This window comes from Homo sapiens, chromosome 14, assembly GCF_000001405.40.
Source record: "Homo sapiens chromosome 14, GRCh38.p14 Primary Assembly".
Lineage (NCBI taxonomy): Eukaryota > Metazoa > Chordata > Mammalia > Primates > Hominidae > Homo > Homo sapiens.
Window position 1 is genome coordinate 24589915 of NC_000014.9, and position 576716 is coordinate 25166630.

A 576716-nucleotide genomic window follows, 5' to 3' on the forward strand; every position below is an offset into this window, starting at 1 on the left:
GAATCCTTGGTTAGGTATATTCCTAAGTATTTTATTTATTTATTTATTTTGCAGCTATTGTAAAAAGGGTTGAGTTCTTGATTTGATTCTCCACTTGGTCATTGTTGGTGTATAGAAGAGCTAGTGATTTGTGTACATTAATCTTGTATCTGGAAACTTTGCTGAATTCTTTTATCAGTTCTAGGAACTTTCTGGAGGAGTCTTTTGGGTTTTCAAAGGAAACAATTCTATCACCAGCAAACAGTGACAGATTGATTTCCTCTTTACCCATTTGGATGTCCTTTATTTCTTTCTCTTGCCTGATTACTCTGGCTAGGACTTCCAATACTGTGTTGAAGAGGAGTGGTGACAGTGGGCATCCTTGTTGTGTTCCAGTTCTCAGAGGGACTGCTTTCAACTTTCCTCTATTCAGTATCATGTTGGCTGTGGGTTTGTCATAGATGGCTTTTATTACACTGAGTTATGTCCCTTGTATGCCGATTTTGCTGAGAGTTTTAATCATAAAGTGGGGCTGGATTTTGCTGAATGCTTTTTCTGCATCAATTGAGATGATCATGTGATTTTTGTTTTTAATTTTGTTTATGTGGTGTATCACATTTATTGACTTGCATATGTTAATCATCCCTGCTCCCTGGTATGTAACCCACTTGATTATGGTGGATTATCTTTTTCATATGTTGTTGGATTCAGTGAGCTGGTATTTTATTAAGGATTTTAGCATCTAAGTTCATCAAGGGTATTGGTCTGTAGTTTGTTTTTTGGTTATGTCCTTTCCTGGTTTTGGTATTAGGGTGATGCTGGCTTCATAGAATGAATTAGGGATCCTTCTTTCTCTGTCTTGTGGAATAGTATCAAAAGGATTGGTACCAATTATTTGAATGTCTGGTAGAATTCTGCTGTGAATCCATCTGGTCCTGAATGTTTTTTTTTGTTGGTAATTTTTCAGTTACCAACCAAATTTGGTAATTTTTCCATTGCAATTTCATTGCTTTTTATTGGTCTGTTCAGGGTATCTAATTCTTCCTGATTTAAGTGAGTGGTGTCGTGTTTTTCAGGGAATTTATCTATCTCTTCTAGATTTTCTAGTTTATGTGCATAAAGGTGTTCATAGTAGCCTTGAATGATCTTTTGTATTTCAGTGGTGTCAATTGTAATATCTCCTGTTTCATTTCTTAATGAGGTTATTTGGATTTTCTCTCTTCTTGGTTAATCTTGCTAATGGTCTACGAATTTTATTTATCTTTTCAAAGAACCAGCTTTTTGCTTCATTTATCTTTTGTATTTTTTTTGTTTCAATTTCATTTAGTTCTGCTCTGATCTTGGTTATTTCCTTTCTTCTGCTGGGTTTGGGTTTAGTTGGTTCTTGTTTCTTAAGTTCCTTGAGTTGTGACCTTAGAATATCAGTTTGTGCTCTTTCAGTCTTTTTGATGTAGGCATTTAGGGCTATGGACTTTCCTCTTAGCACCGCCTTTGCTGTATCCCAGAGGTTTTGATAGGTTGTGTCATTATCACCATTTAGTTCAAAGAATTTTTAATTTCCATAGGTATATAACTTAAAGTATAATAATAATAATAATAGTAATAAAAGAATTTTTAATTTCCACCTTGATTTTGTTTTTGACCCAGTGCTCATTCAGGATCAGGTTATTTAACTTCCATGTATTTGCATGATTTTGAAGGCTCCTTTTGGAGTTGATTTCCTGTTTTATTCCACTGTGCTCTGAGAAAGTGCTTGATATAATTTCAATTTTCTTAAATTTATTGAGGCTCATTTTATGGCCTATTATATGGTCTATCTTGGAGAAATTTCCATGCACTATTGAATAGAATGCGTATTCTGCAGTTGTTGGATGAAATGTTCTGTATAGATCTGTTAAGTCCATTTGTTCCAATGTATAGTTTAAATCCATTGTTTCTTTGTTGGCCTTCTGTCTTGATGACCTGTCTAGAGCTGTTAGTGTAGTATTGAAGTCCCCCACTATTATTGTGGTCGTATCTCATTCCTTAGGTCTACTAGTAATTGTTTTATAAGTTTGGGAGCTCCAGTGTTAGGTGCATATATTTTAGGATTGTGATATTTTCCTGTTGGACAAGGCCTTTTACAATTATATGTCATTCTTTGTCTTTTCAACAGCTGTTGCTGTAAAATTTGTTTTGTCTGATATAAGAATAGCTACCCCTGCTTGCTTTTGGTGTCCTTTTGCAGGAGATGCCTTTTTCCACCCTTTTACTTTAAGTTTATGTGAGTCCTTATGTGTTAGGTGAGTCTCCTGAAGGCAGCAGATAGTTGGTTGGTTTGTTTTTATCCCTTCTGCAGTTCTGTATCTTTTTAAAAATGCTTTACATTCTGGGATACATGTGCAGAACGTGCAGGTTTGTTACATAGGTATACACGTGCAATGGTTGTTTTCTGCACCCATCAACCCATCATCTACATTAGGTATTTATCCTAATGCTATCCCTCTCCTAGCCCCCACTCCACAACAGTCCCCGGTGTGTGATGTTCCCCCTTCTGTGTCCATGTGTTCTCATTGTTCAACTCCCACTTATGAGTGAGAACATGTGCTATTTGGTTTTCTGTTCCTGTGTTAGTTTGCTGAGAATGATGGTTTCCAGCTTCATCCATGTCCCTGCAAAGCACATAAACTCATCCTTTTTTATGGCTGCGTAGTGTTCCGTGGTGTGTGTGTGCCACGTTTTCTTTATGCAGTCTATCATTGATGGGCATTTGGGTTGGTTCCAAGTCTTTGCTATTGTGAACAATGCTGCAATAAACATATGTGTGCATGTGTCTTTATAGTAGAGTGATTTCTAATCCTTTGGGTATATACCCAGTAATGGGATTGCTGGATCAAATGGTATTTCTGGTTCTAGATCCTTGAAGAATCACCACACTGTCTTCCACAATGGTTGAACTAATTTACACTCCCACCAACACTGTAAAAGCATTCCTATTTCTCCACATCCTCTCCAGCATCTGTTGTTTCCTGACTTTTTAATGATCATCATTCTAACTGGCATGAGATGCTATCTCGTTGTGGTTTTGATTTGCATTTCTCTAATGACCAGTGATGATGAGCTTTTTTTCATGTTTGTTGGCCTCATAAATGTCTTCTTTTGAGAAGTGTCTGTTCCTATCCTTCACCCACTTTTTGATGGGGTTGTTTGTTTTTTTCTTGTAAGTTTGTTTAAGTTCCTTGTAGATTCTGGATATTAGCCCTCTGTCAGGTGGCTATATTGCAAAAATTTTCCCCCATTCTGTAGGTTGCCTGTTCACTCTGATGATAGTTTCTTTTGCTGTGCAGAAGCTCTTTAGTTTGATTAGATTCCATTTGTCAATTTTGGCTTTTGTTGCCATTGCTTTTGGTGTTTTAGTCATGAAGTCTTTGCCCATGCCTATGTCCTGAATGTATTGCCTAGGTTTTCTTCTAGGGTTTTTATGGTTTTAGGTTTTAAGTCATTAATCCATCTTGAGTTAATTTTTGTATAAAGTGTAAGGAAGGTGTCCAGTTTCAGTTTTATGCATATGGCTTGCCAGTTTTCCCAACACCCTTTATTAAATAGGGAATCCTTTCTCCATTGCTTGTTTTTATCAGGTTTGTCAAAGATCAGTGGTTTTAGATGTTTGGCATCATTTCTAAGGCCTCTGTTCAGTTCCATTGGTCTATGTATCTGTTTTGGTACCAGTACCATGCTGTTTTGGTTATTGTACCCTTATAGTATAATTTGAAGTCAGGTAGTGTGATACCTCCAGCTTTGTTCTTTTTGCTTAGGATTGTCTTGGCTATACAGGCTCTTTTTGTTCCATATGAAATTTAAAGTAGTTGAAGTGGAGCATTTAGGCCATTTACATGTTAGTATTGAGATGTGAGGTACTGTTGCATTCATTGTGCTATTTGTTGTCTTTGTACTTTTTTTTTTTTGCCTTTTGTTTTGTTTTATAGGTCCTGTGTGATTTATGCTTTAAAGAGGTTCTGTTGTCATGTCTTTCCAGGATTTGTTTCAAGATTTAGAGCTCCTTTTAGGAGTTCTTGTTGTGGTGGCTTGGTAGTGACAAATTCTCTCAGCATGTGTTTGTCTGAAAAAGAATATATCTTTCCTTCATATATGATGCTTAGTTTCGCTGGATACAAAAATCTTGGCTGATAATTGTTTTGTTTGAGGAAACCGAAGATAGGGCCCCAAACCTTTCTAGCTTGTAGGTTTCTGCTGAGAAATCTGCTGTTAATTGGATAGGTTTTCCTTTATAGGTTACCTGGTGCTTCTGTCTCACAGCTGTTAAGATTCTTTCCTTCGTCTTAACTTTAGATAACCCAATGACAATGTGCCTAGGCAATGATCTTTTTGTGATGTATTTCCCAGGTGTTTTTTGTGCTTCTTGTAGTTGGATGCCTAGGTCTTTAGCAAGGCTGGGGAAGTTTTCTTCGATTATCCCCCCAAATATGTTTTCCTAACTTTTAGATTTCTTTTCTTCCTCAGGAATACAGATTATTCTTAGGTTTGATTGTTAAACATAATCCCAGACTTCTTGGAGACTTTGTTCATATTTTCTTATTCTTTTCTCTTTGTCTTTGTTGGATTGGGTTAATTCGAAGACTTTGTCTTTGCGGTCTGAATTTCTTTCTTCTACTTGTTCAATTCTATTGCTGAGACTTTGCAGAGCACTTTGCATTTCTGTAAGTGTGTCAAATGTTTCCTGAATTTTTGATTTTTTTTCTTTATCTATTTCCTTGAATATTTCTCCCTGCACTTCTTGTATTGCTTTTTGAATTTCCTTGCATTGGCCTTCACCTTTCTCTGGCTCCTTCCTGATTAGCTTAATAAGTAACCTGAATACTTTTTCAGGTAAATCAGGGACTTATTCTTGGTTTGGATCCATTGCTGGTAAACTAGTGTGATTTTGTTTTTTTTTTTTTAAAGAGCCTTGTTTTGTCATATTAGCAGAGTTGTTTTTCTGGTTCCTTCTCATTTGGGTAGGCTCTGTCAGAAGGAAGGTCTAGGGCTGAAGGCTGTTGTTCAGATTCTTTTCTCGCATGGGGTGTTCCCTTGATGTAGTACTCTCCCCCTTTTCCTATGGATGTGGCTTCCTGTGAGCCAAACTGCAGTGATTGTTGTCTCTCTTCTGGGTCTAGCCACCCAGCAAGTCTACCTGGCTCTGGGCTGGTACTGGGAGTTGTCTGCATAGAGTCCTGTGATATGAACCATCTATGGGCCTCTCAGCCATGGATACCAGCACCGTTCCAGTGAAGGTGGTGGGGGAAGGGAGGTGAAGTGGACTCCAGGAAAGTTCTTAGCTTTTGTAGTTTAATGCTCTATTCTTGTGCTGGTTTGGCCTCCTGCCAGGAGGTGGTGCTTTCCAGAGAGCATCAGCTGTGGTAGGATGGAGAGGAACCAGTGGTGGGTGGGGACCTAGAACTCCCAAGATTATATGCCCTTTGTCTTTAGCTACCTGGGTGGGTAGGGAAGAACCATGAGGTGGCAGCAGGGCTAGGCATGTCTGAGCTCAGACTCTCCTTGGGTGGGTTTTGCTGTGGCTGCTGTGGGGAATAGGGGTGAACTTCCCATGTCAATGGAATTGTGTACCTAGGAGGATTAGGGCTGCCTCTGCTGAGTCATGCAGGTTGTCCAGGGAAGTGGGGGAAAGTCAGCAGTCAAAGGCGTCATGCAGCTCCTATGCAAATCGAAGGGCTGATCTCATTCCAACTGTGCCCCAAATAACAACCCTGAGTCTGTTTCCAGGCAGTGGGTGAGCTGGGCATGAGAACTTGCCCCAGGCTACCTCTTCCAGCTGTGAAAGAAAAGGGCTTCAGTTCTTCCCCAGGCTGTGGAGTCTGCACACTGGATTCATGACCTCCCCCAAGTTCTGGCCAGGAAGCTTCTTGCCCAATTCAAATTGTTGCAAAGTTCAGCTGGAGATTTCCTTCTTCCTGTGGCATTTTCCTGTTGCTCCTCTGGCCACCCTCCCAATGGATCCGTGTGGTCCCTGGCAGGAATGTCTTGCTTGGGGACCGAGTGAGCTCTTAGAGCCTTTCTGCTGCTTCCTCTACCCCTGTATTTTACTCAGCTCTCTAAATTGACTCAGTGCCAGGTAAGGTTGGAAACTTCTCCCACAAACAGAGCTTCAGTTTCTTCAGTAGGGATGTGTGTTAAGGAGAGGAGGATCTCCCCTTTCCACTTCCACAGTTGGGGCACTCACAGTATTTGTGGTGTCTCCCGGGCCCTGCGGGAGCAGTATGCTTCTTTCAGAGGTCTGTGGGTCCTCTTGGGATTGCTGGTTTGTTCTTGCCATTGATATGGAGAAAAAATTCACAGTGTGACCCTCCACAGGCTGCTCTGTCTGTCCGAGTTGGAGCTGCAATCTAGTCCTGCCTCCCGTCTGCCATGATGATTTCTAGATGTCTTTTCTTTTCTTTGTGTCATCTTCATTTTATTTTATCAGTGTTTTCTAGTTTTCAGTGTAGAGTTCTTCTTTCACCTCTTTCATTAAATTTGTTCCTTAAATATTGAATTTTTTGGTGGCTATGGTGAATAGGATTGCTATCTTGATTTCTTTTTCTGCTAATTTTTATTGGTATATAGAAATGCTATTAATTTTTGTATGTTGATTTACTAAATTTGTTTATAATTTCTAAGAGTTTTTTTATGAAGTTCTTAGCTTTTTCTTTATTTCAGATTGTAATGTCTCCTTTTTTGTTTTTGCTTTCATTTATTTGGGTTTTCTTTCTTTTTTTCATAGTCTAGCTAATGGTTTGTTGCTTTTGTTTATCTTTTCAAAAAGCCAAGTTTTTGTTTTGCTGTCCTTTTCTATCTTTTTCTCTATTTCATTTAGCTCCTCTCGTTTTTTATTATTTATTTTCTTCTACTAATTTTGATTTTGGTTTGTTCTTGCTTTTCTGATTCCTTAGGTGCATTTCCAGGTTGTTTATGTGAAACCTTTCTACTTTTTTGATGTAGTGTTTGTTACTATAATCTTCCCTTTTAATATTGCTTTTGCTTATCACATAGGTTTGGTATGTTTTGTTTCCATTTTCATTCATTTCAAAAACTTTTTTGATTTCTCCCTTGATCCAATGGTTGCTCAGGATGTTTTTAAATTTCCATGTATTTGCATAGTTTCCAAAGTTGTTCTTGTTTTTGATTTTTATTTTTATTCTATTGTGGTCTGAGAAGATACTTGATATGCTTTTGATTTTTAAAAATTTATTGAGGCTTGCTTTATGGCCTAACATGTGGTCTTTCCTGGAGAATGTTGCATGTATTGATGAGAAGAGTGTGTATTCTGCATCGGTTGGATAAAGTGATCTGTAGATGTCTGTTAGGTCCATGGCCTACAGTGTGGTTGAAATCCAATGGTTCTTTTTTGACTTTCTGTCTAGATGACCAGTCCAATGCTGAAAGTAGGGTGTTAGAGTCTCCAACTATTGTTTTGGCATCTATCTTTCCCTTTAAATCTAATAATATTTGCTTTATATCTTGGTGCTCCAGTGTTGAGTGCATATATATTTGTAATTGTTATATTCTTTTGCTGAGCTGATCCCTTTGTGATTATATAATGACCTTCTTTGTCCCTTTTTACTGTTTTTGACTTACAGTCTGTCTTATTTGATATAAGTATAGCTACACCTGCTTGCTTTTGGTTTCCATTTATGTGGAATATCTTTTTTTCATCCTTTCACTTTCAGTCTACATGTCTTTACAGGTGAAGTAAGTTTCTTGTAGGAAGGATATAGTTGGATCATGTTTTTAAAAATCCATTCAGCCAATCTGTGTTTTCAGTGGGGAATTTAATCTGTTTATGTTCAAGGTTATTGTTGATAGGTGAGAATTTATTTCTGTCATTTTGTTTATTATTTTCTGTTTTTTTGTATATGTTTTATTCCTTTCTTTCTCCCTTGTTGTTTATAATTGTGATTTGAATGTTTTCTGTAGTGGCAATATTTTAGTCGTTTCTTTTCTCATTTGTACATCTTTTCTACCAGTGAGTTTTATACTTTCATGTGTTTTCATGATGCTAAATATTCTTTCACTTCCAGATGTAGGGCTCCCTTAAGCATTTGTTTTAGGACTAGTCTAGAGGTGATCAATTCCCACAGTGTTTTCTTGTCTGGGAAAAGCCTTGTATCGCCTTCATTTTGGAAGAATAGCTTTTCTGAGTATAGTATCCTTGACTGCTAGATTTTTTTTTCTTTTTCAGTAATTTGAATATATCATCCCATTCTCCTGGTCTGTAAGGTGTCTGCTGAGAAACACACTTTTAGTCTGATGGGGGTTCCCTTTCAAGTGACTACATGCTTTTCTCTTGCTGCTTTTAAAAAATCTCTCTTTGTCTTTCACTTTTGACATTTGACTATAATGTACCTTGATGAAAACCTTTTTGGTTAGATCTATTAGGTTGGTGCAAGAGCAATTGTGGTTTTGTCATTAAAAGTAATAGCAAAATCCCAATTTCTTGTACTTTCTCTGTCTTTTTTTTTACTTTAAGTTCTGGGATACACGTGTGGAATGTGCAGGTTTGTTACATAGGTATACATGTGTCATGGTGGTTTGCTGCATCTATCAACACGTCATCTAGGCTTTAAGCCCCTCATGCATTAGGTATTTGTCCTACTGCTCTCACTGCCCTTGCCCCCAATCCCCTGACAGGCCCCAGTGTGTGATGTTACCCTCCCTGTGTCCATGTGTTCTCATCGTCAGCTCCCACTTATAAGTGAGAACATGTGGTGTTTTGTTTTCTGTTCCTGTGTTAGTTTGCTGAGAATGATGGTTTCCAGCTTCATCCATATCCCTGCAAAGCACATGAACTCATCCTTTGTTATGGCTGCATAGTATTCCATGGTGTATATGTGCCACATTTTCTTTATCCAGTCTATCATTGATGGGCATTTGGGTTGGTTCCAAGTCTTTGCTATTGCAAATAATGCTGCAATAAACATAAGTGTGCATGTGTCTTTATAGTAGAATGATTTCTAATCCTTTGGGTATATGGCCCATAATGGGATTGTTGGGTCAAATGGTATTTCTGGTTCTAGATCCTTGAAGAATCACCACACTGTCTTCCACAATGGTTGAACTAATTTATGCTCCCACCAATACTGTAAAAGCGTTCTCATTTCTCTACCTCCTCTCCAGCATCTGTTGTTTCCTGATTTTTTAATGATTGCCATTCTAACTGGCATGAGACGCTGTCACATTGTGGTTTTGATTTGCATTTCTCTAATGACCTGCGATGATGAGCTTTTTTTCATGTTTGTTGGCCTCATAAATGTCTTCTTTTGAGAAGTGTCTGTTCATATACTTTGCTCATTGTTCATGGGGTTGTTTGTTTTTTTCTTGTAAATTTGTTTAAATTCCTTGTAGATTCTGGATATTAGAACTTTGTTGGATGAATAGATTTCAACAATTTTCTCCCATTCTCTAGGTTGTCTGTTCACTCTGATGATGGTTTCTTTTGCTGTGCAGAAGCTCTTTAGTTTGATTAGATCCCATTTGTCAATTTTGGCTTTTGTTGCAATTGCTTTTAGTGTTTTAGTCATGAAGTCTTTGCCCATATCTATGTCCTGAGTGGTATTGCCTAGGTTTTCTTCTAGGGTTTTTATGGTTTTGGGTGTTACATTTAAGTCTTTAATCCATCTTGAGTTAATTTTTGTATAAGTTGTAAGGAAGGAGTCCAATTTCTGTTTTCTGCATATGGCTAGCCCATTTTCCCAGCACCATTTACTAAATAGAGAATCATTTCCTCATTGCTTGTTTTTGTCAGGTTTGTCAAAAATCAGATGAAAACTCCAATTTCTTTTGCACCAACCCAATATTTGTGGATCTTTGAGCTTCCTATATCTCTTGTAAGACTTGAGAAGTTTTTAGCTACTATTGTATTTTATAAGTTATCTATGCCTTTCTCATCTTTTCTTCTGGAATGCCCAAAATTCAAATATTTGGTGGTTTTATGGTGTCTCATGTCTTACATAGCTTTCTTCATTTTTTTTTTTTTGTTCTGAGTTATTGCAAAAGACCTGTCTTTGAGTTCAGAAATTCTTTCTCACGCTTGATCTAGTCTATTGTTAAGGCTTTCAGTTCTTTTTTTTTTTTTTAAATTTTGCTCATTGAATTGTTAAGTTGCAGGATTTCTGTTTGGTTCTTCTTTATGATAATTATCTGTTTGTTAAATTTCTCATTTAGATAATGAGTCATTATTCTGATTTCTTTGTATTGTTTATTTATGCTCTCTCATGTATCACTGAGCTTCTTAAAGATCATTAAGTTTAATTCTTTTTCAGGCATTTCATAGATGTCTTTTTTGTTGGAATCTGTTGCTGGATAATTATTCTGTTATCTTGGGGTGTTATGTTTCTTTGCTTTTTCATGTTTCATGTGTTCTTACATTGGTATCTACATATCTGGTATAACAGCCACTTTTTCCAATTTTATGGATTGGCTTTCATAGAACAATGTCTTTTCCTTATAGGTGTATCTACAGTGGTGGCTGGGTAAAGCACTTTGGCTTTGATTCTGGGAAGAGGCAGTAGTGTAGTCTCTGTGTGATTTCTTTGGGTATAATCAGTATCAGTGGTGCCTGTGAGTTCCTGAGTATCTTAGGCTGCAGTTATTAGTGGAGGCTACGGTAAAACTTTTCTCAAATGGGGACACCAGGTGGGCTGGTCTTTGGGCACCAGTGGTGGCAGTGGTGGGTTGGATATGCTGATCTTTGGGCCCCTGGGCAGTTACTTGAGCATTGATGGTAGTGGGTTTTTTCAGGTCAATTATTAAGCCTCCAGATGGCTTGCTTGGGTGCCAGCAGTGGCAGCAGTGGGCCAGGTCTTGGTGATGGACCCAAGGCAGGAGGGTCCTTGGGTCTCTGGGTGGTTTGTTTGGCATTTGTGATGGCAGTAGCAGTGTCAGGCCAACCCTTAGCCTCCCACAAAGCATGTGCATATGTTAGTGGTGGCAGTAGTAGGCTGGGTGGGCTAGTCCTCAGGCCCTTAGGTGGCATGTGCAAGTGGTTGATGGCAGTGGTGGTGGCAGCCGAATGGGCAGGCCTGTCCTCTGGCTCCTGGTAGGTGTGCATAGGGGTGCCAGTGGTGGTGGGAAGAATGGGTCAATCTCTGGGACCCAGATGATGTGTGTGAGTGCTGTTAGGCTGTGTGGGGATGATCTCAGTCTCCCAGAAGGTGTGCATGGGAGCCTGTAGTAGCAGGAGGGGCAGGTCCATCTGTAGACACCTGGATGATGCATGTGGTCACTGATAGGGGCTGTGCCAGCCAAAATAGTCCTGTCCTCAAGTCCTCTGATGATATGTGCTGGTGCAGACTGCAATGGGTGGGGTGGGTTGATATCCAGGCCCCCAGATGGTGCACTTGAGTGGCAGCAGAGGTGATGGTAGCAGCAATGGGTAGGGTGGGCCTGTCCACAAGCCCTGGGACAGACTCCATGTGGGCCAGTCCCCAGGACCCTAGAAGTGGCACTGCTGTATGGGTTGGGGAGGGTGGCGATACAGGGTTGCTGTCAGTGGCAGTGGTCCCAGGCAGATGGCTCTCAGGCTCTGAGGAACATGTGCTTTGGCTCACTTTGTCTCAGGGACAGGCTTATGCTGAATTCTTATGTTCTGTCTTAGAAATACTATTTGATACGTGATTATCTACCTACTGTTGTAGTCTTTCTTTGTGGAGGAAGCAAGTGCTGGCTGCCTCTAGCCAGCTATCTTTATCACCTAATATTAAATGGAAAAAGTAGAGTGTAAAACTATACAATTTGACACGAATTTGACAGAATTGTGGGAAAAGGGCAATAATCAGAACAACAATTTTATGTGATTCTTATTTTCACTTTATATTATTGATTTTTTTCTATAATGGAAATATATTCGTTTTATAAGCAGGAGAAGAAATGTAGAGCACATGATCCTTATAAACAGTAAACACCATTAAGCATTTTGATAGAGACAAGCCAGCAGTTTGGCAAAATAATTTCCTTTTCTTCTGAGGGAAGAAATGTAGTTCATTTCATTGATGAGCTACGTTGTCCACCTCACTTGGGGTTAGGTGTGGCTGTGTGATTGTTGCAGTAAATGAACGTGAGTGGAAATGATGTGGGCACCTTCCAGACCTGGCCCAGAACACACTCCTATGCCTGATCATCTAGGCTTTTCCTCTTCCATGGTTTGATGCAGAAGAAGTTGGGGAAGGATCTTTAGAGAACTGAGCCTGGATCTCTTAATCCTGGGCTGACCATGTAATTTGTTGGCCAAACTGGAACACGTAAGAATAAAAGGATGCAACTGTTCACTGGGAATATTCATTTTGTACTGTGTGTGGGCAAGATACCAACTTCGGCCGGGCGTGGTGGCTCACACCTGTAATCCCAGCGCTTTGGGAGGCCGAGACGGGCGGATCACGAGGTCAGGAGATTGAGACCATCCTGTCTAACACGGTGAAACCGCATCTCTACTAAAAATACAAAAAATTAGCCGGGCGTGGTGGCGGGCGTCTGTAGGCTCAGCCACTCAGGAGGCTGAGGCAGGAGAATGGCGTGAACCCGTAAGGCGGAGTTTGCAGTGAGCCGAGATCGTGCCACTGCATTTCAGCCTGAGCGACGGAGCGAGACTCTGTCTCAAAAAAACAAACAAACAAAAAAAGAACAGAAATCAACTTCTGTTGTGCTAGTCACTGAAATTCTGAAGCTTATTTGTTATAATAGGGTTATCTTAATTCACACATGTACAAACTTAAGCCAACCTTTTTCTCATATGGAATATTGTTAAAAAATAAAGTTAATATAATAATCGTAAAATTTAAAAAGTTGAATACATTACAAAATAGAAAGAAGAATCATGTCAGCCTTAATCCTACCACCCAGCTGACAGTTAACAGAGATGTACTTTCACCCAGATTGTTTCTTTGTATATTTTTACATAGATGTGACTAAAATATATTTATTTTTGAATCATATATTTTAAATTAACATAAACATTTTCCTCATTTTATTAAAAATCTATTAGTGAATATCATTTTAAAATGTTATTCATATCTAATAAACAGACTTTTAATTTACTAAATAATACATAAAAGTTATAGAAAAATTAAGAAAATAGATACATAGGAAGCAAAAATGCCTACAGGAAAAAGGTGTATATAAGCATGGCCAACTGTGATGGTTCATACCTGTAATACCAGCACTTTGGGAGGCCGAGGCAGGTGGATCACCTAAGGTCAGGAGTTTGAGACCAGCCTGGCCAATGTGGTGAAACCCCCTCTTTACTGAAAATACAAAAAATTGGCTGGGGGTGGTAGCACATGCCTGTAATCCCGGCTACTTGGGAGGCTGAGGCAGGAGAATCACTTGAACCACAGTGACCCGAGATCACACCACTATACTTCAGCCTGGGTGACAGAGCGAGACTCTGTCTCAGGGAAAAAGAAAAAAAGAAAAAAAGTGTATATAAGCACAAATTTAATTGTAGTATATACCAATCTATAATCTAGTTTTAGCATAAACATACCTGGTGAATATTCTTCCATGTGACAAAATGTAGTTATATATCGTAACTTCAGGGATTTCATAGTGTTTAATAATATGCAGCTTTAAAAAATGAATCCCCCAATTAGTGCTGGATATTTGCATTGTTTCTAAGATTTTACTTGTATACCAAGGTTGTTATAAGGAAAAACTGTGTTCAGTTTTCTTTGTGTGGTTGATGGCTAGGTCAAATACTTTTTTTTCCACATAAAATCCAGCTCCTGCAGGTCAAAGAATCTCTTTTCTTTTTTGGATCTTTGTGTACAAGCCGTGAAAATACCGTTTTCTCAATGCTTATACTGAATCTGAATATTATCATTTTTGTAAATCCTTCCCAATCAGATAAGCAAAAGTTATTATTTTAATTTGTATTGATTAATTATTTTCCAAATGTTTACTTTTTTCCAAATGTTTATGAGTTTTTTTTTTAAAAATGAACTTGCCTATTAATGTTGTTAGCCTAGTTTTTTATAGCTGTGGATAATGTAGATGTTAATGGCTGCAAAATGGATATGTTGAATGCATGATATTTTACCATTTCCCTATTTTGGACATGAATACTGATTCTAATATGGGCTCTATTATTAAATAATGTTGCAATGAACATATTTATGAATAACCTTCACACACACAACACACACACACACTCTTCAGATCTTACATAGGATAAAGTCCCATGCTCAATGTCAAGTGTTTCTGTTAGATCTAAGAGGGAAGACTGACCCACCAGGCACTCTCTTACTAGGGTCCTTTGGCCCTGGTGGCAGAAATCTTTGGTCACTCTGCCGCTGTCTTTGGCTTACACCCTGGGACTCCATAGAGCTCTACTTGGCTGGTTTTTTGGGGTCTTTGTGCTTCTTCTATGTGATGGCCCCCTGACTCTTACGTGTGCTGCTGGTCACTTGCTTATCTCTGCATATATTGACTCCTCTCTCACCTGTGCTGCTGCCAGTACTGCTTCCCAGGGAAAGGCTTGGGAGATAGACATCATGACAGCCTTATGTGAAAAATAAGTCTATTTGTTTTTCCTCTTATTTTTCAATGTGCTGGATTTTTTCCCTGTATGCGTGTGATTTATTTGTTATTCTTTTCAGTGAAGTTTCTACTTTTTTCAGTGTTGGTCCCATTTGTTTCAGTGTTTGCCAGCTATTGTGAGTTTACAGTGTTCTGTCACATTTAACTCATTAGCAGTACTATTTGAGAGATCAGGATCCTAAATAAAGTCAACGGGGTCACTATTATATTAACTGTCTCACACTTGAACTGTAGCATTTCTTAAGTTTGTGGACTGAGGTTAATGTCTTCTATATGCAGAATAAACAAAGCCAAGGCTGCTCTGGTTGTCTTCTTCCTTCCTTCCTGATATAATTTGGCTCCGTGTCCGCACCCAAATTTCACCTTGAATTGTAATAATCCTCACATGTCGTGGGAGGGACCCAGTGGGAAGTTATTGAATCGGGGGGGCCAGTTTTTCCTGTGCTGTTCTCGTGATAGTGAATAAGTCTCACGAGATCTGATGGTTTTATAAAGGGGAGTTCCCTGCACAAGTTCTCTTGCCTGCCGCCATGTAAGACATGACTTTGCTTTTAATTCACCTTCCGCCATGATTGTGAGGCCTCTCCAGCCATGTGGAATTGTGAGTCAACTAAACCTCTTTCCTTTATAAATTACCCAATCTCAGGTAAGTTCTTATTAGCAATGTGAGAACAGACTAATACACTTCCACACCTCTGGACACAGACTCCACTGAGCATAGATTAAAAACTTTAGGACCTGAGAATCTCCAAGTCTCTTCTAATTTCACACACTGTCCTTCTGGAATCAAGCCAGATCATGCATGTGAGGCTGTAATGAACACTACAGGTAGAATATAGATAATTTAATTATTTTTAAAACAAGATTTCTTGTAGATTATAAATACAGATCCGTTTGTGCCAAACTGACCTGCCTGGTAGAAGCAGAGGAACCAGGAGAATTGAGATGAAACTTTTTATCATTGTAAAATTTCCAAAAGCAGGGACAGGGCCTATTATATGCCTGGCACAAAGAGAGAGATCAGCAAGTATTAGTCTATTGATAACTGGCATAGTGTTACTTCCAGCCCAGTGGCCCTGGAGCCCTCTGGTGCACAGCTGCCATAACCCCAGATTGCCAACAGGGGGAGTCTGGGTCTGAAGCCAGGCTAGGCTGAAAGATGTTGAGGCTGCTGGGTGGCTCCCCAGAAGGTGATGCCTGAGACCCTGGGGAAAGCTGCACTGGACTGAGGGCCTCAGCTAGCCCTGCCCAGGTGGAAGGTGAGAGCTGGCTCCTCTGATCAGCATCAGGTGGGCTGGCAGCCGAGGTCTGGCTGGGACAAGCAGTAGAGAAGAATTCACACAGAGCTGGGAACTCTGTTAGGGACATGAGAGAGAGGCTGGCTTCAGAACAGGGTGATCTAGAAGGGAAAGAAACTGGTAGCCAGGGCACTTGGGTGAAAAACTCTTGGGAGCTGGGAAGGCCGGCCAGGAAGGAAGAAGGTTGACTGAGCTCAGGGCTGGGCCCAGGGCAGGGAAGAGGGACCTAGGTGCAGAGGAGCATCTCAACCTCCTAAGCTGCAGGCAGACCTGGCTGTGGGAGAAGCCTGCCCCCATTGGAGGGACAGGCCCTGAAAATAGGAAACTGAGTACTCATGGCATGGCCCCTGGCCTTCTGAGTCCCTGGAGTTATTTCCTTTCCACTGCCCTGCTCCATTCTCTGCTACGTTGTTAGGGGAGTAGGTAGTTGGTTTAGAGACGATAAGAAATTCCTAACGTCCAGAGAGGTTTATTTTTTTTTGTGAAGGGAGAGGGGTGAAGATTGTTTGTTTATAATGGAGTTCAAACCAGCTCTAACAGAGGGTTCAGTATCAAAGACATGTGATTGAGAAATTAGTGAAAAAACTGTACAGCATGGGGTTTAGGGAGGAGGGAGGGCTGGGGGAGAAAGGAAGAAGCAAAAGCCAGAACTGACAGCAGACGGCTGCCTGGAGCAGTGTTGTTGCATATTGAAGATGGTTCAGTGAATAAATAAGACTTCAGTCATATTTACACCAGAGATCCATTTATTACAGTCCTGCAACCCCGACTGCCCACCCCTTGGGGATTCTTGCCTCTGTCCCAGAGATGGTCAGGCCCAGAGGAAGGTTAGTCTCATGCCTGCTGTTAGAGGCGCTTCATTGTTCTCTTTATCCAGGGCAGGAAGTGTGAGACCTTGATGTAGACTCCTGGAGGTGTCCCTTTTTTGTTTCCATAGGAGAGAATACCTTGGGCTACGTCCTTACACACGAGGGGCCCCCCGGAGTCCCCCTGTGAACAGAGAGAGGAAAGACTGAGCTAGTGTTCCCTGGGATGGGTGGTCTCTGTTATGGATTTTGTGTGACATCAGTGCCAGGCAGGCCTTGTCACTCACCTCCCTCAGTCCTGGGTCTCCAGCATGGCCCTGGCTGTGCTTTCTGGCTCTCCCCAGACCAAGCCTTTCTCTGCAATTCTCACGGACACTTTGGTGATAAGTGACTGTCGGATGACAGATCCTTCCCCTCCAGCCACCCCAGTCCACCCAAGGAGTGGACTAAAGACTAGATTCCAGGGGGACACAGGCTGCCCAAGCTCTGGGCTGAGAGCATAAAGATCTGGCCACTGTCATACCCCAGAACTCCCTCAAGTTCCTCTCTCCCTGTGGTCTTTCTGGGTAGAGGCTGGAAACCCAACCTTGAAACCGGTCTGTGTCTTCTTTGGATCCCCCACACAAATCTCAGTGGCTCTGCTGTAATTGCCATGGAAGAGACGTTCACACTGGCAGTCCTTCTGCACTGTCAGCAACACTTCCTGCAGTGTGGTTGCTAAAGTGCTCATTGAGACATAACCCCAGCCAGCCACACTGCACAGCTGCCCTGGCTTCACCTGGGCCTTGCTGCTAGGTAGCCTGAGAGGCCGCACAGCTGTGGTCCACTTGGCCTTTCTCTCCAGCTGGTGGGGAAGAAGCAAGAAAGTCCAGGTCAGGCAATGGCCTTCTGGGCCCCGACACAGTGATGGGGCTGCACAATCTTCCCTCTCCTCTAAGGCACAGGAACTGACCAAGAGGTCAGGATGGAAAGGAGGAAAGGGCCGGCATCCCAGTGGGAGTGGAACCAACTGGACCAAGAAGAGCAAGAGTGGCAGGAGTGTGCCTCACCTGCAGTAGCATGATGTCGTTGGAGAAGTTCTTAGGATTATAGGCTGGATGGGGGATGGGTCTTTTCACAGGGATAAACTGCTGGGTCCGCTCCTGTTCCTTGATATTGTGGGCCCCCAAGGTGACATTTATGGAGCTGCACAGAGAGCAGAGTGAGGATGGGGGTGGAGTCACAGGGGATAGAGCCCAGGAGCAGTGAAGAGCAGATGACAGCTGTGGCAGGGTAGGGCTGCAGCTGAGGGGAAGTTGAAGGGACAGGAGGGCTCCAGGGCTGAGTGACTGTGCCCTCTACTTCACAAAGACATGAAGAGTAGGGCTTCTGGGGGCTCTCTCTTGCCTTCAGGAAATATCATGAAATTGCTCGAGTTTGCATTTTGATCCTTAATGCATGGATTCAACCTTTACTACTGCCTTATTGGGCCAGTGTGTGAAACCATGCCACTTGCTCTGACCTCTGACCCTCTGACCCTCTGACCCTGTCCTATTTCTCAGCCTTTCATCATCTTAGTCCTATTCCCAGGTGGCTGCTCCGATGAGCTTTCATGGGCTTGTGTTACCAGGAACTCTGGAAGCTCCCCTGGGCTGCAGTCCCCAGGAGAAAACAAGGGTCCCTGTAGGGGGAACTCAGGAGGTGAGCTGGTGCTGCTCCTTACCTTCCCTGGCAGTGAGCAGCTGTCAGCACAAAGTCCTTTCTCACTAGGATGCCGCCACACCTCTTCCGACTCTTCTCTTGCAGAAACTGAACAAAGGCCATGTAGGGGCGGGAGTGGGGCTTGGCCTCATGGCCCCCGATGATCTCCTCTGAAAGGAAAGACTGGAAGATAAAGTAGCTGGGGATGGCTGCAGTCAGGAGAGAAGGCTTAGGACGACAGTGATTGAGGGTGAAGTGTTTTGTGTGCTGCAGACAGTGAGGGAGGGGTCCTCCTGAGCTCTGCAGGCAGTACTCCTTGCAGGCAGAGCAAGCTTTTCTGAACTTTAAGTCTCAGAACCTTCTCTCAGAAAGAATGGACAGTGCTTGACTTCTGCATCCTACTGCAGAAACACACATGGAGGAAGAAAGATCTATTTTCACAGTGGTAGAGCCCCAGAGGATCCTGGACAGGACTTCCCAGGCTCCTCCTTTTTAGTGAGTCTCTCTGATTCCTCTGAGCCTCTGCTGTCCTCCTGATTGGTGCCATTTTCTAATGATCTACCCATGAGCTTCTGGAGTTGGATTTTCTAAAATTCTCATGTGCCAGGGCTGAACACATTCTAGGTTCTCAGTAAGTGTTGTTTGGTGCATAAATGAATAGCCTCCAATTAGCCTTTGGCTGAGGTTTAGTGGGGGTAGTGCTGGTGGGATTCAGGACCTCAGGGATGTTAGAGGGGGTTATCACCAGGTCAGTGGAGTAGCTGAGGGCCTGCAAAGGCAGAAGGAAGTGGAGAAATCAACTAAAAATGAATCGCAAAGCCCAGGTGGAGCCAAGGTAATGGGAGAGCTATGGACACAGTCATCTTGCCATCTCTGAGATCAGTTGCACCATGGGCTTCCCTCCTGGCAGGGGTGACTGGGTGGGGGCACTGAATAAGTGGTTCTTAAGCTGAGTCCAGTAACAACTCCTATGACTGCAACTTGGTGTCTGAGCTCCTCTTTCCTGGGTTGGAGTGTAGAGTAATAATTACTTATCTTTTTTAGCTTCACATTCCCTACCAAATGCCTTTCTAAGAACAATCCACACTCCAGGTCATAAAGGAGAGGTCTAGGGAGAGGCTAACACCCATTAAACCTTTTAGGGAACACCCTTCATTTTTCGATCTTTGCTGAGTGTCTATCTAGCCTCAGATTTATAAGTCTGGGTGTGGAATGGGAGGTGGGCTCAGATTGAGGAAAATTCCTGACCAGTGCTCATGGGTACAGGGTATCTTATAAGATGGGTTCAGGCCTCTGGAATAGGGATAGTCACTTACCTGTCCCAGCCCCAGGGGTCAGAAGAAAGGCCAACAGGAGGAGGAATGGCTGCATTTTCTCAGGAAGGCTGCCCAGGTCAGAGCTGTTGGTGTTGACTCCTTCCAGAAACAAATGCTGGAGGGAGATGAAGGAGGGATGGGTACAGTAAACTCAGAGACCTCCTAGACTTGTCCCCTTCTGGTTTTGATGGGTGTCATTATAGAAGGTGGTTTATTAAAATTATCTGGTTTGGTTTAAGTTGACATGGCACTGTCACATTTACACCCCTGCTGCTGAGTAACAAGGTGAAAGCAAGAATAAAGAACAAGGAGGTGGAGCTGTTGAAGCTGTGGCTGCAGCTAGCAGAAAGGCTGGTACTGCAGAAGCTCCTCAGTGACTGAGAACCAAGAATGTCTCCTTTTCTCAGTTCTTGGCTCTTTTTCTACTCAGATAAAATCATGAATAATTATTTAGCAAGCCAGATCCAGGGATATGAGAGACATGGCTCTTGCCCTTGAAGAATTGATGGTTAGCAAGAGTAGACTGAAAATCTGGGGTTAGAGCACAAGATGGTAAGGGCCGTGGTGGGGAAATCTGCCTGTTGGTGTGAGACGGAGGCTGGACTTGCCTTAGCAGTATGCAGAGTTGCACACACCCAACAAATACTGCAAATGGCAACCCATTCCTATCTTACCACTATCTCAGATTCATATTTTTGGGATATTTAGAATCCCCTCTTTAAATATAAATATTCTGTGACAAAGATAACTTTTTTTATTCCACAGTTCTGCACAAAAGTTCTGGACTTGATATTTATTGAACCAAAATGAGTCATCATTGGGTCCACTGAAGTGTAGTGGACTGATTGCTTTATGCTTTGGTTATTTAGCCCTCCTTAAGCTGAGGTGGGGACTGTTCCACTCCATCTATGGTGCTTATGAATGAGGAGGGGATTTCCCTTGAGAAATGCTAGTTGTTGTTGCCAGGTGATGGAAAAATGGATGCTGATCATCCTGATAATAATTGTTCACTAAGGCCGGGCGCGGTGGCTCATGCCTGTAATCCTAGCACTTTGGGAGGCCAAGACGGGTGGATCACGAGGTCAGGAGATCGAGACCATCCTGGTTAACATGGTGAAACCCCATCTCTACTAAAAATACAAAAAATTAGCCGGGCGTGGTGGCGGGCTCCTGTAGTTCCAGCTACTTGGGAGGCGGAGGCAGGAGAATGGCGTCAACCCAGGTGGAGCTTGCAGTGAGCTGAGATCGCGCCACTGCACTCCAGCCTGGGTGACAGAGCGAGACTCCATCTCAAAAACAAACAAACAAACAAACAAAAAACTGTCCACTAAGTATTCTCTCAGTTTCCAGAGAGCCATGTCTCTGATGTCCCTTGGCTCACAGTCATAGGCTGTCCATAAACAAAAATGTGTATATATACATATGTTTGTATATTTATGTATATGAATATATATAAATATATATGTATAGTTAAGTAGGAACATGTAAATGATAAAATTAAACTTACCAAAAATTCTACCACCGGAGATCATTATTAATGCTTAAGCATGTTTCCTTCTACTATTTTTCTAGGTATTTATAAGGTGCTATTCCTGCTATTACTTTAACAGAACTGGGATAGGACTTTAGGTGATAGACTTTTTTGTGATGAATTTTCCAGGTGTTCTTTGAGCTTCTTGTATTTGGATGTCTAGGTATCTAGCAAGGACAGGGGAGTTTTCTTCAATTATTTCCTCAAATAAGGTTTTCAAGCTTTTAGATTTCTCTTCTTCCTCAGGAACACCAATTATTCTTAGGTTTGACTGTTTAACATAATCCCACATTTCTTGGAGGCTTTGTTCATTTTTTAAAAATTATTTTTTCTTAGTCTTTGTTTGATTGGGTTAATTTGAAAGCATTGTCTTTGCGCTCTGAAGTTTTTTCTTCCGCTTGTTCTAGTCTAGTGTTGAAACTTTCCAGTGGATTTTGTATTTCTCTAAGCATGGCTTTCATTTCCAGAAGTTGTGATTATTTTTTCTTTATGATATCTATTTCTCTGGGGAATTTTTCACCCATATCCTATATTTATGTATATATATATTTTTTAATTTTTAAAGTTGTTTTTTCACCTTTCTCTGGTATCTCCTTGAGTAGCTTAATGATCTTCTGGATTGTTTATCTGGCAATTCAGAGATTTCTTCTTGGTTTGGATCCATTGCTGGGGAGCTAGTGTGATCTTTTGGAGGTGATATAGAACTCTGTTTTATCATATTACCAGAATTACCTTTCTAGTTCCTTATCATTTGGGTAGACTATTTCAGTGGAAAGGTCTGGAACTCAAGTCCTGCTGTTCAGATTCTATTATCCCATGGGGTGATCCTTTGATGTGGTGCTCTCCCCCTTCCCCTAGGGATGGGACTTTCTGACCACTGGACTGCATTGGCTGTTACTGCTTTTCTGGGTCTAGCCTCCCAGTGGCGCTACCAGGTTCCAGCTGGTGCTGGGGAATGTCTGCAAAGAGTCCTGTGATGTGATCTCTCTTCAGGTCTCCCAGCCATGGATACCATTACCTGCTCTGGTGGAGGTGGAAGGGGAGTGAAGTAGACTCTGTGAGAGTCCTTGGTTGTAGATATGTGTAGTGTGCTGGGTTTCTTGAATGCTGGTTATGCTAGCAGTGAAGTTTTCATGTGGACACACTCAGGACCTCTGTTTAGCCAGGATGTTGCAGGCATTGGAATTAGGTGTTATCTTCTCCTTCCTGGGTTCAGGGTTATTCTGTCATGAGTTGCTGTAATGGCCTGTGTTGTTTGGCCTCCAGCCAAGAAGTGGTGCTTTCAAGAGAGCACCAGCTGCATTGGTAGTAGAGGGATCTAGGTTTGCCCTAAGTTGGCCAGGGTGAGTATTTTGGTTTCTCAGATGATGGGTGGGGCCTGAAAGCTCCCAAGAGTTTCTATCTTTTGTGTTTGGTTACCAGGGTGAGTAAAGAAATACCATCATGTTGGGGCAGGGTTAGGTGGGTCTGGGCTCAGAGTCTCCTTGGGTGGGGTTTGCTGTGGCCACTGTGCGGGATGTGGGGGTGGTTCTTAGGCCAATGGGGTTATTTTCCAGAGGGGATCTTGGCTACCTCTGTTGTGTCATATAATTCACCAGGGAAGTGGCGGAAAGCTGGTAGCGAGAGGTCTCACCCAGCTCCCACACAGTTGGCAAGGCCAGTCTCACTCCCAAAGTGCCCCACTCAGATCTTGCCCAAGGCTGTGAACTTTCCCACTGAGAAAGCAAGCATGGATTTCAGATATCACCCCTCCCCATCTGCCCACTCCAACGGGAGTGGCTTCTTTGCTTCTGAGTTCATGTGCTCATATTGCCAAAGCTCCCACTCGTCCCCTAGACTCCACTAAAGAAAGTTTGTGTCCAATTGAAACCACTACCAATTTCAGTTGGAAGCTTCCTTCACCTGGTGACCCCTCCCCAATTCCACTGGCTGCCTTCCCTGAGAGATCCTGTGAGATATAGTCAGGAATGGCTTCCCTGGGCTCAAGCTGAAGATTGGAAGTGCCTTGCAGTCTTCTGATACTGATACTTCTACTTTTATATTTTGTGTGACTGCCTACATTTGTTTCAGTTCAAGGTAAGGTTAAATTCTCCCTTGATCTGGATTTTCAGATTCCCCAGTGGGGATGTGTGTTCAGAGGCAGGTTTTTTCCCTCTCACACTTTGGGAACTTACAGTTTTTCACCTGTTTTGCAAAATTTGCAGCAGTGTCCTGCTTCTTTCAAAGGGTGTGTGAATTCCTTTGGTTTTCCTGGTGTGTTCCCGTGGTGGTTCTTGGAACAAAAGAACACAGTATGAGTCTTCACATACTGTTGTGTCCATCTAAGTGGGAGTTGCATGTGGGTTTAAAGAAACCTGACTCATGAAGGACTTCCCATTTTTTGTACTGCCATGATCATCAGTGCATTATTACTGTCTCACACTGTTTCTTCATAGTGTCTCTCATCCTTCAGATCTCACCTTTTACTGGTATTATTATGGATCCTAGTAATTTATTTAAAAAACAGCAAAAGCTTAAACTCTCCTCCTTTGAGTCTCATGGGGTTGGAGTGGAGTTGTTGGTTTGGATCCTTGCCCAGGTAGCTTTCAGATCCAGCCCTCATCTTCCTGCTGCTCTTCTCTGTGACACAGTCTACATCACACAGATTTCTCTGTCTGACAGCTCTGTCTTCTTGGACCAAGCCAATGGGTGGTGCTGAAGAATTAGGGTCTTTTTCCTTCCCACTCTTTCTTCTTAGCTTGCGGACTGTTTCAGGATGACTCCTCTGCTCTCCTCCTGGCTCCAGCTCTCACCTGGCAGGCTAGATATGGTTTCATATTCTGCCAGGTGATCAGGGTCCTGGCAACACTGCTTGCTCCCTCCATGCCTCCAGCTAGGTGTGGTAGTGGCTTCCTGCTATTGCTAATCTCTCGGTTGATTCATTTTACCCTCTTTGGCTCCTGTCATGTAATCAGTTCCCTGGAATAAACTCCTTTTGTTTGCAAATATTTGGAGTGGTTTCTGTCTTCTTGGACCCTGACTAAGACACTCTGGGGTATTAATTTCTTAGTGCTGTTATAACAAAGTATTACAAACTGCTGGCAGCAGGCAACAGAAATTGATTCTTTCACTGTTCTGGAGGCCAGAAGCCTGAAATCAAGGTATCAGCAGAGTTGGTTCTTTCTGGAAGTGTCTGGCAAAGTCTGTCCCATGCTTCTCCTAGCTTCTAGGGGTATCAGCAATCCTTGCCACTGCCTCGGCTTGTAGATGCATTGCTCCAATCTCTGTATCTGTTGCTGGGTGATCTTCCCTGTGTGTCTGTGTCCACATTTACCTGTTTTAAAGTGATGCCAGTCATTTGATTAGGGTCCCTCTTAATCAAGTATGAACTTATTCTAACTTAGTTACATCTGCAAAACCCTGCTTCCAAATGCTGTCACATTCATAGGTGGTGGGTGAACATAAACTTTGGGGGGACACTATTCAACCCAATACAGTTGGATTTTAGTTTGAGTCTTTTGTTCAACAAACAGGCCGAGACAAGGATTTAGTTAGAGGTAATTAATTTTTTTTCTGAGATAATTCCAAGAGACTGGAGCGAGGAAGTAGGAAGAATGAAACAGGGAAAATAAGGAGAGCTAACCATGAGTGCATTACTGAGCTACCTATTGCTGTGGGTATCTGGAGCTGAATCCTGCTGGGGACTCTTTGAGAATCCATAAAGAATGGATGTCAGCATTGTCTTTCCAAAATTCAGGAGGCTGGGTCATTTGCCTGGTAATTCCTGTTTCCAGGTGGTTGAAATTTGTCTCTAGGAGCATTAATTCTTTCTCACTTGAGGGCTAAGACTGCTCTTGGACAGAACAAATTTTTATAGCTCCAGAGAACGTCCTGAGAGAAAAGCTCAGAGGTGCTTGGGTGCCTGGGCACTCGAGGGGCAGCCCAAGGCACAGTGGGCCAAAGTGATGTATTGCAAGGAAAATAACATCTATTTCCAGGGCTATCTATGACCCTCCTTATTATCCAGGTCTGGCCTGTGTCTTATGGAGGAGGTGAACTCTCTTTAATCAGTTTACTAAGGTTTCTTCTTTTCGCTTGTCACTGCTTCAGTCTTCTGAAGAGGCAAGGTCCCTCCCCTGGGGCTCCTGCTGCTCTCATTCACTCTTCAAGTGTGGCCGCTCTCTTCTGCATCTTCACCTCCTCTGATGATGGAAGAAGACTTGACTCATTGGCTGTGAAGGAAAGTTAAAAAGAAGTCATGTTTTGTGTTTCTTTTCTATTTCTTTTTTAAATTTACAGTTTCTATTATTGACAGTACTTATTATGTGTTTGTTGTGTTAGTGATGTTTCCGCACTCATCTGATTCAGAATTTGTACAGCCACCTTAGCTTTAGTGCTTTTGTTTCCGGTCCACTCACCTAGTGGCTGGCTGATGGAAAGAATATCCTAAGGTAACCGGTCTGGGGCCCCAGGAGCTGTGTGTGATGTGCTGGATGATACTGGCTAAGCTGGCTCACTCCACATGCTGAGTATAGGTGCCAGGGAGAGATTATGTATATAGTTTGTCATTTGGGGTCAGATCAGGGGGTCTAATGGCAGTCAGGGCTGAGTCATAGGGTCAGAAGAACACAGATGTGCAAAACATGTGAGCTGGGATACATTTTCTCTAATATTTTGAGGAGAGCTGGTGCCTGTAAGCTCGGGGATATCAGAGCTCATCACATTTCTAACTGGCCTGCCTAACTAAACAATCAATAAACAACTGAAGATAAAATAATGGCCAAAAAATCTGTGGCTTGATTATGTTAAAGTTGATTGAAATGAAACACAGTGACAAGTGCAAGAAAAAAACTTAAAATGTACCTTAGAAAGAGTATGTGGCTAATTAGTTTGCTGAATAAATGAGAAAATACTCTATATCATAACAACAACTAGAATTTACTGAGTCCTTATGTTTTTAAGTACTTTATGTTCTTCCTATCATAGAATTATCCCAGAAATTATGCAAGGTAGGTATTGATACTATCTCTATTTTTACATGAAAAAGTTGTGATCAAGAGAAGTTAAGTAACTTGCTCAATCTCACACTGTGAGGAGGGAGTAGCCAGGGTTTGAGCATCATAGCTTGATTCCAGAGCATCTGATATTAACCACTACACCACTAAATTCCATGGAATCTGGAAAAAAAGAGGGTCAAAGATTTTTCTACAGCTCTTATGGGGTCCTTTTCTGTGTGAGACTCACAGATACTGGAGATGAGATTCCTTGGCTCTGTTGGAGGACACAAAAACACTAGTGATTAGATAAGGATGGTGAAGGCCATGCTTAGAGGAATGGAAAGAATGATGTGGAGAAATGCAGAAGAAGGTGTGCTTCAGCACTAAAGATTTTAGTCATTTAAAACAATAACAATATTTACCTTGCCCACGAGCCTGCAATTTGGATCAGGGTTGGTGTTGATAGCTTGTCACTGCTCCCCTCCATGTCAGCAGGGGCAACTTGAAGCCTGGAGGCTGGAATCATTTGAAGGTTCACTCACTCACAGGTTCAGCAGTAGTTGCTGGGAGCTTCATGTCTTCTTCATGGCGGCCTCCCTATGTTGCTTCACTGCATGGTATTGTTTCTCACCACTTGGTGGCTGGGTTTCCCAGAGTGATCATCCTCCCAAAAAGTGAGCCAGGCAGAAGCTGTGTCCTTTTTGTTACCTAGACTTTGAAGTCATATGGTATCCATTCTACAACATTCCATTGCTTGGAGCAATCTAAAGCCCCCACCCAGATTTAAAAGAAAGGGACATAGACTTTGCCTCTCAGTGAGAGGAGTGTTGAAGTCATGTAAGGAGAGCTGCTGGGATGGGAGATGTGCAGTGGCAGTCATTACAGAAAGTACAATCTGCCACATTGCGTTAGGTGCATGAAGGATTCGTCAGAGAAGAGTTGAAGCTACTTTGATTGGTATAAGCCTTGGGCATAGCTTTTGGATAGACTGAGATCTGCTTTGTCTAAACTTTATATACTATGAATGGAAGGAGGGTTAGTTTTCCAGGAAGACAATCTCTTTAGTGAATTACTAATTCCATGTGAACTAAAAACTGATGCCAGGGAGCCAAATAGTATCCTCACATTTCTGTCTAGGACACATTTCTGATATCCTTGTACAATAGTCTTCCTTTATCTGCAGTTTCAATTTCTGCAGTTTTGGTTACCCATGGTCAACAGTGCTCTGAAAACAGTAAGATATTTTAAGAGAGAAACCAGATTTACATAACGTTTATTAGAATATATTGTTATAATTGTTCTAGTTTTTTTATTTTACTTTAAGTTCTGGGATACATGTGCTGAACGTGCAGGTTTGTTGCATAGGTATACATGTGCCATGGTGGTTTGCCACACCTATCAACCCATCATCTAGGTTTTAAGCCCTGCATGCATTAGGTATTTGTCCTAATGCTCTCCCTCCTCTTGCCCCCCACCCCCCAATAGGCCCCAGTGTGTAATGTTCCCCTCCTTGTGTCCATGTGTTCTCATTGTTTAACTCCCACTTACGAGTGAGAACATGTGGTGTTTGGTTTTCTGTTCCTGTGTTAGTTTGCTGAGAATGATGGTTTCCAGCTTCATCCATGTCCCTGCAAAGGACATGAACTCATTCTCTTTTATGGTTGCATAGTATTCCATGGTGTATATGTGCCACATTTTCTTTATCCAGTCTATCATTGATGGGCATTTGGGTTGGTTCCAAGTCTTTGCTATTGTAAATACTGCTGCAATAAACATACATGTACATGTATCTTTATAGTAGAATGATTTCTAATCCTTTGGGTCTATACCCAGTAATGGGATTGCTGGGTCAAATGGTATTTCTTGTTCTAGATCCTTGAGGAGTCACCACACTGTCTTCCACAATGGTTGACCTAATTTACACTCCCACCAACAGTGTAAAAGCATTCCTATTTCTCCTCATCCTCATCAGCATCTGTTGTTTTCTGACTTTTTAATGATCACCATTTTAACTGGTGTGAGATGGTATCCCATTTGGTTTTGATTTGCATTTCTCTAATGACCAGTGATGATGAGTTTTTTTTTCACATTTTCATTAGCTGCATAAATGTCTTCTTTTGGGAAGTGTCTGTTCACATCCTTTGCTCATTTTTGATGGGGTTGTTTTTTTCTTGTAAATTTGTTTAAGTTCTGTGTAGATTCTGGATATTAGCCCTTTGTCAGATGGATGGATTGCAAAATTTTTCTCCCATTCTGTAGGTTGTCTGTTCACTCTGATGATAGTTTCTTTTGCTGTGCAGGAGCGCTTTAGTTTAATTAGATCCCATTTGTCAAATTTGGGTTTTATTGCCATTGCTTTTGGTGTTTTAGTCATAAAGTCTTTGCCCATGCCTATGTCCTGAATGGTATTGCCTAGGTTTTCTTCTAGGGTTTTAATGCTTTTAGGTTTTATGTTTAAGTCTTTAACCCATCTTGAATTAATTTTTGTATAAGGTGTAAGGAAGGGGGGTCCAGTTTCAGTTTTCTGCATATGACTAGCCAGTTTTCCTAGCACTATTTATTAAATAGGGGATCCTTTCCCATTTCTTGTTTTTGTCAGGTTTGTCAGATGGTTGTAGATGTGTGGTGTTATTTCTGAGGCCTCTGTTCTGTTCCATTAGTCTATGTATCTGTTTTGATCTGTTTTGCTACCAGTACCATGCTGTTTTGGCTACTGTAGCCTTGTAGTATAGTTTGAAGTCAGGTAGCGTGATGCCTCCAGCTTTGTTCTTTTTGCTTAGGATTGTCTTGGCTATATGGGCTCTGTTTTGGTTCTATATGAAATTTAAAGTAGTTTTTTCTAGTTCTGTGAGGAAAGTCTACCATTGACTTTCCTGGTGTCTTGTTGGTAGCTTGATGGGAATAGCATTGAATCTATAAATTACTTCGGGTACTATGGCCATTTTCATGATATTGATTTTTCCTATCTATGAGCATGGAATTTTATTCCATTTGTTTGTGTCCTCTCTTATTTCCTTGAGCAATGGTTTGTAGTTCTCCTTGAAGAGGTCCTTCACATCCTTTGTAAGTTGTATTCCTAGGTATTTTATTTTCTTTGTAGCAATTGTGAATAGGAGTTCACTCATGATTTGACTCTTGGCTTGACTACTGTTGGTGTACAGGAATGCTTGTGATTTTTGCACATTTATTTTGTATCCTGAAACTTTGCTAAAGTTGATCAGCTTAAGGAGTTTTTGGGCTGAGATGATGGGGTTTTCTAAATATACAATCATGTCATCTGCAAACAGACAATTTGACTTCCTTTCTTCATATTTGAATATGCTTTATTTCTTTATCTTGCCTGATTGCCCTGGCTAGAACTTCCAATACTGTGTTGAATAGGAGTGGTGAGAGAGGGCATCTGTGTCTTGTGCCAGTTTTCAAAGGGAATGCTTCCAGCTTTTGCCCATTCAGTATGATATTGGCTATAGGTTTGTTATAAATAGCTCTTATGATTTTGAGATATGTATCATCAATACCTAGTTCATTGAGAGATTTTAGCGTGAAGGGTTGTTGAATTTTATCGAAGGCCTTTTCTGCATCTATTGAGATAATCATGTGGTTTTTGTCATTGGTTCTGTTTACATGATGGATTAGGTTTATTGATTTACATATATTGAACCAGCCTTGCATCCCAGGAATGAAGCCAACTTGATCGTGATGGAGAAGCTTTTTGATGTGCTGCTGGATTTGGTTTGCCAGTATTTTATTGAGGATTTTTGCATCTATGTTCATCAGTGGTATTGGTCTGAAAAATTTTTTTTTTGTTATGTCTCTGTCAGGTTTTGGAATGAGGATAATGCTGGCTTCATAAAATGAGTTAGGGAGGAGTCCCTCTTTTTCTATTGATTGGAACAGTTTCAGAAGGAATGGTACCAGCTCCTCTTTGTACCTCTGGTAGAAATCAGCCGTGAATCCATCTGGTCCTGGGCCTTTTTCGCTTGGTAGGCTATTAATTACTGCCTCATTTTCAGAATTTGTTATTGGCCTATTCAGGGATTCGACTTCTTCCTGGTTTAGTCTTGGGAGCATGTATGTGTCCGGGAATTTAACCATTTCTACTAGATTTTCTAGTTTATTGGCATAGAAGTGTTTATAGTAGGCCGGGCGCGGTGGCTCACGCCTGTAATCCCAGCACTTTGGGAGGCCGACGCGGGCGGATCACGAGGTCAGGAGATCGAGACCATCCCGGCTAAAACGGTGAAACCCCGTCTCTACTAAAAATACAAAAAATTAGCCGGGCGTAGTGGCGGGCGCCTGTAGTCCCAGCTACTTGGGAGGCTGAGGCAGGAGAATGGCGTGAACCCGGGAGGCGGAGCTTGCAGTGAGCCGAGATCCCGCCACTGCACTCCAGCCTGGGCGACAGAGCGAGACTCCGTCTCAAAAAGAAAAAAAAAAAAAAGAAGTATTTATAGTATTATCTGATGGCAGTTTGTATTTATATGGGATCAGTGGTGATATCCCGTTTATCTTTTTTTATTGGGTCTATTTGATTCTTCTCTCTTTTCTCCTCTATTAATCTGGCTAGTGGTCTATTTTTTTGATCTTTTCAAAAAACCAGCCCCTGGATTCATTGATTTTTTGAAGGGTTTTTCGTGTCTCTCTCTCCTTTAGTTTCACTCTGATCTTAGTTCTTTCTTGTCTTTTGTTAGCTTTTGAATGTGTTTGCTCTTGGTTATCTAGTTCTTTTAATTGTGATGTTAGGGTGTCGATTTTAGATCTTTCTTGCTTTCTGATATGGGCATTTAGTGCTATAAATTTCCCTCTTAACACTGCTTTAGCTGTGCCCCAGATATTCTGGTATGTTGTTTCTTTGTTCTCATTGGTTTTAAAAAGCTTCTTTATTTCTGCCTTAATTTCGTTATTTTCCCAGTAGTCATTCAGGAGCGGGTTGTTCAGTTTCCATGGAGTTGCATGGTTTTGAGTGAGTTTCTTAATCCTGAGTTCTAATTTGATTGCACTGTGGTCTGAGAGACTGTTTTTTATGATTTCCTTTCTTTTGCATTTGCTGAGGAGTGTTTTACTTCCAATTATGTGTTTGATTTTAGAATAAGTATGATGTGGTGATGAGAAGAATGTATATTCTGTTGATTTGGGGTGAAGAGTTCTGTAGATGTTCATTAGGTCTGCTTGGTCCAGAGCTGAGTTCAAGTCCCAAATATCCTTGTTAATTTTCTATCTTGTTGATCTGTCTAATATTGACAGTGGGGTGTTAAAGTCTCCCACTATTATTGTGTGGGAGTCTAAGTCTCTTTGTAGGTCTCTAAGGACTTGCTTTATGAATCTGGATGCTCCTGTATTGGGTGCATATATATTTAGGATAGTTAGCTCTTCTTGTTGAATTGATCCCTTTACCAATATGTAATGGCCTTCTTTGTCTTTTTTGATCTTTGTTGGTTTAAAGTCTGTTTTATCAGAGACCAAGATTGCAACCCCTGCTTTTTTTTTTTTTGCTTTCCATTTGCCTGGTAAATATTCCTCCATCTCTTTATTTTGAGCCTATGTGTGTCTTTACACCGTGAGATGAATCTCCTGAATAAAGCACACCAATGGGTCTTGACTCTTTATCCAATTTGCCAGTCTGTGCGTTTTAATTGGGGCATTTAGCCCATTTACATTTAAGGTTGGTATTTTTATGTGTGAATTTGATCCTGTCATCATTATGCTAACTGGTTATTTTGCACATTAGTTGATGCAGTTTCTTCATAATGTCATTGGTCTTTATATTTTGGTGTGTTTTTGCAGTGGCTGGTACTGGTTTTTCTTTTCCATATTTAGTGCTTCCTTCAGGAGATCTTGTAAGACATGGCTGGTGGTGACAAAATCTCTCAGCATTTGCTTGTCTGTAAAGGATTTTATTTCTCTTTCGCTTATGAAAATTTATTTGGCTGAATATGAAATTCTGGGTTGAAAATTCTTTTCTTTAAGAATGTTGAATATTGGTCCCCACTCTCTTATGGCTTGTGGGGTTTCTGCAGACAGATCCGCTGTTAGTCTGATGGGCTTCCCTTTGTAGGTAACCTGACCTTTCTCTCTGGCTGCCTTAACATTTTTTCGTTCATTTCAACCTTGGAAAATCTGACAATTATGTGTCTTGTGCTTGCCCTTCTTGAGGAGTATCTTAGTGGTGTTCTCTGTATTTTGTGAATTTGAATGTTGGCCTTTCTTGCCAGGTTGGGGAAGTTCTCCTGATTAATACCCTGAAGTGTGTTTTCCAGCTTGGTTCCATTCTCTCCATCACTTTCAGGGACCCTAATCAATCATAGGCTTGGTCTTTTCACATAGTACCATATTTCTTGGAGGCTTTGTTCTTTCCTTTTTAATTTTTTTCTCTAATCTTGTCTTCACACAGTATTTCAGTAGGTTGATCTTCAGTCTCTCATATCCTTTCTTCTGCTTGATTGATTCTGCTATTGATACTTGTGTTAGCGTCACGTTCTCATGGTGTATTTTTCAGCTCCATCAGGTCTTTTATGTTCTTCTCTAAACTGGTTATTCTAGTTAGCAATTAGTCTAATCTTTTTTCAAGTTTCTTAGTTTCCTTGCATTGGGTTAGAATATGATCCTTTAGCTCAGAGGAATTTGTTATTACCCACTTTCTGAAGCCTACTTCTGTCAATTTGTGAAACTCATTCTCCGTCCAGCTTTGTACCCTTGCTGGAGAGGAACTGTGATCATTTGAAGGAGAAGAAGCATTCTGGTTTTTGAAATTTTTAGCATTTTTGCACTGCTTTTTCCTCATCTTCATGGATTTACTTTCGATGGGATTTTTTTTTTATATGTGTGTGGGGGTCCTTTTTGTTGATGTTGATGTTATTGCTGTTTGTTAGCTTTTCTTCTCACAGTCAGGCCTCTCTCTGCAGGTCTGCTGCAGTTTGCTGGAGGTCCACTCCAGACTCTATGTACCTGGATATCACCAGCGGAAGCTGCAGAATAGCAAAGATTGCTTCCTGGTCCTTCCTCTGGAAGCTTCATCCCAGAGGGGCACTGGCCTGATGTCAGCTGGAGCTCTCCTGTATGAGGTATCTGTCAACTCCTGTTGGGAGATCTCTCCCCGTCAGGAAGCATGTGGATCAGGGATTCACTTGAGAAGGCAGTCTGTCCCTTAGCAGAGCTCGAGTGCTGTGCTGGGAGAACTCTCTTTGTCAGGATCTGCTGCTCTCTTCAGAACCAGCAGGCAGGAATGTTTAAGTCCGCTGAGGCTGTGCCCACAGCCACCCCTTCCCCCAGTTGCTCTGTCCCAAGGAGATTGGAGTTTTATCTATAAGCCCCTGACTGGGGCTGCTGCCTTTCTTTCAGAGATGCCCTGCCCAGTGAAGAGGAATCTAGAGAGGCAGTCTGGCCACAGCCACTTTGCCAAACTGTGGTGAGTTCTGCCCAGTCCAACCTTCCTGGCCTCCTAAGCACTGTCAGGGGAAAACCGCCTACTCAAACCTCAGTAATGGTGGACACCCCTTACTCCACCAAGCTCGATCTTCCTAGGTGGATTTCAGACTGCTGTGCTGGCAGTGAGAATTTCAAGCCAGTGGTTCTTAGCTTGCTGGGCTCTGTGGGAGTGGGACCCACTGAACATGACCACTTGGCTCCCTGGCTTCAGCCCCCTTTCCAGGGGAGTGAACGGTTCTGTCTCACTGGGGTTCCAGGTGCCACTGGGGTACAAAAACAAAAACAAAAACAAAAAACTCCTGCAGCTAGCTTGGTGTCTGCCCAAATAGCTGCCCAGTTTTGTGCTTGAAACCCAGGGTCCTGGTTGTGTAGGCACACAAGGGAATCTCCTGGTCTGCGGATTGCAAAAACCATGGGAAAAGTGTAGTATCTGGACTGGATAGCACAGTCCCTCACAGCTTCTCTTGGCTGGGAAATGGAGGCCCCCCACTCCTTGCACTTTCTGGGTGAGGCAACGCCCCACCCTGCTTCTGCTCACCCTTCATGGACTGCACCCACACCTAACAAGTCCCAATGAGATGAACAGGATACCTCAGTTGGAAATGCAGAAATCACCTGCTTTCTGCATTGGTCTCGCTGGGAGCTGAAAACCAGAGCTGTTCCTATTCCACCATCTTGCCACATCTCCATTCTACTTTATTGTTAGTTATTATTGTTAATCTCTTACTATGCCTAATGTATAAATTAATCACAAGTATGTATATATAGGAGAAAGCATAGTATACAGTAGTATACAGTATATAAGTTTCAGTACTACCCGTGGTTTCTTGCATCCACTGAGGGTCTTACTGCTTATTCCTGGCAGATAGGGGAGGACTACTTTACTGTTTGCTTAACAAATTTTGCTGGTTATTCCCCCATAATGGAAGAAAAAAGAAGGGTCATGACCTTGAAAATCTTGTTGGTTCTAAATATCTTCATTCCAGTTCTTTTAAAAAGCAACAAAACCTTTGTGAAAGAAACAAAGCACACTGTCAACAGTGACCTTGGCAGGGTGGGTAGCCACAGCAATCTAGAGTGGGGTGCCTAGATCTGTGTGAGGTGGGGAAAACACCCACACCAGGCCTTCTTCCAATGTGGTCACACTCCTTACCCCACATGGGCTTGGACACCCTGCACTAAGCAGCTCTAGTGGGCTTGGGATGTCAGAATACATGTAAGGTGAGGAAGCTCTTCCTGTGGGAGGGCAGCCTAGCAGTGGGAGTGGAAGTCACTTGTGGTGAGGAAGACATTCATGCAAGGGGGTGATCTAGTACATGGTATCCAAGCTCAAGTGGGGTGACAGCAGCCTTCACAGATGCTTAGGTAATCATATAGAGAACTTGAGAAATTTAGGCCTATGACAACGGTTTCTCATAAAAAATATGGTGATTTGGTTCTACATATAATTTTCTAATCTTGGCTCATGTAAGTCCAGCCTAACTTATGTCTCTGACCTTGATGTTTTGATGAAATTTTCTGAGTCTAAAAGTTTGAAAATGAATAGTTTGTGTAAATTTAATATGGCAATGCAACCCTGTGAGTCTGTTAGGAACCAACCCTCAAGAATTTTCTAGCAGCACATACAAGGAGATATGGCTTTGTGACTGCCACCTCATGGAGGCTGCCCAAGGACAGCCAAATATGTAAAAAAATTCTAATAGCCAAGGCACTCTTGAGTAAAAAGAATAAAGCTGGAGGCTTTGTTTGGAGAAAGTATTTGTGATCCTTAAATCTAATTAGGGATTTATATCCAAAATATATAAGGAATTCAAACAACTCAATAGCAAGAAACCAAAAATCCCAATTAAAAAATGGGCAAAGGAACTGAATAGACATTTTTCCAAAGAAGACATGCAACTGGCCAAGAGATATATGAAAAAATTCTCAACATTACTAATCATCAAAAAATGCAAATTAAAACTGCAATGAGCTATCACTTTACACCTGTCAGAATGGCTATTATCAAAAAGACAAAAAATTATAAATGTTGGTGAGGATGTGGAGAAAAGGAAACCATTGTACACTGTTGATGAGAATGTAATTAGTATGGCCATATGGAAAGCTGTATGGAGCTCCTCAAAAGACTAAAAGTAGAATTATATGATCCTGCAATCTCACTTCTGAGATAGATCCGAAGGATTCGAAATCAGTACATTGAAGAGATAGTTGCACTCTCATGTTCATTGCTGCACTATTTACAATAGCCAATATATGGAATCAACAACCTAAGGGTCCATCAGTGGATTAATGGATAAGGAAAATGTGGTATATATACCCAATGGAATAGTATTCAGCCTTAACAAAGAATGAGATTCTGTTATTTGTTGCAACATGGATGAACCTGTAAGACACCATGCTAAGCAAGATAAGCCAGGCACAGAAAGCCAAATGCTGCATGATCTCATTTATTACGTGGAGTCTAAAGCAATTGAACTCATAGAAGCAGAGTGTGTAATGGTGATTACCAGAGGCTGGGAAGTGGGGGAATGAAAAGATGTTAGTCAAAGAGTACAAAGTTTCAGTTAGGCAGGAAGAATAAGTTTTTAAAGATCTATGGTACATCATGGTGACTATAGTTAATAATAATAATGTATGTTTTGAAATTGCTAAAAGTAAATTTCAAATGTTCTCACTACAAAAAATGTTAAGTATTTGAGATGATAAAATGTTAATTGGCTTGATTTAATCAGTGTACATTGTGTATATATATATCATAACATCACTTTATACCCCATAAATATATACAATAACAAATTTTAAAAAGTAAATTTAAAGCTGTCATTTGATAGCAGATTTAGTTTTTTAAAAATGTATAAATCCTAGCATGGAAAAAATAGCAAAGGGAGAAGGTAAAGGGAGTTAAATTTATTCATTACTTACCATGATCCAGAGGACACATTAGTTACTTTACATTTGTTGTGTTATTTAAAAATTCTAAATGGGAGCTATTATTATCACTTTTAAAGAAAAATTAGTACATCAAGGAGAATGGGATCCCTCAGTACACACTTGTATCCAAATGCAAGTTTTCCACTGTCTCGTCTTGTAAATAGTGATGGTCACAGGTAGGCAGATCTCAGCTCAGCTGTCATGGCATGTGAGTCTGATGACCTCAGGATCTCTCTCTAAGGAGGTATCTGAGTAGAGGTTGGAAGGGCTCTTGGCCAAGGAGGCTGGGAAGTCATTATGCGGGTGGGTGTTATACCATCTCTGAGAAGCTGTGCAGAAGACTTTATCTCAAGAAGCCTATCTGGTATGATTCTTTATCTGTTGTAGTGCCTCAAAATTTCCTTTTAAAGGGTCTTAGTAGTCTTATCTTTTGGGCTACAGTAGTCCTCCAATGACCTTCACTAATGGTCATGGAAATATTAGGAGGTATCTCAGTGAATCCCATCTTCCCATGGCAATCAGGATTAATCACCCAGCTACTAAAGTAACCTACTTATCTGACTGTTGACTTCTTTCTCAGGAATTGAGACCTCTAGACCAGTAAAGCTCAAGATTATGGTGTAACTCCTAATCAGAGGGGCAAGGAATGTTTGGAAACATTCCCTGTTTCCAAAACAATGTATTCTAGCTATGAAAGAACCAACATTGTATATTTATTATTGCTTAAAAGCATATGCTACATCCTCCCAGCACCTTGGGAGGCCGAGGCGGGTGGATTACAAGGTCAGGAGATTGAGACCATCCTGGTTAACACAGTGAAACCCCGTTTCTACTAAAAATACAAAAAAAAAAAAATTAGCTAGGTGTGGTGATGGGCGCCTATAGTCCCAGCTACTCAGGACGCCAAGGCAGGAGAATGGTGTGAACCCGGAAGGCGGAGCTTGCGGTGAGTCGAGATTGCGCCACTGCACTCCAGCCTGGGCGACAGAGCGAGACTCCATCTCAAAAAAAAAAAAAAAAAAAAAAAAGCATATGCTACATCCTGTAGCACAGCATCCCAATCTTGCCGGTAGCTGTTTCTCAGCTGTCATTATTTTCAGTCTTCAGTACGCTATTCTGCAATTCTCTCAGGTCAGCTACTTCTAAGTGTTATGGTCCATAAACACATTGCTGCCATGGTGACATATGTTAGTTGGTCAAAAGCAATGTTGTGTGGGTTACCAAGATAAGAAGTAAACCCTATAAGCTGTGTAAGTTCACAAAGAGTGGTACTGGGAGAAGCATGGTGGTGGGCTGGGAAGGCAGTCACACCAATACATATTCCCAGAAACAACTTAGCAAGATTTTGCTTTCTTTGGGGTCTATCTCCTCCATGAGCCCACTTGGCAGTTCTCTTCCTGACTGTGCTGGGACCTGATTCTTCCTGTGGCCCTGGAGGAAAAGAGGGATGGTGGGAGTAGATCTCAGTGGGCTGAGGCATTTCCTTTCCTAGAGTCAGTAGGGACACTAGAGAGATTTTAAGCAAGGGAAGGATTATTTCTTCATATGGTAGGGGTTGGGGGGGAAACTTCCACAGACCAAGGAGATTTGAAGCAGTCAGCATGTTTAAAGTACTTACCTGCCTCTGAGTCCACCCAAATGCACCTGTGGACAGATTTCAGCTTACCAAAGGGAAGTGCTTTGAATACTTCTCACTAAATAGCTGCTGGAGAAGCCCAAAGTCTTTCTTTCCAGGGAGGCGTCTGAGCATAAACTTAATTCTTGTCTGGAGATTCCAGAAAGTCATCTTGGGGTGAGCATTAGAAGACTTTTAAAGCTACTTTCTGGCCTGGTTGTCAGGGGGCATGGGCTCTGTTCAGGCTCTGTCCTAACTTCTGTGATATTTTCAGTCAGTCACTACCCTTTCCTGAAACTTTGTTTCTTTCTTCTTGCTCAGAAGTGGATAAAGTCCTACAACAATGATTTTCAAGCCTGTTTTAAACCACAGAACCATTTCCCCAAAGTAAGTATCATACCTAAACTGATTATGAATGTGACCAGGCAACTTTAAAAAATACTATTATTTTGTTTTGCTGCCTGTGTTTTCCTTTTCCAATGAAGGAACCAAGTCATTAGTATGTCTTAGGTGCAGGGATTTTTTTTCCAGCTCCAAATCAGAAGCTGTGTGACACCCACTTATTTTATAAAAGTGCCCAAGATTATTAAGAGATTGAGTTGCGGCCGGGTGTGGTGGCTCACACCTGTAATCTCAGCACTTTGGGAGGTCGAGGTGGATCACTTGAGGTCAGAAGTTCAAGAACAGCCTGGCCAACATGTTAAAACCCTGTCTCTACTAAAAATACAAAAATTAGTCGGGTGTGATGGCGCACACCTGTAATCCCAGCTACTCAGGAGGCTGAGGCAGGAGAATCGCTTGAACCCAGGGGGCAGAGGTTGCAGTGAGCTGAGATTGCACCATTGCACCCCAGCCTGGCCGATAAGAGTGAAACTCTGTCTCAAAAAAAAAAAAAAAAAAAAAGGATTGTGTTGCAGCATGCTTTGTGCACACTGAGATGAGAAAGGGCGCAACTTTGACAGTTACATGATCCTAGAGGGAGATTTTACTCCATGCCACAAGAGTGTAGCTGTGTATATTTGAGACAGGGAAGCATTAATCTAGAGCTAGTACTTATGTTCAACTCCCAGGCAGTACTCCATATTAGTGGCAAGACCTTGGAGAGGTGGTTGCTGGGAGTGTTTGGCAGGGTGAGCTTAACACTGGGCAACCCTTATTCAACAATATGTCATATACTCTATCGGTGGCCTCCAAGCCAAGAACTTCCTAACATTCACAAGTCCAGGTAGTTCTGGAAACTATGAATGTAGCAGTAATCAGTGGCCTAAACATTCGAGGCATTGTTCCATTTTTCCAGCCTGCGTGAGCCTTCCTGATTCTAGTTTCATTCTGTACAGGCAGGAGCCTGTATAATGACAGGGATTATGCTTCTGAGTGGTCCAATCAAATGGGTGTTTTTCCTACAATTTGAATCTTTATAATGACATTCATCCTTGCTACTTTTTAAACAAATGAAAATAAGCCTGCCCTAGTTGTCTTCTTCCTGCCCTGCTACTCTTCCCCCTAGGTGAAGATGACGCTCCATTGAACAGTTTGACAACTTCATGTCTAGAAAGTAAATGATTAAAGTTGTTTTCAAATCCCATACATTGCTGTTCTGGGGTCGCACGTGACAATACTTATACAAACTGTGTGAATATCTGGCCTCTTTCTCATATCTTCCAACCTACGATACCCAGAGACCCACGTGGTTCCATAAGGGCCTTGCCACTGAGATGCCAGCCCACCTCATGCCCTGGCAGGGAGGGGCCTCAGAAAAACCAGAAATAAAAATAAGATACAAATACTTTAATCCCATGGATTTCCATATACATCTCGCTCTTGTGAACTAATCTGAAGGACAGAAAGTGAGTGAAACAATTTGGATGAAAATTCTCAACATTGTCAGTTTCACTTGGGTTCAGATGATAGAGTCTGTTATTGTGTTCTCTTACTATCCTCTATGCCTGGTACATAGTAAGTGCTCAATGAGTATTTGTTTGTTGATTGATAGAAAAGATTGTGCTTTCTAGTCCTTCTGCAGAAAGGAGTCCTTTTGAACTCAAAGGGCTGATGTAGCCCAGGTGGCTAGCAGGGAATCTTAGCCTAGAGGCCAGCAGTGACCAAGAGGAACAGGTTTAAAGGGGCTCAGCCTGCTGACTGCCCAGGTGGGCAGTGAACCTTGAGTGTATGGGAGGACACTGGGCTGGATGGGAGGGGTTGAGCTGGCCCTACCTAGGGGAGAGATGGAGCCAAGGGTTGGAGAGAGACCGTGCCAGCCTTGTCCTCCATGGGTCTTACCTGGTTGCCACACAGGCCTGGTTTTTCTGAGGCCCCTCTCTGCCAGGGCATGAGATGGGCTGGCGTCTCAGTGGCAAGGCCCTTATGGAACCACATGGGTCTCTGGGTATCTTAGGTGGGTAGATATGAGGGAGGGGCCAGATCAGATCAGTGTGGTCTGGAGAGGACAAGAGTTGGTGGATTCTGAGAACACTCAGCAGGGATGAAGAGAAGGGGCAGCCAAGAGGCTGGAGGACGAGCTGAGCCTTGAGCTCAGAGGAGGGTAGAGAAACTAAGCCCAGGGGAGAATGAGGAGCCCCAGTGGGGGATGAGGAGTTAGGTCCCATGGTATTATCCCTTTTTTCTCTGTCATGTAACACTGGAGAAGGAGGTAAGAAGTTTACCCAAAGCCCCAGGACCAAAGTGGTCCATGTTGTCTCCTGATGGTGCTCAGCTTCAGCCTTGGCAGAAGGGCAGGCCCTGGAGAAACTGGTGTGGATAGGAAGGAGCTGAGTATCAGCTTCATGTGGGGGTTTGGGGAGGTGGCAAGGGGTGAGGGGAGAGGAGAAAGCAGAAAACAGCAAAATTGTGTCATTGGCCTGCATAGCGCAGATGTGGTGCCTGAGAATGAGGGTCAATGAATAAACAAGAAACCAGCTTTTCCACTCAGCTAAGAGGTATTTATTCAGTTGCTGGCACCTCTCCCAGTGTAAATCTGGACTTGGCTCCAGAGAAGGTGTTTCATTACAGCGGGGGCTTAGTTTGCTTCCTGTAGTTAGTAGCGTTTCATGGTTTTCTTTATCCAGTGTACAAAGCTTGAGACTTTGGTGCAGGCTCGTGGAGGCATGCCATTGTTTCGTCCATAGGAGACAATGCCCTGGGCCACCTTGTTACACACAAGAGGGCCTCCAGAGTCCCCCTGTGAATAGAGAGTGGAAGGACTGAGCTGATGCTCCTCCGGGTCCTGCCCTCTCTTCCATCTCAAGCCCCCTTTTAGAAAAGGCCAACTTGCACAGCCTACATGTGGGAGACCAGAGGGCAGGGCAGGCCGCTGGTGGCCCCCAGCTGCCAAGCTCTGGCCCTGGACATTGTTACTGCTTCACCTCATCCCAGGGGCCAGCCTCCGTCATGTCCCCCAGATCCTGAGATCGGAGGTATGTGGGACCGTTGGCTGTTTAAGGACCCAGAAGTGGGCAAGGAGGGCTGATGTCCACCATGGAGGACCAGCCCATTAACCACGTTGGGTACCAGCCTCTGAAGACACACCTGGTTATAATTACTGCACCCCCAGTGGGCACAGTTTCCTAATATCTGTGACCTGGAGTGGGTGGAGTGTTGCAAATTCATCCTTCCAAAGAAGCACCATCCACCATAAGCCTCCTGGTAAGTTTGCAGAGGCCCTAATTTCTCCCCAGCTCAGTCTAGTCCCCTCTTCTCTTTCCAGAGAGAAATATCACAGTCTAGTGGGTGAAGGAGTCCCCCACTACTTGAGTCTCCAGGTCTCAGATATTCCCCAAACATCTTTCTCCCAAGAGCCAATCCAGGCAGGTGCATAGTCTTACCTTAAAGGAAGTCTTTTTAATCTCTGGGTCCCCCACGCACAACTCAATGGTACTGTCGTAATAATGGCGTAAGTCAGATTCGCACTTTCGATCTTCCTGCACTGTCATCTTCACCTCTTGTAGTGTGTGTGAGTGTTTTCCCAGGGGGGCCGTCTGCCCCCAGCCGGCCACACTGCATGTCTGCCCTGGCTTCACCTGGGCCTTGTTGCTAGGTAGCCTGAGGGGCTGCACAGCTCTGGTCCGCTTGGCCTTTCTCTCCAGCTGGTGGGGAAGAGGCAAGAAAGTCCAGGTCAGCCAACGAACTTCTGGGCCCCGACACAGTGATGGGGCTGCACAATCTTCCCTCTCCTCTGAGGCATAGGAACTAACCAAGAGGCCAGGATGGAAAGGAGGGAAGGGCCGGCATTCCAGGGGGAGTGGAACCAACTGGACCAAGAAGAGCAAGAGTGGCAGGAGTGTGCCTCACCTGCAGTAGCATGATGTCGTTGGAGAAGTTCTTAGGATTATAGGCTGGATGGGGGATGGGTCTTTTCACAGGGATAAACTGCTGGGTCGGCTCCTGTTCTTTGATATTGTGGGCCCCCAAGGTGACATTTATGGAGCTGCACAGAGAGCAGAGTGAGGATGGGGGTGGAGTCACAGGGTATACAGCCCAGAGACAGTGAAGAGCAGGTGACAGCTGGGGCAGGGCTGCAGCTGAGGGGAAATTAAGGGGACAGTCGGTCCCCAGGAATTGGAATTCTGGTAATTGCACCAGGTTTCTCAGGGTTCGGTTCCCCCTAGAAACACAGGTGGAATTGCTTCAGTTTGTATTCTATGCCAAAGTATGCCCCCAGTTCTAAATATGGCAGGCTTGGTCACTCTGCTGTTTCTTACTTCAGCAGCACCTCTGGAACCAACCTTCCCCTCTCTCCACAAACTTAACTGCCCTTTTCTCACCCTCTAAGGAGACCTCCTGGCATGTGTGTTCACAGGAGCCCAGGGAGCTCCTTGGGAAGAAGGCAGGGGTCTCTGTGGAGTGTTTCCAGGAGGGTGTGGGCTGTTTTCTGCTCCTCACCTTCCCCAACAGTGAGCAGCTGTCAGCACGAAGTCGTCTCGTATCAGGAAGCCACCGCACCTCTTCAGAGACTTCTGATCCCAGATCATAAGATAAGCCATGTAGGGGCGGGAGTGGGGCTTGGCCTCATGTCCCCCGATGATCTCCCCTGAAGGAAAAGTCTGTCTGCTTGTGGGCACCCATGGAATCTGCTGGGTGGGCACCTGCTTAGTGGCTCCAGAACTCCTGGGCATTTGGGAGCCTGGGATAGCCTGGAGTTGGGAGTGGCCTGGAGGAAGGGGCTTCAATTTCCTGCTCTGAAAAAGGGAAGAACAGCAGACTTTGGTCTGTAAATCTTTCTTCCATATGTAGTTGAAGGCGAGCATACCTGTCTTAGGGACAGTGAAATCCCAGAGGCTCCTGATCATTCCTCTCCTGACTTTGCTTTGTTTCAGGTGAGTTTCCAAGACCCTTATGAGTCCTGTGGTGTCTAGGATAGTGCTGCTTTCTAATGGCCAGGGTGTAAGTGGAGGGATCTAGATACTGTCATATCCTGTTTCCTAGAGCCTGACATGTAGTGGGTGCCCAGTAAATGTTCATGGCTGCATGATGGACTGGCTCCAGTTAGCCTCTGGATGAGGGCTGGTAGAGCAGTGCTGGTGGAATTCTAGAAAGCAGGGAAGCTGGGGCCTGCCGTAGTGCCTCATCCTTGGAAAGAGGGGAGCCACCAAAGGCCAGGGAAGAAAAGCAGAGTTGGAGAATGGGACTGAGCAAACACATTAACAGTGTTCTGAGGACAGTGATTGTACCAATTCTGCTGTCAGCTGAGCTCTGGGTTTCTCTCCTAAGTAGACAGTGAGAGAAGCACCTGTCTTATCCCAGAAACAGAAGCCAGGCCTACTCTAGAATAATTTAATATTTCTCTTTTCTAGTTTCCCATCCTCTGCCATTTACTTCTAGGAAAGTCCTACTCTCCAGGTGACAAAGGTGGGCTCTGGGGAAGGGATAGTACCCACTGGCTCTTCTTGAGAATGGCCTGCTGCTCTGCCATTCCTGCTGATAGCTTATCCAGCATCACACTTGGGGGGTCTTGGTAGAATGGGAGCTGGAGTTCAGAACATTCCTGGTAGATAGATGGATCAGGAATGTGGAGAAAGGGCAGGAGACCTGTGGGATGGGGTTGGGCCCCCGAGGGTGGAGACGGTCACTCACCTGCATCTGCCCTGGGCAGCAGGAGGAAGGCCAGCAGAAGCAGGATTGGTTGCATCTTCTCAGGAAGGCTGCCCTGGTTGGAGCTGCTGTTGTTTCCTCCTTGCTCTCTTTTAGCTCTTGGGAGAGGAAAGAGGTGGAGCAGGCTCAGTGACTTCATGTTCCCCTCTGGTTTTGTGGTGTCTCATCACAGATTTTCTGTAAATGCTGCCCACCCCCACTGCCTCTGCCTGATGACGTCCTCTGGGTGCTTGTGTGAGAATCATGCAGTGACCACATCATCACCCACAGCTGATGACTCAGAGTGGACCACCTATTCAGCCCAGAGCAGGAACCCAAGCCTATGAAGTGAATTGTAGGATGTGGTATCAGCCAGTAGAGGTACTGGAGCACCAGAAACCTGAGTTCCCAGTGATAGAACCGCCAATGCCTCATGGCCATGCTGCTAAATCCATCAGGATAGTTTCTTTAGCAGGTATGTGTTTGAGCCCTTCTGTTGTGCTAGAACCAAGCATGTTGGAGATGTGTCTCCTTCACTTAGAGAGCTGACCATCTGGTTGAAGAGACGGAAATGCCAGGAGCCAGAGTACAGTTTGGGGAGGGCTATGGTAGCACAATACACAAGGCAGTAACAAAGCATGGCCACCATCTACTAGACCCATCTAGCAACCCATTTATTATCATAGCTTCCTTTCTAGAGAATTTCTAACATCCCTTATTTAGTTACAAATGTTTAGTGTGAGAGTCCACCTCTTTTCTGAATGCTTTCAATAAAAGTCCTGTACTTGACATTTTATTGGGCTAGATTAATGAATTGCTAGGAGTCAAATCCACTTTGGGTAGGCTGGGGTCAGTCTACTCAAGCCACTAGAACCAAGAATGAGAAAGGGCTGGTTCTCTAAAGGACGTTTGTGGTGCTAAATTGCTGATACCATATGAAGTGAGGAAGCATGCCAGGCAGCCAAAGATCAGTAGTTGTGTTGTTTAGTATTCTGTCTCCTGTCCAGAGAGCCACACTTCTTACATAGCAGGCTCAGCACATAACAGGCTCACAGTAAACATTTGCTAAACAAACTACACTAATGCTATCATTATAATGGATGTGAAAGATTGTTGTTTCTGAACAGCCCGTGCCCAATTCTGTTAAAAGACAACTAAGTCTCTCTACATGGTTCGATTCTTGTGATTTGTTTCCACCTTTATATTTTCTGTGAGGAAATTTTTCTATGAGGAATGGTATATCTCAAAATATAGAATTCCAGTGTAAACGTCTTCCTTGTCAATAGCAAGCCAACTACATTTATCAAACTTCTATTTTTTGAACCTAGCTTGCCCCATAGTAGACGTTTTAAAAATAATTTTTTCTGATTATAGTCATAATATATGTTTGTTAAGAAAATTTGGAAAGTAGGAAGGGAAAATATCACTTTTTAACCTGTCTCCCACAGACTGACTGTTACCATAAGCAGTGTGTTTTAAATACTTGGGATCACATTGTACATACAATGCAATTTATTTTATCCTTGATTAACCCTACAAATTAAGCATTTTCCCCATGCTCGTAGAAATCTTAGTCAATACAACTATAGTCTTTCTTTCCTAGGCATTAAAAAATTTAATATGCAAGTAATTTTTAAATAATTTTAGCAAAGCGAAAATAATAAACATTACCTAATTTCTCATCATTCACTGATAACCATCTTTAATGTCTTGAAATATGCTCTAGCACATTTTTTCTCATGTAATATCTGCATTTTTTAAAATTAAAAGGGGATTATGCTAAACATAAGTTTATGACCCATTTAAAAAATTGAGGTAAAATTCACATAACATACAATTAACCATTTTAAAGTATTCAATTCAGTGACATTTAGCACATTCAAAATCTGCAACCACCACCTCTGGATATTTCATATAAACGGAATCACACAATACATGACCTGTTGTGGCTGGCTACATTCACTTGTAATAATGTTTCTGAGATTCATACAAGCTGTAGCACATGCCAGTATTCGTTCTTTTTAATGGAAAAATAATATTCCCATTGTATGTTTATACCACAAGTTATTTGTTCATCTGTCAATGGACATTTGGGTTGTTTTCATCTTTTGGCTATTGTAGCTAATGCAGCAATAATAAGCATTTGTGTACAAATTTCTGCATGAACAATATGTTTTCAGTTCTTTTGGATATATACCAAATATATATACTTTTGGAATTTCTGAGTTATACAATAATCCTATTTTTAATTTTTTAAGGAACCACCAAACTGTTTTCCACAGTGGTTGTACCCTTTTGCATTGCTTATCAGCAACATAGGAAAGTTCCTATTTCTCTGCATCCTTGCTGACACTTGTTATTTTAAAATTATTATCTTCATCCTAATGGGTGTAAAGTAGTATGTCATATGGTTTTGATTCACATTTCCTTTATGAGTAATGATGTTGAGCATCACTTCATGTGTTTGCTGGTTATTCGCATATCTTCTTTGGAGAAATGTTGATTCAAGTCCTTTGCCCATTCTTAAAATTGCGTTGTTTTTGTTTTCATTGTTGAGTTGGAAGAGTTTGTTATATATTCTGGATACTCAGCCCTTATCAGATATGTGGCTTGTAAATATTTTCTCCCATTCTGCAGATTGTCTTTTCATTTTCTTGATATTGTCATTCCATGTGCAAATTAAAAAAATTTTATGCATTCAAATGTATCAATTTTATCTTTTGTTGCTTGTGCTTTTGGTGTCAAATTTAAGAATCCATTGACAAATCAGAAACCATGAAGATTACGCCTGTTTTCTTCTAAGAGTTTTATGGTTTTGGCCCTTATATTTAGGATTGATTTATTTTAAATTAATTATTGTATGTGACATAAGGTAGGAGTCTACTAGAGTATTTTGCACATGGCTATCCAATTGTTCCAGCACCACTTGTTGAAGATATTATTCTTTCCCCACTGAATGTTCAAGACCCCCTTGACAATCCTTATCAAAAATCAAATGGCCATAAATGTTGTGTTTATTTCTGGACTCTGAATCTATTCCATTGATCCATATGTCTATCCTTATGCCTTTGCCATGCTGTTTTAATTACTGTAGCTTGTAAGTTTTGAAATTGAGAAGTGTAAGTACTCCAACTTTGTTTTTCTATTTCAATATTGGTTTTGCTTTTTTGGATCCTATGGAATTACATATGAATTTTAGGATTGGCTTTTCCATTTCAGCAAAGAAGACCATTTGAAATTTTGACAGAGATTGCATTGAATCTATAGATTGCTTTGGGAAGTATTGCCATTTAACAATATTAAGTATCCCTATCCGTGAACATGGGACATCTTTCCATTTAATCAGCAATTATTTGTGGTTTTTAGTGTACAATTCTTTCACTTCCTTGGTTAAATTTAGTCCCATGTATTTTATTCTTTGGGATGTTATTATAAAGGAAATTGTTTTCTTAGTTTCCTTTTTTTATTGTTCATTGTGGGTTTGTGTATAGAAACACAACTGATTTTGTACCCTGAAATTTGTTGAATTTGCTTATTAACTCTACTAGTTTTTGTGTGGATTATTTGGGATTTTCTTTGTATACAGTCATGTCATCTGCAAATAGAAATAGTTTTACTTCTTCCTTCATAATTGGATACCTTTTCTTTCATTTTCTTACCTAATTGCTCTGTTTAGGAATTCCAGTGCAATATTGAATAGCAGTGATGAAGTGAGCATCTGGTTGGATTTTCTATTTCTTCTTGAGTCTGTTTTGGTAGTTTCTGTGTTTCTAGTAATTTGTCCATTTCATCTAGACTACCTAATTTGTTGGTGTACAAATGTAGATAGTATTCTTTTTATAGTCCTTTTAATTTCTCTAAGGTTGGTAGTAATGTCTCCACTTTTATTTCTAATTTTAGTAATATAAGTCTTCTACAAACTTCACCATCTCCTATATTTTTCAGGGACTTGGGGAGAAAAATTAAGGAGGTGCTGAAGAATAAAAGTCTTTTGTCTATATCTCTGATGTTAGATTCTGATTCTGTTAGAAGAGAGAGGTACCTCAGTGGCTACCATATGGTGATGGAAAAGTTTATTCATATTACACACGCTCTTCCCTTTTATTCCTTATTTCCCTGCTGTTCTTAATCTGTAGAAGAATGTCATGCCTTGCCCATGAAGGGAAATACTCTTGGGTATTAGCCTTTCACTGAACCACAGCTAGTCCCTTTTCGAAGTGGCCAAGGCCAATCCTTACAGGTAAATGAGAACAGCACAATGACATGACATTCCCACACTCATACATGACATTTGATTCTGATGTTGTGACCTGATTTCCCTGAGCTTGATCATTCTCTTAAGTCATGGCAAAGTCAGAACTTACAGGCATAAGGAGCCAGAAGTTGGCCCTAGATTTCATTTGACCATGAGACTCAGCTATGTTGTAGAGAAGAAAATCTGTTTTTTTGTTTTGTTTTGTTTTTTGAGACGGCATCTTGCTCTGTCACCCAGGCTGGAGTGCATTGGTCCGATCTTGGCTCACTGCAACCTCCGCTCCCTGGGCTCAAGTGATTCTCGTGCCTCAGCCTCCGGAGTAGCTGGGATTACAGGTGTGTACCACCATGCCCAACGAATTTTTGTACTTTTAGTGGAGGCAGGATTTCACCATGTTGCCCAGACTGGTCTTGAACTCCTGGCCTCAAGTGATCTACACACTTTGGCCTCTTAAAGTACTGGGATTACAGGTATGAGCCACCACACTTGACCTGTAGAGAAGAAATTCTTGTCTCAGTTAAAAGTTATCTCTGTATTCCTATTAGGATAGGATGCTAGTCAGAATTCCTGGGATATGTACATAAAATCAAAAATAATTTGAGATAAAAAATCTGTCAGCAAAGAAGAACTTAGGTAACATATTAGAGTGGAGAATGTGGTACTTCCATTTTGCTTCTGTGGTAGTAAGGATTGGGAAGAGGGCAGAGATGGGAAGAGAAAAGTGTTTCTAGGACAGACATACATCTATTATTTTTCTGGAGTTTGAGTATCTACTAGAACAACCTTTAATTTTCCCTTATTGCCTATTCTTATCATTGCCCAGCCACCATCACAAATGAAAAAAGGATGGAGAAGAACAAGTCTGGATGTTGGGTTGGGGACAATCCAGTAAGACTCTGGAGTGGGTAAATGTCTGGTGTGGATGAAAAGAGGCCTACAGAAGAAGGGGGAGTAGAAGTAGGTTTGAGTGAGAACAGTGCGCCCACCTCCACCAAACCGGGAGCAAGTGTGACAATACAGACTCAGAAAAGTAAATTGGCATGGACTGCACTTCCGGGTTGGAGCAAGTTGAAAGGCATCAATGTTCTGGGCTGTGATGTCACCTTCAATGTGACCTTGGGTCATTCTCAAGATCCACCCCACATCCCCATAACCTGGGGGTTTTTACATTCCCAGGATCTTTGCCCACCAAGGCCACTGCCCTTTCCCAAAGCATCTTGTTTCCACAGAGTCTGAAGTTCACATACTAATGTTCTGGAGTGATGGACTCTCTCTTAAGTATCTTGTTTACAGTCTCATGCTGTGCATTTTTTTTTTTTTTACCATGTCTGCATGGGATATGGCAAAGGGTTTGGTTTAGTGTAGATAAAAAGAATGCTGCAGAATCATTCGCTAGAACCTTTAGCATATGATTGCAAAGTTGGTGGGTCTTTCTCTTTTTCTCTCTATCTCAAAGTTCAGGGCAAGTATAATAATAAGTTATTGTGTTTGGAAACAAATTCATGCTTAAGCATTCTTATGTTATATCCCCTCTCTGTTCCCCAGACGTGGTATGACATCTACTTGTGGACACACTCTGCTTTCTGGTTTTTCTGTTTCTGATTAGAAACTCAAAAACAATATGAGAAACATACCTGAAAACAGCAGAAGATCTGGATCATTCCGGCCAGCAATTCAAAGTCTGCCAAAGGGAAATCAAGTATTGTAGAAACCTACGGGGCCTCTCAGAGCATTTTACCAGAACTGTGGCAGGGTGACTGATTGTGGTATTCTCTTTGTATTCTCTATGCTGAATCATTTGCCAGAACTTCCAATATATGATTGCAAAACTAGACTTTTTTAATGTTATCTTGTCTCAGATTTCTAAGCCTGAAAGATTGAGGCTGTTGCTGAACGATGCTTAATTAACCAAGGCATTGAGCTCCAACCATGAGGCTTTGAGGAGTTTGATATCTAGCCCCTCTTGGCATCATATGCTAAGACTGGCTGTGAGGCTATGAGAATCTTAAGTACCTGCACGCTGTTCATAAGTGGTACTCTAAAACTCCTGAGGAAATAAGGGAGACTGGAATTAGTGGGATTAGCTTGTGGGATTAGCTTGTGTCCTTTGGCTTAGCCTCTTTCTCTCCAGAAATTTCACTTTTGGCTCAGTCCTCACAGGGGAAGAAAGTCTTGTCCAAAGATGGCGTCTACCCTGTGCTCCACTGTGTATCCCAGAGGAGAGCATCTTTACTGTGGAATGGACTTCCAGCTGACTCATGTTGGGGAAAGGTGAGCTGGGGCATAGGCACCTCATAGCTAGCTTCTAATAATCTGAGGTTCTCATTTGGTAGCAGAATTAGTTGTTTTGAGCATGACTCTGGTGAAGGAGAAATCAAGGAAGAGGGACAGAAAGGGCATTAATATGAATCCCTATCTTACTGTATTACAAAGCGTATAAAAGCGGGTTTATATATGTTATCTCATTGCATTCTGTACATGCTGTATGGCAGTTAACCTTGATCACATTTTAAAATGAAAGACTCAGAGATATTAAGTGATGTGCCCCAGGTCACATGGTTACAAAAAGTGTACACACACACTACATGCCTGAAAAGCTGCAAACTTTCCTCTCTATCAGTCTTAGAAGTGGGGAAGCTTCTTCTAAGTTGGCAATTTCAACTCAGCGAAGCAAAGTGCCCTCACAATTAGAGTTCTCTTGGGAATGGCTGTTCTGGTGAGCCCGTGTACTTTCTCTCCAGGGAGTTGTTGCAACAGTGGCTGGAAAACATCTTAGGGCAACTGGGAGGTTATCATGAGCATGCACATAAGATCTTTTAAGACCTCTTGCAACTGTGAGCATTTGCCTCTCAGCTGGAAGAGATCTGATCTGGGATTCGATTGCCAATTTCTGGGCCTCTTACCATCACCTATCAAAAGAGGATATGGGCTACAATACAGGTTTTAAAATGTTTTTAACTATAGAATCCTTTCTTCAAATGGATTATGTATGTGTTAAGGTAGCTTTTTGAAATCATATGTCTATATTTATCTATATTCTGTATACCTAAACCTATATCTCTATTTTTACATATCTATTTACACATATCTTTATATATCTTTACTTATCTTTACATATGTATTTACACATAGACATACTTAAATATACATAATTGTCTATATTTATTTTATATATAATTACAAACAGACAACACATGTGTATATGTGTGTGATATATATATGCATGTTCATATATATGTGTATGTGTTTGTCTGTTTAGTTGTTGTATATTTTTGTTTGTTTTGATCACTTCATTTCCCTTTCCAAACATGATCTTGGTACATTTATCTCAGGAGTATTTTCAGAAGGTGTGAAGTAAACTACTCTCCCCTTATTATGAAAGTGGCCAAGATCATTAAGATATTCTGGTTGAGATTTTGAAATTACCTGGCACATATTTCATACAAACTTGAAGATAATTGGAGGGAATAAGACAACATGAAGTGTCATAATAGATATGATAAAGAACTAAATAGATCTTCCAAAAATAAAAAGTGAAATAAAATTAAACGCTAAATGAATATGTTTTCTTGCAGATTGAAGACGAACAGAAAAGAGAATTATCAACTGAAAGAACAATCAGAATAAATTAGAGTACAACACACAAAAAACAAAACTAGTCTAGTAACTAGAAACTGCTAAAGGAAAATGAACACTTTTTATATAGGATGATAATCACAATTCCTATTGGCATTTAAAAAAAGTGTAGAATTAAAATACAAAAATGTTGGGAGATGATAAATGAGGTTTAAAGTCCTAAGTTTCTTGTATTTTCAGGAAGGAGGGTAAATTATTGATTAAATTTAGTTTTGATGGGTTTAACAAAATATGCTGTAATTTTGCCTTGTATTTTTAGTTTACATGTAATAATTGTACATATTTATGGGACACAGAGTGATATTTCAAATACGTATATACAATGTATAATGATAAAATCAGGATAAGTAGCATATCCATCACCTGAAACATTTATTATTTTTTTGTGTTGGGAACCTTCAAAATCCTCTCTTCTAGTTCTTTGAAAATATACTATAAATTATTGTTACCTATATTCACTCTACAGTGCTATAGAGCAGTAGAACTCATTCCTCTTATCTAACTGTAACTTGAATCCATTAGCCAACCTCTCCTTCCCTTCCTCTATCCCTTTCCCAGCTTCTAATAATTCTACTCTCTACTTCCACAATTCTACTCTCTGCTTCTATGACTTCATTTTTTTTTTTTTTTTAGATGGAGTCTTACTGTGTCACCCAGGCTGGAGTGCAGTGGCATGATCTCAGCTCACTGCAACCTCTGCCTCCTGGGTCCAAGCGATTCTCCTGCCTCAACCTACTGAGTAGCTGGGATTACAGGTGCCCACCACCGCACCCGGCTAATTTTTGTATTTTTAATAGAGACAGGGTTTCATCATGTTGGCGAGGCTGGTTTTGAACTCCTGACCTCAGGTGATCTGCCTGCCTCGGCCTCCCAAAGTGCTGGGATTACAGGCCTAAGCCACCGCGCCCGGCCTATGACCTCAATTTTTTTTTTTGGCTCCTATATATGAGTTAGAAAGTGGTATTTATGTTTCTGTGTCTGAATTATTTCACTTAGCATAATGACCTCCAGTTCCATCCATGTTGCTGCAAATGACAGGATTTTCTTCTTTTCATGGCTGAATAGTACTCCATTGTGTCTGTATACTACATTTTCTTTAGCCATTCATCTGTTGATAGTCACTTAAATGATTTCATATCTTGGCTATTGTGAATAGTGCTGTGATAGTTTTCATTTCCAAGATGGTAGATTAAAGTCATTGTTAGCATGCCTCTCTTATTTGGAAAGACAAAATAGTGTGTAGAGATTCACGCTGTGAACTTTTTTTCCAGGAAGCAACACAGGAGCTTAAGAGGAAAATTGAAAGAAACCACAGACCCTTTGAAAGAAGTGGCAAACTGCAGCTTACACCATGAGCCAGGCAGAAAACTCTGAGTCCTCAGAGTGTGAAAGGAAGAGAAACTGCCTCTGGGATATGCACTCCCACTGGGGAACCTGGCAATCCAGGCCACGGGGAAGACCTTAACCCTACCCAGTGCTGGAGCTGATTTAATGAGCTGAGGGGAGTATATGAGAAGGAGCAGCTTCAGGATGTGCTTTGCTTGCACTCCTAGACTCTACTGGGGACAGAGGGAAGCCATTCCTGATCCTACCTCACAGAGGACCATGCAGAAGTCAGCCAACTAGCTCAGGCGGTGGCCATGGGCTGAGAGGAGTGAGAAGCTCCCAACTGAGATTCACAATATAATCTCTAGCAGGGATGGACCTCCTTGACCAGAACTGAGGGGCAAGTGGGAAGTGCGCTGTGCCCACAGGTGTAGGAGCTGGGTGCCCCTGCTTCGCTAGCAGATCAGGAGGGGCATGGCCTGAGCAGTTTTTGTCTTGGCAGCCAGAGAAGGCTTATGGTCTGGGACAGTTTTGAGTGCTGAATGCAGCCTGCTTGCAACCTAGATGGCCGCTGCCAGTAGAACACTGTGGGTCTGAGACCTGTCTTGCCAAGTGCATAGGGGCTGAGTGGGGCTTACTGCCACCTGTACTCCCCACTTCCTGTGTGGACTCTTCTGTGCGGCAGGGGCAACTGCACTCCTCCCTGGAACATTATCCCAGCATCCAGAGAACTGCCCTCTGATCCCCACTGGGCCACTGATTGCACCTGCACGTGGATAGCCAGAGCGCGAACTTGCCTGACTCAGCCCCGACCTGGTTTGCCTTTTTACCCACCCTGGTAGCTTAACACAAAGGACAGAAACTTTCGGGAGTGTTATGGACCTGCCCATTGCTTGAGACACCAGAGTACCTCCCCTGGTCACATAAGCCAAGCATGAATTCCACCACTACTACTGCAGTCAGTGCTCTTTCGCACCAACTGCACCTCCTGGCTATAGGCCAATCAACATAGTCCATTACAACATCTGTAGGCAGAATAACACAGCACTGGGAAGGAGAAAACTTTTGCATGACTACAGCTACCACCATTGCCTGCATCACCCTGGCTAACCAGGAGGTCTTGAGTCTGTTCACATGACCAGATCATTACTACTACAACTGAAATTAGAGAAAGCCAGCACACTAAGGCTATTTGTAACCAAAGAATCTCACAGAGTTTACTTTACTCCTCTGCCAGCCCCATCAGAGCTGGTGCTGGTACCCACTGCTGGGAGACTTGAGGATAAGTCACATCGCTGGACCCTTTGCAGACATTCCCTAGCACAGGCCTGGAATGTAGCAGCCCCATTGGGTGGCCAGATCCAGAGCCGCAGCAGCAATCATAGTAGTCTGGCACTCAGGGACTCCTACTCCTAGGGTAAGCAGGAGTGCACCACATGAAGGGAGCACCCTGTGGGACAAAGGAATCCAGATGGCAGGCTTTGAGTCTCAGAACTTTACAATTGTGGGAAATTTCTTTCAGCAGAGAGACAGGTGCAGTGCTGGGCTCAGTGGGGAAGTCTGTGGCTCTACCTCACCAGTCAGGCAGCCCTGGTGCTTGTGAAGGGTCTTGGAGAATAGGACTTCTCCCCCTCATGCACCACTGCTGACACAGCTGGGGTTTCTCACAAAGGAACTCGGCATGAGTGCACCTGTAGACAGCCTTTCTGGGACCCTTCAGGTGACTGCATTCCCACAGGACAAGTGCCCTCCAGGCTCAGGCTTGTATGAGAGGTAGAGTCACAATTCATCTCTACATTCTTGCAGCTGAAAAGACGTGTCTGTCTGAAGGTCTAACATCCAGTATCTGTAAGGAACTTAAACAAATTTACAAAAAACCCCTAACCCACCCCATTAAAAAGTAGGCAAAGGATATAAACACACACTTCTCAAAAGAAGACATACATGCTGCCAACAATCATATGAATAAAAACTCAACATCACTGATCATCAGAGAAATGCAAATCAAAACCACAATGAGATACCACTTCACACCAATCAGAATGGCTATTACTAAAAAGTCAAAAATAACAGATGCTAGCGAGGTTGTGGAGAAAAAGGATCGCTTCCACAATTTTGGTGGGAGTGTAAATTAGTTCAACCATTGTGGAAGACAGTATGGCAACTTCTCAAAGACCTAAAGTCAGAACTACCATTTCATCCAGCAATCCCATTACTGGGTATATACCCAAAGGAATATAAATTGTTCTATTATAAAGACACAGGCATGTATATGTTTATTGCAGCACTATTTACAATAGCAAAGACAGGGATCAGCCCAAGTGCCTGTCAGTGATAGACTGGATAAAGAAAGTGGGTAGATATACACATGGAATAGTACACAGTCATAAAAACAATGAGATCATGTCCTTTACAGGGACATGGACGGAGCTGGAGGCCATTATCCTTAGCAAACTAATGCAGGAACAGGAAACCAATACTGCTTGTTCTCACTTATGAGTGTGAGCTAAATGATGAGAACACAGAGACACACAGAGGGGAACAACACGCATTGGGGCCTTTCAGAGGGTAGAGGGTGGGAGGAGGGAGAGAAGCAGGAAAAGTAACTGGCGGATACTAGGCTTAATACCTGGGTGATGAAATAATCTTTACAACCAACCCCCCTGACACGTGTTTACCTATGTAACTAATCTGCACATCCTGCACATCTACCCCTTAACTTAAAAGTGAAAAAAAAAAAAAAAAAAGAAAAGAGGTGCCTGTCTGATCTGAATAGCTAGAACACTGGGTCAGGAATGTGACTGGGAGACAGATTGCTTTCCTGCTGGCCTGTGAGGGGATCTAAGGTGGGTCCCTCCCTTCCACCTGAAAAGACCTCAGTGAGTTTCACTGAGCACTCCCCTAGACACCTCTGTGAAGGCTGGTACTTCCGCCCACCATTGGTTATTGCATTTACCTACCAGCTTTAGCCACAGCCAGTTTTTGCCTGTGGCCACCTCTTACTGGCCTGAAGCCTGAACTGTTCGACCCAGTGAATAAAATACTGGGTAAATAAAGAAAGAAATAATTGAGTGAACACCACTGGGGAATGAGATAAGCTTCAAGAGACCTCTGCCATTCCAACTCCACAGGAGACAGTAAATTTGCTCACACACCAAGCACATTGCTACTGTAACTAGCATCTGAGGAAGCCATCACATAAAGAGTCTCTATAACCAAGGAGCTCATACAGAATCTTCACCCCTGAAAGCACTCAGAGCCAAATTAGGTTATGATAACTTATAAACATTAAAGTCACATCCTCAAGGGGAAAAAAAGAAACAAACAACAACAAAAAACACAGTCAAATAAAAAGTGAGCCAGAAATAAATTAAAAAATAATTAGAAGAAATAGACTACCCAAAAGAGAAGAAAACAGAAAAATAATTCTGGCAATGTGACAGAACAGCATTCTACAACAACTTCAAAAGATCACAGCCACTCTCCAGAAATGGATCCAAACCAAGATGAAATCTTTGAAATACCACCAGCCTGGCCAACATGGTGAGACTCCATTTCTACTAAAAATCCAAAAAAAAAAAAAAAAAAAAAGAAAGAAAAATTAGCCGGGTATGGTGGCTTGCACCTGTAGTCCTAGCTACTCGAGAGGCTGAGTAAGGAGGATTGCTTGAACCTGGGAGGCAGGGGTTGCAGTCAGCTGAGATCACACCACTGCACTCTAGCCTGGGTGACAGAGTGAGACTCCATTTCAAAAAAAAAATTCTTTGAAATACTAGATAAAGAATTGAAAAGGTTGATTATTAAGTTACTCAGGGAGATACAAGAGAAAGGTGAAAAACAATATAAAGAAATGAGAATATCAATTTATAATATGAGTGAAAAATTTTCTAAAGAGGTAGATATTTTAAGGAAAAACCAGTTGGAACTTCCAGAAATGAAAAATATATTTAGAGAATTACAAAATGCAGTGGAATTACAAAACACAGTGGAATGTTTTAACAATAGACTAAACCAAGTAGAAGAAAAAATTTAAAAGACAAGGCTTTAAAATTAACCTAATCAGGCAAAAATAAATAAAAAAATTCAAAGAAATGAACAAAGTCTACAATAAATATGGGATTATGTAAAATGGCTAAACCTAAGAATGGCTGGTGTCCCTGAGGGAGAAGAAAATGCAAAAAGTTTGGGAAATTTATTCGAAGAAATAATTGAAGAAAACTTCCATGGCCTTGCTAGAGATTTAGTCATCCAAATACAAGAAATCCAAAGAACTTCTGGGAGATTTATTGCAAAAAGGACATTACAAAGGCATATAGTCATCAGCCTATCTAAATTTAATGGGAAGGAAATATTTTTAAGAGCAGGGAGAAAAAGGCATCAGGTAACCTATAAAGGAAAGCCTATCAGACTTCTCCGCAGAAACCTTACAAGCTAGAAGGGACTGGGGTCCTATCTTTAGCCTCCTTAAACAGAATAACTGTCAGCCAAGAGTTTTGTATCCAGCAAAATTATGTTTTATAAATAAAGGAGAAATACAATATTTTTTAGACAAGCAAATGCTAAGGGAATTTGTTACTACAAGGCCAGCCCTAAAAGCAATGCTAAAAGGAATTCTAAATCTTGAAACAAAAGGTTGATATGCACCAGAATAGAACCTTTTGAAAGTATAAAACTCACAGGGTCTATAAAACAATAACACCTGTTCACGCTGATGACAGTTTTTTTTGCTGTGCAGAAGCTCTTTAGTTTAATTAGATCCAAGTTGTCAATTTTGGCTTTTGTTGCCATTGCTTGTGGTGGTTTAGTCATGAAGTCTTTGCCCATGCCTATGTCCTAAATGGTATTGCCTAGGTTTTCTTCTAGGGTTATTATGGTTTTAGGACTTACGTTTAAGTCTTTAATCCATCTTGAGTTAATTTTTGTATAAGGTGTAAGGAAGTGGTCCAGTTTCAGTTTTCTGCATATGGCTAGCCAGTTTTCCCAACATCATTTATTAAATATCATCAGAGTGAACAGGCAACCTACAGAATGGGAGAAAATTTTTGCTATCTATCCATCTGATAAAGGGCTAATATCCAGAATCTACAAGGAACTTAAAGAAATTTACAAGAAAAAAACAAACAACCCCATCAAAAAGTGGGCAAAGGATATGAACAGACACTTCTCAAAAGAAGACATTTAAGTGGCCAACAAACATATGAAAAAAAACTCATCACTGTTCATTAGAAAAATGCAAATCAAAACCACAATGATATAACATCTCATGCCAGTTAGAATGGTGATCATTAAAAAGTCAGGAAACAACAGATGCTGGAGAGGATGTGGAGAAATAGGAATGCTCTTACACTGTTGGTGGGAGTGTAAAGTAGTTCAACCATTGTGGAAGACAGTGCAGCGATTCCTCAAGGATCTAGAACCAAAAATACCATTTGACCTAACAATCCCATTACTGGGTATACACCCAAAGGATTATAAATCATTCTACTGTAAAGACATGCACATGTATGTTTATTGCAGCACTATTCACAATAGCAAAGACTTGGAATCAACCCAAATGCCATCAAAGATAGACTGGATAAAGAAAATGTGGCACATATACCCCATGGAATACTATGCAGCCATAAAAAGTGATGAGTTCATGTACTTTGCAGGGACATGGATGAAGCTGGAAACCATCATTTTCAGTGAACTAACACAGGAACAGAAAACCAAATACCACATGTTCTCACACTTAAGTGGGAGTTGAACAATGGCAACACATGGACACAGGGAGGGGAGCATCACACACCAGGGCCTGTCAGTGGGTGGGGATCTAAGGGAGGGATAGCATTAGGACAAATACCTAATGTAGATGACAGATTGATGGGTGCAGCAAACCACCATGGGACATGTATACCTATGTAACAAATCTGCATGCTCTGGATGTGTATCCCAGAACTTAAAGTAAAAAACAAAAAACAAAAAACAATAACACCATGAAGAAAACAAAGTAACTAGGTAACAATCAATATGATGGTGAGGACAGTACTTCACATCTCAATATTAACACTGAAAGTAAATGGTCTAAATGCTCTACTTAAAAGATATGGATTGGCATAATGGATAAAAAAATTACAAACCAAATATCTTCTGTTTTCCAGGGATACATATAACACATAAGGATTCTTATAGACTCAAGGCAAAGGGGTGGAAAAAGATATTCCATGCAAATGAAAATCAAAACTAAGCAGGAGTAACCATTCTTATATCAGATAAAAGAGACTTTTAAACAACAACAGTAAAAAAAAGACAAAGAAGGTCATTATATAATGATAAAAGGATCAATCCAACAAGAAGATATTACCATCTTAAATATATATGCACCTAATTCTGGAGCTCCCACATTCATAAAACAATTGTTACTAGACCCAAGAAAAGAGATAACAGCAACACAATAATAGTGGGGGACTTCAACACTCCACTGATAGCACTAGACAGAACATCAAGACAGAAAGTCAACCAAAGACACTGGACTTAAATTGCACTCTAGAACAAATGGACCTAACAGATATTTACAGAACATTTTCCCCAAGAGCTACAGAATATACATTCTTCTCATCAGCGCATGGAACATCCTCTAAGATAGACCATATAGTAGGCCACAAAACATGTCTCAATAAATTAAAAACCATCAAAATCATATCACGTATCTTCTCAGACCACATTGGAATAAAAACTAGAAATCAATTCCAAAAAGGAACCCTCAAAACTATACAAATACATGGAAATTAAACAATCTTCTCCTAAATAATTTTGGGGTTAACAATGAAATCAAGATGGAAATTAAAAAATTATTTTAAATGAATGATAATGTGACACAATTCATCAAAATCTGTGGGATACAGCAGAAGCAGTGCTAAGAAGAAAGTTATAGCACTAAATGGTTTTATCAAAAAGTCTGAAAGTAGCAAATTGACAACCAAATGTTACACTTCAAGGAACTAGAGAAACAAGAAAAAATGAAACCCAAAGCTAGAAGAAGAAAATCAATAGCAAAGATCAGAGTAGAACTAAATGAAATTTGAAGCCAAAAATCCATACAAAAGGTCAATGAAACAAAAAGTTGGTTCTTTGAAAAGATAAACAAAATCGATAGATCATTAGCTAGACTAACCAAGAAAAGAAGAGTGAAGATTCAACTAAGCTCAATTTGAAATGAAAATAGAGACATTACAACCAACACCACAGAAATAGAAAAGATCATTCGAGATTGCTATGAACACCTCTATGTACATGTCTAGAGGAAATAGATAAATATCTGGAAACATACAACCCTCCTAGCTTGAATCAGGAAGAAACAGAAATTCTGAACAGACCAATAACAAGTGGTGAAATAGAATCAGTAATAAAAAAATTGCCAAGAACAACAAAAACAACAACAAAAAACTCAGAGCCAGTGGATTCACAGCTGAATTCTACCAGCCATTCAAAGAAAAATTGGTACCAGTCCTACTGAAACTATTCCAAAAGATTGAGAAGAGGGAATCACCCCAAATTATTCTATGAAGCCAGTATCATCCTGATACCAAAGCCAGGAAAGGACATAACAACAAAAAAAGAAAACTACAGACCCATATCCCTGATTAACATACATGTAAAAATTCTGAATAAAATATTAGCAAACTAAATCCAACAGAAAATCGAAAAGATATGTCATCCCAGGGATGTAGGGATGGTTCAACATACTCAAGTCAATAAATGTGATTCATCACATAAACATAATCAAATACAAAAACTACACGATCATTTCAATCAACACAGAAAAAGCATTTGATAAAATTCAGCATTGCTTTATGATAAAACTCTCAACAAACTAGGCATAGAAAGAACATACTTCAAAATAATAAAAGCCATATATGGCATACCCACAGCCATCTCATATTGAACCGGAAAAAGTTGAAAGCATTCCCCCTAAGAACTGGAAGAAGACAAGGATGCCCACTTTCACCACTTCTATTCAACATAGTACTGGAAGTCCTAGCCAGAGCAATGTGGCAAGAGAAAGAAATAAAAGGGCATCCAAATTGGAAAAGAGGAAGTCAAACTATCTGTGTTTGCCAGTGGTGTTATTGCATGCCTAGAAAACCCTAAAAATTCCTACAAAAGACTCCGAGATTTGGTAAATGAATTCAAAAAGTCTCAGCTTGCAAAATCAATGTACCCAAATGAGTAGCACTGATACACACAAACAATGACTAAGTTGAATCAAACGAAGAACTTGATCCCTTTTAAGATGCCTGCAAGAAAAAAGGAAAAAATCCAACTCTCTAGGAATATACTTAACCAAGGATGTGAAATATTTCCGTGAGGAGAAGTATAGAACACTGCTGAAGGAAATCATAGATGACACAAACAAATGGAAATACATCTCATGCTCATGAATTGGAAGAATCAATATCATTAAAATGACCATACTGCCCAAGGCAATCTACAGATACAATGCAATTCCTATCAAAATACCAACATTGTTTTTCATGAAATTAGAAAAAAAATTAAAATTCATATGAAACCAAAAAAAGAGCCTGAATAGCCAAAACAATCCTAAGCAAAAAGAACAAGTCTGGAAGCATCACATTACCTGATTTCATGTTATACTACAAAGATATAGTAACCAAAACAGCAGAGTACTGTTATAAAAGTAGGTACATAGAGCAATGGAACTGCATAGAGAATCCAGAAATAAAGCCAAATACTTACAATCAACTTATCTTCAAGAAAGCATACAAAAACATGAACTGGGGAAAGGACACCCTATTCAATAAATGGTGCTGGGAAAACTGGCTAACCACATGTGGAAAAATGAAACTGGATCCCTATCTCTGACCATATACAAAAGTCAACTCAAGGTGGATTACAGACTTAAGTCTAAGACTTGAAATCATAAAAATTCTAGAAGAAAACCCAGGAAAAACTCTTCTGGACATTGGCCTAAGCAAATAATTTATGACTAAGACCTCAAAAGCAAATGCAACAAAAACAAACATAAAGAAATCTAATCTAATTAAACTAAAAAGCCTCCACACAGCAAAAGAAATAATCATTACGGTGAACAAAATGGGAGAAAATATTTGCAAACTATGCATCTGACAAAGGACCAATATCCAGAAACTACAAGGAATTCAAACAAATCAGCAAGAAAAAACAAATAATCCTATCAAAAAGTGGGCAAATGACATGAACAGACATTTCTCTAAAGAAGATATATAAATGGCCAACAAACATAGGAAAAAATTCTCAACATCACTAACCATGAAGGAAATGCAAATTAAAACCACAACTTGATACCACCTTACCCCAGCTAGAATTGCCATTATTAAAACGTCAAAATATAACAGATGTTGGCATGGATGTGATGAAAGGGGAATGCTTATACGCTGCTGGTGGGAAGGTAAATTAGTACACTCTATGGAAAACAGTATGAAGATTCCTGAAAGAACTAAAAACAGTTCTACCATTTGACTTAGCAATCCCACTACTGGGTATCTACCCAAAGGAAAATAAGTCATTATATGAAAAAGACACGTGCACACATATGTTTATTGCAGCACAATTCACAACTGCAGAAACATAGAACCAACCTAAGTGCCCATTGGACCATGACTGGATAAATAAAATGTGGTGTATATACACTATGAAATACCACTCATCCATAAAAGGAATGAAATAATGTCTTTTGCAGCAACTTGGATGGAATTGGAGGCCATTTTTCCAAGTGAAGTAACTTAGGAATGGAAAGCCAAATACCATATATTTTCACTTATAAGTGGGAGTCAAACTATGGGTACACAAAGGCATAAAGAGTGGTATAATGGACATTGGAGACTCAGAAGAGAGGAAGGTGGCAGTTGAGTGATAGATAAAAAACTATATATTGGGTACAAAGTACATTACTTGAGTGACTGATACACTAAAATCTGACTTCATTACTATACAGTTCATCCATGTAACCAAAAACCACTTGTACCCCTAAAGCTATTGAAATTTAAAAATAAAGGAAGGAAAGAAGGAGAAAGCAAGAAAGCAAGCAAGAAAGCAAGAAAAGCAAGAAAGCAAGCAAGCAAGCAAGCAAGCAAGCAAGCAAGCAAGCAAGCAAGAAAGAAAATAGTGCTGTGATAAACTTGAGGGTACAGGTATCCCTTTGATATACTGATTTCCTTTCCATTGGATACATACCCAGTAGTGGGATTGCTGGACCTTATAGTAGTTCTAGTTTTAGTTTTATTTAGAAACCTCCATACTGTTTTCCATAATGGTTGTACTAACTTACATTCCCACTAACAGTGTGTAAAAGTTTCCTTTTCCCTCATCCTTGCAGCATTTGTTATTTTTTATCTTTTTGATAATAGCCATTCTAAGTGAAGTGAGATGACATCTCATTGTGGTTTTGATTTGCATTTCCCTGATGGCTAGTGATGCTGAGCATTTTTAAATACATGTATTGGCCACTTGTATGTCTTTTATAGTGAAAAATGTCTATTCAGATACCTTGCACATTTAAAACATCAAATTATTAGTTTTTTTTTTTTTTTGCTGTTGAGTTCCTTGTATATACTGGACATTTGTTCCTTATTGGATGCATAGTTTGCAAATATTTTCTTCCGTTCTATAGGTTGCCTTTTCTCTCTTGATTGTTTTCTTTGTTGTGTAAAAGCTTTGTAGTTTGATATAGTCCCATTGTCTAGTTTTTTATTGCTTGTGCTTTTGAAGTCCTACTCATAAAATCTTTGACTAGACCAATGCCCTGAAGAGATTTCCCTATGTATTGTTCTAGTAGTTTTACAGTTTTTGGTCTTTCATTTAAGTCTTTAATCCACTTTCCTTTGATTTTTGAGAGATAGGGGTCTAGTTTCGTTCTTCTGCATATGGATACCCAGATTTCCCGGCATCATTTATTGAAGGGGATGTCCTTTTCTCAGTGTATGTTCTTGGTGCCTTTGCTGAAAATCAGTTGGCTCTAAATTCTTATACTTAATTTGAGGTTCTCTATTCTGTTCCACTGGCCTATGTGTCTGGTTTGTTTATTGATACATAATAATTGTATACATGTAATATTTTGATCCATGCATACAATATATAATGATCAAATCAGGGTAATTGATCACTATAATCACCTCAAACATTTATCACTTCTTTGTGTTGACAACATTCCAAATCTTCCTTTCTAGTTATTTTGATATATAAAATAAATTATTGATAACTACAGTCACTGTATTGTGCTCATACAGTAGAAATTATTCCTAATATTTTACTGTATTTCTGTAGGATTAACCAACCTCTCTTTATCCCAGCCTCCGGTAATCACCATTTTACTCTCTACCTCCATGAGATCAACTTTTTTAGCTCCCACAGGTAAGTGGGAACATGCAACATTTGTCTTTCTGTGCCTGGCTTCTTTCACTTAACATAATGTCCTCTAGGCTCATCCATGTTGCTGCAAATGACAGGATTTTATTCTTGTTTGTGGATGAAATGATATCCCATTGTGTGTATATATATAACAGCTTATCCATCCATCCATTGGTGAACACTTAGGTTGATTTTTCTTTTAAAGAAGAAATAACACAAATGCTTCTCAAACTATTCCAAAACACTGAAGAAGACTAAATTCTTTCTAATTTATTCTATGAGGCTAGCTTATCCTGATACAAAAATGAGGCAAGGTCACAAGTGAAAAAGAAAACTATAGGTCAATAAGTGATGAACATAAATACAAGACTTCTAAAAAATACTGGAAAATTGAATCTAACATCACATCAAAAAGATAATGCACCATGATCATGGTGCATGATTATGTTCTGCCGATGTAGGCTCATCAATTGTAGCAAATGTATTACTCAGAAGCATGTTTGCTATATTTATAGTAACCAAAAGAAAACCATTATAGTTGCATTAATACCAGATAAAATTGACAAACAAAAATTGAAAGAACTCCAAGAATAAATAAATCTATCAGTATCTCAGGAATTGGCAAAATAAAGATGATTTAAACAGGTCATTTAATAAACTAGACCTAAGAGTTCTAGAACACTGTGCCCACCCACTGCAGAATATATCTTTTTGTAAGTTCCCCACTGCAGGATATATATTTTTGTAAGTTCGCTAAAAAACTTTGCCAAAATCAATCACTTACTGGGCTGCAAAGCAACTCTTGAGAAATTTCAAAGATGTATTTTTTTCAAATGTTGTCTAGTCACAGCATAATCAAACAAGAAATCAATAATATAACTATAAAAAAACTCTATAATATTAGAAAAAGAGAAATAAACTTTTAAATAACACATAAATCCAAATAAAATTTATTAAAAATGAAAAGTTTAGAACTGAATAACAATAATAGCACTTATTGGATTGTAGCAATAGCAGGTAGAGGATCTTTTTAGTCTTAAAACTCATAAATCACAACAAACAAATTATTGAACTGATCACTTATCTCAGGGACTTAGAGATTAATAAGTGAGATAAACTCAATAAAGTAGGAGGAAGAAATAATAAGAGACAGAAGAAGTTAATAAAACAACAGGCAAACATACAATAGAGAGATTTAATACAGCAGAGATTAACTATTTGAAAAGACTAATAAAGTTAACAAACCTTTGGAGAAACTAAGAAAAAAGAGAGAAGGCGCAAATGTTTAATATCAGGAACTCAGAATACAATACTTTTACAAATGCTGTGGACCATTAAAAGATAAGCCAAGAATATTATAAAAACATTAGTGCTAATAAATTTGAAATTTTAGACAAAATAGAAATATCACCACCTAATATGGACTTAAAAAGAAATTACAAAGTTGAGTAATACTAGAACAATCAAAGAAATTGTGCCAGTAGTCAAAAATTTTTCTACACAGAGAACTGACCTAGATGACTTTACTGTTAATTTCTACTGAAACTGAAGAAAGATTTTTATTATTCTAAAAACTTTTCCAGAGAAGAGAAAAATGAACACTACCCATCTCAATTTATAATGTTGGCATCACCTTGATACAAAGAAGAGAATAAGGAAGGAAATTTATAGGTCAATCTTATTCGTGATTCACTGAATCAAAGCCCTACACAAAGTATTAACTCTCAAAATTAGTCCACCAATATACAAAAAGGTTGATACATCATGAGCAAGTTAGGTTTGCAGATCTAAGAATGCAGATCTCATTTAACCTTAGATCAATTAACATAATTTGCCACACATATTTAAGAGAACAATCCTAAAATCAGCTCAATAAACTTAAGAGCTTTTGATAAAATTTAACATCTCCTCATAATAAAAATACCCTTTTAGTAAACAAAAATGGAAATAAATTTCCTTACCCTAATAAACAATATTTGTAAAACCTACAGAAACCATTTAATCCATCCCTCCTCTAGTAAGAAGACCGAGGTTTCCATCTTTCCCACAAGAATGCATGAAAGCCCTTCTCTCCAGGCTGCTTTTCACACAAGCCTGTGATTCTGGTATTCTACTACCAGCTCTCTTCCTTGAGCAGGCTTGAATTTGGAAGTGGTCCCCAGTGGAATGCTGTTAGGGAAATCTTTCGAGATTGAAGAGAGAGGATGTGAATAGACTGAAGAGAGAAGCAGAGCTAGATCAGAGATGGGGAGAGTTCGCAGCGCTAGCAGGTCTTTTTCTACCTTTAGTCACAGCTCCCTGGACCAGATGCCCTACTCTGACATGTGTTCCCGTGTTTGGAGGCCTGGGGTTCTCTTGTTCAGGGGAGATCACCAGGGCACGGAAACCAAGCTCCACCCCTTCCCTGATAGGGCAAACCTGCAAATTACTGTTATGTAGTGGGTCCAGGTGTGGTAAATCCCTGACAAGAGGGATCATTGTAATGGTCTCTCATGAGTTGCACAGTGAAAAGGCTTTGGCTTCTTCACGTTTTAGGTAAAATCAGAATCAGACGTTTATGGAGGGCAGTGTGGGGATAGTAGTTTGGGGCCAAGAGTTCCATTCGTTTTTGAAGGAAAACTGAGAAAGAAGAGGAACTGAGATTCCTAGTAATTCTGGGATATTATTCCCTGTGGATAAACCCCACTTTGGTCCCCTCATCAAGAAAGGTTTGTGCCTTAGTCTTCACGGTCCAGGACCAGGCTCTCTAAGTCATCTGCTAACTTAATGTTCCATGACTAAACAAGCAGTACTATTTCTTTCCTTTTTTCTTCCTCTCAGTTGGTGCTCCATCTATACCAGGTTGCTACTTCATGTTTGGACTTGGATGAAACAGCATACTATAAGGCATGAAACCTGGCTTCCTGAGTGACAGCTGAGAGGAGAGATGTAGCTGAACCAATCAGCTACAACGTCATTCCAGTGTCCATACTTACATAGTGGAAAATCCTCTAAAGCCCACTTCTGAGAGAACACTAATTTCTAGATTTCACATTTCCCGAATCCCGTATAAGATCAGTTCTTTCTTGGTTCAGAGGCACTACTTTACAAATATTGTTCTCCCTTGCCTAGCGAGCAATAAACTTAGCTTTTTGTTTCAGACACTGAATGCTATTCTTTCCTGTGACACTCCTTGAGATTGTTCTAGAGAAGTAAGTCCCACATGCTGAATGTCCGAGCTTGCTAAGCAACTTGCCTTGTCTCTTAGCAGCTTGTTGTGAAGTAGTGGGCAGCTATGGTACTATAACACACCAAACTGCATGGCATCTTTACTTGACTCATTCTTTTTCCTCACTATCATTGCCCTGGATTTGTACCTCCCAAACAAATTGTTATCATTTTTATCCTTGCTTCAGGCTCTGCTTTTATAGGAGTCCGGATAGGACAAAGTGGGAAAGTACAATTTTTGATACTTCTTCCTTTGTCTCAGGCTGGAAGTTAAAAGGTAAGACAGAATCTTCTCATAAATTAAAACAAGATAATTTCCTTGGACATCATGCCATTAATTTTGTTTTTCTCAGCTGAGTGAGGTGGTGTGTCCTATAGTACCAGCTATTCAAGAAGCTGAGACGGGAGGATTGCTTGAGCCTGGGTGTTTGAGGCTGTAGTGTACTATGATCATGCCTGTGAATAACCACTGCACAACATAGCAAGACCCTATTTCTAAAAGAAAAACAAAAAGTCTTTTATCTCCTGGAACTCTTTAAATATTTCTCCCCTCTGTTTAACTAAGGTATGTGATAAGAGGGTCTTTTCTTTTTCCCTTTTACAATATGTTTCTGGGAGACTGACCAGGAATTTCACCTAAATACTTCCCATTGGTAGAGTAAAGCCAGCATTGCAGCCTTATAAAGAACATTCTGAGATTCTCAGCCCAAGTGAGGGAAGGAAGACTGTCTTGTGCTTTGATATGGTTTGGCTCTGTGTCCATTGTAAGTTTCCTGAGGCCTCCCCAGCCATGCAGAACTGTGAGTCAATTAAACTTCTTTTCTTTATAAATTACCCAGTCTCGGGTATTTCTTCATGGTAATGTGAGAACGAACTCATACATGCCTTCTACAGGCAAAGCACATCATTGGGAAAATGAGATGTCTATATTGGCAAATAATTTAGTGACAAAGGAAGAGCTGTGGCTCAGTCCTCCAGAAGAAACTGCTGGTCTCAAAAGAGACTGTCTTTTCTTTCACACTTCCATATACTTCATTATTCTTGTATTGCAGTTATGTGATTATCCAACCAGACAGTGATGGCAACAACAGCCAAGGAATAATTGAATGTCCACTATGGCGTGCTCAATGACAGTCTTGAGGACAATGGAGAGCTTTTATGTTGTCAGGGAATGATGCAGATGTTAGGAAATGATGCAAAATACACAAGATGTGGATGTTAAGGCATGGGATGAGTATGGAGTCATAAGGAGAGAGGTAGTGAGAAACCGATAGTTTGTAAGTTACTTAGTAGATACTCAGAAGACTGTTGAAGGATGAGTGATAGAATAAAAGAGTGACTTTCCAGTAGCTTCTTGAGATCTCCAGTGAATCAGGCTTGGAGGAAACTTAGAATGAATTAATTATCTGCAAGTGAATTTTTGCATTTTTCTAAGTTTATGCAGCAAATCCATGCAACTTTTTATGTCTCTCCACAGATTATTTGATTTCTGACATTTGATCTCATCCCCTTTGTCTACGTTTTAATGGTTGTTTTTAAATTGAGTGATGTTCAGGCCCCTTCCTGCATATCTCTACCTTCCATCATTAAGGCTCCTTTCTAGGAACATGACATTCTAAAATGAAGACTAATTGTTTATCTTCAGTGTTGCCTTTTTATATAAAGAATAGATTTTCATCTTTAGGAATTCCACTAACTGTCTTTATTTTATGTAATTTCCATGCCAGTTTTTTCTTTATTATAAAGATTTCTTAGCCGGGAACGGTGGCTCACACCTATAATCTCAGCACTTTTGGAGGCTGAGGCAGGTGGATCGTGGTCAGGAGTTCAAGACCAACCTGGCCAAGATGGTGAAACCCTGTCTACTAAAAATGCAAAAAAAATTAGCTGGGCATGATGGAAGGTGCCTGTAATCTCAGCTACTGAGGAGGCTGAGGCAGAGAGCTGCTTGAACCCGGGAGCCGGAGGTTGTAGTGAGTGGAGATCGTGCCACTGCACTGCAGTCCGGGTGACGGAGTGAGACTCCATTTCAAAAAAAAAAAAAGTTTCTTTATTATAAAACGATTGCACACTACATGCCTGATGCTTCACCTCAACGTTTGCCTCTGGCATCTTGCTTCCAACCTGAACTCTGACCAGATGAAAGGGAGGAGGGCACAAATGATACACTTGGGGAAACCTGCAACAGGCAGACACCAGGAGCTTGGTGGGTGGAATCCATGTGTGAAAACCCTCTGTGCTATGGCTTTCAGATGGATGGTAGACCTTCCAACGTGGCCTGAGTTAGTCATGATAAAAAACCTTGGCAACATTTTCAGTGCCCTAAATTTGATAAAAACAAGATAATACCTTGAAGAAATGTCATAGAAAGATGAAAAATATTGAGGGAATGAGTTAGGGCTGTGAACGTACTGTGATTACTCAATAACCACAAACTTGCAATTAACTGCTGTAACCACAAATCACCCTTCTAGGGTTCGCTGTGTAGAAAGAGCCGTTGATTTTTTATAGTCACTGTAGCCACAGCTGGAACCTCATAAAGAGTTCATGGTGGGCCTTCGATCAAAGCTGGAGATGCTATTTCTTGCAAATTATGAATCTTTCTGTTGCTGTGAGCTGATATAGGGGATAGCCAAATTATAGCAACATTGGAGAATCAGTCCCTAGCAAAGGGTTTTGCATAATACAGATGAAGACAGAATGTCTCAAGTCTGGGAAATGCTTTCATTTAAAAAAGATGTATTAAGTACTCGCCCTGTAAGTGTTACTGTCAAAGCACTGGGAATCAAATGGTGAACACTAACAGATTTAGTTTCTAATCTTGAGGAGTGAGACATAATTAACCAAAGAGAACTTACTTATATGATTATAAATGGTGGCAAGTAATCTGAAGGAAAAAAATTATCAGAGAGTATGATAGGCTAATTGGATATTATATAGGGGTCAGGAAAGACTGCCAGTAATGCAAACATACAGCTGAAGATGAAAAGTGTTCTCTTGCCTGTCAAAGAAATCATCTTGAGGATCACATATGTAGAGTTTCTGGAGTGTTCTGAGAAATAATGATAAATTATGCTCAAAATTAATTTCTTCTCTTTTCCATCAATATGTGGAATTCAAAGGTAATTGGCAGAAATCGATAAATTGAAGTCTTTGAAATTGTAAATCTACTGTTCAACCAAAGGTATCATAAAGTGCAAAAACAAGTCTGGATTGGGAAATAATATTTATAATGATTTACCTGATGAAAATTGGTATCATAGAGTTGCTTCACAGAGTTGCCAGAATGAGATTTTCATTTTAAAATCCGGTTAATGAGACTTATTTTCCAAAAGCTGTTTGATATTTTCAAATTTCATATCAGATAAAACCTAAGTTTCTTAAATGCCAAAAGTGAGAGTGTGGGTGGGGTTTGGGAGGGCCTCAACCAGCTCAGTCTTGTCCAAATCACTAACCCTTCCATTTGGTAACAGAATAATACAGAATTACTTGGGGTTATCAGGAAATGCCCAGTTTTGACTCTCCAAGCTGCATTTTCATGGGCGGTTTGGCACACTCAGAGTGCCTTGAGTGTGTCTCCCTTTGGTCTGACCTCTGTTTGAACACTACCACCTCTAGGAGCCTCCCTTCATGCCCATGATGTTTAGGAGGGGTTTCCACTATACTTCCATGTCTTTCTAACTTCATTATACAACTTATGATGACTTAGGACTGCATTGTCCTAACTTACTGGCAGATAGTACATCTCCTTTAGACTATAAACATTTTAAAGGCAGGAGGTATGCCATTTAACCTTTGGATTCTGAGCCCATAAATGTTCCGGATGGTAGAAGCTGTTTGTTTCTGGGTCTATGCCTGTAAGGCTGAGGCATTATGGGGTTCCTGGAAAGAGAAGGGCTTAGGACCATTTCACTACAAACCCCTCTCAAAGGGGACAGGACTCTCAGATGCAGCACTAAAGGGCATGCCCTAATCCTGCAAAGAGGTCAGGAAGACATATTTTCAGCTAGGGCAGCCAGTGTACAGACAGTGGGCAGAATCTAGAGAGGGGAAACCCAAGCGACTTAACCTCCAGACTGAGAGATGGACAGCCTGTCTGTCTGTGGAGAGATCAGAAACCCAGGGTGGGGTACTAACTAATGAAGAAAAAAAAAACTTTATTTTATATCTTGACTTTTTAAATTATTCCCCAAATGAGTAAAAGTCCAGAAAGTCTTTATAAGAATAAAAGACAAAATAGTAAATGATAACATAGCTAACATTTATCAGGTGTTAGTAGGGGCCTGGCTTTTTTCAAAGTGCTTTATGTGTATTAACCCTTTTAATTCTTAAAACAAGCTCTCGAGTGGGTACCATTGTGAGGAAACCAGGGCAGAGGTGTGTAAATATCTGGCACAGTGTCTCAGAGCTAGAGGCAGAGCTGGCTTTCAAATCCAGTGGTGTGGCTGCGGAGTCCATGCTTGTAACTGCTATGCTCGAATGCCACTTATGAGTGAATCCTTAATCTTGTACCTGTTGTTTTAATCTGAGGTCTTTTTGATTTGCATTTGAACCATTGTTACCAGAGACTGTGGTTGAAGAGGAAAACATCTCCCTGTATTGTTAAAAGTTGGCATATTGGATACCCGGGGCACACCAGTACTTTCATATAAGAGACAGTTATTAATGACCCAGGCTGGGAGCTTTAAATAGAAGTCTAGATGCTATTTTCCACCAACTTCAAGCCTGTAGAGGATGACAGCCGAATGGAGGAATATAGGTATCACTGTGTTTATATAAGAAGCACATTACATAGAAAGTTTTTCTACAGGAAAAGAGAAAGTGTGGCAGCAAATATAGCACAAAATAGTCACGCTGAAGGGTAAAAGGGAATGCAGTTAAAGAGACTGTTCTGGGAAGTTAGCCTCACTTCCTTACACCCCCTTCTCTAGTTTCCTGACATTCTATTCGTTGAAGTCACCCAAGGGGGGCTGGCCTCACTTTGGCAGCTTCTGTGGATAGGAAGTTGATAGGGAACCCAGGCCAACTTTGTTGAGAATTCGGGGAGGTCTGCTCTGTGGTGGCTCTGATTGGGTCTAGTCGCATCTGTGGTGGCTGCTAGGGTGAAACAGACCTTCTATTCCTTTGTGGTCTCCTGCTGCAGACTGGAGATCCTCATTCTAATGTTATGCTTTCTGCAGAGGGCACAGTTTATGAGAGGCAGTTACTACAGACGTAATGTTGAGGTGGGGTGGGGCAGATAGTTGTCATACACAAGTGGAGCTCCAGTCCAAGAGGTTTCCATGGGCAGGATGGCCACGGGGCCTCTGCTGGCCTGCATGGTGCCATTATACAAATTAGGAAAAGGCACCTTTTTTCTGAGATTGTTTACTTCTATCTACCAGAAAATTATCACAGTATACTGACTGAGTTAGAAAAGGGCACTTTGCTAAAATCTGTTGTTGAATTTGTCATAATAAATATATAAATCAGCTGATGTCTCCAGTGTGAATGATCACCCTGTCAGGTGTCTAAGGACTGTTGTCTTTTAGTTCTGCTCTCAAGGAAAAGAGAACCCATCCTTCCCTTGGGTCCCTCCAACTGGAGGATAAGACCTAAGCTTTAATAATCGCTTGACAGTTTCTCAGATCACTAGCCCAGTCTTCCCCCTCATTATTAAGTTCCTCTTCTTTGCCTCCTGCTAGCCTAGACTTTTCCTTATCACTGGAAGCTGAACCAGTCTTCATATTTCTTGGAGGAACCCATGAGAAGAAAATACTCTTTTTCTTACAGGGTCCACTGAATGTCCTGACTTTCCACTGATGACTTGTGGTCCCTAAATCCTGGTCTCCCCTGACCTCCCAGGTCAAATCTAGGTGACCATTGGCCACCCACAGGTCCACCTGCTCTTGTTTCTACCAAGGCCTCTGTGCCTTCTGATTGGATTAGTGTTCACTCCCTTAGCGTCTAAGCCTTTGAGGTAATCTTGAACCTGATCCAGAGAAGGTCTAATGTCCTAGGAGGGAGAGATCCCAAACTGAGCTCTTCAACTGACCCTGAACTGCCTCCTGCCCATTTTTCTCAATTATAACTCTTGAACTTCATGGCATTTGTGGCAGGCAGAATCCTAAAATGACCCCCAGTGATCCTCACCCTTCTATAATCCCTACCCTCTGAGTGTGGTTGGAACCTGTAAGTAGGCTGGAATCTGTGGCTAGGATGATTATGTTAGATTGTACAGCAAAATGGGGGTTGTCTGGGTGGGTCCAATCTAATCATATGAGCCCTTCAAAATCAGAGCATGTTCACAGCTTGTTGCAGCAGAGAAAGTCATACATAGAGGTTCCAAATTTGAGAAGGATTTGAGGTACTCCTGCTGGCTTGAAGATCCTGGGGTTCCTGTGCTGAGGACTGAGAGCAGCCTCTAGGAGCTGAGAGCTGCTCTCTACCGAGGGCAGCAAGAAAATGGGCCTGCAGTCCTACAACTGCAAGGGATGAAATCCTGTCAACAACCCGAATGAGTTTGGAAGCTCATTCTTCCGCAGAGCCTTCAGATGCGAGCTCAGCCTGGCTGACACCTTGATTTTGGCTCTCTGGGATCTGGGCAGAGAGCTCAGTTGAGCCTGCCCAGACTTTTGGCCTACAGAACTATGAGATATTAGGTGTTATAGTAGGCTGATGAATTTGTGGTAGTTTGTTACACAACAATAGAAAATGAATAAGCATTAATCAGAGATAGTCCACCTAAAAGAATCTTGATATGTTCTCAGGGTTAAGCAAGAAAAGAGAAGGAGAAAAAAAGAAGACAACAACAATTTCACCCGGAATGTGACCTAAAGAAATAAAAAATGACCTTTCTTTTATGGTTTTTTTTTCTAAGTTAACTTACTCTGGCTCATCTGAATCTTTTTATTTCCCCCTTTTCCATTTCCCCTAACCCTAACTTTCATCTCACACCTAAATTGAGACTGTGTGTGTGTGACTGTGTGTGGAGTACGTGGGAGTGCATGAATAAGAGGCATGGGATAATAACCAGCAGATATTTATTGAGCATCTATTCTGCATTTAGTAATATTTTAAGTGATTTATATAAATTCACTTCACCTATGAGAGTCCTGGGAGGCTATGCTAATATTGTGACTGTTTTATAGTTGAAACCAAGGGATGGATAGCCAGGTTAAGCCAAGTTTGTGTATTTAGGCAATGGTGGAACCAGGATTGAGTTCTAGGCAGTATGGCTGTAGAGTGTGCAGACTTAACTACTACACAGAAAATCTTTATCAAAGTTAAACTTCCTTTTGGTATAACAATGTATCCCGTGTGTGATGGTGAATTCCAAGCCCCCTTGAAACTTCCCTGCACCATCTGCATAGCGACTGTTCCCTGGTCCCCTTAGAGGCCTCCTGATATACAGATAAGGTCAGATCACCTGCACCTCCTAAGGGTGGTGATGGTGGGGAGTGGTCTTGTGATTTTCTTGCATCAGGAGTATTCTTGAGAAGATTTCTGAGTTAAATTGAGAGGGAAAAGTCTGAGAGAGAAAGTTTTATAGCACACCTGGGCCCCAGCTAGGCTAGGTCAGGAAGGGGAAATATCAGATCAAGGACTGAAAGAGAAAGTGCCAAGGAGGTAGAGTCTGAGGATCATGGAGACTCGCCCCTGCATGGCCCTGCTTCCTGAGATTCCAGGGGAGAGTGCTCCTGCCACAGTCTAATTTACACAGTCATCAACTCTGCCCAGGCAGGGAGCCCAAAGAGACCTCTGCCCCACCCCTAGTCCGATTAAAAAAACATCTGGTGGTTTCAGAATGAGTTTCCTGTCACTGGCTGGGGAAGATTCCGTAAGACCATAGGTGTTTTGGACACTACAATGAAGAAGAAACATAGGCTTGTGGCTTTTCCCACTAACCCTTCAGCTGCACTGACATGAAGACATGGTGAGATAGGGTGGGCCAATTTTTTTCCTGTGCACTATCACAGGTCTGGTTGCATGGGTCCCCTCCGTGGTGACTAATCAACCACATCCAAATGTCTCTTATAGCTGCAAGCTATAGCCAGGGCCCCTTATATCTGGGCTGCCAATCTGAAGTACATAGTTTCATTACAGAGTCCAAACCTGTCTGCCCTGGGAGATGAGTTTTATTAAGATCCCTCCAATCATCCTCAAGATTTTCATGGTTCATGTTTGTGGAGAAGGCTGTAAGATTCAGTGGTTTTACTTTTAAAATGGGGATATTATTTGTGGCTGACACAAATGCCCTGTTGCCTGCCCAATACCCATCTCCTCTTACTTATTAAAGAACTCAAATTTTTATCCAGTGGTAATGTACCCAGCTAAAAATATTCAAGTCTCCCAGACTCCTTTGCATGTAAGAATTTACAAGTGATACAGTTCTAGCTAATGAAAGTCAACAAGCAGGGTCTCAGGAGAGATTTTTTTTAAAGGGTATCTTCTCTTCAGTCTTTTGTTCCTTTCTTTTTTTTTTTCTTTTTTTTTATTATTATACTTTAAGTTTTAGGGTACATGTGCACAATGTGCAGGTTAGTTACATATGTATACATGTGACATGCTGGTGCGCTGCACCCACTAACTCATCATCTAGCATTAGGTACATCTCCCAGTGCTATCCCTCCCCCCTCTCCCCACCCCACAACAGTCCCCAGAATGTGATGTTCCCCTTCCTGTGTCCATGTGTTCTCATTGTTCAATTCCCACCTATGAGTGAGAATATGCGGTGTTTGGTTTTTTGTTCTTGCGATAGTTTACTGAGTATGATGATTTCCAATTTCATCCATGTCCCTACAAAGGACATGAACTCATCATTTTTTATGGCTGCATAGTATTCCATGGTGTATATGTGCCACATTTTCTTAATCCAGTCTATCATTGTTGGACATCTGGGTTGGTTCCAAGTCTTTGCTATTGTGAATAGTGCTGCAATAAACATACGTTTGTTCCTTTCTTATCCTGCTTGGAACTTGAACACTGCCTAGAGAAGGAGGAGTCATCTTATGATTATGACATGATAAGATTGAGGGCTTCTCTCTCCCTCTTTCTCTCTCCTTTATTAGTTGGCTTTCTTCTTTTATCTCCATCACAATGTCTTGTTTACAATCTAAGTTTTCTGCTCATGGAATAGCTGGTGATGGTGATACTCTGGTGAAGCACTCTATTGAATTCACTACTCTGTTATGGTTTCTAGAGGATGTCACCTTCTCTACAGAATGTTCAGTGATATTCATTCATGTGGAGATGTGGGTCTGGAAACATCATGCATCTGGAAGTGAGAGGGATAAGCTCATTTCAAAGACCATAGGGCCCATACATTGTCTTAATAAAATGTGACAATTCTCTGATCTCATGGAAAGAAGCCTTCTTACTAAGGGAAGATAACAATAAATGCCAAATGCTCTTAGCTTAAAATAAAAAAAAAATCAAAGAGGCAAGAAGAAGAGAGAAAAAGGAGAAAGAAGAATAAGGAAAGAAAACAGAGGGAAAGGAATCAAGATGAAAAACAGCCAGAAGCATTAGAAAGTAGCAGTGGAAGTGGAAACTTGTGAAGGGCTCCCAGGGAACAACCCTGAAATGCAAAAAAGAGAAGCCCTTGGCAGAAGAAAGCTGGATCATCTCTGAAAGCTTAGGGCAGAGCACACCTGACTTCAAGAACCCTCCAAAAGCAGTACTGCACCACAGTAATTAAAGATACATAAAATATCGGCAGTTTGCAGGAACATTTAGATACAAGGCAAGCTATTGGAAGTCTCTGCAAAAGCTTCTGAGGCATGCCGATTGCTCAGCAAGTAGACTGTGGAAGATTCTCTGCAGTACAGCAGAAGCTAATTCACAGCACAGTAGAGTTTTTATTCCCAGAAAGTAGTGTGAATACAAGCAGGACTACAGAAATGGGCATGTTGACAAAGTTATTCTGTTATGAATATCAACATTTTTCAATTAAAGGCAAAAAATTAAAATAAGTAATAGTGAAGAAGAAAAAAACTTAGAAGAGGTAAGCATACAAAAATGTTGTCAAATCAGCTCAAAATTTCTTCATGGAGGTTATGTGATAGTAATTCTCAGAAATGATGGATGATTGAGTTCCTTGTAGAGTATGAGTATCTTTAAGATTTGAGCACCATTTTATGTAGCCAGCAGGATACATTGATGATTAAGACATGTTAAATTTGGAAATGTAAATGTTTCATTTTTCTTCCTTTGAGAGAAGGAAGAAACTAGAAACTCCTGAACTAGAAAGATGGAAAGAAATACTTCTCCCCAAACTTTGTTAGGGTTTGAAAAATTAATCCTAGATTCTGGGTTTGGAAGTTTGTGAAAGACTATTGGGAAAGGAAAAAGGAAGGATAAAGTTTGAGGGGGAAAGCAATGTGACTTGAAGATTCAGGAGGTGGGGAGGGGTTTTCCTTAGCCTAGAAAAAGATATCCCTTGCCTGGGGGTTGGGTGAAGGCTGTGCATTCTGAGACCTCTGAGACTTTCTCAAGCTCTTTGGAGGCAGAGACAGATAAGAGCCAGATTTCATGGAAGTGGCAGAAAAAATGGAGCACTGGGCTTAGGGCTATTAGCTTCCATTGAAATTCCTGTCATCCTAATGGGTGTGAACACTGCAGAGAGTCACAGAATGGTAGGAGACTCTGCTCAGAGAGAACAAACGTGTTATCAGTAAACCTCCTGGATTGATGGCATGTGACCAGGGAGAGAACTTGCCAGCCCGTCAGCCTTGGTGTTAAGACCCTGGAACTATTACTTGTCCTTAGGTTGAAGTAAGTCTCAAGAATGGCTAACTAAAGTTAAATTCCTTGCCAGCTCAAATGCATGGCATGCTTGAGTCAAAATTACATCAATTTATAGAAAATAAAAGATGTGTTATATTTCAAATTTTGTAATTTTAGACTTTACACATGTATGTTGATAAGTTTGAGTGCCATATTTTATACAAATGCAATGCTTATTTGTGAAAAGATAACTGAACAACCTAACAGAATCTACAAACTAATAAAAAGTTCAACAGGGTTGCTAGATACAAGATAATTATCAGCATCAATTAAGTTCTAGACACTTACAAAAATTATGACATATAATTTTAAAAAGAATTTTATTTACAGTAGAAACAAAGTCTCTAAGGTATCTAAAAATAAGTAATAGGTACCTGAGGCTTTTATGGAGAAAGTTATTTTTAAAAAAGAAAAGTAAACAGGGAAACATACTTAATCTCTGGATGAGAAGACTCAACATTTTTAAAGATGTCGATTCTCCCAAAATTAATTGACATGTGATACCATTCTCATCAAAAGCCCAATAGGGGTTTTCAAGGAAATTATGTTGTTTTTAAAATTTGACTAGAAAACCAAAAGGCCTAGAATAACCCAGAAAAAAATTAGAGTAGAAAAATATGGGAGCTTACCTTACTAAATACGAATATTTGTTACAAGACTACAGTTATTAGGACAATGCAGCATTTATACAGAAATTAAAAAAAAAACTAGTAGAAGAAAGTAGAAAGTTCAGAAATTGACCTCCTCATCTATGAACTCAATATACTACAAAGCATGAGGAACTAATAGGGAAAAAAATGGAGCCTGATCAGTGGTGCTGGATGATTCATTATTCATGTGGGGGAAAAATTAAGTTACACCTTTAATTTACACCATTACCAAATAGAAGTTAAAGACAGTTATAGACCTGAATGTAAGAAACAAATGTTTATAAGTTTAAAAGAAAAGATAGAATATCCTATGACTTTAGGGTGTAGATAGAGTATCCTATGACTTCAGGGTAGAGAAGTTTCCTTAACTAAACACAAAAAGCACAGACCACAAAAGAAAATGTTAATATATTAACATTTAAGTGAAAAAGATCTGCACACTAAAAGAAACCATAAAGAAAGTTAAAAGACATGAATTCCAGAGCAATCTATTCCCATGAAGCATGTTCTTTTGGCAAGACATAGGTTTGGCAACAGATTTACTCAAGTTTGAATATTAGCTTGACCGTTTACTAACTTTGTGACTTAAGACCAAGTTATTTGAACTCTTGAGCTGTTTCCACATACATTAAAAAATGTCAGCACACAGGACTGCTAAAATGATTAAATGAGATAAGGTATGTGAAATACCATGCCCAGAGCTTGGCACATGGTAGGTACCAACCATAAACCAATTTAATGGTGTGGTTTTACCCAGGTAAATGCTGGTGAACTTTACATCTTCATTGTGAGCCAAATACATAAAGCTGACCTAGTTCGCAGATTTTAACCCTATAATTTCCCCTGCACATGCCAGCCATTTAGAAATAGTGGAACAACTCTTATGTCCCCCTTAATTATTTTATTTTTTTAAAGAGGGCTGTCTTTAATTTTCGATTTATCTTCTGAGATTATTTCAAATCTTCTTATCCATGTCAAATTTTATCTTCACTTCTTATTGACCCAATGGATGTTAACCATCTTCATACTCCGGAACATTCTTTATGGTAACCTAAGTGTAGCCTGTTATTTAGAATAGGAAACCATCATCAAACTGGTTTATTCTGCAGGCACTAGTCATGTATGAAACCACCTAACTTAGTACCTGGAACAAAATTGATGCTTAATAAACTTGTGTGGAATATAAGTCATCATAATGTTAAAGATTCTATTAAAAATTATAAATATTTCAACATTTAAAACATGGAGAAAATAGTGCCATAATACCCATGCACTCATCATCCAGATTAAACAGTTGTCAAGGCTTACTATATTTTAAAAAAAATGCTACTTTAAGTATTGCACACTGAAATCTGTTCTGAGTCAAACATTAGAAAAGATTTGGAAAAAAGTATGACCTGGTATTACCTCAGCCATGGCATCACATCCCTTCTTGTGACACATCAGTCATGGGTGGGCTCTCCAATAGGCTCACCACAAACACCTGGGATCGAATGCCAGGAAAGGTGAGGGAGGACCCTTCTTCACACTTCAGGCACACAGAAATGAAAGTTGAAGAAGAGGTGACTGTGGTTGATTGTTCCAGTAATGTGCAAATCATAGGTCAGGTCTTTTAAATACTATTCTGTCATATCAAATGAATCCAACCATATTACAGCAAAGGCTTTTCTGGAAGGTGAAAAATTTACATGCCATACTCCACTTTAATTAAAAACAATGAATGAATGTAAAGTCCACATCGACACGGAAATTTTTCCTGGAAAAATGACAGGGTTTCTCCACTGGGGCCTATACTCCACTTCATTTGTGTTAGGAAACTCTGAGGAGAACCCACACCCACATGTGTAGATTGAGTTTCCATTATCCACCTGATGATTCTCAAATATAGAGGTCCAGTCCAGAATTCTCTCCCTAGCTCCAGATTGATAATCCTAATTGACTTCTGGCACCTTCAGTTGGATTCTCCATGGACATATCAAACTCAAGGTACAAAACTGGGCTAATTATTTCCTCTCCCTTTCCAAATGGAACCTTCTGGAACACCTCAGTATTCTTGGGTTTAACTTTCATAAACTACTCCTACTTTTAGAAAATTGAAGTAAAATCTACATGACATAAAATTAACCATTTTAAAGTGCACAGTTCAGTAGCATTTAGTACATTCATACTGTTTTGAAATCATTATCTCAAGACATTTTCATCACCCCAAAAGGAAACTTCCATACCCATGAAACAATCACACTCCATTCCTCCATTTCCCCCAGCCCCCGAAAAACACAATGTATATCTATGGATTTATCTGTTCTAGATATTTAATATAAATGGAGTCATGTAATATGCAACCCTTTGTGTTTGTCTTCTTTAACTCAATGTAATGTCTTCAAGGTTCACCCATGTTGTAGCATGAATCAGTACTTCATTCCTTTTTAAGGCTGAATAATATTCTACTGTATAGATATATCACATTTTATTATCTATTCATCAGTTGATAGATATTACCCACTTTTTAGCTATTGTGTATAGTGCTGCTAATGTTGAGCAACTGTCAAACTCTTCATCATTTTACATTTACATTCTACCTTTTATATTCCTGCAGCAACGTACAAGGATTCTAATTTCTCCACATTCTTGCCAACACTTGCTTTCCTTTAAAACATTAATTTTTATTTTAGCTATCCTAGTAGGTATGAAATGGTATCTCATTGTGGTTCTGATTCCTGTTTCCCTAATGTCTAATGATATTGAACCTCCCTCTCCCTATCTGCTCATGTCTAGTCTTGTGACATTAGGAAGAGGCAAATTTATAGCTCATTTTAGAAACATAACTGAAGTTTGAGGCAATGCATTCTTGGATACCAACCTTAATCCTGGCTTCATTTATATTAGCACCCTTACTTCCCCTTTATTTTTAACTCTTCATTTAAAATTTTTATTTATTATGTGGTACAAAATTTTTGCAAGCTGCCTTTTTTATTTTTTAAAATCTAGAGTATAAGTAAATTTAAAAGTCCCATGTCATTTACCTCTTATCCTTTTTTAAAAAGCAAAACAAAACAACTTTTATTGTTTTCTTTAAACACACATAAACTAAATGTTTATTTTGGAAATTTACAAATTGGACTCAACACGTAAAAAAGTAAAAAGAGTAAAATAAAAATCTTCTATAAACACACCACTAACCATGGTTAGTATTTTGGCATTATTTTTTCAGTCTTTACCTATATACCTATATATCATCTCTCTAGTCACACTACTTTTTAAAAATGAGATTATATTATACATTCTTTTTTCATAACATACTATTTTCATCTAACAATATATCATGATCATTTTACCTCATAATTAACTATGCTGCCATGGTTGTAAATTTTTAAACTTTGATTTGCATTATCACTGGAGTTACCTATTAAAATAAAGATTCCAAGTCTACTCCCAGTGCTTCTGACTCCGTCATTGGGATCCACATCCAGAAATCTGTATTTTTTACAGGCTTCTGAGCGATTCTAATATGGGCCATCTTGGGCTCTTTGAGATTACTTCCACACTACTAATTTCAACTATTGCTGAATTTTTCATTGTGTGGATACAGCACTATTTATTCAACCAGTTACTTATTTGGGGTCATTTAGATTATTGGTATTTTTCATTATTTTATTCATCTGCTGAAAAAATCCTTATTCCTACAACTTTGCTGTCATCCATGACTGAGCATTTGTTGCTTATACCCAAACTGTGTGGTATGTTACAGTGATGGGGCTTGGTGAGTGCTCTTCTCATCATTGAATGGGGATTGAGATGCAGATGCTGGAGAAAGCCTCTCAAAAAGCCACATCAGGCCCTGAAATGTGATTGAGAGGACTTAGGGTTTCACAGGAGAAGTGGAAAGGGGAAGCAGCTCAGTGTGTGAGGAAGTGAGATTCAAATTCCGTGTGCTTGAACCTGGAAGCCAAAAGAGCTTATACACCTGGGGCCCAGCCAGCAGTCGCTTATTTCTCTAGAAACTAAGAGAGGGACTAAAATACTCCCTTTTGTTGAAAATTTCAAAGTGGGGGCATCAGCCTTGGGTCAAAAAGAAGGAATAATGGGAGGAGAGAGAGCAGAATGAGACAGCACAGCTTTCTGTCCCAGCACAGCTCATGAAAGAGAGGCCATGCAAAATGAAAGCATTCTTTGCACTAAAAATTTCTGAGAGACACCAAGGCACAAATAGAGTTGCTTTGGTGTTGAAATGTCAAAAGAGGTGTAGCCACCATTTAGGGATGTGACACATTGAGGTTTGGATGCTTTAAAGAACTTCAAAGAAAACGCAGCATCTTTTTGGGTCTTGATGGCCGGTGCCCTTTCAAAGAACATTAGAGAAGATGATGGCTCAGTGGTGTCACCACAGATAGTGCTGAAGTGCTTTGATGTAGCTTTGCGGGCTGTATCAGTCTCAGCAGGAAGAAGGATGAGTCAATGTCGAAGAAAGGAAAACCTAGTTCCGGGGACTGGCCAAGGACTTGCGTGTGAGAACTTGCGATGCATCTCCTTTGAGGGACTTTCAGGAATTATGTGGAAGGAGGGAAAAGGTGAGGATGTGAGTAGTGTACCTGGAATCCCAAAATTCTACATTAGGAATGGAGACAAAAGGCAGAAAAATTCAGGTCACTCATGGACCAGAGCTACAAGGGAAGTGCCCACCTAAGAAGTTGTAGAGGGCGGTGTGTGCTGGAAAGGATTGCTCATGTCCATGTGGGGTGTGTGATTACAGGAGTGGGTGAGGGAAAGGGTATCCTCTGAATCATTTATCAGAAGCCCCTCAGGGGCGACCAGAACCCCTAGGTTATTTCTTAGCAAACTCAGCCTCTTTTCTCATTTTGAGGTGGGTGAGGAAAACTAATTTTCCTCTCCGCCCCCATTTCTCCTGCTCCCCACCCTAAGCTCACTGAGAGTGAATGTTTGCCCCTGAAATAGAATCAGTTCTAAGAAAACTCCCTCGACATCCTGCTCCATGTCAAAATAAAATATGACTGTGGGTGGGGGAATGGAAAGAGGGGTGGTCGGGGGCTGAGGTCATTGCTGAGGATGGGCTGTCCTTGTGCAAAAGGAGCTTATGGAGTGGCCCCATGGAAGAAGCAGGTACATGCTGTAAGTAAAGCACAAAATCTCTAGGTGTCTGGGTTGGTCCCAGCAAAAGCCTAAGAGTGCCCAGAACCGGATGTAGCAGCTTCCTGTTTGCTATTTCACACAACTCTGCAAAGAGCAACAAGGTTTTTCAGCCATATCCAGATTACACTTGTCTACTTGAATTTATTAATTAATCTGGGGAGAATTACCATTTTTAAAACTTTGTGTGTTCCCATCTGTAACATTCAGCAATATTTTTGATTCAAGTGAGAGAAACCTGACATAGCAGTGCAAACAGTAACGGTTTCTGTTTCTTATATGACAACCAGTCTGGAGATGAGCAGTCCAGGGCTGCTGAAGTGACTGTGTAATGTTTCTCATCAGTGTCTTGGACTTCTGTATGTATATGTTGATATTCCCCCTTATGCTTATTGCTTCCTTGCCACAAGATGGTTGCAGCTACTCCAGGCATCAAGTCAGATTTGTATCAGGAACAAGGAAGAAGAAAGAGGGTTGATGCCTCACCCAAAAAGCAAAAGAAAAAATAAAATAACAATAAAATAGAAATGATCTCAGACTTTTGTTTACCTTTTATTGGTCAGAACTTTGTAAAATATTATGCCTATCTGAAAGAAAATTTAGCAAAAATATATTTTATACTCCTCTCTCCCTAAATTTTGAATTTTGTTCACAAAAAAGGTGATGCCAAGGTTTCGTATAGATAACTTGTAGCTCTGCTACACCATCCATCAATATTTTATATCTTTTCAATTTATTAAGTCTTCTTTTATGTTCCTTATAAGCTTTTATTATTTTAATCTGTACATATCTTACATCTCTGTTGGATTTGTTTCTAGACATCCTGTACTTTTATTACTGTTACCTTTAAAAATACATATTTTCATTGGTTGTTGTATAGGAATTGGTTTTTGTATATTGAGCTCATTGAGTATAATTAGTTGTACTAGTTTGTAGATTCTCTTGGGTCATCTATGTAGAGAAGATAGACAGGCATATCATCTATAAACATTACTACTTTATTTTATTTCCCAATCCTTACATTTATTCCCTTTTCTTATCTTATTGATAGGTTGGGACCTCAAATACAAGCCCATTTAGAAGGAAGGCTAGAAAGGTAAAAGTTTCTAAGATTATACCATTTAGATATTTGCTATTTTTTTATTATTTGTTTTTGTAGTTCATGCAAGAGGGGTGGTTTGTATTAGGGTAGTGGCGGTAGAGAAAAATAGAAGTGACTATGTTTGTTGAGGTATTTAGGAAATGGAACCACAGGGACTTGGTGATTGATGCATTTGTGGGGTAAGGAAAAGAATGAAGCCAGTTAAAAAAACATTGTATTTTGACATAATTTCAGGATTACAGAAAAGTTGCAAGAATAAGACAAATAATTTCTGGACACCCCTCACCAAGATTCAAAATGTCAACATTTTCTACATTTCTCACTCTTTCTCTCTCTTTCTTCTTCTTATTATTATACTTTAAGTTTGGGGATACATGTGCAGAACGTGCAGGTTTGTTACATAGGTATACACGTGCCATTGTGGTTTGCCGCACCCATCAACTCGTCATCGACTTTAGGTATTTCTCCTAATGCTATCCCTCCCCTAGCCCCCCACCCCCCAGCAGGCCCTGGTGTATGATGTTCTCCTCCCTGTGTCCATGTGTTCTCATTGTTCAACTCCCATTTATGAGTGGGAACATGCAGTGTTTAGTTTTCTGTTCCTGTGTTAGATTGCTGAGAATGATGGTTTCCAGCTTCATCCATGTCCCTGCAAAGGAAATGAACTCATTCTTTTTTATGGCTGCATAGTATTCTATGGTGTATATGTGCCACATTTTCTTTATCCAGCATTTATGTGGCCAACAAACATATGAAAAAAAGCTCATCATCACTGGTCATTAGAGAAATGCAAATCAAAACCACAATGAGATACCATCTCACGCCAGTTAGAATGACAATCATTAAAAAGTCAGGATATGCTGCAGAGGATATGGAGAAATAGGAACGCTTTTACACTGTTGGCAGGAGTGTAAATTAGTTCAACCACTGTGGAAGACAGTGTGATGATTCCTCAAGGATCTAGAACCAGGAATGCCATTTGACCCAGCAATCTCATTACTGGGTATATACCCAAAGGATTAGAAATCGTTCTCTTTCTTTTTTTCTTTCTTTTCTCTCTCTCTTCCATTTAAAAGTAATTTGCAGGTATATTGCCTTTCTACAACTAAATTCTTCAGTGTGTTTTTCCAAAAGCAAGAAATTCTCTTTTAAACCTTGACCACTATTAAAATCCAAAGTTAATAATGCTATGTGCTATTATTTAATCTACAGAATTTTTTCATATTTTTCCAATTTTTCTAATAATGTCCCTTATAGCAATAGAAAATTCGAGATCATGCATAGCACTTTGTTGTCTTTCTTTCTTTAGTTTCCTTTAATCTGGAGCAGTTTCTGAGTCTTTCTATGTATTTCATGGCTTTGACAGTTTTTAAGAGGACAGGCAGTTGTTTTGTAGATGGTCCTCAGTTTGGGTTTGTCTGATGTTCCACATGATCACATGCAGATTATGGACTTTTGGCAGGGATCTCACAGAAGCAATGCTGAGTTTTTGCATCACATCAGGAGGCTCTGCTGTCAACGAGTTTCATTATTGGAAGTGTCACATTCCATCAACTGGTTAAAATTAAACCTGCTTGGTTTCTCCAGTAAGTTAGTACATTTACCAATTTACCTTTTGTAATCAATTAAGTATCTTGTGGGGAGATACTCCTTAAATGTTCTCCTACTAGTTGCAATCGTCTTGCCTAAAAGAATTATTATTAGGATGACTGACAAATTATTTTCTGATTTTGTCATTCTTTCTACATTTATTATTATCTGACTTTCTTCTGTAAAGAAAAGCCTTCCCTTCTCTCCTACTTACTGTTTATACATTCATTTATTTATATCAGTGTGGACTTTGGAATTCTTACTTTATTCAATAGGTTATAATGCTATTATTTATTTTGATGCTCAAATTGTCCCGTGTTTGAGGAAGTAGTTGATTTTAATTTTCAGGTGTTTGGCTTAGACAACTGATTGAGTGAGCCTGCTTTTAACTGAAATAAGAAACCAAGGAGGAGGAGAAATATGTTTCCACTTGTTGCTTTACTTTGCATCCTTTGACTACTTGTAAACTTTAATTCACATGTATTTATCTCCTTTTGTGAATCATTTATTCATATCCTGTGTCCATTTCCCTATTTGTTTTCAGAATCTTTTATTGTTTAAGGATATCAGTTTTTCTCTGACGTGAACATTACAAATTGCTTATTGAGAGGATACAATGAACTAGAAGTTTTACCAACAATCTTATTTAACCCTCACAACAATCCTCTGACATAGTACTATTATTATTTTCATTTTATAGATGAGAAGGCAAGAGGTCTTAGAAATATTGCTCCAAATCATGGGCTAGCAACCACTGAAAGCCAGGATTTAAACCCATATCTGTGATACCAAAACTTTGATTCTTCATCTATAATTTTGCATGCTGCAGGCATGCAAAACTTTTTTAATGTTTTAAGAATGCTGGGAAATTGAATGTCATCCCCACAGCCCTTTTAAAGTTGTAGCCACAAAACCAGTTATTGTAATTACATCTTAAATGCAGATTTATTGTATCTAGCATGTCAGTACAAGTTGTATCATCATACTTATGCCATAGCAGCATTCCACATTCGTACTTGACAGTTCATTTGGGACTCAGCAAAATAAATATGTGAAGTAAGTGGGTGCTCACATTAAGGCTTGTTGAGAATGATGTGACATCTAGGAGACACCTGGTAAGGTTCATACACTTTGTGAAGATGACATGGTAGGGAAATGAAGACCACTGACTGAGAGCACAGCAACCCTGGGAGGCCTCCAAACTTAACTCCAGGAAGCACCTCAGCCTTTTATCTGGGAAACAGAAAGTTCAATAAAAATGGTCTTTGGGCAGGACGTGGTGGCTCACACCTGTAATCCCAGCACTTTGGGAGGCCAAGGCAGGTTTATTTCTTGAGCCCAGGAGCTCCAGACCAGCCTGGGAAATATGGTGAAACTCCTTCTCTACAAAAAATACAAAAATTAGGCGTGATGTTGTGCACCTGTAATCCCAGCTACTCGGGGGGCTGAGGCGGGAGGATCGCTTGATCCTCCCAGGGTGGTCGGGGTGAGCTGTGATCACGCCACTGCACTCCAGCCCGGGTGTCACAGCGAGACCCAGTTTAAAGAAAAAAATAAAAAGTCTCTGAGGCCCTTTCTGTCCCTGACTTTCTGGAATTCTCCCATTCTTCTATAATAGGCACTTCTTGGTTTCCCTCATTTTTGCTTACTTTATTTTTCTTTCTCTTTCTCCTTGACGTGTCCTCTCTCCTTAACTTCTTTTTTCTCCTCTGATGTGCCTTAAATTTGCCAGGGGCTCCCTTTGGAAAAACCCTGCCTGGCCCTATTATCCCCCTGATCAAAATGGTCACACGTTGGTGGCCTGGGGGCTGCCCTCCTTGACTCATAATGCCGGGACCCCTGATTTACACAGCAGGAGAGGGAGTGATCTGCGAACTCCTGAATTGCCGCCTTTCAGTTCCTGCGGCTGCTCTGACTGTCTGCATTGCGCCCTCTAGTGTCCAGACTGAGTTCTTTTACTGTCTAGACTGGGGAGTCCAGAGCAGATTCTTTTACCCGCCACGTGAGGGAGCAATTCAGGGAAAGTAAAACTATTAGTAAAAGACATTATTTTATTTTCAAATAATCGTAATTTTACCGAGTTCCTAGAAAAATGCACATTCTTAAAATTTATATTGTAAAACTTGTTGAATAGACGATCAATTAGAATATGGGAAGAAAGGTTTGGTTTCTAAAATATTAATAAGCATATTTGACATAGCAACCCAGGGAAAGCATCTAGTCACTTATTCCTTGTGTTCATACAGTCCTGTCCTTTACAGATCCCCAAGAGTGTGCATGTGTTTGATCTAAGTTTAGCCCCGAAATAGCTGGAAGGAGCTATCTCTAGCCCTGACATTTCCATGAAGCTCCAGATGGCCCGCTCAACTCTCCACATGTACCGACAGACAAAACAAATGCAATTGTGTGCAAAGCAGAACTCTAGATTCCTCCTCTCCCGACCCTGCTCCACCCCATTCCCCCTTGGCACCGCCAGCCACTTATTACCATAGGCCCAAAGCCTAGGAGTCATTCTTGACCTTTCTCTTTCCCGCACCTTGCAGCCAGTTCACTGGTCATTCCTGTTAGCTCCACTTTCAAAATATATTCCAAATATAACCACTTCTTGGCACGGACACCGCTACCATCTTAGTCCAAGTCCTCATTATCTTTCTTTTGATGACAGCAGTAACATTCTAAGTGGTCTGCGTCGTTCTCCCCTCCCCTTGCCCTCACTTGCTTCACTTAAACAACCACAGCGATCTTAGAAAAATGTATCACATCTGTGTTCAGAACCCTCCAATGACTTCCTGTCTCATTTAGAATTAAACTGCAAAGTCTTTCCCATGGCCTACTCTCTGACCTTGCCCTCCTCCACTCTTCCCACCCCTCACTCCTTTCCACCTGCAGGAATGTCCTTTCTGAAATGCTCTATTCCCAGATCTTTATTTTCTCCTTTGCTTTCTTCAGGTCTCTACTCGAATGCCAACCCCTCAGAAAAGACTCTCTTAGCCACCCTGTCACGGGTAGCCACCTCCACACTCTCTGGTCCCATATCCTGATGTATTTTTCTTTCAGCATTTACCCCTGAGAGAAGATTCCCTGTCTCTGTGTGTTCATACTCTGCCCTCCCCTGACTAAGATGTAACTAAGATGTCAGATTCATGGCCAGATCATTTGTTTTGTTCCTTGCTGAATCCTCAGCTTTAAGCATATAGTGGCCATTCATTGATGGATGAAGGAATAAATAAATTATTAGTTTGAACCTTGTGAAATTGTTGACATTCTAAAAATTCTGGGCCACAAAAATAGCAATTCCAATAGTTCATCTTCATAATATAATATCGTTAGCATTTTATACCTAGGAAAACTGAAACTCAATGAGTCAAGTGACTTCCCCAAGTGAAATAAAGAAAGAATGAGAGGCAGACTGAGAGCACTTCATTTCGTTCATGCAACACTGAATTGTGTTCTGGACACTGCTAGGTGTGGGAGCCACTGAGGAGAAGGGCCTGCCCCATCTCCTAACTCAGCCACTCTGCCTTTGTGGCTAAAGGATCTCTTGCCAGCTCTGACTGGCGGAATGGGCAGGGCTACGTGTGAACCCAGAGCAGCCACCACCTCTCTGCAGAAGGGCCAGTGTCAGGGCAGTGTGGACTGATCCCCACTGCTTCTGTGACCTCTGGCACTCAGGGCTCCTGCCTGGTGGGCCTCGACCCTATTCCTTCTGTCTCAGAGGAAATGTAGAAAAATGTAGAACTGCTTCTGCATAGTGCCACTCCTCTGTCTATCCCCAATCTCCTCTTCAACATTGTGAAGCTGGAAATGACGCACATAGGGCACCCTCTTGACTGCTACTCCCCATGCATTTCTGACCCTCATAAGAGAGGCTGGATGGGAAACCACACTGATCCTCCAATACTTCTATGCTCAATAAGCCATCTGTGAGTTGGAAAGGAATTCAGAAATGGGGAAGGGGGCAGGTCGACCTATTTTGCTTTCACAGCAAAGGGTGTGTAGCATCAGGGTGACATTCAGGGCTGATTATTAGGTTGGTGCAAAAGTTATTGTGGTTTTTGCCATTACTTTTGCACCAACCTAAAAAATGTGTCAAATTTTTCTTCCCCAGACAGCTGGCCCTCTGAGTCACAGTGGGAGCAGTATGTAACAGGAGGGGAGAAGAAAATGAAAAAGCCACACAACTGTCTCTTTCTTTGAGCCCTTTTCCAAGCTCTCCTTAAATTTTCAGTTTCTCCTCTTGGTCATTCTCCCCAACAAGTGCTTTGTTTCAGAATTATTAATAACTGGAAAAGTTCTGTTTTTTTTCTCTTTAACTGGCATTTTGCTTATCCTGTGGCTTATTGAGCCCTAGGGAATTTATGCCCTATAAATAAATGACTATTATTATTATGTAGCTGTATTCAGAGCATTAGTTGAAAGGGAGAAGTGACATTTTTCTTTATTTGCTTTAGAAATGTGTTGTAGTCACAATAGCTCTCCTCCTGCCTGGGATTAATGGCATAATTATTCACACCGGGCAACAGAGATGGAATGAGTTTGAACTTGGCATGAATTAATACACCAAAATATGCCTCTTGTTCTTGCTCACTGCCTAATTAATTCTGAATTATGAAATTCTCTGTGAGCTACCCAAAAAGCATGGTCACCGGATTCTGGTGCAATTGTTCTTTCTTTGCACTAAAAATCAAGTGATTTGATAGTTATGGGCTGTTTGGAAAGAGAATGTCCATTTGAATATCCTAGGAAGGAAGGAACAGACCTCATAAGGGATTTTTCTAGAGGTTTTATAGTAAATAACCTGTGTATGATGGACATGCAAGGGCCCCCAGGGGAGACTGAGCTTTGCATGAACCAGCTTTACTGCTAGAGAAATAGAGGACTTAGGAGTACTGTGCCTTGATGTCTAGAATTTACACTATAGAAGGCCATGCCTTTGGATTAGGATATTTTGTTCAGAGGTTCCCAGTTAAATATGAATGAGTTGTCCATGGAGAATAGCACAATCACCTACCAACTCCCAACATAGGGTAAGGAGAACTTGCCACTGCATGACCAACTTTACTCACACTTTGCTAGCTTTTGCCAACACCTCTGCCGGGGATGAAGAATCATGTGAATTATTGGAGCTCAAGACATTGAGTATATGAGCAGTTTCTTATTGTGGCATAAGAAACACAAACACAGCCCCTGCTCCCTTGCTCTCTCTTTCATCCCATGGGGGTATGAAAGTGAATTCAGGACTGATCACTCTCTTCAGTTGCCCTTTCTGCAGTTACCTAGAGAGGATAAAATCCCATTAATTGGATTCAGGACTTGGACAAGAAGGTTGAGCTGTAGGGTCTTAGTCAACCATTATTAGGACTTTGACCTGGAGTTTTGGGGCACTTGTACACCATCAGTACAGGATATTTTAATTCTTATTTGTTTTATTCTTTGTGGGTGCCCCTCCCACAGTCCTCGGAGAACTGAAGGGGAGAGAATAACTGGCATGACAGTATTTTAATATCTTTCTTTGTGTTTTTGGCAATGATATGATCTAACACTATCAATATAAAAATTCTAATGTTAAATATGGTATATTCATTGCTCATCTGAGCATCAATTAGTGCATCCTCTTACCTTGAAATGATGGCTTTCTACTGGATTTCCCCATCCACATGTACACATCCTGTGCTATCTCTCATTTGGAAAACAAAATGAGACAGGAGTCTGTAAACTTCTTCATTCCCTTCAGGTAATTCTTCATGTCTCTGCTTCCCTTTAATGAAAATTTATAAAAAAAAATGTGTATTTTTGTCTTCATTTTTTCAACTTATATTCTATCCAATTCTTGCCAATCTATGTTTCCCACCAATTAATGGAAATCATCTTTGTTAAAGTCATCAATATCCTCCTCCTTGCTAAATTTAGTATCATTTCTGTATCTTTTTCTTTTCCTCAGCAGTGTCTGACACTATGGACTATGCTGTCTTTCATAAAGCACGTTTGTTTGTTTGTTTGTTTTTTTACTGGCCTCTCATCTGGTTCTTTCCTGCTTCCTTCTAACATCTTTGTCCATGGTTTCTCAGTCTGTTTTCCTGGAGTCTCCTCTTCCCAGGCTCAGTCTGTCTCTTTATCTGTGCTTATTCCCTATGTAATCTCATTGAGTTCTATGGCCTTAAATACATTACCCATACACAGATGACTCCTGTGTTAACTAACTACTGTCACAGTAGCAGGTAGCCCCAATATCTCACTGCCTTACAAAAACGATTTATTTCTTGACCATTTACGCTAAGGCTGTGGGTCAGCTGTGGCTCTGCTTAGCTTTGCTAAACTCAGTGTGACTTATCCTAGATTGAAGAGCCCTTTTCTGGAATACGTTGTCTTATTGTGGAAAATAGAGCAAGAGAGTGCAACACAAACCATGAAATCATATTTAAAGCTTTTTCTCAGATATGTACATGTCCTCACATCTTATTAACTGAATTATTTCATGTATCCAAATATGTGAAGTGGAGACACATTGTCTCTCCGAAGAGGGAAGACAACTCACATGACAGAAAGTGAGTGAGGATAAATCATCCTATTAGACTATGGGAACAAATAATTGGGAATAATAATCTATCATGATCCAACATTGATCACATATATTTTCTTCCCTCAGAATACATCATATTCTTGCCCATAAAAACTTAGCCTAAGGGCTGGCTGACACCTGTGATTCCAGCACTTTGGGAGGTTGAGGCAGGAGGATCACTTGAGCCCAGGAGGTTGAGGTTGCTGTGAGCTGTGATCACACCACTGCACTCCAGCCTGTGTGACAGAAAAAGACCCCATCTCTAAAGTCATTTAAAAGCAAATTAGCCTAAGGGCCAACTTTGCTTTTCAAATAGTCACAGACTGGCAGCACTTTTGACAACCTAACTCTCTCAAACACTTTGTTGTATTGTTTTAATCTATTTGGTACTGGTTGGATCCATGTTCCAATAGACACAACCATTACTCATTTCAAGAAAGACTTTCTCTAGACTTGATTATGGGTATGTGGGTATATCATGCTTTCATAGGAACGTACTCTTGATCTCTTTTCCCTGAGCCGTTTTGTCCAGTGGTGGAAAAAAAAATGTCTGCAAGTCACCTTAATCCAACCAGAAATCTTAACATAGGCCTGATGATGACACCTTTGGTTCTGTCTTTGCCCTGAGATGGAGTATTAAAAGGCCTTTCTATTTCAAGGAATACTTAAATTTTATATTTTATAGGTGGGAGGTGAGAAGGATTTTATTGTCCAAACTTGAAGGCCCAGAATTTCTTTGCTGCCTATTTTCCATCTCATTCATTGAAATAGGTGAATTCTTTCTGAGCTCACCTCTTATTCATATTACCATCATGCTCTCTTTCAATTTTTCAATCCTTCTATATTTGTCCATATGCAGCAAGTCCATTAGGAACATTATCTGCCTTCCAAGTTTAGAAGACACAATTTGACCAAACTTTTCACGACTGCATATCATGAATCTTACTTGTCCAACCTCCTGGAAGAATTCCCTTGCTACCTAGCCCTAAAGTTAATGCCTCATATTTTATATTTTTAGATATGGTAGCACTTCTGTTACCAATTTTTTTATTAGTTGGCCTTTACTGAGGTTGCAAATAACTCCAACATATCAGTATTTAACAACAATAAACATTTATTGATTTCTTGTTCATGTTACATGAGGGCTGAGGGATTATCTGTGACTCAGCTCAGCTTGACTGTGTTCAAGTCCATGCGTCTTTTTATTTCAGGACCCAGAACTGATGTAGCCACCCTTATCTTGGACATATTGTTCTTATAGTGTGGAGAGCAGGAACAATAGAAACAGAGGTAAACCAGATAATCACATCAGAAACTTCTAGTTTGACATAGGAAACTTACATCTGGGTGGCCAGAACATGCTCATAAATTCCATGAGGAAGGAAGGTATAGTCATCCCTGGAAGAAAAAGTCACATGACCAGAAAGAGAGCAAATAGCTGGGGTCAATAATACAATCTTCTAAGACTCCCAGATGTATGTCTTTAGCACTGGCATCTCTTCCTTTTGAGCACCAAACATATATTTAACTGCCTACCCAACATTGCTATTGAGATGTCCAATAAGCATCTCAGATTTAATATGCCTTAAACAAAACTCCTGAGTGCTCTGTTCACCCCAACCTGTTATGCCCTGCCTTCCATACCTCAATAAATACCATCAGTATTCTCCCAGGTAATCAGGAGGAAACCTCCAAGTTTTATTTGATTCGCTTTTCCCTTTCATAGTCAATGCATGAGTAAATTCTGCTGGTTCTACCTTCAATATACATCCCGATTTCTTACCATCGCCAGCACCATCATCCTAATAATCTTCTAACTTGTCTCCCTGCTTCTATTCTTGCCTCCCTAGAATAAATTCCTCATACAGAAGACAGAGAGATCTTTGAAGCATGCAAACTATATCTTGTTAGTCCCTGCCCCAAACCCTGCAACGTCCTGGTTCCTACACAGACACTGGGTTTCTATTCTACATGGTCAAGTCAATAGTAGGTTCAGAGTGACAGAAAGATCAGTATTAGAAATTTATACACTTGGGTAAATCAAAAGAAATCTACTTCTCTAAAGGACAGTAAAAGCCCCTGTAGACTACACATCAAATGTATCAGCAACATTTTTCTGGACAAGTGGTGATTGTAAGCTTTTGGATCTCGAAATGTTTCATTAGCTATGAGTTCATGTCCTTTGTAGGGACATGGATGAAATTGGAAACCATCATTCTCAGCAAACTATTGCAAGGACAAAAAACCAAACACCGCATGTTCTCACTCATAGGTGGGAATTGAACAATGAGAACACATGGACACAGGAAGGGGAACATCACACTCTGGGGACTCTTGTGGGGTGGGGGGAGGGGGGAGGGATAGCATTAGGAGATATACCTAATGCTAAATGACGAGTTAATGGGTGCAGCACACCAGCATGTCACATGTATACATATGTAACTAACCTGCACATTGTGCACATGTACCCTAGAACTTAAAGTGTAAAAAAAAAAAAGTTTCATTAGCTAGCCACAGGTCACAGATAGCAATGTCTGAGTGAGTGAGTGTCACATCAGAACATTTGGAAGCTCAACCATCTCATTTTAGGTTCATTAAAAAAATTTGTATACATTTAAGGAGTACAAAGTGCAGTTTTGTTACATGGATATATTGCATAGTGGTCAATTCTGGGCTTTCAGTGTAACCATCACCCAAATAATGTGCATCGTACCCATTAAGTACTTTCTTGTCCCTCACCTCACTTCCACCCTCCCCACTTTATAGTCTCCAATGTGTATCATTCCACACTCTATGTCCATGTGTCCACATTATTTAGTTCCCACTTAAGTGAGAACAAGTGGTATTTGACTTTCTGTTTCTGTGTAGTTTCACTTAAGATAATGGCCTCCAGTTCCTGCATGTTCCATGTTGCTGCCCCCATCTCTACTACAAATACAAAAATTAGCTGGGTGTGCTGGTGCGCGCCTGTAGTAGCAGCTACTTGGGAGGCCGAGGCAAGAGAATCGTTTGAACCCGGGAGGCGGAGGTTGCAGTGAGCCGGGATTGTGTCACTGCACTCCAGCCTGGTGACAGAGTGAGACTCCATCTCAAACAAACAAACAAACAAACACCAGCAACCATGAGTTCATTCTTTTTTTATAGTTTGTATAGTATGAGGCTGGAAGAGTTCCGTGTGTCTCTTGGTATGGACTGTGGTTGGAGCCCAACTCTGCTGAACCAGGTACATTCAGGGTTATCCAACATCTAAGATCACTGGAGAGAACAGCATGCCACCATAGGTTTAGATGCAAATACAGCCCTCAGTTGACACCCCATCTTCCCCAGGCTGATAAAGCCTGATCCAAGTGATTCCTGAATGCAGTCATGTAGATCTAGGCTCTGTTATCCAGGAGTCCCTGAGAGTCATGCTAACTGGCCTTCAATGTGGTTCTAGTCCTCTCCTGCAGTTCTCCAGCATACTTCAAATAAAATTCAAAGTCCCGAAAATGTTTTTAAGGTCCAACATAATCTGGTTACTGCCTAACTTATTTCTTCTGCTGTGGCTACATTGGCTTCTTACTGGTCCTAGAAGATGCCAAGCTCATTTCTGCTTCAGAAATTGCACATGTATGGTCCCTTGAATGGATGCTCTTCATAAATCCCTCAGATGCCTTCTCTCACCATTTCATTCAGGTCTCTATCCACATGTCACCCCTCAACAAACACTTTTGGTCACTCAATCCAAAATAGCTCCTGCTCACATTCATATCACTTTATATTGCCTTTTTGTATCCACAATACTGACCACTCATCACTTGACATAATATGTTTATTTGTTTACTCTTTGTCTTCCCCACTAGGACATAAAATCCACAAGGGCAAGCATTTTGACTGTATTGGTTCCTTATGTATTCCCATCAATCGGAACAGCACTTAAAGAATTAAAAATGCTTAATAAATATTTGTAGAATAAATAATAAAATGCACGAGTGAATAAATGAGACAAAAGAGTTTGAAGAGGAATAAAGAAAATGTCTAGATGATGAAAATCCTTCTGACAACACCACACAGAAGTACAGTATTGTTTTATTGATGAGGAAACTGAGGCTTAGTTATTTTCCCCACAGTTGGTAAGGGGTAGAGTCAAGGCTCATTCCCAAATCAGTCTGATGCCAATGACATAAAAGCAAACCTTATGTCATGCGTGCATCCAGGGGGAGCATGAGATGAAACTTGGGTGTGGCAGGAAAATGAAAATGTCTATTTCTGTTCTTTTATAAACTTATGTGATTTTAATTTCTATTTTTATAATATATGCAATCATATAGTATACCACTAATGCATGTATATTTTATTACTAAATACTCACAGATAGGGAATATATGCTCTAAAAATATTTGGAGGCCACTTATCTGAGTTGCCATCTGTTTCTAGGAGGTTCTGAGCAGGGTGGGGTTAGTGGGTGTCCATGGTGATAAGGAACAGAGAGGAAGTGGAAATGGAAGGGAATAAAATGTTGACTTCTTCAGCCTGGGTCTGTGGGTGGGGCAAATATGTAAGTGTGACTGTAAGGGTCAATTTTCTCAGATGTGTGTCTGGTGAGAATCCCCAACTTGCCACCACCATAGCGAATAGTGGTCTGAATTAGTTTCAGGACAGGACTGGGCACGTAACCAATGGAGGCTAACGTCTCTAAAGACATACTTATCCATCCAAACTCAGGAGAGGGCCAGGTTGGGAATTGCTTCCTCATTCCTTTCCTTCCTGCTGTCCTCCATCTTCTCACGTGCATTCGCAACTGTGTGCTCTTGCACACACACCCAGCACAGATACACACTTCTGCACTTAGAACTTCTCACCAGCTCAGAGGAAGACCTGGGTTGAAATGGAGACCGTAAGAAAGTGAAGAGGCAGAAGAAATGATCCATTCTAGATCTCTCATTCTGTAGATTAGGAGACCAAGACTCAGAGAAAGAAAATACAGTAGTTCCTGGCAGAGCTAGGATTAAGTTCTCTCAGTCTCTTGACTTCCAGCCTCTGCAATCCTCACCCTTCCACGGAAGCCATTTTACCTCATTTATGCCCATTTTCTTACAGTGTAGTTTTATGCAGAAGGCTGGCCACATTCTCACAATACCAGGTCTTTAGAGCACTGCAACCCAGGAGGCCCTCAATAAGGAGGGTTCACATAGATGAACCTTCCACATGAAGCATGTGCTTTTCCTTCAGTTTCATATGATGTGATCCTCACTCAGTAAAGCCTGTGAAATATATTCCAGGAAGCACTGAATACTTCTTTCATCTTTATTTATAAACTTCTATGAGTCCTCCCAGCCCGTCCTCCAACTAGCACATCCTCACTGCCTTACAGAGCAGGAACCCAAGCAAGTACTTGAAGCTTAATTGATCTGGATGTTTAGAATCAAACTTCATTAGCTGAAATTACTGCAGTTTGCCTAATTTGTTTCTCTATGTGAGCTCTGATAAGGTTGGTTTAACATCTTCTAAACTGTGGTGTTTATCATCATCAATGCCTACTCAAATTACCCCTGCAGAGTAATGGGCCAGGAGAAAAATGGTTTAAAAGTTATAGCTATTTTTTGTGGACATTTCTACACATACCATATACAGTATGTGGTGTCCAAGTCACTACAAAAAAGCACTTATTTCCACAGGGCAACTTCACTTTTTAAAAACAAAACACTGCCAGAAAAATCTTGTCAATCATCAATATTCAAACATTTTTAGGTGTTAGAAATTCTATACATTTTGAGATTTTTTTTTCTATTTATAGACAGTGATTAAACCCATTGTTTTGTTATTTTTCCAGTCTGTTAGAGACTTTTGACTAACCTGTGTGTGTGTATGTGTTTGCAAATACATACATTTGTGTTTGTGAACAAAGCATTAATTTAAAAGAGGTTTGTCTCTAAGAATGACTCTATTGATCTATTCCAAATGCAAATAAACTTTTAGCATGATTGAAAGTCGTATTGAGTCTCCAGGAGGAACAATGGCTACTTACAGAAGCAACGGTTGCTTGTATAAGGAACAATGGTTGCTTCTATAAGAAGGGGCACTGTGAGGGAAACTTTCTCCTATAAACCCATTTATCTATCTTTAATTGCACATGTTATCTTCTCCAATAATTAAAAACAAAAAATGCATTGTCAGTAACAATAATCCCAAATAATCATTTTTCCATACTACTACTACCTGTTAGTGGTGCTATATATATAGCTTATATTACTATCTACATACAAATACGTCATTTCAGTGTGTTCTGGCAGTAGCCAGGTAGGTGTTTGAGCGTTGTGTTGACAGTCTAACCATTGGTAATTGCTTTAACATGGAAATTTAATGTGAGGAAGCATGGCCAACATGCAGAATATAGAGACTTATTTTAACATCATCACACGTACCTCAGTATTTTGTGTCCTTCTCCTAGGATGAATGAACATTTCATTCATTCATGCTGACAGAAGCTCTGGTTTCAAAAGGGACAAGTCGCCACCAGATTTGTAAGAAGTGTGTCTTTTAGATGGTCTAGTTAACCTTTCTATATTGATAAAAACCAGCATTATTTCCACATTTCCTCATACTTCTTAAGTATACCCACTTGTGCTAGAAATGGAAAATTCAGAAAATGAAACATGTAATCCAGAGCCCAAACACCATGCCTACAAAAAATAGGGAACTCAGCTAATAAAGCAACATTTGTCTTTCTTATTTGTTAAGTTATCTACATGATTGTATCAATTCTTGACTGAAATACCATGCACCCCTGGACTGACTGCCTGGGAGTACAAATGATGTAGGGAGTAATTGTGGTCACACTGGCATGTGTATTTAGGTTTCACTTAACAGTTCTCACCAGGGGAAATGTGAAGCACCTGGCCCCTTGTCCCTTCTCAATGTCTCCCCGACATCTGTTATTTTAAGGAGCCCTCCAGGGGTCACTCTTCACTTAAGGCTCACTCTAGAATACCTCTGAACTCCTTCTCACTCCTCTGGCGGCTTGTGCTTTGCTGTTGTTCACTTGCAAGCCTCTTTCCAGGCGCTTCCTCCAGGTTAACATGACACCACTGGAGCTGCCCACCTGGCCAGGAAATGCCACCTGCCCTGTGTGTGGGCCCTTGCTGCTGCCATCCACTTGCCAATGGAGAGGGAAATACCCACCGTCTTCATTGGGTCTGACCCTCTTACCGGGATCCCACAGCCAGGTTTCATGGCCCAGAGCTGCTCCAGTGCTTTGGCTTTTTTTTAGAAAACAGCTTTATTCAGATAATCACATACTATACAACTTGCCCGTTTAAAGTGTGCAAATCAGTGTTTTTTGGTATATTGTGTTATTAATTTTTAAAAATTATAAAATGTATACAACAGAACATTTACCGTTTCAACCACTTTTAAGTGTACAATTCAACGGCACTAATTACATTCACAATGTTGTGCAAACATCACTATTTCCAAAACTTTTTCATCATCCCAAACAGAAAGTCTTAACCATTAAAAAATAACTCCTTATTTCTCTCTCCTCCAACACGTGGCAACCTCTAATCTAATTTTTACCTATGCATTTGCCACATTCTAAGTACCTCATATATGCAGAATCATACAATACTTATCTTTTTATTTTGGTGTCTTTCATTTAGCATAACGTCTTCCAATTCATTCATGTTGTAGCATGCATCAGAACTTCATGACTTAATGGCTGAATAATATCTCGTATGGCTATACCACATTTTGTTTTTACCTGTTCATCTTTTGATGGACATTTAGGAGGTTTCCATCTATTGGCTATTGTGAATAATGCTGCTATGAAAATTGGCTTATAAGCATCTATTTGATACAATTGTTGGATCATATGGCAATTCTATGTTTAACTTTTTGAGAATTGCCAAACTGTTTTCCACAGCAGCTGCACCAAGGTACATTCCCACCAGCAATGCGTGAAGGTCAACGCTTTTACTTTTACACAAATACCACGTTTTCCCCCAAGGCAGGTAAACACTGACAGGGCTGCTTGGAAAGGACAGTTTCAGTTCACAGGTGGATGTTCAGAGGTACCTAGTGCCTCATTCTAACCTGGTTTCTCTTTGCTCCTTCAGTTGTCTGCTAGTCATATTTGTTCATGCCTGGCCCCCAGTTATTAATACAGGTTGAGTTCTAGTCCCCGAAACTTTTTAAGCCTTAATGCAAATTAGTCAAAAAAACGCAGATATAAGAAAGGGGACCCACTGCTAGTTCCAGACCCAAATGTCTACTTTGGCTTAGCTGGGTGAAACTTTTAATACTGTATTTATGTAGAGACTGAGCTGGTGGCTCTGCCTGAAAAGGCTAAACAATTTAACGAAAAAAAAAGTCATTCATTCGATGAGTTATGAACTGGTTAATAAGCCATGTGAGTCCAGGCCCTTCAGGAAGCAGGCACCGAGATGGGATGAAGGCTGGACATGGTGGCTTGTGCCTGTAATCCCAGCACTTTGGGAGGCTGAGGCAGGAGGATTATTTGAACCCAGGAGTTTGAGATCAGCCTGGCCAGCATAGGCAGACTCTGCCTCTATAAAAAGTAGAAAAAAAAAAAGAAAAATTAGCCAGGCACTATGGTGCACACCTGTGGTCCCAGCTACTTGGGAGGCTGAAGTGGGAGGATGGCTTGAGCCCAGGAAGTTGAGGTTGCAGTGAGCCATGATCACACACTGCGCTCTAGCCTGGGCAACAGAGCAAGACCCTGTCTCTCTCTCTCTCTCTCCAGAAATACATTATAATATATAATTAAACATATAGAAGTTATTATATATTTATAATTTAATTATAATTTTAAAACAATTTAATTATAATTTAATTCCTATATATTTAATTATAACATATAATTAAATATATATTTATATTTATACATTTAATAGAACTATATATTTATTTATATTTATATATTTAATAGAAATATATATTTATATTTATCTATTTAGTAGAAAAAGAAAGAAAAAGAAAATAAAAAAAAAGATGGGATAAGATGTGCAAGAGATCTCTTTGGGAAATGTCTGAGGTGGGCAGGAAGTCAAAGGGGCCAAAAGAGTCATCAGTTTGAGACATAGTTCTGGCTCCTAGTCAAAGCTGGGCATCAGAGGAGGCCCTCATTTCCGAGGAATGGGCCTGTCTCAGTCTCGGTCATGCTCAGTTTTGAGCTGGAAGCAGCCCTGGGGAGGCAAGGTCTCAGCACAAACACAGCGATGGGTTTCAGAGCAATAGCTGGGGCCGCAGTCGAACTTCTGAAAGGCGCAGTTCCATTGAGATGATCAAGTGGGTTTGTGCATAGTGACATTTAGAGCGATTCTTAGGAAGTTTCCGGGAAAAAAAAAATTCTACTGGGAGGATCTTTCGGCATTTCCTGTTAGAGGCCTTCTCTTCTGACAGCCCTCTAGAAATTTCACACTGTACTCTATTTACTTATCACAGCAATCTGACAATGTCTCACCTTCCAAAGTGCTTGGGGTTTGTGGTCAGCTATGTGTTAACTTTTTGATCAAAGTGGGGGGTTCTAAGTAGAACGACTTTAACAGAAAGTCATTTGGCACTGAATCTGCTGAGTGACTATAGCTTTGAGTGCTTTGACAGCTATGAAACCACTCTATTTTGATTAAGTCCCTTACCCAAATGGCTCAAGTGGTGGGGTCAGAACTGGAAAACAGACCTCCTGACGCCCAACCCAATGCTTCTCTCAGTATTTTTCAATGGTATTTTATTTTCCCCTTAAGTTCTCCTTCATTGTTAGCGATAGTTTGGACCCCTGAAAACTTCACCCTGGCTTGCAAATCCCCTGGGACCTGTGGGACCTGTGGGCATCTAAGAGGGATGTTTTGCTCAACGTGGTGGGAGGACTTCATTCTATGCCATCTCACCTTATCTCTGATGCCTGCATTTACCATTTCCTCCTCATTAAAATCTTCACTCACTTATCCTTTGTCTCCCAGCATCCTCTCTCAGTTCCAGCCACAAACCTTGGCTGTGTTATCCCTGCTGCCTCTGGCTCCCCTCTTTTGACCCAGAGTCCCACTGGGTGGATCAACCAGGAGCTGTCTACACATTGGACATAGCTTGGGGCCTTCCCACCCTTGTGTTAAGGGACCCCACGCAGGAAGGTTGGCACCTGCAGCTTGGCCACGCATCAAGGAGTGAATTACTGATGTCATGGAATAGGCTTTTGAATTCAGCGGACCTAAGATACCTTCCCACCCTCAGAATCTGTAAACTTTTAGAACTCTATTCATAGCAGGAATATACTCTTCTCTGTGGCACTGAACTAAATTAGAGAAAATGCATTGACTGCGGACAGGGAAGGGAGTTTGATTAATTAGGGGCCTAGCTCAGGCATGGCAGCAAACTTTCACTGCTCCTGCTGTTGCTGTACATTAGCATTCAGCTGTTGCCGAGTTTTAAATAGCACCTCTCCCCCAAAGGAAAACTTCAAGGTCCATTCATTTACTAAAGCCTACAAATTTTCCCAGGGGATCAAATGCTAGACTGTCAGCCCTAGGGTCAGGGAGGCTATGCTTACACAGTTCAAGGAGAGCCTAGGGAAGGTTTCTTTTCCCTGCTTTCTGTGCATGCTCCTGGGGAGGGAGTCTTGTGTTTGCTACACTGTCTTTCCTTATTGGGAATGGGGGCAGTGCAGCTTTTGCTGTCTGGATACAACATTTTTACATATAAGACAATGGGGTTTACAATTCTGTTTTCATTTCACTCTTATTAAAAACAAAATGGAGGCACTAAGACATTTTGGTCAAGAAAAATACAAGTCAAGGCTGGGAAGTACAAACAGCAACACGAGGACCCCATGTTTGTAGAGCCTAACACAAGTTACAATGCCTTTCATACTCAGAAACTGATTTCATCTTACATACATCTTGAAGGGTTTACAGGGCAAATGCTGTTATCTCCATTTTATATGAAAAACATTCATTCTTTTAGCAAGCAAGTACTTAGTATCTACTAAAGTTTCCTTCCTAATATTTATTGAGTGCCAGGCATAAGTTACTTGCTATCTAATCTAAAGCCCAGAGTGACCCTGTGAAATAGTTGCTATTGTTAACCCCATTTGGCAGGTGAGAAAATGAAACCACAGAGGAGTGATATGGGATGGCAGAGTTAGGATCTGAGTTTGTGCTGTCTGACTCCAGAACCAGTGCTCTGGACTGTTCTGCGGTACCCACAAGCAGTCTGTTAACCACATGAAGAAATAATGACTCAGGTCGAGTGGATAAATGCTGCGAGGGAAAAGTGCAATGTGCCACAAGAAAATAGAACAAGTGTCCTAACAATCTAGAGATTGAGGAGAGGCTTCTTTAAGAAAATAACAATTAAACTGAGGCCTGAAGAAGGGGTAGGAACAAGACAGGGGAGTGGGGTGAGTGTGGGAAGAGTGTGCTAGAGAAAGAGAACAGCACAGGCAAAGTCTGAGTGATGGAAGGAGACCACACTGTGAAGGACTTGAAAGAAGCTTGTCTGTTTGCTCTCTAGAGATCATGGGGGACAGAGGGAGATGAGGTTAAAGAAATAGGCAAGGTAAGGCTTGATGGTTCATATTAGGAATTGACTCAAAGCACTGGTAATCCACTGGAGGGAAGATTTCAGCCCATGGAGATGCATGTGGCTGCTGTGAGGCGAGAGGATTAAAGGAGGCAAAAGCAGAAGTGGAGAGAGTGGCCAGGAGACCATGACAGGAAGTGGACGCAGAGAAAGGAACAAGTCGGCTGATGTTGAGGAGGTAACGTAAAGTTGACATGACCTGGTGACTGCTGTGAGCTGGGAGGAAGGAAAAGCAGACAACATCCAGATGCGTGGCAAACCCCTCAGTTGACAGTGATGCCATTTCCTCAGAGCAAACACCAGAGAAAAGCCAGGTTGGTGATGTGGTGAATAAATAGAACACAAGTGAAATTTTGAACAAGTTGAATTTCAGATGTCAGGGAAATATGCAGAGAAGCACATGAATCTGGAGCTCACAAGGGAGTTCTGTGCTAAATATACACATCCATGAGTCACTGAGACGAGCCCCAGGGAAGAGTAAAGTTGAGGCCTAGATTATAACCCAGCACACTACCATATTTCAAGGTCCTGTAAAGAAGGGAGACCCACAAAAGAACAAGGAGGAAAAAAGAAAAAAACAGAACTATGGAGTTAACGAAAGGGGTGGAAAAAAAGAGGGACTATGTAACTAATGTGAAGACATCAGGTAAAATGAGGGTTGAAAAGTGATTTAGGTTCTCAAGGGCATGAGTGGTCTTAGCAGGGGCCATTTCAGTGCTGTGGTGGGTAGAGACATTATGTTACAGTGAGTGGAGGAGTGAGGGAGTATAGGGTCAGTGAGTGGCAGAATGAGTGGACAATGAGTGAGCGAAAAGAAAGTGCATGGAAGAGTGAGTGAGTGGAGGAGTGAGTGAGTGGAAGAGTGAGTGGAGGAGTGAGTGGAGAAGTGAGTGAGTGGGGGAGTGAGTGAGTGGGGGAGTGAGTGAGTGGAGGAGTGAGTGAGTGGAAGAGTGAGTGGAGGAGTGAGTGGAGAAGTGAGTGAGTGGGGGAGTGAGTGAGTGGGGGAGTGAGTGAGTGGAGGAGTGAGTGAGTGGAAGAGTGAGTGGAGGAGTGAGTGGAGAAGTGAGTGAGTGGGGGAGTGAGTGAGTGGGGGAGTGAGTGAGTGGAGGAGTGAGTGAGTGGAAGAGTGAGTGGAGGAGTGAGTGAGTGGAGAAGTGAGTGGGGGAGTGAGTGAGCAGAGGAGTGAGTGAGTGGAAGGTGAGTGAGTGGAGGAGTGAGTGGAACGTGAGTGAGTGGAGGAGTGAGTGGAAGGTGAGTGAGTGGAAGGTGAGTGAGTGGAAGGTGAGTGAGTGGAAGGTGAATGAGTGGGGGAGTGAGTGAGTGGAAGGTGAGTGAGTGGAGGAGTGAGTGAGTGGAGGAGTGAGTGGAAGGTGAGTGAATGGAAGGTGAGTGAGTGGAAGGTGAGTGAGTGGAAGGTGAGTGAGTGAGTGAGTGGAAGGTGAGTGAGTGGAGGAATGAGTAAGTGCAGGAGTGAGTGAGTGGAGGAGTGAGTGACTGGAAGGTGAGTGAGTGGAAAGTGAGTGAGTGGAGGAGTGAGTGAGTGGAAGGTGAGTCAGTAGGGGAGTGAGTGAGTGGAAGGTGAGTGAGTGGAAGGTGAGTGAGTGGAGGAGTGAGTAACTGGAGGAGTGAGTGAGCGGAGGAGTGAGTGAATTGAAGATGAGTGAGTGGAAGGTGAGTGAGTGGAAGGTGAGTGAGTGGAGGAGTGAGTGAGTGGAAAATGAGTGAGTGAAAGATTAGTGAGTGAAGGAGTGAGTGATTGGAACATGAGTGAGTGGAGAAGTGAGTGATGAAAGGTGAGTTAGTGGGGGAGTGAGTGAGTGGAAGGTGAGTGAGTGGAAGATGAGTGAGTGGAACGTAAGTGAGTGGAAGATAAGTGAGTGGAAGGTGAGTGAGTGGAACGTGAGTGAGTGGAAGATGAGTGAGTGGAAGGTGAGTGAGTGGAGGAGTGAGTGAGTGGAAAATGAGTGAGTGGAAGATGAGTGAGTGGAGGAGTGAGTGAGTGGAAGATGAGTGAGTGGAGGAGTGAGTGATGGAAGGTGAGTGAGTGGGGGAGTGAGTGAGTGGAAGGTGAGTGAGTGGAAGGTGAGTGAGTGGAGGAATGAGTAACTGGAGGAGTGAGTGAGTGGAGGAGTGAGTGAGTGGAAGATGAGTGAGTGGAAGATGAGTGAGTGGAGGAGTGAGTGAGTGGAAGGTGAATGAGCGAGTGGAGGAGTAAGTGGAAGGTTAGTGAGTGGAAGAAGTGTGTGGAGACAAAGATTGCTGACAAGAACTCATAGTATTTCGCTGTGTTGTGCGGGATCTCCATGCTGAGAAAGATGTAGTGTCCCTGTAGGCTGCATGGTAAGCCACGGTTTCAGGCAGGCGCACAGGTGTGCCCGGTGGAGAGTAGTGGTTTTTCAGCCACCAGTACGGACTGATTCTTCGGTAACAAAACTTGCTCCTGTTGACTCCTATCCTGTGTTAATTTTTAAAAGTTTTCCTAATGACTGCTGAATGAGTAATACTCTGGGTCAGATTTTTTTTTTTTTTTTTTTTTTTTTTTTTTTTTTTGATGGCGTCTGGCTCTGTCACCCAGGCTGGAGTGCAGTGGCGCGATCTCAGCTCACTGCAAGCCCCTCCTCCCAGGTTCACTTCATTCTCCTGCCTCAGCCTCCCAAGTAGCTGGGACTACAGGCGCCCGCCACCACGCCCGGCTAATTTTTTGTATTTTTAGTAGAGACGGGCTTTCACTGTGTTAGCCAGGATGGTCTGGATCTCCTGACCTCGTGATCCGCCCGTGTCGGCCTCGCAAAGTGTTGGGATTACAGGAGTGAACCACCGCACCCGGCCCTATTCTGGGTCAAATTTTACAATTTTTCTTCTGGTTGGACCTGTCTGTCTTATACATAACTGATGGTTTTGGCTCCCTATAATAATGTAGAATTCATGTCTATATTTCCGTTTCAGGCCTTTTGGTCCATAAGAAAATCTGTTGTTTTAGATAAGCGAAGTGAAGACTATGCTGAGGTTATGTGCGTGCATTTAATTAATGTGTAGCATCTCGTTTTGTGGCACTTAGGAAAAAGCCGCATGAAGAGGAGGGTATTTTAGGAAATCTAAGACTGAGCACTGGTTTGTCCATGGCCTGTGGCTTTGACAAAGCCCTCTTCCACCTTTGGGGTCACGTGCAAATCAAAGTGAGAAGTAGGCAGCATTTTTGTGTGCTCAGCCACAAACCCTAGGAGTCCTGATGGACATTTCATCGTGATGCACAATGGAGGCATCTTGATGAGTGTCAGGAGGACAGATTGTAATGCTACATTCATACGAGGCACTCCTTTGCCAATTATTCCCATCCAAGAGTCATTCATTTTTTATATTAGAATGATATTAAATTATAACAAGAATGAAAGGTGAACTAAGAAATCTTACTGCCCACATAAATCTTCCCTTCTGGTACCATCATTCTTCAAAAGGAAGAAGGCATATTCTCCCATATTTGTAGAGGTCCTGCTTCTGAGGGTCCTAGGGACCCTGTAGATGTCTGGAGGACACAGCAAAAAAAAAAAAAAAGCTTTCTAATTGTGTGTGTGTGTGTGTGTGTATCGTTTGGAGCCAGTGTGTAAATTGAGATCACAAAATTCCTGAAGAAGTTCAAGGTAGTGTTTCTAGAATGTTGCAACACTCCATATGAAAGGAAAAAGTCAACTGTTTACTTGGACTTAAAGGGTGTGTCTGCAAAAACGTTACCTGGATTTACTAGATATTTTGCCATTGAGTAAATGTAACCTGGTCTAAATTTCATCCTAACTTGGCACCCATAGATTGCTCTGACATCCAGCTGTTATTATATCCTGGCTAATGGTAAAGTGGGTCATTGTTTCTAATTTTTCAGTAGACTCATGTCTCAGGTTGTTTTGAGCACTTCCTTCTATATGGTAAATCATTAGTTGCAGTTCCCAGAACTCTGCTTCCTCTTTCTATCTTCTTCATGTGGTAGCAATAACAGTATAGAATAAAGCTAAATAGCACATTCATCTATGAAATGCAATCACATTCAAATGAAACTCACTTGTTTGAGGCTTTTGAGCCTGCAAAGTAACTACCTATTTGATGAACCAAAAAGGAAGACAAGCCATTTGACTTAAGAGAAAAGACCAGGGGGTTTCAGGGTCTTTGTCACAAAGCTATTGCTTCTTGAATGGCATTGTCCCAGGCCTGGAAAGCAACTGACTTCTGAGACAAGTGCAGTTTGCCTCAAGCCTCACTGCATTGTGCCATTAGATAGAACCTGAGTGAGACCCAAAGATGATAAAACTGTGCAGCCTACCTGACTTCTTGAAATTCCTTTGTTGAAAGAATCCTTAATTTTGAAATTTCTCCAAGACATTTAATTTGCTCAATTTCTTAATAAATCTTCCTGTAATTTCTCAGTGGGCCATGCAGGCAATATTTACTTTATTTGAATAATGACTAACAATATAGATAAGGAAGCTTCTCTTTAAAGTGTATCAATTGATGAATGACTTGGGCAAGATTCACTTTACGGCTCTTGGCTGTATTATTAGTCATTTTATAATAATGAGTTTTTGTCACTTGAAAATTCAACTTTCTTTGTGAAAACCCAGTTATAGTCACATGTGTTTGGTGCTGTTAGCTAGGGAGAATGTGACCATACTCACCCTGTGACAATTCAATGACTTTGGCTTTGAAGGAAAAATTTACTAAGCTTTTTGATAGTACACCCTTGAAGAGCACTGCCCAATAATATGGAGAATCACAAAGCTGGACAGGCCCTTAGATCTCTTCCAGCCAAAGCCCCTGATTTACAGAAAAGTAAACTGAGGCACAGAGCCGACCACAGGGTTACCTGTATTGTTAGGCTGCCCACCCTAGATCAATACAAGTTTCCCATGTGCTTCTGCTTTTAGGAAATACATGGGGTTTTGTCCCAAATTTACCCTCTAGTTGGGGAGGTAAAAGTGGCACATGTAAACGTTTAAAGATAGCACACAGCAAGATATCAAGTATAATCAGATGTAGCCCGTACTCAATGCAACAGGCTGCATTTTATAGCCATGCTGCATATTAGGACCAGTCCGTAGTTCAGGTTGGAAAACAAAGCAAGTTTTGAGGCAGAGCAGAGCAGAGAGAACCATCATTCTGTGGTATAACATAATCTGGGCCATCTGCCGCTTTAGTCTGGGTTACATGTGGCAAAACTGTCGAGTGCATCAGCCAGAGGGACTCCAGGATGCAGATAACCCAGCTTAGAACCACTCTGACAAGAAGATCAGGAAAGCCTGAAGCTCTTGCCCCACGGGACTTTCTTCCATCTCATTCTGGCAGTGTCTCCTAAACAGGAGGCCCATATAGTACAGGAGCTAATAGCACAGGTTCTAGAGCCAGATGGACCTGGATAGGTCCCAGCCCTGCTAGTATGTCATTGTGTGACTTTGAGCACATTATTTTACTCAAGTTTCATTTCCTCATCTGTAAAATGAGGATATAATTAATGCCTGCCTCACTAATTCTGTGAAGATCAATTGAGATAATGCATGGAAGTAAAACATCCAGCAATTTCTGACATAGAACAATGCTTATTGCAAAGATCTATTATTAATATACTCAAATAAACTATGCTATTAGCAATGAGAGAGTGTGTGTGGGGGTGCTGTGTGTGTGTATATGTTTCCATATACCATTTTCTGGCTGTTTTAGCCATCAAGGAGAGATTTGAATTATGGAATCCAATTGGTTGTACAAGGAATAGCCATATAATGGCTGGAAACAACAAATGATGTTAAGGTGGAATCCTAAGGAACAGCTCATTTGTAAGTGGTCCTGTGAATTGTTAGAAGTTTATCAATCGGCTTCTTTTTTACAGGCACAAAGGAAGACTACATTTCCCAGGCTGCCTCACAGTCAGGTTCAGGCCATTTGACTGCATTATAACCAATAAGATGTGAGAAGAATTCATGTGCACCACTTCCATGTTGAATGTAAACCCACTTGATGATTCTCTACTCTTGCCACTCTTTCTTCTCTTTTCCATGGTCACATGTTCCAGATGGAGTAACTACCACATGGAATGAGCACATATCCCTTAGTTATTGCTGGTAGCAGAGCCAAGGAGTGCAGTTACCCACAGTTTATAAAATATTGCATGAGCAAGAAAGAATGTTTTACTCTGTTAAGTCTCTGATTGGAGATACTATAATAATATTAGAATAATAATTTGGAAATTATTATGGAAACTAGTGCTAATTATCCTAATGCCTAATTATGCAAACTGGTTGACTAGAACTATTCAAATGCAAAGAAAATGAAGATAACAAAAATGTCCATATTGAAATAATTCAAAGACCAAGTTTAATAACACTCAATCATATTAATAAAACATACAAGCCATTTTTAACATCATCCCAAAAATTATGTTATTGGGTTGAGTTTACTTTTGATTATGCAGTTAACCAAATAGTTTTTTTTTTTTATAATATCCCAAAAGGCAACATTCTGACTTAGGACTGAAAACAGGGTATATGTTTAGTTGTTGCCTGAAAATGCCCTTCACTACATGCTGCTGAGTGAAAAACAGGAGCATGTTTCAAAAAAGTATAGATTGACTTCATTGAAGAAAAAAACAATTACAGTGTCTACAGTGATGTTTCTCATGGCAGTGGGGTTATAAATAGTCAAGTAATTTTTCCCATGTACTTTATTATATTTTCTAAATCTTCCACAAAAGCACATATGACTTGTAAACATGGAGATAGTAAAATGCTGTCTTTAAAGTATGCTTTAAATATTATTTCAAGTTCTTTATTCTTTTACAGATAAATAATCCCTGAAATTACTAAAATAGAACAACAACAACAACAAAATAGGCTATTCATATAGATTTTGATAGCAAAATCTTGCTTTACAAAGATTTGTATCTTTGAGCTTATGGGCTTGAGCAAGTCAAGTCACATCATTAGTTGCAGGTTGTGGGAGGAAGGGCCACAGCTCAGCTAGCAATACCAAGGTGATTTTCAAAAGGAAGGTTTTAAGCTGAAATAGCAGAAAGACCAGAACATTGGCCTGAAATATCTGTGCTTGCTTTGGAAAAATATCGGTAAGAAAAATTCACCGTAAGAAAGACATTTCTGGTGAAGTTTCTTTAAGAGTCTTCTAGTGGCCTAAGTTTTTAAGTTTTTTAACTGCTTTATTGAGGTATAATTGTTATATGAAAAAAACTTTCCCATATTTAATGTATACAATTTAATGTTAGGCCATAAGCATACACCTGTGAAACCATCACAATAATCAAGGTGGTAAATATATCTATCACCCCCAAAGATTTCCTGTTGCCCGCTCCTTCTTTGTGCAGGTAAGAACACAACATGAGATAGACCCTCTCAAATGCACAATACAATACAGTATCATTAACTATAGAAACTATATTGCACAGCAGATCTCAGGAAGTTATTCATCTTGAATAACTGAAAGTTTATACCTACACAACAACAACTTCCTATCTATCCCTGCCCGAGACCTTCCCCCAATCACCATTCTCTGCCTCTGTGAGTTTGACTATTTTAGATACCTCACATGAGTGAAATCAGGCAGTATTGCCCTTCACATACAGTCCTCCAGATTCATCTATGTTGTCACATATGGGAGGATTTCCCTTTTTCCAATGCTGAATAATATTCCATTGAATGTATATACTGCATTTTCTTCAATCCATTCATCCATCAATACAATTTAGATTGTTTCCATATCTAGAATATTGTGATAATGCTGCAATGAACATGGAGTGCAGATATCTCTTTGAGATTCTGATTTAAATTTTTTGGATCTATAACCTGAAGTGGGGTTGATGGGTTATATGGCAGTTCTATTTTTAATTTTTTGGGGAACCTCCATACTGTCTTTCATTGCGGCTGCACCATTTTACATTCCCACTAACAGTGTACAAGGGTTTAAATTTCTCCGTATATTCAGCAATTTATCTTTTGACTTTTTGATAACAGCCACCCTAACAGGTATACAATGTGCATCATACACCGTGACCTAGTGGGATTTATCCCTAGGATGCAAGAATGGTTCAACATGTGGAATTCAATGAATGTGAATTCTGTGTCCCTTCTGTGACATCTCATCACCTCCTATGTGACTAGGTCTTGGTGGGAGAACCAAGATCTCTCTTGCCAAACTTCCTTGTCTTAGAACTTGCAGATATCCATTGTTGCCCAGTCATGCCCCAGCGCAGCATAAGCCTGCCATGCGTGCTGATGGCTAGGAACTGGGGTGGTCAGAGACAACTGAAGAGATGGGCTTTTCTCCAGTTGGACCGAATTCTGGACAGTGACACTAGTTTCTTCTCCGTAATAGCTTGACCCTTTTGCCTTGGCTTAAGTTTGGTTTTCTCTCATCCCACTTATATCCAACTGAAGCTCAGTCTTCACAAAACTTCCTGAGAAAGTGTCTGAACTCCAACACACAGTTGCAGAACCTTCACTGAGCATTTGCTAAGTGCTAGCATCGAGTTAGGCCTGATGACCCACTCAGACTTTGTCGTAACATCTGTATAGTACCACTGCATGTCACTCACATTGGAGAAAACTCAAGCTCAAATGGCTGCCTAAGTGTTCTCTCTTAGATTAATTTTAAGGATGCCAAAGTCAATCTGGTAGATAGACTGGAGATGGGCATCGTTTCCCTCACTGACTTGATTTGTTATTTAAATTATTAGGGTGATAGTGGAGGCATAGAAGTGGGGTTCTGATGGAAAAACCTCCAGCTCGCTTGTACATTGCGGTTCCCTCTGTCACAGGTACTTGGAGCCAACGCAGGCACAGCAAATGAAGCAGGTCTCTGTTTGACATCCAGAAGACATAAGCTTTATTTTTTCTCACTTCAGGGTGAGAGGAGAGGAAAAGAATATTTCTCAAAAGTTTTTTCCTCTATGGACATCTGCACATAACATGACTTTGCTGAGGTGCCTGGCTGCAGGTGCAGTATGTGGTATTGCTGTATGAGTTTATACTTCCCCCCAGCCAGAATACATCATTTGCTTGCCCTGACACTGTAACCCAAATGCTCATACAGCCTCTTCCTTTGGCTTAGATATGTAAACAAAAACAAATAAAAATCCTATTAAATTGTGTCTTACCTCCAAAGCCACCTTATCGTTCAATAGACGATTACATTACTGAAGGAACCCAGAATACACTACCTAGATTACTTACTTGCAATAAATCATGGTCTGTCATCCAGTGGCATTCTTCCTAGCTCTCTTAACTTTTCCTCTATTTGTGTCTGCCAATGAATATTCCAATTGCTCAAGAGTAAGGATTTTATCTTACTTTTTTTTCTTATCATCTGTAGTGACCCAGAATTCTTTAAGGTAGGTGCTGAGTGGATATTTTCAGTGGGGCTAAATAGTGATTTGCTGCTGCTATCCATTTATTTCTTAACTCAGTTTAGATTTAGAAATGATTGGAGTTGATGCTAAAGACTGTTTTATCCTATCCCCCAAACCCACTTCCCCAGCATTGTGTAAATGAGAAAACTGCAATAGTTATGAATTGCCTAGGATAACACAGCTCATTAGTGGAAGCATCAGGACATGGCTTTTCAGTTCAATGCTCTTTCTACTATAAAGTGCTGCATCCAGGCATCTAATGGGGTCAGGAGGAAGTGGGACATAAAATAGGTAAGTTCTATAAAGGAGGAAGCACCAGGAAGTGACAGGAGAGTGAGGTAGAATCTGAGGCTGGGAAAGGGGAGGCTGCCAGGGATCATGGTGAAATCTAAAGGCAAGAACAACAAAAAAGGGGAGAAACATGGGGCAGATCTACAGGAATGGAGAGGCAAGCTTCATCTAACTGCTCTCTTGCCAAGGTCTGAGCCAGCTGCGGGCAGGTACCATGTTCCAAAAATGGCTGCAACAATGCCTCAGGTCCCATGAGCTCCTCTACAGCAGGGCCTTACCACATCCCCAGCAGGAGATGTGTCTAGTTCTTTTCCCTTGAACCTGGACTGGCTTATGACTTTCTAGTAACCAGGAGAATGTGGCTAAAGGGGCATATGCGACTTCTAAGGCTAAATGTAAGAAGGCATTCAGCTATTGTCTGGTTCTCTTGGAACACTTGCAGGGGGTGGGGGTGGGGAGCAGTGGGGCAGCCAGCTGCTATGTAACAAGTCCAGCTACCCTGAGACCGTTGTGCTGGAGAGGTTGCAGGTGGGCACTCCAGTAGACAGTCCCAACTGAGCCCAGCTTTCCAGCCATTCCTGCCAAGGTGCCAAGCATGTGAATAACCCCACCTGCGACTCTCTAGACCAGTCCATCTGCCAGCTGAACACCACTGAGTGACCTCACTGATGTCTTCGGGGTAAGAGGAGAGCAGAAGAATTGCCCAGTCAAGCCTGACTGAATTCCTGATGTACATAACCTGTAAAATATAGTAAACATGGTTTTAGAGCACTAAGTTTTGGGGGTAGTTTATTAGATAGTAACAATTAGGGGAATACCAGCTTCTCCTATACTTATAAACATACCACTCAGGTCTTTCTCACTGAGAGAATCTCACTTGTTTTGCCCTCACACATAGCAGAAAAGTTGCATGCCCAGTGTGAACAGGCTTGAGCCCCAGGGGCCTGTGGGTGGCAGTCAGCCCCACCTTCTGTTTGTAGGTGGACACCGAATGGTGTTATAAGTCATGGTGTAGCTCAATGGTAAAATCCATTTTTAGTTCGGTGTGCAAACAGGAACTGATACTATTTGAAAAGGGGAATTTAAAACACCCCACGTGGGTACCACAGTGCAAAGGAGAAGGTTAATCGTGGAAGAAAGATGCTGCCAAAGCACATGGTCCCAGAATGCTCAGCCCAGAAAGACAAAGTATTGCAGTCTTTCACAGCCATTTTCATAACAAATTGATAGCATATTCCCTGAAATCTGGGTCTGAAGCAAGGTCTTCTGAAGGAAGGTCTTCTGAAGCAAGTCTGAAGCAAGACTGAAGCAAGGTCTTTCTGTCTAAAATCCGTCTGGATATAGAAAGGCACATGAGTCCCATTTTTGTGCTGGGGTTCTGAAAGTTAGGGCCGGGCATGGAGATGGCATGGGTGTGTCAGTGTGTACGGAGTATTGTATTTCCAAAGATAGCTTCAGCAATATCTCCTCTCTCATGTGCCACTCTTCCATCAAGAGGAGAGTCTGTTCTCTCTCCCTTAGAATGAGAGCTGACCTTGTGATTCTTTTGAGCAATGAAATGTGGTGAAAGAGATGTTTTTGGACTTTGAAAAGCCTGGCAGCTTCCACTTTTGCTTTCTGGAGGAAGCCAGCTTCCATGTTAGAAGTCCAACTCTCTTGGGATGGCCATGCCACAAGAAGCCCAACCTTGCCATATGGAGAGGCCTGGGGGAAGGGAACTCAAGCCCTCAGCTGACAGCCCCGGCTGAATCCCAGCCACCAGCCAACACCAACTTGCCAACCACATGAGGAAGGCTGACGTGGCAGCGGATCCTTCAATTCCAGTCAAGCTGTCCCAGCTGACCGTACGTGAACAGAGGTGAGCTCTGCCCCCTGAGACCTGGTCAAGCCGCCGAATCGTAAACAAATAAATGGCTCTGTTGTCTTGGGCCATGAAATTTGGAGGTGGTTTGTTATGTAGTCATAGCTAACCAAAACAGGAGGAAAAGGCATAGAGTTGGCCTGTGCCCGTGGATGTAGAGCAATGGGGGTATGAAAGCAAGTTCCAGGACAAAGGCCTGGGAATCCAGGGACAGGCCACAGCATTGGATTCAAAAGGGGTGGCCGAGAGTCATCAAACAGATCCCAGATGGAGAGTCTGCATCAGAAATTCGAGAAAGCAGAAGAACAGGGGACAGATACAAGGAGAGGATACCAAGGCAATTGTTCATTAAGTTTGTGGGTTTTTTTAAAGTGTCAGATCGAGAAGGATTTTTGAGGGATTTTCTATGATCCCCTTCATAGAAATTGCTTAAAGGATACAACTAAAGTAAGTATAAAACAAGCATTTCTGAAATTTGATTTTAATAGGGCCCTGAAGCAAGTGTACACCCTCAGTCTCATGGCAGGGGCAAGAGCAGTATGAGACACAGCAGAGAAAGGTCGCCACTCCACCCTTACCTGTGCCACATAGCATCCCATGCAGTCCTGATGGCTGAGGCAGGACGGGGTGAGGATTCACTGCAATGCATTGTTGTTATATAGTAAATTTCATATGAGTCTAATTTCTTGCAAGGTCCCTGTTATCGTCATAAAGCCTTGACTTAAAGAACCCTTCTAGGTACTATTATATAAATACACATTCAGGAGGGACCTTGTGGATATGAAGATTCTAGCACTCAGAATCTGTAAAAAGCTAGGTAAGCACCACCATTTCCCGAATTCTATCTTCACTGCGTCTACTTCCAACTGTGTGCCCTATGTGGTACATTAGCATAGATCATAACTGATGCATTGTCACCTTAAATAAATTGGATTTATTATTCTATCTCTTGCTTCAATCACATTCAGAATGTTCTAAATTTCTAGTGTCTCAGCAAAAGCTATGCTGAGGATAATGTTAGTCCCACCCCTTAACAGAGCTTGGCCTAAGCTAAATTATGGAATATTCCAAGGTTGCTTCCTATTTCTTTTTTGTAATATGTTGTTCCTTTCCCCAGGGGAGACAGGAGCACCATGTCCTCCCATAACTAACCTCAGTCCTAGGGTGCCCATGGAGGCCTGGCCCTCTCATGTCCTTTATGCTTCTGACCTGCCCCTTCCTCCAAGAACACGTACTCATTTTGATGATGAAATATGTGGGTTTTTTTGAATAATTTTTGACACAGTAACATGTTCATAATGTTGTTTGCTTGAAAAACAATACAAAACTATACGATATACACAGCATTAAAAATGTAATAAGGGTATAAATTTCATTATTTTAACTACTAATAGCAACATTCCTTTTAGGGAGAAACTGTTCTGCTTTAGAAAATAACTTGATAGGCCGGGCGCGGTGGCTCACACCTGTAACCCCAGCACTTTGGGAGGCTGAGGCGGGCGGATCACGAGGTCAGGAGATCGAGACCATCCTGGCTAACATGGTGAAACCCCGTCTCTACTAAAAATACAAAAAAAAAAAATTAGCTGGGCATGGTGGCGGGCGCCTGTAGTCCTAGCTGCTCAGGAGGCTGAGGCAGGAGAATGGTGTGTACCCGGGTGGCGGAGATTGCAGTGAGCCGAGATCGCACCACTGCACTCCAGCCTGGGCGACAGAGTGAGACTCCATCTCAAAAAAAAAAAAAAAAAAAAAGAAAAGAAAAAAAAAGAGAAAGAAAAAGAAAATAATTTGATAGAGGCATTTGACTTAGAAGGAGAGGCCTGAGGGTGAAGAGTTGGTAGGAGTATAAGAAACAGCAGGCAGTGGCTAAATTGCTCTGCATGAGCCCCGAATCAGGGAAAGAGAGCCCAGAGGTATTTCCAGGCTGAGGACAGTAGGGCATATGGTGGCTGGTGGGGATCCTGGGGCAGTGGGGATGGCCAAAGGACATTGTGCGGAAGGCCTGGCTGATGTTTTATTTGAAGCTGTATGCTGCAATGTACTTTTACTCTCTGGTCGTCAGCCTACCACAGGCACAAATATGAACTGTGTGTGTGTGTGTGTGTGTATGTACATGTGTGCTTGTGCATGCACTCACACATGCACAACTGTGTGCATTGGGCAAGGGGGCAGACCTGGTAATAAGCAGGGTAACATTTATGGAGGCAGAAGCTGGAACCAAGAGCCAACTGTGAAAAAATAAAATCCTCATCCATCTGCAGAAATTTAGGGGAGGGCTTTGGGCTCTTACAAGGAGAGAACTAAGGTTTGCATCATTTTATCCAGACCTCAAAGTCCATGCAATTCCAGCTGACCTATTGATTATAGATAAATCCATAATTATGTAGCTGGAAAGAAGAATCAAATGTTAAGATTAGTTGTCTCATGGTGGGGATAATTTTCTTCTTTAGGGTTTTCTCTATTACATTTTCTACAATGAGCATTTAGTATTTTTAAAATTAGAAAAAGTTATTTTAAAAATGCACTCATCCTAAACGTCCCTGAATTTAGCCATCAAGTTAGGAAGGAATTAACAAATTAATCTCATACCTGGTGTTAAAGATTAATAACATATAAAGGATGAATAATAATAAACATATCTAAGAACATGTGTGTTTTAGCAGGGGCCTCCTGGAGACTGTAATTCTGAAAGGCAAAGGAATAGAATTTTAAGCAGAGAAAGACAGCATGACTCAAGTTAAGTAGCTCCATATTCAATATCTGAAGGCTAATGTTGCCCTTTAGCTAAAGGTGTGGATAAACTCTGGAAATAGAAGGAGAATTGTATCTCATTAGTGATGTCTGAGAAAAGGAGAAGTTCTCAAGGCATCCAGAGACATACCTGTGGAACTTCTACCTCTGTTTGGGAAAATTGGCACTAATATTTCCTAGCGGGCTCTTGAGCTATCATAAATTGTTTTCTCTTGGATTTTTAAAAACATACTTTGGGAGCTTTACTCTTCTTTGCCCTCCAGTATGGATAAAATCCCTGACAGCTTGAAGCCCAGGATTTGTGGATATATGTTTTATGAGGGCAGGGGCCATGCCTGTCTTCCCAGCTGCCTCCCGAGGAACCTAGGACAAAGCCTGAGACAGAGAAGGATACAATAACGACTAATAATAACTTATTTTATTAAATGTTTACAGTGTGAAAGGTCTTGTTCAAAGTACCTTAAATGTACTCCAAGCATCTCATGCATTGTTAGAATATGCCTATGAGGTAGGTAAAATTTTTATCCCTGTTTTATAGATTTAAAAACGTGGGACACAGGGAGATTAAGTCACTTACCCTAATTTGCACAAATGGCAAATTGTGAAGCCAGCCTGTGAACTCAGACTGCCTGTGTCCATATTTTGACGGCTATGCTTTGGTAGCTGCTCAATAAATGGAAGGGAGCTAGAGGAAGAGAGACAGGGAGGAAAGTGTCAGTCATTTCGAGTATTTTTCTTCCCCCTTGGCAAGAGGATGCCGTAGAGGTCAATAATTCCCTCTGAATTCAGGTGGGGTCCCTTTGAAAATAAGCGACAGAAAATTTTGTGTTTCTCTATCACGGGAATAGGAATTTGAATCCCCACCCCCATCTCAACCCCTTATGTTGAACGAGTTATCTGGGGTCAGCCTTGCATTTTTTTAGCTTTCCTTTGGAGATGCATCAGCTAACAAGCTGGTCGGCCAAGCAGTTTCCCAAAGAGGTTGCGCCCATCCCTGAACACTAGAGGGCAGTATCTCAACAGGCCTGAGAATTTTGAACGCATCATAAAGTATGCTTTCATTATTTTCAGAAAAAAAAAAAAAAAAAAAAAAAAAGCCTGTTGGACTGATTATTTCAGCTCAAGAATTTGAGAGTCCAGGGGAGGATGCATTTTAATGACTCCAGGGAACGGATCAAATTAAACACATTATCTAGGATTTTCTTCTCTGGCCTCCTCTCAGCCGCCTTCTCAGCGCTTCTGTCTGCGCTGCGTGAGTTGCAGCCCTGTGCCCTGAGTCTTCCCCCTTGCACAGAAGCAGCCCTTGCCGAAGAACCCAGGACCAGAAGAGGCCTCAGCAGCTTGTCTTGGCGCAGATCCTCCACGGTCACCTTCCAGCAAGACAAACTTAAAAACCGTTGAATGTTGTGTGCCTAGCCAGCATGCCTGCAGCTGGATAGGATGGCCCTTGACATGGAAAAACCAACCCAGTCCTGGCGGCTGCCACATCCCTGAAGACCTAGAGCTACACATTCGGCTGGGAGCGTTACATATGTGATCTCTAATCTCAAAAACCTTGCAAGGAAAATAGTTTTACCATTTTGCAGACAAAGAAACAAATACAGAGAGGTTAAAAAAAATGTGCCCACGGTCAAAAAGCCAGCAAGTACAGAACTGGACTCACACCAGAATGTCCAACCCAGAGCCTAGGATACACATGGCATCTCCAATAGCTACTGCCTCTCCTTCTCTTATCCCTTAAATTACTGCTATAATTGGCCAGAACATTAAGTGGATACACTACATGATTTCCCTTGAGGGGAGGATGGACAGAGATGCAGGCGTCTACTTTGGACCCTGTGAGTGTGAACTTCAAAGTTCTATTCGTCCTCCATCCCCTGCAGCTCCTGGAATAAACTGGCACTTAATGGTTGCTCAGTGCTGTAAAGCTGGACTTCATTTCACTTAATAATATTCTGTGTTGTCCTGGCGCTGTGGCTTGCGCCTGCAATCCTAGCACTTTGGGAGGCCGAGGCGGGCAGATCACGAGGTCAGGAGATTGAGACCATCCTGGCTAACAGGGTGAAACTCTGTCTCTACTAAAAATACAAAAAATTAGCTGGGCGTGGTGGCATGCTCCTGTAATCCCAGCTACTTGGGAGGCTGAGGCAGGAGAATGGCGTGAACCCGGGAGGCGGAGCTTGAAAGTGAGCGGAGATCGCGCCACTGCACTCCAGCCTGGGCGACAGAGCGAGACCCTGTCTCAAATAATAATAATAATAATAATAATAATAATAATAATAATAATAAAGTAAAAAATAAAATAAAATAAAAATTCTGTGTCTCCTTGGGTTATTTGATGGATTTACTGATAATTGTGAAGAAGTTTGTTTCTGCTTCGCTTTTATACAGGAGCTGTTTCTGCTCAGCTTCTTGTTAAAACACCCTTAGAAACCCGTAAGTAAATGTTGCAATTGCATTCTTAGCTTTATTCTCACTGATAAGAGACATAAGTGATTTTTAAAAGGCAGAACTAACTAATCAATCAAAACAAGCAGCTGTAATCTGATTTTAGAGCAATCTGCATGATAAGAGTTGGCCAAGGAGAAATAATTTCCTATCGCAGTGGGATAATGTGCAAATGAAATATAAACTCTAGGCTCCCTCACATCACAGAATGTCAGAGAAGTGCCAAGCAGAATGTGTTTATGAATGGGAAAGCCAATGGTGTTATATTTTCTCTCAGGTTATTCTCAATCTCATTTTCAGAAGGGACAAAATAGCTCTAAACATTTCTAAATATTTTACTCCATATGGTCCAAATCCCAAACTTAAAAATATCCACCAACTGTCCACAGAAAAGGTGTTTTAAAGAAAAATAAAGAATCAATTTAATTGGAAATCTCCTTAGAAAAGTTTTCTCAGCAGTAAAATAGTGGCTGCCTGCCCTGTGGTGTAGTTGAATCTATTCTAGCAAAGGCCAGACAATTATTCATTAACCATGTCATGAAAAGTGTCACAGTTGGTGGAACGTTGAACTAGGTGACCCTGGGGGAGGTTTCACTCATTCTAAAATTCTTGAAAATTCTTGAAGCACATAAATAGTGATTGCCTTTAATCTTAACAAAGTCCACCATATTATCTTGCAAAGAACCAGGACCAGTGATCTCATCCTCTTGCTGTTAGAAGGCTTGTCAACTTTCCCCACACCCATCTTTCAACTCCTGGAAACAGGACAGGCCACCTGCTGTGGATACACTTCAAAGAAAAGCAAAGAAATCATCATTAAAAATGAGTGGGGAAACTGTTGCTGTACCTAAAATGAGAAAGCTCTGTGGCTGTCCTCACTATCTTGAAAACCAGCTGGTACATGACAGATGCGACCATCAGCCCAAATCCTATAATTTTTTCTTTCAACTGTGGACCCAACACGGAAGCCCTGGTGAGAGAATGGCTTTGTTAATGCCCTGGTGTGCTCCCCTGAGGCCTGCAGCATGCCTGTGAGTGTGTGTGCTTCCTTTTGGACAGGTGGAGCAGCTGGCCTCCCTATCCAGCAGCCCCAGACAGGCCACCCACCACCGTCCTTTCCTCAGCTCTCTAACAAACACTTCTCGAGCGTCTACTGTGTGCCAGGTGCGGCTCTAGGTGCTGGGACCATAGCAGTGAGCAAGTAAGCCAGAGTTCCTGCTCCTAGAGGACTTACATTCTTCTGGGGAGAAAGTCAGGAAAAGAATGGACAAATCAGAAAATAGTAGAAATATGTGCTCGGAAGAAAATAAGACATGGAGGAGGGAAGGGGAAGGCCTGAGGAACTCCTTTAGGATGTCTGGTGAGAGAGGCCTCTGAAGAGTGGCCTGAATGATGAGAGAGGCCTCTGAAGAGTGGCCTGAACGATGAGAGAAAGCCATCCACGCACAGATCCAGACAAGAGCATTCCAGATAGGGCAAACAACAAGTTCAAAGGCTCTCAGGTGGAAATGCCCATGGCATGCATGAGAAACACCAAAAACACCAGTGGGGCTGGAGTGTCATCTATGCAAAGATTGTGGTATGAGCTGCGGATGGGGGAGAAGTGGCTATGCTGAAACTGGTGAGTGACTGAATCCTAAGTGCACTTTGAACCATGTAGATTCAGCCTCAGTCACTAGATAAAGGACAATTCAGGACAACCACAGTTCCTGATCCTTATTCAAGGTACCCTTTAGCGTCCAGCCATAATTACAGTTGGCAGAGATGGCCAAAATTCCCTCAGAATGACTCCCCATGTGAGCCTTGAATCTGAAAAGTCGGCTGGGGAATAAAAAAACAGCCACTCTTGCCCTTCATCAACTTTGAAAAATCTATCAAACCTACATTTTTTTCTGGGATTGTAAGTGCAAGGCCAGTATTTCAAAATCTCCCAAGCGTCGGTAATTTTTCCCATTGTATCTCTGACTCACCCAAGAGTTTACCTCAGAGTCCCATCAAAACAGCACTCTCTCTGCTGATCTGAACAATTTTTAAAACATCCTATTATTACAGTCAACTAGAGTTATTTTTCCCCAGAAGGGGAATGACATCGATGGCTGGGATTTTAGTGTGTGCTGCAGCCTCAAGCTCTGCCACACACCACACACAGTTCCCCCCCATCTAGAAGCTGTATTCTTCTTCCCTAAATTTTCTATTACATTTATATTCTATTTGTAAAAGTAGGTGGAAAATTTTTGGTCTTAGAAAGTAGCTTTGAATGAGAAACAATTAAAAGGCATCAAAAAAGAACCCCATTGAGACTTGGTTCTTTTGGAGAAAGGTGTCCAGACCCCAGCTCACCAACATCTGAGCAAAATCAGGCCGAGATTCCTCCTGCTCTTCCTCGCCTCTCCTTCCCTGTGACGGTTTCATTTCAGAAGCCAGCATCCTCTTACTTTGGCCTCCACCCTGTATCTCAATCTTGCTCTGGGTTTGCTGCCAACCAATCCTATGGAGTCACCCCAGGTGAGAGTGCAGTGTATTGGACTAAACCTGAGCTGCCTGGAGTCCCAGCCCTGCTCCTAACAAGCATGTGTCTGGGTGCCACCTCGCCTCTCCCAGCCACAGCACCTCAACTTGTAAGGCCTGCCAACTAAACCCACTACCAGGACTGTCATTTGACTAGACTCTGATGGTTAATGGCTTTCCTTGGGTGGGACAACTCTAATGGGATGGGTGTCTGATGAGCATCTTTGGAGAGACTCTGAGACCCTTTTGGTGCAGTGTGGGCAAGTCTCTGTACTGACATAGAGTTCTGAAAAATTAATCTCTGTACTCTTCACACTTTCCTACACCTCTTGGACCCTTCTCTCAGTCAGTCAGAACATCTGGATGGAAAGAGAAAGAAACAGTTCCCATCTAGTTTATTTTCTTTGGTTTGACTTCCAAATTAGGCCCCTAAGAGTCAATAAGAATAAAAGGGATGACTCTGAGGGGAACAAAACATAGAGATACCATAATAAAGATTAATAAGAGACGGAGGAGAGGCTGATGGTCATGCCTTCTTCCCTGACTAGAGATTAGGAGGGCTGTCTGGGATGGAGGTGGGGGGAAGCAAACAGTGACCCTGGACACACTGTGGAAGCAGCTAGAGGCCATATAGAAAGGAACTGACTGGATGGAGGCAGAGGAGAGGCATGAATAAGGGCCATCACTACCTAGAGAGGCAAAGTACCACGCAGACTGCTGCCCCTGCCCACTGCCTGTGGCTCATCCGGCAGAGGGACACCTGCTGAATCCTAACATGGCTGAGCTGCCACCCAAGCTGTCCTGTATGGGACATTTACAACCTTTGTCACTGCCCCAGGATACTGGTAAGCTCTTCCCTTATGAAATAGAGCAAGGGACATTGATTTAGAGAAGAGTGGGTGGTGTAGAAAGACAAACACCACCACCTGAAACCTGTGTGGGGCTGGATGTGGGGGAAATGAGCCTTATTACACATCTCTGTGACCAATTATGATGACTGGCATTGGCATAGGAGGATGATAGAGTTTGGAGTCCAACAAATAGCATTCTTTTCCCCAACACTTGGAATACTAGCCAGGAACCTTGAGAGACACATGAGCAGTAGTATTTGGAGAGCCAAAAACATAAGGTTTTGATGGCGTTAAGCCTTAGGTGGAGTAAGCATGGATTGCAAGATTTTTTTTGTTTTGTTTTTTGAGATTTGTGGGGCTTGGACACGCCACATAGCTGATTCTTACAGTTGTGTAATTGGCTTTTGACTGATGGGACTGTGATGGCAGCTTTGGGCCTTAGGTGTTAGTAAGCATAGTCCGATGGGATTTTGACCTTGTAGCGAATGGAAACTTTATCCACAGGCAAGTAGCTGTTTTTATACAGATGGGGCAGCAAGTGCCAGCCCTATAAACACGCAAGAGCTTCTCTGGGGTCAGTACACAAAGAGAGCCAAGGCAAGGCTGTGATTAGAGGAAAAAGAGAATGTTTTCATATGTCAGTCTTTTAAGTATAGGAGATGGAAAAATTTCTTCATTGCTTAGCTGCAATAAATGGTCTAAGACTTTGCAAAGCAGAAGAAGATACATTTTATGTATTCTACAAACAATTTATATGTGAGGTACTACCTTTAAAATGATGAGCCAGGCTAGATCAGCCCCCCAGTTTCTGGTCCTCTTTTATAATATTTGGAAAGCTCAACAAAGACTATTGCTAGGATAGACAGAGACATTATATAAGAAGTGGTCAATTCACCAAGAAAGCAAAACTATTCTAAACGGACACAGATACTATATCCATTACCTAATAATACAGCTTCAAAATCCGTGAGGTAAAAACTTATAGAACCAAAAGAAGAAAAAGGCAAATTTACAATTATACTTGAAGATTTCAAAACACCTCTCCAAGCAATTGATAGAAAAAGTAGACAGAAAATGAGTAAAGAAGTCTTAAACAACATTATCAGTCAAATTGGCCTAATAGAATACTTTGCTCTAAAACAACAGAATACATGCTTTGTTCATGTGAACCTGGAATATTCATCAAGATTCTCAGTCATAAAACAAGTCTCAATCTCAATAAATTTAAAAGGATCAAAACATACAGGAGAATTAAACTAGCACACAATGGAATTAATTAGAAATCAAGAGAAATATGTCTAGAAAATAACAAATTAAAAATATATATTTTTATATAACATGTGGATCAAAAAATACCTAACAAAATTGATAATTTTGGGTTGAATGAAATTGAAAACACAATATATCAAAATTATTGAGATATATCTAAAGCTGTATTTAGGGAGAAATCTATAGCATTAAGTGTTTTTATTATAAAGGAAGAAATATTTCAAATCAAAGATCTAAACTTCTACCTTAAGAAAATAGAAAAAGAGAGCAAATTAAGTCAAAAGCAAAAAAGGAGGAAGAAAATAACAGAGACAACAACGGATATTAGTAAAATAGGAAATTGAGCAAACAAAAGAGTGAAACAATAAAATCAAAAGCTGATAGTAGTAGGCTGAATAATGGTCCCTCAAAGATGTCCATGTCCTAATCTCTGGGACCTGGGAACATGTTACCTTATATGATAAAAAGAACTTTGCAGGTGTGATTACTTAAATAGTTAAGGGTTTTATCCAGGTGGGTCCTCCAGTGTAATCACAAGCATGCTTATAGAGGGAAGTAGGAGGATCGGAGTCAGTAGCAGGAGATGTGTTGAAAGTTGGAAAATGCAGGGCAGGATCATGAGCCAAGGAATGCAGGTGGCCTCTAGAAACTAAAAAAGGCATAAAAATGGATGCAGACTTCAGAGTCTCCAGAAGGAATCAGTCCTGCTGACAGCTTGACTTCAACCCCATGAGACTCATTTTAGACTTCTTACCTTCAGAACTGTAAAATAATAAATTTATGTTATTTTAGGCTGCTAAGTTTGTGGTAATTTACTGAAGCAGCAATAGGAAACAATTTCATCAGTCCTTTGAAAAGATCAATAAAATAAATAAACCTGTAGTCTGACTTATAAGGAAAACAAGAAAGAAAAACAAAAAAGAAAATATAGGTATAAAAAGGGGGTATCACTTCAGATTTTCCAGATGGTAGAAGAAAATTGTGAATAACATGGTGTCAATGAATTCTACAGCTTAAATGAAATGGACAAATTCCTTACAAGACATAAATTACCATAGCTCTGTAAAAATGAAGATAGGAATCCATGAGGTTGATATGTATCCTTTTGAAAGCATAGAAACCTAAAGAAAGAAAATAGATAACCTAAAAATTATAGATAAATAACCTATATCCATCAAAGGAATTTAATCCATAATTGAAAGCTTCTAACAAACAAGAACACTTCAAGCCCAGATGGCTTTACTGTGAATTATTCCAAATATTTAAAGAAGAAATAATAACAACTCTAGTTGTTATTAATAATTCCATAAAATAGAAAAAGAAGTAATATTTCTCAGCTCACTTATGGGGTCAGCATTACCTGGGTACCAAAACCAGACAAAAATATTACAAGAGAAGAAAACTACAGACCAATATTTCTCATGAATATAGATGTAAAATTCTCAAAGCAATTTTAGCCAATTAAATCTGAAAACATATAAAAAGGATAATATATAATGACCAAGAGGGGCTTATTTCAGAAATGCAAAGTTGATTTAATACTAGAAGTCAATTAGTGTAACTCATCATATTAACAGATGAATAAAGAGAAAGGATAAGACCCACACATGAGGATAAATAATTGGAAACTAAAATTTAAAAATATCATTTATGGTAGCATTTGAAAAACATGAAATTCTTAAGATATATTTAACAAAATATGTGAGAGACTTATATGCTAAATTGCAAAATACTGTTGAGAAAAAATATTAAAGACTTAATAGCGAGATATACCATATTCATAGATTGGAAGACTCAATGTTTCTTTCCAAATTGATCTACAGGTCCCAAGCAATGCCAACATAAATTCTTGCAAGAATTTTGTAGAATTTGGCAAGGTGATTCTAAAATTCATATGATGCTGCAAAGGACTAGAATAGACAAACTAATTCTGACAAAGAACAAAGAGAACTCACCCTAATTTTAAGACTTCCTGTAAAGTTACATGTAATGACAATGGGTTATAGGCATAAGAACAGACGTACTTATTAGTGGATCAGAATGGAGAGCTCAGAAAGAGACCCATGCGTAGACGATCAATTGATTTTTGAAAAAAGTACCAAGATAATTCAACAAAGTAGAGATAGTCTTTAAATGCAGCTAGAACAAGCACTGTGAGGAAAAAAAAATACTTTGATTTTTTACCACATATGATATACAAATATTAACTTGAAAAGAACCATGGACCAAAATGTAAGAGCCAAACTACAACATTTCTGGGGGAAAAAAGGGAAAAAAATATTTGTGACCTTTAGGTAGATAAACATTTCTTAGGTATGGTTTTGAACATTAAAATTAAAAACTTCTACTCTTTAAACAGCATTGTTTAAAAAATGCAAGGGCAAACCATAGCCTGGGAAAAAAAGCATTTGTAAAACATGTATTCTGCAAAAAGATTTGTTTTCAAAGTATATAAATAATTCAATAACAAGAACAGACAACTTAATTTTTAAAAACAGGCAAAATGTTTAAACAAGCACTTCACTAAGGAAGATAGAAGCTTGAGCAAAAGCATATGAAAGATGCTCAACACCTGTAGCCATTAGGAAAATGCAAATGAGACAGTGCTACACATCCACCAGGGTGGCTAACGTTACAAAAACTGTCAAAATATTGAAAGACAAAATATTAGACATTTTCACATTTTAAAATAGGAAAAGACTTCCCCCTAAATGAGAAGATTGTGGAGCAACTGGAACCCTCATATGCTGCTGGTGGGAATGCAAAATGATCCAACCTCTTTGGAAAACAGTCTGGCAGTTTCTTTCAAGTTAAATACATACTTACAATATGGCCCAGCAGTATATATATATGTGTGTGTGTGTGTGTGTGTATATATATATATATATATATGTGTGTGTGTGTGTATATATATATATGTGTGTGTGTGTATATATATATATACATATATATGTATATATATATGTATGTATATATATATATGTATATATATATATGTATGTATATATATATATGTATATATATATATCACTCTTAGGTATTTATCTAAGAGAATTTAAAAAATGTTTTCATAGAAAGACTTGAATGCTCATAGCAGTGTTATTCATAATTGCCCAAAACTGGAAACTACCCAAATGTTCACTAACTGGTAATTGGACAAAGACATTCTGGTATATCCATACTATGGGATATTACTTAGGGATAAAAGTGAACTACTCCTGATACATGCAGAAACATGAATGAACCTCAAAACATATGGTAAGTGTATGAACCCAGACCTTTAAGACTACACTGCATGATTCACTTATATAAAATTTTAAAAGAGATGAAATATAGTGACAGAGAGCTAATCAGTGAATCCTCTGGGCTGTGGGTTGGGGAGGGTGTTGACTTCCAAGAGACACAAGAGAATTTTGGGGAGTGATGAAAATGTTTTGTGTCTTGATTGTCATGGTGGCTCCATGATGATGTACATTTGTTAAAGCTCATCAAACTGTATACTTTAAAATAGCAAGTTCTATTGTATGTAAATTATACTTTGATGAAGCTGATTAAAATAAAATTCACTGAATTTTTCAGAAAATAAGAGAACCGAGGGAATAGAGCATTAATGCCATATTCTACTTCTACAGAATAAGATGTAGTTCAAAGGAAGGCTACTCAGAGATGGGACCTTTCAAAAGCTGAGGACAGATGGGTCTTGAGGAACACCTGGCAGAAGTCTTCTTTCTCCCTGGACCCCAGGGCACAACCTTCAGAAGCATCAGCAGCTTCCCTTCAGGAATCTGCTAGGACTGATATTCCAGCTGAAACTAATGCGAGATGAGAGCGAAACCTTCCCTGAGAGGCAGGCTTCCTGGGTCTGAGTGATTTCAGAAAAAGAAAAACAAAAACAAAAACAACAAACAAACAAACAAAAAACAGTGACAAGCACCACTGTGGCATAGGCCTGAGAGTGTTTTTTTAAAGAGATAGTGGAGAGTAAGTCACTAGACAGAACCCACATTCACTTCAGCAGTGTGGTGGCAGAAACAGTCCTCAAAGGCAAATGGAATTACTTTTCAACATGCTGGACTGGAAATAAAGGAACCAAAAAATAAAGCCCTGTGACAGGAACGATCACCATTGCAAATTTCTACATTTTGTTAGAAAGTAGCCATGTCTCAAAGTCCACCCTCTAATTGCCAAGACAGTATGCACAGGTGGCCTTGTTCCTTCTCTCTAATATGGTGCAAATAGTGCATAATTAGCCTCTAGTTAGGAGAGATTATTCAAATTTTGGGTTCAAAGTCATGTTCTCCAAAAAAAGACATAGAATGACAATCATCATGGCAAAGTTGAAACTAAGAATTCTGTCTCATTTAGGTTTATCAGTCTCTTTCTCAGATATCACTGGGTCTCCACTATGGTCTTTGGCAATAGTAAGGAGAAGGTTTTGGGGATATAATTTTGCCTGGGATATCTGCTAACTGCTAAGGATTGATATGTTTTCTAAAACAAGTGGGTGTGAGACTGGGACTTGAATAATCTTTAGTGTTCTCCTTATCTCCTCCAAAGTGAGGCACATATGAGTACAGCTGAACTTTTAAGATCCTAAGAGAACTATACCTATTCCAGTGGAAGAGAACTCCACTGCAGCTGCTAAAACAATGATAATTCTACCTAGATATAAAATTGTCTCTCTGACAGGCTCAGAAGAATAAGAATCTGGGGAGGGGGGATGAAATTTGGGTCTTTGATTTCTTTTGGCTTTTAACACAAAGGCAAGATAATTTGATTTTAGACTTTAATATTCAGAGGATTTAATTTTGGAGTTATAATTTCAGCCTCAGAAATTCATGGTGGGAGAAAGTTTATACTCTTTATACTCAAATTTGGAACATCTTATCATTGACATTTTATTGGAATATCTTAGTGTCATTTGATTTCACTGCAGAATCTCTAATGAGCTATTTTGGATAATGTGGCTGGGTGTTAATTTAGGATAGGAAATAGAACAGGGAATACTTGAGTCCAGTATGATCTTTGAGTTAATTTATGTTCTAATTGATTTTATAGCTTTCTGGGGACAAAAATCATGTCTGTCCACTAGCATTCCTATGAAAGACTAATGGTCAATATTGGAGAAGCCTCGTGAAGTGGGAGCTACATGATTCTGACAGACTGCTGATTCTTTCCCCTGGAGGGAGTGCCACAGCCCTGCTAAACCACTGGATTAAGGGTTAAGCCTTGTGGGTTAAAAGGGAAAAAAGGCTGAGGAATGATAGGAGGAGACACTCACTCCTCTCTCCTTGTGATTCCAATGTTTGTCAAGGTTGAGAACAATTGCATAAGAGCAGTGATTCAGCATCATTTAGGAACGTGTTAGAAATGGACATTCTCAGGCCTCACTCAGACATACTGCACCAGAAACTCTTCAGTGGGTCAAGAAATCTGCATTTATAGCAAGCCTTCCCAGTGATTCTGATACACATCAAGTTTGAGAGCCACTGCCGTAGAGTGACTCTGCTGGCTGCCTGCTGCCCCCTTGCTTACCCCTGGTGAATGGGAAAAGGTGGGAGTACTGATCATATTGATGAGTTTGGGAGAAGAAACTGGGCATGTGAGACACTTCTGGGACTTCTTCCTTTAGTGCCGTGTGGTTTCTCTTTCTTTGGGAACTGCCTGCAGATGGAAACTATGCTGCTTGGGTCTATTATCCCAACTATGTGGCAAGACTGAAGGGCAGGCACTGCCCCTCTCAGAAAGGCTGGAAGTGAAAGTGGGGGAAGTTAATTTAGGCAACAGTAATATGTCCATTTGTTTCTCATCCAAGACAGTTTCCCAAGAGCTCTATCAGTGATAGTTGGTTTCCACCTGTCTGCTCCCTCTATTTGTTACTCAGTTGGTTCTGAACTTGGGCAGGAAAGAGGGAATGCCCTCAACACTGCCATGCAGGGAGCTATGGCACATATGGATTGGGCCAGTTAGGATGGTCTGGCCAGTGCCCTACTCTGTGAAGGCACTTTGGTGTGTGGATGAGAAACGGGAAACAAATAGAAATTTACTAGGTTTGGCTGTCAGAAGACCCAGCACATTCCTAAACACCTCTATTACCATGAGTTTGTTTTTAAGAAACAAAGTCAAGAAGACTATTATTAATAATATAGGTTGAGGGCTCTCTGTCAGAAATTAGTCAAGAACAGGAAGCAATGAAGACTCAGATTAGTTCATTGTGTTGCTTGTTAGACCCAGATTACTTTCACCAGTAATTGTTCATGTCAACTTTTGGATTCTGTATGGACTATGTGTTCAACTTAGCACTGTCCATTCACGATCACAGATAATCAAGAGTCATTCAGACTTGAGGGAGATCTAACATGGAAGACACTTCCAGAATTGGATGGAGGCAAGCTGCTAGGAAACTTCTTCAACCTGATTTTTAAATTTTATGATTGCAATCATGTATGTTTCCTCTCTTGTGGCAATATTTTGTGATTAACTGTGCATTTTATTTTCTCTTTAGTCTCTAGATCTCTAAGATTACATTAAGTGTGTGTCAATAAACTCTATATTTTTATCATTTCAACAAAACTGTGCTACTTCCTAAGATTAATTATTGAAGTTCAGACTAAGACACAGCCACAGGGAGGAAGATATAATAGAATGGTAGTTAAGTGCAGGTTTTTGTGTCTTGCTGAGTATTTTTCCCAGTGGATTAGTCTCCTAATTTTTTTCCTTAAGTAAGGATTTAATCAGAATCAGATGTTATACGGACACTTCTCAAAGAAGACATACAAGCAGCCAACAAACATGAAAAAATACTCACCATCGCTAATCATCAGAGAAATACAAATCAAAGCCACAATGAGATAGCATCTCACACCAGTCAGAACGGCTATTACTAAAAAGTCAAAAATAACAGATGTTGGCAAGATTCTGGCAAAAAGAGAGCTTTATACACTGTTGATAGGATTATAAATTAGTTCAGCTGTGTGGAAAGCAGTTTGGAGATTTCTCAAAGAACTAAAAATAGAATTACCATTTGACTCCATAATCCCATTACTGGGCATATACCCAAAGGAAAAGAAATCATTCTATCAGAAAGACACCTGCACTCTCATGTTCATTGCAGCACTATTCACGATAGCAATGACATGGAATTAACCTAGGTGCCCATCAACAGTGGATTGGATTTTTACAAAATGTAGTTACATATACACCATGGACTACTATGCAGCCATAAAAAAGAATTAAATCATATACTTTGCAGCAGCACGGATGGAGCTGGAGGCCATTATCCTAATTGAATTAACACAGAAACAACCAAATACTATGTATTCTCACTTATAAGTTGGAGCTAAACATCGGGTACACAGGGACATAAAGATGGGAACAATAGACACTGGGGACTCCCAAAGTAGGGAGGGACAGAAACGGAAAAAGGTTAAAAAATGATCTATTGTGTACTGTGCTCACTGGTTGTGTGATTGGTTCAATTAAAGCCCAAACCTCAGTATCATGCAATATATCCATGTAACAAACTTGCACATGTATCCCCTGAATCTAAAGAAAGAAAAAGAGAGAGAATCAAATGTTAAAATTATGAACATGCAGAACATGGAAATACAAATAACCAAGCATGATTTCCCACCAGGATTCTGTGCAACTTGGCCCAGTACTGAGGTCCACCTTCAGGATGGATAAAATTAAGTAAGGGGCCAAATGTGATAGCAAGATTTATTAAGCGTTAGCACCCAGAAAGAAAATCAGATCAGAATTATACTACAGCCTATCCTTGGCTTATAAATAGGTTACACTGATTGTACTCTAAAATTTCATTTACTGTCAATTGTTTAAACCTATAAATGCTTGAAAGTCACCTTATTAACAAAGATTAGGTCCCTGTCTAATCCACAGGGGCATTTAATCCATAATTTGCCTACACATTTACATGAGATACTATATATTTGCAATAAAAAGTAATGTTATTTATAGCTGTAGAGATTCAGCCAAACAAAAAAATGAATATTAAATAGCTGTTGTTTATTTTGAATGTTTTAGAGGATAAAGGATAGAAAAATGATTTCGATTAAATTTTAAACAGGCTTTCTGTGACATTCAAGTGTTCTAGAATTTGATGACACTGAAACTTTAAGGGTAGTTTTCTCTTACCTAAAATTTTTAGGGAATTTTGAGTAATAGTTTCCCTTTCTTCAAGATAAAGTACGTTTTAAGAAGAAAAGAATGGTTTTCAAAGAGAAAGGAGAAGGAGGGATGGGGTTAAGGTGAGTGTATGTCTTGATTTAACAAATAAACGTTGCTTAGATGAATTAACTGAGCTCTGAAAGCTGGCAATGCTAAGGAATAGTAGGGAAGGTGGCATAGGAGGTCCATTGAAGCAACTCACAACAGAGAGAAAGAAAATGTGTTTGAATGAGATAGATGCATTGTTTCTTAGATGGTATTCACCCAGAACTTTGTTCCTTCTTGACTTGGGGGACAACTTGAGTAGTCTCCAGGAGGCTGGGTGTATGTGCTTTACTAATGTCCATTTGTGCATATGGAAGCTCCTAGGGTGAATGCTCATAATAGGGGTCCTGTAGGCAAATTGATTTGCCTAGCAGCTAGCATGACTGAATTGGCCATGCCACTTCCATGTACCCTTGGGTATTACTCAGAAGCAAATCAGTGGCTTCCAAATCAGTGGCATTGGAACTACTGCTGAATTCCTGGCCTGAATTGATATTCCCCTCTTTGTCTGGGCTCAGCCAGCATCTCAGTAGTGGGGCAGTGAAAGCCTGAGGGGAAGAACTCCTGCCCTTTACAAATTGCTCATGAATTTTCAAGTGTGCCTGTTTGCCGCTGATAATAGCAGCTTCCTTAGACCTCCTGCTGGATAATGCTTTTGGACACGATTGCTAGAGAGGCAGAAAATGAACTGAACTCCTTGTCCAGCACGTCAGATCAAAAGCAAATAGGCAGGGCTGTGCCAAGTTTAATTCACAAAAATGGCCCTAAGGAAACAAATGCAAGTGTAAGCTGGGCTGTTCTCTACAAGGATAAGCAGTCCTATCTGTTGTGTGAGGGCATCTCTGTTGCAGAGCAGAGTGCCCCAGAGCTGAAAACCAATTTGAGGAAAGGCAGATATGGAGAAGTCAAGTGCTCATGTAGGAGTTTTCTGCTGTAGCAAAGTGTCAGAGAGGACCTCAGCTGAGAAAAGACCAGAACCACCAATGGATTAATTTCTGAATTGCAAAGAGAGAAGTAAATGCATATATATATATATATATATATATATATATATATATATATATATGTTTAGGGCTTCATAATTAGCAAATTCCATTTGCAAACAGAACATTGCATTCCTCTCTGCAATGCTTTAAGTGGCTTTTGATAACCAGTCTCACAGAGTGGGTTAATTCTGAGTCACTCTTAGCAAATGAGTTTCCCGAGACATTGAGAAGAAAGCCCTGAATCAAGCTGAAAGAGGGACAAGCATGTTTAAAAGGAAACTCTGATCCTCCTGTCTGACAGCATCTGGTATTTCCATTTGGGCTTACTTATTTGCAAATTAAACTTTCTACAAAAATCTTTTGCGGGGGGTGCAAAATGGCTGACTAGAAGCATCATCTTTTGGAGGCTCCCATCAAAAAAAAAACATAATAAGCATGTGAATCCTTCACCAGCAACCAAGGTACCCAGGTTGTCTCATCAAAATTGACTAGAAGGCTGGCGTGACCCACGGAGAGAAGGAAAAGCAGTGTGGTGCTGTGGCCCACCTGAAGCCACAGGGGAAGGGGAACCCCCTCCTCCCAGCCAAGGGAGGTGGTGACTGAGTGTGCTACCCAGCCAGGGAAACTGCTTTTTCCATGGAACTGTGCAACCTACAGATTGGAAGATCCCACTTGCCAACCCATGCCACCAGGGCCTAGTGTCCCAGTCCCGGAATGCGCAGATTCTTATGGCCTCTCAGGTGAAATCTGCCTAAGCCTATGGAACTCCCCGGGGGAGGGACGACCAGCACCGGCTGCGCCTGCCTGCTGTCCAAACTGTTTGAGCTCCTTGAGGGAGAGGCAGCAGCCAGCACTGGGACTCACAACTGCCTAATATGCTAAGCTCCCTGGGCAGGGGAAGGGTGGCACCCATTTCTATAGCTGCAGGCCGTGCTTTTCCCCTGCTGGAGCCAGGGAGGCTAGATGGCTTGGCCCTAAGCCTTGTCCCCACAGCCCAACTGTGGCAGTCTGTGGCCAGAGTACCTCTTCAGGTCTAATCCTGACCCATCCTTCCTCAGTGGGCTGGGATTCCCTGCAGGATCTCCAATAACTCCAGCCAGAGGCTCAGGGAGAGAACTGGGATCTGCCTGGGCCTGAGCCCCTAGTGGGAGGGGTAGCTGCAGTCTCTGTGGACCAGCAGACTTAGCCTCTCCTCCTGGTAGTTCTTAGGAATCCATGCAGCCCAGATGAGTGGGTTTTCCCCTAGTGAAACCCACACCCTCCACCAAAGGACAAAGTGCTTCCTTAAACAGGTCCTGCTCCCTGTGCTACCCAACTGGGTGAGACCCTCCAACAAGGGTTGTCAGACATCCTATACAGGAGTGATCCTACTGGCATCAGGTTGGTGTCTCTTGAGGGCAGAGGTCCCAGAAGAAGGAAGAGGAACCCATCTTTGCTGCTCTCCAGCCTCCTTGAGTGACATCTCCAGGCACAGGAGTGAATCAGATGAATAAGGCCTGAAGTGAACCCCCAGGAAATTGTAGCAGCCCTACAGAAGAGGGACCTGACAATTGAAAGAAAAACAAACAAGCAGAAAGTGACAACAACAGCATCAATGACAACAACATAAAAGGCCCCCACAAAGACCCCATCCAAGGGTCAGGAGACTGAAAGACCAAAACTAGACAAACTCAAGAAGATGAGAAAGAACCAATGAAAAAATGCTGAAAACCCAAAAGGCCAGAGTGCCTCTTTTCCAAATGATTGCAGTGTCTCTCCATCAAGCGCACAGAACTGGATGATCAGATGGATGAATTGACAGAAGTAGGCTTCAGAAGATGGGTCATAAAAAACTGCAATGAGCTAAAGGAGCATGTTCTAACCCAATGCAAAGAAGCTAAGAACCTTGATAAAAGGTTAGAGGAATTGCTAACTAGAATAATCAGTTTAGAGAGGAACATGAATGATCTGAAGGAGCTGAAAAACAGTACAAGAACATCGTGAACCATACACAAGTATCAACAGCTGAATCGACCAAGTGGAAGAAAGGATATCAGAGTTTGAAGTCCACCTTACTGAAATAAGATATTCAGACAAGAATAGAGAAAAAAGAATGAAAAGGAATGAACAAAGCTTTCAAGAAATCTGGGACTTTGTAAAAAGACCAAACCTATGATTGATTGGAGTACCAGAATTAGATGGGGAGAATGGAAACAAGCTGGAAAACACACTTCAGGATATTATGCAGGAGAACTTCCCCATCCTAGCAAGACAGGCCAACATGGAAATTCAGAAAATACAGAGAACCCCATTAAGATACTACATGAGAAGATCAACTCCAAGACACATAATCATCGGATTCTCCAAGGTCGAAATGAAAGAAAAACTGTTAAGGGCAGCCAGAGAGAAAGGTCATGTTACCTACAAAGAGAAGCCCATCAGACTAACAGCAGACCTCTCAGCAGAAACTCTACAAGCCAGAAGAGGCTGGGGGCCAATATTCAAGATTCTTAAAGAAAAGAATTTTCAACCCAGGATTTCATATCCAGCTAAACAGCTTCATAAGTGAAGGAGAAATAAAATCCTTTCCAGACAAGCAAATGCTGAGGGATTTTTTTTACCACCAGGCCTGCCCTGAAAGAGCTCCTGAAAGAAGCACTAAATATGGAAAGGAAAAATTGGTAACAGCCATTGCAAAAACACCAAAATAGAAAGACAATGACACTATGAAGAAATTGCATCAACTAGTGTGCAAAATCACCAAATAGCATCATGACGACAGGATCAAATTCACACATAACCATACTAAGCTTAAATGTAAATGGGCTAAATTCCCCAATTAAAAGACACAGACTGGCAAATTGGATAAAGAGTCAAGACCCATTGGTGTGCTGTATTCAGGAGACCCATATTATATACAAAGACACTCACAGGCTCAAAATAAAGGGATGGAGGAAAATTTACCAAGCAAATGGAAAGAAAATAAAAAGCAGGGGTTGCAATCCTAGTCTCTGACAAAACAGGTCTTTAAACCAACACAGATCAAAAAAGACAAAGGAGGGCATACATAATGTTAAAGGGAACAATTCAACAAGAAGAGCTAACTCTTCTGAATATATATGCATGCAATATAGGAGCACCCAGATTCATAAAACAAGTTCTTAGAGACTTAGACTTCCACACAATAATAGTGGGAGACTTTAACATCCCACTGTCAGTATTAGACAGATCAATGAGACAGAAAATTAACAAGGATATTCAGGACTTGAACTCAGCTCTGGATCAAGTGGACCTAGTAAATGTCTACAGAACCCTTTACCCCAAGTCAACAGAATATACATTCTTCTCAGTGCCACATGGCACTTATTCTAAAATTGACCATATAATTGGAAGTGAAACACTCCTCAGCAAATGCAAAAGAACTGAAATCATAACAGTCTCTCAGACCACAGTGAAATCAAATTAGAACTCAGGATTAAGAAACTCACTCAAAACCACACAATTTCCTGGAAATTGAACAATCTGCTCTTGAATGACTCCTGGGTAAATAATGAAATTAAGGCAGAAATCAAGAAGTTCTTTAAAACCAATGAGAACAAAGGGACAACATACCAGAATCCCTGAGACACAGCTAAAGCAGGGTTAAGAGGGAAATTTATAGGACTAAATGCTCACATCAGAAAGCAAGAAAGACCTCAAATCAATACCCTAATATCACAATTATAAGAGCTAGAGAGGCAAGAGGAAACTAATCCAAAAGCTAGCAGAAGACAAGAAGTAACTAAGATCAGAGAAGAATTGGAGAAGATAGAGACATGTCCTCCAAAAAAATCAGTGAATCTAGGAGCAGTTTTTTTTGAAAAAATTAACAAAATAGATAGATCATTAGCTAGACTAATAAAGAAGAAGACAGAGAAGAATCAAACTGACACAATAAAAAATGATAAAGTACCAACCTACTATCAGAGAATACTATGAGCATTTCTATGCAAATAAACTAGAAAGTTTAGAAGAAATGGATAAATTCCTGGATACATACACCCTACCAAGACTAAACCAGGAAGAAGTTGAGTCCCTGAATAGACCAATAGCAAACTCTGAAATTAATAAAGCAGTAATTAATAGCCTAATAGAAGGGAGTAATTAATAGCCTACCAACCCAAAAAAGCCCAGGACCAGACAGATTCACAGCTGAATTCTACCAGAAATACAAAGAGGAGCTGGTACCATTCCTTCTGAAACTATTTCAAACAATTGAAAAGGAGGGACTCCTCCTTAACCCATTTTATGAAGCTAGCGTCATCCTGATGCCAAAACCAGGAAGAGACACAACAAAAAACACAAAACTTCAGGCCAATATCCCTGAGGAACATTGATGTGAAAATCCTCAGTAAAATACTGGCAAACTAAATACAGCAGCACCTCAAAAAACTTATCCGCCATGACCAAGTTGGCTTCATCTCTGGGATGCAAGGCTGGTTCAACATATGCAAATCAATAAATGTAATCCATCACATCAACAGAACAAAAGACAAAAACTGCATGATTATCTCAATAGATGCAGAAAAGGTCTTTGATAAAATTCAACATCGCTTCCTGTTAAAAACTCTCAATAAACTAGGTATTGGTGGAACATATCTCAAAATAATAAGAGCCACTTAGGACAAACCCATAGCCAATATCATATTGAATAGGCAAAAGCTGGAAGCATTCCCTTTGAAAAAAGGTACAAGACAAGGATGCCCTCTCTCACCACTCCTATTCAACATAGTAATGGAAGTTCTGGCCAGGGCAATCAGGCAAGACAAAGAAATAAAGGGTATCCAAAAAGGAAGAGAGGAAGTCAAGTTGTCTCTGCAGACAACATGATTTTATGTTTACAAAACCCCATCACTTCAGCCCAAAAACTTCTTGAACTGTTAAGCAACTTCAGCAAATCTCAGGATACTAAAATCAATGGGCAAAAATCACAAGCATCCCTTTACATCAACAATAGGCAAGCAGAGAGCCAAAACAGGATTGTGAATTCCATTCACAATCACTACAAAGATAGTAAAATACCTAGGAATACAGATAGCAAGGGATGTGAAGGACCTCTTCAAGAAGAATACAAACCACAGCTCAAGGAAATAGGAGAGGTCACAAACAAATGGAAAAACATTCCATCCTCATGGATAGGAAGAATGAATATTGTGAAAATGGCCATACTACCCAAAGTAATTTACAGATTCAATGCTATTCCCATCAAACTGCCATTGACATTCTTCATGGAATTAGAAAAAAACAATTCTAACTTTCATATTGAATCAAAGAAGACCCCGTATAGCCAAGACAATCATAAGCAAAAAGAACAAAGATGGAGGCATCGTGCTACCTGATTTCAAACTATTACAAGGCTATAATAACCAAACAGCATGGTACTAGTACCAAAACAGACATATAGACCAATGGAGCAGAAAAGAGGCCTCAGAAATAACACCACATACCTACAACCATCTGATCTTTAACAAACCTGACAGAAACAAGCAACGGGAAAAGGATCTCCTACTCAGTAAATGGTTCTAAGAAAACTGGCTAGCTATATTGATAACTGAAACTGGACTCCTTCCTTACACCTTATACAAAAATTGGACTCAAGATGGATTAAAGATTTAATGTAAAACCCAAAACCATAAAAATCCTAGAAGAAAACCTAGGCAGTACCATTCAGGACATAGGCATGGGCAAAGACTTCATGACAAAAACACCAAAAGCAATTGCAACAAAAGACAAAATTGACAAATGGGACCTAATTAAACCAAAGAGCTTCTGAACAGCAAAAGAAGCTATCACCGGAGTGAACAGGCAACCTACAGAATGGGAGAAAAGTTTTGTAATCTACCCATCTGACAAAGGTCTAATATCCAGAGTTTACAAAGAACTTAAACATATTTACAAGAAAAAAACAAGCAACTCATCAAAAAGTGGGCAAAGGATATGAACAGACACTTCTCAAGACAAGATATTTACATGGCCAACAAACATATGAAAAAAAGCTCAACGTCACTGATCATCAGAGAAATGAAAATCAACACCACAATGAGATACTATCTCACACCACTCAGAATGGTTATTAAAAAGTCAGGAAACAATAGATGCTGGTGTGGCTGTGGAGAAATAGGAATGCTATTACACTGTTGGGAATGTAAATTAGTTCAATCATTGTGGAAGACAGTGTGGCGATTCTTCAAGGATCTAGAACCAGAAATGCCATTTGACCCAGCAATCCCATTACTAGGTATATACCCAAAGGAATATGAATCATTCTACTATAAAGACAATGCACACATATGTTTACTGCAGCACTATTTACAATAGCAAAAACATGGAACCAGCCCAAATGCCCATCAGTGATAGACTGGATAAAGAAAATGTGGTACATATACACCAGGGAATACTATGCAGCCATAAAAAAGAATGAAATCAGGTCCTTTGCAGGAACATGGATGGATAAAGCTGGAAGCCATCATCTTCAGCAAACTAACACAGAAACAGAAAACTGAACACCACATGTTCTCACTTATAAGTGGGAGTTGAACAGTGAGAACACATGGACACAGAGAGTGGAACAACACATACCAGGGCCTATTGGAGGGTGGGGAGTGAGGGGAGGGAACTTAGAGGATGGGTAAATAGGTGCAGCAGATCACCATGGCACATGTATACCTATGTAACAAACCTACATGTTCTGCACATGTATCCTGTTTTTTCTTTTTTAGAAGAAATAAAGAAAAAAATCTTATGGAGAAGCTCAAAAATAAGCTTTTATTGTTTTCCTGTGAATACTAGCAGTGGTAAAAAGCATTACTCCAAAATTACAAAGAGGAGCTGTCCTGGTTAATAACTCTGAGTGCCCACAAAGCCCCAAACAAGTTTATGAAACTTTGAGACCAATACAAATGTATACTACAGGCCTCATATTTTGCTGCAGTCTGGTTCTAATTTTCCCTGTTGGGGTCAGGGTTTTGAGACACTACAATGCCACTTTTTAATGATGGTAAATTTTTAGCATTGCCTTCACATTTGGGGGTAGCATCCATTTTGATCCTCTTCCTTATCTTCTCCTTCTCCTTTGCCTTTTGCATTATGATTCTGCCTTCCTTTCTCACCCTTAGGAAGTAGACTTTCAGATCCACTCCAGTGATTAGTTGATGATTGGCGGGGCCTATCCCTTTGAGGATTATTTTGTCTTCTTTTCCATCAAATCCCCTTAGGCTCCAAATCATAGGCCTAGGGACAATATTCTCACTCCCTGTTCTTTATCCTCTCTAAACATCTCTGGCATCTAGCTTTGCACAAAAACTAATACAAAATCAGCACAATCACATTGCAAAACCTTTTGGCAGCACCTGTGCAAGCTGATTGTATGCACATACTATGTCCTGTGATCCAGCAATTACACCACTTGGCAAATACCTAACAAAAAAGGGTATATATGCATGCAAAACAAATGTGTATAGATGCTCATACCAGCACAATTCAGAACAGTAGCTAGAATAGTAACTGGAGTCAACTCATCATAAGAATCGATTAAAAATTGTGGTACATTTATTAATATAGCAATGAGAATAAATTGCAACTAACAACATGAATTTCCCTCACAAAATAATGTTGAGCAAAAGAAACTTGACACAGAAGAGTATATATTCATGTATGTGTATGTGTGTATATTATAAAAATAGGCAAAATTCATCTACGGCATAGAAGTTAGGATAGCAGGGATGGGGCTGTGGCGAATGACAGGAAGGAGACACAACGAGGTCTTCTGGGTGCTGGAATGATCTGTTTCTTGATCTGAGTTCTGGTTAGGTAGTTGTGTTCACTTTGTGTACCTTTCCATTTGCATGTTATATTGCAATGAAATTTTACTTTAAAAGAAAAAAATCACACATTGAAAATCACTCTGAGACACATTCATCTTTTTCGAAAACATACAGCCATTTCTGTACAAAATACAGCCACATAGCAAGCTCAATTCTACCACTGAACAAGCTACTTTTGATTATCATCTTAGCAGTCTTGATTATTAGTGTCAGTGGTAAAGCTTTGTACCTAGCTAAGAGCTTTTCTAGGAGAAGTAAGCATGATACCTGCAGAAATTTTCCAAATGTTTGAGAGCCTAGTATGAGTTCAGGTATTGTGTCAGTCGCCATGGTGAGAACAATGAGTCTCTGGCCTCAGAGGCCTCCTTGGCTATTTCTTTGTTTTTATTATACTTTAAGTTTTAGGGTACATGTACACAACATGCAGGTTTGTTACATATATATTACATGTGCCATGTTGGTGTGCTGCACCCATTAACTCGTCATTTAACATTAGGTATATCTCCTAATGCTATCCCTCCCCTATTTCTTGACTGTCTCACTCCCCTGCCTTTCTCCCCCCGGGCCCCATTCACATACTCTGCTGAGTCTACCATGTTGTGCCATCTCCCTCTCTTTTCTCCTGTGAATACATCAACTTTCTGTTTGTGAGACCATCCTGTAATGCAGTTGGAGGGCAATGGGGCAAGAAGGCAACTGAGAATTGGATTTCAGATATCGCTAATCATGTACCTATGTATGCCACCTCCTAGATACCATCTCCACCCCCACTCTGCTGTTCATCGCTGTTGCTAACCTGTTACCTGAAAACCTAGGCCACGATATGACCAGTTAACACACCAAAGTAATTTGAAGAATTATATGCAAGTAACAAGAAACATTTAGCGATCATCCAGAAGTGCTTACTAGTAAAGTAAGAATATGTCAGAAACATGCCTGTTGTTTAGGTACTGAGATAGACATTCTGACTCTATGGTTCAAAACCTGGGGTCCCTGGATCTCTGTGTAGGAACCAGGTCCTTAAGTTATGTGCAATATGTTAAAAAGTCACAGAAATTGCACACTTACCAACAATATTTTACAGGCTAGGTAAAGTATGAATTTTTATGTTGAACTAGAAATACATAACCTTTGTGTAGTAAGCTTGGTTACTGCATGTTGGTCACAAGTTCTGATTGGCAGTTTTCTATGACTTTAATAGATGCAAACTGGTAGACTAATAAATACGTAATAGACAGAGTTTTTCTGAAAGAAAAATTTCAAAATGTGACGTCTCTGGAGTTAATAAAATAATAAAACGGCTTTTCGGTAGTGAACAATGTGGCAAGTACTGATGTAGTTTCAGACATCTTGCCCTTCTACAGGACCAGCAGAGGGCGCTAGAATTAAATTATTCCCTTGATCCATTCTTGCTTCAAGGACTCAAGAAAAAAAAAGGTGGTGATGATTACAACGAGGCAGAGTCATGTGAAGATGCAAGAGTGACAACATACTGGGCTGGCAAGTCCATTTCATGTAATAACTTCTAAGGAATAGGAGGGGTAGCATGCAACGAGGAACAGTTTTTTTTGATGGCAGTTTTGTTTTTATTACAGTCAATAATTGCTCACAATTGTTTAGAACTAGGGCCTCCCTACTGTGCGTTCATTCAGGACATAGCTGAAAGAATAAGCCCACCTCTGACCCCCTGAAGTGTCATTTCATCAAAAGAGGCAGGTGTGAGTGTGTTGAAACAGTGACGTCTTGGCATTGCTGGGCTTGATTCCTCCTCCTCTTTCCATTGTTCCTCCAAGGATGACCCTGGAGGAATTATTTCTGGCACTAATAAGTAGGAAGGTGAGGTTCTCTTTGATGGGGGTTACAAATCTCCACTTTTTTCTCACCCAGCAGGTATTAGGAAGATGCACCCTGCCGTGCTATCCTGAAGAAAACCTCTGCCCCAGGAACAAACAGTCAGGACAGTCTGGACTCTATTATTTCATTTCTTCCACACAACTAATTGTTTGTTTCTAGAGAAACTGAACATGTGTCATCTTGTTTCACTGCTTTTGGTAACTACACATTTCAGTGATTACTATTCTACAGAGTCACACAGAGTTTCTTTAAGGCACATAACCTACTTAATTATAAGGATTCTTGTATTCATCACTTCTTCACATCTTCAATGGTCCTACTGTTTTCAACTTACTTGCTCAACCTGGATACTAGGCTTCCAAATTAATTTTATTTATTTGAACATGTTTTTATTTTATTCTTTAATTGACATATAATGATTGTACATATTCATGTGGTATGTAGGGATGTTTTGAGACACATAGTGTATAGTGATCAGATTGGGGCAAATAGCATATCTATCATCTCAAATACCTATTATTTCTCTGTGTTGGGAACATTCCTCTAGCTATTTAAGACTATATATTATTATTAAGTATAGTTATGCTACAGTGGTAGAGAATACTGGAACTTATTCTATCTATCTAGCTGTAACTTTATATGTAATTTTATATCCTTTAACACATCTCTCCCTGTCGCTCCCTTACCCCATCCTTCCCAGGCTCCACTATCCTCTGTTTAACTTTTTGTTTCTATAAGATCTACTTTTTTTAGCTTCCACATAAGAATGAGAACATGTAGTGTTTAAATTTCTGTTTCTGGCTTATTTCACTTAACATAATGCCCTCCAGTTCCATCCATGTTGCCTCAAATGAAAGGATTTCTTTCTTTTTTTATGGCTGAATCATATCCCATTGTGTATACAGACTACATTTAAAAAGGCATTCATCTGTTGTTGGACATCTAAACTGACTTTATATCTTGGCTATTGTCAATAGAGCTGCAATAAACATGAGGATACAGATGTCTCTTCAAATATACAGATTTCCTTTTTTAATTAGTCCATTTTCACTCTGCTGAAAAAGACATATCCAAGGCTGGGCAACTTATAAAAGAAAGAAGTTTATTGGACTCACAGTTCTACATGACTGGGGAGGCCTCACAATCATGGTGGAAGGTGAAAGGCATTTCTTACGTGGTGGTGGCAAGAGGGAAGAGCTTGTGCAGGGAAACTTTTGTTTTTAAAACCATCAGCTCTTGTAAGACCCATTCACATTATACAGCACATAAAAGACTTGCCCCCATGATTTAATTACCTCTCACCAGGTCCCTCCAACAACACATGGGAATTCAAGATGAGATTTGCGTGAGGACACAGCCAAACCATATCATTCCACCCATGGCCCCTCCCAAATCTCATGTCCTCACATTTCAAAACCAATCATGCCTTCCCAACAGTCCCCCAAAGTCTCAACTCATTTCAGCATTACATCAAAAATTCATAGTCCAAAGTCTCATCCAAGACAAGGCAAGTCCCTTCCTTCTATGAACCTGTAAAATCAAAAGCAAGTTAGTTACTTCCTAGATACAATGGGGGTACAGGTATTGGGTAAATAAAGCCATTGGGTAAATACAGCTACTCCAAATGGGAGAAATTGGCCAAAACAAAGGGGCTACAGGCACCGTGCAAGTCCAAAACCCAGCTGGGCAGTCAAATCTTAAAGCTCCAAAACGATCTCCTTTGACTCCATGTCTCACAGCCAGGTCATGCTCATGCAAGAGGTGGGTTCCCATGGTCTTGGGAAGCTCTATCCCTGTGCCTCTGCAGGGTACAGCCTCCCTCCTGGTTTCTTTCATGGGCTGGCATTGAGTGTCTGTGGCTTTTCCAGGCACACAGTGCAAGCTGTCTGTGGATCTACCATTCTGGGGTCTGGAGGATAGTGACCCTCTTCTCACAGCTCAACTAGGCGATGCCCCAGTAGGGACTCTGTGTGAGGGCTCTAACCCCACATTTCCCTTCTGCACAGCCCTAGCAGAGGTTCTTTATGAGATCCCTGCCCTAGCAGTAATCTTCTGCCTGGGCATCCAGGCGTTTGCATACATCTGAAATCTAGGGAGAGGTTCCCAAACCCCAGTTCTTGACTTCTGTGCACTTGTAAGCTCAACACCACCTGGAAGCTGCCAAGGCTTGGGGCTTGAATCCTCTGAAGCTATGGCCTGGGCTCTATATTGGCCCCTTTCAGCCATGGCTGGAAAAGGTGGGATGCAGGGCACCAAGTCCCTAGGCTGCACACAGCATGGGGACCTGGGGCCCAGCCTATGAACCCACTTTTTCCTCCTAGGTCTCCAGGCATGCGATGGGAGGGGCTGCCATGAAGAACTCTGACCTGCCTGGGAGATGTTTTCCCCATTGTCTTGGAGATTAACATTCGGCTCTTCATTACTTATGCAAATTTCTGCAGCCAGATTGAATTTCTCCTCAGAAAATGGGATTTTCTTTTCTATCATATTGCCAGGATGTGAATTTTCTGAACTTTTATGCTCTGCTTATAACTGAGTGTGTTTAACAGCACCCAAGCCACCTCTTGAATGGTTTGCCGCTTAGAAGTTTCTTCTGCAAGATACCCTAAATCATCTTTCTCAAGTTCAAAGTTCCACAAATCTCTAGGGCAGGGGCAAGATGCCACCAGTCTCTTTGCTAAAACATAACAAGAGTCACCTTTGCTCCAGTTCCCAACAAGTTCCTCATCCTGGACCACCTCAGCCTGGACCTTATTGTTTATATAACTATCAGCATTTTTGTCAAAGCCATTCAACAAGTCTCTAGGAAGTTCCAAACTTTCCCACATTTTCCTATCTTCTTCTGAGCCCTCCAAATTGTTCCAACCTCTGCCTGGTACCCAGTTCCAAAGTCGCTTCCACATTTTTGGGTATCTTTTCAGCAATGCCCCACTCTATTGGTACCAGTTTACTATATTAGTCCCTTTTCACGCTGCTGATAAAGACATACCTAAGAGTGGGCAATTTACAAAAGAAAGAAGTTTATTGGACTCACAATTCCACGTGGCTGGGGAGGCCTCACAATCATGGCAAAAGGTGGAAGGCATTTCTTAGATGGCGGTGGAACGAGAGAAGAGCTTGTGCAGGGAAACTCCCATTTTTAAAACCATCAGATCTCGTGAGACTTATTCACTATCACGAGAACAACACGAAAAAGATGCCTCCATGATTCAATTACCTCCCACCTGGTCCCTCCCACAATGCTGGGAATTCAAGATGAGATTTCGGTGGGGACGCAGCCAAACCGTATCACTTTCCTTTGGATAAATGCCCAGTAGTAGGATTGCTGGATCATATAACAGTTCTATTTGTAGGACCCTCCATACTATACTTTATAATGGCTGTACTAGTTTATATTTCCACCAATAGTACATGAGTTCCACTTTATCCACATCCTCTCTAGCATTAGCTATTCTTTGTCTTTGTGATAATAGTCATCCTAACTGAGGTTAGATGATACCTCATTGGGGTTTTGATTTACATTTCCCTGAGGATTAGTAATGCTGAGCAGTTTTTCATATATTTGGTGGCCTTTTGTATGTCTTCTTTGGGGAAATGTCTGTTCAGATAATTTGCTCATTTTTAAATTGGATTGTTCATTTTCTATTGAGATGTTTGAGTTCCTTGTATATTCTGGATATAGCCAAAGCATTCCTGAGCAAAAAGAACAAAGCTGGAGGCATCACACCACCAGACTTCAAAATACTACAAAGCTGTAGTCACCAAAGCATCATGGTCCTGGCATAAAAACAGACATATAGATTCATGGAACAGTATAGAAAATTCAGAAATTAATCCACATCTCCACAGCCAACTGACTCCTGACAAAGGCGCCAAGAATGCTCACTTGGGAAAGGACAACCTCTTCAATAGATGATGCTGGGGAAAACTGGATATCCCTATGCAGGAGAATGAAGCCAGACCTTCCCCACCACCCCCGCCTTTTATCCTATAGAAAAATAAACTTAAAATTCATCAAACACCTAAACATAGACCCAAAACTATAAAACTACCAGAAGGAATCATAGGGGAAATGTTTCATTCAGTATATTGGTCTGGGAAAAATTTGTATGAGTAAGATCTCAAAAGCACAGGCAACAAAAGCAAAAATAAACAAATGGGATTATATCAAACTAAAAAGCTTCTGTACAGCAAAAGAAACAACCAACAGAGTGAAAAGGTAATCTACAGAATGGGAGAAAATATTTGAAAACTATTTGAACTTTTAAAGATGTGTTTTTCTTCTTTCCTTTTATTTTGAATCAGTGCTTATGTGACTGGAATTATAACCCTCGTGTTGTGAGTCCACATAGGAGAACTCTAGAGTGGCTCAGCAAGGCCTTTAAAAGCAATCTACAACCCTTTCTATGGCAACCTTGACAGCTCAGTCATTTTCCTCAACCGGAAATACTTCAATGGTAGTGGGAGGATGCTCTAACTTTTGGGGCAGAATTTCAGAGCAGTTCTGATGTTCAATAGAAATCTGCTTCTTTGACTTGTTCAACAGTAGATGCAAGTTATGATCTTCCTGTCAACTGACTTTGGATTTTTGAAAGTCACTATGCAGTTTCCCCTCCATTTTTTCTTTCTCCAAGACTAAACATCTCCAAGATCTTTACTAATGTCTCATGTGGTATAAAATTCCTTTCTCTCCTTTGTCATCATGATCAAAATTTCTCTATTTGTCAGTATCTCTTAAAATAAACTCTGTCTATAGTCCTCTCCCAGATAAGCACTTGCCAAGGTTCTTCAAGATTCAAGGAGCTTAGTCTGATATGGAGGGGAGTCTAGACTGATCACAGGGTGGCAATGTTTACAGTCAAGAGAAAGCAAAAGGCAGGGTCTTCAGGCCAATCTGGGACTGAAAGCCAACAGATAATTCAAGCATAGCATTTGAATCTAAAATAACTGCAGCGAGAAGCAGAAATTGGCTAAGAGATCTGTTCAGAGCAGAGTACAAAGACTTCTTGAGGCACCAGGACAGCTCCTGCTGCATCTCCCTAAGGTGAGGAAGGGCTTTATGTACTTACTAGTTTCTATCATTGTGTCCGCATCAGTTTGACTAGCCTCCCTTAGCTCCAACAAATCACATCTTCTGAAGATATGACTAATAGTTGCTGATGTCCTAAATAATTGACAGCTGGTGATAAAAGTTTTCTTTTTATGATGAGATATTTGTTGAGCTCAGTAAAGATTTTATGGCTTTTATTAGAAGGGTGTGGATGGTGATTCTTTTGACACCACTTCTGATACCAAATGTGTGGATTTTTTCCATGCCAATTCTCCAATTCTATGACACCAACTTGGTGTCCAACAATTCAATTCAATTCTGACACTATCAAGTGTTAGTGTGGACCCCATAAATTAATGGCGCAGTTCCATAAGACTGCTCCACCTCAGATGCCTGCAAAGGGGTGCCAATACTACCCATATTTCTGCTTACATGGATTCCCATGACCGCCAGCTTTAGTAATTTGCTAGAATGACTCACAAAGCTCAGAAAAACAATTTATTATAAAGGATACAATTCAGAACCAGCCATATGGCAAGATATGGGGGGGTTTATTAATGCCCAGTTTCCACACCCACTCTGGGCCTGCCATCTTCCCGGAACATTGATGTGTTTGCCAGTCTGGAAGCTTTCTGAATCTTGTTCATGAGTGTTTATAACTCAACCTCTAGCCCCTCTCTTCTCCCAGATGTTGGGGTATGGTGGGGCTGAAAGTTCCCATCCTTTAATCACGTCTCTGGTCTTTCTGGTGACCAGTCCTTATCCTAAAACTGTCCAAACCCCCGCACCCCCACTCCCGCTCCAAGTTACCTTGTTAGCATAAACTCAGATGTGGTCAAAAGGGACTTATTATGAGTAACAAAATATACTCCTACCATTTAGGAAATCCCAAGGGTTTTAGAAGCTGTGTGCCAGGAATCAGGGACAAAGACAAAATATATTTTTTATTATGCCACAGAGTGACAGTGAAGCAGCCTGCAATCCTGAAGTTCAGGTTTCCCATTAAGAATGAGATTAGAAATATCAAACATTTGATGAATCAGATTAGCTCCAGTACTTCAGGGAAACATCTGGAAGTGAAGTGTGTGATGGGTAGTTTTCAAGAATACTTGAGCTTTAAAAATGTTAACCCATGTTCAGTCCCTATAATATACTTCAACATTTGCAGGTCTGAGTTGTAACTTCATCAATGTATGTAACCAGAATGAAAAATATAAACGTGATTAAAAAGAAAGATCATAGACATTCTGTAGGATAGAAAAAAGTAAGTGTATGACAGTTGTTTGGCACAGGCAGGGGAGAGAAAAAAACCTAGGTGTAGGAGAAGTGAGCATCTGAACTATTCCAGAGATGTTCTCCATTGTGGAGAAGGGATGACTCATCAGACCTTTGTGTGTTTGGATGAAATATTTCTCATGACTCTCCATTTTCCTGTGGTTGAATTCTGTGCTTACCAAGCAAGACACTAATTGTGGTTAAGGCTTTCACGTTCTTTGAGTCTAAGAAGAAGAAACTGTAGACAGTAGATGTGGCTAATCTGGCCACTGGCAAATGTAAACCAAAATAAAATTCTAAGCCCACTAAGCACCTGAACGAACCCATTTTCTCAGCCAACAGCATCCCAAAGTTAACCTAAAAAACTAGTTCAGGCCATGATGGGAAGGGGAGCCCAGACATGCCTCATTATATCTTCCTCCCTTTTGGAATTACTGATAGAACAAATTTTAAGTCTGATAAGAAATGTTTACAATCTATTCTCTCCGAAGCCTGCTACCTGGAGGCTTCTTCTGTATGAAAAATCTTTGGTCTCCACACCTCTCATCTTAAACCAGACATTCCTTTCCATTGACGCTAAGTCTTTAGACAATAACTTAACTCTTTCAACCAATTGCCAATCAGAAAATCTTTGAATCTACCTATGATCTGGAAGCTCTTGCATTCATTTGTGCTGCCTTTCTAGTTTGAGCCAATGTACACCTTACATGTATTTATTGATATCTTATGTCTTCCTAAAATGTATAAAACCAACTTGTAGTTCAACCACCTTGGACACATGTTCTCAAGATCTCTCAAGGGCCATTGGTCACTCATATTTGGCTCAGAATAAATCTCTTCAAATATTTTACAGTGTTTGACTCTTTTCATTGATGAAAGGAATATGGCAAATTGATAAAGTAGTGTATATTTACTCCCCTTCATGTGTAGAAAAAGTATGGTTTGTGTTCAATAATTAGTAGCAGACTAATGACTCCCTAATGTATAATCTCTGGCCCACCCTCTCTTGATAGATACAGCAAACTGCCTAATGCATTACCACTAGGGCACATCAGCAACTTACACTCAACCTGTTCGAAACTGAACTCAAGAAACTATGAGTTTCTCCCACCAATCTCCTTGAATGTCCCTACCTCAGTGAATGACACCACCATCCACCTAGTTGCCCATGGCAGAAGGCTGAGAGACATCTTAGTCCCCCACCATAGGCTGCCTCTGCTTTTGCAATTAATTACCAAGTGCTGTCCATTCCATCTCCTCCTCTCCAATCTGCCCCCTTCTTTGCAAGATCATCGCCTTTGCTCTGGCCTCATGGCTCCAACCACGATGGCTGCAATTTCTCTCTCAGACTCAGGCTGGTCTTCTGTTCTTCATTATGACCCTACAGCCAGGTGGTTGTGCTAAGATGTGAATCAGCTCATGTTAATTTTATGCTTAAAATTCTTAAATAGGTTCCATGATTCCAGATCCCTCCCCTTAGCCCCAGGGCTCTCCATGATTTGATGCTCACCTTGTCTCAAGTCCCTTCCCAAAAGACATCTTGCTTTCCAGACTTCCTTATAATTCCATGGATGCATCATGCAGTTTCACACCTAGATTACCTAATACAAGTTGTTTCCTCTGTACATTCTCATCTTCTGGGGTGGCTCCTCTCTTATTGTGCCAGCATCAACTGTCTTTCTCCAGAAAGCCATCTCTACAGACTCCCTTGAACCCATCCCACTCATTTGAAGGTTCTCGATTTTTCCTCAAATGACATTAGGAAATTGTCTATGCCATATCCCATGCTATCATATACTGCACTTTACACCCAAGATCTCTTGGAGGGCAGGGATCTAATGTCATTAAATGAGTAAATATATAAGTAGAATAGCTCTCATCAAATGTTTGAAGATCTTTTATTCATTTAATAAATTAATAATTTATCCCAAGACCCTGAGGAAAGAGTGAATACTAGACAGCAAAATTTAGATGGAGGACAAATTTGATTATTTTTAAGAAGGTGCTCCCTTCAAATTAAGTCAGGTGTTTATGAGACAGGGAGCTTCCAGTCACAGGAGAAGTTTAGATGAAGGTTGGAACTCTTTGTGGGACTGTTTCTGGGAGACTCAAACATCAAATAGGGCATGGGCTCCATGGTTGTCATTAGTTTGGTTACCAATGTTCTGCTTCCCCCAGCATGCCCTCAGTAGGATCATACTTTCCACCTCTTTGAAGCTAAACACTGATGTGTGATTGATTTGGGCCAAAGGAACATGAATAGCGGTGATGTGTGTCACTTCCAAGCAGATGCTATGTTAGTCATCATGGGGTCAATGTCAAGGTGATGCTTCTGTTAGTCTGAGATCCTGAGTGAACCCAGGGAACAGAGCTGACCTGATCAGACGTGTAGTGTGAATGAGACATGAGTTTTGTTGTGTTAAGCCCCTGAGATTTAGGGCTCATTTGTTTCTGAAGCATACCCTATCTTGACTGGAACTACCACTATGGTCCTATCCAAGCCCGTAATTCTGTACATCTGTGAGGGGAAATAGAGGGATTAGGAGGAATCATTGTCTGGGAAAGGTAGAGTGGGTCCTTGCAGTGGAGCTTCTGGGAAGGCGATGGCCTGTAAAGATCTTACGGGACACTGGAGAGGAAGGCCAAGGCAGATTGTAGTTTCTTATCATTTTGTCTTGGACCAGGCCCGTAGCCTTATAACTGCCAACTCTTCTCTTCTTTGGAAAGCAAATAGAATTTTTTTCTGTTACAGGAACATTATGGTAGAGAGATCTCCTTATTAACTTGAGACCAATAGAATACACTCAGTGGGGCACCACGTGCCAGGCAAAGGCAGTTGATTAGAGATTGATGAAGGTGCAGATTCCTGCCTTTCAAAGTATAACTTGAGAACTAATGTAAAGAAACCTGGGGTCAGAGGAGGCCAGGTGTGTGACTTTTGACTGGCCTCTTAACTTGGCTGAAACTCAGGTTCCTCAGAAGAGAAAGAGAGATAAGAAAAACACCTTTCCTGCCTCGTGAGAATTTTATGGCAATCCAGAGATAATGTGCCTGGAAGTGCTTTGTAAATTGAAAATCACCCATCAGATATCAAAGACTATTGCTCATATTCTTCCATTTGTATTATCAGGTTCTGCTTGCTTTGCCTGATTTTCTTTCTCTTATATGCTTTAGGTGATGTTCTTTATATAAAAGGTAGAAGTTGTACTGGCAAGTGCCTCCATTTTATAGTGTTTTCACATGTACAGGCCTGCCCTGTATACCCCAGTTACCAATGTCCCAGCAGAAATTTTCCTCTTGGATTTATTACCCAAACTTAGCAAAACGTACATATTCCTCAATAGTTTTTTGTTTGTTTCTTTTCTCTTATTATCTCTTCTTCATTTCTGAGTGACTCAATAGTTTTTTTGGCTGATGTTTACATTTTAAAAATGTATATTATATCCCCCCAAATCAATGAACCACGTTAACAAAACAGCATAAAAGAGAAGTATTGAATTAGCATTTCTAATACTATTGGTTGTCTTATCCCATTTTATGTTGTTATAACATAATACCACAGACTGGAGAATTTATAATGAAAAGTAATTTATTTGGCTCACAGTTCTGGAGGATGGGAGATCCAAGAGCATGGTGTCAGCATCTGGCAAGGATCTTCATTCTGCATCATCCTATGGCAGAAGGTGGAAGAGCAAAAGAGCATACACATGAGTGTGCATGCTTATTGGAAGTTAGGGCTTCAACATAAGAATTTGAGAAGGACACAAATACGCAATCCATAACATCCTGGGACAGGTTTTTGTCTCCACAAATATCAGCTGAATTCTCTTTAGTGGCATTTTCTCTGGCCTTTACTGGATGTGTAAGCTCGAGTTCTCAAATTAATTAATCATTGGGAAATAGTAGAAATTACTCAAAAATCACATTAGCCAGAACAGTGAAATGTATTTTAGAGAATAGTTGATTTCAGGAAAAAGAAACAAAATCAACCAATTTAAACAACAACAACCAAAAAAAAAAAAAAGATGGAAGATTGTTGGAAAGATAGAATGATAGCCACAGAACTCATGGGCTGGAAATGTTGCCAGGGCTCTCAAAGGATCCAAAGCAGAACCCACTGGCAAGGCGAGAGCTGCCATCTATGTTCCTTTGGGCCACATAGCTACTTACCTCTGCCTGCTTCTGGGTAAAGGCTCCTTTCACTTTTGTCTTTGCTACCACCCTTTTCTGTTCCACTTGAACTCAGGTTAAGTATGGCCCCTCTAGCCCTAGCTTTAAAAGTTCCCAGCAGAGTAATAATGGCCTTTAAGTATCAATTCAAATTCTTGGAAAGCAGAATCTAACTGATGTTACGTGAGTCAGATGGCCATGCTTTATGCTAATTTGATCAGTTATCACTGTATAAGGGGTTAGGGATATATAGGTATGCAGGGGCCTACTGTCAGGAGGTAGGGAGGGACACAGGACTTAGAGAAGGGATATTTGTTGGCAATTTCCAAAACCAAAAATCAATTACAGGTACATTTCATATTACCCTCCTGGCTCAAAGGGGAAATGGGAATAGGAAAAAAAAAAAAAAGCAGGATATGGTGGTGCATGCCTCTAGTCTTAGCTACTCAGGAAACCAAATCAGGAGGATCTTTTTAGCTCAGGAGTTAAAGTCCAACCTGGGCAACATAGTGAGACTTTCTCTCTGAAAATAAAAATGAATGAATGAATGAATAAATAAATATACACATAGCCTTTAATCATTGTGTGTGTGTGTGTATGTGTGTGTGTATTTGTATATGCACACACTTGCATAAACCTCTCTAGACCATCAGGGGTTGTGCTTTTTAATAAAGTAAGTCATTTCCCACCCCTCATCTTTGCCCTTTGTTACTTTCCTACCGTCTAAGGGAGAAGGGTGCTTCAGGGCTGAGGCCAGCAGGGAATATACCAGTTTCTTGGAACCTAGGTGACCCCAGATGATGGGGGTACACAATGTCGAAACTCAAGGTAAAATAGGGTGAGGGGTGAGGTCCAAAAGACAGCATCTGCCTTGGTCACTTCACTGCTGTCTCTGTCTGCAGCACCAGAATTGGGCCTGACCCATAATGGGCACTCAATAATTGTTAATGAATGAATGGATCTCAACTGTTTATTACAACAAGGAGGAGTCTACGAATGTATAACCACAGCTAAAATCAGAACACCAGGGCAGAGAGACTAAAGGATGACAAAAGAAGGTAATCAAGGAAGCAGCCCAGCAGTCATCCTGTGCTGTCTATTTGTTTTCTTTTTGCCATATCTGAGGCTAAATTGAAGGAAGGCGTGAGGAGAGATTGCCTTTATAGAGATAGGAGCAGGGTAGAGGTGATAATGACATCTTTAATCTTGTATCAAGTTTACTTTTATATTTCATTTCCTCTTTCATTTGTAAACTTCTTGAGAACAAGAGCAGTGTCTGATTTATCTGTCTATCCTGCCAGCCCCGTATAATAACATTCAGCAAATATTGATCGAATGAATTAATGAATTCAAATTTTAGAAAACCAAAAAATAGTTCTCAGTTGATTTAGATATATTATTTTTAGTGCAGAAAGTAGAATTTAATAAACATTTTTGTGCTCAAGGGCAAATGCTTGTCAAAGGTGTAAGCATGTTGGGGTTGCCAGGCATGGCTCACACCTCTAATCCCAACATTTTGTGAGGCTGAGGTGGGAGGATTGCTTCAGTCCAGGAGTTTGAGACCAGCCTGGGCAACATGGTGAGACCCAGTCTACACAAAAAATAAAAAAATTAGCCAGGCAAGGTGGTGTGTACCTACTGTCTCAGCTACTCAGGAGACTGAGGTGGGAGGCTTACTTAAACCTGTGAGGTCAAGGCTGCAGTGAGCCATGTTCATGCCACTGCACTCCAGCCTGGGTAACAGAGTGAGACCTTGTCTTAAAAAAAAAAAAAAAAAAAAGAAAGAAAAAAGAAAAAAAAGAATGTTGGGCGATAATTGCTTAATTTTTATTCTCTTTACTTTTTGAAAAAAGTAATTATTTCTACAAATAACTATGTTTCTTGAAAATTGATTTACAGGCTGGGCGTGGTGGCTCATGCCTGTAATCCCAGAACTTTGGGAGCCCGAAGCAAGCAGATCACAAGGTCAGGAGATCGAGACCATCCTGGCCAACATGGTGAAACCCCGTCTCTACTAAAAATACAAAAATTAGCTGGACATGGTGGCGGGCGCCTGTAGTCCCAGCTACTCCGGAGACTGAGGCAGGAGATTTGCTTGAACATGGGAGGCAGAAGTTGCAGTGAGCCGAGATCGCGCCACTGCACTCCAGCCTGGGTGACAAGAGCAAAAACTCCATCTCAAAAAAAAAAAAAAGGAAAAAGAAAAGAAGAAAATTGATTTATAACTGACTTTTAACACCTTATGTTGAATGACAGCATCTTTCAGTTTAATTTCCACTTGTAATATTTACTGTATATTTTGTGTACTATACATTCAATCAAACAATATGAATACTATCTGAATGATATTATTTCTATACATGTTTTTTCATTGTAGTCATTACACAAAATAAGCTGGGTCTAATATCTGGAGTGATTGAGTTTTTAATATCAACCTTGTGTCCTGTAACCTTGCTAAGTGCATTAGCTTTTATAGCTCTTTTATAGTTCCTGAATATTTTATATATACAATCATGCCACCCGTGAATAAAGGAAATTTAATTGTCTGCCAGAAAAGACAAACACCCTTTAAAGGAACACAGCAAATCCAGCACTCAACAACACAAACTTAATGTTCAGCATCCAATGAAAAGGTACTAGATAGTCAAAGAAGCAGGGAGTGACATATAACCAGTAGAAAAATCAGTCAATAGAAACAGACCCAGAAATTATAGCAAATGATTGAATAAGCAGACAAGGACTTTAGAATAGAAGAGTTTTAAGGAAAACCTAAACACAGTGAGGAGAAACATGGAAGATACAGAAAAGAATTAAACGGAACTTCTAGAGATGAAAAATATGATATCTCAAATTTTTAAAAATTAATGGGTGGATTAACACAGGTATTATTCTGGCCTGTGTCCCCTTAGGAGCTTAGAAGTCCACTTACTTTCCTTTGAATTATCTTTATCATCTTTGAACCAAACAGGCTCAGACATGACACTCTCTATCCTAGAATTCGGAAGGCAAAGATAGAAAAAGGTCGGGCTGCCAGAAATCTCACCACTGATAATGTTCTGTGATGATCTCTCATTCTGAAACATTTGGGGCCCCTCTCTCCTCTACATTTGGGAGGGAAGGGGAGATTACTTAGGTGATTATTTGTATAACTTGCTTTATGTGATCCTTTTTCTTGTTACTATTTATGTTTAGCAGTTTCAAAGGTTATTAAGCTGCTATTTCACAGTCCTCAGTCATTTTCCCTCTAAAATATATATGGTAGATTCAACGGCAGGAGCCTTGAGGACTCCTGGTCTCTAGTTGGGAGCTGCTCAAATTCTCTTTCCTTACAGATTTTTATGTAAAATGTAACCATATGCCCTTTGCTCTTAGAACCAGTACATTCAGGGTGTTGATTTTAGAGAAAATTGTTGAAAATGATCTTAGGCTATCCCATTGTTATAGGGATATACAGAGGGGATGAAAACTAGACCATAAAATCAATTTCCCAATTTTCAAAAAAATTCTTCCAGCATCTCCACAAAGAGCTTGTGTGACTAATAGGCTTTAAATAAATATAACTTTGATGCATTATGCAGCATGCATTCTGACTGGAACTGAGAGAAATGAGGCAAATAGATGCTCTATTCAAAATCATAGGAATATTTAATGTTACAGTTCAGCTGAAGGATATGTGTTTTTTTTCTAAGCCTATCACATGTGAATCAAGTACTTTTAGATGACCCTTATGTGCAGAAGTTAAAGTTTTCATGTGCAGAAATAAAAGTATTTTTATCTCTCCCTTCGGTAATATATGATAAAAATTGCAAATTTCCAAGAACACCAAATAAAATTAGGAAGAGTCTTAAAAATATACTACTGGGGGGATCCCCTTGAGTTACCTGTATCTGTCCCCTTTTTTTAACTATTATTTCAATTTAGTTTTAACAGATAATTATGATGGTTAATATGTCAACCTGATTAGGCTAAGAGACACTCAGATAGCTGGTAAAATGTGATTTCCAGGTGTGTCTGTGAGGGTGTTTCTGGAAGAGATTAGCATTTGAATCGGTAGACTGGGTAAATATTGCTCTCATTAATGTGAGTGGGCATCGGCCAATTTGTTGTAGACCTGAATAGAACTAACAGGTGGAGAAAGGGTGAATTGGCCGCCTCTGCTCAAACTAGGACATCCATCTTCTCTTGCCTTTGGACATCAGTGCTCCTGGTTCTTGGACCTTTGGACTCAAACCACAGCTTAGACCATTGGCTTCCATGATTCTCAGGTCTTGGGGTTTAGACTAGAACTACACCACTGGCTTTCCTGAGCCTCCAACTTAGACAGCAGGTCTCAGCCTATGTAAGTACACATGAAATTCTTTATAATAAACCTATCTATATATTTATCTATCATCTATCATCTATCTATGTATATATATCATATTGTTCTGCTTCTCTGGAGAATACTAATACAATAACACATGCACATGATTCAAACAAATGGAAGAACATTCCATGCTCATGGGTAGGAAGAATCAATATCATGAAAATGGCCATACTGCCCAAGGTAATTTATAGATTCAAGGCCATCCCCATCAAGCTACCAATGACTTTCTTCACAGAATTGGAAAAAACTACTTTAAAGTTCATATGGAACCAAAAAAGAGTCCACATTGCCAAGTCAATCCTAAGCCAAAAGAACAAAGCTGGAGGCATCACACTACCTGACTTCAAACTATACTACAGGTCTACAGTAACCAAAACAGCATGGTACTGGTACCAAAACAAAGATATAGACCAATGGAACAGAACAGAGCCCTCAGAAATAATGCTGCATATCTACAACTATCTGATCTTTGACAAACCTGACAAAAGCAAGCAATGGGGAAAGGATTCCCTATTTAATAAATGGTGCTGGGAAAACTGGATAGCCATATGTAGAAAGCTGAAACTGGATCCCTTCCTTACACCTTATACAAAAATTAATTCAAGGTGGATTAAAGACTTAAATGTTAGACCTAAAACCATAAAAATCCTAGAAGAAAACCTAGGCAATACCATTCAGGACATAGGCATGGGCAAGGACTTCATGTCTAAAACACCAAAAGCAATGGCAACAAAAGACAAAATTGACAAATGGGATCTAATTAAACTAAAGAGCTTCCGCAGAACAAAAGAAACTATCATCAGAGTGAACAGGCAACCTACAGAATGGGAGAAAATTTTTGCAACCTACTCATCTGACAAAGGGCTAATATCCAGAATCTACAATGAACTCAAACACATTTACAAGAAAAAGACAAACAACCCCATCAAAAAGTGGGCAAAGGATATGAACAGACACTTCTTAAAAGAAGACATTTATGCAGCCAAAAAACACATGAAAAAATGCTCATCATCACTGGCCATCAGAGAAATGCAAATCAAAACCACAATGAGATACCATCTCACAACAGTTAGAATGGCAATCATTAAAAAGTCAGGAAACAACAGGTGCTGGAGAGGATGTGGAGAAATAGGAACACTTTTACACTGTTGGTGGGATTGTAAATTAGTTCAACCATTGTGGAAGTCAGTGTGGCGATTCCTCAGGGATCTAGAACTAGAAATACCATTTGACCCAGCCATTCCATTACTGGGTATATACCCGAAGGATTATAAATCATGCTGCTATAAAGACACATGCACAAGTATGTTTATAGTGGCACTATTCACAATAGCAACGACTGGGAACCAACCTAAATGTCTAACAACGATAGACTGGATTAAGAAAATGTGTCACATATACACCATGGAATACTATGCAGCCATAAAAATGATGAGTTCATGTCCTTTGCAGGGACATGGATGAAACTGGAAACCATCATTCTCAGCAAGCTATCACAAGGACAAAAAACCAAACGCCACATGTTCTCACTCATAGGTGGGAATTGAACAATGAGAACACATGGACACAGGAAGGGGAACATCGCACACCGGGCACTGTTGTGGGGTGGGGGGAGGGGGGAGGGATAGCATTAGGAGATATACCTAATGCTAAATGACGAGTTAATGGGTGCAGCACACCAGCATGGCACATGTACACATATGTAACAAACCTGCATGTTGTGCACATGTACCCTAAAACTTAAAGTATAATAATAATAAAATTAAAAAAAATTGCATATAGATGTAATACATGTGTTTACGTGTATGTGTGCATGCAAATGTGTGTATATGCATGTGCGGTAAAGTTTCAAACTGTTTCCCATCTGCTCAGATTCATACCACCCCCTGCACCACTATTATTAATTGCTTGTTTATCCATTCAACATGTTTGCTGAGATTCAAGCTGATATCAATATATGTTCTCATTTTCCTACCTTTTTACCCAAATGGTTACATACTATACAACTGTCGTGTACCAGTGGCATGCTAAGGATATCCTACTGGTTCTGTTTCTCTGAGAAACCTTGACTAGTACAGTATAAAAGAATAAGGTATTATTCTTTTAATTTTATTCTGGGTCTGTTTGCAAATGCTGTTTTTTGGTATTTGGATATTGATATATATAAGTGAAACTGTCTATACGTTTTGTCGGTTTGTGCTACCATTGTCAAGCTTTGGTATCAAAATTATACTCAAATCGTGAAAATAATTTGGAAATTTTATGTTTTTCTTATGTTCTGGAATAGTTGCAATACCATTAGGATTATCTATTTTTTAAGGATGCAGTAGAATTCCCCTGTGAAGCTATTTGGGACTGATATTGTTTGGGGAATGCTTTTTCTGGTGTTTTGGGTAAGTTTATTTTCCTAGAGAGTAATCTATCTCATCCGAGTTTTAAAATTAGTTTGCACAGAATTTAGCAAAGTAATCTGTATGACTCTTATTTTTCTCTCTTTGGGAAGAAATATCCATTTATTATTTTTGTATTTGCACTTTCTCCATATGGGCTCTCTTAACTTCCTTTGCATTTCTTTACTTCCTCCTGAACAGCTTCCTCATTTATTACCTTTGAAGGATGCTAGTAGATTAATTCATTATTATGATAAGTGGAAATAAAGGGAAGAATCAGGCATTTATCTTGCCTATTTTCTATGAACTCAGGGTACCTCAGGGTAATGAAGTAGTTGCCAAGGGAAATTTCTTCTTTATGGAGGCATTCCAGCTGATAAATAGAAAAAAAAAATGATAGTCTCAGAATATCCCCTTCTTCAAGCCCCAATGGATTAATGATTCTGGGCAATGATAATCAATGACTTCCAACATTACAAAAAGGGACACAGCAAACATTATGTGTCTTCTATAAGATATGCAAAACATGAAGTGGTCTTGGCAAAATAGTGAATCTGAATCTGATCAAGCCTATAGCTCTAACTATCAGTTTATAGGAAATACAGATGAAAGTAAAGGATAAACAAAAATATTTCTTCTTCTTTGTGGAAAATTGGAACTTGGCTTAGCTTTGTTTTCTTGAAACCTGGACATTGCTATGGTAAAACTAACTCCTAACTGATTAAACAGGCTGTATTAGGAAGGCTATGAATAAGCTGTAAATACTTGCTGGGAAGCCATAGCCGTGGACTTCCCTGAGTGTGGTGACTCGTGTAATAGGCTTATTTCTTGCTGAACCTTAGAAGCTGTGCACATGGCATTGTGGGAGGAGATACTAGTCCTTTTTTGGGACATGGAGTTTCTAGGGCATGGGGTCTCTCACACCTGTCATGTGATCAAGTACAAGAGGCATTCTCTATTATTATTATTATTATTATTATTATTATTATACTTTAAGTTCTAGGGTATATGTGCACAACGTGCAGGTTTGTTACATACGTTGCTTTGCTGGTTGTTTGTTGGTTTGCTGCACCCATTAACTCGTCATTTACATTAGTTATTTCTCCTAATGCTATCCCTCTTCCTGCCCCCCACCCCACGACAGACTCACATGTGTGATGTTCCCCACCCTGTGTCCAAGTGTTCTCACTGTTCAGTTCCCACCTACGAGTGAGAACATGCAGTGTTTGGTTTTCTGTCCTTGTGATAGTTTGCTCAGAATGATGGTTTCCACCTTCATCCATGTCCCTGCAAAGGACATGAACTTATCCTTTATTGTGGCTGCATAGTATTCCGTGGTGTATATGTGCCACATTTTCTTAATCCAGTCTATCATTGATGGACATTTGGGTTGATTCCAAGTTTTTGCTATTGTGAATAGTGCCACAATAAACATACGTGTGCATGTGTCTTTATAGTAGCATGATTTATAATCCTTTGGGTATATACCCAGTAATGGGATCGTTGGGTCAAATGGTATTTCTAGATCTAGATCCTTGAGGAATCGCCACACTGTCTTCCACAATGGTTGAACTAGTTTCCACTCCCACCAACAGTGTAAAAGCATTCCTATTTCTCCACATCCTCTCCAGCATCTGTTGTTTCGTGACTTTTTAATGCTCGCCATTCTAACTGTTGTGAGATGGAATCTCATTGTTGTTTTGATTTACATTTCTCTGATGGCCAGTGATGATGAGCGGTTTTTTGTGTGTCTGTTGGCTGCATAAATGTCTTCTTTTGAGAAGTATCTGTTCATATCCTTTGCCCACTTTTTGATGGGATTGTTTGTTTTTTCTTGTAAATTTGTTTAAGTTTTTTGTAGATTCTGGATATTAGCCCTTTGTCAGATGGATAGATTGCAAAAATTTTCTCCCATTCTCTAGGTTGCCTGTTCACTCTGATGGTAGTTTCTTCTGCTGTGCAGAAGCTCTTTAGTTTAATTAGATCCCATTTGTCAATTTTGGCTTTTGTTACCATTGCTTTTGGTGTTTTAGACATGAAGTCCTTGTCCATGCATATGTCCTGAATGGTATTGCCTAGGTTTTTCTTCTAGGGTTTTTATGATTTTAGGTCTAACATTTAAGTCTTTAATCTATCTTGAATTAATTTTTGTATAAGGTGTAAGGAAGGGATCCAGTTTCAGCTTTCCACATATGGCTATCCAGTTTTCCCAGCACCATTTCTTAAATAGGGAATCCTTTCCCTATTGCTTGTTTTTGTCAGGTTTGTAAAAGATTAGATGGTTGTAGATGTGTGATGTTATTTCTGAGGCCTCTGCTCTGTTCCATTGGTCTACATCTTTATTTTGGTAACAGTACCATGCTGTTTTGGTTACTGTAGCCTTGTAGCATAGTTTGAAGTCAGGTAGCTTGATGCCTCCAGCTTTGTTCTTTTGGCTTAGGATTGACTTGGCAATGCGGGCTCCTTTTTGGTTCCATATGAACTTTAAAGTAGTTTTTTCCAATTCTGTGAAGAAAGTCATTGGTAGCTTGATGGGGATGGCATTGAATCTATAAATTACCTTGGGCAGTGTGGCCATTTTCACAATATTGATTCTTCCTACCCATGAGCATGGAATGTTCTTCCATTTGTTTGTGTCCTCTTTTATTTCCTTGAGCAGTGGTTTGTAGTTCTCCTTGAAGAGGTCCTTCACATCCCTTGTAAGTTGGATTCCTAGGTATTTTATTCTCTTTGTAGCAGTTGTGAATGGGAGTTTACTCATGATTTGGCTCTCAGTTTGTCTGTTATTGGTGTATAAGAATGCTTGCGATTTTTGTACATTGATTTTGTATGCTGAGACTTTGCTGAAGTTGCTTATCAGCTTAAGGAGATTTTGGGCCGAGACGATGGGGTTTTCTAAATATGCAATCATGTCATCTGCAAACAGGGACAATTTGACTTCCTCTTTTCCTAATTGAATACCCTTTATTTCTTTCTTTTGCCTGATTGCCCTGGCCAGAACTTCCAACACTATGTTGAATAGGAGTGATGAGAGAGGGCATCCCTGTCTTGTGCCAGTTTTCAAAGGGAATGCTTCCAGTTTTTGCCCCTTCAGTATGATACTGGCTATGGGTTTGTCACAAATAGCTCTTATTATTTTGAGATACGTTCCATCAATACCTAGTTTATTGAGAGTTTTTAGCATGAAGCACTGTTGAATTTTGTCTAAGGTCTTTTCTGCCTCTATTGAGATAATCATGTGGTTTTTATCATTGGTTCTTTTTATGTGATGTATTACATTTATTGATTTGTGTATATTGAACCAGCCTTGCATCCCAGGGATGAAGCCCACTTGATCATGTTTGATAGCTTTTTGATGTGCTGCTGGATTCGGTTTGCCAGTATTTTAAAATTTGAACTCATGATTAAGAAACTCACTCAAAACCACTAAACTACATGGAAACTGAACAACCTGCTCCTGAATGACTACTGGGTACATAATGAAATGAAGGCAGAAATAAAGATGTTCTTCAAAACCAATGAGAACAAAGACACAACGCACCAGAATCTCTGGGACACATTTAAAGCAGTGTGTGGAAGGAAATTTATAGCACTAAATGCCCACAAGAGAAAGTAGGGAAGATCTAAAATCAATACCCTAACATCACAATTAAAAGAACTAGAGAAGCAAGAGCAAACGCATTCGAAAGCTAGCAGAAGACAAGAAATAACTAAAATTAGAGCAGAACTGAAGGAGCTAGAGACACAAAAAACCCTTCAAAAAATCAATGAATCCAGGAGCTGGTTTTTCGAAAAGATCAACAAAATTGATAGACTGCTAGCAAGACTAATAAAGAAGAAAAGAGAGAGGAATCAAATAGATGCAGTAAAAAATGATAAAGGGGATATCACCACTGATCCCACAGAAATACAAACTACCATCAGAGAATACTGTAAACTCCTCTTTGTGAATAAACTAGAAAATCTAGAGGAAATGGATAAATTCCTGGACACATACACCCTCCCAAGACTAAACCAGGAAGAAGTTGAATCCCTGAATAGAACAATAACAGGCTCTGAAATTGAGGCAATAATTAATAGCCTACCAAACAAAAAAATTCCAGGACCAGATAGATTTACAGCCGAATTCTATCAGAGGTACAAAGAGGAGCTGTTACCATTCTTTCTGAAATGATTCCAATCAATAGAAAAACAGATAATCCTCCCTAACTCATTTTATGAGGCCAGCATCATCCTGATACCAAAGCCTGCAGAGACACACACAAAAAGAGAATTTTAGACCAATATCCCTGATGAACATCGATGTGAAAATCCTCAATAAAATAAAGAGGCATTCTCTTGCACTTGAGCTGCCTCTTGAGAGGCCAAAAAGACTAGCCATGGACAGGTGGAGGGAAATGCCCTGAGCTAGCATGCTGTGATTCCTGTCCTTGTATTTTTTTTTAAGTGATTTTCAATGCTAATTGTGGTCTTTTTGTGGTTGACTCAGTCTATTTGTCCAGTTGAGACTGAGAAGAGCCCTGGAATAGAAGCTGAGAGCAGAAAACAGAGTAACATAGTAAAGGGCACCAAGGTGATGCAACTAGCAAATCAACACTACGAAAATTTCTACAGGACAAATGACCCAGGTTTCCTCAACAGAGAAGCTGCAGAGAAAAGAAAGGGATAGAGGATGACCTATGGATTAAAAGAAATTTACAATAAATAGCAAACATTGCAATATATGAGCCTTATTTGGATCTTAACTCAAATGTACTGTAAAAAATAATATGAGACACAATGAAGGAAATTTGAGCACTGATTGGATATTTCATGGTATTCTGCAAATATTACCTTAGTTGTGATAATTTTATTGTGGTTATTTGTTTAAAAACACTTTTACAGAAAAATATACTAAAATATTTATGGATGAAATGATGATGATGTCTGAGATTTGCATCTACATAACTGAGCAGGGGTGAGGGGAATGTAATAATCACCCAGCTTCAACAATTATCAACACATGATGGTTACATGGTAGCTCATCAAGCTCTTCCCTCTTCTTTCAGATATGCTTGAGATTTCCCATAATGGAAAGTAAAACACTACTACGACTATTACTAAACATCATGAACAACATTATTCCAACAAAATTATTCCAACAATGTGAGAATCATTCAATTAAAAAAATAAATTAATACAATTCACCACATGAATTATTCTAAGATGAAAAACCATAGGATAACTTTCACAGATGCTGAAAAGGCTTTTGACAAAATTAAACGTCCATTTCTGACAAAAACATGTAGCAAAATAGCAATCAAAGAACGCTTACTTACTACACACACACACATACATATTCTTTTCATTTTTACTTTTTTATGTAACTCCTAGATAATTTAATATTATACATGTGGCTCATGTTATATCTATTAGTGCTACTTCAGGTCTATTTTATAGGAAAATAGAGGTTTATAGGAAATAGAGGATGGAGAAGTAGGTTAAGTGACTACATGAGGAAGCATTTAGCCAAATCCAAAAATCAGGATATCAACTGGACTGAAGTTTCAAAAAGTCAGTGTTATTAAAGAAAAGATAAAGTGTGAAAATTATTGTATATTAAAAGGGTCCCCAGAGACATGGCAACCAAATGCAATATGGCAAGCTTAACTGGATGTTGAGTATCAGGAAAAAAACAGACATTTTGGGGACAATTCAGAAATATCAATATAGATTGGATAGGTTTCAGGTGACATTATGAAGTTTTGCCACCTGAAGTGTTCTTAGCTATAATAATGATAATGTAGTTTTATAGGATAATGTCCCTATTCTTAGGATAGCCCAGCTGAAATATTTAAAGTTCATGACTGCAAGTTATTCTCAAACAGTTCAGTGCAAACGTGGCAAAATATTACCAGTCGTTGATGATATTTGGAAATTTGTTATATCATTCTTTAAACTTTTCTGTATCTTTGACATGAAGTAAATGGTTAAGGATAAAAACACATAGAAATCAATTTGAAGTCCCCAATAGTTTAAGATAAGATCATTTGAGCATCAAAAATAATGATGAATGCAAGTTTTTGGAACACTCTTGAATATATAAAAATTCACGAGTTCATAGGAATACTCCAAACAAACTAACAAATCAACTTCTCATTGCTCCCCATCAGATTTTGCTATTATTCTAATTTGTTATTTTGGAGAATGATAAAGAAAAGAGTAGATATTTCTTCCTATGCAAACTGTATTTCAAGGCACCAGATATTGGATGTGGAAAATACTTCTTAATGGAAAAATTACCATAATAAATGCAGAAAGAATGATAGGATTGAAAAATCACAGATATGAAATAATATTGCTTTAATGAAATAAAGGACCTAAGTAATGGCCCTCGTGGCTGCTAAAACCATTATATGAAGACTTAATGAGGACCTTTATAATGGATATCAGAACCTGATCAATTTTTATATCACTTAAAACATGGAGATATCATGCCGCTACTTACAAAGTGCCACTTTACTTTGTAAGCGCCACTTAAAAAGTTTTGTTGCTAAAAATACTTTACTTTAATCTTATCAAGCTTCCAGGTCTAACAACCAGTGTGCAGGACATACAGGGATAGAGGAACAAGTTAAACAATGTCAAGAGGAAGCAATCAGTGAAGTCTAGAATGTAGAATATCCTACAGAAAAGATTACTTGTTTTTTCAACAAGTATAAGTAGAAAAGCAAAAAGAGGGATAGATTAAAAGAGACTGAAATGATCTAACAGCAAATGTAATGTGTGACCTCATTTGGATGCTGATTCAAGTGAATCTAACATCAAAATATATATTTAAGACAATCAGAAAAAGTTGCTATGCTGACTACCAAATGATATAAATTTTCCCCGCAATCCAATTTCTTGTTGAGAGACAAATTTATCCAATATTTGGAATTTCAAAGAAACTGTTTATTCACCCATTGTGAGTTCATTCACCTATAAGATTTGTTCTGAGTCCATGCTATGTATACAGCACTATGAAGAAAGAAAAATTGTACAACATGGAGCCTGCCCTATAAGAGCTTACAGTGCACGGGGAGGTAGGATGTGTGTCTATCATCTCAATGCAAAGCGTTCTGGAAGTGCACTGCGTGAGGAATAAACCTATGGAATGGAAGCTCAGGGAAAGGGAAATTCTTTTGATTGGAGGTATCAGGGAAGGCTTCCAAGATAAGTGGTGAGCTGAGCCTTAAATTTTGGTAGGCTTGTTGGGTAGAGATTGAGGAAGCTGTCTTTATTGTTATCACAAAATATTTCTCTTGTTTTTTCATCTTGGTCATGTGGCAATGAACTCATAAATTTTGTCCCAATTCTCACCTCTTTCCCCCATGCCATTCTGTTTTTCAGTGGACACAAAGGTTAACACCCTTTATTTCCTGTTCTTCCTCAGGCAATTATATTATTTTTTAGAATGCCTGGAAAAATAAGTTCCTACCTTGACTTATCCTTTCCACAATTATTCACTGAGCATTCACTAAGCCTAGCTAAATAAATACACTAGCTTCTCTCCCACCACAAATCTGAAAGGCCAGATCTTAAGCTAACTCCATTCTGGAAAGATCAGACTAGCCAATTGTTGGGTTTTCAGAACATTTTCTTTCTTTCTGGTTAATAACAAGCCCAGGCTCTATTACTCCCATAGGGGAAAAAGACATCCATTTCCAGGGACCCCTGGGAAAACATTACCTAATGAAATTGCACGAGCCCTCTAAGTTCAAGTCTTTTTCTGAAACCCTTTCCTTCTGTGCCCATAAAGTTTGCAGAGTAAATCCTTATTACGCTGATAGCTATTATTCAAAATAGCTCACATTTCAGAGCAATTACTATTCCCCAGCCAACTAAATGCCCAAATAGTCTTTAATAAAAACAGCACCTAGTGCAGTGCCCAGTGGAGAAAGTATTTAACAAACATTTTATTGCCCAATCTATTCAACTCAGGTGACCTAAATAACATCTATACTTTTTTTTCTAAAATAAATACTACCCACAGTTTGACTCTAAAGAAATTATTTTGAATAACTCTCCTGTTCTAAAGAATACTAATCTACAACTGGAAAGGCTTATGCATTATTCTTTTTGTCCTTACATTATCCTTGTCAAGAACAGGACAACTGGTCATCATTATTTTTTTAACATAGCCTCAGTCTAGGGCAACAGTCATACAAGTTTCCTTTCTCTGTCCCTAATCACCCTCTTCTCTTGGTGATGTGTGGGCATGCAGACAGGCAGGGATAATGGTCCTCCCTGAGTATCAGCAATAGGAACCTCCAAATGGTGAACTCCACCTAGGACACACACACATGACCCCAACACTGTTGTAGTCAGGGGTCCTTAAAATATAATTATAACAAAGAGAGTTTTTCTTTAAAGTGAACTATCCTATGGATAATCTTAAATGGATTCAGTGGATTCCTCAAATAAACCTTTCAACTACGTTGAGCTTAATTTTGACTACCAGTTTCTCCCACCAGAGAGCAGGCAGTAGCTAATTACCTGGAGCATCCAGGTGCAATATCCATGTCCTGCCTATCTACCATTTTGTGTTGATATGTTGCGTTCTCTTTATTTATGTTGTAGACTCAGAAGATTAGCTCTTCAAAGTATTCAGTGTACAACTCTTCAGTTTAAAGAGATTTGCAAAGAAAATCTCAAAAAAAAAAAAAGAGAGAGAGGGAGAGAGATTTGCTATGCTTGCTACAAATTGATAAGGATTTTTTTTTCCCCTGTACAATCTAAATAACCTATGCCACCTTCCTCTCACTTTTACTGTTTGCCTTGAGTTTGACTAGTGCCCTCTGTTTGCTGTTTATCCCTCAGGTGCCCCCTGTGTGTGCATTTGCATTGGAACTGTCTCTGAAATCTATTGTCCATTTTGAGCTCTTTGTCTCTGTAGAAGCAATGGCTATTTGTCTTTAAGAAGCAGCATGCTGTTTTGGCATGAGGACAGACTTTGGAGTTGAAAGTCCCAAGTTCAAATCCTACATCTGTTGCTTACCAGACAAATGACTTTGAAAAATTCAATTAATGTCTATGGTCTTCAGTTTTCTAATGTATGAAATAGGAATAATAATATTATCAGCTTTATGGAATTTTGTGATGATTGAGACAATGTATAATATTTCTAATGTATAGTCTGTGTTTAATGTTGTATTTCATTAACATTGAGACACAACTGATTATAAAAAATAGCATTATGAGTTTCTAATATTTTGTGGGAGAGGATTTTAACATCAGAAGGATATGTACCAGACGAACCTGTGCATCTGAGGAAAGTGGTGATTTGAAATGGACAGAGACAAAAACAGGGAAACGAAGGGTTCTGAGGGAAAAACCTCCCCTGATTCTGTTTGGCCCAGGTATAAACCCTCAAGCAGAAAAGGAATAAAAATTTATTTCTCCACATCCTCTCCAGCACCTGTTGTTTCCTGACTTTTTAATGATCGCCATTCTAACTGGTGTGAGATGGTATCTCATTGTGGTTTTGATTTGCATTTCTCTGATGGCCAGTGATGATGAGCATTTTTTCATGTGTTTTTTGGCTGCCTAAATGTCTTCTTTCGATAAGCGTCTGTTCATATCCTTTGCCCACCTTTTGATGGGGTTGTTTGTTTTTTTCTTGTAAATGTGTCTGAGTTCATTGTAGACTCTGGATATAAGCCCTTTGTCAGATGAGTAGGTTGCAAAAATTTTCTCCTGTTCTGTAGGTTGTCTGTTCACTCTGATGGTAGTTTCTTTTGCTGTGCAGAAGCTCTTTAGTTTAATTAGATCCCATTTGTCAATTTTGGCTTTTGTTGTCATTGCTTTTGGTGTTTTAGACATGAAGTCCTTGCCCATGCCTATGTCCTGAATGGTATTGCCTAGGTTTTCTTCTAGGGTTTTTATGGTTTTAGGTCTAACATGTAAGTCTTTAATCCATCTTGAATTAATTTTTGTATAAGATGTAAGGAAGGGATCCAGTTTCAGCTTTCTGCATATGGCTATCCAGTTTTCCCAGCACCATTTATTAAATAGGGAATCCTTTCCCCATTGCTTGTTTTTGTCAGGTTTGTCAAAGATCGGATAGTTGTAGATATGCAGCATTATTTCTGAGGGCTCTCTGTTCTCTTCCATTGGTCTATATCTCTGTTTTGGTACCAGTACCATGCTGTTTTGGTTACTGTAGCCTTGTAGTATAGTTTGAAGTCAGGTAGCATGATGCCTCCAGTTTTGTTCTTTTGGCTTAGGATTGACTTGGCGATGCGGGCTCTTTTTTGGTTCCATATGAACTTTAAAGTAGTTTTTTCCAATTCTGTGAAGAAAGTCATTGGTAGCTTGATGGGGATGGCATTGAATCTATAAATTACCTTGGGCAGTATGGCCATTTTCACGATATTGATTCTTCCTACCCATGAGCATGGAATGTTCTTCCATTTGTTTGTATCCTCTTTTATTTCCTTGAGCAGTGGTTTGTAGTTCTCCTTGAAGAGGTCCTTTACTTCCTTGTAAATTGGATTCCTAGTTATTTTACTCTCTTTGAAGCAATTGTGAATGGGAGTTTACTCATGATTTGGCTCTCAGTTTGTCTGTTATTGGTGTATAAGAATGCTTGCGATTTTTGTACATTGATTTTGTATCCTGAGACTGCTGAAGTTGCTTATCAGCTTGAGGAGATTTTGGGCTGAGACGATGGGGTTTTCTAAATATACAATCATGTCATCTGCCAACAGGGACAATTTGACTCCCTCTTTTCCTAATTGAATACCCTTTATTTCCTTCTCCTGCCCGATTGCCCTGGCCAGAACTTCCAACACTATGTTGAATAGGAGTGGTGAGAGAGGGCATCCCTGTCTTGTGCCAGTTTTCAAAGGGAATGCTTCCAGTTTTTGCCCATTCAGTATGATATTGGCTGTGGGTTTTTCATAGATAGCTCTTATTATTTTGAGATACATCCCATCAATACCTAATTTATTGAGAGTTTTTAGCATGAAGGGTTGTTGAATTTTGTCAAAGGCCTTTTCTGCATCTGTTGAGATAATCATGTGGTTTTTGTCTTTGGTTCTGTTTATATGCTGGATTACATTTATTGATTTCCGTATATTGAATCAGCCTTGCATCCCAGGAATGAAGCCCACTTGATCATGGTGGATACGCTTTTTGATGTGCTGCTGGATTTGGTTTGCCAGTATTTTATTGAGGATTTTTGCATTGATGTTCATCAAGGATATTGGTCTAAAATTCTCTTTTTTGTTATGTCTCTGCCAGGCTTTGGTATCAGGATGATGCTGGCCTCATTAAATGAGTTAGGGAGGATTCCTTCTTTTTTTATTGATTGGAATAGTTTCAGAAGGAATGGTAGCAGCTCCTCTTTGTACCTCTGGTAGAATTCGGCTGTGAATCCATCTGGTCCTGGACTTTTTTTGGTTGGTAAGCTATTGATTATTGCCTCAATATCAGAGCCTGTGATTGGTCTATTCAGGGATTCAACTTCTTCCTGGTGTAGTCTTGGGAGGATGTATGTGTCAAGGAATTTATCCATTTCTTCTACATTTTCTGGTTTATTTGGTAGAGGTGTTTATAGTATTCTCTGATGGTAGTTTGTATTTCTGTGGGATTTGTGGTGATATCCCCTTTATCATTTTTTATTGCATCTATTTGGTTCTTCTCTCTTTTCTTCTTTATTAGTCTTGCTAGCGGTCTATGAATTCTGTTGATCTTTTCAAAAAACCAGCTCCTGGATACACTTTTACACTGTTGGTGGGACTGCAAACTAGTTCAACCATTGTGGAAGTCAGTGTGGCAATTCCTCAGGGATCTAGAACTAGAAATACCATTTGACCCAGCCATCCCATTACTGGGTATATACCCAAAGGATTATAAATCATGCTGCTATAAAGACACATGCATACGTATGTTTATAGTGGCACTATTCATAATAGCAAAGACTTGGAACCAACCTAAATGTCCATCAATGATAGACTGGATTAAGAAAATGTGGCACATATACACCACGGAATACTATGCAGCCATAAAAAATGATGAGTTCATGTCCTTTGTAGAGACATGGATGAAACTGGAAACCATCATTCTCAGCAAACTATCGCAAGGACAAAAAACCAAACGCCACATGTTCTCACTCATAGGTGGGAATTGAACAATGAGAACACATGGACACAGGAAGGGGAGCATCACACACTGGGGACTGTTGTGGGGTGGGGGGAGGGGGGAGGGATAGCATTAGGAGATATTCCTAATGCTAAATGACGAGTTAATGGGTGCAGCACACCAATATGGCACATGTATACATATGTAACAAACCTGCACGTTGTGCATATGTACCCTAAAACTTAAAGTATAATAATAATAAAATTAAAAAAAACACCTGGCATATAATGAAAAACATTTATAATTCTTCTGAACCACGTTTTGGCTATTTGTGATTTCTGGCTATATTTGATAAGACTATTTTGACTGTCAGTGAAAGGAAAAAAAGAGCTTTCAAGCATAATTCACAAAATTCAAGGTGAAATCAGATGGTCTGGAGCTGCTGCCCTGGCCTGGGATGCCTGTGTGGGTGGCTGTTTACCAGCTCTGCGCCATATGTTGGACCAAAGCTCTGTGCTCTCTCCCCACTGTATGTACTGCTTCTTGCTTATAAACAGAAGTTGGTGGGGGGGCGGTATGTGAAGAGCTGAGACTTGGGGGTGGGCCTAAGGGAAAGGGACTCAGTTCTTCCTAAGGGAAAGGCCCTAGATCTGTCTCTAATCTGGACAAAGAAATTCGCTGGCCACAAAGAGACAGCATGGGCTTGGAGGCAGATCACTGAGTATAGGATTTAAGGATTCAGGAGTCTGCTTCTTGACCTTGTTCAATGCCTTTCCATTTGCAACAACTCGTGTACCTACCTGCATGGACGGAGGGAAAGAAGGAGGAGTGGGGAGGAATCAAAAATAGTGAAATTAGGAACTTCAGTAGCAAAAAGGGACAGAAAAAAAATCTTTTGCTCCAAGGCATCTAGAACATGTGAGATAAATATGTTCTGTCCCTTAGTTGAAGACATGTTGACCCTACTTTCACCCCCATCCTCTTTTCTCATCCCTCTAGCAATACTTTCCCTTATTCTAATTCCATTAAACATCCAAAGACGTTTCAGATGGCATAGGAGAAATTCTAGGCATAACTTCTTTTCCAACCTTGGTAGAACAAATCACCTCAGAGGGTGGCCAAGAGAAACTTTGGGCTGAACATCCGTCAAACTATTTATATCCATCAAACATGCATCGAAATATTTCCGCATCCATCAGACCATTGACCATGAAGCAGCCTCTGGCTTCCCTCACCATGGGGACCTGAGTCAAGAAAAGGGGAGAGGGATGGATATCAAGGCCAGGAGCTGTTCAGTCTTGCCTCAGATGGCAGTTCTTGAAGCAGCAGCTTCATACCTCATGAGGAGCCTGATATCCAGTTGTTGTTGGGCTACCTTCAGGAGGGAAGGAAACAGGTAGGCACAGTGAAGGACGTCCCGAATGCATGGACTTAGGCCTGGGCAAGGGGTTTCAGAATTTAAAGGTCAGCATGACATCAAAATAAGGTCCTTCCTTTATAAGGTCAAGCTCAATAAGTGTATCCTGAAGCCAGGGGAATCCCAATGGGCATGAGGTTCTTTGGGTAGAAATAAAATTATTTCTCTACTTTTTGCTCTAAGCTCTAAACACTTCCAGCTTGCACATCAAAGTGCTTGCTGCCTTGTGTGTCTGCTGACGCAGAAGAACAGCACTTCCCTATAGCCTACCACCAGATGGTAATTGGATTCTAATCATAGAACAAAATACAGAGAATTCCCACTGCTTGGCTGGGTTTTAACTGATGTGATAGCTGAGAGTCAGCCCCTCTGCTGAGTGCTCAAGCGGGGATTGAGCTGTGAAGATTCTGGCCAGTTTGGATCTCATAGAAACACAGGGTTAGGGAGGAGTTATACAGTTACTGACTGGGGTGGCCCTGGGGGCTTCAGCTTTCTCCCTCTGCACGGAGTCTAGAAAATGCTAGACTCCTTGTCTGCTCTTTGTCACTGCATTTTCAGAAATCCCCAAAGGAGTTTGGGCCTCTGCGTTTGAAGGCAGCTCTACTCCCTTGTCTGCCATCTTCAGTGGGAGCTAGCCTTCTGGAACTAGAGCTTCCACCCCAGGGAGGAGGCAATTTCTTTATTTCCGACCTTTGGACCACATCCAAGTAGTGACTCCCAGGAAGGCGTTTGCCATAAAACATAAAATACTTTGGATAAAATGGATTTGTCCACAGGGTCTTGATTCTAACTTCTGGAAAATGGAAATGATATAATTTAGGTATGGGAAAAACAACCTACAGCACATCTCAATTTATCTGTAGTTACCTAGAGGACATTTTCTCAAGGAAGCTACTCATCACAAATGAGTCACCAGAAACTTGGACTCCCCTGAAAAAACAGGGTCAGCTGACTAATATAACTTCTGTTTTCAGAGGTAATTTCTGAAAATATGCCCATGATCTGGCAGTCCACTAGATTAGAGTCCATTTACTAAGGAATCAGGACTACAAAGCACCTGAGATAATCACTGATTCCTTGATTAATCCAACAATACCAAGCCCCAGTATTTGCTCACAGTGCTATAGGAGCCACAAATCAATCAATCAATCAATCAGGATATGGGGCCCCAGACCTAAAGGTATTTACAACATGAATCAATGAATTGTAGACTGAGACTGAGCCTCAGAAATCACCTAGCCCAGTCTCCTTTTTTTTTTTTGTAGATGAGGAAGACTGGGATCAGAGGAGCAAAATGACTGGTTTAAAGTCATGAAACGAAACGATAAAAGAGCCAGGATTGGCATGCCACATACAACGCACATCCATAATCCTATTGCCAATGCAGAAAAGTTTATTTTTATATCTAAACTATTGTGTAAGTTGAAATAAATTGGAAAAGGAAAAGGGGAAAAGTAGGGAGAAGGTCAGAACTTAAGTGTCTTGACCTCTGGCTTTGGGGTTAGTCTTGTGAAGGACTATAGATAGCCAGGTAGGCAGTTTGCAGAACCTGAATGCAGACACTCACATAAAAAGGAGCAAATACTGCATGTGTGAGGCTTTTACAGTCTCTGTGCTATGTAGGTTGAGAGAGGTTGCCTTCGGCTGAGCAACAAGGGAAGGGCCTCCTGGAGGTAGGGACATATGAACTAAACTTTAAAGGATGGCTACCATTCAGGAGAGGAGCAAGAAGAAGACCCCAGGCTACCCAGGCCCAAAAAGTGCAATCCTAGACAAATGTAGAACTGCTGTGTGGGAATAATAGTGGGCATAAGATGGCCAAATAGGAACAGCTCTGGTGTGCAGCTCCCAGGGAGATCTATGCAGAAGGCAGATGATTTTTGCATTTCTAACTGAGGTACCCGGCTCATCTCATTGGGACTCGTTAGACAGTGGGTGCAGCCCATGGAAGGTGAGCTGAAGTAGGGTAGGGTGTCGCCTCACTCAGGAAGGATGAGAGGTCAGGGAACTCCCTCCCCTAGCCAAGGAAAGCCATGAGGGACTGTACTGTGAGGAATGGTGCACTCTGGCCCAGATACTACACTTTTCCCATGGTCTTTACAACCCGCAGACCAGGAAATTCCCTCAGGTGCTTATACCACCAGGGCCCTTGGTTTCAAGCACAAAACTGGGCGCCATTTGGGCAGACACCGAGCTAGCTGCAGGAGTTTTTTTTCATACCCCAGTGACGCCTGGAATGCCAGTGAGGCAGAACCATTCACTCCCCTGGAAAGGGGGCTGAAGCCAGGGAGCCAAGCAGTTTTGCTCAGTGGATCCCATCCCCATGGAGCCCAGAAAACTAAGACCCATTGGCTTGAAATTCTTGCTGCCAGCACAGCAGTGTGAAGTTGACCTGGGATGCTCCAGCTTGGTTGGGGGAGGGGTGTCCACCATTACTGAGGCTTGAGTAGGTGGTTTTCTCCTCACGGTGTAAACAAAGACACCTGAAAGTTCGAACAGGGAACACTGCAGCTTGGCAAAGCCACTGTAGCCAGACTGCCTCTTCAGAATCCTCCTGTCTGGGCAAGGCATCTCTGAAAGAAAGGCAGCAGCCCCAGTCAGGGGCTTATAGATAAAACTCCCATCTCCCTGGGACAGAGCACCTTGGGGAAGGGGCAGCTGTGGGCACAGCTTCAGCAGACTTAAATGTTCCTGCCTGCTGGCTCTGAAGAGAGCAGCAGATCTCCCAGCACAGTGCTCAAGCTCTGCTAAGGGACAGACTGCCTCCTCAAGTGGGTACCTGACCCCCGTGCCTCCTGACTGGGAGACACCTCCCAGCAGGGGTTGACAGGCACCTCATACAGGAGAGCTCTGGCTGGCATCCAGCGGGTGCCCTCTGGGACAAAGCTTCCAGAGGAAGGAACAGGCAGCAATCTTTGCTGTTCTGCAGCCTCTTCTAATTAAACCCAGGCAAAGAGGGTCTGAAGTGGACCTGCAGGAAACTCCAGCAGACCTGCAGCAGAAGGGCCTGACTGTTAGAAGAAAAACTAACAAACAGAAAGGAATAGCATCAACGTCAACAAAAAGGATGTCTACACAGAAACCCCATCTGAAGGTCACCAGCATCAAAGACCAAAGGTAGGCAAATCCATGAAGATGAGGAAAAACCAGCACAAAAATGCTGAAAAATTCCCAAAACCAGAACACCTCTTCTCTTCTAAAGGATCACAACTCCTCGCCAGCAAGGGAACAAAACTAAATGGAGCATGAGTTTGACAAATTGACAGAAGTAGGCTTCAGAAGGTGGGCAATAACAAACTCCCCCGAGCTAAAGGAGCATGTTCTAAACCAATGCAAGGAAGCTAAGAACCTTGAAAACAGGTTAGAGGAATTGCTAACTAGAATAACCAGTTTAGAGAAGAACATAAATGACCTGATGGGGCTGAAAAACACAGCATGAGACTTTGGGAAGTATACACAAGTATCAGTAGCTGAAGTGATCAAGTGAAAGAAAAGATATCAGAGATTGAAGATCAACTTAATGAAATAAGCGTGAAGACAAGATTTGAGAAAAAATAATGAAAAGGAAAGAACAAATCCTCCAAGAAATAAGGGACTATGTTAACAGACCAAACCTATGTTTGATTAGTGTACCTGAAAGTGACGGGGAGAATGGAACCAAGTTAGGAAACACTCTTCAGGATATTATCCAGGAGAACTTCCCTGACCTAGCAAGACAGGCCAACATTCAAATTCAGGAAATACGGAGAACACCACAAAGATACTCCCTGAAACGAGCAAACCCAAGACACAAAATCTTCAGATTCTCCAAGATTGAAATGAAGGAAAAAATGTTAAGGGCAGCTGGAGAGAAAGGTCGGGTTACTCACAAAGGGAAGCCCATCAGACAAACAGCAGATCTCTCTGCAGAAACCCTACCAGCCAGAAGAGACTGGGGGCCAATATTCAACATTCTTAAAGAAAAGAATTTTCAACCCAGAATTTCATATACAGCCAAACTAAGCTTCATAAGTGAAGGAGAAATAAAATACTTTACAGACAAGCAAATGCTGAGAGATTTTTGTCACCACCAGGGCTCCTGAAGGAAGCAGTAAATATGGAAAGGAAAAACCGTTACCAGCCACTGCAAAAACATACCAAATTGAAAAGACCACTGACACTATGAAGAAACTGCATCAACTAACGGGCAAAATAATCAGCTAGCATCATAATGACAGGATCAAATTCACACATAACAATGTTAACCTTAAATGTAAATGGGCTAAATACCCCAATTAAAAGACACAGACTGGCAAATTGGATAAAGAGTCAAGACCCATTGGTGTGCTGTATTCAGAAGACCCATCTCATGTGCAAAGACACACATAGGCTCAAAATAAAGGGATGGAGGAAAATTTACCAAGCAAATGGAAAGCAAAAAACAGCAGAGGTTGCAATCCTAGTCTCTGATAAAACAGATTTTAAACCAACAAAGATCAAAAAAGACAAAGAAGGGCATTACATAATGGTAAAGGGATGAATGTAACAAGAACAGCTAACTATCTTAAATATATATGCAACAATACAAGAGCCCCAGATTCCTAAAGCAAGTTCTTAGAGACCCACGAAGAGACTTAGACTCCCACACAATAATAGTGGGAGACTTTAACACCCCACTGTCAATATTAGACAGATCAAAGAGACAGAAAATTAACAAGGATATTCGGACTTGAACTCAGCTCTGGACCAAGCAGACCTAATAGACATCTAAAGAACTGTCCACCCCAAATCAACAGGTATACATTCTTCTCAGCACCACGTCACACTTATTCTAAAATTGACCCATAATTGGAAGTAAAACACTCCTCAGCAATTGCAAAAGAACGGATATCATAACAAATAGTCTCTCAGATCACAGTGCAATCAAATTAGAACTCAGGATTAAGAAACTCACTCAAAACCACACAACTACATGGAAACTAAACAACCTGCTCCTGAATGACTACTGGGTAAATAACCAAATTAAGGGAGAAATAAATAGTTCTTTGAAACCAATGAGAACAAAGACACAATGTACCAGTTGAATTCTACCAGAGGTCCAAAGAGGAGCTGGTACTATTCCTTCTAAAACTATTCCAAACACTAGAAAGAGAGAGACTCCTCCTTAACTCATGTTATGAGACCAGCATCATCCTGATATCAAAACCTGGCAGAGACACAACAAAAAATGAAAATTTCAGGCCAATATCCCTGATGAACATTGATGCAAAAATACTCAATAAAATACTGGCAAACTGAATCCAGCAGCACATCAAAAAGCTTATGTACCATGATCAAGTTGGGTTCATCCCTGGGATGCAAGGCTGGTTCAACATATGCAAATCGGAAAATGTAATCCATCATATAAATAGAACCAATTACAAAAACCACATGATTATCTCGACAGATGGAGAAAAGGTCTTCATTAAAATTCAACTGCCCATCATGCTAAAAACTCTCAATAAACTAGGTATTGATGGAACATATCTCAAAATAATAAGAGCTATTTAGGACAAACCCACAGCCAATATCATATTGATTGGGCAAAAACTGGAAGTATTCCCTTTGAAAACTAGCACAAGACAAAAATGTTCTCTCTCACCACTCCTATTCAACATAGTACTGGAAGTTCTGGCCAGGACAATCAGGCAAGAGGAAGAAATAAAGTATATTTAAAGAGGAAGAGAGGAAGTCAAATTGTCTGTTTGCAGATGACATGATTGTATATTTAGAAAGCCCCATCATCTCAGCCCAAAATCTCCTTAAGCTGATAAGCAACTTCAGCAAAATCTCAGGATACAAAATCAATGTGCAAAAATCACAAGCATTCCTATACACCAATAATAGACAAACAGAAAGCCAAATCATGAGTGAATTCCCATTCACAATTGTTACAAAGAGAATAAAATACCTATGAATACAACTTACAAGGGATGTGAAGGACCTCTTCAAGGAGAACTACAAACCACTGTTCAAGGAAATAAGAGAGGACACAAGCAAATGGAAAAACATTCCATGCTCATGGATAGGAAGAATCAATATCGTGAAAATGGCCATACTGCCCAAAGTAATTTATAGATTCAATGCTATCCCCATCAAGCTACCACTGACTTTCTTCACAGAATTAGAAAAAACTACTTTAAATTTCATATGGAACCAAAAAAGATCCTGTATAGCCAAGACAATCCTAAGCAAAAAGAACAAAGCTGGAGGCATCACACTACCTGACCTCGAACTATACTACAAGGCTACAGTAACCAAAAGAGCATACTTCTGATACCAAAACAGACATAGAACAATAGAACAGAACAGAGGCCTCAGAAATAACACCACACATCTACAACCATCTGATCTCTGAAAAACCTAAAAACAAGCAATGGGGAAAGGATTTCCTATTTAATAAATGGTGTTGGGAAAACTGGATAGCCATATGCAGAAAACTGAAACTGGACCCCTTCTTCACACCTTATACAAAAATTAACTCAAGATGGATTAAAGACTTAAATGTAAGATCTAAAACCACAAAAACCCTAGAAGAAAACCTAGGCAATACCATTCAGAACATAGGCATGGGCAAAGACTGCATGACTAAAACATCAAAAGCAATGGCAACAAAAGCCAAAATTGAGAAATGGGATCTAATTAAACTAAAGAGCTTCTGCACAGAAAAAGAAATTATCATCAGAGTGAACAGACAACCTACAGAATGGGAGAAAATCTTCATAATCTATCCATCTGACAGAGGGCTAATATCCAGAATCTACACGGAACTTAAACAAATTTACAAGAAATAAACAACCCCATCAAAAAGTGGGCAAAAGATATGAACAGACACTTCTCAAAAGAAGACCTTTACGTGGCCAACAAACATATGAAAAAAGCTTATCATCACTGGTCATTAGAGAAATGCAAATCAAAACCACAATGAGATATCATCTCATGCCAGTTAGAGTGGTGATCATTAAAAAGTCAGGAAACAACAGATGCTGGAGAAGATGTGGAGAAATAAGAGCATGTTTACACTGTTGATGGGAGTGTAAATTAGTTAAATCATTGTGGAAGACAGTGTGGCGATTCCTCAAGGATGTAGAACCAGAAATACCATTTGACCTAGCAATCCCATTAGTCGGTAAATACCCAAAGGATTATGAATCATTCTGCTATAAAAACACATGCACACATATGTTTACTGCAGCACTGTTCACCATAGCAAAGACTTGCAACTAACCCAAATGCCCATCAGTGATAGACTGGATAAAGAAAATGTGGCAAATATACACCATGGAACACTATGCAGCCTTACAAAAGGATGAGTTCATGTCCTCTGCAGTGACATGGATGAAGCTGGAAACCATCATTCTCAGCAAACTAAGACATGAACAGAAAGCCAAACACCACATGTTCTCACTCATAATTGGGAGTTGTACAATGAGAACACATGGACACATGGAGGGGAACATCACACACCAGGACCTGTTGGGGGATGGAGGGCTAGGGGAGGGATAGCATTAGGAGAAATACTTAATGTAGATGACAGGTTGATGGGTGCAGCAAACCACCATGGCACGTGTATACCTATGTAACAAACCTGCATATTCTGCACATGTATCCCAGAACTTAAAGTATAATAGTAATAAAATAAAAAAAAGTGCTGTGTGGTTAGAGAGAGATCTATATGCCTGTATTATTTAGGAAAACTGTTAAAAATGCTCAAACAATCAGGGAGTAAATATCACTGTTAAGAAGGAGAAAAGGGAGGACTCAAAAATGTTGCCTGTTATAAGGTCAATTTTAGCCCTGAATCTGGATGTTTACATGTATGTGAGTGTGTATAGAGATCCATTTTCGCAGAAGGCCAATAAACTTTAAAGACTGATAAGATAACAAAAAAATCCTGTGTTGATTTTGGGGATTGAATATGAGCCAGAAGGAAATATCTGGTGAAGAGGAGAGGTCAGCACTCATGGAGCTAGATGTTCGCTGGGGCTAGGATTAGTGAATAAGTTACTTCGGAAATTACATACACAGATGTTTCCTGCCTAAATGGTGACCTAATATGTGATGCTGGCTCCTTCCTCTGAACCAACCCCAAAGTTGTCATATAAACAAGTTGGATGCATCTAATAACACAGCATAAAACCCCCACAAAAGGTAAAAAGATACTGGTGAGGCAGACGGTGATTGGGTCTCAGGGTATGTAATGATGGGGCAGGGGTGGGGGCAGTGAGTGTGAAGAGGGGTAGAGGATCTGGTGCCAAGATTGGGAACAGACTACAGAAAAGAGTTTTCTGGTTATATCTTGATCATTCTCTCACATTGCTACAAGCAGAAAATTTCTTGCCAGGCAGAAAAACAGCCCTGCTGGCTTAGCAGCAGCTAGAAGCATCAGGGTAACGTCAGAGCAGTGTTAGAGCCCACCTGGGTGGAGAGCAGATAAAACTGGGTCAGGCAGAAGTCCTGATGCCTTCAGCACCCATGCTCTTAATCTTTATACTATGGAATGCGAAGGGCTGGAGAAAGAGGGACCCTCTCTCATATACTCACTATCAGCCAAGGCAGTTGATATTCTCAGGTCCCTCTTCTCCAGCCCTCCCCACTCTGTAGTATAGAGATTAAGAACATGGGCTCTGAAGCTAAACTGCCTAGATTTTAATGCTGTCCCCATCATTTACTTCTCTGTGACTTCAGGAAACTTCCTTTTTTTCTCTGTTTCTCATCTCTAAAGTGGCCATAATATTACCCACCTTTTAGGTGGTTTAAAAGATGCAATACATGTAAAAGTACTTAAAACTGAAACTGATACATACTAAGTGCTCAAGCAGTCTTAGCTACTATTCTGAAAACTGGAGGATGTAGTTTGAGGGGCGAAGTAACTTATTTGGGAGTTGGGGAGTATCTAGGAAATGGTGCCCAGAAATTTTGTTTTCTTGCACCGTGCCAGCTCCCAAACTCACCAGCGGAGGCATAAGCAAGGACCTCAGCCTTCGGCCCTGAGCAAGGACCCTTTCTTTCATAAGCCCACTATCAGCCAAGGCAGTTGATATTCTCAGGGTAATATGAGTCTTAGAGAAAAGGTGACAATATATCTGCACCCTCAAATAAAGCAACAAAAGGAAACCAGAAAGCAAAGACTCAGACTTAATAAACCAGACAGAACCAAATTTAAAATAAGTATAGGAAGTACTCTATACTAGGATAATATGGTATAAGATAATATCCTATACTAGGGTAACGGAGGATTCTGGAGACAGGAAGCAAAAACAGTCAAAGAAAAACTGACTGAAGATGCTAGGAATGAAAAATATAATTGTTAACATAAGGAACTCAACAGATCACTTGAGAACAAAACAGAATGCACGTAGTCATGAAATGAACACATAAAGTAAAAAATCAGGTCAAGAACCCTCCCACAGAGATTAAAACAGTTAAACAAACTATCCAAGTAAAAGTTAAGAGACATGAAGGAGAAAAATAGAAGTTAATATTTGTATGTTAGGGGTCTCAGAGGGAGAGAGCAAAAATAAGTATCGGTGAGAAAATACTTTGAAAAGTCATCAAGATTTTTTCAGAATTAAAGGATGATGTGGTAGATTTTGCAAAAATGGCCCCCACGTTGTTTCACCTCCCTACAGCCATGCGCGTTGGTAGTCCTCTCCCAGACCACATTCTAGGCGTAGCCAGGTGACTTGTTTTAGCCAATGAGAAAAGGGCAAAATTGACGCAAGCAGAGATTTGAAAAGGGCGGCACACTGGGACTTACCATCTTTTGTTGCTTTCTGAAGCTGAGCCACTCTGTGAGTGAGCCCAAGCTAGCCAGATGGATGATGAGAAACACATGGCCCAGTGGCCCTCATTCTTTTATTATTCGCTGACTGCCAATTGACACTAGAAGCAGAGCCATTTAGCTGACAAGTAGCTGACTGTGAAGAGCCACGAGCAGAACCCAGCCCAAATTGTTAACCCATAGAATCACAGAAAACGAAAAGGTTGCTTGTTAAGCCACCAAGTTCTGGCATGTTTATTATACAGCAACGGAAAGCTGATATACAATATGTTAATATCTCAGGCTGAAAGGGCTTGTAGAGTGCTAAACAAGATGGATTTTAGAAATACATACACATTTAGAAGAAGAACACAAAAGACAAAGAAAAAATTCTAAATTCTTTTCGGTAAAAGAAAAAAGCAGATCATCTTCAAAGGAAAAATAATCAGATTGACATCAGAAGTCTCAGTAACCCTGGATATAGCAGAACTCATGATATTTTTCAAGCATTAAAAAGAAAGGGAACTTCAAAACCAGGAATTTTTTTCTTTTTTGGTTAATGGCTGTTGGTTCAAACAAATCCAGACGTTTGGTTAGATATAAAAGTCTAGATTGGTTGGAACCAATCATTTAAATAAGATGGTGAAATATTCTCAGGCATACCAGGCCCCGAAAGTTTTAACACATAAAACACTGCTTGAATATTTATTAAAATAATTACTCCAGCAAGAAGAAAAATGAAAACCAAGGGCTGGGGATATAAAATTAGAAAATAAGTTGGCAAATTCAAGTTATATCTAAATAAGTATTGCAAAAAGGAAGAAAGAGTGGAGGGAAGAAAGGGAATGTTGGGTATATTCTTAGTAATCAGAAAATCCTGAGTGATAATAATTGGGGAAATGCTAAATGACATTGTAGGTAAGTAGTAGGACTCTAGAGACGAATAATTTGGGTCTAAATCTTGCCTCAGTCATTCTGGCTGGATTGCCTTCAATAAGTTATTTAACCTCTCTGAGCCTCAGTGTCTCATTTGCTTAAAATGGGCTTGATGAAACAGAACCCATATCACAGGCTTATTCTGAGCATTAAAGGAGTCCAGTTGTAAATCCCTTGGATTCATAACTGGCTTACAGTAAGCTTTCAATAAATGTTTGAAGTTATTATTAATATGGGGAGGAGCTAAAGGAAGGTGGGAAATAAATAATCAAAACCACTGAACCACATTAATTCAGATATAAATAAACATTTTAAAGATAATAATGAATATGCTAGGAATGGAAAAGGTGTATTAGGTGGTCAGGAAAGGCCTCCCTGCCGAAGTGACTTCTCAGCTGCGACTGGAATGATAAGAGGATCATGATGAAAATTACCAAGGACAGAGCCCCACTCCCTTAAACCATTCCAGGGAGTGAGCAGGTCCTCAGTGAGGAATGGCTTGTGCTTTCCAGGAGGCACCCCCCAGATGCAGGGCTTGCAGATGCAAAAGTTCCTGAAAGCACGTATGACGTTGCAGTGAGTCTCCCATTTTCATGGAGCTATGGGAGCTTGAAATATGACCAGGGGCCTTCCTAAATTGGCTGTTCTGCAGAGGAATTTCAGGACTTTTGCATATCCTGGGGAGACAGTAGAGAGGAGAGAAAACTCTAACAATGACTAAAATTGAATTTCCCATCAATTCAGAGGGATGGGGATCTCAAAGTCAGCTTCATTAAAGAACACGTGACATTTCTTGTAAATTCCAGTTTGTGCAGTAAGATTCACATGCTTACTATAAAAGCGGTTCTTTGGCTTACTTGTTTCTTCTACCTTGCTTCCTCTTCCTTTAACCCAGCCTTATGATAGTCATATTTGAAGTTCCTTTGGGAAGGAATGCATATTCATTTGATGAAATTGGGGAAATGGTGTCAATTACTAGAGCCCCTGTAATCACAGCTGAGCCTTTTAATCACAGCAATGTCCACATGGGGCTCTGCTCAGTTAACATCATGAGGCTCAAGTTAGTATCTCTTTGGAGTGAAAAGCTCTTTCTGAATCATAACTTTGTGGTCAGATAAGAGAAAGTTTCTAGGTCTTAGCTCAGTAGGAAAGGTAACTGCCATCAGAATTCCAGACCATCTTTCATAACTTCTCGAAGAGGTGACAATAACTACCATCACCATCATTCCTCTGGCCCTATCTGTGACTCAGAACCAGTTCTGATATTTTGACATTGCCCATTGGTACCCAACGCTTCCCTCTGGTGTTCCTAGTTTCACTAGTGACTTTAGATCTCTGAACACTCTGACTGTCACGGTGGTGTTTTGGACCCTCACTAGGATAGAATGGCCATAGTTTTGGGGAGATGCTGATTCACTCTAATCTCCTACTGGGCTCTCAAATATATTATCGTGGAAGAACATTACCCTACTGGCTAATTTCATAAAGATATCGTGTTTGTTAAGGTCTGTGATGCGACGTATCTTATTGCATGGCCTTAGGCAAGTTACTTAACCTCTCTAAGACTCAGTCTCTTTATCTGTAAAGTGGAGGAAGTAATAGGATTGATCCTGCGAGGTTATGATGAGGAGTAAGTGAGATAATACATGTAAAGCACTTAATAAAGTGACTGGGTCATAATAGCTTATAGTAAGTGCTTAACACATTTTTGCTATACATGGCATTGGTGACAAGAGAGAGGTTTATATCAAATAGGATCCAATCTGTAAAATAGAAGCCATGCTATTCATCCCAGGATTTATGTTTTAATATAGAGAACTAGGGGCTTACACAACTACTGGAGAAGCTGGGGGAGCCAAGCATCAGAGAAACCATTCCTCAAATCTCAGCCTGAAGCTCTGGATTGGGTGCTTCTCATGAGCTCACCAGAAATCACTAAAATTTCTAGCAATTCCTGGGGTACCTCCACCAACAATCTCAGTCTGAGTGATGATGAGAGTGCAGCACATCCAAAGCTCGCTGAGAGAGGCTGTAACTGTCAGTTTGTCTGCCTCTGGTTGCCACTGTCATTCCCCAACTCTCCATCCCGAGTAAGGCCTCAACTTCTATCCTGCTTGCATGTCTCAAATGGGTGCCCCTCAGTGGTAGACTCCAATCAGGAACCATATGGTGGTGCGGGGTGTAGGGGTAGCGGGGGATTATATAGTTCCCAGCTCCTTGTTTGCATCTCCTTCTCATACCAAAGCATTAACCAGTATTTCTCTTACGGAGCAAACTGAACTGGTTAGATTTCCTCATCTATTTTTACTCTGGATGCAGAAGCTAAAGAGCAGGGGAAGAGTTCAGAGTCAAAAACCAACCTGGGTAATTGAGTGAGTAATCCTGGAGTAACTGAGGTTGTTCTGTAATCTGTATTTTTTTTATTATACTTTAAGTTTTAGGGTACATGTGCACAATGTACAGGTTAGTTACATATGTATACATGTGCCATGCTGGTGCACTGCACCCACTAACTCGTCATCTAGCATTAGGTATATAAAAAATCTCTTCCTATACCCCCAGGGTATATTTCTTATTAAAATAACAACTGCATGAATTTATATAACATCTTTCAGTTTGTAAAGAATTTCTATGATCATTATCTTCATTTTTATTCTCACAACAGCTCTATGAGGTATATATTACTCTAGGGTCACAAGTGTGAAAACCAAGGCTCCAAGACTCTCCCAGCCTAAATGTAGACCTCCTAAGCCAGCCCTACCATCATCTTCCTTAGTGTAATAAATATAGAAGTAAATATATCAATAAGCAAGTATCTGGAGAGCATGTCCATGCCAAAAGTAAAAATAATCCAAACACAAAATTTAAAAGCTATGTTATTGATGTTAAAAATGTTTCAACTATATAATACAAATCATAAGGGTCTTTTGACAAGTCATAATTAGACCAACAGGATATTAAATTCAGACAGGACCTTTACAGCCTAGTCTCCTTTGCCCAGAAGGCTAAAACACTTACCTGAGACATATGACTTGATAATAATGGATTTAGAATGGGAGTTTATGTTGATGAACTCCAAGACCCACTGGTGATTATTTTCATGTTGACGTGGACTTGGTACATTACAATGTTAGTTTTAGTACTAGAGATTACCTCCCGTTTTTAGTACTGTTCTTTCCCCACTGCCTATAGAAATTATGAATATCAGAAGCTTTTACACCAGACAGTAAGTCTTTGATTAAACTTGGGAGGCCCAAGCACAAAGTTTTGATTGACAATAATGTAATCCAGGGCAGGAAGCAAGCCTGAAATGGGTTCTAAGGAAGATAGTTCCGATATGCCTCAAGCATGCTGAAGACATCTGCACCAATTAAAAGGCAATTAAATGCGTAATAAATGGAAATTCTACAAAATTGTTCCGTAAAAAACTCCAAGTGGGAGCTGCTGGGGTGTACTTGCTGAGTGAGAAATGTGTGCCAAGATGAAGGTTACCCATTTTTTAGCTGATGTGCTGCTCTGCGATGCCAGCAAGACATCGTTAAAAGTGACAATTCAGAAACAGTTCTTTTAGGAGTTCCACTTCAGCATATGAGAATGGTGAAATTTCTGCTGGTTCCATGCGTGGGAGAAAAAGGAATGCAAAGCACACAAATGAGGGTGGACTGGAGATAGAGGGAAACAGGGAGAGTGACACTGCTTGGCAGTTCTGCCATGGCCTGGAGCCTGTGAATCTGAGCATTCCGTGATAATGAGGGGCAGCACAGAAGAGGCTGAACATGACAATGATGTTCTGAGCCAGTAAGATGAGCTAATGAGCTGTATAGACCGTAGCAGCCAATATGCTCCCTTTGGGATAATGGTCACCCCATCTTTTCTGTCTGATTTCATGCCACTCCATGGTCCAGGAAAAAATATGCCAGGGTTGAATCCTGATATAACAAATATTTATCATCCAGTCTTATATTACAGGCCTCTTGGGCACCAGATAACAGGGTGAATCACAATCATGGTCAATCGGGGAAACAGAATCACTATTTGTCATGAGATAAGGAGTTTCTTATAGGAGTTAGACCTAGCTCAATTATGAGAGGAGCTGGGGAGGTGATGGTGCAGGAGGGAAGTGGGAGGATCAGAGTAGTCAACATCCAGTGTGACTGAGAAGCCAAGTATGTCCAGCCTCCATGGGACTTTGCAGACAAGAGGGTCACAGGATGCCTCTGTGGGTGACTGTGCCTCTGCAGGTCTGCTGGCAAGCATCTGAGGTAGGACCCAGGGCTCTCCTTCGTCAACCAGATGAACGGTCGGGAAGAACTGGAAGCAGTGAGGAGGAGAGTGAGGACAAGCTGGAGCTCGCTGGTACCTTGGCATTTTTTGGTCACTGCATCTAACCTTGATGACCTTCAGCCAGAAACCATTGCTGCCTCACTTTTGCCTTCTATATCCCATACAAGTACCCTTTTGGCCAACTCTCAACCAGAAACATACAAGGATGGGGATCTTAGGAGGTGATTTAACAGAGTTGGCACAGGACAAACTACCCCCTAGGGTGAGTAGTGATGACTGGAATGATCTGGGTTGAAGCTGAGATTTCAGGTTAACATGCAAGGTACAGGAAGAAGAGAGAAGGAGGTGAGGACCCAGAACCAGCTCAAGAACTGGAGAGGCAAGGCATGGGAAAGTTGTGTGGTCTGAACAAATACATTTCAGGGAAAATAAAACTGGCTTTATTTCACCCTGGGTGCTGAAGCCATGCTCATTTTAAGCACTCAATGGACTTGACTTGAAGGTGGGCATGAGGCTCCTGAATGTTAAAAGGGCTGTCATTTATTAGAACATTCCTTAATCTGGTCTGCATAATCAAGACTACTCTTGTTCAAAGCACCAGGACAGGAACCCACAAACAGAGTTGGCTGGAGCCACCCAAATTCAAGTATTTCTCCATAACAGAAATGTTATCTACCTCAAGTTTTAGGATGACAGTGAAAGAAGCTGCTTAGAAGGACTCAGTTACTTTCTAGATGAATTTTGTACAGGCCTACCGAGATAGGTAGGTAGCTATAAAGACTTACAGATAAAATAAGCGGTCTACAAATAAAACTACAATGTGATCATCAACGATCAATTTTTCCTAAATCAGGTGTTAATTAGTAACTCAGGTTACATTCTAGATGAATTTTATACAGGCCTACCGAGATAGGTAGGTAGATATAAAGACTTACAGATACATAAAATAAGCACTCTACAAATAAAACTACAATATGTTTATAACAACTACTTTTTCTTAAATCAGGTATTAATTACTAACTCAGGTTATGATAGTAACTTGAGTATGGATATATACTTGCCCAGGAACTGATAAAGAAATATCTCTATAGGGGTTTCCTAGATCTTGCAGGTAGTGAATAAGAATGTACCTAATGCTAAATGACGAGTTAATGGGTGCAGCACACCAGCATGGCACATGTATACATATGTAACTAACCTGCACATTGTGCACATGTACCCTAAAACTTAAAGTATAATAATAATAAAATAAAATAAAATAAAAAAATAATAAAAGCTTAAAAAAAATGCCAAACCCACATGAAGGTAGGCTCAAGGTTACAATTTCTTACAGGAAACGTTTTACAAAATTTCCAACCAGAATTCATGCCAAGATAGGCCAGCTTCCTTATTTCCCTTTGCTGGTGAGGTGATTTTTTTTGTTCTATTGTGCCTTTTTCTAGGCATAGGCCTTTGAGGGATCTGAATTTCTGTGTGGCTTCCCATTGCTTAATTTGCAGGTCTCAAGGCCTTGTCTCCATCCTTCAGCACTGCCATTCATTCACACCCAAACCTCTTGGTTCCGAAAATGGGTCCTTGTTTTGGCTTATAGCTCCACTGGTAGCAGCCTGTTCATCTCCTGTTCTCCGGTTCCTTGAAATTCCCTTACTTTCTTCTGAATCCAACCATGCATTTGAAACTACTTGTTATATTTTATGCTAGATTTCTTGTATTTTGTATCAGAGTTGTTCAGTGGTTGTAGAATTCCAGATTTATGGAAAAGGAAGTTGCCAAGATGATCACTAAAATTCCTTCTGGTCAACAATGTGCTACACAATGTAGCACTGTCAGACTAGAATTCTCAGTATTACCCAGAATCCAAGAAAAACAGCCTTGGCCAAGAAAGGTTTCCTCATTTGTCTTCTAGGAGTCTAGGGGTGGGAGAGTATGCCCATCCCATTATCCTACACTCATTATATTGTTGGAGTTCTTTGAAATAGTGAAAGAAGTCTTTTCTTCTCTGGCATTTATGTTCTTTATGTTCATGGATGGCGAGAAACCCTAATCATTACCAATCTCTTTAAAGGCAAAGGTGTCTTAGTGCTCAGTTGTGATTTTGAAGCTCCAAATTAATGATCTGTTGAATAATGGAGATAAACTCCCGGGAATTCCTAGATCCAGCAAACCATCTGCTCTTCTCTCTGGTGCACTGAAGATAATTCGAACTCACCAGTCAGTGTGCCTTTTCCAGCTTAAGAACCAGTCGGTACCTGGAATAAAAGAAGACAAGTAGAAAATAAATGTTTTTTTAACTTCTAGCTGGAAACGTTAAAAGAGAGATTTTGATTTGTTCTTCTTTCTCAATTATTTGGATGCTTCTTCAATGAAAGTTATAAGTATTTCTTACCTGAGAGAAAGTATGAGAGTGTAGATAAAATTTGTTCATTCAATATATATTTATTGTGCAGCATCTATGTTGGTATTAGATATGGAAAAGGAAGGCCTTCCAAAACAGTGAGAAGATCAGGCCCATATTGTGGGCTGCTGAGACCCACAAGTCACCTCAGCAGAAACCAGACAACCAGGCATCTTTTATTAAAGGAAAGATAATGGCAGATAATGGGCTGCTCTGGACCTATATTTGCTAATTGGGGTAGATGTGGCTCACAGATAGGACCGAGTGCCCCTACTGAGTGCACTCTTGCATATGTGCAGCATCAGAGAGTTGGGACAGGTATGCAGAGATGGGGAGGCAAGACTGATGGGCTCTCCCAAGGCAGTCAAAAGACTGTTTGGCTGGAAACCCCAGGTCACAGCCAAAAGCACATGCACTCAGGTAATGTGTGAAATAAAAGTCATAATTCTATTCATTCTATGACAGCATAAGGAAATCAAGTCTTCATAAGGATAGAAAATGGATACAAATGACATAAATACAAAGCAGATAGAAAATAAATGCAAAGAAAGAGGAATCTTGTTCTTTTAAGTTATGACTCATTTTTTTCTTACCATTTTACTTCCCTAGATGTTTGATTGGTGGATTAGTATAGACTTCTCAGTTCACCCATGCTGTGACACTAGCTCCTGTCTCCTACTGTCCCAACGTCACCATCCACTCTCTTTTTAACTCCATCATCTTGGCTTCCATATATGCTCAAGAAATGGTAGGTATTTTCACAAAATTCTTGGGAGTACAGCCCTTTCATATTGAAGCTTTCTAGAACACTATGTTTTTTTCTCCCTTAGAAAGGAGTACTTTTGAGTACAGACAACATCAGATTAAGCAAAATAGTTAGGGTATGATCTTCAAGAGGGCAGAAACATATTATTTTGTTCATGCTGTATTTCCAGGACTGTATTCTAGTGCCTGAAGGTAATAGCTGTTCAATAATACCTGTTGCTATGTAAATAAATAAATGAGTGCATGAGTGAGGAAAGGAGGAGAGTTCAAAAAAAGGCTTTTGCAGAGAAATCTGTGGGAGTCCCAGCCAAGAGAAATTTCTCCCCCAAGTGGGTTTTTAAGGGGACGTTTAAAAGGGTATGGATCTGCTGCTTGCTGAAGACCAATGAAGCTCTTCCAAGTCCCTGACACCTGAGAATAGCCGGACATAATCTCAGGCCCTAAAAACTATGAACATTAAAGAAGAAAAGGAATTAAAGCTGGCAAGAAGTTAAAAACAGTGAATGGCTATCAATGCATTTTCCTGCAATGTCATCAGCAGCATCAGTGGTCTTAGCAGCAGCAGTACCACAAGGCAAAATGTGTGAAAAGTTTATGTATTGGACTATTGTGCTGAATATTGCAGAAAAGAAAAGTGACTGGCACCACCAGCCTCTCCTTCTGGAAGCTGGGAGAGTGCATTTGTCATTCCACTTGATATGGACTACCAACTCATCATCAACAGCTGTGTTTGCACTTGCCAATCCCTTTAAGAGGTATTGCCAGGCCTCTCCCTTTCCCAGATCTCAATTAAATGTAAGTTAGATCTGGCTGAAATTTATAACAGGTAAATAAATATAATTTACATATATAAAATCAATATAAATATACAAAACATAAAGAGACAAACATATAAGTCATCCCTCCATATGGAGGGGGATTTGTTCCAGGGCCCCCGTGGATACAAAATTCTGCAGATATTCAAGTTCCTGATATAAAATGGCATGGTATTTGCATATAACCTACACACATCCCCCTTTATGCTTTAAATCATCTCTAGATCATTTATAATATCTCATACAATGTAAATGCTGTGTAAATATTTGTCATGCTATATATTTTAAAAATTTATATATATTTTTATTGTTGTATTGTTATGTTTTACCATTTTTTCCAGAATATCTTTGATCCACATTTGGTTGAATCTGTGTTACAGAATCTGGGGATATGGAGAACCAAATCTATATAGTTTTATATCGAGACAAACAAGTATTTTCCAGCTGCAGAGGTGGGAGGGAGGAGTGGTTTGGGGATGGGGAGATGGAAAGGAAGAAGAGTCTCTAATACACTAGGAGTTAGGAAACCCAGAACTGAATAAAATTTGCCCACTCATAAAATTCCATAACACTGGGCTCTTTGAAATATCCCCATTAACAAAGATAAAGAGCCTACAGATGTTCAGCCAGTCTAAGCAGTTGACTAGCAGAACATCTAAATGCCTTCATTATGAAAAGTGATACTTTCTCATTCAGAAGCAATAATGAGCTATTTCTTACTGATTCCCCTAGGAGAGATCTAGAGGACTTCAATATTTTTTCCCTCTATGATGTTATTTAATGTTAAAGTGGAAGGTTAAACGTTAATGTTAAAAGTTAAAGAGAAGCCCATTCACCTCTATCCACCTACCCACTTCAAGGCTGAGGTAGCCTTTGTGCTGACCTCCCATAAACTCTCACTTCCATAAATTCCTCACTTTACTACAATCTGACTTGCCTTGCCCAGTTACTTCATGAAACCGTTTTAAGATATACTAAATTGTTTTTAAGATCATTATGACCCTAACACTTACCAAATACAAAAAACCACAACACATTATTTTGAACCTCTCTGCAGAATTTGACATTTCTCATTTAAATTCTTCCTCTCTTGGCTCTATCAAATCACTTCTTTTGCTACCTCAGATAATTTCGTGTGACTCCTTTCAGAGGGTCTTCCTTTGCTGGCCCTTAAATATTGCTCTTCCCAGGTGCCATACTTGGCCTCTTTTTTTCTCATGCTATTCACTGTCTTCAGGTGGTCCCATCCACTCTCATTTACTCAGTCACCATCTCCATATTAGGTGTTCTCACAAATTCAGCATCATAAACCCAATTGTTATATTGTTATTTTAAGCTCAAACTCAAGATATATTAAAAAATGTACCATCATATTCTTTCCTAAGCTGGTTCTCCTTCCATTATTTGCTCTCGTTTTTTTTAACCTCCATCCATCCATCCATCCATCCATCCATCCATCCATCCATCCAAACTAGAATTGTGGTAGGCAACTTTGGTTCTTCCCTCTCACTGTCCATCTAGTGGTCATTTCCCTGCTTTCCAAGTATATAATCAGTACATACATGGTACTTGGTACTTGGTAGAACCCCAACATTGGTTCCTTGAAACTAATTCCCCCTCCAGACCACGTAGAAAATAAAAAATATTCTTTTTCACGGGAGAGATTAGTACCACTCTTGAAGAACTGCAGGATGCAGGGTTAATGGACCCCATTTAATTCACCAGTGTGACTCTGACACACACATAAAAAAAGACAGCTATTAGATGCATGAGTACTGCAAATTCAATGAAGTGGTACCCTATTACTGCTACCATGCTGAGTGAGATGTGGTACCTTTACTATCTAAACAGTGTATTAACACAGCTTTAGCACAGGTTTTGTGGCCATTGATCTGGCATTGTGCTCTTTTCCATCCCAGTCAGGAAGGAGAGCCAGAAACTTCACATTCACATGGGATGGACAACAGTACACATTTATACTGACATATTCATTCCCCCAACTCTCAATAAACCACATGTAAGCAAATCTCTGTCTCTGTCTCAGAATCTGTTTCCCATGAAATCCCATCCATGACAAACACTGAACCATTGGCATGACAACCACATGCATCACTGCTTATTTCTTCAGTGCTTTCCTCTGTATAGAAAACAGATAGAGCTACCACTTGTGATAAAAGCCAGTTTATTATAATCAGAAGCTGATTTATTGCCCAGATTCCCCTCAGGAATGAAGGATTGATTTCTCCAGCACCTGCTGCTGGAAAATAGCCCTTAGCTATCAGCCTTCTTTGGAAGGAAATGGCAAACCCTAAGTCACACCTCTTTTCAGGGGCAGCCCTCATTTAGTGACTGACCAACAAGGTGGTATAATGGCCAGGCTCCCTCACTCCTGCTTGGAAAAACTCTGAATGGGCCACCTCAGCTCTAACCTCTCTCGGGATTGGTTGAGGACTTTGGACTGTATTACAGCTCAATTACTCCTTCACTCCAATCCTGTGTCCTTTCCCTCCCAAGAGCATTTCTTAATAAATCTCTATGTGCTAATACCCTTTTTAGAATCTGTTTCTTAATGAAACCAACCTGCAATGTCCTTCTCTCCCGAGATAATTCTTACTCATCCTTTAAGAACTCAGCTCAGAGGTCCCCACCTCTGGAACCTCCCCCAGCCATGTCGCATTCCCAATCTCCTCTTCCATTCTCAGTTAGTTTTCCTTTGATGGTGTTTCCATAACATCCTGTATATGCTTCCATCACCTCTGTCATAGCAATTCTCACTCTCTTTTAATAGTCATCTACATATGTGGCTTTCTCCTGCACTGAACTGTATGCTTTTTGTGTTGCCCAACTGATCATCCCAGGGACAGAAGAAAGAGCACCAAAGTGTGCTTCAGAAATCTGAATTTTGGTCTGAGCTCTTCTAGTAGTTTTCTATATGTCCTTGCCTCTTCATGTGTCAATTTGCATAACAGTAAAATGGAAATGGTAATCTCCATCTTTTTTTCTTTACTCAGTGAGTTTAAAATCTATCATTATAGCTGTGGTTTGGGAAACCCCAGGCAGTACTCCCTCAGAGATGCTTAAATATACTCTCCACTTAACCATGTCCACCTATTCAGTCTTCCACAGGGTGAACGTAAGAGCTAGCTGCCTGCAAGGAGACCAGTGCAGAATAGGAGTTTTGGTTCTCAGGCCGGGAATATACTAATGTGAACATAGCCCCAGGAATTTCTGGGGCAGCCTCAATTTAATTTTTTAATCAAGATAATTATTTAACCATATTTAAATATAATTAACATTTATGCATTTATAGCACTTTGCATATGAGCAACTTCCTAAGCCATGAAAAGAAATCCTTTATTAGGGCATGTGACCCAGTTCAGGTTTGGGAAATCATTATTCTATATAAATTCTAAATCAAAGTAGTAAATTGGCATTGTGATTTATATAAATGCCTCTTATGAGTTTGATTAGCTGAATCAATTCCCCAGATTCCTGGTCATACCTATGAAATGAAATTTAGTTGCCAAAATTTGAAATCTGAGGCTCTGACTTCTTGGAGTGCTCAGCAGTGTAAAGCCACTTCCTAAGGCCCAGCTTAAAATAATAATATGTAGGGACAATTTATCGAGCTCCTAGGATGGGTAGGCTTTGTTCTGGCCACTTTGCAGTTATTGCTTTAATCTTAAAAATGACCCTACAGGGTACCTTGTCCCTTTTGTACAGATGAAGAAGCTGGGGATCACAGCCAGGGATGTGCTACAGCCTGCTTACATGGGTTATGAGAGCCAATAGTACCAGTCTCTTCCCAACTTTGCATTCTGCGACATCACATTGGTAGCTTGAAATCAGCTATGGTGGGAGTATTTGCATCACAGAAATTGGCACATGTTACAAATGAGGGCTTTATTTATATATTTTGGGATCTTTGTGTTTAGCCATTTACCAGAATAACACAGCTTACAGCTAATAACCAGGCCAAGACTCAAACTAAGGTCTGTCAGTCTCCAAATTCTTGCCTGTCCTCCTGTGTTGGAAGAAGCTAGAGGCTGAGTTTCAGAGCCCGGTACTTTCTTAAGACTCTGCAGCTCTCTGCCCAGAGTCCCCACTCCCTGCCCCACCTTCCCCAACTAAATTCTGCTAACTCAAAATAGGAAGCAAAGTTCAGCCAAGGGCCATCCCCTTTATTCAGTTTCAACTCTTGCCAAAAAAAAGTCAAAAGATGAAGCTGTTAGAGAAAAACCAAAAAAAGACAAAGACAACTTGGCTTCTGTTTGTTCAGTATCCGTGAATAAATGCAAAGGAGGAACTGAATAAACCATTAGTTCCCAAATGCTTTCAGGAGCCCCACTGGAGAGCTCTTTTACTTGGCAGTGAGGAGAAGGACCCCATGGAAGCCTTAATTGGCACCATCTAATTACAGGAGATGGAGTAAATCTGTGGTCCAAGTGTCCATCTGCTTCTCATTTCCAATCAGTTAGCACGCATTAAAAGTGAATACAACATAAACTCAGGACAACCTCAGTGATGCATTACATTTCCAAGACAAGAGTAAGGCGAGAAATGAACTTCAAGGAAAATAACAGCAGAATGGGCCAAGTGCCCTACTAAAATCTGGCATGGACTAGAGTCAGACATTGAGAAAATGGCCTTTAACAAATAATTTAGTTTTTAATGACCCTGGACTCCCCACTGGCTATGATGACATTATCAATCCTCAGGCAATGTTTAATAGCCTTGCATATTCATTTTGCACATATTTTATAGTCCTTTTCTTTCTATATTTGTTTCATTTTTGGTTTTTAATTGTTAATCCTTTGGGGACAGAGATAATATCTATGAAGCCTATATGGAATGGCTGTATTTACCCAATGCCTGTACTCCTGTTTTATCTAGAAAGTAAATAACATGCTTTTGATTTTACAGGCTCATAGGTAGAAAAGACTTGCCCTATCTCAGATGATACTTTGGACTTTGGACTTTTGAGTTAATGCTGAAATGAGTTAAGACTTTGGGGGACTGTTGGCAAGGCTTGATTGGTTTTGAAGTGTGAGCGCATGAGATTTGGGAAGAGTCAGGGGCAGAATAATACGGTTTGGCTCTGTGTCCCCACCCAAATCTCATCTTGAATTGTACTCCCATAATTCCCACTTTTGTAGGAGGGACCTGGTGGGAAGTAATTGAATCAGGGGGGTGGTTTCTCCCCTACTATTCTCGTGGCAGTGAATATGTCTCATAAGATCTGATAGTTTGAGAAGGGAAAACCTATTTTGCTTGGTTCTCATTCTCTCTCTTGCCACTGCCATGTAAGAAGTGCCTTTCACCTTCCGCCATGATTGTGAAGCCTCCCTAGCCATGTGGAACTGTAAGTCCATTAAACCTCTTTTTCTTCCCAGTCTCAGGTATGTCTTTATCAGCAACGTGTAAATGAACTAATACAACTAATATCAAAAAATTAAAAGATAAGAAGTGTTGGCAAGGAAGTGGAGAAAAAAAGAACACTTACACACTGCTGCTGGGAATATGAATTAGTGTAGCCACTATGGAAAACAGTGTGGCGGTTCCTCAAAAAGTTAAAACTAGAACTACCATATGATCCAGCAATTCCACTACTGGGTATATATTCAAAGGAAATTAAATTAGTATGTCAAACATATATTTGCACTTTTATGTTTATTCTAGCATTATTCACAATAGCCAAGATATGGAATCAACCTAAATGTCCATCAGTGGATTAATGGATAAAGAAAATGTAGTATATATACAAAATGAAATATTATTCAGTCATAGATAAAATCCTGTTATTTGTGGCAACATGGATAAACCTGGAGAATATTATGTTAAGTGAAATAAGCCCAGCACAGAGAGACAAATACCACATGATCTCACTCATATATGGAGGCTACAAAGTTGTTCTCATAGAAGTAGAGAGCAGAATCATGGTTACCAGAGGATGGGGAGGGTAGGGGGAAAAGGGGGATTGTTTCAGATTGGTCAATGGGTACAAAGCTACAGTTAGATAAGAAGAATACGTTTGGGTGCTCTATTGTATAGTAGGATGATTAGAGTTAATAATAATACATTGTATATTTCAAAATTGCTAGAAGAGAGGTTTTTGAATGTCCTCTTCACAAGGCAACGATAAATGTTTAAAGTGATGGATATACTTATTACCCTGACTTGATAATTACACAATTTATACATGTATTGAAACATCATGTTGTACCCCATTAGTATGTGCGATGATTTTGTATCAATCATAAATTTAAAAAATGAAAAAAAAATTGAAGGGATTGCACTAAAGCACCAGAAGGTCTAACCTTCTATAGTTCTAAGAAAAACTGCAGGAGAGAGCCAGGATGTGGGAGCTGTCCTTCCCAGTGGGTCTCAGGGACACATTTTTGATGGTGGTGGTGGGAAACAGAACCACTACTTATGTCAAGAGACTTTAAGCCAATTAAAACTAAGCTCCTTTTAAAATTTTTTCGAGTACTAAGGAGATTTTTAGGTGGTCTAGCTCTCTTGGAATACAAACTACAAACTATTTTCTTTGGCTGCTCTTTACCTCTTATAAGTCAATGAGAGGATTAATGGTAAAAGGCTTTATTTCTGATCTTTGGAGGACAAGGGAAAGCTAAACAGGAGAACTAGATCAATATAGCATTGTTTCTTCTCAAAAGGACTTAGAATCATTGGGCATTAAATATGGGAGCCCTCAGCATCACCTGGGCCAAGTTTCATAGTTTATAGTCAGAAGTACTAAGGGTCACTCAAACCACTAGTTAGAGGGAGCATAGGGTTTAGAATCCAGCTGCTTTTTTGCAGGATTCTAAACTCTTCTGTGTAGAAAGAGGAGTACATTCTTGGGTCTGTGAAAACTAAAATTTGAAATACCACTTCTGCTTTTAGGGTAAACAACTTTGGGAGTATCTGCCTTGCTCAAGAATTAATTCTTCTCCCCTTTTCCCACAGAGTTGCAGTATGGCACTGTGGTGAGAAGTGGGACAACCATCTTAGCCAACCTGATGATGAGCTCCCCTGGGGATTGGGAATCAGGACTAAGTAATTCCAGCTTAGCCGGGGCTTCTCTCTAACCCTACAGCTATGCTAGGGCTATCTTCCATCAGCTGTGTGGGCTAACTGATCCAGAAGGATGGTCTTCAGGAGAATAAGAGATGGGAGATGGAAAGGGAGCACTCTGTGGCTTCAGGGACTTTCCATAACCTGGGCCAGTCCAGCTGTCCTGCCCAGTTCTGGGCCTGACCCACTGGGCAGGACAGCTCCCACCATCTTGGCTCTGCTACCTTCCATCTCTAGAGTCTATGACACACCTGCATGTTAATATGTAGCACCCTCCTACTCTCCAGCCCCTTAAGCTAGTTTGAATTGAATTGTTGCTGTTACATGAAACTAACAATTTTAACTAACATGGTTCCTTCTTATCTTAGAAGAGTCATCTTCAGGACTTGAACACATTTATTTCCACTTACTTTAATGGATGCTCTATCATATTCTTTTCAACTCTTTGAGAAGGCGTTCTTCTCTCCCATCCAATCAGTTGCTAAGTCAGGACAGTTTTCTTTCATAGAGACTCTCAAATCTATCATTCTTATCCATATCTAATGCCATTAAATTTTGGACCTTATTTCTTCATGTTGGTCATTTGCAATAATCTCCCAATTGGTTGGCTTGACTCTCATCTCTCATTTTTCATCCATTATCCCTTCAAATCTAATCCTAAAGCTTGCCTTGATCATGCCCTGCCTAAGTACTAAACTGTCTTTAGAATTCTGCCTGCCACAAGCAGGGCTATGTACGGGATTACTCACCTAAGCAACGTGGAAGAGATCAGAGGTACAAATTCAGGCATGTGTAGTGTGATGGACTGATGCACGGTCTGTGACTTGAGTTCAAGGCAGCAGCAGGGCCAAAGCTGAAGACAACAAGGAGACTTCTGCTGTGTATGTTTATGGGGTGGGAAAAGCAGTGTGAGAAAGGAGAGTAGTGAGTGGGGACCATGCCACAGGGGAAGGTGGTGGTGAGTGGTTTGTTACTGTACCAGCCTTAGGAACAAAGGGCCAGATGTGTCTAGAAAGAATATTTCCTTTCTTGGAGCAGCCAGAGCTCCCAGTCACTTTCCCACCCCAAATACTCAGGAGCTTCCCCTTTCGCTTCAGTGTGGCATTTAAAGCCTTACTTTTACAGACTCACACTTACATTCCAGGCTTATTATTATTATTATTATTTTACAAATCCTTCTGATGCATCTTCTGCTAAAGTTTTAGTAGAACTGGTATTTAGTGAAATCGGTACTATAGTGAAAAGATTGACGCCAGCCAATTGTTTCCAAAGAAGTGTCAGGGATGGTGCTGTCACCTTGGTGAGTGTTCAGTGATCTGGGGTCTGTCTGCAGTCTTCAGGCTTGGAAATTTGATTTTGTCAGCAGGTCAAATGCAGGGCCCCTTCCTGGGGTAGTGCTCTAATGGATGCTAATATTTTCTGTCTGTGTTTTCTTTGCTGAATGGTCTGATCTTTGTCTTCTCCACTTGCTGATCTCTGTTTACTGTGGGCTTTCCAGCCTCTTAACTTTGGCTCAGAAAGTACTCCTTCCTGAGCCCTCAGCAGTTCTATACTTTTCCAATAGTTGAAGCAGAACCAGCTACATAATTTGTGGAATTCAGTGCAAAATGACGGGCTCTTGTTTAAACACGTTTAATTATTTCAAGATGGTGACTGCAGAGTATGAAAGGGAACATGGGGTCCTGGGTCACTGCACTGGTTAATGCTCATAAAGCCAGCCCTCCTTTGTAAGATCTCTCCATTTCTCCCCATTCTCACTCCTTTTCACATCCACATAGTGAATTCTCAAAAATTGATTTTGAATGACAACGAAGGATATCAGATATACTGAAATGATACGGAGCTCTTAAAGGCTCTCTAAATCCATACACATTGCATTAAGAGAAAGCCTTTGGATTAATGCACGTTATAAAAATGATAACAGGAGTGTATGGCACTTTAAGTAGAAAACGACAATGGAATATTGGAAGAGTCATCCAGTCTTTGAAATAAATACCGATGGGCCAGAATCATGGAAGTAGTGAATACTAGGGAAGATGAGGGACCCCTTTTTGGATGTGCAAGAAGGAAAGAGGACAGAGTGAAAATATTAGACAAAAACAAAAACAAACCCTCCACCTAGCAAACATTAAGGCTTTTAGACTTTGGAGATCTGCTTTTTCTAAGGGTGCCAATGGTATTCCTGAAAGCACTTTGTGGGAGGGGGTGGGCACATTGGGGCTTGGGGGGAAGCGCAGGACAGGGGTGGGATAGGGGAATGGTCTCTCAAAAAACAACAATCTAATGAGCTTCAGTAATTAGCAAGGCTGCATTCTGCCTTCCCATCCTGGCCTGACAGGACAGTGAGAGTTATGAAACGGCTGCCAGCAGATGAATGGGGTTGCCTCCGCCATCTGTCTTCCAAATGATCCTGTAGGTACAGCTATTATTTCAGTCAGACACTGGCAGGTGGGCAATTGTTCACAGGCTCTGTGAAGAATAGCTGTTGCCAAGGGTTTGGTGAGTGTTACAACTTCCCACAGACCCGTTTTCGGCTTGTCTGAGACATTAAAACATGGAGGCGGCACAGGGTCTGTGACTGACCAGGATTCCTTCGTGGTCTTTTCCCCTCATGTATGCCACTCCGTGCTTCTTCCCACTCTTCCCTCCTCCCTCCAACCCCCCACCCCTCTCCTTCACGCTGTACCCTTTCTCACTCCTCCTCGTGCCCCTCACCTCAGGCTTCCCTCCTCATCAGTTGTTCCTCTTTTCTCTTTTTTCTTCTTCCTCTCACAAAACTACACAAATATCTTATGAGAAAAGTGAGGAGGAAGGGAAAGGAAAGGGAGTGTTGAGGTAGGTTGTGCAAAGCAAAGGGAAACTAGACTAAAATCACCTGCAGGCTCAACTAGAGGGCGGCCCGGGAGTCACCAGTGGTATCATCCCAGGGAAGGAGAGATATAAGGAGGAATTAAAAAAGGAAAAAGAAAAGAGATGCCCAAAAAAGACACCCAGCATTAAATGTTGTATTAATCCTGGTTAATAAGTTGGTCAGAAGATAAGAAAAAACAGCTGGAAGAGGGAGTCTCGTTTAAATCTCCCAAAGGTAGGTGTGAACTTGAGCATATTAAATAGCTTTCAATAATTCGATGTGCTCATTTTGTCAGCATTTTAATTCTCATCCCTTTATGGACCAATTTGAGTGACATAACTCAGCCCACACCTGGTTTGACGTGACAGATAGATTCGAAGCACCACACATTGTTCTCACCTTTACACTGCTAAGAAACTTACTAGAACAGATTCAGAGTTGAGTGAGTTGTGCTCCACTCTAACCTTCCACCCAGGGCATGACATGTCTTTGAAAGGACAGCACTTTGAGAATCAAGTTCAGGGGTAGAATCAACGATTGCTCTTCAAGCCTGGTAAATATGACAAGATATCTAGCACTGTCTTTTCTTTTCTCTTCAAGCCTGCTTATATTCTTATATTCTTTCTCTTAAACTCTTCCTCTTCTTTTCTTCTCCAACCCTCTACCCACTACCACCATCCTGCTCATAAGAATGGCTTAGAAACCAAACCAAACAAAACCAATCTGAAGCAAACCAAAGGCCTTCTCCCCAGCTGCTTTAGTTGTAGGAGGTGTTGTGTATTAAAACCGCTGTATCTCATTAGATAATGTAATTTAAATTTCCTCATGTCAACTTGCCAGTAAGAGAATCTAAATACTGTATGCCAATGCTATGGTTTAAATGTGTTCCCCAAAATTCATGTGTTGAAAACAACTCCAAAGGCAGCAGTGTTGGGAGGTGGGGCCTAATGGCAGAGCCCTCATGAATGGATTAATGCTGTTAGCCGGGGAGTGGATATTTTACAGTGGGAGTGGTTTTGTAATAAAAGTGAATTTGGCTCCCTCTTCCTCTCTCGCCTTCTCTTCTTTTTTCTCCCCTCCATTCACTTGTCCTCCCTTCTCGTCCCTTCTCTTCTCCTCTCCTCACCTCCCCTCACCACCTCCTTCCCCGCTCATGTTTTCTTGCCTTTCCACTCTTCTGCAATAGAATGATGCAGCCAGATGTGGCGCCTCAGTCTTAGACTTCCCAGCCTCCAGAAACATGAGCCAAATTAATTTCTGTTCATTGTAAATTACTCAGTCTCAGCTATTCTCTTATGGCAACAAAAAACAGACTAAGACAGTCAAGTATTATTGAAATGTCTGTTTTACTTACAATCTACTGAAAGTGTTTTGTACTGCGATTTCAGTGGCACAAAAACTTGGGGATCATTTTTGATACTGGATTGAAATTCAAACTCAAAGCTCTTCCTAACAGTGCATGGTGAATCTAGTGGCTTCCTGTCTAACACCCTATCAGAGTGACCATGTTGTTTACCATGAAGCCAGGCACTTTTGAGAATGAAAGGAATCACTATTCATGATTGCACCAAGACAATTGATATAAACCTGAACTGTCCTATACAAACATGATGCACAGTCCCATGCCTATTGTGGAAAGGCTAAATATGAGGAGCAGCATTTTCTTGCAGTCAAGCATGGGTCCATTCTCTGAATGCCTAAAGTCCTAGCTGAAGTTGTCACTCATTTGGAATTTAGCATAGTTTGCCTTAAAATTTTATTTTTCTTTATATGAATATATCCTTGAGATTGAGGTCTGAATTCACATTTCCATTTCCAGGACAGATCCATAAATCCTCAGTACATGTTTGTTGATCATGACCAAGGTTGCCCTAAGAGGAAGTATTGGTTCTCCCTGGTTTTGAGGGGATACCACTACCCCGCAGATTATGAGCAAGTTCTCCTGAATGCTTACACACTTTGCCTTGAGGGTAAAGGAATGTATTGCTTTCCTATTGCTTTTGTAACAGGTTAGTACAAACTTAGTGGATTAAACCAACAATTTATTATCTGATAGTTCTGGACATCAGACGTACTAAAACTAAGGTGTCAGTAAGGCCCTGTTCCTCTGGAAGCTCTAGGGAAGAATCTATTTTCTTGCCTTTTCTACCTCCAAGAGGGCATTTACATTCCTTGACTTGTGGCCCCTTCCTCTCATCTTCAAGGCATCTTTCTCTGCTTTCATCATCACATCAACTTTTTCTGACTCTAACCCTCCTATTTCCCTCGTATAAGGATCTTTGTGATTAGATTGGGCCCACCTAGATAATCCAGGTCTTTGTGATTACATTGGATCCACCTAGATAATCTTCTTCTTAAGGTCTGTTACCTTGAAGACGTCTGCAAAGTCTCTTTTGCCATGTAAGGTAACATATTCACAGGTTCCAGGGATTAGGATGTGGACACTTTTGGGGGCACATTAATCAGCTTACCACAAGGACCCTCTCAAACCAGACTTTTAGTTTATCTTAGTACTCCATTATCTGAAGGTCACAGCCATTGACAGTGTTTCTCATGGTTCTGTTTCCAGTCCAGGTGAACAAAAAAAATTGCTTGTACTAAACTGAAAGTGGTCTTAGTGTCTTTCTAAGGTAGCCAGGGGAGTGAAGGTCTCTGGTGCATGAATAGGTTATCAAAAGTACCATCAAGTCAGTTAAAGAAGAAAACATAAATTATTCCCAAGTGACTTAGACCTTCACCTGCTGTGGCTGCGTACTTCCTCTCAAGGTCTCTTCTGGCTCTTGGTTTGCACACCTTGGGGCAATTACATGCATGATCTACATACATACTTCTCCTGAGAAGAGTCTAGGAGGAAACCTTCAGCATACAATTGAGATATCTGGAATGTAAGAGTTCATTGCTGGTACCCTTTCCCAGGTCCAAGTCTTCTTCTAAAGGACCAGGTGTGCTCCTCCCATTCTCTACCGCGGGTTCTCCCCAGCTGCACCCCACCTGACAGTAAGGAGGCACTAGCTGTGCTGCTGGCATCTGCAAAAAAAAAAAAAAAAAAGAAGAAAGAAAAAAAATCTGCCATACTTCTATCAGCCACTGCCACACAAAGTTTCATTGGTCAAAACGGTTGGTGTCATTTCTGTCTTAGGCTCTCACTCACACCATGTAATGGCCTTCTGTTCCAGGGAGGTTACGCTTTCACCTTCTTTCTTCTTCATGACCAGTTAAGGGTTTATAGTATTCTTTGCAAGATATGCATTGGCATAAGTCATAGATGCCTATATTTTCAATCATCTTTTAAATTTATTTTATTCCGAAAATGAAGACTTCAGCTTTCTCATAGCCAAACATACATATAACCACCATGATCAAGTTAACATGCATTGAATGCCTGCAGTGTGCAAACCACCATGTTAATGCTCTATATGTACTGTCCCATTGAATCCTTACAACAGCCCTATGAAATAAGTATTACTTTCTAATGTTATGAATGAGGAAACTAATGTTTGGAGAAATGTCTTGTCTAACATGTGCATGCACAGACACACACACACACACTTCTCAGTAGAGTTTAGGCTCAAGAGAAAAAATATCAAAATTAATATATAAATAGAAGCAGTAAAATTATGTTAAAGAGAAAAATATTTAAAGTTGATCTTTTCTTGGGTTGGGGGTATCTTAGTTCACTTAGTATTGTTGTAACAGAACACTTGAGGCTGGGTAATTTATAAAGAAAAGAGTTTTATTTGGTGTATGATTGTGCAGGCTGGAAGGTTCGAGATTGGGCAGCTGCATGTGGTGAGGGCCTCAGGCTGTTTCTGCTAGTGGTGGAAAGTGAAAGGGGAGTGGGCATGTGCAAAATGATTGCATGGTGACAGAGGAAGAGAGAGAGAAAAACAGAGGAAGCCAGACTCTTTAACAAGCCACTCTCACAGGAACTAATCCACTTGAGAGCAAAAGCTCACTCACCCCTGCAGGAGGACGTTAATCTATTCATAAGGAATCCACCCCCGTGATCCAAGCACCTCCCTCTAGGCCTCATCTCCCAACACCACCATGTTGAGGATCAAATTTCAACATAAGTTTTGGCAGGAACAAGCTGCATCCAACCCAACAAAGCAGGACGGAAGAACTGATAAACCGTGATGGTAGCAGGTTGCCATCCATGCATTCATTGAATCAATGAACACCTATTTATCGGTCTACTAATGTAGACCTTAGATACACAGACATAATTGAGATTTAGTCTTAGTTCTCTACGAGCCACCTGTTTAGTAAGAAGACAGATCTCATCTGTGATATACAGCAGAATGTTCTAGAGTGCCAAGAAAGGCAATGAGCATGAACAGGAAGAAGTAAGTGATTACTTCAGCCTGGCAGAAAATCAGGGAGAATTTTGTGGGAAGAAGATGTACTGAGTGGAGCCCTGCAAGATAGGTAGAATTTGAATGAGTCTGTCGGGGAAAGCGCCCCAGGCCCAGCAGCTAGTGTGAGTCAAGACACCGAGGTAGGAAAAGTGGTGGCCTCTCAGAGCAGATTTGTTTTTATTTATTTATTTATTGAGACACGGTCTCATTCTGTCACCCAGGCTGGAGTGCAGTGGTGCCATCTCAGCTCACTGCAACCTCCACCTCCTGGGTTCAAGTGATCTTCCTACCTCAGCCTCTCGAGTAGCTGGGACCACAGACGCATGTCACCACACCTGGCTAATTTTGTATTTTTGTAGAGATGAGGTCTCGCTTTTGTAGAGATGAGACTACTCAGGCTAGTCTGAAATTCCTGGGCTCAAGTGATCCTCCTGCTTCTGCTTCCCAAAGTGCTGGGATTACATGTTTGGGCCCCTGCACCTGGCTTCTGAGAGCAGATTTATGACTGAGCTATCAGGTGTGAAAGTGAGGAGTGAGTTGGGAAGGTGGCTGGGGTTAGATCGTGTAGGAATTTGCATGTTAGACTGTGGAATTCACATTTTATTTTGTAGATAATGAGAATGCCCTGAAGGTTTTTGAGCAAGAAAGTGACATAAATGAGGGCTTCCAAAAAGGCAGCCAAAGGACTAGATGTTAACTACTGATGTGTTTTGTTTAGTTAAGATGGTATGTTTCACATAAAAAATGTCTATCTTGGCTTCTCTTTTAAAAAGTTGGAGGATCTGGTGGCACTGGCCTGCTTCCTTATTGCCACCCACAATGTCTGAAACGGAGTAGCAGCATGTCCTTTTAGGACACACACATGCAATTTCAGTTTGCCACAGTCTATGCCATTCCTAATTGCCTTCTACAAACCTATTTTATTTCATTTTATACCCTGTTTGGGCTCTGTTGGGATAAAATTTGTGAGCTCTGACATAAATTATCAGACTGTTTTTCTGAAGTTGGACCTGATATACTTGCAGGCAGGTTTGCATAGGGGAGGCGGGAGAATGCTATTGAAATCTCTAATCTCTGGTGCAGTTCTCATTTTAGTTACATTGTATTCCCACCACAGTAGAAAATAGCAATATTCAGACTGGGATGAATGACTTTAGTATCCCTCTTTCCAGGGAATATTCTCACAAGAATACATGCAAAACACATTGCTTACAGTAGATTATTGATAAAAGTTGAGCAACTTGAGTAGTTCAGCTAAACATTGGTGAGATTAGAGTTAGATCGGTCACCATGATGAAAAGACACATGTAGAAAAGGCTGTAGCTAAGAAATAGAATTGACAGGCTTGCAACTACTCGAGTGGTTGATATTAATGAAAGAAATAACTCTCCTAATGACTTTATAACAAAATTTTAGCCCTACACAATCTCATGAGATATGTGCTACTATTCCCACTTTATAGTTGAGGCAAGGGAGAGAGCTTAGGTTTAAGCTGATGCAGTATGTTAAGAGACGGAAAATAGTCCTGTGACAAGAGAAAATGAATTCAGATTTGAACATATTGAGCTATATGGAAATTTCCAGCAGGAAAGTCAGAAATTCAGTTCTGGAGTTCAGGAGAAAGGTCAAGGCCAGAGCAGTATTGTTATATAAAAGTTAAAAACTCAGTTTGTGGAATAAATTCATTGACTTGGAAAAAGTATATAAAAACAGAAGAGGGGGCAGGATGGAATTATTGGGAAAATGTGCTCTTAGGGATTGGGAAGAAGGCAAGACACAGAGCTAGAGTTTAGAAGCTTCTGGTGCTACTGCAGGGAACTGGCCACTGGATGTTTGACTGGGACATCCCAAGAGAACAGTCACAGCAGTGTAATTGGGAAGGACACCAACTTGTAAGGGCTCGGGAGTCAGGACCATTCTATCGTGGTGTTTTTTTGTGCAGAGTTGATGAGAAGATGGTATGTTAAAGATTTCACAATGGAGGAGACAAGCATAGACCAAAGGCACAAGGAAAGGGGGGCTTTTGTTGATGGAACAAGGTACTGGAAGCAGCAGGAGGAGAAGGGGATGAAAGGTTCTAGAAGAGGAGTCCTCCTCACTGTGGACGGCTATTACAGTTGGGCATGTAGAGATCCAAAATAACTTAGACAAGGAAGGAGGGGAAAGTGAAATTATTTTGAGTGGCATAGTCCTGATCTTAGCAAAGTAGAAAATTACATCGTTTGCCAAAAGTAAGGGATTTGCCAAAAGATGCTCGGGAGAATGGTAAAGGTCTGGCGCAGGGGCTACACCAAGTTGACTGAGCATCTACTGAGATGGTATATCAGGCAGGGCCCAGGCAGGACAAGGAAACCATGCCAGTTGTGTAAACAGGAAGATTTTAATATAAGGAATTGTAAATTAGTAAAAAGTAGTTAACCTTTAAGGAGCCCAGAAGCAGCAGGCGCAATGTTCACAGAGTCCAGGTCCAGCATAACACAGCAGGGCAAAGAAGGGCAGATCTGAAACTGGGAATGGTAAACTGAGAACCGGCATAAATGAATAAAAAGGTCACCCAATACCGGAAGTAACTTTGCAGCTTAGAAATCCATTATTTCTTCTTTTTTCCCAGATTTAGAATCCCAGAGAAAAGGAAGGCCCTGAAAAGTCAGGGAAGATGTATGGCTGCAGAAGTTGAATGGGAGCAGCAGAAGAACCTGCTGATAACAGATAAGAAACAGGACAAGAAGAAGCAGGTTTGTTTATTTATTTATTTGTCTTGGGGAATTAAGTGCCCTCTGATGGCTGCTTTCTGCCTTCCAGAGGCTGGAGAAACTTAGCGGCGGGAGAGGCTGGCGGCTGGAGACCTGCAGAGTGCAGACCCGGAAAGGGGCTGAGTCAGGAGGGCAGGCACAGGCAATTCGAAGCCTGAAAAATGTGATGGCTTCAAATATTTTGCCTTCTAAAATGTGGTCTCAATTCATCCTCCCATTCAATAGCATTTGATTGTCAAGTGTAATCAAGCTTTTGAAAGCTACCTTTTACAAAATTTGCATTTCTCTATGAGTGAGGCTGAATATCGTTTCATATGTTTAGTTACTTGGGTTTTTTTTTTTTTTTTTTCTGTAACTCCCATTTGTGCCCCTTCTGCATGGGGGCTTTAGCATAGGGCAGGTTTTTTCATTTAGAAAGAATCTATTATGTGCCTGATAAACCTTAGCAGCCTGGTGAACAAAATGGACATGGTTCCTGGCCTCTCAGAGCTGAATGTATCACGGGCAAGACAATAAAGAAGTAGACAAATGTACAAACACACATTTCCTTAGGTTCTGTGGAAAGAAAGAAGGGCAGGTCATGAGAAGGGAAAGCCATGAGGTCTACTTTAGATGTGGTGGTCAGGGGAAGCCTTTCTGAGGAGACATTTAAGTGGAGACGTGATAGTCCAGAAATGATCAGCCGTGTGAAGAGTCAGGGAAAGAGTCTTCCTCACACAGTCACAGCTGTGTGAAGGTTTTCAGGTGTGAAAGTCTCGCATGTTTGGAGAACTGAAAGATGGCCAGGCCAGGTAAGGCCTAGTGGGTAATGGGATGGTGTTTGTTTACGGTCCTGATTGAACTCAGGGGCGTGTGAGGGGCATGGATATCTCTCTCTAGGCCTAAGCAAACCTGAGAACTATAATTTAAGGCTTTTTTTTTTCTAAAGAAAACCCCACGATAAAAAATTAGGCGAGCTGGGCGCTGTGGATCATGCCTGTAATCCCAGCACTTTAGGAGGCCAAGGAGGGCAGATCACTTGAGGCCAGGAGTTTGAGACCAGCCTGGCCATCATGATGAAACCCTGTCTCTACTAAAAATACAAAAATAAGCTGGGCGTGGCAGCGGGTGCCTGTAATCCCAGCTACTAGGGAGACTGAGGCAGGATAATCGCTTGAACCCGGGAAGCAGAGGTTGCAGTGAGCTGAGATTGCGCCGTTGCACTCCAGCCTGGGTAAAAGAGTAAGACTCTGTCTCAAATAAATAAATAAATAAATAAATAAATAAATCAATCAATCAATGAATGAAAATTTAGGCCAACGTCTCTTGTGGGTTTGCTTATGGAATTAAGGTCTGTGGGAAGCGCTAGAAGCCGTCATCTGTTGACAGACTGTTGGATGGGTTTGAATGGCTTCCAAAGTAGATTCAGCACTTTCTCCTCCTTCCCCTTTCCTGCCGCTCATGCTTTGTAAGGATAATGTTCGTTAGAGCTCCCATCTACCCCTCATGTGGAAACCTCAGCCTCTTTCTGCCTTCCTTCCCCTCATCCCACCTCAGCAGAGAGGAATTGAACAAAGAGAGAAGCAGGACAGGGAACTGCAGGAAGCCTGGCTGGGGCGGGGGGCCACTGGTTCGCACTCCTTCCACCTGTGGTGTCCACATCCAGCAGATTGGGCGGGTGGTAGGTGCACAAGGGCAACCTTACGTAGGGAGGGTGGCTCAGCCACCATGGAGGGTCATGGGGGAGCCAGAGGGCAGAAACATGAAGTAGACGGCTTAGACCAGCTCAGCATTAGACTGAGGGGAGACAGTTACGCCTTCTTCCCGTCCTTCCTTCTGCTGTTTCCACAGGGAAAGTGAGGCCAGGCTGGGCAACCCCACAGGGCAGCAGAGAGCTGGCAGCTGGGTCTTCCCTAGTCAGGATGACAGTGCTGCTCTCAGGGAGTGGTGTTGAGGTGAGCCGAGTTTTACCTGAAAGGATGGCCTTGGATCGCATCTTTCCATGCGTATCCTGTCTCCCTGGGATAACTGAGTCACCATTACTTCCACTTTTACCCAGTGAATTCCCAAAACTTTGGCCATTGCTGTGGCCCCTCTATGTGACTCTTACATTAGGTGACCAGATGTAAGGACCTGAGTGTGCCTCACTTCAGTCCCCATGCTGGGGGAGAGGATGTCCACTCTCCCTGGCTGCTTTCTAAAATTTTGTTGTTTTTGATAACTGTTCCCAAGTGGGTAGAGATCAGTTTCTCCAACAGTATGTCAGACTCTGAAGAGTTGTCAGTGGCCCTGGGGTGGACTGTGTACAGGCTGACAGTCTGGCACCACACTCTCCCTCAACCCCTGGAATGCTCTGAATCTCCCCCTCCCCGGGGTGGTCTCCAGTCCAGCTGTCTCTTTCCCCGAGCAGGTTGGAACTGTCTTCTACTATTGCCTTTGTTCTACTTCCCATGCTGGCAAATAGAGTCCAAGTGTCATGAGGTTTTTTCCTTTGAGGGGGAGAAGGAAGTTATGATACCATCTAGTACTTCAGGGATGAGCTTGTAGGGGAAGGGGTGGTGGTAGATAAGGGAATCCTCTAAATGTTGAGTGGGACCAGTGAAAGATGCAGGTTTTAGTGAGTAATACACACCTCCTCAGCACTTTGGACTTCCCAGAGCTCTTTCACATTCCACAACCCACTTCACTCACCAGGCCTCTGAGGCAGGCAGGGTGGGGACGATTTTCCTGTGCAACACAAAGATCCAAATACAGATTAAACTGTATCATTTGCTTAAGAACACAAAGCTAGTGACAAAGCCAGGAGGCTCTCTGCTAGAAAGGATCCTAGCTAATTTACTTTTACAAAAAGAAATTTGCAAACTGGCTGCAATGGCTCATGCCTATAATCCCAGCACTTTGGGATGGGAAGCAGGAGGATCACTTGAGGCCAGGCAGGAGCGTAATGCACAGTGCAATATATAGAGGAGTAGAGTTTGAGATTTTGGTTGGGGCAGCTCCACTGTTATAAGTAGCATGATCCCCCTTGCTTGGACTGTCCTTTACAAATGACCTAATAATAATGTTGGTCATTAATAGCATCATGGCAAATATGGGAGAACATGGTATGCTGACAACATAGTATTTCTGAGACCTTCCTTTTAGCTGAACGCCTCAAGATGCTTCCAGAAAAGGTACGTTATTACAAATTTACACATTAGTGAGATGTTAGTTACTTCCTTTTTTCTCTTAGAGCTATTTTCATTCTAGACCCAGGTTCAGTTTGTGGAGTAAATGGTTCTCTTTAAATTACTGTCAACTTAAGTCATTTGGGAGTGGCTTATTTTTGAGAAAGGCCTTCCCAGCATCTTTGGAATCACACCAATATATCTGTATAACAACCTTAAACATTGTTTTTCAAGGGGAGTATGAATTATTGTCCAAAGGACATGTCACATCATCTCCCAGATCATAAAACCATTCATTTCCATCCCCATAGTTGATGACAGACATGGAGGCCAATTTGTCTCACTTCTCTCTTTTGCGAATTTAGCCTTTTTGGAATTTTTTCCAGAAAGTGCCCAACACTGGGCGCCTGTAGTCCAGGAGTCTCTCCTTTATCCCAGAGCTGGTATCTATGGAATGTCAAGGGGTCTTCATCCCTGGGCCATAAAAATGAGTGCATCTCGGTACAATAATGTCTGCCCCGTGTGCCCTGTGCTTACGTGAATTTAAGGAGGGTTTGTCTGTTCTACCAGCCAGCAGCACAGTGCGGCAGGCATCCAGGCCTGTAAAGTTTACTGCTTTGTTCTGGGTCCGTTACAGGGAAGTAGCCCACTGCCAAGCTGACATACATGGAGCCCTTATGTGGCAGGCACGGGGCTAAAGGTTTTACATTCATTATTTCATCAGTCCTTACAATGATCACCCCCATTTGAAAGAAAACAGGCACAGAGAGAGTCAGTAACGTTCTCAAGGCCTCACACGTGGTAAAATTGGAGCTGGATTTCACAGCAGGGCAGGTGAACCTAGGTCTTCATCCTAAATACAATGCAATGCTGCCTCCAGGAAATCACCGCAAGGGGGCTCCCTGTCCTCGTCCATGCCTGTTAAAAGGAGCTGTGTTTTATTTTTCCACTCCAGGAGGTGCCAGGTAGGGCACAATTCATACATTCTTATTTTCCTTCTGTTCAAATGCCAAGGCTCCTTCAGTATTGGAAAGTTTCGGACCAATGTAAATGTGTTTGCCAGTATTAGTCACTGTATCTCCAGGTCTAAAAACACAAAACATCCCCTGAAAGAAGCCACTGTACTATGAATAAAATGACATGTTTAATAGTAGAAACCGGATTTACCTTCCTGGGGCAGTAAAACAAAGGAATTGTTTTAAGGAAAGCTAACAGAACGCTTGAGGCTTCAATCACTAAGGATGCAGTGTTACAATTAAGGGATTTTCTTCAGATACTATGGATCATCCAAGCCATGTTTTAAATCGCAGGGTTAAGCTCAGAGAACCCAAGGGCTCATTTTTCTTCTTTCCATGTCATCTGACAAAGTGGCAAAGCAATTGTGATACAATGTTGTGGGACAAAGGCTCCATATCTAAGGTTGACAAGTGACACCTGGGACTTGCAGGGCTAGAAATTCCTGTCCAGCTCTTGACACATATAAGTCTGGATGTGTGATGAGGCCGGGAGCCATAGAAACAGGCATCCTTGGGTTGGCTGAGTATGCAAAAGACAGGAAAATAATGTACAAAAATATCTTCACTTTTTCTGAGAAAATCAGTAGCATTTAAAACGTCTAACAGACAAAATGTGAGAGCAATAATAATACACATCGGCAAACAACTCAGCATCACGTAGGTCTGTCCATTAGTCCCTGTGTGCTGAAGGAGGCAAGGCAGCTTTGCCTCATCGAACTATGTCCATCAGTGGCCAGTGAGATGGACCACGGGAGCAGACACTGTTATGCCCAGGGTCATGACTTATGAGCAGAAAGAAGAAAATGTAGCAGAAAACTTTAGGGGAGGGAGAGAGATGGGAAGTGAAAGTACAACTCTGGAAATCCTGATGAGGATTCCAGATGAGGCTCAAGGGAGAATTCCAGATGAGGCTCAAGGGAGAATTCCAGATGAGGCTCAAGGAAGGTTCCAGATGAGGCTCAAGGAAGGTTCCAGATGAGGCTCAAGGGAGAAAATAAAATGGGGGTTAAGGCAGGTTACACTATAGTAGTAATAGAGCTTAAATGCACATTATATTTAATTTTCTTGACAGCTTTTTTTTTTGAGACAAGATCTTGCTCTGTCACCCAGGCTGGAGTGTAGTGGCACAATCACGGCTCACTGCAGCCTCAACATCCCAGGCTCAAGTGATCCTCCCACCTCAGCCTCCTCAGTAGCTGGGACTACAGGTGTGCACCACCAGGCTTGGCTATTTTTTGTAGAGATGGGGTTTCACCATGTTGCCCAAGCTGGTCTCGAACTCTTGGACTCAAGTGTTCTGTCCACCTCAGCCTCTCAAAGTGCTGGGATTACGTGCATGAGCCTGGCCCTCGACAGCTTTAATTTGCTGGTTTAAAATCTAGTAAATATCTGGGGAAGCCAGGTGCCCGGTCATCCCAGACCTGCTGGAATTTTTTTTTTTTCTTTAGAAAACACAACATGACCAAGGACATCAAAATGGCAAGTTTGGGAGTAAATGTATATTTCTAAAAACTCCCCAATTGGTTGTGGCAGGCAGCCAGGGTGGAGGAACTGCTCTAAGAAGCCACTGTAAACCAACACTTTATTTATGGGTAATGCCTTAGGGAGAGCTAAAGCAGGATTTAAGAAGGGCCAGGAAGCAAGGAGAAGGACATGGACAGGAGAAAGAAGACTGTTCAAAAGGTTGGGGCGAAGGTATAAATGAAGGCAAATTTAGCATCAGCTTGGCTTGGTTACACAAAACCATTTTAGATGTATTTTCTAGATTTTAAGAAAGCAAACCACAAGAAAACCCGTCCTTTGCACCATCTTGTTAAAGAGGACTGTTAGTTAGCGCATTCACATTTAGAGAACATGAGACTTGCCTTGTGGGTGGGATGTGTCCTTTTTCCATGTCTCTTACATCTTTGCTTATCTTCATGCTCTGATAATGGTCCACCTGTGGCACTGCCACAATTTCACTGGCACTAGGAAGTACTGTCCCCTGCCCACCCATGCCAAGATAGGCAGGAAGTTGGCATAAAGTGACTCAGGGGGCTATGCAGGAGCAGCGCACAGCTCTCTTCTCCATGCCTGCCGAGCGTGCTTATGTGAACATGCATACGTACATCCGGCTACCACACAAGTTAGCCTATGAAAGGCACACAGAATGGGTGGCAACAGAAAACAATACTCAGACATTTGCATCTTGAAATTTATTTCGGGTGTTTTCCACCATGCCTCCCCTTCTGTTCCCCCACATCTGCCCCAATCTGCTTGTTTAGGCAGATGATTATGATAAGTCAATCGTTTTTCCTAAGCATGTTCTCATTGATGCAGGAGAAAGGCACCACTGCTTTTTTATATTAATCCTCCCATAAAATTTGAGAGTTGGTTGTGGTATAATCGCTAATAAAAATTACATTAAAAAAGGATAATCTCTGCAGGGCAATCAGCTTATAATTTAGTTCACAAGAGCAAGTGCCTTTAAATGCATAATTCACTTAAGGCTGGGTCCTCATCTACCCAAACATATCTCTGCTCGTTCTCCTCTGACAAGTGAAGACTGCAGGTCTCTCCTTTCCACCTGCCCTCCTCCCAGGAAATATCTCCAAGTCCCCCTTGCTTTACCGAGCATCCATGCCAACCCAGAGACAGCTGTTCTGCTGCAGTAGTCACCCAAATCACTTCCCTTGAAAACAAATGGGGCGGTGCAATATGTTGCATTTGCTTTTCCATAAAAATAAATTGACACAATACAAGCAGGTCTTCTTTCCCATTTAACAGGGCAAGAAACTAGTCTGCTGAATGAGGGCACATGCAATAAAATGAACTCAAATGGAGTACATCACTGATATCAGCAGAAAGGTAATTATTAATCAGCTTAATTGCTTCACCCAGGAGAAGGAAAAAAAAAACTTGCTGAATAGATGCCCATTGTCTAAATTAAGGTTAGCTCTTTAGTCTTTATTACATTCCAAGCTTTTCCATTAGAACATATGTAATGACATTTTATCATCATGCTAATACTAGTTCTGAGGTTTCCCCTTAGGCACATAAGATTTTCCTATTAGCATAAAAAATGTGGTGACATGTACTTATTTGGTAGTGTTTTATAGAGTTCATAAATAACTGCAAGAAACAAATTTCATCACAGAGTTAAAATATTTAATGACAAAATTAGGGTTTGTTGTAATAGTGAATCAATAGAGCAGGTGTTACTTATCTCTGAATTAAACAAAAATTATATTTGACATCTCAGAGAACTTCTGAAGAATAACTGTATGACAGACATCAGTAGTGTCACAATTTCTAAAATTAAGAGCTAAACCTATCTTTAATGCCCCTTATTTAGAGCATCCTGTAAATAATTTTAAATAGATGCACAACCTTTGCTAGCCACAAAAGTAGTATTAAAACAGTTTTCACTGTAACTTAAGTCTAACACGTAATCTGAACTTCTTCAGAGCTTGAAAAAAGGTAACTACTGATCATGTTACATTTTACAAATACATTCTTTAATATGAAACATTAACCTGAATAACTGCATACTTTCTGTACACAGGTATCTAATAATACTAGTGAGAAATACTACAGCTATATTCCAGGAAGAAGTGGTAATACTGGAAAGTTTCTTTCCTTTTTGAGTTGTCTATACAATAAGTCCTTCACAGAAATATAGTATCCCAAAATTCATAGAGAAGTGCAGAAATGAAACAAATGAAATGTCTTCTGACAAGCTCAACCAAACTGGTCCCAAATCATGACAGTTATTTTGTCTAAGACCGTATTAATACTTTGCACTGCAGCACCTTCTACAAGAGGACAGCAAAGAACTTCACATGTGTTATCACTGGGCTCCTCTGCAAGAGGCTGGGAGGTAAAGGAGGGGCAGGGATTGCTGTTACGGCCCTCTCTGTTGTGGGGAGGCCTAGGTAGGACTTTGACACTGAGAGGTCAAAGGTATGAACGCAGCCTGGAAACTAATCATTAGAGGGGGCTAATAAAGATTCGGATGGGCTTTCTTCTAATTCAGGCTATTTCCAATGAAACTTAGGTCTAAAAGGATAAGCAGAGAGTGAGGAAAGAGGGCAAGACATGGAATACTTATATTTATCAAGAGTAACTATTGTAATTCTACCAGGGAAGAAGAATCTTGGGTTTCACAGTATGCTTATGACCTCATCCTCAGCTACTTTGGAATCAGCTTCCCAAACATTGTTGTTAGAGAGTTGGCAACCACTTCTGTTCTTGAATTTGGCGGACTGTCAGGGGGTTTTAGATTTATCCTTTCAATTATTTATACCAACTCTCTATCTCTGAAACCAGAATCCAATTTGGAAAGATAAATACATCTCTGTGTGTGTGTGTGTGTGTGTGTGTGTGTGTGTGTGCATTCTGAACTGAGATCTGCAAACAAAATCTATTTGGAGTGATATTTGGGGCTTTTCCTAGAAATTAAAATAGCTTCCAACGGTACTCACCAAATGGCATGTTCCTCGCTTCTTTAAATTTTTAAGACACCAAAAAGAAAGTATAAAATATTATAGTTAACTTATACAGTTTATTAAATTTTATAGAGGGTTTTCTTGAATTGGATCATCTAAAAGGATTCTGAAATCTGTCTCCGACAAATCTCATCTCCCTTTTAATGTGCACCATCTGATATTTTTACCCCCAGTAGACAAACTTTCTCTCTCCTTGGGAATGCTTTATTAGGAGAACTTCAGCTATTTAAATCAGTATTAACAATCCAAAAGTCATCTTATGCTCCTATGTAAGAGGCTGCAATACATATCGACTCAATCAGCAAAATGGATAGGATGGAATAGATAGGGGTCCTGAAGATTCAGGCAGCTTAAAAATCAATGCGCTGCAGTGGTAGGCTTACAATGTGTCTGAGATGTGCAGCTTGTCTCCTAGTTTCACAAAAAAAGCACAGCTTTTTTTATGTTTAGCATTTTAACCCTCTAGGAAACAGAACTTCTAGACCCTAAGCCCCTTATTATCTTGAGTAATAGAAAATCACGAGGTGTGTGACCAACTGTATTGAAACTGACTGCAATGTAAAGGTTTGTGATTGTGGTGTTTTATATCAGACCAGGCAAGGTGCAATTGCCATGAAATGCAATTTGTCAAGAAACTCACATATTAAATTACATTAAATAAATAGATAGCAAAAACAACATCAAAACCTCCAAAATCCAGATACCAAGAAACTAAAGGCCCTCTCCCAAGGACATTATGAAGGTGTCTCTAAAATAGGCATGACTGTAAAAAGACAAGACAAACATTTTAAATGTACTACTTGTTCACATTATCATTGACACAGACCTTTACCTGGACAAATCAATTTTTTGATAAAAATATAAGCACTTTTCCATACCAGCGACCATCACTATGACAGTGACAAGAGAAACATCTGTGAGTACACAGAGGGTTTTAGGTAGGCTTTTCTTTAGGGCTTTACTCTCAAATTTTTACCCTTCATATGATAATTCCAAGTAAACACCCTGGATACAAGTAGCAAGAGTATTTAAACTGTAACTCAGGAAAGAGATTTCTATCTGCGATTCTGATTTTTTTTTTTTTTTGAACGCTGGTGATGGTTCATGCAAAAGATTACTATGCAAGGAGCAAAATCTAAGACTGCTGTTTTTCCCAATAAATTCAATTGTTTTCCACAATGTAGAATTTTAATCTTCAAATTAAGTGTAGCTAGGACAGTGAGTGAAACTAATCACTGCTTGACTTTTATTTTCATCTAGGAAAAATAACATCTGATGTCACCACATTAAAATGCCTTCCTGCTTAATATCAGAGAAAAAAATACATGTTGCCAGTTTAGACTCAGCGCAGTTTATCATTTGGTCCAAATTTCATATTCAAACTACAAAAAATATTTTTTAATAAAGAAAACATATTCAAAACATACATATACACACATACACACAGTGGGAGGAGGCAAAAACCCAAAATGAAGCTGATGCTATTGTAGCATTTATTAGCAAGATCATTAGGGAAATGTAAAAATGCAACACCCTTTCTTTCACATTAACATCTGAAAAGAAAAAACAAAAACCACTCTAAGTGTCCAAATATTGGAAAAAAAGAAGCAAGCGGAGGTCCCGAATTCTTGTAAAAACTGCTGAACAAACTCTTCAGTTTCTCTTAAGAAGAGTCACCAGGATAGGCAGTTTCTCAACATTTGTGCTTCATGGCAAGCTAAGGAGAGAGAGGAATGAGAAAAGTAAGACTTTATTAGCAGGTATTAGCAGAGAGATTTCACTGTGCTGCTCCCTCTCCACCTCCACAATGAGAAGCAGCACCAAGATTCTACTCTCTGTGGCAGATCACCGTTACTAATTACAGTAGCACCTTTAAATGTGCAACATTTTCTCAAATAGCTCATGGGACATTTCATTTGTTACTTTTCCTTATGATAGCTTTGCTGGTGTATGCATCCAGGCGGGAGGGAGTGCCTGTGTGGTGTTCCTACATCACACTGAAGGAACAAATGAAAAAACCAATGGACAGGCAGAATGAATGAATTACCCTAGGAATAGCTGGGGTTCCCAGCTATTCAGGAGAAGCAACACCCCTGAATTGTATTTACTGGCATCTCATGAAGTATTAAAAATCAACAGCTTTTAGTGAGACAATCTACAACCATCTATTTAATATGCAGCCTGGACGTTCCACCAAGTCCACAGCCCTTCACAATTTAATTGTGTTACTGACGAGGGCCAAAACACACCAAATCCCGACTTTGATTTATGCCTTTCCCATTGGTGTTTGTAAAACACGGTCTATTGAAATATTAGGTCTTTTAAATGGGAACATCAAATACCACAATATCAGTCAATATTTTCCCAAGCCCAGCCAGCCCATGATAATGTATTTAAGGAAATGGTATGCAGGTACAGAATATGAAATTAAATTTGTCCTCACTTTTCTTAGCCAGATCTTTTCCAAGGAGTCTATACAATGATGTGAACCAGAAGGCAGAACAGAGGCTGAACTGTAACTCTCCATGTATCCAGAGTCTGATATCAGGGACTAATTCCTGTGGTTGGGGCTGGGAACAACTGGGGTTAGGGTTCTGTGGCTCAGAAATCCTTTGAGCAAAGAACAGGTGATTCTCCGCAGGCAATAACTTTGCAGAAAGCCCTGTCATCTGCATCCTGACCAGGCTCTCTGCCTTTTAAGAATTAGTAAGGCCGATCCTACTGATTTCACCCAGTGGTGCTCTGCATCATTTTGGAATGTCACTAATCCATTTCTTCTGCAAAACCCAGGGCAACCTGAGTCTTCTCTTTCTCTTCTTGACATCTTCAACAAATAAATTATAACCCTGGGGCTGCCATCTCAGCTAAGCCACCAGCAAAGACAGGGTCAACACTCACAACAAGTGTCCCCAGCCAGGTTTGCATGTGATAGAGGGACCTTTGGACCAGTCCTCATGTTGATAAGTTAATCTCTGCTTGGGAAACCTCAGCTGAAAGAGCTCCTGGTACCTCTGTCTGGTGATGCCAGTGAAGACCTCCACAGATCTTCTGCAATGCTAACGCCAATAGTCAGTCAACTGTCAGACACAGGGTTTGGGAAGTTCCGAATGTGCCCAGGCTGTCCTGCTGAGTGATGTGGGTTCTTGCCAAGAAGGGTAGAGGTGGCTAAGGACTCCTGACCTCAAGGAGTTTATAGTCCAGGAAACATATAGTCCAGGTTGGTGCAAATGGCAGAGCCAGGGCTCTAGCTCAGATCTGTACCACTTCCTGGCCACACTCTGAACCTCATCACTCTACGGCCTCTACTTCTTGCTCTGCTTCTAGTTTTTATACATTATTCAGCAACATGGACCATCACATCAACACAGAGTGGTTAAGTGTTGTGCATAATAAATACTGACCATAAATATTTGATCAGTGCTGCTGTCCTGGTATTCAATGAGCTGTTAACTTTCAACTAATGGGCTTGTGCCAATTTACCCACAGCTATTAATTTTCAGCAGTGATTATGCTGCTGTTCAAACCAGACCCTGGTAACCAGGACAGTGCATCTGGAATGGAGCTAAGGGGAGCCCCCGGGCCACGACCAGCTAAGATTTGCAGAAATACAGTTAAGACTGGACATTTTGCTATTTGAGTATTGGCATGGTCCAAATGTTTGTGTTTCCCCAGAATTCTTATGTTGAAACCTAACCCCCAAGGTGATACTATTAGAAGGTGGAATCTTTGAGAGGTAGTTAGGTCATGAGGGCAGAGCACTCATGAATGAGATTAGTGTCCTTATAAAGTGGCTGAAGCGAGACCCCTCACCGCTTCCACCATGTGAGGACATGATGAGGAGGTGCCATCTATGAATCAAACAATTGGCCTTCACCAGACACAGGATTTGCCAGTACCTTGATCTTTGACTTCCCAGCCCCCAGAATTGTGAGAAATAAATTTCTGTTGTATATAAGTCACCCAGTTTATGGTATTTTGTTATAGCAGCTTGAATGGACTAAGAAAGTAGTATCATTTTAGTTTTTGTTTAAAAATTCCCTAGGAATTAGGAGCGTTAGAATATGGAAGGCAGGGAGGTAGAGCAGAAAGAGCACTGCATGAAATGAGGTCAGGATACCTGCTGCTGCAAATCTGCTGTATGACCTTGAGCTCTAAAGTCACAGCTGCTCCACACCTCAGCCTCCTCTTATGTCTATAAAAAAGTCTCCAACGCTAAATGCCAATGGATAAATTTAGGTGTCAGAGTTGTTAAAATTTCAAATTTCCTTTTGATATATTTTGTGTTCTTAATATCTCATGGAAAGAGTTCTCTTTCAATGCTATGCATGTAACCTACTCAACCTAAAAAATGATTATAATAAAATCATGACTGATACCAGGCAGATATAGTATCAATATATTACTGTTGATAAATAATAAAATCATGTATTTTATTTTTTATAATACTATTATAACATAATAGTATTATTTTATAATAATATAATATTATATATTATAAGACCTGTGCTCCGAAGACCCAGACCTGAGCTCCTTAGGTAGTAAGGATAGAGGCAGCCATTCCCTCGCAGTGAGAGAAAGGCCACACGCCCTTTCTTCCCCCACACACGTAGGCTAGTGCAAAACAGGGCAAGTCAATGTTTTTTTCTGCAAGAAATGTCATCTGAGGATGTCTGAGTGTGGGTAATGCTCTTGTCTACTGACTCACTGACTATGGCGGGGCCGTCAAAGCATTGCGTCTGCTGCAACATTGTGCTTTTTGGCAAGGGAAAGTGAGCAGATCTGTTTCTGCGATTGTGGTGCACTTTCCTGAGGTTAACTTTGCATGAAGCCCGGAGCTCAAGAAAGGACCACATTTCCTCAAACCAGGCTCACCAGAGTGGAGGTGGGGGAGTCAGTCTAGGAAGGCAGGGCGGAAGGATCATTTTCTATCTGCACTGTAGACAACAAGCACCTGCGTATTTTGAAGTCAGGGTTGTGCAAAAGTGATCCATTGACTCTTGCACCTGGGTCACTGCAGGAGTCCTGGAACAAGTTAGAAGGCCAAGTTATTTTCTACTGGACTCTACAAAGGTGTGCCAAACTCTCCAGCTGGGGTTCGGCACCCTTATTCAACTGGGAGCTCTAGGAGCTGCCACCTGGCATTGCCATTTTCAGCTCAGGACTCTGCCATGTGTTCTGGCCCCCACTTGTAAGCACAGCTTACTCCTTCTGAGTCAACAGAGCCATGCTTGTCTAGGGGGTAGAATGCTTGGGTTCCATCTCTGAACTCTCCCCTCACCAGCAGGCCTGGCTGTGGCTTGTCCAGTAAAATGACAGCTTCATGGTCAGCCTATGCTAGCAGGTCCAAATCAAGAGTCCTGGTCCCTGGGAAAATAGCCACACCTTATCTAAAGAGGTCAATCTGCTTGTTAGGAATACTGCCAGTGCCAGTGATTCATAGGCACACATCCCAGTTTCACACAACTGCAAGTCTGGCCATGACACTCTCTCACTCTCATACACATTAACAGACACTAGTAACCCCTCCTCTTCCCCCCGAGATGACCTGAGGGAGGGGAAACCAAAATAAACACAAGCTGTCCACGCCTCACCCCTCCCGAGTGAAAGCAGGTAACTGCTAGGCATAAATTTTCCCACTGGTCAAGCCAGAGACCCCTTTGCCTTTGGTGGCCGCATTAGTTTCTATCCTGATGGGTCCTGTTTCAAGGGCTGATCTGTGTTTAGATAGTATCAACATTTAGCATGAGGGCCCTCCCACACCCCTTTCCCTTTGGGTTTGGGAGGCACAAAATCTTCTCCTCCATTCCTTCCCTGTCCCTGTGTTGAGGATCCTCAATCACCAGTATCAATTCTCCAATCCCTCTACAGTGCTCATTATGTGACTGAATAGGGCAGGGTCAGTAGAAAAAAAATTTATGAAAATGATTACAAATAATAGTAATTTAGATTTATATGTGCTACATACTGTGCTAATAGCTTTGAACTCATTCAATTCTCTGAACACTCTAGTACGTAGGTACTATTCTCATAAAGAATAGTGCTCTATTCTACTGATGAGAAAACTGAGGCTTAGAGAAATTAAGCATTTGCCCAAGGTCACCAAGATGGTAAATGACAGCGCTATATTCAAACACAAGATGTTAACTACTATTCCATATTGCTTTCCCAATTGCCTCGCAAACTTGGCCACAGTATCAGGGAAACAGGGCTACCAGGGCCAAGAATTCAGGCCATCTGGTTAGGTTATCCAATCCAGTGTTTGTACAGCCCCCTCTGGGAGGGACGCCTACGTGGACGACATCCAGGTATTGTCTATGCCACCTTAGGAAGAGCAATTTTACAATCTTCCTTGGTAACCTGGTTCATGGTTTAATCATTAACCTAAACTCTTGTTTTAGCAGAATTTTATCAGTGCACTATTGATTGCTCTATTCTGTGTGGGAAGACATGAAAGAAAAATGCCTGTACCATCACCCTTCCCAGAACTGAAGACTGTTATAAAGTTATTCCCTTTAGCCTCCTCTACCCAACTCAACAACTTAAATGTTTCCCCAGATTTCCACTATCCGTCTCCCACTGAAATCACGGAAGCTGCTGTTGTTGTTAAAGAAGCTGAGGCTGTAATGCCAGCATTTCCATGTCATCATTATCTCTGTGTCACAGAGGCTGGAGAAAGGAGGAAGGAACTAGGGAGACCTTCAATCCAAGTTCACTCTCTGCCTCTGCACCAACAGCAGCAATCTGAGGCTCTGGCCTCCAGCAGGGCTGTCTGCATTTTCAGATAGATCTAGCCAATTCTCCTTGAAGGAACTCGAAATGGGCCCCACGGGCAACAGTGCAGTAAGACCCTGTCACGACAGAGAATGAATGAGATGACAAGACAGCGCTGTGCAAAGGGGATGCAGGAAGAGAAGGCAGGAGTCATCCACTTAGAGCTGGATCCCCAGCTGGACCTGAGCGTGAGCCTCCAGAAGAGGTCACCGCAACTCAGCTGGGAATATTCTTCTCATTGCTTTTTAGGTTATCCATCCTTGTTTCCTCAGCAGAAGTGGTGTTTCTGTTAAAGCCAGTTATTTTCTTCCCCGAAAGGTCACCTGAAAAGTGTATTTGAAGGGCCAGATCATAAGCCTGACATGCCAACACAAGTCATCAGCAGATGTTGTTTCTGGAAGGCTAAATTCAAACCACTAACCAGAAAAAAAACTGCCCTTTGATCTGAAGCACAACAACAGTAATAAATCCTCTTTATCACCTGACCAACAGGGCCTCTCTTTCCTTTGGTTTGTGACTGCCTTAGATAGCTGGCTGCCAATAAAAACTGCCCCTTTCCCTTCTAAAAGGCACAGTTCTCAGCGAGTATGAGAATGTGCAGAGTGCGCACTCAGTCACGCAGGAAATGCCCTTCTCTGGATTCAGGGGCAGCAGGGAGTATTGCTGACAGCTCAGCGCTGGTCCGGTCAAGCTCAGAGCCCCAGAATTGAGGCCCTGAAATAACAATCGACCCCTCTCCGAGGGAAAACTAGCCCCGAGGTGCGTAGTTCCCTGGGACTGGGGCTTGCTTTGTGTCTGGTGAAGAGATAAGGACACACTGCTACACTCAGGATGAGAAAGGGACAGGATGGAAAAGCAAGCACGAGCAGCCTCACGTCCTCCATGTGTTGGCTAAGTGGGGCAGGGATATTCGAAGACCTGATCTCTTCTCCCCGACCCCCTGTTCTGTGCCTCGATACTTGAGCCCTAAACTTCTGAGCAGGAACTAAAGATGGTCCATAGTTCCTAAAGATCCAAGGTCAGAAGGTCAGAGATACGGCTGAGGACATTAGAAAAGAGCCAAAGAAACCAGGTACAAGAAGAAATTTTCCACGACTCAGGTGTTTAGTAAGTAGCAGATGGGAATTACATAAAGGGGAAATAGCTTAATTTTATATCTCTCATCACAGGAAAATACTGAAATAAAGTTTCTTGGCACTGTAGCTCCCCAACACCCCAGAGCTGAGAAGCCTGCTCCTCTCTTGGCCCACCTTGTGCGCAGTTTCTGCAAACTGCTGGGCGCTGTTCTTCAGGTCTTCTGTCTTCTCCTCTGCTCGGCCTAATCGCTCTCCACGCTCATTCAAGGCCTGGCTTGCCTTCTGCACTGCGCTGGTCACGCTGTCAGCAGCTGAATGGAGGATGCTGTTTCCTGAAAGGAGGAGAGCAGGAGCATCAGAAACTGGCTCAGCTGACCCACAGTGACCAGACTCCGGCAGGGTGAGTATCCTGTAAGAGGAAGGCAGGTCACACTGCAGAAAGGCCGCTCGTCTAGTGTCTAGGAAACAAGCCGACATTTCTTTTGATTGGGTTTGACTGACGCACTTGCAGCAAGAACACCCACTGACTGCAGGACCTAGGAAAATCCTAAATGCTTCTCTATAAACTCATCACTGACATGCCAGTCATTTCCATTCTGCCAGTATTCTATCTGTGGAGGCTCAAAAGGATGGGGCCTGTCTGGATTTACAACTTGGCTTGCAAAGATAAATGAAAACGTTGACAAGTTCACAGAATTAGGCAAGTTCAATGAGACATATCTGGATCTTATGTTATTTCCTTTTGACCTGTGGTTTCGGTGAATAACCATAGGAAAACTGGGACCACAGAACTTTTCTAGATAGAATGCTCTATATTCCTTCCAATGCTTCTTCTTCATTTTACCCCTTCATCCAGCAAGTAAAGAACACCCCAAAATGTACAGCTTCATGTAAGAGCTATGATCCAGTCTCAAAGCTCAGAGTAGATGTGTCTGCTCCCAACCTTGGATTCTGTACCATGGCTCGGATGGTTGGGACTCCTTACCTCTGATCTCTAGTATGTGAAATACGGAGCCTCAGGACCATACTTAACCAGCAGGTACAAAACAGTGATAGAAACCAGCCCTAGAAGAAACTTGGTACTCCCAAACTCAGGAGTGGTGATACCAAGAAGGTTGAAAGCCATTGCATCTCAGAGGGTCATGCATTCCTGACATCCCATTTGCCGGGACTGGGCAGCAAAATTCAATAGTGAAGAACTTGCCAATGCATAAATCACTGAGAAATAGCAACTTGCAAAATGACAACCAAAGGAAATTTATAGCTGTATTTTGTTAACACTGAGTGTGAGATATTTAATGGCATTTTATATAATGACTTTATGTCTTTGAATAAGTTTATTACATCATTTAACTTTGTACCTGGGATGGATACATCTAGCCACAGATAGCTTTTAATAGAAACGCAATTTCCACTGGTCTCAGCTGCAAAGGGTTCTTAATTTCTCCTCTGTGGGCACAGTCTGTGGTTTGTGGAAAAGGATCTCAGGCAAAGAAAGTGCCTGGACTGGAGGAAGCACTTAGTAAATGTTTTTCCATTTTTCTTCTTTAATGGTGGATTTCAAGGGATTCAATTATGCACTGAGGGGAGGAGAATGGGGTTAACTCAGTGTTACTCAGTTGCATCAAGCACTACATGAACCAAGATAAATCAGCACAGATAAATAGGGAGCAGAGGAAATGCAGTTCTAGGCAAATCTGGTTGAATGCAAGGTTGGAATGAAAGGTCTGGGTCTTCAGAACAGATTTAGGAGGAGAAATCTTGGTCCCCTTTGCTTTCATATCATACTCATAACTATGATAATAACCCATCCATGCTGCTCAACACTTGAATAGCACTTTGCAATCATAAAGCACCTTCACGAATATTATCTCACTTGATTGTCACAATTCTGCTGATAGGATTGAGACTAGCAGAGGTTAAGAGGCTTGCACAATACCGTATCACTAGGGAAGTGACATGGATAGCACTTGAGCCTGGTTTCCCAGTGACTTTTCCTTATTCTCTACCTTGTTCTTTGCAGATATGGTGTTGGTTCAGAGAAGCAATCACTAAGACAGAATTGTGCGCAGACTAGCATACAGATAGGTTTTGACAGGTTATTTCCCAAGGTAACGCCTGACCGTTTCTGTCCTCAAGGTACTCCTCTTGGTAAATTAAGAGTTATTACCCATGCCACATGGAAAGTCAAGTTTTCTCAAAAAAGGAAGAGGCCAATGGGGTGGAACAGGAAGATGGGGAAGGGCGCAGAGGAGTTGGGAGAGGGCACAAGAAAATCTCCTTTTCCTGCCTCCTTCCATATATTCACAGCTGAGCCACCAGAGGACTGGGAAAAGATAGGGCAGGGAAGCTGCAACTTCACCACTAGGAATAGCTTCCTTAAATCAAAAGGATTTTAGAATTAGCTGCTATAAAATTAAGAGGGTGTATAACCAAGACTTGCCTTTTCCCACTGGAATTAACCTGCATGATCTTCACTCGTGTTTCTGGAATGAACCTACTACACATAAGCCTTGCTGCTTTGTTGCTTGAAATTAAGCTTGCACGTGATGTCAGGTAACATCACACTCAGTTTTATATGATACTGTTTAACAGGAGACATTATAACTCATAGAGAACCAGATGCTGTCTTCACTGTTGAAAGATGACATTGCTGACTACTGCCAATAGGAAATCCACCTTCAGTTATTTTCAGGCATCAGGATGAATTCGAACAAATTTCATTTCCTTGGTTGAAATAACCTCTTCCAGTTTCAATTCTACCCACATTTTAGGCACAGTGAAGTCCCATCACCTTTATTAAGCTTCAGGTCAATTCCAATCTCTCCCTCCACTCAACTCCCTAAATAATATCTATATCCTTCTTGGGTACTTAATTAAGTACAATCACGGGCAACTCTTCTCCTACTTGACTTTTTCACCTGTAGATGCAATGACTTCCCAGCTGGATTACAAATTCTCAGAGTGCATCATTTCGCTCTGTTGACCATTCCCTAAATCTTTAATATTTTTCCTCTATTGACTTAGATCTTCTGCTGACTTATTTTCTTCTATCTGGGATCCTCTTGCTCAAACTGTAATCCCAGGGTTCTTTCCCTCACTCTCTTCTCCTTTGCACTCTACAGACTCTCTCTGGAGCAATCTCATCCAGCTCCTGACTTCCATAACCAAATCCTTATCTTTCACTAGGTCATGCTGCTGAGCTCCAGGCCCATAGGTTTTCTTATGGAAAAAGTCCAACAGAATGACCCAAAGTCATCTTAAGTTCAGTAAGTCAAAACCTCAACTCATTATCTTTTCCCTCCACACCTGTTTTTCCTTTGGGTCCCCTACTTAGCAAACAACCCCAATATCTGCCCAGGTCCTGAATCCAGCCGGAAATCTGGGAGTCTAGTCTAGACACCTTCCTCACTTTTATCCCATACAACTAAAGGTCACCTCCTATACAGCTCTCTACACTCTTGCCTTTTTACCATCCTCTTGCCTCACATATACACACAATCTTTACCACATCTATGATAATTACTAGAAATAAAATTGCTGGTTCAAAGCATACAAACATTTTTAGGCTCTTGGTGTATGTTGAAAATTGCTTCCCTGAAAGATTTATTCAACATTCAAAACTATTCATGAAGTACATACTACGTGCCAGGCACTATTATGTTGACACAACTGGCAGAATGACTTTAAGGGAGTGATTTAATTTGTCTGATCTGTAAAATGTGGGTTGTGCCATTTACCTCACGTGCCTACTGTGGAGATGAAGATGTACACGCAGTGTCTCCAGGTACTCAATGGAAGTTTGTCCCTCCACCCCCCTTAAGACTACATCTTCTTTCTATGTAATTTTGAAAAAAATGGCACATCTCACCCAGTTCCATTGCATGTCATTCTCTCTTCTCTCCTATCTCGGGGCTAAGTGTTTTGAAGCTTGCAGAAGATACTCCTTACATACCTTTGTATATCCTGCTATATGTAGCACAGCATGTTGCTCAGACAGGGAGTTTCACACGTATTTATTAAATCACGACATGTTTTGTAAATAGGATGCCTAACTCAAAAGTTGGGACTCATCATATTGTGCTGAGTTAAATCTGGAAATAAAGCAGCCTCCTGAGGCCAACAGCATAGTAATTCTTTCTAAATAGATAGGAAGCATATTAATACCCAAATTTATTCAAGCAGTCTGAGAAGCTGTCAACCATGGTAAATAAAGTCAACTACTTTTGGAATTAGTCTCTGGAGATAGAGCAGAGACCAATCTTGCTCCACTGATCTTGCCTTCATATCAGTTCCACTTAATGTGTGCTTTTAAAAAAATATATACGCTGACATCTTTTATGTTAAGTGATTTAGAAGACTTCATTGAGAGAGCAACTGGAGATAAAGCTATAGCATTGTGTTCAGTCACTGAGAACACAATGAAAATAAATTTAAATGTAGAGAAAAATGAGAAAAAAGAGTAAAGTATATTGAGAAGTGATAAACGAAGAGAAAGGAGGAAACTTTTTAAGAAGCACATGCAATACACCAATAGTTCAATTATCTACATAATTTCATTTGATCACCCTACACATCAGGGTGTATCTTGGTAATTAAAATCCTTAATTCTATTGCTAGTAAAAGGCAATTTCAACAGAATTTTCAGCAGCTACTTCTATAAAATACATATAGAGATATTTGAAATATAAAATATTCATCCTGTTTGGAAAATAAGGCAGCAAGAAAATAATCTAAAACATAAATAATAAATATATGCCCATCTATACTCAGTGCTGAGTCAATGTGCTTATCTAAGAACACTCTTTTAAAACAGAGATTTCTTAACAGTTTTGCTTGGACTACTTCTATTCCATAATCAATTTAACCACTTAAGAATAACTACCCAATAAACCCCACTTATCTAAACTAACTTAGAGGAAAACCAATTTGAATTTTGGGAAAATATAAATGTGTAAAATAGATATGGGTTCTAACAAACACAAAAATTGGTAGGGAGACCTATTATATTTAATCTGTTTATAGGCCAGGAACATTAGTGACTCTCACATAATATGCCAAAAGTATTCAATAATAATTTATTCTCTGCGTAGATGAAGTAGGCTCTATTCTATTCTCATCTACTGAGTTATTTTTCTTAGCAAAGCTATTTTCATGGTTAGTACCTAAGGTACAATTAAGTCTTATTAAGTATAAGTGACACACAAATTAATTTCACTGGATACAAAAAGGTAGGATTCACCTAAGACATGTTTTTTTCTTTTTTCTACTTTCGCTCTGTGACAATTTCATTGCTCAGTGTTTCTGCCACTAGAACATATATTAGCAAAAGAAAAGTCACATAGAGATCTGGCTCCCTGACAGCCTGGTCTCCTTTCAGTCCCAAAGCTACTCAGTGTCAGTTAGACACTGTTCTGCTTCCTGTGATGAGTGGCTCTACTTCTGCCCCCATCCATGGTCATTCAGTTGCATGATAATCATGATGCTCCAAAGGAGGCTCTGTTTAGTACTGTGACTGTCACTAAATATTTTATAGATGAATAATAATTTAAGTAATCATGACGATATTAGCTTTTACTTCTATGAACAGAGTGATTAAATGCAAAGCCTACCCGGTGATAGAAGTTGGCTCTTAATCCACAAAGTCCATTAATTATCTGTGAATTTAGGCAATACCAAGCTCTTTCTATATTACATTGATTAATCAATACTAAATCACATCACTGCATTTCAATGTTGGATAACCTCTAATATCCTCTTTTAAGATGGAGATTCTTCCAAAAAGTTAAATTTCATCCATACTTTTGTGATAATGACTAACCAGAAAAATTCTTTTAAAAATTCTGGTTAAATCAAGCCTTTCCAAACGGAAGAGTTGTTAACCCAAGCTGGGCAGGATGCAGTGTGAACATCAGTCAATCACAATCACAGAACAGCTACCATACTAGGTGGCAGGTACTATGGTAAGATGTTACATTCCTCAAAGGGAGATATTCTTACCCTTATGTTACAGTTAAGGAAACACATGCACAGGGAGGTGAAGTAGCTTACGCAGGATTAGCCGCGAATTGACTCCAAAGCTCTTAACATCTATGTCGGCATTTGCCAAAGTGGTTCTGTGAGTTACAGTGCTCCAAGGAAAGCTCAATTCTATGGCAAAATGACTTCGTGAAATGAGATCTAGCCACACTCCTTTATTGCAGAACTTTGGAAAATCTTTAATGCGTTAATGTAAACTGAATGAAAAGGAGGTACGGGTGAGAGCAGGAGAGGTATGGTATGCAGAGCTTCCCAAACATATTTACTTATAGGGCTTTTTTGCCGAGTATCTTAGTAGGGTGAAATTCCGCAGAATTTGTGCTCAGAAATGCTACAATAGACTACACTGACTCCTAAGTTAAAGGAGGAAAAATAAATTCAGGCTGTCCTCATCAATTTAGTAACAGACAGGTCATGTAATTACATTCAAAAGGCTTGCTTTATAGAGGCTACGGAACAGATAGCGTGCTCAATGGTGGTTTCAGAATTATCTTTTGTCTCAAGTTGGTGGCTAATTTCAAGGACCAAGAAACTTACTTGCTTGTTGCCTGGAGCTGGACGACAAAGAAAAATGGACTTAATGCTCAGGAATACTTTGTAAGTCCATAAATGCAAAAGCCTACTTGAAGGACACCTTGGAATTATTGATTGCTGTTGTTACCAAGAGAAGAATGGACCATTCTATTAGGTCTTCTTTTGGCATTGTGAAGGTAATGCAGTGGAACACCAGCCTACTCCCAAGTCACAAGCATGTCTGCCCCAGAGGCTAACTAAAGTCTCAGGAAAAAGCCCAATGCTCCCTCCCTGTCATATAGACAACTATGAGTTCATACTCTCCTCTCAATTCACTGTTTCAATCTTCTCATTGACAAGGATCAAACATTTAGGATTTTATTCAGGTCTCTTTAAACACTTAAATTCAGGATATGCATAAACACTCATGGATATCTTTAGGATTTACTTAACCTTGGTTCTTATGAATAGTTACAGGGTATCAGGAGAATGAATTCAATAATACTTCTTTTGGGTCTGTTTTGTTCAGAGATTATCAGTTTCTCAGAATACAGGGAACACTTGTTTTGAGGTTAAAAACCTAACGTGGCTCTAAATTTGGTAAAACAGATTTTGTTCTGTCTTGGGTTATGTTTGCTGACAAACCAGCTATGATCTACAGGTCTCTACTTTTATTACAGTTGGCAGCTAGGGACTTTTACTCTAACACTCTAATAACTGTTAATTTCAAGTCCTTACATATACAAATTGAAAACTCTCTACACAATGCTACTGGTTAAAAAGCAAATTTTCTTCAACATACTTGCTACTTACCAGCTGTGTGACCTGAACAAATTACTTACCCTGTTGTGCTTCGGTTTCCTCACCTGTCCTAGGGATTGGTCTAGTATCTATCTCATGAGATTGCTGTGAGGAATAAATGAGGTGATGCGCAAGTGGGGCATTTACAACAGTGTTTGGCCCATAGACACTGAACCTTAGCCATTACTAATGAGATTGTTACCTGGCACTGGAGAGTCTTTCTGTTAAGCTCTCTACTTAGCTCATCTTTCTTTCCCTACTCTCATCACCATGAACATTCGTGAAGGAGGAGTCTGCCCCTACTGTTACTTTCGTATGCCACAATTCTTTTGAACTTCCAGTGGACCACCTCACCCCATGCTAACAACACTGTTCTCTCAAACTCACCAATGACCTATCGAGTCCATTGCCTATTTTATGTTTCCTCCAGTTGGCCATGGGACCACAAATTGACTGACTACTTCTGAAGGCCGCTCTTTCTGTTGGCTTCTAAAACACACTATTTCTTGATCCACCCCCCGACCCCTGTCACTTTGATTCTTCCTTCATTCCCTTCCTGATTAGAGATACAAGGTCAGAAAGATCTAGGCTTGAGACTGACTTTGCCAAATATCAACTATGTGGCCTCAGATAAGTTACTTAATCTCTATGAGCCTATGCTTTTTCATTGGTTTAATGTCAATAAAAAACAGTACCTATTTTGGCCAGGTGTGGTGGCTCATGCCTGTAATCTCAGCACTTTGGGAGGCCAAGGTGGGTGGATCACTTTAGCCCAGGAGTTTTGAGATCGGCCTGGGCAGCATGGAGAAACCCCATCTCTATAAGAAATACAAAAACTAGCTGGGCTTGGCAGTGCATGCCTATAGTCCCAGTTACTGTGGAGGCTGAGGTGGGAAGATGGCTTGAGCCTGGGACACTGAGGTTTCTGTGAGCTGAGATGGAGCCACCGCACTCCAGTCTGGACAATAGAGCCAGACCTTGTCATAAACAAAGAAATAAACAAACAAACAAAAAAAAGTACTTATTTTTCATATGAACTAGTGTGAGAACTAAATGAAATACATATTTAGCATAGGGCTAATAATGCAGTATGTGCTCAATGTACTCTGTATCATTAGTAATAACTGATTCATTCAGCTCACTTATTACAGAACATGTGCCAGACACTGTCTATATTTGTCTGCTTCACAAATTAAAAACCTTCATATTAACCCAATCTTTTCCTTCCTTCCCTTCTTCTGATCTGCTCCTCCTACATTCATTGTGTCAATTAATGGCTCTTCTGTTCACCTACTCTTCTACTCTCAATTGACCTGACTCTTAACCTCTCCAACATATCCCACACCAAAATGCTCATGGAATCCAGGACATTCTCTCTCAGCAAGGTTTCTTTACTTAGCCCTCCACATTATTTCTAGCCCCTATGGTACTTTAAGTTCTATTTCAGTCTTACTGGACAAAGATAGTAGCCTGGATGTTGTTCCTGCCACTAGTCTCTAAGTCCTCTAGTACCTGATCATGCCACTTTCTCATTTCTATGCTTTGCTGCTCACCCATAATACAACACAACCAAGAAGGCCTTTCTTAATCTAGTTCCAGGCTATTCGCTTGCCACCTCTGCAGGACCCCCAACCTTTATCTACTGCTTCACTGTTTCTTGACAGATTATAGAAAATCCTTAAAGTTTTATCAGTTTCTTACTATGTAGAACATACAACAAATGAATTTGAAAAAAAATCCATGTGAATAAAAAGCTTAACAAAGAACATTGCATCCAGCTCTGTCCCTAAGGGTGTTCCGACATCAGCAGTAGCACTTTTTTTTTTTTTTCCAGCATCAGTATTGAAATGCAAGCCTCACACTCAGATTTAGGTGTCTAGCAATATTTTCTGCTAGAAGAAAGCAAAGTTCTTTGGGAAGCAGCAGATTCCAAGCCTTTGGGCAAGGAAAACTCAAATAGGCCTAAAATACCTTATTATTGCCAGATAGCAAGGATACCTCTAAAGATGACAGGGACAGTGCTAAAATGAAAAAGAAAGCAGTTTAAAGGAGATCACTGGGCAAGATCACTGATGTGATATTTAGAACATCAATAGTAACAAAAGTTATCACAATAAAGATAATTACAGTAATTGTATATGACTTCGTGGAAGCCATAATTTCTTAATGATAAAACAAGAGAGTTAACATAAAATGTACAAAAATGAAGTACAAAACAAAATTGATTATAATTGGATGCTTTATTGATTTTAATTAGTAAAAAATATTAAAATATCTGGGTATTTTGTTTAAGTATTTATCTACATACCAATGTATGTATTTGTCTCTATCTGTGTGAGTAGCAATGGGCAAATACAGAAAACTACGAGTAAGCCAAAGAATTTCAGAAAGAGCAGAAAGTTACAGAAAGGACTAATGAGCATTAATGGTCAAACATATCCACTAGGTAGAAAGAATGACGATGCATTCCAAAGTAGTGAATGTGTTCTCCTCTTTAGAAATTTGGCTATCTGTTCAGATCAGATTGCATCTCCCAGGGGAAGAAACTTCTAGACAACGTGACAAATTATAATTAGATATTAATAAGGTGCCTGTATGTTCACAATAATGCTAATATACAAGAGCGATGCACAAGAATGACATAGAGAATTATGTAATGCTGGCCAAGCAATGTAAAGGATGCACCATTTTGGGAGAAAACCCGTCAAGTTGAAATCACTGGGCGTATGTGAAGAATATAGGCTTAAACGGTGCTACTGAGGTGAAACATGAGGTTCCCATGAAGACCCAGTGAGATACTCAGGGACTCAAGTTTGAATCACCTTGGGAGAATAAACCAGGCCCTGTGCCCCCTGTGCCCCCACTAAAAATCAACTGATTGCCAACTCAATCCTCTAGACTCAGGAAATATGAAAATAAGCACTTTGATTAAAGTTGAAAGATCTATGAAGAAGAAAATAAATAATGAAGAGAGAAATTAAACCTATGGTGTTGCTTGTTCATTACAGGTTTAAATATAATATTCCTTTAAGTATTGTAATTATTATTTTTGCATATGTCTTGTCTGTTTAAAGTATCTAAAGTAGTCAAAATAATCAGTCCTATTAAACTGTGATTGCAGTTTAAATTGTTTAAGAGAACTTCATGAACTGTTTCATAAACAATGTTTATAAAAGTTTAAGAAAATTTGACTTTTCAAATTATGTTTAGTAGAAATATTTAATAAACTGAGCATGAAACAAAGTGCAAATAAAAGTGTTTCCTTTCCATGCATATAATCCCATCAGTGTCCAAGGAATATAATCAGCATCTTTACCCATACATCTCTTTTCTTGCCTCTGAGACTTTGCAGACACTGGTTACTCAACCATTGATGTACTTTCCTTCTATAATCACCTAGTAATTCATACTCATCAGATGTCATTCCACCTTTTACATTTCCCTGCTGGTTTGTTTATTCATTGAACTATTTTTTTTTTTTTTGGTTACCTATTATTTGCAATAGGCACAGCAGCAGGCTGGGAACACCGTTGTAGGCAAAATAGACATACTCTCCACACACATTGTCCCCACCCCATGACCGGCAAGGGGCCTACGGTCTAGAAACAGGAGGCAGGATGTGTATGGTTAAAAAAATATGTGTAGGGGTGTGTATGTGTAAAAAATACGTTATAATAAAAAAACTGAATTGCTGAAACACAATAATTTTCCAGGTTGTTAACAAACACTGTGCTGTGATAGTATATTCAAGGGAAGAGGGACTGACTTAGAATCAGTTTGAAAGCCATATCTGAAGACGTAAGCTGTGTGTGATGATAAGCTGGGGAAAAGTCCATGTGCAAAGATTTGAAAGGGGAAAACCCCTTTATGTGTTCTAGAAAGTGAAAGACCACTGGTGTGGCCATAGAAGGGGGAAAGTGGCTTGAGAAGAGACTAGAGAGCTAAGCAAGAGGCAGATTAGATAGGGGCTTATAGACCATGGTAATGAGAGATCTTAAGTGCAAGCAGAAGCCATTGGAGTGTTTTAAAATAGGGGTAATCTGGACCAAGATAATTTTTGGAAATTATTACTCTGGTGGTAGTTTGGGAATAGGAGAAAGAAAAGAAACAGAATGGTTAAGAAGCTATTGCAGTAATTCAGGTAAGAGATAAAGGTGGCCTGTACTAGGATGATGTCAGTGAGATGAGATGTATGGAAAGATTTGAGATACATATTAATGGACTGAATATGAGAGGTGAGGGAAAAGGAAGAATACTGAGTGAATCCCAGGCTTCTGGTTTGAGCAATTGGGTAGGTAATAGTGGTGCAATTTACAAGATAAAAAAGGCTGTCAGAAAAACAAATTTTCTTGGAGGGTGAACAGATATGAGAATCAAGTATTTCATTTAGGATAAGGTTATGTATGCTTAAGTTGTCTATGAGACATCCAAGTGGAGTCAGTAAGTCAAACAGATATTCCTGTAAGAAGCTCTGCGGAGAAGTCTGGGGATGGAGATAAAATTTCTAAGTCATTAGCATAGAGACAGAATGGGAATGGATCATCTGTAGGGAGCAACACGAAAGAGAGAAGGGAAGGGGCTTGCAAATCCTATCTTTAAGAATCTTAACATTTAGAGTAAGGTGAAGGTAAAGGAACCTGCTAAGGAAACTGAAAAAGCAAGGTGAATTTGGCACAATGGAAGTTAAGTCAGGACAATATATCAAAGAGGCAGCTATAAGAGTGTTAAGACAATTTAATGGAAAAAAATTGTCTTTTCAACAAATGGTACTGGGACAACTAACTGCATATCCACAGGCAAAAGAGTGAAGTTGGACCCCTACATTATACCATATACAGCTTTAACTCAAAATAGATCAAAGACCTAAACAGATGAGCTAAACTGTAACCTCCTAGAAGAAAGCATAGGTGTAAATCTTCATGACCTTAGTTTAAGCAATAGTTTCTTAGTTATGATACCTAAAGTAAAAGCAACAAAAGAATAGATAAACTTCATCAAAATTTAAAAAGAAGTTTGTGCTTCTTCATTTCCTTGGAACTTTGTTTATGTTTCTATTACTACATTCAATACATTATATTGTAATTATCATTTTAAGTGTCTTTTTAGCCAGTTAGACAGTTAATTTTACAAATTTCCTTCACTGTGTCTCATCCCCATTTGTATACTTGGTACCAAGCAGAGTACAGGACCATATATCACATGCATTATATGGCTAGTGCAAGAAAGTAACAAAGTTTTTAAAATAAGAAATAAAAAGGGTGGAAAATAACAGTGAGTGCTTGCCAAGGAGAAAAAGCTCACCAAGGCTAAATTATTAACACAGGATGGAAAATTGAATGGTTTTGTACTAAGACAATAATATGTTAAGTTGTTTGAACCTCTAGGAGTAAGGAATGAGGTATGAGGCTTACTATCCTTTACAGCAAGAAAAAGTGAATTTATTGTACTCTTTGATTTAAAAAAATATGTATGCAACATTTAGGATGTGTCCAGCCCAAATTGGTTCTTAGAGAAGTTTTACCTCAAATTCAAATTCTATCTCAAACCTATTGTCCTGAAGTCATGAGGTTCTCTGGGAGTGCAGCATGATTTGCTCATGTAAAATAAACTCACACCCCCATTGTTTGAGATTGGAAAGCAACTTAGGGGTCAAGTTCCTCGACAGAAAACTGTGGTCAAAGGGGCGAATGAAGGATTTGCTCAAGGTCACACCCGAGGTAACAGAGCTGGCCTAGAAGCCACGTTTGCTAAATTAGAGCTCAGTGAGGTTTTCAACTTACTCTAGGTCTTCAAGCCTTTTACTTGAATATTCTCTAAAATTAAAAAAAATATATGGAAGCTGAGGGTTTTAATTTCCTTAAAACCATCTGTGCTCATTTTCCCTTTGAAAGCACTACCCTTATCTTTTGGAGAACTTCGCCCCATTGAGCATGTACACATGTGCCAGTTTATGATTTCAATATACAATACTACCTAGCTTTGGTTTCATTATCATGAAATCTATAAATTTCAAGTTTGGGTCATTATTGCTTTAGACATTGTCATCAAGGGCAACAGAATTCAGCAGACAGCTGAACTACAGCTTCTCTTTCTGACTGTCTTGTGCTGGCATCCAGATGAGCTTGAGCATCACTTATTGTTTTAATTTGGTGAATGTGAAATTGAGAACCTCACCTCATAGACAGATTGGGTATTTGGTGTGAATGAGCGGATATGCTAACACAAGTCCAATTTCTGTCCAAGCTGATAGTCGTAGGGGAATTTTTACCATCTCTCTGGTGTCAATTTTGAAATTGATACAAAATCCCAATGGGTATCATGACTATTCATTAGTCATTCTATGGTCTCCATGTATCTTGTTTGGTTACTAATGAATTCCTGTGACATATTTTACTTCCCAAGAAGGATGCTCTAAAAATTCCTGCCAACTGGTCATTAAAATCCACTACAATTATCATCAATGGAATCAAATTACTATCAATTACATAGAGGAGTTAATCCACACTGAATAATTTTAAACAAAAACATTTTCAATTCATATTAACAAGATACAAACCAAAGGAAAGAATGACCAACCAACTGTATATCTGGTGTCTATTATCAAGGTTCCAAATGCAACCCATTTCCATTTGTACTATTATTAGAAACTACGATTTGCTAAGTGACTACCATGCGCCAGAAATGATGCTAAATACTTTTCATTCATTATCCTATTAGTCCTAATGGCTACTCTTTAAGATAGATACTGTTACTTCTCTCTTAAAATGATGAAACTCAGAAACTCACTTAAAATTACACTGTGTGATAGAAATCTTGATTTGAATTCCAGTCTGGTTGACTCCAAACATCAGTCTTCTCTTTCATATCATGAGAGTTTCCATGGTTTCTTAGAGGTTCACCCTGTGAGGTGAAATGTGAAAGCACAGGGAGTGGATCTGCATTCACCCCAGCCTCATGACGTTGCAGTTACACCAAGGATATGAGCATGGCACCTGCACACTCCTTTCCTCTGCCTGATGTCTCCTCCCCTTTCATGAGCTTGGTTACCTAAGCCACAATTCCTCTTGTAGGAATCTGGTTCTGTTTCCCTGAGGTGGAAGAGAGGTATTCTACCTATGTTCCCCTAGCACCCTTTGCATTTCTCTAATGGAGCATTTATTATAATGCATCAAAATTGTTGGTTGACTTATTTGTACAGCTCATTAAACTAGGAGCTTCTTGATTACAAGAATAATCCCTTCATTTTTTGTTATCTCCAGGCAAAACGTGTACAAATTAGTAAGTGTACAATAGTGGTATGTTGAATGGCTAGTGAACTGATAAACAATGGAAGATATATTTGGTTTTATAAGGATGTGATGAGGTTACTATTTATACCTAAATCCTTATTTTCATTGGCATTCATCTTGGGTTGTGCTATTGTAATCAGCATACAGAAAGGATCAACTTCTGGACATGGCAAATAAAATTGCAGTTATGCAGCATTTTTTTTAATTTGGGAGGATTTAAAACAAATTCTATCAAAGATATAATTATGTACAAAATATATCAAGTTGCAGATATTTGATTAATATGGAAAAAATTGTTTTCAATAAAAACACCACTATTTCCAAAATTGTTATTATGGTCTAGTGTGAAAAAGATGACATACAAAATGAGTAAAAAAACCAAAACAGATTTTGGTTCTTCCTGTGTTTATTCCATTTAGAATATAGAGGAAGGCACGATTTTCACACCTCCTCTGTTTAAATACCACTTTGAAAAATGATCCATAATTGAAAACTCATTTTTTTTTTCTTGAGACAGGATCTTGCTCGTTGCCCAGGCTGGAGTGCAGTGGCACGATCATGGCTCACTGCAGCCTTGACCTACTGGGCTCAAGTGATCCTTCCATCTCAGCCTCTGAGTAGCTGGGATTGCAGATGTGCACCACCATAACCGGCTAATTTTTTAATTTTCTGTAGAGACGAGGTCTTGCTATGTTGCCCAGGCTAGTCTTAAACTCCTGGGCTCAAGCAATCCTGCCATCTCACACTCCCAAAGTGCTGGATTATAGGTGTAAGCCATTGCACCCAGCCTAAGAGAATAAACTTTTAGTATATTCTGTCTCTGGCCAACTTACAGGTTCAAATTTTAACAGAATCACACCTAAAAGATAAATATTTCTGCCAATTTAAAAATATTTAGTGTTCCACTCATTGGGTTTTCAATTATAAATGGCATTATTTGTAGGAAAGATCCTTAGATATTGAGGAATGAAATCCTTGTTGTGGGAATGATCCTTAGGTATTGAGGAATAAATAGTCCTCACACTTTTAAGGTATGTGACTCTTAAACACCATACAATTCAGAAGCTAATGCTCCTGGGAACTTACAAAGTGGAGAGGCCACACAGTGCTGAAGAAACAATGATGATTTGGTTGGGGTGGGAATAATGAGAGGAATTAAGGTACTAGTGATTAGACCATTGTAAATATTCTTGAAAAGATGAGGATGGCCCGAACTACGAGAGTCAAGATGGGAATGGAAAAGAAGAGTTTTAAGAGACACTGAGGGAGACCTGTGGGGGAGAAGGGCTTGGTAGAGATGACTTGTTTGCAGACTATGTATTATGGATTTCTAAAGGGGGAAAGGCAGAGTCTGATGATAAGATCAGATTCAAGTTATCTGATTTGAGACTGGGAATTTCAAAAAGTGCTTCTCAAGAGTTTTCTTCCATGATACACATGAAGGGTTTGGCAGAACTAGTGCTAGGTGTTCACAAAGTTGTGTCTTGTTTTTCCTCCTGAATACATAGAAGGTATATATATTTAAGACCTCCTTACAGTTAGATTGGTCATATGGCCAGTGGGCTCTAAGCAGAGGCAATAAGTGCTACTTCTGGGCTGAGGTAATAGAAGACCCTGGGCGGCCTTCCAACTTTCTTCTTCCGTGTTTAATTTGAATCTGGAAGGCATGTGTCAAGATGGTGAAATGACAAAGATGCAAGCAAACTGGATCCCTGAATCACCACTTAGAAGCTGCTCTAGAGCGGCACTAAACTCACAGATCTTCTTCGAGTGAGAAGTAATGTTTTATTTGTTAAGCCACTGAGACCCGGAGCCGTGTTTGTTATTGCACCATAATTGAGTGTTTTTTGACCAGTAAAAGAGGTGATATTCTTAATTTCAACACATTCTGAGGAGAGTACCCAGATTTAGAAGACACTTTTGAAAATGTTTATTTAACAAAAACAAATCAAGTCAATGACATTGTTTTTGTATATGAGGGTGAGAGGGGTGGAATTTCATACATGTATCCTAGAAGTATGTAATGAATAAAATTAGCCACTTAAAGATTTTTAGAATATTGTTTAAAAAGCAAAAATAAACATAGATCATCTAATTTTTTAAAATGGAATATTATTTTTTAAGAAGTTCTTTCTTCCTCACCTCTGTAAGAACAAAAAAGTAGGTGCTATTAAAAAATAGGTAGTATCAAGTCTAATTTTGTGGTTTGGAATAAACAAAGTAGACTGTACAGATTAAAATATTAATATAAATATCCTATTTTCTGCTTTGGACTTGTAACCATAGCTACGCTTAATAACGATATCCATAGTGCCATTTTCCTTTTCTCTTACCTAAAAGAGGTGTCCATCTTTGTGGATGGAGACACCCATTTTCTACTTCCCTTCATATTAAAAATGTATCTATGGGTAAACCAAAAGAACAAGAAGTCATTAAGGTAAATGTTGTAGGAAACAAGCATTACTGCACACTGTAGTCACCATGACTATTAGGGGGACCAGAAATAGCTGCAGGGAGAAGCAGGGCAGTAGCTCTCACTTCACTCTTTTCACTGCTGCTCAAGACAGCCAGTGGCAACACTAGTTAATGAGCAATAGCCTTCAGGGTGTGTATGAAATCATACTCACACTTTGGTACTTTACTGATTTTTTAATAAGATGATTGGCAACATGCCTTTAATACTGGTAATACTTGATTCAGTACAGAAAGAGACTTTGTAAGTGTAAAATATTTTATTTTGGACTCAAGACCTAGTCAAACTACTAAAGATAAATAGCGTTTGAAAATTTACAACTCAGAAGTGAAAATCAGACTGTGCGTGATGGCTCACAACTGTAATCCCAGCACTTTGGGAGGTCGAGGCGAGCGGACCACCTGAGGTTAGCAGCTCGAGACCAGTCTGGCCAACATGGTGAAAACCCCATCTCTACTAAATATACAAAAATTAGCCGGGTGTGGTGGCGGGTGCCTGTAATCCCAGCTACTTGGGAGGCTGAGTCAGGAAGAATTGCTTGAACCCAGGGGGCAGAGGTTTCAGTGAGCTGACATCACACCACTGCACTCTAGCTTGCCAGCTTAGGTGACACAGCAAGACTCCCTCTCAAAAAAAAAAAAAAAAAAAAAAAGAAGTGAAAATCAATAACCAGTCAAAAGGGTAGCTATTAACAGACTAAATTTTCCCTATGTTAGTCCTTGTAATAGGAAGAAAGTAGGATAGCAGGATGGATAAAAATCAACAAAAGAAAAAGAAAAATGAATGGAAAAAGAGATTTTTCTTAATTCTTTAAATCTTCAGTAAAAATCCTGCTTCAAGTAAGATTTTTCATGACTCTAATTAAGCACTTTTACGGCAGGATAGATCTATAATTAAAGCCTTACCTTATATGCCTTACTAACTTGCAGCTGCAAGCTAAATGTTTTAACATATCATCAAATTGGCATTAGTTCGACAAAATGTAGTAATCATTTCCTTTTGTGGACTAAAAGACATCAAGAACATGAATATTTTAATTCATATGTTAGGTGATACAGACATAATTATTAGAGGTTACAGAGTATATATGGCATTGCAATTTTTTCTATTCCTTTTTTAAGTAATTGAATGCTTTGCTCAAATAGTTTGAATAAATGTAACTTGACACAAATGATCTAAAACAAGGGGTAGAAACAGCAGGGAGGATGAAAGAAAATAGGACAAATTCCTAAGTTCTGTGGAACATAGGAAAATTTGTATTTTTAAAGATGAAAAGTGGTGTAAGAACTATGCAAACTTAAAGGCCAACCAGACAACTATTTTCATCAAAGTATTTAAATTATTACTCTTGTTAAGAAGCTAGTAGCATCATCTTTCTTTACTTAAGTTCGGGGGTAGAATCATATCCATTATTTGAAATCTGAAATTGCTACCTAACTATATTCTCAAATTGCATAATCACAAGTTAAGCTCTTTCTGTGGACACATTTGTGTATATGCTTTAGTCAAAAGCAGGAAAAAAAATAGCCAGCAAAATGTTGCTCTGTGGTTTTGGGAGTGATGGGCAGGAGGAACTGTGTTAGCAGGTTGGAACTCTCAGGTCCCAGGACTTTGGGGCTGAGTACACATAGAACACCTAACATCCCAGTCAAGTTAGAGCTCTGCTACAGGAACTTGTGCTCATTTCGGCAAAGGCTAGGACAGAATTAATCTCTGCAAAATTAAAAATTAAGAGTCAATCAATAAATAGGGCATATAATACTACTATTAATTAAAAGGGTCTAAGATACAGCTCTAACACGACAAGCTGTATGAACATCTCTCAGACTTTCCCATCCTAAGAGATGTCTGCCAGACTGAGTCATCTCCAGGGAGGGTAAGTGTCAGAGATGCCCTGGTGAGCTGTGGATGGCTGGAAATAACAACTGGAAAGGAAGAACAACAGCTAACAATCTCCTGGAGTTTGGCTGCCAAAAAGAATCTTTCCTTCTTATTAAATTCTGATCAAAGATCTAGATTCAGTTTCCCAACTGAGAGCTTCACTGTTTTTTCTAATTTTAATTTTTATTTTTTGAGAAAGAGTTTCACTCAGTTGCTTAGGCTGGAGTGCAGTACACGATCTCAGTGCATAGCAATGATCCTCCCACCTCAGCCTCCCAAGTAGCTGGGATTATAGGTGCATGCCACTACTCCTGGCTAATTTTTGTACTTTTTGTAGAGATGAGGTTTTGCCACATTGCCCAGGTTGGTCTGGAATTCCTGGGCTCAAGCAATCTACCCAACTCGGCCTCCCAAAATGCTGGGATTATTGGTGTGTGTCACTATGCCCAGCAAGCTTCACTGGTTTTTAAATAAGCATCAACATATCTGCTGTGGTCTGTAACTGTGGAATTGGAGGAAATGTGGACATTCAAAAAAAATGGCCAGGCTGGGCGTGGTGGCTCATGCCTGTAATCCGAGCACTTTGGGAGGCCAAGGCCAGTGGATCATGAGGTCAGGAGTTCGAGACCAGCCTGGCCAATACGGTGAAACCCCATCTCTACTAAAAATACAAAAATTAGCCAGGCGTGGTGGCTCGCACCTGTAGTCCCAGCTATTCGGGAGGCTGAGGCAGAAGGATCGCTTGAACTCGGGAGATGGAGGTTGCAGTGAGCCGAGATCGCACCACTGCACTCCAGCCTGGGTGACAGATCGAGATCCCGTCTCAAAAAAAAAAGAGAAAAAAGAAAAAATGGCCAGTAACTTAAGGGCCCTTTCATGTCTTATTAAGCACCTAGAGGCTAATAATTCCTTTTAGAAATGTTCTGAGGGAGAGTGAGCAAGATTGAGCATAAACAGCTACATTCATAGACAACTCAACTGCCCTTCCTTATTTAATTCCTGCTACTTCTTATCGATTTGAAAATTTCTAAGAGATTTAAATTGTGATGCTTTCTATAGGCTGAGATTAAAAAGTCAACCAGGCTAAAGAATATGAAACAATAATAAAAAAAACCTAAACCATTAAAAAAGGTAAAAGAGAGCCCAGATCATAAAAAGTCCAACAGGCCATAAAATGAAGGCTGGAAACATTACAAAATCTCCCTTCTCAACTGGGAGCCTGGCCAAGCAACTACACGGGAGTTGAGTTCTGTGATTGTGAGTGAAAGTTGCATTGTCTGTCCCCGCCTGCCCTCCTTCTGTTCTGATCTCTAATTTTAGACATATCTGTGTTGACAGCATCCCTTAACAAAAAGATCAGCAGCAAGCTGTTCAAGTCCTAATCTGACATTTCCCACACGGAGAGAAAGGAATGGAATTCCTTTCTCTTTTGTGGATCTTTGCTCTGGGGTTGTAACTAGTAAGTTATCACAACTGGTTGGTACCAGCACATCACCAATTCATACAACACATGCTGTTCATTTACCTTAAAAAAGGACTAACCATAAGCAAAAGAGAATTTGGTTCATGATCTATAGATACATTATCCCATAGTCTCCTAATCAAAATTTAGAATATACAATTGAGCAACAGGACATTATACCCTACGTCTTGAAAAAAAATTTAGTCAAATTTGATTCTGTGTTTGAATAATCACATCTCTGAGGTGACTGTCCCTAAAAACCCAAAAAGTATGGTAATCTTGTATATTGTGTGACTTGTCATTCTTGAAAAAGAAAAGTACTAATAGCTAATATGTACTGTATTTACTCAGCGCCGGGCACTGTTCAAAGTTCAAAGTGCTCTGTGACAACTCATTTAATCCTCAAAACAACTTTGGGAGATAGGTACTATTATTATCCCTTCTTTACAAATGAGAAAACTGAGGGTCAGCTAAATAATTTGGCTGAAATCATAATGGTAGGCAATAAAAGATGTAGGATTTGAATTAGAATTCTTGCTACTGAATCTGTGTTCTTAACCACCGCTTTCTAGAGAGAAAGAGGACAAAGAAGGCAAGTCAGTTCTCAGCCCTGAGAATTCCACCTGGCTGATCTTTGTCATCAGTAAATATTTACTGACTCCTTATCATGTGATATGTTTTAGGTATATTACAGCTAGTGTTTTAGGCATGCCTAGTGTTTCAGGTATATTATGTTATTTAATCCTCCCCACAGTACTGTATGGGAGAACTACTACTCTATTTTACAAAAAACAAAAACCATGGCTTAGACAGGTTATAAATTGCCCAAGGATATACTTATGGTGAGTGATGGAACCACCTCTGCTGGTTCCTTTGGGATTATCATTGATTTGAAAATAAGGTGAACAGCTATTGGCAGGAGATTCATGGTACTGAGGAGGGAAGAGGACTACTTTCCAGGCTAGCTGGCATTCTCCTTATGATGCAGGGCTGTGTATGTGACAGAGGCCTCTTGAGCCTTTACTTTTCCTCAACAAGATGCGACCACAGGATTGCTTGGAATTCAGATTCTTTCCTCCACTTTAGCCCATCAACAGATTGATTCCTGACAACATGGCTTTGACAGTGTGATTCTTTGTTTAGCCTTCTTGCCTTGCTTGTCCCAGCACTGTGCCAATTTGGGCCCATTACTCCCAGAGCTTTCCTGGCTTCTGCTCCATTGTTCTAAAGAAGGGATTACTGACACACACTTTGGATCATTTCATTCTGAGGGCTTTAGGCTTTATCTGAGACTGCAGGTATGAGAGTTCTCTCTTGGGAATCTACCTTCACCTTTACTGCATTTGTCAACTCTTCCCCACATACAGGAGTTTGTAATTCGAGACAGACACTCATTTCATCAGAGATAGAGTTTGCCCTCATAAATTCTCTGAGCTGATTTTGGATAATTTTCAAGAAAAGAGGTGACTATCCTTTATATTCTATCATTTTAAAACTAGAAGTCTAACAAATGTAACTGCTTTTTTTTTTTTCCTGTCAAATTAATTCAGTAGCTATCCTTCTTGGAATGAACTTTAGCATGGATTAACTATCCATTGAACATACAGCATGTATTCCTTATTACTTTTGTTTAGAATTTTATCTCCAGTTATTTCAAGAAAACATTCCAAGTAATTTTAAAATAATCATTAAGACAATTAAGTTTGGCAGTGTATTTTTACCATGTTTGCAATCGTTACAGTTTCTTACACTCCACTCCTACCCTTTGGGTTCAGTGTGCTTCATGTTGAAGCACATCATTTAATACTTCTATCAGCAAGGGTCTAGAGGTGGTGAATAATCAGTCTTTGCTTTTCTGAATATATCTTTGTATTTCTCTTACATCTATATTACAGTCTAGCTGGATACAGAATTCTAGATTGACAGTTATTTCTGGAACTTTGAAGATATTAATGTATTGACTTTTGGCATCTCTTGTTGCTGGGAACAAGCCATCAGTTTATCCTTCCACAGTAGGAAAACTGTATTTTTAATAGCTTTTAATATTTTCCCTTTGTCCCAAGTGTTCTATTGCATTATGTTTTTCTCTAGGTAAAGCTTTATTTTCAAGTGTGGCACTTGGTGATATTCTCAATCTGAGTCTTCAATTCAGCAAGTTTTAGCCATCATCTTTTCAAATACTGGTTTTCTGCCATTCTTAAACCTTCTTTAAAAATTCCTATGAGATGAATGGTAGAGCATCTTGTTCTATCTTCCATGTACAACTCATCCTTTATATTCTTCATTGCTGTGTACTGTATTATGGGTGAATTTCTCATTAATACCTTATAGTTCATTAATTCTGTCTTTGACCCTGGCCAGTCTAGAGTTTATTCTATCAAATGAGTCTATTTCAGAGACTACATTTTTCATTTCCAGGATTATTTTTTTCTATCACTTTGTCTTTTCATTTTAGTTCCTGTGTTATAACATCTTAACGTTTTTTCTAATTTCTTCCTTTATCTTTTGAGTATCATAAATGTACTTAAAGTCATTATTGGAGTTCATTGTTACTTTCATTTCATTTGGGGTGAATTCAATTCTCATTTGTTATTTTTGTTGGCTTTCTCATGTAGAATTTTGGTGTGCACAATATTCTTCAGTGGGAGATTTAAATTTCTTCCTGCTTCTCCTCATTGCCTTGACCTTTTCTTTCTATGTAACAGTTTTATTATTTCCTGTGCTGGTCCCTGGTACAACAGGATTTAAAGTAATGGTCTGAGGCTCTTGTTCTGGGTAACATGTGGGATATGGCAGAGTCAGTCCCAGGCTAGTGGCCAGTTGGATCCAGGTCTTGGGTGGGAGACTATGTTTGTTTTCTCTTGCCTCTCTGGAACACAGGTTCTTATAAGCCACTTCCCTAAGGAGCAATTGGTCACAGCGTATTTGTAAACTCCTTTCTTGGGCTAAGAAGACTTGGTACCAAGCAGCAAATCTAGCTCCTATATCCACACTTTGCATGGGTGCACTTGTAGTCCCTATAGTAGCATGGAATTCAAACTTCTTCCTTCCAGACCTGGAATCCAGCAGACAACAGCTTTAATCCTAATAATTGCTTTGTGATTCTGTTATGTTTCTGGTTTATGGATATACTTATGTTTTCTTTTTCCTGAAAATGGCTATTTCTTTTTAATTTCCTCTATTCATGGTACTGTGATACCATGTGATAGAGCTAAAGGAGCCTCAAAATACAAATTTACAATGCCAAACTGCTCCAATATTCAATTTCCCAAACATTCATTTTTATCAACACAAGAATCCAAAAATTCTACATTGCCCAGCAAAGGTAATACTTACTTTTCTCTTTTTTTTTTAACCAGCAAACAAAGGAAAAGATGATTATGCCTTACTGACAGACTTTCTTATTTACTCACTACCTGAAATTAGATAGCCCCAAATGATAAATTTTAATTTACTTTTTTTAACAGGAAAAAAAAGGGTTGAGAAGAAGTAACAATTTAGTGGCTGTATCTGTTATCTGCATTACAGCTTAAAACTTCTGCAGTTTTACTTAATCTTAATCAGAGAGAAATCCAGCTATTTGTGCATGCATTTATTCAGCTTTTAATGGATAGAGCTGGGAAGTATAATAGGCCCAAAAGAGGGGAGTCACAATTTTGGAATTATTTTGTTAATGACCACTGAAGAAAGAATTTTTCTATTTTCTCTCTCTAATGGGGCAGGGGGAAAGAACAGATTCTGGAGATAGACTTGGGATCAAATCTTCACTGACCTTTATTATGGATATGATTTCAGGGTAGATAAATAACCTCTCTGAGGCTCAGTTTCTTCGCCTGTAAAGCAGGAATAACGATAACTACTTTTTGTAGTTAAATGTAAACTAAAAAATTGCCTGGTATATAGTAGGGATTTAGTATGGTGACTATCAGTGTTATTAGCATTCACAGGCTTTTTTCCTGGAAGGCAAGAAAAATATAAATACAAATACATATAAATACAGACGACTGTACTTCTACTGTATCTGACCTAAGGGACACTCAAAGCCATGTTTCTCTACTTCCATTAACTCCTGTGTCCAGGGAGAAATCAGGTTCTATACAAATTTCCCTTAACAGGAGGGAAGGCAGGACAACAGGAAGACAGGATTAAAAGAAGACATTAATTATAAGCTCCCACTGAGTGCTCACGATGTTCCGTGGTACTCCCTATGCACCATGCTATATGTTTTATATATGATCTTGTTAAATCCTTACAACTTACTACAGGGCAAGCATTAGTATTCTGTTTAAAAAGAGGAAGTGAAGCTTACAGTTTAAGTAATTCATCCACAGACCAATAACAGACCTGCTCTGTCCAGTAAGTGACAGACCAGAAATTCAAACCCAGATCTGTGTATTGAAAGCCTTTATCTTTTTAATGACATCATACCACATCCTACCAGGAAGACAAGATTTATAAACAACATGTGACACAGTAAGAATATATATTTGGTCTCTGCCCTCAGTTCCTGGCACAGAGCTCCTAAAACCCTTGGAATTCCCTGCATGACAGGAATGAGAGTAGTATCTTTTGTTATTTGTAATAAGCCCCCTTCAATAATACCTGAGTTTATGAGGTGACTTTTGGAGGTTAGGGGACTGGCTGCTAAACCAGTCATGAGATTAGAGGGTTTTAACTTTCGGCCCCACCCCCTCATCCTGACCTCCAGGGAGGGGAGAGAGGCTGGAGATACAGTCAATCACCAATGGCTTAATGACTTAATCAATCATAATTAGGTAATGAAACCCCAGTAGAAGCCCCTAAATGATGGGATCTAGAGAGCTTTCAGGCTGGTGAACACACCCATGGGCAGGGAGGGTAGCGCACCTCAACTCCATGGGGACAGAAGCCGCTATGCTCCGGACTCTTCTGGACCTTGCCCTATGTATCTCTTCATCTGGCTGTTCATTTACATTCTTTATAATATCCTTTATAATACACCTGTACATGTAAGTAAAGGATTTCCCTGAGTTCTGTGAGCTGGTATAGCACATTATCAAACCCGAGGAAGAGATCATGGGAACCTCCAATTTGTAGCCAAGTCGGACAGACGTACGGGTAACCTGAGGACCCACTACTTGTGACTGGCATCTGAAGTGGGGAGTAGTCCTGTGGGACTGAGCCCTTAACCAGCAGGGTCTGCACTAATTATGGGTAGTTAGTGCCAGAACTGGATTAAATTGTAGGGCACCCAATTGATGCTCCAGAGAATTGGAGAGTTACTTGGTGTGGAAAACCCACATAGCTGGTGTCAGAAGTGTTCTGTGAGTAGAAACAGATCCTAAAAACAATAATTCAACGGTATAGTGAAGGGATTACATACCCTAAGTGATACAGAAAATTGTTAAATTAACATGGAAACTGCATTTCAGGTGCTCATGTTGAATCACTTTTAAATGTATATTGAATTAAAGAGGTAAATCCAGCCAGTGAATGTGAACTTGTCTGTAATGATTATATATTAAATAAACTTGACCTTGACATCTTTTATTAAAGCTGAAAAGGGAATTGTTAATCTCTCAAGAGGTACACCACCAAGTTATTTACAAGTGGGGCATTATGATGATTTTAGGAGGAGACAGGGAAGAGACATATCAAGGAAAAGAATGATTTTTAACAAAATCAACTGATTTTCAATATCTCCATCATCAAAAGCTTTTTTTTTTTTTTGAGGTGGAGTCTCACTCTGTCGCCCAGGCTGGAATGCAGTGGCGTGATCTCAGCTCACTGCAACCTCCGCCTCTTGGGTTCAAGCGATTCTCCTGCCTCAGCCTCCCGAGTAGCTGCGACTACAGGCATGTGCCACCAGGCCTGGCTAATTTTTTTGTACTTTTAATAGAGATGGGGTTTCACCGTGTTAGCCAGGATGGTCTCGATCTCCTGACCTCGTGATCTGCCCACCTTGGCCTCCCAAAGTGCTGGGATTACAGGCATGAGCCACCGCGCCTGGCCATCAAAAGCTTCAACTATCAAGTACCCTAAGAAATGTGTAAAAAACCCATGTAATTATTAAGGAAAACAAATCCCTTAAGTAAAGAGAAAGAGCCAAGGTAGAAGTATACCAGCTGCTAAAGTAAGGAACTTTTTGATATTACAGAACATGGCAAGCCCCTTTAGTCACTTAAGTACTGGGTCTTCATAAAAAGTCTAGGTGCTTCTAAATTTAAATGTCTGAAATTAGAACAGATTAGCAGAAGTAATATAGTCTATAGGACATATATAAAAGTATATCTTATAAAAAATTAAATGTAGGACAATATTACACAATAGAGTATATTACAGCTTTCAGAATTGTTTAAGAAAATGGTGTGGTAGGAAGAATAATGGCTTCCCAAACTTGTCCACACTCTAGTCCCCAGAAGCTGTGCATGGTAAGAGGGACTTTGCAGATATGATAAGTATCTCCAGAGGGGAAGATTATGCTGAGTTACCTGGGTGGACACAATATAAACACAAAGGAAGGCAGGGGTGTCAGAGACAGAGAAAGAGATTTGAGGATGCTGGGGGCTTTGAACATTTAGGAGGGGACCATGAACCAAGGAACATAATCAGCTTCTAGAAGGTGGAAAAGGCAAGGAAACAAATTCTTCCCTGGGGCCTCCAGAAGGACACAGCCCTACTCACTGATTTTAGGTTTCTGGAGTCCAGAACTGAAAGACAATGTATCTTAGAGTTCTTTGCAATGTAAGCTTTTCCCTCTTCCTCCGTGAATGAGAGCCTTTGTTTTGCTGGGTGCCCCCAAGAGTCTATGGCAGGCTCCTTTTATTATTAACAATAAACTAACTCCTGAAAACCAAGCCAAAGACATTCTGACTCAAGACTGAACTATCTTTCCCGCAAAATTAACCAGGAATTTGATGTTCAGTTATAAAAGTTCTTTAGTGAAATTCTAGTATTTCCTACTACCTATAATTTGCATTTTACAGCATTATTCTATGTAGAATAGCCACAATATAACACTAATTTTCTAAGTTCTCTGAATATCCCTTTAGCAGCCTGTCTCATATTTTTCTTTCTGTTTGTATCTTTGAATGACTAACACGTTATGCCTTTGAGATCTCCATCTCAAATTCTCCCAAAGCCCTTATAATCGTTTGGCCACCATAAGGTTTATTTGTCTACATACCATAAACGTTCTTTGTTTTCCATATTTGTTTTGGCTGGCTACAAACTGGGAGAGTGGATGTCCATAAAGGTTGCCAGATAAAAATGACATCCAGCAAAATTTGAATTCCAGCTGAATAATGGATAATTTTTTAGTATAAATATGCTGCAAGTAACATGTCCTGCATTTTTATTGGTGAAATCTGGTAACTCTAATGCTCTAACTTCTTGCAATGAACCTAGTCCTGGGTAGGTACACTGCAGGTAGAAGGATAAGTAAGGAATGTTTGCTCCTACAAATTTGAAGTTTTCAACTTTAGATTTTTAAATCAATGTCCAATTTTCAAAGAACTACCTATGCTAAATCTTATTATTCAACCTTACTTTAATGATCAGAAACATGGTTAAAATTTTTAGAAGTTTATCATATAATGTGAACAAAAAAGACCATTTTATTTACCCCTTCACTAAAGGTTTTAGAAATCTCATATTCCTGTATAGTTTCTCATATACTATGCTCAAATTTCTAACCTCTATTCCAGGTATGGAATAGGACTATAGCCTTCAACCTTGAAGATTATATTCTCATCTGCTCTCCAAAGAGTGTGTATTCTGAATGGCTTCCCCAGAAGTGGGGGTGAATTTGACAAATTACTAAATGACAAAGAAAAGAGCACAGACTGGATTCACTTATCCTTCTCTTTGATGGCATCACTCATTAGCTGTGTTATTGTTCTTGAGAATTTACAGCTTCTCTTCACTAAAATTCCATGTACTTTTTAGTTCTTGATGCTTCTATGTTACAGCAGAACAACAGCTTTTAAATGCCAGTGGATGGTAGAGTTTTTACTGCCTACGTGAAATAAGCACAATGAAGTAAGCTTTTCATAAAGGTAAATGTTTCTAACTTAAGAACAGCCCCTTTAGTCTCAGAGATTACATCCTTTTATCTTTTATTGTTAATGTTAAACTTTCTTTTATGAAATTATGATGACAGTAGATGTAAAGATTTTAGAAAACATCCTTCCTTCGAAAATGGTTGGCAAATTTATGTCTCCCAAAATTTTAAAAAACTTTCATATGTCTGTAAATTTAAATGTATGAGCATAATGCAGAATGCCTTTTATGTCTGTTTCAGAACTACCACTTCATGTCTAACAATGTTAAGTAATTTTACCTCTGACTCATATTATCTCTAGTTTTGGAAGTAGAAAGAGGTGGACTCAAGGAATTGTTCTAGGCTGAGGACATGTTGGTGGAAAAGGAATATTTCCATTCTCTTGTAAAGTTTAGAAAACATGTTTTAGGTTTTTTTCTTTCCCACTGGAAGATCTGAATTATGTGCCCTGATCTCTGGCACAGTGTTACTTGATATATTTTAAACATTGTTGTTTTGGTTAAGTCAGCAGTAACATGTGCACTCTATAAATGTCAAACATAAAATGCAACACAATCAGCATTCTATAAAGCATAGCAAACAACTCAGCATCCCAGACATTTGAAATATCTATAGTATAGCTCAGCTCATTCTCACTTGGAACAAAGAAATTCTTTTCCCCCCAATTCTTATGGCTAACACAGATTAGGAAAGCTCAAGAATATTCCCTTGCTTCTTTCAGAAGAAAAGGCTTTTGATAAATATGCTGGGAGAAATCATGAAATATTATGAATATGCATATTTGTAGTGTTTAAAAACATAGAATATTTAGGCATGTACTGGCATTTTTCAAAAATCCCATTTGATTTAACCCTTTATAATTTACTTTAATCCTCATGTCATCCCTTCAAGGCATATGTTGTATCCATGACACAGAAAAGCATAGAGATGCTGAGTATAACTTAAGCAGCTCAGATGAAGTTACACAGCTAATGAGTGATGCTGTCAAAGAGAAGGGTAAGTGAATCCAGTCTGTGCTCTTTTCTTCTAGATCAAGCTGTATATTTATGTCTTCTGGTTGATTCTGAAAATAGGAACGGCTCTTATCTACTGCAGGTTATTTAACCATGGCATAGACAAAACATGTTTACAATCCTTGTCCAGACAAAAATGGTATTTTGGAAGTACCTTTACGTAAGTCTTGGTTTGGTACAAAATTTTGATGAAGAGATATGACTCAAAAGCATTTTAATGCACAAAGCCACTCCCAGCTCAGGATGACTAACTATAACCCACCAGCTGTTTCACAGCATGCATTTCAGCGTAGCTTACAGCCAATGAGCAGTGAAAAAAAAATTGCATCTGTGACCCATTTTTCCTTAGTTTCTAGTCATTTATATCACACACAGAATTGGATGGAACCTAAGGAAGTAGTCCTTAGTTACTTCTAATTTTTTCACTTAAAATACAAGTATCTACCTCTCTGGGAACAACATGAGGTTGAATGGCTGAATGAGGAAATATGAGAAAACACACACGTACAAAACATGATGACTAGTAATGTCATCCTCAACTTAAAAAATACATGAAAGATTCCTATCCAAAAACATCTCACAGTTTCTGCTGAATGTCATGTCCCTAATAGTGCTCAGCCAATATCAGATGGTTACTTTGATGGGTCACATAGGACTATAAAAACATTTGTGTTTGATGCAGTGGGTACACTGCTGGGGTCCCAATAACAAAAACACAAAACTTCCAAACTGGGCTTTTCTGATTCTATGCTTTAAATATTTGTACTGTTGTTTGTATTGATGCTTTTATTTTGCTTTTAGTCTTAGTTTTTTTCTCTCTCTGAAAGAACTTTCATTTAAGACAAGTCTTAAATGAAATATCATGCTGTCTAGGAAAAGATATATTGGCTGCAATGAGGAGGATGGAGTGATGGAAGAGTGGCTAAGTCTGTGTGTGTACATGATTAATATAATTATGTAACATAATTTACGGAGAACTTTCAAACATAATTTTCAACTGAATTCACACAAAGATCTTGTTAAATTGGTGTCATCCCCCCTTTTGCTTAGCTGAATGGATATAAGGAAAAGAAGACTTGTGCTTATTAAGGGAACGTGGAAGTCACGGTCTCCATTTAATAGATGAGGACTAAGTAGCAGGTCTTGACTGAAACATCAGCTGTATCTCTTAATGGCTGTGGGATCTTGGGCTAGTTCCTCATGAATCATTTTCCTCATCTGTACTTGGTGGAGGAAACTGAAGTTTATTATTTTCCCAAGGGCAACAAAAATAGTCACTGGAGGAACTATGCCATGGATTCCTGTTGATTTAAAGAACTATAAGAAACATTTCACTGCAGTGTCACAACAGTGAATCAGCTAAGAAGCCTGGCCTCCTCTGCTGTTCTGTGTCTACATTCAGGCATCAAGAAGCAACCATATGGTGGTGTTAATACAACTTATCTCTGTGAATTATAATCTCTAATATGTGTGCGTGCATCTCCCAAGGATATTGAAGTTTGATCCCTAGGGGAAAAATTATACATGACTTTATTCTTGAGAAATAAACAATTCATTCTAATGCACCCCTGGTTGCAGCATGTGTAGGAGTGTGAGGTTCACACTCCAAAGTCTTTATTCATTGACAGAGTTAAAACAGAAGGAAAAATAACATAAAAATCATGGCAAATGTTATAGATTCCTTTAAAGTACTATATTAATATATTGGGATTAAGAATGACCACACCAATCACTTTTTTTTTCCATGCCTGGGACACGCACAAGGTGAAATAGTTGCACACCTCACCTAGGGATGACTTTGTATTGTTTGGAAGAAAAGAACAAACAAAGTCACAGTTTGATTGAATCCTGAGATTCTATCCTATCCTGGGGGAATCCAGAGTAAAGCCATTGGGTTTCCTTTAGCATACCAATCAGCAGGGGCAAGTGAGGGCCAGCCTGGTGTGAAGGTGACATCAGAGACATCTGTGTCCCTAGAATTCTAATAGAGCTCTGAAGTCTGGGCTTTATACTATCATCTGAAGGGCTGTGCATAGAAGCGTAATGCTTAAGAAATACCCTTTGATGATGATGAAAATATATGGCACTTCAAAATAGCCTGCTTTGTGAAAAAACAATCTGCCACATTCAAATTCTGAATACAGCTAACATTGAAATAAAATTGTCTGGATTAACTGTTGCAATAAGAGAGAGCTAATTTCATCTTGCCCTTGTCTGTCTGGCAACTGCTAACCATCCTTTAACCTCCAGCTCAGCCATCCCCTTACTGTCATGGCAATGTTTCACGTCTATTTACATCTGATATGTCCAGAAAGTAAGTCAAGCTGGTGAAGGTGCCTACTGTGTGACTGGATCTCCACAGCTAGTTTAGCACATTTACATAGCGCTGAGTAAATGATTGTGGGATCACTGAAGGATGACATACAACAGGTGAAATAGTTAAGAGAGAACTGAATGAGTTAGCTAGGGTATTCGGGCTCAGAGTTCAAGTAAAAGGCTTGGATATGCTTCAGTTTATGCTTATCTTGAAGAATAAATTATTTTTTCTTGCAAATAATTTATACCTCTTAATGAAAAAGAAAATGGGTTTGCAAAGAACCTACTTTGTGGTTCTAATATAGAAATTGCCAGTATCACCAAAGATTTCTACAGTTCACAGTATTAGGCATATGAATACTAGGCCAACAGTAATCATTATAAATTGGTCAACACAAATGAAATAGCAATGTGGGAGCCATGTGGGATTTGCTCACGTTTAAAGAATACTGATGTAAGTAAAGTAACAAAGTCTTCCTTGGGACCTTGACCTAATATGGCATACCCGTTAATCTATACTGACAATCTATTTGAGGCAGACCACGTCTCTTTTTTTTTTTTTATACTTTAAGTTTTAGGGTACATGTGCACAACGTGCAGGTTAGTTACACATGTATACATGTGCCATGTTGGTGTGCTGCACCCAGTAACTCATCATTTAGCATTAGGTATATCTCCTAATGCTATCCCTCCCCCCTCCCCCAACCCCACAACAGGCCCCGGTGTGTGATGTTCCCCTTCCTATGTCCATGTGTTCTCACTGTTCAATTCCCACCTATGAGTGAGAACATGCGGTGTTTGGTTTTTTGTCCTTGCAACAGAACCATCATTCTCAACATCTGTTTGAAATGAATTAGCTGAAAGCAAGTCCCTCCTGTGGAGTCTAATAACACGTTATTAACTCCTTTGAGGCACCTTTGAAGTACAAATGTGTCATCACACGTATAACAGTATAACATCATTTCTGTTTACAATAAACACAGAGAAAATAAAAGCCACCATTTCAGAAGAAGTAAATCCAAACCATATGAACTAAAGACTGTACTTTCAGGGACCCCTGTCACTCATGTGGTCATGTCACATTTCAGCAGCCAGACCTGGCTCCCCACCTCTGCCTTCAATCTCTGTAGGTTGTTGCATAGTCCCTGGCCTTGACAAAGTCATTCAAAATTGCTGGGCCTCAGTTTTCCCAATGACAGGGTTGGTCCAGATACAGCTGTGAAAATAAATACAATTTAAAAGCTGTTGGAACCCCCAAAAACACTTTAAGCCTTGAGAGAGATATGGCTGTGATCTGAGTCATGCAGCATGTTTTGCAATTCTACTTCTTAGATTATAGCTTAACTCTCTTCCTCATTGTTTTGTTCTGTAAGTGACTAGGAGACCAGAGACCAGACCTCTACCTTCCAATCACAAATCTTTGTTAGAGATTAACTGCCTTCTTTATTGTCCTGACCTATCTCCTGACCTAACTCAGACTAGATGGTGCTCTGAACAGGGACCCCATGACAGTTACATCTGCAGTAACTGCAATGGAATGTTAAATGTACCTTTCTCAAAAGAGGAGGACCATCTGAACTAATCAGGTCATTGTGACTATGTATTAAGCCTTACATAGAAAGATGCTGAAATTCTGCTAAAATTCCCCAGGCTTTGTCTACATAAGCAATCTCACACGTCTACGCTTTGTAACACTGACTTCCATTGTTAGGAATCTGTGCTTCTTGGGTGGGCTTGTCCTCAACCTTTGCACTTAAAGTCTCTTTAATCTAGATTCTGACCCTTTTCATTATTTTAGGTTGGCATAGAGTACCTGAGAGGCCCTGTAGGCGGCTAGGGCTGCACTGTCTTCCCAGTGCTTTCATCTATTTCCTCTATTGAAGTTCTGGTGGACAAACACAAAAAACAAAAAGCAAGATGATTTTAAAGGTGCTTGATGACTCGATTGTTCTTAGGATGAAAAAAATAGCTTAAGAATTATCTTAAATATTTTCCTGGGACAAAACTAGGAAAAAAGTTAAAACTATCCATAAAGGCGGGTTTTCTCCCACCTCCCTTTTTAATACCCAGGAATGTAGTGGCTAAAATATTCCCAGCAATTCATATACAACTCCAGGGGGCACCATTCATAACAAAGACAATGTCAATGGTGTTTCCTGGAGCATGCCACTCAGTGGCTTTAAGGAGCCAATAAGTGGGCCTGCCCTGGCATCTTATCTTTACGACTTACTAGTTATATGACCCTTGGCAAGCTATTTGATCTCTCTGATTCTGTTTCCTTCTCTATAAAATGGAGTTGATAAAGCATATTTCCAAAGTCTGCTATAAAAATTAAATTAGATAACATATGTATAGAATCTGGTGTTGGGCAGCATACTAACACCAGTATTAGTTCTTTAAAATCATAAAACTATCCTATTGCATGGTATAAGAAACAATGGTATCTAGGACTTGTGGCCCATACTATAGGAAGAGACCAAAAGATACTGTGAAACTGGCAACAGATTTCATATCCTAAAGATGTGGAAGATACCCAAAAGTTAAAGAGGTCAGAATGTAGTGGCCCCAGAAGCACCTAATTTTGAAGTCTCAGAAGTGTGATAGCTGGCAGAAAAGAAGACTAATCGGCATACTAATTTATCAGGGTGTGTTGGCACAACTATTATTAAGCATAAGCAACTGTTTAAGACATGCTGCATTCACTAAGGTTATATGTGCTGCCAACAAATTACTACATGCTTAATTTAAACCTTTTTGTGCCTTCCTTAGTAATCCAGGACTTGTCAATATTTAATTGCGCTAAATCTTTGATTCTTTAGATAAGAAGCAATTAACCTACACAATAAAACTATAATTTAGGAATTACAGACTTTCAAAGTGATGGAACTGAAAGAGATTTTATATAGCATCTAGTCTAACCTCTACATGTGACACCTGGGAAAACTGAAGTCTAGAGCAGCTGAGAGACACACCTACAGTTACACAGGGCAAAGGCAATTCTGGCATTTGGTTTTATTAACTTATTCTAATTTTTTCTTACTACAGGAAACCAATATTCGGCTTGCCTAAATACACATACCAACAATTTAACACTGGACATATGTGTTCCCATCTCAACTCTGCATAATTTGGGGTTCACAAGGCAATGAAAGAAAGCTGAAGGGCTGGCTCAATGATGGACAGAAGCAGTGTGGTGGGGCTGTGTGGGAAGGTCTGAGGATATTCAGGAAGGCAAAGGAAGAACAAATTAGAGATCTATCAGTCTGGGATTTGAGTAGTGGCAATTAGGGTCTATTAAGGAACCAAATATAGAATTATTCTCTATGTCCAATACGTAGCACAGTGACTAGCATGTAGTAGGTTCTTAGTTCTCATTTATTGTATGATTGGATAATGAACTGTAATTGAATGAAGGAAAGAAAAAGCCTGTTCCTAGAGAAGAAATGAGACCTTTAGGGGAAACAGAGCAGGGGGACTGCCTAGTGCAGTCTGTTAAGGGAGGAAGAGGAAGAGTCAGCAAAGCTATCCCTAACCTTAGAATGAAGGAGGTAGCTCGTTTCCCTTGGAAGGACAGTGAGTGTGTGGCCCTTTTGCTTCCATCCACATTTCCATTCTGAGGAAGTGCAGTAGTTTCTATGGCACTTGGTCTGTTTCTGGCCACACTGCCCAGGACGGAACATGAAGAAGTGCAATGCTTGAGGGGAGTCTTTCTCCAAGAGCAACAGAAATTTCAAATCCATAATGTCACATTATTTTGAGAAGAGACTCTGTGCTTACATGCTAGCCATGCAAGCTACTGACCATATGGACATGGATGAGAAAAATGCTTCATAGCAGGAATTGAAGATTAAGAAACAAATGTGATTCTAGGCTATCAGAGCAAACTCCACCTAATGAAGAATGAGGGAAACCTGGGATTTCCTGGCCAACTTTCCATTCACTGAAAATGTGGCCCTCTGTGGTCCTAAGCCTGGTGTGCTTCAACCTTCTGCCAAGTCCGTTAAGGCTGGACTTTCAAAGCAGGAGTCATTTTAAGAGCACTGGTGGCGCAGACATGATACAGAGCTATATCTTATTATATTTTCCAAATAGGTCAGTGTTTGAAATTCCCTTTCCTTTAAACATCTATGTCTAATATTTTTCACTTTTGTACCATAGGATGTGACCCCTTGAAAAAATATACACCATTCATCACCTCTTGTATTTTCCTGGGATTAAACAGAGAAACTATAATAAAATAAGCTGCATAAATACCTAAGAAAGACCTTCCAAGGTTCTTATGATGTAAGCAACTTCCTACTTAAAAGGAATGCCAATACCTCAGTGGCTAATACCAAAGAATTGGATAATAACTTCTCTATACAACTTCTAGTAACTAATGGCAAAATGACAGTATGTGTGTCAGTTGCTAGGACAGAGTAATGGATTCTGCTGTATGTTCATATGAAACATATATACAGCCCAAGGAGAAGATGTGATGTATTTAACGTGATCTTCATTTAACATCTGATTAAGGCAAAGCTGGTGCATTTTTAAAAACAGTCTTTCAAAACCAAGAGACAGGTCAGTGAAAAGACCAATGATATAAACACTCTTCCCCAACTCACAGAGTTGTCAAGGCTTTTACATTTTTAGCACAGTATCAATTCTCTAAAAAGAAATGCCACCTAAGAAATGTGCTAAGCACCCTCTAAACATTTCTCATTATGTTGCCGATGCTGGCACTCACCCCTTTACAGTGGCTTACTGTACTCATCCTAACTCAGCTCTGTATGCCATTCAAGGAATAAACACGAGTTGCTTTTGAAAGAAAGGGGAAGCATCTGTTGGAATTTTTATATTAATATTTGTAAAACATCTTGAGAAAAAATAGAAAAAGGCAACCCAGAAAATGGTGTTCTGCAATGAAATTATAGAAAAGGTAGTAAAGAAACCAAAATAAAAGGTTTTTCTAATAAGGGAGCAGTTTTGTTCTCATCATTCAAATAATCTTAGCTAAGTGCAGATAAGAACTAGAAGGCTAATTCTAAAAAAGACCAGCTTTTGGACAAGAGTGAAAACATACCTTTGTGTCTAAATTTACCATACAATAAACTCCCTGGAATGGTTCTTATGTTGTCTAGCTCTGAGCATATTGATTCTTCTCCTGTTTTTGTCTTTAATTATGCTGCTGAACTCCTAACTTCTTAAGTAAAAGTGAGTCTAAAGAAACAGGATGACTAAAGTCACACAAATGTCCACTCACCTCCCATAATTTTGGATTGGCAGTTAATAAACTCTGGCTTCCTGTCCGTGAGGTACCTCTGGCAGGTATGGTGGAGGATCTGGAAGAAGGTGCATTTTTCTGACGCTGTGCTGGCTACCCACTGGTCAAAAGCATTTTCAAACAACAAATCAAACTCTGCCGAATCCTGGAAAAGACAATGAAATAACTACTAATCTCAATCTATAAAAACTGCTGTTTCTAGATTACTCCTGTCAAAAGATTTATAAGGGCTAAAACAAAGACTTTGATCGCAATCATAAGGCTCATCTTTATCCAAGTGTATGGAGAGTCTACATTTCTCTGTTTATGAAGCAAACCCCAAATCTTACAGTATTGATACATGTTCCTAGGAAACTAGTATCACACAAATTGAGATAGCCTAACTAAACACTGACAAATGTCAGAATTGAGACCATGTATTATCTTCCCAATTTCCTGGAAAAGGGATTCCTTTAGGTTCTCAGCAACGACCTATATTAATCTGGCCCCTAAACTTTGGTAGGAAGATTCCCTCTTGTTATTTTAGTCTATAGTAACAATTTATATTTTATTATTCTTCATTATTAGCATTTTGTGAGGTGTGCATGTGAGCAACGGGAATGTACTTTGCATAGATAACTATGCCATAAAATGTTTCTCCTATTAAAAGCAAGGGAATCACAATGCATACTGAAAGATACCATTCATTTACTTGATTTTTGGTAAATACACCTTGTCATTAGTGCCAGTAGGAGATAAATGAGGTTTTGGTAAACATGTTTTTTTTTTTCCATATTGATAACCATCGATATGATTATCTGCACTCTGAACTTCGTACTTTGCTGATCAATGTTACCGGAGGTCACATTTTTTCAATATGCATTCTGTTAGATTCCTCTATTAAACATGATGAAAAGATTTATAATTTCCCATAAGAAAGGACTCTGTATCCGAAAGTTTTAATCACATAATTGAAATAGAGAAATAGCCTTCTTAAGAATGATTCAAACCACCACTACCACTACCAAGGTCAATCAGAGAGTCATCTTGTGAAAAGAATGCCTTTGCTCAGCATTGGACAATTCACTCACCCCATTAGGATCGATACCATTAACCTGGCGAAGCTGCTCGAGCATCCACTGTGATCTCCGAACAAATGATGTGGAGCCTTCAAACTGTTTGACCTTTGTGATGGACGCCTGTGTGGGTTTCTTGTTTGTCACTGCCAAGAAAAGATCACTCAGATTAGTGCACCTGCAAGTTGGTGGTTTGTTTCCACATTCAGTGCTGTTTCTACAGGACACCTACTGTGTATATGCACAATAACAGAGAGAAGGCAGAGGGGGAAAGGAGGGAATATGAATAAATATGTGTGCCTTTGGTCAGGGGTGAACGTAAAGGAAATAGATGTTACAATCTCCACTCTGAAGCAGTTTACAATATAATTATAATTGTAAGGGCTGCTTCATTTATGTGTTTATCCATTCAAACTGAAAATGACTTAAGTGAATAACACCAAGCACCTTCAATGGAGGCTATAAGTGCACAATTACAGCTTGCAGGAAAAGAAGCATATAGTACTGACAGGCATCAGGTAAGGTTCACTGGGAAAGGCTGAATTTGAAAGGAAATGAAGGTAATTGGCTCCCCTAGAGAACTGCAAGGTATATTTCTAGTTTTATAGTCCAGTGTAAACATCTTAGGCTTCAGTGATGAGGAGTAATCCCTAACTCAAAAAATCCCCAAACTATTTGGCTCTCTAATATTGTTCAGTTTGTATCTAGTTTGCATCTAATTATGATTGAATCTGGTGTTCTGGGCACACCTCCACACCTGTAGGAAAAGGACAATTTCTTCTCTCAGCCTCAGTGAGTTCTTCCCCTAAGCCTTTCTGTGCTAAAGATGGACAGCATCACCTCTCAGACTGAAGCCAAGCATCAGGCACCAGGAGAGGCACTCTGAATATTTCTACATCTGCCTACTTTGTGACATGGAGACTCAAGGGTAGGAAGTAATTAATTGTCTTTAAAGGGATTTCCTAAAAGCTTCTCCTGAACCCTGGCTATAGGAATTAGCAAATTAAATAGAAAGGAACTACAGAAAGTAGAAATCATTATTGGCTATATTGAAGATGATCCTAATTACTGACTTGCTGAAGACTATGCATCTGTGGCATATTCTTTGTTTCGAATCACCCCACAGATTCCACACTTTCGAATAACTATGTAGATGCTCAACAGATGGCAAAAAGAATTCTGAAGGGATGAAGTACAGAAAGCACCTACTCCAATCACAGTTGGTGAGCAGGGAGACTCTACAGTTCACGCATTCCATAGCTTATTGCAGTTTCATTGTCGGGGGCCATTAAAGCAGGAGAGCAGAGACAAAGGAAAGGTGGCCACTGTCCTTAGATCTAGTGAGAACCCTACTTTCCCAGCACTGAAAACCACCTTTATGGCCTGAGTACTATCTACTCTCTCTGCTTCCAACCAAAATTTAGTGAAGATTTGTTTTTAAGTTCAAATAATGTTTTGGTTTATCACCCATTATTTCAGTTATATTTGCTAAAAACTTCTGAATATTTCATACCAATTACATTTACTTTTATGATTAAGAAGTCATCATCCCCTTAACACCCACAATCAGATGAAATTTTATAGTCTTCTATTCACAAATAGGAACAACCATTCCCTCTAATTGAATTCAGGCAGTATTACCAGTCTGCCCAGGACTCTGTCTATCCATTTAATTCGATTCATTTATTTTTTGTGTCTCCTATGACACAAATGGGAGACCTAATAGGTTTCTCTGATGGCTGTGACCTGCTCTTACGTTTTAATGTTAAAGAAAACAATACACCTGGAATACAGGCAGGTCTTAAAATGTGCTTAAAAGATTAAAAAAGGCTTTTCAATAACAGGAAAACATGGGTTCCTGTATTAGACACACACCCCTAAATGCACAAAGAGAATTTCCTCCTGTGTTTATGTAAATCATACAACATTTAAGCCTGGGAAACATAAAGGCTTTCTTTCTAACTTTAAAGTTGTTATGAGCTCCTATTTTCACTTCTGGTCCATTTGCTTCCAAGTAATTTACAGCATTTTAAAAGCTTCAACACAACTCGAGATCACTGTATATTGCGGGCATGTTTTAAGATTCACATCTAAGGAAGGTAAGTTCCATTGAAAGTTTGTCATTGAAATGAGGCATGCAGGAACCCCAACTATTATGACAAATGACCCCATGGAATTCCTCCACAGTGATCACACTGCAGAGCAGTCATTTTTAATGGAGGCAGTTGCAACTCTATCCATTCCTGCCTTTCCTCCCCTATTAGTTTATTCCTTGCCCAGTTCTTGGAGTCTGGCTAGTTTTCCTGGGCACTGAGCCTGGTTGGTTTAATTTTTGTTTATTGTTATTATCTCCAGCATCCTAGTTTCTATTTTGAAGCAGGTGTCTTAAAATTATATTATTATATACACATCGTATAGAGTTAAATTAAGACTTTCCCCTTCTGAAATCAAAACACTTGCACACACACACACCATTGCCAGACTTTTTGAGTACATACTTGAGGAAAGCATGCTTTAACTATTTCATTGTTTTGTTGTTTTGGGAGTCAGTAGCTGATAAAAAATACGCCAGTCACACAAAATCCAGATGTCTAGTGAAAAACAGTGATTCACCTTCTCTTTCCAAAGGAAAGCTAATTGACAGTACACCCTGGAAAATGCAACCAAATTATCTGGATCAGTAATATCATAGAGCTGCATGCTAGAGACTCCCAAAGTCATTATTTTGAATGACTTTAAAGGTCAGGGGATTTCCGTTATGGCTTCAACATTCACAGGGAAGAGACCAACACAGAGGCATTTAAAGGAATAGGGTGGGTATGACTCCCAGGTAATACTGTAGACCACTCTGAAGCAGCCGATTCTCCGGCTTCCTGCACTGGTATCAGAGGCAGGCAGAAGCATGGGGGCAACCCAATTCAGGCCGCTTTGCTATTAGCTCTGAAAAAACAACATGGTTTTCATGGCTTCATGCCTCTTCTTTGGCTTTCATGTAGACTTGCTACTACCTTTCAGCTTTGGTTAAGAAGCAGTGACACAAACTATTATGTCCAGAATATCCAAAATATCACTGCCATCACTACTCCAGTGGAGTAACATCTCTGTCTCATGAACTAATGGTCTAAAGAGCTCTTTTTAAAAATGGCCCCTCCATGAGACACTTTATACAAACAAAATTCGAAAACTTGCTATACTCAAAGGGTGGAGACCACTGACCTTGCCTGTGCCCAATCAGAGAATTCTATTTAATTAAAAACCAATAAGCCAGCCAATAACAAAGACCATGTCATAACAAATTGGTCTTGCAACAAGTCAGGAAAGTAGAACTGGTAGAAGAGGGAACAAAGACCAATGAAGAAAGACAGAAAGACAAGTCACTTGCATGTTATGTGAAATGGGAGAAGAGCTCATATACCGCCAAGATTCAGAGGCAGATCCTCTGTTTCAAGGTCCAGTGGCTGAAAGACCACTTTTTCCAAAAAGCCACACTGTTACACCTACACTCTCATTATTCACAGCATAATCCCTCAACTATTCCAAAAAGGAAAACCAGTTTGGCCTAGGAGACAAATTATCTATTTAAAATAAATAGCCTTAAAATATTATTTTAAAGGAGACAATCAGTATATACCACCTGTACATCCTCAACTATCTCATATTTGAGATAGCTGAATAACATCTTTTTACACATTTTTCTACATTTACTATACACATTGAACTTGAATTACTTTATAACTTTATGTGGCCATTTCTCAAAAAAGTAAAAAAGAAAGGAAAGAAGAAAAGGGGTAAAAGAAAAACAGATTGCACCCCCAATAGCTATAGTTTTGATGTTTAGGGTGGCTAAAAATAAAATAAATATCCTTAAAATATGATTTTAAAGGAAACAATCAGTATATACCACCTCTACATCCTCAACTATCTCATATTTGAGATAGCTGAATAACATCTTTTTACACATTTTTATACATTTACTATACACATTGAACTTGAATTACTTCATAACTTTATGTGGCCATTTCTCAAAAAAAGAAAGAAAGAAAGAGGGCAAAAGGAAAACAAACTGCACTAAATAGCTATAGTTTGATGTTCAGGGTGGCTAAAAAGCAGAATTTACCACACCTACATACCTAAGATGCCTTACACTTTCATCATGTGCAGCCCTATTTTGACCTTACAGTTAAGTGAAGGTCCGTGTTGTGTGGTATGCCTCAGCTCTCTGCTCTGCTGGAGTCTAACCACCAGACATTTTGATTTCAACAAGAGTGCTGATGAAAAATAAATAAGCTGGAGGTAAAAAAAAGAGGCAGTATTCACATAGAATATTATCAGGGCTGCTGTGTGACTGTGCCAGAGGTGACTAAGGGAAAAGAAGAAAGCAAGCTTCTGAAATGAGGGTTCAGGAAGTAACTGAGTGTGGCTTCTTGGTGCTGCTGTGGTGACAGAACAGGCTACGTGGCCAAGGTGAGAAATAATTATTTGGAGCTAGTTTCCTTACTGTTCTTCCAAAGCTCTAGTGTATGATAATTCTGGGTGGATTTCGCAATATCCATGAGAAACAAATATCAGGTCTGAGGCTGCTGCGCCAGCAATTCTATCAGCCAAGATGGCTGAATGTTTATAAAGCATAAAAGCAAAAATATCTAGGTTGTTACCTTAAATGCTTTCAGAACAGGGAAACATCCTCTCTGCTATAGTTAGTGGGAAATGGAGCATGGTGCTCTCCACACAGGATTGATCTTTTGCTTCTCACACTATTTCTTAGTGTGTTATAATTTGGGGACATAGTAAATGTTTAGACCCTGCAGGCTATGTAACCCAGAGTTGCAAACCAGACCAACTTGTGAAATGGTCAAGTTTGTCTCTGGGGCCCTCCCCTTCTCCTCCTTCTGTTTCTTCCTTCCCATCTTAGAATCTGGCTCTCTGGCCAGATTCCCAATAGGACCCAAAGGGGTCTGACATGGGATACTTAAATCTGCGCGTTTTTTGTTCTGTTTTGCTTTCAAGACAGGTCTCACTCTGTTGCCTCTGCTGGAGCGCAGCAGTTGCAGTCATGACTCAGTGCAGCCTCAATCTCCTGGGCTCAAGCGATCCTCCCTCATCAGCCTCCCAACTAGCTGGGACTACAACACATGTGTGCCACTACACCCAGCTAACTTTTATTTTTTTTGTAGAGATGGGGGTCTATGTTATCCAGGCTGGTCTCAAACTTCTGGGCTCCAGTGATCCTCCCACCTTGTCCTCCCAGAGTGTTAGGATTACAGGTGTGAGCCACCATGCCCGACCTAAACCTGGATGTTTTAAGGAAGGTCTGTTTCTTTTCTTTTCTTTTTCTCAAAAGAACAGCAACAACAAAAACGGTGGTACTTCAGTCATGTGCACCAAGCCACTGGGGAAAAATGTAGGATGCCCTTAAACAGTCCCTGCTCCATTAACCCCAAAGGTGGAAGGAAACAATAAAATCAGTGCATAGGGCTTTGGGAAGCAGATTTCCTCAGTCTACTGAAAAGATAATCACAAAGGAAAAAGTTTTCCAGACAAAAGTTTCCTGATTTTGAATCACTAGTTCCTTAGTATCACTAGTTCCTAGGTATCCAACTATATACCACATTCTCATCTCCAAAAGTGGAAGAAGAAGAGATAATGGAAAGTCTAGGAAATTTCTCCAAAAGGGATGCCAAAAAGGAACCACTTTATGAAAATGTCTTGCTTTGTAAAGCAGTTTGGGTAAGTCTTTCAGTAGAAGGAGAAAAATAAAAAACATCTTGCTAAAAAATTCTATGGGAAGGCTGCTTTAATATGAAGGCACAGCACTACGTCCAGAGTAGTTAGCAACTATGCAAATAATAGAGCAAGTGCCTGCCCTACACCAACTTTGCAGGCGGTACTAGCTGGTTTTAATGCTTCCATATGCCAACGAGGAAGCGGCATTACTTTTGGGATGTGCAATTTTAATGCCACAGGCCCACATGAGATCGATCTAGTTAGTACTTTTAAAATCTAGTCCCTTTTAATTTTAAACCTTCTTTATTCTGTTGATAATTTTATTAAATGTAAAAATATGTAGATTTTTATTTTGAAAGGATACTCTCTTTTTCAAGTAAATGACAGGTAGTCCTGGACTATTACATTTTAACCTTAAAATCAGGAACCTTAACCCCTGGAAGGCTTGAGTTCCCCACTGCCCTCCCCAGACTAGGACCACGATATGGTTTTATTATAATGGATACAGAGTGCTAACTGAGGTAGGCATGTATAAATCCATGAGGGAATGAATTTTTTTTTAAGTTTTTATTTTTGGCCTTTGAGCTTCTTGTGGATAATTTGATACATTCTTGAGTCAGGTGGCTGCTTCTTTGATGCCTTTGATGGCTCCTCAACAAAAGGAAGAACAGTTCCTGTGCTCACAAGAAACCATGAACTTACTTCAGGTTCAACTGTTTAGTTTCAAAATTCAGCCACAGTTTTAAGGTATTTGAACATTTTCTTACTAGAAAAGAGGAGTATCCCAAGAACTACAAGTAAGAGTAAAGAAAATGGTAATAACCAAGAAGTTACAGAAATATCAAGAGATATCAAGAGACTAGAAGGAAAGGAATTTAGGGGTGAAAACCTCTTACAACAATCTCTTTTCCTGCAATCCTTATTCTAGCAGCATCTCTCTTAAGTAATTCTGTTTGTTTCAGGCTTCCTGAAAATATGATTTCAGGGAGATTCAACAACCCAAAAGGTTTCCCAATATGTTTGATTTTTTAACTTCCTTAGACATTTCTCCATAGACCTGCAGAGAAAATAAATTTGCATGAATTTTGGATAAAGGGAACACATACAATGAATTATAGAACCTAGTTAATATTAGTTATTGCAAACTAATAGTTATATTTTATATGGAAAATTTATATAACATGTCTGTTTCATGTAATATAACTGTGAAACAAACAAACAGGTCTGAGCAAGACAGTAAATGCCCAGAGTTGTGACAACGGATGGTTTCTGAAAGGGATTAAATCCAATTCCACCTATGGTATTAGACAAGGAAGATAATGGAAGGGGTTAACTACAGTCACAAAGTCTTATTCTGTTCTTACTTCCTCAATTCTAGAAACAGATGTAAACATCATTTTTGATCCATTCTTAGGCGAGATTTACAGAGTATCAAAAAACAAAGGCTTCAAAGTCACGGCCAACTGACTCAAGAATGTATTAAGTTTCTCCACAAGAAGCTCAAAGGCTGAAAATAAAAACTTGAAAAAGAGATTTCTTTAATGTTATGCTTTCCTTTAACATTATCCATTATATACTGAAAAGTGTAGGGCAAACAGCAATTCTCTTCAGGAAAATGTCATACGTGGTAGAAATTCAATGCATATTTTACCTAGAAGAGCGGCTAAAAAGCATTCTTAGAACTAAAAAACCCTTTACAATGAGAAGAGATGGAAGCGTTTCTGCAGCTAAGGAAGCAGGTGAGGGAAGGGCCTGTGACTATGCTCCTGGATACCACGCACCTGCTGCTGAGCTTCCTCTTTCAAAACATAGATTAGGTCTAAAAGAACCATGGAAGGATGTCATGTGCACATGGATCTCCTTTAATGTGAGAAGGCCATTCCAAAGGGAAAAAAAAGGGACTCAGATTTGAAGGAGAAAGAGTAACAGAGAGAGAATTTTTAAATGGACTAGATACTAAACATATATCACTAGGTTTTTGGAAAAATCAAAGCTGTTATTACTTGGCAAGCATAAGCTGTCAAATATAATTACCGCTATCAGTCAAGCAAAGGCAGAATTATCTGCTCTCTTGGCTCTCCTGCCTCCTCACCACCACCACCATCCCTTCTTTAGTATTTTTCATCATACATTGTAAATGAAGGGATACAGCACTGAAGTTCTAAAAAAAAGTGCATGGTATCACTAAGAACCCGCCACCTTCTCTCTCTACTGTGTTCGACTGGGGAGTAAAATCCAGCAACATGCTCTGGTTAAAACCAAGATCAACTACATTATAAAAATTATCTAAAATTAAAATTAGCTGAATTTATTGTAATTTAAAAAATATTTTAATTTTTAATTTTTTAAAACTCTAGGCAAGATCTACTAAAGCTGAACATGTACATATTTTATGACCCAACAATTCTAATCCTGTGGCTACATCCAATCCAGATAAGTGCTATGTCTACCCTCCTGCCTGAAGTAACCAAAAATGGACAAAATATATGAAGCAATGGTTTTTAAGGCATTGTATATCAAGCAATGAAGCATAATGACCCCTGAGAGATGGGAAATGAATAAGGTGAGCCCTACAATTGTACTAGTTTACTGCTTTGAGAGAGTTTCTAGGCTGTGGTGCACGGAGGAATAACCCAGGAAGAGACTGGCAGATTCCCTGAGTTGAAGCGAGTGCTGAGAACCCAGGGATACCAAGATGGCTAAAATTCTTAAGACAGAGTACTAGAGAAGAGAGACACAGAGAAAACTCTAGAGATCTGCAGAGATTTGCCTATGACAATTCAGCTGAGTGATTCCCATCATATGTTTGTGAGGAAACTATCTGAGGTTTAAAAAATAATCACTCAAAATGAATAGAGGATACAGTACTCCATGCTCACACAGGGCTGGGAATAGTGCCTGTTTCCATCATCCAGACTGGAAAAACCTCAAGATTCCTGGGGCACTGAGTAGAATACAGATAAAAGTCCTGCTTCATTAGTGAGGAATAATTAGCCCTAGACAAGCAATGCTCTAGTCCTGTACAACAAATGTGGTATGAAGATTATATGGTATTGAGTTTATAAAATATGAAAAAGTAAAATATATAGCAACAGTAGCAAAATTTGGGATGGGAGAAATGAAAGTGAACTATTGGACAGTTCTCATACTATACATGAAGTAGTGTATTACTCGAAGGTAGAGTATGCTAAAGATATATGCTATAAACTCTAAAATAACTAAACGAAACCACTAAAATAACAAGAGTCACAGTTGTAATGGATATATCAACTTGACTGGCCTGCAGTGCCCAGGTATGTAGTCGAACATTATTCTGGGTGGTTTGATGAAAGTGACTTTGGATGAGATTAACATTTAAATCTGTGGACTTTGAGTAAAGCACATGACCCTCCTTGATGTGAGTGGGTCTCATCCAGTCAGTAGAAGATCTGAATACAACAACAGACTGACCTCCCCAAGCAAGAAGGAATCCTGCTGGTAGAAGGCCTTTGGACTTGTACTGCAATACTGGCTCCTTCTTGGGCCTCCAACCTGCCAGCCTGCCTTGCAGATTTTGGACTTCCCAGTCTCCATGATCATGTGAGCCAATTCCTTAAAATAAATCTCTTTTATATATATGTGTGTGGGTGTATATATATGTGCATGGTGTATATATGTACATATGTGTGTATATATATGTGCATGCATGTATATGTGTATATGCGTGTGTATATGTGTGTGTATGTATATACACTCATTCTATTGGTTCTGTTTCTGGAGAACCATGACTAATAGTCAATAAGGCAACAAAGACAATTCCATTTACAAGAGTATTGAAAAGAATAAAATGCTTAGGCATATGTTTAACCAAGAAGTGTAAGACTTGTACACTGAAAACTACACAACATTACAACATTGCTGAAAGAAATTGAAGACTTATAGAAATGTAAAAATACCTCATATTCAAGGATTGGAGGACTTAATGTTGTTAAGATGGCAATAATCCTCAAACAAACCATGGTATGTCTGTCCACAGGAATACTCTACAGATTCCAGTGGACAGACATACCATGGTAATGGGTCAGAAGACTCAATATTATTAAGATGTCAGTTCTCCCCAATTTGATCTAAAGATTTAATGCTATCTCAATCAAAATTCCAGTGGGCTTCTTTTTGTAGAATACGACACATTAATTTAAAAACTCATATGGAAGTTCAAAAGGCTAGAAGAGCAAAAACAACTGTGGGAAAAAAGTTGGAAGACTTACACTATCTGATTATATAAGACTTGTTGTAAAACCAAGTGTAATATGGTTGGTTGATGGTTACTCTGCAAAATTCATGTTAAAACTTAATCCCCATTGCAACAGTATTAAGAGTTGGGCCCTTGAGAAAGAGATCAGGCCATGAGAGCTCCAACCTCACGAATGAATTTAGTGCCTTCTAAAAGGGACCTGGGAACTAGCTTGGCCCTTTTGCCCTTTTGCCATATGAGGACACAGCATTCATCTCTCTGGAGGATGCAGCATCAAGGCACTATCTTGGAAGCACAGACTGGGCTCTGAGCAGATACTGAAACTGCCAGTGTCTTGATCTTGATCTTGATCAGCACCTCCAGGACTGTGAGAAAAAAAGTCGGTGGTTGATAATTGCCTAGTTTCAGGTATTTTGCCACAAGAAGCACAAATGGATCAAGACAATAAACTAATCAGGACAATGTAATACTGGCATCAAGACAGACACATAGATCAATGCAACAGAATAGAGAGGCTGGAAAGACCTGTACATATGTGGAAAACTTGTTTTCAATAAAAGTGAAAAGGCAATGCTATGGAGAAAGGACAGTCTTTTCAACAAATGGTACTGGAACAACTGGATATCCACATGTACAAAGAGGAATTTCAGTTTGTATATACAAAGCATATACTTTGTACTATACACAAAAAAAATAAATCGAAATGGGTGATATATCTAAATGTAAAGGCCTAAAATTACAACACTTTTAGAAGAAAACGAAGAAAATCATTATGACCTTGGGTTACGGCAAAGATTTCCTATATATAACACTAAAAGCACAATTTATGAAATATAAAGTTAATAAGTAGGACTTCATGGAAAACTTGTGCTCTTTAAGATAATGAAAAGATAAGCCACAAACTGTGAGAACATATTTGCAAATCATATCTGATAAACTTGTATCTGCCGGGCATAGTTGTTCATGTCTATAATCCCAGTACTTTGGGAGGCTGAGGTGGGCAGATTGCTTGAGCTCAGGAGCTTGAGACCAGCCTGGGCAACATGGTGAAACCCTGTCTCTACAAAAAATACAGGAACCAGCTGGGTGTGGTGGCACATGCTTATAAAGTTCCAGCTACTCAGGAGGCTGAGGTGGGAGGATTGCCTGAGCCGGGGAGGCAGAAGTTGCAGTGAGCTGAGATCATGCCACTGCACTCCAGCTTGGAAGACAGAGTGAGACTCTGTTTGAAAACACAAACAACAACAAAAATCTTGTATCAAGAATATACATTTAGAAACTCTCAAAACTCAACAAAAGAAAGCTAAATTAATAAGCAAAAGATTTAACACTTCACTAAAGAAGATGTGGATGGAAAATAAGCACATAAAAGGATGTTCAACATTACTAGTCATTAGGGAGAAGCAAATTAAAACCACAATAAGATATTATACACCTATTATTAAAAATTAAATTAAAAATACTAAGGATACCAAGTGTTGGCTTGTATACAAATGTTCAGAACAGATTTATTTGTAATAGCCAAACACTGGAAACAACCCAAATGTCCCTCAGCAGGAAAATGGATAAACTGTGGTATATCTATACATGGAGTCAGAGACAAAAGCAAGTGCAGATTATGGAGACCCTGGTGAACAAGGCTTTGTAAACATGAAGCAGGAGTGTCAAAGGATCTGACCTGCATTTTAAAAAGTGTTCTCCAACTGCTGCAGGTCAAAGAGGTCATGGCAGGAGTGGGCATGAAAGCAGGGAAACCCTTTTGGAACTTCTACCGCAATAGCCCAGGAGAGAGGCGCTGCCAGTAGCTTAGACCAGAGGGTAGTAGTAAAAACAGAGAGAAAAGGGATAGTCTAACCCACTCTTCATTGCAGTTGACTCTCCAGACCAAAATCTTCAAGGTCAGTCACGAAGTCCCAGGCATGTTCGTACTGCAATGCCTAATGAATTGGAGGCCACTGCTTATTGAACATCACATTTTGCATATGTCAGGAAAATAAAGATAATTCTTTGTATTTTTATTTACCTGCATGTGCTATCTCATCTATCAGACTGCAAATAACCTGAAAATGTAAGACTACGTCTTTGCATTCTTCAGGTACCTGGTAGGGTGCCCTACTGAGAGTTTTAACTCAAATATGCATCACATGACATATCTCCATTCCGATCACAAATAACTACCTATTTGCTGTATGTACTGGTGACTGTGATTAGCAATATTTCACCCACCCTACTCTCTTTATTGGCTATCTCTCTTTTTTTAAATCCAGGGTCATTTAAGGCAATATGGGGAAATAAAAAAAGAATAAGCAGGCACACCTGACTACCAAATCCTGCTATGTGGTAAAGAGCAGCTTCTCTCATAAAGAAAGCCAGCATCTCTGTGACTTCTGTGCAGATTCCAAGGTGAAACCCATTGTTATACACATCATTAGTATTTATGTAGCAGCCTATGAATCATTCCCGAAATAAATGATGCCACTTGTGTTAAATGATTTCTTCCTAAGAAAAATCCCTGGGGGGTCTTTCCAGGCATGGCCTTGATGAAGATTCAGAACAAAAGAAATACAACACCCGACTCTCTGGTGCTGAATAAGTGGTGATATGCTCAGCTTTCTCTATTCAATTCTCCACTGATAATTTGTGCCTAAATCGCATCATAATTGGGGGATAAACCGTTTTAAGGAGATGAGCCACAACTGTCAAAACGCTCTTCTCAAAACTCGGCTGGTCATGATGTCCACACACTTCCATCCACCTGTCCCACGGTATCTTCCCCTCCCTCAGACTTACAGCCTAAAGTAGAGATTATTCTGATAAAGCCAATCTGAATCAGAGAACAGTCACCAGATTGAGCATTACTCTATGACAGAGAGAAGCTGTTGCTCTCAGTAAACACTAAAAGTGGTCCCTAAACTTTGTTCCATGGGGTTCAGGGATAGAGCTCAGTGCTTATCCAGCTTTTTGGTGTCTACACTATGAAGTATGGTTCCCTAGTTTTACTGGATGTCACTATTTTCCACTGTGAAGGTAAGTAAGGGCATTATATTAAAATTGAGTAACAGGAACAACCATTATGTATAGTATGGTTTGTGTCAGGCAGATAATAAATTTATTGAAGGTTCATGCATACCAGTAAACAGACCTACTAATTTTGAATTTTCAAACCCTTTGCATAAAATTATTTTGGTACTAAAACCTCAGTTTACTTTGACTGGAATTTGAGGCAGAAATCATCAACTCTGCATTGGAAGGTAACCTATATTAGGTTTAAAGCTGTACTTAACGAGGGGCCAAATATGTGAAGTCCCTAGATCAACAAAACACTGCAAATTATAACTTCTATTGGCCCCTTCAAAAGCAATGTTTTGCATTCTTTTAATGTACAAACTAAAGTTCTGTTCAGCCTATTACACCAATTTGACATAATTAAAGTTCACTTAACCGATTTTACATGTACGGTTTGTACTTCTGCCTATGTAATCAAGGTAATACAGAGTTATAGAGTGGGAAGATATCTCAAGACGTTTATTCTCCACTCCAAATGTTACCTTTGGGCATGTTACCTTCTAAGATACATTATTTTAGTGTCTTTTTCTAACTTTTTTACTCTCATAAAAATAACTTACAACCCATCCTAATACTTAAAAAGCGTGACAAGAAACTCTTCTTTCAGATTATGACTACAGCCATTTGCATTTGCTTATATTTTCTATTCTTGAAATTTGTCATTTAAATGGTCTCCAGTTTTCTTCATGTTCAAATTGTCCTGGTTCACTTAGTCTTCCTAAATAGACTCCCTACCCCATCACCACCACCTGTGTGGTCCTCCATTGACCCTAGCTGAGCTCTCCATGTCCCCCTTCAGATCTAAGTAGAATGGTTTAAAAATGCATCACAAAAATACGAAACACAACAAGTTCACATTCAGAGTTGGACTGGTCAGTACTGCTATTTGAGTATGCCAGCATTTTAAAAAACTAAGATGCTACATGCTCATGGCCATCTTGTTATCTGCCACGGTGCTTTATAGGCTCATTCTTTGGCCATATTCTTAAAGAGATCAGAGAAAAATGTAATTGACATTTGAAACATGTTTTTTTTTTTTCTCTAGAAACCACGCCAATATTTTGCATCCCATTATGTTCTTTTTTCACTACTTTCATATGGCAGGAAGCCCATTTTAAACTCCTTAAGAGAGAAAAAGCTATCTCCTTTCCTCACTAAAGAACTTCACACTGGAGAGGCATGGCTTCTACTTCTATCCCTTCTCCAGCTCCCATTCCCAATCAAAGTAGAGCTAGGTGTTTAGCAGAGTTCCTTACACACAGTAAACATCAATAGAGCATATCCACTGAATGAACACTATTAATATTGGGTGATAGGTTGTTGGAAGTAGGAAGATGGCACTGAGGAAGAAAAGATTAAAAAATGAAAGGTGTTGCGTGAAGTCTGTTGGTAGGTGTAACTAGTAGTTGCCATGGCTTGAATAACTCCCATGGAGAAAGAATAACTTCCATGAATATGTGCTGTAGGTCTTGCTTCATCAAGCTGTACATTAGGAATGTGCCAGATGATGCTGTCAGGGGCCAAAGGTTACAAGAACACTCACAATGCAGCAACCAGCTGAATATTTACTACCTGCAGAAGCAAATGATAAAATATCTCCTCTCCAGAGCAAGGACTGTCTGCATGGCGTTGCTGCTTTCAAGCCATGGCCCACTACTGGATGGTGCCTGGAGAGCTTGTGATAAGAATGGAGCACATTTTCCAAATGTGAATATCACTAACTCAGGAACTCTGATGTCTTTCCATAACCTAAACTCAAATATCATTGCCTGGGACCATGGATCAAAACATTCACCTGACTCATCAGAGCTAGTAACTTTAAAAGAACCTGCCTCTCTGGGATGTGTGAGGACACAAAGGCAATGCATCTGCTCGAGAGTCTTTACTAATAATCTGGTGCCTCCATCTGACTCCATGGGCCCAGACCTCCATGGCCAACAGAGTAATTTCTTAATTAGCCTTTGCTGGGCCTCCCGCATACCTTAGCACTAAGCAGTACCAGCACTTCTATAAAGAAGGAAAATTTTCCAGGAACTAACAATATCAAACAAATAAACAGAGAAACTAAACTATGCCAAAATTCCCACGAAGACTTACTTTTTCAAACAGAAATTTTAGTCTATTAGCAAATCGGCAGATTCCTAGACACTCTCTAGTATGAATAAGAAATCCAAATGGGTCTCAGAAGATAAGCATTGAGGAGTAAAATGCAAAATAAAATATAAAAAAAGGAAAGACAAATGTATTTGTGCCTGGCAATGCAAACCTACATTGGCAAATCAGGAATTACAAATAAGATAACCGGCCACAGTTCTCCAAGTGTCTTTTTATTGAATCTTTTCTCAGCTGCTGTGACTTCATACCTGAAGTCAGTGATAACATACAATGCTAGGCATGCACATTTTGGAGTTCCAAGGCACTTGAGACCCTGTATAGCAGAGACACATAGGCCATCACAAAACCCTAAGAGTTGACAAAATCATGACAATTCTAAGCAGCCTTAGAGGAAGTGACTGACACAGTGACTAACAAAGGCCACTTTAGGGTTTGATGTTGTTACAAGGATAGAGTGAATGCCTCTCTCCTATATGTCTCTGCTAAAGAGGTCAAGGAAGTCAACGAGAGTAGGGAGATGCCACGGTCCACCCAGTGGTAGTGCAATGGCTACCCTCTTGACCACAGGCCATCATCCTTAGATCCTTATAGTTAGAACTCTGTGCATGCCTGGGATGCCTTCACAGCCACCTCCTCCAAATCTAACGTGTGTCCATCCTTCACAGGCCAAGTCTACATCTTCCCTCTGCCACATGGCTTTCCTCAGAAATCCAGCTCACACTTCTTGCCTTTCCCAAAATGTTTTTTATTTTTCTCTGTAACATTCATTTTGGGACTTTGTTGTGCCGAATCTGATTCAGAAACATAATGGAAACATGCTATTTGCAAGCAAATGGTTCGTCCTAAACTGCCAGGTTGTTTTTTATTTGTAATTTAATAGGTTAAGCTGTTTTTGTACATCTTATTCATTCTATTCATTTGCTTGGGAAGTATTTTCACCCTACAGGTAACGCAAAGGGAAGCTTCAGCCAAATTCATCATGAATTTATAAAAAATTCTAAATTCAGAACGCATAAGCCTCCCTCAAATAAAAATGTATCCCCTGATAAGCTTGCCGTAGGATCTTGTTTATTAGTAGTTTGCTATTCTAGGCAAAATAGAATATAGTCCCTTCTTCTCAACGGTTTTCAGGTTACATTTAGATAAAAAAAAAAATTCAAGCAAGAAATGGTAGTTCAGGGCCAACAGAGGGTTCAACAAGCCAGAAGAGCCAGGACAGTTTTCAGAGGAAGGCAAGTTCTGAAGAAAGACTCAAAGAAAGGAAGAAACTGAATCCCTCAGGGGAGGAAGAATGAACACACAGCATAGTCACTCTCTCATGTGTCCCAATGAATGGTAAAAAAGCCACATTTCCAGAGGTAACAGAGTAAAAGATGGAGTGGAAATGGCTATGAAGTGATTGGTTTGGGATTCTAATGAAATGAACAATGAGAACGGTGACTTCCATCTCTGGACTCAAGCCATTGTGGTGTCCCCATAGAAGGAAGTACGGGAAAGGTCAGTGCCTTCTGCGTGCGACATTTGTTTTTCCTCCTTAGTGTTGGACAACAACCACTAACTTTCTCCCTTTTCCTGAGGACTCTTTTGTAAGGAGATTCATTTTGCAGATGAAAATCCACACCCTGGTTCACTCTTCTCTGAATGACGGGAACAATGAGGGTGTAGGACAAGAATGCAGGAACAGTGTCCAAGCATAACTGATGCTGGCTGTGTCTGCCTGAACTCCTGTGCATACTCTTTTCCTAAGACAATATGTATAACAATGCATAGACCACCATGCCCACCTTGGATAGACAGATGCCTTCTTTTGCTGATGTGCAGATGCAAAAGCCCTTCGTTGTCAATTCTGCTGCCCTACAAATGAGATAAGGGAAGCATTTGTAGGATCACAAACTAAAGTTAGTATTCACTGAGCACTCCAAACGGGAACTTCCAAATTTTAAGTAACGGCAATTTTTAAGAGATGGAGGAAGAAAAAAACCACTTGCTTTTTCCTTGGAAAATTGCTCACTCCCTCTCTCTTCCTTTTGAGGGTACAGGGAATATTTTCTGGCCAGTCGTCTGAATTGAGGGCAGGGTGTTGTGGGGAGGGCATCCCTATTAAAGCTAGGGACAAGGGAGATGAGAGGGATAGTCACTCAGATTCTGATGTCCAGTGCTTATGCCCTAATTTCAGATTTGTATTATGGGACTCATTATACTACTAGCCTCCATTTCTAGCCAACATTTCCATAGAGTGTTGCTCAGGTATGTTCAGAAGAGTGTGGAAAGCCCCTTGCCCTAGTTCCACCGACGGGTACAGACTTTATTATGCTATAGGGTCCATCCCACCCATGCCGTCTCAGCCACTATCCTTGAAAGGCTCTGGAGAAACACAGCCAGAATCCAAATCGCTCCCAAATGTAAACAAGCTTTGTTCACCAAAGCATAAAGCCAAGCAGAAAGCTAGGATGGTCCATGTATTGTCACAGGTAGAAGGTCATTTTAATTCAAAGAGTAAAGCTAATTAAGTGACTATTTTTCAGATATGAGAAAAAAGTTGTTTGCTGAGACAACAAAGTAGAAGGAAATTTATGTGAGAATCCATAACATGTTTCCTGCTGGGGGTCTTAGACAAGGTCCCTTTGCAGGGGTCCCAGCACTACACGGTGGCTCTTTCAAAGAATTACACATCGACCGGCTGTCTCCTGAGAGGATGGGGATGCTCCTTCCTGACTCCCTGTGAGTGGGAACACGCTCATTAAAATGGCTCTCCAGTGGAAGCCAGTGTTTCTGCTATCAAATCACCCTATCATTCCTCGCCTGCTCCATCATGGGCCAAAACAGCACAGGATTTGGCCTAGAAACTAAGCAATCCCTTCTGCAAAGGAAGCTGCTCTACATGGAGAATGAACCTTGTACCCATTAGCACTGACTGCAGCTAACTGAATAACAGCAGCAGCTCTAACAGGGAGGAAGCATCGGAGAGAAAGCCCTGGACCGGGAGTCAGGAGGCTGGGGGTCCTGTGCCCATTCTGCCTACCTGTCCATGGACATTACATGTGTCTTTTCCTATCTGGGTCTCAAAAACACCAGATGAGAAAGACCCTAAGAGCGCCCTCACAATTCTATGAGTCACAGAAGTGCATGCTGCCCACTGTGATGCCCCTTCTCTCAAGCCTGGAGATCTCACTGATAAAATGAGAAACAGAATACCACTTTATAGATAAAAATAGTATGATTGATCTTTACATAAAAGCTGAAAATGTATAATGTCTATTCATTTTAAACGTCCAACACACAAAGAATCTTCAACTCTTTATGTCCAGGCATTGTTTTAGGACTCATTTGAGATTCTTAAAAAGATTGTTGGATGAACTGTTGGGGTGGGGTAGCAAGGGGAGGACTCTTGGCAGGAAGGAGCTTCATGCTATGAGAAATCTATTCTGTTGAAAGTGGAAAGATGTTATGCTCATAACTTTCCTAAATTCCCCTGGAGGGAATCATAGCCGAATATGAGACATTTATGTAAATTTTCTATTTCACTTAAGAGGAATTTAAACTGCCAACACTTGAATCATAAAGCAGTGTGACTATTCTTCTGGAAAAATCTGAAGGCACAAATAACATTCATCAAAAAATATTTACTGTGTGCATACTGAAGGAAAAGTGACACAAGGGGTAAGGGTGGCGGGAGGGGAAATGAGTTGAGGGGTGGAAATAGGTACAAGGTGATTGAAGTGCAGTCATATTCATCAGGGGGTTCACATTTCAGAAGAGAAATGACAAGTTCCTAAGCGTTGAAATAGTGGCAGGATATGATAAATACGGCACTGTGTATTTATTATCATCACAAGTGTATAACACCAAACAGAGTGGAGGGGTGGGGTGAGAGGTGGGTTTTTGGTGGATGCAGGACAGCTTCTTTATGAAAGCAGTGTCATTTGTGCTGTGGGTGGAAGGCTGATAAGGATCAAGGAAAAGAGAAGCAAGGCAGATCTCATTTAACTCTGAAACTACCCTTGTGCTTCCATAACTAAAAAGAGGAACCCTACTAACCGGGAAGGCCTGCCTTACAGGTACAGAAATAAAGCCAGCCAGAGAGCAGCTGATTTCTTTTAGATTGCCTTGACCTGGGATGAATCTTAAGGCAACTCATATCCTGGCCAAGAATTCTGGATACTCTATGCTCAAACTTAATGTTTAGGAAGTAATCTTGTTAAATACATATTTATATTGAAAAGCAGAACTCCAAACTTCCTCATCTTGTTTCCTGGCCTCAACACAAAGGCACTATTATTTTCTTGAAAAGGAAATTATTCCAGTGCCCCTGCCCAGGCTCTGACAACACATGTTTGCCCTCAATCTCCTTCCTCTTCTTGCAAGGACACCCATAGTTATAACTCACATTAGTATGGGGCAGCACAAGGGGTTTGACATAGAAGCAGCAATGATGTACTTGTGTTTCTGCTTAAACTGTGGAAACGATGTTCCTGAGAGAGAACACTGAGAATCTTACTTCCCTTGAGATACGCTATCCATTAGCAATTCAGCTGCAGGGCAAGGTTCACTTAATTTTAAAATGTAAGTCAAGAGCCTAAAATTGGTAATTGGGCATTTAATTGGGTCTGCGAAGGCACTTACTGGATTTTAACAGCTTCAACTGGTAATGTTTAAGAACATTAAAAATTAGAGCAATGATGAATCAGATGCAAATGGAAAGTGAATGAATTTTGGCACTATAATTTAACACACAGTTAAGTAGTGTTTTGAGCTGAAGATGTTAAGCCTGGTTGGTTTTCTTAAATTTTCTTATATGCCAGGGATTATCAAAATATTTCACTCTTTAAGCTTGGCTTCCCTTCTCATAAAACTCTACTTTGAAGAGTTCAATTCAGCAGGTATATATTTGGCCTAATTGCAATCAGTATTGCTTAAGCTTATAGGGAATGCTAAGAAGTATGAGCTTTATTAATATAGCGTGGTTAAACAAAACAAAGAACATCTGTGAACATATTAGAAATCTGGTCACTCACTGGGGCATCCAGAAGACATTGGCTGGACATCTGCTAATTGAATACAATGGCTCTTTTATGATGGTCTGTACTCAAAGACCTCAAAACCATTTTATAAATGCTGCCAGTGCTTGCTGACTACTTGTTCTTTTTAAAATTTTATTTTAAACATGCAATACATTTTCACACAATCAAAAAATAACATATTGAGACATCTTACTCCCATCTCTGTGTCCATCTACTCCTTTCCATTCCTCTTCCCCTGCCTTCCTGTATACCTTTAGATAATTTCTTTACATGGAAATAACAATAAACAGTCTCATTTCCTCCCTTTCTTACACAAAAGGTAGCATATTATATACATATTCTTTCCTTCCTTCCTCCCTCCTTCCCTCTTTTCCTTATTATTTTATCTCGGAACTCCTCAAGATTCGTGGAAAAAATCTAAATTCACAGCAAACTTCTTCCTACTTTGTATAGCTGCATAACATTAACTCCATTCTAAGGATGAAACATGAACTACTTAACCAGTCCCCCACTGATGGATAGTGAGTTGTTTCTAATCTTTTACTATTGCAAACAATGCTGCATAAATAATTTTGCAAGTATGTTTTGAGAATAAAGTTCCAGAAGTGGATTGGATTACACACTTAAAGAGCAAATGTACTTGTAATTTTAATAAATATTACCACTGGCCTTCTATAAGCAATGTAACATCTTGCACTCCCACCAGAAATCTATATCTATTTCCTCATATACATGCCAAAACAGTGTGTAGTCAAGCTATGCTTTTTGCCAATTTGAGAGATGAGAAATTATATCTCAGTGTAGTTTTAACTTGCATTTGTCTTATTATTGGTGAGGTCCATTTGTATTTAGTGAATCATCTGTTCATTTTTTCTTTTTGCCCATTTTTCTATTGTGTTGACCACCTTTTTCTTAATGGTTTCTAGTGGTTTTTTCTATTCTAAGGAGATTAGCCCTTTGTGATTTGAGTATTCTCCCAGTATGGCATTTGTCTTTTGACTTATGGGGATTTGCACCATGACATTTTGGCAGTTTTGTTTTGTTATGCTTTTTTTAAAAAATAGTCATTCATCAATGTTTTCTTCTATGGTGTCACGATTTTCAGTCGTGGTCAGGAAATCCTTCCCTACACCAAAGAATCTGCCTTAAAAAATTTTCTGGTTTTACTTTTTAATATTTAAATATTTCATCTGTTTGAAATTTATGAAGTAGGGTCACGTATGCATTCAACTTTATTTTTTCCATATTGTGATTTAGTTATTCTAACACCATTTCTTAACACTTTATCTTTTCCTCACTGATTTGAGATACTAATTTTATCCTATACCAAATTCTCCATACATTTTTGTTGACCACAAATTTCACATGTGACCTTCAATCCTTTCAGAGAGCTGATCCAGTACTGGGAGAAGACCTCAATTAAAATATCTAATAACCTTTTCTTATTTATTTATTTATTTTTAAATTTATTTTTATTTACCTTTTTCAGTCCACCACTACAATGTGATAATGGCCTTTTCTTAAACTGAATTTCTTAGCAGACACGCTGGGATGTTCAACCATAACACACGTTTCATCCTCATTAGCTGGTCTTCTCTCTAAAATTCACTAAATGTTTTCTCCTTTGAAGCTGACTTGATATCTGTGTAAACAGATTTATGTCAACAATGCAAATTAACAGGGAGCTATTATGCCTTTCCCTATTCTTACTGAAACAGAACTGTGAACTATAAAGAATTACTATAAAAGAACACTGTACCTAAAGTTCTCATTATACAGTGTTTGACCTGAATGACCACGTGCCTTAAACATGTTTAAATTAGTGAATGCTAGAAAGCCTATTGACAGCCTATAAAATGATAAAAAATACATGAATTCTAAGAAAATAAACAACAAAAAACAAATGGTCAGGTGAATTTAAACTACGAGCCATGTCAACAAAGTAGAGAAAAAAAATAGCTTCCTTTTAAAGAAAAAGAAGGAACTTTCCATCTACTGAATTTATCATTCCTATCAAACAATGAATAATCAAATATTACATAGAAAATAATATGTAAGATTGGTTTTGCTATGGTCATTTGTATCTCCTCTACAGCCCAACATTTAAATGTGTTTATTACATAGAGAATGGAAGCATAATAGAAGTTTTCCTTCTTTAAACAAAAGGAAAAGAACAAAGTTACATGTAAAGAGTTTTGTACCCCAAAGCTTTTCCGGTAATCCATTTTGATACTGGAATAAACACTTAGTATCAAGATATTATTGATCGAAAGATAAAAAAGTTTCTTGCCCTCCTCCCTGCTCCAGGCTGACTCTCAGTGTGGATCAATATTTCTTTTCATTCGGACTCCATGATCTCATTTGGTACACTTTTATTTTCTTGCTTGCATGCAAGATAACTGACTCTCAGGGTTTGTTTGATGGAGATTCTATTATGGTCCTAAACCAATTATTTTAAGAAGAGATGAGGAAAAAAGGAGACAAACAAGTTGACAGAATCCATTTTATTCCTCTCCTTTTAATGTTTCTTGCCTTTCCACGTCGCCTTTCTTTCTCTAAGCTCCAGGCACTCTTTTTACAATAGAGAAACAGGATCTTGGTTGGCAGGAGTTGCCCCCTGTGAACAATAAAAAGCCAAGCAGAGATCACAATTCCCACACAGTGGTAGGGCAGCTCCTGAGGGGCAACAGATGGCAGCAAATGCCCGCTGAGGGTGTCTGGCTGCCTGCTCCGAACCCACCACCAACATGGGGGCAACCTGGAGATGATTTGTTTCTTGCTCCTTTCTATCCTCTTGGTGTATACTCCCTTTCGTCATCTATTAAGTCATGAATCTGTTTCTACCACTATGTTCGACAGTCATGTAGTCTGAGAAGGGACTGGCTGCCTCTGTGAGTGAAAGACTAAGATATGACATTAGTTACTGAACTGGCATCTGTCTTCTCTCCTTGTCATGTCCCGAGTTGTCTTGTGCTAAAGGGTGCTGGGAAAACATTTTAAAAAGTACTTACTAATTCACTATATTGTTCACAATATTCCCCAGGGAAACCAGCGGAAAGTTTCCTTAGTTAGGCACCACTAGGAATTTGCTTCTGGTGTTGAAAAAAACAAAACAAAACAAAACAAGACATAGCAACTAGGCACAGGAGCAAAGATTGTGAAAATTTTCCAGAGAATGGAAAATCTATTCCCAACCTCTTGGGGGTACATTAATGCTTAGTTCATGTCCACATGTTTACTGTGCCACAGGTACAACAGAGGCTTGTCTCATCAGCCTCAACGTGCATAGAGAGGAAGATCCTCTGAAGGATGGGGAGGGTCATAACCAGGAAACGTACAGGAAGTCAGTAAAAGGACCACGTCTCTAGTGCAGAAACTGTAGGCCAGGTACATGATGCATTGCTCCCTACCATCTGGTGCTGAGTATTTGGGCTCTGTATTGAAAATGAAAGGTAAAGGGAGCCATGAGAGCAAAAATCTGGAAATATCCCAGTTCCCATTAATACAATAAAACAGACATTTATTTTAAATGACCAAATACAAAAACAAGGCCGTGCTATGGATCAATGATGAGAACATGTCATGAACTGATGATTATGATGGATCGATTATGTACACCCCGGTACTAAAAAGGAAAGAAAGGGAAGCAGGGACTTTAGAGGGCAGAGAAGAAGAGTTAGCAGAACAGCACTGTGGGGCAGTTCCAATCTCTGAAAGGTCAGATGAGTCACATTTCATAAGGTTCCGACATTCATCCACTGCAACTGTGTTTTCTCATTGTTTTGAAAATCCAAAAACCAAGGATACTTTTCAGATACTATCCTACTGTTTTGAAAGCATTATTCTCACACACTTTTCATTCCTCTACTATCTACTTGCTTCCCCATACACCTTACTTTGCAGGTAATGTTACCTCCAGTGAGCTGTCCAGAGGTTTGATCTGCTTCTGTTTTTTTTTTTTCTACAAATCTGAACAGAACAGTGGGAACTTTGGGAAAGGCTCAGGCTGTGTTCAGTGTCTGTGGGCCACTAATTGAAGGGTAAAACTCAGAGGCAGCTTTCTCTATACTTTCTTGGAACTCCACTACTTCCTGAATCTTCTCTTTCTAAAGGCCATGGTGGGTGGCCAGGGCTCCAGCCAGCAGATGTAGTTTACATTGGAATACTCTTTAAATAATGGCAGAAAAGCAAATCCCTGTCTAGGGAATAGACTTGAGAAAATAACTCAAGTATTTGAGACTCCATTCAAAATACCATGAAAAAGGCATTTAAACTGTATAGTGGGAAAACACCTGAATCAAGAAAATGTTAAGAATGACAAGCTGAAGTAAAACAGCAGAGATGACATTCATAAATTTAGTGTATCTGAATATAAAGACACAACTTACTATGGAAGTCCATTTATAGCCAGTCATGATATGAAGGCAGCTGTGCTAGACTGGAGTTTACATAACCTCCCTGAAGGCAGAGGGACAGACTGAAAAATCACATGAGGACTGTTCCTAGCAATGACAAGCATACATTTTTAAGAAGCTGGTGACCTGGGCTGACTTGCTTGTGAAAAATAATGACAATGTTAAGAGTAGGCCTAGCTCCAGTCATCACTCTGAAATGTAGCTGCCAAAAGGGTGGGGAATACAGAGCAACTGTGTGTACAGGGGCTAGTGGTTGGCTGGAGCGAAGATGTGCAGGATGGATTTACGAATATCTCTATGAATGGGGAAGATCTCCAATTTGCCAAAAATTGGAGGCCAGTGGCCTACAGACTGGGAGGTGCAAATCAGGAAGTTAGTTTTCTCCTTCCTATACATTGGCAGGGCCCTCCTCTCACTATCACATCTTAACCTATCTCAAGACCAGTTCCTACCTGAACTGCCCATCAATGCCTACCCTTCCTCTGGGTGACTGAGCATAAGAGGGGCTTTCGGCCGGGCGCGGTGGCTCACGCCTGTAATCCCAGCACTTTGGGAGGCCGAGGCGGGCGGATCACGAGGTCAGGAGATCGCGACCATCCCGGCTAAAACGGTGAAACCCCGTCTCTACTAAAAATACAAAAAATTAGCCGGGCGTAGTGGCGGGCGCCTGTAGTCCCAGCTACTTGGGAGGCTGAGGCAGGAGAATGGCGTGAACCCGGGAGGCGGAGCTTGCAGTGAGCCGAGATCCCGCCACTGCACTCCAGCCTGGGCGACAGAGCGAGACTCCGTCTCAAAAAAAAAAAAAAAAAAAAAAAAAAAAAAAAAAAAGAGGGGCTTTCCCATACCTAAGGGACTTGGTCCCAACTTCCTTAACCTTGAGATGCTTGAAGCTCAAGCAGAACTGTGTGTCTCCTCACTGGACCCAACAGGAGATGAATACACCCAATCACAGAGCTGCCTTACGTGTTTCTAGTACTCTGCTTCTTGCCAAGCCTGAACTGACCTGTATTCACTCAGTTCTCTTTCACATGCCTCCCTGGGGCTTTATTTATTTGATCATTCTCTTCTAGTTCACTACCCCACCCCTAGTCATTCTCAGCAAGGGAATACATTCATAAATAAATTACTAAATTCATTGATAGATAGAACCCTTAAATCAGCCTAGCTCTAGCCTACCACCTCTCCACTATAAGTTTATTTGTTCATATAATCCTTCATACATAATCAGCTCCACTTGATATGTAATTCAAATTTACGTATCTAAAAGCTGGCAACACTTTTGAAACTTTGTATATTCTTTCAGTCAGTAATATTTCTAGGAACTGCTCCTGAGAAAATAATAGTGAATGTGAATAAAGCTTTAATTACATAGTTAGGTCATGACATTGTTTATAGTAATGAAATATGGATAATGACTTCAATTTCCAATAAAAGGGATTAGTTACATGCATTCTGTTGTATTTTCACATAATTAAATATGCAACAACTATAATGCTATAAAATATTTAGTGACATGGAAAGATGTTCATTTAGAAAAGGAAATTATGAAACAATATGTGAATATGTCTCATAACTACAAACACACACATAGATATGGTGTTCCTCTGAGTGTTTACTTCTCTGTAAACAGAGTACTTCTCAAGTATAGAAATACTGCTAAAAGCATGTTTTTTTTTAAAAAATACACTCTTTATTTTAGAATAGGTTTAGATTTACAAAAAAGTGGTAAAGGAACATTTGTAACAATTAATGAATCCATAGTGATACATTACTATTAAATCAAGTTCATACTTCATTCAGATTTCCTTAGTCTCTACATAATGTCCTCTATCTATTCTGGGATCCCAACAAGTATACCACTATTACTTTGGTAATTAAAATTTGTATTGGTAAAAAATTGTATCAAGGAAACCACAAAAATTTATGACATAAACCATGGAGACAGTGCTCATGAATGGTAGAAGCCTCAAATATTAAATCTCCAACTATCTAGATACGGAAACCCCTTATTTCCTAAAGCACCCATGTTGAATACTTTCAAAGGCGGCTATTAGATGTGAAAAACTTCCCAGATATTCTATTTATTACAAAAAAAATGACCCACTGGAATCACTGGGCTGGAATTAGTCAGTAGAGTTTCCACTGTGAAGATTTGGTTCTGAGATCTGGCTTACTCACCAGTTTTTGTTCTTCTATAGTGTTTAATCCCCCTGGGATTCTTCTGCAAAAGCAAATGGAAATGTCAGACTATCCTCCCCAAAAAAGAATGGTTTTTAAAACATGTTTTGAATTGGAAGTTTCCTACAACACAAGCTCTTAAGTAATTGGCAAACAAAAGAAAAAGCTATGTTTAAAACAAGGTTTAAACATAGGGGACAACTAAAAACATTAACTCTCCTCTTTAATATTAAAACCCCTCTTTTATTAAAGGCTGTCTTCTCTTTAATAAATTTCATAATCAATTTTTAGCATGTAACTGTATAGCTATCTCTGCCAAAAAAAAAGGTGGGGGGGCACATCTTATTCAGAAGACAAAGAAAAAGAAGGCTTCCACAAATTATTAAGATTCAAAGGATCCATCAGCCACCTACATTCTGTGGAGTGGGACTGGCTGCAGACTAATCTAATCCTTAAAAGGTATACTAGAGAAAAACTAGAACAATTTCCTCTTGTCAAAACACATTCATATCTTCAAATATAGTTTTAAAGAGTTTTGGTTAAAATGACCTGAAGAACAGCTGCAAACAGCTCCTGATTTCCATCTTCCATTCCTAATGGAAATTCAGAAACAGAAGGTACCAACATCTCCATTTCTGAATCAACAAATTTTCATTTTAAATTACAATGACACAATAAAGGAATCCTATTTTGACTCATTTTCCAGCGGACAGTAATTCTAATATAGCTTACTTTCCAAAAGCAATAAACAAACAAACAAACAAACAAAAAACCCAAAGCACTGCCTACGTGAACCAACCGTCAGTGCAAGATGGGCGGCATGCGCTGACATGGTGCTTCAGAGACTGTGCCTCTGTGTCTTCTCCCAAAGCATACACATAGAATGACTTTGCACCAAAGTAGTTCTCCTGGCAAATCGATCTTCAATGCTAACTTTCCAAAAATATGCACATATTCAGTAAAGCATATGGATCTATAATGTTTATGAATACCCTATTAATAATTTATTATTTATGAATCCTGTTTTTATATATTTTGCCCCATGACAGGTACACTCAGTATGAAATGCTGAATTATAAAGCTCCTCACTATGTCTTGACATGGTTTTTGCCTTTATGTGTAAAGTCACATGAGAAATAAATATTTTTAAAGTTCTGAAGATGAAAGGCATAAGGAAGCATACATTCCACAGTTTTGTCAGGAAACACAAGAGACTGCTTTTCTAGCTTTTCCGAGACTTCATTGCTTCCCCATCAGTGCTCTGTTCTGGCCTAGCCATGAAAAATCAAGAAGCAAGGATGATACACCTATTTAGAAGGAAAATGTCTCAAGGTTTCCACCTGCCTGCTCTGGGTAAGATAAAACTTAGTGGGGTATATCTGAAAATCTAAGAGGACCATAAAGTTTCTGTGATATTTCTATTCTTTACTTAAATTCAAAAACGTTGCTTTAAAAAAAGAAAAACCACACCTGATACGTTGGAATTGAGAGGTTCTCTGAGGTGTCTGCCACCTCTCCCAGGTGTTGCCAAAAAAGCCAGTCTTCATGCTGTGATGAGCCCCTCCATCTCCAAAATAAGTGTTCTAAGAAGAAGGTCTATTTTCCTGTACTCAAGGTTTGGCATATCCAAAGGCCACAGGGTAAACTGCTAAGGCCAGGCAGGCTTGCTACAGGAGAGCCACCTCAGGACTCTAAGAGTACCTAGGATAGACAGGCCTTAAAGCCCATTACACTCAATCCCCTACCTTCACAAGGGAGGCCACCAAGGGCCAGAGAAGAGCAAACATGACCCAAATCATTAACTCAGGCACAGCTCTGGTTCTTCTAGTTTCTCTGCTAGTCACAGCAATTGCACTTGTTAACAATCCACAGATGAATGACATCCATTGTCTCAGTTATCAGCTCAACGTTTGCCTTCTCCCTGAAATCCTCCTCATGCATTCAGTATTTAGTCCAAACTGATCTAAATATCTTTGATCTATACTTTTAGGTTAAAAGAACCCTAAAGAACATTGGCCATGTGCTTGTTGCCATCCTCTATGACATCCACGTGACGTGATACTACCTAGTAACAGAAAATTTACTACTGCTTGTGGATGGATGCCCTTTTACTCCATGTACAGGAATATATGAATATGGTTTTTGAGTCCCAGAAAATAAATCTGGTTTGCCTTTCATTTACAATTCTCAGATATCTGAACTTAGTGTTCATGAATTTGCACTTATCCAGGGTAAACATGCCTAGCTTCTTTCTCTATGTTAACACATTGCCTGGTCTCCTTACGCAGTTGGTTAATCCCCCTCTTCTTCAGCTAGGTTAGTATCTTCTTCAGGGCAGGACACTCCGACAACACTTTCTGTATATGACCTGCGAAACTTCTACTTGCCCCAATCGCTTTGAGTTCACAAAAAAGGAGGGAAACATTAGCTATTTCTGATATTTTATTCTGATATAATTCTCAATTGGTGCCAATTTTTGAAATATTACATAGTGGTTAAAAACACCTTGCTTTGGAGTCAAAAAGACCCAGCTACAAGTGCCTGAGCTGCCATTTCTTATCTGTACGATTTTGGTTGGGATACTTTATACCTCCATGTTCTTACCTATAAAATAGGAACAATAACAGTAACTGTAAATCCAAGTTATTATAAAGATTATAAATGATAATGCATCTAATGACCTTAATACAGGACCTGACATATTAAGTATTCAATAAATGCTGGTTATCATAATAACCATCTCTGAGAAATCTTTGCTATCTAGAACTCATCTACAATTCAGATGACATGTTCTTGTTATTTTATTCTGGAATTTGGTAGTATTAATTACTCTGTGGATTGCCAACAATTCTGTTCACCCTTTATGACTTGTCATTTCACATTAACTTTAACTATTTACACATTTGCCAACACTTTGTGCAGTCTGAACTTAAACCTGGTATTCAAAGTAACACTCTCATACTGTATCACATTATTCTTGTGCCACATGCATTTTAGCTACCTTAGAATTTTAAAAAACACCAATAAAGCAATTGAGAAGGACTTGTAACTAATAAGTAGATAAATCCAGATTAAAATCCAAGTTTCCCAACTCCTAGTCAAGCATTGTAGAATATCTTGCTGTTTCTTTCTTGAATCCAATCCACAGGTATTGAGCTATGCCTTCTACTTTCTGAACCCTCCCAAAAGAGTCATGAAATCCCTTGCATTGAGTTTCTAAACAATAAACATGCAACTACAGAATTTCATCTAGCTTCTGTCCTACCCAAAGTGACATCAGGACTCAAAGCATGAATGAGAAGGTATTTTGGCAGGAAAGGTATTATTTTACTTCCAGAAATGTATAAGCTCTTGATAGTTAAGGCCTTAACAAAAAGCTTCCTAAACTATTATAATACATATAACATTTCTCTACACTTTGGTGCTTTATTTCATTATGACTTTTATAAAAAGCGGTAAAGGTAAATCATGTATTCATCCTTATTTTTTTTCCTGAAAATCAGCAAAATTCTGAACCTGTTAATTTATCATCACTAGCAACTAAGGAATTCTCAACAAAAAGTAAGCATCATACTTAGAACACATTCCCAACTATTAATTTTTCCACTTTCATGATTCAATTTTAATCTCATAGCAAAGATGAAAAGGTTTATCTTTTAGAGGAAATTCACTCTCCTCAGCCCTTCTTCCTAAAATCTATATTTGGATTCAACAGTCAGTGGTCTCAAACATTAATGGAGGCTTCCATTGAGCCATTACTCTTTTTCTCTTTTTGTTTTGCAAACAGGGCTTATTAAATCTTTGCTGTAGGCACCAGGGATGAAAAACAGTGAGAATGTGCTGATGTGAAAGGTTTCACTGAACTCAGGCAAATCATTTCTGATTTGCCACAACTCCCTAATAGTAAATGCCCCAAAAGTACACTATTTGGGTGGCAAATATAAATTACCATCACATAAAACACACTAAAGGAAAACCAAAACCCACCCCTCTCCCTGTGCCAGGGGTTTAAGGCAGAGATGTTGACTGCAGATGCTTCCCACTAAGTATCGTCAAGTCAGCGTAAAGAATACATTTTTGGTGCTAATGCAGCTTGATGCAAGTCCTACTAGCAGTGAGGGAAGGAAATTGCTGCATATTTTAGGACACACTGCATTTCTTTATTTTTGCTATTCTCCACTCTATTTTAAGCTTAGACACACTCATACAAAATTAAGTTTAATACACAGTTTAAAGACATATAGTACACAATTTTAATAATTAATCACGTGATGATAAGGAAAGCAAAGCCAATATACTTCTGTTCTTCATGATTCATAGAAAAGGTAACCAAATTCCAGGTCAAGACCATGGTCTGAACACATGCCTTTACTTGTGGTTTCTCTTAAACCTCACTAAAGTGACTAAGGAGATTATCTTTTAAAGGCACAAACCCAAAGACAAATGAAATGGAAGAGAACACAACATCAACAAAACTTTGCAAGCTATATTACAAATGGATAGGTGGTTAATGACCCAAACAGGCACAAGAAAGCTAAAACCTAAGCTGGCAGTAGGGAAAAGCCACAAAGCAACCCACCCAATATACATCAGAGAATCTCCCCAAATCTAAGGATTTTAAGGCATCATCACTACCTTTGGAAGTAGGGGTGAGATAGAGCTAAGATAGAAAAAATGGGCTGGGTGCGGTGGCTCACCTCTGTAATCCCACCATTTTGGGAGGCCGAGGTGGGCAGATCATGAGGTCAGAGGATCGAGCCCAGCCTGGCTAATATGGTGAAACCCCATCTCTACTAAAAAATACAAAAATTAGCTGGGCGTGGCAGCATGTGCGTGTAATCCCTGCTACTCAGGAGGCTGAGGCAAGAGAATTGCTTGAATCCGGGAGGTGTAGGCTGCAGTGAGCTGAGATTGCGTCACTGTACTCCAGCCTGGTGACAGAGCTAGACTCCGTCTCAAAAAAAAAAAAAAAAGAATGGTTCAAAGTCTGTTCCAGAAAATATTTAGATGCCCCAATCCCTTTCTCTGCTTTTATGGGTAGGTTCCTGACTTTTCTAACCCTCTATGTACCAGACACAGTTTAGGGTAGTGGCAATGTATTAAAAATAATTACCGTTGTTGTTTTCTTCAAAGAGAACATTTGCATACTTGTTTAGAGTACCCTGCCCCTTTTCCTCTTTTTGTACTTAGCTCCCAGGACCCTGGCAGCCAGACCATACTTTTTACAGGCAGATTAGAAAACCCTTCCCTGGGGAATCTCACCTAGACAAGAAAAAAATCATGAAGATGGTGACATCAGGGGCTTCCCCATTAAACAGCACAGCCAGGCCACCTTATCATGAAGTCCCAGGTAACAACACCCAATGACATGCTCAGGGTTTCTAATTGACTTTTAAGGTCCTCTTCTTAAATATGAGCCAACCACCAAGAATCACTGAGCCAAGTCTCTAGCATGAAAGTTAGAGTCCTAAACAGACCGTCAAAAGCAACCAGGAATATACAGGGACTAGGCAGGGGGAAGAAAACTTAAAAACAACAACAACAATAACAACGACTATCAGGAAAATAACAGAAGATGGTCTATTCATAAAACTAGAACAGGATGCTATAAGAATACCCAGAAAAGAACATCACACTCTGGGGACTGTTGTGGGGTGGGGGGAGGGGGGAGGGATAGCATTAGGAGATATACCTAATGCTAAATGACGAGTTAATGGGTGCAGCACACCAACATGGCACATGTATACATATGTAACAAACCTGCACATTGTGCACATGTACCCTAAACTTAAAGTATAATAATAATAAAATAAAAAAAGAAAAAAAAAGAATACCCAGAAAAGAAAAAAGTGTACTTACATATTATATGTATGTGTGTGTATGAATTTGTAAAGCTCAATTACTCAATTGTAAAGTTAGAAACTAAAGTTAAGAAAATCTCCTCCCAAAAATAGGGTTGGAAGACGGGAAAAAAGTAAAAAGAAATTAGAAGAATCAATCCAGGAGAGTCATACTAATCAGGATCCTTTGCAGAGAAAATAATTCATGTTATTTAGTTTTAGCAGAAATTATTTCTTACCATACATTAAATAACATAATCTCTAAGACAGCTAAAGAAGCACACTTGAAGTTGAGCTTTCAGTACAACTCCCCAACTGTACCAGAGAACTAAGCCACAAAGGGAGCTTCACCTCTTCTAACATCCAGAGACTGCCTCCTGAAGTGGCAAACTGCCACTAGAGCCACTAATTCCAGAAGCATGTTATTACTGCCAGGATCAGGGAGTCATAGGTATTGCTATGGACTGCAAAGCCAGGCTGTGCCTGCCACAATCCATACAAGCAAAATGGATGACAAGCAGTCTGCTTCTTGACCTCACAGAGCTAGTGCCCAAACACTGGGATGCCTGCTAATGCTGTCCCAGAGTAAAAAGCTTCCATGGCCATACCTGCCAACAGAACAGAAAGAAGTAAAGTCAAATCTAAATCACATTCAGAACACTAACTGCAAAAGATCTTAGAAACAGTGTCTATCCTTCTAGCCCCTGCAGTACACAAAGGTAAACTGGAAGGAGGTTGGCATGGATGTGGGATAATTCACAATATTCATCACAAGATCCTCAACATCTGAATAACAAAGTACCGAACAACAACAACAAAAAGATGCACATAGAAAACACGAGGGTCAGGTGGAGGAGGATCATGCATGAAATTAATTCAAGAAAACTAAAAAAAAATTAATTCCAACACTGAAGGGACCCACTAACTACTAGTACAATAGATGAAAAGAAACCACTCCTAGATATATTACTGTGAAATTGCTGAATACTAGGGATTAAAAGAAGATCTTACAAGCTTTCAGAGAGGAAGGGAAAAATGTCCTATAGAAAAGATAAGGAAATTAGCGTCCTTTTGGACTTCTAGAGGATACTGGAATCTAGAATACAAAGCCACAACATCTTCAAAAAATGTATTCCTTTGAAATAAATTGAAACAGTATTAAACAGGAAATTCAAGGCAGAGTTAGCCCCTATTTATTCTTCAGAGGGAGCAGTGCTATAGAGAGATAGGCACAAACTCCCAGCTGATTGCTCTATCCTTTATTTAATTTGGTACACTTATTTCAACTTAGAATTCTATACCCAGCCAAGCTAACAATCAAGTATCAGGGTAGAATTACATTTTCAACAGGCAAGTTGTTTGTGCCAGTGCACTGCTGCCATCTGGGCTCTATTTTGACCTTTATCCTGAAACTTGTCTTTACTTTTTTCCTGTGTTGAATCCCTTCTTCTTGTATCTGTCTTCCTCTTGCTCAGTTATGTCCTTGTTCTCCAGGAGTTTCCTAAGGAAGGGCTCGTAATGTCTTCTGTGCACAGATAACTTTGGACAGTATGTTAATTACGGATGCAAACAAGGCCTGAAAACAAATTAGGAGAAGAAACTGCTTCCACAAACCGTGGAGTCCTCCTAACAGACTTATGAACGTTTCCTTTTTAGACAAAAAGTGCCTATTTAAATAAAGAATAGGGCAGTATATTGGGGGCTTGAGTCCATCTCTCCACAGTGCTGCTCCCTCTGAAGGATAAATAGGGGTTACCTATGCCTTGAATACTCAGTTCATATCCTGTATATGGTTAGCCTGAATGTCAAAAGACTAAGAAAATATTATTAAGACATTAGTAAATACCACAATTTCATTTCACACTAAAACCTCACCATTAATTCATTCCCTGTTCCCCATCCTGTAAAGAAAGAAAACTGTCAGGAGACCTGCCCGACCCTCTCTAAAGAAATTTACTTAGAATTCCTTATGAATACTATAATCTATCTCATTTCACTAAATAGAGGAAAACCAATATTCATTTTACCCCACTAATATTAGCCTTGAGGGTACCCATATTTCCTTTATATCTTAGAAAAGTTTATCTAGAAAAACTATTTAGGTAAAGCTTTGATTTGTTCAATACATACATAAAATCTCCCACACCAAACTAAAAGATAACTCTAATGGAATACTGTGTTCCTTCTCTTCTGACATTTCTATAATAAAACTTCTTCTAATGTCTTGAACATGTAAGGCTTCTTCCATCTGATTATCCTGGTGCAGAACATTTCCTCTTCCTGGAATGACTTTCCTGCTCTTTCACTTTTTGTTAACCCCCATTAATCTTTCAGAGGAAAGCTCAAGAGCCACATACCCTGGAAAGCCTTCCTACAACTGGACCAGATCAGGTTCCCTTTATAAATGTTCCTGGCTCTTAGTACTTTTCTTTCCTGGTAAGTATCTCAGTATATAACTATATATGTTTGAAATTATTAGATTACCCCCAACACATGTACACATTAGGTTCTATGGGGTAGTGTCTGTCTTGCTCCCCCATGTATTCAGAGCATCTTATGCAATGCAGACAGTCAATACAAAGGTAATGTATACATTATTTTTTTTTTTTAAAAAGGAAAGAGGTCAGTAGAGAGAAAAAAAGTGGAAGGAAAACAAGGAGGAAAGTGGGGGGAAAAGAGGGTAGAAGAAAGGGGAGAGAAAGAAAAATATTCTAGGTGCAAATTCTGATTTTAGGTGGAAGTATTTATTTTTAGAATTTTTTAAATTGATGTATCTAGCGAGCTATTCTGCTTTAGAAATTTCAGAGGTTGCCAGAGGACTTGGTAAATGAGCCAGATGTTTCTATATTCTTCAAGGGGGGAAATAATTCTGAGGAGGAAGAAATCATGGAGTTGCATCCTTAGAAAGCAATTCTGATTCTGGGCCAACCACACCCCTTGGTTTGAGTCTTTTTCTTCCCAGAAAAGTCATGCAGAGGGCAGGGACCCCCCGCCCCCTCTCCATGTTGTCTTCCATGAGCATTCGGAGCAGACTGCCAGAGCAGGTTTCTGAACTCTGGTCCTTGTGCTCTGGCATCCCATTGACAGCACTGAGTTGCAATCCTCCGGGCCATGCTGTTCCCACACTGGCTCCATCTGGCCTGCAGACCATGAGAGCTGCAATGGGCCATGTGGGAGAACATCAAATATGAGGCACATTACTAAGATGTTATCAAGCAGGAGCAGGGGCTTGGGCAGAAATGGGAGAGAGCCGAGTGGACCTTGCACGTTCTCAACTATCAATTACTGTAACTAGAACTCCCACAGCCCTGAAGAGGGAGCAGAATGAGCCTCATTTTCCACATTCCGCTGCTTTGAAGTGCTCTGCCAAGAGACATTCAGCAGGAGAGCCCAGGAATGGCACTCTCAACAGCCAGGCTGCAGAGGGGCTTGGGCTGTCTCTCCTGCAGGTATGGTGCACACAACCTGACCACTGTTTTCTAGGTGAGCTGTGGTAGTAGATCCCAGAGACTCAAATGCCCAGAGATAGTGACTGTCTAAAAATTATTGATTTTGATCTAATGATAGTAATATTTACAGAGAAACTAGCCTTTCGTATGAACAATACAGCTCTAATGACAAAAACAACAATAGCTAACACTTGGGATGTGAGTGCTTATCATGTGCCAGGACCTATTCAAAGTATTCTGCATATATTAACTTATTTAATCTTGGCCACAAACCTAAAGAACTTACCACTTAAATCCATTTTACACATGGAGAAACCAAGGTACACAAAAATTAAGGAATTTGCTCTAGACCACACAGCTAAGTTGCAGAACAGAGATCAGAGCTTTGGCTATCTGGCTTCAGGGTCTGTGTTCTTATTCGCCAAGCAGTGCTGTCTTGCTCAGTTGGGAAATTCCCAAGCACTTAAGAGTGTTAGGTAACAGGCAATATATATAAAAACAAAAAAGCCTCCATCTGTGCAAAATATGGGGTACTAATGTGGGACCTGTGACTTCCAATTATGACTAAAGTTTTGTGAATAATCCCTAACACAAATGCCTAACAAATAAAAATTAGGGCTACAGGGATACTCAATGGTCAGTTACTTCATTTTGTTGTCTTCAAATGGCAATAAAATATATGTACCTCCCATTAACATTTTCCAGAAATTCCCAAATTAGAAAACAGACTTCCTTAGTAACTGTAAGATCACAAATATCAATGCCTTTAAGGAACAGCTAGCTTTACAGTAAAATAATTCTAAGTCTGAACTTCAGTCTAGTCATTCCTCTTTTGGGTTAGTGGCATTTTATAAAAAGACCATATAACACAAAATGATAATTAAATATAAATAAGAATAAAAATCAGGACCAAGGATCATAGAAATAGGGTTATAGCATCAAATCAGGGAAAAGAAAAAAACATGTGTTATACAGGTTCTATGGTAAAAGTAGAATGGAAACAGATTAAGTCATGTTAGGGAATTTGAACATGGTTTTAGAAAATTAGGCAAGACTATTAAAATTCAGCTTGCATTTTAGAAATAAAAAAGTTTTTGCAGAGTTGAGGATTGCCTGAATGGAAATGGACAAAAAGACAAAGACCAATTTGGAAAGTATCTCAGGGTCTCATAAGAGAGAAGACGTAGGTCTGAAATAAACCAGTGTAAAATGATGAGGACTTAGGGACTCTCTTGAATGTAAAAGGTGAAAGAATTGGAAGTCCAAGTCTAATGCTAAGATATCTAGGTTGGGGAAAGTGATTAGAGGGTGATGTAGTAAACCATGTAGGAATATACAAGGGGATGCCAGGAGGTGCTGTATTGGCCTGGATTTAGGTCAGGTGGAAATATTTACTAGACAACCAGGACAGCGTGGACTAGAGATAGTGTAGTTAACTGGGGGAGAACCAGGAAAGGTCAGTGTCCCCCAGACAGGAAACTTAATGCTGATGAGAAGAGCCCTAAGCAGATTCCATATCCCCCAATCCATAGAACACAGCATTTTCTTTTGGCTATATTTATCACCTGAGAGTTTGCTTTGCTCACATGTGTTTGCTTTATGGGGTACTTACCACATCTCACAACTCTGCTCACATCTGCATTAACTTTTCTCTATAGACAATGGGGCAGGGACAGAATACCCCTCTCTACCAGCCTAAGGAACTCTTGCATTGTGTACAAAGTGGTAGCTAGCAGACGAAAGGCTCATGGAGACCGTGGCTTCCCAATTGCACAACTTCCCTGAATCTTTATTTTAAAAGTTTTCCATTCTAACTCTTCTCCTTATTTCTCTCTCTCTTTTTTTTTTTTTAATGCTCAGGAAAATTTCTCTAGCTCCTTCCATATCATATCCCACTGGTTTTATGATATTTGCCTTGAGCTTGTCTGGCTATTTTTCTTTCTCGTGTGTTAGTACTAACCTCTAAAATGAGATTTTTTTCTAAGCGAATAAGCCCAAGTCAATATCTCTATTTTTATCTCAAACACTAACCATGGTCCACGTGTTAAGCTACTAAATGTTCCCAAGAACTGTTTTTCTCACAGAAATCAGTCTAATTTATAGTTGGCCAAAATAGTGGTATTTTCCAATATCAGCAGCAAAGGAGCAAGGCACAGAACACAAAAGTGTCCAGATTTTTTTCATTGTGAAATGACCATTTGATTGACTGTAGCCAGGAAATAAAAACCACGAGGAATTCCAACATGTTAACACTGTTTATCCCTGCCTAATTGTACCATTAAGGAAAAGAGATTTAAATGCAATGTGCTTACATTCTATCTAGAGGGCCCATTCTTCAGTTCTGACTTCAACAACAGGACTAGGTTTACTGGCATTCATGTCCAGTGAAAGGAAGGCGGTTAGGAGGAGTCGCAATAACTTTCTCTTCTGTTAAGAGCTCCCGTAGCACTCAGCCACTCCTGGTGGTGTATCCTTGTGTTGGGTAAGCTACCCATATGCCAAATGCTTTCTAGTAGAGGTCCAGACACATACAGGATTGAGGTCAGAGTCATTCACAGACATTCGAAGATATGAATAAAAAAACAAATCCTCTCAAATACGCAGAAGATAGGGTAGGGCTTCCATTATAATAGTAAGTCAGAACACTAAATGTTAAAAGTGGTAGCTGGAGCAATATCAGAGCATAGGCTCTGCAGGCAGCTCACCTGGGCTGACATCCCTCCCTTCCTTCATTAGTTGTGTTATCACGAACACGCTGCCTAACCTCTCTGAGCATGAGGTCCTCACCAGTAACAGGCAAAAATTATACTTCCTCTTTGGGTTGTCTTGAGGAGTAAACGAGATAGTTTATGTAAAGTGATTAACACAGTACCAGCACACAGAACTCACTGAACAGTAGTTACATTAATTATTGTGTTTGTCAAAATCATTATTAGACACCAAAAAGAAGAGTGTGGGGTGTCTTTGGAGGGGCTGGAGTACGGGCTACAAGAAGGATCTCTCCAAGCTCAGAAACCTAAATACAGCATAGGCAGCAGCATTTCTGACATGAATGTCCTAGAAAGAGGATGATTTCTTCAGCCTTCCAGATGAATTCTTCGGCTTTCAAAAGTCCACGATCTAGTGTGGTCCCAGGATGTGTGTTCACCTGCCAGCCTGTTGGCACTTAGCCATTTTTGCACTGGCTGTGGCTCTTTCCCACAATGATATTACTAATGACATGACAGACTCAAGTTTTGCTCTACTAAGAAACATATATATATATGCCACAATTCAATTTTAGGCTCTGATTCTGGAGTCCTGGGGTGTAGCTCCTTATTTCAAGAACAGAACCCGCTGTCAGCTTCCTCCTATTCAAGGAGGGTTTAAACAATCAGAGATTTGCTAATATGCAGTTACCTGGGTCCCACTCAAACCTACTGAAAATGAGTCTCTTGAGAAAGAGAGAGGAACCCAGGAATCTGCATTATAACAAGCAGCATTGCATGCATATTAAGATTTGAGAACCACTTACTTTAAGGGCTCATAATTTACTAGAGGATACACACATACAAGCTTTCTAAAATATCTGGCAGTCTCTGATAGGTACCATAATAAAGATATGGAGTACAGAGGCAGAACAAAGGAGATAAAGTCATTCCAAACTGGTAGATCTAGGAGAACCTCTCAGACTGGGAACTTGGAAGGTGGTTAGGATTAACAGCAGAAAAAAAGCTGGGCTAGGAATGAGGAGAAAAGGAACACAAGAGTTGTCATAGGTAGAGGAAACCAGATGAACAAAAGCATCCGGAGTAAGCATGTCTGGGGTATGTCTGAGCTGGTAAGTGTTAGTGGGGCCCAAGTGAATGGGCATTTGGGGAGGGGGTTACTATTTCAGGTAGAGAGAGGAAGGCTGTACCACTGGGTGAGACATAAGACTAAAGGCCTTACACACCAGTTGGGTTCTGCTAGTGTCTCTTTGCACTAAATCACTGGGAGGTTTCTGCAGAAAAGTAATATCAGATCTTAGGCCCACATTTTAGAAATTTTGGATTTCCAAAATCCAAAAAGTGATGGAAACCAAAAGATTTTTTTAGGCTGGGTGCGGTGGCTCATGCCTGTAATCCCAGCACTTTGGGAGGCTGAGGCAGGCAGATCACGAGGTCAGGAGATTGAGACCATCCTGGCTAACACGGTGAAACCCTGTCTCTACTAAAAATACATAAAATTAGCCAGGCGTGGTGGTGGGCGCCTTTAGTCCCAGCTACTCGGGAGGCTGAGGCAGGAGAATGGCATGAACCCGGGAGGGGGAGTTTGCAGTGAGCCAAGATCGCGCCACTGCACTCCAGCCTGGGCGACAGAGCGAGACTCTGTCTCAAAAAAAAAAAAAAAAAAGGAAAAAAAAAAAAAGAAAAAGTTTTTTTTATACATCTCCTTTGTTGGCAAAATCTATCATGAAATGAAGTCAGGTTACTTACAGTCATTATCTATCCAACTTGTGAAAAATATTAATGTGTTTGAGTAGGGGTGCTGCATTGAACCCCACCTGGAGATGTTACATAAAATTTAGTTCAAGTACTATACAAAATTTCTGAACTCAGAAAAAATTTTGAATTCCACAGTACACCTGGGATTAAAGTTTCGATGAGGGATTATGGATCTTCACAAACAACAGGAGAGGTTTAGTAGGCTCTTGATGTTTTAAAAGTCCAAGGGAGTCTTTTAAGAGGTGACATATAAGTGTGGGTAATCAGTACCATGGCTCCTTCTGTTCTATTTTCTATGACCACTTAATTGCTGTGGTGGTTTGGCCAAGGGAAGATGCCTACAGACTAAGTGGCTTGGCTCTTATAATAATTCTTAATTATTATCAGTTGTTGCCTCCTGGTCCCCTGAGTGTAAATAAACAAAGGGTATAATGCTACTGATTGGAAAATCAGTGGTGAAGTCATGTAGACAATGGTTGTTTCATCTTTGCATAGCCATCTGTGTATGCATGTGTTTCTGTACACGAGGTTTAGCAATCAGAGCTGCTGAGCTCCTTAGAAATCATTTAGTTCAACTTGTTCAGACCACAGATGAGGAAACTGAGGGTAGAGGAAAAATGTTCTTTGCTAGAGACCTCAGCTCGGAAGCTTTCACAACTAACACTGACCGAGCATCCCAGGTTTGCATTCTGAGTACAAGGTCTTACAGGACAAGGTGTCCATTATGACTAGAAATTGACACATACAGGAAGCATTTAATAAATATTCTTCAACTGTGATTCTCATAATCTCACCACTGGGTAATAATATTACTGAACCTTACTGAACCTCACTGAACCACATGCTTTTTTAACAGAGTATTGAAACGGGAAGGGATGGCTGGGTGCGGCGGGTCATGCCTGTAATCCCAGCACTTTGGGAGGCCAAGGCGGGTGGATCACGAGGTCAGGAGTTCGAGACCAGCCTGGCCAATATGGTGGAACCCCATCTCTACTAAAAATACAAAAACTAGCTGGGCGTGGTGGCATGCGCCTATAGTCCCAGCTACTCGAGAGGCTGAGGCAGGAGAATCGCTTGAATCCAGGAAGCAGAGGTTGCAGTGAGCCGAGATTGCACCACTGCACTCCAGACTGGGCAATAGAGGGATACTCCATCTCAAAAAAAACAAAACAAAACAAAAAAAGAAATGGCAAGGGATTTAGGTTTGAGTGCTGTCAGCCACTCATATGAAGGAAAATAAAGAGAATACCAAAAGCATTCTTTTTTCTTTAAAGGCATTTATGTTTATATAAAGGCATTAAATTATACACAAGTATGTGTATATGCATATGCAGACTCCTAGAAAAACCAGAAGAAAACAAAATTGACTCTTACCAAACCTCTATAGAAGGAAGAATTTCTATACTCAGAGGCATCATTACATAGGCATGATTGATTATACCACTGGCCATTGCTGATCAGCTTGGCCTTCAGCCCTTCTCCGTTCCCCAGAGGTTGGGGGTGGGGATAAAACTCCCAACCCTCTAATGCTGCCTTGGTCTTTCCAGTGACTCTGAACCTATCAGATGAAAAAACACACAATAGACAGCACTTTGAAGATTTCAAGTATTTTAGGCATTATGAGCTAGGAATGGTGGACGAAACCAATATATATAATAACACCACAACCGTACATAAATTTGATTTCTAAATTAATTTCAATAAAATTAAAGCACTATATTAGACAAAAAGTCAATAGTAACTTGTCTTCCCCTTTATTCCAGTAAGAATGTTTGGAATATAGTTCCTAGGAAATAAGAAAATTCAAATTACCACAGACATTACAGAGACATGTTAACAAACTTTTCAGAGAAATTATTCCATGCCAGGAGAAATTAGGAGTGCTTTTTTCCTTCACCAAGTAACAATTAGAATCTTGTGAGGTGGCCACTACCATAATCACCATTTTACATAGGGCACCAAGAAAGTGAGTAACTTATGGCCGGGTGTGGTGGCTCATGCCTGTAATCCCAGCACTTTGGGAGGCTGAGGTGGGTGGATCACCTGAGGTCAGGAGTTCAAGACCAGCCTGGCCAACATGACGAAACCCCATCTCTACTAAAAATACAAAAATTAGCTGGGTGTGGTGGCACATGCCTCTAATCCCAGCTACTCAGGGGGCTGAGGCAGGAGAATTGCTTGAACCTGGGAGGCAGAGGTTGCAGTGAGCCGAGATCGTGCCACCGCACTCTAGCCTGTAAAACAGAGCGAGACTACATTTCAAAAAAAAAAAAAAAAAAAGCAAAAAAAAAAAAAAAGAGTAACTTACTCAGATATCATATGTTTGGTAAGAATTTGAACCCTGGCTGTTCAGCTCTTGAATGGTGCTCTTAGACACTATGCCATGCAGTATCTTACTGACCTCTGAAGTGAGAAGGTCCTTGGATATCATTAGTACCAACTCCCATAAAGAGAAATACAGAGAAGTTATGCAACTTGCTAAACACCACACAGCAAATTATCTAATAGGTGAACAAAGCGATATGCCTTAACAGGTTGTAATTTACAAACACTAAGAAAGATTAAAATGATTGCAAACAATCTTAGTTTATCTGCTTAATTTTGTTCCTAATATTAGATTTTTCTTTTTTCATTTTCTTAGAACCTATACTAAGAGAAAGGCATATTTCTGTGGTCTACAGAGAGCACTTACATCCCTGAAATCCTAGGGCTAGCAGATGTAAGCTCTTTCCTCTCAGTTCTATCAGAACCACGTTTCAACCCAGGTGGGGAAACATCATCAGGGAAATGTCCTCATCAAAGCACCTACTGGGTGTGGCACTATCCCAGGCTTTGTAAAACATCGGACTCCAACAGAACTCTCTGAACTACAGGAAAGCAGTATAAGAGTCAAAACAAAATAAAACCACTTGCCAACAGCAAGAAAGAAGCTCTGCGTATGCTTATTTTCTAATCTATCACGAAGTCCAAAATAAACTCCAGGCTTCCTCATCACATCTGATATAGATTAAGGGAGTCAGATCTCTGTTGGGAGAGAAATGTTGGGAAAGCTCTACACCAAATAACTGGGCTAAATGACAAGAGAAAGTTCTACAAAATTATTCCCCCGAGCTACTGTGGCTTAGTCATGCCCAGTTTTTCAGTGTGCTACTTAGAGGTTTCTGGACCCATCTCATGGGATCAAAAAAGAAGGAAATGAGGTCCATATCAGACTGTGAAAATGACAGGATGTTGCCATTAAAATCATGGAAATAAATGCCCTCCCCATCCAGGACAGAAGCATCAGCCTGTCCTATAAGGCAAATACAGTGTCTGTCTTTTCTAAAGGAACCAGGACTCCCAGTGGCCCAGTTGTGACTAAACATCAGAAATAAATGATAACCAACAAAGTCTAAAGCAGAGATGAAGACAGTAAAAACTGGGATGTATGCATAATTGGAAGGAGGAGCAATTCTGCTTGTAGCAGCACAAACTGTTACCGCTGGACAGACTAAGTCATGAAATTTACAACTTAAAGCAAGAATCTCATATTAAAAAGCCAAACCTCAAATGGAGAAGGGAATTTCTAGTCTCATTTAAAATAAAAGGAGGAAAAATAACTTTTATTTGAACCGTATAGACAGGATTTTTTTTTTCTCTGTTTTTGGCTTTTTTACCTACTAAAAGGCAGGACTAGTAGAAGTTATATTATTAACATTTTCTTTCATTCTATAAAATTGAAATGTCCTCAAATCTAGTGATTTACGATCATTTTAGACAAACACTGTTTTTTGAGATTGAAAAAAAATAAATGAGTGGATTTCTACAACATACCCACTAGCATGGCTCCCCCCCAAAAAAAGACTGGCTATATTAAGTGAAAGCTAGGATTTGGAGCAACCCTAACACTTACACATTTCAAGCACAGTGTAAAATATTACAACCACTGGGAAAACTGTTGGCAGTTTCTGAAAAAATTAGGCATAACGTTCCCATAATGCAGCAATTCTACTCTGATCTGTGTACCTGGGAGAAATGAGCACATATGTTCACAAAGAATAATACTAGAATGTACAAAACAACTTTATTCATAATAACCCAAAACTGGAAACAACCCAAATGTACATCAACAAGAGGATAAATTATGACATACCCATACAACAGAATACTGTCAGCAATTAAAAAGAAGCTATACTAACACATGAAACAATATGGATGAGTCTCAAAAACGTACTGAATGAAAGAAATCAAAACCTAAAAGAGTTAATATACACTCTGTGATTCCACCTATTTGAACTTCAAGAACAGGCATAACTATGGTGATAAGAATCAGAATAATGTTTATTTCTGATGATAGGGGCTACTGACTGGAAAGGGGAATAAAAGAGGTTCCTGGGATGATGGAAATGTTCTGTGTTTTGATCTGGATGGTGTTCAAATAGGTGTTCGCATATGTAAAATATCAAGCTGTACCCTTAAGATGTGTGCATTTTACTGCATGTACATCATGCCTCAATGAAATGAACGAATCAAAAGCATTTACTTTTCTTATTACAATAAATATTTTCCATTAATTTGATATCTGTATATCTGAAAGACAATTAAAAAATTTTAAGAAATGTAAGAAATTTAAGAAATACCTACTTTTTGCTAATGAAAGGATGAGTGCAATGATTTAGCTACAAGAATAGTCATCATAAAATGGTCTCTTCCAGGCAAAAATTAGAAAAACAGATTTAAATATCCAGTGATTGGGGACTAGTTGTGGGTATATTTATGTTAGAACTCCATGCCTGAACTAAATTAAAATGCTGTAGTAATATTTGCCATAGACATGGAATGATAAGATACAGCAAAAGAAAAAGCTGGATATAGAGTGTATATGGTTGCTATGGACTGAATATTTGTCCCCCACCTCGCTCTCCAAGTCATATGTTGAAAGCAGTAATCCCTAGTAAGGCTATATTTGAGACTTGAGACTTATTATTTTGCCTACCATAGATGCTTCGTTAAGTAACCTAAGAATGAGGACCACCTCATCACCTTTTGGGTAACATCACAACTCTACAGACAGACAGCTGATGACTGATTATCAAACATTCACTAACATATTAGAGCTTGATGATGTACTGAGTTACGTAAACTATTTGTCTCTTTCTTTCCATTAGTTTTGTAGCAGCCTTGGTTGTAGTCAATTAGGCCTATTTCCTAACAGAACAGAAAAATGTAAGAAAGTTAATCAGAAATAAAACCCCATAATATCTCCTAAAGTGAAGGGGGTTGATGAGATGGGTATAGCAGAGTTTCTAGGGATACTGCTTCATTTAAAACTTTTCTGTTCATAGGTCATTCCAATGGCTCTTTGTATAAATACCAGAGTAGTGGCAGGCCTTGGGTTAAATCTCTATATACAACAGGTGATCCATAGAATTTTACCAAGGACTATAATGAGTTATTTAAAATATTTTGCAATATATTTATCTTTGAATAAGATTTCACACTTCATTTGAAGACTGGTGGATCTATGAAAGACAAGTACTAATCACACAGAGAAGTAGCTCACAACAAGCAACTTGTGATCATTTAGCAGAGGATTAAAAAATCTTTTACTAACCAAGATTTCTTTATTGAATTCCTCTGAATTATCACATGTGCTTGAGGCTTTGCAGTGAAATTTCTGGATTTGTTAGAGCTCGCATTTTTGGTGTTTGCTTTTGATTTGATTATTCTCTGTTTTGTTTGTTTGTTTGTTTGTTTCATTGAGACAGTGGTGAGCATATGCTGGATGATGTACTCTGAGAATCAAGATCACACAGGCATGGTTAGGTGTTTGAGCTCCTGTCTAAAAGCCTTCTCTTCTTTAACTGCCCAAGTACTTGGTCATTGTCTCTCTGATGGCCCTTGTCACTTACTGCTTTACATTACATGTATTTAACTTTATATTTTCTCTCTTCTATAGTGTAAGCCACTTAAGAACAGTGTTCATCTTGATTTTTTTAGTACTGCCTAACAGTCCCTTAAACAAAGTTCTTAATAAATATTTGTGGGATGAGTCACAACTGGTACATAACTGAAACTCCACATTTTAAAATGCCTAACAGTTCACATAGAGACAGCCAGAATATCCAAGTGACATTTTGCCATTGTCAAAAAATAATCTACAAAATAATGCTATATTTTGTTATTTATAACTTAGGGATCTAACACAGATGGATAAAAAAGAATATGAACTTAAAAACCCAGTTTAAAGCAAAACTTCACCATTCACTCCAGTTAAAAACCTGTACAAATTACATAACAGTACTGAGTTTCAATTTTCTCATCTATAAAAATAGGGATATTACTTACATCACAGAATATTTGCTGGGATTAAGTGAGCGTTCTTGTGAAAGGGCATCTACGTGTATACACTAGTTTTATCTTTCTGATTCTGCTCCTCCTTCCCATCCTGACCAAATCTTCATTTTCTTTGCTACATTTTAAGAGTTTGGCTGACCAAACCTGGACAGGTTTTGGTATAGTCCCTTTGGAGCAAGAATGATGACATTCAGTCACACAACTCAAGGGCTGGCTTCAGGGTATAGGCAAAGATGTCAGAGGTTTGGCATCAGGAACATCGCTCTTGTGAGTGGCCTTGTCACTCGCTCATATGAGAACCAAAACAAGTAAGAAACTGAAGTAAAGTTATCTTCCCCGAATCCCACATCTCCAATTCAAGCACAGTCCCAAAGTCATTTTACAGATTTTATGTGAATAATATAGGTGAATACATCCAGCCACAACTTCATATCTACGCGGTTAAGTCAATTACCCCATCTACGTTGACAGGGAACCAATGTTCTAATATATTAGGTTGGTGCAAAAGTAACTCTGGGTTCTGCCATTAAAAGTAACGGGTATAGTTCTAGGAAATTATTTTTTTGTAGAATATTACTTTTAATGGCGAACCCGCAATTACTTTTGCGCCAACCTAATACCTATTATATATCTGTTCTGGACTAAAGTGTGTCCCCCCAAAAATTCAGCCTTTGAAGCTTTAGCATCCAATGTGACCGCATTTGGAGATAGGGCCTTTAAAAAGGTAATATTAATTGAGGTCCATAAGGATGGGGTCCTAATCCAATAGGAATGATATCCTTGTAAGAGGAGGGAAAGATACCAGGAGTGCATGACCACAGAGGAAAGGGCATGTGAGGACACAGCACAAAGGCAGCAGTCTACAAGCCAGGAAGAAAGTCCTCTAGAAATCATCCCCACCAGCACCCTGACCTTGGACTTCCAGCCTCCAGAACTGGAAGAAAAATTTCTGTTGTTTAAGCCATCCAATCTGTGGTATTCTGGATATGGCAGCCGTAGCAGATGAATACAGCATTCAAAGCAGTTCTATTTGATTAGAGAAAATTAGATTTGATTAGAAAATTACCATCTCATTCAAATATTGGTTATTAGAAAGGATGTTGAAAGACCCCAGGATGAGAGTTCAGGACTTGGGTTTGCTACTAGTGACAATGTGGCCTTGGGTAAATAATTTAATCTCTTTGTATCTAAGTTTCTCATATATATAGGTATCCTTTCCAAATAGAAAATTCTGTTTTATTTGAATCTTCCATGGTTTGTATAAGTTTTTCACTGGAGACCAGAAGAGGGACAGGATAGAACCATCTCAAATAGGATTCATTCAGACTTATCCATGCTTTTGGGCTGTTTATTCCAAAGTCCCTATCATGTCTTAAATGTTAAGAGACTTCAGTTCAAATCTCAGGATGGCCTTTACACAAGATACCCTCAGGTCAGGTTGTGTACATCATCAAAACTTCAGTTTGCTCATCAGTAAAATAGGCTTGTAATACCTACTTACAGGAGTGTTATATTGTTATTTAGGAGGAACATGAGAAAGTTGTTGCAAAGTGCCTGGAATGCAGCAGATGTTTAAAATGTTTGTTGAATTTGGGTCTTTCTGCGCACTCTTCACCCTCAGATTCTGGTCCTTTGCTCTCCTATTCCTGCCTGTCTAACAAAGAAAACCTTGGGAATCTATAGGAAGCCTGCTATTCAGACCTAAAAATAACATGCAATCTGTGGCTCTGTGACCTATGTAGCAAAAACTGCCAAAGGAGGAAGAGGACCATGAGGTTAGTTGTCTCGATCCAGTTCTGCATATTGTACAATCCTCTCTAAGCTGGACTCACCTTCATTTCTAAAATGCTGTCTTTCATTTACTTCAACAAATGAATACATAAGACATTTTATGTGTCAGTTCCTACCTAAACAAAACCTTCCAGGGATACACAATGTAAGACCAAGATAGGATGTACTTGTAGTTGAAGCTCACAGAACTTTTCCCTTCCACACCTGTGCACCTGCATGCACATCTTTTACAGAATATGGTGTCAAGATATAATGGGAGATAAATTGTGGGCCACAGAAATCATCTTATCCATTGTAATAAGTAGTAGTTATAGAAACCTGAGGGTACAAACTTTGAGTAGAAAAAAAGACATGCAGGAATACACATAGAATACTCAATCAAACATCTCTAATTGTTATCATTTGTTAATGATTTAATTTCCCTAGGTCAATGCATCTTGATTAAATATTTGTTTCCCATCCAAATAATTAGGTTTTTTAAAAATCATTTTCATCCCTTAATTTTTTAAAAGGGTCTTAGAATGCTCTCTATTTTTTCTCAATCCAAGCCTTACTACTACAAAATGAATGATATTATGTGTTACTTTTCAATTTACATATAAATTTACCCTATAGGCTAAAAATATGCAGGGTTAAAGACATATTAATGATATTCTACAATGCAAAAAAATTTAAAACTCAGATAGGTGTATGGCATGCATTTTACTTAAGTCTTTTATACGAGGCCATTTTAATAATTTTTTATATAGTTCAATTCAATCAATAGGCCAGAAATAGTCACTGTCTCAACTGACATTGATGATGATCATCTGTGTGCAGAAAATATATTTAGCTTCCTATGTTTGGGGAATTTCAAATGCAGAGTACTGTATATTTTAGCAATGTTCCTTTAAAGAAAACTGTTATTTTTAAACTCATTTGACTGAGATATTTTAAAGGATTGTTTTGTTATGAAATCTAACCTGAGAATGCGACATGCATAACAAATTTTCATTTAAAGCTGAAGGAAAATGAAGGATAGTGCTGAATTGCAAGTTGTCCATATCAAGTGGTTCCCTCACTACCGGCAATATTGCTAAGTCAAATTTCTAAGCTGGCAGTTGACTTTTTACTTTTTCTGTATAGTAAATTGATGTAGTAGGAAAATATCAGGTCAAGGAGATGAGTTGTCTACTTCACTATGCCCTCTAAGAGGAAAAACAAAGAAAGCAGAAACTACTCAATGAACAATAAAGATACAGATTTGGAAGCATTTAAAAAACAAGTTTAGAAATATACAAACAGTACTATCATTCGTATGTGGGAACTAAAAAAAAGTGGATCTCATGGAGGTAGAAAGTAAAATTGTGGTTAACAAAAGCTGGGAAGTGTAGGGGGAAAAGGGGAATAAAGAAGAATAAGAGTTGGTTATGAGTACAAAAATACAGTTGGAAGGAATATGTTCTAGTGTTTTATAAACAATAGGGTGACTATAGATGTCAATAATTTATGTATATTTCAAAATAGCTAGAAGAAAAAATTTGTGATGTTCTCAACACGAATAATAAATGCTGGAGGTGATGCATATCCTAATTACTCGGATTTAATCATTACATATTGTACACAGGCATCAATATAACACATACCCCAGAAATCTATATAGTCATTATGTGTCAATAAAAAATAAACAAGTGAAAGGATATACATGCAGGTATGAAATTTTTATTTAGAAATTTATAAAAGGGGAAATTGCTTCCATTATAATGTACAGTGCAAAGAGCATTAAAAGAGCATTATTAAAGTACACAGTTGTCTATATATCACCTCAATTATATAAAAATGTCTTATGGGTATTAGAAAAGATTGGAAAAACACACCAACATGTTAGCATTTTGAAATCAGAATTGCCATGAGAGAGTCTTTGAATTTTATGTGGCTTCTCTTCTTTTCCATACTTTTTAATTTATTTTCTTCTTTTGTGGCTGATTACTCACAGATTTAATTTCTTAAGAATAAAAATATATAGCCTTTTAATAAGCATTTAAAAAAATCTTATAACAAGTAGTTACACTGAATTCTACTTGTATTTGAAGGGACAATGTTGATAACATTCTGTCCATGAAAGAGACACTGATATTAGTTCCTCTTTTTAAAAGTTTTTTTTCCTTTTTTTTTTAACCAAACCCTTGTTTTCCATTTCCTCTGCAAGGTGCTCCTCCTCCTCTCTTAGATTGCTAAATGTTGAGCATCCCAGGTCTCTGTCTTGGCTACACTTTCTTCCTGGGTCATCTTAACCATCCAGAGCATCACTTCAAACACCACTTCAAAGCTAAGGAACCCCAAATCTGTATCTCACGCCCACAGCAACTCCCTGAGTTCCAGGTTGCAACCCCTAAGCAATGACCCCATTTGGGTGTCTGTAACAGGCCTCTCAAGATAACATGGCCTAACAGCATCAATGATTTGCTACCTCCTCTGTCTCCTAGTCTTTGCTAATCCACACCTCCTTAAGTCTTTCGTCTTTACAATAAATAGTATCACCACTCAGCTGGGTACACTGAAGACCTAGAAATTATCCTTGATTTCATTATTTTCCTTACCATCTTACCCAACTCTATCTTTTAGCACTACTTAGCGCTCTACATATATCCTGAATACAACACTGGTCCCCACTTCTGTGCTTTCACTTGGCCCAAGACACCATCACATTGCCACTGGACCTCTGCACAAGCCTCCTAAGTGGTATACACGCTGATCCCATTTGCTTTCATAAGAGCCAGAATGTAAAACATACCATGGCATGTCTTTGCTTAAAAACTGCCTCCCATGTACTACAATGTGTATAGAAGCTCCAGATCATGGCTGTTGACAAGGCCTTATAGGGTCTGGGCCCACTACCCCTTCAATCTTGTTTCTTCTCCACGTCCACTGTGCTCTAGACATGCTGACCTTTCTTTGGTTCCTCAATTGCATCAAACATTTTGTGCTTTTTGTCCCATCTGCCTGGAAAGCTCTTTCTCAGGTCTTCCTCCACAAATGGTCCTTCCCCTACAACTGAGACCAAAACAGAACCGAAACTTGTCCCAATTTCCTCATAAGGCTTGTGTTGCTCCAGGAACACCAGACTAGCAGCAGCTTTCAGGAGCTCCAACAGCCCTCAAGCAGTCAGAGGCTCGGCTGAGCTGCAGCATTCACAAAAAAGGCTGGTTATTCCTTGTGGTCAGGTTCCACATCAGGCAAACCCCATCACCCACCAGCAGCTAAACTCTAGATTACACAGCTCAAGGACAAGTTAATGGGATTTGGCAGAACATTAAAGAAGAGAAGAAACTACAAAAGAAAAATGCACTGAAAATAGAAATAGGTAAAATACACAGTAGTAAAATTTGTGCCAGCTAAATACATCAAACCATATTTACATTTCTGTGTTATCTTTAGGGATAAGCAGGAAAGAAGACACAGAGTCACTGACGTATTTCTAAATTTGTTCGAATCTGCATTTGACTTTACCTTCAGCATTCTTGAAAGATCAGAATATGAACATCTATAGAATCAAAGGTGCTACACATTGGCACATAAGCCTGCCCTTGAATAAGGTCAACTTACAAACTTTAGGTTTGCGAGTCAGAACCCCTTTCACAGGGGCACTCCAGCCCCAGCAGCACGTCATGCGTGGAGCGCTTTCCAGTTCACACCAGCCAATCCACATGAGCCTCTGTGGTTCTCACAACAACCTAGATATTTTCCCCTTATTTTACAGATGTGGGAACTAATGTCCAGGGATTAACTGCAATTTGGTCAAAGAATCAATTATAAAGTAAGACTAAAGTCTGTTCTTCTCAGTCCTAGCACTTTAGAAAATAAAACTGTTAAGGTGGGGCATGGTGGTTCGTGCCTGTAATCCCAGCACTGTAGGAAGGCAAGGCAGGTGGATTGCTTGAGTCCAAGAGTTCAAGTCCAGCCTGGGCAACATGGTGAAACCCCAACTGTACAAAAAAATAGAAGAAAAAAATCAGCTAGGTGTGGCGGCTAGTTGGTGGCAGGGCCAGATCTAGCATGTATCCTGGATTCCAGAGCATTGTACTTACCAGATATGAGAATTTTTTTTTTTTGACAGTCTTGCTCTGCTACCCAGGCTAAAGTTCAGTGGTGTAGTAGCTGATGACACCACTGAACTCTAGCCTGGGTAACAGAGAAAGACTCTGTCAAAAACTAAAATAAAATTTATCATACCTGGTAAGTACAATGCTCCGGAATCTAGGAGATATGCTAGACCTGGCCCTGCCACCAACTAGCAAGTATGACCTTGAGTGAGTCACCTTAATTTGGGCCGTAGTTTCCTCATGTGTAAAAATAGGTATAATCACATCTGCTCAGCTCTACCACAGGATTGTTTTAAGGAGCAGTTGAGACCTCTGATCACACCTCCTACCACTTGTCCCAGGTCACCGCACCCATCCACACTGGCCTCACAGCTCTCCTCAGGTGAAGCACACGCCCGCTTCAGGACCTGTGCTTGCTCTTCTCTTGATATCCACAGCTTGCCTCTCACTTGCTTCATGCCACTGCTCACATGGCCCCATGTTAGAGGGGCCTTCACTGACTACTCTCAGTAAAACAGCAACCCTGCCCCCAATCTACACTCCTTTTTCATCTATGTTGTTTTATAGTTAGTTAACATATTTCTTCTCCATTTGATGTATTTGTCTCCTCACAATTGGATTACAAATTTCATTAAAGCCAGAGTTTTTGCCTTTGTTGTTCATTGCCTGGTATCCCTGCAGCCTGCTGCAGTGACTGACACAGAGCATACCCTTTAAACAATCATCTAATAAATGGATGAAAAATGGAACACACCACTTACATGAATAAATGTATTGTGATTATCATCTTCTAGTCCCTTCTGGGACTGTCTACCATAAGAGAGGTTAGGTATGGTATGCTCGGTCTTAAAATCAATATCTTTAAGCAGGATGAACTTTGCAACTCACAATGTTACATAGCCTAGCAGGTCACAGGACTAGAAAACACATGTATGTATATGATAATTAGCTACTAAGACCTAAGTTTAACAAGATAAATCCTAGCAAAGCCCTCAAATCTTCTACTTCTAACTCTACTGCTAATATCAGAGATGTTAAAACAACCACTACCACGCAGAATTGCTATGGCTGTGAAAATGTCAGAGAGTAAAAACAAAACACCTCACAACAGAGGAGCCTCTAACAGACAAAGTGTTCCTAAACAACCCAGTGGCCACTTGTGAGGAGAAAAGAAGGGAAAAGAATGGAACGGTGGTGGTATGGTTTTAGCTGTTATCTGTAACATTAAAAGAGAGAGAAGGAAGAAATCTAGCAAAACATTAAAGCTCGATATGCTTTTCTATAGGTTTGAACTATTTCATAATTAAGAAAACAGGCTAGGTGCATTGGCTCACACCTGTAACCCCAGCACTTTGGGATGCCAAGGTGAGAGGATCACTTGAGCCCAGGACTTTGAGACCAACCTGGGCAACATAGTGAGACTTTGTCTCTACAAAAACAAACAAAAAACAAAAAAAAATTATCCAGGCATACTGGCACATACCCATGGTCCCAGCTACTCAGGAGACTGAGGCAGGAGGATCATTTGAGCCCGGGAGGTCAAGGCTGCAGCAAGCCATGTTTGTGCTACTGCACTCCAGCCTGGACAATAGAACAAGACCCTGCCTCAAAGAAGGAACGAAGGAAGGGAAAGAAGGGAAAGAAAGAAGAGAGAGAGAGAGAGAGAAAGGAAAGAAAGGAAAGGAAGAAGAAGGAAAGGAAGGAAAGAAAGAAACCAAGCAGGAGGATGTCCAAAGAAAGAAATCAAGCAGGAGGATGTCCAAAGAAAGAAAGAAAGAAAGAAAGAAACCAAGCAGGACGATGTCTCCACTATAGATACCAGCTTCTCAAAGTTGGAAAGCACCTTGGCAGTCATCCAGACCAATTTATATCTAACGCCTGAGTGTCCTCTCTAACAGCCCAACAGTCAGTCATTTGCCTGGCAGTGCTGCTTGGCAATTCCTTTACACAACCACAGTGAATGCCTCATTCCATTTCTCAGAGTGTTCCAAACCTTTATTCTATTATCACCCTTTTCCCAGCAGCCACATCTGCAGCAGAGCACATAGCTTAGAAAAACCAGAAGAGTTCTTTGGTTCCTCCTTGTCTTCCCTCAAATATGCACGTGCACATTTGTGTACATGTTTACAAACCCTTTTTTAAATTGAAATCAGCCTCTCTGTTGTCTTCTACCCATGAGTCTGTGTGTTCTCCAGTCACGGAGAGTTACTCAACTTTCTTGTCCACATGGCAGCACTCCAAATATTGTAAGACAGCAAGTGTGGTATTTTGAGTCTTTTCCATTTAAATATTACCACTGTATTCAACTTGTGCAATGGAAAGAGAGAAACTAACATAACCACCAAGGGTGGGCAGTATCTGTTTGGCATGAGAGTCCCATCAAGCTAGTATTGTACATAAGTAACTCTATTTTTCTATGTACCCAATCTGAACAAGGAATTCGTAGAAGTAAATAATTTTTTAACTACTTGAGGTCTGAGTTAGAATTTAGTGTGATTATTTTCTTATAGCCTTTAAAGCAGCCTCTTCCTTTCAATTTTAAGCAAAACCAAGGTCCTAGACTAGCTTTTCAATCAAATAATTCAAGATTTTAAGAACTAAGTTAAAATATAAAAGGTATCTTGAATGGATGTTACTGAAAATCACCTGATAATAATGTTTGGTATTGTGACAGGGAAAGGTGGCTGGGTAAGGTTTATAGAAAGTGAATGCCAAAAAAAAAAAAAAAAAAGTGAAATGCAGCAACCAGTGTTTGCCAAATAATTGTTAAAATCTTCTATAACAATTTAACAACGTATAGGAATTTGCAATTAGATCTATCCATTTAAAAATCATACAGCCTTACTTTAAGTGCATACTTAATCTAAGGTTTAAATAACAATTTATTAAAAGAATAAGGTGACCAGGAGTGGCAAGAGGTACAAGTGAGTAAATGTGAGTACACTTGATTAATGCTGCTCAAAGTGTGGCCCTCAGACCATGCTATCTGGTGCTGTTCTGCAATAAGAAAAAAATTGCTATAAGGTACTTAGAAGCTTTATAGAACATGGACAGAGTAACTTCATGTCAGTTGAATATAACACTACTTTTTAAAAAAATGTGGACTTGCCTTTTTTTCATTTTTCTAGCAATTTATTTTTATCCTATTTTACTAAAACACTGGTCTAAATAGATTGAAAATTTAAAAACAGGAACTCCACCACAGGTATTTTCAGAAGCCAGCACTAGGTTAACTGGGATTTAACCTATTTTTCTTACTTACATAATTATTCTTTGCAATCCTGAGTTATGAGCCCAATCTTAATGCTGCAAACACCTACCCTGCCAGGAGACGGGTATAATTACAGGGTAATTCACAGACTCATCAAATGGTATGAAACTCAAATTATCTTAAAGGATGCTGAAAAGGAAACCTCCACTGAGGGGATTCCAACAAAAAGTAGCAGCTCAATAGTTATGGTCACACATTCCTTCACTGGCCAAACAGGAATGATTCCTTCTTTGCTGAGAAACCACAGTCCTGGAGATGAGGACCAGTTAATAAGGAATGGGTCATCTGCTATAGTTAACAGGAATGTATTATATAGTTTTAAATAGCTAGAAGGAGGATACTGAATGTTCCTAACACAAAGAAATGATAAATGTTTGATATAAAGGGTATGCTAATTGTTCTGATCTGATCACTATATATAATATGTATCAAAACATCACCATGCATCCCTTGAATATGTACATTATTTGTCAACCACAAAAATTAAATTAACAATACAACAACAACAACAACAACAAAGAATGGGTCATATTGTATGTGTCCGAGGCTACTTTGAGAAGAAAACATCTGCAATCTCTTTTAGAACCCCAGCTCAGATGTATGCTGAGAAGAGGAAAATCTGTAAGACAATTAGACATCACTAAAAGTTTTTAAATAGTCAATTTGAAAAGTGAATTTGCTTTGCTATAGTATATAATTTCCATGTTTAACCTTGTGTCTTAAAGACACTAATTAAAAACAATGAGAGATAAAATCTTTATAGTCTTTGGAAAAACCCTGCTACTATCTTGGTTCACATTTTACCACCAAGGAAGTGGAAATGGAATAAAGTGGTCCCCAGAACAGGGGGAAATATTGTCTCTTCTCAAGGAAGCATTGTGGATGTGGGGAAGGATTCAAGACACATTACAGCTGATAGGCAGTTTGGCCTTTCCCTTTCATCTCCTGAGCCTTGTTTTAGATGTCAATGTGTCATTCTCCAGCAACTCAGGCTTAGCGGGATTTACTGAGCCTTAAATTATGCATCATCTTTCACTGTCATTTGGTAACAGATACTAAAGCTGGTATCAGAAAGTATGCCACTGTGATGCAAGAAATAAAGCTTTTTAAAATTAATTTCTCATGGATTTTATCTTACAGGTACCTTAATTCCTAGCAGCTGAGGTTGACATATTTCTAATTAATCATCTGTCATCCCGAGACTATCTTCCAAGTTTTGGTCACAAGATATATTTTAAAACTGTCCTTGGCTCTTCCCTTATTTTTCAGTATGACAGATTAGTACTACTTTCTTATTAATATGCCTGACACCATTTTATATACTCTCAATCACAAGATTGAGATATGATATTTGCATCTTAACAGGATAGTCAAATGCTTGGCTTTTTATTTTACTTTTTTTAAAAATGAATTTCAAAATACTGGCTACTGTAATAATTTATTATACTGCCCTTAATTAGTCAAAGGACGAAAAATCTATAAACTTGTGACAATAACAAATTTTCAAAGACAGGCTGGTTGCATTATCCTCCCCCTTCCTAAATAAAATATCCATTTCCCCTTTTTCCTCATTTAAAAGAACATATGCAACTATCCTGAATGCCAGGGCCGCAGCCCCTCACAGGCCTGACACAACTCTGCTGGCTCCCTGTTACAGCTGTCTATTTTTTCCCTAAGCTATCCGTTGTCATGAAGACTTCCTTTTTTTAACTTTTGCATTTAAGATGCACATCAGAAAAATGGCTTGTGCATAATTCTTTGATGGAGATTTATGATCTTGATCAAACGATGAATCAAGATTTATGAGCTTGCTTGATAGCATTTGAGTATTTCACTCATACATTTCCAAAGGATGTAGCTCTTAGCTTTACAGATTTTGCTCATTTTCAGAAAATCATCTTCTTGACTGTTTCAAACATGCAAGTGCCAGGCAGCAGGATTGCTGAGAAGCAAAACATTAGTCTCCCTCAGCTTTCACCATTATTATCAGAAGTTATTTATCAAAAAGTTTGGTTCAACATTGTCTTTTTTTAAGGAGAAGAGAGAGGAATCACAGATGAGGACAATTTGTCATGTTTCTCAGAGCTAACAAAAATACACAATTGCATTTCATGTCATTACTGTCTACACAGGTCAGACTTTGTGCTCTCAGTATTCATGTAACAACCTCAATCAGTGTAGAGATAGAATAAAAATGACTAAGAGCACAAATGAGATGGCTTTGTAAATTCTTTCATTTCAACTATGGTTCAGGATTATATTCTGATATAATTCCTTCAGACAGTGGTAAAAGTGAAGTTTTTCAAGAGCCATAGTCAAACAGATGGTCTGCTGAGTTACCCAGACATTACACACAAACTGTGGGGCATGGATTGTTTCACTACTGAAACAATGGACTATTACTATTACCATTGGCATTACTATTACTATTATGATTACCATTGTAGTTGTATTTCACCCTAAACCAACCACCATAAGATACTGGTTCTTACTTAGCAAAAATAATACATTAGGTAAATCATTTGGATTTTTAAATATAGTCCTGTTCTGGTGAAGAAGCTAAGCTCTGAAGACATTTTTTTAAAGTCATAGAAATTAGCATAAACTATGAGGTCATAGCATGTGTATAGCAATAGTCTTCGTCTCCTTTTTCTATCCCTTTTTAATCAATATTCATACCCACAACCCTGTTCAGCTAGTTCTAATCCAGCTGCAAAATAAATAATCTTTATCAGGTGAAGGTGAAACAAATGAATGAATGAATCAATCAATCAATCACTCCCTCTCTCAACCTTTACTATCCTGAGCCAAGGTTTGCAGAACAAAAATAGATAAAATGTGAACCTAAAAGAAAATTGCAATGATTATTTAAAAAACAAGACAATTCACTTTGTTCTTTCAGATGTCACTAACATTTCTGAACCGGCTTTTTTAACAGGGTTCAACAGACAGATAGATGCCTATCTTTTGTAAAAATCATGGTATTTTAACTTGATAGTTAATGCAGTTATAACTCCGATTCTGAAGTAACTACCAGAAAAACCAAAAAGACTCAAATAAATATATGTCTTGGTTAGAAAATCAACAGCCTTTTCCTGTACAGCTTAAGGTAAAATCATTCCAAACAAATATGACAAACAAAGTCTTCACCCCCTGGGTTTAGGGTAAATATGAGTTTTGTGATAAGGGCATCTGGTGGTATTTGCCTAAATTGCTATGAGAATGTAACTGGGCTTAAAGAAAACTAAGATTGACCAGGTAGAGAAGGCTCAACTCATCCTATTTTATTCTTAAATCAGCTGGGGAAATCTATAAATCAGCCAGTTGGACGCTGTGCTCATCAAAGCATAATCACATAACACCTTTCTGAGTCATGATGTTGAGAATATACCAAAAGACCAGAGACATCACTGTGACATCATCAGACACACATAAATTTGGTCTTTGCAACTGAGTAATTAGCCATAGCAAAATATCTGCAGGTTATCCTAAGGGGAGATTTTATTTCTTTAAGAAGTTTAATCTCTATCTGATTGCAGCTACTGGATGGTATCTGGAATTGGTTTGTTTGCTTTGCAGGGTGTGTGGGGAGTGTTTTGTTTTATTTAAAGAATCTTTTTTGGTTTCCAGAAAATACTAGGGAGAACTCAAGGTCTGGATTAGAATGTTTCCAACTCCTGACTTCCTCCTAGGATCTAGGACACCTGGGGACCTTAGGTCTTAAAGTGTGATCCATGGATCAACAGCATCTGTAACCGTGGGTGCTTGTTAGAAATGTGGAATCTCAGGCTTCACCCAGATATAATGAATCAAAATCAGCATTTCAATAAAATCCTCAGGTGATCTACATGCACATTCAAGTTTGAGAAGAACTGATTTAGAAAGCCAGTCCTTTTCAGAGTATATTCAGCTCAGGAATTAGAGGTAGTTAACTCTTGGACACAAACATGACCATTCCTAGACTATACTTTCTTCCCAGGGTCAGCCTGCCATGGACAAAATAGGATTGGCACAGATCAGCCCCAACATTTAGAAACAGCTGAGAAAAGTCTGTCTCTCCTAAGGAAGCATAGCATAAGGAAGACAGAGTAGGAGGAAGAAAATGCAATTGTGTCCCTGGTACACATTTCTAGGGGACTAAGGAGTTGAGGCAAAGATAATACTAACATCCATGTTTAACATTATACCTAATGTTAACAACTCGGCACAATTTTGTAAAAAAATCTCATATTATTAAGGAATGACACAAAAACTAGAAGAAAAGATGACAAAATGGAGTAGGCAAATGTGTGATTGTTTTACTACATTTTCACACTTTTTGGCAAAGTATTGGCAACGCACGTGGGGACAGAAGGATCACTGTAACTCATTGAAGAGACGGTGAGAAAAGGCTGTCACCAGCACTGGAAGCTACAAACATGGAGCACAGCTTTAGCAACAACCTTCCTCAAACACCAATCGCACCATAAGCACTCAAGATAATCTCTGAGGAGGTTAACATTTTCAATTAGAAATTAATTGCATTTCAGTGCTGGGAAAACTGAATAACCATATGCAAAAAGAAAGAAGCTGGACACCTACCTCATACTATATACAAAAATTAACCTGAATAAATTATAGACATAAATGTAAGGGCTAAAACTTCAAAAATCTTAGAAAAAGACATAGATAACAATCTTTATTACCTTGCATTAGACAAAAGTTTCTAGACATGACACTAAAAACACAAAAGACAAAAAAAAGATAAATTAAAATTCATCAAAATTTAAAACTTTGTGCTGAAAAGGACACCATTAATAAAGTGAGAAGACAATATACATAACGGGAGAAAATATTTGCTAACCATATTACAACATGGATGACTTTTTAAGACATTATGTCAGTCACATATCCTTGCCGGACTTCCTCCTTCCCCAGGAACACAGTCCTCAAGGTGAGATGTGTCCAAGCTGCCTAAGTTGTCTGCCTTTGTTTTTTTATACTTATGCAACAGGTACAATGTTGAAAGAAGCCAATCACAAAAGGCTGTATGGTTCCAGTGATGTAAGATGTCCAGGATAGGTAAATCCATAGAGATAGAAAGTAGATTAATGGTTGCCAAGGGCTGGGGGAGGTTGTATCTAATAATAGGTATGGATTTTTGTGTATGTGGGGAGGGGTGGTGATGAAAAAAGTTAGTGGTAAATAGGATAGCAGTGATGTACTGCACAGATGTGTGAATAAACTAAAAACCAATTGTACATCTAAATGGGTAAACTTCAGGGTTATGAATTATATTTCAATAAAACTAGTCTTAAAAGAAACAAGTAGATGAGGGTAAGGGGACACAGGAATGACCTGTGATGGTTTTATTTAAATTTTGTCAATACAAACCTAAAATCATTGTTAAAGGAGCTCATTAAAACGTTTAACTTTAAAAAGAGGTGATTATTTCTTAAAAACCACACCCCCACCACACACACACACACACACACACACACACACACACACACACACACACACAGCAGGCATGGATGTCTAAACAACTAAATCTTGTTTAGTTGGTGAAATTAAAGAAAGGGAAAAAGTTTCAATTAATAAAATACTGTAGAATTGGCAGTCTGACAAATGAGTTAGAAGTGAAGATTTATCTACTCAATACGAATGCTTTATTAAACACAGAGACTTAATTAACATATTTCTGGTACTCTCTTCTCCCTTATTACGGCAGTTTAACCAGTGGCTGGTACATTCTCACCCTAGAACACAACTGATTGTTGACATGAAATGTGAAAAAAGCAGAATTACAGCATCTTATGTTTGAATATTAACTGTCAAATATTTGGTCTAAATATAAGGTTTCAATTTTGTTCTAAACCAAGAGTGCAAAAGAGAAAAACTTTTCCCTACTTACTGTACTGTGAAATAATGAATGCTTCACAACTTCAAGGCTGTTGGCTCAAGTTCCCATACTGGGAAGGCAGAAGAAACGAAAGCAGGTGCTTTGAATCTAACAGTGTGCTCAAGATGGAAATTCTACTGTTATCATAATGGAGACTCTGGAAAAATAGTGCAGTCACACATCCTTGCCTAACTTCCTCCTTCCTCAGGAACACAGCCCTCAAGGTGAGATGTGTCGGAGCTGCCTAAGTTGTCTGCCTTTGTTTTTTAACACTTATGCAACAGGTACTATGTCGAGTTTAGCACACTCAGAAATCAAGTATTTTCGGGGCAATTTCTGCCTAAGATGCTTAAAATAACCTTATCACCAAGTCTCATTCTGGCATGGGTAATATGGTACTTTAGTCTTCCAGACTAAAGAGATGGAAGAAAGGTTTCTAAGAAAGGGAAAATTATCCTGTAACAAACACACTGACAGAAATGTGTATACCATTTTATTTCCTAATTCTTCAGAAAAACATCTTTGGATGTTTTAATAACTGATAAATAAATGCGAAAAATAAAAAAAAAACAAATTTTAAGTTACCTTTACAGTTCATTACATCCCTTTAGAGAAGAACTATTTCTCTCCAAAAGATTCAATACGCACTTTTTTTTTTTTTAAATCAAATTGCCCTCAAGTCACTTAGTACGTCAGATTAAATTCTGCTCCTACTTGGTATCTAAGAGGAGTTATTTTGCGCTACAACAATTTTATACAACAATTTTAATAAATCTGTGAATGCACCTCACATGTGTGACTCTGCCTCATACCCTTAATTTCTTTGTGCAATATAGTGACTTGGTTTATTAAATAAATGAGTATTTGTTAATGAAAACAGTAGTGGGAGAAGGTGAGTTGTGTGTATGTACTTAAGGATGGTGTGGGTGCATGACAGGGAGGCTAATTTCTTATAAATCTTCACTTGCTTACAATACCAAAGTGCCTACACTTTGAAAGAAAGCTTATAATAAAGAGAGAAACAGCTACACAGAGACAAGTTAGGTCAAATTGAAAATGACAGGAGCTTCATTTGTGCTCTTGCGAAGAATGTAAAGTAAGAGGAGAGAAAACTTGGGTAAAATTTAGCTTTCCAGAGGTTTTGATATCCAAAAATTTCCAATGTCATTGTGATTCTTATGTTTAGCTTTCCATCTTCTCAACTTAAGAGACCAGAATATCAACAGCATCTACGTATCAAAAAGCACTACAAACATCTTGAAACTCACCAGTGTACTTGCTCCTGGTACACAGAAATCAAACAAAGCACAGCAAGAATCAGGAACTCAATACTCAAAACACATGTGGAGGAAGATGTATAAATGTTATTGTGTTTGTATACTAGATTTTAAAAATAAAGGTGTGTTAGATATGGCCATTTTCTAAAATAACAAGACTGCCATTTACACTTCATGTTTTAATGGTTCTTTTCTGACAGTTTAAAATATTTACTCATAAAATATTTACTCAACTATTTTTAACGTTTGATCAACAGAATATTTCTCTTTCTCATTTTCAGAGAGCTGAGGTGACTCCTCAGGCAGTGTGTTATACTTCCTTGCTGGCGATAGTTTAGCCCTCCTTTAGTTTGATGAGAAGGAAACTCAAGGCTGAGTAAGCGCACATTTCTAGAGATTCCCCTTTTATTTGTTTTTGAATAAAACCCAGCATACTTTATTGAATTGGAAAATTTCTGTTAGCCAGCAAGGCCTCCACCCCAGTAGAGCCATACTGCTCCCAGAGGACCCTAAGAAGGATCCTGTCTCCCTCAGCTGCCCCCATTTCCAACATCTCCTCAATGTTACATCCTTCAAGCCCCCAAACCACCTCACAGTCTCTTATCTTCCATGTCAACTGTTCTAAGAATAGTATGAAGGGTTTGCCAAGCAACTCCTGTGCACAACTGGAGACCGTCTTTACCCACAAACTATGTTCTGTTTCACTTGTTTCTGGGAAACAGGAAAACCAGCTCAGTTATCAGGATAGTAGCACATGCTATGACCACTGAGATAATGCAACCCAAGATCTAGAAATCTGGTGTGTTGGATGTATTGCTGACTACACAGCAGACACAAGGCACCAGAGACAAGGGTTTAATACTTAATAAATCTAGCTTTGGGATCAGAGACCTAGTTTAAAACAGGCTTGGCCTTTTACTAACTGCCACTTAGTAGGCAAGTTGTATAATCTGTTAAAGTCTCAATTCTCTTCTCTGTAAAATGGGAATAGTATCACTTACTTCACAGGGATGTGTCAGGATTCAAGGAAGTATTTGTAAAGTAATTCATACAATGTAGTACATACAAATTTCAATGAAAGCTAATAATTACTGCTGTTACCATTCCATTAATCAACACAAACCTGGTATAAGCTATATAATCCCAGCTTCAACCAGGCATCTATTTGATGACTCTAACACTTTAATAAGGTGCTTAGAGCACAGTGTGATCTCCAAGAAGAAATTATATTTACCTTTTAAGAAGTGCAATTTTACTAAAACTTTCCAATATCTGCAAACACACATACCAAAAAGCACTGGCTTAATTCAACCTATATAATATCCTTTTTCTGGATATCAAGAGATGTCTCGTTTAGCATTCCTTTTGTTTAAATACAACTTTACTATAAGAGGGTAGAAGGCTCATCCAATTCAAGGCTTAGAATCAACTGGCATTAAGATAACAGGAGCTCAGTTATTCCTTCTAATACCAGCTAAAAGGCTTGTTGCTGTTATTCCAGAACAAATATCCACACCACAGAGGGACAGGCACAGAGTCCCAGTATTGGGAAAGTCAGGCGGCAAATTACAGTCATTTCTCATAAAAAGGAAATTGTCCCCCTCTGCCTATTTTAACCTATGTTATTGACTACTACTATGTTTTTAAATAAGAACATGGCTCAAAAGCCACAACCCTTACTTTCACATTTCAGCTATTTTTTTGTCTCAAAGTTGGCCTGTACATCCCACCTTTCTATTGTTGGGTCCCTGTGCTCCTTACTGCTGCCCCTTTCACCACTGCCCTTGGTAATACACCCAGTGGACTCCCATATTCCTCAATCTTCATCCCCCTCCCCTTTTTTTCAGGATACCATGCATCATATTCCAGGCCTTGCCGAGACTCCTGTCATCTTCCAGTCATTTACCAAAGTCTTTGTACATTCTGACTTACTCTGTCAGCAGCCACTTCCCTAGAATGAGTCACCCTCCAACTCTTCTATTAAGTCTTCTGACCCTTATTTATCTCTTTCTGCCTTCTCCCTCATTCCAGTAAGCCATTGATGAAAAATTAGCAAAGAATTTCAGGCTTAAAGGGGGGCTTATAGATATCAAAACCAACTCCCTAGCTCTATAGATGAGAAAACTGATGTTTAGAGGGATTAGGTGACTTCTCCAAAGCCACAGAGTGAGTGGGGGAACCAGGTAGAGACATCATACCACGTTTTAATTCCTGATCAAATGTGTTCTTAACACTGTAGCTGCTCTCACCTAGCGGAATTATCAATACCATTATTTTTCCTTTTTTAAAAATGCAGAGCCCAAGGGTATATCTTCCTCTTGCCACAGCCAGGCTATCATCTCTGTAAAGATAACCTCTTTTCCCCTTACTAAATCTTAGTGGCTGAAATTCTGCTTCCTTTCAAAATTCTTCTAAGAAGACATCTCTACAACCTCCCAGGTCCTACAAGTACACAGGGATGCTGTCCTTTCCAACAGCAGCCTTGACACCAGGTAAATGCATCCTTCTACTTGGTGACCTTGACCTTGATATTATTTTCATTTGCCTGCCTGCTCATTCCACCTTATGCAGACATAGATGAGGGAAACCTTATAACAATTCCATGCCATCACCATCCCCAATATGTACTTTAGATATTATAGCAACAAAATAGGTTCTAGTCATTAATTAACTTAAATGAAAGAACAGCATGTCCAGTTCAGTGATGAACTTATTTATGCCTCAGATTTGAGCCATTTTGGATTCACTATTCTAATCTTTAATATAATTTTTCTCTCTCGGTTAAGAAGGATTCCTTCCTTTTGCTTACATTTTAATGTATAATATGAAATATTTCCAACATTGAAAAAGATATAGAGAATAAATACTCAAGTATCCATGACCCAATATAAGAAATAACCCACAGCAAGCACTACTGATGTCTCCATGCATCTATTTGTGACATTACCCCTGCCTCCATAAAAGATGATCAAAAATTTAAATTTGATGTTAACCATGCCCATGTCATTATTCATATTTAGATATATATAAAACCAATCCTACACAACATAACAATTTTTGTTATAAACTTTATATAAATGGCAGCATAGGAAATATATCCTCCTGCAACTAGCTGTTTTGTTCATTAAGTTTGTGGGGTTTATTCATGTTGATCAATGTAGCTTTAGTTATTTTTACTGCTGTATGGTATTCCATTTTATTTAAAATGCCACAATGTTTTTATTCATTTTCCTATTCACAGTTACATTCAAGTTTTCAATATTACAAACAACATTCTTTTTCATGTTTCCTTACGAACTTGTCAGTTTCTTTATGGTATAAGTACTAGCCAAGCCCTATAAGCACACCTTACATTTTGGAAGGTTTTGACAAATGGTTCTCCAAAGTGGTTATATCAATTTACAATGTATTAGAGCTCCCATTGCTCTACATCTTCACCATTGCTTACACTACAAAACTTCAGAAACGTTTTCCACTCTGATGAGAGTGAAATGGCATCTCATTTTAACTGACATTTTCCTGATTACTAGTGAGGCCAAGTGTCTTTCATGTTTACTGGTCATTTGCATTTCCTCTTCTTTGAGCTACCTGCCCCTAGCTTTTGCCTATTTTCTTCAGGGTTGTCTTTATTATTCTGTAGTAAGTTTTATATTCTATTCCCTTTTCAGTTACACAAGGTTGCAAATATCTTCTCCTTGCACATGGCAGTCTTTTCACTTTGCTTATGGTGTTTTAGTGTCAAGAAGATTTTCCTTTTAATGCAAATTAACAACCTTTTCCTTTATGATTTGTCCCTTTTGTAGTTGTTCAAGAAATCCTTCTTTACCCTGATAAAAATAAGAACCAATTCCCACATATTTTTTTTTTGCAAAAAGCTTTAAAGTTTTTCTTTTTTACATTTAGCTCTTTAGCCCATAAAATTTATTTTTGTACATGGTGTGAGCTAGAGGTCCACTTTCTTCTCATTAAGAGTAATTGAATATCATGATTCCAGTTACTGAACATCATCCTGGATGTCATCCGTGTGGGGCATCTATGCCCCACTGCCCTGTAATGCCACCTGTCAAATATTACATTTCCATATAAGGGTGGGCCACTAACACATTTTGTCTTTTCACTTTGCTGCATTAGCAGTTTGTATTTTTGTGAAAATGGCCCAAAAAAGTTCTTATTCTAGGATAAAAAAAGACCAAAACTGAACTGAAGATGAAGATAATGAGAGGTTGATGGTCACACTCTCCATTACCTAAAAGACTCACTTCTAACCCAGTAATGCAATTTTCTTCACAGAAATTGCAAATCATTATACAGACCTTTGAGTTCACTTAGAAATAGATAAAATCTCCAATGCAAAGGGAGTAGTAAGGAAAATAAAAGAAGCATAGCAAGGGTCATGATCCAGCTTTAGTTCTTATTCATTAAGAATAAGAATCGTTTGGTGCCCATTTGGTGTTTCTCCATTCTTACTAGCCATCTCTTTCCTGTCTAAGAATTCAATAAGGCAAGCATGTATGTACCTCCTGTTACATTCACCATTGTGCTGGTGCTAGGGGATGCCCAGATGACTAAGCCACAGTTCCTGGGGGAACTTGCAATCAGTGGGGGACCCATACAGGGTCATGGCTCAGTCTCACATGTCAGATTACGACAAGTGACAAGCTAGAGGTACTCACTTACAGGAAAGGACAATTATTCTGCAAAGATAAGTTCAGGAAATTATCCAAAGGAAGCAATACCTGCGGAACTCCTTTGTCTTCAAATTTCTCTAGAAATGTCATAGCTGAAAATCAGCTACTATAAGAAGAAAAATAAGATACCGTTGTATCAAGATACTCTTCTACCCACATGGCTATCAGGTTTCAGTTTAGTTCCATGTTCGTGGTGTTGTATTCAATTTGATAAACTACTCAGTCACAAATGTACCTCACTTTCAAAATCTGTGACATGTAAAGATATATGGGTGAGACTTCACCTTACAGGTGTATTTACAATAGAACTTCATCAAATGGTAAATTACCTCAATGCATTTTCATTTACTTATTCACAAAATGTAGTTTAGACATCCAGCTCTTGACAGTCCTTCTACTGCTCATTACAAGATGCACATAGATGAACAAAGCCCTCGCCCAAGTTTTAACTTCACATGAAGCATGTTGCAAACAGATGAACACAAAGTTGCTAGGATCAGAACATTTCCTATCATTACAAGTGAAGGTAAGCAGGATCAATTTCATTTAAGGCACAAGTAATTACAGAGGCAAAACAACTAAAATAACAATGCCAGAAAATACCCTATGAGATAATGTTACAGCTACTCAAGTAGTTGGTTCAAATAATGTGGCACTGCAATTGCAGCACGGGGAGGGAGGGAAGCCTCTGTCCTGTTCAGTCCAACAGCTGTCCCGTCCCCAAGGAGGTACCAAGAAGAGTGGCTTCAGCATTTCTCCACTCTGAAACTTCTCAACTCCATAGGATTTTTGAGTAGCTTCTCAGAAACCATCAATTCCACTTTTAAGGATTAACAAGGTCCTATAAAGGCCAACCAAAACAGTAATTGCTTAACTAGTTGACTTTGGAATAAGCTTATATAATGGGTTTTTAAAGTATTTTATAATCTGCAAATATCTCCCCAAAATAAATTTTATAATTTCTAACTCCCCCCTACACAAAAATGGGAAAGGGAGAAGAATTTGACTAAAGACCAACTTTCTGATGTGCTCGGAAGTTACAACACAAAAAAGTATTTCAACTTGCCCCTGCCAGAAGTTCAGAGAATGTATTATAGAAAATACATTCCCTTTCCTAGAAAACTGGGAAGGGAAGGTGTTCCTGAGTGCATTGGATGTAAAACAAAGACAGGGCAGTACTGTTAATATGGAAATCTTTATGCAGTGAGGATTCTGACATGTTCCCAAATAACTCAGCTCTGCTGGCTGCCTAGTTTTATTTAATTTTTGGCAAGGGGACTTTAAGCTTGTTTCTTTCTTACCACCTTTCTTTCCTGTATAAACAAACAAGCATTATTTGACTTCCAAGCAGACTAGCAAAGCCCTGGTGAAGAAAAGGGAAAAAAAAAGCCTTGCTAAAGGGAGCAGAACGCTAGGGGAATTGCAAGTAGGTGGTAAAAATTGGGACAAGAAGTGTGGGACTAATAGCGGAGAATAAACACACTTTCTGAAACCGCTTTTCCTGATATCTTTGGGCTCGCCATGTTGCTTGGACTAGTCCTGTGGATCTCTCTCTGCCATGTAGAAATGGCACGGGATTGGTCTTAGAGTCTTCTATTTTGGACGAACAATTTATGTTAAACAAGTTAAAGAGTCAAAATTTCACATATTTTACGCCCTGTGATGACTGAGAAAAAAATATATAGGCTGACGAACTCCATTAGTACACTAGTATCATTGTTTTGTGCTTGCTAAGATTTGTATCCATAGCTGGAGAGTAAATTTGTAAATAAATAAATCATGAATTACAATTTAAAAAAATATTTCCAACGCAGAGGCTAGTCATTTGTAGATTGGCGAGTGTAGCATTACGGTTAAGAGCAGCCTCTGAATCAGGCTGTGCAGTTCATATCCCAGCTCTACACCTAACTACGTGTGTGAACATGGGCACATTACCTAACCTTACTGGACCTGGTTGCTCATCTGTAAAAAGAAAGCAATAATACTGTGGCATAGAGGTGTTGGGGGATCAAATGAGTTAATATAATGCAACACTTAGAATTATACCTCGAGAAGAGTAGGTGAATGCTAAGTGTCAGCTCCTGCTGCTATTTAAAAAAAAAATAAAGTTAATAATTACGTCTAGCCGAAGCTGATCCCCTAATTTAAAACAATGGGGTGAAATTAAAACATTTTAGTGGACGCAAACAAGTAAAACTTTGTAAGTAGAATACTATGGCAGAGAAATAGAGGTATAAAGGAATCATAATGGATGAATTTCTAGTGTTCTTGTGCAGAGGATAATATTCAGGTATTGCATGGAGAATTAGGCACTGTTACTCATTATTAAAGAAGACTGTTTATGAATGCAGGACTGATGCGTTGTGAGAGATGAGAGCTTCTCCGTGGTATTCCACACTTCTATACTGGCCTTGTTCCCTGGCTCACTCTCCAGAGGGTCCTTCTGCACCCACCCTCCTGGGTGAGCAATCCACATTCCCTGAAATGTTAATCTTTGGTTCTCAGTGGCCGACTTTGTTTCCTCCTTGGCCTCTGAGCTGTGTTGACGCCTTTCTAAAATAGAGTGAAGTGGAAAAAGCAACAATATTTTTGCATTTTATCTATAATTGCCAAAGGCAGAACATATTTGTGCTCAAAATCCTTCAAAAACCCTAGGAGTAATATCACTCAAATCTAGATTTGCTGAGAAAGTGTTTGTAACTATCATACTTTGCAATAACCTTTCCTCTAAAGACATCTTCAAAGAACAGTTTATTTATTTTCTAAATCACTTCTGACGTTGTCTTTTTCTCTGCTTTTGTGCTGCGACAGACACATAGTCTCTCTATGTCCTTTGTCCAAGGGATGGATTACAGTAGCCTTCCTTCAAGTGACATTAGCAGAAATGTCAACGATATATGTTCAGATGTTCAGGGCTTATTTTTCTTTAGGACAGTTTTCCCCCTCCCTTCAGTGGGTTATGTTAACCTTTAAAGTGAAAATTTCTCAAACCTTTATACTTGCAACTTTAATAAAAACTCTTTTTTTTTCCTCTAGTTCTGGAGAGCATATAATCAGTCAGGGATTTAATTCTCATTAATCTTAGTTTACCACACAGACAGCCTTTGAATTACTATCCAATGTTGTTATACCTCTGCACACAGAGACAACTGAGTGGAGGAAGGGATGAGGAGAAAATAGAAAGCTGAAACACAGAGGTGCTCTGAAAGCCCTACCTACTGCAAAACGGTCCTTCGGAATTTAGAATAATAAATCCCTCGTTAGATTGATCTGTCAGCACCCTACGAACTTCCTCTTCTCACTTTCCTTAGGAAACCAGGCCTAATCTATACAAATGCACATCATTAACAACTGGAAATTGAAAACTATGTACACTTATACTGAGGAAGGGAGTTTGGCTCCCCCAGCACTACCATGGAAAAAACTGAAAAGTGGGAGAGAATATACTGGGATATAGAAAGATTCCAGTTCACCTCTTATTAACCTTACCCCCTGTCAATGTTTCTAAACAAACCAAGCATCCTTGGTTTGTTTTGCTTTTTTTTTGTTTTTTTCCTCCAAGTTTTCTTTTTATTCTGATCACAGCCATATGCTAAGCTGCTCATTTAGAATTTTAATAGTGTCTCTAGTTCATAAATCCATTATTTCTTTTCCTACTAGCTTATTAGTCTATTAACAACCTCATACTGTGAAAACAAATTAGAATTGGATAACCTACCCAGCTTTTGACACCACTTTCCAGCTCTTTAGCAACTGCTTCAGATACTGATAAACCTAAATATAGAAGCAAGAAACACAGAGCCGAAATCATTTAGTATCTTAGTGATTAAAGCAAAAACATGCAATCACCAGCTCAAAGCCTCCAAGTCAGGCTTGCAGCTGTTCTATCTGATCATTGTTTATTTTGATTTATTCATTCCAAAGGTACTTGAGACCATGCACCCTCAGAATATAAATATTGCTAGTGTTCTAGAGCATGAATATTAAAAAGAAAATAGTTTTTAGAGTTCTTTAAATTGACCAAAAAATAAAAGCCCTTTGGATAATCAATCCAAGTAGTTTCCTTGTGTTGGAAATTTCCATTAAAACCCAACACAGGCACTAGATTAAAAAAAAAATAGTGTGACATTCCACAAGGCCAACAGATGACAGAAGATATCAGGTAGAAAGTTCAGCAGAAGAACTAAGGGTAACACACCTTTCAGGTTTTCAAGCCTCATAGCTATGCTCAGAAATACAAAGTGAAAAAAGGCCTCCAAAAAAATCTACTTTTCACAAATTTATTCTTCAACCAATCCCAAGCACAAACTGGATATCTGAATAAAATCTGTAGCTTTCTGGAAAATTATTCTCTTTGAAAAGTCATAGGCATTTCAGATGAACCTGTTCTAAAATCAAGGAGTTCTCAGAAGCCTTTCAGTCTTCCAATTCTCTGGACACTTACCCTTGCATTTTCCATTACAACTTTCCACATGCCTACAGAGAGCTGAAGCTGTTTCCCCCATAATGTGCTTTAAGACATGAAACACCTAAGCAAAAGGCCACATTTCTAAATGTCTCCATATACTTATGGCAATATATAGTCCAAACCATTCCCTTTCTGATACAGCAAATTATTTTGTCTTTTACTGGAGACTGCAGAGATTTAAAGTAATAGTTTGCAGTCCTAAAGGGCATTCATGCCCACGTTGGCAGTTTCAGGAAGTTTTATTGCTGAACTTCCAAGGAAGCTAATAAACATTTGTCTGGTTTCCTATTTAGACTTCCAGCACTAAACGAATACATAGCACAAGTGGAATTTCTTCAAATTAGATATTTTTATATCAGTAACAAAATTTTATAGGCTGCACCAGCTTTAAATGGCCTAAGTAGTGAAATAATGTTCTACGAAAGATGGTCAAATGACCTCTCCTTCGCCCTGGGCATCGCTCAATGAACTGGAATCACTACTGTCAAGAGAACGTGTTCCACTAACTTCTTTTCCCTTCTTCCCCTCTGATCCCAGTTCTTAGGAAAGTGTATCCTGGCAGAAGGGGTAGCAGTACCATACCATACTGGCTTCTAAAGAATCTAGAAAATATGTAGCCTCCCCATCACAAAGCACCACTTTGTTATATGCAAAAAAGAATATGACTGTGTCCTCTAGATAGAAGGCTGAAACATTTACAGGCACTTTAACTGACAAATATTCCCCAGGCCATAGCTACAGAAATATTTTATTTCATTAAATTTTGTCAAGACTTGCTATGCTTCTGTTAGCTTGCAACGAATCCACTTTTGGAGGTGAAATCTACTTTAAGTGGTAACATATTGCTCAGATGGCTCATCCCACCGTTCTGCAGAGCAGACCCAGGACAATCACGTGGGGATAATAGCCTGCACTTTCCATGTCTGCACTTTCTTAGAAATGGGGAGAGTATTTTCATATGTTTTTTATTTGTCCATTGAACTTTTAGTTTTTGAAGAAAAGCCACATTTCCTTGGAGAAATAAATCTTTTATGATAAAGTCTTCACCACACATTTTTGTGATTGTGGCACTGTGCTAATTATAACAGATTTTATGAACAACATTTTTACCTGTGTATGATGTCCTTGAAAAGAAATTCTTTTATGGTGACCTGTTAGGGGAAGAAATGCTCTGTACTTGATTCTCTGTGAACTAAATAAATCACTTTATTATTCCGGTGATGACACCCAGGGTTGCTGCCATCACAATGAACTGATAACACTGAAGCAAAGGCCTATGGAGGTGTTCTGCTGGGATCTAAAGAGGGGCAGGTTTACCAAAATTACAACTCTATCAAAGAATGTGAACAAGGGCTAAAAAGTCTGTGTCTGGGTAATAGGAGAGACTTTGGTTCTTTTATAAGAAAATCTTAAAATGGTTATTACACTGCTATTTTAATAAAAGTAATTAGTTTGCTGAGAATGATGGTAACCATCATTCTAAGCAAACTATTGCAAGGACAAAAAACCAAACACCGGCCGGGCGCGGTGGCTCACGCCTGTAATCCCAGCACTTTGGGAGGCCGAGGCGGGTGGATCATGAGGTCAGGAGATCGAGACCATCCTGGCTAACAAGGTGAAACCCCATCTCTACTAAAAATACAAAAAATTAGCCGGGCGCGGTGGCGGGCGCCTGTAGTCCCAGCTACTTGGGAGGCTGAGGCAGGAGAATGGCGTGAACCCGGGAAGCGGAGCTTGCAGTGAGCCGAGATTGCGCCACTGCAGTCCGCAGTCCGGCCTGGGCGACAGAGCGAGACTCCGTCTCAAAAAAAAAAAAAAAAAAAAAAAAACCCAAACACCACATGTTCTCACTCATAGGTGGGAACTGAACAATGAGAACACTTGGACACAGGAAGGGGAACATCACACACGGGGGCCTGTCGTGAGGTGGGGGGAGGGGGGAGGGATAGCATTAGGAGATATACCTAATGTCAATGACGAGTTAATGGGTACAGCAAACCTACATGGCACATGTATACATATGTAACAAACCTGCAGATTGTGCACATGTACCCTAGAACTTAAAGCATAAGAAAAAAAAGTAATTAAAAGCAATATCTGGATGTGTAAAAAAAAGCTAAATGTTGAGAGTTGTTACTCATTTTCTTCCTCATTTCTCTGAGCTTCCACACAACTTTCCTTGGTAGAGTTAGGTTTATTTCTTTTTGGGGAAGCAAAAACACATGTTAAAGACTCATTCATTCATTCAACTAATTCCCTCATATTTATGGAGCACCTACTATGTTTCAGGTAGTGGAGCAGTGTTGAACAAGTGAAGTGTACTCTCTTCTGGAGTTTATATTATAGTGAGGAGAGGGTAAGAATGAGAAGGGTAAGTCCAAATGGTGATAAGGGCAATGAAATCCAAGATCCAATGCACATTACCCAAGGCTGGATAATGTGACTGTGGGCAAGGGAGAAGGAGCGGCTACTTAGATTCAGTGGTCTAGGCAAGTGTGATCCAGGAGGTGGTACTGGGTAGAGGCCTGCCAGTTAGTGGTCAGCTATACAAAGAATCAGGAAGGGGGAAGGCAGGAGGCTAACAAAATACACAAGGACAAACAAATGCAAAAGTCCTAAAAGGAAAGCTTGGTATTTCTGAGGATACGTAGAGGTCCAATGTGGCTGGAGCAGCCCATAAGGCGATAAAGGGTAAGAGAGAAGACAGAAGAGGCCTTCAAAAAAAAAGCAGTACTAGATCGTTTAGGATCTTGGAAGCCACAGCACCCACATTTGGATTTATTCAAGATTTCGATTAATAAGATTTAGATTTGGGCTGGGCACGGTGGCTCATGCCTGTAATCCCAGCACTTTGGGAGGCCAAGGCGGGCAGATCACGAGGTCAGGAATTTGAGACCAACCTGGCTAACATGGTGAAACTCCATCTCTACTAAAAATACAAAAACTAGCTGGGCGTGGTAGCGGGTGCCTGTAGTCCCAGCTACTTAGGAGGCTGAGGCAGGAGAATCGTTTGAACCTGGGATTTAAAGTTTTTAAATCTGTCTTTAAAGTTTCTTTGGCTTAGCCGGACATGGTGGTACATGCCTATGTTGGGCCATTCAGGGAGCTGAAATGAAAAGATGGCTTGAGCCCAGCAGTTTAAGGTGCAGTGAGGTATGATTGCGCCATTGCACTGCAGCCTGGATGATAGAGTGAGATCCTGTCTCTAAAAAAAATAAATAAATAAAATAAAAATATTCTTTGGCTTGCTGTCTATATAATGAATTACAGTGAGTGAGAGATGAGAATAGGCATGGGAAAATCAGCTAGGTGGCTATTCTAGGTGGTTCAGGAGAGAGAAGATGGTGGCTTGGAATCGTGTAGTAGCAGTTAAATGGATAGAAAGGGGTGAATCAGAAATGCATTTTGAAGGTAGAACCAACAACTCTTGCTGGCTGATTAGATGTGGGAGGATAAAAGAAATGAACAAATCAAGAAAGACTCCAAGATTCCTGGCTACGCAACTCAACTATTGTCATTTGAGGTAAAATAACTAGGGGGAAAAGGGACTTGGTGAACAAAGAGGAAATCAACAGGCTCTGTTTTGACCATGTTAAGTTTGGGAAGCCTAGTAGACATATGAATGGAAATGGTGACTGGGCAGCTGAATGTAAAGATTTAAAGCAGTAGAAAGGGGTCCAGGCTAAATATAAGATCTCAATTTGGAAATCTTGGGCATACAGATAATATTTGAAGTCACATCACTGGGCTGGGCATGGAGGCTCAAGCCTGTAATCCCAGCACTGTGGAGGCCAAGGCGGATGGATTGCTTGATCTCAGGAGTTTGAGACCAGCCTAGCCAATATGGTGACACCCTGTCCCTATAAAAAATACAAAAAATTAGCTGGGTGCAGTGGTGACTGCCTATAGTCCCAACTACTTGGGAGGCTGAGGTGGGAGGATCCCCTGAGCAAGGGAGGTGGACAATGCAGTGAGCCAAGATCATGCCACTGCACTCCAGCCTGAGTGACAGAGTGAGATTCTGTCTCAAAAAAGTAAAATAAAATAAAGTCACATAGCTGGAAACTTCCTAAAGAGCACATATACATAGAAAGGAGTAGAAGATTTAGGAACTGAAACAGTATCCAGAGGTCGAAAGGGGTAGGAGACAGCAAGGAGACAGAAGAAATGGTCAGTACAGACACAATTTCTGCATGTACTGAGGGGCTAATCCACCAAAAAGCTTTAGTATTTTTTATTACTATTATTGTTGTTATTGTAATTTTTAAAAATGTATTTTTATTTAACTTTTTTTTTGCAGTCGACACACTTTCACCCTTGGGAACTGAGATTATCTTGTGAATTTAAGAACAAAGATCATCAAGCTTCATCACATTGTGTTGTCTCTACTTGAATACCAAATTTTGTTGAATATTATAGAACACACGCTCCTATAAAAATGCTTTATAGATTTAGCAGTTTTCAATTGTATCCTACATTTTATCAAAATTGGGCATGCTTTTTTAACGTAATTATTAAAAAAGAAACCTAAAATATACAAAGTCCAGTTAAAAGAAAACTTACTTCTATGTAAAAACTCTTGTATTCTTGGGGAGATCAAGTGATTTTCCAAGGTTACAGAGCAATTTAGGGACCCGAGAATTAGTAACTATCCAATTCCTAGACAAAGCAATGAGAAAAAGACAAAAATAATAGTGAATGTAGGGGCAGAAAATACCAAAATTGAAGCAATGAAAGAGAAGAAGATAGCAATGGAATTCAAAGATGATCCCACAAAAGATAACTGTTACCTAAAGAAAAGAATCCAATGAGTGGAGCATAAAATATTAAGACACATGATAGAAGAAAACTTCCTGAAATAAAAACAAATTGAACTTGTAGATTTTATAGAGTATACAGGTTAATATAAAGACATCACCTTGTTAAGTTTTTGAACCTAAAATATCAAGAAATAATTCTCTAACATTAAGACTGAATAAAAGTGAGTCATTTACAGAAGGGGAAAATAAATCAGACTTGGTCAAAGCTTCTTCCTGGCAACATTCAGTGACAGAAGTCAGTAAAACAACTAGAAAGTTATGGGAGAAAGAAAGTACTATCTAAGAATATTGCACACAACATTCTTGTTCAAAGTATAAACACAACAGACATTCTCAAACATGAAAGAACGTAAGGACAAAATGTAGCACTCTCATCACCTCTTGAAAAGGATAACAGACATTCCATGATGACATCCAGCCTATCAAGAGCTGAATAAAAATAAAGGCTAAACATGGAGAGGCCACGGTTAACGGATCTGGGATAAGCATCAAATCCATTAACATACAGAACTAAGACTAAACAATTGTAGGAAGGAAGCATGTTTGCAGAATAGAATGTAAATATTAGAGTCCCTGACAAAGTAAAAATAATACAACTAATAAAAGCCAAGGGGCATAGGAGGAAAAATAAGAAGTATAATAATTTGTTTATAAAATCAATAAAGTCACTCTCTAAAACAAAATTCCTAAGAATTTTGTTGTTAGGAGGTCAGAGGCAAACTGACCTCTGATAGAGAACACCAAAAGACACATTTTAAGAACCTTAAGTGATATTAATACTCTTTTTAAAAAAAATCTCAAAAAATACTTGATTTACTTTACATTTATAACATTAATGCATCTCACAGAGTTCCTTAGGTCTCCTGGAGCAATGGGATGGTGGAAGAGGGGAATACGAAACGAAGGTACAGAAAACCTCTAAAAGAGACTGATCTTCCCACAGAGAAATGTGCACCATCTAGAAATGTATTTTATAAAAATTAGTATTGCACTATAGCACTGAATTAAAATCCTTTAGTAAATATGAAAAAGCAGCAAGGGCAAATGTGGGATCATTAGATACACTCAGCTTCTCATAACAATAAGCCACAGTTAATCCTGCAGGGCCTCTTATGTGCAAATAGGTTTTGCTAGACAACATTTATAATATAGGAATCTCCAAATTATAGAAAGAAACAAATTTGAGGCAATGAAGGAAAAGCTAGAAAATAAAGTTGAGAGTGAAGTTAAGAGAAGTGTCAAAACAAACAAAAGAAAAAGAGATAAAAAGCAACATCCGTCCCCTGACCAAATAAATCCATATATATGATTCATGTGAAAAGGCTCAGCAAGAAGTAAGAAAGAGCCAAACTAAGTCAAAACAAGTAAGAATAATCTAAATTTCAAAAGGAAGAAAAACATCTCCATGTTGTGGAGATATGTGTGGTGAAGTTTCAAAAGGATGATTGATATTAATAAGATGGGGTTATATGGGCTTTGCATACAATATAACAGTATTTTCTAAAAACATCTAAGAGGAAATGTGTCTGCAAAGAGTATAAAATGTCTACTTTCGAACACACTTGTTATTTCAGATTATATGACACTAAAATACAATTATACTAGATTGCTTTTTCTTTGACTTCTTTTATTGAAATCCAAGATAAGCCAACATGACTCCACCTAGAAAGTCTTTCTTCTCAGATGTAGCACTGCTCTTGGAAATAATCTTTTCCTGATGAACACATACTAACAACTTAACATCCATGCACAGACCAGACAGAGACAATTTGGCAACTCTCTTTCATATCTCCTTTCACAGGAGAGATCTAGCCCAAGAATCCAAAACAAACGAGAGAAATATGAGAATGTGTGTAGAATCACAAAGCACATGTGACTCTTCCTTGACTTAACAGTATAACTTTAGGTTGGCTAGAACCAGATGTCTTTGAACTTGGCTTATTTTTTGTGTCTGTAGCAGGTTTTTGTGTCTGTGGTTCCACTGACTAGAGCCCTGTGTTAGATCAGAGTTAAACTTTACAGCCATTTGAGAGTCTACTGGCTTGCTTTGCTCCATTAGTCCCAGACTCTACTTGAACACTTGCTGTTTGCTTTTCAACACTGTTGTTTCCTGCTCCCCCTCCTCCTCACATATGGATCACAGGCCAGAAACAAAACAAAACAAAAAACAAAACAAAACAAAAAACCCTACTGTCATTGGATGCACCAAAACCAGGTTGGCATGCTCTTTGGATGCTGAGTAATGCCACCTTCAGATAGAAGAGGTCACTAGTTTGAAGAAAGGAGGAGAAATGGAAAATATACACATAGGAAGAATGTGAAGAAAGAAATCTCTTCACTTTGCAAATAAATCTATTCTTACAGATTAGATTTGTAAAGAATCTTATAGATTAGATTTAATCATATCCAAGTCATCACTGATTGTCAAAAGGTACTATTATTTATGTAACAGGCACTATTATTTGTGTAACAGTAAATAAGTAAAGAGACCCATGAGGAATTGCCACACCGTCTTCCACAATGGTTGAACTAATTTACACTCCCACCAACAGTGTAAAAGTGTTCCTATTTCTCTACATCCTCTCCAACATCTGTTGTTTCCTGACTTTTTAATGATTACCATTCTAACTGGCGTGAGAGCAATCCCATTACTGAGTATATACCCAAAGGATTAGAAATCATTCTATGATAAAGACACATGCACACATATGTTTATTTCAGCACTATTCACAATAGCAAAGACTTGGAACCAACCCAAATATCCATCAATGATAGACTGGAAAAAGAAAATGTGGCACATATGCACCATGGAATACTATGCAGCCATAAAAAAGAATGAGTTCATGTCCTTTACAGGCACATGGATGAAGCTGGAAACCTTCATTCTCAGCAAACTAACACAAGAACAGACAATCAAACACTACATGTTCTCACTCATAAGTGGGAGTTGAACAATGAGAACACATGGACACAGGGAGGGGAACATCACACACCAGGGCCTGTCGGCGGGTGAGGGTGGAGGGAGGCATAGCACTAGGAGAAATACCTAATGTAGGTGACAAGTTGATGCGTGCAGCAAACCACCATGGCACATGTATACCCATGTAACAAACCTGCACGTTCTGCACACGTACCCCAGAATTTAAAATATAATTTAAAAAAAAGTAAAGAGACTACCAATTAAACCACGACACACTTTTTAAACACATGCTTTTACATTTACTAAGAGTTCTTTTAGAATTAGACTTATATATGATGTTGCTCTGTTACTATGCCTTTATATATACTGAACAACATAATCTTTTTGAAGGCAGTTTACAGGGCAATTACACTCAACCTGTCTTAACTGAAGTGATGACAATATGAGCAGTTATGCCCAATCTGCACAGGCAATCACAATTATGTGATGACTGCCACCTGGCTAGCCATTTAAAGATGTCACAGATTCTAAGATGCATCCCAATTTCATTAAAATGTAAAACACATATATATATATGTCTTAGAAACATAAAATACAGTAATTTATATTATCACTTCTGACCATAGCTGATATATGTTTTAAACATGTATATACAGCAACATGAATAAAGAAATGTAAGCAAATATTTTCTTGGTTGTGTTATCTTTAAATAGTACTGTTTCTGACATTAAGCTTAATTGTCCATGTGCATGCAGGGATGCAGCCATTTGGCTGAGATTTAAAAAAAAAATTACCTGTGTACATTCAGGTTTTCAGATATTTTGTTAATTATTTTGCTCCCAGTATTCTGGGTTTTATGGGTGGAAGGTGTTTCAAAACTGCCAATCAAAAATCACTCAGCCTTTGCCACTTTGCAAATGCAGAAACGTGTTGATGAGGTGCAAAATCATATACGAGCAATCTGCCTGGCTTTATATGGGGAAGAAAACCATTCACCTTGTTTATCTTGATGCACACATTGTACAAGACAACAGAAATCACATAAAACTTTAGGCAGGGGAAAATCAGATCCTAATATTTGGCTGTCTGAACTGAAAAACACAGAATATGCTGGGCCCTGGCACTCCCACCACTTTTTTTCTCACGCAAGAGCAGTATGAACCAAAATGTGTGAGCAGATAAGCTTCAGAAGAGCTGCTTCATCAGATGCTGTCCCCTGCCCACCTAGGCTTAGGATGGTTTATCTCCTAATATCTCTGTAATAGCTAATTCAGTCAGGCAAAGATTTTGTTTTTCATGAGATTCCATTTCTCCCATCTCTGACAATTTTATCATTATAATACTTAACCATGCTTCATACTTTATCCCTGCCTAAAAAAAGTAATACTCCACTCCAAGGCCCTTGTTTGCTGTATGGTAGACACTGCCCCTATAATAATTTCTAAGGCTTATAAAATCAAAATCTACACCAAATACCTTTCCAGATTCTAAGGCCCAGAGGAAGCCATTCTTTCACATTTTAGTAAGAAAAGAAAAACCAGGAAAAAAAAAAAAAGGCCCACAAAACAAAGTTAGTCCATTATACCAGTACTAGACTGCATTATAAAGAATGACATTTACATTTTAAAATATTATTTATTTGTTTTTAATGGAGGCAAGTTGGCCCTCACCCTCCTGGAAGCAGGCCAGGGGTCCTCCATAACGATCTGCTCCCCTAAGCTTTCAAGAGGATCTTAAACATGAGTCCCTGCCCACTGGCTAGACATTCCTAACAGAAAACTCACTTTGCTGGTTTAAGGCACTTAACATGTATTCAACTTGCTCTATTAAACCATTGTGGCAGTACAACAAAGGCAGAGGGTTGATGTCCAGGGGGAAGGAAGATCATTTAAGCAGCCAACTCCAGGCAGCCAGAAAATGCCATAAACCTAAAACTGAAAAATAATAATAATAATAATTACATAAGTACAAGGGATTGAAAAGCAGAAAATGAAGTCTAATTACATCTCAGAATTCAATGAAAAGAAATTAATCATATTGCATTTATTTGCTTTTGTCTGATAAAGTATCACTGATTTAGATCAAGCCAAATATCAAGATATTTTGCTACAGTTACCAACTAACATTTAAATCCCCTCCTAGTGCTCCGGTGACTGTGGCCAAGGCAACAGAGATACTGCATCAACAGACCACAGGGATATATGGAGTACATAATTGCGGATCTTGGTGTTTGAATACCTTCCTGACTTCTATTCTAGTTTGGGAAGTCTTGACTCCAACCCTATATCTGTTAGGCAAGCTAAAGGGTAATGGGTTCCTCTGAAACAACAGAAGTAAATGAAAGATTTTAGCAAAAGGTTCAATTAGATGTGGTTACATAACATTTTTTCAAGTAAATCTACATTACCTTTTTTTTTTTTTTCCAGTTACAGCTCTGTTGGGCTAACCTGAGAGGTGAAAACTGAGAACTTTCTGCTATTCTGCCTATGGCGATGGCCATTACCTCTAAATGAAAGCTATCAAGATATGTTTGTTGAATTCGTATGTATACTTCACATGTACTGTATCATGATGTTGAAACTCTGTGATTCTAGACCATCGCTGTCCAATAGAAACAAAATGTGGGTAACATTCATTTTCTAATAGCCACATGGAAAACTACAAAGAAACAGGTGACATTAATCATGTATTTCATTTAACCCAACACGTAATAAATATAAGATTATTGAGTTATTTTACATTTTTTTAATACTGAGTTTTAAAAATCTTGTGTGTTTTGTAGACTTCATGGCACAATTTAATGGGGATTGGTTTTAATTACAAGTGCTTGATAGCCACATAGAGCTAGTGGCTGCTGTACTGGACAGCACTTTACAGAGCATAACAAACTGAGTCCCAGTCCATATCCTCAAAAAGAAGAGTCCTGGTGCCTGTCTGCACAGTATCTTGAAGAGGTGTGTCATCACTGACCTCCTGCACTGTAATCCCCAAATGTCACTCTTTTTGAGAAATCTGATATATTCGTACTTTCATAAAGCTGAGAGAGCAATGTAAACCCTACAGATTAACTCTGGAGAGGAACTTGCCTGTCCATCCAGTTGGTACCTATAGCAGAACACCCAGCTGATGTAAACAGGGTGATTTTACTGGAATGATTCCCAGTATAAGGTATCGTGACAGAATCTGGTGTTTAGAAGCAAAGGAGAAGGATGGTTTCAGTTCTAAAACTCTTACCCTTCTGTGGGAACAGGTAACCTCAGTAGAAGTATGATTGCTATATGAGAGAGGGCAAAATACAAGAATTGTGACTATACAAATTCAACATTCATATTGAAAGCATTCTGCCAAACAGTGGTTCCATGGGTGAGAAACCCATGAAGTATGTGATGTGTGATTAAGATGTGTTCATTTTCCCTTTATCCTCAATCTGTCATCTGTACCTTTTTATTATTGCTCAGCTGGCTTGATGCTGGAAGCCTCTTGACCTTTCACTAAATAGGCTGACTGCAGACTGATAAGAACTATGGGTCTATTTTTATGCTGGTATGTGTCAGAGACCTGTTGACCTGGATGCAAACCTTTTCCAAAATCAATCATCTTCCTCCCTGACTCCACGGCAACTTCCCCCACTCTACTCTACCTCAGCCCAACCCTAAATAGACATTAAAACCAAGTAACTGGCCTTGCCGAGGTGGCTCACGCCTGTAATCCCAGCACTTTGGGAGCCCGAGGCAGGTGGATCACAAGGTCAGGAGTTCAAAACCAGCCTGGCCAAGATGGTGAAACCCCATCTCTACTAAAAATACAAAAAAAGTAGCCAGGTGTGGTGGCAGGCACATGCAATCCTAGCTACTTGGGAGGCAGAGGCTGAGAATTGCTTGAACCCAGGAGGCAGAGCTTGCAGTGAGCCAAGATTGCGCCACTGCACTCCAGCCTGGGCGACAGAGCAAGACTCTATCTTGGAAAACAAAACAAAACAAACAAACAAAAACAAGCAATCATGCAGGGAGAGGCTTGACAAGCAGGAGATATATCTCAACCCAAGAGATGAAAAATTCATCTATAAAATTTGACAACATAGCCAGTTTCTTTTGGTTCCATCCACAAATTTACTTACTAGTACTGAGCATATGCCACACACCATGCTAGATACCATATTCACAAAGCTGAATAATAGATGGTCACTAACCTCAAAGTCCTACCATCTAGTGGGAGAGTAGACAAACATAAATGCAGGACAATGTGGCAAGGGCCATGATAGGGATGCATGAGGACACAATGGGAGTGCAGAGGAGGCCTCATGCAGGCCTCTGTGAGAAAGAACATGAGAGCTGAGGATGGAAGGATTCATTACATTCAGCTGGGTGAGGAAATAGGAAATGTGATTAAAGGATGATGGAAGAATATGAAGGTTCATCAGATTAATCAATATGGCTGACACTGGCATGAAGGTTGTATGTAGCGGTAGGGAAAAGGGTGGCTAGAAATGAGCAGGGGGAGGAGGGAGCAGGAGGTTGAATAGTAAAGAAGTAAGCAGAAACCAGATCACTAAAGGCTTACAAACCTAACCAGAGTTTTGACTTCTGTCCTGGGGCCAAGGGGAGCAGACCCTGTACCCACTAGCCCATGGGTATCTAGCCCAACAGCCCAGCATCTGCAGCAGAACCTACTCTTAGCTGTCTGCTCTTTTCTGCTTTGGACCTCTTTCTTCTTTGGCTCCTTCCTCTCCTTGAGAGAGTGCCATTGCATGTTCTTAACTCAGGGACCACCTGTGTGAGAAAATACCAGAGACTAATACAAGTGAATGCTTCCTTTAGTTTCTGAGAGCCTGTGAGTAGCAGTTACAGGGCCTCACACAGGAGCTGCTGGCTGAATGCCAACAGGCTGCCAGGTGTGCATCTGCACCAGTTCCCCCTCAGCAAGTCTCTCTAGGTGATGTGTTTACTTCAATTCTTTCTGTGTCTGAGAAACAAGATTGCAAATAGGTGAACTGCCGAGAAAAGAGAATGCAAATCTGCTGTTGGGGACACAGTCAACTTGTAAAAAGCAATGATTCAATGAAATTGTAGGATGGAATTTGACAAAATTCCTGAAAGAAAGTGAAGGGAAAGAAAAGTAAACAGAAGAAAACCAGAAATCAACTTTTTCTAACAGGGCCATTTTTGGCCACTAGTGGAGGTCTTGACATGAAGAATAAAAATGATATCAAGGGACTACAAATGGTGCTGTCTGAGCCTCATTTTTACCAGGGAAAACTAGAACCATATTTGAAAGCAGACTGGATAACCAAACATACATTGTCAACAACTTCATCCAGAGATGGAAAACACTGAGCCCAGCAGACTACCTGGAAAGAGTTCACACACTGTGGGTGAAGCTGGGAAGGAGGAGGTTGTTGAAATCACCACATTCAGTTCTCAGCACCTTATGGAACTTCAGGGGCCACACTGAGTGGAAGTCAGTGTGCTGTTCAGAAAACTCATCGTGATGCATGAATGGTGTTCTCTCACCCTGCTTCCAAGATAATCAAACAGCTGGTTATCTTGTCTCCACGCTTTGCCCACTGACGGTCTGATCTTTTATTCAGCATTTATTGAACACAACTGCCTTTGATCTGAGGTCAGGTAGTGCTGTGAAGGCCATGAAAAGAGCAAATCAATTACTCACAAATGGCAGGTGTCTTCACAAAAGATAAAGGGGGTGGTTCATGCCCTTGTGGCCTAGTCCCAATCCCACAGACCAATATCTATGTGCATATTTAATTGCTCTCAAACTGATAGCTATGTAGCAGAAAAATCAAGACAGGTACACCTACTAGCAGGAAGATTAGATTCTTGGCCCAGAGGAGAAAACAAACAAAAGGGGTCACAGAAAAATCTTAAATTAATTAGAATCAGTTAAGAAAAGTGAAAATTCAGTTTCACCTTTCAAATCTGAAATCAGTTTCAGAAAGGTGAAATCCCTTCCAGAAAAGGTGTATGCTCACTCTTCGGAAGTTGGCTGACAGGGTTAGCATCTTGCCCAATATTCTTTCTTTCCTCTTAACAGAACCCTGATTCTGGCACTGGGGGTGGGGTGTGAGGCAAGAAGGCTGGGAAATCTGTTTTCAATCTCACCGTACTCACAACTACAGTGGCCAATGAAACGCACTTGGAAGTCACTTGGGTTTCTGGCAGGACTCACTGAAAGCTGATCTGATCCTTTTGTCTTCTGCCCTGCCCCTTCTTCCTTTCTGAAAGGCAAGTGTGGCCCTGCAGGTGGCCCATACTTCTTGCAACTACAGGCAACTGAAGGCAGGTAAGGCAGAAGAACAGAGGTACCCACCTGGACTCCTGTGAGAAAAAAATAAACTGACTTACTGAAGCCACTGCTTCTTTGGGCTTTTCACTGGGTACAGCTGAATGGAAACCTAACTGATGATTCATTCTAAATGTTTCATCAGAAGCAAAACCTTAAATTTTCACATTTTTCAGTTTTATGTTCCTTATGAAATTTAGTAATTAAATTCTGAATTATTTGTTAAAAAGGTAAACTCAATGGAAACTGCCAGGTTTACTTCTGAAGGAGGACATTTGAAAACATAATTGCTATAAATAATAAAACCAGTTTTTCTTCAGAACTGAACTGAATATATTTAATAAAATGTACTGCTATGTAATTGGATTACAACATTCAGAAAGGAATAAAAATATGTTTCAGTGGTTAGAATAATGTCTATATCTTGACCTTTAAATAAATCACTAAAAATTTTGAACGGTAGGAGCTCTAGCTTTGACTCTGAAGTACCAAAGAACTGAAATAAAAACATATTTCCTTATTTAAAAAGGGTAATTTGGTGATTTGAAATAGTTACTTATTTACATATCATTGAAATTCATTGTTGCTTTTTTGTATTAAGCAACATGATTTTCTTAAATGCTTTGTTTTCCCTCCCCAAAAGTTTTAAACAGAAATTAGTGTTGGTTTTTATTGCTAATTTGTTTTTGTCCTCACCTTTCTCCATATTTCTTTAGCCAGTCAAAATGTAGCATCCTCCACAAGAAGAGGCTCAGGCTATGCAACAAAAAGCTATCACTTCAAGGAACCAACGAGTGAAAACAGGTTGACAATTCATTTTATCACATTCAAAGACGGAGAAACAGTAAAGCTCGGAGGAACCTATTGAGTTCTGCCACCGCACGGAAGGTATCATCCCATCCTCAAGCTTGGGCACGCTGACCACCTAGGAAAGCAGCAAGCTGGGCAGACTCCAACCTCAGGCAGAGGTAAATAAACACAGCCATTTTTCTTCTTGCTTTAAAACATCCAAGGAAAAAATTCTAACTAAAGTTATTTTTAAACACATCATGGCGGAAAAGCCCTTACCCCATCAGACACACAGAGCCAGGGCTCTGCTGGGAGCACATAGGGGATATGGGAGAGAGTTTCCTTGGTAGTTCATAGTGTTCACCAGTGAAAATGCGACTGCCTCAAACAGACATGGCATTTTGTCATGTTCAGATCAAAACTGGAGATGCTGGAATTAGAAGGGGATTTGGGATCTTTTTGTCCAGTACTCTGGGTTTGCCTACCTAAGTTGTTAATGAGTTTTAAACCAAGGTCTTCGATCCGGGGCTCTCATCACTACACTAGACTATGAAGACTTATAGCATGAAACTTAACACATAACCACTGCACTGCTGTCCTAGGTTTTGGACCATCTTCTTCACCTGTTTTGTAGGACAGTACTCTCCATTGCTTTATGGAAGGCATACTAGAAGAGCTTCTAGGTCATTACATGAGCATGGGGAGTTTGTTTGGAGTGTGAAAAGAGTGTGAAAAGATTCAGGGCCTGAATCTTAGCCCTGACTCTGCCACTAGCAAACAATAAGATCTCAGAGATTCTACTCGCTAGGCTTGTACTTCCTGTTGGCAACATGAGAGCAACAGACTCAGTGCTCTCCAAGGCTTTTAATTCAACAAACTGCTTATTAAGTAACTAATCCATGCGTGATGTCTTGAAAGCTTTTGTGTCTCCAAGGGCTCACAATTTATTGGCTATAAAAACAATCCTCAAACTTTGGCATGTATATGAACCAATTAGGAATTTTTTTTTTTTTTTTTTTTTTTTTTTAGCAGATTCCTGACTCCCACTTTCACAGATCATGGTTTGGCAAGTGTGTTGTAGTGGACCCCAGAAATCTGCTATTTTCTGAGCATTCACATTGTTCTGAACCAGTCAGCCTTTGGACCACACCAAAAAACACTACACACGGTGGCTCACACCTGTAATCCCAGCACTTTGGGAGGATTGCTTGAGGCCAAGAGTTCAAGACTAGCCTGGGCAACATAGCAAGACATGTCTTTATAAAAAATAAATAAATAAAATTATCCAGGTGTGGTAGCACACACCTGTAGTCCCAGCTACTCAGGAGGCTGAGATGGGCAGATGGTTTGAGCCCAGGAGTTTGAGGCTGGAGTAAGCTATGATCACGCCACTGTACTCTAGCCTGGGTGACAGAGGGAGACCCTGTCTCAAAAACAAAACAAAACAAAACAAACAAAACACTACCCCTACAAACAAGGCAAATTAGATAACCACTGCCAATATGCTCATAAACAGATAGATGAGCCCTTCCTTGAAGGAATTTCCTGTGTTGCAAAATAATAATAATTTTTAAAATATAGCAATAGCAGCTGACCTTTACCAAGCATCAACTATGTGCTAGGCATTGTTCTAAGGGCTTTATATATAGTAAAAACATATACTAACTCATTGAATCCTCTACAAAAGCAGTGTAATAAGAACTATAAGCTAATAAACTTTCTCTAGAAAAGGGAAAGTGACTTCCAGGGAGACACGCTGGATTTGAGAATAGTCAAAACGGTTGAACTCAAGAGAGTAGAACAATGATGTGGATCGATTAAAGAAAAAGATCTGAAAACGTTTATGCTAATATCTGGTGGATCGAGACATACACCTTCTTAGAGGAAGTATGTGGCAATTAACACCTAACAGAAAGCCAAGATGTTGAATATCTGAAACCAAAGGAACATAAACTCAACTATTCTTTATTTCAACAAGTCTTTGAGTCTACTCTTTATACAAATGTATGAGAGAAACAAATATGAAAAAATGTGTAACAGTAGCACTGTTTATGGGATATTTTCTATATTCTGGGCAGTTTCTGTAAAATTTTATTTTCCTGTCAGAACTACCCTACAAAGTAAATATAACAGTACTAGAAATAGCCCCTAACACTTATTGATCATAGCATTGAGAATGTAGAAAAAGATAAATGTGAAAGAGGGCCCAGGCGAGAGTCCTAAGAGTGTCCAAATTTAAGAATTAAGGTACAGGAGATCTGCAATGGAGACAAAACCAAAAGCAAGTGGTGGGGTAGAAAGGTAACCAAGATAAAATATGGTATGTTTGATGCCAAAAGGGAAAAAATTGAAGGCAGAGAAGGATTGACTATGATGAATGCTACTGAGAGATTGGTGAAAGAGGACTGGAAAAGTAGCCGTTGGCTTAGGGAACACAGGGGTACCCCATAACCTCATCAGGAGCAGGAATCAAGTACGGAGGGTCTCAGTCAGACCAAAGTGGGTTAAAGGGTGAAGAAGAAATTACAAGTGCCCAAGGCAAGTGCAAATGTCTCTCCAAGAAAGGGAGAAGAAGAGAGGTTGGCAGAGGGCCTGGAGTCCTGAATAGATTATTTTTTAATGGGCGACACAAAAGCATTGTTGGTACTTAATGGGAACAGTTTCATAGGGCAGATTGGAGAGAAGATAAATGGAAGAGCAATCCTTGAGAAATTAAGAGGGTATGGGATACAGAGTATTCAGGAAGGGGCTAGCCTTTGTAAAGAGGGAGAAGACCGAGATGACTGGGCCCAGGATTTTTAGCAGTTGGATGACAAGACTGGAGCTTTTGTAACTCAAAATGAAAAGCTACATAGCATGAGTTACTAAAAAATTGCTCTGAAGAAACAATCTGAGAAAGTAAAGGCAGAGTCATGGCCCAGTCAAGTGCTTATTATCTAGAAAATTGAAAGTGGCCCGTATATCGGTAAAAGTCTCCCCAAATAATCTACTCTTGCTTAAAAAGGTGAAAGGGGTCTTTGGAAATAGAAAGCAAAGGAGAAAAGGAATATTAATAGAGAGCTCCATATGTGAAGGGAAAGCAAAATAATTCAGTTTTCTGATTCTCTGGGACCAAATGGGTTTGAATAAGAAGCTGTGGCTTATGCTCAGGCAGGAATGACAGCCATGATGGGAACAGCCCACAGAAGGGAACACAGATGGCATTTTGAAGAAAATAGGGACTGAGAGCACAACGTGGTGAAAGAGACGGCGATGGAGAAGTAAATCAGAAAACTCAGAACAATTTCAACAGAATGCCAGGAGGCAGAGCATTACACATTCTTAAGAATGACGCGCAAAGACCAATTATTGATAAGAAGAGTCACTGCCAACTACATCGGTAAGAAGTCAGGAATGAGAGGAAGAGTATCATTCACGCATCAGTTACACAAATCAGAGGTGTTTCCACAAACACAACTTCTATGCTTAGACACTAAGCGTTCTTCACACATGGGGAAAACTGACTAAAAATAATGGCTGGGGAATGGGCTGTTCAACTTAATAGTAAACTGGCAGTGATTGGATAAGAATGTGTAATATTATAGCTAAAGTTTAATGACAAAAAAAGCCCAAATCCACACATTTCCCAATTGCAGAATGACATTATCACATCCAAACAGTCTTCTTGAAAGGGAATGCCTTCACTCTACATGCCACTTCTCAAGATGTACCTTTTATTTGTAAGGATCCACACTCTAAAGTATCATCTTGTTATATAAACTCATATTTCTACACAGATTGATTTCTGCCTTCACAAAGATTGCTCAGATTTTCACTAGTGACTGACAGTTTCTCAAGTCAGATCCATTTCCAATCTGAAAACAAACATTAATTTAAAACAAAACGGCAGTCTCCATATGCAGTATCCTTTGCCTTAGTATTACACAGAGGGCACAGAGTGCTACATCCATGAAGATGGGAGTGAGAAAAGGCGCCAATCCCACTTCTCTCCGGAGAAAGCAAAAATGTTTCAAAGGGACTTGCACTTTGAAATAGCTCTACAATTCGTGAAGATCCATTTTCAAACTCACAGGGGAAAAGTTTAAAAAGGCAAGGCTTCACTGAGGCTTCTAGGTGGTGGCATTACCTGGTACCTGGACCCAAAGAATCTCCAAGGAAAACTATAATGGTTATGAAAAACCTTGACTTTATGCTCTTTATGGACACTTTTCACCTGCCTAAGTGCAGAGATCTGATGTTTTGCACAGAGAATCTATGGGAAGTGCCAGGAGCTCAGGCTGTAGGGCAGCACTCTGTGGCATGAAGGTTCCTCACACTCAGTAACAGACTGTTACTGGCCCAAATAGGGACCACCTGACACTATGCTCACATAGTTGATTTTCTGAGTTCAGAGAACTCTCTTGAAATGGGAAAACTAGGTGACAACTGTCCTCTGACTGTGAGAACTGTCCTCTGACCATGAGCACATGGAGCAAGCACCATGTTTACTGATTCTTAACAAAGTTTCTCTTCTTTTGTTGCTATCTCAGCAGGGGTTCTCCTGGATTAACCAGAGACCGCTAGGTTGTAGAGTTTATCCTTAACAACACTTTCAAAAATTAATAGCAGGTAATAGAGGAAAATAGAATATTTTGTCTCAGTATAATTTTTTAAAATGTTGAGTCTGTCACACATAACAATAAAGACACAATTAGTGTGACTGATTATTAATTTTCTCTAAGTACTGAAGGAGATGAATTTTTTCCATGTTACAGAAACCTATTACACAGCATAAAATAGGGAATACGATCTAGGAGGCATCCTAAAATCGATCCCAATTTCTTTCTAATACGTTGGTGCACATCTTGATACTCGGTGTCATAGTGACATCAATGGGGGAGAGGAGGGCACACAGAGTAGCTGGAAAGATAAGGAAAGAACTAAAAGGAAAAAGGCATGAAATCCAACTGAATTGGTACTAAATTCAACACGAAAAAGTAGAGAGTAAGCACCATTAGAGCAAACATTTTATTTTACAGACAAATGCTGTTTATAGTTGGATACTTCATTACACAATGCCAGTATTTTAACATCTAATATCTTTTATTTAAAAATATTAATAGAAGTGTAAAATGCCTGAGCCAGAAGGGGAGCCCTTTCTCTAAATTGAGTAATGATTATCTCTTCCCAAGTTTAAAGTTTTTAAATCTTCATAATTTCAGAGAAATGCAGAAACTAAAGAGGATTCTGTAGAAGGGTAACAGACAACTAAAGAGATGGAAAGTGGGTACTTGAGTTAAGCACTAAGTGGCCTTGAAAAGACAAGACTGAGAGGCACCTCAACAACTGTGTTCTAGATTGCTTAGAGCTCTTCCCAAAGGAATCATGGCAAACCATGCTCCATTTTCCTCACAGTGAGAGAGAGACGCACGGAAGATAGTTATAAACAGATAATTTATAAATGGAAATATTTCTCGAATGTAGAATGAGTGAGAAAATTGCCTTTAATCTGGCCAAAATCTATTTCTTTAAAATTTCAGATTAATAAAAATAGTGTTAAATTAAATTTAGCCTAAAGCTGCCTCCTTACATATTTTAAGTTTACCCTAAAAGTTTCTCTTCAAATAATGAACTGTAACATAACTGGATATGTAAACAGGCTGTAAATTACTCCTGTAGTGTAACTGAGCCTCAGCCAATCACAGTGGCTGAGTTTCAGCCAATCACAGGTAGCCAGCTATTCAAACCGTGTTCAAATAAGGCAAATGCCTCACTGTAACCAATCTGGCTGTTCTGCACCTCACTTCTGTTTTCTGTACATCACTTTCCCTTTTTCTTTCCATAAATGTTATCTGACCATGTGGCAGCCCTGGAGTCACTCTGAACCCATTCTGGTTCTGGAGGCTTCCTGATTTGCCAACTGATCTTTGCTCAATTAAACTCTACTAAATTTAGTCTATCTAAAATCTTTCTTTTAACAATTGTAACTGGCTTTCTTATACCTGTCAAATTTCAACTACAAATATTCATTCAATAACCCTCCCTGCTCAATAAATAATTTAAAATTAAAAATGATCACACATGTGGAGCAACAGGCACTCTATACACTGCTGGTGAGAGTGTAAATTGGTACCACCTTTGGAAATCTGTTTGGTATTATACACAGAAGCTGAAGAGGTACATACTCTTCAACTTAGCAATCATATTCCTGGTATATACCCAACAGAAATATGTAATTATATTTACCAAAAGACATGTACCAGAATGTTCACAGCAACACTATTTGTAATAACCAAACCCTCAAAAAGTTTAAATGTCAATGAACAATAGAATAAAATATAGCGGTATGTTTTTATGATAGAATCCTATTCAGCAATGAGAATGACAAACTATAGCTACATGCAACAATATGGATAAATAAATCTCACAAACAATAGCGAGAGGGAAAAAAATCAAGCACTAATAGTACATATTCTAGGATTCTATTTATATAAAGTTATTAAATAGGCAAATCTAAACTGTGGTGCTAAAGATCAAGATAACGGTTATCCTCTGTCAATAATTACCATGTTATCTTTATCTTCTAGTACACATTGAGCTTCTCTAGACACAAAACTATTTAAAAAATTTTTTTAAAGTTGTATTTTAAGTTCTGGGGTACATGTGCAGAATGTGCAGTTTTGTTATGTAGGTACACGCATGCCATGGTGGTTTGCTGCACCCATCAACCCGTCGCCTACATTAGGTATTTCTCCCAATGCTATCCCTCCCCCAGTCCCCTTCCCGACAGGCCCCCCGTGTGTAATGTTCCCCTCCCTGTGTCCATGTGTTCTCACTGTTCAACTCCCATTTATGAGTGAGAGCATGCGGTTTTGGTTTTCTGTTCTTGTGTTAGCTTGCTAACAATGATGGTTTCCAGCTTCATCCACGTCCCTGCAAAGGATATGAACTCATCCTTTTTTATGGCTGCATAGTATTCCATGGTGTATATGTGCCACATTTTCTTTATCCAGTCTATCATGGATGGACATTTGGGTTGGTTCCAAGTCTTTGCTATTGTGAATAGTGCTGCAATAAACATACGTGTGCATGTGTCTTTATAGTAGAATTATTTATAACCGTTTGGGTATATACCCAGTAATGGGATTGCTGGGTCAAATGGTATTTCTAGTTCTAGATCCTTAAGGAATTGCCACACTGTCTTCCACAATGGTTGGACTAATTAACACTCCCACCAACAGTGTAAAAGCGTTCCTATTTCTCCACATCCTCTCCGGACTTTTTAATGAGCGTCATTCTAACTGGCAAGAGATGGCATCTCATTGTGGTTTTGATTTGCATTTCTCTAATGACCAGTGATGATGAGCTTTTTTTCATGTTTGTTGGCAGCATAAATGTCTTCTTTTGAGAAATGTCTGTTCATGTCCTTTGCCCACTTTTTGATGGGGTTGATACACAACTTCTAAAGTGCATGTTTACTTGAAAAATATATTCTCTTACATAGCCCTGAATGCCAAGCAACTCTATTATATTACATGGCTTTACTGTATAATTTTTGGTCATTCTTCATTTAAAAAATTTCTTATGTGATGGAAAAATGTCAAGTTACATAATTATATATTTATATTTCTTTTTGTACAATAGCCAAACTGTTCAAACAGACAGTAAGTTCTTTGCTGTATTTTCACTATTTTAATCCTTCTGGTGTATAAAATGTGTTTCATCCTTTTAAATAAAATATATTTGAAAAACAATTTTTATACTTTCTTTGAATTTACATCTATGAAATATAAATACACATCAGGCAATTGGGAAAGCTAAAACCCAAGTAATATTTGATATTAAGGGATTTATTGTTGTGATACTGGTATTTTGATTGTGTTTTTAGCACATATTTAAAATACTTATATATATAATATACACATATAAAAATATTAAAGAATGAAATGATATAATTTACATAAAAATAATCCAGTGAGAGGCAGTGGATGGGAAATAAATACAATATGACTGTCCAATAGAGCTAGTTACATGGGGATTCATGATATTATTCTCTTTACTGTTACATATTTGTAATTTTTAATAAAAATATTTAAAAATAATAATTACTTAGAAAATTCCATTAAGACAAATAAGCTTATTTCAGGCTGCTCTGCTTAGGGGGTAGCCATTCTTTATCCCTTAAAAAAAAAAAAAAGACAAATAAGCTTATTTCAAACTTACTTAAATGCACGTAGTTAATCTGTCGGCATGAATACAGTTATCAAATATTCACCTATCAATAGCATAGATTTTGTTCTAAACCTCCACAAAGGTCATTGCTAAATTTTGCCCAAATGTAAAACTGAGGAGTATTAATCTAAAATGTCATTTTGTACCTTTCTGAGTTTTTCTAGATAAAACTAAATTTTTGAAGGGGCAGAATTATAGCCATTCATTCTCTGCAATCAGCATTTAATACTCTTAATCATACAAATTTGACCCCAACTCCACAGTTAAAACTCTCTTTGTCATTACAACAAAACTCCGTGTTGAAAGAATTTAAAGTATTGTTATACAAGGAAAAAATAGCACAGTAGGTAGCACAGTAGGAATCAGAAAAACACCTTATCTCACTCAGCATTAGGGAAAAAAGGTACGTTGTTTTCCCTCTTGATTTATTTAATGCTGTCCATAAATTTCATCAAATAAGTAAAAACAAAAGATGTGACCAGAGGGCATTCCAACTCAGAGGAGGAAACCATACCAGGAAGCTTTTGAGAGTAAGATATCCCCAACCATACTTTATTTCTTCATATATTCATGAGCATATGCAAATGCTCAATACAAAGACATGTTCCTGCTCACATTTCTATTGTGTTTCTGATGGGGAGCATGAGGGTGAGAATGATGTCTTCTATACTTTCTACAGCATTCCTTTTTGTCTAAAGGAGGCCAGAAGGCCACACTCCATCTGGAGGCACTAGGAGAGAATCAGTTCCTTGCCCCTTCCCACTTCTGATAGCTGCCAACACTCCTTGACTCATGGCGACATCACCCCAATCTCTGCCTCCATATTCACATCGCTTTCTTCCCTGTGTGTCTCATCTCCCTTTGTGTCACTTGTATAAAGACACATGTGATGGCATGTAGGCGCAGCAGGATGACGATCCAGGGTAACCTCAGCTGAAAATCCTTAGTTACATCCACAAAGACCCTTTTTCCAAATATGGTGAACTTCACAGGTTGCCAGGATGAGGATGTAAACCTATCTTTGAGAGCCATTATCAGCCTCCCTCAACATCACTCTCTGTTTGCTGAGCTGCAGTCACACTGGCCTTCTTTGTGTTCCTCCAAGTTGTCACGCTTCCTTCTGCCACAGGGAGCAGTGCTTCCTCTGACAGTGGCTACCCTTTCCTGCTGCTCCCACGCTTTCCGCATGTCCCCAGGAAACTCTTTTTCAACCCTCATATCCCAGTTTGTCACTCGCTTTCTACTGAAAACACCAAGTTCTTTTGTTCTATGTTTTCTTTCATAGAAATCAACTCAGTATTTCATAGCTGATTAATTTCTCTCTCTCTAAATCCCATGAAAACAGTTGATTATCTTAATTTTTGTCCACAGTAAGATCTCAACAAAGATTTTTATAAATAAACAAAAAACTATCTCAGGCTAAATGGTGGACATAATTAGAATTCTAAGCTGGTGGCCAGTTGAGAATTACTGATACTAATAGCAGAGGCCAGCATCTTCTTCAAAATGGGCATAGAAGAGACCAAGAGCGTGAAGCCACGGAGTGCATAAGAAACATTACTTGCTGTTCTTGGGTGGGGTAAAGGTGACAATAGAGGGGGTTGGAAGAAGAGGGAGAACTCCCAGGATGGGCTGAGGATCCTTGCAAAGGCTGCCAATTCAGAAGAAGAGGACAGGGATTTGGTCACTGGCTCTTAGAGATGAAAGTGACCAGCATTTTTTCAGAGACCACAGGCCCATCAATCATCTCTGGCCTGTGCATAGGGTGTCACAGCTCCTTAATGAAGGTAACAGGGGAAACAAAGCTATTTCACACCTTTCACACCCTCACTGGCTTCTAAGGGAGTTGAGTCCTCTTGACTAGGGGTGGTTTATTTCTATTGTACCTAGTGTTAAAACTGGTTTGGGTAGCAAGGTTTGGTAGCAGCTGAAGAAGTCTGAATTGCTTTGCCTAAGGTGGGAGGGGAGCAGACTGAAGGGGAAGAGAAGACTCTGGAAAGCAGAGCCAGATATTATTAATACTAAGAGGGCTCTGAGAGAAAAGTCCCTTGAGGCAGTCCAGCCAGAGCTTAGGGGAACAGAGAGTGCTGTGGTATTTGCTTTTGTATGTGGTGTAAACACTCTTCCACCTATACAGCGGAATCTTTACTATGTCTACAGGCTCACTAGTGCCTTTTTGCTAAGAGAGTCACCCTTAATGGAGGGGAAAGCAGCACTAAGATCTGCGTGAGAGCTGCCTTTAGTGCGACCACAGATGTGGAACAAGCATGTGCAGGAGGAGCTAGGGGATGAGAGGCCAAGTGGCATCCGGATCCCACTGTGATTTAGGACTGGGCAGGACATAGGTCATCTTTCCTATAAAGTGAGGCTGACATAAGGCAGTAAAATAGTCAACCAAAATTAGCAACAGTCCCCCCTTGGCTTTCACTGACAGAAAAATTCTGAGGGCTGGGCCACAGCCTGACATAGAAGTGGCTTTAGGAAACACCTCTGTCCACAGCGCAGATATAAAGAGCTCAGGCTCTGCAGACAGGAGGATCTGGTTTGAATCCCTACTCCCATATTTACTGGCTCTGTGACACTGGGCAAGTTACTGGGCATACCTACTCCTCTGTCTTCGCATCTGAAGAAAGGAGGTAACATGCATCCATGCCTCTCTGAGAGGGTTGTAGAAGGATTAAGTAAGCTCACACATGTAAGCTGCTTAGTCTAGTAACTGGCATATAATAAGTGTTCAGTTATTGTTAACTATCTTTATTGTTGTTCCCATCCAAAAGTTCTTTGTTGCTCAGGTATTGGTCTATAGAAATTATGTTGAACATGGCAGGAGGAGAGAGTAACATCCTTATGGAGGATACTTAACTGGGTCATCCTCTTCTAAATGGTCAAAGGGCCTGTTAGATTGATGTTAGAGTGATCAACCTCCTGGGGATGGCTACCCTGCTTCACCAGGAGTCCCACATCTGATGCCCAAGTATCCACAGGCCACTCATCCACATTCTTCTGCTCCACCTGCTGTAACAGCCAACTAACCTGCTGCAGCGCCTTCATCTTTCCTACACTGGTGGAAGGGCGAGGATTAAAGTGTATCACCGTTGTTTTGATCTGGCTACTATGGTCCTGCCTGCCTTCCTTTGGATAAGGACAGACAGCTTGGAATATAAATGCCCTAGCCAACATAAGGGCTCTAGGCATGATTGCAGGGTGAACCCATTAATCACTAGCAAGGCTGAAGTCATAGCCCTCAGTGGAAGCAACCTGAACATATGGCCCATGATGAGATGAGTGGGTACCGTGGTAAGGAAGTGAGGGTGCTCCTCAGGGCACAGGGTATCTCGGTTGGCTAGGGAATCTGGCCCTGCTTCCCCCAGCAAGTTCTCCATGGAGACCAGCACAAGAGCACTGAACCAACTGTGTGGGCAACAGGAGACAACAACCACAGTAAGAGCAGCTTCCCTGCAATAGCACCTACTGCGTGCCAGGAAATAAGTAAGCCAGGTGCTTCATATATGCAGCATTACTTCACATGTTTACAACCACTCCAAATATTCAGCTTTCGAGCTGAGGAAACCAAGGCGGCACAGAGAGGGGGAGTAACTTGCTCAAGATCACACAGCTGGTGTCGGTGTAAGACTCAAACTGAAGTCTGTTGGATTTTGAAACCCACACCCTTTTCTCCACTGCATTTTGCAGCTGTTGGCTACTTATTTCCATACATACCCAAAAGCACAAGAGAGTCAAATTTTCAAATGGGAGACAGTTGGGTAATTGAACATGAAGAAAACAGTGGCTACTAGGTGTCTGGTCACATGGGTCAATGGAATTAAGGGAGAAAAAAAAAATCACTGCATCTTTGAATAGACTGGAGTTACACTGAAAAGAAGAGGACCTCAGTAAGGAATTCAACACCAAGTTACAGAGACTGGCCACACCCACCGCAGAGGGCTTTGCGGCTGCCTATGGGGACACAGGGACAGGTGCTCAGGGACATGTCTGAAACACTACTAAGTTCTCAGACGAAGGTTTTGCTTGTAAAGCTTTTAATGGTAGAATAAAATCCAAAATGAATGTCATTCGTTTGCATAAAAATGAATATGAAGAAAATAAAATGATAAACCAGAAACTGGTTTTCAGAAGTTTCTTTTATATCCTTAAAGTGTGTTATCGAACTGCAGGGAATTCTAGCTTTTCTGGGACTGGGCACTCAGCTTAAGCCATCCCCATGTACGAACTTGTGAAAGCTGCCTGCTGCCTGCTGGGGTTTAAGACTCTCCACCCAACAAAGACATTCTAAGAAGAAAATAAGAACTGACAGCACGTCAGCTTAAAGAACAAAAAACAAACAAAATACCTCACACTAAGTAATGAGACAGGGGTTTCAGTGCTGTTTTTATTTTTGTAATACACCGACCACGCCTTCAACACCAAAAACCCAAACTTCACTCTTAACAAGTTCTAGCACTCCTGCTATTTCAGGATAATGGCACTTCGGGTGTCAACAGGTAATGCAGACACAAAGCAGTCAGGTTGTGCATCCCTCTGTGTTCTTCACTTGAACATACTGCTTTTCAAGCATTCGGCGTATTCTTGAGGCTCCTAAGCTCCCTGAAGACGGAGTCACATTTTGCATAATTCTGCACCCCTCTACACACACACACTAGGCTCAGCACACTACCAACCAGCAATTACTGAGGTCTCTGATGTGCCAGGCACTGTGCCAGGCTCTTTGCTAGTGGTCTTACTTAATTTACACACCAAGTCCATAAGGTATGAGTTGTCCCCATTGTCTAGGAAAGCAATCACAGAGGTTAGGTATGTTCTGTGGCCATGGCCAGAAAAGGAGATGGCTGAGATTTGAAGAGACTTGTGTCTAACCCTAGTCATGCTCTTACACCACTCCAAAACCTGGCATATTGAAGGACACTTGTAAGCATCTAGCCTTGGTTTAAATTGAAACTCTATTGGTTTGCCCTTTAGAAAAAATCGGAAAATTTCCATCTTCAGAATAGAACACTTCAATCAAGCTAGTGGCAAAACTTGTCATCACGATCCTAATGTGTGTCAAGCTCCTGGGACTAGAAACTCTCTTCTGCCCGCTGATAGAACTTTGATTTCCTGTTTGAGGAATGTGCAAAGTCACCAGCTGCCTTCTCGCCTTTTCTAGTTCCATCTCTGGCAGATAACTGACAACTTTTATTCTTCATGCCAGTAGAAGAATGCTTTCAAATGCTAGATGTGAATGATGACGGAACTACCATTTACTAAGCATTTACTATATTCTGGGGCTAAGCCAGGCAGTTTAATATACATTTTCTCCCACAATTTTTTTAAGTCCTCACACTAGCCCTCTAAGATAGGTACTTTTAATCAGCATTTTACATAAATGGAAACTACGCCTTAGAAAGGCCTACTGGCCCTCTAGGTTACACAGATTATACAGCTAGTCAGTAGTAGAAACAGGATTCAAGTCCATGTTTTTACTATTGCCAAAGCTTTTGCTCTTACACAGTTACTTCTGATGAGTTACTTTGATTCTGGAAATAAAAGAAATGCAGAGTATGCACATAGAACCATTACTAGGCCATAGATTTTCCCCAGTTGGTACCTATGTATGACAAAATAAAGCCTCATATCAGGAAAGAGTGATGCAACTTCTTACTGATATGGTATATCTGACTTCCAAGCATACACAAAGAACTCTATCTTTTTAAAACTCATTAGAAATATGGAAAAATGATGCTCTACAAAGTACCTCTCATAAAAACAAAACAAAGTTCTAATTGGATTCAATGCGGTTAGGCTAAAAATAGAATAATCCAACTTATAAATTTAAATATTTCAATACAAATCTCTTTTTAATATTGCCCATACCAAAGTACTTATAATGCTCACTACATTGTATAACACCAAGCACTGTATCCTCAAAAGACTTTATGTACCATCATCCAATTCCTACCTCGAGGCAAAAATTAAACTGGTCACAGGAAAATTTAAACTCATTTCTGCAAAACTCTCCCCCTGCTTGTGACCTATAAGGTATTTCCAGCCCAGACTCAAAGAGCTCATTTTATGGGGAAGAAGATTCCTTTCTTCCACTGACCTCAACTTTACAGAGCTGTATTGTGGCTCAAGATAAAATTAGATTTTGGAAGGAAAAGAGTTTGAAATATTATGTAGAAAAATATTGGCAACAAGATTCCTGGCATATCACAGCCTTAAAGCTAGAGAATTTTATCTGGAAGGCTGGCTACACAGTAATTTTAAAAAAACACCATAAATACACTTTTTGTAACTGAAGAAGACATTTATAATCCTAAGTGCCCTTGGTTAGTAAGTCAATTTAGGAAAATGAGTAATGCAAGGCTCTTTAGTATCAAGTTGCATTTTTTTTTCTGTAATACTCTCCATTAGAATGCAAAAACCAACAGAAGCCAAATTAAATGAAATCAATGTCCATTTAATAGAGTGTCCTCTAAATTCAAGGTAAAGACCATTACTATCTGAAAGGTTCCAAGCAAGAGTCCTTAAATATCAACAAAGAAGAGTCCTTAAGTATCAACAAAGAACAAATGAATGCTTCCAACAGACACATAAGGAAATAAGTGCTCTAGAACAATGATCTAAACAGGAGGTCACAGTGTTTGTCATAATGCGTCTATCAACCCCAGTTATAATTATCCAGGAAGGTGTAAAATGGGTGATAGTCGTTGATCAATAAATGTTCTCAGTGTTACTATTACCACCACCACTACCACTAGTTCTAGCAGAGTTGCCACTTTCTGCAAAAACAAATCTCTTCAAGGGAAGGGGTTTAAGCAACATATCAGTCTTCAAAGGTTTTTGTAAACTGTATTATTTCTTTACTAACATATCAGATCAGTCGCTCTGAGGAACTGTGTTTTTAATAGTCTTGGTAAGGGAAGAGAAAGGGTCATCTTAGAGTGAAGGAACAGTGGCCAAGCATGGTGGTTTGCAAAGACAAGCCCTGGGAAGCAAAGGGCACAAGAGGCGAATGGTAGTTGGACAGGTCACCTGAGTGAGGAGCAACAGCGATGGGGAGAACACAGAGCAATCTCTCCTTCAGACCATTTCAGAAACCTGTCAGAAAATCAGGTCCAATCTCAGAGCTATGTTATTTTAAAAAAACAAAAGTGATATTTTTAACAGTTCCCAATTTCATGGAAAAGGAGTATTGTGACTTAACGTTTATCTTCAGGTAAGATGTGGCACATGTAAATGTTTTTGGAGACACAGTATTTGAATTCTAGTTCAAAAAAATTCCTTCCCAAAAAGGGTTGGCATAGCAGTGCTACAAGGATCTATACAGTCCTTACATATAAAGTATAACAACTGACAAAGGGCAATAATTATGTGCAAAAAGGTGAAGGCACTAGCCCAAATGGAATTGCTCATAAGAGAACCAAGAACTTTGCTGTATCAGCCAAGAATGAGACTCCCTTGGATGAATCCATAAATGTCAGGTCCAGAAAGGAAATGTAGGTTTCCCTTTTTTAAACAGTACAAAAGGCCAAGAAGCTTTAGAACTAAACAAACCAGGCCTGACCTCATAACAGTGTACTAAAAGCAAAGTCACAGATGTTTACATCTAGTCCAAATCAAGCCTAATATTAGAACTGAAACAAATAATTGTCTCAGCCAGATTTCAGGTTCCAAAAGGGGAGCAGACAACCCCTGAAAGGAGAACCATCATTTGCAGCTGCTAAGTGCTAAGCACTGTGACAGGCTTCTTGCATATGTTAGGACACTTAGTCCAGAGAGCAGCTGAATCTGTATCCCATAGAAAGCCATGGAATCTGGGGGCAGATTGAGAGCAAGGAGTGGGGGCTGAGACTGAGTCCAAAGGGCAGTTATATGCTCACTACTGTGAGCAATTACCTCTGAAGCCAGACGTTTGACAACAGTTGATCACAGGTCACTGGCCAGAAGTTACATGTACTGCAGCAAAGGTTTCTACCTCTTAGGACTCTAGCCTGGGGTCTCTAACCATGACTATGCCTCCCTTCAATAAAAAATTTATGACTGTTAACCCCCAATAGATGCATATTTTAAATTACATACATGAACTACTATTCTACTATATTATGGTAATTATAAAGCATATATGAAACATGTAAGTTAGAAAACAATTATATTTTAAATTTTAAATTGAAATTTTAATATTTTATTCTCCTAACCCAATGGATCAGGCAGTGTATCACATTTAGAGACTAGCTTTTTTGGCCTTTCTCTTCCAGAACACTCCCGATGGGCACGTTCTGCTTCATGGGTCCCCAAGTCTAGGAAGAACTGACAGAAGTGGAATAGGTCTGCACATTTGGCCTTTACAGCTGAACCCATATTCAGTTTCTCACAATAATCAAACTTGAGAAGAAAGAGAGCCACTTCTTTGATCATTAGTAGACAGGCTCTTGCCAAGAGTGGTACAAATTGTTCTTGCATACAGATAGGAAAAGGAACGTCAGAGAGACATGTATCTTCAAATTCAGCTTGGCCAATAATCACATCTCTTTCTCATCTAACCCCACTTCAACCAAAGTCAAAAATTAAACTGGAAAGATCTGAACATGTTCTTTTTTCTTCTTTTGCCTGACTGTAGTGATTCTGTGATGTCAGGCAAAGCATCCAATTTCTGCAGGCCCCATTTTTTCGTGTAAACATTGGCATCAGCTTTGAGAATGACTAAGGATTCTTGTGGACATAAAAATCTAAAGTTCTAAAGAAAATTCCTAAGTCAATTTTCCTAATATGGCATTTATATACTATGGTATATTATGCAGCTATAAAACTAACACAGGAACAGAAAACAAAATACCACATGTCACTTTTAAGTGGGAGCTAAATGACAAGAATCATGGAGACAAAGAAGGGAACAACAGACAATGGGGTCTAGTTGAGGCTGGAAGGTGGGAGAAGGGAGAGGAACAGAAAAAATAACTATTGGGTAATAGGCTTAGTACCTAGGTGATAAAACAATCTGTGTAACAAACCCCTGTGGCACAAGTTTACCTATATAACAAACATGCATGAACCTCAAATAAAAGTTAAAAAAATTAATAGGAACAGATTTCAGAACTAAAAACAAAAAAAAAAAAACATAAAAAGAATATTATGCTGCTATAGAAAAGAATGAACATGGATGGAGGCCATTATTCTAAGTGAAGTAACTCAGAAACAGAACATCAAATACAGAATGTTCTCACTTATAAGTGAGAGCTAAACAATGGGTACACATGGACATAGAGATGGAAATGACAGATACCGGGGACTCTAAAAGGCAGCAGGGTGGAAAGGAATGAGGATTTAAAAATTACCTATCCAATACAATGTTCACTATTTGAATGATGGGTTCACTAGAAACCCAAGCTCCAACAGTGTGCAATATATCCATGTAACAAACCTGCACGTGTACCCTGTAAATCTAAGCTAAAAAAAAATAATTTTTTGAAAAGTTAATTTTTCTCACCCTGGTTTCTCTCTGTGTTCAAATGTTGGCTGTGATATAATGTGAAATGTGAATCATTAATTAAATGTACCAACCTAGAAAAAAAACATAAATATGTTTGGTTGACATTTACCACTTCTCCCATCCCTCATCTAACACTAATATATTAGAAGATGCAGATGTCTGATGGATTCCTAACTGAACCAGACCAAATGCATGAGGTACCTCTTTTGCAGAACATAGGACTGAGTCTAGGTAAGACACCTTCTTCTCCTCTCTTTCTCTGCAAACACAGACAGAATCACACATGCACAGTACCCTTATATACACCTGCAAACGTATATAGAGATCAAATAATGGCATAACCCTAAAGCGAGCAGGCATTATAAGCATCTCAAAGAGAACCTGGTGTAGACCATGTTAAATATTATAGGGATTTTTAACTGGTTGTTAAGCGCACAAAGTACAAGATATTTTATTTATTTATTTATTTATTTATTTATTTATTTATTTATTTATTTATTTATTATTTTTGAGACAGAGTCTCACTCTGTCACCCAGCCTGGAGTGCAGTGGCACAATCTGTGCTCACGGCAACGTCTGCCTCCCAGGTTCAAGCAATTCTCCTGCCTCTGCCTCCCAAGTAGCTGGGATTACAGGCACACGCCACTACACCTGGCTAATTTTTGTATTTTAATGAGATGGGGTTTCTCCACGTTGGCCAGGCTGGTCTCGGACTCCTGACCTCAAGTGATCCGCCCGCCTCAGCCTCCCAAAGTGCTGGGATTACATGTGTCAATTATAATAATATTGTCAAATACAATAAAATTGACAAGATATTTTATTTTTAAGAGGTTCTGGTGGACTGGGGTTTTAAAATAAGTTAATTTTTAGCTCACGGCAGAGCACTAAGCAGGGCACAGAGAAGAACGATTCCAGTCCCATCCTACCACTCACTAGCAGTGTGAATGTTTCCTCTAACAGTTATCCACGTGTTCCTTAGTTTTCTCACTGTAAGATGGGTATTCTTTTTTTAAAGCAAGACTGAGATCATTATTTCTCCTGGTGAAAACTGAAAAAAAAAAATCCAGCAATAGATGAATGATCAAATATTGTATGGTACTCAAGGCGACATTAAAATTATCTTTATAATAAGTGTATAAAAAATAAAATTCTTGTTACCATGTTAAATTAAAAAGGAGAACAAAATTATACCTAGATATTATAAAACGGGAGAAGTATTAAAAAACATGAATCCTGAAAATCAAAGGCATGATTTTCCCATTGTTTTTTTCCCCTTGGTTTCATGTTTTTTATAACTAATATGTATACATTTAGAGGAGGCACATTCTCAAAAATCACGGATCCAAGAACACAGTTGACTCTGACCTGTCCACAAGATAGAAAGGATTCTGAACAGAGGTATAACCCACGTAATTACTGCTTGTGTGCATTAGCTAGAAAACAGACGAGGGCGGCTAATGCTTCCTTTCAGGAAGATGAAAACTTGGATCTCAAGGAATGAAGGCCAGGTATATTCTTGCTATCTTGAAGCCATTTGCCGAGACCCTATATGCTTCTCAGAGCAGTATACTTGTTAAACTGATAAAAACGTCAAAATGCAGTGTAGCGTAAGGTCTACAACCTCGGCCACATTGGATCCACACAAAGTGGATGAAGAATAATTTGTGTGAAAAGGGTGGAGGTGAGACAGTATGAAAATCCTCAGAGAGGTTAACACTGAAAAACAAGAATCCAGTTTCCATTTTTCTCTGGAAAGCCCTCTTTCAGGAAATGTAGAATTGAAAACGGTGACAATGAGAAAAGGGCATCTGGGGAAAGCTTTGACATATTCAAGGTCTATTAAATGATCACTTGTTACTCCATTAAATGAACTCTTTCTTCAAGAGAAACACTCAGGTGCTTCACAATTTTAAGATAACCGCTTTCCACTGTAGGCCACAATGGAAGCATTTATAAATTGCTCATTTTGAAAGATTCTAAAAGTCTGAATACATTAGAGAAATGTGCATTTTCTTATTGGTAATTGGTCCAATAGGTAGAATAAAATCTCCTGCTCCGTAACCTGATGGATTCCAAGGGAATTAAAAGACCACCCAGTAGCATCTTAGTGTGTGTGAATAACAGCAAGTTTCTAAAAAAAAAAAAAAAAAAAAAAAAGCCAAAACAAGTACCAGCCACTATAATCCAGAGTGAACGTGTGAGCTCAAACCCAGAAAGTGAGCCCAGAGTTCAGGCAGTCTCAGCTCTTATAGAGGCGCAGCAGGAGTGGGATTATGCCCAATTCCCCCCACCCAGACACTTCATTTGTTCCACAAGGATGCTGTGATCAAAGCACTGGGAACAGAAAGGAGGTACCTACAACAGTCTCTACTCTCTAGAGGCTGACAGTCTATGGAAGTAAACAGAAAGCCAACTGACAAAGCCCAGCAATGCTAAGTGCTATTACAGAGATGACATGGGAGGCCAGAGGGGGCACATGCTCATGCTCAGAGCACGGTAACTACCTAGTAGTCTATTCTCTATGGTATTGGACAGCTTGGCAACCTCACTGTGCTTGTGGCTAATAGTTTCTTCTGGAAAATTCTGCATATGGTTTAGCATGACTGGAACTGAGCTGGAAATGTCAGTCATTCGTATTCTCTCTCCCTCCCTGTCTCTTCTTCATGGAAGCTGAGTACCTTCTATGTATCAGGCATTACATATGCACCTATAGTTCAGTTACTCCTCAAAATACCCTGTGAGTTATTGCCATTTTATAGATGAGAAAACTGAGTTTCAAAGACATGACAGAGCTAGTACAGTTCTCATTCTGTGTGTGTGTGTGTGTGTGTGTGTGTGTGTGTGTATGTAAAGGAAGGGTAACAGGAAAGAGCTGGAGAAACAAGAACCTGATCTGGGCTGAGAAGCTGGGTCCACAGGCATTTGTATCAGCCTCTCCCACTTCTGATGTTTGCTCAACAGTGAACTTGACTGACCTCAGAGAACGTTTTGTTTTATTTTGTTTTAATTTTTCTTTTGATCCAGTAAAGATAGGTGTAGGAAAATAACATCTCCCATTTCAGGGACAGGACTTCGATTGACTAACCCAGTTCTAACTCCCTGTGAAGCAGGATAAAGAGGCCTAAACACAAAGGGCTTCTGCACCCAATATACCCAGTATTGTGCAAATATTCATGACATTAGAGTGGAAATTTTCCAACTCTGAAATAGAACAGCAGTGTGATGCCACCTAATATTCTAGCTTTGGGGAAAAACAATGTTGGAATCTAGGTAATCGAGAGTAGACTGGTTTAAAAATGGCGGGTCAGAATGACCTTGAGATTCCTGTCAGGAGTGGGACACAGACTGGAGAGGATGCAAACCAGAGGGGAATGGGGAAAAAATGTAGGGAAGGAGAGGGAGAAAACCCCCAAGGCCAAGTCTGGGTTATCGTGTGATTTTGCTTCACATGACATGGGTCACGGATGCCTGTCATACATACATATTAACATGTTTTTTCTTTTTGCTGTTGTCTTATAAATGTCTTGAGTCTGTTCCTGAGAGGCAGACTTTACGATTAGATTATTTTTATTTCAATGGGTTTTTTGGGGGGTAAAGGTGGTGTATGGTCATTAACATGTTTTTAAAAAGCTACAGATGAACAATCTTTGTGTGGCAAGAACCATTAGTGGGATAGTGAGTATCCCACTAATGATGAGATAATAGTATTGCTCATAAAGCTGAATACCTTCCACATATCATGCATTACACACACATATACACAGTTCAGTTATTCTTCAAAATACCCTGTGAATTTAATGCAGGGATATAGATATTAATGCCATTTTATAGATGAGAAAACTGAATTTCAAAGACATGAAGAGCTAGTACAGTCAGCGTTTTACCATAAGTCAGTCTTCTGCCTAACCTGTGTTCTTCTATAACTGGGGTGGGAATTCTTCCAGGGAGCAACAGGTGCCTCTGACTATAGCTTACTGACAAAAGCCTCACTACCACAGAAAGGTGCACTAATTTCTCAAAGTGTTAACCTAGAAAATCACCCAAAGAATGCATCTATGTGGCTTAAAACAGTGCCTTCTTGGTAGGCTGCTGTTTAGGATGTCTGCCAGGTACACAGTGCCTTGCCAGCCACATGCCAGAAGGACAGCTGCCTTAGTTTGCAATCTCCCTAACCACCACTTGCTCTACCTTTGCAATTAGTCAAAACTAATCAAAACGAACATAAGTGAGTGAGCTGTAAAACTCCTGTTCTTAACAGTGGGCTGTGTGGTGGGAGAGCACACAGATGGAGTTTCCTTTTTAAATGAAATATTTGGCACTAGCCTCTGTTAAGAGTTTTCCCTTGTTTCCATCTGGTTTTAGTATTGGAATGCATACATGAGAGAATGGAAAAAGAAAACTCTGTTGGCGTGCTAAACCACTAGAAAAGCTGAAGTCACTGACAGCACATCCTCTAAATCCTCCGAGATTAGCACACTCTGCTCAAGGAATGTTGTCACATTGTTTTTAAGGGAGGGGAGAGTTCTGTTCTCCAGATCTAGCCCTGTCTTGGAAAAAAAAAAAAAAAATGACAAGTGTGTCTACTTTGGAGTCAGATGGACCCAGGCATGAGTCAGCACCCTCATTACTTAGCCACCTGACCCTAGGCAGTGCAACTACCAGCATTAAGCCTCAGCTATTTCATCTGTAAAGTAGAAATAACAAGAGAAGGCTGTTGTGAGGATTAAATGAGATGATACCTATTCAATGCTTACTTATCTATTTTTGAACTTTCCTAATAGCAAGGTTTTAGGAAAGACAAATGTTATTATCACTGGTTTTCACAGGAAGAGATCTAGAACCACCAAGGAAACTCTAAAAAAATTTCAGGCATCTATTTTTTCTACTACACAACAGAAGAAAACAAATTCATATTTGGCAGTGTCCCTGCCAGGAGTCTCTCCAAATTTCCCCAGGGAGTTCATTTGCTCTCTAAGAGTCAAATATATCTACTAACAGTGTCACTGTAATATGTGAATTTCTTAACACCCCAGTTGTTGGTATACAGGACTGTCACCACCCAGCCAAAACCAACCAAAGCCTAAACCTGTAGGAGACCAGAGTAATATCGAGACATGATTATCACTAAAGCCGTATGAGAGGGTAAGAAAAGGCGTTTGGTTTGGCAAGTCTTTTCTCACACAATCCCTATGCCTACAAGAGAAGGAGAGCACAGCACAGTGGATAAGGGAGTAGGCTCTAGAATCAAACCTGGGTTCAAGTCCTTGTTTTGTCACTCACTAGCTGAGGATCTTGGGCAGGCTAATTTGCCTCTACATGCTCAGTTTCCTCATCTACAAATAAGAACTATTATCTACCTCATAGCACTGCTGTAAGGATTAAAGGAGTTAACATGTGGAAAGGGTACAGAATATGTCTGAACTCAATAAATACCACAACTACTATTATTATTACTATTACTGATCCCAAAGCAGGCTGATGCCACCCTGACTGTATGAGCACTGAAGAATGTGATGGGTGCATGGCAGGTGCTGCCCTGCAGGTCATTTAAAATTATACCTGGTGGCCAAACCTACTGAACTAGAAAATGTTTCAGAGGAAAACCCTCTCCTTTTCACTTCATGTAACCAATGGCTATTGTTTTACAAATGCTTTAATCAAATGTGTCTGTGCACATATCCTAGAAGAGCCAAATGCTCAATAAATGGTATAACAAAGGATATTGCATATTTATAAAATTAAAAAGGATGTAAGAAAACTCACAATCAAGGCACTGAGAATAACTTTGTTTTTTTATTGCCTTGTCTTCTAGAGTTAAAGTTTTATAGCTGGATGTACACACCAAATCTCTATAATAAAGAGACAAAAGGCTTACCCTGATATATATTCCAATGTAGGAAAGTCTATTAATCAATAACCTCAGAAATGAGATAGAATGACACTGTGGAGGCCAAAAGCGTTCTACATCTCTATCAATTGTGAAGAGTCAGAAAGGAATCTACTATTTAAAACACGGTCCTCTCCACCACACCCCTCCCAAGTGAATTAGAAGAAATGAGGTGCTGTGGCAGTTGCACATGGCCATGGGTCAGGGACCAGGTGGATGTCTGACTCTGCCACTTCCAAAATGGTGACCCCGGCAGATCATGACCTCTGATGAACACTGGTTCCTTGATCTGTGAAATGAGGAACATACCACCCAATAAATAGGGATGCTGCAGGGATTAACTGGAATTAAATAATATAATATGCATAAGATGAATACTTTTAACTTTTATATAATTTTTAAAAATTTCTTAATTTCCGTAATATTCACTATTTATATAATAAAGAATATATATATATATATATATAAAATTATTGCAGTTGCTTTGCAGTTCCTTTTTCACTGCTAATACCTTTGTGTGCCTCTGACTTCAGTGTGAATTTCTTCGTTTTTCCTGGATAAAAACTCTTGAAAAGTCAACTTACCACTGCTGAATAAACCATTTCTACCAAGGTCAAATTTCATCTGTCTTGTCTCTTCCCTCTCTTCTAATATTTATAGACTTTGAGATGAGAGCCGGTCTGAATTAGAAAGTAGACAATTTCTTTCTACTTTCTACTTTTCTAATTCAGAAAGTCTGAATTAGAAAGAGAGAAACAGAGTTTCTCTCCTATGCCAGATCACTGACAATTAAATTTGGTTACCCTAATTCCAGTAACAACCTGTAAAGAATTTTCTCAAACCCTCATAAATGTGTAAGTGTTGATATTAACTACCTGGATTCTTCTCTACATGACATACATGAAATAAGAATGAAATTTGGTATAAAACTTCCATGGGGGTTCAGATCCCTAGAATCTCAGAACCCAAATAAACCTGAATCTTACTACTCTGAATTTTTCAACTGAATAAACTAAAGCCCAGAAAAATCAGATGTTTGACCATGGCCAGACAACAAGAAAGAAATTAAAGAAGTTTTTAATAAAATTGAGTATCAAAAATATATCATTATGTCAGATATCCCAATAAGACAACCCAGAGCATACCCCAGGAAAACAGTAAAACTTCTCAACCTTATCTTCAGAAGTTCTTGCACAACACTTTCAAAATACAGATTAGCTTCCCCACCAGCCCCCCGTGCTGCATTAGAACCAGGCCATCTGTACTTTGAGAAATTCTAGAGGGTTTTATAAGGAACACCTAGGGCTGCCAATCACTGAAATAAAGGGCAGTATTGGCAGGTTCTACGCTCCTAATACATGTCATTACCTTCCATGGGTATCTATTTACATAAATTATTTCATCAAAAAGCATTCAGAACTTTTTCCTAAAGAAAATTTTGCTCTCCCTACAAATCTAAAACCATTTTGAAAAGATTAAGATTTTCTGTTTCAACAAAACATGTAAAAGAATGTACTAATCACAAAAATTAAAGCTCCCACATGCTCCTTCTCTGGGGATGAGTAGCAGCCAAGGGAAGATTTTCACCCACTTATGGATATAAAGAGTAGCATCATATATTACACACACATAATTAAAACAGGATCCAGAAAATAGATTTTAAACATGAAATTACAGAATGTTTGGTAGGTAACTGATGTCTAATAACAAACTGATTTTAACTTAGCATGTTTCTAGTTTAGCTTTATAGACCCATATTACCATGGACAACTGACTATAGACATTGTTGTGGGTAGGGCTTGCTTTACACTTTGAATGTGTTAACAGTTCTAAGTTAGAAATAAAGTCTACACTATAATCAGGTATGTAGTAAACAAAAAACTCAAATACATTTTCCATTAAGCATCTATTGTCCCTATTGAGCAATGTGCTGGGTGCTATAAGGAATTTATCATATTAGCTCCAGTCTTTGAGCAACCTAATCCACATGAGTGAGCAAGAATGAAAAGATAGCACAAAATAAAGATTTTGTATGTAGACAGACCAGACACAAGCACAGGTTTAGATGATACACAGCTGCTTCTATCAGAGTGTTCAAAAAGGCCACTGGAATAACCTCTCATGCCTATAAAGGAGAGGATTAGTTTCCACCCACCTTAGGAGGTGCATGGAGATAATGAGGTTAATCTTTCCCACTAGCGACTCTGTAAAAGTGTTTCTAAAGTAATCAATTTCGGCCGGGTGTGGTGGCTCATGCCTGCAATCCCAGCACTTTGGGAGGCTGAGGTGGACGGATGGCCTGAGGTCGGGAACTCGAGACCAGCTTGGCCAACATGGTGAAACACCGTCTCTACTAAAAATACAAAATCAGTTGGGTGCAGTGGTGTGCGCCTGTAATCCCAGTTACTCAGGAGGCTGGGGCAGGAGAACTGCTTGAACCCGGGAGGTGGAGGTTGCAGTGAGCTGAGATCACGCCACTGCACTCCAGCCTGGGCAACAGAACGAGACTCCGTCTCAAAAAAAAAAAAAATCAATTTCATTGAAATTTATTTATATATAATAAAATACAACCACTTTAAGTGTGCAGCCTGATGAGCTGTCAAAAATGTATACACCTACGTAATCAACACCACAATCAACAAACAGAACACCTAACATCACTGCAAAAAATTGCCTCAGGCCCCTTCTCAGTCAATCCTGCCACTACATCTTACTTTTGTCTGTTCTAGAATGTCATATAAATAGAATCACATAGTATATTGATGCTTCTGTCTGTTTTTTTTTCACACAACATGCTTTTGAGATTCATCCATGTTGCTACATATATTGGTAGTTCATTTCTTTTTACTGCAAGGTAGTATTCCACTGCAAAAATGTAAAATAATTTGTTTATGCATTTAATATGTAGATGGGTATTTATTTCTGGGTTTGGGTTATTATGAATGAGACTGTTATAAATACTTGTGTATAAGTCTTTAGGTGGATGTATGTTTTTATTTTTTCTCTTGAGTATATGCCTAGGAATGGGGTGCATGTTTGACTATAAAAAACTGCCAAGTTGTTTACTAAAGCAGTCATATCATTTTTACATTCCCATCAGCAAAGTATGAGAGCTCAAATTGCTTCGCATGTTAACACTTGGTATTGTCAGTATTTTTAATTTTAGTCATTGCTGAAAAGAAAAAGCAGAAACCAATGCTTTAAGAATGTTAATCACAGAGGCATCTCAGTACATAAGCACTTGTATATATCATTCAAGAAGTCAATCAATCTGTGATTCCAGTGAGAAACACTCAAATCCTATCCCAAGACACCATAATGAACTGGAGAGATTATTTTTCTCCTTATAGAATTAAACCTAAATAACCCAAGAAAGATCATCTTATTTATCCCACTCCAGCACCTTTTTCGGATACCTCCAGAGGATATTTAAACCGCTCTGAAAATAGTAAGTCTTATGATCACAGACCTCTAACTCTGATCATAAAATGTACTAGATATTGGGAAAAAAATCACACAAAGAAAAGTTAGTAAGAGACATTGGATATATATGAAACACCCATGTCTAGATGCATATTTTGGCAAGCTTTTAAAGTAGTGATACTTCTCCCTTTTTTAAAATTTGATGCTTCATGCTGTTTCAAGAATGGTTAAAAATTATTTGCAGACATTGTCCTAATTTGGACAAAGTTTGCCAGTTCAAAATGAATAGCTGGTTTTCATCAACCAAACCACAATAGTTGAAGGGCCTGGCCTCCCAGAAGGTGTAGGCAGTTCACACTAATAGCAGGAAGAATATTTTCATTCCAGGGCTCAGCTTTCACTTCACAGACTCCTATGAGAGCTGAGCTACAAAGAGGTCCTAGACTGAATAGGAGAATAGGAGAAATTCAAAATCCTGCTTAGTTTTTTAATGAACCTGCCATTCCCTCTGCCTGGAATGCCCTCTCACCCACACAATCCTCTTTTCAAAACCAGTGAAGCCCTACTTTTCTCAAAACTCTTGGTTCTCCAAACCAGGCCAAATTCTCTGCATACATGCTTTCACATCATTGTATTTTTTTTAATCTTTCACAGTTTATAACTATGTTTATTTTAGTGATGGATTAATGTCTATTGCTACTTGCCCACCAAATTAGGTAAGATGCATGAATTCTTTTCATAGCGGTACCCACGGAACATAGAATGCTTGGCACAGAAAAATTCTTAATAAATATTTGACTAATTAATTGCTAATTAAAACATTACCTTATCAGGGATGTAACTGATATGCCTCTAAGCTTTGCACAAGTTAAAAAATAAGGGTGGCTGCTTCTTTGTCACTTACAAGAAACATCAAACTGCAAAAATCTTGGGTGTCAAAGTTGCCTGCCCTTCTCCTGCCCCCATTTCCACTACACTGTCTGCTTAAATGTCAGATCTACTTTATCAATCTATCCTCTCAAGATTCAAAACCATGAAAAGACTGAAGAACAAAAGATTTTCCTCCATTAGAATGCAACAAAAAAGCAATTGTCATAGTTTTGGACTTTAAACCTGAAGGTCTTGGTAATTTGCAAAGGAAATACAGTTATTCCGTAAGTCCCAGGTCATTATCTTCTATGGCAGGGGAAATGAAATGGTTATGCTATTTCACTGAGATGAGGCTGTTAGAGTCCCTATATCACTCTTGCAGGCTTCATGATCAAAATTAGGCAGACAACAGTATATGCCTAAAATGCAAACAACTATTCTTCAATTATACATAGGTACTAGGCAAAATTCAAGTAGCTTCTAGACCGTCTACCTTTCTTTCAACTACTCATCTATAAGAAATGTCAATGAAATATTGAGAAAATAGAGCTTAACAAAATTAGAATCACTAGGTATCCATACTAGGCCGATGTTCAGCTCAGCTCAAATGCAAATCAGTCTTTATTTAAGTGTATTCTATTCATTGTTTGCGTAAGCAGAACTGTGGAATCTAAATTTAAGAATATGAAAATATTTTTAAGACCTGGGCTGGGTGTGATAGCTCATGCCTGTAATCCCAGCACTTTTGGAGGCCAAGGGGAAATGACTGTTTGAAGACCAGCCTGGGCAACATAACAAGACCCCATTGCTACAAAAACTACAAAAATGGTGGTTTATCCCTGTAATCCCAGCACTTTGGGAGACCTAAGTAGGAGGATTGCTTGAGCCCAGGAGTTCGAGACCAGCCTAGGCAACAGAGTGAGAACTCATCTTTACAAAAAAATACAAACATCAGCTGGGCATGGTGTTGTGTGCCTGCAGTCCCAGCTCTTGGGAGGCTGAGGCAGGAGGATCGATTGAACCCAAGGAGGTCAAGGCTACAGTGAGCCATGGTTGTGCTACTACACTCCAGCCTGGGCAACAGAGTGAGACCCTGTCTCAAAACAAAACAAAACACACTTGAATTTCATTAACAAAATTCTAGGAAAGTATTAGGTGAGGCTACTTCTTTCTTCCACTTAGTCACTAGATATTAATTGAGGCCCTAGAATATGCCCGGCACTGCTTAGCGCACTAAAGAAATACAAATATCTTCTGACAATAACCCAATTTTTTTATTAACCTAATCCTTATTTGGAATAAACAGAAACCAATGTTTCAAGGTCAATTCTCTCACACTTATTTAAATAAAAGCTTTCTTCCTTTTTTTTTTTTTTTTTTTTTTTTGAGACAGAGTCTCACTCTGTCAGCCAGGCTGGAGTGCAGTGGTGTGATCTCGGCTCACTGCAACCTCTGCCTCCTGGGTTCAAGCAATTCTCCTGTCTCAGCCGCCTGAGTAGCTGGGAGTACAGGTGAGTGCCATCATGCCTGGCTAATTTTTTTATTTTTAATAGAGACAGGGTTTCACTATGTTGGCCAGGCTGGTCTTGAACTCCTGACCTCAGATGATCCTCCTGCCTTGGCCTCCCAAAGTGCTGAGCATTATAGGCATGAGCCACCGCGCCTGGCCCTTTGAAAAATAATTCTTACCAAAGTGCTATGTTCTTACTTCATTTTAATCTAAGACACAGTCTTAGAAATTTACATGTTCTTTCTGGTAAAAAGTTACTTTTACCCTAAAATAAATTCTGATAAATGATCAAAGGTTTAATTTTTTAAAAAGCTAGAAATGGGTCCAAAAACATAAAGTTTTATTCCCAAAACTACAATTGAAGGAAAGTTTTTAAAAAGATAAACTAAAATAAGCTTAAATCTTCCATCACTCCATACAAGAAATATTATCAGAAATATCACAAATGCTCCATGTGTTTAGATTAGCATCACCAATAACTCCATGAAAAATTTATCCAGATTTTATCTCAAAAATCTTAATACGAATCCATTGTAAATCCCACAGATCTCCTACAATCACAAACAGAAAGAGAAAGAAAAAAAAAAAACAAGATTCAAAGCTTAATAAAACAGATGCCTCTTCTTGACAAGGCAATGGCTGTCAGGCAAAGCAACGACTTGTGAACTGAATCAACCTCCTCACATTCCATAAGGTGCCAATATTTATCTTAAGACAAGTGATTACTGATTATTGGCAACTGTCTAGAAAAACAAAGCCAATGAAAGTCAGGCTGTGAGTAATGACAATTATTCAGATACCAGCAACTGTTCTAAAACGAGAATTCCAGAGGATAGCCCATTCTCTGTCAGTGTCCCCGTGAGGGCAAGTATGGACAAACAAGTCTGCGAAACATTTTACGAAAGCTCTTAATGAACTGGAAAATACACCCGAATTGAACTTCACTACCTTTCCAATACGCGGCAACCTCAAAAACAAGGTGTCACCAGTAAAGAGGAAGACCAGAAAAACGGGGAAAAGGAGCAAGACAGTGCAGACACCTACAAAACCTGTGAATGTAAACCTCCTGGATACCTCAGAATGAACTGTTTTAAAATGGAAGTTATTTTAATAATATTAATATCTGGTTCTCATTACCTGACAGGCAGATATAAGTTAAATATTCGCCTTGACCTCCAGTTGCCAAGAAAGGAATCTTTTTCTTTGTCCTCCTCTTGACTTGGACAGCTCCCAGCATCCTTTCATCAAGAGGTGCAAAAATTTCCTTGCTGATAGCAGATTTGGCACTCATTGTAGAACAAGTGAGGACAGCACGCAGTGAATCTTTTAAAGAAGGAAAAGAAAGGAAAGTTGGAATTGACAACATTGTAAGGGTTCATACAATAATCAGCAGCAAGTGAATTTGCAGGTGAAGTAATTTTCAATTTACAGTTTAATCTCATAATTGCTTGAAATGTATTATAGAAACATTAAAAGCAAGGTCTTCATATTTGTAATAACTATGAAAAAATAAAGACAAAAAGGGGGTACTTATTTACTTCCCAAAAATGTCAAACACAATATGAGATGAGTAGTACAAACTGGGATCTGGAAAGTTTGTTAATTACTACCCCAACTGCACCTCCCTCTAACTGGCAAGCAGTACCCACTCTATTCCTGTTCTGTAAGAAACATATTTCACACTTCCAGAATACAAGTCTTTCCACTGTCCAACAGTCCTTAGAGTCAAGAAATTCTTTATGCCCCTTCAAAATCTCCTTTAATGTAAATCCATTTCCCTAATTCCATTCATAATGGAAATAATTATATCATCTTCTACACAATAACTATACATGCAACAGAAGACCATTAAATTAATACCCTTCTTCTGCCTTTGATCACGCTAAGTAATGAATTCTTATTTATTAGCTTCTCCCAATGGGTTCTAGTTTGCAGTGCTCCTCTGCATCTAGTTACCATGCTCTGTACCCTTGACAAACACTCCACATTTTCCTTCAGCCAAAATGGATACATAATTCTAAAAACATATCTGACTAATGCTAAGTATTTTGGAAATGTTACCCAGCAGCTCCCACATGTTATGCTCCTCTGGTTAACTGGCAGTGGATGCCCAATAATTAAGAAAATAAAGCAGTATGACGCTGACTCACAGTGAGTTCCCCCCAGAACACACACATACATAGCCCCCATGTTATATTTAGTTTTCTAAAAGTTGTACTTCCCCAATGGTCTTAACTCTGCTTATTTATATCTATTATGTTCAAGTTCAATCTGAAATATTAAGCCTGTCATCCAAAAAGATTCTACAGCAACTTGAGTAAACTTTCTCCATTCCATCATCCTAGTCATAAATAGTCTGTGCCCTAATAATGAATAGATATTTGTTCAGGCAATTCAACAAATCAAAATTAAAGGCACAGAGAGGGCCCATGGGTTGGACATGCAGAGTATCAGAGATCCCGCATATGGATCAACAGCATAGCTATCTGCAGTAACACAGCTCAAAGAGTTGATCAGACTGCTGTAAAACTGAGCCAGCTGGTTACAAAAACACCTGCTATGTGCCACTTCTATGATAAGTATTAGAGATACAATAAATAATCAAGACATGGTCCCAGTTCTCCAGGAGTTGACTGCTAACTACATCAGAGGTTTCACTTAAATCCAGATAGTTTATAGTAAAAGATCACGGGATCATCCTTCCCAATGCAAGATTCACAAATGCTACCCACACAACTGTTTACCTGTAACCTGTTCACATCTATAACCTCCTGGTAGGAAAGTGATATATTAAAAAAGAACACCTTTCTAGTTAAAGAAATTTCTCCTAGTTTTTATTCTGTAATAGGGCAGGTTTTCTTAGTGACACAAGAATACCTATCTATACATACACAAAGAATATGTATCTAGATATCCTAGAAATTATAGATCTAATACCCACATCTACTTGTGCTCCAATCCCAACATTTTATCATCACCACCAGGTTCTTCATGCTGGCCAAGAACAAAATGACAACAGTGGAGGGGGACCTGTTTTTCAAATGCTGATCACTAACTGATACGGTATGATTTCCTACAAGTTGGCAACAGAATTTCATAATTTACCCCATGACTTTCCTAGGCAAGATGTTACAATTTATCAGGGACTTTTATTTATTTTTTTTAAAGAAAGAAACACATACTGGTTATTTTCTAGCTCCAAGGCCACTTGCCTCTCACTATTTGGGTACAGGTGAAAAAGAAAGCCAGTGGTAGCACAGTGGCTTCAAACCATTTGATAAGCAATGTAGAAAGCAAGCCAAAGTCCTGAGCTGACTGGGCGCTCTTTTTTTTTTTTTTTTTTTTTTTTTTTTGAGGCAGAGTCTTGCTTTATCACCCAGGCTGGAGTGCAGTGGTACAATCTTGACTCACTGCAACCTCCACTTCTCCGGTTCAATCGATTCTACTGCCTCAGCCTCCCCAGTAGCTGTGATTACAGGTGCCTACCACCACGCCCAGCTAATTTTTGTATTTTTAGTAGAGATAGGGTTTCACTATGTTGGCCAGGCTGGTCTCAAAACTCCTGATCTCAAGTGATGCACCCGCCTCGGCCTCCCTACGTGCTGGGATTACAGGCATGAGCCACCGCGCCCTGTCTCACCCGGTGTTCTCGGACCAGTGCCTTCCCAGCTGTCATGGCTTTTGCTTTTTCATCTCAGGTCCACAGTTTTCAAAAACTGTAGTTAAAAGAAAAAGAAAGCTATCATTTTATCATATAAAATCTGTCAGAAAAAGGAAAGAAAGAGATAATGTGGTTTTACCAAGCTTAGGAAATCCTGTTCTTTTTAAAAACTGGTGAGAAATAGAAATGACCTTTTATTTTTTTTTTAAATACTGATAGTCAGTGACCAAGAACAAGAGAGAGAGAGAGAATAGATAAAGCCAGTAACTTCTTCATGGAGCACAAGTTTTAGAATCAAACAAACTCAGGTTCAAATTTTAACTCCAACACCTAAGACTTATGTGATTTCTGGGTAAATCTCTTAAAATTACAGACCCTTAGTTTATTAACTACAACATAGAGATGTCTTCACCTACCTCCTGGAACTAAAGAATTAAATGAAACAATATATGCAGAACACTTATTCTGTTGCCTGAATAATTAAAAAATGCTTAAAAATGAAACATTTTTATTAATTCTCCTACTATGATATGAAAAGATAAAAATCCCTCTGAACTTGAAGAAATTGAGTAAATGCAGCAATCTATACCAAAGGTATTTGTAAAAGTGAAACCCAACTTTATTTACAAATCCTCACCTTTCTCACCCATCAGTGTGAGACCCTCCACCTACAGATAAACAGTCTCTTATAGGGATGGTTTTGTACTAAGTATCACAAGGATAAGGAATTTATAGGCATCACTCTTTAGGATACTCACTAGGAGATTATCAGATTCATTCTATGTGAAATTATCAAAAGTTTTTATTCAGGGCAATGACACTAACAGGACAGTGTGGAGCACACATGTATACATGTTTTTAATGTCACCCTGGGAATGGTAATAATGCACAGCAGATTAGATGGAAAAGAATCAGAAAGTAAAAGGGGTACTGTCATAACTTCATAGCAATAACTTAAGAGTATCCCAAATCTGATTGTATGTCTGAATTCAGCATGGAGAGCTTTTCAAAAACGCAGACCCCTGGGTCCTTCCTTTATACCCACCAAATTAGAATCCTGGGATCTGTATTTTAAACAACTCTAACTGGTTCTCATGCAGCCATGCAGTCATTCTGCCACCTAATTTAAATGCTCTGAGCCTAGAGAGGAGCTAAAACCTAGACCAGAAATGTAGTGATGGGAATGGAAAGGATGAATCATTTCAGGAGAGAATATAGGAAGACAATGCACAGGATTTTTTTCTCTCCATCTAAGCAGCTTTATCAAGCCTTACGTCTTAGTGTTGGTAAATCATTGTCCATCCCAAGGCTGAGAACCCACTGTAAGAAATTAAGATGAATATAACAGCAATGGTACACCAATGATCACTAGTTACTCCAACCTATATCACCCCATGGAAGCCTTTTCTTTTCCTGCTTCTACAGGTTGTAATTACAAAATTTTTCCATCCAAGAAACCAACCTACAATATGATTTGCAAGTCAAAGCAGCTGGTTCCCATAAGTGTTAGTTACAAAAAACTAATCACAGTTAGTTCTGATCTTCTCACTTTGTGCCATCACATCTATACATACCATTCTTGTTAATGCATGGCTACTGTAGTGTGATGCCTTTCCACTGCCCAAGTAACTAGGAAATAAGACCATCCTTTAGGTTAGGAGTTGCAAACTCAAATGACCTCAGAGAACAGGTAGATGAAGCGCATAAGCAAAGGGGAACAGGTGTAAGATGCAACATTTTTGGTTTCCAGTAGTGGAACTGGTATTTGTCATCTGTGGTCAGGAGACCAAGAGTAGTAGTAGGAACTGCAGCAAATTAAAAACCTCCATTGTTAAGGCATTCATTATCATGCAGGTAGTTCTAGGGAAGTATAGTCTACAGCCCTTAAATATTTTTCATGTGAGAAGAAAGAATCTCCTCTGGTAAGGCAACAGTGCCATCTATTTAGCTTAATACTGTTAGATAGTTGATCTAACTTCATTAACTCCTCTGTTCTGATCCCATGTTTAACATGCAATCCTCTGATCAAGTTTTGGCCTTGTGGCTGTGCCACACAATTATTCTAGACTATGTAACAATTATACTTCCTATTGTAAATGAGTAACCAAGAATTTTAGACATCAGTCTCATAAGCTAGTTAATGTGTCTCAACACTAAAGCAGATGCAGTCAGCATGCTGATAACAAGTTTCAGAGTCTTTGAAGTTAAGAACCAAGATGATGTCACCCTGGAAGACTCTGGGGGGAAAATCAGCTAGTCTTTCCTACTTCAACGGAACTTCAGTTTGGTGAACCCAAATAAGTTAGAAATAAGAGAAATAAGATTCTCTAAAATTAGACTTCTTTGCATTACCACTTTGTTTTTGAAATTCTACAAATTCAATTTTAAGTCCCACCTATAATGTTGATGACACTAATCATGCATCCAACTCAGAGTGTCTTTCTGGCTTTAAACCCATATACCTAGCTGTAGACTGAGCATTTCCACTGAGACCTAACCTAGACCCTTCCTTCTCCCTCAACCCTTTCAAATCCCCATAACGAACCAATCACCAAGTCCTGTGGATTTGATTTAATATTTCTAGACTAGCTTTTCTTCATTCTCACTTCCTCTGCCTTAGTTTGGGTCTTCACCATCCCCGGCCTGAATAATTTTGATGCTTCCTCTAAAGGACTCCAGTACTGCTCTTACTTTACCACAATCAGCCCTCTACACTGTCCAATGTCATATTCCAAAGGATGAATATGATTCAAGCTTAACTGTACTTAACTGCTTCTTCTCCATGCCTCAGCTATTGACAAAGAAACACAATAATCTTAACAAGGAAAAAGACAATTTTGTAAATGTTAAAATCTAAATGGAGAAATGTTAAATTACTTCCCTTAAAAGCCACAATATAGACATACTAAATGCTACAAAACAGATGTTATTATATATCACTAAACCTAGAAATCTAAAAATGTTAATTTTGCTCCAAAGTTCAAAAACTTTAACAGGTAGTCAGAAAATATACAAGCTTTTATGCAAAGAAAATCAATTTTATTTTTTCTGATGTCATATATTAAGATCAAGGAGATAATATGAGGCCAATTTAGCCCCTTTAAAAGTGTTTAAGAAAGAGTTACTGATTTTTAACAAAATGTTTACTTAGATAATGTTTCTCTTTGATAAGACAGTTCTCAAGTTGAAAGCTTTAGTCTTTCCATGGTATGTAGGCATGTGAATAAACAATAAATTAGACAAAAATTTTAGTCCACCAACCAGTTTTTCCATGTAATTCAACTACTACTCTTAACTACTAGTTCTTATAAGTAGATTCTAAAAAGGAAGTCAGATATGCTATTAGAATAGACAGGTAACTTTAATCTGGTGACAACATTTGAAGTCTTAAAAGTACAATCACTTCAAGTTCAATCACTCTTTATTGCTACAAACAAGGGCTATTGGATGGGCTTGCCATGGTGAGAAACCAGATGGGAATAGCAGACCAAGAACCCATATTTAAGGCTTCACAAGCTTTACAAAATTAGGGTAAAATCAATAGACATTCAGCAAATCCTCTAACAACATACTTAAAGGAGCCAGAAACTTCTAAACATGAAAAATAATGGGGATATGAATAAAAACTAAAAACATTATCTGTTCTGCTAGAAAAATAGTTGAAGATAGGAAAAAAAATATCTTAAAGTAGAAACTCCAAACAAAAACTGCACATGAACATCACCTGGGTGCCCAGGTCCTGCTCACAGAGATTCAGGGGATCTGGGGCTAGGGCCTGCAACTTGTTTTCTGAATGACTTCTTCAGTTTATTCTGCTATACAACCAGGTCCAGAGCCACTATCTTTGGGTTTTCCCCCTGTATTTAATGAATTACTTATAAAACAAATAAAAAGACCCCAGAAACAAGTGTACATGGCAAATATTTTGTAAAGCCCTAGTAATGAATCATTGAAGTTTACATAGCACTTCATGATTTACAAAGTATTTCTATATCTAATCCCAAATGTGTAATCAAGAGAGCCACTGAATATATCTTCCAAAGTTTGCTTCAAAACTGTAAATTAGAATCTTCAGATATGTATGTGAGTATTTTTTTTTTTTGAGGCAGAGTCTCACTGTTGCCCAGGCTGGGGTGCAGTGGCACCATCTTGGCTCACTGCAACCTCTGTCTCCCAGGTTCAAGCAATTCTCCTGCCTCAGCCTCCTGAGTAGCTGGAATTACAAGTGTATGTCACCATGCCCGGCTAATTTTTGTATTTTAGTAGAGATGGGGTTTCACCATGTTGGCCAGGCTGGTTTCCAACTCCTGACCTCAAGTGATCCACCTGCCTCAGCCTCCCAAAGTGCTGGGATTACAGGTGCGTGCCCAGCCCAGATATGTGTTTTTATGAAGGGTAAACTATGTCATTTTTAACACACCCAATTGGTGCAAGGATTATGAGGAAGTGTTATAATTCCTCTCCAACAGAGATTAATATGAGTTGAAACCTTTTGAGCCAGCAACTCTACCATTAGAAAAAATGGTGTGAGCATGCACACACCATGTGTGTGTTACAGATGCATGTTTACCTCAGATCCATTTTTAAGAAAAAATCATCATAAACAACCTAAATACCCATCAATCTTCATTGGTTAAATACAGTATAGCCCATCCACCCAACAGAATATTACATATCCTTTTAAAATTGTGGCACAGACCTACAGATATTGACTTGGAAAAATTGCCAAGAAATAATACAGAGTGAAAACAAGGAGGTTATAAAACAGAAAATGAGCTCATGAATTTGCAATTTTATGTGTATATTTACATGCATAAAGAGATGTCTAGAAAATAGTTTGCCAAAACGTTAATATGATTATCTCTGGATTTTGAAACAAGGAAACAGGTCAGAGATTCTGCAGGACAGTCTTCGTACTCCACTAAAATCTCAGTGGAGTGCTCCTTGAAAATTGCGGTTTTAAGGCACATTCTTTCCACCAAACCTGGAAGACCTATCAAAATACATTTTATTGAGACCCAATTATAAGTTGACCATATTCTTTTTTCAACTCCAGTCCAGGCATAGTGTTGAGAACCCCAAAGTAAATTAGCAAACTCCCACCCTCAAAAAGCTGTGAGAAAGGAGAGCAAACGCTGTGAATAATGACAAGGCTTAGAAGATAACTTTGTAGGAAGAAAATGGTACCCTTCTTCTGTCCAATTGCAGCTCAATGCTGGAGCCTTCAACCTGGTGAACAGAGCACCAGCTACGCGTTAGCCTGCGCTTGCTCTCTTAGATGAATAACTCTGGAACAATGTAAAAACAACACAACCGTACACAACAGCCCTGGTCATACTGTTTAATTCTTTAAGGAAGGAAACGAGGAATTGCTTTTCTGCCATCAGACTGCCAAAGACTATGAGACCCGATTGGCTTTCTTTTCCCTGTACATACTAACTCTCCCTGTGTAAAAGACATTATGTTCACAGGATTCTCTGAGCCCATGACTCATGTCTGCTTCAACTATAAACCTAGATTATTTTCATCTCCTCTTTCCTTGTTTATATGTCCAGTATACACATTCTTCTTGTAAGTCTGATATCCAAAGAACAAACCCTGACCACAAGATCTGTGTTTACACAAGTTTATTTACATTGCGGGTGTACCTTTTAATCTTGTCAATTACTACATCCTAACTTTCACAAATGATATGACAAAGCCAAAAAATAACACCACCAACAAAAGCTACATAGGATATGTCATTTGGAGGATTTATTGAGGTAAGACGAAGATTTCATAAGCATCACTCATTCCAAGGGATTCTATTAATAGGAACTCCACATTCACAAGTTTAAATTCCAAGGACCAGTTAAGCCAGTTCTACAGTATCCATGTACCCTTTCTACAGTAATGGGTAGAAATAAAGAATCATAGTGAAGGCCAGGCTAGAATACACTCATTGGTGTATTATGGATACTGACGAGATTATCAATCTAAAACATAGAACAAACCTTGAAAAGTGAATTGAACCACATCAAAAGAGGAAGGTAGTAACAGAAAAAAATTAAAAAGAGCTCAACTTTTTGACATTCCCCTATTTTTACTGAGCAATCATGTCATTGTAGTATCCAACAACTAGTCAGCAAACTAAGAAAACAATATGTTGACTTGAGAACATCACTTACAGCAGACAGCACTGGAAATAGCCAAATCTATTCCAACCATGTTCAAATACAGGCAAAAGCCACATAAAGATTGACTTAACATGAAAATAAACATTTTAATTATCTGCTAGGTTCTGCACTACTTGCTGAATTAGTTTGTTTCTTTTGCTTACACTGAAGAAAAGACAGAAGGAAAAGCACTAAACCCATATATGAAAGGAAGTAAAAAGTTTGCATAGTAGGTCAGTTGTTTTCCCCTTAGAGGAGGGTATGATTGATAACAGAAATTGCAGATTTAAAAAGAAAACAAGAAGATGTGTCTACCATTAAAAATAAAGAAACAAACAGAAACATAAACTCTCCAGCAAGCATAACATGAGCTTTTTATATTAGATATTTGTTGACTCAAGCTTTAGGTAAATTTTAAGTTTTCTTGATTTAAGCTAATTCTATTTTGGAAAAGACTTAAAATATAACAGTGAAAAAATAATGAGCCTTTAAAGAAAGCCTCCATTTTTTAAGAGTTTGAAACCTATAAAAACCTAAAATACAGTTGAAACAAGTTTATATGCTTTCTAAAATTTTTTAAATCAGAGCAAAACTTCTTTAAAGTATTCTCTAAATCAAACATCAATTTTAAAACATTCCTTATTCATTGAGAGGCCAAGGTGGGTGGATCACGAGGTCAAGAGATCAAGATCATCCTGGCCAACATGATGAAACCCTGTCTCTAGTAAAAATACAAAAATTAGCCGGGCGTGGTGGCATGCACCTGTAGTCCCAGCTACTTGGGGGGCTGAGGCAGGAGAATCACTTGAACCCGGGAGGTGGAGGTTGCAGTGAGCCGAGATCGTGCGACTGCACTCCAGCCTGGCAACAGAGTGAGACTCTGTCTTAAAAAAACAAAAACAAAAACAAAGAAACCAAAGAAAAAGAAAAAAGAAACCTTCCTTATTTGAATCGCTGATTTGGAGAATATCACCACTTTACAATTTCTTGGAAGAGTTTGAGTAAGTTTTCTGTAATTGATATATCATCAGTGTTATACTCCAACATGACGTCTTCACAGCAGTGAGAGGCACAGAAGCAATGTGACACTCTGAGGAGCCATTTTACACATACCTACTCTGTTTAAAAGGCAAGACACTGTGCCCTTCAATGCCTCAATTTCCCAAATGAAATTTCCAGTGAGGTTTATGAACACTTCTGATCTCATTAAGGATCTGGCCAAGGACTGTAATTCCAACTTATCTGATCTCCCCAAGGGTCAACTTCACGAATTCATGCCAGTGTAGTACAATCTGAATGGTGATCGAAAGGCTTCCTTCTCAGCCTCCAAAAGCAATTTCCCCATCTGTCAGCTACCTCAAATTCTGACATAAGAGATGTATATACTTAGATATGTGACTTTGGTATTCAAAAAATCCTTATTAATATGCTTATACTCCGGGTGCAGAGACTTTTACAGATGAGGAAACTAAAGCTAATTGGTTAAGTAAATTGTCCTACATCACACAGCTCAAGGGCAGAGCAGGGACTTAAACCTAAGATGCATGACTCCAGAAGCCTTTGCTCTTTCTTACTATCTCATATTGAAGAAATGAGAAAGGTACGGAAAGGTGAGGCTGGAATGCATTCTAGGTAAAACAGGACAAATTCAACTGCTTTACACTTTTGCCTCTGGCCACATTTTCTGGTGTACAAGATACTGTTATCACCCTAGCCCAGCAGCTACAAAGATAACAAATCGAGCTGTAGTTTGAAGTCATTCTTTCTGGATATCTGTTCATCTTGTGTGTGCATATCATGCTGGTTCGTTGGCAAAGGAGTTGCACAGCCTTATTAGGATAGAGCTTGTTTTGATTCTACAAATAAAAATGGGAGTTGACAATACATTAGCAGAGAGATTCTGCAACAGATCTCTAACTCCATAAAGGGGACAATGCCTATGAAAGCCTCATCACAGCTGCTCACCACCATCATTTCGAGACCTGCAGTTTGCAACAGGAGTCAACTCCTGAGATCTTGGATGGCTGCCACAAGGCAGTTTTATGAGCCTTGCAGGCTACTTTCCAAACCGGAAAACGCTTAAATATGAAAGGCACATTTTCAAAGGTTTCTGCTGGTTCTCAAGGGAAGTCCTCTTCCACTTCCTTTGCTGTATTACCCCCACTCTGGCATTTCAAAAGCACAACTTGGACCCTCCCTGTTACCTTCCTGTTCCCACTTTTTCTGGGCCTTCTATCTTTTGCTGACAGTGCTTCAAGGAACCTTAGCTTCTCCAGCAGCAATGCCCTGAGTTTCACCAATTTCAAAGGCTCTGCAAGAAGAATTTCATCATTTTACTTTACGGAGAAGGATCTCAGCAAGATATTCACAAATAAGCTAACCAACCACATTATTTGACACCCTTTTGGGCCTTACACACCAGCAGCTTACACCTCAGTTAAAAAGTGTGGGCACAGCAGAAATGTGGCATTCTTAAGCTTAAAAGTTTAATGCCTGGAAGTGATCCTAGTGATGGTCTATCTCATCCAATTACCTCACTTAACACATAAGGAAACTGAAGTCCAGAGGGTGATTCCAAAGTCACACAACAGAAGAGTAGCAAAACCAATATTAGGGCTAAATATTGCTCTCGACTTTTTTAAGTAAAAAACAGAGAAACATGAAATGATAATGTAAATAGTAGAGCAGTGCCGAATTTGTGGAAGGTGAGAACAGGTGGTGTGTTGGGGGAATGATGATAACAGAGAAAGAGAAAACATGATTAATCACAGTGGGGACTCTTCTCAGATTAAATTTTTTTTCTTGGGAATTGGCTTGAAATTAAGTGCTGAACTAGAAAACCTCTAGCCCATAGAGTTCTAAACCTTAACTCTTGGCTATCACCTTTTTCCCCTTGAATTTTCACAGTTTGTTTTCTCATTTGGCTATTGAGGCCAAAAGCAATGATGGTCTGCCCAAGCGGAACAGCCCAGGATAGTCCAAGAAGCACAGACTAACTCTGGCCAAGCTCCAACCCACAGGCCTCTGTATTGACTCCAACTGAGCCCCTTCTACAGTCTCCAGGCTCTGAGCCACTGGCAGAAGAATACACCCTGGGAAAAGTCACATGTCCATTCTCGGTTTGGGAATTAATGTGCTGGTGTTGGTGGTCTCCTGAAAGCACACACTAACCATACCAGGAGCCTGGATCAGCTGTTGACAGGGTTTCTCAGTACCTATTCCAGGCCCTGGTAAACAACAGGGTGGGAAAATAGGAATCCGTCTAGCCCAGTTCTTGTCTTTGGAACTGCACCCTTCAGCCGCAGCACAAAAACACCACCAGGTGCCTGCAATCTGTAATCAGTGCTCTATTAAAACACTCTCAGAAACACTGGAATTATCCTGATTTCCACACACAGCTGCACAAGGTCCTGTTGGGTAACTGGAGAGTCTTTACAGGTTCACTTAAGCTACAAACTAGAATGCCTTGGTTAGGATTGAGCACATTCAATGGTGAAATCTCCATGTGAGTGGAATGGGTGGATAGGTGGTCATCTCTATTCTATGTCTTGAGATGTAACAGAATAGCCTACAAATCCAGGTCAGACTCAAAGTCCATATGCAAATTCAGGCTCTGCTCTATTCAATCAATTCCTCTGTCATTCAATGTCAACCCCTTTTTAATCAGCATGTTCCAGAAAATAACTAACTTCTGACCTAACTAGCTGTGCAGTGTTTGATAGGAAGGAAAAAAAAATCTATCAATTGAATACTACCCTAATATGAACTCAATTAACACTAGTACAAGCTTAATGGTACCACACACTAACACATTACAAAGACATTCAAACAAATGTGATCGGGATCACCATCCAAAAGCTGGGGGCCAAGGTACAGGAGTCACTTCTCCCCTGACTCGACCTGACAGATGTTGGATGGTGACAAGAAGTTTTTACATTTGTCATCACAGGACCTAGGTCTGAGCCTGTCTTTGCCTTTACTCAATGAATAATATTTGGGCAAAATCCTACATCTTTGAGACCTGCATCTTCACCTTTAAAGTAGGATAGTACCACCCACTTCCTAGGACTGTTGTGAAGGATGAAGAAGGAGGTTATGGAAATCAGCTCCCTGGGTCCAACTGCTCCCACCTGGGGTGTCCTGATTCTTGAAAAGCAGGCAAGCACATCAGCATGTCAGCTTCTTATTTGCAAAAGCATGTTCATCACAGAGTATTTTACAAAGCCTTTCCTCAAGTGCCATCCTATTTCATCTTCCACACTTGCGAGAGAGGTATGATTGTCTCTACTGACACATAAAGAGAAGGAATGGGTCTTCCTCCTCCAATCCCATATCATTTCCATTGCTACCCTCTGCCACTCCATAGGGAATGGCCAGCCTAAGCAGGAAGATAATGGCAAGAGCCAAGTCAAGTCTTTCCCACTGTGAGGTGTTGTTACCCAAGGGAGATGCAGAGTGGTGTGAACATATTCTTAAAAAGGAGAAAAACAAACAGAAAATGGACAAAGAGCAGAGCAAAGCTGGAATAAGATACACACTTACTCATTCAATATCACTGCATTGTCCTAACGCTGAGGATACTGAGGAGAAGAAGAGCAACAAAGTACTTTCCCTCATGGAGCTTACATTCTAGTGGGGAAGAAGAACAATCAACAAGTTAGCCAATCAATGCAGCAGCTGAGAAGAAATCAATATAGACAGGTCTTGTGTGTTCAGCAATTAGGCAAAGGAATAAAGAATAATAGTCACTGTCATTCAGCACCAACCACCAGATAGAGAAATCACATAATGCGGGGCCAAAGTGCTCCTAGACTTCTAAGAGGACATTCATCTGGCTTTGATGAATATTTCTGTCCCTAGTGCATACTGGTCCTTATTAACAGAGGTAACAAAGAAAATCCATCTAGGGGCAGGACCTATCCTTCTTCATTCAACAAACATTTAGTGAGTAATTACCACAACCTGGGCTCTGTGTAGGCTTGGAGATCACAGGCATTTCAGATATATTCAAAGAAAAAATTGTCTCGTTGAGGAGAAAGACAAGGAAAACAGGTAACCAACTACACAAAATTAAGACTCTGAAGTTGCTGCTTCACAGCAGCAGAAGGGGCAAGTACAGTTTAATCTTTCAGAGGCTGGTGATCAGGAGATACTTACTCTATTAAGCCTACCCTTGAAATGTAATTAAAAAAATTAATTAAGTCTGCCTGCATGGATTATGCAGGTAGATCTGCTTCAAGAAAAAGCCATGCAACATTTCAATAAGCTGTTAGCTCTGTGTGAGTGACCTAGAACATATGCCTGCTCCAGCCTCTGCTTCCACCTGGGTTCTGTGCAATGGGTGTGCCCTGAATTGCTTCAGCCGACGGAGACAGACAGCCCCCAATCCAAGGTGGAAAGCAGAGAATACTCTGCAGGGAACCATTTCTGCAAAGAACCTGAACCCTTGTAGAAGAGCAAGAAAAAATAAACGGTCATTGAGACACCACAGGAAAGAGGTGTCTGAGGCAAAGAGGTACTCTTCAAACGTCCATTTGGTACTAAGTGTTCTTGAAGTGGGAGAAGTAGGCAGAAAACTACTTTAAAAATGTTCATCCCCACCTACGTACAGAAGTTCACTGAAGTGGGAAGGAACAGGCCTGAGGTTACAAACGGAAAGTTTTGCAAGAATAAGTTTTCTTGGCTCATGTATATTTCTAAAAATATATACTTCATGTAAAACATATTTCCAGTTTCTCTTGAAAACTGGGAAGACCTGGCAACATTAGGCTCGCACCCCCCACCATCTCTACAACCTCCAAATCACCAGACCCCACTACTCCCTATTCCACCATCCAAACTGAGGCTGCCTCTCAGGTGACCATCATCCAGATTGTTCTATTTTTCTAATAACTGGCCTGTTTACTAATTCATTACTGTCTGGTTACTGAGGATACAGAAGCTGGTGTAGATACTAAATTAATTAGCATGATTGGGAAAGTTGTAAGAATATATTTTCAGAAAGGTAAAGCACAGTTTAAAAATAAAAAAGTACTGCCCAATGGGGCAGTAAAGCAGAGATCAAGAAATCGTCACAGCGATTTGGGGGAACTGAACTAAGGGCATCAAAATAAACAAAAAACAAGCCAAATATTCATATCACATAGTCATCTTAGAATTTTATAAAGACTTTATATTCTATCCCTCTCCCAATATGCCAGCTGCTCTGATAAAGTGCCACAAAGCAGGCTCTGAAGAAACAAATACCAAGAATGTGAAATGTGTGTTTGTGGGGAGGGGGATGGCAGTATGGTGCACGCCTAATGTATGAAGGTGAGGACTGTCTTCATGCTTAATTAAGATCCTCCAATTAACCTATTTCCCAGCATCTGGCCTCAGAATGCAAGCAAGGAGGCTGCCCATCACGAGTGTGGGCTCTGTTCTACTAGACAGAGCATATGTTGAGCCAGTGACCCAGGTATGACGTGTCTTTCTCACAGACAGACTGGGAGGTGTAGCCTTCTGCCCTTTCTTACATGAGTATTAAGATACGCCTCACCTTTATACGTTAAGCATGTACTGTGGTTACATGTGCCATGTAGTCCATGGGTTGCAGAATGGTTCAAATGGATCGTGACAGAACTAGAATTGTGACAGAGATCATTGAGAATTGTGGCTTCAGATGGAGACAATGGTTTTTAAATGGTCCCACAGTCAGCAAGAGCTGACTATGACTTTGGACACTTCCTGTTGGGGAAAGGTTAAGTGAATATGTGGTTTTACCTATAAGGATTGGCTTACATTGGAAGAGGAGATCTTTAGAACTGTGTGTAGGAAATGAGTTACGAGCCAGGCCGGGGAAGGGTCATGCCTCAGAATGTCTTGCTTCTCATCACTTTGTGCTTCTGAAGGAAGCTTCCAACTTCCTGATCTTATGCACCACATGGGTATGCTTCCCTGTTCCAAGCTGAGTAGGATGGGGAGAGTTGAGAAAGGCCCGACTTAGGAAGAATCAATCCAGCTACAATATGACCTTGCTTGAAAAGATAAGCTGCGCCGCGCGCAGTGGCTCACACCTGTAATCCCAGCACTTAGGAAGGCCGAGGTGGGTAGATCACCTGAGGTCAGGAGTGTGAGACCAACCTGACTAACATGGCAAAACCCCATCTCTACTAAAAATACAAAATTAGCCGGGCGTGATGGTGCAGGCCTGTAATCCCAGCTACTCAGGAGGCTGAGGCAGGAGAATTGCTTGAACCTGGGAGGCGGAGGTTGCAGTGAGTCGAGATCATGCCATTGCACTCCAGCCTGGACATGAGTGAATGAAACTCCATCTCAAAAAAAAAAAAAAAAAAAAGATAAGCTGGGTCAATTAGATCCTGAAAGAAAACAGAGCAATTAGTAGTGGGAGCTGAAGCTTTAAGGTCAGTTATGCAGAAAGAGGCTGAGAGAAGAAGGTTGATCACATACAAGCAAATGCCACAAAGAAAACTGGTCTGTAGGTTGAGGAAAGGGTGATGCAGATATGCAGAGAGAAGAGGAGGGAGAGAGAGGAAGAGGCAGAGAGGGGACAGGGAGAGGGAAGGGAGGGGAGAGGATGGAGGAGAGAGCAGAGGAGGAGAGAGCAGAGAGAGAAGAAAGGAGAGAGAGCATGAGAAAGGAGGAGAAGAGAAAAAGGAGAGTAGGAGGAGAGAGAAAGAGAAGAGAGACAGAAGAGAGAGGAGAGCAGACAGAAGACAGAGGAGAGGCAGCAGAGGAGAGAAGAGGAAAGCAGAGAGGGGGAAGAGAGAGGAGAAGGAGATGAGTGAGAGAAGGAGGAGGAAGAGAAAGAGGAGGAGAAGAGCAGAGAGAGAGGAGGAGGAGGAGGAGAGAGGAGAAAAGGAAGCATCCAGAACTTCTGCTCATCTAGTCATCCCCACTTCCAGTACATATGCAGGCTTATGAAAAACTCTTCTTTTCCTAAAGTAATTGGAATGACCTGCTATTACTTGCAACCAAAAGAACCAACAAAAGCAATGAATATTGTCAAAAAATTAAAATCTGCAAGTATGTGTCTTACTTTCTTTATTAATACAGTAGGCCTAACAGCTGCCCCAATCAGTTTATACAGGTCATTGAGAGAATGCAGATTAATGCGAATGTGTAATATGATGTTGTTAAGAGGTGTGGATAGTAAAATGACAGCCAATTCAGAGTCTTAAATACACAGAGAACTTTCATTGCCTGTTAGATGCTCAGTTCACTGAGCTTTTATCATCCCCAAGAGCAATATAAATCCAGTCAAAAGACATATTAATGCAAGATGACTTTTGTCTTTTACATAAGGGGAAAATCAACCAATTCAAGGTTATGATTCCCACAAATTCAAACCACACTAAATATGTCATCTAACAAAAGAAAGAAAAGGAAAGAATGCCTAGAAGACAAACTTTGGTGACAGATAAGTACATCTCTCAGAACTGCCTTTTCTCCATGACTGCACAGCCTGGAGGGCTTGCTTCTCACACAGGAATTCTGACTAGAGAGCGGTAGACGGCCCACCAAGCCTCACAGCCCCTACATCCACTCCCAGCTTGCATGTGGCAATATGGAACCCAGACACCTGGTGGCCCTCCTCCTAATACGACCATTCTCCTTCCTGCTGCTTCTCCCTGGGCTGGGCTACGTGCCACTCTTTTGCTCAACATTCCAACAGCTTTATCACTGTGCCAAGCACATTGTAGGGAACTGCAAGATTCTTCTTACCGGTCTGTTTTTCCAACCAGATTCTGAGCTACCGAAGAAACCCCAGCACCTAGCACAATAGCTAGGAAATAGCTCCATATTATGGAGCTGAAAAAGCATGTCTTCAATGCATAGATCCATCTTCCCCATCTTGTTCCACTTTCCTGGCCCTAGCCTTTCCTTTTAAAGGTACTACTTAGTCCCATAGTCACACTGAAAGAGACTGCTCTAACTACCCATGAGCTTTGCTTTCCCTTGGCTCTGCTGCCTCCTTACCACAAACAAGACCATGACCAATGCTGCAAAGGCACAGTCTACACTCCACATGGTCTCTAAATATCTCAAACAAATTTGAAGAAAAAATAAGTAGGAAAAAAAAAGGTCAAAGACACAAACTTACCAGCCGACATAAAACACCTAATGCAGGACCATAATCCAGGGGTCAGCAAATATAAAGGACCACTTAGTAAACATTTTAAGCTTTGCAGACCAGAGTTGGTATAGCTACTCAACTCTGCTGTGACAGTGTGAAAGCTGTCATAGACAAGACATAAATGAATGGACGTCACTGCGTTCTAGTAAAATTTTGTTTATAAAAACAAGTGGCCGACCCACAAGCTGGAGTTTGCTGACCCCTGGATTAATGTAATGCAATAAGCACCAATCAAGAACATATGTATGTGCGAAACATCAATGCTAGCTGCTGAGGCATATACAGCACAGCATCCCAGCCCTATATGATACTAGAGGAGAATCAACCATAAGTAACTCTGAAAAACAGGCAGACTTGATGAGTATGATAACAGAAGCACAAACAACACTGAACAGTCAACTTTAGAGCATCTGAACTGTTGACCATGACCACTTCTTCTAACATTCTTCCCTAGTTCTGGGACTCCACACACTCCGGTTTTCTTCCAACATCTCTGATCACTCTTTCACAGTTGCTGCTTGGAACTTTTCTCCACTGCTTGTATTCTTTCCTAAAATGTTGTTATGCCTCTTGGATCTAGCTTATGATCTCTTCTCTTTGCACTCTGTAGTCTCCTTTGGTGATCTCAGTCATTTCTAAGACTTCAAGTACCACCTACAGGCTGAAAACACATCACATCTATACCTTCAGCCCACATGTTCAGAATGAATTTCCACCTAGATGAGCCACAGGCACATCAAACTGAGTAGGTCCAAAACTGAATGAATCATCTTCCTCGAAACGGTTTCCAGTCCTATGTTCCTATCTCAGTAAACAGCACCACTATGCACCTAAATAAAAACTCAAGCTTTCTCAATCCCTCTCCCTCCTTTATTCTCACTGATCCCCATCCCTCACAGGAAATTACCAATTCTGTTCAACTCTACTTTCTAAATCCCTCCACATCTACCCGCTTCTCTTTCTTGCCATTGCTCTAAATCAAGATGCCATCATCTTCTGCCTAGATTACTACCAACATCCTCTGTACAATGAACCAGTGCCCAGTTTTGCCTCCTTCCAACCCACTTCCCACAGTACATAGGTAGAGTTACTTTTCTGAAATGCCTGGGGTAGATTATTTTCCAGCAGTCTGTCAGCCCAAGCCCACCCTCTGTATTCTGCTTTATGATATTGGGACTAGAAGTCTTCAAACCACATTTCCCAGACTCTTTTGCAACTGGAAGGCAGAGGTGGAGAGAAGAAACTCTCTTCCTGTTTTCCAGCTCCTGTCAGCCTGTACAGTAGCAGACAGCACCAGCTGCCCATGCTTTAAGTACTCTGTGTACCAGCCTTGGACCCTCCCTTGATAGTCTGAGTACCAGCAAGAAGGCAATCCTCCCCCAGAGATCCAAGTACCTCCTTAGCAATCAGCACATCAGCTCTGTGGTAGCCCCTATGAGTTTTCTTGGTTTAGCTAACATCACCCACTCCCTCTTGTCCCTCCCAGCTGCAGGGATGGCAGCTGCTTCCTGGAGTTACCAGTCTCTCTCTATGTATAGCCTCTGCTTCCACTATTTACATTTTCAGCCATCAAATATCCCAGGTCCCCAGTTCCCTATGTTAAATCACCTCAGGTAGTATCTGAAATACATACTTTGCTTCTCTCTTCTGACTGGACCCTGACTCATGAAGTACTTGGTACCAGGAGTAGTTCTGAAGAAAGAGACTCTAAAAATGGGATTGTGGGATTGATTTCTTACCTCCGACCTTTAACGGTGATGACCTTCTTGCCTCCATCTAATACATTCTGTACATGGCATCTACTGTGATTTTTCTAGAATGTCTGTCATCAACTTAATAGCTCACTAATGCCATCAGGAGAGTGGGTTTGATAAGGCTCTCAGGGTCCTAGAGCCACTATTTCTCTAACTTTTGTTCTTGACACTACTTCCTTCTCCCTCATGCACCAAGCTCAAACCACTCTGAATTTCCTTTCCACTCTTTCAATCCCTTCACAAAGCTATTTCCCCAGCCTTGTATATTGCCCCTAACCATCTCTGCTCCTCCAGTTAACTACTACTTGGCTTAGATAGCACTTTCTCCAAGAAGTCTTTCCAGATGTGTATCCAGCCTGAACTTCTTCCATTGTAGCAGTAATAATACTACCTGTTAACACTGTGTAGTTGCCCAATACTCCCCCATGAATCCATGAATTCTAGAAAGGCAGGTGGCTTACTCCATTCTGGTTGCTATTACAAAATTCTATATGGCCGAGTGTGGTGGCTCACGCCTTTAATCTCAGCACTTTGGGAGGCTGAGGCGGGCAGATCACCTGAGGTCAGGAGTTTGAGACCATCCTGAGCAACAGAGTAAAACCCTGTCTCTACCAAAAATATGAAAATTACCTGGGTGTGGTGGCTCACATCTGTTGTCCCAGCTACTTGGGAGGCTGAGGCAGGTGGGTCACTTGAGCCCGGGAGGCAGAGGCTGGAGTGAGCTGAGATCACGCCACTGCACTACTCTAGCCTAGGTGACAGAGTGAGACTCCATGTCAAAAAAAAAAAAAAAAAAACCACACACACAAAATTCCATAGACTAGGTAGCTTATAAACAACAAAAACTTATTTCTCACTTTTCGGGAGGCTAAGAAGTCCAAGATCAAGGCATCAGCAGATTTGCTGTCTGACAAAGACCCATTTCCTACTTCATAGATGGTGCCTTGTAGCTGTGTACTCACATGGTAGAAGGAACAAGGCAGTTCTCTGGGGCCTCTTTTATAAGGATAATAATCACATTCACAAGAAATCTGCCCTCGTGACCTAGTCACTTCCCAAAGGCCCCACTTTCTGCAACCATCATATTAGCGATTAGATTCAGCATACGAATTTTGGGGGCATATTCAGACCACAGCAGCAGGAACTATGTTTATCTTGCTCACAGTTTTAATTCCACAGAGCAAGTGCTCAATAATAGTTTTTTTTTTGCATGAATGGATGAACCCATAAATGAGAATGTATAGATTAATTCCTACTAGGGAGATTTGGAAATACTTCTTAAAGAAGGTGGGATTTTTTGCAGTGAGCCACTAGACCCAATCTTCAGCACAGCAGAAATTTTAAAGAAAATAGCATTATTCTTACCTTCTATGGACTTCCTAACAAAACTGGTAAAAATATTTTTCTTTTAAGGGTATCCAAATTATCCTAGCTCCTAGAAAATAAACTTCTTGGAAATAAAACTTCTATCTCTGGGATTCATTCATGGGCCAAGCACATGAACAAAAAAAACTACCTTAGAAACATAGTAACTAAATACCCTTGAATGTTTACCAGCCCATATCTTTCCCTTTTAGAGGACTAGTCTAATTCAATGTCTGTTCTAAAGTAAGCTGTGTACTGAGATCCCAGTAAACTTACTTTATTACTGTCTTTTCACAAACCTTACACACCAGATTTTAGAAACTGTATATTACAAATCTGAACACTGCTTTCAGAACTCAAATGGAAAGAAAAGTGCATCAATTAGGTAAAAATCTTTATGTTGATCTATATATGTAGATTTACTATATAAATTGTAGAGGGGATTCCATATTTGGAACTCATTCTCCCCCTCCCCACCCCAAGTAGTTGAAATAATAAAAGAAATGGCTGAATTTTCTTGTAGTTTTATAACTTCATGGGTAAAAGTAATAAACCTACATATATTTTGTTGATCAAAATATAATGTATACCTTCCATACATTAAATGTACTTATGAATTGAATTCTAGACAAAAGCTCCTAGATTAATTTTTTAATGCTTCTTGGCTATTTACTATACTTATTTGTGCTGAGTAGATCATAACGTTTTGTGGCTCAAGGTTTTAGTCCTTAGGAATTTCTTCCTCACACCAAATTCCTTGGTAAACTTGCAACTGTCAACCTAACTGGGCTTCCTATACCTGAACCTCTCAGCTTTGTTCTCCTCTGCTATTGCCCTAGAAGCTCATTAAAAACAATAATTCACAAAATCACTTCTCCAGTAAGTTTCAGTTAAATTTCAACTGTCTTATTCTTGACATCACACAGGGCCTCTTTGCTTCTCTCCTTAAAAAAAATAAAAAATTAAAAATAAAATTAAAAAAAAGGCTCAAGCCTGTAATCCCAGCACTTTGGGAGGCTGAGGCAGGTGGATCAACTGAGGTCGCCAGTTTGAGACCAGCCTGACCAACATGGAGAAACCCCGTCTCTACTAAAAAAAATTATAAAATTAGCCAGGCATGGTGGCACGTGCCTGTGATCCCAGCTACTTGGAAGGCTGAGGCAGGAGAATCGCTTGAACCCGGGAGACAGAGGCTGCGGTGAGCCAAGATCGCGCCATTGTACTTCAGCCTGGGCAACAAGAGAGAAATGAGTGAAACTCTGTCTCAAAAAAAAAAAAAAAAAAAAAAGAGAAGGGAACGCAGGGGAGAGGGAAATTTTGGTACCAAGACTTAGCTCCAGAGCATACAAAGACACAAGAATGAATTGAAATACACCCTTCCTGGGAAATGACAGCTAAAGAAAGAAAGGGAAAAAAGTAAAAGCATATGACGCCACTAATCTAGTTCAACCTCTCATTTTACAGATTAAGTAACTGACGTCCAGAGGGAAAGTGACTTTATGGAGATTCACACAGCATGCATATGTCAGACTCAGGAAGGGGCAATTTCCTGACTCACAGGCCAGAATCCTGTCTTCTCTTTTCTATGTGCGTAGCCCTCACCATTTCCCCAACAACAACACTCACATACGCAGGTGCTCATGAACTGAAGCCAAGTCAACCTTCTTGTACTTCCAAAACTCAAACCTGACACCATCATCCAGGCCTTTACTCTCTCATGCTCCCTCTGCCATCTATTCAACCATCAAATACCAAATCAAGCATCACATTTTTCAAGGTTCAGTTCAAACCTCTTCTATGGCAGCTTTCTTATTCTCTTTCATGCCCAATTCCTACTCAATCAAACGAATCCTTATTCCTACTGAATATTTTGCAACTTCTATCAGTACCCATGGATACTACTGTATGTATTTGTTTCCCTGTGTTTATTGACTAAGCCATAAACTCCTAGTGCTCAGTATCAAGTCTTATCATGCACCTTTGTATCCCCAATCCAGAGCTAAGCGCCCTACTCCTAAAGAGCACTGAATAAGTATTTTAAAATATTTATAATTCTTTTGGTTATATAAGCAATACAAAAATGCACAAAGTAGAAAATAAAAGGCTGCTGTAAATCCACCCTTCAGAGATAACTATTGTTAACAGCATGCCGTACAATCTCCTAGACTTCTTCCTATGAATATATAATTCACACATATGGAAAATTCAATGGAACATTATTAAGTACAACTTTTCTTTTTACCTGAAAAAATTATATATATTATATAGCTTGTGTGTATATAAAAAGAGAGAACATATCCTATTTTTAAAAACTATATTTCTTTATACAAATATGTCATATTTTACTTGACCATTTTCCTATTAGTGGATATTCACACTCTTTCCAATTTTTCAATGGTAAAAAATATAACCACCATTGTGCATCTGTGCAAATATTCTTGTAGAAGTTGTTAGAAATTGATACATATTTAAAATGTTGATAGATATGTCCAATATTCTTCCAAAATGTACTAATTTTAATTAACCCTCTACCCCTAGTGTGTAAGACTGCATTTTTTCTGTCCAATACTAGGTATTATCAGTTGTACTAGTTGTTGCCAATCTGATAAATGAAAAATGGCATGTTATTAAAATGTGCATTTCTTGGGTTATTATGTTGATTGTCTTTGTATATGGTTGTCTAGGAAGTGGGAAGGGGTTATTTTAAGCAAAAAAGTAATTTTTTCAATAAAGTCAAAATAATATATTCTTACGCATATATTCTTATGCATTAATTAGAGATGAAAAGTCTGAACTTCGGTGTTTTTGTTTACTGGCTGAGCTAAAGATTACAGAAATATTGGAAATAAAAGAAAAACTGCCCACTGATAGCTGGAGAAATCTCAGATCAAGTTCAGGGAATAACAAAAGCTCTTTCAATCAAATTACATGTTACTAGAGAATGACTACTACTTGAATAGAGAGCATGACCTCTTGTGTAGGACTCTTTTACAGGAGGTAAAAAAAACAAAGCTCAGCTACTTTGGCCCAACTGTTAGAACTCATAAATTTGTACATATCAATCTGAATTTACTGAACACCTACCGCAGGCTTGGCAGACACTGAAGATGTAAGTGTTACTACGATCCAGGCCCTAACCTAGAGGAAGTTGCCTTTTTTGTGTTTGTTTTGAAAGGAAACTATTTGGGTAATATTATTTTACCATACATAAAAACTTCAATGAATTCTCCTTAAAAAATCAATAGTCTGTCTTCAATATTCAAGGGATAAAAAGCTAAACCTTGGCCATTTCCAAGAAATTGACAAAAATACTATTCTTATGGGAGAAAATAATGCCTTCAACCTTAACTACGTATATTCCTTGCTCTCAAACCAGTGAACACATATCCCTTCAAGTTACGTATTATATACATATATACATACATTTTTATAATTAATATACAGATGCTGAACTTACAATGAAGTTATGGTCCAATAAACCAACTGTAAGTTAAAAATACAGTAAGTTGAACATGCATTTAACACCCCAATAAACCCATTGTACAGCTGAAAAACTGTTAGTCAAACCATCATAAGTCAGGGATTGTCTGTGTACATTCCTCACTATACCATAATACCCCAAAAAACCACCCTTAGGCGTATCTTATTCAGACTGCAGAAAACCAAGAAGGAAGTGAAAATCTATAAAGAAGCCAGAAGGAAAAGAATATCCTACTTACAGAGGAACACGAGAGCAATTGACAGCAGAGTGCTCACCAGAAACCATGCAAGTAAGAGAAGCATGGAGTGCGATCTTCAGAGTGCTGAAAGAAAAGAACTTTTTCATTCAAACCAACAACATGTATTGATTGTCCATGCTATTATCTAGGATATAAAAAAAGATAGACTAAAACATGAATGCTGCTCTAAAGAAGCTCACAGATGGGCTATGAAAGAAACTGTAATGGGATGGCGTATTATGTGACATTAGCAGATATGAATACAATGTTACGGGAATCCAAAGGGATTAGGTCTGATGTGTGGGTAGAATGGTCACAGGAGGTGACATCTGAAGACTATAGAAGGTACAACTTTTTGGGGGTGCCACTACCCCCAAAAGACTTCAGTTTAAAAACAGAGGATTATAGCTGAAAGAGTTGCAATATATAGACAGTCTCCTCGGAGCAGTATCAGAAAAGCCCAAAGCCCAGAGGGGAGACAAAAACAAGTTCACAGGAGTAAACTGAAGCCTCTAATACCTCTAGCTACAACAAATCATAAACACAACACAGATCCTAGCAGGAAGAATAGTGTTATGTGCCCGTGTCTGTAAGGACAACACTGATTTAGCTATTTGGACAAAGATGCTAATATGTTAGGTTGTTTTGGTTACAAATTATACGAGTTTTTCCGCTTATAATCCCTGGGGACATCACCATATTGGCCTGAGATAATTTATTTAAAGTTTTGTAGGACACGCTTCAAATAATTTTTTTTTTTTTTGAGACGGAGTCTTGCTCTACCACCCAGGCTGGAGTGCAGTGGCAGGATCTCGGCTCACTGCAAGCTCCACCTCCTAGGCTCACGCCATTCTCCTGCCTCAGCCTCAGTAGTAGCTGGGACTACAGGCGCCTGCCACCACGCCTGGCTAATTTTTTTGTATTTTTAGTAGAGACGGGGTTTCACCATGTTAGCCAGGATGGTCTCGATCTCCTGACCTCGTGATACGCCCGCCTCGGCCTCCCAAAATGCTGGGATTACAGGTGTGAGCCACCGTGCCTGGCCTTTTTTTTTTTTTGAAATGTTAGGACTGGGTTAGGCTCTGGCAGTTTATAGTCTATGATTTGCCAATGGCTGGGACTTGGAAAACAATACCCCAAAATGAAGGCCTCAGAAGCAAAAGTTTCTCTGTGACCTCCTCCTGCCCTCCTGTCTTCTGGTCCCATTCTGCCCCTAGGCTAGCCATAGAAACTGAAATTTCTCTTCCCTACGGGAAGTCATTAAAACCAGAACCTTCTTCCCTACAGCCACCCAAAAAACCTATAACTCTAACTTCCCCTCTGCATTTCTGTGTAAAACTGACCATAAAGAAATTATCTTTAGTCAGTTTTACACAGAAATGCAGAGGGAAAGTTAGAGTTTAACATAGGACACAAGACCCCCATTCCAGAGAGAACCCTGCCCCACACCGAGAAGGAAGGAATGCATGATCAGAGAGGCCAAGAAGAATCCAGACAGCCAGGCCTTGCTGAGTTTCCCTACTCAACCTGTTAGCATTAGATCTTACCCTTTTTGTCCAGTTTTATTTTACTACAGCTGTCCATACTTTGTTGAACCTAAGCACAGAAATGGACAATTTCCCCTCTATCTTTGGGTCTTCATTTGGAAGGCTCCTGCTTGTTCACGATAAATAAACTTGGATGCTTTTTCTCCAATTTATCTGCTTTTGTGAATTGATTTTTCAGTGAACCTTCAGAGGAAAAAGGGGAAATGTCCCCTTTACCTCTGCATAACCATGGGAAGAATGTAAAGACGGAGGCTTTTTCTCTTGGAACAACAAATATTTGAATGTCTGTCTTTTTGCCTCTGCCTTTGATGATTAGATCCTTCTCAACAAGGACTTACTGAGTGATTAATGTGCTGAGTAGAATGCAAGGAGACTTAAGGTCCTTGCCTTAAAATAGCTCACCATCTAATGCATAAGACTCACAAGAATTCATACATACAGGGCATTCTGACTATACAGTCCCTGGCATAGATCTCCTAAAACCTGTGGCATTTCCTGAGTGATAGGAGTAGCTTTTAAAATTCATAACAAATCACTTTCAACCATACCAGAGTTTATGCTAACAAGATGACTCTTTTGGGTCCCTAGATAGCTTCAGAATAGGGGTTGGTTGCCAGAAGGACCAAGGCATGATTAGAGGGTTGGAACTTTCAGCTCCACCATTCTTCATTTCGGTAACTGTGGTTTTTATTTCTAACATCTTCTTTTGATTCTTTCTTAGAGTTTCAATCTCTCTGCTTATATTACCCATCTGTTCTTGCATGTTGTCTATTTTTTTCCATTAGAACCCTTAATGTATCAGAGTTCTTTTAAATTCCTTGTCTGATAATTCCAACATCTGTTTCAAAATCTGGGCTCGATCATTACTTTGTCTCTTCAGACTGTGTTTTTCTTGCCTTTTGGCATGCCTTGTAATTTTTCTTGCACATGGGACATGTTTACAGGAAGTGAAGTAAGCAGGCCTTTGGTGTGGCAATTTATTTTTCCATTACAATGAATATAATGAGGGCAGACGATAGCATTATCTTCTACAATAAAGCATATTATTCAACTTATCCATAATTATTTCCTATTCAAACATGTACCTTCTCCAGGTCTTTCATCTAAAATGTATATGTAGAGTCACTAGGCTAGAGTCTCAGGCTATTACTTGCAACATCACTTAAGCCACTATGAAATATGGACACACAACACCAGTCAAGGTTAGAAAGGGCATCAATTTACGTATATCATAAACTAGGTGCTTTTCTTGTAACCCAACATATGGATACTTCATGAGGACATTCTCTAAAATTATTTCACATAAGTAGATGAGGCTAGATTAATACTTTCAGGATACTATAAGTGAATTAAAATTCAGAAAAAAATTAAATTCTTCACTATTGATCATGACAGACTATTTCACAAAAAGGTAATAAACTTCCTACTTCCAACTTTAACAATTTTTTAAAGTTAATTTATGACAGAGAATCCCATACAGTTAAATTCTTATGACTTTTTTTTTTTTTTTTTTGAGACACAGTCTCGCTCTGTCGCCCAGGCTGGAGTGCAGTGGTGTGATCTTGGCTCTCTGCAACCTCCACCTCCTGGGTTCAAGCGATTCTCTTGCCTCAGCCTCCCAAGTAGCTGGGACTATAGGCACGTGCCACCACAGCCAGCTAATTTTTTGTATTTTTAGCAGAGACGGGGTTTCACCAGGTTAACCAGGATGGTCTCGATCTCCTGACCTCGTGATCCATGTGCCTCGGCCTCTCAAAGTGCTGGGATTACAGGTGTGAGCCACCATGCCTGGCCATTCTTATGACTTTCTAAGTCCTGTTGAAGAAACAGTAATTTCCCCATCTTTGCAAATTTGGTCAAAGTTAAGCAACAAGTCAGCACTGAAATGTTTTTAAATGTACAGATTCTTTTTTTTTTTCTAAGATGGAGTTTCACTCTTGTTGCCCAGGCTGGGCAGGTTCAAGTGATTCTCCTGCCTCAGCCTTCCAAGTAGCTGGTATTACAGGCGTGTGCCACCACGCCCAGCTAATTTTTGTATTTTTAGTGGAGACGGGGTTTCACCATGTTGGCCAGGTTGGTCTCAAACTCCTGACCTCAGGTGATCCACCCGCCTCGGCCTCTCAAAGTGCTGGGATTACAGATGTGAGCCACCGCGGCCGGCCTAATGTACAGATTCTTAAATGTAAAGGTCAAGGAATCAAAGATGTGAAGATGATCTGCTTCACTGACTTTCGGCAAAAGAATCTTAAACTGACAAAAGAAGCAAGAACAGCAAGATCAGAGAAAAGCTCTGGCCAGTTTCTTTCTAAATGACCTCTGAGCTGGAGGGGAGGAGACCAGTTGTTAAGCCTAAAAATAAAGGAAGCTGTAGACAGGAGTCCCACAGGTGCTCAAAGGAGCAAGTGATGAAACCTCTAATACCAAGGAGAGCAGAGCCTCTTCCTGTGAAATATCTTCTCTCCTAGCCTTTAGGGTAATTCTAAATCACCATTCTTTTGTCGTCATTATTGAAATGTGCTTTTAGGAAGAAGCATAACAAGTCCTCCAGGGAAAGTTTTCAGCTGTAATTTTATTAGGGAAACAAGTCAAATTATGGGTGTGCATGCATCCATTTTCAGAGAATTCTCTGGAACCTTCAGTGAGTCAAGCAGGACCTAAGGTACAAACCTAGCTACCGGGCAGGAAAAGATGAATCTGTTGTTCTTTTATTAGATTGAGTCATACAGTACATGTAACATAAGAAAATTCTTTTGCTGAGAAAAGCATAAGAATGTGGTTCAGTACCATCCACCAGACATGCCCACTGTAAGTACCTTTTGGATCACATCCTACTACACTGATACAGCAACCACTTAGCATGTCATCACTTTCCCTTCTTAAATCTCATGCTGGATGACTCCTGTTACTGGCCAAGGCCAGGCCAGTGTCACAACAACAAGACAAAACATCACATGAATTGACAGCAACACAATGGCAGCAGGAAATGATGTTCCCCAGGGAAAGACCTATTCATACTTGGTGAAAGTATGAAACTAGCTCAAGCAGCTCTCCCAGTTTAAGAAATTTAAGTAACTCATTCATTCATTAAACATTTATTGTGCCATACATAATATATAAAGCACTGTTTATGCTCTGGAGTAAAGGACTAGCAGAAAGAATACAAAGAGAGTTGAGGCCTGGTGCCTACCTCAAAGGAGTACACCAGACAAGTTGACATTAACAAGAGCGAATGTGAGTGATCGTGCAAATTGAAGAGGGAGATTGCCAAAAAAGAAGAAGGCAGCTGATCCTCAAATTCTAACTTGAAATACAGTGATAGGCCAAACAAAGGGAGCCACTGAATCTGCTGAAACTACAACTAAAACGGCTGAGTAGGATTTTCTCAGGCTACACATGCCAATCCCCTCACCTCACTATCCACCATTCCCAATATTTAGCAAAGTAACAATTTTGCTTCTTCCATGCGGGCCCAGTTCGATGGAATTCAAAGGGAAAAGAGCACTCAATCAACTTTCTCTAGACAACTTGCTGCACTGCTCAAGGGTCTATGTGAGAATTATACACATGGGGGAGGGAAGGGCAATACTAAGCATGGGTGTGTACTGGACCTTGTGGTTGACCACCTGAAATAAGTTTCAAGGGCAAAACTGACTGGATTAGGAGGAACAAAGAAACAGCACCTGAAACTAATATACCTCTCAGCTCCTGACAAAGTCATTTATTGTTTAAATAATTTGGTTCCAGTGGGAGTCCCACTTGAGGCAATCTGGTCAACTAGGGTTGTTAGCTCTTTGAGGGCAGAGTCCATGTTTCTTTCATTTCTATGTATCCCGATACCACCTAGCACAAGATAGGGACTAAAATAATTGAGGAAAAGAGGGAAAGAGGAAGAAAAATCAAGGGTCAGTTCACATTCCCTAGATTCTACACTCAGCTACTGGGGAGTGCGCAGCAAGAAGCATAGCTTTCTATAAGCAATTAAGGTGAGTGCAGTAACAAGCACACACACAGCCTGGGCCTAGGAGCATAAATATCCTCATCCATGAGCACTGACTCTGCCATTCGGATGGAAACAACCAGGTCCAGTAAACTGATGAAGACAGATCCCAGCTCTGAAACTGTTGTCTTTACTGCTCTCACTTACCACACAGTCACAGTATTAGTCAGGAAAGACTAGTCACTGCGGGAGCTGATCATAATCCCAAAAGACACAATCTCAGTGAAATCTCAAAATCCTGCAAATATAATTCTTAAAAAAAAATTTAAAGACTCATTAAAAGACATTTATTTACCTTTTTAAAAGGGGATTTATTTGAGAAACAAAGATATGACACAACACTTCCTAGGTCACTTAACACAATAAAATGGACAATAACAATATACATACTTTTGAAAGCAAAAACACTCAAGTATGCTAACAACAGTTGCATGGGTATAACAATTATGAGCAGACAAACCATATTCAAAATGAAATAATTCAAAAGGGGAACTATATAAATGCACATCACTATGGTTGGTCATTGTTTGCACCTGGCTTTATGACTGCAATCATCTGAAATACTGTGATGAACAACCTAAGTCTTCTGATGAGATTGATCAAAAACCACGATGGGTCACCACCACTTATGCAGTCATCCAAAGAGCTGAGATCAAGAAATTGTATCCTTCGCAAATGCAGATGTACAAAAAGAACATCTCTTTATTTGCTGAGAAAGTTGCAACATTTTCACGTGCACACAGAATGCTTACACACAAACTCAACATGGTGATACTACACTTTTGTGGAGTCAAATTTGCAAAAATTGCATAAAAGGGATTCGAACTCTCTAAAAGTCTCTATACAATTTATTACTCCAATATTGGAAGTGATGAAAAAATAAAATACATAGCATAGTGAACTGTAAAAAATAATTCTACAAATTTAAAATAGTAGGGAAAAAACTAAAAAAAAAAAAGCTAAATAACTGAAAAGAAAATTCAACATGTAAAAATGTATATTACAGGGAAAGATTTTGGACAATCGCACAGAGACAGCCCATAAGAGCTGGCCTAACATTAACATCCTGTGATTGTGATTTTCAGAACTTTAGACATGAGGGACTTTGGACTTTAGGGATTTTGATCTTTTGGGATTTTGATGTTCAGAACTTCAACATTCAGGATTATGACACTCAGGATTATGATCCAAACTCATCACTGTCAAAATATATCCCTGACTTCTCTATAATGGCTCAAACACCTCCGAACTTTGTTCTTGCTCCCATGACAGAGAACTGGTGAATGAGGTGTTCCTCTTCCTCACGCTGAACTAGGGATTCAAGCTGATGGGCTCAGCTGTTTTCACTGTGGTCACCCCTTTGCTGGAATTCAGGCACGTGGCTGTACCTAACTCCAAAGGAGGCTGGGAAATGCATTCTTGCTGTGGGCTCAGGAAGAGGAAAACATGGATTATGCTGAGAAGCCAATAGCTTCTGCCATGGTATTTTACAGCTCTTCCTCCCCCTTCCAAGCTTTCTCTTGCTCTGTTTCTAAGGCTGCATATGTATATGTGTGTGTATACATACATATATAAAAAAACTATGTTTCTATGTAGCAAACTTTTGGTCCCATATAGATGATAAACATGAGGAACCCTCACATAAACATGGTTGATGCTTTATTTGTGAAGGAAAGGGAAGAATCTGATATTAGGGCCCAGAAGACGCACCTCTGCTTCAAGCAAGGGAGATAAATTCTGCTGTGTCCACATTCCCATTAAGGCCTTTATCAAGATCTATCCAAAAAATATATTCACGAGGGGTTCACGTCCAAGCTGGCAAACACTAGTACAGCATAAAATTTCCCTGATAAGGGCAGCAAAATGCTAAGTATTTCCTTGAGGCCCTCAATGATTCCATGTACTGACCAAGGAACATCAATCACATCTTAGATTCAGCACTTCCATCACCAACTCTAGAAGCTGGCTTTCTTCTCAGAGCAATTTTTCACCAAAAAAAAAAAAGCATATTTTACTTCAAAGGCATTTAACATATTCAGCAATAGGTAGAAACAATTCCTCACTGAAATGTGGACACAGGGAAATGGCTAAACACACACTCCGACATTAGTTACCCCATACCAGCCTCCCAAAGCAGCTGACTCAAAATTATGCCTCGGCAAAAATGCGAAATCAGCATATGACATAGACTTTCATGGTCTATCTCAAATTAAATCACTGACATGCAAATGACCTGCTCTATGACTATACTGAACTATATGCCCCTTTGGGAAGATACATATGTGATTTATCTTGCTGTCCTCCACAATGCCTTGTATACCCCATCATTCAATAAACATTTGTTGAACGAATACAATTGTTGGAATTTCTATTCATCATTAGTAAGTTATCTGCATGTGTACACGTAAGGGCTGTCAGTCTTGAGGACAAACACTTAGCTGTATGACTCATTCTGTATAAAACCTTGCTAAGAGGCGTGGGGTAAATGCTTTCTGACGGTGACTGTGATAATGGTAGTAGTAACTATGACAGCACAGTCAGCCACAATATGTAAATGACTGTTCTATTTCATGCCTGTGGGTACAATCAGTCACCACAAGTAGTACAAGACCCCAGGTCCTGACATGGTTCCCTTACCCCTCAGCACAATTCCCATCCCCTTCCCTGTTTTAGTTTTCCCCGTAGCTCATATCACTGTCTGACATATTTAACTTCTGTGTGTGTCTGTCTCCCCCACCGGAAGCTCTGTGAGGTCAGGGAATTATGTCCATGTTGTCTGGTATCCAAATCAGTGCAGGGCACATTAGAAATGCTCAGTAAACATTAGTGGAAGGAATGGATGAAATCAATACAATTATTTGAATTATTTCCTCCAAATCTGAAGATTTTGGAATCACAGAAGAAATTATTCCTGCAAAGTTCCAGTATATTCACATTCTTTTGAACATCTCAAAAGGAGGTCTCACAGACAAGCCACTTTTTGTACTAAACACAAGGTTTCTAGAAACCTGTCATTGTTCTACCATCTTAAAGTCTCCAAATAAACTGAGAATGGACAATCTCCAGGACTGGACACGCTTCTGCTAAGTTTTCACCTAACAAAAACTACATCTGCAGGCCTGGCTCACTTTCACCTGGCTCCCACTCTACTACAGAGTCCTGCAGATGGCTCTGTCAGCTGGCACTGGCACTCATGGCATGAAGCCAGAAATGAGGATAGGAAATTCCTTTAATTCAGAAACAAATTTGCCTGAGTCCCACATGAACAAAATGTTAGCTGCCAGACCCAGCTCTACACATGGGAAGTAGCCACAATTCATTTTTAAAAATTTTTTTTAAGTTTTAAAAGTTTATCTTTTTGGCCAGGTATGGTGGCTCACACCTGTAATCCCAGCACTGTGGGAGATGAAGGTGGGAGGATCGCTTGAGTCCAAGAGTTCAAGACCAGCCTGGGCATCAGAGTGGGACTCCAACTCTACAAAAAATTAGCCAGGTGTGGTAGCATATGCCTGTGGTCCCAGCTGAAGTGGGAGGATTGCTTGAGCCCAAGAGGTCGAGGCTGTAGTGAGCCATGAGCACACCACTGCACTCCAGCCTGGGAGATAGAGGGAGACCTTGTCTCAAACAAAAAGAGTTCGTCTTTCCAAATGTACCTGATAAATTACTTTAGGTTGTTAAAGACTCACTGAATGTTATAATTAATTTGACAAGCTGTTGCTTGATAGAACTTTAAAATTCATGTTTTATTTAACTTGGTGTATGGAGAACAGCGTCTATTGGCAACAATAATTCCTCTTTATTCATTTTTCTGTTGACTCTCAAATAGCAATTACATAATGCTCCCAAAGTAATGGTAAAAGAGACTACCAGCTTGAGAATGTGTAACAAAAAAGACATTTTACACATCAAAAGGTTTTATACCTATAGAATATTTTACACATCAGAAGCTTTTAGAATAGCAAGCAGTAGCATCTAACAACTCACAGAAGAATGGCTAAGCTTTTAAATCCCAAAACGAAGAGTCACTCTAACATCTTCCACCAAGACTTTCTTCACAAATACTGTGGTCAAAAGGTTTAAGTTTTTTAGCAAATACTATCTCAGCCAGCCCACCAGCCAGCCAGTATATATTATGTGCTAACTCCACAGAGAGACATGGAGAATTCTGAGAGCAAGATATGACTTTTATCACAAGTTACTGGATTCATCAGCAAAATAAAAAGGATGGATGGGATGATAGCTAAGATCACTTCTAGTTAATTTGTTTTGTTTTCACTTCAGAATGGTCTCATTCAACTATCGAACTGTATTATAAGACGTCAAGTTAAGGACGTCTTAAAGCAATTAAAAAATGAAATTTCAAAACAGTTCAATAAATGGAGAATTCTTATCACTGGGTCCTAATATCTGATGTTCTAAAACCTAAACATACAGCTTTGAAGCTTCAAATATTATTTAATTTCCCAGGGACTCTTCTCTTAAGCTCATTTGCTGATTACTTGGGTTCCTTGTTTTTCCATTTTCCTACTTGCATCTCAAAATGAGGCATAAATTATACAAATTATACAAAACTATACAATAAGTAACCAAAATACATTTCCTTCCCAGACCCAAAGCCCAAAGTGTTAGCTTGCACAGTATCATGTAGCGTAATCAAATGCACAGAAAATCTCCTCCCTCAGTGAAACAGAAACCCAACAAGCCCAGTCCGACAAAGTGAGGAGCACGCCATCGCCACAACGTCACCTACTCTTTGAGAACTTACTCCGACTTGGTGCTGACCCTGCACTAAGAGATCCAGGTTTTCTAGTCCCACTGGTTTCTGTTACAGGGCATCAAAACACCCACATGTAGCCTCTTCATGCAAAACAACATCACACACACACAAACTGCATTTAGAACCAAGCCAAATACCACAAACATTATATGTTACCAAATTTTCAGCAATATGACTGCCACTGTATGGACTACAAATCATTCAAAGCCATTATTTACTTTTTCTAGAGTGAGTGGCACTCTCCAGGGAGAAATGCTAACAGGCTACCCCCAACTCTCCTCATCAGCCTAACTTCAGTTGTTTTTTCACTAAAACACCTAAAGATACCAAACACAACTGCTAACAACAGTGGCTCACTGAGCTCCCGGGCAAAGGAAAAGAGGTCTTCAGAGCTTCAAAAGCACACTTGGAGATTCGGACACACCCTCATTCCTCTTTGGGAATCACTGATATGAGAGATTCCAGCTCAACATGCATTCCTGGAATTCTGAGTTCTCACCATAGAAACTCTAGCCAAGGCAGTCCTCAGGAAGAGCTGTTAAGTTATGGCTCACTTTATGATGGTTATGCTCACTTTAGATTTGAAAAGAGATTTATGGACTAGCCCAAAGTAGCCTCTAATCAGACTCAGAGGAAGAACATGTTTCCACGTTAATAAAACTTCTTCTCCGGTAAACCTATTCAGGCAATTAAAATGCGTTCCAATTTCTACTTCCCAAGCCTTTACATTCTTTGCTCTTAGCAAGAGAATTCAATAAACAAAACCTGAATTTTAAATCTGAATTCCAATTGCCTGAGGCTATTTTATACTTAAATAAATAAATAAGTGGCATAAATTAACAAATGTTTTGTATTTAAAATATGTTTTTATAAGGCATTTACCTACCTTTAACGCAGCCTTTTAGTTGGGACTGCACTTCATGGAAAACTCCACACACAAAGCACCTTTCCTCCTAGTACTTCAAGGTCCTTATGAAGGAGCAGAACTTTCTAAACAGGAAACTAAAGCACAGAAAGGCGGAGCCTTAGTGACACTAGAACCCCAAATTCCTGGCATTCCCCAGCTGTAAGTTCCAGGCTCCCATCATCATATACTACATGCTTTGCATGTGGAGACGGGTCTGTTTGATGATTTTTTTTTTCTTTTCTTTGGGGGATAGGATTTGGTCAAAGTGACAAACATGAAAGAAAACAAAATTTTGACAAGACCAATGGTGGTGGTGTGGAGTTTCAAAGCCCATCCTATGAAAGAACCACCTTTCTACTTTACATACTGACTTTCTGTATTCTAAAACTACCTTCAACAAAGTCAATGAGATGACTTGCTGGAAAAGCCCATGAAAATGACAGTCTAAATATAGAAATCTAAATGCAACTAATTACTTAAATCAGATATTGAGACCGTTTCACAATGGCAGATTTAATGTTGAGAAAAATAACAAGCAAGGCTACAGTGCAAAATGAATTTGTCTATAACTACAAAAACTAGTTTAGTATTAAAGATCTACTTTCCAACAAAGAAATTTATATTCCATTAAGAACCCTGCAACCTTTGACATAGTCTTTGTTTCACTCCCCACCAGAACCACAAAGTAATTATGACACACCTGACATATTATGACACACAGGCTCTGATCCAAGCTTCCTACAAGATGACACTTTTCCAGATGGCACCTGAGGCTGTCAGGTACCGTCAAGTATTTCCTATGTTGGAAAAATACTCAAGGATATTACATAAGACTGCTCCTCTCCTGTATATGCACTAACTTCAGAAAGCCACTGCTAACTGTTTTGGAAACACACTTCCTTTTCTCATGATAGAAACTCTTTCATACCTGGGAAATAAGAGCTAATGTTGTTCATTAGCCAAGAGAAGCTAAGGTTATTGGGCATTGTGACAAAATGGCACGTTACTGGGTTCAGTCCAAGAGAATGAGACAAAATAATGTTTTCCCTGAGCCCCAGAGACTACAAAATCCAGTTATATTTTAAGTAGCCATTTTTAGAGATTTATATACTGTTCAGTGATAAAAATAAATGAGAGTCCCAGGCTTAAGGCACCATTATTCAGCTTTTAAAATTGCAGCATGTTTTCTTGCAGGATTTGGTTCAGCCAACTACAGGATGAAAAAAAAGTATTTCTAAGCTACATAGGTGAGCAATAGATTGGATCCTGGGTTCACAAATTAGTGGAAAACATATGAGCCATTAACGAATTCCACAGGCAAGGCAGGCTCTTCTCTGGATGACTGAGATCTTCAAAAGTCAATACTCTAAAAAACTATTACTACATTTTGAATTTCCTACTGTGACCAGAAAAGCAACATATTCGGAGTACTGGCTGTTTTTTGTTTTTGTTTGTGAGACAGGATCTCGTTCTGTCACCCAGGTGCAGTACAACGGGACAAAAACAGCTCACTGCAGTCTCAGATTTGACTAGAGTCAAATTCTAGTTTTGCCACTTATTAGCTGTGAGACTTGAAGCAGATCACTCAGGCATACACAAAAATGGAGTTAAAAAAAATGGAGCTAATTTATAAGGCCACAAGTGATTATATGTATGTAGCATGAAACATAAAAGATGAGCCTAGAATAGTAGTTCTCAAGTTTGTTGGTCTTAGGACGCCTTTACACTCTTAGAAATTATTCAAGACTTCAAAGAGCTTACCTTAAAAAATTCTAGAAAACATAAGAACATGCATGCACACAGTCAGGCATGTTGGCTCACATGTGTAATCCCAGCACTTTGGGAGGCCGAGGTGGGGGTACTCGAGGCCAGGAGTTTGAGACCAGCCTGGCCAATATGGCAAAGCCCCATCTCTACTAGTGCCAGTAGTCCCAGCTATCTGGGAGTCTGAGGCAGAGGAATCACAATCACTTGAACCCAGGAGGTGGAGGTTGCAGTGAGCTGAGATTGCACCACTGCACTGCAGCCTGGGCAACAAAGCAAGGCTCTGTCTCAAAAACAAAAAAACAAACAAACAAACAAAAAAACATACATTCCAATAGTCAATATATGGTTTCTAGAAAACTTCACTATATACAGGTAAGAGAATAAGAATAAAACAGGTAAATTATGTCTTATTATTATGAAAATTGTTTTGACCTTATGGACTCACTAATAGGGTCTTGAGAACCCCTAGGCATCCTCAGACTACACTTTGAGAACCATTGGCCTAGCATACAAAAAGCAGGGAAACTCAAAGACTATTAAGGTTATATATCAAAAGGATTCAGGAGACCACACAAAGGGATTCCCATCGGCCAAAGATGAGACAATTTTAGTTTCAATAAGAATAAAGGAAATGGCCTGGAAGGTGGCTTATGCCTGTAATCCCAGCACTTTGGGAGGCTGAGGTGGGAGGATTGCTTGAACCCAGTAGTCTGAGGCTGCAGTGAGCTACGATAGTTGCACGGCACTCCAGCCTACATGACAGAGAAAGACCCCACCTCTTAACAACAACAACAAAGAATCAATGTAATGGTTTGAAACATCAAATATTTTAAATTAATGAATTCTTGATGAGCCACCAATTTCTCTTTTTCTCTTTCCCCAGCTCCCCAAATTGGTTATCTCTGGATGCTAGGGAGCCAAATATTTTGAAAACTGGTAGATAAATGGAAAGAATCGAACATTTTTCTTGCCTTTTCTATACAACTGTACCTCAGGATAGCCAAACAGATGATTGGATTGGCTAGATTATTCTTCATAGAAGTAGTCTAGCTAATAAATGGAGAAATGATTGACATGAAATAACATTTTAAAACTCCTAATGAATTGATGGATTTAGACAGCAAAATCACCATTGGCTATCAACATCTCTCTTTCACACACACACACACACACACACACACACACACACACCCCTAAAGGTAAGTGTCTTCTCATGGGAATACATAACACTGCTCATATAGTACTTTTGACAAAAAATTGAAACAGAATTCAATCTAGCCTCTAAATGTAACTACCAGTTCACAAGAAATACAGAGGCTAGAGGAATATGTTAAACAGAGGAACATTTAACATTTAACTCCATGAGATGGAATCAGCAAAATCCAGCCAGTGGGAAAAATTTACAGAATAAATGATCCCATTTGACAAAAAAAAAAAAAAATAGATCACAAGGAAAAGATAGTGAAGGGTGAATCCACAGATTAAAAGGGACTGAAGAGGCATGTCAATCAACTGCAATGTGTAGACCTTATGTGGATACTGTTACAAACTAAAGAGAAAAATAATGAGAAAAACAAACAAATGTGAACACTGACTAAATAGCCCATATTTGATTGTTAGAGAATTTTTTTAGTGTAATAATGGCATTAATAGTATTAAAAAAGAGTCCTTATCTTTTAGAGATGTGTACCCAAATATTTACTAATAAAATAATAGGATGTCACGGATTTGTTTCAACATAATCCCTGGTAGAGAGAGGAGGCTAAGATCTAGATGAAACAAGATTGGCCATAAATTAACCATTGTTGAAGCTGAGAGAGAGGCACATAGGGTCTGCTATTATATTCTCTTGTACTCCTGTGTACGTTTGAAATTTTCTGTACCAAAAAGTTAAAAATATGGCTGGGTGTGGTGGCTCACGCCTGTAATCCCAGCACTTTGAGAGGCCGAGGCAGGTGGATCACTTGAGGCCAGGAGTTCAAAACCAGCCTGGCCAACATGGTGTAACCCCTTCTCTACCAAAAATACAAAAATCAGCTGGGCTCAGGAGACTGAGGCAGGAGAGTCGCTTGAACCTGGGAGGCACAGGTTGCAATGAGCCAAGATCGTACTGCTGCATTCCAGCCTGGGCGACAGAGGGAGACCCTGTCTCTAAATAAATAAATAAAATAAAATAAAAATTAAAAGCAGCCATGAAAATGTCTACTTGTCTTCTCTTGACTTCTCCACCTATACTGTGAGATGCTGAGAGGCAAGCCTTGCACACTCAGCTACCGTGCAAGGCACAGAGTCCGTGTCCACAGAACACTTGATAAACTAGGCTATCAGCCAAAGATTTGCAAAGGTGAACTGTGACAGGGTATGTTCTGCAAAGAAGTTCTGAGTCAGCTGTCTCTGAACCGTAGACATCTCTCCAACAAAGCAGAGAACAAAACTGTATTTATAGTATGATAACCAAGAAAGATAAACAAAAACTCTACACAGAAAACTGTTTAAAAAGCTTTTCACATAAAAAGAAAATACATGAAAACAGTACTTTTTTTTCTCTTGGATATAGGGAATATGAGAATTTGATTTTCTTTGCTTCTATTTCTCTCAATCTCCCAAATTTTCTGTAATTACCATATTATTTTAAATGTTGGAGAATACCATAACTTTTTTACTTTTAAATCACTTATATCAAAGCTCTATTGATGGCTGCTTTTACATAATATTTCATTGGTTATATTTCTATGAGCCTTTTGACTTAGATAAACGAACAGTATTATAATGAAGAAAATACTGAAAACTATCATTGAGGGATTTTAAAATTGAATTCTAAAAGCAGTATGAGAACACCCTTATTTACATTGGGGAAGGGAAAGATAACCATTATCTTTTTCTCTACAAAATAAAAGAGAACTGCTTTAAAAAAAAATCACATTTGAACAACCTGGATCAAGGGGATTTCTCTGGTTCTTCTAAAACCTCAGTTTCAGTGCAGGAAGCTGGAGACAGAGATATCTGGGACCTAATGAAGGGGCCTCTTGTGCACTCCTCTATACCCCCTGTTCCAGACACATACCCTGCCCACCCAACCCACAGTCTCCACCCCTTCCATTAGCCCCAGGGAGGCAGAAAATAAAGGAGTTTAATTTAATGTCAAGATTCCACACCTGGCAAGACAATATTCTCCAAGGGAAAGTTCATCCCACAAAAAGAAATGGATTTATTATTTTTTAGAAAAAAAAAATCCTTTTGATAAAGATTCTTAAAGAACTAGGCAACAGTCAGAATCCCGGAGCAAGTTTCAATTATTTCACTTAGAAAATAACTGAAAGAATATGTGCACCAATGACTATTAATAATTGAACATGAAAAAAGAAAAATGTTAGAAATTTGGTGTGGATAATTGTTATGTTTTCCACACGGGTCTAATTAAAGTTGATTTAGACTGCATAGTGCCTTTTTTTGTAACCCTGTTATTAAATTAACAAACAACAACAAGGAAAAAAAAAAAAAAGCTCAAACTGCTACTTCTCCTGTGCTTTACACATATTCTGGGAGGCTGAACTCAAAGTGAGGAAAAAAGTCAAACAACTCAACATATGGCAGTGTCACCTTGTAGCTAAGAGTGTGAACTTTGAACCAACTGCCAAGGTTAAAATTGCTGATCTGCCATTGACTAGCTGTGTGACCTTGGAGACACTGTGCAGCTTCTCTTGCATTATGGGTTCCTCAACTAAAAAATAAAGTTATGAGTGGAAGTGTCAGAGGGCTGTTGTAATAGTTGAGATGAGAAATGAAAAATGCTTAGGTGAGTGCCTAACACCATGCACGCTCAATAAATGCTACCTACTATTCTTATTATAACCTATTATACTTTTTTCCTACTTTCCCCTTTTATTCTTCTTTTTCACCCAAGGAAAAAAAGATTTTTACAAACTTCTATTTGTTTAGCCTCATCAGTAAATACTGTTATCTATTTTAAAGATTGACTCTATTTTCCCCAGGGTAGAAATTAATTTTTTCTTTAAAAAAAAATTAAAATGGAGTTAGCTTCCTCTTTACTTTGTGCTAATCAGAAATGGTACCAGAGCCCTAATTCCTTGAACCTAGAAAGAATCACAGTTACTGAGGTCCTAGGCAATCCTCAGAGAGTGAGTATTTCCTGGCCTTCCCCACCCAAATCCTTTGTAGTGGGGATCTATTTTCCAGTTTTACTAAATCCCTCATAGCTCTTTTCAAGTGTAAAGGAATTCTGAAAATCCACGCCAAAAAGATCGTAAGAAATTCACATTCTAGAGAAAGAAATCCAAGTCTTAAAATGCCTACATGTCACATACAACTTTTACGCAAAAGAACATGCTTGATGTGTTTTTACTATCAGGGAGACTCCTGGTTTGTGAACTTACTAAATAGGATGTGAAAAGGATTGCTGGAATCATAAAATTAAGCTAGGAAAGCATAAAACTTTAAAAAAATAAACAATATATTCCAGGCTACAAGGAAGCATGTAGAAAAGGAGATGGCATGGCTTCACACAATACTTCGGGCTCTAATTACATGTGTATTTGGTATGAGAACTAAAAGGAAAATTATAAGGCTTGCATTGAAGAAAAGAAGTTGGCAGATAGAGGAAATAGGAGAAATTGGAGGTAAGTGCCGTCCAGCTGTATAGTACATAGTGCGGAGTATGCAGTTAAACGCTTCTTAGAAATTACTACAAATAGTCCAGTAATGGCAGAATCAGTAACCTGGTCAACTAGATGCCAGGTATAAAGTAGTATCTCTAATTTTACATATTTGCACTTAAGCACAAGCGTGTGTAATAAGAATTTTTTATTCACCAGAATTCTTGGAAAATAAACAGAATGTATTTGTGCTAGTTGGTAGGGTATAAAAGGAAGGACTTCTCACTCCTCTACGGCCGCCCCTATGTGGGTAGAACTTTGATTAATGTTCAAGGGAGAAAGAATATGAAATAGGGATAGAATTGGCAGAGCTGGTGAAAGACCACCCATGTCATACTGTGACTCTTCAAGTGTTCACTAAAGCCTATCTGATGGGACTAGATTTCCTATGGAAACTGGTATGAGGGAAATGCTGTATTCAGAATCTCCATGAGAGATGCAGAAACAGCTTTTTAGGAAGCAGAAACTCAGAGGCAGAGGAAGTATAAGTCACTAGAAGGCTTTGGGTTGATCCAAAGGGCAGGGAATACCAGTTGATACTTGGTTACCAAGATAAAAGCTTGACAGTATAAGGTAAGGATGCAATGTATTCAAAGATCAGAGACTCCAGGGGAACCTACAAGTTGTGGTCATTTGATTAAGGGTGGCCTTGGGCCACAATACATCTCAATGACTTACTTGGCTCTAAGTAATCCCTGGGGAACATTAAAGAGCAGGAGTGCTTTCAAGAGAGTTTTCTTCCAACTCTCAGAACAAACATGGGAGGAAGATAGCATCTGGAGCCCTGAGGACTTACTGGACCCTGTGGTTTCCCCAGGCCTTGGTTCACAGTGGGCAAGGTAGCACAGTGGTTGCGAGCTCCAACTGTGAGGCTCAATTGCCTCACCCGTTGAGTGTGAATCTCTGCTTGCTATCCAGTAGCTCAAATTCAGTAGTTGTTCTGTTTGCTCAGGCTTCTATCCTGAATTTTCTCTTTCCAAATGCTCTTGGTCGTGGATCACCCATAGGTCTTCTCCTCAAGTAAGCAATCACAAGACTTCTCTATAACACACCATACACTGCCCCCCTGCTCAGCACATCCAGAAAACACATTCTTAACCTGATCTTTGTATGTCTTCCTTTCTGTTCTATCACCATTGTGTTGTACTGCTTTTTTATCTTCCCATTCTTCCTCCAGTGTGCATAAATAGGACTTCCGGAGATTCTTAATACATCTCCAATGCCAGCCATTGCCCGTGGCTTCTGACTTGCCTGCAACTGACTCCTAACACAGCTAAATACTAGCGTGGGTGCCTACCCCAGGCCTAGGCAGCAATGCACTAGACCCCCCTAGTTCCCACAGAGTGATCTTTAATAATGGTAAACTAGAGTTATCCCTAAGACCCTAAACCCTCCCGGTTTTACAAAGTACCAACCCAGAATTTACTAAAAATACCAGAGGTAGAAGCCAACCATCTGAGAGGGGTAATATAATAAAATATCAGGGGGCCCCAAACCTCTATATTCTATGCCATTCTTTGGCATTGCCACCCAGGGTTAGGGCACTCTCCTGACACTCTATCTCTTTCTCCCCATCTTTCCACACTCCTTCCTCAAGGGTGATTTTCAGAGTCATGAATGTTGGCATAGCAGGAAAAACCTGGTTCAGGAATCCACAGAGCTGTGTCCTGGTCTCAATCTGCCAATATACACAATATGGCCTAGGGACAGTCACCAACCTCTCTAGACCATTGCTTCCTTCTATGTCACACTGTAGATGCTGAAGTCTGTTTCTAGCCTTGACCTGCCTATGCAATAAGTTCTTAGTTTATAAAATTCTTCAATGTAGGATCTTTCTGATCAACCACCCAGGCCCAATAAGAATAGCTACCACCAACTAAGAACACACCATGGGCCAGACATTATTCTTGGCAGTTTACAATCTCAACTGACAATTGCTAGAGGATCTTAAGGAGGCTAGGGCTCCTTGGCTGCAATTTAACTCAATTCCTTTCTGCTCTGTTGAGCCCAAGAAGCAATACTCGGTAGGCTTCTACCTCATCTTCCACACTTTTTACTATGCCTAGTGAAGATGTACACAAAAGTATGGGAGAATAAGAAGCCACAGAAGGCTTATGTCCAGAATGAACTAATCATTTGTCCATAGAAACATGCTGAGAACAAAGCAGGTAATTCAGTTATAATGCTTATCAGAAACTTTATGTTCTTACTAGAGACAATTGAAGCAATCCTTAAAGGCCTGAAGCTCAAGGTAGGAGAATCCAAGTCTCAGGACTCTCTAATATCTGGGGGTCTAAAGGAACTTGTGGATTGTTAAGCCTTGAGTTGTACAGAGAAGTGATTCTTTCCTTGGGAATAGTTTGAGAAAAAAAAATCCAAGATTTTTCACAACCTTAAGAATCTATCAAAGAGCTAACTTAGTAAATTACATAGACAAACAATAAACACAAAAGAGTCAAAGAAAAGGACAATCTATATCATGTTGGACTTATTCATTCCTCCTTTTGCCTTTACTTTTCCCTATCCTAACATAAGGAAATAGATTTAAAGAAAACAGAGTGAATTGCCTGGTTGGCAGCAAAACTGCTGTAAGCTATAAGACATTTCATTCCACAGCAGATATCTTGAGTGCTGAGGGACTTCTGCCATCTTTGCTCATCATCCTCAGCAGGAAACCTGGACACTCTTGCCCCATGCTTTATTTACCTAATCTTTCCAGAATCAGTAACAAATAGAGCTGTATCTGAAAACTGCATGACCAAATTCTTTTTTAGATTATAGATTTCTGCATATTGACTAGGCAGTAAGGATTTTTATCACAACCGTCAGATGTTTTGAGATGATCAAGTTTAGTATCTTATTATAAAATACAAGTTTCGTGGGTTTTTTTTTTTTTTTTTGGTGAGTCTTTCAAACTCCTTTCCCTCTCAAGTATAAAAAATGCTGGTTCTGTCCAACGATTTGCCATTCACAGAAGTAATTTTTGAGCTCTAAGATTACTGCATATAAACTATAGACTGATGGGCCTGCTTGGTTTCAGTTACTGCCAAAGCCTGATATACATTACACATGACAACAGATGTCTCCAACACAGCTTCCTACTTACTCTCCAAAGCTCATCACAGTGACAGCCACAAGGGATTCAGTTAAACTTGGCCTGTTCTTGAAGGTTTTGATTGCACTGCCAGTCACCTTCAGAGGCAATATGACCATGTGAGGCAAAAAGGAGAACCAAATTATCCCAGCAACTAAAAATTCTAGGAACTCAAGATGTTTAAATGACTTACATTTTCTCTAGTAACATAAAGTGATTAAAGATACATTTTTTTCTGATAAAATATCACTCCTAGTATATATTTTGAAAACAAAGAGGTGAACCCAAATATACTCCTCCAGCTGAATTTCCAATGAAATCAAAGGTAAGGAGGTTTAGAGGAAATAGAAAATCTGTTCTTAACAAATAACCAATCCAATTAAATCATTCGAACCCTGACCAAATTCTGCCTCTCCTCCCCTAATCCTGCAATCACATAGACAACCTCAATACCCAACCCTATCGAAACTCTGGTTTCTGTTTTCTGAAATGTCTCTGAATGTCCTCACATTCAACGACATTCTCTTCCACTCCACCTGAGACACCTACCACCCATCAAATGGTCTACCCTTTGACTACAATATCCTCAGCTTCAGCTTCCTTATTAAAATCCTTCACTGTGATCAACCATTTGGGCCTCATCAGAAGTGTCACTGCACATCCCTTCTCACTCAGCTTCCTTTCTAATGGTCGTGGTTTTGATAACACGCTTTCCATAGCACTGCTGCAAAATGCCCTAACTTGCCTTGCTCAACCTCCCTTTGTCTTTCCCCTTCCGCCCAACCCCAGTCTTAGATGATGCCTACTGTATCTCTGTCTGTGTCTACAACTGTGCACCTGGACACTGGAGAAAGCCATACGCAGGCAGATTCGTGAGTACCAACTGCAAATGCATTCTCAGCCAGGCTGGGCAACCCTACCACATTTCTCTTACCAAATCATTCTCACCATTCTCTCACTCTCCTCAATGACTAGTTCACTCTTAAACCTCCACCTAACACTTCTGACATCCACACCACCACCACCCCCATTCCCAAATAGTCATTCTCAGGTGGAGGCCATCTCATCCAGCAACTTCCCACCATCAGACTAATTTACAATTGTAGCAGCCTTCAGCTTCTTCCCTCCTGTTGCATCTTGTTCTCTCCTTTCATCTTAGGCCAACCACTCCATTTGGGCTTCAGATTCCACTCCATCCTACCTTTTCAGGCTCACATGATCAATTCTCCCTTTCCTCTCCTGTTTATGCAATCAATTTCTCCCTTTCAACTAGATTCTTCCCATCATCACTTCAGCATACTCAAGTCCTGCCTTTAAAGCACTCCAACTCTGCCTCACATGACTCTAGTTACTGCCTTATTTATCAGTTTCCCGTTACAGGAAAAATAGAAGAATAGGGTGTCTTCATTTTTTTTCACCTCCTATTCATTTTTCAACCCACAGCAATCTGGCTTGGCCCCATCACTCACTATAACACCTCCAGTTCAAGTCAATGACCACTTTGTTGCCAAATTCAAACCAGTTGACATCTTGATGGTATTGGCAATGTTGACCAATTTCTCCCTGAAAACTCCTTACCTTGTCCTCCATGACCGATGCTTTCCTTTCTACTGCCATGGCTCCCTTCTCCTTACAGACTTGTCCTCTTCTACCTATTATTTAGGGTTTAAGCTTCTCAAAGCTTGAACCTAGGCCCCCTTTCTCTTTTCATTCTATACAAGGGGTCAAAGGCCTTGCTACCCATAGGGGAAAGCAACTAATACAATTAAGTGAAGCAAATCAACTTTCATTTCCCTCTCAACGCTATTATACAACTTAAAACACAGTAGAATGAGCAAGATAACTGTCAACAGATCCTAGGCATCAAGGGAAGATGACAATAGGGAGTGGTATAGGCCTATAATAAAGCCCATGCTCCAACTAGAACAAGTTACTCAGCTCAAGACAAAAATCCTGATTTCTATGTGAAAACTCACAATTTTAAAAGTCTTGGCAACTGTGTCAATTAAAATTCTTTCTGGTACAAGTAAAAGAAATCTTGGTTCAAAATGAGTTACACCAAAAGGAGAATGTATTGGCTAATTTAACTAAAAGCCTAGAAGTACATAGTGGCCCAGGGTTAATCGATATGATTAGGGCCAGTTTCTTTAACTGGATTCCACTTCTTTGTTGTCTCCACTCTCAGATAAGCTCTACCCTAGGGTAGCAAGGCAGTTCCTAGACCTCCAGGCCACATCCTGCCAAGTTTAAGCAGAAAACAAGAAACTCTCTCTTCCTAGAGTTCCCCCATAGGCTCAGAATTCCCTGTGATTGGGCCAACTTGAATCAGAAGTCCATTCTTGAACCAACCATTACGGCCAGGTAAGTTGGGGAATGATTGGCTCACCCTGGGTCACACACTTCATCTAGGGTCAGAGGTAGAACTTGATCTATAACACAAAGTCTGAGATTGGAGGACAGAGAATTTCTCAAAAGGAAATTAAGGTGCTGCTACCAAAAAAGAAAATCGATACTGGGCAGCCAAAAAACCATAAACATATGCTACAGCAACTCATTCAAATATTTTAAAAACATTACACAGGCCAAATAAAACAGGTTTGCTGGCTGATGGTTTCTTGTCAATCTCTAGTTCCAATCCTCCTTTCTCTACTTGTTTCCTAGGTGATCTCATCCAAGACTGAGTCTTCACCTACCATCTCTATACTGAAAATGCCACATTTTTATCTGACTCACAAATTCAACTGCCTACTCAACATCACCACTTGGATGCCTCAAACTCATCTCCAATTCAATTTGTCCAAAATGAAATTCATGATGTTCCTACACCTCACCCCTCTCCTACCCAAAGCTGGCCTTCCTCAGAGTTCTTATTGCAAGGGAAGATGGGGTAAGGGGATACTTGTTACTTTAGCATTAGCAGCCATAAAACATGGTCCTAACCTGAATGTTGGTACTACAAGTCTCCAAAAAGCATTTTAAAATCTTCAACAAGGACACTGAAAACTCTTAGCAGAATTCCAAGGATGCAAATGACTACTTCACTTATAAACAAGCGGGGATCATTAAGATATGCTCTTCTAACGTCTTTAATTATTAACTATGGTTTGAACTTGGTAGAATTTTATCCTATTAGGTGTAATATCAAATGGGAGTCTACTTTACTATAAATGTATCATGATTCCACAGAAAGTTTTTTGGAATAGGACAAACACGACTGAGATATTGTTTGAAAAAAAAAAAGCCCGTCAGAAAGTCAACTGTATGACTATTGAAATTCTTTTTGTTTTCAAATATTTTTTACAAATTTGATATCTTGATTCATCTAAATTTGCAGTTGCCATTTTCCATCTCTTCCCAATTTATTTTTAAGACACATATAAATAAAGTTTCATCATAACAAATAACAAAAGGGGGAGAGGCTGTCAAGGGACATCCAAAGGTGCTTTTGTGGCTGGGCGGTGGCTCATGCCTGCAATCCCAACAGTATGGAAGGCTGAGGTGAGAGGATTACTTGAGGCCAGGAGTTTGAGACTAGCCTGGGCAACATAGCAAGACCCCGTTTCTTAAAAGAAAAAAAAATTATAAATAAGCCAGGTATGGTGGCTACTCAGGAGGCTGAGGTGGGACAATCACTTGAGCCAAGAAGATGGAGGTAACCTATGATCATACCACTGTATTCCAGCCTGGGCAATGGAAGAAGACTGGAATGCAATGGAATGCAACAAAAAACAAAGGTGCTTTTGCTTCTCTGTTTCTTAGTACAGCCATAGTCTTTTAGCAAACATATTATCTGATTTGATCCTGACAACCTGGGAGGTCGATAGGGCACATATTTGGCAATATAAGAAATCACTGATTATAAGATGCATGATTATTTTATGTACCACTATACTAGGAGGAAAAAACACCACAAAACCATAACAAACAATGTACTATAAAACACATCTTGGCCGGGCGTGGTGGCTCACACCTGTAATCCCAGCACTTTGGGAGGCCGAGGTGGGCAGATCACAAGGTCAGGAGATCGAGACCATCCTGGCTAACACGGTGAAACCCCGTCTCTACTAAAAATGCAAAAAATTAGCCGGGCATGGTGGCACACGCCTGTAGTCCCAGCTACTCAGGATGCTGAGGCAGAAGAATTGCTTTAACCTGAGAGGCGGAGGTTGCAGTGAGCCGAGATTGTGCCATTGCACTCCAGCCTGGGTGACAGAGTGAGACTCTGACTCAAAAAAAAAAAAAATTTTGTTTTCAGTTATGTTAAAATGTAAAATAAACAAAAATGTCTTAGAATCTGTGAAAAACTATCAGAAGCCTCACTTCACAGATAAGGAACCAGAGGCTCAGAGGTTATCCAAAGTTAAAGGTAGTAAGTTCAAGAACGAACTTGATCCTGTGGGATCAGTTTCCTAATTTGTTTTTCCACCAGTCCAGCTCCTGGGACTGAATGATCTCTAGTTACTTCTGGGGCCCCAAAAGCTTTTCTGATACAAAGTTAGTAAAGGACAATCAACAACAAATCATTTCAATAAATGCTTTTAAATTGACATGGATTCTAATACTGAGAATAATTTAGAACTTGACTTTTCTCCAACTCCTAGACAGCCTAGCAATACTGCTAGCATAAATAGCAACAGATGCCAGGTGTGTTAAAATAATAATAATAAAAAAAGATTACATCTTTAATTTCACTGCTAATTCAGTAGAGGGCAGGTTGGGACAAAAACTTACAGTTGACTATTAATTTTAAGTGTGATTCACAAGATGACTTTCACTTATGAAGCATTATTATAGGCCTTTGGTCAACTAAAACTTTCTTCTGTAATAAATGATGTCCATTTAATGATTTTTTTTGTTGTTGTTTCTATGTTTCAAAAATACCCACATGGAAAGGTGCCATATTATACCTAATTATTGCACAAACTAATGCAAAGTAAATGTGTAAGCCTAACAGTTCTAATCAGCCTGTGCAGAAGGCCTTTTGATTTCAACATCCAACATTCATTAAAAAGAAAATGTGTTACAAAAAGCCAAGAAATTTTGGTGTGTGGGATTTGAATAAGACAGATAGGCTTAACTCATGAGAAGGCTTTTTTTTTTAATTTAAATCTAATTATTTTACATTTTGTATTTCCCACAACACTTAGAGCAGAGTTTTAAACAAAGAAGCTGGATAATAAGTGCACATAATGAGATATATATTAGGGAAAATGACATTTTGCTAAATGTTCCTTCTTCCTATCCCTATGCTGGTTCTGGAGGAGAAAGTCTGGCAGATTCTTGGTGGTGTCTGCCCTAAGGCTGCCTTTGTGTCAAAGGCACATCAAATGGAATACTGGAAGTCCTCAGGGAGCTGACAGTCTAATCAATGGGCAAACACAGAAGATATGCAGGTTGCAGATTATCTTTAAGTGTTCTTATAACTGAGCAACATACTAAAATGTTTTAACATCATGTCCAAACAGTGTAAGATGTAGAATTAAGAGACCTGATGCAGCCAGTGTTGCTAGATATGACTTTGGGCAAGTCAATTTTCTGAGCCTGTTTCCTTACTCATTGCCACCGCATCCCTCAGGGCTACTGCAAAAGAAATGAAGGCAAAAGAAAATCTTTTGCAAATCTGAAAGCACTACACACTGTTAAGTATCACGAGGGACACTCATAAAAATGTCCTGTTTCTCAGAATACAGCAGTGACCACCTTTTGGAGTCCCTTAAAATGAAGTCAGAGGATTCTTTCTAAACTCTAAATTCAATCATTCCATTTCCAGGCTTCAAGATTCCTTACTCCCAAAGGATAAACACTCAACTGTTTAGCTTGGTAAATAAGGTCCTGCAAAAATTGGCTCCCCAACTGCCCTTTCCATAGCTTTACTCTTCAAAGACCACAGCAAATACACAGCTGCTCCCTGATCACATTGTCTTCCGTGTATCTTTGCCTTTACATTGACTTTACATTGTTGGTGGAGTTCCTGGCTATGATTATCCTGCCAAACTTAGGACTCCACCAACTGCTATTATAGCACCTTGCACATTATAATGGAGCACTGAACTTCTGTAGGAGAAAGAGGATAAATGTCTTATTCTTATCAGTAGCCCCCATCCTTAGTATAAAGCCCAACCTACAGCAGTCAGTAAATGTTCCCTGAGTGACAGGCAAGGGAGATACTTACTTGCATACCTCAAAAAGACGGTGCCAAAAAGAGAATCTCAAGGGAAGGTTGTCAACTGAAAAAAAAGCTTAGAGACCTAAATAAAAATACTACAGGCCCACATCTCTTATCCAAATCCCCTAAAGCCAGGTGTGCTTTGGAATTCAGCATTCTTGACTTTTTAGAAAGGTAATATGGTACGTACACCTTATGCTCCAAGTAGGATCTAGGTCAGCACCCCATAATCAAACACGGTAATACTGCTGCAGCAAAACTTACAAATGATCCCACTAAATTAGATACATGAAGAACATAAATAGACTCACATTTGTTCAAGTCCGATCTTACCACCAAGTGAGTTAGAAAAGCTTTCAGGGCCTTTAAGATTTTGGAATTAGAGAGAGGATGGTGGCTCCATACCACCTTATTTGCATACATAACTTTTTCACATCCCTTTTCTTGTTTGCTCAGAAATTCAGTATGGCAGGACTGACCCATATTTAGGCAACAAATTAAAAGTGGACACACACCCAAACAGCAGCAGACAGGTAATAAAGTATTCTGAGAAAAAGAGGTTCAGAGGCACATAAAAATGGCCATCATCACTAGCAACTGTTACAGCCTTTTACACCATTAAAACAAAAAAAAAGTTCTTTCTGAATCTAGCATGGAACCACCAGGTGAGAAAAGCAGTGAATACACAGAGCAGGAAATGAATGAAAGACTGATTGCAAGCATGCATACATGCATGCATACATACATATTGTTAGGAGCTAACTCCTATCAGATTTCTAAATGGCTTCCCAATTGCGGGGACAGAAATGTACACATACAAACAATGGCATTCAGACACGAAAATCAAGCTGTTGCAGACCAATTTGACTTGCTTCCATATCAAAATAGAACCCGTAATGCATAGATACAAGCATAGTTTGTTTATTGTGCTTTATTGCACTTCACAGATATTTTATATTTTACAAATTGAAGGTTTGTGGCAGCCCAGTGTGAAGCAAGTCTATCAGCGGCATCTTTCCAACAGCATGTGCCCACTCCATGTCTCTGGGTCACATTTTGATAATTTTGCAATATTTAAAAATCTTTCATTATTATATGCTACAGTAATCTGTGATCAATGCTCTTATATGTTTCTATTGCACTTGTTTTGGAGTGCCACAAACCATGCCCAAAAATGACAGTGAACTTAATCAATAAATGCACGTATTCTGGCTGCTCCACCCACCAGCCCTGTCCCGGTCTCTATCCCTTCGTCTGAACTCTATCAATAAATGTATGTATTCTAGCTGCTCCTCCCACCAGCCATGCCCCTGCCTCAGGCCTCCCTATTCCCTAAGACACAACAATATTGAAATTAGGCCAATTAATAATCCTACAATTGACTCTAAGTGTTCAAATAAAGGAAGATTCTCATGTCTCTCACTTTCAATCAAAAGCTAGAAACGATTACGCTTAGTGAAGAAAGCATGTCGAAAGCCAGGACAGGCTGAAAGCTAGGCCTCTTGCCCCAAACAGCCAAGTTGGGAATGCAAAAAACTTCTTGAAGGAAATTAAAAATACTGCTCTGCTGAATGCATGAATAAGAAAGAAAAACATCCTTATTGCTGATACGAAGAAAATGTGACCAGTCTGGATGCAAGATCAAACCAGCCAACCAGCTACAGCATTCCCTTAAGCCAAAGCCTAATCCAGAGAAAGGCTCTAACTCTCTTCAATTCTACGAAGGCTGAAAGAGGTGATGAAGCTGCAGAAGAAAAAAAGCTGGAAGCTAGGAGAGGTTGGTTCATGAGGTTTAAGAAGCCATCTCTATGACATAAAATTGCAAGGTGAAGTGGCAAGTGCTGATGTAGAAGCTGCAGCAAGTTATGCGGATGATCTAGCTAAGATAACTGATTAAGGTTATCAGTTACCATTAAGGTTATCAGCTACACCAAACAACAGATTTTCAATGTAGATGAACAGCCCTATATTGGAAGAAAATGCCATTTAGGACTTCCATAGGTACAGAGGAGAAGTCAAGGCCTTGCTGCAAACCTTCAAAGGTCAGGATGACTTTCTTGTTAGAGGCTAATGCTGCTGGTGACTTTAAGTTGAATCCAATGCTTATTTACCATTCTGAAAATCCTAGGGCCCTTAAGCATTATCCTAAATCTATTCTGCATGTGCTCTATCAATGGAACAACAAAGCCTAGATGACACCACATCTGTTCACAGTATGGCTTACTGAATATTTTAAGCTCATTGTTGAGACTGACTGCTCAGAAAAAAAAAAAATCTTTTCAAAATATTACTGCTCATTGACAATGTACCTGGTCATCCAAGAGCTCTAATGGAGAGGTACAAAAAGATTAATGTTGTTTTCATGTCTAATCATCCATTCTTCAGCCCATGGATCAAGTGGTAATTTCTACTTTCAAGTCCTATTATTTAAGAAATACCTTTCATTAGGCTATAGCTGCCATAGACAGTGATTCCTCCGATGTATCTGGTCAAAGTCACTTCAAAATTTTCTAAAAGGAGTCACCATTCTAGATGCCTTTACAAATATTTGTGATTCATGGGGGGAGGTCAAAATATCAACATTAACACGAGCTTGGAAGAAGCTGATTCTAAACCTCATAAATGACTTTGAAGGGTTCAAGACTTCAGTAGAGAAAGCAACTGCAGATGTGGTGGAAATGGCAAGAGACCTAGAATCTGAAGTTTAGCCTGAAGATGTGACTACGTTGTGCAATCTTATGATAAAACTTGAATGAATGAGGAGTTGCTTCTTATGGATGAGCAGAGAAAGTAGTTTCTTGAGGTGGTGAAGATGCTGTGAACATTGTTGAAGCGACAACAAAGGACTTAGAATATTACATAAACTGAGGTGATAAAGCAGCAGCAGCAGAGTTTGAAAGGATTGATTCCAATTTTGACAGAAGTTCTACAGTGGGTAAAATGCTAACAAACAGCATCACAAGCTGCAGGGAAATCTTACACGGAAGGAAGAGTCAATCAATGCAGCAAACTTCACTGCTATCTTATTTTAAGAAATTGCCACAGCTACCCCAACCTTCAGCACCACCATTCTGACCAGGCAGCAGTCATCCACGTTGAGGCAAGACCCTCGACCAGCAAAAGGATTACTATTTGCTGAAGATTCAGATGATCATTGGCATTTTTTAGCAATAAAGTATTTTTAATTCAGGTATGTATTTTTTCAGACATAATGCTACTGGACACTTAATAGACTTCAGTATAGTGTAAACATAATTTTTATAAGCACCAAGAAACAAAAAATTTGTGTGACTTACTTTATTGCAATATTTCCTTTATTGTTGTTGTCTGGAACTGAACCTGCAATATCTCTGAGGAATGCCTGCATATAAATGTATTATTTTAAACAACCACAAAGACTCCTATATAATGCTTCATGTGAAAAATTTCTTTTAGAACCAAGTGCTGGCGGGAGTATAAAGCTCTCCCTGAGAAAATGGTAGGTGCTTTCCCTCCTGAAAAGACTTACCACATAATTAGGAAGAGGAAAAAGAATGTATAATCCCATTTGCAATGAATCCTAACACCTGGACACTCATTTGGTAGTTAAGCTAAAAGTTCTTATTTCAAAGAGCTGGATAATTCTGCCTCAGAACCTTTATAACAGACACTACTTGATTCTATCACACACCAGAGGCCAATAATAATAGCAATAGCTACCATTTATCCTACTGAGTCCTCACGGTATGCAAGGCAGGGAGCTGAACACTTTGAAAGTCTCAATTAATCCCCCTATTAATAATAGAACATATCTCATAAGGTTACCATCCCATTTTACATATAAGAAGCTGGATCTTTCAGGAAAGATCCCAGAGCTTTCAAGAAGGAAAATCAAATGACTACAATGGCATCCCTTGCCAATTAGATAGCATTGGGATTGCAATTAGATAGCAATTGGATAGAGCAATTCAACAGGCTGGAGTAACAAAGGTGACTAGGCCTAGCCCCCAAAGTCTGGTCTTCCATGCCTGTCTGCTCACAGCATCCAGGACAGTACCCCATGCCCAATATGAGGGGAAAAGGCAGGGCCTGGGCCACTGAATGGGAAAAGGAAGCCAAGGTGCTCATCAACTCACCAGGAGAGCCTGGCCACTTCCTTCCCAGCACCCTTTATTCTACTACAAGCCTTGGGGACTCTAATAACTCTCTTTTGCCCTTTTTTGAGGCCAATATTTGCCAATTAATCATGACTCTAAGACCTTGAGTGGAGGACAAGACACTATTCCCTCAAGGGTTCTTCATCTTGAGGGGCAATACAGAAAACAAAATGCTTACTGTGTTGGGCAAGGGAACAGGAGAACTGATTTTAAACAGACAGATTTTAAAGGCAAATTGGTAGCTCACAGATCACCAGTTACATATATCTTCAATATCCACCTAAACACCAGGGCACAATAAAGGCTGACAGCATTGATGGGTTCCTATCTGTCCCTCCTCGGCCTTTAAAGCTGTAATCCTCATGCTTTCTGAAATTGCTACGGCCTGGCTTCATCTTGAGTCATAAATTCCTACCCATTGCTATACAACATGTTATTTTTAATTAAGGTAGATTTAAATTAACTGTTATGGAAATTGCCTAACACCCTACATAATAACTAATTAGACACATCCCGATTTCCTTCACAAACTCAGAATGAAAAGAAAAAAAAAAAATCACAAGTTCCAGAATACACCTCTCATAAAAACCAAGAAAGGACAGTATATTTCAACAGAAATTCAATCTATTGCTAGTGGAAATTTGTCCAGACCAGACATAAAATATTGGTACGCTTCGAAATTATTTCTTCATACACACAATATTGCCAAATTTTGTAAATATTTATAGACCTATAAATCTTTACATTGATTTTAGAACAAGACAAAGCCATCACTTGGTTCTCCCCTTGTACTGAACCAATTAAAGCTTTGGTTACGAAAAAGCAAGAAAACAACTTCTAAGAGAGAATGACCTTAAACTGAAAAATAGGCTTTAATATGAAACGTCTTAGAAATATTTTAAGTTCTAGAAAATCACAATGAGCTGGAGAATCGAGAGATTGGAATTAAGAATTCTGAGTTTACTACTCATTTATGGTAGAATTGTACTGCCTCAGTTTTCTCACCTGTAAAACAGAGGCAGGCAGAAAGATGAGAGTACAGGAGGAAGAGATGACAAAGGGGTTAGATATCCAAAGCCTTTTCCTGCTCAAAAACAATTGATATTGCAATATACATAGAATAGATTCTTTCTAGAGACAGACTACTCCTCTGTTTCAACTAAAAAATAAAAGCTTTTTAAAACATCAAAGAAAATAAAGATACAGGATAATAAATTGGCTTTAATCGTCTTAGCATGAGAGTAAACTTTTATTCTTATGCAAATGCAAACTTACAAAATAAAAATGAGTGGTAATAAATATTTTTGAAGAATGGCTGTATGTATCTCCCAAGCAATTTTTTTTTTTTTTTTTGCTCAGTTCTATATATCCTAATGCACAGGACAAATGAAGATAATTTGGCACATGCTATTATTGCCCACCATCTCTAGTTATTTTAAGACAGTAACATGTTTATCAACAGCATGCTTAGGACAACAGACCAGCACAGCAGAGCAGAAATATCCCGAGGTCACTCTTGGACCCCAACGAAGAGCCTAAGAAATGCCCTGCTTCCAACTAAAGGAAGAAATGGACAATAGTATCACTGAATTCCAAGAGAAGGTGGGGAGTGGAAAATACAGAAGAAATATGGTGGTAAATACAGAAAGAAATACAGACAGGAAGATAGAAAGTTTGAAGTGACAGAGATGGAAAAAATAAAGAGGCTTGAAATATAAAACCTTAATAAAGACAACAGAGGCACACAGGAGGAAAACAGACTGACCAGCCACTTTGCGCATGGTCTCCAACACCGCGAAGGCATTCTATTCTGCAGAGAGAAAGCACTGCAGCAGTACTGATCCCCAGGACTATCACCACACTGGAACTAGCCTCTCTCTGGTTTTAAGGTTGGTGGTGAGTTCCATCATCCGACATCGCTCGACACAGAGGATCAAGATCAAGACAACATTTGTCCTCAGTCCACACTCAGCCCTGGGGTTGTGACTTGAGCACCCCAAGGCCTGAAATGTAAAACAATCTCAAATAAAAAAGAAACTAGATCTAACCTATCTTTAACTCATCTCTCCCCCAGTCCTCAGTCACATTAACCAAAAACTCATCCACTGATTCAATCACTTTATGGAAGGATCGAGTGGAAAAAAGAAACACAGGCATTTACCTAAGCAGGAGCACTCAACCCGTCCGGGGAAGCCTCACCTACCAAGAGCCAACTGTCACCACAGGGCCTATGCCCTCTGAGCAGCAGCTCCCACTAGTGGTGGGGAGGACAACAGGAGAACATAAGAACAGATTTCACAGAGTCCCTCGATCAATGTAAAATCCTTCACATTTCACAAAGTTACCAAATACATAACCCTCACAGACACCTCAGAAGGTTAGTGTTACTAGGCTCATCATACAGATAGATAAACAGAGGATCAGAAGGGTTGAGTCTAGCATAAAGGGAAAAAGACACATTTCTAAGTGCTGAGAAGTTCAAAATAACTTGTAAGTGCTTCCTGAAAATTGCAGGCACATCTCTATATGATGAAATGCATTGGGGGTTGTACTACAACTATGAATCTTTTCTCTTGCCCCAGCCACACTCATTGGTACACTAACTGCTGTTTCCCACCAAGCACACACACCACTTTTCTAAAGAAACTCCTCCTGTTCTAATCCATCAAACAAAAGGTACATGAGTGGCTATTATAAGTAATACTGTGAGGATTCAAACTTCAATTGGAAAAAGATCTTGACTATAGTCTACCTGGGGAGGCATGACGGTCCATGCAATGACACCACCATCACACAGTCATGCAAGCTAGAGACTGAAGAGCCAACTCTGGCATCTCCCTGTTTCTCACCCTGTACTTTCAACCCATTACCACATCCAGTCATATCACTTCTTTCTATTTCTCCATACCTCCACCCGGTTCGCTCCATCTTTACCACCCTGGTCAGACTATCATCATTTCTTCCTAAACTACTGCAAAAACTTCTAAACTGGTCCACCGTATCTTCTCTTGGACTTCCACAATCAATTCATCCACTTCCTTTATTGCAAAAAACATGAATCTTGTCAATCTAATCACTTCAAATCCATGTTAGGAACACTGGTGACTCTTGAGAAAATACTTTCTCATACCCATTATCCTCCACTTCCAGCCATAGAGGGCTTCTGCCCCTTGCTCATACCAAGGTCCTTCCTACCTCAGGGCCTTTGCACATTCCATCACCTCCATAATGCCATCTCCCTCCCTCTTTAACTCTACTTATCCTTCAGATCTCAGCTCATCATGACTTCCTTAGGAAACTGCCCTAATTTATTTGACTAGGCCAAACTCCCTCAAACATGTACCCCCCTGGAGCACTTACAACAGTTGTCATGTAACATTTTATGCAATTAGTTTAGCTCCTTTAAAAACATTCTATAAAAGCAGAAACCTTGTCTGATTTTGCTCACCATGAAAATCGGTTACACACGTAGACTCTTTTGCTGAATGAATGAAAAGACAGAGATCTAAGTTTAACACAAAACAAAATGAAAAAAGTGCCTGAGAAAATGCAGGTATATGGCCCTGCAGGATTTTAAACCAGGAATTTCCTGGGGTCCCTTCACCCCAAAATAGCACTATGACACAGCATCTATTTGAGGAAGGGGAGAGAAACTATAATATCTTTGTCTGTCCTTTCTCCTGTTCCAAGCCTGGACATGAAACGGACAAGGAAAGAAGTAGGGTGCTGCATAGAAGCTTGGCCCTGTATGTTTGCTTTTGATAAAGGTAGGGGAAGGAGGTACCGGTAATAATACCCAAACACTTACTGAAAGAAAAACCAACTAAACCTACTGAAAGAGTTGTTCCAGGTAAACTTGACCCCTAACACCCCCACACAAGAACCATATCCCTCTGTGGAGGCCTTTCCATGATGTAGGTCATCATCCTTACATGAAGCTGAATATCTTTCCCCTCCTTTAAATGTCAATGGCATTTCTCTCCTTCAAAACCCAGTTTCTTCTCAAAATCTGCTACAATTTCCCCATCCCTCACGTAAGCTGAGCATATTTAAAATGCAGTCGCTCATACTGATGCACTTCTTATTAATTAACGTCTGATCTTCTTTCTTTTGAAATCCAGTTTCTCAAGAATGGCCCCAGGTTCTGACCATACCCTCTAGTCACGCACTGCCTCAGTACAGCACAGTGCAGTGGTCAAGAGCCTGAACTTAGGAGTCACATGGATGGGATGTGTGACCCTGGGACCAAAGGACAACTTCTCTGAGCCTTGGTTTCTGACTCTGTAAAACAGGGCTAGTAACGGCACCTAATTAAAAGAGTTGAAAGAATCCACAAAATGTCCTTAGCACAGTGTCCAGCACACTACATATGCACAGCTATTAATATTTTAATCAATATCACATAGAGGAAGCCTCAGATATTCACTGAAGTGAGCTCCTTATTCCTAAACCAAGAAGCTTATTAAAAACTTCTTAGAAAACTTCTTGGCCGGGTGTGGTGGCTCACACCTATAATCCCAGCACTTTGGGAGGCCAAGGGGGGCAGATCACCCGAAGTCAGGAGTTTGAGACTTGCCTGGCCAACATGGTAAAACCCCGTCTCTACTACAAATACAAAAATTAGTTGGGAATGGAGGCGTGCACCTATAATCCCAGCTACTCGGGAGGGTGAGGCAGGAGAATCACTTGAACCCAGGAGGCGGATGTTGCAGTGAGCCAAGATCGCACCATTGCACTCCAGCTTGGGTGACAAGAGTGAGACTCTGTCTCCAAAAAAAAAAAAAAAAAATTCTCATAGAAAGAACTTTAGACAGTTGTACCTGTGAGATAACACAGCCATCTATAGGGAGGCAGTGCTTACTGTACCTCTGCTGCAGATGACAATGGGACCTGACCTACATCCTAGTTACATATCCAGGAACTAATCATTAGCTACACCCACTCAAAAAATAAGGATGTGGGCGGTCCTTTACTCCTCCTGTCACAATGTATATTTTGTGTTTACTCAGGACACCATGAAATTCAAAGTACAAAGCACCATTTATACGTTTCTTTCTTTTGGCAGGAAGTCAATAAGTTCAAACGTCCACCAGCCAAGTCCAGATCTGACATATACAACCTACACAGGTGTATAGGACAATATAATCTGATAAGAAAATGAGTTTAGATCGCCAGATATTCACAGCCACTGGGTTCAACTGCTTCTTAGTGACACCTGGAATTCTTTACAGGAATTAAATGTGGCATAAAAATGAATATCTTACCAGAGGAAGTTTTCATTAAAATGTCCTCAGAATTTTTTTTTTCTCAGCTACCTCATTTTATCCAGGGAAAACTATGTGAAAATGAACAAAATAAAATTATAATCTGTATAGGAAATTTAGCAATCTGGTTACCCACGGCCAAGTACTCTGCAGTAAAAACCAAGACTGTGCAGGATTATAGGTGTTAAAAATAAAGAAACTACCAAATGAAGAAAGCATTCTTCTATGTAGTCGCAGGAGAAACACAGAGGTTTCTTTGCTACTACTTTGAGCCAGAAAAACAGGTTGTGGGCTGGGCACGGTGGCTCACGCCTGTAATCCCAGCACTTTGGGAGACTGAGGTGGGTGGATCACCTGAGGTCAGGGGTTCGAGACCAGCCCAGACAACATGGTGAAACCCCGTCTCTACAAAAAATACAAAAAGTAGCCAGACATGGTGGCGTGTGCCTATAATCCCAGCTACTCAGGAGGCTGAGACGGGAGAACACTTGAACCCGGGAGACGGAGGTTACAGTGAGCCGAGATTGTGCCACTGCACTCCAGCCTAGGCAACAGAGCAAGACTCCATCAAAAAAAAAAAAAAAAAAAAAAAAAAATACAGGTTGTGGATTGCAGCTTTCTACATCCTCAGCTTATAGATAATATTCCCAGTGTCAGTGGAAGAGGGCTAGTGTGGTGGGGTCCATGATCCCAAAAGGGTGAGAACAGGTCTCTGGGATGGCCAAGCACATATGTCTTTCTTCCGGACCCTTGGGGCAGCCAAATGCCCCACTGTCTATCTGAAAGCTACCTGCCCAGGGCATTCCTTTCAGGAAAAATTTCTGAAAGTCTTTACTGTACACAAAAGAACATTAACCCACTGGGTCTTGGGGAAAACTAATAGGAGATTTTAAGTTCAGCAATAAATGAACATTAAAGAAATCAGCTGGCCCGGCACGGTGGCTCACGCCTGTAATCATAGCACTCTGGGAGGCTGAGGCGGGCCGATCGTGAAGTCAGGAGATCGAGACCATCCTGGCTAACAGAGTGAAACCCCGTCTCTACTAAAAATATACAAAAAATTAGCCGGGCGTGGTGGCAGGCGCCTGTAGTCCCAGCTACTCAGGAGGCTGAGGTAGGAGAATGGCGTGAACCCAGGAGGCGGAGCTTGCAGTGAGCCAAGATGGCGCCACAGCACTCCAGCCTGGGCGACAGAGCAAGACTCCGTCTCAAAAAAAAAAAAAAAAAAAAGAAATCAGCTATACCCTTCCTCTACTGGTCAGATTTTATGTAAGTATCCACCCTGAAAAAGACCTGCTTTTTACACGGAATATACACGGAATATATTTCCAACAGTGACATTATTCATCAGCATATCTTTAAAGTATTTTCTGGGTAACTATTTGCCAGTCAGGAAGAAAAAGGAGCAGACACAGCAAAGCCTACAGTAAGACAGTCCTGGCAGAATGTGGCAGGACCCTGAAAGGCCCTGAAGAGCTCCAAAGATCAGCAGGACCGCAGGAACCAGGTTTGGGAAACAGGAGTGTCCTGAAGCCTGACACAGGCCACCTAGGACTCCTGTCTCCACAGAGCCCCATTTGACAGAGGCCCGGAGAGCTCCTGGGACTCTGAAATAGGACAGGAATGGAAACCAGAACTTCACTATCAGCACTTGTTTTTCTGGCTGCAACAGAGTTTTGTTAATTCCTCCAACACTTGTCAGAGGAGAGGCAGGGTAGGGAAAGGAAAAGGCAAGACAGTAAGGTTTGACTTTTAAATCATGTTCTCTTTTGCTCTCTAAACCTGACTTTTCACCTGTATAATGATAATACTCAAAACAGATTAAAAGACATCATTCAAATGGCATCTTCTCCCTCCCTGCTAATGTCTTCAGTCTTCACTCAAGAAAGGAAGTTGCATTCCTTTACAGGCAAGTGTTATAAATAATGCTTAGGGTTTTTTGTTTGTCTGTCACCCATGGCATTAGTCCTTCCTTCCAGTGGGACTGGGCTCTGAGAAGTCTTGCTATTTCCCAAAATCACTGTACATGCTCAAAGGTCATTTTAAAACCACCTAAAGTATTCAAAAGTATGTATGTTTAGAGCAATTCCAAAAAATGTTTTCAGCAATACTTTTTAAGGTGGTTTACTATCTTCCAGAGGGACTTCTACAAAAGGCAAACTCATCTGGAGATCAAATGGTTTTACACTTTCAAGTGGTCTCTGACTTTACAATTGCCCTGGGCCATCTATGCTGGCTCCAACTTTTCAGCAAGTTTCCTTGCTAAAGGGTTTTATACCTCTATATACCACTTCATGTCCTCCTTCCCCAGAAACATTTGAGGATAAAATCAGATATCAGTGACAGGTAACCCCCATGACTACAGATTTCAAGACTTTTTACCAATGTTCTGTGGAACTTTCATTGTGTTTTTAAAAATACGAACACACACACACACACTCACACACACAACTGAAACATAAACAAGAGGCACGGAAAGATACTAAACTTCAAATGGTGATAAGCGAAAGACAAGCTAAAATCATAATGACAGACCCCCATACAAACATCAGAATGGCTAAAATGAAAATGACTTATCAAACTAAGTGTTGGCAAAGAATGTGGAACAATGGAACTCTTATTCATACCTGATAGGAGTGTGAAGAGCCACACTGGAGAACTGGCTGTACTCACTAAAGCTGAACATATTCACATCTTAGAAATCAGCAGTTGTAGACACACACCCACCATCAGAAAAGCAAACCCATGTTCATCAAAAGACATACACATAAATGTTCACAACAGCATTATTCATAATACTCAAAAACTGGAAACAATTCAAACATCTGCCATCAGCAATTTATGTTCACACAAAGGAATACTATCCAATAATGAAAATAAATAAACTACTGCTGCATACACAACGTGGATGAATCTCACAAAATCAAGGGAAAGAAGTCAGACATAGGAACCCTTAGAAGCAGAGATTAGAGTGGTTGTTACAAAGAAGGGAACAATAGACATTAGGCCAACTTGATGGCAGAGGGTAGGAGGAGGGAGAAGAGCAGAAAAAATAACTATTGGGCACTAGGCTTAGTACGTGGACGACAAAATAATCTGTACAACACAGTCCCATGACTTGTGTTTATCTATATAACAAACCTACACGTGTACCCTCGAAACTAAAAGCTTTTTTTTAAAAAAAAGAAAAAAAAATAATGGTAGTTACCAGGGGAGGAGATGGAGGGACCAGGGAGATGTTGGTCAAAAGATACAAATTTTCAGTTAGATAGGAGAAATGAATACATTTAGACCTACTGTACAACACCATGATTATAGTTGACATAGTGTATTCTATACTTCAAAATTGCTAACAGAGTAGATTTTAAATGTTCTCACCACAAATAAATGATAAGTATAGGAGGTAATGCATATGTTAACTAGCTTGATTTAGTCATTCTACAACATATACATATATCAAAACATCATGTTGTACAACAATAAGTATACACAATTATTTTTCAATTAAAAATAAATACAAAATTTTAAAAAAGAAGTCCAACATAAAATACAAAATACAACATAAAAGAATACAAAAGTATAAATTAGGGGGTTAATAGCATAGATTCTTTATGAGTTTTCATTTCAACTCAAACAGGAAGTTATTATAAGTCTTGTAGTTCTATTACCAGGGCTGCTCTATAGTAAGCCTTTATTTCAAAAGTGGAGAGCTTTTCAGTTCACATATGGAAATGAGGCATACTCTTCATTTTGGAGGCATCAAGTTTCTTTTACTTAGTTTCTCTCTCATTCTGTCTTCAGCTGCTTTCTGACTGTCTTTGTATAAATTGCAGTTTCTTGGTGCATATCTCTCTGGATATCTTATGTCTCTCTCTGGGTCCCAGGTTAGGAATTAGGCCTTCTTCAAGCAAGAAAGTGCTTGGAACACTAAGGCTGGACCCACGGAGACTTGGCTCCTCTACAGCATTGGCCCAAGGATTAGCCCTCTTCATTTCCTGGAATGCTGTCAGAAACGCAGAATCCCAAGACCCACCCCAGACCCAGTGAATCAGAATCTGCATCCTTTTTTTTTTTTTTTTGAGACGGAGTCTCGCTCTGTTGCCCAGGCTGGAGTGCAGTGGCGCGATGTCAGTTCACTGCAACCTCTGCCTCCTGGGTTCGAGCAATTCTCATGCCTCAGCCTCCCGAGTAGCTGGGATTACAGGCGCCTGCCACCATGCCCGGCTAATTTTTTTTTATTTTTAGTAGAGACAGGATTTCACCATGTTGGCCAGGCTGGTCTTGAACAATTGCCCTCAAGTGATCCGCCTGCCTCGGCCTCCCAAAGTGCTAGGATTACAGGCTTGAGCCACTGCGCCTAGCCAGAATCTGTATCTCAACAGGATACCCAGGTGACCACACGTACATAAAGGTTTAGAGGCACCGACCTGGGGCATATGGTGACCTGACAAACTCAGAGGCCTAGGGCTAGAGGTCACAGCCTTGCAAAGGTCATACAGTTCAACCTAAATGGCTCCTGTGTGAATGGCCTCACTCCCAGCCTGGGGCCATATGAATGAGCCATGTTTTACACCTGTAACTTTATTTTCCAAACTCAAGTCACATTATTCTGGAACTTGGGGGTGGTCAGAAAGGAGGCAGAGGACAAGGGAGGTGGTTAGAATTGAAGGTAGAAAGGCATGTCTGCTCTCATTTCTCTGCAACTCAGGAAAAGAGGGTAATATTTGAGAGCTAAAAGTCTACTGAGGCTGCTACATAGTACTGCAGGACCTTAGACAGAAGTCACTTCACCTTTCTCTATCTCAGTCTTTTCAAGTGTAAAATAGAGATAAGTAACAGTACCTACCTCTGAGAGTGTGTTGTAGGATTAAAGGAAGCGACATTTGTAAAGTGCTTAGAACCATGTATTATGTTAGCATATGATAATGTATAGGTAGTATTAAATAAAAATTTATTATTTTTATGTCATGGAGTTGGTTTCTCTCTGATAAAGAAACAAAAAATAATAGACTAGATAGTGAAGGGGAATCACAGAAGAAAAGCAGCTCAACATATGTTTATTGATTCTCTACTGTATGACAGACACGCATAGTTTGTATCCTCTGGGATACAAAAATGAAGATCCTTGTCTTTGAAGGAGTTCACAATCCAGTGGGGAATGAAAGCAAAGGCTGTCCCTAAAGCCGATGTCTTCATTCAAGATTCCTGTTCCATCTTTTAAAATCAACTATTAGATAGACCAGTAAGTATGTGGTTGCCAATGACAAAAAAGGATCTGAAGTCTCATTTCTCAGTAGTGAAATTGGGAGAAATGTCTACTTTATTAGCTTTAAGCTCCTTATATAAGTGCCAACTTCCTATATTCAAGGTAGACAGTTTAAAAAGAAAAAACGGGGCCAGGCGCGGTGGCTCACGCCTGTAATCCCAGCACTTTGGGAGGCCGAGGTGGGTGGATCACCTAGGTCAGGAGTTCGAGACCAGCCTGGCCAACATGGTGAAACCCAGTCTCTACTAAAAATACAAAAAATTAGTGGGCAGTGGTGGTGGGCGCCTATAATCCCAGCTACTCAGGAGGCTGAGGCAGGAGAATCTCTTGACCCCAGGAGGCAGAGTGAGCATGTGATCGTGCCATTCCACTCCAGCCTGGGCAACAAGAGCAAAACTCCATCTCAAATAAATAAATACATAAATAAATAAATAAAAATAAAAAATGTATATTGTTATAGTGGATAAGGATTTAATCTTAAAACAACTTGCTTCAGGAACACCCAGCTTCATATTCCCAGCTCCTTCTCAGCAGCAGGACTGCTTCCTTATTGCTCTTTAATGATAGGGTAGATTAAATTTTTCAAGAATAATATTAACTTCTTAACCACCAGTTACTGCTGGCTTTCAGCTTAGACTGTACAAAGTCAACATATTTCTAGGCAGCCTACAAACAAAAAACAGCTCACTGATATACGCCCTATCTGACCAAGCTTAGTCACCAGAGCGGTTATGGAAAGTGACTAGACTGCAGCACACATATTCACCTGCCAGAGGAATCAGATAATTCTCACTTCCAAATGACATGGCCACCTCTACCTTCCAGAAGCGCAGTGAGTCCCAGTGAAGCCTAGTGTATTAGGCTTCAACCCAAATATCTTATCTTTGATTACCTGATGTCGATGCAACAGCAGTTCAAATGCTCTGCCCTGGCATTGTAACAAAGTAAACAATCTCATTCTTCAAAGTCATCAGGCGTTAAAGACCCCAACCTGACAATCCATGCAAGAGTCAAACAAGAAGGTAGAACAGGGTCTCAAAGGGTACAATTACTACCCTTAGGAAAGCAATAAACATCAGGCTGTGGAGACTGGAAACTAGTTTGATTTATTGCACTTGTGGCTTTGTTTAATTCTTAAAAACTATTTGTACGTATTGTTTCCCAGAAGAAAGAGGATCCATCAACTTAATTGAAATGTAAACACAATCTCCTATTTCCTTCCACTTCAAATGATGATAAACGAAACAGAAACAGAACAAATTTAACAAGCCACCAACTCACCTTGGGTAACCTATGAGGATGTAATTCCCCAAGCCAGCACTGTAGAGTAATAGCATATACTTTACAGAGGTGCTTCATCTTACAGCTCATAATGTCCTCATGCCAATCCCATAAGAAGGCAAGCCAGCCGGGATTAGTGCCAGTCCCAAAAGCAACAGAGGAAGCAGAGGCTGGTGAGGGCAAGGGGCACAGGCTCCAGGTGGGAGAATCCCAGTCATGTATTTTGTTCCTTACTCCTTACCACAGAATTCTTGATCTTTGTGGGCAGGAGAAGGTCAATAGCATTTAGCATTTCAGGCACATGATGCTAGGCACACTTCTACCTGCTCGGTCTTACTCTGATCATACAGATAAGAAACTGTGGCGCAGATGTTAATTAACTTGCGCAAGGTCACGCACACGTTAATGGTAGAGCTATGTTTCACACTCGGCCCTGTCCCATTCCGAAGCCATCTTCTCTAAACTGTATCAGCTTCTACTCAAAGTATGATCCACTCGACAGCAGCATCTGCATCAGGGAGAGCTTGTTAGAAGTGCAGAATCTCAGGCCCCATCCCAGACCTACTGAATCAGAACCAGCATTCTAACAAAATCTCAAGAGGCACTGTGGCACCACACTGTTAAAGAGAGAAGAATGTCTACCCAAGGGCCAACTGTGTCAGCTCCAGCGGTGTTAAACCTCATTTAGTATCATGCCTCTTGGACCCAAATACGTTGATGTTCACGTAATGCTGACCACCACAAGAACCCTCTTTAAATAGAGATTTTTTAAAAAGAGGGAGGAGGCAGTCTTGACAGAGTTCTACAAACAAATTAGAAGATGACACTAAAATGTCGATCACAGTCAGATCTTAAGGCAGAAGCTAAACTGAAACTGCAGAGTCAGCATGCCCTCTGGTGGATCACAAGGAAGCCTGAATAGGGAATTTGTCTCTGGAGGAAAATCCAGAAACACACTCAGATATGAAGATGACAAGGCACTTGCCATGAAAACGATCCCACTGACTCAGGAGCAACTTGGAACAAAACCCTTTTAATTCAGGTAGTAAACTTTCGAATGAGAGAGTAACAAGAGCATTCTAGAAAGCCAAAGACAAACAAGGATAAACGAATAATCCAGATATTTTTTCCCGATAGCAGAAAATTTAACCTGAAACTGAAACCCTATTTCTGGAGTTGTCTCATCATTTTTTTTTAAAAAAACAAAAAACAAAAAACTCTCCTTTGGATCCAACTACCTTCTTCCTATTTTAAAAAATTTAATAATTCATATACCATAAAATTCACTCTTTTAAAGTGTGCAACTCAGTAGTTTTCAGTGTATTCAAAAAATTGTGCCATCATCACCCTAATTCCTGAACATTTTCATCACCCCAGAAAGAAACCTCAGACCCATCAACAGTCTCTCCCCATTTCTCCCTCTTCCAACCCCTAGCAACCACTAATCTACTTCTGTCACTGTGGATTTTCCTATTGCGTACACTTCATAATGGAATCATGTAAATACATGGTCATTTGTATCTGGCTTCTTTCACATAGCATGTTTTCAAGGTACATCAATGTTGTAGCATGAATCAACATTTTGTTCCTTTCTATGTTTGAATAGTTTTCCTTGCATGGATGTACCACATTTTGTTTATCCATTCAGCAGCCGATGGATATTTGGGTTGTTTCCACTTTAGGGCTATTAAGAATAAGGCTGCTGGCCAGGCGCAGTGGCTCATGCCTGTAATCCCAGAGGTCAAGGCAGGTGGATTGCTTGAGCCCAGGAGTTCAAGATCAGCCTGGGCAACATGGTAAAACTCTATCTCTACCAAAAATAAAAAAAATTAACTGGAGGTGGTGGCACATGCCTGTAGTCCCAGCTACTCGGGAACCCAAGGTGGGAGGATTGCTTGAGCCTGGGAGGTCGAGGCTGCAGTGAGGAGAAATTGTGCCACTGCACTTCAGCCTGGGAGACAGAATGAGACTCTGCCTCAAAAAAAAAAAAAAAAAAAAAAAAGGAATACGGCTGCTATGAATATTCATATTTTCATGAACATGTTTTCAGTTCTCTTGTGTATCTATCTTGGAGGGGAATTGGTCATTAGGAAGCCAATATTTAACATTTTGAGGAACTGCCAAACTGTTTTCCCAAGTGGCTGTTCGGTTTTACATATTCACCAGCAATCTAATGTAGGAAGCTTCCAATTTCTCCACATTCTCCACCTGGCCGTCCTGGTGGGTGTGAAGTGGCATCTCACTGTGGTTTTGATTTGCATCCCCCTAATGACTAATGGCACAGGAACACTTCCATGCCCCCGTCCAGTTCCAGGCACCCCTGACTGCTTTCATCCTGAGTGTTGCGCCTCCACTCCTGCAACCAGCTGTCCAGTCCTCTCTATAACTCATCTGCTATTTCAACGAATTTACAGAATCAAAAAACTTTTTGTTTTGTTTTTGGGACAGGATATTACTCTGTTGCCCAGGCTGGAGTGCAGTGGCACGATCAGGGCTCACTGCAGCCTTGACCTGCTGGCATTACAGGCATGAGCAACCAAGCCTGGGCTTAATAGGTTCTTTGACCACCACCACAGATTCAGTAAATCTCGCACTGTGCTGGGCACAATCCATTTTGTTGTATGCTCTGAAAATTATTTATATGCAGGCACAAATGCAAGTCTTTACTCCTGCTTCATTATCCCTCCAACCTAAAATGTCCCTTATCTATCAAAGAGTGCTACCCACCATTTATATTATCACAGTCCAGCTCCTTCGTGGAGACTTTCTTAGCCACTACAGCTTAAAATGTTCTTCTCTACTCTGAAATAAAAAATAAGTAACCACTTATAGAGTTAATTAATTAATAGCCATACTTAATGAATGTCCCTATATTTTCGGGATATACTAGGTGAAACCATCCCACCCACAATATTAAATCACATATTAAAATTGTGGTTTGTGCTAACTCAGTAATGGAGTCCTAAAAGATACATATATAACCTCAGAAAATTCTGTATTCTGGGAAACGCTGACTTGAATAAATGTAACCAAGTTTTTGTCGTTGATATAGTTAACTATAGTACTTCTCATAGTCTTTGATATAATGATGCCCATGTTGAGAATCTCTACAAGAGGAAAAAAAAATAATAGGCAGTGCTTCCCAAATGGATTTGCCCTTTATAAGAGCAAACTGATTAATACCCACCCCAACAGCACTTTACCCAACATATTCTCGGAACTGCTGAGCTAACTGCTCAGCAATTCAATCAGCTGGACAGCATTGAGTAGAAACCATATTTTCTACCAGAATAAGGAACTAACCTTGCTTTGTTTGAGGATGTCATCAATTGATAGTCACTACACTAACATACTAGGTTACAGAAGAAAAAAAAACTGCACATTAAATGCGTTCATACTTTTTTTTTCTTTTCTTTTTTTTTTTTTTTGAGATGGAGATTCACTCTTGTTGCCCAGGCTGGAGTGCAATGGCACGATCTCGGCTCACTGCAACCTTCGTCTCCCAGATTCAAGCAATTCTCTTGCCTCAGCCTCCCGAGTAGCTGGTATTACAGGTGCCCACCACCACATCCAGCTAATTTGTTTTTGTATTTTTAGTAGAGACAGGTTTTCATCATGTTGGTCAGGCTGCTCTTGAACTCCTGACCTCAGGTGATCCACCCGCCTCAGCCTCCCAAAGCGCTGGGATTACAGGTGTGAGCCACTGCACCTGGCCTAAATGTGTTCATAATTTTTAAGATCCATCTGGGCTTCTGAAATCAGAAAAAGAATGTATCTTAGAAATGAGCTAGTGCAGTATAACTAGTGTTTTAGTTTAAAAGCACCCTCTAGGAACATAGAGAATAATGCTCTAGGAATGGGCCCTGACTCTCTGTGACTCAGTAATAACAGTCCTAATGACCAAAAAGAAATAAAGTGTCATAATGACCGTCTCACAACAGATTTATTAAAGGGAGCAAAGATACCATGTACTGAGAAAAGTGAACAACAGTGATAAGAGGCTGCCCTCAAAGCAGGGGTAACACCCAAAATATAAACATCAGGTTATGGGAAGAAATTTTAAAATAGAAATGTTCCCTACTTATACTAAGTGGGAAAAACCATTGAAATTAACTAATGAATCTTAAGAGTGACAACCAGAAGGCTGTTCCTTCACCAAGTGCTGACTGCTGTCAGGAAGACAGGTTTGGGCCTGAAAGTTTTATCTACTAAAACACTAAGTGTACACTTGAGTTTTTTAAAGGTTTCTGATTTACTGATAGGTTTCTCTAGTGCTAATCATTTTAAAACTAAAACAAAGCACAAATGGACAGCTGAGATAAAGCATGACAGTGAGCTGGGATCCCATTTGGCCTAGCAACACAAGAACTAGTTAAGGCACTGACTGACCTCCTCTTATACCTAATTGATTTGGGCACTACATTATGTAAACTTTATTTCTTCCTTAGGATGTTATTGCAGGAACCCTCCTGACTCAAGCAGGCTCCCACAGCCTCTCTGATGCAAAGCAGTCAAAATTCAAGGCCACAGTCTAGGTCATAGGAAGTCATGGTGAGCTCACAGCACAGGACTATGGCGTGGGGGAAAAGGAAAAGAGCTTAAGATTGGGTTAGGTCCCAATAGTGCTTCATTACAAGCTAGGTTACACAGGACACCACACTAATACTGATCAGCTGCCCCTGAAAGCCAGCCTTCTACCCTCTTAGAGACGAAGAGAGGGTCTCAGCCACTGCCAATGCCACTACCATTCTCCAGAAGGAATGAAAGGGCTTTGCCAGGTCTAACCACCATGGGACATTTGTCGTGGGGTGTACTTCATGCTCCTTCCAGGGCCTGGGTAAGCTGTCCATTCGGAAAAGACACCACTGCAAATTCTTCTTAAACTTGTTCCCTAGGTGATCTATTCTGTCCTCCAACCTTAAGGTTCAAGCTGTCAGAACTGTACGTAACCTCCTTTCCACAAATGTCTGAGGTTTCTCCAAAAAAGGAAATGGGGTAGTTTTTAGATTTTATAAATTATAAAGGTCACCAATCCGGCACTACCCAAGGGTGATCTAAAACCTGAGACTACATATTTTACAGTATGAAAAGAAGGGGGAATCCTACCTCTTTGTAAAATACATCCATTTGAAGAGCAATCAGAATTATTAAACCTAGATAATGGTAAGTGGCACAGGCATTGGAACATAAAATGCCTAAGGAGACTTCCCAACACACCCCCAAAGAAACCTTGTCTCTGTATATGAGCTAGTAAAATAATGGCATTTCACAACAAACGTCATCTCTCTTACTATCTCCCACTCCATAAGTTAGTGATTCTATAGGCATGGTCTGTAGCACCATTAGCATCATCTGGAACTAGTCAGAAATGCTAATTCTTGGGCCTTCACCCTAGACCTAGAGAATCAGAGACTCTGGCAGTATAGCCCAACAGTTTGAGATGTAACAAGCCCTCCAGATGATTCTGATCTGAGAACCACTGCCCTAAGATTAGGGAAGATGCTGCACCTGGGGTGGCTCAGGAGCCTGTGTGAACCCTTTTTAACTGAGTGATAATCTCACCTGTTCTTGCCTTCAATTGATACTGGCTTTTAATCTTCATAGACTGATTTCACAGATTAGGATTTGAGTCCTTAGTTCAAGGTCACTATTAGAGGTCAAGTCAGAGCTCCATTCCAGGATCTGCTGACTTCTTCATCAGCCTTGAGTTTCAAACTAAGGCCTTTCTGACCGTGCCAATTCTGGGGCCTAGGACTCTGAATGTTGATAAGGCCACCCCAGTCATCTCCTAATCTACATCATGCTGCCTTCCTCAGATAAATATGAGGACTGGAGCTCCAATTCTTAAAATCAAAAGAGATGGATTTGAGGATAGAGAAAGAAAAAGGGTAAACAGATGCTTCCAAAGGCCCAAGCAACTAAACCACTTGGTGAGGAGTGGACAGAGAGGAGAGAAGACCTAGATGTCTTGTTATAATTAAGAATTAGCTCATTCAAAACAACTGAGTAAAGAGCACAGAGACAATATCTAAGACCTGAATGGTGCTTTTAAAGTTTTCTTAGCTCTTTTCATTTTCATTATCTCATCTGAGTTTACAACAACCCTGCAATGGAGGGAGGTAAGGCCACGATTATCTCCGTTTGACAGAAGAGAAAACTTAAGTTCAGAGTGACTAATCATTTGTCCATCAGCACTGTCATCAGCTGTAAAGCTGAAACTTGACCTCAAGTCTGTCTGACTCTAGAACTGTGTAGTGTATCCACATTATGTGATTCGCACATCTAGAAATCGGCCCCAAAGCAGACTACCCTCAAGGAAAAAGCAAAGAGAAAAACAGGCAGCAGAATGGTGAGCCCCTAAATCCTGGCACTTGAGCAGTGTGAGGGTGTCCCTTTAAGAACGTAACACACAAACCCAACAGCCAAGGTGTTCAGCCAAAAAAGAAAAAAAGAGAGGCATATTTCTAGCCTGCATAATCATTTCTGGACCGATTCCCACTAGCAGCCTCTGAGACGAACAGCAGCTCACAGCCTCGGCTGAAGCTCCTCCACCCCCAGGGTGGCTCTGACTAGGGCGCAGCTCTGACTAGTGTGCAGGCAAAACCCCAAAACTCAAAACAAGAAGTGAAAAAAGTGGAGCCAGGAAAAATTCGTCGGCATCCTCCACAGCCTTACAATCCGCACAATGCCAGTTCCAGGGTCCTGGGGTCGCCCGGAAGGCAATCTTAGGAGAGGGTGGAATGAGATGGAAGTTCCTGCGGACCTACCGATCCTATTCTCTCCCACCCAGTCCCTAGGGAAGCGTAATAGGAAGGGGAGAAGGTTCGTTATGAAATCCTGGGGCCAGAACCAAGGGCAGATACACCCCGGGGACTTTCTCCTAAAGAACAAGATGTCTTTCCAAATTCTCCACCTGCAGGTCCTGTCCTCTGTGAAGATGAACGGGGTGGGGTGGTGAGGTGGCGGGGTGTTGTAAACCTGAGGAAAGGTTGGAGGGAAAATCAAGCCACCCACCTACTCCAGCCACGTTGCCCGGCGGTGTTGGTGAGGCTCGATGCCGGCGTGCACGGCAAGCGCGAATTCGGAACCTGGCGCCCTTGACCAAGCCTGAGATCGGAAAGGGGGCATCGCCCAGGGCCAGCGCCCTGGGGGCAGGGTGCCGTGCCCGCCAGAAAAGCTCGCCTCAGTTTTGGCAGTAATGATTTTCCTAGAAGATGCCAGAGTTCGCGAAGATCGGAGTGATTCGCGGATTTCTGCGCTCAAGCTAGAGGCGCAGCGACCCCGAGCTCCCCCACACTGGGAGCCTCGGGGCAGCATTCTCGGGGCCCATGCCATCGCGGGGACGGTGCGGAAAAAAAGGCTCCATCCTCAACTTTCTCGGAGGAAATCGCTCCGTTCTGCGGCTTGCCCAATACTGCCCGCACAACGGGTCCCAGGGTTGGAGAGAACCAGGGACACGAGTCCCTCTCTGCGCGCACAAAGCAGCTGCGCCGGGGCGCGCGGCCCCCTCTCCCGCCACCCGCCAACTTGGAAGAATCTCTCTGGGAGCCTGCCTACTCCCCTGGCCTCACAGCCACCCGCCTCGGACGGAGCGCCAGGCGCCCCAACAGCCGTGGCGGCTGCAACCGCATCTCCCGGGCTTGGCCTCCGCCCTGACCGCCTGGCTCCCCTCGCCCCGGTCCTACCGTGCAGCCTGGCTCGCGCCCCTGCCGTGCCAGTGCGCGGCACGCGTCCCAGAGCACGAGGCTCCTCCCCGGGGGGCTGCCCCGCGCGGGGCTCCGGGCTCCGGACAAGGCTTAGCCGGCCCGGGTGCTGGCTCGCCGCCGCTCGCGGCTCCCGCGCCGGCTCCTGCTGCCGCGCGCGAAAAGGGAGGGGTTGGGGGGAAACTCCCGGCAACTCCAACTCCGGGCGCTGGAGCTCCAGCTGCAGCCGCGCGCCCGCCCGCCGCCGAGTGCGAGCGCCTGCGAAGCAAACCTGCCCGCGCGGCCGCCTCTGAGCATGCTCAGTGCCGCCGTGGGCGAGCCCGAGCGCCCTGGCCCGGGGCAAAGAGCAGCGGCTAGGGGCTGGGGGCTGGGGGCCGGGACCCGCGACCCGCCCCAGGCCTCGGAGCGCGGAGGTGGCAGAGGAAGGGAAAGGCCAATGTAGGGGCGGGGGCCCTGAGCCAAAGACCCGGGAGAAACCGATCTGGGTGCAAGAGCCGGTGCGACTTTCACGGCTTGTGGGAAGTTTGTGGGCTAGAAAGGTGGGCTGCTTCTGTGAGCTTCTCTGTGAGACTATATTCGAAAGGACAACCAGGAAACATTTTTTTTTTTCTCTAGGAAAAAACGAATAGACCCAGCCGATGGGTTTTTATCCTGTGCGCTCCTTCCTTTATTCTTACGATAGCAAACTCAAAGATCTAATGGGGCCTGACAGGCACTGTAACTGGGGGAAGGCGAACTGGAGAGAGCTCCGAAGGCAGGGCCGCTTATCTGCTCTCAGGGTCCCTTGCTATCGGGCAAGAATTAGACCTAGTGTTGCTAGATTTTCTGATTTTTCCAGAAATGACGGAGTATATTCATGTACAATATCCTGATTTGTAAAATCTTGATAACAAATTCAATTTTCTCAAAACACCCTGGACTAAACAAAACATATCTGCGTCCCCTCCCTGCTGAACCCCCCAGACAGTGATTTGAGCATTGTGATTCTGCACTCTTTTAGCGAAGTGGTGCTGAGTGCTCACTGTGGTTTGGGAAAGTGCTGGAAAGGATCCAAGATGATTCAGAATATCTTCGAAGTACTACTAGTTACTAGGGGAAATGGGTTTTCCTGACAGTAGAGCGCTACACTTAAATGCTGGAGCGTTCAAGAAGAAAGACGTTACTAATGTAGAAAGCGGTTGTAAGAACTAACTTTTGGGAAACATCATTAGTAAAAGTATCTGTGTGGGGAGTCACTGCAGGGCCGATAACAGTGCCCCGGAAGGCACTTTTGAGCCTGAAGCAATAGGAAAAACCCCTAAACTTACCCTGTCTTTATTTAAAATTTTGTTATTTTTCATCATGCATTTTTGATATTAATTTTGATTTTTTTAAATATTCCATTAAAATATTAACCTTGATTACTGAATTCTTTGGTGAACCTTTAAGTGCTGTGACTCACCTCACCCTAGCCTGGCCCTGTTGGGGTGTTAGATGGTGGTACACAGACCTGCTTGTTTGGAGTGCAAGGGGTAAGCATTAGCATAGTGAAATAGGAAAGAGGGTTTGAGCTGTGGATGGGGGCTCAGGCAGAAGTCCTGACTGTCAGTCTGTGGCTCCTGCACTTAGTTTGTAGACTACGTGGAGATAGCAGAGATGCTGGGGGAGGAGACAATCCGAACTGAATTCTGTGAAGATGGACAGGGCAGCAGACCCAGGAAGATGGTTTGGAGGGGAAGAATGGGAGAAACGGGGATACCTAGGATATCATAAAACTGATACCCTAGGTATCCCCATTTGGTAGCTACAGTTTTATGAAAATCAGAGAAAATTGCCTGAAAAAGTAAGTTTCTTTTGCTCTGCCTATCTCTGTAGAGACATGTCATGGGGCTACCTTAGTGCCAATGAGTAGTGTGCCGGGGTCCTGGTCTTAACCTCAGCCATTTCCCTACCAGGCTTCCATGGGCAAGTGGCTCAACCTCTAAGCTTCACTTTCCTCATCTGTGGAAGGGAAAACAATTCTCATGGCGTTTTTGTGAGAATCCAAAGAAATGTATGTCTAAGGGCTTTGAAAATGTTGAGAGTTCTTACCTACAAGTCATCTATGTAAAATTTGAATTGAAATAAGGGCCTTTTTGCTTGACAAAAGCTCTAAGTAGCAAGCTTCTTTAATTTAGCAAGCCTTTCTAATGTGTTGGGATGATATTTACAAAACTTTGGAATCAGCTTTTGGGTAACTCAATAATTTTGTGAAGTAAGATACTACTGTACTAGCTTCTATTGCCAGTCATCTCCCTCTACTACCTTCCTTTTTTATCTTCACTTGCCTCTTTTTGTTCTCAATATTGCAGATCTAGTCAAGAGGACTCTCTCCCTCTGTACAAAGTGTTCTCTAACTCATGTACCGGTCATCACGGTAGTGTCTGCCTCAAACACCTGGGACCTACCTTAGTGTGGGAGGTGATTCTCCCTGCAGGTAACCTAATTTGTTGCTGCATTCATGGAGAACAAACCACTGCTTATCTATGGGAAGCATTTTAAGCATGCAGACCTCTCAAAGAAAACAAAAACAAAAACAAAAACAAAAAAGACCGTGGATGTTTAAACAAGAAGCCTTCCAGAAGTCATGTAAAGGAGGAAGTACCTAGCCCAGGATCTGTCACATAACAAGTAGTTACAAATATTTGCAGAATAAATAGCAATTTCCATCGTCAAAGTCTTCTGCATCTGTTTCACCTCCCACAGTGCCTAGGATTTTTTTTTTTTTTTAATCACAATAATGGTAAGGTCATAAAGAAGAACAAGAAGAACAGGAACTAAACATTTATGCAGGGAGAGGTTCTGTACTTTAACAAGTGAAATGCTTTGCTTACATTTTAAATTGTATTTTTAATTCTTGTTAGCAAATAATACATGGTATTTAAAAAAAGTTCAGTGCACAAAAGCTCAGTACAAGGAAAAGCAAGTTTCCCTTCTCAAGAAAGACTAATGTTGCCTGTTTCTTGCATATAGTTATAGAAATACCCTATGCACGTGAGAGCAAGCATAGTCATTTTCTTTTCCATAAAATCTAATCACAAAATGATAGAACTGAAAAAGACCTTATGGTTCATCTAGATGTTAAGTTAGAGGCTTTTAAATTGCTATTCTGGGAAAGAAAAGGAAAACCTAAAAGCGATCTTCCCTGTTTCATAAGTAAGCTCATGATTGTAAGGATGCCAGATCACGTGGCAAAACCCTCCATGTGAACATTAATCACATTAAGTGATACAAGGGAAAACTGAGTTCACCTAAAGTTGCCCTGAAACCCATAATGCCCACTGTCGACCTCAACCTAAAACACCCATGGATATAGATGTCTTAGGTTCCCTACGGCTGTTGAAGGAAGTGCTGTCTAAATAACAAATGGAATAAATTGACATGGACACAGAGGGCTTGATCTGGAATTGGGTATTATAATGTGACTATTTTGAACAGCATCTCTTATGCATCATCAATCACAGTATGTCTTCAAGACTAGTAAAGTCTATATTTAAAATTTTTTTTTCTGCTACATGGTGTAGCAAGTAGCTTTTCAAATTCTTCATTCTGATGATGTAATTTCAGATAAGACATTTAGGAAGTCATCAGCTTATTAACTTTTGGGTTGAACCATATGAAACTGCCATTTTTGTTGGTCATAGTTTCTAAAATATTGGAAATTTCAAATGTTCCATCTTCATTATATTCCTCAAAGTTAGTCCTTGTTCTAGAGCTGTAAGAGGACTTCCTTTAAGTTTTTTAGAATATCACATTTTCCTGCAAGAGCTATGTCACTAAGCTAGTTCCAAAAAACCTATTTAATGTTTGTGGTTTGTAATGGTACCAGATTCACATCTGGTCCTAGGAACTGAGCCTATTCTGTTCAACAGGGTCAAGAAAAAGAAATAAATTTCTCTTCCTCTTTTGAGGGGTATAGCACCGGCCTTTCTGGGCCTTGAAATAGGTGAAAATAATAATTATTTTCCTTTCTGCTCTTTTTGCACCTTACTTCTCCAATATTCTCCTGAAATCCTTTTTCCTGTACCTATTGTCCTCATTCTGTCTGGCCTTTTTCTATCTCAATCAGCTTGTCTTTGCTCTTTATTCTTAACAATCAGCATTCATTTAGTATGCTGCAAGTTGGAACTAAGTAAAATAACTTGATTAAATGAATTCACAGTCGTGTGCAAGACTATCTGCCGTTCCAAAGACATATGCAATTTTAAGAGTATCTTGTAGTTGCAAATGAACATTTCCATAAGAAAATTTTGGAGTTTGAAAAATGACTAGAGAAAGAATCCTGGTAGTGAGGGGCAGAAATAATATATTGAGGAGCAGGAACATTTGGTTCAGTTCCCCATTTTTATACATTTTGTAATTTCTTCTCACCCTTTTACTTTAAAAATATGGATTCTTTTAAAGTTTAGGATTTCATTTTGACTTTCACAATGGCTGTCTTGCCAGTAGCAGTGAGCACCTCCAGACTAGGGAGAGGTCTGCGCCTACTGTATGTATGTGCCATTTGTAAATTGGGAATGAAATGTGTCGCTTCTGGTAACATCGGTATGATGGGATCTGGGAGACCTTCGGAATTCAGATGGGCTTATGGAGCTTATATTTGGGACCCTATTCTGTTTCCTATACAATTACCCTTGGTCTGTGGTTTTATCCTTTAAGGGTTCTAGCTGTCTATAACTGGAGTCCACCTTCTTTTTTGACTGAGGTGACATGGTCCACATTTTATCTCTAATTTACTAAACATATAGTTCCTTCTCTGCTCTGCTTTTAAGAGTCAAGATAAATATTGACTGCTGATATCAAATTTGGTGAGCTTTGGCCCACTATCATTCACTATAAGATGGAACATTTCTGAGATATGTGGCAAACTGTGGTTCTCATTTCTTCCTTCTCACCTTTATCGGTTTTCCACTGTTCTCCAAGCTTCTTTCCAGTTTTCTAATTATATTACTTTATTCCTGAAACTGCATCAGCTTTCATATGCCAGTGTTTATAAGTAAGACATAGATTAGAAGGAGAGATAGTTCTTTGGAAAAAAACAAAAGAAAGCAGTTTTTTCTTGCAAAAGATGTGGTTACATCCTGAACTTGGTTGCTCTGTAATCATTTTATATTTCTTAGCAACACCCTTTCAATCAGATTATTAGTTCCTTGAGTGCCGAGAACAAGTCTTAAGGATCTTTGATTACCTCACCAAACACCTAGCACAGAGGAAAGAGACAATCAACAAATAACAGTTACAACTTGTTATCATTCAGGTGAGTCACTGGGGACAGGAGACAAATAGTTCATTTTAGAGATAAGGAATCTGATATTTAGAACACACATATAAATGTAAAATTGCATCTGTGATAAGTTACACAATCAAAAGGTACATTGCGTTATTAAAAGTGCGTAGTAAGGTTGGGCGCAGTGGTTCACGCCTATAATCCCAGCACTTTGGGAGGCCAAGGTGGGTGGATCACCTGAAGTCAGGAGTTCAAGACCAGCCCGAGCAACATGGTGAAACCCCATCTCTACTAAAAATACAAAAATTAGCTGGGTGTGGTGGTACAGGCTTGTAATACCAGCTACTTGGGAGGCTGAGGCAGGTGAATCACTTGAACCTGGGAGGCGGAGGTTGCAGTGAGCCGAGATCGTGCCACTGTACTCCATTCTGGGTGATAGAGTGAGACTCTGTCAAAAAAAAAAAAGTGTGTAGTAGAAACAGTGAACAGAACAAAGGAAAAGAAGACTGTTTTGAAGAAATGATTAAGCTAAGGTCTGCAGGATAAATCTGAAGTAGTTAAATAGGCAAAAAAAAAAAAAAAAGCAAAGAGAATTTCAGGCAGAGAAAATAGCATATACAAAGGCACTATGGTGGGAGGATGTATGTAAAGGTTGGAAGGAATCTTAAAGGTCTTTAAGTTTGACCTGTTGCCAATCCCACAGACTTTTCTATGTAACCCAACATCTAATAAGGACAGCTGCCACAAAAAGCAAACTGTCCTCAGCAAGAGACACCAAGAAATCTGGTATTAGGAGGCACCATGCCGTGGTAAAAAGTGTATGGATTTTATATTGGACAAATGTGGGTTTGAAATTCTGTTCCAACTCCTTGCTTTATGATCTTCTACAACTTTTCTGTCAGCTGTCTTATCTCTAAAATAGGCATATTAAGATCTATTTATAGTTGTAATTGGAGGATTAAAAGGGAGCACATATGTAATATGCTTAGAACAGTATCTGGCCCACGGCAAATGCTGAATAAATATTGCACTTTCATCCCATGACCACTCATCTTGGTAACTTCAAGAAAAATGGAAGGGGGAAACCCAGAGTGTGTTTTGAATTTCCAGTCTGAGCTGTTTCTTAGAAGCCTTGCCTTTGCCACAGGCAATCCTATTTTACTCTACAGATGGAATATAGCATTTCTTTTTTCACACACAGAAAATGTTATATACATAGAAAGTGCTTTTAAAAAATTTCTACCTTCTCTTGTCCAGATGTCCTAGTGTTTCCACCTATTACTGTATTTCCAAATACAAGCTCAAAAAGAGTAGACTAATAGTTTAGAGATTTCATTATTTACGTTTATGAAGTTATGACTCAAGATGTGACTAGTTCTGGATTGTGGTCATAAATAGTTACATATGGCTCTTCTTCCCTTATTTCTAGAATTGCTTGAATTAGAAGTGTTACAGAATAATATCCAGCAGAAAAATAAAAACATACAAAGGCTGTTTTAACCACCCTCTGCAGCAGCAAGGCCTCTATCTTAATGCAGACATGGTTTGTTGTATTAAGTTTGGAGTTTAGTAGACTGAACCATCCTAATTACTGCTTCCTTTATTTCAGCAATATTTTTGAAAGACCTATTTTTGGGTTAAAATTACTCTGTCTCCACCAAGAGCCAGAAGAACTGCTAGACTTTGAGCTAACAAAGAATCCCTTATTCTGCTAGGACACAAGTGAGTCAGTGACCACACAGAGTTTCTGTGCTGTTGGTTTGGAGATGATGGAACGATGCAGTCCACCTGCAGTCTGAGATGGAGAGGTCTTCTATATTACAAATGCAGGGCAGCTCCTTCTCTTCTGTTTATTAGGGTCCCTGACCCCTGCCAAAAGTCTAACAATGAGAGAAGCACTGCTGCTCTGTCCTCAGAAGCTTTCCAGGCCCCATGGACCTGCACAGCCAGATGTGTGGCCCTATAATTTCCCACTGCATCTGCCCCATCTTGGAAACATAAGGCCTAGAATGTTGTTATTCAAAGTGCACTTCTTGGACTGGCAGCTTCAGCATCATCCTGGGAGCTTGTAGAAATGCAGACTCTCCCGCCTAGCCCAGACCTGGTAGATCAGAATCTGCACTTTAACAAGATCTCCAGGTAATTCATTTACATATTAAAGTTTAAGAAGCACTGCCCTCGCTAGGATACCCAGCCAGAAAGACTGGAGAAAAACAAAAAGCACTTCAAAAATGAAATCAATTTTCTTTGCCCTGATGCCCTTTCTTACTCCAATTTCCAGGCCCCATCTCTGTGTAGCTAAATCCTCCCCTTTTTTTGAGCTGCCTGAAATGCCTCTTCTGCGGAAATCTTCACTGATAGAGTCAGCCGGAGGCATCTCCCACTCATTTACCTGTATATTTTTCCTTTGGTTCTTACCATGGTTTGCTTCTTACACTGTACAAGTATCTATTTATGGGTCTAATCTGTCTTGCTTGAGGCCTTGCTGGAACCTTCTTTATACTCTCTACAGTGTCTAGCAGGGCAGTCCCAGAAAAACAAACAAACAAACAAACAAAAACTTATTTATTTATTGAAAGGAAGGAAAGAAGAGAGGAGAGAAAGAGCTCAATTAGTGTAGTAAATAGCTCTAGAAAATTGAGTTCAGCCCTGGGGGTGGACTTGAGCCTGTTTGATACAGGAACCCAGGAACCATGTTATATCCATCCCAGAAGAGCCCCCATTAACTGTGGGCATGGAACTATCCCAGTTTTGCAGGAGCTACTGGCCTGGATCAGATCCGAATTCACCTCATCACAACACTCCCCAACCAGACCTGGCCAAAATCAGCCTACCCTCTCTTTCTGGAAGTAGAATAAAACTTCTGTTTGCTAGGGCCTTGACCTCTGGCTTTAAGCATGCTGTGGACTCTCAAAGGATTACCCTCTTTCCCTACTTTTTGTCTCATGTCTATTCCCACCTAAGAGTTAATATATTAGTTTATTTCTTTAAAAAACGTATTTTGGGAAAGCTTTTTCAGTTTCTGGCATCTTTTGTTTATAAAGAAACCTTTTTGAAAAATATTTAGTTTTTATAATTCAAGTTTTGTAATGCCTCATTGAGTAAAGGCAATGAGTTTCTGGCTGCAACTTACAAGTTAAAAGAACAAGTCATGGCTGGGCATGATGGCTCATGCCTGTAATCCCAGCATTTTGGGAGGCCAAGGAAGCAGGATTGCTTGAACCCAGGAGTTGGAGACCAGCCTGGGCAACAGAATGAGACCTCATCTCTACAAAAAAATTAAAAAAAAAAATTTGCTAGGCATGGTGTTGTGTGCCTGTAGTCCCAGATACTTGGGAGGCTGAGGCTGGAGGTTTGCTTGAGCCTGGGAGGTTGAGGCTGTGGTGAGCCATGATCACAGCCACGATCACACCACTGCACTGTAGCCTAGGTGACAAAGAAAGACCATGTCACAAAAAAAAGGAAAGGAAAAGAACAAGTCATTTCATCACTTTTAATTGATAGCAGACTCAATTAAAAACTTTGATCTAGATTAGACATACGGTGCCATATTTACGATAAATCTATCTTCCCAACAGATATCCCAGTGTCACTATAATTTTATCACACATAAAGTATAATGGGCAATGCTCCTAGGACTTACAAGAACTTAGACTTCACTAGTGTTGATACAGTTGCAATTCATACAATTAGTATGACCCACATGGACAGATTTGTGGCAGGACCTGCAGTTCACATAGAGTAGGCATATTTTCTTTGATAAGCGTTTAAAAAGTATGACCAGTTTATCCGAGATGAGTCATTTGGGGGTAATGTAATTTTTTATACTTTCGAAGAAAAATTGGTGATCTTCATCTTATGTGAAAAAAATATTCAGAAGCTGTGATCCTGTGAGTCTCACCTCTGTAAGTTTTCCTCAAGGAGATACTTAAAAAAAAAAGAAACAGCTCTATTATAACAAAGTTATAACAGCAAAAATGGGTAACAAGAAAATGGAGAAATAAGTACATTTTATCATATTTATTTGATGGAATATTATGTATCTTTTATAGATAGTAAATGGGATAACTTACTAGAGCATTTATAAAACCAGCTCAACTGAAAATATTCAGAACATAAAATCATATAAAAGTATTATTGCAACGAATCACATACCTAATATTAAAAATTTCTCTAGGTCAGGCACTGTGCTAAACACTGGGGATACAGCATGAAAAACATGAATATGATTCCCAACATAGACCTCACAGTCTGATGCAGGAGAAAGATATTAAGCAAGTAAACATATAGTTACAACCCATAACTCATGCTGTGAAGTAAGAGTATATTAATATATAACAGGGGGACCTAAGCTGGTTGCAGTGTGGTGGGGGCTGTTCATCAAGGCACCCTCTGAGGAGGTGATGGAAGAATCACAGTTAACCAAGAAGGGACTAGTGGAAGACTGTCCTAGGTGGAAACACTAGGAACAGAAACCCCAAAGTGGGAAAGGGTCAATGCTACCTCTTTTACAGGAGGGTTTGATATTTCCTCTTTTACAGGAGAAAAAGAAGGACCAGACTGATTGGAACATAATGAGTAAGAGAAGAAAGGTAAAACTGAGGGACCAGGTCATGCAGTGCCTTCAGGATTTATCTTTCTAACCTGCAGGGAAGCCACTGAAGCTTTTCAAGCAGAAGAGTGGCAGGGATGCATTTACATCATAAAACCACTCTTGTGCTATATGGTTAAATGGATTGAAACAAATGAAGAGTAGAAAAAGGGATGCTGGGCATGATGGCTTATGCCTGTCATTCCAGCACTTTGGGAGGCCGAGGCAGGAGGATTACTTGAGCCCAGGCATTCAAGACCAGCCTAGGCAACATAGTGAGACGTCATTGCTACAAAAAATAAAAATAAAAAATTAGCCAGGTGTGGTGGCCCCTGCCTGTAGTCCTCAGCTACTCAAGAGGCTGAGGCAGAAGGATTGCTTGAGCCCAGGATGTTGAGGCTAGAGTGAGCCATAATTGCACCACTGCACTCCAGCCTGACTCAGAAAAAGTAGATGAAGGGTGGTTTACTGCTTGGATTGCAGTAATCCAAGCAAGAGAGATGACTGTGGTTTAGACTAGATATGAAACTGTTAAATGAAGAAAAGTAGTCAGATTAAGCTATATTCTAGAGGTAGGAAAAACAAATTTTACTAATGGATTGGGAATAGGGATGAAAACATTAACTATAGTCTTCATATTACTTCCTTAATCCACTGGATAGATGATGATGCCATTCATTTATTTTTTATGCTTGAAAATTTAGGAAGGAAACTGAAAAATCCATTTTGGACAAGAAGTTGAGATCTTGTCAGAAAGCTAAATGGAAGGGTCAAATAGATAGTTTAAAATACATGTGTGGAACTCAGAAAATAGATGTTTGGAAATTATATATTTGTGAGCAATTAGAATTTAGATGGTATTTAGTGCTATAGTATAGAATGATTGTAGAATGACTAGGAAAAAAGCCCATGTTTAGCCACAAGGAACTATACAGAATTAGAAGGTCTTGATGAGGAGGTAGAGCTGTCAAAGGTGACTTGCACATTGGAAAAGTGTTGAGTAATTCTAGAGCAAGGAAAATCGTATTTCAAGATGGAAGGTGTGGTCAACTGTGTTGAATACTGTTGAGAGGTCAGGCAAGATGATGTGCTTCTATGGATAAGAAACAGTTGTTTTATTAAAGTGGTGGTTTTAAAAGTATTTTTATAAGTTTAAACTTTAATCATATCTGATTCATTTAATAGCTCAATTTCATCAGGATATATTTATTTGATCACCAAATTCTTTGTGATAATTATTACTTTTGCATCTCTTTATTTTCATTTTATATATTAGTTAACTCTCTTCAATTTAGGATTAAATCTTTGAAAGTTTTAAACCTAGCCGGACATGGTGGCTCATACCTGTAATCCCAGCACTTTGGAAGGCTGAGGCAGGAGGATCACTTGAGAAGTTAGGTTAGAGATCAGCCTGGGCAAAAAAAAAAAAACAAAAAAACTTAAAAAAAAAGTTTTAAACCTGCCCAGCTGTCCAGCCTAGTAACACACTTTCTAAATGCACAAAGTCCCTATTTTTGCAATAGGCAGCATATAGAATATACAGTTTGCTACATGTACAAGAATTTGAATAATCTATAACAAATGATCTATTTCTTTTATTATTTATTGAATTTCACCAAAAGTGCTCCTTTCCCTAAAAATGATAAAAACTACCTTATTCAGATAAATTCTGATCTCAGTTTGACAGATATGCATTAGGCAAAGATGACTGAAAGTATCAGAATAAGATGGTTTTTTTCTTTCTTTCTTTCTTTCTTTCTTTCTTTCTTTCTTCTTTCTTTCTTCTTTCTTTCTTTTTCTTTTTTTTTCATTCTGATATTCTGACATTCAGGAACTGAAGAAAGGACTTGAGATGATTTGGCCAGGAAGGACAGGAACTGTTGTTTTCCCAGCTTGGGGAGTGGGAAGGGTGGGATAGGGGAAACTCTCTAACCCTTCACCTCCAACCTGCCACTTATACCTTGACTATTCACTTTTTTCAACATGACTCAGAGTGTCACCACCCTGTGGTACTCATGAATAAAGAAAAAGAAAGAGGAAGGAGCCCTCAAAAGGACTGGCCTTAACAAAATTGGCAAGACTGCATTCACTTTCCCTAACTCTGCACCTTAGGTTTTAATTATGTTGTTATAAAGCATTCTCTCCTCATGCACAAATTCTTCTTGGCAAGAAATCAAATTTATGCAGATTATCTTCTGTATAACTACAACTGTGTTATGTTTACCAGAATCAGCCCAAAGTCACTGCTGTGATGAATGTCTCATGAAACAAAATAGATCTCCTTGTTACTCATTTCATTTTTTTCTCTTTTCTCTTATCTGTGTCACTGGGCATATTCAAATAGGTGTCAAGAAAATATGTTATCCTTTCCCTTTGTGTAATGTATGATGCAATATAACCTATATGCCACTGGGGATAAAGGAGTAAATGGGAATATCGGTGACCCCTGGCAACTGGATGGAGGAGAGTGAGCAGACGTGTATTTAAAGGCTTTGCCTGGCTGGTGCCAGTATGCCAGAGGAAGAGTACTCAGGGACGGTTGATTGCATTTTTTCCAGTGACATTCTTAATTTTCACCTGGAAAGAATTAAATATGGTCATGTTTAACTTATGTTTCTTTCTTTCAGCTACAACAGGAGCCCTTCAAGGTCACAAAGGAAAAATCCCGCTCTATGACCACCATCTCATTTACCTTAAACTAGCTACTCTTTGGGAGAATGATTCAACTGATTTTGACTGTTCTCAGGGGTAGACTTGTGAAGTTGTCCAGTGATGTTGAGAACATATACTTTTCATCCTATCAAAAGCTATTTTCTTAAGTCAATTCAGGCTTCTATAACAAAGTACCATACACTGGGTGGCTTATAAACAACAGAAACTTACTTCTCACAGTTTTGGAGGCTGGAAGTCAAAGATCAGGGAACCAGCTTGGTTGGGTTCTGTGAGGGCCCTCTTCAGGGTTGTAAACTGTCTTCTCATTGTATTCACATGATAGAAAGAGGGTGAGGAGAGCTCTCTGGGATCCCTTTTATAAGGGCACCAATCCCATATATGAGGGCTTCCTCACTTATGAACTAATTACCTACCAAAGGCTATACCTCTTAATTCTATCATATTGGAGGTTAGGGTTTCAACACATGAATTTTGGGGAGACAGAAACATTCAGCCCATAATAGTCATATGGGTCCACAGAGAGTGTCTGTTACCATAGTGTAGCGGCCCTATATATGGACAAATGAAGATTACTTGAAGACTTAGTGAATAAAATGAGAGGGAAAGTAGAGGGGTAATTAAGGCAAAAACAGAACGTGGAAATGCTCACCCAAGAACTGGCTTAAGGTTTCTCTCAATGCCAAAATTAAAGTCTCCTTTCACATGGTTTTCCATGCAATGACTTGTAGGTTACTTCCCGCTCATGGATTCATTTACTGTGATAATTAGGATAATCATTTATCCAATATCCAATCACTTTCCCTTCCCTAGGAACAGAATATACTTCCCTGACCCACTGACTTTAAGCTTGGCCATGTGACTTACTTTGGCCAATGGAAGCGAGGAGAAGTTATACATGTATTTGGGTAATTTGGCTTAATTTTTGTACTCCAGGGATATGGCATGAGAAGAGCATGCCCAGATAGCTGCTGCTGCTTCACCCAGGATTCTAGAAGAAACACAAATGGAGCAGACCAGAACCCCATCCAAAGCCTGAAGCCAAGTTCAGCCATCCTGAATCCGGAAGCATGACTTCCCAACCAAACCAACCTAGAGCAGCTAAGCCGTAGTCACCTGCAGATCCATGAGCATTTACTGTTTGTGTAGCCCTAAAAAGTGGGCACACCAAAACCACTTAGTCATGTTATTTAGCTTAAAATGCACTGGGATGTTATGGTCTGAATGTTTGTGTGCACAAAATCCATATGTTGAAATCCCGACCTCTAAGGTAATGATATTAGGAAAGGGTCCTATTGGGAAATGATTAAGTCTTGAGGGCAGGGCCCTCATGCATGCAATTAGTGTCCTTATAAAACTGGACCAAGGAAGCTCATTCTGTCCTTCTAACGTGTGAGGACATAGCCAGAAAATGCCATCTATAACCCAGGAAACAGCCCCTTACCAGACACTAAATCTGCCCACACCTTGATCTTGAATTTCCCAGCCTCCAGAACTTAAGGAATAAATTTCTGTCATTTATAAGCTGCCTAGCTTATGATATTTTGCTGTAACAACCCAAATGGACTAAGGCATGGGCTCACTATATAGCTCTTATGAAATAAAGCATTAAAATACATTGAATTTAAAAATAAATAAAATGAAGACATTCAAAATTAATCAAGTCATTTCATTTTCAAATATTTTAGCAGGAGTTTTCCCAAAACAAATGTTCTGAAATAAGGCAAGGTGGTATGAGTAGCAACAGGACTGCAATGTACTATTGTTTGGAAATAATTCTCTATTCTATCCATCCATCTACCTGCATTTATTATTTTTCCAGCTTATATAGTCCTCTGGGAACAACGTGGTGGGTTTTAGGTAATTTGAATAAGAATTTAGAATTAGAAAAAAATTATTTGAAATTTCTGCATTCAAATTATGTGAGAAATCCATCATCATTATTAGGAAAATATAGATAAGCAAGAAGGAAGAAAACTCCATAAATGTACCACCTACAGATAGTCTTTCTTTATCTTTTCAAAACTTCAGTTATATATGTAATTACAATGGACTCAGACTGTGCATACTGCCTGTAAACTGTTTTTATCATTATGTTGTCATCTGTCTGCCTGACAATAATATAGAGCTATATAATTGTTTTTACTGGCTATATGGTATTTCATAACCTAGCTTTGAATGTTAGGTTGTTTCTAGGTTTATTTGGGGTTCATTTTTCATTATAGATAACACTTAAAGGAACATTATTATTTATACATTTATTTCACTTTTTCCAAGTATTTCCATAGAATATATTAAGTGATATTGCTAATGCAAAGGGTATGCACATGTTTGAGACCCTTGTCAAGGTAAGCCCAGAAAGATGGAATCTGTTTACATCCTCTCTAGCCATGTGATTCTACCACACCTTCCAATCCACACTCAGTTTTGCTTTTTGAAAGATTTCCCCACCCTCACTGTTTTCTTTTCTTTTCTTTCTCTCTCTCTTTCTTTCTTTTCTTTCTCTTTCTTTCTTTCTTTCTTTCTTTCTTTCTTTCTTTCTTTCTTTCATTTCTTTCCCTCCCTCCCTCCCTCTCTCTCTCTTTCTCTCCTTCTCTTTCTTTCTTTCTTTCTTTCTTTTTTTTCTTTCTTTCTTTGACAGGGTCTCACTCTGTTGACCTCGGCTCAGTGCAACCTCCACCTCCCAGGCTCAAGTGACTCTCCCACCTCAGCCTCCTGAGTAGCTGGGACTACAGGTGAGCACCACCACACCTGGATAATTTTTCTGTTTTTCTGTAAAGATGGTGTTTCACCATGTTGTCCAGGCTGGTCTTGAACTTCTGAGCTCAAGCGATCCACCCATCTTGGCCTGCCAAAGTGCTGGGATTGCAGGCATGAGCCACCACACCCAGCCTGCTTTCTTTTGTGTATCTAATATTGTCTCTTCCTCCATTTAGAGCAATCAAAAAATTCCCTCATTACATTTTTCCTGTGATATACAAAGAAACAAAATATGACTTAAGGAATGTCTTGTTTGTTTGTTTGTTTTTTTGAGACAGAGTCTCTATGTCACCCAGGCTGGAGTGCGGTGGCAGGATCTTGGCTCACTGCAATCTCTGCCTCTCAGATTGAAGCGATTCTTGTGCCTCAGACTCCCGAGTAGCTGGGATTACAGGCGCCCGCCATCACACCTGGCTAATTTTTATATTTTAGTAGAGACGGGGTTTCACCATGTTGACCAGGCTGGTCTTGAACTCCTGACCTCAAGTGATCCACCCGCTTTGGTCTCCCAAAGTGCTGGAATTACAGGTTTGAGCCACCACGCCCTGCCAAGAAATGTCTTGAATGGGATAGAATAAGTAAAAATAACCTTGACAATAACCGCGACAGCAAAGCAGCCTTTTTTCTTTGAAAAAAAGAATCCTCTTAATTTTGGTCTCAACATTGTTTGAAATAATATCTAATGAAATCATAACCCTTTACAATTTCATGATACTAAATAGGACTTATTGAAAATGAGTCATTTTGTACACATTGGGAGTTTTATGGTTAGTTTAATGTCACTGAATTTAATTAACTTAAATTGTCACTTGCACATAATTATACTTTGGTAAACCCACTTCAGAGAGCTCTTAGTACTGAACAAAAAATGTACAGCTCCTCTAAGTAACAGAATCTATTGAACTAATGTATTAGGTGCAGAAACTGAGGCATGAAGCAGGAGATCTTCCGCTGGCAGAAATAAAACATATAATAAAATTATAAAGGTATAGATGCTATCATGGAGGAAGAGAAAATTAGTGTGAAGGAATATTTTTATGAGCCAAACTCAGTCTTTTGTGACCATTAATAAATGAGATAACAAACCAGTGCCAGAATTTTAAATGGGGTTGTTGCTTAGAAGTGACAGCTGGTTTGGGAAACTTACCCCTGTGAATTCTCTAACTTCCAGAAATCACACAAGTACATAAAAAGGAAATCCTTCTTTACTAAATGGTTTTATTTTAAGAAGGCAAGGTCAGATACAATAGCATTTTGAATATTACAAAATAAGCTATTGTGGTGAAGAACTTATGAAAAATCTAACAGTTCTTCAAGAGTAATTCCTATGATGTCTCTTTCTTATCTTAACTGTTCATGTATATTGTGAGGGAAATTAGGAGGTTCTGATTACAAAATTAGACTTTAAAAGGCTTCCTTCAAATATATTTTTTGCACAGCTACTTTCTTATTTGTGGTTTCTTTAGATTTACATAAAAATGCATATTTCAAAGTATTTGACTGGCAAATTGGAAATCACATTTTTCTATACAATATTAAGCTTGGAAACAATATTATTTTAAAATAATTTACTCTTCAAGCAATAGATCCATCTTGGTCTTTTTATTTCTCTTTCATGATGTGTATTTTCTGAGACTGCCTTTTTATTCAAATTCAGCTCTACAGATATTTACTGAATAACCAACCAGTTGGCACAAGACTGTGCCAGAACTCAAAAGACTAGGAGAATTGAGACAGAAAGCAGATTAGTAGTTCCAGGGGCTGGGGAGAGGAAGAATAAGGAGTTATTGTTTAAGGGGTATGGTGTCTTCTTTTTGGATGATCAAAAAGGAACTACATAGCGGTGACAGTTATACTAAATGCTACTCTATTGTACACTTTAAAATAAGTAAAATGGTAATATTATATATTTTAGCACAACAAAAAAAATAGGCAGAAAAAAGAAAAGGAACTAGTAGTAGGGTCAATGAAAGAGAGGCATAGGTATTCTGCTTCAGAAGTTCGTTTAAGCAGAAAATACATTTAAATTATCCTTCCAATCTCACTGTTGAGTTTACGCAGCAACTGTGTCAAATCCTATTTAGTAAGTATTTATTGTTAGGGCAGTCATAGGCAGTTGTATTAAAAATTGCACTTGAATGCTGAAATGAACAATCTATGGCCCTTGCCTTCAAGTAGATTTCAATTCTATAGCGAATAAAAACAGCTATAAAAATGTATAATACCAGACAGAATATCATAAAGCTGTACTAGAGAGATGAACATAGTACTAAGAGAGTGAAGAGGATAATTAGATCAATTATTAGACAAAGTATCAGGGATAAGATAGCTTTGTGCTTGATCTTTAAGAATGGCTATGGTTTTGCCAATCTCATAAGATGGCAAAGGTCAGTCCAGGTGAAAACAGATGAGAAAAGGTGTGGAGCCAAGAAATGAAAGGTAATTACAGAGGACACAAACTATCCATGCTTTGCTGGCAGGCATGGTTTAGTAGGCCAAACAGTGAAAGTTAAGGTTGAAGAAGTATCAATGAATCATAGCATAGGATTGAAGACATTTAGAGTTTGAATGTGATGAAGTAATTTATTCCAACTCTCCACCTGCAAAATCGATCTTCCCTACAAGGTCTGACAAGTGGCCATTCAGCTGCCCTTGGAAATCCTCTAGTGACTCAGAAGTCACTGTCTTCTCAGGAAGCCTGGACTGCTGTCGGGTGACTGAAATTGTCAGAGTTCTTGTATTGATCAAAAACCTGCCTCCTAAGAACTAGCCATTTATTTTAGTTCTGCTTTCTGAAACCACACAAAATAAAATGAAATTTTTTTCATATCAGTTCTTCTAGTATTTGAGTCAGGAAATATAGTCTCCTTTCTTTCTTCTCTTTTCGAAATTAGATATTCCTGAGTCCTTCAATTGTTTCTCCTTTGGCATGCTTTTTAAGACTCCTGCAATTCTAGTGAATCTGTTCTCTGTACATTCCTTCATCCCTTTTCTCTTTTTCTCTTTTTGTGTTTTATTTTGAGACATGGTCTCACTCTGTTACCCAGGTTGGAGTGAAGTGGTGCGATCTCGGCTCACTTCAACCTCTGACTCCTGGGTTCAAGATATCCTCCCACCTCAGCCTCCCAAGTCGCTGGGACTATAGGCATGTGCCACCACACCCAGCTAATTTTTGCATTTTTTGTAGAGGTGAGGTCTCTCTATGTTGGCCAGGTTGGTCTCAAACTTCTTGGCTCAAGCGATCTGCCCACCGCAGCCTCCCAAAGTGCTGGGATTACAGGCATGAGTCATCACGTGCAGCCTGCATCCCTTTGCAATATATCAACCAGTGCTGAATTTATTTTTGTAGATCTATTCTGAGCAACATCACTTCTGCTTCTAATACAACCTAAGGTTGTAGTCAAATTTCTGGCAGGTACCTCACTGAGTTGACATATATTGAATTTAGAGTCAACTAACACCTGCCTAAAATTGTTTTTTTGTAAGTGCATATCAAGTTATTTCTCATCAAGCCAGTACTCAAGTGCTGGATTTCTAAATTTATCATTTAAAATTTCATTGTGTTAGATTTGACCCATAATTATATACTGTGAGAACTTTTAGGATCTTGTTTCTGTCAGCTGGTATATTAGCTACTCTACTACCTTCTTACCATTTAGTAATTTAGTAAGCATGCCATTGACGTTCATATTCAAGGCATTAACAAACTGTTTTAGAAATAAATGTAGGTGATAGAATTCTAAACAAACTACTGAATGTTTCCTTCCAGGTGACTTTTTTTTTTTTTAAGAGACAGAGTCTTGCTGTGTCACCCAGGCTGGAGTGCCTGGATTATTGCTTACTGTAACCTTGAATTTCTGGGCTCAAGTGTGCCACCATGCCCACCTAAGTTTTTTTTTTATTTGCTATTTTGTAGAAATAAGGTCTCGCTATGTTGCCTAGGCTGGTCTTGAACTCCTGGTCTCAAAAGAGGGTCCTGACTTGGTTTTCCAAAGCTTTGGGATTACAGGCCTGAGCCACAGAGCCTGACCCCAGGTCAACTTTGAATTTGTCATTAATTGGTCATCTCTGAAAATGATCATTGAACTAATTACGAGCTCACTCAATTATTGTTTTCATTTTCATTGGCCAATATTTTATTATGAAGCATATTTTCAAGTGTATAGCTAAAATTAACATAGTGGGTTGGAGCTTAGGCTTCAGAGTTAAGATTTGGGGACTGGCATTTAGCACAGCCAGCTGCCAGTCATGATCTTGAGCAAATTACTTACCTTCTCTGTGCTTCACTTTCCTCACCCTTAAAAGGTATGTAAAAATACTACCTACTTTAGAAGGTTGTTTTTGGGGTTAAATAAGCTATTACCTAGCAATAGTAAAAATAAGAAAGCGTTAATGATTACTATTATTATGGTAGGTTTTCTTTTCTTTTTTCTTTCTTTTTTTTCTTTTTCTTATTTTTTTTTGAGACAGGGTCTCCGTCTGTCATGCAGGCTGGAGTGCAGTGGCACAAATTCGGCTCAATGTAGCCTTGACCTTCCAGGATCAAGCTATCCTCCCACCTCACCTTCCCAAAGTACTGTGATTACAGGCATGAGCCACTATGCCTGGCTTATGGTAACTTAAAAATTACCATATGTCCATAGGTTATTTGATACTCTTTCTTTTAAGGGATGGTGCCTTATATCTCTCTCACTGAGTGTCGGCTGGGCTTAGTGACTTGACGACTTCTAACAAGTAGACTCTGGCATTGTTTTTCTACAAAAAAGCATTGCGGTTACCTCCTTGCTGTCTCACTCTGGGGGGAGATAGCTGCCATGTCATGAAGCTTGTGTTAGTTTTCTATTTCTGTGTAGCCATTTGCCACACATTTAGCAGCTTAAAACAGCACCCATCTGTTAGCCCCCAGTTCTGTGGGTCGGAATTCCAGCACAGCACTGCTAGGTTCTCAGGGTATCACATGGCTGAAACCGCAGTGTCAGGCAGGCTGAGCTCTCATCTGGAGTCTGGGGGTGGAAATCAGCTTTCATACTCGTTCTTATTGTTGGCGGAATTCATTTCTTTGCAGCTATAAGTCTGAGGTCCCCGTTTCCTTGCTGGCTGTCAGCTGGGCCACTCTCAGTCCTCAGAGGCAGCCCATATACCTCGCCGTGTGGCCTTCTCCATCTTCAAGTAGTCAGCATCAGCGCATTGAATCCTTTTGATGCTTTGAATCTCTGACTTGCCTGTGTACTAGTCACTAGAGGAGACTCTCAGTCTGTAAAGGGCTTGTTTGACTACATGAGGCCCACGTGGATGGTCTCCCTATCCTAAGGTAACTGAGTTGGGACCTTAATTGCTTCTATGAAATCCCTTCACAGGCAGTGCCTAGATTATTGTTTGACTGAATAACTGGAAAAAGGTGTGTGTGCACCAGGAGCCAGGACTCTTAGGGCCATGTTAGAATTCTCTCTGTCGTAGTTACTGATTGGCAGAGCTGGTTTTCAAAGCCAGATAGTCAGGCTTCAGAGTCCATGCACTTAACCAGTATGTTAAACTGCCCCATTATATTCATCGGCTGTGGCCATATTGTGGAGAGAATGGCATACCAAAAGTCATTGAAACTAATTTCTGTATACCTGTATAATAAAAAACACACACATATGTAGATATGTATATACATTTTATGTATATGTATATAATCTTCTGTTAGCTGTCAAATGTTTTTGAACAAGGACACTATATGTTTAGAAAATGCTTGCGGAAGGTTACTTGAGCAAATGGAATCCACAGAGAAAAGCTGGAAGCAGGGAGTATTTGGGTTGCTATTTGACAGCCCAGGGTGGATGTAATTATTGCCTCCAAATTCTTGAGGTGATGGTATGACTGTATAGAGAGACTGAATGGGAAAATCACTGATGGAATAGAATCTACTGAATTTAGCAAGTTGATTTGCTGTCAGATGTTGATGGAAAGTAATGAGACTTTAGAGGTCAAGATATATAAATGTGGGGTACATAGAGATGTACATCAGGGAGTTATTCAATGGTAGTAATTGCTCAAGTAGTGTGTGGATGACATCCCATGGAAGAGTGTAAGGAAGAAAAATAGAGCTGAAAGAAGAATGTCAAGGGACACTTAAATTTAGAAGTGTAGTAAATGTAAAGTCACAGAGAGAGACAGAAATGGAGCATTTTACACAGTAGAAGAGTAAGAAGAGTTAAGTAGAAGAAAAGAGTTTCAAGAAGGAAGGGGGTAAGTCATATCAATTTATGCCCTATCTTAAGGTTACAGAGGGCACGGGTTAAGAAGTTAAATTACAATAAATTTTGAAGTATATTGTAAAAAAAATGGAGGTAGGCGGTATATTTCTAAGTTCAGCAATCTGGGAGAGCTGACACAGAAAATAAATCTCTTAAAGATAAGGAGGATGACCTGGTCTTCAAAAACCATTCCAATTCTAATGTTTTTCCTCTTGTGAATTAGAGACTACTGGGAGATTTCAAAGATGCCTTGTTAAATATTTCTTTCAATGGAGGTTGCTCATTTAATTCATTGAAAAAATTGTGCTTCATCTTAAGTTTTCCTGAATTTAAAATCCTGGACACATGATTTGGGCATTGGTTATTCACTGTGATCAAAGCCACCTTGAGGCCGTTCTTCTGGCATTAGAGACATTAGATGACATCCATTCATCACAGACACCCATTGCCCACCACTACTACCATCAACCAAACTGCCCTGGACCAACAGAACCGAGGGTCTGGCAACCTTGGGAGAAGGGGCACTATATCATCCAAACGCATTAACCAAGATTACAATACACGATGTGCTGGGCACCTAGCAGAACCACACGAATGGGCTTGAATAAGCATGGGCCATGCTCCGGTTGACTTTCTGCATCCCAAGGGTCAGCCAGTTTTACTAAAGACAATAGTTTGGTTTTTTTTTTTCCCACAGGTATACACGTATCATTAATCTCCTTTTTTTCCTCTTTTTCTTCTAACTTTTCCTAATTATCTCAGGAAAACCAAAGTCTCAACCCCTCTCTGTCTGCTCACTTTCCCATTTTTCCATTTGCTCAAAAGACAGCCTTAATTCTAATAAAAGTAAAAGAACACTAATTATTCACCTCTATCGAGGAAATTAAATTTATATACTTTGACGTTAAATTAGGCATTGTGAAGAACTAATGCCATTAACTTCTACAGTCCATGAAAATTAGAAATTATTCCTTTGAATGCATGCACAAAATTACCCTATGCATTATCATAGTACTTTAAAACATGTTTTTCCTTAAGTAGCAATATTCTGATTCTGTGTATGTGTTTAATTACTGACATTGCCGAAGTTTAGTTTTCTACTATTTTTCATTGCTAATGTCTAATATTTCAGATATATTATGAGAAAAATAGGATTCTGTATAATCCAGAAATTCAGCCACTATCTTTAATCCTGTTGCCAGAATAAAATGCATTCTACATTTCTAACAAGGGATTTCCAAGTTTAGAGTACAAACCATTTGAAAGTTGAAGGCTGCGCATATGTAACCAAAGTACAGTTAAATGTCTTTACTATAAATTAAGCAATCTGAATTTTCTGCTGTTATTCTGTTCAAGTTATTTTGCCATGCAATACCACCACAGTCCCTCTGTTCTGTATTTAGGAAATTGGCCATTAAGCATGGCCAAGATCATGCCCTTGGAGCCAGATAAACCTGTGTTCCAAACCTGATTCAATCACTTACATGCTCTATGGCTCTGGGGAAATGATTTAACACCTTTTTAACCTTAATCTCCTATTCTGTAAAATAGAAATAACATGAATGCCTATCTCTTAGAGTTATTGTGAGGATTAAATAAAATCATGTATGATAAGTTCCTGGCACATAGAAGGCATTCAGTGATTACTGTTTCCAGATAGTAGAATGGTGGTCTCTTTTTTTTTCAATCATGCACCCAAATTATTAAAAATATATTTTTATTATATAGCCCTTATTTACTTATTTATAAATTATATACATGTTTCTTCTTGACTAATACAACATGAGCATACAACACAAAAGGAAAATCTATAAATAATGTGGCAAAGATAAAACAAGCCCCACTTTAAAAAATAAATAAAAATATAAAGTACAAATGGGATATTGTTGCATTTAAAATTTTTCAAACAATTCCAACTCTTCAAACAAATGCATTCAAACAAATGCAACTCTTTGGATTTTTACAAAGCAAATTATAAACTTCTGTTTTCAAGTTTTTCTGTGTGTAGAAATAAAAATGCTAATGGATGACACATATCATATCACAAAAAAGTCACACAAGGATAGAAACATTCTTTCTGAACACTCATTTTCAGTATACTGCTTTCATACCACTCAAAAAGAAGCAGTTACTTTCTACTCATTGCTCAAATATCACCCTTACCTTGATAGGACATATTAGTGTGTATAACATGTCTGTAGGAGGCACTTGACTTCACAGAAAATATCAGCCAACTTTCTTTTCTTTTTTTAATATCTGCTAGAACATTCAGTATTAACAGCCACTTATCACAGAAAAGATCAGCAAATTTGGATTACATGCCTTTTGGCTTTAGCAACTCTGCTTTTGACAACTAGACTCTGATGCCTGGAATTCTACTAATGAAGATTAAAATATAATTCATCTTTAATTTGACAAGAGTTTGAAATATTTTGCCACAAGCTAATCATTGAATCTCTTTGCAGTGCAAGATATTTTCAGGCATACTCCTCATCTCATGAGCACATATTTATTTAAGAGAGATTTATATGGTGCTTACTGTTTGCTACAAGCTATTGTAAGCACTTTATTACAAATATTAACTAATTTAATTTCATAATGACATTATGAGTTAGGTTTTATTCCTATTTTACAGATGAGGTAGGTAAGGCAGAGATTAGTTAAATAACAACAAATTTATTCAAAATCATGCAGGATTTGGACCTAGCCATTTTGGCTTTAACAACTCTGCTTTTGACAGCTAGACTCCGGTGCCTGGGATTCTACTAATATAGATGAAAGAATTTTTAAATACACTTAACAAAGTGCATGCAAACAACAATTTATTGCAATATGCTAGAGGCAAAGATTGGGTGGGGTTGCCAATACCAGTCGCTCAGTGTCATGGAACTCCTCTGCTTCCCTCTGGAGACCTCTTGTGTTGTGCACATGTGTGACCATCTGACATGTGGACCACATGAGGGCTGTTGTGTGTAGTCATCTTAATCTATTTCTTATTTTTTTATATACATGCAAGCAAATGTTCCAAATTCTTCTCAGAATTCCGATGAATTATCTTGTATCCTGCAGGGGTATGTGCACATTGCTTTGGAGATTAGTGCTGTAGAATATGAATGTATATGGAAGAGGAGCTTAAAAGATTTGCTTGTGTCTGCTTCCTAAGCTGGAGGTTATAGTATATGAAAATGTATAAGGAGTGGTCTCTCTGGACAGGCAGCTATCCATATTTCTATATTTGGAAATCTGTCATGAACGTGTCACAGAAAATCTTCTAAGGATTTTCACAAAGATAATGTGAAACAGCATTAATTTATTGGTTTACTCTTCTCTACCTCCAGGTAGTGGAAGGAGCTGCTGAGTAAAAATGCCTGCCAGTAGTCCCTACTATTAAATTGATGGAAGGAGGTTAGATTGAGGAGGGCTAAACTTTCATTTATGCTTCACATTGAACACGATGTTTTACATGTAGAAATATTAAAACTAGTTTAATGTTCTATTTTTCTAAAGATTATCTTTGTCCCTGGTTGTGAAACTATTCTCAATACATTGGATATTATATTACTCTTCAAAAATAAAGACTCTGATGTTTGATTTCCATCTGACTTCTGAATTTTCTAGATGTTCAGGGGTGACTTTTATATACTGATCTTTCTCATAGAAATATTACCATTTTATCCAATTGATTATCATAATGCTGTGATTATTGCTATGAATAAGTGATTCCTTAGTTATTTTGTTTCTATTCAGTACTGTAATAATATAAAAATAGTTAAATGAATTAGAACTTCTGGAACATTTAGATGTGATGTGCCATCCTTTAAAAAAAATGAGTGTCACCTAATGCTAAGATGAACTGAATTTTGTCACTTCAGGCTGAGAATGAGCCTGGTAAATTAGTGTCAGTGAGTAGCTTGTAATCCCTGGAAGGTAGGAACAGTGTTTATGTTTCTCTGTATTTATTTACCTAGGATGAGGCTGTTAAGCAGGGCCCCAATACATATTGTTGAATGAATAAATAAGTAAATGATTTTCTGTCTGGGAGATTTCACTTTCTTAAAGAATGCCAAGGAACAGAGCTGGACTTAAATATATTTGGGAGAGGTCACATTGCTTTAATGTCTTTGTCCATGCTCTGAATGACACTTTTGCAGACCCCTCTGAGTTTTCCAGTTTCCCCTACTTCGTTTCCTCCCTGATTTCATTTGTAGTGATCGAGATGGCTTTCACAATGGAGAAGATTACATCTTAGAAGATTAAAAAACTGATCTCAGTGTAGATAAGGATGCATTTTAATGTCCAATCCAGTAAAATATCATGTGTCTGACCCTTGCTTATCTGATCTGCTTGTTTATCTATTTATATTCTGGAGACTGTGGCCCAAATGAGGAGAACACAATGGCAGAGTCCAAATTCAATTAAGGTCCTCTCTGGCTCATGGGTTCTTAAGGTGTGAGAGTCCTTGGTTGGGGCTGTGAATCAATCTAAAGCAAAGCATGTCCTTCCTTCAGGTTTTCCAGGGGAGTGATACGCAACTTATGTGGATGTAAATTTGCATTCAATTTAACTGCTCTCTCAAATGAGTTATAAAATTTTGTATTTATAAACTAAAATTGAATCTAGGTAATGCTAAGAATTCAGGCTGCAACACATTGTTTGGCTGGGAAGCAGGTTCCCAAAGAGCATGCATGTGAGTGAGAATTGCTTTCTAGGTGCCTTATCGGTGTGGACTTACTTTGGTGTGGTTTTCATCACTACTGTCTTTTTTAAAAAACCTAAATTGTGATTGGTTTAATTTCATCATTATGCATTTATTTTCATTTAAGATCATACAATTAATCCTACAATTGTAGTGATGCATATTTGTGTTAATAGCATTGTGGCCATTTTTTCTGTGACTAGACTTTAAAGTGTATGTGTAATTAATATGAATTGTCTAGCTCTCTATTGTTAAAATGGATATGTATATAACCTGGTCTAATTTTTTTTGTAAAAACCACTTCACTGTTAATCACTGGATTTTTCTTCTAGTGAGATCGGGATGGATCAAGGAAACTTGTGGCCAGTTGTCTAGGTCATCTTGATTTTGTCATTGGATTGTGTCCAGTTCTGACTGATTCCAATAAAGGAGACACTTATGTAACTCTATGCCAGGGACTTTCAATGAACTTTAAAGAAAGGGAGAATGACCCAATCCCAGATCTTAAAGTTAGTAATATTTTAGTTGAAGAGAGGTAAAGGAAAGAATGCTGGAAGTTGAAGAGCCTAGGATTATTTTTTGAATATTTAAGCTTTAGACCTACATTGTCTAATTAACTAGCCACCAGCCATATGTGACAATTTATTTCAGTTTAGATAAATTACAGTTAAATTAAAATTTTAAATGAAGAATTCAATCTCACCCTGGCAGTAGCCACGTTTCAAGGGCTCCATAGCTTCATGTGGCTAGTGGTTTCTGATCAGACACCACAGATACACAACATTTCTATTATCACAGACAGTTCTACTGGAGGCACTGGATTAGACTATGAAATATTTGAGCAAATTTTATTCAAGAACTAGCAGTGATAGCTGACAGAATAATACACAGCTACTCCCAAACTGTTCAATTTGAAGAAGAAAGAAGAAAATAGACTGTTATTCAATCCAAGATAAATAATGGAACCCACTAAATGGAAGAAATTGTCAGCCAACTTTGTACACCTGGAGAAAGAGGATGTGTTTTGAGGAACATAGACCTGTTTATTTAAAACAGTGTCACACATTAGTTGCAATCAAAACTTGTGACATGCTATCTTTGTTTGCAGGACGGAACAGTCTCACAGTTTTTAAAGGGGTTTTAACTTCTGAAATGTGTACTTTAAGACAGGGACTATTCCTTTTTAATTTTGGATGGTTTGCTTGGAGCCTTTTCTAAATAGGCATTTAAGTTAATTGTTAGATAAAAATCACAAGATGAGTGAAGTTATGCTCATCATCTGCATGACTGCCCATCATGGCTTGAATACGTTCCATATTTGGGGAATTTCTCACATTGAATGCCACTTTCTCAACATAGGTGTTCTGACTTTGAAGATAAAACTCAAATCCTTCAGTCTTCCATGAAGCTGAGATTCAGGCAAGTGACTCAGGCTCCACCAATCAGATAAGCCCATACAAGACTTGATGCCTAAGGAAACAGGCTTCACGTAAGACTTTGTCGTTGCTGCTGTGGGTGGCAGCAGTTTGGTGTTGGGAAGGCCAAATACATCATGAAGAGTGGCAGTGGTGCCATCTGCAGCAGCCATGCCAGTCAAGTTCCTAGTGCTCAGTTCTTAGCATTGGAGGTGGTGGCACGATTTCCTCTCATCCAGTTCTGCTGTTTGGTCTTGCGCATTATTCCTAAAAGCTCAACTTCCAATCTGTTTCTCCAGCTCCCTCCTTTTTCTGTGAGCTATTTAATACCCTTTAATAAGTCATTTTTCTGCTTAAATTAGCCAGAATAGATTTTGTGCTTGCAGCTAAGAACCCTGATAATACAGGCAATGACATCAGTTCATGTTTTTGACTCATATTAATTAATTTACTCAATACGCATTTACGGCATGCATACCAAGCTCTATGGTTTCCAACTAGAGCACCTTCGTGAATGGTGGAATAAGAAAGAGATAAAACACAGGAGGTGAGACAAGTGTTGGACATATTAAGACTGAGAGGATTCTTTATTTCTGCCACCCCAAATCCAATCTTTCACCAAATCCTCACAATTGTATTTCTTAAATATCTTTCTCATCTTTTCCACACCCCCTTTCTCCTTCCATAACTGTTCATTCATTCAGCAAACATTCAACTTCAGGACTTGTTATTTTTCACTTCAGTTACTAAATTGCCAGTTGCGACAACTAAGATCAGGTAGTTTTTTACAAACTACATTGTTACATGTCATTGCCTACGCTGTTCTGAGAATCTGGGAAACCCTGCCTTTCCCCTTTTTTACATGAACAGCTCCAGCTACTATTTGTACTTTAAGCTGTAGAGAATGTCTTTTCTAACTCACATACTACATTGTATGATAATTATGTGGCTATTTATTTGACTTATCCAGCTGGCACCAGTCATCCAAGTAGGGCACATTGTCATGTATTATTTACTGTTATATCTCCAGCACTTTTACCAGTGCCTGGTATATAATAGGTTCGTAGTCAATACTTGTTGAAAGAACATATGATTTGTAATGATTTATTACATATTTATCTCTCTGTTCAGTCTATGAGCTTCTTCAGAATAATACAATGTCTGGTGTATAATAGGGACTCAATAATGACTTATTAATGAGGTGTATTTGGGGCCTCTGCTGAACATAATTGGTGACAAAAAAAATTATGATTCGAATTCTTAAACAGAAGCTAGGCTTGGAGATTAGGGTTTGGGAATTGTCAGGTGGTGGTTTGTGGTGGCTACGTGAAGGCATCTCTCAGATCAGTGACAGTAGGGAGCGTAACTGATTTATGCACAGCTGGCTTCTGTGCTTCACAATCCTTCCTGTATTTGCACTGTGGCCAACCTCCCATGGGCTGCTCCCAGACAATGACAAGGTGCAGAAGGGATACAATGGAAGGCTAATTTTTGGAAATGAGGGACTACTATGATAAGTGATGTTGGTATGAGTCTTCTCCGGTGACCTTGCCAAACACTCCTTACAACCACACAGCAGTCTAAGATGCTTCCATCCACCTTTCCTTCCTTCTCTCCTTCACTTGGGGTCAGAATGGCATTGCAGACTCGTGCATCTGGCCTTTATAGGCTTCCTTACCATGTTCTCTCACAGGCACTTCCCTAAATAAATTTCCTGTACATTCAGTCTTGTCCTGGGTGTGGATCCTGTTCCAGAGATCTGTGAATTTAAAAGACCTAGCCACCCACACTTCACACATCCAAACAGATCATTCCAACAGATGCTCCCATTCAAAAGGAGGAAGACCAACAACTAGTCTGTAGCAATTCTGTAGCCAGGTACATGTCACCAGTTTCTCCAATTTCTCCTGTTTTCTTTAATTAGAGTATATTCTGCTTTCTCAGTGGTTCCCTAACCCATTGTTCCCCTAGTCTCTTGGCTCTACACTCAGGGCTCTTGCTTCATATTCTGGGTTCTTGTTTTTCTTTAAGAAGTGAACCATGTTTGCAGCTGAGTACATTTCTCAGTCTGCTTCTTGCCAATAGGAAATTAGGGCCTAGAGCTCTCTTTTCATTTTGAATGATCTTTGGACCTTTTAGTCAAAGGTGATATAATTTTCTTAAAACATTGTGAGTTTCCTATATATCCGATTGGATTCCCATGCCCCGCAAGTCAGTCACATCCATAATTCTTTTTGAGACAGACCTTTCCCTCTACCTTGAGTTAGTTGTAAGGCTGCCATAGGGCAGTAACTTTAGGTTCTTGGAAGACTTTTTTTCCCCAACTGAATCTATCTACTAGTCACTATTTAAAATCTTTCAGAGGTCTTAACAAGGGATCTTACAATAAACCATATTCTTGGTTTGATCTTTATCTTGTTACCATTTCTAACTTTGAAAATCTGTTGCTTTCTGAAGAGAATGGGGATGAGAAACAGTTTTGTTTTCCAACTTAACAAATCCTGACCCATCTATATTTCCTGTAAATTATGCTGGTAAATGAAATAATTTCCTTTTCAGCTCATCTTTATTTTGCAATTCTTTATCATACCCAGGTAAAAAAAGCCACTTGATAAGTTCAGTGTTCAACCTGGAAATCCAAAATCTTGGTAGGCAAATTATATATCTTCTATAATAAATTACCACAACTGATATATTTGCTAGTTGTTCCACCATTTCATAACACAAGTCATCCTATTCCTGCTTCTAATAACAATGCCTCATGGCTTTCACTGACATTCTCCTCACTGCCTTCCAGCCTCCACCGGCTGCCAGTCACCAAACAAATGCTATATCTTTTAAGTTTTTGTTATGGTATCGCTCTATTCTACTTCCAAGTGCCAATTTTTATTTTAGTTATCTATTGCTACACAACACATCACCCCAGATAACAACAAATCATTCTTTCTCATGATTCCATTGGTTAGCTGGCAGTTCTGGCATTTTTTTTTTCCTGGGATTACTCATGCATTAAGCTAGAAAGTCATCTGGGATGGAAGGTCTAAGATGGCATCATGCATTTGTTTTACAGTTGGTTCTGGCTATTGGCTAGCATGCCTTCTCCCACCCCTACCCCAGCCCACCTAATGGCCCTCACACCATATTTTCTCTTATTTTCTAGGACTAGTGTCTATCTATGGCAGACTCTGGGCAGTATCCATGAGGACTAAAGCAGGAGCTGCTAGGCCCCTTGAAATCTATCCTCAGAAGTCACAAAATGCTACTTCTGCCAAATTCTATTGGTCAAAGCAAGTCCCAAAGCCAGCCCAGAGTTCAGCGATGGGGAAATAGATTCTCCCTCTTGACAGGAGAAGTGGCAAAGTCAATTACAAAATAATATCCACTCATGAATGGGAGGGGTTGTTGTGGTTATCTTTGCAAACTACCCAGCACCATCATTAACCCAGTTGCATGTCTTAGATTCCACGATTCTACTTCTCCATCAATTCACACATTGATTTATTAAAAAGTCTCTTAATTTTGCCTCCTAAATCTTCCTTCCTTCCTTCTTTTTCTTTTCTTTTCTCCTTCCTTCCTTCTTCCCTCCCTCCCTCTTTCTTTCTTTCTTTCTTTCTTTCTTTCTTTCTTTCTTTCTTTCTTTCTTTCTTTCCTTCCTTCCTTCCTTCCTTCCTTCTTTCTTTCTTTCTTTCTTTCTTTCTTTCTTTCTTTCTTTCTTTCTTTCTTTCTTTTCTTTCTTTCTTTTTTCTTTCTGTTTTTTTCTTTCTTTCTTTCTTTCTTTCTTTCTTTCTTTCTTTCTTTCTTTCTTCCTTTCTTTCTTTCTTTCTTTCCTTCTTTATTCTTTTTTTTTTTTTTCAGAGTCTCACTCTGTCACCCAGGCTGGAGTGCAGGCTGGCGTGATCGTAGCTCACTGCAACCTCCGCCTCCTTGGTTCAAGTGATTCTTGTGCCTCAGCCTCCTAAGTAGCTGGGATTCCAGGCATGCACCACCACAGCCGGCTAATCTTTGTATTTTTAGTAGATTCGGGGTTTCGCCATGTTGGCCAGGCTGGTGTCCAACTCCTGAACTCAAGCCATCTGCCCATTTCGGCCTCCCAAAGTGCTGGGATTACAGGCGTGAGCCACTGTACCCAGCCCTAAATATTTCTTAAACATAATCCTTCCTCTCTATTCACAGTTCCAGTACTTTAAGGCCTTTGTGATTTTTTGCCTTTACAATTGAAATGATTTCCCTGCCAACAGTTTCCTTACCCAATGAACCAGAAAGATCTTTCAAAATCAAGTCCGATAATATGTTTCCATTGCTTAAAATCTTTCCACTGGTTCTGGTAGTATTTTCTTTCCTAATTTATGTGTTGTTTGTACAGGTGTGTTTGCTTTGTGAAAATTCATTGAGCTGTAAACTTACGGTTTGTGCACCTTTCTGTATGTATGACTTAAATGAAAAGGTTATATTTTAAAATCCGCCTCCCATGGCTTCCCATTGTCCCCAGGATAGAATAAAAACCCTTAGCTTGATATTTAAAGCCTTTTGTGATTCTTGTCTTTCCAAATTCTTGTCACTATCCTAGTATTCCCATGTGTAATTACCTGTGTTCTGAAAATTAATTACATATTTTTTTAGACTACTTATCTTTTCTCTGCCCAGAATGCCCTTTTGTCATTGTCTACGTTCTTAAATATTATTCCTCCTTTAAAAATAAACCTAAGTGGCATCTTTTGGGACAAACTTTAATTCCCTTAAGGCATTACTTTCTTGTGTGCCCAAAGCCTACCATATACATCTCTAACACGTATAACATTGCTGTACCTATCTGTTTTTACTTCTGACACTTTTACTGGACGGTAAATTCCTCCATTGGCAGGAACATGATATATATATATCTTTTCCCAGAGTCTAACATTGTGTTTGTCATATAGTATTGCTATGGACTGAATATTTGTGTGTCTCCAATGGTCATAGGTTGATATCCTAACACCCAATGTAATAGTATTAGAAGTTGGGGCCTTTCAGAGGTGATTAGGTGATAAGGATAGAGACCTCATAAATGGAATTAGTACCCTTATTAAAAAAAAACCAAACAGATAGCTTCATTGCCCCTTCTGCCATGTGAGGTTACAGTGAAAAGATGGCCATCTATGAACAAGGAAGTGGACCCTCATCAGACACCAAATCTTCCAGAGCTTTGATCTTGGACTTCCCAGCCTCCAGATGTGTGAGAAAGAAATTTCTGTTATGATAAGTCACCTAATTTATGGCATTTTGTCATAGCAGCCTGAATAGAACAAGACAAATACATACCTCACAAACATGCTTTGAATACATGAATGAGAGAGGTAGATTGAGGAAATATAATCTATGAGTGATGCTTTTGAAAAAAATTGCAATCAAATTTAGTAAATAGGTTATAGACATATTAATAAGTTAAATGAAAATATGATAGAAAATAAATGAGTCATAAGTAACAATCTGTTAAATGTGAAACAAAGAAAGGGACCATCAGTGATGTAGGAATCAGAGGAGAGAAGTGGTCAGACCGTGGAACAGTAGAGACTGAACAACTAAATCTGAAAAGTTACGTAGTATTTGGATGGCTAGAAAGAGAGAAGAAAGTAATTCCATTAATGAGGATAACTTAAAATATCTAGGAAGTAATGGTTGAGCTGTGTTTGGGGATAGTAAATAGAATAATTCTATTGGATTTTTTTTTTAATATGAAAGGAAATTGATAAAACAAAATTCAGGCAAGGATGAGAAGTTTATAGGGAAAGTGGTAAGCTACATTTTGTATATGTTGAGTTGAAGGTGCCTGCAAAACACCAAATGGAGCTGTTTGGGTAGTGGTTAGAAATCTGGTCTGCATTTCAAGAGAAAAGGAAGATATACAGATTTGCTAGCCACATGCAAGCCAGTGAAATTGGCCTAAAAAATAATATACAGAGAGAAGGGAAGGGTTAACAATAGAACCTTGGGAGAAATCTATAATTAAAGGATAGAAAGAGGAAGACATGCCAAAAATGAAACCTAATAAGGCTCAAGAAAATAGAAAGGGACTCAGGGGATTGGAAAATCACAGGGGCCAATAGAAGAGAGAATTTTGAGAATCAGCAGGCAGTTGGCAGTGGCAAATGTACCAGAGAAGCTGAGAAGACTAAGAACTGCAATGAGGCTATTGGATTTGGCTTTTAGTAATTAAGCAATGGTCTTCAAGATTGCTATTTCAGCAAAGTGCTCAAGACTGAAAATAATACAGTGGGTTGAGAAGTCAGTGGGAAATTAAGAAGGGGAGGCAGAGCCCACTCAAGAAGAGTAGTGTGAAGGAAAGGGAGACTTGGCCTGGTAGTTTTAGAGATTAGCAGGGTTAAAAGAAGGCCCTTTTTTTCTCAGATGAAGTTCTTGAGAATGTTGCAGGTAGAAGGGAAGAAGTTGTTTTTTCAGAAGGAGGTAGAAAATGCCAGAGAGGGATAGGGCATAATTGATTGATGGGCCAAGATCCAAGAACAGATAGAAAGGCAAAGAACCAAGACCACTTGGAAAATGAAGAAAGTGAAGAATGAATGAGGATTCTGTAAAATATTGAGGGTTTTTAAGAATGTAAATGGGGACAACCCACACTGGAAGGCTTCAATATTTCTTAGCCAAGTAAGACGTGAAGTTGTCTACTTTACATGTACAGGAGAGAAGTGGGAGATTGAGGACGTGTGAAATGAGCTGGAAAATCAAGCAAAGATGAATAGAAAGGTTAACAATGAGATAAGAACAAGACACATAGAAGATATAGATCTATAGGGATTGTATTGCCTATGAATATGTTAGAGATATACTTTGTGTGTGCTTAAATAATTAATATACACTTATTACAAAATCCCATCACACAGAAATGAATACTGTTAGGTGACATTACAGTGAAAACATCCAGAGGGGCTGATGTCTAACTAGATATGGGGCATGAGTATGAGATAATCAGTTGACCGAGGTTGTAATTCTGAGTGGTTGGAAGAATAAATATGCCTTTGCTAGAACTAAAACAGTCAGCATTAAATTTGATGTGGGAAATCATAAAGTTAAAGAAAGAATCCCATTGCTTTACATGGCTAAGATTTTGATGGTGAGTTAATGATCAGAGGGGGATAGAAGGTAACATAGAGATGAGGGACCTAGAATATGGTTGGAGAGAAAGGTAAAGAACAAGGCAAGCGCTATGACCAGAGGAAAAGGGGCAAATGTTTTCAACTGTATTTAGTGGTATAAAGAAGTCAAGGAGAAAGAGAACAAGGAATACATCAGTTCTGTGATTAGCTGGAAAAACTGTCCATTGATTTTCTTTAAATGATGGCCTTGCTTTCACAATTAGCTTTAAAATGAATTATCTCACAGTACCACAAGTTATTGCTCAGAAGTTTCTTTGAAGCATTCATTACAAAGGAGAATTTTTTTTCTTTTTTTACTAAGCCTTAGGAGTAGGGTCTATGCTGGAGTCAAAAATTTTCAAAAGAAAACTTCAAATTAGCTTTGAAAACCTTTGTAAAATAGGCCTTTACTTTCAATGTTTTGAATTGCCACATTGAATTTACTTCATTATTTTTCACTGAACAATTTCTGTAGCCTTCTGAGATAATATTATTCCTTCCCAGACAATGCTCACTGCCAATATATATAGAGGCAATATTTTTGAGTGTAATATTCTCTGAAACTATCTTGGCATTTTTGCTGAGAGGCAGTTTAAACTGGAGAGAGGCTGACCAACAGCCCAAGAGAACAATATCCTTGAATAGTTTGTATCTAAGTCTTGGTTTTTTATTTTGAAGCTCTATATTTTTAATAGAGGCTCTTGAGTTTCTTGCTATCAATGTGTTAAAACAAGCTACCAAGAGAAATAATTACAGCAACTTTTGTGCATAAATTAAATGATCTGGGGTCGTTATTAGAGTGCATTTACAAAGGCCATTTCCATGGGATTTATCTATGACTAAGGGGTGAGATAATTAACAACATCAGACTGAAATGCTTTTATTCATCTCATATTTACAGAATAATGCAGGAAAATAGAGAATTCTTTAGATGCAACCAAAGTTTGAATTAATCTTAGCTGTTATGTATGATTAACAATGTACCAAAAAGTATGAAAGCAACATTTTAGTATTTTGTTCCACATATTAATACTGCTAAAATTAAATTCTCTAGCGGTCCTATCTCAAATTATTCTTATAACCACTTAGAGACAGCTTTGTTTTTCTGAAATATCTTTCCTGCCTCTCAGTCATGCATAACAGAAAATTATTCTGCATCTCATCCAAGCTCAAAAAAAAAAAAAAAAATCCCATTTTTAAGTGCATGCTAAAATGGTGCCAAGAGAAAACTCAAAATAGAAGCCCCAGGACAGAATGATCATTTTATTCAGTAAGTTTAAATGTAGTATTAGAGGTTAACATAACCAAATAGAGTATCCAGGATATTATTTAAAATTTCGAGTTGAAACTTTCAAAGAGATGGGTAAAAAGGAAGGAGTACCTGCAAGAAGTTTTCTCCAAGATCTATGCCTGCTAAAAGACCTCCAAATACATATCCCAAGCATGTGAACAGGCACTGTTGCTAGGTATTGTTGATTCAAATTTATTTAGTTTTTTAGAATTGTAATTATCGTGTTTGGAATAGTTACTAAGCTGCTATTATGTGCACGGTATTGTGTTTAAGTGTTTCTGGAAGCTGAGGTGATGATGTCTATGTTTATGTTCCGTAAGACACCAGGAGTGGAAGTCTGTGGGTGGTAGGGGGAGCATGGAGGAGGCAGGCCCACCGGGCACGTGGTTGAAGAGATCATAGTGGAACTGTGTCATACAAATGCAGCCTGTTGTATTGAATGTACTTGTTCTCACTACGGAGTAATCCTGATCTGCCTGAACTCCAAATGAAACTACCTGTCTGTACTGGGATAAAAATAACTTCAAAGTGCTTACCAAGTATCAAGAAGTAACTTCCATATTTATGTGAAATTAATCTTATTAAGCATGAAATCTCAAGAAATTTCAAAGCTAACACTACCTCTACAAGTATCTACAAGTTAAAGATAGGAAGTTTAACACTGAGTAACTTTATTCTCATTATTTTGAAACTCACCTCCTTGGTAGCTGTATTTCCTATTCTCTTTCTTATTTTGTTGCTATCAATGAGAATGGACTTCTCCATCATGATTTAGAAAGAAAACCTTCCTTGTCCATATAGTTAAAAGTAAACTCATCTTAAACTTTTATACAAAGCATTTTCCAATCTGGTAGAAAAATGAAAAAGTTTTCTTTCAGCACTACTTTCTGTGGGCATGTACCACATATGTCTGTTTTTTTTCAATTTTCTTTTTTCATGGTGTAATTGCCCCTTGGTTATCTCCTCCAGGTGCCTCAAAATTACCTGAAGTTCAGCTCTCTGGAATTGAACTCATTGTATCTTCCTCCAAACACACTTAACCTTCCTTGGAAAATTCCTATTCATCCTTCATTGCCCAACCTCAATTTCACTTCCTCTCTTGTGCCTTTCCAGCTTCCCCAACTGAAGTAGTTGTTTCTATTGTCATGCTACTTTTTCATATTTTTGCTATTTTATTTACTTACTATTTCTTGCTTCTAAGCTCCTCAAAAGCAGGGAACCTGTTTCCTTTTAGCTACCGTAATTCATGGCATAGTTTAGACACTGAAAATATTTGTTGAATCAATTTACATGCATCTGCTACTGTCTTTTTGTTCTTTGCTTTAATGCAAACATTTCTCAAGGGTAAGATGTTTTGATTTGCTGCGTAGTGAATGTCAGTAACACACTGTTAGATCTTAGTTATGTCTCTTAAGCACTTGGATTCAATTTCCTCATTTATAAAACATAAAAGAAATGGCATTTCTTTCTTTAAGTATATACATATTTCTTTCTTTCAATGTTTTCTTTTATCTCACAGGCTCTATTTTGAGGTCTGGCTCAAAAGTAGAGTTGAAGACAATAGAAGATTTTTAATTCTGGAGAAAAAAAGATCTTAGGGGGAACAGAAGCACTGTCTTCAGCTATAGAAAGGACTTTCATCTGGAACAGGGACAGCTGAGTCTGTGTGGGTGCAGGAGCTAGAACTAGGACTAATAGGTGAAAGTTACTAAGAAGCATTCAAACATCAGATAGATTTGGTACATGTTGTCTAGGTCATACATCCCAGATGTACGAATTTCAAGGATCAGTAAAATACCCATGCCACCCCAAAATGTGGACTTACCAGGTTTTCAATGTTTTATTTTGTCAAATTAAAAAAACCCAAGCCAAACAACAACAAAAAACCAAAACGACTTTCTACTACAACTATCATTTCATAAAAGATAATTTTTACAAAAAAACAGAAGGACACAATAGAGAATAGATCTTTTGGGGATAAGGATAGTGACAAACTGACAATGCTACACACACACACACACACACACACACACACACACACACATCTTTTACTATCATTTTAATTAGATCCTGCAAACATCAATAGTGGTTTAATGGGCTTGTAGATCATCATTTGAGCATCAGTATCCTGGGGCCCCCTTTAAACCTGACATTCAATAATACTGAGTCAAGATACACAAATACAGACAAATATATATTTACATACATATATTTAATTTGGAGGCCTTGCTAGGTCTAAGAAGACATTTTCCAATAAAATTTTTTGGGGAACAGGTGTGGTGGCTAATGTCTGTTATCCCAGCACTGTGGGAGGCCAAGGTGGAAGGAATGCTTGAGCCCAGGAGTTCAACACCAGCCTGGGCAACATATTGATACCCCATCTCTACATTAAATAAAAAATAATGCATACTGGTGCATTATTGTAGCTGGGACTACAGGCACATGCACCACCATGCACTACTCAGGAGGGAGGCTTACTTGAACCCAGGAAGTCAAGGCTGCAGTGAACCATGTGTCACAACACTGCACTACAGCCTGGGTGACAGAGTAGAGACCCTGTCTTAAAAAAAAAAAGAAGTTGTTGTTTGTTTTTGGAACTTGATATATAGTTATATTACTTTGACTTACTTTCTGTATGTAGTCAGAATTTTTTTTTTTTATGTTTGCCCACCCCCCCTTTCTTTTTTTGAGGTGGAGGCGGGGTTTTGCTCTATTACCCAGGCTGGAGTGCTGTAGTGTGATCATAGCTCACTGCAGCTTGGAACTCCTGGGCTGAAGCGATCCTCCTGCCTCAGCCTCCTGAGTAGCTGTGACTACAGGCACACACTACCATGCCTGATTGTTTTCTTCATTTTTGTAGAGGCAGGGTCTCACCATGTTGCCCAGGCTGGTGTTGAATTCCTGGTCTCAAGTGATCCTCCTGCCTTGTCCTCCCAAAGTGCTGGGATTACAGGCAGGAGCCACTACACCTGGCACAGAGCATATTTTTGAACAAGATCCTTAATTCTGACATGTCTTTGCACATCATGTTTTTCTTTGAATCTCTAAAACAAGTAAGTGTTTGTTGGTCTGGAAATCCAAACATAAATCTAATGCTGGGCTCTTAGTATGGTTCAAATTGCATCTGTATGAAAACCTTGTTTAGAAAGATTAGGACAGAGACTAGTTTTCTATTGTTTTTGCTGTTTTTTTTTTCCCTTGCTGCTGCTAGTTTCCTGTGTAGTATCAGGTTGTTCCTGCTCTGAATTAGGGTCCAGTATGGACCCAGCAGGAGGTGGCTCTTCTGAAGGTGGGAGTGGTGGATGCAGGGTTGATTACCTGGCCTGGTCTGAGATGAGCAGTTGAAGGGAGAGCCTATCTCTTAGTAGGACAGAGTAAAGCCACTGCCTAGATAAAAGGGTCTTAGTATTAACGGTGAGGGAGGAGACTTTGACCTCTGCTAGGTTTGGGTAAGACTTATGCAGTAACTTAGAAAAATGTTTGTATTCCCATTTTTGAGACCCAGAAGTGAATTTGACAGCTTCCAGGAGGTGTGGCAGGCTCCTGGAGTGCTACCATAAGTAGGTATGAAGTTTGCATTGTCACATTTGTTCAATTTCTCCTGAACATGAGATACTTCAACAGAAGGTGCTTCTAGAAGAGCATTTTTTTTCTCTATAGGCAATTAGGTTATACTCAGGAAGTTGCATATAAAACATTTTGTAGTCATGAATGTAGAGCTCTGTCTGTCTTCCATCCAAGTTGATTATAAAAATGTAGCATAAATAGCAGCTGGGTGTGGTGGCTCATGCCTATAATCTCAGCACTCTGGGAGGCCAAGATGGGCAGATCATGAGGTCAAGAGATTGAGATCATCCTGGCCAACATGTGGAAACCTCGTCTCCACTAAAAATACAAAAATTAGCTGGGTGTGGTGATGTGCTCCTGTAGTCCCAGCTACTTGGGAGACTGAGGCAGGAGAATTGCTTGAACCCAAGAGGTGGAGGTTGTAGCGAGCCGAGATCGCGCCACTGCACTCCAGCCTGGCAACAGAGTGAGACTCCGTCTCAAAAAAAAAAAAAAAAAAAGTAGCATAAATAAAGGGTTTATAATTGAAATTCTCAATAACTATTATGCATTATTAAAATGATCTGCTTTATAAATATATGGATATTGTCATGCTAAATAATATATCTGAGCTATAAAGACAGTAGAGGGTGAATTAGTCTTGTAAATTGAGAAGCACAGGCTTCCATCAAATGTCTTTGAAAAATTAGGAATGTAGATTCATTTCTGGAATCTAAGAGCAAGACACAGCAAGTGAATTATTTCCTTTTCTCTCCCTTCAAATAATATTTAAGTTGAGTGTGCAAAACTGGTGTATCATCCTCTTATCCTATCTATGGGTTTGAGAAGAACTTTCACAATCTCTTTCCAGAAATTAAAATAATGATCACAATAAAATCCCCCAAAGCTTGTCTAAGCCTGAAGCACTGCAATTTATTGAGATCCTGATGTATGTGTCCTGGCAGCACAACCACAGGGCTAAGTTGTAATCCTTTGCAAGAGTCACCCAGAAATCCCCGGGATTCAGTCTGATACTCTAAAAATATGCCTTGAAAAAACACTGTCGGGAAGACTCTGAATCTTAACCCCTTAGCTAACTCCAGATAGGTCTTGTGGCCTTCTGAATTTCCATTTGGGTGAAAGTAACATAATAATTTGTCTTCTTTAGGAATTAAATTCCAAGGGAAAGATGTAATTTCAGGTCTACTGTCCCATTTCCTAGAGGGAGAATAGGGTCCTTATTGAGGTTATCACTACACATGTGAAATAGAGGGTTTTAAGGAAACTATTTGGGTAATTCAGTCAGCCAAAATTTTCCTTTTATGTGAAATACTCTGCTGAGTAAAATAAGTGTTGGTAAGTCCCTGTGCATTGTCTTTTTTTTTTTTCTTTTTCTCTGTGGGAGGTAGGAGTATTTTCTGCAGTAACTGTTTGACTAATTGCCTTCATTCTCTGCCTCTGTGTGCAGACAGCCTATGCCCCTGACTATCTTATCAGGGTATATTTGCTTCTCTTCCAAAGTTATTTGAACTGTCTTATAATATTTCCTCTCAATAGTCCTTTTGGATATGGCAGAGAGTAGCCTATCAATTCCATTTGGGAGATGGAGAATGGACCTTGATGGTGGTTTTATGTGATTATTGCTGGTGGAGGTGGAGCCAGACCTGAGTCTTGTGACTCATAGTCAGGAATGCTTCCTCCCACACTGCACTGCGGAATGTGTTCCTTGTCACTGAAAGTTACAACTGAAACCATTAAAAGCTAGCAAGACCAGTTTTCCTAGTAAAAGTATTCAGTCTTACGATGAATGTCTAAGAAACTCAAGATAAAAATTATGCCAACTTCAAAGCCAACCACTGAAAGATCCCAAGGGGGCGGGGAGGCAGATCTGCCTGTTGTATGAGCACTTAGACATATTCATCTGTACTGACAATCCATCTGCACCTACTGAAAGGAGGCAGAATATTCCCTGCACCCTGACAAACGTGCCACTTTAGCAGAAGGATTATTTTGAATTAAAGTCATTTAAAAAAAAAAGATGGGTGCAGCACACCAACATGGCACATGTATACATATGTAACAAACCTGCATGTTGTGCACATGTACCCTAAAAGTTAAAGTATAATAATAATAAAAAAAAACAAAAAAATCCAGCAGGTACAAGAAGGGTGTTCTGATGCTTTCCTTTTTCTTCCTAAAAGCAGGAGATAAAACCCCCAGATGAAAGATATCCTTTTTATATCAGAAGGAAAGTAACATTCTTATCATTAGAATGGGAAGATGAGACTGAGAAAATTTGAACAAACAGACCCTATTAAAATTATTTTTATCTTCCTTTAGCCTCCCCGAATAGTTTAGTTTTCAACAGTTGACTCTTTTTGTTCAACCTAGCATATACAAAATCATTTCAGTTGTGCCACTTCTTTGGGTCTTCATTTCCTGATGAGGGCTCTGGTGTCATGTAAAACTTATATCAAACAAATTTGTTACTTTTCTTCTGTTAATCTGTCTGAGGTCAGTTTAATTCTCAGGCCCAGCTTAAAAGTCCTATGAAACTAGAGGTAAAATTTTGCCTCCCCTATACTATTGTTTTCCTAAGCACCCTTTTTCTGATATCTCAGAGTCAGAATCATTTGCAAAGCACCACAACGGTTTTCTCTGCCTTTCCAACCAGATTCTCAAACTGGCTGAACTATATTAATTACAAGCTGCCCTAGCCACCGTGTAAGGTAATAGTTTAAGCTACTTGACTGGTGTGAGAAAAATGTCTGTGGATTTCTCTCTGTAGTACCCCCAGAAGGAGGCCATGGCCTGGCAGATAATCAATACCTATTAGAGCAGAAATCAATTTGCCCAATCAGGTAATGCCCTGATTGTATTTTCTCTACAGCAGAGGGAAGATTTTCCCAGAGAAGTCACTGTATAGTGGTTTCCTTCATCACAGGCGAGGGCATGGCTACAGGAACAGCCTGTGAACACCTCTATCCCTAGGGGCCTCATGGTGTGAGTACCACTAGTCTTGCTGCCCACGCTGTCATGGATTTAGATTTTGAACTACATCTGACAGGTCTTAAATTTCCACTTTTATGTTTGTATGTCATTCTGAGGTCAGGCGTAAAGTGGAATGTGGGGCTGAGAAATCAACTAGATAATTAAGGAGGAATTGATAGTATAATTTGGGCAAATTAGCAGCGGCACTTACAGTATTGAATTAACTGAATTATGTTGAGCTGCACAGACTTCACCCAAGATCATATGACTGTGTATTGATCATCACAGTTGTTGGTGACACAGATCATGAATAATTTAATAAAAATTTATTTGGTACATACTAAATACAAAATACTAAACTGAATTTGGTACAACTGTTTTATTTCTGAAGCTTTTCATTTCAAGTACATTTTTTAAGCTTTGTGATCAACATTTACAAAAGAACAATGATTTTGTTTTCACTTTATTAAATTGGATTTATTTTGTATTTCATGATCCTCTTTAAACTTTTACTGTTATCTATGCTGAATGTTATGTTATAAATCATTTTAGAAAATAATATAGAGTGATGGTGGCTGTGTTTTCACCTGTAGTGTCTTTGTTATGTAAGTTTTAACAAATAAGAGCTGAGGTAGATACTTTCTTTCCTTCAAAAAGAAATATAACTTATCAATGAAAGAAAAAATAGCTGGAGAGATTTAAGCATTTTGCTGTGGCTTATTCATATAGTTTAGGAAGGTGTCTCAGAGCCTGAAAATTTAGGTAGTGATTGTTGATTCCATTTTCACCTTTGTCATCTCTTGGGAATTTATGATCCCACCTTCTGGTCATACAATCTCTGGAGTGGGGAGAATTTGAGAGGTCAGGCAAGAATTGCTTTGTCATGGAGATTAGGCAAAGACAAATCCATCCCTTTTTAACTATAAATGTTAGGATAAGGTGAGAGAAAATGAATGACCAGCTCCTTTCCCCCACCCTGAAATGATGAATATTCTTCCTTGAGCGAAACCCTGTGCGTTCAAAATATTTTCTGTGAGTGCTTTGAACATGGCCACAGTTAGTGGGAATTTTTTCTTAATAAAATTGAATATTTTTTTTCCTTAGAGGAAAGCAAAAGGATCCACATCTATAATGAATTACAGCCTCTGATCTTCTAAAATCCTTTGGCAACTTTTCCATGTATTTCTTGTTTTGGTCTATGAACCTCAGTTGTAGGGCTTTGATTCAACCTTTTGTGATCAGACAGAATTAGAATCTAGCTTTTTGCATGGGGATAAAATCAGTTCCAAAAGCCTTGGCAGACATGTCTCTGGTGCTGGGGATGAACGTGTCCTCCTGAGGGCAGATGTCTGAGTGATGAGCCTGGGGCTGGAGACATTATCTATGGACAGATATCACCAAGTCAACCCACAGGAGGCTGTTCCTTTCTGAGGATGAAGGGCAGTGGGGGGATGTCCACAAACATGGCACTGAAATGGAAAGACATTTAAAAATAATTTCCTACAACACAGGAAAACATAGCAGAGTGATATTAGAGTACAAAATCAACTTAGAAAATAAAATATAGCAATGACAGTCATTACTGCAAGGAACATTTAAACTATTACTATTACTACAAAGGAAAACTAACCAACTGCTAACTGAGCAGAAAAAAAGTTTACCAAGGAACTTATTAAATCAATAAGCCAAGCACATAAACAGCATCTTTGCATTGCATTGATGATTTACTTCTAAAAGCCAAATTAGTTGTTCCTTCCTACTGCCTTATTTCGTTTGAATGAATTTGCATCCCTCCTACCAGGAGAATTTAAACTCCTTTTCTTCTTACTATATTCAAGGTAGGATCATATTCCAGAGAGCTTGAGTTGTTCTCCATGATTGCATAAAGTACCAGGCTACACATTTTATCTACACCATTGACTGAATCATCTCAACACTGTTATAAGATAGGTATGCATTCTTATTCCCTCTTTATGGGCAAGATTCTGCTGCCTGTCCTGATAACTGCAGGTTTAGCACTGTATCCTCTTTGAGGAATCCCTGATGCAGCCTAAAAGTGTAAGGCACCCAACCCCACTACTGAAGTACAACGTCTCGGGGTCGATGACGGTGACTGTTAGTGGCTTTCTCTTCCCCTCTCCCACCATCTGCCTAGTCTGTGCAGTGGCGCTCATCTTCTGGTTTCCTCTGCTTGGACTGCAGCCACAAAACCAACTCCAGCTCTCTTGGTCGGGTCCCTGACACCCTGCCTTGTCCATTAGCCGCAATTACTCAGGCAATTCTTTGAATTCTTCCCACTTTGTTTGCTTGTAACTGGACCCCAGAATCCCAGACCCCATGCAACTACTTCCCTAAATGCTTTTGCTTCTTCCAGTGGGCTGACACTTCAGATTCTCCTTCTGATGTTTTGATCGCAGCACAATTTTTGAGTTTCCTTGCTTCTTCAGTACCAGTACACCCCTCCTAAGGAGCAGATCTTGGCTTTGTGGTGCCCATAGCTCATTCGATTTTGGGACCTTCTTAATATACAAAATCATCAATATTAACTTAGATATTAAAGGAGGGAAGGATGTGCCATCCCACAACATGCTGAATTGGTGTATTGATTATTTTGAGTTGAAAACATTGGAGAAATTGTAGTTTAGAAAAGGCTAGCTGACCTGTCTCTTCCTGCATGCAGCAAGCCATAAACGTTCCTCTGGGAGGGGTACTCTCTCTGTACCAGGGTGAGAAGATGGCCCTTATCATGAGACACTGGGAATTGAGAACTGTAATGGATCTGGATAAATATGCTTAATGAAGTAACTCTTATCTTTCACTAGTTTTACATGTCCCCCAATATATCTCCTACTGACTCCCCTAGAAATGTACTACTCCTAGCCAGATTTTCTTTGTCTTGACATTTCTTCTCAAATTTATCATTCTTTGTCTAAAAAGCATAAAAGCATCTTGCTTTGGCCACTTTTTAATTTTCTTTCTTGTGAAGATCCCCACGTACATGTAAAATGAATAAGATTTGTATGTTTTCTCTTGTTAATCTGCCTGGTGTCAATTTGGTTTCTAGATCCAGCTGGAAGAACTTGCATAAGAGCTTAAGGAGAATTGGAAGTGATCTCTGATTTTCCTGCAGAATAAATAAGAACACTTATTTAGAACGAGAAAATAAATCGCAGCATGGCTCCTATCCCTTTCTGGAGAGATATCTTTAAGAAATTTATCAGAAATGCTCACATGAAATGTTTCCTGTTGTAGCCTGGTTTCCCTTTGCCACATAGAAAACTCTGCAACCCCCAAGACTCACAGAGGCCAGTGAACAAAAGGGGCCCTAAAGCCTGAGTGTCGCTAGTTTCATAGCAAATGACTCTGACTCTCTGACGCCTTCACTGTGGCTTTGGGTGAAGACTCCTTGCTTTGGCTCAGTTCCAGAGAACCATAATTCTCAGGGGGTTGTGGGAGTGAGGGCAAGTGTGGATAGGAGAGAGAGGAAGAGGAGAGTGTGTGTGGGAGAGAGAGAGACTGTGTGTATGTGAAAAGAGAGAAAGAGAGGCAGTATGCATGTGTGTGTGTGTGTGTGTGTGTGTGTATGCGTGTGTGAAACAGAGATAGACTGCACCGTTCCCTCCAGCTTGCCAGTCCTCTCTCTTCTGGTGCAGAACCCCACTGCTGTGTGATTTTAGTGACTGACTGCTCTGCTGGAAGACTGAATGCCTTTATGGAGCTTCCTGTAATATTGTGGGGTGTGGCCAGGCATAAACTGACTAACCACCTTGGGATAGGTCACACATGGAGAGGCAAGAACCTAGAACACCCCCAGCCAGGCCTTGGAGGCCCCAGAGGTGTGTTGGCAGCTAGGCAGTGGCATGGTATCCATGGGGCTAGGAGACAGACGAGTGGGATCATCTGATGAAGCCAGGAGCATTAGGGAGGTCACCACTGGAAAAACAGGGATCCTGTTAGGCCCATGGACTTCAGCACTGTGACTCTCTCTGCCTTGAACGGGGGACCCAGAGAGGAGAGCTGAGGGCCCAGCTCTGGGCATCTGGCAAGCACTGCTTCAAGCACCACCTGGGGTACAGAGGGAGAATTTTGGTCCCTAGGGACTTCCCTAGAGGACTCTTAAGAGTTAGCAAGAGAAGAGTCAAGCAAAGTGATTAATAGGTTGATTGACATACTAGAAACAGGATGAAAGTTGGGGACCAGATCTTGGAAAGATTCGCAGGCAGTAGCAGTATATCAGGCAGTATATCAAGTGTATTAAGTGTTTGTATTTGGGGGTCAAAGACATCTACCATTTATTCTCTTCAGAGCCTTGAGCAAGTTGTTTAATTTCTCTGTGTTTTTCTGGTCCTTTAAAAACAATTCTGTTTAAAATAATAGCTGCATTACAGAGTTACTTTGACGATTTAAAAAGGTAATCTCTACTTGCACAATGCTGACTATAAACTATTTAGGTGCAGGAACCAGATCTTATTCGAATTTTATTAGTAATGTCTTACTCATTACAGAAGCTGGTACATAGTAGGCCCTTTACAAATATTTGTTAAACTGTGCCATATCACCTACCAGGTGACTGGCATACAGATATATTTATATAGATCGACAGCTAGGTTGACTGATACAGATACATAGATCTGTGCATATGTGTATAACATAAACTTCTATCTATCTGTTTATGTATCTATCTGTCTATCTATCTATCTATCATCTATCTATCTATCTGTCTATCAATCAATCATGTCTTAGTATTTGAACCTGAGTATAAGGTCAGGGCCAGAGTAGCATAAACAAACACAATCCTCAGTCAGTGTGAGGCTAGAGCTCTTAAATTCCTCCTGTCTCACGACTGAGCTGACCATGGCTGAGTCCACGGGTGTGAGTAAAGAAGCCCTAATGCAAGCACAAAGACAGGAAGAATACAGAGATGAGAACTGGGCAGACTGACTTGTTTGTTCTAAAATACACTTTCCACCTGAAATGCTGTTAAAACCAAAGTCTAGAGTGATTTTTCTAAAGCATTTATCACTATTTGTTTTCATGCTTCTGACCCACTGTTTAAAAAAATGACATCAACAGCCAGAAGCAGTGGCTCATGCCTGTAATCCCAGCACTTTGGGAGGCCGAGGCAGGCGGATCACCTGAGGTCGGGAATTCGAGACCAGCCTGACCAACATGGAGAAACCTCGTCTATACTAACAATACAAAATTAGCCAGGAGTGGTGGTGCATGCCTGTAATCCCTACTACTCATGAGGCTGAGGCAAGAGAATCGCTTGAACCTGGGAGGTGGAAGTTGCCGTGAGCCAAGATTGTGCCATTGCACTCTAGCCTGGGCAACAGGAGCAAAACACCATTTCAAAAAAAAAAAAAAAAAAAACCTCACCACTGGCCCCACAGAAATGCAATAATCAGAGAATACTATAAACACATCTATGCAAATAAACTAGAAAATTTAGAAGAAATGGGTAAATTCCTGGACATATACACCCTCCCAAGACTGAACCAGGAAGAAGTTGAATCCCTGAATAGAGCAATAACAAGTTCTAAAATTGAGGCAGTAATAAATAGCCCATCAACCAAAAAAAGCCCAGGACCAGATGGATATACAGCTAAATTCTACCAGGGGTACAAAGAGGAGCTGGTACCATTTCTTCTGAAACCATTCAAAACAATTGAAAAGGAAGGACTTCTCCCTAACTCATTTTATGAGGCCAGCATTTCCTGATAACAAAACCTGGCAGAGATACAAAAAAAAAAAACCAAAAAAACCCAAAAAAACTTCAGACCAATATCCCTGATGAACATTGATGCAAAAATCCTCAATAAAATACTGGCAAACAGAATCCAGCAGCACATCAAAAAGCTTATCCACTACAATTAAGGCAGCTTCATCCCCAAGATGCAAGGCCAGTTCAACATACCCAAATCAATAAACGTAATTCATCACATAAACAGAACTAAAGACAAAAACCACATGATTATCTCAATAGATGCAGAAAAGCCTTCGATAAAATTTAACATCCCTTAATGTTAAAAAAACTTAATAAACTAGGTATTGAAGAGAATGACTCAAAATAATAAGAACCACTTATGACAAACCCACAGCCAATATCATACTGAATGGGCAAAAACTGGAAGCATTCCCTTTGAAAACCAGCACAAGACAAGGATGCCCTCTCTCACCACTCCTATTCAACATAGTATTGGAAGTTCTGGCCAGGGCAATCAGGCAAGAGAAATAAATAAAGGATAAGAGAGGAAGTTAAACTGTTTCTGTTTGCAGATGGCATGATCCTATATCTAAAAAACCCCATCATCTCAGCCCAAAGCTTCTTAAGCGATAAGCAACTTCACCAAAGTCTCAGGATACAAAATCAATGTGCAAAAATCACAAGCCTTCCTGTACACCAATAATAGACAAGCAGAGAGCCAAATCAGGAATGAAGTCCCATTTGCAATAGCTATAAAGAGAATAAAATATCTAGGAATACAACTTATAAGGAAAGTGAAGGACTTATTCAAGGAGAACTACAAACAACTGCTCAAGGAAATAACAGAGAACACAAACAAATGGAAAAACATCTCCATGCTCATGGATAGGAAGACTCAATATCGCAAAAATGTCCATACTGCCCAAAGTAATTTATAGATTCAGTGCTATCCCCATCAAGCTACCACTGACTTTCTTCACAGAATTAGAAAAAACTGCTTTAAAATTCATACAGAACCAAAAAAAAAATACTTGTATAGCCAAGACAATCCTAAGCAAAAAGAACAAAGCTGGAGGCATCGTGCTACCCAACTTCAAACTATGCTACTAGGCTACAGTAACCAACACAGCATGGTACTGGTATAAAAACAGACACATAGACCAATGGAACAGAATAGAGATCTCAGAAATAAGACCTCACATCTACAATAATCTAATCTCGAGGAACTTGACAAAAACAAGCAATGGGGAAAGGATTCCCTATTTATTAAATGATGCTGGGAAAACTGGCTAGCTATATGCAGAAAATTGAAACTGGACCCCTTCGTTTCACCTTTTACAAAAATTAACTTAATATAGATTAAAGACTTATATGTAAAACCCAAAATTATGAGAAGAAAATCTAGGCAATACCATTCAGGACATAGGCACAGGTAAAGATTTCATGACAAAAATATCAAAAGCAATGGCAACAAGAACAAAAATTGACAAATATGATCTAATTAAACTGAAGAGTTTCTCTGAAGCAAATAAAACTATCATCAGAGTGAACAGAAAACCTACAGAATGGGAGAAAACTTTTGCAATCTGTCCATCTGATAAAGGCCTAATATCCAGAATCTACAAAAAACTTAAACAAATTCACAAGAAAAAAACAAACAATCCCATTAAAAAGTGGGTGAAGGATATGAACAGACACTTCTCAAAAGAAGACATTTATCCGGCCAGTAAACATATGAAAAAAACCTCAACAACACTGATCATTAGAGAAATGCAAATCAAAACCACAATGAGATACCATCTCATGCCAGTCAGAATGGTGATTATTAAAAAGTCAAGAAACAACAGATGCTGATGAGGCTGTGGAGAAATAGGAATGCTTTTACACTGTCGGTGGGAATGTAAATTAGTTCAACCATTGTGGAAGGCAATGTGGCGATTCCTCAAAGACCTAGAGCCAGAAATACCATTTGACCCAGCAATTCCATTACTAGGTATTTACCCAAAGGAATATAAATCATTCTATCATAAAGATAAGTGCACACGTATGTTCACTGCAGCACTATTTACAATAGCAAAGACATGGAATCAACCTAAATGCCCATCAATGGTAGACTGGATAAAGAAAATATGGTACATATATATATCATGGAATACTATGCAGCCATAAAAAGGGATGAGATCATGTCCTTTTGCAGGAACATGGGTAGAGCTGGAGGCCATTATCCTTATCAAACTAATGCAGGAACAGAAAACCAAACACCACATGTTCTCACTTACAAGGTAGAGCTAAATGATGAGCACATATGGACACATAGAGGGGAACAACACACATTGAAGCCTATTGGAAAATGAGGGGTGGGATGGGGGAGAGGATCAGGAAAAAAAACTAATGGATACTAGGCTGAATACCTGGGTGACAAAATAATCTGTACAACAAACCCCTATGACACAAGTTTACCTATATAACGAACATAAACATGTACTCCTGAACTTAAAATAAAATTTAAATTAAAAAAAAATCCTAAAAATAAGAAAATGAAAAACAAGCCACACGTTAGAATAATATGTTGGTTAACACTTACCTGACAAAGCATTGGTATGCAGAATATATAAATAACCCTCACAACACAATAATTAGAAAACAAACACACTGAATTTTAAAATGGGCAAAACTATTTGAATTCACCAAAGGAGACACAGATGGCAAAAAAAAAAATCATAAAATGATGCCCACTATCATTAGTCATTAGGGAAATTTAAATCATAACCACAGCCCATCTATTCCAATGGCTAAAATTTAAAAAATCAGATAATCTGGTTGGGTGCAGTGGCTCACGCCTGTAATCCCAGCACTTTGGGAGGCTGAGGCGGGCAGATCATCTAAGGTCAGGAGTTCAAGACCAGCCTGGCCAACATGGTGAAACTCCACCTCTACTAAAAATACAAAAATTATCCCGGTGTGGTCGTGGGCACCTGTAATCCCAGCTACTTGGGAGGCTGAGGCAGGAGAATCGCTTAGACCCAGGAGGCAGAGGTTGCAGTGAGCCAAGATGGCACCATTGCACTCCAGCCTGGGAGACAAGAGCGAGACTCTGTCTCAAAAAAAAAAAAAAAAAAAAAATCCTATAATTGTAAGTGCTTAGGGAAATCTAAATCATAACAACAGCCCAGCTAGTCAAATGGCTAAGAATTTAAAAACTCAGTAATCCTAAGTGCTTATAGTAATGTGGAGTGAGTGAAACTATCACACATTGCCAATGCAAATGCAGATTTTTACTGCCTGATTGGAAAATGGTTTGGCAGTTTCTTTTAAAGTTATACATACACTTACCATATGACTTCAAAATCTCACCACTAGAAATTTACTGAAAAGAAATGAAAACACATCTTGCACACGAAGACTTGCACACAAATGTTTATATTGCTATTATTCATAATTGCCAAAATTGGCAGACAACGGAAATGTCTACCAACTGGTGCATGCATAAACCATATTGCAGCAAACCTATTCAATGGAATATTATTTAGCATGCAACAACACTGATGAATCTCAAATATATTAAAAGAAAGATGCCCGTTTCAAATGCTACATACTATAGGATTCCATTGAGATGTCCTTCCAGAAAAGGCAAAGCTATTAAGACACAGAGCAGATTGGTAGTTATCAGGCTCTGGCCTTGGAGGAAGAAAACTGATTACAAAGGACACAAAGAAACATTTGGAGTGATAGAAATGTTCTGTTTCTTGTTTGTGGTATTGTAAACACAACGGTATAAATTTGTCAGGATTTATAAAACGGTACACCTAAAAACATCGATTTTGCAATATGTATAATGCATCTCAATATCTTGATTTTTAAAAAGCTAAATGCGGCTTACAGAGGGAAGATAACTTGAGATTGAGTATCTTGTTTCTAAACATAAATTGTTGATGTGTTGGCAAGTACAACTTCTATCTTTAATAAAAGTTGCCGTGGATTCTCTCAACGATGCACACTTAAATGCAGACTAAAAGTAAATATTGATCTTTTGGGATTTATCTTCATTTTTCCTGTCTTCCTTTCCTTGGCTTTTAAAGATCACTTCACTAGAAAGAAAGATAAAGGATATTAGTTGTTATCTCTGGAAGTGGGATCACAGGATTAAAGAATTTTGTTCTTTATATATTTTTGTATTTTTCAATGATACTATGGTTACCATGTATTATTTTTATAATCAGAAAACATATTAAAAGAAGACAGTACCCCAAATTACCTTAAGATTGCTATTTGAAGATATCTGACTTTCCAGTGCTACACACGCAGAGTCACTCTCTTTCTGCCACCTATCTAATTTAGATTGGTTCCTAAGAGACTAACAGATGTTGGTCACCAAGTGGCTTTGCAACCAAAACAGTTACCCCAGGCGAGCCATGGTGAAAGTGATGCCTATTTCTGACTTGCACAAAATATGTCTTCACCCATAATACACACAATCTGTATGAAATATGGCCTGTCTTATGTTCAAATACATATACCTACTTAGACACAAATTTAAAAATTCCCATAAAAAATAAAAATAAATAAATAAATGAGGCCCAGCTAATATCTTCCTGGAACAAGACTCAAGTATTAAGGATTCAGAGAGCTTCACTCTTTCCCTGTTTTGCCTTGAGGGCACCTTTTGCAAGGGATAATGAAGTGTTCTCACTGATTCTCTATTTGGTTTCCAGACTTTGATGTGCTTAAATAAAAATTTTGGTGTTGCCTTTGATCCAGTGAAGCCTAGAGGTGCCCTCCCCTTCAGGGAGGAAGTAAGTGTTAGTTCAGCCTTGTATGACCAACAGCTTGGGTCAACAGCAGAGAGCATGGCACAGATGCTAGAAGCGAAGGCTTTGTTCACAGATAAACCTGAGTCCAAAGCATGTCTCTGTCATTTACTAAATGTGTCATCTTATGTATGCTGTATCTCTTCTTTAAGGCCTCACTTTACTCATTGGTAAAAGTGTTAAAATAATAATAGCTACCTCATAGGGTCATCATGACTCTCGAAAGAAATAATGCAAATAAATTATGCAGTACAGTGCCTGGCATAGATCATGTATTTACTACAAATTCACTGTTTATATATATAAGGAAGGAGGAAGGGGAAAATGTACAGATGTGTTCTACCATCTAGCAATAGAGAGGATGGCAAAGGAGGCCTAGTGTGCCTCTGGGTTAGTTTGCATGGAGTGTGGGGCTCGGAGGAGTGTGAGAAATGCATTTGGTGTGGAGCATGTGATTGGGTAAGAGAGGGCTTTAAAAGCTAGTTAGGGAAGTTAACTAGATATAAAAAGCTGTGGTATGTTTTTGAACACATTGTATTGCAAAATAGCAAAACGTAAGTGTAGGGTTTCCTTTCAGAGACTATGAAATTTCTTTTAAACATTACCGTGTACCAGGGACCATACCACGCCAGGGTAAGAATTATTCTACTCATTTTAAAGATGGTGATATTGTGGCCCAGTAAGATAAAAATTAGCCCCTGTTCACCTTTTAAATCCACCTCATCTATTAAATGGGGATTAAATCAGTGTGTGTGAGGGTAACACCAGAGCCAGCCTGTGAAAAGCACCTTCCACAGAATTGATGTTCAACAAGCACTAATGCCCCTTAATTCTGTGTTAGCTTTAAAGACTGGGCCTCTGTCCTATTCTCATGACCAAGCCCCAGGTTTGTCCAGTTCCACTCACCTCTTTGGTCCTGCCATGCTTGTGTCCCTGTGTGGATAACCTGCTCAGGATTTGATCATTTTCAGCACTGAGCAGCTTTCTCTAAACCCCACTTCATGGTTGTGACTGTGCTCCTCCTTCTAAGCTTTGTGGACAGGAACTGCCGGCCTCTGCTGGCCTGCCTGTCTGCTTTCATCTCTAAATGCTGCCATGCTTCAGCCTTTTGCTAGGACCCACAGTCTGATGGTTCTTTGACATGATTTCCTGCCGGGAATATCACCCATTGTCCAGTATGTACATGCATCTTTTCAAGTTGCTTTTCCAACAGTGGAGTTTGTTAAAAGTAGAGTTGCCTGGGCCCTATTCTAGACTAACTAATTTAGAAGTCCCCAAGATGTGGCCTGGAAATCTGTATTTTAAGAATGTTCCCGAGGTCGCTGGTAAGATGGCCGAATCAACACAGAAGGCGAGTGATTTCCGCATTTCCAACTGAGGTACCCGGCTCATCTCAATGGGACTGGTGAGACAGTGGGTGCAGCCCACAGAGGGCGGGCAGAAGCAGGGTGGGGCGTTGCCTTACCCAGAAAGTGCAAGGGGTCAGGAAACTCCCTCCACTAGCCAAGGGAGGCGTGAGGGTCTGTGCTATGAGGAATGATGCACTCCAGCCCAGATACTATGCTTTTCCCACAGTCTTCACAACCCGCAGACCAGGAGATTCCCTCGGGTGCCTACACCACTGGTGCCCTGGGTTTCAAGTACAAAACTGGGTGGATGTTTGTGCAGACACCAAGCTAGCTGCAGGAGTTTTTTTTTAATATCCCAGTAGCACCTGGAATGCCAACGAGAAAGAACCGGTCACCCCCCTGGAAAGGAGGCTGAAGCTGGGAGCCAAGTGGTCTAGCTCAGCAGATCCCAACCTCATGGAGCCCAGCAAGCTAAGATCCACAGGCTTGAAATTCTGGCTGCCAGCACAGCTGTCTGGATTTGACCTGGGACACTCCAGCTTATTGAGGGGAGGGGCATCCGCCATTACTGAGGCTTGAGTAGACCATTTCCCCTCACAGTGTAACAAAGGCTATTGGGAAGTTTGAACCCGGAAGAGCACACCACAGCTCCACAAAGCCACTGTAGCCAGACTTCCTCTCTAAATTTCTCCTTTCTGGGCAGGGCATCTCTGAAAAAAGGCAGCAGCTCCAGTCAGGGGCTTATAGACAAAACTCCCATCTCCCTCAGAGCACCGGGGGGAAGGGGCGTCTGTGGGTGCAGCTTCAGCAAACTTAAACATCCCTGCCTGCTGGCTATGAAGAGAGCAGAGGATCTCCTAGCACAGCTCTCAAGCTCTGCTAAGGGACAGACTGCCGGCTCAAGTGGGTGTCTGACCCCCATGCCTCCTGGCTGGGAGACACCTCCCAGCAGGGGCCAACAGACACCTCATATGGGTGAGCTCTGCCTGGCATCTGGTGGGTGCCCCTCTGGGACGAAGCTTCCAGAGGAAGGAACAGGCAGCAATCTTTGTTGTTCTGCAGCCTCTGCTGGTGATACCCAGGCAAATAGGGTCTGGAAGGGACCTCCAGCAAACTCTACCAGACCTGCAGCAGAGGGGCCAGACTAATAAAGAAGAAAAGAGAGAAGAATCAAATAGACACAATAAAAAATGATAAAGGGGCTATCACCACTGATCCCACAGAAATATGAACTACCATCTGAGAATACCATAAACACTTCTACGCAAATAAACTAGAAAATCTAGAAGAAATGGATAAATTCCTGGATACCTACACCCTCCCAAGACTAAATCAGGAAGAAGTCAAATCCCTGAATAGACCAATAACATGTTCTGAAATTGAGGCAGTAATTAATAGCCTACCAACCAAAAAAAAGCCCAGGACCAGATGGATTCACAGCCGAATTCTACCAGGGGTACAAAGAGGAGCTGGTACCATTCCTCCTGAAACTATTCCAAACAATTTGAAAAGAGAGACTCCTCCCTAACTCATTTTATGAGGCCAGCATCATCCCGATACCAAAACCTGGCAGAGACATAATAAAAAAAGAAAATTTCAGGCCAATATCCCTGATGACATCGATGAGAAAAATCCTTAATAAAATACTGGCAAACCGAATCCAGCAGCACATCAAAAAGCTTATCCACCATGATCAAGTCAGTTTCATCCCTGGGATGCACACGCAAATTCAACATAAGCAAATTGATAAACATAATCCGTCACATAAACACAACCAATGATAAAAACCACATGATCATCTCAATAGATGCAGAAAAGGCCTTTGATAAAATTCAACACCCCTTCATGCTAAAAACTCTCAATAAACTAGGTGTTGATGGAATGGATCTCAAAATAATAAGAGCTATTTATGACAAACCACAGCCAATATCATACTGAATGGGCAAAAGCTGGAAGTATTCCCTTTGAAAACCAACACAGGACAAGGATGCCCTCTCTCACCACTACTATTGAACATAGTATTGGAAGTTCTGGGCAGGGCATTCAGGCAAGAGAAAGAAACAAAGGTATTCAAAGATGAAGAGAGGAAGTCAAATTGTCTGTTTGTAGATGACATGATTGTATATTTAGAGAACCCCATCATCTCAGCCCAAAATCTCCTTCAGCTGTTAAACAACTTCAGCAAAGTCTCGGGATAAAAATCAATGTGCAAAAATCACAAGCATTCCTATACACCAATAATAGACAAACAGAGAACCAAATCATGAGTGAACTCTCATTCACAATTGCTACAAAGAGAGTAAAATACCTAGGAATACAACTTACAAGGGATGTGAAGGACTTCTTCAAGGAGAGCTACAAACCACTGCTCAGTGAAATAACAGAGGACACAAACAAATGGAAAAACATTCCATGCTCATGGATAGGAAGAATCAATATCATGAAAATGGCCATACTGCCCAAAGTAATTTATAGATTCAATGCTAACCCCATCAAGCTACCATTGACTTTTTTCACAGAATAAGAAAAAACTACTTTAATTTTCATATGGAACCAAAAAACAGCCTGCATAGCAAAGAACAATCCTAAGCAAAAAGAATAAAGCTGGAGGCATCATGCTACCTGACTTCAAACTATGCTACGAGGCTATGGTAACCAAAAGAGCATGGTACTGGTACCAAAACAGATATATAGACCAATGGAACAGAATGAAGGCCTCAGAAATAAAACCACACATCTACAACCATCTGATCTTTGACAAACCTGAGAAAAACAAGCAATGGGGAAAGAATCCCCTATTTAATAAATGGTGTTGGGAAAACTGGCTAGCCATATGCAGAAAACTGAAACTGGACCCCTTCCTTAAACCTTATACAAAAATTAACTCAAGATGGATTAAAGACATAAATGTAACATTTAAAACTGTAAAAACTCTAGAAGAAAACCTAGGCAATACCATTCAGGATATAGGCATGGGCAAAGACTTCATGACTAAAACACCAAAAGCAATGACAACAAAAGCCAAAATTGACTAATGGGATCTAATTAAACTAAACAGCTTCTGCACACAAAAGAAACTATCATCAATGTGAACAGGCAACCTACAGTTTGGGAGAAAATTTTTGCAATCCATCCGACAAAAGGCTGATATCCAGAATCTACAAAGTACTTAAATAAATTTACAAGAAAAAAACAACCCCATCAAAAAGTGGGCGAAGGATCTGAACAGACACTTCCCCAAAAAAGACATTTATGTGGCCAACAAACATATGAAAAAAAGCTCATCATCACTGGTCATTAGAGAAATGCAAATCAAAACCACAGTGAGATACCGTCTCATGCCAGTTAGAATGGTGATCATTAAAAAGTCAGGAAACAACAGATGCTGAAGAGGATGTGGAGAAATAGGAACATTTTTACACTGTTAGTGGGAGTGTAAGTTAGTTCTACCACTGTGGAAGACAATGTGTTGGCGATTCTGCAAAGGTCTAGAACCAGAAATACCATTTGACCCAGCAATCCCATTACTGGGTATGTATCTAAAGGATTATAAATCATTCTCCTATAAAGACACATGCACATGTATATTTATTGAAGCACTATTCACAATAGCAAAGGCTTGGAACCCAAATGCCCATCAATGATAGACTGGATAAAGAAAATGTGGCACATATACACCATGGATACTATGCAGCCATACAAAAGAATGACTTCATGTCCTTTGCAGGGTCATGGATGAAGCTGAAAGCCATCATTCTCAGCAAACTAACACAGGAACAGAAAATCAAACACTGCATGTTTTCAGTCATAAGTGGGAGGTGAACAATGAGAACTCATGGACACAGGGAGGGGAACATCACACACTGGGGCCTGTCAGGGGTGGGGGGCTAGGGGAGGGGTAGCATTAGGAGAAATACCTTATGTAGATGATGGGTCGATGGGTGCAACAAACCACCATGGCATGTGTATACCTATGTAACAAACCTGCATGTTCTGCACATGTATCCCAGAAATTAAAGTATTTAAAAAAAAAAAAGAATGTTCCCCCAGGTGGATTCTGATACAGCTGTTTGGCAGGCTGGCCTCTGTGAAATAATGATGCAAATGTTTAGATCACATGGCCTCGATGGCCTATTGCAACTCAGTGAGTTCATTGTTGGCTCACCGTTGGGTTGGGTTCACAAATTAAATCCAGGTCAGTACACTGCTTTTCCTAGGAGTTTCTACAACTTCTTCAAGACAAACAGTGTTCAGTGTTCCCTCCACATCTCCTCTGGATGAACCCATCTTAGTGATGTCTATGTGATGTTACAAGTCCTGCAGGATAACTTGGAAGCTCATCTGCTACTGCAGCTAGCTTAGCATTTTCAACTTATTCTCATTCTAAGGTGCTTATGAGGCAGGACTCTTGCCGCATCTAAAGCATGACTGTCAAGCAAGTGGCATCTGTTGCCTATTATCAGAAGCAGAAGTAGGAGCACTTCTGCCCACTGCATCTTGGTATTGGAGTCTCCAAGGAAAACCCAAAGCAGTGAAGTACTGGATGGAGCAATGCTTCACTCATAAAGAAAAGAGATGGAGTGAGGTCAGCTTCAGTGGTAGGTATTGGTCCTCCATGGCCAGGGGGTCCCTCCTGGCAGCTGGCACAGGGTCATTGGCCTGCACACACCCCTCTTGTGCTATATTGGAAGAATGCCACTCCCTTTCCACAGGGAACAGATATAATCATGGGGTTGGCCAGGTGCCAAATAACACACATGCTTATGCAGAACAAAGGAGCATACATTGAGTCTGAAACAGGGAAAGATATTCCCACCCAAGGCGACAAGTCCAGCACAGGCCGTGAGGACTCTTTATCTCTTGGTAAGGAAGTATTTCAGGCCCAAGGCCCCATTCCTATCAGCTGAGAGGATGGCATGCTACTGACTTTCCTAACAGTGACCTTGCTTGTAGGATCCTGTGACTGTCACTGCCACAACCTAGTTTCAGATTTCCTCTTAGAAATGAAGATCTGCCCACATTCAAAGCTGTCATTATCAAAGCCATTTCTCTGAACTCTTCTGAAGAATAATCTTGGAACATCTGATATGTAATGTCTTTTAAATTACTATGGAAAAAAGACAGTCCTGTTTAGATTGAATTTTCCAGATTCATTAGCTACTGGGCTAGGTCTTACTGATACCCACTTTTGTTGACATACTAGAACTTTGTAAAAAATTGGTCTTCTAAACTGAAAACCTTGGAAACTTTTAAACATTGTCCTGAGTAGTTATTTTAGAATTTTGTATATTTGTATGTCTTTTTACGTTGCCTTTATATTAATATATGCCAGAGGTGCTGGGTATTTTATTCCTTGTCAGCATCTGTATTTGTGTACTGTGGAGAGTTCCCATGGTAATAATAAAAAGATAATTTTATTAAATACCAATTTATCCCTTGACAGTTTCAATGCTACTCAGAACAAGATAGGTTTTGTAAGTTCTGGTTTCACAGACTTGTAAGTTTCAACATTTTCTGTATTGTAGAAATCAGTATCCCTGAACGCATAATGATAATTAAAATGCCTTAGAAATCCAGTATAACCAAGAATATCCTGGCATGAAGTATTAGGTCATCAATTTGTGAGGAACATTGAGAGGAATTGAGATGGAATTAGGTATAATCACTCAAACAACAGTAGGACAGGAGGACTTGGAGAGAGAGTTTGTCATTGTATCTGTGACTGGGGATATTTTGGTTTGCTTGCCATGTCAGTGCCTTATTCATCAGGGTAAATATTTTGCCCCATCTAATTATTCTTGGGCTGCTATATCCTTGCTCCCCAGATGTAAATCCCAGGCCGTATCTGGAAAAGACTGAAGTAACAACAAAGTCTGCTTTAGTTGCAGGCATGCTGAATGTTGGCCACAATAGACAGCCTCGTTGAATGAACATTTAGGACATAGTGAGACAATGGGACACATGAAAAGATTTATCTGGCCAACCACTTATTCCCTTGCCAGTGAATCTCCAGTAAAAAATGTGTCTTGTGTGACTCTAAAGTAACATGCAGTCTTTTCATGAGTTTATAGACACTTTTAAATAGAACAATGAGAGAAGAGGGTATTTTACCTTGTTTCAAGATGGGAAGATCTGGGGTTAAGGGTGGTCAGAACATACTTTTGAAGTAGGTTTACCAAAGAGGACTTCCATTCAATTCAGAAAGGAACTGAGTATGTGCAGGAAGAGAAGCAGAGTTTGAGAGAGGCTTCGGAATTGAGAGAACTGGAGGTATGCCTTCCATGGGAACTTCAGAAAGATAGCTCACATTTTTATTAGGGAGTATTCAGACCTAAGTTCCAAAAACAATTAATATGTTCTCCCTGCTTTTTAATTTGTCAAAGAGACTCTAAAATTTAATTCCTTAATTATTAGGTCTCAAAAACGTTTATTCCTATAGACCATAATAGTTGCCAATTAAAGTGGAATTAATTTTCAAATATTAAAATGCATTTGAAACTATTCATATTAATTCTGAAGCAACAAAAGTAAAACAGGACAAGTCATTGAAGAAAAAAATGTACGATACCTCTTACTGCATGCTAAATAAAGCAAATTTAAAATTTGACATTAACTAGACTTTTATTCTAGATAGAGGGACCACATCTGTTCTCTCCTAACACCCCATGAAAATCCATCTCAAAATGTACAAGTATATATTTTTTAATTGCAGCAGCTCTGATAAGCAGGATAAGCTCTGATAAGCAGGAAAGACTACGTGCTGGACTTGAGAATTTCCAAATCCTGCCACATCAGTGGTGTTGGATTGAGAAGCACAGTCATGGATTCCATTTGTTCCACCCTGTGGTGTGGAAAAGTACACATCATCTGGCAGAGGATATGAAAAAGCTCTCTGTTACCAACACAGCCTGTTGCTAGCTCTCAGATTCCAACCAGAAAGTCAGGCAGCCACATTCCTTTCTGCATGAGGATAACATTTTATAGTCAGCCAGATCAGAGTTCTTCTCCTCTTTTTTGCCTTCTCTTTTCATTCTTGATTAGAGACTACATTAGAGACTACTCCTAATTAGAAACTTGTATGTTTTAGTAGAAACCATGCCAGATGTGTGATGCAGTTCAGTGGAATGTTAGAGAGCAACTGATGGTGGCACTTTGAATTGGGATTGTAAGCGTGACAGATGGGGGCTGAGGCAAGAAGAGCCTAGAAGCATGAGTCAGTGAGTATGCATGAATGTGGGAGGGTTTGTTGGGGGCATCACATCTTGTCTTTGTCAAAGAGGTAATTGAAGACTATGCCTAAGTTTTTAACAAGGTCAAGAGATTCTGGCAGTGAGGGAAGGAGGTTTATTTATTTATCTAGAAAATATTAATTGAGCATCTACTGTGTGGCAGATGCTGTTTTGGTGATAAAGAAATATGAGTAGAGAAGAGAGACCAGGGCCTGGTTCTAGTGGGGAAGGGGAGGGACAAAAATAAGTAAACCATTGAAAAATAGAATCTTTGATCATCATCAGTACGATGAAGAAAATAAGATGGGGTTGTGCGGCAGAGTGATGAGGGCTCTTCAGACCACTCCATTGTAGCTACAACATAGACTGAGCCCAAGTCTGAAGAACTTGTTCAGAAGAAACCAGAAGAAACAAAGTTTCTGTCATTCCTTTTCTTGTTTGATTCTCACCATACCCTATTATGCAGGTACTATTACTATCTTGTTCTACAGTTGGAAAAAAGCTAAGATAATAAATGGGCAAAGATGAATTCTTAAGAGAAATAATACAAATAATTAATAAATACCAGAAACATGTTAAAATTCATGAGTAATAAATGCACTAATAATTAAAGGAATGAAATTTAAAATTATAATTAGATATAATTTTAAATTGTTCAAATTTGCAAAGATAAAAAATAAGACCAAATTATTGCAAGTGATGGTGGTGTAAAATGTAGCCCCCTCATTTGCTTCTGAGGAGAAGGTTAATTGGTATAACTTTTCAGTAAACAGTCTTACCTGTAGGAATAAATACCAAGGAAATAACCAGAAAAGCAAATAAAGATTCATATGGCAGATATTAACTGCAGTACTATGTATAAAATCCCCAACTGGAAACTACCTACATGTTTGACAGCAGGGAAATACTTTCATAGGTACAACCATTACATAGTCATTAAAGATGATGTTCATGAAGATTTATTAACAGCATGGGGAAATGATTATTAAAATATATATTTTTAAGTAGGATAGAAGTTGTATATGTGGCACGGTGAAGTTTGGTAACAGAACCACCTGAGGTCTAAGTGGACACATGACTGTTCAATTAGAAATTACATTTCACAGTTTCTCTTAGCAAGGTGTGGCCACACAATCAAGTTCTGGCCAATGGCATGTGAGCAGAAATAACGTCCAAAATTCTAGATCATGTTCCCAAAAGGAAGCTGCTTACCTTCCACATCCTTTTTCCCTTTTCCCATAGGCTGATGGATAAATGTGGCAGTGGGGTAAGCTGGTTTAGACCATGACAAGAACAACACTGTAAGAAATGACAAAACAAGATAGAAGGAGCTTTGATCCCTGGGTGATCTTGTGGAGTACAGTGTGTACCTGCTGAACCTATCGATTGAACTTTAATGAGAGAAATAACCTTTTATCTAGTTTTCAGCTATTGTGATTTGGTCTCTGTTTAAACAGCTGAAATAATATCCTAATGAATACAGATAGCACCTCTGCAAATTATATACAACATTTTCCTTCTTTATTATTATGATTATTTAATACTTAAAGACACTAACGGTCTTAGTGATAAAGCTAAGGGGCAAGTTCTGATAGATTTGTTAATGAAAGCAGAATGCTTGACATTATGCCTCTGCCATTCGGGCAATCATATTTGCATATGTTTCAGAAAAGCACTTATATATAACTCTAATAATAACAGAGCCAGGTACAAATATAAAAAGGTGAAAGCTTTGATTAGTTTCTATAAGGTTTTAACTTGATCTCAGACCTGAGGAATATTAATGGCTATTTTTGTTTTCTGCTCTTGCCCATTGCTCCCATAATAAGCAATTGTATGCTCATTGATTTATTTGACTTTGTCAGAGATTTATCTCCATAGACTGATAAATTTTCCCAATTTGGGAGAAAGGGGAGCTTCCTGTACCATGAGTGACTAATAGGCAAGAAAGAGGGACAGAGAGGAGAGAGAAACATACCTTTCTCTTGGACAACTTTACTTCCTTCTCTTTATCAGCATTATTTACTAGAACCAAGATAAACAGTCAGCCCAGGTGAACTTCTGGGAGCCTAATGGACTGCATGGCAATGCCTCATTGTTCTAGCAAAGGAAAGCTATGGTAGAACCAGCACAGGAATTGGAGGGAATGGGGGCACAGATTGGAGGGAATGGGGGCACAGAAACATAAATGGAGACTGAATGATGGGGTGGGGGGAGACGAAAGGAATGATGAATAAGAGAAGGTCAAGTCTAAATCTAAGCTTGGGAATTTTGATCCAATGTCAGGTAGGCTTTGGAATCCAGAGGCTTTTAAGTTTTAGAGAAACAAGGATGGGACAATTAGGTGGAGTAGTGTCCTTCAAGAAAATCTTTCCTTTCTAAACATGAGGTGAAAGAAGAGCAAGGACAAAAACCCAGTCTTCAGAGAAATCAGCTGACTGAACCGAGACCAAATAGCAGCCTCCAGTCCATGATTCAAGGAGAGGGCAAGACTATATTGGCTGGCACTGATGCCTTGTTGGGTTGAAGGAGAGACCCAGGTATTCAAGGGCACTACACAGAAGGAGACAAGAAGATGAAAGGAACTCTTAAATTTATTGAGCATCTAATATTCTATTTAATTCTTGCAGCAATCCTGGGAGCACCCTTAACACAAATGTTTAATGTTTTGGTCAAGATCAGGAATTTAACAGACGGAGGATTTAGATTTGTCTGTCTCTAAAATCCATGTTCTTTTTTAAATGCCATTTTGAGAATTCTCAGAGATTGTTGCCCAATACTCTTCCATAAATTGAGGAATAAAGAAGACTAAGATATTCCCCAAACTTGATGACTTGCCCCATGAGAACTATCGATTTAAGTCCCACAAGCCTCTGTGTTAGTTCACAGAGGGAAGAGGAAGCCTATGGGTAGATAGGGAGATGCCCAGGGGAGAATGAAGGATGGTTCTGCTCCATTGTCCAGAATCTCAGTTTGCTTTGTTCCAGATTAACTCCAGGTGGCCTGATACTGTGTACTGATGACCACAGCAACCTTCCAAAGGATCCACAGGAGCCTAATAGCCTTCAAAGGAAGCATCACAATATAGCATGAGAATATGCCCAATGTTGAAACTGATCAGGAAAAAGCAAGTGAAATTAATCATTATATACTTAAAAAAAAATGAAACTAAGTAAATATCCATTCACAAAGGAGGAGTTAAACAAATCACAGGGCATTTTTCCCTTTACAAAGCCAATTAAAAAGGTGGTTGAATTAATTATACTTCCATGGATGGATATCCAGGATGTATTGAGTGCAAAAAGCAAGTTAATAAGAACAACAAAAATGATATACCTATGTGCTCATATACCTCTGTGTGACACAGAGAAAGGCCAGGAAGAACATGTATCCTTTAATGGTTATTTTGGGGGAAGAGAAGGTGGAATGGGGAAGGAGTAGAGCAGTGACTTTTGCTCTTCATGCATTTCTGCATGGTTTGAATTTTGGGAAGAAAACTGAGCATTTATTACTGTTATAATATAAAATAAACCCAACACAAAAGTGAATAGTCAGTAGAATACAACTATCTTTCTGAGCCAGAGGCAGAGAATGATGACTTAAGGTCATGGATGATTCTGTATCAGCATCTAATTCAGAAATACAGACGCATGCTGAAATCTGCTCCAGTTAGGAGATCCAAAAAAATCTGCTCCAGGAGAAAAAACAAACAACCCCATCAAAAAGTGGGTGATGCATATGAACAGGCACTTCTCAAAAGAAGACATTTATGCAGCCAACAAACATGAAAAAAGGCTCATCATCACCGGTCATTAGAGAAATGCAAATCAAAACCACGATGAGACACCATCTCACACCAGTTAGAATGGCGATCATTAAAAAGTCAGGAAACAACAGATGCTAGAGAGGATGTGGAGAAATAGGAACACTATTACACTGTTGGTGGGAGTGAAAATTAGTTCAAGCATTGTGGAAGACAGTGTGGTGATTCCTCAAGGATCTAGAACCAGAAATACTATTTGACCCAGCAATCCCATTACTGGGTATATACCCAAAGGATTATAAATCATTCTACTATAAAGAAACATGCACATGTATGTTTGTTGCAGCACTATTCACAATAGCGAAGACTTGGAACCAACCCAAATGCCCATCAATGATAGACTGGATAAAGAAAATGTGGTACATATATACCATGGAATATTATGCAGTCATAAAGAAGAATGAGTTAGTGTCCTTTGCAGGGACATGGATGAAGCTGGAAACCATCATTCTCAGCAAACTAATACAGGAACAGAAAACCAAACACTGCATGTTCTCACTCATAAGTGGGAGGTGAAAAATGAGAACACATGGACACAGGGAGGGGAACATTACACACTGGGGCCTGTCAGGGGGTGGGGGGCAAGGGGAGGGATAGCATTAGGAGAAATACCTAATGTAGATGATGGGTTGATGGGTGCAGCAAACCACCATGGCACGTGTATACCTATGTAACAAACCTGCATGTTCTGAACATGTATCCTAGAACTTAAAGTATCATTTAAAAAAAAAAAAGAGACATAAATGAATGTATGTAAGATATACATTGGTTCATCCCATAAAGGCATGACATCTCAAAGTAGTGATGTGGGGGGCTTCCACCTTATAGATGGATTTAAAGATTTCCTGAATTATAATTGGTTGAAAGGGTTAAACTCCACCTGAAGGAGTGAAGTTAGCAGAAAGAAATGTTTATTGTTAAGATAAGGGGGCTTGTGGAAGCCAGGGGTCTTGTTGTGTAGATGAAGCCTCCAGGTAGCAGGCATTAGATAGAATAAATGATAAATGTCTCTTATCAGACTCTAAAAGGTGCTCCAGACTCTTAATTAAATCTCTCCTGGACGAGGAAAAGACCAGGAAAACGAATCTGATTTTTCTACAGAATGTAGATTTTCCCTACAAGAGACAGCTTTGTGAGGCCATATCAAAATATGTCATAAAATATATCTCTGCCTGTAACTTCTGTCCCCCTAAAATGTTTAAAAAAAAATGTAACCCAACTACCTTGGGCACATGTTCTCAGGGTCTCCTGGGGCTATATCATGGGTCATGGATCTTACATTTATCTCAGAATAAATCTCTTCAAATATTTAAAAAAAAAAAAAAAAGAAAAGAAAAGAAAAAAAACCTGCTCCAGGCAGAACTGCAGCCAGTAGAACAGGAATCCATTTTTTTCTGCATTCCAGTGTACTTCAGCCAGTGTTCTTAGTGGCATTATCTATTACTCAGCAATTCCTTTAACTCTGAACCTCAGGTTGACCTCTTGTTTTTCCCCTGAAACAATTTTTAAATGCTTTTTTGTTCCCATCAATTTACATTTTAATGTTTACTGGGTTCATGACACTGTTAGATTCTTTGTAATAGGTGCTAAAATGTATGTAAAATTTCTTCAATTTTTTTCAAAGATAAATACAAGGCAATGCCTCTTAGAAGGTTATAATCAAACCAGATGTCATTGGCATGTAGTATATGCATGTAATGAAATTCAGAAAATACTGTAAAAACATTAATTTTCCCCCAATTTTATATATAGTTGATTTTCTTTCATTTATTTTTGAAGAAAAATAAGGGTTAGGAGGAAGATATGGAAGAGATCAGAGAGGTAAACAGAAGAGAGAAAAGTAAGCAGGAGGATTATGAAAAATGGTAAGAGATTGAGAGATGAGATAGCATCAGTGAAATTTTGTCTGGACCTACACACCCTTTCAAGCTCATGAGTGGTGCCACAATGCAACTGGCATCCTGTGAAAGCAAGCCTTGAACTCTACTGCATAACTCTCTGTATGGGTCCTGAACCACTTTATCTAACCTCTTTCCTGTTCTGCAACTTGGTTTGCTTCAATCCCTCATGCTTCTGATCACTAGATTTACTTTCCTATTTTTAGCCTAACCTCATATCTTGGAATTGACATGTGGTGTTTATGACATCTACTCTCATCCTTAACTAGGGTTCAGAGTTCTCCTGTGTGGTAGGCAGAATAATCACCCTCCCCTTCAAGATGTCCATGTTCTCATCCCTGGAACCTGTGAATATGTTGCTTACATTCAAAGAGGAATTAAGGTTGCAGATGGAATTAAGGTTGTCAATTAGCTGACCTTACAATGGGGAGATTATGCTTGATTATCTTGATGGTCCCGGTATAGTCACAGGGATCCTTACCAGTGGAATAGTGAGGCACAGGAGGAGCTCAGAGGGATGCGATGTGAGAGGGACTTGCCTTGCCTTTGTGACTTTGTAGATGGAGGAAGAAGGTCACAAGCCAACAAGTGTAGACAGCCTCTAGAACTTGGAAGGCAAGGAAATGTCCTACCTAGACCCCACAGAAAGGAATGCATGCGGCCTTGCCGGTGCCTTGATTTTAGCCTAGTGAGACATATACCAGATTTTTAACTAAAAGAGGACTATAAAATAATAAATCTGTATGGTTTTTAGCCACCAAATTTGTGGCAATTTGCTATAGCAGCAATAGGAAACTAATACACCCTGACTACTTTAAAGCTGTTCTCCTGGTCTGTCCTAAAGCCCTTTCCACCCTTTAACTTCATGGAGTCTTCTATGGGCACTAAAAAGGAGGTTCTGAATGTGGCCAGGAAATGGACTGCCTTGTTCAGAGACAAGTTGACCTACTCATGTGTTTCTCCTTCCATCCCAACTATACTTTCACTCTTTCAGCAAAGAGCTTCTTCTCAGCACTGTCCCAAGATTTGGAAACAGAGTGAATGGGGATACATGATAACGGGCATGTATTTGAGATATGATTGGTTTTAGGGCAGTTTCAGAACTGGATGACTGATCCCATATAAGTTCAATGGAAACAGCTTAGCAAAAGCTCATGATTATTTATGGCCAGTGGAAGTTAGATTGCTGTTCTGTGCTGACAGTCAAGTAGAACTATGCTAGGTTTGGGCTAATAGATACCTGTGTAAATGACATTGGGGATTCACTGTCCACGCTCTAAATGTGAATGAAGTCATAAGCAATGGGATTGGGGAGTGGGAGAAGGCATGCTCCTCTGGGGGCGTGGTCACACATGGTCTTCAGGTGGGCGTGTGGAAAGCCCTCCCAGATTCTGATAGAGAAACAAACATTGACTGTATAAGATACCAGTCCTGGTAGATTAGTCATTCACAAACTTCTGAATACATGAAAGTCACCTGGAGACTTTGTTAAAAGATGTAGATTTCTAGCTCTGTTCCTACTAATTCAGATTTAGTAAGCCTAGGATGTATTTTTGACATGTATCCAAGTGATTCTTATGCAGACAGTCAGTGCAGCTCACAATGAGCACGGCATTGAAGAACACTGTGTGGGAGAGAGATACCATTCAAATAGTCTAGTGCTTTGACTTAAGGAGGAATCTGTAATTTCCCAGTTTGTTTTCTGCTTTGATCCTCTTCACATGTGTATACTCTTTCAGCATTTTCTCATTACATAAGAATTTGCAAGCGATGGGAGCCAGGAGTGGGAGAGGGCATGCTCCTAAGGGGGCGTGGTCACACATCAGGGTCTTCAGGTGGGCATGTGGAAGGCCCGCCCAGATTCTGATACTATTCCTCTATTTCCTACTCCACTCACCAATAGGTAATTCTTAGCTCCAAGAAACACAGATGTCCCTTAGTGGGGCATTTCTGGGTGTGAGGAGACACTCGCAAACACTCAAGGCACCGTGGGACTTGCGCTGTAGGTGAGTAGCAGACAAGACCTTTCACTTGGAAATGTTCCTTTCCTTCCAAGGTAGGGAGAAATGATCTGATCTCTTCTCCGAGAGGATTTACTCTCCAAAGTCAAGTCTTCCTTTGATCTGGGTGGGTGGGAGGTGGGGGTCCTGCCTACGGTTGCGCAGGTTGAGCGTGAATTCCCAAAGGGTAAGTGTAGGTGGAGTCCTGTTCAGGTCCTACTCAGCAAGCTGGATGCTGGAGCAAGGGCAAGGGTCTGGCTAGAGGAAAAGCTGCCCTTTAAAAGTCCACACGAGGTCTCTGCTGGTTGTGACCCTGCCAGGTGGCAACCTCAAGGGTTTCTCAGTCTTAACTCTCCCCTTGAATTCAGTAATTTCAGGACTGGGGTGATAGGAAAATGAAAATAGAATGAAATTCAGGAAGAATTCTGTTTACTGCGACATTTTCCAACAGTTGGAAGTCTCCGCTTTCCTGACAATATTTGGGTTTATTAAAAGACCCACCTGTATGACTTTAGGTGGCACTCACTCATTTACCCACTGGAAAAACAAATTTTTTTTTTTGTCAAATGCGACTGAGTGTCGCATTATGCTCTTGTGTCTTGTCAATCCTCCTATTTGCCAATTTCCAGCTTATCAGCTAGACTTGCTTAATGCCTGAGGCCAAGGTACTGCAGTATCTCTTAATTAACTAGTTGCAGACAGCTAATTACTTAACTGCAGTATCTCATCAGTATACAAAGTATATTGACTCCAAATTGGAAAAATGCCTCTGAGCATTTTTAAAGTATTACAAAACTTCTACTAGAAAAGGCATCTTTTAAAATACCACCCATGGAAGAGCGTAGACAAAGGGAGGATAAGAGAGAAGTGTGGAGGAAACACACTTGAAAGAGTAGTTTCATTTTTCATCTCAATCCCTTACCCTCTATATTTCCTATGTCAAAATGATGGCTTTAGAGATTCTGTAGAAGTACTCGCCTCTTCACAACCTACTCCACTCTCCTGGAGATGACCATAACCCCTGAAATGCTGCGCCCCACCCTTTCTGAGCAGGTTCCCATCCTGAACTTCTGACTGCAGTAAAATTTAGAGAGTTGCCTGCTGCCCAGTCTACAGGCCACTGAAGATGCAGGAAACGTTTCTGATGAATGTTTTCAGGACTTGGCTCCCAAGCACTTGCTGACCAGCCTCTTTGGTCCAGATCCAGCCTTGCCTCCAACCTTGCTGGCTGGAGTATCTGTGGCTTCTTGTAAAAGGCCGGACATACTCTCCTTATTAAAGTGAGATTAACAGGTGCTAAGGAGGGTATTACAGATCATTAGCTACCTAATCATTAAAGTTCTAACTGAGGAGTTCTCCCAAGTAGACCATTTACTGTTCTCTCACTAGATGGCCAGGCCTGCGCTGGGCACTTCATACAGAATCAAACTCAGTCTCTACACACTATGAGCTAGAGATTATTCTTGATTTTTATTTGATAAACTCGAAGTGCAGAGAATTGGAATAATTTGTCTAAAGCCACACATATAATTAGAAAAAAAAACAATGCAAGGGAAAAAAAGTGCTTTAGAGGAAAGGAGCTAGTGAAACACATCATATTGAGAGTAAATGCTCATTTGGGATGAGTAGATTTTTCTTTTGGACTCCTCTGCCGGTTCAGCAGATCAGTGCTGCAGTAATAGTTACTGGGTTCAGAAATGATTTCACTTTGTTGGTCTCATTTTATTCTTCGATTCTTTACAGCTGAAGCCTGTCTTCGCCAAAATGGAGATCTAAGACATATGTTATTTCCACTTTTCCTCTGTCAGTTTAATATATATAGTGACCATTTTTTTTCCTTGAGAAGTACATATCCTGTGCATTGGTGTGGAGGAAAAGAAAATGCCAGTATGTCACCAAAAGATTAGCAGTTCCACAACCTTGGCTGCACATTAGAATCACATAGAGAGATTCGGGAAGTCCCTATGCCCAGGCCACACTCCCAACCTGCTAAATTAGCCTCTGTGTGTGTGGCTTCCTGATATTTCTAGCAGTGCTTCTCTAACTTTACATGAACACAAAGCACCTAGGGGTTTTAAAATGCAGAGTCTGGTTCAGTAGGCCTGTGTGGGTGCTGAGACCCTGCATTTCTAACAAGCTCCCAGTTGAGGCCACTGTTTCTGGGCATCTCCACGTTGGGGTTAGGCTCTAAATTAGTCATTTTCAAAATATGGTCCCTGTATCTGTGGCATCAGCATCACCAGGGATCTTGTTAGAAATGGAAAGGTTTGGGCCCCTCCCAGACCTAGTGAATCACTAACTCTGGAGGTGCAGCCCAGCAATCTGGTTTAACAAACCTCCAGGTGATTCTGACGTACACTAAAGTTTGAGAACCACTGCTGGGGAATCATTTGTAGTTTACTCCAGGTTTAGGCTTTTGGGAGGCAAGAGAGTTTATCCACAGTTTATCCAAAACAATGGAGAAGGCTTATTACAAGGATACTTGTGGAAATGAGATTAGGCTTCATAGGAACCCAAGGAACAGTTGCACAACCAGGACATATGTGACAAACCACTCACAGCAAGGCATCCTAGAAATTGGGATGTGTCCGGGAGCATCTGGAGTGACCACCCAGGCTGACTCATTGCTTGCCCAGCTGTTAAGAGTTCACTGTTTCTTCCTATAGTGCCTTCTCTTATCATGACTCAGCAATTCTTCCCCATCTCTGCTCCCAGCATAGTGGCTTAGTTGGAGTCCTGGAATGAGATTACTTGAGTTAGAATTCTGGCTTATTATGTGTACTATCAGGCACTTTACCTAATCTCTCTTGGCTTCAGTTTCCACATACTAATGCTACCTACCTCATAGACTTGTTGTAGGATCAAATGAGATAATGGGTGTAACATGTTTAAAGCATTGCTCGGGACCCAGTAACTGTTCAAAATATCAAGCTGTCATTATTGTCTTTTTGTGTCTTTATGCTTCTAGTTATATCTACCATTAACTCACTCTCAATCTGAGTTCAAATGTTTGCAAAAGAGGCACAGATTGCTGGAGTGAGTCACTGTCACGGTTATTGGTCCAATCTCTCCCACCAAGCATCTGTGGACATCCTGTCTTTTTGCTGTCTGGGGTTAGATGCCCTCCTCTGGTCTCTAGTACTTCACGTACTTGAGAAGATCCATTCACGTTAGGACTAAAAGAAGGAAGAAAGCACATGTGATGTTGCGTCAGTCCAAGGCAGTGTGCCCTTCAGGGTGCCTTATTCCCTTCGCTTGGCCCAACCAGTTTCACCATCTGCTGATGACCTTTTGTGTCTGACTCCACAATTTAGAAACCTATTATTACATGAATCTATCAGATTATAACTTGGCACATGGGTTACAGGAGTGGGGACTCTGCTGCACTATCACTTCTGCCTTCTCCTCTGGAACCACGTGATCACCAAACTAGTGAATTTAAATAAAAGGGAGAGGTGCTGCTCATCAATAGAGGCAAAGAGGATGCCAATCTAGGAATAAACACTACACATTTAAAAAGCCATGCCCTTCCCACCCTCCCCAGAACTTTAAAAAGAAATATCTTTGTCATTGTTTAGGCTTGAAGAAAACAGGAGCTGCTATCAGTCATTTAGAAACACTTTCCAGCTGGGTTCCTACAACAAAACTGCTGGGTTAATTCACTAAGATGTGTGGACTTTGTAGCTCACAAATATTAAGAGCAGTTTTGTAATGAATCCTCCACGGACAAGACAGTCCTTATTTGACTAGATGGGAACTACTAGCTCTTTCCCTGTCTACTGACCTCTGAGTGATGAGATAAAACCATGCAAAGTGTGAGATGCTTCCCTTTATAGTTTTGAATTTGCATGGTAGCATTTCGTTCTTGATCAGGTAGAATATCTCTGCTGTCTTTACTTTCTCCTTGTAGGAAAGCAGACAGAAAGAATAGTTTGGGCTGAGCATGGTGACTCACGCCTGTAATCCCAGCACTTTGGGAGACTGAGGTGGGAGGATCATTTGAGCCCAGGAGTTTGAGACCAACCCAAGCAACTCACTCTCAATCCTTGTCTCTACCACCACCACCACCACCACCACCACCACCATCAACAACAACAACAACACCATCTAAAACAAAACAAAACAAAATTAGCTGAGTGTAGTGGTGCATGCCTGTAGTCCCAGCTACTTGGGAGGCTGAAGTGGGAGGATTGCTTGAGCCCAGGAGGTTGAGGAGTAAGCTGAGATCATGCCACTGCACTCCAGCCTGGGTGATGGAGTGAGACCCTGTCTCAAAAAATAAAATAGTTTAATGATTATAATGAAAAGTCTCATAATGATCTGAGGACACAGCATTGGTTCCTATCCCTTCCGTCTGTCTCCTGCACTTATTAGTTTCCTTATCATAGGGTTTTCAATGTGAAAGAGATAATCTCGTTTAATGTCTGAATTTGAGTAATCCAGGGTACATACAAATCTCTTTTAAAGAAAATAAATTCTTGCAGATCTTCAGCATACCTTTATTACTTTTTATTATAAAATTTCTGAAATATGTAAAAATATAAAACTACATGTGTGCTATACAATCATAAAAACGAAAACAAATTTGCAAATTAAATATAAGCTGGGCATGGTGGCTTACGCCTATAATCCTAGCACTTTGGGAAGCCGAGGTAGGTGCATCCCTTGAACTTAGGAGCTTGAGACAAGCTTGGGAAACATAATGAGACCTTATCTTTACAAAAAATCAAAAAATTAGCTGGGCATGGTGGCGTACCCTATAGTCCCAGCTACTCTGGAAGCTGAGGTGGGAGGTTGGATTGAGCCCAGGAGGAGGAGGTTGTAGTGGGCCGATATCGTGCCACTGCACTCCCACCTGGGTGACAGACTGAGACCCTGTCTCAAAAAAAAAAAAAAAAAAAACTATCTATAGATATAGATATATGTATGTATATATAAACAAAGTGACAACCAATACAATTCAAATTCATGACAGTTTAAAAAGCAGATACTGGCTGAACTTAAATTGTCAATGCTAGGTGTATTAATAGAAAGATGAGTTGGCATAATTATTTTTACTCATGACAATCTTAATTATTGCTAATCATTATTTAAATTGTAATTGTTATTATTATTTTGCTATTTTAATTATAAAGTCATTTTAAAATACTGAAGATTGCTCAATTTAGAATGCACGCTCCCCATACTGAGAAATAATAAGTATAATTTAACAAAAGAGTATTTATTGCATCTTTATCAGCAACATATGCATGGCACTTAGCAAAGGTACAGGTCCTTGGATGTTTGAGTTTTCAACACTGTCATGAGCCATATAATGATTCAATTTTCCCATCACTTGTCTATGTCCAAATTGCCTCAAAAGTCTTGCACGATGAGTGGTAACAGCATTTGCCCTCCGTTTGGTGTACACCTGATTGTGAACACAAATACATAGGCAGCTATTAGAATCTCATGTTCATCCAGATGACACACCTGTGTTGCATTAATATTTATATTATGAAAATGAAAACACAAGGTTACATTCTCACGGACCTTTTGAATTTTGAGGAAAATCTGAGGACTCTCAGAGGACCTAGGGCTCCAAATTAAGAAACCTTGGTTGAGGCCGGGCGCGGTGGCTCACGCCTGTAATCCCAGCACTTTGGGAGGCCGAGGCGGGCGGATCACGAGGTCAGGAGATCGAGACCATCCCGGCTAAAACGGTGAAACCCCGTCTCTACTAAAAATACAAAAAATTAGCCGGGCGTAGTGGCGGGCGCCTGTAGTCCCAGCTACTTGGGAGGCTGAGGCAGGAGAATGGCGTGAACCCGGGAGGCGGAGCTTGCAGTGAGCCGAGATCCCGCCACTGCACTCCAGCCTGGGCGACAGAGCGAGACTCCGTCTCAAAAAAAAAAAAAAAAAAAAAAAAAGAAACCTTGGTTGAATTATCACCTAAGTTTCAGCCCCATTTAATTCTCACAGAAACCCTATGACATAGACACGCGCATCAACCCAACTCCACCAATGAGGACTCTGGGGCACACAGAGGTTAAACAACTTGTCCAGCACCACACAGGCAGTGAGAGAGGAATGACGATTTCATCCCAAGCCCATCTGTCTCCAAAGCCTCTCTTTTGAGAACTCTCAATACCCCTACTCTAGAAAATCTGTCCAGAATCCCGACGGAAGTGCATAGGAGTGATCACTGGGCAGACAGGGACACATGCCTAGCCTCTTTGCAGTTACTGGAAAAAGTTAATCATAAGCTGAACTAATGCAGTGCCTGTTTTGTGGGACAAAGATCTCAATTGTAATGACAACTGATTTACCCCACATGTACTTTGTCTCAGAATCAGCCTCAAAGCCTTCAGGCCTCATCTGGACATTTGAGGCCCTTACCTGAAGCCAGTGATGAGCTATATTGTTGGATGAAAATTGCTTTTTGTGCCTTGAAGTCTGGCAGCTTGTTCATTCATTTATTCATTAACTAATTGTACAGAATAGTGGGCTACCCTTCCAGGTATTCTATCGGTATAAGAAAGCAACTCACAGGTCCTGTCTCTCTCATTTACAGACCTAGAATATTGCCTCTGGTTCCCTTGCTATTGGGCATGAGTGCCTCCTTCCCTCCCTCTCAGAAGAAGGCATGAATTTGCTGTAGGGTGGTGAAAAAATATTAACTAATCTAGGCATCAGAAACTGGGTGGAAGTCCTGCTTCTGCTCCTAAAAGCTCTGTGACCTCGAACAAATCATTTATCTCATCTGATCACAATTTTCCCACCTTTAAAATAAGAATATTGATAATGAATTTATTGTGAGGGGTCTATAAGACCATGTGTATGACAACACTAGGGATTTTGAAAATTTTCAACAGTAGAACAGGTTATTATTTTTTATGTCCCCCAAACACTTACTGTGTACTTATTAAATGTCAGTATCTGTGTTGGCACTGAAAATACAAAGATTAGACATGATCCCTGATCTTAATGAGCTTGTAGTCTAGTAAGGGAGATTAGTGTTTAGATAAGAACATTGTGATGTAGTAAGATGGATAATTGTAGAATTATGTGCAATGAAATAGAGGCAGTACTCAAAGCGACTTGAGTAGGACAGTTTAAGCTACATAGAGCAGAGACATGAACTTAGCTTCTAACTACCATTACAAGTCATAGAAACACCCAGAAGCATGGTGTGTTTGGGAATTAAGATCACTGAGGTGGGGCAGGATGTGAGGTAAGTATCCCTATGTCACAGAGGACCAAGGCTCCAGACTTGTTCTACTTTTGCTGTACCATGATTAGATACCGTTGTAATGCTCACCCATGCTATTTCCTTTCTACCCAGAACTGTAGAAAGTAATTGTTTTGTGCCAGTTTAGAATGCACTTGGAGGATGAAAAACATCATTCTCCACTTAATTGGCTTTTGTTGCTATTTTTGCATTATGGTTGCAGGACCAGCTCTGAGAATTTTAGAGCCACCTCAACAGGGTGTTCCATCTTGTTCTTTTTGATAGGTCTCCTTTCCTTTTGGCAGGCTGTTAATTTCCTCTCAATATATAATTTGGCCTCTGCATTGTTGCTCTTTTGATGGCCTATTTAGGCCCCCAGAACTAGAATACACTTGGCCAAATGCATTATAAACAAAGGAGATTTTACCTCTGTAGTTCTTTAGGAAACAGGTAGAATTTCCATTCCTTCTATGAAGTTGATGCCTGGAGCACTGAGTGAATTAACTTGTCTTTTTGCCTTATTGAATTGATCAGAATATTTGGCATCTTTCATCTTCAACCCTTGTCGTCATTATTGCCTTGTGACTTTTGTGAAGAATGTGGTTTCTATCACATAATTCTATAAATTCAATCAAACCATGACTCAGAAAGTGTTGATATCTTCTGAATGACATTTTCAACAAATGCCCCAAACAGTATGGATTGAACAGCATCATCCATTGAACTAATGAAAGCTGGAGCCTGTATTATCCTCAGTCCACTGCCTTAAACCTCAGGGAACAATTAAATACCTGTGTATTGGAGGCAATGAAAAGAGAAAGTGAGTATCATAAGTCTGTGGGCCCTTTTGATTTGGTTTGACTGCGACGTGATTTCACAGCCTACATCACAGCCACAGGCCCTTCTTATAAATAACTTTTTCAGTCTGAATTTGAAAATGTGCAGGTAGTTTTTAGAAAGTCTGGTCTGGATCAGAGGTCTCCAACATGGGATGATCACACCCACAAGACAATCCATTGCCACACTGGAAGAATATATTATAACTAAGTATATATATAGTATGCATAAAATATTAGAACTAATATAAAATACAGTACTTAAATATAAAATTAGTTATCATATATTAGAACTAATATAAAAAAGGATGAATCAGAGCTTTATGCAATGAAGAAATTGGTAGTGCCCTCAGATGGTGTAGATTTCAGATGGTCAAGGTGCCATGAGGGAGGGGTGGTGCCGCACAACAGTGCTGTCATTCATCCTTTCCTTTCAGCATCTTATGACGGTTTGCAGTTTATATATATAAGCATGGGAAATGGGCAACAGTCTTAAAAGATTTATGTATTGAAATCATGTGATAAAGGTAATGCAAGGTCAATGGCAGAGGTGATCACATCTGACAAGAAATTGACCCATAACTTCAACATTATAAACAAAACTATTTGAAATATGGATTTTCTTATGAGCTGAATTGTGTCTCTACCCCACCCAATTCATATTTTGAAATCCTAACCCTCCAGTATCTCAGAATGTGACATTTTTTAGAGATAAGGTTTTTACAGAGGTAATTAAGTTAAAATGAGATCATTAGGGTGGGCTCTACCAATATGACTGGTGTCCTTATAAAAGAGGAAATTTGGACACAGAGATATGAATAGAGGCAAGAACATGGGAAGACCCAGGGAGAAGAAAAACATCCACAAGCCAAGAAGAGAGACCTGGAACAGATCCTTCCCTCGCAGGAACAGCTCACAATAAACCGATGCCAACACTTTGATTGATCTTGGACTTCCCGCCTCTAGAACAGTGAGAAAAGAAATTTCTGCTGTTTAAGCTACCCAATCTTAGCTCTTTATTAAGGCAGCCGTAACAAACTAATATAGATTCACATCCAGTCTCATTAGCCATGTGCCTTAGTCATTGTATATTATGCCTTGAGTTATTAATTAATGATAGTGTGAAGCCATTATGACTAGAAAGACATTTGAAACTATGCTTTCAGAACATGAAGACAAACCAAGACTTTACAAAAAATGAAATATATTCAATTCACTGCTGCCACTGAAAATATTACCATCAATAATAAGATCTCTAAGAGGAGAAGAAAGGATTTTTTGTGCCATTAAAAAATAAAAATTTTAAAATAGTGACATTTATTTTAATTTGGCTCCTAAAATTATTTTATTTCTACTTTGCTATATAGATAATATGATATCTATACAGTAGTACATGTATATAATTTACAAATAAATATACATAAATATGATCAAATGGTAAAATGTGTTTTATTGATGAGGTATGTAATTAAAAATGTTTAGGGACCACTGGCCATGATAATGTGGCTTAGATTCCTCCTTTCTAAACCTAGCTATTTTAGGTTCTTCAGATATAGGACATGTTAGGGTAATTTATCAAGGAAATAGAAGTTCTGAACTAACCAAAGTTTCACTATAAGAGGAAAGGATTTATGAATTGGATGACTCATATTCTCCTATGAAGATTTAAATAAAAATGTTTTCTTTATAGGTATCAGGTTTTAAAGATAGTTTCTAAAATGATTTAAATGAAGCTGTTTTTAGAAAGTAAGTTTTGTTTATTTTTTAAACATTTGACTTCCATTCAATACTATTGGTAAAATTCCCACAGTGGCAAGAAAGTCAGGCACAGCCCTCCAAAGTAGTGAAGGGTACTTAACAACCCATTTATTTGGAAGTATTTTTGGTATTTTGTATAGAATAAAATCAGGAAGCTCAGCAGCTACCTCTGGAGAATGCAGTTTGATTCAGTCAAAGCATCAGTGTGTGGAACTGGGTAAGGAGAGAATTTCACACACATCACACACACTCATATACACATATTAATACATATACACACATGCACAAATATACACTTACACATACACACAGACTTACATACTCACAAATAGACACACACATACACACACCAGCATTTATGTATCCTAGGGTAAAGACTTTTTACCAGAGACAAAGCTACTAACTTCCATGGTAGAAGAATATATAAGGCTGGGTGCCATGGCTCATGCCTGTAATCCGAGCACTTTGGGAGGCCAAGGTGGGAGAATTGCTTGAGTTCTGGAGTTAGAGACCAGCCTGGACAATATAGGGAGACCCTATCTCTACAAAAAATTTTTAAAAATTAGCCAAGTGTGGTGGCACCACCTGTAGTTCCAGTTACTTGAGAAACTGAGATTGGAGAATTGCTTGAGTCCAGGAGGTACAGGTAAGACCGTGTTGGCTGTGATTGTGCCACTGCAATCCAGCCTGGCCAACAGAGCAAGACTCTCTCTCTCTCTCTTTTTCTCTCATTGTGGAATGATTATTAAATGATGATTACTCTATATAGTACTATATATATATAGTCATATATATATATTCATATATATATAGTCATATATATATATACACACACACACACATATATATAAAGTCAGAAAACTCCACAGACATTAGACCTCATAAGGCAAGTCACTCTGTGCTTACACATCCCAAATGTTTTGTTCTTCGGAGCCTTTTTAAGAATGGAAGGAAAATAAAAAATGCAAGAACTTTTTATGATTATTTATTGTGCCACTGCTAATTTGAAGCCTGCCACTCATAACAAGGGGAATGATGATTACTATATATATAGAAATATATAGTAATATATTCTATATATATGAAATATATAGTAATATATTCTATATATATGAAATATATAGAATATATTCTATATATAGTAATCTTATTCTATATATAGTAATATATAATAAGATTACTATATATAGAAATATACAGTAATATTTTTATATATATTTTAATATCTAGTAATATATATTACTATATATGTTATATGTAAAACAATATATACTATATATAGACATAGTAACATATATTACTATATATACTATATATAGACATGTCTATATATAGTATATATTGTTTTATATATACTATATTATGTATGCTATATAATATAATAAAATATATAATATGCTATAATATATAACATTATATAATATATATCTCAAAGGATGGTTAAGCTTTCAAAAGGCAGGGATAAAATAAGGGGCAATTTAGGAAAATAGGAATATATAGTATATTATGTATAAACAATATATACGATATATTATCGTATATATTATGTACGATATATTATCGTATATATTAAATACTATATATTATTGTATATAATATATACTATATATAAATGTATATGATGATATCTATATTACTATATATTTCTATGTATATAGTACTATATGTATAGTAATCATCATTCCCCATGTTATGAGTGGCAGGCTTCAAATTAGCAGCGGTACAATAAATGATCATAAAAGGCTCTTGCATTTTTTATTTTCTTCCATTCTTAAAAAGGCTCCAAAGAACAAAACATTTGGCATGTGTAAACACACAGTGACTTGCCTTATGAGGTCTAATGTCTGTGGAGTTCTCTGATTACCATCAAGAAAAGCAGAAGGAAAAACATTGGTTCAGGATCATTTCTACTTATCCTTTTCTTTCCAGGTAAAAGAAATCTTTACCTGGGTCTAGACCAGCAAAAGCTCTTTGAAGCAGGAGATACACATCACTGGGTACGGCTGGTTCTCAAACATGCACTTGATTTTATTCACAAGTCTTACAAATCATCACATGCCCAAAGAAACACCTAGGTGAACTAAAGTTCTGATTTTATACACTCACTGCCACCTGTCACTCACAGCCTGCAAGTCTCTGTGCCAATGTCAGAAGCTGGAAATATATTATGATGGTTAAGATCAGTGCTCCTTATCAGTCATTTTCTAGTGGATTGTAAGTTGCTCATGTGGCAAAGTTAACCTCTTAGGAAGAAGGGGTAGATGGAGAACAATAGAAGAGGTGGAACTAAGTTCTGGGGTACTCCAGCATCAAGAGATTGAGGAGAGGGAACTGGGATCAGTTGGATGTCAGGAAAGCAAAGCAAGAGTGTCATCATGGGAACCAAGAGAAGAGAGAGTGATCAGCTCTATGAAATGACACCCCCATTTTTACATCCCCCAATTCCCCATTTATCTTTCTCAGCTGCAAACATGGATGATTTTCTTCTATGCCGTGAGGTCACTGAACGTATAAGTAGAAATTCCTAGCTCTCAGAACCATTTGGGACTTTTGCAACCTATACAAAACTTCAGTATCCTCCTTTTTTTCCTATTTTATATTTTCTCTTTTGAATTTAATCCTCATGCGATTAGAGTACGCTAAAAGGGACCAAGCTTAGATTAGCAGAAGAATTTTACTAAAGGTTCAAGTATGCGTTTGGCAATGAAATTCCATCCAGTATGTATTTACTAAATGCTTACTAAGTATAAGATGCTATTCTCAATGCTGTAGAAAAAAAATTAAAATTCTATGTTCACTGAAGTCAACATCTCAAATGTTGGCAATGTAGGAATGAAATTATCTTAAAAGAGATAATGCATAATTTGCTGTGGAAGTACAAAGGAGGAAGAGATCACATTCAGCGGGAGGGATTATAAAAAACCTGGAGGAGGATTTAGTGTGTGGGTGGACCTCAAAGGGTTGTTAAGCTTTCAAAAGGCAGGGATAAAATAAGGGGCAATTTAGGAAAATAGGAACAACATGAGCAAAGGCACAGAGATGGGAAACTATAGCTTGTTTTTGGAGAAATGGTCATAGTTAAATTTAGCTGAAGCATAAAGATATGTATGTAAAAAAGAAGTGAGTAAGACTGAAGAAGTGATGGCATATGTCAGAGAGTCCTGGGTAGAGAGGCAGTGAGGCAGGGAGGTGGGGAGGCCACATGGTGAACTGCAAAGAGCATGTGCTTCCCAGCCAGAGATGGGTTAGAAATCAAGGATCTCCCCAAAATATTAGTTCTGCAATAGGATTGTCAAATCATGTCTCCAATCTATAATTTTTCTAATACAAAAGACACGTGTATGCTTACCTTAAAAAAAATCCCACGGCCAAACCAAACCAAACTATGATGTTCATAATGATGGCTGTGAGACTTTTTTGTTAAAGCTTTTTGTTAACAAAAAGTTAAATTGTGTTCAGTGTATCTTGTCTAAGAAGTCAGGAAAGTGAATAGGAGGCTGGGGCTGGGTAAGGGCACCTAGGAGTCACTGAGGATAGCTTTCCTGAGAGAGGTTGGTGTAGGTTGTACAGGAAAGAGGGCTGTAATAAGAACTTTTGTGTTTTGAAGGTTTAAAATCCAACTATACACCCCATTCTGAGGGAGGGAAGAGAGAAAAGGATTCTGGATCTGAGAAGTGGTGAATGTTGGAAGAGTCCTGAACGGCATCCCTCGGGGGTGGGCAGCATTTGGGGAAGCTGGCGTATGCGGCACGAGAGTGCAAGGAAGGAAGAGCTGCAACCACGTGGCTGAGCTCAGCCCTGGGAGATGGGGCCGTCCTTCCTCTGGGAGCCACGGAAATTTCTACCTGGGTCTAGGCGGGCAGAGGCTCTGCAGCAGCGGACACGCATGACTGGGTAGAGCCAGTCTTCAACAGTGCCACCGTGTGGCAGAGAGGAGCAGTGACAGTTATAACTCCGTAGAATTATATGCGGGTTCTCCCAGCCCAGCCTTGAAAACTAAGCAGCTCTCTCTTCCTGGAGTGTGAGGGCTTCAGCATCCAGGGACAAAGCCCAGTGTGTACATGGAGAAGGCTTAAAGAAGCCGATACCGTGCCTCTTGATAATAGGGAATATGAAAACTTGATAAATTAATTGAAAAGTGAAGAGAAGTGGCGAATTCAAATTTGTACGGCAGTTCTAAGTGATAATTAGAATAAAATCATTAGACAAAAAGGAAAAATATATCTAGTTCTAAAGCGTTAGCTTTTATCTTGCTAGAAAACTCAGCTGTCTAGAAACTCACATTCCTAAGCGTCTGGATTGAGATTTTCTTTTGGTTTTCATTCATCAGGGAATGAAGTGAAAGGATTGAATTTTCACGTTACACTTAACTCAGGCTTGATAAGAGTCTGGAGGAGACAGTCTCTAATAATCCTATAATCCTAGATGTCCTGTCTATACCTTTTAACATCTCTGCATTTACTCCTTGAGTTTCTTGTGGTTGAGGAAGGATTTTGAAAGGGAGATGATGAGAAAAACATCACTCATATTAGTTACTGACTGAATTACATCCATTTCTGGTCAGTCGTCATTAGGTAAAGCTCTAAATTTCAATCAGGATCTTGGCTAATTGTACTTTGGATTTGATAAGGAGTCATTGAAAAGTGAGCAATGAATAAGATTAAAGCTAGGCATTTCTTCTTTTTAAACTAATGTATCATTCATTATTGGTTTAGTGCTCATCAGGTTTTGGTAAATAAATAAAAATCTTAGATTTGGAAAGTTCTACAGTGGTCATTTAGTTCAACCTTTTATTCCCAGGCAGGAGACCTTTTCTGCAAAATACCTGACTTTTTGTGACAGAAGATCAATCAATTCAGGATCTGCTAAAACACACCTAGGGATGTAAAACTCACCACTTTGTGAAGCAGAACATTCACCTAATATTCAGAGTGTAGCCTGGGGGTAGCAACGGGGCATCCCTGGAGAGTTAGTAGGAAATGCTCGATCTGAGTCCCTATCCCAGACTTGCTGAATCTGAATCTTCCCTTGACAGGATTCCTGGGTACTGGGTACTCATATATACGTAATGTTTGAAAAGCACTGGCTAATTCTATCGTTAGATGGTTTCAAATGTTAAATGGTTTCAAACTGACATCTTACTAAAACCTAATGTTCTGGTGTGGTCTATGAACCCATCCCCACAGCCTCGGCTGTTAGCCCAGCTTCTGGCCATTCCTGCAGTTATAAAGCTTTGGCCGCCACTGCCATTGTGGCCACCTCATCTCCTTACACTCAGTAGTTTCTGACTTTCCTGGGTGTGACGGCTGGGCTTTGGCACAGCCTTGGTCACATTTTCTGTGGTAGGAGCTGTGGCAACTCCAGGGCTTGGGCCAGATCAGATCCTGCTGCACCACTGAGGCTCTGGTTCTCTCAGTGCCCCTTGAAGGGGTAGGAGAAGGTTACTAAGAAGTTTAGGGGTATTTCACTTTGGGAGGCTGAGGAGGGCGGATCGCTTGAGATAGGGAGTTTGAGACCAGCCTGGCCAGCATGGTGAAACCCTATCTTTACTAAAAATTCAAAAATTAGCTGGGCATGGTGGCACATACCTGGAGTCCCAGCTACTGGGGAGGCTGAGACAGGAGAATCCCTTGAGCCCAGGAGGCGGAGGTTGCAGTGAGCTGAGATCATACCACTGCACTCCAGCCTGGGTGACAGAGTGAGACTCTGTCTCAAAACAAAACAAAACAAAAAGAAGTGTAGGGATATTTGTGCCATGTGGAGAGTGAAGAGTCAGGAAGTATCCGGGAAATAAATGACTAGCTCCTCTTCTTCCTGCTGACTGCTGCATAGTGCAGTGCCTGCCCTGCTTCTGCAGAGACGTGTGACCAGCGGTGTTTCTTGGGAAGCTGTGTACAGCCTGATAACATACTATTTTTTTCTTGCTCTCCCTCCTTCCTTGCCATGCATGTCTTTTTTTTTTTTTTTTACCTTTTGCCCCCAGAGAAAGCAGTAATGCCTAAGCTTTGCCTTAGAGTCTGTTTTCTAAGGAACCTAGACTAAGACATCTGCCCTGTATATGTTTCACTCACTGCTTCTAATTCTGCCATCTGTCTGGCTTTGGAATGGTCAACATCTTTCATATACTTTCTTCCTTCAAATTCTACAATGCAGCTACCAGGCCTTCTCTTTTCTTGGTCAAACACCCTCAGCTTCTTTTAATGATTCCTCAAAATGCAGTTTTAGTCTCTCACCTCTTGCCTCAGTTTAATATGTCATTGTCTTAAATTGTGGCTCCTTGACTGCTCCGTTGGGTTTGGTCAGTGCAGGGCTGAGTTCATGATGGGAGGATGGGCTTCTCATTTCCTTTATTGTGGGTATCATACTATTAATACAATAAATACAGCTATCCTGACCTGGACCTATTCTTGTGGGAATGCTGGCTATTTGGGTTGTGGTGACCTGACCGGTTAAAAATGAGCTTAGGGAAATTAGATTGAGAGTGAGCAAGGTTTAGCCTTCTGTGTCAGCTTCCGAGGAAGGCCAGGGTCCTCCATTGGCCCTGGAGTTCTTTAGGATGTCTGCTTTTTCTTAAAGATAAATTTGTGTTGACTCCCAAGGCAGAGGTGGTGAGATGAGGTGTTCACGTTACTTCCCAGGAGCTTTGCCCTCCTTGGGGTTAGAGTCTTCATTTTCTATTGCCTAGACAAACCCAGAGCCAGAGGATTCCTTAAAAACATTCAAGATTGTACCACATTCACAAGAATGTGAATCTCGGAGGATGACCTAATAGCCATATGAACTGTTCTAAAGTCTAGAACATCTTGTTATTCTGGATCCCCCCCCCTTTTTTTTTTTTTTAAAAAAAAAAGACTCTATCCCCTACCAAGTTTTAGAAACTTTTATGCTGTATGAATCGGCATTAGCTGAGTGCTTATAGGGAGCAAGCACTGTACCAACTTCATGGGAAGCACAGATAAAGGTAAGAGATAATGCCTCCAGGGTCTTGTGAAGGCAAGACATATATTACAAAAGATACCTAATATGAGGAGCCTATGACCACTGAATGAGTTCAGAGGAGGGGAGGACCCTATGGCATGGACAAGTTAGAGAGGCGCTATGGAAACTTCAGTGAAGAGACCTTTAGATTTATGGTATGACTCTTTCCTTTAGCCCTCCCAGCAGAAAGTTACAGACTGGAAACTATGTTGGTATTTCCCTTATACCTAAAGGCAAAGGACATGTCATGTTCTTGATATTTACAGAACACTATGAAAACATATGGTGCAGTACCTTATCGGGGCAGAGAAATGACTACATTTTTGCTTTTAGTTAAAAACACTGGGTTGAATCAGGGATTCCCAGGCAAGATGGCCAAATAGGAACAGCTCCGGTCTGCAGCTCCCAGTGAGACTGATGAAGAAGGAGGGTGATTTCTGCATTTCCAACTGAGGTACCAGGTTCATCTCACTGGGACTAGATTGACACTGGGTGCAGCCCACGAAGGGCAAGCAGAAGCAGGGTGGGGTGTTGCCTCACCCGGGAAGTGCAAGGGGTCAGGGAACTCCTTCCCCTAGCCAAGGAAAGCCATGAGGGACTGTGCCATGAGGAACAGTGCATTCTGGCCCAGATACTATGCTTTTCCCACAGTCTTCGTAACCCACACACCAGTAGGTTTCCTCGGGTGCCTGTGCCACCAGGGACCTGGGTTTCAAGCACAAACTGGGCTGCCTTTTGGGCAGACACTAATCTAGCTGCAGGAGTTTTTTTTCATATCCCAGTGATGCGTGGAATGCCAGCAAGACAGAACCATTCACTCCCCTGGAAAGGGAACTGAAGCCAGGGAGCCAAGTGGTCTTGCTCAGTGGATCACACCCACACAGAGTCCAGCAAGCTAAGATCCACTGGCTTGAAATTCTTGCTGCCAGCACAGCAGTCTAGAGTTGACCTGGGATGCTGGAGCTTGGTGGGGGGAGGGGCCCCCGCCATTGCTGAGGTTTGAGTAGGCAGTATTCCCCTCACAGTTTAAACAAAGCCGCCTGGAAATTTGGACAGGGCGGAGCACACCACAGCACCACAAAGCCGCTGTAGCCAGACTGCCACTCTAGATTCCACCTCTCTGGGCAGGACATCTCTGAAAGAAAGGCAGCAGCCCCAGTCAGGGGCTTATAGATAAAACTCCCATCTCCCTGGGGACAGAGCACTTGGGGGAAGGGGTGGCTGTGGGTGCAGCTTCAGCAGACTTAAACATTCCTGCCTGCCAGAACTGAAGAGAGCAGAGGATCTCACAGACAGTGCTTGAGCTCCGCTAAGGGACAGGCTGTCTCTTCAAGTGGGGTCCCTGAACCCCGTGCCTCCTGATGGGAGACACCTCCCAGCAGGAATCGACAGACACCTCATACAGGAGAGCTCTGGCTGGCATCTGGCGGGTGCCTTTCTGGGAAGAAGCTTCCAGAGGAAAGAGCACGTAGCAATCTTTGGTGTTCTGTAACCTCTGCTGGTGATACCCAGGCAAACAGGGTCTGGAGTGAACCCCCAGCGAACTCCAGAAGACCTGCAGAAGAGGGGCCTGACTGTTAGAAGGAAAACTAACAAACAGAAATCAATAGCATCAACATCAACAAAAAGGATGACCACGCAAAATTTCCATCTGAAGGTCACCAACAGCAAAGACCAAAGGTAGATAAATCCATGAAGATGAGGAAAAACCAGCACAAAAAGGCTGAAAATTCCAAAATCCACAATGCCTCTTCTCCAAAGGGTCACAACTCCTCACCAGCAAGGGAACAAGACTGGATGGAGAATGAGTATGACAAATTGACAGAAGTTGGCTTCAGAAGGTGGGTAATAACAAACTCCTCCAAGCTAAAGGAGCATGTTCTAACCCAATGCAAGGAAGCTAAGAACCTTGACAAAAGGTTAGAGGAATTGCTAACTAGAATAACCAGTTTAGAGAAGAACATAAATGACCTGATGGAGCTGAAAAACACAGCACGAGAACTTTGTGAAGCATACACAAGTATCAATAGCCGAATTGATCAAGCAGAAGAAAGGATATCAGAGATTGAAGATCAACTTAATGAAATAAAGCATGAGGGCAAGATTAGGGAAAAAAGAATGAAAAGGAAAGAACAAAGCCCCCAAGGAATATGGGACTACATGAAAAGATGAAAGAGAGGACACAAACACATAGGAAAACATTCCCTGCTTATAGATAGGAAGAATCAATATCGTGAAAATGGCCATACTGCCCAAAGTAATTTATAGATTCAATGCTATCCACATCAATCTACCACTGACTTTCTTCAGAAAACTAGAAAAAACTACTTTAAATTTTATATGGAACCAAAAAAGAGCCTGTATAGCCAAGACAATCCTAAGCCAAAAGAACAAAGCTGGAGGCGTTATGCTACCTGACTTCAAACTATACTACCAGGCTACAGTAACCAAAACAGCATGGTACTGTTACGCAAACAGATATATAGACCAATGGAACAGAACAGAGGCCTCAGAAATAATGCCATACATCTACAACTATCTGATCTTTGACGAACTTGACAAAAACAAGCAATGGGGAAAGAATTCTCTATTTAATAAATGGTGTTGGGAAAACTGGCTAGCCATATGCAGAAAACTGAAATTGGACCCCTTCCTTACACATTATACAAAAATTAACTCAAGATGGATTAAAGACTTAAACATAAGACCTAACACCATAAACACCCTAGAAGAAAACCTAGGCAATACCATTCAGGACATAGGCATGGGCAAAGACGTCATGACTAAAATACCAAAAGCAATGGCAACAAAAGCCAAAATAGACAAATGGGATCTAATTAAACTAAAGAGCTTCTGCACAGAAAAAGAAACTGTCATCAGTGTGAACAGGCAACCTATAGAGTGGGAGAAAGTTTTTGCAATCTATCCATTTGACAAAGGGCTAATATCCAGAATCTACAAGGAACTTAAACAAGTTTACAAGAAAAAAAAATCCATCAGAAAGTGGATGAAGGATATGAACAGGCAGTTTTCAAAAGAAGACATTTATGTGGCCAATAAACATGAGAAAAAGCTCATCATCACTGGTCACTAGAGAAATGCAAATCAAAACCACAATGAGATACCACCTCACGCCAGTTAGAATGGTGATCATTAAAAAGTCAGGAAACAACAGATGCTGGAGAGGATGTGGAGAAATAGGAATGCTTTTACGCTGTTGGTGGGAGTGAAAATTAGTTCAACCATTGTGGAAGACAGTGTGGCGATTCCTCAAGGATCTAGAACCAGAAATACCATTTGACCCAGCAATCCCATTACTGGGTATATACCCCCAAAATTATAAATCATTCTCCTATAAAGACACATGCACATGTATGTATATTGTGGCACTATTCACAATAGCAAAAACTTGGAACCAACCCAAATGTCCATCAATGATAGACTGGATTAAGAAAATGTGGCACATATACACCATGGAATACTATGCAGCCATAATAAAGGATGAGTTCATGTCCTTTGCAGGGACATGGATGAAGCTGGAAACCATCATTTTCAGCAAACTAATACAGGAACAGGAAACCAAACACTGCATGTTCTCACTCATAAGTGGGAGTTGAACAATGAGAACACATGGACACAGGGAGGGAAACATCACACACTGGGCCTGCTGGGGGATGGGGGCAAGGGGAGGGATAGCATTAGGAGAAATACCTAATGTAGATGACGGGTTGATGAGTGCAGCAAACCACCATGGCACATGTATACCTATGTAACAAACCTGCACGTTCTGCACATGTATCCCAGAACTTAAAGTATATTAAAAACAACAACAAGAAAAATAACAACAAAAAAACACTGGTGAAGAATCCATACCAACAAGCCCCAAACAATAAAACATCTCGCTATTCAGAATGATTACTTTCAGTTTAATGTCAGCCTCCTATCCCTTGGAGATTGAGGAAAGTGGACTCACTTATTCTTGGCATATTTGAGAACCTATTTTTAGCAATGTAGAAGTGCCACAGTAAATGACCAGACAGGAAAAGACAAGCAGAGAAATTTGGGAAGGTATTTCATCGCCTACCAGCCAGTTCGTAAATGTTCATTTTAAATGATTTGTGGTAAGAGTATAGCACTAAGTTGGTTTCTTTCTGCTCCCAGCACACTCCTTCTGGGCAGTCTCCTTTTTTTAAACAAGTATGACGGTACACTGACAATGTAAATTAGTTTTAATATTTTAAGATTAACCTTACCTTGGCTCCTGAGGTCTTGGTGCATTCTCAAGGGAAAGGAAGGAAGGCAAGTAGGGCAGTAAGGGCAAGAGAATTATTAAACCCATCTCAAGTCCCACTTTTCTCTTGATGAGGATGGTGACCTGTCTTAAAGCTATGGTCTTCTACCCAGGGGTTCTACAAAGACCCTGAGATTATATGTAAAATATTGTGTGCATCGAATTGTTACAGAAAGACACTTTCCAACTCCCTCCCCATCATCTTTCTTTGCCAAGTCATTCTGCAACACTTGCTATTCATGGACAGCTGTTCTTACTCCTTCACACTTTCCCAAGCCTGGAAACCCTCATTTTATTCATCATCGGTGTATTTTCATTCTTGCTCCTGCAATCCATTCTGTTCTCAGTGGTCAGTGAACTCAAGAAAGAAAAACCTTGTACATTTATACATGGGATGGGGAGGGGACAAAAACAAAAACAAAATCCCTCTTTGGTGGCTCCCCTTTGCACTTATAATAAAATCCAAAGTTCTACCCTGCAACCTAGTCTAGTGCCACCCCCTTCCTCCAGAAGTTTCTTCAGTTCTGCTTTCTCTCTATTCCACAGTGCTGTGCTCTTCTCTGATTCTGTTCTCACTGTCTGCAGTGCTCTCTTCTCTCTTTGCCTGGCCAAATTCAATCCATCCTGCAAGTTCAGCTTAAATTGGACACTCACAAAGGGAAATTATTGAATTACATCTTCTAAACGTATTTTTTTCTATTATGAATAGCATCTTCTAAAAAAGTTTCTTGGCTAGGTGCTGTGGCTCACACTTGTAATCCCAGCACTTTAGGAGGCTGAAGCAAGAGGATGGCTTGAGCTCAGGAGTTCAAGACTAGCATAGGCAACATAGAGAGACCTCATATCTACTAAAAAAAATTTTTTTAAATTAGCCAGGCATAATGGTGCACACTTGTAGTCCCAGCTACTTGGGAGGCTAATGTAGGAGGATCACTTGAGCCCAGGAGATAGAGGCTGTAGTAAGCTTTGATCTTGCCATTGCACTTTAGCCTGAGTGACACAGCGAGACCCTGTCTCCAAATTTTTTTAAAAAGTTTCTTATTATATTTTAAAACTATGTATTTATCTTTCTATTTATTCATATAATGTATATCTCACCTCATAGACTCAAGTTGTTGTGAAGACAGGTGCCTTTTTTCTCCTCAATAACTATTGTATTCCCATGCTTGCCTGAGTACCTGCCTGAAATATTGCATGGTCTTTAAAACTATTTATTGATTCACCTACTGACTGACTGACTGAATGAATGAACATTATTGGCATTTAAATTAAGCAGAGTAGTTTTGTTAGAATAAAAAAATAATGCTAAAATAAATGCAGACATTAAAAATTATTGAGGAAGGTATTTATTGGCATAGAAAGATATCCTGGTGGCTGGGCACAGTGGCTCACGCCTGTAATCCCAGTACTTTGGGAGGCCGAGGAAGGCAGATCACTGGAGGTCAGGAGTTCAAGACCAGCCTGGCCAACATTGTGAAACTCTGTCTCTACTAAAAATACAAAAATTAGCTGGGTGTGGTGGCACATGCCTGTAATCCCAGCTACTTTGGAAGCTGAGGCAGGAGAATTGCTTGAACCCGGGAGGCGGGGGTTGCAGTGAGCCGAGATTGTGTCACTGCACTCCAGTCTGGGCAACAGAGTGAGACTCCATCTCAAAAAAAAAAAAAAAAAAAAAAAGAAAAAGAAAAGAAAGATACCCTGGTATATTTTTGATTGGGGAAAGAGACAATTTACAAAATATTGTGCATTGTTTTATCTTTTTTTTTGTTTTGTTTTGTTTTTTGAGACAGGTCTCACTCTGTTGCCTAGTCTGAAGTGCAGTGGCATGATCACAGCTTACTGTAACCTCCACCTCCTGGGCTCAAGTGATCCTCCCACCTCAGCCTACTGAGTAGCTGGGACTACAAGTGTGTGCTACCATGCCTGGCTAATTTTTGTATTTTTTGTAGGAATGGGGTTTCACTATGTTGGCCAGACTGGTCTCGAACTCCTGACCTCAAGAGATGCACCTGTCTTTGCCTCTCAAAGTACTAAGATTATAGGCTTGTGCTACATGCCTGGCCTGGTGTTTTAATATTGTATATTAAAAAGAAAAATATTGGATACAAAGAATTCAAAATTTCATTTAGGTAGGAGGAATAAGTTCAGGGGATCTATTGTACAACATGATGAATATAGATAATAATATGTTGTGTACTTATTAAAATTGCTGAAAATTACCTAGAGTAGATTTTAGATTTCTCATCACATATACAAAAGAAAAGTGTGTAAGGAGATAGATCTGTTAATTAGCTTGATTTAGCCATTCTACAATGTGTGCATATATCGAAACATCATGTTGCACACCATAAATATATACAATTTTGAAAATTAAAAATAAAAATATTGGTCTACATGTATATGCCAAAATGTAAACAACAGTTCTTTGGGTGGCAGATTTTAAGTGGTTTCTATTTGTTTTATTTATTTGTGTTTTTTTCATATAATTGCTTTGTTTTAAAGTTATAGAAGCCATTGATTCCTTAAGTAATCTATTAATTCATTCAACAACTATTTGTTATCTACTTTGTGTCAAGCATTGTTCCAGAAACTGGATTTATGTGCTGATTATAAAATTCAAGTGCAAATCCTTTTGTGTACACCTTCTTTTTAACATTTCTTTCTCGTTAACCACTTTAACAGTGTAGATGGATCCTTCTAAATGTTTTCTTTGTTCCTTTGATAGGATTTATATACATTTTGTTCTACGCAGTTATAGATTTTTGAACATAATATGATCATACTATGCCTATCGTTCTGTGACTTCCTTTTTAGCAACTTAATATATCCAGGAAAAATTTTCATGCCACCACATTTAAAGGTATCTCATTAAGAAGGAAAAAAGCTGCATGTTTCCATAATTATTTCATCAATTCTCTTATTCATGAGCACTTTGGTTGTTTAAAATTTATTCTCTAAGTTACATGCACACACACCCAACAATATGTTATTTTGTTATTTGGGTTTTTTTGTTTGTTTATTTGTTTTGTAGAGATGGAGTTTCACCATGTTGGTCAGATTGGTCTTGAACTCCTGCCTTCGAGCTATCTGCCTGTCTTGGCTTCCCAAAGTACTGGGACTACAGGTGTGAGCCATCATGCCCAGCCCCCAACAATATATTATTTGTTTAATTAAAAGTAAGGTTAAAAAAAAGACAAGGAGCACTTAGCCATTCATGACACAAGGCAAATGTTATGCCAAAATGGCTTGTACGCTGGAAAAAAATTACAATTAATGTCCGTGGACTAGACTTGAAAAGGTGAGTGTTGTGACCACTTTTCAACTTGAAATCGACTTTTTGTGTCTAGAAATTCTTTTTTTTTTTTTTTTTTGCGACGGAATCTTGCTCTGTCGCCCAGTCTGGAGTGCAGTGGCGGGATCTCAGCTCACTGCAAGCTCCGCCTCCTGGGTTCACGCCATTCTCCTGCCTCAGCCTCCCGAGTAGCTGGGACTGCAGGCGCCCGCCACCACGCCTGGCTAATTTTTTGTATTTTTTAGTAGAGACGGGGTTTCACCGTGTTAGCCAGGATGGTTTCCATCTCCTGACCTCGTGATCCACCCACCTCGGCCTCCCAAAGTGCTGGGATTACAGGCGTCAGCCACCGCACCCAGCCTGTGTCTAGAAATTCTTAAATTGGGTCAATCTGAACATAAGGCCAAGCACGTCAGTGGTAGGCAATATTTTATGAGCAGATTAAATTATTCACATTTTGACGCCATTGTAATGATTTTTAGGTAGATGAAAAGTGTTTAATTTTAGTCTTTTCCCAAAGGAAGAATACTTTCCTTCAATGAGTTACTGTATATTGGTGATGCTTGCTGGGAATCAAAATGTGGTGAGAAAAGAAATTTCTCAGAAAAAAAAAATCTCAGAATCTTTTATACTGTAACAGAGGAAGGATGAAAGGGAAGGCCAAACTTGAATTACTTATGCAGATTTTATTTGGAAGTGATACCTACTTTATATGTTTGAAAAATGCTCATGCTTCTAATATTAATACCTATTGGATCAATAGATATGTTACAGCATGTTAAATTATATATAAAATAAACAAGATAGTGTTAGTGCTTGCCTTCTACAGGCTTAGAGTCTATAATTCCAAAGGTTATCTATGAATTTCAGATCTGAAAATTAGAGATTCACCTATGCCTTTTTTTTTTCTTTTACTTATTCTTAAGATTTTAAAGTAAAATTTACATAAAGTGGAATGCACCTATTAAGAATGCAGATTGGCTGGACGCAGTGGCGGATACCTGTAATCCCAGCACTTTGGGAGGCTGAGGTGGGAGGTTTGCTTGAGCCCAGGTGTTCGAGACTAGCCTATGCAACATAGGCAGATCCCATCTCCACAAACAATAAAAGAATTAGCTGGGTTTGGTGGTGCGCATCTGTGGTCCCAGCTACTGGGAAGGCTGAGGTGAGAGGATCACTTGAACCCTGGAGGTTGAGGCTGCAGTGAGCAGTGATTGTGCCATTGCACTCCAGCCTGAGTGACAGAGTGAGACTTCATCTAAACAACAACAACAACAACAACGAAAAAAAACAAGTGCATATCGATGAGCTTTGACAAATATATGAGGCTCTTTCATCCTTATCTCAACTGGGATATATTTCTATCACCCCAAAACTTCCCTCCTGCCCCTTTCCAGTCAACATTCTTCTTGTGCCCTAAGTCAATCATTCTTCTGCTTTCCCTCATCATAGATTACTTTTTACCTGTTCTTGGACTTCATATAAACAAAATTACATAAGTTCTTTTGTATCTTTTCTTTTATTCAACATAATGTCCCTAAAATTTATTCACATTGTTCTGTGTATCAGAAGTTCATTCCTTTTTATTGATGGAGTGCTATTTCATTATATGGTTATATTTCAGTTTGCTTATTCATTATCCTATTGATGGACGTTTGGGTTGTTTCAGATTTTGGCTATTATGAATAAGGCTGCTTTGAACATTTTATACAAGTCTTTTTGTAAATACATGTTTTTGTTTCTCTTGGGTAAGTACCTAGGATTGGATTGCTGGGTCAAAGAACAGGAGCCTGTTTAACTTCAGAAGACACTGGCAGCTTTCATTTCTTCTTTGGTGTAACGTGATATTCATTTTTTAGTTCTTCTGAAGTACTTGAGGGTCCTCAGAGGAATGAATCTATTAAAGCAAGAATGATTATTAATTAAAGTTTGTGACAAATAAAGTATGCAATTTTTGTGTCAGGAATTTCACCTCTGCAAAGAGTTGTCTCAATTACCTAAAATCAAACTTAATTACCTAAAATCAAACTTAATAATTACCATGGCGTTCCAAAAGCCTTAAAGGTCAATGTACTTCATATAAAATCTTGAATAATCTTTTAAAAAGAAAATTGTATTAGTCAGGATCCAGCCAGGAAAAAAAGTTATTTTAACAAGAGAAAATTTAACATAAATAATTGTTAACTAGTTATACAATTATTAGCTAGGTAACTGAAAAGGAAAGAGAGAATAGCAAAGTGTAATATAAGTAGCAATTACAGAAGCATCTACCTTTCCCTCAGGGTGGAGGAAAAGGGGAAGAGATTGAAATTCTTAAAATTTAGTAGTGTAGGTCTAAAACTCAGACTGTATGGGCATTGCTTGGCACATGTTGATGTTTTGAGGTGGGGTCAGGTGCCTATAGGCCTGCCCAGCCTACTACCTGTTTTTTTGTATAACCTGGGAGTTAAGAATGGTTTTTATATTTTTAAAACATTGATTAAAAAATAAAAGAATAAGGGTGTTAGTTTCCTAGGCCCACCTGTAACAAAGTACCACAAATTACATGACTTAAAACAACAGAAATTTACTCTCTTACAGTTCTGGGAACTAGAAATCCAAAATAGAGTTAGCAACAAGGTGATGATTTCCTGGAGATTCTAGATAGAATCCTTCTTTGACTTTTTCTAGTTTCTGGAGGTGGCAATCAGTCCTTGGCTTGTGGCTGCATTGCTCCAATCTTGGCTTCCACTCACAGAACGGACTCCTCTCTGTGTCCATGTCTTTGCATGACATTTTTCTCTCATAAGGGCACCATTTGGTTGTGTATGAAGGCTCATGCCTGTAATTGCAGCACTTTAGGAGGCGGAGGAAGAAGGATCACTTGAGCCCAGGAATTCAAGACTGGCCTGGGTAACATAGCAAGACCTCATTTCTAAAAAAAAAAGTAAAAAGGATACCAGTCATATTGGATTAGGGCCACCCTAATGACTTCAACTTAATTTGATTATCTGCAGAGACCTCATTTCCAAATAAGGTCACAATCACAGATATAGGAGGTTAGAAGTAAAACATATCTTTTTGAGAGCACAATTCCACTTATAATGATAATAATATTTTGTGACACATGAAATTCATATAAGATTAAAATTCCAGTGTCCAAAAATAAAGTTATACTTGCCATGCATATTCATTTAAATATTATCTACACCTGTTGCTACAACAGCAGAGTTGAGTAGTTGCTATACGAATGAATGGACTGCAAAACTTGAAATATTTTCTATGTGGTCCTTTATAGCAAAAGCTTGCTGACACCCATTCAATGTGACTGGTTTTGCAAGGATTGGAAAACATGCACATTGGATTCAGCTGCTGCTACTGGAAGGCCTTGATACTCTCAGATGAAGAAGACCTATTATTGTGTGATGCCCAGAGGGACATGGAACAGAGAAGTCCACAGGAAGCAAATGAGAAGGGGGAAGTTCCTTTATTCTCCTTCTGTCTTTTAGTTTCCCTATGTTGGTGGAGCTTAAGAGGGAAAGCCTAAGTTGGGAAAATAGAAGTGTGGTTTGTGAAGTCTCAGTTCCAGAAACATAAGGCAGAGAGAAGAGTAGCTTTGGAATTGGTAGATAATAATTTGTACATACACACACATGCACATCCAGCAAGGAAAAAATATGCATAGCTACTATAATCCTCATTTCCGTAACAACTCGAGGTCATAGTTTATATTATTCTTCTAGAAGTATTTTATGTAAAATAAACATATTTATATAGGTATAAAATTAAAATTACACACACATATATATAAGTATATATATATATATATAAAACCAAACAATCATTTTGAGATGACTGTAGATTTACCCACAGTTCTAAGAAATAATATAGAGAAATCCCATATACCCTTACTTACTTTCCTCCAATGCTAATATCTTACAGAACTTTAGTACAGTATTACAACTAAGATATTGACATTGATACAGTCAAGATGAAGAGAATTTTCATCACAAAGATTCTTGTAGCATTCTTTTATAGTATTCTTCCTTCTTTCTCACCCATTCCCAACCTCATTCTTAGCCTCGGGAAATCACCAACCTGTTCTCCATTTCTATTATTTTGTCATTTCAAGAATGTTATATAAATGGGCTCATACAGTACCTAACCTTTTGGGATTGGCTTTTTGGGCTCACCATAATTCTCCGGACATTCATTCTAGTTGTTGTGTGTATCAATAGTTCACTCCTTTTACTTGCTGAGCAGTATTGCATGTATGGATATACCAGATTTTGTATAACTGTTCACTCATGGAAGGACATCAGGGCTGTACGCAGTTTTAGGCTATTACAAATAAAGTAGCTAAAAACATCCATGTATAGGTTTTTTTATGGATGGAAGTTTTTTACCACCCCCTTCCCGCCCCCCGCAACTAAAAGCTGGTCTATTTTGGGTTCTCCATTCTGTTCTTGGGTTGGATGACAGTTGCATATTTAGTTTTATAGGAAGCTGCCAAAATAATCTCCAGAGTGTCTGTAGCATTTTATATTCCCACCAGCAATGTATGAGTGATCCAGTTTCTACACATTTTTGTCTGTATTTGGTGTTGTCACAATTTTTTATTTTAGCCATTCTAATAGGTGTGTAATGATATCTCATTGTAGTTTTAATTTACATTTCCCTGCCAGTTAATGATGTGAAATGTCTTATAATGTACTTATTTGCCACCTGTATATCCTCTTCACTAGTATGTCTGTTTATGTCTTTTGCTCATTTTCTAATTGGGTTTTTCCTTGTTAAGTTTTTAGAATAGTTTATGTATTATAGATACTAGTCCTTTGCCAGATACATTTTTGCAAATATTTTCTCTTAATCTGAAGCTTGTCTCTTCATCCTTTCAACAGAACCTTTTACAGAGCAAAAGTGTGAATTTTTTTTTTTTTTTTTTTTTTTTGAGATGGAGTCTCACTCTGTCGCCCAGGTTGGAGTGCAGTGGCGTGACCTCGGCTCACTGCAAGCTCTGCCTCCTGGGTTCACACCATTCTCCTGCCTCAGCCTCCAGAGTAGTTGGGACTATAGGCATCCACCACCATGCCCGGCTAATTTTTTGTAAAAAGTATGAAATTTTGATGAAATTCAATTTATCAATCTTTTCTTTTATGGCATGATTTTGGTGTCAAATCTAAAAATTCTTTAGTCTTAGATTCTGAAGAGTTTCTCTTATTACTTTTTTCTAAAAGTTTTATAGTTTTAAAATTTCACTTAAATCTTTAATCCTTTTTTTTTGGGTGGGGGGGACAGGGCCTTGCCCTGTCATCCAGGCTGGGGTGCAGCCTTGACTTCCTACACTCAAGCCATCCTCCCACCTCAGCCTCCTGAGTAGCTGGTACCACAGGCACATGCCATAATGCCTGGCTAATCTTTTGTACTTTTCTTTAGAGATGAGGTTTCACCATGTTGCTCAGGCTAATACTTTTTGAGTTAATTTTAATTTGATGTTGAAGCTTAGGGCCACGTTCATCTTTTTGGCTTACGGATGTCCAATTGTTTCAGCACCATTGTTGAAAAGTTATCGTTCCTCCATTGAATTGTTTTTGCACCTTTGTGAAAAAGTAACTGCACATATTTGTATGGGTCTATTTTGGGTTCTCCATTCTGCTCCATCAATGTATGTGTCTATTTTATCACCATGTAGCCTTGATTACTGTAGCTATATAATTTGAAATCAAGTAGAGTAATTCTTCTTGCTTTATTCTTTATCAAAATGGTTGTAGCTATTCTAGTTCCTTTGCCTTTCCATATACATTTTACCATAATCTTGTCTACATCTACAAATTCTCTTGCTGGAATTTTGATAGAAATTACATTTGACCTGTATATTGAGAAGGCTGTGAGTTAGGTTAGCAATTTGCAGAATCAATTTCCCTGTAACCATCTCCATTGTTTATTTGCATATATTAATATTCATTGACACACAAGCCAGTGTGTGCCTGTGTGTGCATGCATGTGTGTATGTAAAGAAAAAAGGGGGAGGGAGGAACTTCTTCCTTCTCCTGATTTGGTGTCATATGAGGTATAAGCAGCTCAGTGAGGGTTTGGGGCACAGGTGAAAAATCTACCAAATAAAATCTTTAGATACAACCATTAAGATGTGACCAATTTGGTTGAGGTATTTTGATGCAGGCCATTTAAAACACAGTATCACTGTTGTATTGCCAACTTATATTAGTAACGAATATCCCTGTGTCATTTCTAACCCCCATTCAAATCATGGAGGATTTTCATATTCAGTTGTGTTTATTTTTGTATTGGCCCACATTTTTGTCCTATGTATAAAGTTTAAAATTAATTTTTAAAAAATTTGAATAGGCAATGGATATATTCAAAATTTAAAAAATGTAATACATCATATAATACAATCACAAAAACATCAAAACAATATATGAAGAAGCAAACCTTATATTCTTATAGCCACACTATCCATATCCATTTAATTCTACCCCGCCCCCAACAGGTAACCACTTTTTAATTTGTTTATCATTCCAGGGAATAACCCGCATATATGTTTACATATACACTTAGAGTATTTACTTCAAAACACTATCATTAAAAATGTAAATAAATTTTGACTTTTTATTACTTTGTCTGACAGTAAATATGGTCTATGATCTCAGTTTGTTCCATTTTTAAAAAACACAATTTGTAATAATGTATCTTGAGAGTGAATACCCTCATTTGTAAAATTTTTGTTAAAACTTAAATCTTGGCAAGTTTTCCCCTCACTTTCTTACCTTTTATGTAACAATATTGTTAGATAAATCTGTTTAATTTTAAGGCCTGAAGATTCTTTATAAATCATGTAATCTTACTCAAGACATTTTGAGATCAGGAGAAGAGAAGGAGTGTGTTCAGGACCACAGGGTCAATTTGTGGCAGAGCTGGGAGTGGAACAGAGGCCCAGTCCAGAGCTGCCCTCTGCCCACACTCCTGAATACACCCATTGCTGTGAGATGACTCAGATTTATTGTTACCATGGCTGAAATCCATTGGAAAAATGTTTCTGCCATTCATCTCAATCCTCTGCTAGTCATGTGGTTTATCCTTTATAAATGAGGATTTCTTCTTTTTTGTTGACAGTTTCATGATTTTAGTTGTTTCTGCTCTCTTAACATTTGCCCAGTTCAATGATTAATCCTCTGATCTGAGCCCACTTAGACTGGAGTAATATCTTGCCAATGAGAATGAGCAAGTGAATAATTGAAATTTTTATTAAGGATGAAATTTCTTTACTATGTTATATTTATTATATATATGATAGTTTCAACTTTCTGAGTCTCTCTTGTCAAATGCATTCTTTCTCATTATCTCCTTTATAAAATGTTTAATTTAAATGGTCAGTCTTCTGTTCTTATGCAGGAGAATGTCAGCCTGATCCTCAACCAATTAATACCACGTTTCAAGTTGGGTTTGACTTCTACTAACGTAGTAGTCTGACCCCTAGTGGTTATAAGAAACATCTGCACGGCTTGTAAGCAAATTTTGACTGAATTTTCTGAAAAGTGAATATCGGACAATGAATTTCTCCTTGAAAATAAATAAAATAAAAATAAGAGAAGAATTTTGAGTCCATAGAAAAAATAATAGGGAAGTTCAGGTAAAATCATGTTTCTATAAAAATAATTTCAAATCGGTATTTTTACTGATTTTTTAGTATTATGTGATCAGGCTGCACTTATGTAACACATTTATGGTGAACATAACACACTTATGTTCCAGGAATTCATTCTATGTTATTTATTGGAAACAAAGCTTGTTTGCCCCCAAAATTAATGTTTTGTCATTGTCCCAGCATGCCCTTTCTAGTCTGCGTAGAATTGGGATCAAACTTAGAGCTGGATGACATTTTTGTGGTCTGAAGATCAGAGAGCCAGAAAGGACTGGCCACAAAGTGAAGTCACAAAGTGAAATTATCAGTAAATCTAAGCAAACTCTGTCTTTCATGAGGCCCTGAGGTCTAGGAGGGCCTGAGTCACATCAGGAGAGTACAGCCTGCCCTTGATTCTTGGGAGCTGGGAGGCAAAGTCGTGCTGCAGGGGAGAAGGAGGAGGGTCTCAAGAGTGCAGATCCAGAAAGGAACAAACTGTAACAACTATAAATGCAGTATGTGCTTACTGTAAAAATGTCCAAACAGAAGGATATGAAGTAAAAGGTAAAAATTCCTCCTTTTTTTCCAGCCTGAGTTCCGCCAAAACCATAGCCTAGAACTATGTACTTAGACATGCAACCACCAGACATTTTTTTGTGTGCATGCATGTGCGCACGCGCACACACACACACACACACACACACACGCACTGTCTTATTTCACATGGGTTCATGTTATACATATTGTTCTATAAATTGATTTCTTCACTTAATAAAATATCTTGGACATCTTTTCAAGTCAGTATATTCTTATTGTCTGCCTATCTACTGTTCTGATACAAGAATGTGGGCTAATTTATTAACTATCCTTAAGTAATTTACATGTAGATGTTTTTAAAAATTTTCTGCTATATAACCAGTGTTTTAATAAACATCCTAGGGCTTGTAACTACAGACTTATACAAGTATATGTGTGTGTATATATATATATATGGAGTAAATGCCATTAAAATGAAATTTTAGGTCAAAGCTTATGCATAATTACAATCTTGACAGTTAATAAAAGCATATTTTTGAAATTGATATTGTCCCATCTCCCTTTCTTCACTTATTCCTTGTTCCTGGTGCCCCTTCCCAGGCCCTGATGGCTTTATATTTCTCTTTCCCTTAGTCAACCCTGCCCTTTGTCCTTTATGCACATCTAACCTTTTCTTTTGTGAAAAGAATGAAGTCTTCCCCTGTGAATTTCCTCCACTCCCTTTGCTCTGTGTAGATGTGCTGACACTTTTTTCTCTCCCTCTCTCTTTATGCCTCTCAGACAGCTGAGGAAGAAGCACCCTTCTAGCCTCCACCTGTTCACTTTTGCCACATCCCTTCTTATACTTTCTGAGCCCTTCTCCCATCAGGTATCCCTTAATGCTTCTTTAATCTCTCCTTTTTTACTTCTTGTTTCTACCTGGTTATAAAATGGTATCCTCTATCCTTTAAGCCATGTTTTCCATAGGCTGTCTTCTAAACACTATTTTAGGAGGTACTCAGTGGAAAAAATAATCATTTCGTCAAATAAATTTGAGTCATTCATATACTGTTAACTTCCTTTTGAATATTTAGAACTCACAGTAGCTTGTTAAAGGTGCTGAGAAGTTCTGCAGTAATGAAAAGACATCTGCTTACCTTTGCTTACTCTGTATATCCCTAAATTATTTTACCATAAAACCTACCCTTTCCCTTTTTAATCTTCTGTAATGTTTTTTAATATCTATAGATACCTTTTGGGAAATTTTTCTTGTCTCTGCAACTCTAAATTCTAAAGCTAAGGTTTTTTAACTCTGCCAAATTCCAAAGCTAAGGTTTTTTCTTCTATTTTTTAAATTAAAAAAATTTTTAAATGGGTAGATAATCATACATATTTATGGGGTACGTAGTGATATGACAATACAAACAATGTGTAATGATAAGATTGGAGTAATTAGCATATCCATCATTTCAAATATTTATCATTTCTTTGTGTTAGGAGCATTCAATATCCTCCTTGTAGCTATTTGAACCTTTATATTGTTATTAACTATAGTTACCTACAGTGCTATAGAATTTTAGAACTTAGTCCTCCTATCTAGGTATAATTTCGTATCCTTTAACAAATCTCTCCCTACCTCCCATCCCTTTTCCCCTACACTTCTTAGCCTCTAGTATCCTCTGTTCTACTTTTTACCTCTATGATGTTAACTTTTTTTAGCTTCCACATATGAATGAGAACATGTGGTGTTTAACTTTTTGTTCCTGGCTTATTTCACTTAACATAATGTCCTCCAGTTCCATCCATCAAATGTCATATATATACATGATATGGTTTGGCCATGTTCCCATTCAAATCTCAATTTTAATTGTATCACCCGGAATTCTCACGTGTTTTGGGAGGGACCCAGGGTGAGGTACTGAATCATGGGGGCTGGTCTTTCCTGTGCTGTTCTTGTGATGGTGAATAAGTCTCATGAAATCTGATAGGTTTATCAGGGGTTTCCACTTTTGCTTCCTCCTTATTCTCTCTTGCCGCGCCGCCATGTAAGAAGTGCCTTTTGCCTCCTGCGGTGATTCTGAGGCCTCCCCAGCCATGTGGAACTGTAAGTCCAATTCAACCTCTTTTTCTAATGGCTGATAGTATTCCATTGTGTGTATATACCACATCTTCTTTATCCAGCCATCTGTTGTTAGATCCTAGGTTGATTCCCTATCTTGTCTATTGTGAATAGTTCTGTAATAAAAATGAGAGTGAAGAGGTCTCTTTGTTACACTGATATTCTTTCCTTTGGATAAATGCCCCAGTAGTGGGATTGCTGGATTATGTGGTAGCCCTATTTGTAGTTTTCTGAGGAACCACGTACTGTCTTTTGTAGTAGCTTTGCTAGTATAAGTCCTACTAAACACATGTAAGTTTTCCGTTTCTCTGCATCCTTGCCAGCATTCATTAGTTTTTATTTTTTGATAATAGGGGCTGAGATCATACCTCGTTGTGGTTTTGATTTGCATTTCTCTGTTGATTAGTGATGTTGAACATTTTTTTCATATACTTGTTGGCCATTTGTGTGTCTTTTAAGTTTTTTAAGGTCTAGAGTATAAAATTTATCTCTGCACTTTAAAAAAATACTGCTTATTCTTAGACAACCCATTGCAACATGGTCTCTACCCTGACCATTCTACTGTAGTCCGCTGAACCTATTTGATTCTGGGTTCCCGGTTGCTAAATTGGGGCCTTTCTCTCAGTCCTCCTGTTGAATTTCTTGCTAAGGAAACAAATGTTTTTTGTTACCAGAGTTTTTGATTTAATTGCAAAAAAAATTAGTAATTGATACACATAGGTCTTGAAACTTCTTCCCTTTCCTCGCTTCTGAACCCAGGAACTCTCCAAGAGCACCAGTTCATTTTGAAATTCTCTTCTTACGGCAGACAGGGATTCAGGCAGTCCAGGAAAGTCTGCTAGTTGAGAGAAACTTGAGCAGTTCCTCTCAACTAGCAGAGTTCCTCTAAACTTATAAAGAAATTGCCACTACTTCTCCTGTGTGCCCTTTTTTCACACAGGAGTAGTGGCAATTTCTTTGTAAGTTGAGCATTGTCTAAATAGTTCTAAAAAGAAGATGCGGAACTCACATACCAGTTCAAGAATCTTTCATCTGACGAGAAGGTAAAGCTGAAAATCCAGACACTGTGTGGAGTAATGGCAGTGGGTAATTACCCAAATATTTATATTTTCAACATTTAAAAATTTTTTTCTACAGCTATTGTTGGGAGAAACAGCTGAGTCATTTGTTCATGTTGACTAGGTTTTATTTGTAGAATAACTTACATTATTTTCGAGTTGGCATGTTGTCATCATTTCCTATTCTGTTTCCAGGGTCAGTTCTGCCTTCCTAAAAATGTTTCTGACACTTCTATGTTTGTTTAAATGAATTTTTTCATCACAACAATTGATTACAGAAGTCAGGATATGCCAGACCTTGACTGCCTATTCATGAGAGAGAGAAGTTATAGGGCCAGATGATGTCAGTTATCAGATGTTAGAGCCAGCCTGGTAAGACATGAGTTGGGAGAGAATTGAAGATCAGAGGAGTCCCATATGAAAGGTGAAACCAGAGTAAATGCAGAAAAGAAAACTGTAAACATTGATGGTCATGTATGGAGGTGCAATGCCTAGATTCACATTCGATAAAACTGTCCCTGGCCCAGTCCCTCAGATGGAAGATGAGCAGCTCCTGACCCCTGGATAGGATTAAAATTGTTTTGCAAATTTTAATAATTTCATAAACTTCTCTGAGATGACAATCCTCATTTTTGAATCTTCTCTGTTTTTTTGAAGCCCTATGCCTGGAGCATGGTGCTGGCTTCTGATGGGCAGGCATCTTTCTCTTCATTTTACATCCACAAATAAGTTAAGTGCCCTTTGGTGCAAAATCATGACAGAGTTGGGAATCTAGTAGGTTCCTGAGACCTCTGGGTTGGGTACTCACCATTCAAATGTAGTGGTTGGGAAACACTGCTTCCTAATGCTGCATGTGCAGAAGTTATTTTCTGAAAAAGAAATTTGAGGCTGTGCTAAGAAGGAGACACATAAATTCAATTTCTCTTTTCTCCTCAGTCCCTCCACCTTCCCTATACCAGTTGCAATCCTATTACCAATTGTCTGGTGGTAGGGGGCATCCAACACTAAGAAAAAATGTCATTAAAGAAAATAGTAGCCTTTAAAGGGCTTTTTAGTGATTTTCAATGAGTTTAACTGTTATCCTCAGGCTTTTGGACAACATTATCTATTCCTATTGAAAATAGATTGCACTTTTTGTTTTTAAGCTGAACGTGCCTAGTGCAAGGAAACTACTAAGATCAGTCTTGATATACCAAATTGAGGACATTATTGTAAAATTCATACTTACAGGGCAATTTGGATACTTATAAGGACCAAAGGAAGGTATAGGAAAAGGAAAAGGAAAAAAAAAAGAGGAAGTAAATGAGACCTGAGAAAAAGAAAAGGCTCTATGAGGTCATGATGAATAGAACAATGGCTCATTATTACATATGGAAAAGAGTGACCTTGCTGAGACTCTGAGAGGCCACCTATGCCGTAAGACACCCTCCACCACCAATGAGCTCTAGGTGCTCAAGGAAGATAAACATAACTGCATAAGTCTCATGAGGGGTGGGAAAAAACAAACAGAAAAACCCCACTGTTGTCTGGGTTCAAAACAGCTTTACTCTGAGATAATCTTATAAAATTGTACAGGAAAAGGGAAAGCAGTTCTCTATTAACTGGAGAGAATGATAAGCCACACACATCCCAGGGCTAACAGTCAATGATCCCAAATGAGCACCTGTAGGGGGACAGAGGCCCGAGACCAGCATCACTGGAAGATCCCAGACCTGAGCTGTAAGGAGTTGCTTTCGTGGTGTTTGGTGAACTCTTCCCTTACTAATCCCTCCCTTGGAGACTGAAAAAGTGATTTTTATAAGAGGTCCAATCCTGATGAGGGTTAGGGGCCATTTAAATGGTACATGTGGGTACTTCTGGAACTTTTTCAACTATTTGGAGAGAGAAGGCCCTATATAAAAAGGCTGAGACCTTTTGCTCCTCAGTTGAGAACTTAAAACACTGAGATTGAAGTAATTATATACATAACTCTGCTATATTCCCCACATACGCAGCCTGAATCCTAAGCATACTACAGATGATTTTGCTGCACACTAAAGTGTGGTAATCATTAGCTAGGGTTGATCAAGCCCAACTTGATGATCTCTGAGCATTGCTTTCTCACTTGTTACTTTTCAAGAATTGTTAAAAGAACCTGCTCACCTCTTATTTATAGAAGCAGGGGCCATTAGAATAGGGAGCTTAGAGATCATCTAGTCCAATAACGTTAGTTTACAGGCGATACTACCAAGGTTCATAGAACTCAATGACCTACTCCAAGTTTGCATGTTAGAGTGGAAGACAGAAAAGAATAGGTTCAAGTGGAAGTAATGGTGCATTCCCAGCATGTGATAAGAATATAATTAGTCTTGGCTCTACCTACTAGGTGGATCTTGAGCCACTGATTTTTCTATTATTTTGTCCTACCACTGAACCTCAATCTCTCTTTAAAATAATTTCAATATTTATTTTAGATTCAAGGGGTATATGTGCAGGATTGTTACCTGGGTATATTGTGTGATGCTGAGGTTTGGGGTGTGAGTGATTCCGTCAATCAAATAGTGAGCATCCAATAGTTATTCAACCCTTTTCTGCCTCCTTCCTTCCCCTTTAGCAGCCTCCAGTTTCTTTTGTTGCCATATTTATGTCCACGAATACCCAATGTTTAGCTCCTTCTTATAAGTGAAAACATGTGGGATTTGGTTTTCTAGTCCTGTGATAATTCACTTAGGATAATGGCTTTCAGCTGCATTCATGTCACTGCAGAGGACATGATTTCACTCTTTTTTATGGCTGCATGGTATTCTGTGATGTACGTGTGCCACCTTTTCTTTATCCAGTCCACCACTGATGGATACCTAGGTTGATTTCATATCCTTGCTATTGTGAATAGTACTGCAATGAACATCCAAGTGTATGTAACTTTATGGTAGAATGACTTATTTTATTTTGAATATATACCCAGTAATTGGGTTGCTGGGTTAAATGGCAGTTCTTCTTTAAATTCTTTGAGAAATCTTCAAACTGTGGCTGAACAAATTTACATTCCTACCAGCAGTGTTTAAGTGTTCCCTTTTTCCCAGCAACCTTACCAGCACCTGTTATTTTTTGACCTTTTAATAATAGCCATTCTGACTAGTGTGAGATGGTATCTCATTGTGGTTTTGATTTGCATTTCTCTGATGATTAGTGATGTTGAATATTTTTCCATATGTTTGTTGGCTAATATGTATGTCTTCTTTTGAGAAGTGTCTGTGCATATCTTTGCCCATTTTTAAAAATGGGGTTATTTGACTTTTTCTTGTTCAATTGTTTAAGTTCCTCTCTCATTCTGTAGGTTTTCTTTTACCCTGTTGATAGTTTCTTTTGCTGTTCAAAAGCTTTTTAGTTTAATTAGGTCCCACTTACTAAATTTTGCTTTCAAAGACTTAGTCATAAATTATTTCCCAAGGCCAATGTTCAGAAGGGTGTTTCCTAGGTTTTTTTTTTTTTTCTGGGATTCTTATAGTTTGAGGTCTTACATTTAAATCTTTAATCCATCTTGAGTTAATTTTTGTATCTGGTGAAAGACAAGTGTCTAATTTCATTTTTCTGCATATGGTTAATGACCTATCTCTGCACCATTTATGGAATAGGGTGTCCTTTCTGCATCTTTGTGAAAGATCAGATGGTTGTGAGTGTGTGACTTTATTTCTGGGCTTTCTAGTTTGTTTTATTGGTCTATGTGTCTGCTGTTTTTTGTTTTTTTTTGTTTTTTTAACCAGCACATGCTGTTTTGATTACTGTAGCCTTATAGTATAGTTTAAATTTGGACAATGTGATGCCTCTGGCTTTGTTCTTTTTGCTTAGGATCTCTTTGGTTATTTAGGCTCTTTTTTTGTTAACTTCTTTCTTTATTAGACTTTCTTAAATAGAGAAATGAGCAGCTATGTGAATATTCAGGTGTATGCTAGTGACTGATGATGTGTATCATTGGCTTGGGCTTTAATCATTTCTCCTTCCTGATAATTCTAAGTACTTTAGTTACTTTTTCTCATAGGTGCTGGAGAGGTATGTTATGACTAGAGAAAATAGTGTAGGAATCGGAGTCGGTGGTCCTTAGTTTAAGTCCTATTTAGCAATCTGCAAATGTAATGAGCCGTTGCTGCTGTTGTTTTTGTTATTGTTAATAATATCTAAATGAATGATCTTGAGAGACTTACATCTCTAAATTTTAATTCCTTATTTTTAAAATTTAAAAATTCCTGCTCTTGGATTTACTGTAAGAATCCATGGAAAAATGTTAATGAAATGCATAGAAAAGTTAAAAGCACTATATAAGTTATTCTATTATTATCACTTTAATATTACTAAAAGTAACAAATATGCTACTGAAACTCTTTTTAAGAATAAATCATTGGTTTTATGATGCTTTTTCCAAGAAGGATTTGTGGTGGCTTCAAACAGCCAAATAAAATAAAAATAGAGAAATATCAGTACCAAGGAAAAAAGAAGAATATAAAAGTTGGCAGAGTGTAACTTTGTTCATAGAACAGTAAATAGAGACACATGTAGGCATTACTTCCATTATACTCTTCAAATCTTTTTTCAAATGGCTGCCACTCCTGAGGAGAGACGTCTGTTCTATAGTACTGTTTAAACTTGTTTTTTAGATGCTTAAATGAGGGATACTTTATTGTAATTGGGGTGAACTCTACTGTACACCCAGGCTGAGGAGTCTCTTGGCTTTCGTTTGTCTTTTATTACTTTTTTGTCTCTAGTTGGAAGGATAGTGCTGCATGACATTTTAATGAACATATAACCAAAGTCAGATTTTTAAAAGTCTTCAAGTAATCAGAAAAATACATGAGAAATATCTGTTAAAAAATCTGCTAGGGGATACACAGTGAGAAGCATATAAAAACAACCTTGTGAATATGTACATTAATTACAGGTTAGTAAAACGTAACCAGGGTTGGGGGTGGTTCACACTGAGATCACTTCTTCAAAAAGGACATTTTTCATTGCAGTGAGGGCTGATTAAAAATGGATGAAACAATAATACATTGTCTTTAACACAAGATAATTAGGCTGAATCTCTAGGATATATACACACAGCTCATCGATGCTCAGCTTTCATTCTCCTGGCTAAAAGAAATGAAAATAGACAGTGTGAAGTTTAGACAGAGTAAAGATAATAATTGGAGTTTGAAATGAGGTAGAGTTGACAGTGAGAGCTATTTTGAACATGAAGTGAGTTGACTGAGTACTAGGTGAAGAGATAAGAGGGGGAAGGAAGGAAAAATTAGAGGAAGGGCCCATGATTAAGGGTGGATTAGATGAAGAAAGAGGTTCCATGTCTTTACTTGGGATGGGGACAGACATATAGGACCTTTTACTCTACTTACCTCCTGGTTTTGACAGTCTGTGGTTAAATATTTGGGGCGTGGGCTTTTGGGTTATGTATTATGATATGGAAGTGGAGAATCTCCCGTGAGCCTTATAGTGGGGCCAGCAATCATCCTGATAATTAATGAGATCAGATGATGGATTTGGATACTATCTGCAGGCTTTTAACGCTGACAGAAGAGAGGGGAAAAGCTAGATACTGGAAGAAGATGGGAAGAAAGAAAAGCATAAGAGTAGGAGGAGAGAGTGCATCACCTGATATGGTTCTGTGCTGTAGGGAGGGACTCTCAAACTCTGAGCAAGTGGTTCAGAAGGTCTGTGGGGGCCTGAGAATTTGCATTTCTAACAAGTTCTCAGATGATGTTGATGCAGCTGGCTTGGGGACTACACTTTGAGATCCAGTATAAGAGTTTATGGGAAGAGACTAGGAAAGATGTTTACCACTTTCTGATATCGACTAATTTTTTTTCAGTTTGTCGACCAAATTAAAAGTGATTTTTAGATCATTATTAAAGGCTTTAAACTACAAGTTGAGAGCCTTGAAAACAAACAGGAAGGATTTGACATCATTACACATGCACACTGAGAGCCTGAGCAATAAGGGTGAATGACTGGGCTGCTCTACTGTCAGGCTGTGCATAGTATTAAGTGAGATTGTGGATGGCCATAGTGCAAGTGACTTCTAACATTGTCCTAATAGAATGGTGTATGTGGGGAAGAAAAAAGCATATTCTTTTGTAAAAAGCCTCAGTCTCCTGCCAAAATTTTAAGCACCATCTTCTCCTCTTTCTGGTATAGCAATAGAATTTTTTATGAATACTTTCAGCTTTCAACAAGAAATAGAAATTCTTACTAACAGCAGATTAATAAAAAGACGTTTATTTTCAGCTCATAATAAGAAATCTATAAGTAGGTGGCTGCTGGGGTTGGTTCAGGGGTTTAGTGAAGTCAGAATTGCTTTCTTTACAATTCTCTTGACCTTTTCCTATGGTTAATACCCATGTTGTTTATGGCCTAGCATATGGGCTCTCCTGGAAAATGTTCCATGTGCACTAGAGAAGAATATTCTGCTTTTATTGAGTGAGTGTTCTATAGATGTCTGTTAGTTCTATATGTCTCTAGCTGGCAGCTAGGTAGAGAAGAATTTTGGTCTCAGCTGCACATGCCTGCAGTAGAGCTTCCATCATATTGATCTGGGGCCTGGGGGAAGTGATGGTATGTGAGCAAATTCATGGCTCAATTGCCCCAGGCTCTTGATGTCCTTAGTGAGATTTAGTAGATTTTCTGGACTAAATGATTTCCATTTGCTGTATGCCTTAAGACAATTTCTGGAGATTTTTTTTTATATCATTTTCAGCAGTTGAATGGTTGACTGGCAAGAGGGTCCACACTTCTCACATCATCACTCTGGGCATTGATTTCTCTTATGTATATTTTTAATTATACGAGTATCTTTCTGTTCTTTTACACTGATTAAGTAAATTAGAGCCAGATCAGTGAAATCATAGATAGTAGGTTAATTATCTTAAGGTTCGTGAGAAAAGCCAATTTCCCAAGATAAACATTGTTTAAAGAAAGAGTCAGTAAGTTCTTTTAACAAATATAGTTTCTGATAATAAACATTTATAGTCTCATGTTTATAAATTAATGACTCCTATAGTTGTTAAACATTTGATTTTTTTTCCTTGGGTAAACAGATTTAGGAAAAAATCAACTACGATTATAAGATCTTAAAAAAACAACTTTCACTGAACTTTTGAGGCAACTAATATGCAAATACCACTAACATTCCCCTTATTTTTCATTTCAACAAAGATAATTTGTAATCATCTGCTTTACATTCTCAAAAACCCTATTTCAACAGCTCTTTACTTAAAATTTCCACTAGTTGCTACTGAAACATATGACCTCTGAGTTTAATCAAGGCTGAGTAAAATATTTTGAGTTCAATAATTTATTTTTGAGCTGGTTTTGGAGAAAGTGAATGACATAAATGGAAGTAATATATTTGAATATAATTCTTGGGGAAATTTTATATTCAAAAACCAGTTTCATTAAGTGTAGTGACACAATGAATCTTCTACATACCCCTACTGCATGAGATTTTCCAAAGAGAATTTTGTCGCAATCAACAGACTTGCAGCCAATATCCAAGCAGTGCTTGGATCAACTGGGATATTACAGTAACTAGTCCTGTAATGCTGTAACGTTATTTAATATGTTAAATAACCCTGTATGCTGATGTGGGCTAGAATGATGACTATGACCAGGGGAAGAGACTATGACCAGGGGAAGAGATGAATGTAATTAACTTTTATTGTTTGGAGATAGCTTACAGGTGTTGCCAGATAATATACTGCAGAACACTGAGTTTATACCCTTTACTCCACAGGTACTCCACAGGTTGGTATTTGTCCTCTAACTTCTCCTGCCCCCATGAGATTTGTTCCATTCACTGAACAGGCCAAACATGGGAGAACTAGATTGTAGAGTTTATAGGCAACTCCTTGGTCACCTCAGAAACAGAAGGTGAGGTGAGACTAAAGTTTACAGATAGCACAGCTGTGCTACACTCATAATTCCTCATGAATGGGATTTCTGATGAAGTAAAATTGGGGTTTCAAAGCAATATGGTAGTCCTTGGGTTAAGGTTCGGCAATTCCATTTCATTCTTGATAGTTCAGCCTATGCAATTATCCTAATAAATAATAAAACTGTTGACTCCTGTACATAAAAGAGTGGAGAAACATTAAATGATGGCTACTTTTCAGTCTGCATTCTTTTGCAGCTTTCACGTCTAAGCAGTGTATTCAGAGTTGTGAAAGAAGCTGGCTTTTGTACATTTAATAATGTCATTTGTCTAAATATCTGATACCTATTAATAGAAACACGTATTGAAGGCTAGTCACTTTTCCTGAGAAAAATGCCACACTCTGTCCCTTGGTGACCTCAATCCATTTTTTTTAGCTTATTTTTTATGGGTACATAATAGGGGTATACACATCCACCATGGGGGCACGAGATGTTTTAATACAGGAATGCAATGCATAACAATCACAGCATGGGAAATGGGATATCCAGCCCCTCAAGTATTTATCCTTTGTATTACAAACAATCCAATTATACTCTTTTAGTTATTTTAAAGTGTACAATTAAATTATGATTGACTATAGTCACTCTGTTGTGCTACCAAATACTACGTCTTATTTATTCCCTTTGCTATTTTTTTTTTGTAGCCATTAAGCATCCCACTTCCCCTTCACCTCCCCCTAACCTCCCCACTACCTTTTGCAGTCTCTGGTATCTGTCCTTCTACTCTCTATCTCCAGGAGTTCAATTGTTTTAATTTTTAGATCCCACAAATAAGTGAGAAACATGCAATGTTTGTCTTTCTGTGCCTGACTTGTTTCGCTTAACATGATAACCTCCAGTTCCACCCATGCTGTTGCAAATGACAGGATCTCATTCTTTTTTATGGCTGAAGAGTACTCCATTTTGTATATGTAACACAGTTTCTTTTTCCATTCCTCTGTTGATGGACACTTAGGTTGCTTCCAAATCTTAGCTATTGTGAAGAGTGCTGTAACAAGCACGGGAGTGCAGATATCGCTTTGATATACTGATTTCCATTATTTTGGGTATCAGCAGTGGGATTGCTGGAACATATGATAGCTGTATTTCTAGATTTTTGCGTAACTTGCTCACTATTCTCCATAGTGGTTGTACCAATTTACATTCCCACCAACAGTGTACAAGGGTTCCCTTTTCATTCCTTGCCAGCATTTGTTATTGCCTATCTTTTGGATATAAATCATTTTAACTGGGGTGAGATGATATCTCATTATAGTTTTGATTTGCATTTCTCTGATGATCAATGATGTTAAGCTCCTTTCATCTGCCTGTTTGCCATTTGCATGTCTTTTTCTTTTTGAGGCAGCCTCTTGCTCTGTTGCCCAGGCTGGAGTGCTTGCTTGCTTGACTTGCTGCAGCCTTGACCTCCTGGCCTCAAGCAATCCTCCCACCTCAGCCCTACAAGTAGCTGGGACTACAGGCACGTGCCACCACACCCAGCTAATTTTTTGTGTGTTTATTTGTAGAGGCAGTGTTTCACCACGTTGCCCAGGCTGGTCTCAAACCGCGGCTCAAGTGAGCCACTCGCTATGGCTCCCAAAGTGCTGGGATTACAGGCATGAGCCATGGCACCCAGTCCTGTATGTCTTCTTTTGAGAAGTGTTTATTCAAATCTTTTGCCCATTTTACATTGGATTAATAGATTTTTCTCCTATAGAGTTGTTTGAGCTCCTTATACATTCTGGTTATTAATCCCTTGTCAGATGAGTAGTTTGCAAATATTTTCTCTCATTCTGTGGATTGTCTCTTCACTGTTGATTGTTTCTCTTGCTGGGCAGAAGATTTTTAACTTGATAGGATTCCATTTGTCCATTTTTGCTTTGGTTGCCTGTGCTTGTGGGGTATAACTCAAGAAAATTTTGCCCAGACCTGGAGAGTTTCCTCGAAATATTTTTGTAGTAGTTAAATAGTTTGAGGTCTCAGATTTAAGTGTTTAATCTGTTTTAATTTTAGTTTTGTATATGATGAGAGGTAGGGGTCTAGTTTCATTCTTCTGCATATGGATATTCAGTTTTCCCAGCACTGCATATTGAAAAGACTATCTTTTGTGTAGTGTATGCTCATGGCACTGTTGTCAAAAATGAGTTTACTGTAGGTAAGTAGATTCGTTTATGGGTTCTCTATTCTGTTCCATTGGTCCATACACCTGCTTTTATGCCAGAACCATGGTGTTTTGGTTACTATAGCTCTATAGTTTAAAGTCAGGTAATGTGATTCCTCCCATTTTGTCCTTTTTGCTTAGGATTTCTTTAGCTATTCTGGGTTCTTTTGTGGTTCCATTTACATTTTAGGATAGTTTTTTCTATCTATGTGAAGAACGCCATTGCTATTTTGATAGGGATTGCATTGAATCTGTAAATTGCTTTGGGTAGTATGAGCATTTTAACAATATTGATCCTTACAGTTCATGAACATGAAGTATCTTTCCATTTTTTTGGCGTCCTCTTCAATTTCTTTCAGCAGTGTTTTATAGTTTTCATTATAGAGACCTTTTTCTTCTTTGGTTAAGTATTTAATTTTATTTGTGGCTATTGTAAATGGGATTACATTTTTCTTTCCTTTTCAGATTATTCACTGTTAGCATATAGAAATGCTACTGATTTTCGTATGTGGATTTTATATCCTGCAACTTTACTGAATTTATTTATCAGTTCTAACAGTTTTTTGCTGAAGGCTTTAGGTTTTTGCAAATATAAGATCATACCCTCTGCAAACAAGGCTTATTTGAGTTCTTCCTTTCCAATTTGGATGCTCTTTATTATTATTATTTTTTGTCTTGTCTAATTGCCTTAGCTAGACGTTCAGTACTAGGTTCAATAACAGTGGTAACAATAGGCATTCTTGTCATGTTTCAGATCTTAGAGAAAAGGCATTCAGTTTTTCCCTATTCAGCAGGGATTTGACATGATGAGATGTGCAAAAAGGATTTTAGAGAGAGGGAATAATAGTAACAAAAATGAGGAATGAAGAAAATGTGAAGCTGGAGGGTAAAGTGGCCTGTTTTGCTTAGCTAAAGTGGGTTGAATTCAGAATGCTAAGGGATTAGTATTTAATTATGGGGAGTAATTGGAGGATTTGAGGGAGAGAATATGATGAATACTGTGGGCTTTGTACAGCTTTTGTTTCTTAGGCCATAGCCTTACTATTTCTCTTTCAGAGCTTTGAGCTTTGATTCCTTTTAACTTCAAATTTCTTTCTGATTCCTCATTGCCTATATTGACTTGGGAAAATTTTGGAAAACTGGAAAATGTTCTGAAAGTTGGGTTCTAGTAGTCCTGAATGTGTGGGCTGTCACATCCAGATGTCCTGATTTTTCTGAATTACCTTAGTCAACTTGGTTTGTTGGCCCAATGCAAGCCACTGTACTGTATTGCAAAACACACACACACACACACACACACACACACACACTCTCTCTCTCTCTCTCTCTCTCAAATATATTCTTTGATTTTCCCTGTTTTTAATTTTATTTAAATAGAATCACAGTTCTTATACTCTCCCGTGATTTGAATCTTTTACTCAACATTATATATCTGAGATTTCCTCATTATTTGGTGGTTGCTGTGTTTATTTTCATTTGTTTTTGTTGCTTTACAATTTTCCTTTGTAGAAATATACCATAGTTTATACTTTCTGTAGTTTGCACTTTTGGGTTTTGAAAAATGCAAAAAAA

The 576716-nt window shown here is 39.6% G+C and overlaps 3 protein-coding genes and 5 long non-coding RNA genes across 41 annotated transcripts, besides 16 other annotated features; 4 read left to right on the forward strand and 4 right to left on the reverse strand.

Moving 5' to 3' along the window:
• Positions 15853-16352: an enhancer, noted in NCBI's record as "H3K4me1 hESC enhancer chr14:25074973-25075472 (GRCh37/hg19 assembly coordinates)". NCBI's record gives its function as "activates a minimal SCP1, AML or CMV promoter by ChIP-STARR-seq in primed H9 embryonic stem cells {active_cell/tissue: H9 hESC(primed)}" and the evidence as "EXISTENCE:reporter gene assay evidence [ECO:0000049][PMID:30033119]".
• On the reverse strand, positions 16566-19771 carry GZMH (granzyme H). Of its 3 annotated transcripts, none has more exons than NM_001270780.2 (5): positions 19645-19771; positions 18351-18498; positions 17698-17833; positions 17427-17492; positions 16566-16832 (listed from the first exon to the last, which is right to left on the reverse strand). In NM_001270780.2, exons 1-5 carry the CDS (start codon positions 19697-19699, stop codon positions 16689-16691), a joined length of 549 nt encoding a protein of 182 aa, NP_001257709.1. In that variant the 5' UTR covers positions 19700-19771; the 3' UTR covers positions 16566-16688. The 3 variants fall into 3 exon arrangements, with proteins under 3 accessions (NP_001257709.1, NP_219491.1, NP_001257710.1); NM_033423.5 differs by having other exon boundaries at positions 17235-17492; NM_001270781.2 differs by lacking the exon at positions 17427-17492.
• Positions 41040-44276, reverse strand: GZMB (granzyme B). Of its 3 annotated transcripts, none has more exons than NM_004131.6 (5): positions 44192-44276; positions 43001-43148; positions 42410-42545; positions 41944-42204; positions 41040-41300 (listed from the first exon to the last, which is right to left on the reverse strand). In NM_004131.6, the coding sequence occupies exons 1-5, from the start codon at positions 44244-44246 to the stop codon at positions 41157-41159; spliced, it is 744 nt and encodes a 247-aa protein (NP_004122.2). In that variant the 5' UTR covers positions 44247-44276; the 3' UTR covers positions 41040-41156. The 3 variants fall into 3 exon arrangements, 2 of the variants coding, with proteins under 2 accessions (NP_004122.2, NP_001332940.1); NM_001346011.2 differs by having other exon boundaries at positions 43001-43161; NR_144343.2 differs by lacking the exon at positions 42410-42545.
• Positions 43188-55666, forward strand: GZMH-AS1 (GZMH and GMZB antisense RNA 1). Of its 3 annotated transcripts, XR_007064088.1 has the most exons (5): positions 48681-48778; positions 49267-49331; positions 49989-50209; positions 50595-50714; positions 53351-55666. It is a non-coding gene; the product is annotated as a GZMH and GMZB antisense RNA 1 (long non-coding RNA). The 3 variants fall into 3 exon arrangements; XR_001750667.2 differs by having other exon boundaries at positions 48657-48778; positions 49989-50714; XR_007064087.1 differs by adding an exon at positions 43188-43434 and having other exon boundaries at positions 44382-50714.
• Positions 43655-44854: an enhancer, noted in NCBI's record as "CDK7 strongly-dependent group 2 enhancer chr14:25102775-25103974 (GRCh37/hg19 assembly coordinates)". NCBI's record gives its function as "activates an origin of replication core promoter dependent on BRD2, BRD4, P300/CBP, MED14 and CDK7 cofactors, with strong dependence on CDK7, by STARR-seq in HCT116 cells {active_cell/tissue: HCT116}" and the evidence as "EXISTENCE:reporter gene assay evidence [ECO:0000049][PMID:35650434]".
• Positions 48969-50168: an enhancer, noted in NCBI's record as "BRD4-independent group 4 enhancer chr14:25108089-25109288 (GRCh37/hg19 assembly coordinates)". NCBI's record gives its function as "activates an origin of replication core promoter dependent on BRD2, P300/CBP, MED14 and CDK7 cofactors, and independent of BRD4, by STARR-seq in HCT116 cells {active_cell/tissue: HCT116}" and the evidence as "EXISTENCE:reporter gene assay evidence [ECO:0000049][PMID:35650434]".
• Positions 83127-83176: an enhancer, noted in NCBI's record as "active region_8219". NCBI's record gives its function as "activates an Ori minimal core promoter by ATAC-STARR-seq in GM12878 lymphoblastoid cells {active_cell/tissue: GM12878}" and the evidence as "EXISTENCE:reporter gene assay evidence [ECO:0000049][PMID:35858748]".
• Positions 83416-84615: an enhancer, noted in NCBI's record as "P300/CBP strongly-dependent group 1 enhancer chr14:25142536-25143735 (GRCh37/hg19 assembly coordinates)". NCBI's record gives its function as "activates an origin of replication core promoter dependent on BRD2, BRD4, P300/CBP, MED14 and CDK7 cofactors, with strong dependence on P300/CBP, by STARR-seq in HCT116 cells {active_cell/tissue: HCT116}" and the evidence as "EXISTENCE:reporter gene assay evidence [ECO:0000049][PMID:35650434]".
• Positions 83507-83556: an enhancer, noted in NCBI's record as "active region_8220". NCBI's record gives its function as "activates an Ori minimal core promoter by ATAC-STARR-seq in GM12878 lymphoblastoid cells {active_cell/tissue: GM12878}" and the evidence as "EXISTENCE:reporter gene assay evidence [ECO:0000049][PMID:35858748]".
• Positions 84877-84926: an enhancer, noted in NCBI's record as "active region_8221". NCBI's record gives its function as "activates an Ori minimal core promoter by ATAC-STARR-seq in GM12878 lymphoblastoid cells {active_cell/tissue: GM12878}" and the evidence as "EXISTENCE:reporter gene assay evidence [ECO:0000049][PMID:35858748]".
• Positions 89103-89282: a silencer, noted in NCBI's record as "silent region_5644". NCBI's record gives its function as "represses an Ori minimal core promoter by ATAC-STARR-seq in GM12878 lymphoblastoid cells {active_cell/tissue: GM12878}" and the evidence as "EXISTENCE:reporter gene assay evidence [ECO:0000049][PMID:35858748]".
• Positions 105278-105327: an enhancer, noted in NCBI's record as "active region_8222". NCBI's record gives its function as "activates an Ori minimal core promoter by ATAC-STARR-seq in GM12878 lymphoblastoid cells {active_cell/tissue: GM12878}" and the evidence as "EXISTENCE:reporter gene assay evidence [ECO:0000049][PMID:35858748]".
• STXBP6 (syntaxin binding protein 6) lies at positions 219540-460233 on the reverse strand. Of its 28 annotated transcripts, XM_047431294.1 has the most exons (9): positions 420611-420726; positions 397972-398058; positions 395634-395740; positions 387254-387329; positions 384751-384936; positions 267113-267243; positions 266022-266187; positions 229123-229280; positions 219540-222818 (listed from the first exon to the last, which is right to left on the reverse strand). In XM_047431294.1, the coding sequence occupies exons 5-9, from the start codon at positions 384902-384904 to the stop codon at positions 222795-222797; spliced, it is 633 nt and encodes a 210-aa protein (XP_047287250.1). In that variant the 5' UTR covers positions 384905-384936; positions 387254-387329; positions 395634-395740; positions 397972-398058; positions 420611-420726; the 3' UTR covers positions 219540-222794. The 28 variants fall into 28 exon arrangements, with proteins under 28 accessions (XP_047287250.1, NP_001381344.1, XP_047287249.1 ...); NM_001394415.1 differs by lacking the exons at positions 387254-387329; positions 420611-420726 and adding an exon at positions 459964-460233; XM_047431293.1 differs by lacking the exons at positions 387254-387329; positions 395634-395740 and adding an exon at positions 459964-460233.
• On the forward strand, positions 228444-238067 carry LOC124903293 (uncharacterized). Its single transcript, XR_007064089.1, has 2 exons — positions 228444-228979; positions 229076-238067. It is a non-coding gene; the product is annotated as an uncharacterized LOC124903293 (long non-coding RNA).
• On the forward strand, positions 270896-276436 carry LOC124903294 (uncharacterized). The gene is made up of 2 exons (XR_007064090.1): positions 270896-271561; positions 275179-276436. It is a non-coding gene; the product is annotated as an uncharacterized LOC124903294 (long non-coding RNA).
• Positions 284969-285263: a silencer, noted in NCBI's record as "tiled region #10130; K562 Repressive non-DNase unmatched - State 24:Quies". NCBI's record gives its function as "represses a minimal TATA promoter and a strong SV40 promoter by Sharpr-MPRA in K562 cells {active_cell/tissue: K562}" and the evidence as "EXISTENCE:reporter gene assay evidence [ECO:0000049][PMID:27701403]".
• Positions 295569-295863: a silencer, noted in NCBI's record as "tiled region #2406; K562 Repressive non-DNase unmatched - State 24:Quies". NCBI's record gives its function as "represses a minimal TATA promoter and a strong SV40 promoter by Sharpr-MPRA in K562 cells {active_cell/tissue: K562}" and the evidence as "EXISTENCE:reporter gene assay evidence [ECO:0000049][PMID:27701403]".
• Positions 358509-358803: a silencer, noted in NCBI's record as "tiled region #10677; HepG2 Repressive DNase matched - State 6:EnhF". NCBI's record gives its function as "represses a minimal TATA promoter and a strong SV40 promoter by Sharpr-MPRA in HepG2 cells {active_cell/tissue: HepG2}" and the evidence as "EXISTENCE:reporter gene assay evidence [ECO:0000049][PMID:27701403]".
• Positions 364282-364351: an enhancer, noted in NCBI's record as "active region_8223". NCBI's record gives its function as "activates an Ori minimal core promoter by ATAC-STARR-seq in GM12878 lymphoblastoid cells {active_cell/tissue: GM12878}" and the evidence as "EXISTENCE:reporter gene assay evidence [ECO:0000049][PMID:35858748]".
• A 196-nt stretch (positions 460234-460429) lies between the features above and the next one.
• LOC124903295 (uncharacterized) lies at positions 460430-462676 on the forward strand. The gene is made up of 2 exons (XR_007064091.1): positions 460430-460520; positions 462312-462676. It is a non-coding gene; the product is annotated as an uncharacterized LOC124903295 (long non-coding RNA).
• Positions 462677-534571: 71895 nt separating this feature from the next.
• LINC02286 (long intergenic non-protein coding RNA 2286) lies at positions 534572-566349 on the reverse strand. Its single transcript, NR_184204.1, has 5 exons — positions 566274-566349; positions 565854-565914; positions 555488-555628; positions 537004-537367; positions 534572-534776 (listed from the first exon to the last, which is right to left on the reverse strand). It is a non-coding gene; the product is annotated as a long intergenic non-protein coding RNA 2286 (long non-coding RNA).
• Positions 542949-543243: a silencer, noted in NCBI's record as "tiled region #7379; K562 Repressive non-DNase unmatched - State 12:CtcfO". NCBI's record gives its function as "represses a minimal TATA promoter and a strong SV40 promoter by Sharpr-MPRA in K562 cells {active_cell/tissue: K562}" and the evidence as "EXISTENCE:reporter gene assay evidence [ECO:0000049][PMID:27701403]".
• Positions 543145-543194: a silencer, noted in NCBI's record as "silent region_5645". NCBI's record gives its function as "represses an Ori minimal core promoter by ATAC-STARR-seq in GM12878 lymphoblastoid cells {active_cell/tissue: GM12878}" and the evidence as "EXISTENCE:reporter gene assay evidence [ECO:0000049][PMID:35858748]".
• Positions 554032-554194: a silencer, noted in NCBI's record as "fragment chr14:25613152-25613314 (GRCh37/hg19 assembly coordinates)". NCBI's record gives its function as "represses an EF-1alpha promoter that drives an FKBP-Casp9 reporter gene in an ReSE screen in phorbol 12-myristate 13-acetate-treated (for megakaryocytic differentiation) K562 erythroleukemia cells {active_cell/tissue: K562(+PMA)}" and the evidence as "EXISTENCE:reporter gene assay evidence [ECO:0000049][PMID:32094911]".
• Positions 566350-576716: the final 10367 nt, after the last annotated feature.

What these genes read in the sequence shown, in the direction of transcription:
- STXBP6 (XM_047431293.1), bottom strand. An exon ending in ATGGTATCGATCCTAATGGG is followed by an intron (nt 266,188 to 267,112) that starts GTGAGTGAATTG and finishes TGTCTTTTCCAG; the next exon opens with GATTCGGCAGAGTTTGATTT. An exon ending in CCAATCCAAAATTATGGGAG is followed by an intron (nt 229,281 to 266,021) that starts GTGAGTGGACAT and finishes TCCTCCTTTCAG; the next exon opens with GAAACAGCATCCTCCATTCA.
- GZMB (NM_004131.6), bottom strand. Translation starts at nt 44,246, where the DNA reads ATGCAACCAATCCTGCTTCTGCTGGCCTTCCTCCTGCTGCCCAGGGCA. An exon ending in GCTGCTCACTGTTGGGGAAG is followed by an intron (nt 42,546 to 43,000) that starts GTGAGGAGCAGA and finishes CTCTCTGTGCAG; the next exon opens with CTCCATAAATGTCACCTTGG. An exon ending in ACGACATCATGCTACTGCAG is followed by an intron (nt 42,205 to 42,409) that starts GTGAGGCACACT and finishes CTTCCCCACCAG; the next exon opens with CTGGAGAGAAAGGCCAAGCG.
- GZMH (NM_033423.5), bottom strand. Translation starts at nt 19,699, where the DNA reads ATGCAGCCATTCCTCCTCCTGTTGGCCTTTCTTCTGACCCCTGGGGCT. An exon ending in GACCCCTGGGGCTGGGACAG is followed by an intron (nt 18,499 to 19,644) that starts GTAAGTGACTAT and finishes CTTTCCTTTCAG; the next exon opens with AGGAGATCATCGGGGGCCAT. An exon ending in GCTGCTCACTGCCAGGGAAG is followed by an intron (nt 17,834 to 18,350) that starts GTAAGGAGCAGC and finishes CTCTCTGTGCAG; the next exon opens with CTCCATAAATGTCACCTTGG.